The 542,197-nt window shown below is 38.5% G+C and overlaps 12 protein-coding genes across 16 annotated transcripts in view; 7 read left to right on the top strand and 5 right to left on the bottom strand.

Annotated features, from left to right (window-relative positions):
* The first annotated feature begins 596 nt into the window (after positions 1-596).
* Positions 597-3,780, top strand: pvalb8 (parvalbumin 8). Its single transcript, XM_051715162.1, has 5 exons — positions 597-851; positions 2,024-2,088; positions 2,369-2,501; positions 2,809-2,918; positions 3,565-3,780. Exons 2-5 carry the CDS (start codon positions 2,028-2,030, stop codon positions 3,588-3,590), a joined length of 330 nt encoding a protein of 109 aa, XP_051571122.1. The 5' UTR covers positions 597-851; positions 2,024-2,027; the 3' UTR covers positions 3,591-3,780.
* Positions 3,781-40,110: 36,330 nt separating this feature from the next.
* On the top strand, positions 40,111-47,628 carry aimp2 (aminoacyl tRNA synthetase complex interacting multifunctional protein 2). 3 transcript variants are annotated; one of them, XM_051715156.1, is made up of 4 exons: positions 40,111-40,254; positions 41,311-41,517; positions 43,550-43,784; positions 46,051-47,628. In XM_051715156.1, exons 1-4 carry the CDS (start codon positions 40,240-40,242, stop codon positions 46,437-46,439), a joined length of 846 nt encoding a protein of 281 aa, XP_051571116.1. In that variant the 5' UTR covers positions 40,111-40,239; the 3' UTR covers positions 46,440-47,628. The 3 variants fall into 3 exon arrangements, with proteins under 3 accessions (XP_051571116.1, XP_051571114.1, XP_051571115.1); XM_051715154.1 differs by having other exon boundaries at positions 40,113-40,362; XM_051715155.1 differs by lacking the exon at positions 40,111-40,254 and adding an exon at positions 40,669-40,813.
* An 8,445-nt stretch (positions 47,629-56,073) lies between these two features.
* On the top strand, positions 56,074-98,702 carry LOC127450792 (voltage-dependent calcium channel gamma-4 subunit-like). The gene is made up of 4 exons (XM_051715153.1): positions 56,074-56,499; positions 86,161-86,244; positions 86,336-86,476; positions 98,182-98,702. Exons 1-4 carry the CDS (start codon positions 56,277-56,279, stop codon positions 98,700-98,702), a joined length of 969 nt encoding a protein of 322 aa, XP_051571113.1. The 5' UTR covers positions 56,074-56,276.
* A 13,180-nt stretch (positions 98,703-111,882) lies between these two features.
* cacng1b (calcium channel, voltage-dependent, gamma subunit 1b) lies at positions 111,883-133,823 on the top strand. 2 transcript variants are annotated; one of them, XM_051715157.1, is made up of 4 exons: positions 111,883-112,286; positions 123,986-124,060; positions 125,870-126,007; positions 131,034-133,823. In XM_051715157.1, the coding sequence occupies exons 1-4, from the start codon at positions 112,046-112,048 to the stop codon at positions 131,264-131,266; spliced, it is 687 nt and encodes a 228-aa protein (XP_051571117.1). In that variant the 5' UTR covers positions 111,883-112,045; the 3' UTR covers positions 131,267-133,823. The 2 variants fall into 2 exon arrangements, with proteins under 2 accessions (XP_051571117.1, XP_051571118.1); XM_051715158.1 differs by lacking the exon at positions 123,986-124,060.
* A 3,410-nt stretch (positions 133,824-137,233) lies between these two features.
* Positions 137,234-225,881, bottom strand: LOC127450784 (probable helicase with zinc finger domain). 2 transcript variants are annotated; one of them, XM_051715131.1, is made up of 32 exons: positions 225,784-225,881; positions 214,569-214,775; positions 214,246-214,282; positions 213,825-213,949; positions 210,868-210,924; positions 210,597-210,645; positions 210,405-210,480; positions 209,741-209,939; positions 207,982-208,089; positions 207,360-207,660; positions 206,873-207,140; positions 204,172-204,511; positions 201,559-201,689; positions 200,501-200,680; positions 200,047-200,148; positions 199,020-199,198; positions 193,777-193,895; positions 186,938-187,083; positions 183,937-184,084; positions 182,535-182,718; positions 178,042-178,270; positions 165,155-165,359; positions 160,176-160,227; positions 153,353-153,531; positions 148,184-148,388; positions 147,381-147,463; positions 146,523-146,976; positions 145,075-145,309; positions 144,219-144,320; positions 139,639-140,143; positions 139,239-139,467; positions 137,234-138,158 (listed from the first exon to the last, which is right to left on the bottom strand). In XM_051715131.1, exons 2-32 carry the CDS (start codon positions 214,755-214,757, stop codon positions 137,803-137,805), a joined length of 5,772 nt encoding a protein of 1,923 aa, XP_051571091.1. In that variant the 5' UTR covers positions 214,758-214,775; positions 225,784-225,881; the 3' UTR covers positions 137,234-137,802. The 2 variants fall into 2 exon arrangements, with proteins under 2 accessions (XP_051571091.1, XP_051571092.1); XM_051715132.1 differs by lacking the exon at positions 144,219-144,320.
* A 1,350-nt stretch (positions 225,882-227,231) lies between these two features.
* Positions 227,232-388,290, top strand: pitpnc1a (phosphatidylinositol transfer protein cytoplasmic 1a). Its single transcript, XM_051714546.1, has 9 exons — positions 227,232-227,823; positions 320,825-320,973; positions 330,935-331,023; positions 331,727-331,734; positions 344,858-344,929; positions 363,351-363,446; positions 377,499-377,654; positions 378,038-378,101; positions 386,860-388,290. The coding sequence occupies exons 1-9, from the start codon at positions 227,776-227,778 to the stop codon at positions 387,171-387,173; spliced, it is 996 nt and encodes a 331-aa protein (XP_051570506.1). The 5' UTR covers positions 227,232-227,775; the 3' UTR covers positions 387,174-388,290.
* Positions 388,291-390,462: 2,172 nt separating this feature from the next.
* dxo (decapping exoribonuclease) lies at positions 390,463-406,023 on the top strand. The gene is made up of 6 exons (XM_051714444.1): positions 390,463-391,200; positions 397,357-397,583; positions 397,667-397,886; positions 401,240-401,375; positions 404,967-405,061; positions 405,214-406,023. Exons 1-6 carry the CDS (start codon positions 390,788-390,790, stop codon positions 405,341-405,343), a joined length of 1,221 nt encoding a protein of 406 aa, XP_051570404.1. The 5' UTR covers positions 390,463-390,787; the 3' UTR covers positions 405,344-406,023.
* Positions 406,024-406,340: 317 nt separating this feature from the next.
* Positions 406,341-422,662, bottom strand: LOC127450395 (peroxisomal membrane protein PMP34). Its single transcript, XM_051714482.1, has 9 exons — positions 422,424-422,662; positions 422,269-422,329; positions 418,145-418,211; positions 417,298-417,446; positions 417,079-417,195; positions 415,654-415,799; positions 415,157-415,252; positions 412,686-412,768; positions 406,341-408,401 (listed from the first exon to the last, which is right to left on the bottom strand). The coding sequence occupies exons 1-9, from the start codon at positions 422,478-422,480 to the stop codon at positions 408,254-408,256; spliced, it is 924 nt and encodes a 307-aa protein (XP_051570442.1). The 5' UTR covers positions 422,481-422,662; the 3' UTR covers positions 406,341-408,253.
* A 2,975-nt stretch (positions 422,663-425,637) lies between these two features.
* anks4b (ankyrin repeat and sterile alpha motif domain containing 4B) lies at positions 425,638-432,527 on the top strand. Its single transcript, XM_051714431.1, has 2 exons — positions 425,638-425,798; positions 430,522-432,527. Exons 1-2 carry the CDS (start codon positions 425,638-425,640, stop codon positions 431,633-431,635), a joined length of 1,275 nt encoding a protein of 424 aa, XP_051570391.1. The 3' UTR covers positions 431,636-432,527.
* A 13,769-nt stretch (positions 432,528-446,296) lies between these two features.
* On the bottom strand, positions 446,297-471,034 carry LOC127450361 (5-hydroxytryptamine receptor 3A-like). The gene is made up of 9 exons (XM_051714430.1): positions 470,950-471,034; positions 469,467-469,627; positions 469,330-469,374; positions 468,145-468,254; positions 455,514-455,686; positions 455,249-455,409; positions 454,594-454,804; positions 453,946-454,077; positions 446,297-447,063 (listed from the first exon to the last, which is right to left on the bottom strand). Exons 1-9 carry the CDS (start codon positions 470,987-470,989, stop codon positions 446,813-446,815), a joined length of 1,284 nt encoding a protein of 427 aa, XP_051570390.1. The 5' UTR covers positions 470,990-471,034; the 3' UTR covers positions 446,297-446,812.
* A 5,468-nt stretch (positions 471,035-476,502) lies between these two features.
* LOC127450386 (tRNA-splicing endonuclease subunit Sen54-like) lies at positions 476,503-506,661 on the bottom strand. Its single transcript, XM_051714474.1, has 11 exons — positions 506,584-506,661; positions 503,192-503,350; positions 502,574-502,637; positions 502,404-502,487; positions 498,826-498,924; positions 498,478-498,530; positions 498,265-498,366; positions 482,307-482,857; positions 481,152-481,212; positions 479,698-479,811; positions 476,503-476,886 (listed from the first exon to the last, which is right to left on the bottom strand). The coding sequence occupies exons 1-8, from the start codon at positions 506,646-506,648 to the stop codon at positions 482,386-482,388; spliced, it is 1,098 nt and encodes a 365-aa protein (XP_051570434.1). The 5' UTR covers positions 506,649-506,661; the 3' UTR covers positions 476,503-476,886; positions 479,698-479,811; positions 481,152-481,212; positions 482,307-482,385.
* Positions 506,662-537,834: 31,173 nt separating this feature from the next.
* foxj1a (forkhead box J1a) overlaps positions 537,835-542,197 on the bottom strand; it is a 4,681-nt gene continuing 318 nt past the window's right edge. Inside the window, exons 1-2 of the mRNA XM_051714395.1 lie at positions 541,946-542,197; positions 537,835-538,744 (exon numbers count right to left, since the gene is read on the bottom strand). The exon at positions 541,946-542,197 is cut by the window's right edge and continues 318 nt beyond it. Coding sequence (XP_051570355.1) covers positions 537,896-538,744; positions 541,946-542,197 — 1,101 coding nt within the window. The 3' untranslated portion in view covers positions 537,835-537,895. The remainder of the gene's footprint in view (positions 538,745-541,945) is intronic.

Below are 542,197 nucleotides of genomic sequence, written 5' to 3'. Positions count from 1 at the left end.
TTTTTATAAAAACAATAGAACAATAGTCTAAAATAGGTCCCCATTCAGCTCAGTAAACATGCTTATCATTAGCGCAGTATAAAAACAAAAGAAGTCTGGGAGAGAGTGTGCGTCCATAACTATACCTATGGATTAGTTTTGATTCTGGTGAGCAGTGGATTATGTGGGTCCCATCTGCTTATAGAGTGAAAAGAGAGACAATATGGAACAAATTACGTCATTGAAGACAAAAATCTAGGGCAGATTATGGGATTTTAAAAGTAATAGAAATCTGAAAAGCCATAAGTTGAAGTTAATGTGTGTGAAAGGGTGATTTTTAAACAAACAAAACGTGTTCACCTCCCAAAACTAATGCAAACTGTTTTAGTAATTATGTAATATTATAAGGAGGAATTTAGAATGACCTCATGTAAAGTAGTGTGGAAAGAGGGAGGGGTCGAGACAGACCGGCTAACCTGAAAGGAGGATTGCATGGGCATGAGAGAGGTGAATGAGTGTGAGGGTTTTTTGTGATGTGTGTATCATGATATCAGATGGGAGGGACATGACGAGAAGGTAGACATTTATTACTTAATTTGCCTTTTACAAGGGCGTTGCAGATGTCTGAGGGCTGGTCCTAAAGAATACACTCACACACACAAGTCAAACGGATATAAATAGTACAGGTTAATTAGTTAGGTAAGTAATTTGAGCCAGGGCCTGGCAGTTAGAATTTGATCCACAGACAGGTAACTCAAGAATTAGCCATTGTCACCGTGTTCAGACCGATATAAATCGCACCTGGACAGACACGCACTCACCACTCAGCCTTACTTCTTTTGACTCACCTGCTGGGAGAAAACTTCACTGAGGTATGAGCTGGCACTGTCTGACCGAATGCAATTTTATTAATCAATGAAATTTTGTTCAATCTTTTTTTGTGTGTTAGATGCCATATTGCAATATACCTATTCAGGGAATTGTATTAAAACTACATGTATGTGTAAGATTTTGAAATGAAAATTGCAGTAAAACGGCACACATTTTTAAAATGTAAATAACATTAAAATTAAATGTATGCAAAGAATGTAAAGAAACTGCATTGAAACTAAGTGCATGTGGAAGTTTTTTTTTTTTTTTTTGAAGAAATTTGCAATAAAACTTATTTTTTTAAATAATGAAAATTGCATTAAAAACACATGCAACTTTCATTTTTATAATGAAAATTCAGTTGAAACTGCATACACATGCAAATTTTTAATGAAAATTGTATTAAAACGGCAGACACGCGTAGGATTTTAAAATTGAAAATTGCATTTAAGTTGCATGCACACAAGTTTTAAAGGAAATTGAGTTGAAATTGCATGCACATGCAAGTTTTTAATGAAAATTGCATTCCAACTGCATGCATGTGTGAGATTTTGAAATGAAAACTGCTTTGAAACTGCATGCATGTGCATTTTAAAGATAGAAAATTGCAGTAACATTAAATGCATGTGTAATTTCTTAAAGAGATTTGCATTAATACTTTTTTATATGAAAACTGCATTAAAACCCATCCACATTAGCATTTTTTATCATGAAAATTGCATTAAAATGGCATGCATATGCAAGTTTTAAAGGAAAATTCCATAAAAATGCATGCACATGCAAATTACATGCAGACTTTGGTAGAGATACTGATATTTAAAAAGACAATATGATATGATACCTATATTTTACATGATGTAAATGCCGGCACCAATCATAAAAACTTTAGTTTCAGCTGTAGACTTACAGAAGTTCATCAGAGCATCCCTGCTGTACTTGTGATATTCTGTATATTCACCTGATGGGTAGATTTTTTGCATAGCAAGAAAAGATTATACCATAAGCCAGGGAAACCATTTGTGGCAGATTATTTTAATCTAGACTAGATTTATTTGAATCTAGCCAAGTTTGATTTGTGTATGCAAATGAATTGTGCGTCGGTGGCTTTGTCTGGAGAGATAATCCAGCTGCTTGTTAAAAAATGAGTTAGTTATTTAAAACTATTCTTTTTCAGGACCATGTCACTCTCATCTATCCTTTCCGCTGATGCCATCGACAGTGCGCTCAAGGACTGTCAAGGTAGTCTTCCTGTATCAGCTTGTTTGTACCTCATCAGCACATTAGCAACTCAATTTGTAAATGCATTATATTTTAATGGATGGCTAACTTTAAACATCAAAGAGAAGCTAAAGGGATGGTTATCCCAAAAATGAATATTCTGTTACCATTTACTCACCCTCATGTTGTTCCAAACCCGCATGCCTTTTTTTTCTTCTGTGGAACACTAAAGGAGACGTTTCAATTTGATTCCCACTGTTTACTCAATACAGAATATTCCACTGTCTTCTCACCCCAACAGCACCAGACTCCTTCAGTCCCAAGAAATTCTTCCAGCTGTGTGGTATGACAAAGAAAAGCCCTCAGGATGTAAAAAATATCTTTAACATCCTAGACAACGATGCCAGTGGATTCATTGAGGAGGACGAACTCAAGTAGGAACTTTTACAAGAATTTTCATGCATATTCAAACAACAAAGAATACTAGATATTTTCAAAACAGACAGCCTAACTTTTCTGATAATGCACAACAGGAAGTCTTAAAGAGATAGTTCACCCAAAAATGAAGATGATAGACAGAATGTTAGTCTCGAACTGAAAAAAGTAAATATATGTTAACCTAAAAATGTGCTACTAAAGTCTTTATCTGAATACATCTTGTCTCTGGGTACCAATATTTCCAGACAAGAGGATTATAACAAATACATTTTTAAAGCTGGCTTTCTGATTGGGTTGTTCCAGGTTTTTCTTGCAGCGGTTCTCACCTGGTGCTCGTGTACTGACTGATAAAGAGACGAAGGCTTTCCTGGCAGCAGCTGATGATGACAGTGATGGCAAGATTGGAGTAGATGGTAATTATGGTGATATTTCCACCATTCATAATTAACTCTAGGTAGAGTCTGCCTTTACATGTTTCGTGATTGTTTCCATGTCAATTGTGATTATGTTTCTCAAAAAACCTTTTGATCTAAAAAGCTGAATTGATTTTTGTAGACAAATGTGTGTGTATAAGCAAAAGAAAAGTCAAACTTTGAACTGGTGGTGGCTCTAGAGGGTTGGTCTGGGAGACTCCAAATTTGGTCCGAAGACTATGGTCACCCACCCCAATAAGTGTACCAAATTTCACAACTTTCCTCCAAACTGTTCTAGGGACTGCCATAGACTGATTAATAAGAAGAAGAATAAGAAAACTAACTGATACAGTAGAGGCTCTGCCCCTTCAGGGCATAGCCCCTCATAAAGAATGAGTAGATGTGTCCAAATTTTGGACTACTAGTGTAGCTGTCACCCCACATCTTTGCAAATTATATCAAAACCAAGCAAAGTGACATGGTAATGTACTCCCATTGCTACAGTTTGAATCATTTTAATCATCATATCTAGAAGTCAAATGCTATATGTTATTGTTTATCAATTTTAATGACGTTGAATTTTTTGTGCAGATTTGTGAATGAACTGCAGCCCACATTAATGTATTTGTTTTCTGATCTCTTGCAGAATTCCAGGCGATGGTTCTGTCCTGAATGATACGCCTTTCAGATCTCTCCCCTCTCTTGTCCTCGGATTTCATTTCAATTCAGCTGACTTACCACTTGATACACAGGTCATTTTCCTCTATGGGACCCCCTGGTCAATAGAGTCCACACACACTCACACACACACACACACACACACACACACACACACACACACACACACACACACACACACACACATAGCCTACACACTCCACAGTTTTTATTTGATTTTAGAATACACATGCAGAGGGATGAAATGGGATTGACCAAATGTAAAACTAACTGTTAATTATTGAAGTGAATAAATAAATGGCTCAAAATATTTCAAATGTTGTCTGTGGTATTTTTATTACTGTAACGAAACATGGAAGAGGTGAACAAAGGACCTGAAAATGGAATTTTGTGCAAAGACATAACACATGCAAATGAGACAATGAAGTTTAATTAAGTGTTTCAGAGAATACACAGATGAAGTCACTTTGGACAAATATTTCTGCTAAATGAATACTTACAAAAGTGTTCACATGAAATAAAATGTAAACCTGGCTCATTGTAGAACAAAACTCCTCAAACACAAAGAATCACTGATATCTTTGATGGCAAAACTAAAATATTGGCATATAATACAATATAAATAGGGAAGACCGAGGCTGGAACACCTTTGCCTTATTGTTTGGCATACTTTTGTCAGTTTCTGTAAAGGCACATAACTTAAAGTCTTAGCTACAAAAGAAAACTCTTGAAAATGATGCAGTTCATTAAACTTACCCTGCTATTGAGGCATATGTTTAATGACTGTATCTTTTTTCACTGGGCAATATGGGGTAAGAACCTGTCATTAAATACAGTATAGCTTACTATCTGGGGTAAGGACCTGTTAGAAGCTTTTCATCCAAACTCAAACAGTACAACAGTTATGATATACCAAAAAATAATGAAACATCAGAAATGTAAAAAATACAAACAAAATATTTTCAAACATGTTCTCACGTTTCAATTTCTTCTCAATACAATGGCAATGGCCTCACTTTAAATCAGTCTTCGCCCTTGTTATCCTGACTCGAGTGCCATTCCACAGTGTGCACCATAATTTGGAAAACAACTTTTGCTCAAATAAAAAAAAGCCTTAAAATGATAGTTCACCCAAAAATGAAAATTCTCTCATCATTTACTCACCCTCATGCCATCCCAGATGTGTATGACTTTCTTTCTTCTGCTGAACACAAGTTAAGATTTTTAGAAGAATTTCTCAGCTCTGTAGGTCCATACAAAGCAATTGAATGGGTGCCAAAATTTTAAGCTCCAAAATTCAAAAATAAAAGTACTCCAGATGACTCTGGTGGTTAAATCCATATCTTCTGAAGTGATATGATAGATGTGGGTGAGAAACAGATAAATATTTAAGTCCTTTTTCCTTCACTTTCACTTTCTCCATCCTCTGTTTTTGATAATTCACATTCTTCGTGCATATCACCCCCTACTGGGCAGGAAGGAGAATTTAAGACAACAAAAAAATTAAATATCGATCTGTTTCTCACCCACACCTATCATAATGTGTCTGAACACATGGATTTAACCACTGGAGTCTTATAGATTACTTTTATGCTTCCATTATGTGAATTTTGGAGCTTCAACATTTTGGCACCCATTCACTTGCATTGTATGGACCTACAGAGCTGAGAAATTCTTCTAATAATCTTCATTTGTGTTCTGCAGAAGAAAGTCATATACATCTGGGATGTCATGAGGGTGAGTAAATGATGAGAGAATTTTCATTTTTGGCTAAACTATTCCTTTAAAAAAGCACCCAAAAGCATCATAAAAGTAGTCCATGTGACTCATGTGTCATATTCCAAGTCTTCTGATAGCACAAGATTTTTTGAGAAACTGAAATTAAAAATCACTTTTCAGTAAAAAATATTGATGTCCATTGTCCATTCATGAGAGAAGCTCATTCAAAGTGGCTTGCGTGTTCATGTGATAACTTTTGCACAGTTTTAAGTGCTAAAATATGTATTTACATTTTTAGGCCAACTATTGCTTTAAAACACATATAACAACTTGCCCCAATAAAAATGTGAACACCTGACATTATTGAAAAATAATAACCTGAGAACACAGTTCAAGTGTTTTGTTAAAATCTACCTTGAATATATAGTTTTGCCTGAATGTATGCTAGTATGGTTTTACTGTGTTCACTTGTTTACCCAACAACTAAAGCATTATATTGGAGTTTTAGTTTGGAGTACAGAATTCACCAAAAAATATTATAATTTAAGACAGTTTTGTTAAGACGGTTATCTTACTGTATATTACATTATATAACATAATATTATAAATATATATTAAATAACTTATAGTTTGTCCATACTGGTCTATATACCATCACTGTTGGAGTAAAAATGAAAGTAGAATTTCGAGTAAATTGATATGCCCACAAAACAATCCCCACTATCAAAGCTTTGAACATTACATTGATAATTTAGGAGTTTACCTTGGCTAGTAAATATGGACAAACAATACTGAAAGAGTCTGAGCAATAATGAGCAAATGAAAATGTCTAAGCAAATATTATTATGAGAAATATGACCTCTGTCAATGATCTCACAGTTGGCATGCACATGTATGCCCTTGGTAGAAATCACACCAGTTTATACTTTACACACATTACATAAAATGTTTTCAGAGTTCCACTGGCCTTTTATGTTTGTTTATCCAATGCAGTAATCATAGACATTTACTTGTGACAACAATATATAGTTACAGTGCTACTGGTTAACACAGCACAACAAAATATTTATAAAAGCAACTGCATCTTAAAGATAGAGTCCAGATATGCATAGTGTGATAGGAATAAATTTGGGATGATGTGGCATGGTAGTTGAACTCCAAAACCAATAATCATAAGGATGCCATTTCCAGACGTATGAAGAGTGAGCCATGACCCATCACCATTGTGCCTTTGAGTAAGACACTTCAGGTTGCTCCAAGGAACTGACCTTGTATTACAGCAAGTGTCCTGTATGTTGCTATAAATCAAAGTGTCCACCGCATAACTAGTTACTATACTTACTGAACTGTTGGCTTCTAACCCATGTTTAGTTTGTTGTTAGGATCATACTTCCTGTTGCTATCAAAATGGTTACAGTCAGGACGTTGGTGGATATTTTTGGCAACACATATACTGTAATTCCACCCTTTGTATAATTGCATTTTCTACACAAATGCATGTTTTCCAAGTAGCCACCTCACTGTAGGATGTAATACCCAAGAATTACATAACAGGACCTAGAATTAGACAGGGCAAGTTGGGTATCAGACACCACACCCTAACATTAGTACATATCCAGTGTATGAGCATTCTGCTGTTTCAGATATCTGGGCTGAGGAAAATATTCAGTGCAAATTCAAATGTCAGAATCAGTACAGATGAGGGAACAAAATGTTGAAGAATTAACCATAGGCTTTTGATTGATCATGAGTTGCCTCTGCTATATGTAGCCAAGTGGAGAAATTGCATATAATTTAACTCATAAATTGGACGTGGCCCCTTTAAGTGTTTTGTGACACCCGCTGTGTTACACACATGTGTACTGGTTAGAAAGTGAGAGCATACCTTGTGCAAGAGAGCTCCCGGTTTTGTTCATTGGTTGATCATTTTTTGGGTAAATATAAAATATAAAGTTTATAAAAGTTTCACACAAAATGATGATAAATTGCATTAAATATGTGTTCAGAAGTGTTGTATGTTAAAACTGAGTGTTTGCTATGGAAAATGTTTGAAGAATGCATATGGATTGCATGTGTGGAGGTTGACCACGTTTGGTGCACACGTGCAAGAGCTGGGTATGTAAATTTAGAATTAATCATATATTATTGAATGATTTATAGCCCAGAGTGTATTCCAAATAAGTGTAATACGTGTTATGTGAAAACATGTGTAATGAGAATTTTATTGTTTTAAACTGCAATACATCACTTGTCTAATACATACTTAAAGCCTGATTAAAAATATGTTAAATGCTTTGAGTGATTTGGGCATGTGTTGAATGCATAGAATGCTGTGAATGATGTGAGCATGTACTGAGGTGATGTATGCTGAAGCATATGGGTGGGCTGATGCTTTGACTTCCGCATAGGATGCTCCGGTGCTTCCTTGCTCAAGCATCCTTGGTAAGCTTCCTCTGTCCTCTTGGTAAGCTTCCTCTGTCCTCACAGTGCATTTAGAGTATTAATATGTCTTTCATGATGGCGGACTTTGATCGGTTTCCGGGTCACAGTCTTAAGGACGGCAGAGTGAGAAAATGAGGAAGCACTATTTGAGAAATGAGAAGCACCCCTTGATACAAGTGACAGCATAAAATGTGAAAGCGTTCATGCATGCTAAAGCCCAAAATATACTTAAGTCAGACGCGACTGCTAGGCGTATGTGTTCAGCAGGATGCATGACACAAATTTTGTCATCAGCAGATTGCTTGAGCACTGAACGCTTGTGGCCCGATTTTTCTAAATCCGAATTTGGTTTTGACGCGAATGCTTAGCGAATGCTTTCTGTCGAACGCGTTTCCTTGCAATGTATACTCGATTTACTGTGCACGCATATCACAGGTGGTTGCCACATGTGTGCTACGATTGCTATAAAATACTGTTTTATTCTTAATTTCTCTTTAGGGGTTTAGACCCATAAAGATGTCTTTATATTCCTTCAGACTCAAGTTATACAAACACAAGTATCTTCTGACCTCCTCACACACACGTTTTTGACGCGCACATCCACTATTGTTGTTTCCAGCTTCATCTCCTGTTGTTTACTGGCAATTACATCTTCTTCTAGTGCTTCTTCGAAACAGCAAAAGCTCAGCTGTGAGTATTCCCACCTTGTGATGTAATCGCCGGTAAACAACAGGAGATGAAGTCTGAAAAAACAACAGTGAATGTGCATGTCAAGAGCACATGTGTGAGGAGGTCAGGAGATCCCTGCGTTTGTATAACTCGAGTCTGAATCAATATAAAGACATCTTTATAGGTATAAACTCCTGAAGAGAAATAGTTCAGTATCTCAAAGTAGTCATAATGTGTATGCGCCAACCACCTGTGTGTGCACAGCCAAATGAAGTATACTTTGAAAGGCTCTTGTTTGACTGAACGCAGACGCTATGTATTTGTGTCAAAATGTGACTATACTTTGGGCTTGGCACAGCTGGATGGAGCAGAATGTAGTGATCTCGAGAGGTTTTAAACAACTTTCAACTTGACACAGCGACCTAAAAAGGCTGTGTTTGAGACATGAAGCAACCAAAGTAAGACGCTCCAAAAACAGTTTTCATTATAATAAATAGATCAGAACACTGTAAAATGAGTTTCTTTACTGGCCAGAATCAACTTGTAATGAATAACCTTGAATGTCAGAATGGCTGTTGTGATGATATACTCTTTACCTGCTAACCAACTCATTACAATCCCTAATTAATTTGCAAAAAATGCAAAAGCCTTCACATTGTTGTAAATCAAAGTTATTTATACATACACTACATTGCAAAAAATATGTGCACACTCACTTTAAATTAACAGGTTTGACTATTTCAGCTACACCTATTACTAACAGATTCATAAAATCAATTGCAGTTACGCATCTCCTTAGACAAACATTTATAGTAGAATGGGGCATACCCTTTCTGTTTCAGCATGACAATGCCCGTATAAACAAAGCATGGTCTACAAAGAAATTGTTTATTGAGTCTATTGTGGAAAAACTCGACTAGCATGCACAAAGCCCAGATCTAAACCCCTTTGAACAACTTTGGAGTAAACTGGAACGCTGACTGTGCAGACTGATCTCACAGAAAAATCGGCAAACAGGAGGTTCAGTGTTTTGTGTGCTAAAATACTGTAGGTCTATGCTTTTTGAATTTCAAGATGAATTAAACATTTCAATGGATGTGAAAAACACAGTGCCTTTGATTTTTTGGAAACATTTGAGTAGTAATTACAATTATATAGTCCTAACCCAAAACCTAAACCTATAACAATACTGAGACCAAAACTGAGTTCTTTCACTATGTAAATGTTAACTGTGTAAATGTAGTATCTAGCCGGAGATCAAAAGGTTTTTGATATCAAAAGCGCAGCATTTTTGGCGGAAGAGGGTTCACCGCATGGTGGCACTTCTCTGGAATTTGGCACATTGTGTTGGAACTAACTGCAAAATTTGGAACTAACACATCGATTTCCTGTGTCCTGTTTCCTGTGCCCAACAGCAATGAATTACCTCACTGATGCTCTTTTGTCTGAATGGGAGCAAATCCTCACAGCCATGTTCCAAAATCTAGTGGAAATCCCACCCAGAAGAGTGAAAGCTGTTACTGCAGCAAAGGTACTGTAGGACCAACACACTATTAATGCTCATGGTTTTGAAATGCCAAGCCTTTATGGATGCAGGCCCAGCTGCACAGGGAGGCCTGGCCCACCCAAAGATGAGCTTGGCCCACCTTGAGAACTACACCCACAACCACCCCTTCCATGGTTCGGCCCACTTAAGCAGTCCTATGGTCCACCTTACGTCTTAGAGCTGGAGCCGGGCCTGTATGGATGTGGTGTTCAGTGTCATGTACAGTATTATGAAAGAAACCCACTATGACTCTGAACAGACACCAAACCATAAATTAGTGTCATAATGTAAGTCATTTGAATACTATAGATACATAGAAATATTGAAAATTACAGCGACAGTGAGCTGTGAATGGCTGTGTACAATGCAGCTGGGATATGTAGGGAAAGCCACTGGTATCACTAATCAAGGATCCAATAGATCCATGACTCATAAGGGGTCAGAAACAGTGACTTGTAAACAGGAAGGAAATCTGAGACATCAGATCCAAGCTGACTCTTTGGACAGTAGAGTGGGATCATATGACAAGGGCAGGCAAACAGGACAGCTAAGACAGTGCAATATTATTATTACTGTAGAGACAGTCTGCCTCGTATAACAATGGGACAATGATGGAGGACAGAGCAAAAAGAAGAAAAGCATTTTCTTAAAGTGCAAATTTTGCCAATAAACTCTTAACTTTAACATGTTCAACATGTCAACAAGCAAAAATACTTTTTCAAGTCTTGTTGTAAACAGTTTTGACATACACACATTAAGATTATCTGAGAGAGTATAACCTTTACAAAAAAGTACAGAGGCTGGTCCATGTTATTTACATGGTACTCCAAAGTAAAATGCTATTGTACTACTGTGGTACATGTCCAAGTAATTACAAGTAATTTACATGGTACAAGTAATTTCTGTACATAATTTCAAGTGTTATTGTTGAGCTAAATCTCACGCAACCCAAACTGTCTTTTGGGGCCCCTAGCACTCTTACCCAAACATTAATATAATATACGAAACACTTTTTGAGTCATATTCTTGTTTTTGTGTAACCTGCAACTTGCGATTTAGATATCTGTAATAAAGTGATAATTAATGACAGTGCTCAAGTTTTGTCATCATACCTTGCGATAATTATCCTAAGCAATGTACAGTACATTGTGGCATTAAATTAATCGGTCTGTGCTCACCAAAATACTAACCACTGCCCTCAGTGGCCATAGCTGGAAGTGCTGTTGACCAGTTTACAGGTGAATTTTCCACATGTCCAAAATGGCCAAAAGTGAGTTGTACTTTTAGTTGTAAATGATATACTGTACTACAGTCAACACAAATGTACTGTACATTTTATTAACCCTACAGGCAAACACAAACCCCAACCCTAAACCTAACCATCAGTGGAGTAAAAATATAAAATACTTATCACTCTCATCATTATTTATGTGAATGCTGTAACTTGGCTGGCAACAGGTAGACAAAGAGAGGATGATGATGAAGTGCGAAGAACCCAAGTGCATTTTATTTACATGATGAATATCCCAAACATGAATCCAAATGTGAGAACAAACATAAACAACTTGACTTAACTTGACTTAACATGGCTTGGCTTGGCTTGTCTTGGCATGGCTTGGCTTGGCTTGGCTATAAACTTGACATGGAACGCTGAACACCAACAATGATACATTCACAATACTTGACAATGGACAACTGCAAACATGAGGGCTAAATACTTGGACTTGGGAGAACACATGACAATGATAACCAATGAACACATAGAACTCTAAACAAGATAATGAGACTGCTAACAAGCTAAAGAAACAATGAACCAATGGGGACAAGACACAAGAACATGGGAAACACATGACAAGGTCACATGAAAATGAAACAGGAACAAACATAGCATGGAACTATTTTACCAAAATAAAAGACATGAACAAAAACACATAAAACCATGACAAACGCGATTACTTCCTGGTTTATATGAGACCAGAACCCATGTCTCGGAGACTGCTCCTGCAACACGCTGTTAGTAGAGCCACAGGAAAAGGGAAACAGTAGGGTTGTCAATCGATTACAAATTTTTATCAAATTAATTACATGATATGCTTATTAATTAATCAGATGAATCGCAATTAATCATATTGTGGTTGTGTCACATCATAAACAGCATTTTTAGGTCGCTGTGTCAAGTTAAACAGTTAAACAACTTTAAAAAAAAACACATCTCAAGATCCCTGTATTCAAAATTGCACTCTGTTCACTTAGTGATGTTTCGTTTATTTCTTCGAGTGATGACCACACATTATGACATATGGATGTTATGGAAACTCAGTTATTTTTAGGCTAGTATTGTTGTCCTATTTTGTATAGCTTGATAAAATGTCGTGCTCAGTACTTCACAGTATGATAGATACCTGTATGCTTTGTTGTCATTAGTGGGGAAAGACTTGATGCTTTAACAATCTTCAGAGCTTTAGTCTCTTAGTAGAATTTTAATAAAGGATAATTAAACTTGTTCTAGTCGAGAATTACTGCTTTGGGTTCAGTGCAATTACTTCAAAGACGGTCATTTGGCACCATCTGCAAACACATAGGTGTAACTTGAAGATATGGTCAGTGAATGAATCAATGAACGAATCTGAACAAATCTTTTTGGTGAATGGAATCAAAATAATCGAGTCACTGAAATGAATCAAAATCACCACCACTAGTGTGTCTCAAGCAAGCCTGAGTGTGGTTTATTGTCTGTACAGCAGTGCGTTGTCTATAGAGCTGGAGTTTCACTTACTGCCCCATGCTGTAAATTGGTGGTACCTCAAGCTTGAGTTGCTGCGGTGTTAGGAATATTCCTTATTACTGGGGGTCAATGATTAATTGCGCAATTTTTTTTTATAATTAATCACACTGAATTAACGCATTAAATATCCAGCTCTAGTAAACATGATTGCATAGATGCAAAAATGTCTGATGGGGAATGGTGCTTGTCAGTAATTCGACAGTATGGGTCTGATTTCAAGGTACAGGAACATTTGGAAGCAGCATGTAGATTTCCTGTGTGATTATGTTAATATATATATCAAATTTATAAATGTTTATAGATAAAATTTATAAATTAGTAAGCAAATGTATAAAAGTCCACAGCTAGCATCATTTTAAATAGCCTACACATGTAGCTTTTAACGTCTGTTCTACTGTAGCACAGTATAATAAATATTTAGTGACTGCACCTATGTCATTTCAGGTCAATGAGTCTATAATACACATTTAATGACAATCCCATGTAATTGACTTAAGCTTACTGTAAACAGTATCAAATTGATTTTATCAAAAGACACGGCCCGAGCACTTGACATCTCAGTCATGCATGGGGACATGAAGAAACCATGAGAAAGAGGTGAAATTGGATCCCCTGGATTTGTGTCGACATACCCTGGGTGGGATTATCCGTCACGGTAACCCTACCAGAGCTTCCAAGCAAGATTTGATGAATGTCTCTAATCAAGGTAGCAAAAGGATGATCTAAATAAGTAATGTCGGCCAAATTTCTTTTGTCCTGCCATGGCAATTAACTGGTCTGGTGGGGGCGGTGGCGCTTTTGATATGCCGTTGACACGCTCCGGGTCTAGCTTCTTGTGCCTGTTGTCTCTTTGCTGGTCAATAATTTATGCACCCCGCTTCATTGTCACCAAAAACTCATACCAAGAACGAAGTGTCAGGGTCGTCTTACTTATTAAAGGTCTCTGAATCTTTAATGGGCACCTCATCCTTCACGATAACACACCGTTACAGGCTAGTTCACAGCTCCAGGGTGTTTGTTTCGGGTAGATGGTGTATGAAGTATGACAAACAATAATTACCCATCCAGATAAAGGGGATTACCGGCTGCAGGGGGAGTTATTATTCACATCTGATTTAATTTGGGTTCACCTGACTCCTTTTACAAAGAATGAATGTCATAAAAGTTAAGTGTTGTGGAAGATAAAGGTTGGGTGAATTCTGCATGGCCGCGGCTCATGTATTATGCAGTGCGGGCCACTGTCCAGCGAGTCAGCTGCTACTGTTTAATCTCTGCGTAGGGTTACACACTGATACTTATACGTTATGAGAAATCTCAGCCAATTTTGAGAATGACATCAGCTCTGATAGAGTTCAAGGTTTTTGGCTTAATACTTCAATTATCTAATGACTTTAAAATAATACCTGCATGTTGCAGGGCTACAAAACATCAAATTACCTGAACATCAGATTCACTTGCCTCTATATATTAAACTAGGGCTAGGGCATTTTAAAATAAAAAATTAAATACACACTTCAGCTTTAAATCACTCATCAGGCTCTATGATTGCTTTTGTAGAGACAACTAAGTACAGTAAGCCATTCGTAGGTTATTCCCCATAAAAGTGTAAACAATGTGGCTCTGTTGTTCTTTCAAAGCAATGCTTTGTTTGTTTGAACATCCCAAGCAGCCCAACCCAGCAACATTGGCTCAGCCAATGGCACGGCATTTTTGCCGTTTTGTTTGGTAACAATAGTCCTGCAGAAATTATGCACGTCAGCTCTGCGTGTTAAAAAAAAAACAACAACAACAACAAAAAACAAACAAACATTCAAAGCATTCAAATTCCTTGCCCAGACAGTTCAGAAATGCCAAAATTGCAAAGTGAGCTCTTATTCTCATGATGTAATGGTTTTGTTAGTCTTTGTGCTTTTGAGGTCTTTTTCTGTTTTGAAGTCCTTAGTTCATGGTTCTGTTCGGAATAGATTGCTAACATATTACTCTTACTATTTCTATATTTCTTGAGTATGTATGGACAGTATGCACATTTTATCTATCATGGAATACCTAGATGACCTGCAATACTACATTTGCCAAAATGTCCAGTATATAAACCAGATCACTTCTTGGAATATACAGGTGCATCTCAATAAATTAGAATGTCGTGGAAAAGTTCATTTATTTCAGTAATTCAACTCAAATTGTGAAACTCGTGTATTAAATAAATTCAATGCACACAGACTGAAGTAGTTTAAGTCTCTGGTTCTTTTAATTGTGATGATTTTGGCTCACATTTAACAAAAACCCACCAATTCACTATCTCAAAAAATTAGAATACATCATAAGACCAATAAAAAAAACATTTTTAGTGAATTGTTGGCCTTCTGGAAAGTATGTTCATTTACTGTATATGTACTCAATACTTGGTAGGGGCTCCTTTTGCTTTAATTACTGCCTCAATTTGGCGTGGCATGGAGGTGATCAGTTTGTGGCACTGCTGAGGTGGTATGGAAGCCCAGGTTTCTTTGACAGTGGCCTTCAGCTCATCTGCATTTTTTGGTCTCTTGTTTCTCATTTTCCTCTTGACAATACCCCATAGATTCTCTATGGGGTTCAGGTCTGGTGAGTTTGCTGGCCAGTCAAGCACACCAACACCATGGTCATTTAACCAACTTTTGGTGCTTTTGGCAGTGTGGGCAGGTGCCAAATCCTGCTGGAAAATGAAATCAGCATCTTTAAAAAGCTGGTCAGCAGAAGGAAGCATGAAGTGCTCCAAACTTTCTTGGTAAATGGGTGCAGTGACTTTGGTTTTCAAAAAACACAATGGACCAACACCAGCAGATGACATTGCACCCCAAATCATCACAAACTGTGGAAACTTAACACTGGACTTCAAGCAACTTGGGCTATGAGCTTCTCCACCCTTCCTCCAGACTCTAGGACCTTGGTTTCCAAATGAAATACAAAACTTGCTCTCATCTGAAAAGAGGACTTTGGACCACTGGGCAACAGTCCAGTTCTTCTTCTCCTTAACCCAGGTAAGACGCCTCTGACGTTGTCTGTGGTTCAGGAGTGGCTTAACAAGAGGAATACGACAACTGTAGCCAAATTCCTTGACATGTCTGTGTCTTGATGCCTTGACCCCAGCCTCAGTCCATTCCTTGTGAAGTTCACCCAAATTCTTGAATCGATTTTGCTTGACAATCATAAGGCTGCGGTTCTCTCGGTTGGTTGTGCATCTTTTTCTTCCACACTTTTTCCTTCCACTCAACTTTCTGTTAACATGCTTGGATACAGCACTCTGTGAACAGCCAGCTTCTTTAGCAATGAATGTTTGTGGCTTACCCTCCTTGTGAAGGGTGTCAATGATTGTCTTCTGGACAACTGTCAGATCAGCAGTCTCCCCCATGATTGTGTAGCCTAGTGAACCAAACTGAGAGACCATTTTGAAGGCTCAGGAAACCTTTGCAGGTGTTTTGAGTTGATTAGCTGATTGGCATGTCACCATATTCTAATTTTTTGAGATAGTGAATTGGTGGGTTTTTGTTAAATGTGAGCCAAAATCATCACAATTAAAAGAACCAAAGACTTAAACTACTTCAGTCTGTGTGCACTGAATTTATTTAATACACGAGTTTCACAATTTGAGTTGAATTACTGAAATAAATGAACTTTTCCACGACATTCTAATTTATTGAGATGCACCTGTATATCCCACAATGCAATGAGCTCGACTTGACCTTTTATTCCTAGTTTGAAAAATGAACCAGAAGTAATTACAGCTGTGATTTTTAAAGGGGTAATGACATGCATTTATCTTTTTTATTTTAACTCATTATTTGATCTGACTGCCAAAAGTTAAGACATTTTTTAAGTAAAAAATGCAACATAACTGTTTTTATTTGGTTACTGGATTCCACTTACAATTCAACATGATGAGGTTGTCACAATGGTTTATGGTTGCATAAAGCCTGTACTATTTAAAAAAATAGGTAGTATAACCAGGGTTGGGAGTGTTACTTTTGAAATGTATTCCACTACAGATTACAGAATACATGCTGTAAAATGTCATTTGTAACGTATTCCGTTAGATTACTCAAGGTCAGTAACGTATTCTAAATACTTTGGATTACTTCTTCAGCACTAGATTTTTTCACTTGTTTTGACTATAAAAACTCACAGTAAAGTAAGACAAAATACATCATCAATTATCATCAAGAATATGATTTTTGCCCTAATATCAGAGGTCTTACTAGAAAAAAAGAAATTATGATCCAACATGAATTTTCTTGATAAAACAATATGATCATGCCTGGTAACGTGCATGTAAAATGGCTAGAAATAGCATTTTAGCTTAGTGTAAAGCTGACAATTTACACAAGGTTTATTTCTATTTCTTCTGCTCCAAACTTACTTCAAACTTACTTCTCTGTCTGCTCGTATGAATGTAACACATCATAAGAAAGTGTTTCACTGCTGTTCAAATGCACTTTGGATCGCATCATTTATATGGATAAATGTTTTCCAACTGAAAGGACTAAATATTAAATGAAACAAATGACAATAAAATGCAAAGTAATCTCTTCAGTAATCAAAATACTTTTTGAATGTAACTGTATTCTAATTACCAATGATTTAAATTGTAACTGTATTGGAATACAGTTACTTATATTTTGTATTTTAAATACGTAATCCCGTTACATGTATTCCATTACTCCCCAACCCTGAGTATAACAACATGATCACACTGGAAATCAGCATGCTGCTCCTGAATGTTCATATTCATTGAAATCGACCCCATTCTGTCAAATTACTGAAAAGCAGCATCTCCCATCAGATATTTTTGCAACATTTTAAACATGTAAATCTTTCCCTGTTGTGCTACTAATAGCGTGAACATAATCTGAGACACAGGTTGGTTTCTGGTCCAATGGAAACCAGGTAGTAATTGTGTTCACATAAACAATGGTGAGCGTGTTTTGGAGGTTGCATTTTCTCTCTAAAATTACATTTGTATTCCACTTAGGTGGAATTTAGGTTAGGTTTAGCGTTGAGGTTAGGGGAGTAGAGTAAATAAAAATCACATAATTTACAACTAAAAATAAAACTCTCTTTTGGTGCCACTCTGCGGACATTTCATTTGGAAACTGGAGCTCATACATGCCCATTAGTTCAACAACACTTCCAGCAATGGCCAGTGGGGGCAGTTCTTCAAATTTCGTGAAGTTCAGACCGATTTCAGCAGCAGAATTTTTGACGTTCTGTTGCCGAATTCACTGTGTGATCTAGCTGAGTATAAAGTGTATACTGTCCATTGTTCAGTATGCAGGAAGCTAGTTCATTCTGGACATAGCCAATGAGGCAAATTCACTAAACAGTTGCACCAATTTTGCGCACAATATTTCAGCTAAAAAACCTGCATCCTCACTAAACATCTAGCTTAACTTTATCCTAAATGTGCTGAAATAGCGCTACATTTTGAGTAATTAAATTAAGTCATTTTCATTCTTTTCAGAGCAAACACATTTTCTTTTTTATGTAAACTAGGCTTATTGTAGATTACGCTTCATTAAAATAAAAGCGCTATTTTCCTGGTTCAATTAACATTGTGTGAAAAGCAGGCAGTAAACATAATGTTTTTAAAAAGAGATGTTTGTGTACATTTTCTAGTGATCAAAGCAGCATAAATTCATCAAATTATATAACTGGCCATGTATCCAGAAGTGCAGTGCTGTCAAGCGCACGTCAAGTGTTGATTCAGGTGTCGGGATAACAGAGGTAATCTGCTGCTTTCTCAACAACCTGAAACTCAGAACCGACCTGCAAGATCAGGACTTGCACTATGCGAGTTGCATACAACACTACATTTTTGTCAGTTTTTGCAACCTTATCTAATTTGCATAATTCCTTTAGCAAATAGGGTGCTAATACAATGCATACAGCGAGTGCAATTAAACAATGTAATCAGTGGGCACAATTCATTCTTAGTGAATTTCCTTCCCTGTCTTTTACATTGATATGCTTTAAGTTTGCTTTTTCCTTTTTTTATTGTTTTCAGGGGTGTCTTGTTAATTAGTTTAATAAAACCCTTTGTCCTTGTGTAATTAAGTGCTCATGTTCGCCTTGTTCTTTATCTGGTCTATTGAGCAAGTATAGGCCTACTTCCTTTTGGGGAGTCACAACTGCTGACAGTTCCATTCATGTCCTTGACGTATTCAAATGTTTGGGAGCACATCATTTGACAAATAAAGATCATTCAAATGCTTGGGAAGGCTTCATTTGATTGTGTTTGGAGTTTACCATTAGTTCAACATGCTGCAACTTGAAGATTCTGTGTAAGCAAAGACACTGACAAGCCCTGAACACTTTGAGAGTATGCAGACTGGGTGCATCACTGCTGGTACAGAAACGGAAAATGATTTCCCTCTCTTTTACAACCTTTGAAAAACTTTTTGTAACCTGTAAAAAAGTGAAGCCTAAAATGTTACCTTAAAGTTAAGGTTCACCCAAAAATGAAAATTCTGTCATAATTTACTATCTGAAATGTCACTCCAAACCCGTATGACTTTCTTCTTACGGCAGAAAAGGTGAAATTTTAAAAGGTTGTCACAGAGTTTATTTGCCATAATGCAAGTGAATAGTAAAAACATTCTTTTCATTGCACACATAGTCATATCGCTTCAGAAGACAGGAGTCACTATTCATGATTATTATATGGCAAATAAATCCTGTGAACATTTTTTTTTAATTCACCTTTTGTGTTCCAGGAAACAAAGTCAGGTTTGAAGTGACATTAGGGTTAGTAAATTCATTTTCATTTTTGGGAGAACTATTCCTTTAATCCAACTTGATCTAACCCTTAAAGATGTAACCTTACTCATGTTGATCTAGTCAAATAATATTTTTGAATTGAATAATTCTAGTGGTCTATTCGAATACCATTTAACGCACAGGTATGTAACGGGTAGGGGATGGGCAAGGAGGAGGCAGCAGTTCCTCCGACTCCCGGCGGCCAGCAGCAACTCCTCCGTCCCCAGACAGACAGCGCGGCTGCACCCCTGGCGGACGGCAGCGACGAGGACTCTACAACAGCGCATCCCCCCTCCTTCCCAGGTTTCGGCATCAATGTAACAGGTAGGGGATGGGCAAGGAGGAGGCGGGAACCGGCTGAGCAGTCAACTAAACTTTTAATAACAAACTCAACTTAAAACAACATAAGACACACACACACAGCGGTTGCGTGGGTCTCTCTCTCTCTCGAACTGGCTTCTCCGGCTCCCCTTTATTTCACTGTCCTGCTGATCAATTGACTCAGCGCCGGCCGTGCACCCTCATGGCACGGTCACACCCTGCTCCTCGACACAACTAGTTCCAGTCAGTTTTATTCACAGTTCGATATTAATGTGCCTACTCTGCTTTCTTCCGTAATGAGACATTGCACGACTATTATGCCTCTGTTCAAACTACCTTTGGACATAAATATAATGTAGCAAGTCTGATGAGTCCCGGGGTTAGCCATCACATAACAAAACACAACATGTTCGACAAGCAATTCCATCTTTAAATCAACTGTGAAGAGCTACAGGAAAAAAACCCTGGAAGAGACACCAGTGTTCATCAGCCCTCTATTACTGAGTCCGACCTGGAGATGATTAGAAATGCACCTGCATTTTCACCTGAAACACTCGTAAGGCTTGTAAGGAAAGTGTGGTTTGGCATTCAGCTATGTTTTGCACGGAGGGGGAGAGGAGGAAACCAGGACCTATTAAAGGTGTCTTTGGAGGCAAGAAGATTTGAATTGTAATATGATAAACATCATCTAATATTGCTGTACTGCTCAACACTCATACACTAAAGGACGCTGCTCGCTCACTCATCACTGACTGAAGTGCTGAATGCAGACTGTTTTATAAAAAGTGGCCTTTTGCGGTTTAGTAATCACAACACGATTTCATTCAGTCAATCAGTCTCGCAGCCTTTATGGATGCCATACCAAATTCTCAGATGTCAAAGTGTGCAGGTTACAGAGAGTTTTGGATGGTTTTCCTCTCAACATGTAAGTGCCAATTTTACTACTGTCACATCCGCAGCACTGGTTTTTCCTCATTAATGTTAAAACGACATAGAATAGAAATGATATTACTCGTAAATTCTGTGGATATTAGTAAATCTGGATTGATTATTTAAATTCACAGAGTTTTTACAGAGTGTGTGGTCTCCAAAAACACCTAAAAAATCATTTAACGCACACTTAGCTGTGGATTATCCCTAACTTAATTTAGGTTTTCCCACATGAAGCATATTTTTTAATTTTACCTGACAAAGCATTTTGTACCTAATATTTTATTACAACCTGTTACTATTTTATTTCCTAATTCTTTATATAATTTATTTTTTTATTTAACATTTTGGTAACACTTTACATTAATGTTCCCTTTGTTAATGGTTTAATGACCAATTACTAGTTTATAAATGCATTATAAATCATTAATATACAGTTATAACAAAATGAATAAAACGCCAACTTTCGTGCAATACTTGCCAAATAGTGAGCCATTTTACCTCACATTTAATAAATGCTCACAAACACTCATTAAACACTAGTAACATGAAAATGCACCTGGACACATATGAAGTATTTATGAAGGAGCTGCCAACATTAGAAACCTGTGTACATAAAAGTTAATTATGATTTAATGGTCATCAGCCTTTTTATAAGATATATGCTGTAAATGAGCATGAAGACCTATAAAGTGTTTTTGCAGAAGACTTAAGACTAGGACTGGGTAAGTTGGGACAGCATTCAAAGTAGCACCATTTTTTGACATCAACGTGACAATAAATGTGACAACACGAGTCAAGACATAACAGTAATGAATATAAAAACAAAGCGGATTTTAGCAAAATTACACATTCCCTCCTTTTAATATCACTACAAAAGTCCTGCAAAGTTTCCTGCATTGTGACATAAATCATGAATTAGGGCATTTATGCTTTTGATTAATGTAAGTATGAATAAGTGCATTTATCACATGCAAGTTTAAATGCTTAATATTTTGCAAGTTTTGCATGAAAATCGCTAATTTTATTCATGTTGTTATTGCTGCATATAGATGATTTATAATGCATTTGGAAATGGCCTATAATTCATTAATGAACCCCTTTATGGGAACATTAATGTAAAGTGTTACTGAAATGTTTACTTTAAATGGGAGCTTGGAGAAAGATCTGGTGTTTGCAGTATTGTTGCACATTTGACAAATAAAACTTTGACTTTGGTGAAGAAACCATGACTAAAGAGGACATTCAGTACTGGTCAGTATTAAACAGCATGCCACATACTTGAACTTCAATATCAACCTGGAACATCTGATCAATCCGCGTTCCAGGAACTCAGTTTATCAAAGGTGCAGCGGAGTTCAGGCCCTGTCAAACCTCGACACAAAACAGACACAAAACCCCGAGATTCTCACAACCTCACTGAGCTCCATTTCCCACTCTGGCTTCTGCATGATGTTGGGTTTCAACCATGGCTCAATTTCAAAAGCGGCTCTCTGGCTGTGGCCACCAGATCTTTTCATTATCTAACAGGGTTCCGCACACTCGTCACATCTACCAAACAGTGAATTATTAAAGCGTAACAAGCTGTAGGGACACCAAACTCAATTGTGCGTTTTAATTAAATGTCTCTCTCTCGCTCTGTCTGTCTCTATCTGCTGACAGTGAGACAGACTGACTGTGCTGTTTGAAATGCTCCAGTGTTTCCCCTTGAACGGACAGGGAACACGGGAAATTGACTGTTTTTATTTGCTTAGACAACATGCTGTAGCTTCATTTTGTGATTTGCCTATTTAATTATTCAATTATTAGTGGTGTTTGCTAAGGCAAGCAGTATTGCTGTTCTAACTCATACAGGATTTTTTTCCAAGCAATCACCCTTTAGATTTTCGCCTGGTGGACGACAAAACGGGTGGAAAAAGCCCCTTAGACTTACATTGAAGGAGAGACCCGAACCATGTAGTGAACAGAATTGGGCTTGTAAGAAACAGTGTTGAGGAGTTTTTAAAGTCAACATGAACACACGGGAAGTCTGCATGTTGTTTCCGAGAGTTCAGGTGCTCTAGAATCGGCCACATTATACTGACTCATTCACAAGCACCATCTCCTATCACACATTTATGCAGCATCAGCAGCGTGCGAGACCCGGGTTCAGACCCCGCACTTAAATCAGGAGGTAATCACATTCGCATAATCAGTGACGAGCACGGTTCTGAGGTTGCATTTTCCCTATAACATTACATTTTTACTCCGCTGATGGTTAGGTTTAGGTTTGGGTTGAGGGGTTCAGTTAATAAAATATTCATTCCTCTTCACTGTATTATAGCCTGTACAGCTAAAAACAACTCGTTTCACAAATCGCTTAACTACATTTTTCAGTAGTGTGACAGTAGCTCATCTATTTTCACAATAATGTAGTTTTTCAAGTAACAAGCTACATTTTTCAATGAGTTTTTTTTTCAGACAGTTTTTATTAACGAACATGTTTAAAATAAATGATTCCCTTACATAGTGTTAGGAACTTTGATTCGTTTTAGAGAGTCGGTTCTTTCAGATGTGTAAATGAATGACTTCATGGATTCAGTTGAGCCCCACACAGCCATAAAGGGATAGTTCACCCAAAAAAGATTTTCTTTTATCATTCACTCACTCTCATGACATCCCAGATGTGTATGACTTTCTTTCTTCTGCTGAACACAAATTAAGATTTTTAGAGGAATCTTTCAGCTCTGTAGGTCCATACAATGCAAGTGAATGGTGACCAAATTTTTGTACCTCCTAAAAGCACATAAAGGCATCATAAAAGTAATCCACAAGACTCCAGTGGTTAAATCCATGTCTTCAGAAGTGATATGATAGTTGCGGGTGAGAAACAGATCACAATTTAAGCACTTTTTTTACCCTAAATCTCCACTTTCACTTTTACATCTGAAAGTGAAAGATAAAATGGAGATTTATAGTATAAAAGCACTTAAATATTGATCTGTTTCTCACCCACACCTATAATATCGTTTCAGAAGATATTGATTTAACCATTGGAGTCTTGTGGATTACTTTCATGATGCCTTTATGTGCTTTTTGGGGCTACAAAGTTCTGATCACCATTCACTTGCATTGTATGGACCTACAGAGCCAAAATCTTCTTATAAAAATCTTCATTAGTGTTCAGCAGAAGAAAGAAAGTCATACACATCTGGGATGGTATGAGGGTGAGTAAATGATGAGAGAATTTTCATTTTTGGGTGAATTATCCCTTTAAAGGGACTTTAAGTGAAATATTTATTGTATTGCTGCAGTTTTTCTTTATATTTTGATTCAGTTATATAATATAGGGCATTTTCTAGTTTTATTAGTGTATATTAATGATACATTTATGTTCAATTTCATGTTGTCACCATATTTGTTTAACTTTACTAAAATTAACCATGGTTTTATAATATTGTAGTTTCCATGACAGTAGTAACTATGTTTCTTCTTTAAGTTGGGGAGCTACAGGTTTAAAGTGTCTTTCCCAATGCTAGACAACCCTAACAAAGCCCTATAACCACCCAGATCGTCCTAGAAACTGCATATCAGCGTTCTGACAACCACTCAGAACACCTTGGGATCCGCATAGCAATGCCCTGGCAACCACACACAATACTCTGGGATCGTGGCAGTGAGTTTAGCACAAGGAAGCATCAGTCACATTTTCTTCAAGAAATGTAAACATCAGTTATTATTTGTGGTAAAGAAGCTGTATATGTATAAGGTTAGTATGTATAATGGTTAGATTGAGCTTAAACCTGCTTTAACTACTTAACTGTGTAAGTTTACTATGCCCTGACCCTTCTGAGGTTAACCTCAACAACTTCCAAACACATAAACACAATCCCTCATACACACACACACACACACACACACACACACACTGGGCAGATCACTGGGCTCAGCAGTAAATGAGCAAACGCAGGGCTTAGGTGGCAGGACAGATCACAGGTGTGCTGACAGAACACAGGCACTGTTCCGGAGCTGATGAACGCTGAACACACACACAGAGACAATACACTGCACACAAACATGCACACCAAGTTACGTGCTAAGACTTTGGGATCTGATCATACACATGAATGAACCCAGAAACACTCACGCAAACCAATGTGCTTATTATTGGTATGATCGTAAAATCCAAGCTGTGATCCCATCAAGTACACAATCTATTGTACTATGATGTTGTAGGGGGGTTTAAAATTACTTATTTTATTTATTAATTTTGCCAAAACAGCACCAAAACATTTATTTTTGGTGATTTTTGGAGCATCATTTCAACATTTTCTTTAGTAGCCTATATATATTGTTTAGCATTAATAAATGGACTAAAAACATAGTATCACCTTTTCACATTACACAGCACAAGATGAAGTTTATCAAAGTTACCTTTCTCAAAAGTCGGCTATGGCAGAATCATGGTACAGTGATGGTACAATATGGTAAAACCGTGGTATTTTTATTATATTCATGGTATTTATATGGAAGGCTACTCCCAAAGAACATTTCCAAAAAACATGGTATTGGTTTGGTTTTGGGACTTTTAAGTGCTTTCATGTAATGTAAGTGTTTTGATACACTTTTATTTAGAAAGTATCTTTACCTGCAGTAGACAGTCGTTCACAGACTGCACTCACACTCACACATGATCTTCATCACTGATAAACGATTGAATGCAGCTGCAGGTCATCGTCATCAGAACACACGGGGCACATTTATTTGACACAGACTGAACACATACTTATTGGCTCAGTAGATCGGTGCCCCTGAAGCGATGCCGCTTTAGGCGTTCACCTATGTTGCCTAATGGGTTGACCGGCCCTGTGCACCATGGCTGATGCGATATCCAGAGAGCAGGGTTGCCGATAGGCCATACAATGCCGATATATATCACACAATTTAATATAGAAAATGACAAACATAAAATTGCTAAAAAAATATCATAATAATAAACTCTTATTTAGCACTATATTTACAAAATTTCACAGAAAACTAAAAAATTATATTGTATTTTAAATGGTAGATAGCAGTTTCTTCTGATTTCTGTTTAGTCATCAAATTTTAGTAATTTATTTGCACATGAAGAAATTGTTAATATATTAGGAAGAAGGAAATAACAGTACACACAGTAGTCCAGCAAACATAGATGGCATGTCCACATTAGCAATCACATTTTCTCAGAAATACAGAATCAAACCAACTGTGCATACAGTGCATAGTGAATAAGACATTTATTAGAGCACACGTGAAGCGCTTTAACCTTTAAGTTGCACTCACGATTGTGTGGATCCAGCATGAGCAGCAGTCTCCTGACAGTTTAAATGGCCTGGATCGCCTGCTTGGATTGTCACAGAATGACCGTCATGATTTGAGAATCGGAGGAACTTTTTATCCTGATCCTGAAGTTTTGATTCTGGCTGATAGAATATGCACTGCAGAGGAAGATATTAGATGAGCCCTTGATGGGAAGAAAACGCTGGATTTTTGTGAGGTTCGTGAATTACACCTGTTTAAACAAGATATCTTCATATTTGCAGATGTCATATAATAGAAGTTTTATTGATATTTGCCTTTTATCATTAGAAATGTTACAGGGAACTGTTGAGGAGAGGCTGATAGAATACGTGCTTTAGATGTAAATAAATGAGTGCTCCACGGATGCTGGATCTGCTCAAGTTTTGTGAGGTTGGTTTATTACATCTGTTTAAACGAGATATCTTCATATTTGCAGATGTCATATAATAGAAGTTTTATTGATATTTGCCTTTTATTATTAGAAAAGTTACAGGGAACTGTTGAGGAGAGACTGTTAGAATATGTGCTTCAGAGGAAGATTTATGAGCGCTCCACAGGATGCTGATCTGCTCAAGTTTTGTGAGGTTGGTTTATTACATTGAGATATGCGCATATTTGCAGACGGTATATGATATTAGTTTTATTGATATTTGCCTTTTTATCATTAGACAAGACAGTTAAAATTCCAGGGAACTGTTAAGGAGAGAGAGGGAGAATGAAACAGGCAAGCACTTTAACATTATGAGCTCAAACGCTTAAACGTTTAAATGAGACTGTGTTGCACACCGGTCAATTATTGTCATAACACAATGGCACGTAACAACAAAACGAACCGTGACTGGTCGTTTACATGTCTCAGTCACTTAACATGCAAGCAGGGATTCTTGGCACTGTCAAACTGAGCTGTATTCTTTAGGAAAGAAATGAAAATAATTTTATTATTTTAGGAAAATAATTACATTAATAAACTGCATGAGAACTGGTCTAATCTCAAACCTCTACATACACAATTTAGAGTGAGAATTTGGGGTATTATTCAGTGATCTATTATCAAAAAAATGAAATCCATATGACTTCTCTGCATAGGATTTACTCATACAATCACACAAAAGTAGAACAGCATGGGACTGCACCAGGCAACCTATGAACAAAGAGCCTGCACTCCACTCCTCATCACTTCAGCCTTGAGAAGAGCAGAAGCAAAACTATCTTTTTCCAAATGAACCAGGTGAGCACCAAAATCACACAAGACATCTTTAGCAGTTTATAATAATTTTTTCAAACATTCATCGTTTGACAATGAAGATCTGCATGTAATTTTCAACAAGTAGCTTTGTAACTCTAAAGTTTACGTTCTCAAACAGATACTAGCATTAGTTAAAATGGCCATTCTGTTTAGTACTGAAGTAAGCAAGTTTTGAAGTACTAAGTAACCAAATTACCTTGTCTGTGAACAAATGTTGTTGTATTCACCGGTCGAACGCGCGCAAGTGAACGTGAGTTATACTGGCAGCTTTATTTGACCCGTCCGTCTAAAATAAAGTTATATTATGTACAAATAAAACATGTGTAAATGTTTTGCTCAGAATTTTATTCAATATGTATGCAAGTAACTTCTGTCTCTGTCCTGTCTGTATGATGCACAACCTTGGCTGATGAGAGTGTATTATCTCACTTGTAGCTTAAAAACCATGTTGATATAAAAACAAGACTGAAGTTGCATGAGATGAATTTATTTTTGTATTTTGTTCTTTAGGTCTGGACAGGCAAAGAACTGGAGAGTGTTCTTTCAGTCATTTGGACATCTGGTGAACATAATATTGAAGTTTTTGAATGGACTTTTTGGTAATTTACCTTTATGAGTAACATTTATGTGATATTTGAGTTGTCATTTTGTAATAAATGTTCTGTTTGCAAAAAGGCCTCTATTCTTTCATTTTTCTTTTTTTTTTAACTTGTAATAGATAGAAGTTGGTTACTCTGTAAGCTAAAACTGTGCTTACTGTGGTTAGTTGTACGGTATGGACACTGCAATTTAATATTAAAATAAATTTAACATAGTAACAATTACCATAATTACTTTTAATGTACAGCTAAAATACTGTATTTTAATGCACGTCATACAAATAACTACCGTAATTAATTTTACAGTACAGCGCCAGAGGTGGGTAGAGTAGCCCAAAACTGTACTCAAGTAAAAGTACAATTACTTTAAAAAAAAAATGACTCAAGTAGAAGTAAAAATACTAACATAAATAATGACTTGAGTAAGAGTAAGAAAGTATCCAATTAAAAGAGTACTCAAATAGTGATTAACTCATTACTTCACAAATGACATAATGGACATTAACTCCCCTATATTCCATTACATAATACACATTTCATATGTATTACAGAATTATTACTATTATTATTTTTATTATTATTATTCATGGAAATTCTGTCATCATTCACCATCATGTTGTTCCAAACCCATATGACTTTCTTTCTTTCATGCAACACAAAGTAGATATTAGACAGAATGTTTGCCTGAGTCACTATTTACTTTCAGTGAATTATTTTTTCTCCATATTTTGAAAGTGAATGGTGACCGAGGCTGTCAGTCCTTAAAATTTTGTCCAACATATTTTGTGTTCCACATAATGCAAAGCATCACACTGGTTTGGAACAACATGAGGGTAGGGAAATTATGACAGAATATCACTTTAAAGGGATAGTTCACCCAAAAATGAAAATTCTCTCATCATTTACTCACCCTCATGCCATCCCAGATGTGCATGACTTCCTTTCTTCTGCAGAACACAAATTAAGATTTTTAGAAGAATATTTTAGCTATGTTGGCCAAAATTTTTATGCTCCAAAAAGCACATAAAGGAAGCATAAAACTAATTCATAAGACTCCAGTGGTTAAATCCATGTCTTTAGAAGTGATATAATAGGTGTGGGTGAGAAACAGATCAATATTTGTCATTTTTTGCTAGACAGCAGGGGCGATATGCAGAGAAAGTGAATCACCAAAAACACAAGAAGAAGAATGTGAAGGTGATCTGTTTCTCTTTTTCTCATCCACACCTATCACATCGCTTCTGAAGATATTGATTTAACCAATGGAATTTTATAGATTACTTTTATGCTGATTTTGTTTAGCTTTAAATTGTTGCCACCCGTTCACTTGCATTGTATGGACCTACAGAGCTGAGAAATTCTGGGTGAACTATCCCTTTAAGGGCTCTTGTGAGATCTGGATGAATTTGTCAATAAGAAGAGAGGTTTGAAAACATTTCTAGTAATTATTACGGTGAAAACGCCCCACAGGGACATTATATATAATGCTGAAATATAAACCAAAGCAAGATCATGCTTTATTAATGCCTTCTTATGCTTTTTAATAGCTTTTAAAGTCCTGCACGGATTCTTATTTCAGTGTAGTTACAGTTTTCAGAGTCGAAAGAATTTAGATCATTAGTTCTGTACAGCAGTACCACCGCTCTCTAAATGCAGAGTACACAGCCTAGTGCGTAGGGCACCAACCCCCTTCGTGAAACACTCGCTGTGTCTGAAACCGCCCCCTATCCACTGTGCACTATTTCGAGTGTCTGCCATTTTGTAGGATGGTCTGAATTCTGAGTGAGCCACTCGTTCCCTACTTTTGTTAATTCATTATTACCCACGATGCACTCTAATTTCGAGTGTACATTTGATGTGCACTCATCGACAGTTAATTGCCCACAATCCACCACGGGTAAGACGTACGAGCTGGGAGTTTACTGCTTCCTCCACTCCTGCAATGTTTTCTTTCATGCTGAATGAATTAAATTACTTTTTGACAAATCATTACTTGATTAAAATAACATAATAATATATAGAGAGACAAAACATACAGATACATTTTAAAATATACTCTTTATTTGATCAAATGTGTTTACTCTTTATAATAACACACAGTATATATTAAAAATGACAAACAAAATGAAGATTTATTGTATTAATATATTATTTAATATGAATAACAAGTAAGGCCCAAACATTGCAAAAGTTCATATGTGATGTTTCTGCGAAAGCCCCAGAGAGCCGACGCTTTGTGTATACGTCAGCATCCAAATTCACTCACTCATTTCGTTCACTCACTGCTGAGATATAGAGCACTAACTGCCATTCACTATATAGGAAATAGTGAACGAGTGAACGATTTCGGACACGGCCACTCTCTTCACCATATGATCGCCTCGCGCCCGCACATCTCTCACGTGCGCACCCTGTGCACCTCGCTGTGCTTGCACAGAAATGCTGTCTGTTCGCGCTCCAGTTGTCAATCACGCAAACAGCAGAGCTATGTCAATTACACTTAACTTGGATGTTTACATGGAACAGGCTCAGGCGTGGCTGTGGCGTGGCATGGAGCAGGCTCAGGCGTGGCTGTGACATGGCATGGAGCAGGCTCAGGCGTGGCTGTGACGTGGCATGGAGCAGGCTCAGGCGTGGCTGTGACGCGGCATGGAGCAGGCTGAGGCGTGGCTGTGACGTGGCATGGAGCAGGCTCAGGCGTGGCTGTGACGTGGCATGGAGCAGGCTCAGGCGTGGCTGTGACGAGGCATGGAGCCGGCTCAGGTGTGGCTGTGACGTGGCATGGAGCAGGCTGAGGCGTTGCTGTGACGTGGCATGGAGCAGGCTGAGGCGTTGCTGTGACGTGGCATGGAGCAGGCTGAGGCGTTGCTGTGACGTGGCATGGAGCAGGCTGAGGCGTTGCTGTGACGTGGCATGGAGCAGGCTGAGGCGTTGCTGTGACGTGGCATGGAGCAGGCTGAAGATCTGGGGCAAAAGATGGCGCTAGCTCAGCGACCATGACGTGGAACTCTGGCTTGGCGGCCATGACGTGGAACTCTGGCTTGGCGGCCTTGACGTGGAATTCTGACTCGGCATCCGCCTCCCCCACAGTGAACGTAGGACCAGTGATCTGCAGGGCAAGGTCGATATATTGAGCGAGGCTGAGGGAACTGCGACCGCCAGGCATCGAAGTGGAGATTGGCTCACTCAATCCAAATCGGAAACAGTCCTTGAGAGCCACCTCATTAAAGTCCACCTGGCAGGCCAGAGCGCAAAAGTCCTCCACGTAATCCTCCAGGGGACGATTCCCCTGATGTAGGCGGAGGAGCTGGATTGCTGGGTTCATATTTTGGTCAGGTATTCTGTAACGAGTGGCTGGCGCTGGCAATGATGAAGATGATGACGTGAGAACCCAAGTGCAAATTTATTAATAAACATGATATCCAAAAAACCCTAATAACAAACATGAAACATAAACATGACTTGACTTAGAACTTGACTTGACATAAACATGGCTGGACATAAACTGACAACGTTACATTCACACACAATACCTGACAAACAACAATGGAAAACATGTGGGTTTAAATACTTTGACATGGGAGAACATAAACCAGTGAACAAACAGAACTCTAAACAACATAATCAAACAATGAACCAGTGAAAACAAGACACATGAACATGGAGGGAAAACAGTACATCACATGACCAGGAACACATGACATGAAACAGGAAACAAACTTTTCAAAATAAAGGACATGAAAAACACGAATCAACAAAATACACATAACACCTGTTATGTCATGAAACTGTGACCTTTAATTGAAGAAATACTATATGTTATTAAATGACATACACACTGGAGGTGATTTGAAGTGCATAACTTATTTTGTATTAATGTTTAGTAATGTTTTATTAATGTTTAACTTTATTTTGTGATGTTAATCATATGTGGTCAAGCATAACATTCTGTTGAAATCTGAAATTATATTGTTTTACAGGGTGGTGAGGATAGGGAATGCAAAAAGATGGTTTTCTAAACATTGTCCACTGTTTCTAATAATTAATGGAATGGTTAAGGAACCAGAATTATTAAGTAAAATCTAAATCAGAATGTACTCTAAATTTACTTTAATAAGTTAAGCATGTCTCTTTGCTGTCCAATGCTTTTGTAGAGTTATTTAACATTAGATTTATGATTAATAATGAGTGAATGTAAATCCATCAGAAATACAAGTTTAGCAAAACTCTTTAATTATGCTAACAGAACAACACCCCAAAGCTTTAACATATTTTTAATGCGACTTAAATAGGTTTTTTTTATTAGGCAACAGATCATTATCATTTATGCATTATCTTAATGAAAGTGCAATCAGATAACTTGCTTTAACATTAAAAGTTATTAAAAGTTTTTTTTTTTTTTTTTTTTTTTTTTTTTTTTTTTTTAAGAGAGATATGCTGTTTGAAAGCTGTGCTTTCCAGGCTTCCAACTTCCAGGTTTGTCCAACAAGCTGTTAGTGATGGCCTTTTTAAAGTTTTAAAACAAACAGCAGACAAGCAATCTGCAGCTTTATTGTTGAAATATACACTGTAAAAAATGTCTGTAATTTTTACGGTAAAAGACTGTAAAAATGCTACAGAAAAAAAAAAGTTAATTGATTAATGATTATTAACTGTAAAATATATAGTAACACATTTTTAAATATATTATAAGACAATACAGTCGTTTTTACAATAAAATGTTGTACAAATTAATTTTTTTAGATGTAAAAAGTATGATTTTCCTGTATAATTAATGGTAAAAATGTACATTGTTTAACAAGAGAGTACATGTACTTTTTACAGTAAATTATTGTTAAAATTACAGTAAAAACAAGAATCGGCCATTTTCACAATTCCCTGCATGATTTTCCTGCATGACTTTTTCCATATTTCATTATATTTTATGGGAATAGTTCTGTTTCTTCTTATTTTTAATATCAGTGATGTACATTGGAGTGTTCTGTGTTATATTTAATGTAGTTTAGTTAATGTTTATTGCATTATTTTAATTTCACATGTGTTACTCTGATGGTGTTTATTGTTTGTGTGAGTGACGCTGAGCACTGTCTCTACATGTTTATTGGTCATTGCTCCTGGAAGAGCCACTATTGGTGAACTTCATGTCATCATGTGTTCTTTTGTTATTACAACGGTGATTAACAATATATTATAAAGTGAAAAGCAGATTTTTACAGTTTCAGAAGGTTAATATCAAGTTTATGACTTTGTTTTCCTGTAAATTGAATATATATATATATATTTTTTTTTTTTTTTTTACAGTGCCAGCATGGTCATGTAAATTACAACAGGTTTAAACTGTCAAATTTACAGGTTGTTCTTTAAAGTTGTTTACATTTTTACTTTATTTTTTACATAATTATTCTGGCAACCACAGCTGCCAGTTTTTTTTTGTTGTTTTTTTTTGTTTTTTACAGCGTACATTTCACCAAATAAGCAATGTCATTTGATATTGCTCAGACTTGTAAAATCAAAGAAGCAGGTATTAAGTTAACTAATGTATTCCAAATGATGCAAAGACAGAAGCCAAATGTCCCAAATGATGTACTGTACACTATGCACTTACAATATACACTAGTGTTGGGTTCGAGTCCACCTTAGTCAAGTTTGAGTCAAGTCTAAGTCTTTAAACAATCGATTCTGAGTCGAGTCCGAGTCCAAAAGAGCAGGCCGAGTCTGAGTCTTGTCTGAATGAATCTGTTCATGAATCTGAATTCAAATTGTAACCATAAACTCAACACCTATATTTTAAACTTCACAACTAAGAAAAAACAATTGTCAATATAAATGTAACAAAAACACTTCTGTTGCCTTTCATATATATAATTTATGATTAGTAGTCTGCTGAACAGACTTCAAAATGGTTTCAGAATGAAAGCATATGCTTTAGGTGTTTGAAGACAAAACTGTCCTTCAACAATTCTTTTTGCGTTCTGTTGACATTTCAGTTATTTGTTGCTTTTTCTCCTCCACTCAAACATAGACTAAAGAAAGTGAAAGCTGCATTAGTCATTAAAACCAGAGTTATTATTGTTTTGAAATTTAATTTTGTTTTTATTTCTACTTCATTTTCAATTTGTTCTTTCAATTTAGCTTAGTTTTATTTAAAATTATCCCTATCTAAAGAAATAATATATACTGAGGTTCTTTTTTGTCTACGTTTCTCAAATCTGCCGACTGGTTTGGGAAAATAATGAGTCAACACAGTAGTAATTAGCACTCGCTGAGAAGTTACATCTCATGACTTGACTGCAAATGCTACATTCGAAAACACTGGAAAAGCCCACTGCTAATATTAGGGCCATTTAATACGGGCATGATTGTTAATTCGCGGAAAACATGGGGCAGTTCTATGCACTGCTTGTGCACCTAAAACCCTGATGCATCCATGTGTTATCATTTAAAAAAAAAATAAGAGGGATCATAAAAATGTATTTAGTACTACCTTGAAGCTATTTGACAACAGATACTCACATATATTCCACAAGACAAAAAGGTAACTGAATTTAAACAAATTATCCGGTTCAAAAGTTTACATTCCCTCGGTTCTAAAAGGATTAGTTCACCCAAAAATGAAAATTCAGGCGTTGTTTACTCACCCCTGTGTTGTTATAACTCCATTTGATTTTCTTTCTTTTTCTTAACAAAAAGGGAGAAACTGTGAAAAAAATCAAAACATAAATGTGCTCAGTGATGTCATACAATGGCAGTTTATGGTGACCACCTCATCAAGCTTCAAAAGAACACAAAAGTATAATTCAGAAGAAATAAATTATTGTATGCAACTCATGTCTTGTTCTGAAGGAATACGATAAGGTATGGTGAGAAACAAAAAGAAATCAAATGTATTATTAAGTGAAACTCTTCACTGACCGTTGATCTCCTGTGCACTTTCATGAGACAGAGGACAGACCGCATGAGAGCAAACCCTAATGTGGTGTGTTGCTTTCTCGATGGTTAATGACTGTTTGTGTAGTAATTGTTTATGAGTCCCTTCTTTGTCCTAATCAGTGAAGCTGCCCACTTTTCTTAAGAAAAATCCCCCAGCTACTGTACACTCTTTGGTTTCCTAGTATCTTCTGCACATTTTGGTTCTTCCCAACAGTGGCTAAATGAAATTCACCTTATTCAGCCGAATTCTTCCAAATTTTGTCATCTAACTTCCTTTATGTATTGAAGCTACTAAGAAGAGTCAATCAAAATGGATTATGTGTGGGAGCACAGAAAAGTATTTTTCATCAAGCGTTGATGGTGTGAGTCTACAGCACCCATTTACTACGTGAAAATGCTGATGAGGTGTTTTTTCTGTCACTCTAAATCAGGGCTAGTCAACTGGCGGCCCGCAGGCCAAATCTGGCCCGCCAATCATCTTTTTCTGGCCCTCCAACTAATTTTTTATCAAATTGCCTCGCAGGGGTCAATCACCAGCAACAGTAATATCAAAGGCAGTCCAGAGGGGTATTCAATAAACAGGCAAGAGATCGGGGCAGGTGGCAGACAATCACAGGTTAAATCTAGATAAACAAGGCAGAAATAGTAGGTAGGCAGGCAGGCAGGTAGGCAGGCAGGCAGGCAGGCAGGCAGGCAGGCAGGCAGGCAGGCAGCAACGGATCAAAAACAGGGTGAACAGTCCCGGATAATACACAGGAGACGCAACAAACTCAGAAAACACTCAGAAATGTCAGCCTGGGCAAAACAAGTCTTTGCAATGACAGCCAGTGAGAGTGAGACTTAAATAGCTGAGTAGATGAGGAACAGGTGAGCAGGTAATCAGTGCCAGGTACGGGGATTATGGGAAATGGAGTTCAGAGTGTAAAAGTCAATATTCAGGTGATGGAGCCCTCTGGTGGTGAGCGGGAGGAACAACAATGGCGGGATTCATGACAGCACCATTTAGGTGAGCATTCGAATGAAACTGTAAATACATTGTAAAACTCGAAAAACTACTCACTTCTAAATCTTTTGTAGTCATTTTTGTATTACTTTAGAATAAATACATGTTCATTTGGATTCATATGTTGTTTTTTTCTGACTTTATGTGAACGAAAAGACACATATTCACCCGTTTTCTCATAAGAAATAGTTACATTTCAAAATAGCTCTGTCCTGGTCACAAAAGCAAAGTATGTGGGGGATAACAGCCATTTTCTCTACTTTTGAGGCATAAGCAATTAGGAAATAACACTTACTACCCAGGAACAAAAAATTTAATAAAAAATGTTACACGATGTAATCTATTAATAATCTAAATCTGTAAAACTACTGTTTCACTTACTGTTGATGCGCCAAGCAGCCATTTTGGATTCTGAAGTCGGGATTGTTGCGGTTCCTCCGAGTTTCCAAGTCGGAACTCCGACTTGAGGGGGCGTTCCAGTTAAAAGTTCCTACTGGTAACTCGGAATTTCTGACTTCCGAGTACAAATGGAATGCAGCATTATTCATTCAAATGTATTTATATAAATTGCTTAGTTGTGCAGAGTGCAGTCAAATCTACAGAAGTAAAAAATGATCACCGCAGTTGTTACAGAAAAGTTGTCAGCAAATATGCACATCTCAGGAAACAAAAGATAAATCGATTATGAAAACTGAACGTTCAAAGATCATGCGCTGAAAATTTTGCTTTTATTCACTATTCTTGAAGTGTTGAATGGGCATGTCTCATCTGTGCAGGGTCTCGTCAAAAAAAGATAATGTGGAACTGAACCTGCAAATATCCGGATTATATTTGGTTCTATATACAGCTGCGAGTCAGACATCTCAATCATGAACAGCATCAACTCAAAGTTCTTCTTTTCCCTATAATTATCTGCAGGACTAATGTTCCCCTCAATGAATTGGATGATACTTTATAAATAGAAGAACATTTTAGCTTTTATTTTTTACTTCTTTGTTTTTTCAAAATGAAAGTTTAATTTAAATGTATTCTTAAGTAAACATGACATTTGCTTTCATGTGGGTTGATACTGTGAGAGGGCTTTAGCAGTTCCTCAGTTTTCATAAAAAGAAATGGCCCTAAAATGTTAAAATAATAATTATGTTTTGTTTGTTTATTTATTTATTTTATTTTTTTCAAAGTAAAGATGATCAAAAATTATTTGTTAGTTAAGAACCAGTTCTTATGAAGGACTTTATGGCCAGACCTTAAAACATGATAACTCAACACAGTATACCCTGTGACTAATTTACTATAAATAAATGCACAGTATTAAGGGTGTTTTTTTAAGTAACGTTACTTGTGATGAGAGTGCTAGCTAAGATGAATACAGAAAAAACTTTGGGCCCTGCCAAATTTTCTTCTGGATAATCTGTACCCCGTAAGAAAGTAGTTTGAGGAGCCCTGATCTAAATGTTAATTTTTTCAGACACCTGCGGAGGTAAATTGGACCTGGCAGATCACATTCGGACAGTGACACACTGCACATTTTCATGAAACAAGCGTTTCATTGTTATACATGTAATTCTGCTTAATTTTTAGGTTACAACTTGTTAATAATTTGTGTTAAAATGTATAGTTGAAATTTCCAACAGTGACTGCTCATATTATTACACATGCAAGTTCGACATTAAAGTAAATTACAGTTGTACTTTTTACAATTAATTTGTCACCCGACACTTTTTAGAGGCTTAAATGTGTATAAAATTGTTGTAAACGGAATATTAAATAAAACATACACTTTCACATGTGCGTGTTTGTGTGTGTATAGTTGCACCCCCCAGTGCCGGTCCTACCCCATTTGGTACCCTAGGCGAGACCCTCCAACGCTCACCTATGACACCTAATGGGTTGACCGGCACTGTAAATACACAATGTATATTAAAATGTTTTCAAACTCAAAATCCATCAGCAAGTTCATCTTCCACTGAACTTGCCCTTCAGGCATAGTTTATATCATGCTGCCCTCTTGTGGCCTGAGCACTGATGCATATGATAACAATTCAAGACATCCCGTTAAGCAAATGTTATGCACTAGTTTTGTCTGCCAGTAGCTAACGTGAAAAACATACTGTAAACATTTGAAATTACTCAGAAGCTTCCACCTTGCACTTTCAGATTTACTAACTAGTTGCAAGTAACCGTTCAAAGCCGCAAAGATCAAATCTTAGTGGTGGCTTTCGTGTTAGATTGCACTATATTTATTTATTTATCTATACAGACAGACAGACGGGTAGTTGGGTGGATGGATGGATGGACGGATGGACAGACTAACGGACAGACAGACAGACATACAGACGATAGATAGATCAGACTGACAGAGAGACAGATAGTTACTTAGATAGACAGACAGACACAGAGACAGACAGACGATAGATAGATAGATAGATAGATAGATAGATAGATAGACAGATTGAAAAGACAGGAAGATACATAGATGATAGATAGACAGACAGATAGTTTGTTAGATAGATAGACAGACAGACAGACAGACAGACAGACAGACAGACAGAGAGACAGATAGTTACTTAGATAGACAGACAGACAGACAGACAGATAGATAGACAGACAGCTAGACAGACAGACAGATAGATACATAGACAGACAGACAGACAGACAGACAGACGGACGACAGATAGATAGATAGACAGACAGACAGACAGACAGATAGATTGAAAAGACAGAAAGATAGATAGATGATAGATGGAGAGACAGACAGACAGATAGTTAGTTAGATAGATAGACAGACAGACAGACAATCAGACAATCATGAGGGTCCAAAGGGGTCATCTCTGTTTTTTTAAAATCTTTTTGTCACATGACAGCAGAATGGCAACTTGCATGTTACACCAACTGACGATGGCTGAGTTCAGAATTGACACATATGGCAGAAGTAGTAAGAGTAATAATGGTAATATGCCATTCGAAGTTGAAAAGTTGAAAACAAAGTAGAAAACATGTTCATCATTGTAGAGATGTATTCAAGTAATTGTTTTCTGAGAATTGCATGTTAATGTATTTTTTAAACACATTAGATCCAGGCAAAAAATAAATAAATAAATAAAAACAAACAAAAAAATAGAACGTCACGCTAACTACCCATGTTTAAATTAAATGCATAATATAATAATTATGTCTTTTTGTATTATATCATATTATATTATATTATACATAGAAACACATGAAATTGGCCATTTATATTTGTAAATCCTACAATTTTGTGTAAAAAGAGCAAATTATAATTAAAAATTAGAAATACAATTAAGGCAGTAGCTTGAGTACGCTTGAATAAGCTAGAGCAAAGCAAATGTAATTAAAAAAAATAATAATGTATTAATTTTATTTTATTAAAAATTGCTCATTTTAAATGTGCATTCAGTAATTTTTTCTCCATTAAAAAAGTTTTACTCCTAAAGAAATGAACTGTAATTTTGGAAGGTATAAAATTATGAGCACTCACATGAGATGAGGACTCTAGTCATATCAGTAACCTTATAAAAGCTGTTTTATTCTACATGGGGCAGGGGCGCCCTCATGGGGGCTGCCATTTTAGAATCACATGACCAGCTGAATACAACTCGCTTAATCTCAGTAACCGTATTGTTACTGGACACTTTCACTCTTGGATTAAATTAATCTTGGCTGATTGTGAATAGTGAATTTCTACAATGGCACCTGAAACTGAAAACTATTGATTTTGAATGATGATGCATCCACACCACTAGGTGTCAGTAGGTCACCAAGATGACAAAAACACAAAAGTTACTGAGTGCACCTTTCAATGTAACATTGTTATGCAATTAAAATGTGTACATTTTAAAAATAGGAAAAATATTTTTTGAAGTAGTACTATTAAGCATTTAATAAACGTAAAGAAAATGTAATAAAACATTGTAAATATTTGCTATTAACTGATGTTGGCCCAAAGCTCGGTAACAACACTAATTATGTTTAGAAGCCCCGAATCACGATTGGAGATGTTTAAACCAAAGCTAAACACCATTCTGTGAATACGAAACTTCCCCATTAATATTAACAATTGTAAATGATCAGATTTATCTTTATCTATCCCTCCATGGTCATTGAAATAAATCATTATTATGTCAATTCCACCAACTATAAAACAAGCACATGTGGGTCAGCGTCAAAATCTGACGTCACTGTGCGTGCTCACGTACGGAAATTACGTACGACGGCCTCTCTTCATCACTCAGCTCCTTTTAGCCGGCTGCTAGATGGACTGTCGAGAAATCGACAAACCCCGTCAACAACAAACATATCTCCGGATTCCGTGCTTTTAGTCATCATGCCCATGTACCAGGTAAAGCCCGTCAGTCCCGGTGACATAAAGATTGATTTGCCAACGTGCATGTACAAGTTACCGAATATCCACGCGCAGGGAATGAGCTGCAGCGAGCACGCGCTCCAGGTAATCACATTACTGATCCATTTATTCTCAAACAAATGCATTCAAACCCCACATATATTAACATTAAAACCAAGAGTGCGTAAGATACCCAAGCACACAAGCGGAACATAAGCGATGACAGCACTGCTTCAGTACCAGTGTGTCTGATGCAACAGTCAGTCAGTCAGTCAGACAGACAGACAGACAGACACACACACACAGGTCTGGCACGATTGACAGCTGCATATCTAAAAAACATGCTTTTGTGCTGTGGAATGAGAGGCTGGCCCTGGTGTTTTTGATTTCCTGGAACTAAACTTCCAGTTCTTCCACTGCAGTTTTTTATTTCAGAAAGCTGGTTGTTCTCAGAGAAGCAACACAATAGCTTCGGGTTTTTACAGAGAATTGGTAAAATCTTTTTTTGAACATCTTGAAGGGGATGGATCATACTCGGAAGGATGATGAAGACATGGTAAATTGAGCTGTCTAATAGCCTAATGTTGTTTTCATGCTTCCCACAGTCTTTGCAAACTTGGAAATATCAGGGAATCTTAAAACATTATTTTCCTGGCCTTGAAAAGTCATGCAAATTGACAGAATCTTAAAACATTATTTTCCTTGCCTTGAAAAGTCATGCAAATTGACAGAATCTTAAAACATTATTTTCCTTGCCTTGAAAAGTCATGCAAATTGACAGAATCTTAAAACATTATTTACCTGGCCTTGAAAAGTCATGCAAATTAACAGAATCTTAAAAGTCTTGGAAATTTCTATATTAAGTAGACATTTTCTAGTTATGCTCTACTCTCAAATGTATCATGCTAGATGTAGAATAAAACTTGACTGAATTGTGAGTGAATCATTAAGTCAATTGTATTTAACGAATCGGTCGAACTGGTTCACAGATTGGTCTGGGAGGGAAGCCATGCAGTCAGATATTAGCAATCTCATCTATTGTGTATCTTTCAGAATGGGGAAGTGGATCCGGCTATAAAAGCTCTGGAAGCTCGTCAGGACGAGATCTTGAAAAGACTGCATGAACTAAAGGCAACTGTTGATGGCATCTCAAAGACAGTGACCACTCCTGATGCAGACCTGGACGCCACAACACTCTCACATGGACCATCTGCATCTGTGTTTAAAGACACAGCAGATCTGGACTCCCTATTGGGCAAGGTGAGTCCTGATCATTACACGACCTGAAGGAAAATTCACCTAAAAATTTAAATTCTCTCACTAACCCTCATGCCAGCCCAGATGTGTATGACTTACTTTCTTCTGCTGAACACAGATGAAGATTTTTAGAAGAATATTTCAGCTCTTTAGGTCCATTTATGAAGTGGATGGTGACCAGAACTTTGAAGCTCCAAACAAATACATAAAGGCAGCATAAAAGTAATCCATACAACTCCAGTGGTTAAATTCCATGTCTTCAGAAGTGATATGATAGGTGTGGGTGAGAAACAGATCAATATTGAAGTCCTTTTTTACTCTAAATCTCCACTTTCACTTTTACATCTGAAAGTCACAAGTGATTCCTTTTTAGTTTCACTTTCACATCTGAAAGTTAAAGTGAGGATTTATGGTAAAAAAAGACTTAAATATCTGTTTCTCACCCACAACTATCATATCACTTCTGAAGACATGGATTAAACCACTGGAGTCTTATGGATTACTTTTATGCTGCCTTTATTTGATTTTTGGAGCCACAGAAGTCTGGTCACCATTCACTTGCATTGTATGGACCTACAGAGCTGAAATATTCTAATAAAGATCTTAATTTGTGTTCTGCTGAAGAAAGTCATACACATCTGGGATGACATGAGGGTGAGTAAATGATGAGAGAATTTCATTTTTGCGTGAACTGTTACTTTAAGTTATTAAAGAACACATTAGAAAAAATTCTATTCACAACAATTACTTGAATTAACCCCTCATCTATGATGAACATGTTTTCAAAGTTTCAAAGAGTTCAAAGTCATTTAGCTGTTTTATGGGGGTTAATGTACAAGTTTTTAAAATAAATATGAAACAATTCTGAAATTCTTGAAAAAAGAAATTTTGGCATTTAGTTTGAAATTAATATTTTATTATTTCTTAAAATACAGTGAGAATTCTTTTTTTATTATACATTCTGTTGTCATGTGACATAAATAGACATCTTTACATTCTTACTACATGTGTGAAAAAAATCTAATAAAAAAATTGTTCAGGTCAAATGGAGTAACCCTAAGAAAATGTATTGATGTGCGTGATTCAAAAATGGCATTAAATATATATATATATATATATATATATATATATATATATATATATATATATATATATATATATATTTTACATCTTGAGAAATATGTTAGAAAACTCTTTTGAAATTAAGTTGTGAATGTGTATTGATTCTATATGCAAAGTTTTTTAATACCTTTAACTTGATGGTTACACCACTAGACATTGTTTAATATTTAAGTCATTAAGTATGTTTTTAATTAATTTTTTTAAGTATGAAACCAACATGGGCACAATATTATATTTCTACGTTCTTTATACATATGTTTTAAACTAGATTTTTAAAAGATATCTTATTTTTATCATCTCGGACAAGCTTATTTGTCAACGGCTATACATCAGTGACGGCAAATGGCATTGGTTCCTGCGAGTCTCGTCACTGATCATCATTCATGTCAAACCTGGTGTGACCCCTCTTGAGGTGCTAAGTTTGAATGTGCACATGTAGAAATTATATTTGAAAGCTGCTGCGGGAGAGGGAAATTTTCAGCAAATAACTGCTTAAAGTGTTTAATTGACTTAAGACTACTTTTATGGTGCTTTTTGTCATTTTTGGAGTTTCACATCCCCAGTACCCATTCACTTTTACTAAATGGAAAAGAGCAGCTTGGACAGAAAAGCATCATACGTGTAAGGAAAAAAAGCTGTTTGGAATGACATGAAGGTGAATAAATGACAGAATTGTAATTTTTTGCTGAATTATTCCTTTAAAAGTTCTTCTTGAGTTGGTTAGTTGGTTTCCACCCTTTTCAAATCTCTTCCATTATTAACGACTAAAACAGTCTTATTGTGTGTATCCAGTTAATCAAGTTTGCAGTGTAATGAAGTAAACCAGCATTCTCTAAATGTTGTTTCTGTTTTAGCAGCCGCACTGTGCTCACTAATCAGTCTTGCTGAAATTTGTGTCTTGTTGTCCCTCCAGGACCTGGGTGCATTGAGGGACATTGTGGTAAACGCCAACCCCGCCAGTCCTCCTCTGTCTCTGCTGGTCCTTCATGGACTGCTGTGCCAGCGGTACAAGGTGCTGTCCACTGTACACATCCACTCCTCCTTGACCGCCGTACCCCCTCCGCTGCTGACCTGCCTGGGCCCGCGGCACATAGACAGCTACGCTCGCCATCGCTTCCAGCTCGGCTTCACCCTCATATGGAAAGATGGTGAGAAAGAGCATTAACACAAGAAAGCAAGCTGTTTATAATGCTGAGTTAATAATAAAGCATTAATAGTTAGGAGTCAGGACTGCAAAATAAATTGGCTCAGCAACTCTTAAAAAGGGAGGAGAAAACACTTCCCATACCTTTTGTTATTGGCCTCAAAGCATGCACGTCCAATCAAACTCTACTGTATTTTTATGCAAATTCATCTGTCACTTGATAGAAGCTAGCCAAATAAGACAGATGCCAACATGAAGAGTTTGTATGACAAGCCCTCATCCTTAAAACCATGAACAAACTATGAACATGAAAGACAATACAACCCAGACTACATTACATACACTTTACAGGTTTGGTATTGGGTTGGCCACTTAAAGGGATAGTTCACCCGAAACTGAAAATTCTCTCATCATTTACTCAACCTCATGCCATCCCAGATGTGTATGACTTTCTTTCTTCTGCAGAACACAAATTATAATTTTTAGAAGAATATTTCAGCTCTGTAGGTCCATACAATGAAAGGGATGTTGATCAGAACATTGAAGCTCCAAAAATCACATAAAGGCATCATAAAAGTAAAAAAGACTTCAGTGGTTTAATCCATGTCTTCTGAGGTAATATGATAGGTGTGGGTGAGGAACAGATCAATGTTTTCCTTTTTTACTATACCTTTATGCTGCTTTTGTAATTTTTGGAGCTTCAAATTTCTGGTCACCATTCTTTTGCATTGTATGGGCCTACAGAGCTGAGATTTGGTTCTTAAAATCTTAATTTGTGTTCAGCAGAAGAAAGAAAGTCATACACATCTGGGATGGCATGAGGGTGAGTAAATGATAAGAGAATTTTCATTTTGGGGTGAACTATTCCTTTAAAGCTGAAGTGTCTAGTTTCTGCACTACCGAACGGAATTGCAAAAATAAACGTTTGTTTTCAAACAGCTTTCTGGATACTCCCCTCTGTTGATGGAACAAACAGGTAGTCTCGCCCCCAACTCACGCCATTGGCTGAGTCAATGTTATCGTGTCAGTATGGATGGGTCCACTCATAACAAACAGAGGAATTTTCATAATGCCACTGAGGCACCGTGTTTACAAAATTAACCTATATATGGCTTACTTATTTTTGTCTCTGTATTAAGCTGGGATAGGAAAATGTATTTTTACACCGAAAAAGAGAAACCATTGCTGTCTTCATGAATTATATATGTTTAAAAACAAATAAATCAACATTCCAACCACAACCCATGGAGCTCTATAGTGCTCCTAGTGATGTAGTTCAGGGGTCCTACCATGGAAAACAAGTAAATATCAGGACATTTTTAAATTGTGTTTTCCAGTCCTAGAAAAGTCATGGAAATTCTATAGTGAATGTACATTTTTCTGGTTGGGCTCTGCTCTAAAATATCAGGTAGGTATTTCTCTTGTGTAGAGTTTATGGAAAGTAAATTGCTCCAAAGCCATAGTGATTTGTGAGTGATTCATTCTTTTGAGTCAGTTCTTATTAGATTTGGTCAAACTGGTTCACAAATCAGTCTGAGTGATTCATTAGCACAGGTCTTTTCATACTGGTGTACAGGGCCCACATACAAGTGTTTCAGAGAAAGAAAAAATAAAATTGACTGAATTATTAGTTTCATTCTTCTTTCTACACTCAAAAAAATAATTAGATTAAGATTTGTGCTTTTCAGTTTCATAACACAATTCCATCAAATTGAGTAATCTTTAACTAAATAAAAAATACATATTTTAAGTTTTAATTTAGTTTAAAATTACACAGTTTAATTTGATGGAATTTTATGAAATTGAAATGCACAAACTGGAAAGAATATGTAAATTCATGGGAAAATCATGGAACTTCATTGGTCAAAAGGGGTGGAAAAAAGATGCACTTTCAACTTATATTTTCTTTTGCCATTTGTACAGGCACAATATAAAAGCGAATTACTTAATTTTTCAAGCAACACCTTTATTAATAGTATAAAGCTTGCTTTATACATGAAAACATAAAGCTGCCTCGTGGTATTTCTATATATCAGAAAGGGGGTCCCTCGCGATGGGATTTAGCATCAACAAGTTTGAAAACCCCTGCATTAGCAAATCAGCCTGACTTAAATTTATATTTAAAAATCATTTAGTAAGCACTAGATTGAATACAAAGGTCATGGAAATTGATTAGTCAAAAAAATGTGAGAGCCCTGGAAGTCAGAGTAGCCACAGTTGTTTCTAGCTGAGCCAACATGTTAATCATTGTGCCATCTGTCTCCGTTCAGTGTCAAAACTGCAGATGAAGTTCAACACAGAGAAAATGTGTCCCATTGAGGGCGAGGCCAACATCGCTCGCTTCCTCTACCGTCTTTTGGCCGCTGAACCACAAGACCCCATCGCCGTCACTCAAATGGACTGCTGGATCGATACGGCAGTCTTCCAGCTGGCTGAGGGGGGCAATAAGGAGCGAGCAGCCGTGCTGAGGTCACTAAACGGGGCTCTGGGTCATTCGCCATGGCTTCTAGGTCAGGAGTTCTCACTTGCCGACATTGTGTGTGCCTGTTGCGTTCTGCGAGCCGGCCAGAGCACCTCTGCACCTGCCAACGTACAGCGCTGGCTCAAGTCCTGCCAGAACCTGGGCCATTTCGACTGCGTGTCTGCATTACTGCAGTGACCAGAGCTCTGAGATCAGTGCAGGTTGTGCTCCAGGAAGTCATGTCATGAAAAGGGTAGAACATTGTTGTGACATCACCATTGACCAAATGTAAACAGACACCTAGGATTCGATTCGGAAGGACAAAAACTGTTTCTTCCCAGAATCCTGTCTGTTCTAGGTGTTCCGGTTAGTACGATGATGTCATTTTGATGTTTTACAGGAATAGTTCACCCAAAAATGAAAAATCTGTCATAATTTGCTCCCCCTTATGTTGTTTCAAACAATCAGTGGAATCAAGCGAATACTTTTTGTGGTTGCTCTTTTCCATGTCATTACATTGAATGGGGACTGAAGCTTTCAGACTTTAAGAACGAAACAAAAGCATCATGATAGGGGTCCGTTCGACTTGTGTGCTATATTCAAAAGTTTTTGAAGCCATATGATAGCTTTGTGTGATGAATAGACCAAAATGTAAGTGCACTGAGTCACCGAGTTAAACTTGAGAACTGAAGCAGTCATTTTGAATCAGTTTTTTAAACTGAATCAATTGATTCAACTCAAAAGAACTATGAATCAGACAACGCAACTTCTCATGAACTCTCACGAAGGAGAGCTAGGAAGGATGTCAAGATTTTCAATGAATAAGGAGTTAAATCTCTGCACACTAAACTATTGTTTGGCTCCAGAAGACTTGGAACATAGCACGCTTATACAAACTACTTTTATGAGGCTTTTTCAAAATATTTGTAGCTTGAAAGCTTCAAAATAAAAACAGTCACCATTGAAACTACATGGAGATTACAATTCCTTTTGTGTTCCACGAAAAAAAGAAAACTCATATGGGTTTGGAACAACATGAGGGTGAGTAAGATTAAACAGGATTTTCATTTTTGGGTGTACTGTACCTTTAACTGGAGTCGATCTGAAACTGGTTCCAGTCCAGGGTCAAGCTGTAAACACTCAGAGAGATATGCATTTGGGATAAATTTTGAGGGTAATGATGATACTGTAAACGCAACTCCCTCCCGCCTTGTGCCTAATACAAAGTTATACTAGAAGATGTGTGTTGGGTTGCTATCACATTATTATATTGTTTGTTACATGAGGCGTTTGACATGTGAACCCAAGGACCTACTAGTATGTGAGGTGATACTTTGTAGTGTCATTTTCTTAAAACCTAATAAATGTTTTCACATCTGGTCAAACATTTACTGGCTGATAGTTTTTCATATACAGTTTGGCCGTAATCTGTGTCATATGTGTTGGTTTTCCATCAAAAATAATCTGAGAACTGTGTCTGAATGACTTTATTGCTGCAAAAACACGTTAAATAGAAGTTTTTCATGCAAGATGAGTAAATATACACAGACTGCTAGTTCATTGTGGCAGCTGTATCTAAGTTCAATTAGTTATTCGATTAATTGTGCAGCCCAACTGTCTGTATTAGATGAAGGGTTGCAAAATTATATTTTTAATTTTGCATACCAGTAATGGTATTCCTTTTTCAAAAAGGAAAATAAGCCAAACAGGCTGTAACTTGATTTATTAAGAACAGTAAATCCTCAAGTTATTCTGGTCTCTTGATATGGCCGAAGTCTCTTTCAATGCAAGTCTCTGGGATTTTTTTGCCCTTTTGTAAAAATGGGAAGCGCAAAAAGCCACATGATTTGGTAGAACACACAAGGCAGGATGGTTAGAGGTTTATTTAAATCTCTTGCCCTGCTGTAAAAAAATAAATACAAATAAAATCAGTTAAATTTACTAGTAAAATGCAGTGGCCATGTTTCAGGCCTTACGTGATGTAATTTGATGCTTATATATTTTACGGTTCACTACTGTTTATATCATTTATATATAAATATACTAACCTTCTGGAACAATAAATGTCTGCTTTTTACTTTCAAACATATTGTTAATCACCGTAGTAACTACAAAAGGCCACATAATGACGTAACACTCATCAAGAGAGGAGCAATAACCAATAAACATGTAGAAACACGTTTCTTAAAACACAACACTATCAGGGTAACACATGTGGCACTAAAATAATGCAATAAACATTAACTAAACAACACAGAAAACCCCATTGTACACAGCTAATATTAAAAATAAGAAATAAAACTAATCCCATAAAACATAATGAAATGTGATAGGTCACGGAGGGACATCTGGGAACGCCAGATTTAATTTTAACAATAGTTTACAGTAAAAAGTACATGCATTCTCTTGTTAAACAATATACGTTTTACAGATTATTACATGATAAAATCATACATTTTATATCTAAAAAAAACTAAAAATGCACCTAAAGAATTACAATATTTTATTGTAAAATTGTTAAATCTTTTTTACTGTATATGTTAAAGTAACTACCCGTTAAACTAATTCATGTTTTTTTTTTAATGTAGCATTTTTACATTCTATTACCATTAAAATTACCAACATTTCACTAGTCCCTATGAGCAATAATAAAGGATTATATTCCTGGTTCAATGCAAGTTAAGCTCAATCGACAGCATTTGTTGCATAATGTAGATTACCACAAAAATTTATTTAGACTCGACCGTCCTTTTCTTTAAAAAAATAAAAATAAATCTGTGTTACAGTGAGGCACTTACTATGGAAATTAATGGGGCCAATTTTTGGAGGGTTTAAAGGCAGAAATGTGTAGCTTATAATTTTATAAAAGCACTTACATTAATTCTTCTATTAAAACTCGTGTTATTTGAGCTGTAAAGTTGTTAAATTGTCATTTTTACAGTCCTTTTAGGATTTGTTGACATTACATCGGTATGGCAACAAAGTTGTAAAATTGGCAATACCTTTACACAGAAAAGGTTAGTAAGCAATTTTATCTCACTAAAATCATGTTATCACGCATATTGTCTTGTGGCTATACTTTTGAAATGGTGAGTATTTTAACATTTATGGATTGGTCCCCATTCACTTCCATTGTAAGTGCCCCACTGTAACCTCGATTTTATTTATTTTATTTTTTTATTTTTTATTTATTTTATTTTTTTAAAGAAAAGGAGGGACGGGGGGCCTGGGTAGCTCAGCGAGAATTGTCGCTGACTGCCACCACTGGAGTCGCGAGTTCGAATCCAGGGTGTGCTGAGTGACTCCAGCCAGGTCTCCTAAGCAACCAGATTCGCCCAGTTACTAGGGAGGGTAGTCACATGGGGTAACCACCTCTTGGTCGCTATAATGTGGTTTGCTCTTGGTGGGGCGCATAGTGAGTTGTGTGTGGATGCCGCGGAGAATAACGCGAAGCCTCCACACGCGCTATGTCTCCGCGGTAACGCGCTCAACAAGCCATGTGATAAGATGCGTGGATTGACAGTCACAGACGCGGAGGCAACTGAGATTCATCCTCCGCCACCACAAGGACTTCCAAATTGGGGAGAAAAAGGGGAGAAAAAAAAGGATAAGTTAAACAAGGCTTGTTTTGTGTTGTATATGTACTCCTACATATATTAACCTGTGGTGTAGATATTAGATGGTGGTTTTAATGAGAAAAATTTACTTCCCTAATCTAAAACTTTAATCCAAACCTAAGGATGGTATCGGGTATACTGATTATCAACTCAGATATTAAAGAGAAAATAACCCTACATACCTTGAGGGGGAATGAAGTAATGAAACAAACTGTGCATAAGAATATGATTTGAGTTTGAGTTGAATTATTACAAACACCCTTGAGCTCTTTGACAGCTGTGCCTATGACACTTAAGTTACAGAAAATCTTTTGTGGGATTCTCCTGTAGCCTAAAGTGAAACGTGATGTCTTGATTTCACCAACAGCCTTTTGCTCATCTGTGGCATTAATTCAGAAGTTTAAACCCTCCCGAGGATCATTCAGGTCAGACATTTCATTGGATTTGTGTACAGTTATTTGATGTCTCATGTCTTATAGACAATCTTATGGGAGTCCTTCACTGTTCCTCGGCTTCACAACTAACAACCGTAACTCCTGCTCAATAATCACAATAATTATTTTTAATGTGTTATATAATAATGTCAACACTTAATAACCAAGTGCCATTTATTTTTAAAACAATTATAGCACAAGCACACTTTTCTAGCAAAATATTTCATTAAAAAAAGGTTTTAGTGGTAAGTGGTAAATCAATTAATATTCTGTTCAAAATGATGACAAAAAGTATTTGGACACTTTCTGGTTGTCAAAGGTTTGTGGAACATGTCCATAAACTAAACCTACAACCACTACAAATGACTTTGAAACATGAAAAGCTTTAGTGTCATTTGCTTGGAAGTGGCACTTAAAGGGATAGTTCACCCAAAAATGAAAATGCTCTCATCATTTACTCACCCTCATGCCATCCCAGATGTGTATGACTTTCTTTCTTCTGCTGAACACAAATGAAGATTTTTAGAAGAATATTTCTGTTCTGTAGTTTCATTCAATGCAAGTGGATGGTGACCAGAACTTTGAAGCTCCAAAAAGCACATAAAGGCATCATAAAAGTAATCCACAAGACTCCAGTGGTTTAATCCATGTCTTCAGAAGCGATCCAATTGGTTTTGGATGAGAACAGACCAAAATATAACTCCTTTTCCTCTGTAAATCTTGACATCTGCAGTCTCCTTGGCGATCATGATTTCAAGCTTGATTACACTTCCTATACCGCCATCTTGCGCTCTGCGCATGTGTAAAGCACTAGGAAGTGAAATCAAGCTTGAAATCATGATGACCAAGGAGACTGCTGATGTCAAGATGTTTTTGAATTGTTAAGCTTGATCATACCCAGACTATAATACTTCAAAATATGAAAACAAATTATGATAGTTCCTACCTGTTTCTGCACCATGCTGTTGAAAAAAGCTGAATGATGTCACTTCTGGTTTATAATGTCTCATATTGGTGAAACCAACATTTTTATGGGCTGAAAGTGGTTGCTGTAATAGGGTTGAGTTCAGACTGAGGGACAAAACATGACAAAAAATCATGCAGTTTTTGGTAAAATATCTTTCTCAGCAAAGGAACACAAATAAATGTTTACATTAATTACAAAAATTATAGACTGTGCACATTTTTATTAATTTTCTTCTGTGTACAAATTCAGTGAAGTGCCTCAGGGACATGACAAACTGCTTGGTATAAAATAGAAAGAAGACATTCTTTCATGATAAAAATTGTTTTAATGAAATAATTCTTTTAATTCAAAAGTCTGGAGGACTGAAATATTACTTAATCCCAAGAATGTCCCAGTTTTAGTTTGTTTGTTTACAAAAATTACACAAATGTGTGATTTCCCTAACAGTGGTTCTGTATGTTGATGTCAAACATCTAGTTTCACAATTGTTCCTAATTTTCACAATTAGCTGAAAGACTATAAGCAGGTTCCATAGTGACATCTCCCCCCATGTTGTGTGACGGTACAGTCTTTTTTTTTTATGTATTTCATGTAAACCCAGTTTCTCTGTACTTGGGTCAAGAATAGACTGTGGAGGGCCAGGTAGCTGTGAATACATTCCTTCAATTTACTCTATATTGATGAAGGCCTTTGTTCATCTCTACTGGCCCAATCAGTGTGTCCGCAGGCAGCGCTCTCTGAGTGCTCCAGCATTATTCCAGCCACACATTCTCCATCGATCAGACACTTATCTGGTGGTCCCAGTGATTTTCTCACATACTCCACTTCCAGCACACTTATTAGACTATAAATATCAAAGATAAACTACAACCGTAACAGCAAACTTGTACCTTTGTGTCTTTATGATGATGTGTTCCCTGGATTTAATGGCTTCCCAGTTCAATAGTGCAATTTTTGTGTTCAATGTATTAAACTACAAACAGCTGGTTCCAGTCGTAATGTCTTGGTTTCCCAGGAGAGATTGATGAATCAATTTACTCTGAGGGCCCGGATGGACTAGATTGAAGGAGGAAAGATTTATGCTTCCCAATGAGGAACTGTTTGATTTGTTCTTCAAAGAGCTCAGAAGATGAACGCTGCTCAAATTATGGTGTTTATTGGTTTATAGGCTACCTCTGCTATTATGTCACTAACAGAAAAGTACCTAAAAGTGCCAGAATTTCCATTTTAAGAGAAACTAACCCATTAAGTGTGACTCAGGTTTCCATTTCTGGGACATGTACCATGGTAATAACATAGTTGGAAGTGCATTGGAGATGTAAATACTATGGTACATGAATATAGCAGGGTTTAATTCAATACTATGGTATGATTCAAATTACCATATAATATCATCAGTGTACCATTGTATCACCAAGGGGTGGTCAGAAGATAATATTAATATATGTAGAAAAATAGATGAGAGAAATGTATTTAGTGCACTATTTAAGTGCTAGTTTCTGTATAATGATGTGTAGACATTAGATCTAAGTATGTTAATGAATATACAGGGTATGCTTTCCATGAATAATAAATCTGAACCCATCAGCTGGATAAAAGCTTGTGGAAATTTAAGGGAGAATATATATGAACAATTTGTTTCAAGTGGTTGCTGAATGTCCTGTGGCTGTGCAATGTAATAAAATATCCCTTATTAGTATACAGCATGCACTTTCACTGTGCTTTCAAAATCTATGTAATATAATTATATATTTCTATCTGTCAGTGGTCTTTTAGAAGTGCATGGTACTCTGGATGGTGAAATTATTTATATGATAAAATCTCAGTTCAGCCAAACACCCTATATTTGGAAAGAATGGCCAATAATGTGTCTTGCCACATATTTGAGCAGTAGTTTACCACAAAAGTAGTGCTTGTTGTCTTGTTAAACATAATATAATTTTTCACCATTAACTATAAGGCAAATCATACTTTTTAGTTCTAAAAAGTTTTTTTTTTTTTTGCAGTATTTTACTGTAAAATTACATGTTGTCAAAAAGAATATTTAGAATTTTTTACTGTTTATGGTAACCCGTTAACCAAATGCCAAATATATATATATATATATATATATTATTATATATATATATATATATATATATATATATATATATATATATATATATATTTTTTTTTTTTTTTTACTGTAGCATTTTCACATTCTTTTTCAGTTAAATTTCCAAAAAGTTTTGCAGAGTACAGTATACAGTGGATATAAAAACTCTACACACCCCTGTTAAAACAGCAGGTTTTTGTGATATAAAAAATGAAACAAAGATAAATCATATCAGACTTTTTACACCTTTAATGTAAAAATTACAATGTATGCAGTGCCACTGAAAACCAAAGTGACACATTTCAGAGAAAATAAATAAAAATAAAAAACTTAGAATAACTTAACTGCATATGTGTGCACATCCTTTTATAATTAGGTATGTGGCTGTGTTCAGAATCAACCAGTCATCAAGCTAATGTGAAATAGTACACACCTGTCTTCACCTGAATTGACTCTGATTAACTCCAAATAAACCTCAGCTGTTCTTGTAGGATTTTTCTGAAATCTTCTGGGTTGCATGCTACTACAAGAGCCATGGGCCACAAAGAGCTTACAAAGCATTAATGGGATCTCATTGTTGAAAGGTATCGCTCAGGTGAGGGCTACAGTTTTTTTTTACAAGGCATTAGATATACCATGGACACAGTGAAGACAGTCATCAACAAGTGGAGAAAGTATGGCACAACAGTGACATTATCGAGAACAGGACGTCCCTCCAAAATTGATGAGAAGACAAAGAGAAAACTGGTCAGGGAGGCTGTCAAGAGGCCTACAGCAACATTAAAGGAGCTGCAGCTCTTTCTGGGAAGTACTGGTTGCTCCCTACATGTGACAACTATCTCCCATGTTCTTCATCTGTCTGGGCTATGGGGCAGGGTGGCAAGACCAAGTCTTTTCTGATGAAAAAAAAAACATCCAAGTCCGACAAAAACCTATATCCAGTCACCCAAAACCATGTGGAAAAATGTGTTATGGTCTGATGAGACCAATATTGAACCCAAAATTGTAAAAGGTATGTTTGGCGCAAAAACAACACAGCACATCAGCAAAAGAACACCATACCCACGGTGAAGCATGGTGGTGGCAGCATCATGCTTTGGGGCTGCTTTTCTTCAGCTGGAACTGCGGTTTAGTAAAGGTGGAGGAAATCATGAATAGCTCCAAGTACCAGTCAATTTTGGCACAGAACCTTCTGGTGTCTGCTAGAAAGCTGAAAATGAAGAGATCTTTCACCTTTCAGCATGACAATGATCCAAAACACACATCCAACTCAACAAAAGAATGGCTTCAGCAAAAAAAGATTAATATTTTGGAATGGCCCAGACAGAGCCCAGACCTGAATCCTATAGAAAATCTGTGGGGGGACCTGAGATACACAGGAGATGCCCTCGCAATTTGACAGATCTGGAATGTTTTTGCAAAGAAGAGTGGGAAAATATTTCCAAGTCAAGATGTGCCAAGATAATAGACTCTTATCCAAACAGATTGAGTCCTGTAATAAAAAGGGTGCTTCAACTAAGTATTAGTTCAGGGATGTGCACACTGATGCAGTTAGGTTATAAGTGTTTTTTAAATTTGTCACTTTGGTTTTCAGTGGCATTGCATAGGTTGTAATTTTTTACATTTAAAGGTGCAAAAAGTCTGATATGATTTATCTTTGTTTAATTTTTTACATCACAAAAACCTGCTGTTTTAGCAGGGGTGTGTAGACTTTTTATATCCACAGTATATACTTAAAATATTTGTAATATTTACATATTTTAATTTCATAACAAATTTTCATCAGATTGAATAGTTATCTTTATATGAAATGAATAAAAATTAAATATTTGTAATGTTATTAATATATATTTTTATTAATATACAGTATATACACTTATTTTTTGAGTTTTATATTATTTATATTATATTTTTATTTTTCATTAAAGAACTCAATTTGATGGAAATTTGATATGAAATTGAAATGTGCAAATCTTAAGAATAGGCGCATATATATATATTAGTATATACAGTGTTATATGTATATAATTTTATTCTATTTATTCTTTCATTTAATCTATTTCATCCATAATTTATCTATCATCTGTCTGTCTATCTATCTATCTATCATCTGTCTGTCTATCATCTGTCTATCTGTCTGTCTATCTGTCAGTCATCTGTCTGTCTATCTATCTATCTGTCTATCTGTCAGTCATCTGTCTGTCTATCTATCTATCTGTCTATCTGTCAGTCATCTCTCTGTCTATCTATAGAGTTGTATGGATTTTTCATTTTTTTTTTTACTATTGCTGATCAAGACTACTGTATATTTCTGCAAATCCGCTTATAGTCTTTGTAAGTTCAGCAGTATCTTGCATTGATTCAATTATTTCATTAAGCATAAATTATATAAACATTGGCTATTAATGCATTTCAAAAGTATCAAACCTCAGTTTTCTGCTTCGCAGTGCCTTTAGTCTGTTTTATGAGTTGTACTTTTCATGAATATATTTATTTTTTATTATTATTATTTATTTTATTTTTTTTATCTCAGATTTTTCATCACCATCATCTTCATCATCCAGAGAGCATCTCATTCTTAAGGTCATTTGTGTCTCTCATTGGTTCTTGTGACTGAAGGTGGGGTTTTAAGATCGCTTTTCCAAATCAAAGCTTTATGAGTTTGGAAAAGAGGGATTTGAAGTAGGCGATTCTCAAAACTCAAAATAACCCACAGAAAGCAGATGTGATGATGCGTGAACTCAGAGCGGCTCAGTATTTGAACAGCAGCAACATGTGGAGGAGAAGCGCTCAAGTTTCCTGACGCGCTCGCGACCAGATCGACAATCAGAACAAAGCGGCGCAAGTGGACGCCAAATCATGACGCTTGTCTGTGTTTGAACAATGTGTGGATTATTGTTGTTGTGACTAATATGAGTGGCCATGGCTTGGTGTGACCGTGGGATACAGGTGCTGCTGGCCACCGTCGGGGCTTTTGTGGCGTTTAGTTTGATGAGCATCGCGATCGGGACCGACTATTGGCTTTATTCTCGGGCTTATATCTGTAATGCCACCAACATCACCACGGACGAGACGCAGACGCAACCCAAGAAGGTCCACGGAGATCTCACGCACTCCGGGCTGTGGAGGATCTGCTGTATAGAAGGTAGGCAACCATATGTGTTCACATCTGTCTTTCTTAGAATTAAGTTAATTGTCTTCAGACAATGAAGGCTGGCTGTATTGTAAGGCTTTTGTTTCTTATCAGCATCCAAGTGAACTCAGAAATAGCAGATGATGCGCGAAAGATGTTGGAGTAGCGTGCGTAGTTCGTATTTAACGGTGTGATTGATTTAAATTTGTATGCAAAAGGGATTTAACGTATCTGGAAACACTCCAAAAAAAAAAAAAAAAAAACTTTTTCCTTCCCATCACAAATGAGATATCTATAATATCTCAACAGTTTCTCCTACAGAGCAAATGGAGACTTCTGCTTAAAGGTGCTGTAAACAATCGTTTTAATGAAATGACAAGCAGAAATATTACACTTGTTTCTGTGACAGCACTAGTATCTGTAAACTGAGGAAAAATGGAAGAACAAGAATTGGCCGCGGTCAGTTTGACGGTTGTCAATGCAAGTTGTGCTACTGTTGCTTTTAGAACTGTTAAAATCGCTTACAGCACCTTTAAATCTGCTTTTCCTCTGAGAACAAAAACACCAATAATCTCACATTAATCTCAAGTTTTTTGTTTTGTTTTTGTTTGTTTTTTTAAAAAAAGAGAGTTTAAAAAAAGAGATCTCAACAATGAGTTTATCTAATATCTCAGATTTGGCCAAGATTTCAATATAAGCTCACATTTCTAATCAAATTCTTCGAAGACCTATTCGATCCATATTCATTTCATAGCTATAAAATCTACCAATATGATCAGTAATTTTCTTAAATATGTCTATTTTTATGTCTCCCAAAGGAATTTTAAGAAAAACATCTGAGACTAAGTTGATTCTTAAATGAAACCTAAATCCATTAAAGGGACAGTACACCCAAAAATGAAAACATTTAGCCCATTTACTTGCACACCAATATGCTTATTACTCCCAAAAATCAGCTTATTTAAAAAATACTACAAAGCAAGAAATCTGCGTTTACATGAGATTTGAAATGATCGCATTATTCTCTGGTTTTGACGTCAACCCGTGAAGCGGCATGTGCACGACATTTGCATACATTTGATAAAGGCCAAAGTATACTTCGGTTATCCACGTTGGTGATCGCTTTGTGCACAGTATGCGTGGCACAAATTTCATCATCAGCACAGTCTGCTCACGGCCCAGATTTTCTCAACACTGTGTACATCGTCGGCGCTTGCACTTGCCGTTGATGCAGTGCGCATGCATTGTACGCGTTCGTATTCAATCGTGGTCAGAAGAGTATACTTTGAAAGGCAAGACGGTAAGAATGCTGGTAATGATGTTTGCATGCAACGCGTAATCGACAAAAAAAAATCTACCCGTGTTGACCGGTTTAATCTTATGTCGTTTATGACCTTACGATAAACTAGTCGTTTAATACGTTTACACGTTTTCGGTTTACATTTGAAGCATTTAACATGCATTTAAGTGCGCTCATGATCATATTCTCCCCCTCATTTTGTTCCGAACCGATATGATTTTCTTTCTTCAGTGAAACAGGCTGAATGTTTTCCTCATTCACTTTCATTGTATAAAAAAAAAAAAAAAAAAAAAAAAAGATGCAATGGAAGTGAATGGTGACTGAGGCTATTATTCTGCCTAACATATCCTTTTGTGTTCCACACCGGTTTGGAATGACAAGAGGGTGTGTAAATGATGGCAGAATTTTTATTTTGGGTGAGCTGTTCCTTTTATATAACTCGACATTCACTTGGAAAACACTGAAAATGCTTTCCATTTCTCTGACATAAACAAGTTTCTTGAATGGACAGAAAGGCGCAATCAGTCCAGAGGTTCCCTCATAAACCTCTTCATTCATTCATGTCTTTCTTGCATTTAATGCTGTTGCTTGGAAACAATATGTCTGAAATCGCTATGGTAACGTGGCTAATGTTTTAAAAATAGATGAATCTGTTGCTTCTTGCCATTGTCCATAGAAAAGAAAAAGGACAGACAGAGGAGAAAGAGACAGAAAGAGAGACATATGTTTTAATAACATATACAGTACCTGTGTATAAATTCAGCAAATTCCCTTAGCGTATGCAGTTTCGGCTTTGAGTGCTTTGGCACAGACAGTCAGAATGATGATTACATCATATTTGCGTACATAGGCTAAACAAGGACATCATAGGTGATGAATATTGGCAACTTACAACTTATCCTTTCTGAAAGTGTAATGATGGCATCTTCAGGCTTCAAATTAACAACAGATGTCTCCATATTGGTAAAGGAAAATCAACAGTTTGTCTTTCACAATCAAATAAATATTCGACACCGAATATTAATCGGTACCTACGTAGGATTTTGTCATTTTATAATGTTAAAAGATCTGATGACAGTGTATTCACCCAGAGAAAGAAGAAAGCAGCATCAGATGTATGTACAAAGAGGATAAATGAATGTGCAACAGAATCTGCACTTGTGCTGCTGATATTCAAAGCCAGAGAGCAGTGATCACAGTAGGCCATTTTTTTTATTAACATTGACCAGAAAAGAAAAAATGCATATGCCTTGCCAGTATAATAAAATTTCTGCTCGATTGCTTACTTTGAATACTTGTATTCTTCTGCGATCAAAATCTAATATATAAAATGTGTACATTTAAAAAAAGTATTTTTATATATGTAAATTATTGTATAAAATAATAATTAATTTTAAATATATATCATTTTATATAATTTATTAAAATATTAAAGTAAATATGAACATCTCATTAAAATATGTATATATATTCTCTGACCAAAATCTGATGTCTAAAATCAAATGTATAAGATACATTTAAGCAATATCACACTCGCAATCGTGCTATATGCTCCAACATAAGCACTGCTGTGATTGGCTGCAGGCACGAGGCCGCAGGCCAAGTGCCATAGGCAATCACAGCAGTGCTGATTTAGGGCCATATAGCATGATTGCGAGTGTGATATTGTTAATAAACAACAGTTCAATGAACAAATACATTTTAAACAATGAGGAAAAACTTAGTACAGTCACAAAAAATGCATTTGTGCATGGAACAACATTCTTACACGACGGAGCAGAATCTGCCGTTGCTGGTTTAAACCAAATTATTGTCCAAGCCTCTCAAAAACATCACTTTAGAACTAGTATCATGGCTTTGGCTGTTTCTAACAAGTTATTAGAGAAACGAGGATGTGTGTGTGTGTGTGTGTGTGTGTGTGTGAGAGAGAGTGAGTGAGAGAGTGAGCGATCACCTGTCTCTGCTGCCACTCCCAAGCAAAGATGCTTTAGTGTGTTAGTCAGCTTTCTGAAGATAATATCATTTTGGTGAAATTCATCCTATTTTCTCAGTGGAAAAATAGCCATCCAAGTGGGGGTGTTCCTCCCTATTTTGTGGTAGCCAGTGTTCAGGAGTCATTCACTATAGAAACCGCAGTCTCCTCCGCCATTTTAAACAGTATTTCTTCTCCAATGTGGAAACTCAGGTAAGAGGTAAGTGCCTTGAGTTTGTGAAATTAGTCTGTTGTGTCTCCCAGCTGTGATGAGCCTTAAAGCTAAAGATATTTCCCAGCTTTAGTAGTGTAGTAGTAATCCGAGAAATCATAGAGTGTCGATGAATGAAAATACTGACTGACTGGTGAAGCACGTCACCTCGGCTGACTCATTTACACACAAATGTTTTTTTGCTGCCACTGCTGGCTAAAATCTGCGATGTCACAAAAATAAATCTAAAGAGACACATCTAGTTTTTACACATCTGCACTGCTCTTACACTTTAGTTTAGAACGGCACGAACACGAGTAGAGTGATACAAATAGTGAAGCATCCGAGTGCTAATGTTCTGAGACATGAATACTCATTAAACGTCTCTTGTCCAATCAGATTCGAGGACTGGAACTAACTGTTATATAACTGGAACCAGATTGGACAAGAGACATTCAATGAGTACTGATTGGACAAGAGACAAGAGTGCACTTAGTCTAGGCTCAAGTGGGTTTGGTGAAATTGCATGTGCGAAGCGCTAATGGGATGCGTCCAGTGCAATTTAATTCTGAGGTTCTTCTCCGGATATTGCAGCGTCTGCATCCTATTATATTGTACATTCCCTGTCAAGCACCAGCGATAGAAACAAAGACAGCGCATTCATATGAAGTTATTAGAATAAATGGACTGTATGAAATTAATTAGAAGAATAGAAATATGGACTTATGTTCTTTTGTGCATTAACTGAATCCTTGTTAAATGTCTTGCATCCTTGAGTCCTTGTTTTGTTTTTTTGCACACACTTCACTTGTACCAGACAATTTTGCTTTAAAAATGTTATTCATTTATTTAAACATGAAAAACTTTAACCAATTTTTTTTATTATTCAAATTACATTGTAAACTATAATTAAAAAAATATTTAAAATAATGAAGTGTTAAAAATAATTGTATAACCATCTCCCCAATTACAAATAATTTACCCTCTCTAACTTCTTTCACTGGCCCATTTTGCAGTGACTTAAAAATCAATCTAAGACAATAGGTGGAAAAATACCAATACAAATTTAATCATAAATACAATTGTAAATATAAACACAACAGTAATAAGAATCGAAACATAAACCATGATCTCGAGTACATGGTTTTACAAAAATACTCTACAATAGTAGATTTTAACGGCTACAATAGTGAGTGGGTAGCATTGTCGCCTCACAGCAAGAAGGTCACAGGGTTCGAGTCCCGGCTCAACTTGGCCTTTCTGTGTGGAGTTTGCATGTTCTCCCTGTGTTCGTGTGGGTTTCTGGGTGTTCTGGTTTACCCCACAAGTCCAAAAACATGCAGTTTATGTTAATTGGAGACTCTAAATTGCCTGAGGGTGAGAGTGTGAATGTCTGTGTGTGTTGCCCTGGCCACCTGTCCAGGGTGTTACCCTGCCTTCAGCCTGAGACAGCTGGGATAGGTTCCAGGACAAGTGGCGATGGATGCACATGCCCTTTTTTTTACCACCTGCTGGTGGAATCTAAAAATTAAATGCAAATGCTCTTAGCTCTCACAAAAATTAGATAAGATGTTGCGCACAGAAATAGAGCCTAGATAGATAGATAGGTAGATAGATCCTTGAGCTTTACCTTGAGATTTGAACTATACAAACAAAATCTAATCCAAAAATAAGTAAATAATAAGTAAATAAGTAAAATATTCCTTGCCTTCAGCCCTGAGTAGTGAATGGATGTGGATCTATGCTTATCTCTTTGTTTGTAAGATTAGGGAGGATTGGAAAGGAAAAACTGTCACTTTGCCATTCTCAGTTTGCGCAACAGATCTGTAATTAAATGCAGCGGCTGAAAGGCCAGAGAGTCTCTAATTAGCCACCGGCTCTGACTTCCATCACTGATCCACACTGAATAACAGAGCCATAACGAGCATTGAGATCAAGCCAGGAGCACTCGCATCATTCTCTCCACTTTTCCTGCACTAACCTCTGTGGGATCAAATAAACCAGTAGTGTTTGCCAAGAGACATATGATGTAAACACAACACAGCTGTAAGCTGCTGCTTCAAAAGTAGCTTTTAAGTGCTGTTTCCCAAGGCAAGCATCACTATTGCCCAGAGTCTACATTTGTTCAAACCTTTAACTTTAAGTGAAGGCGGCTCGTGATACACATTAATTGAGTCACATCCACACATCAGAAGCTTGCTGAGCATATCAGTCTTTTGAGGAACAGCAATTAACAACAATAATAGGTGAAATATTGGAGAAGGTTTTCCAAACGACAACTAAAACTGCGTTCCAAACAGGATAAATCACTCTCCGAAGGGCACTTTGAAGGGAGAACAATCATGATAGTTATGCTGTAGGATCACTTCAAACAGAATTTCCAATAATAATGACTTAAAAATTGAGTTCTGAATGACCCTTATTTGTGAGCCCCACACCATTTAGCCCTCCAAAGCTCTCACCGTGGATGGTAAAGTCTTCGAAGGAAATAGTGCTCAGGGATGATCACTTCAGAATGGAACGCACCCTCAAATATGCAAATACTGTAGAATTTAGGTTTGTAGACATATGGATGGCAAAATCAGTGAGACACGTTGTACTTGTAACATGCAGTAGTATAGTAACAGGCTATATCTCTCTTTCAAAGCATGTCAAACTAGTGGTTCACAAAAATGAGGCAAACTGACAAAAACAGTTAATTTAAAAACTAAAAATAAAGTGTTTCAAGTAATAAAAGAGATACTAAGAATAAACAGATATGCAAGCAAGCCAAGTTAAAATCATTCATATTGTACACTACATTGCACTGTAGTCACATTTATTTAATATTTATTTATTATGCTGTCCAGGTGTTAATTTATTAATAATGTAGGATATCAGAGGCAGAATAATTGCTGGCAATATGACTTCAATCTAGAAACCCCAACCTTTTAATCCTGGAATTCCTCAATGTCATAAATTAAAAGAATCTGTTGACTAAGGCATCAAGAAACCTAGCTGATGCTCACATCTGGCCAATAAAACTAACTAAGAGACTTGTCCAGATTGCACATGACTTGAGAACTTCTCTGCAAAGAGGCCCTAAATGCAAAGGTTACGGGCAATAAAAGACAGAGAACACACTCCCTGGAATTCCTGAGAAAGACTCCGAACACACTCTGTTTTGTCCTCCGATACAAACCAATTTGCTACACTTAGACTCATCAGATCACGAGACATCATGATTATTATTATCCTGCAAACAGCAGCTAAAAAGGAATCCATGAACGCTGTACTTCGCTGAGTTAACCCTCTAAAATGTACAGAATGCAATTAAACCCACAATGTACACAATACCTAGCCTTGCTAGATAATTCTTAAAATGACTCTATGACCTGTGATCACTGTTATAACTGACAAATTATTAGAGCCTGATGTACCTTTTAAAATGTGTATTGATTTGTAATCACTTAAAACTTGCAAATCAATGATTATCATTTTTAATCTTGTATTATTCATCTTATTCTACTAAGAATGATATCTATTTAAGGCTTAACCTGATAGTATACCCTGACAATCAGGTTTCTCATAATGTGTAATGTTTTATCAATGTTGTAAAACCAATGAATTAACCAGTATGATTTGTAACCAGGGATTTTCATGTTTTGTTACTTACACATATAATAGTAATGAAAGTATGTCACATTTAGTATGTAAATGCTTTCTGGTTTACGTAGAGAATGTTGATGACAACGAATGTCATGTCTCTTGCACTGTTTTCAAGATATAAAAGTTCATGATTAAACATTCACTATTTTGAGCAGGAAGGATGTAAGGATTCTTCACACAAAGGATTGTAAATCAACTTTGAAAAGGACAGACCAGTTGACCATGTGACTCTGAAAAGTCACTTCTGAATGGCTCAAGACACCTTTGGGGTGCAGCCAATTTCAGTTCAAAAAGTTTCCTACCGAGGAGCATCTTCCTTCTGCTCTCCTCCTCTTCTGCTCTTAGAACTGCTCTTGGAACGGTCTCTTGCTCTTCAGCTCATCCTCCGTGCCATGTAGAGTCCAAGGAAAAACTCGGGACACAAAGTCCCGAGGAAGCCTCTCACTCTCTGCTCTACAGTTCACGCACCCAACGGGAGTCGTGAGTCTTCCTTGCAGAAGGCCTCGCTTCAAAGCCCACCTCATCATCCATCAAGACAACAAACTATCAGAAATCATAATAGAGTCCAAGACATCAACGAAACGAACTTCTTCAAACGCCAAAGAACTAAGCAACACAAGGAAATGCAACGCAAGGAAACACAACGCAAGGAAACGCAACGACACGCAAGCACATCTCCAGACTTTTGCTCAAAGTGCTGGTGTATTAGTTAAATACTTTGGTTAATCCGATTGCAAATCGAGTTGGACTCAAAAAAGGATAAATGGTTCTTAAGGCATTGTCAACAGACTCCATAAAGTTCATTTTCTCTGTATTGATCATTTATTTCACATTCTGTCATCACTCAACAACCTGTTTCATGTTTTATGTGTTAGATTGGTTTATGTTTAGAATAGCAATAAAGTTTGTCTGTATACAAAGATAATTTGACTGTGTTATATTATGATAAATAATCACATCCCTGTTTTTAAAAGATTTCACTTCAAAGCTATACCTAAAATATGTGTGATATTATTTTTAATAAGCCATGAGAATAATATGACTCCAATAAGTGAATTAATCATAATTCCCTTATTAAAGCTAATTCCTTACAATAGAAATTGTGAGCGGATACAACGAGACTTGTATTACGATTTTAATGGTGGAGAATTTTATTCAGACAAATAATCTAGTTATTTGTCATTTATCTAATTTATAATGGTTGTCGAACACGACTAATTCCATTTATAAATTTCCTCACATAATAATGTAGAATAAGAACAGTTTAATTCCTAGCTCACACATGCTAAATTTCCTTACATATAATGGTGGGGGTACGTGGGCATTTTAACCTATCCCGTGTACATTTATACTACCAAATGTCCTACAATAATATATGGAAATAATTCCACTTTTGTGTCAGAATGCCTTTTCTGACATAATTTGACTGTCCAATCAAACAATGAGTTAAGAAGAATATTGAAAGATTAAATATAAGGCTTGATATTACTTCTGATTAAGTCTGTCAACACATTAAAAATTGATATTGACCTCAGGTGATCATGGGATATGGTATTCCATGCAATGTGCGCTGGTTGTATTTTGAATATTTTGGCAAATGAAGCTACTGTAGTACATTATCATTCAAGTTTGGAATCACAATGAAATTTGTATGCTTTTGAAAGAAAATTATACTTTCCACCAAGAATGCTTTATGTTAAGACACAAAGATTTTTATAAAGACATTTATAATGTTACAAATGACTATTTCTGTTTATAAACATGCTTTATTCCTCAAACTTTGTTTATCCAAGAATCCTCCACTAGAAATGACTAGTATGGAGTTACGACTGCTGAAAATGGGGCCTTGCCATCTAAGACTGAAACGATTAGTCGACGTTATCGACAACATCGACAAAAAATTGCCGACAAAAATTTTCGTTGTCGAATAGTCGTTTGATGTTATTTAATGTAACATGAGATCAGATATGAAACTAATGATGGTGCTTGAGAGCAGCACTGCAGCTCACGCCTGACTGAGTAGAGGAAGAAGACACAGCTCACAGTCCAGATGCACTCTAAACTTTCCAAACAGCTTCAGGTGATGTAGATCGCAAAGTATGAGGGAATTATACTCAAATACCAAATAAGTAAATACAGAAGCACACTCGCTGTGGAATAAGTGGAGCCGGAGCTGACGCTAAGCATAAACAACACTTGCGTGTCGAGCGTCTTTAAAGGAAACACCCTGGAGTTACATCTTTAATGCAGTTATATTTAACGCATTATAGCTTTATTAAAGTTCAAATAATAAGGAAACTGGCATTTCTCTGTGCGGTCAGCGCCTCTTCTATGAGTTGCGCGAAGTGTCCCGATCTAAGTGGGAGAGATTGAAACTGCACCTGGCTGATGCGCACTCTGTTGCGGGGACCTCATCCATCGAGTGCGTGCCCTAAAGCAGCAAGATTATAACGCGATGGCAACTTATTGAATCATAATATATGTAACTGTGCATTTCTTATCATGAAGAAAATTGGCAAAATGCAGCTTTATTAATAAGAAAGAGTTTGTTTTTTTGAGAGTTAAAGATGGATTGAAGTGAATAGAAAGATGAGAGAGGGTAGTCTTCACACCATTATACACTGCAACAAAATTCATTTTTGATTTGTTTTTGTTTTGGCTTGTTTTCCAATATAAATATCTAAAACTCCTTTTAAAAAAAGATGCATTCACCTGAGAAGCAGCATATAAGATATTTAGACTTGCTTTTAGAGAATAGATCTTGAATAAAAGTAGATTTTGTCTTTACTGCACTGGCAGAAGTATAACCAAGTGAAAAAATACACTTATATACAAAATACACTTATATTTAAGATACATTCTCTTAAAGCACGTCTAAATATATGATATGTTGCTTCTCAAGTAAATGTATCTTGTTTTTTAGGATTTTAAATGGAAAACAAGACAAAAACACTTGATAACAATAGGATTTTTTGCAGTTAATTTATTTTACTGAATTAAACATAATGAAACGTTTATTTTTCCCTTTAATTCAGTGAATGTCATTTAGAGGTATTTTTAAAAGATGAATTTGTCCTCTTTATTGTTAGCAAGCATGTTTAATACAACCTTTTACACTACCGGTCAAAAGTTTTGAAACACTCATTCTTTATTATAATTTTTTTTTCTTCACATTTTAGAATAATAGTAAAGTCATCAAAACTATGGAATAACATAAATGGAACTATGGGAATTATGTTGTGACTAAACAAAATCCAAAATAAATCAAAACTGTGTTATATTTTAGCATCTTCAAAGTAGTCACCCTTTGCCTAGAATTTGCAGACATGTACTCTTGACATTTTCTCAACCAACTTCTTGAGGTATCACCCTGGGATGCTTTTTAAACAGTATTGAAGGAGTTCCCATCTATGTTGGGCACTTATTGGCTGCTTTTCTTTATTATTTGGTCCAAGTCATCCATTTCAAAACTTTTTTTAAATTTTTTTTATTACATTTAGTTTTATAATGAAATAAATTAATATGGTGGCACAATTATATTTTTGTCTACAAAACTAATTTCAAATATTTAAGCATACGCCTTCAGATCAAAAGATTTTTAAGATCATGAGAAACATTTCAGTCAAGTGTTTCAAAACTTTTGACTGGTAGTGTAAGTCGGGGCACAAGCTGAATAGTCGGTTTAGAGCTAATGATTAATCGTTGCAATAATCGCCCGAATAGTCGAATAATCGTTCTATAATCGTTAGATTAGTCAATTATCAAAATAATCGTTAGTTGCAGCCCTATTACCATCACAGGTTTTTGAATTTTTAAATAAATAAATTTGTTTTATTTAGATTACCATTATATTTCAAATTACTAATGTTTGTGGCAGTATTTTTACACAGTATGATGCATCCTTGGTGAACAGAAGCATCCATTTCTTTCAAAAACAAAAATGTTGTAGTGATTCCAGACTTTGGAATGGTAGTGTAGATCATCAAGGTACTCCGTGCATGCAGAAAATTCACATACTGTGCACAGTAGGCTATACATACTGCAAAACAACATATAGTTGTATGCCATTGCGAACAGTCCAAAAAAACTTATTACGAGGGATGCTAAAACATGCATTTTAAGGTCATGGGTGGTAGTTTTCCACAGTGATTGGAAACTAAAATTTTAGGCTATTTTTTTGCATCTTTTGGGTGGGTTTTAAGCAGACTTTGGGCTGGACCTGGCAACCCTGTCTAAAAATGATGTGCACACAAAATAAAAGACAGTTTAACCAGTGAAGCAGTCAGAACATTGTTGAAAATAGCCTTGTTGATCAGCGGGGTAAAAATCATAATACAAATAATAGTAATTGGCATACCTAGCCTAAAATAGTAATTTTCTAGGCGACTTACGCAGAGCATTCATTTTTGATGAGCAAAATGAACGTCAACATAGCCCGATGAGGGACTTGACTCACCAAAGGCGACTTTAAAAAGCCCGCTCGGTGGGAAAATAACTTGCAAGCATGCACAGATTTAAAGAAGACTCAAATGTAAAAACATCCATAGCGACTTGCAAGCCAACGTTTTGGAAATCCGCTTCCTGCACCACCACCAAAGTGATTTCCATTGCTCGTCTTGCAAGAGGAAATTTTTCTGTGCCTGCCGCGAGTGAGAGGGAAGAAACATGTGCAGCCTGATGTGAAATAAAACTTTATATACATCTGCTCCAGACAGTGTTGGGCAAGCTACTCAAAACATTTTGCTAGCCAAGTTAAAAGCTACACCTCAGAAAAAGTAGCAAGTTACACTGCAAAAGTATCTCGCTATATTTAAGCTACTTTATTATTATTTTTCAAAAAGATGCACAGAGCATACTGTCATAGACAAAGAATCTCATCACATGATGTTTATCTAAGCCATGGTACAGTGCAGTGCAATTAGGGTTGCCACCCGTCCCGTATTTAAAAATAAAATTATGCGTCCCGTATCGAATCTATATGGGACGCAATTTGTCCCGTATTGGGACAAATTCCCTGACCAAAAGCTGGTCAGATGGCGTCACGGTGAAATCTTTCCAGATCGCTAATTTAACATTGATATAAGTTGGATAATGTGCCTATGGTGGGTAACAATTTTTATTAATAAGGCATATTAACTCAACGCATTTATTGCTAAAACTGTGGAGGATGTGACTGGGGGCTGAAGGGTGTGGAAAGAACCTTAGGCACATAACATTTTTGGAGTTTGATGGTGGCTTTTAAAAGCCCTGGAACGAATTCCAGATATGAACTGTCAATCGACAGCGCCTGTATATCACCAACCCGTTTGACTGAGGCCAAAGCCAACAGCAGTACAGTCTTTAAAAAGAGCACACGTAACTCAACAGATTCCAATGGTTCGAACGGGGTGGTCGTGAGCGCCCTCATCACCAGATTTAAGTCCCATGTTGGAACTGTAGCAGGGCAAGGGGGTTCAAGCACCTCGCTCCCCTAAGGAACTTTATGATCAGATCATGCCTGCCTTTAGAGGAACCAGCCTCTGGGGCATGAAATGCCGATATGGTCGCTACATAGACCTTACGCGTTGAGCAATTCTGCTCATCCTCAGAACCGTCAGAGGATGAAGTTTCCATTCCCCTGCCATCAGTCCCTGGCATGACAGCATGTCTGCTCTGCGGTTCAGACAGCCCGGAACATATTTCGCTTGCAGGGAGAGGAGATGCCGCGCTCACCACACACATTGCGCCAGGCTCATCATTGTTAGCACTGACATATTGTCTGACCGAATCAGAACCTGATGATTCACTATGTCGGAATGGAAAAGCTTTCACAGCTAAGAAGACAGCTAGCATTTCCAAGCAGTTGATGTGCTACGCCTGTTTTGCTCCTGTCCAAGTGCCGAAAGCCGGGTGTCCATCGCACAGCGTGCCCCAACCCATGTTGGATGCATCCGTGATCACCGCTTTTCATCTGAAAACCTGACCCAGCATCACACCCTGCTGATAAAGGTCTGGAGCTGTCCATGGTGCTAGAGCAGCCAGGCAGCGGCGAGTCATGGTGATGCGCATGTGTCCCCAGCGTCAGGCGTGACTCAGTACATGGTGTTCGCTACATAGATCCTTTTACACAATCTTATCAATTCCCAATGGATAAAATGGCGTCCCGCTTCTTTTCTTTTTCATTTAAAGGTTTGCTCAGTATTATTTTTTTCCTCATTTAAAAAGTTTTACAAGTAATTTTGAAACATATGGATAAAATCATGACCATTCACATGAGATGAAGACTCTAGTCATATCAGTAATCTTATAAAAGCTGTTTTACAATGGGCAGGGGTGCCCTCATGGGGGCTGCCATTTTAGAGTCACATGACCAGCTGAATACTACTCGCTTAATATCAGTAACTGCCCTGTTATTGGACACTTTCATTCATGGATTAAATTAATCCGGGTTTACTGTGCATAGCGAATATCTACAATGGCATCTGAAACTGAAAACTACTGTGTTTGTGATGATGCAGCATCCAGGCCACTAGGTGTCACTGTAGGCCAATGTAAGCCACTTCGACATCAAAAAATTACTGTACCTTTAATGTCCTTTTCACATAGAAATATGTCACATTAAGAAAGTAATATGGGATGCTTATATGTTTGCATCTGTTGTCTATCACATTCAATTCAGCTTACATCCGAACCGAACATCATGAAAATACGGTTTCCAAATACCAGTATGTTGTCCAAAATTTAACCAGTTCTGACTAAGAACATAGAAGTTCAGGTAAAGAGCCACTCAGACTGTTTGGTTAATGGGTGCTGTTTATTGGCCCAGTAACTGAAGCAGACCCAGCCTCATAAAGACAAAATAAAGACCCTCTCTTGACTGACACGGAGACACATCAGAGAGTGAGAGCAAGAGAGAGAAAAACAAGTTGTTTTTAGCTGTAAATTATGTATCAAAGGTATTTACTTGGTACTTTAAGGCATTTAAAATATACCATGTTTTTACCATGGAATATCCTGAAAACCATAGTAGTACCATGGTACGTTTCCAAATAAATAAATAAAACCCAACCAAGTGCCATGGTACTTTTCTGCAAGTGTTTATAGGCTGAATATGTGGCATAATGTTTCAGTTGTAATCAGGTGCATTGTTTTTTATATATTGTTCTTTTTTTTTAAGAGTTTTATTTATTTTATACAATGAATAGACTACAAAACACATTCCCCACTTTTTCAAACCTATTCAATGCTAATTAATTTGCTCCTTTTATAACACCAGACCCAATTAATGGCATGCTTGGCCACACAAAAGCTGTGTCACATGGAATAGACTTGTAGAAAAAGGAGTAGAAAAGGAGTAGGAAAAAAGAGTTATTTACCTCAAGCACTGCATTGTGGGAAAAAGGAAATAACATCTGTCTTTGGAGGAAAAAAAAGGTAAGCATTACAATGTGTTTGAGTTACAATACTTTAAGTACTCAAAGCATGTGTGCAGGCCAGGACAATTTATAGCATATAAAAAATAAATAAAAAATACAAGAAAATGATGGCAGAGTTCACAGAGGTGAAACTTTATTATTATTCAGCATTAAATAAAAACTCATTAACATGTCAGTTAACCCACTTATCCTGCGTGGGTCACATCAGTATGTCTAAGACATCTTTGTGCCATGCCGTAAAACAGTGAGTTATGATGTGCTCAATAATACACATTTCAGGGGATTACAATTAAAATGTACTGCAGACATACAATGGCATGCAAAAGTTTGGGCACCCCTGGTCAAAATTTCTGTTACTGTGAACAGTTAAGTGAGTAGAAGATGAATTGATCTCCTAAAGGCATAAAGTTAGAGATGAAACCTTTTCAACATTTTAAGCAAGATTAGTGTATTATTTTTGTTTTGTACAATTTTAGAGTGAAAAAAGGAAAGAAGTACCATGCAAAAGTTTGGGCACCCCAAGAGATTTGAGCTCTCAGATAACTTTTACCAAGGTCTCAGACATTAATTAGCTTGTTAGGGCTATGGCTTGTTCACAATCATCATTTTGAAAGGCCAGGTGATGCAAATTTCAAAGCTTTATAAATACTCTCACTCCTCAAACCTTGTCCCAACAATCAGCAGCCATGGGCTCCTCTAAACAGCTGCCAAGCACTCTGAAAATTAAAATAATTGATGCCCACAAAGCAGGAGAAAGCTATAAGAAGATCGCAAAGTGTTTTCATGTAGACATTTCCTCAGTTTTTAATGTAATTAAAATGGCAGTTAACAGGAACAGTGGATGTCAAGTTGAGGTCTGGAAGACCAAGAAAACTTTCAGAGAGAACTCCTCGTAAGATTGCTAGAAAGGCAAATCAAAACCCCCATTTGACTGCAAAAGACCTTCAGGAAGATTTAGCAGACTCTGGAGTAGTGGTGCACTGTTCTACTGTGCAGCGACACCTGCACAAATATGACCTTCATGGAAGAGTCATGAGAAGAAAACCTTTCCTGCCTCCTCACCACAAAATTCAGCGTCAGAAGTTTGCAAATGAACATCTAAACAAGCCTGATGCATTTTGGAAACAAGTCCTGCAGACCGATGAAGTTAAAATATAACTTTTTGGTCGCAATGAGCAAGGGCTGGAAAAGGAAAAGGGTGCAGAATTTCATGAAAAGAACACCTCTCCAACTGTTAAGCACGGGGGTGGATCGATCATGCTTTGGGCTTGTGTTGCAGCCAGTGGCATGGGGAACATTTCATTGGTAGAGGGAAGAATGGATTCAATTAAATACCAGCAAATTCTGGAAGCAAACATCCCACCATTTGTAAAAAAGCTGAAGATGAAATGAGGATGGCTTCACACCTCAATGATCCTAAACACATCTCAAAATCCACAATGGACTACCTCAAGAGGTGCAAGCTGAAGGTTTTGCCATGGCCCTCACAGTCGCCCAACCTAAACATCATTGAAATCCTATGACTAGACCTCAAAAGAGCAGTGCATGCAAGATGGCACAAGGATCTTATAGAACTAGAAGACTTTTGCATGGAAGAATGGGCAAAAATCCCCAAAACAAGAACTGAAAGACTCTTAGTTGGCTACAGTAAGTGTTAGTAAGGGTTTACAAGCTGTGATACCCCCCCCCCAAAGCTCATCAGATAACTGCATTTTCACATATTTTGCTGGTGTAAAGTCCAAGAAAACCATATACTTTATGCAATTATAGCCCCCATTCAGTTTCATCGATTTGAAAAAAGATGTAGTGTAAGTGAAAAAGACTGAGGCTGTCACTGCCTAACATTCTGCATAGCATCTCCTTTTGTGTCCAAGGAAGAAAGTAGAAACATTTGAAAATAGATTTTTTTGTCTATTACCCCTTAAGAATAAGCAAGTAACCCCATCATGTGATATGTGAATGGTATAAATGAGTCAGTGCCCTTAGCGTAGGAGTTACATTAAAAATAATGTGTTTTGATTAGATGCCAAGGGGGCCAGCTTGTGGAAGTGATGACATCAAAGTAATCAGTGCTGCAAAGAAACAGATTTTTGCAGGACAGAACATAGCAGTTCCTTCAGAAAGGTGTGGGTAAATTTAAGTCAACAACTCGACAACAAAGTTTCACCAAAGAACCTTTATACTTTTGTCAAGACAAACAGGCACAATATATGGCAAGTCCTTGGCCTATGCAATAATGACAAAAAAGTCCAAGACAAACATCCCAACAGTGACAGCTCAGAATACAGCTCAGACGACATTCATTCACGAGTGTCAAGATCAGTCACAAATCAATGCTATGACATACAGTTTGAGATCAGTCTCTTTTATAAGAGATGGCTACAAATTTGGCCTGAGAAAGATGTTTACAGTGAAAAATCACTCAACACATATACACCATCAAAAGAGAATACACCATCTTGAAACGTGGAGCATGGATCTTGAATGAAGAGATATGGAAAAGCATCAAGTCCTCATGTACTCTAAGATTCAGGAAAGCAAATGTTTATCCAAATGTTGCATCTCACTATATAGATATAATTGGGCACTGCACTGAGTGTGATGCACAACTGTCTATAACAGTTGAGACTATGCCAGTGGCTGACAAACCAGTTGTGCTTAAGTGCATGTTCCAGAATGCTGATGACAGTCTCCACACTGGGAAAGCAAAGCGCAAGTTATCGACAGATCTGAGAACAGAAGTGTCTAAAGAACTCTGGGAGGGACGAAAACCAGCACATGCATGGCAAGCAGCAGAGGCTTGCAAACTGATGGATGTTGGTGACCCAGAGTCAAGCCACCTACCAAATCTGGCAACATTAAGAAAAGCCAAACAAGAGATGAGTGACAAAGAGCTTGGGACTGGGACACAATCATATCACTACATCTGCTCAAATACAGTGTAACCCCACAATGGAAGCATTCATGACATTGGCCATGATACGTTTTTTTGCCATTCCTGGACACCATCACCATATTCAAACATGAAAGCCTCCCTATCCGAATGGACCGCTTTGTCATTCATCACCTTGAATTCCTTGAGGGCAACATGAGGCTCTCCTCTGCACCAGTGAAGACAACAGAGCACACTGAGACAAAGAATCAAAAGACTAAAACAAACACTGACCATAGTGAGCAGGATCCAGACGTTACATCACAAATAGTGGAAGACGACCCTGTTGAAAACTGGAAAGGCCTCAGTGTTCTTCCCAAAAAGCAACTGTCCTATCTGACCCCTTGCACAGAGTGGCTGCATGCAGACACAAACCTGAAAATTAATCTCATTAAAAATGGCAGCTACCAGGCAAAAACACCTATTAGAGTTGACAAAATGCTCATAAGTGTCATTAATACCTGTGCTTTTGACTCATTTTGCCAGTGCCTTTGCTCTGCTTTCTGTGACAGTGGATTATTCTGCAGTAATTTCAAAAAGGAGCATCCAAAAAGGAATTGTTTGATTTGGTCAAGACCATTGTCACAAAAGGAGTCAGAAAAGAGGTGTATGCAAAGAGGGCAAAAATGCTGTTCGAAATGTTTCAATGTGTTCACTTAAAGTCAGGTGTGAGGCAGGTAGATGCAAATTGCAATGTTGTAAACCTAATATCATTGTAGGGCTTTACTGGTTGTTTAGATCAGTGTTACTATCAGAAATAATTAATAATTATTTCTGTAGTTATTAATCAATATTTAAATTAATTAATTGGATCTAACTCATTAAAACCTCATATGGGACTCCAGTAAATGTAGTGTGCTAAGTTTAGGAGCGGGTTTGGTTATTAGCAATAATTAATAATTATCAAAGATCATTATTAATTATTAAAATCAATAGAACATTGATGAGAATCAATGTTAGCTTTTTTTTAATCCTTTAAATCAACAGTTATCAAAGATAATCGTTAATTGTTAACGTCGATGAAACATTAATTAAAATTAACACTATCTTATTGATCATTCAAATTCAATCAAAGATAATTATCAATAATCAAAAATCAATAGAATATTAATAAGGATTAACATTGATGGGGCACCACCCTGAAATCAAGGATTAATAACCGAATATTAAAACAGTCTCAATATTAGATTGTTTTCTTAGGAAAATCGACATCCGAAGAATATCGATTTTCGGGAAAAAAAAACAATGAATGAAGGTTTGAATCCGAGCACTGACATCCCGTCAGCATGACACAGGCGTATGCAAAACAAACCAAAACACTTCTCTTTGTAATATAAACAAAGTTTATTTATGCAGTAATATCAATTAATAATTAATACAATGCAGTCAATAAACTTCTGACTTACAACTACAAACTAAACAGTGATATGATTAGATATGGAAATAAAAATAATCCTATAACACATAGGGTGTGTGTGTGTATCAGTGTGTGTGTGTGTGTCAGTGTGGTTAGTGAGAGAGAGAGAGAGAGAGAGAGAGAGAGATTATTAAGTGACAGCCCGAAAGCTGATTTTGCGATAGCTGGAGATAAAGCAGCTGTGTTCATCACTCAGAGACGCGGTTTTACGAGCAGGGCTCGTAAAAGTCCTGCGTTATTTGACTCTAATGGATGAACTCCGTTTCTGTTTCACCCGCGATGGCGAAAATGCACAACAATCCAATATGGTTGGATCACAATACAGCAAAACAAATTCGTGATAATTAATACCCTGAGTATTAATAATGAGCGGACATGGCGGTCCGTAAACTGTACAAGCAAAAACCTTGAAACACAAGAATAACACGCTATAATATTCTATCTCTGCCCAGACGTAACCTCTTACTTGAATCGTATGAGGACAGAGGTAGAATGTGTTTTCCTCCGTCCTTTAACTTTGACCCGGTTTCTTGAGGCTCGTGTGATGACGAGAGGTCGTTTCCTCGCGCTGTCGGCGGGCGGTACGGCTGTTGATTCTCAGAGGGCGGTACGGCTGTTGATTCTCGGCAGGCTGGCGGAGAACTCAGAAATGTCGACTTGATTGAAGATGGAAGAGAAATCTTTAATCTCTTCACTTCTGTAGGCCAACGGATGAAGATGCGAATTGCTCGGCGGTCTCCTTCGGATCCGTTAGAGTGTTCGGTTGAACACAGAGTAATCTCAACTCGTCTAGCGAGATGGAGATTGTATGGCCACAGTTTCAAGTCGGACATTACTTCCTTAAGCCACGAGGTTGCACCAGAGAGCAGCAAAAAGCTACGTCCGTGTTCGGTGAACAAAGTCGCTGGAAGCAACTCTGGAAGCATTTCAGAATTATTTGAAGTCCTGATGATGTCATGTTTGAGGGACGTTCTGTGGTGTGCCTCATCCAATAGGAGTTGAGAGCTCGATCCTTTAGAGGGCAAGGCTTCATGGATCTGTAGTCTGTTTTGGACTCCCTTTGTTTGATTTTGGCACGATTTTTATCAGTAAAATTAAGACTTAGAAGGTGGGGGCTTGAGTTATGTTTTTATGACTGTTAGGCCTGCCTTTGTCTTCTATCTGAACACATGAGGCCCAACAACATCAACAATGAAGGAAGTACCAAGTGCAACAATTTCGACTGAGTGCTCTTCTCCTTACTGCAGTCAACGTACAAGATCATAAAGGACAATCCCTCTCCTACCAGTCAATGTAGATATGCTACAAATTCAGGGAATGAAAAAACTCCAAAAAGCACTGGAAGATGGACTACACCTCAATAGGTCCAAGTGTCTGAAGCCACTGAAGTCACCTGAGGACTGCCCAGAAAGCTGGAAGATAATGGATGAGCCTCTGCAATGGCTCAGTCACTCACAGCTGCATCACTGGACAACTACTTTGCATTGAAATAAATGCTGATACAAACCATTCACTATCTGAAATCCCTGTGAACATGGATCTGGACAGTCATAGCTTCACTTTGTGAGGGGTTGTCGCATTCATTCCAGGACCTACATGGGCCTCTACATGGCTTACTGCAGGAGAACCTCTATTGGCTGGGAGAAATACGATGACCTGTGTGACTGCGTCACAACAGTCTCGGCAAAAAGAAGATGCAACCCCATGTCATATTGTTCACCAAGGATGACTAAAATGTTTTGTTAATGAATATCTTCTGCTGGCCTCTGCAAAAATGAGTAAAGTTAATAACAGAAATAGTCAACAAATTTTCTTTAGCAGTCAATTTCCATTATAACTCTACACCCGTTTAAACAGTTCCAATGTTTTTTTTTGTTTGTTTTTTTAAGAGAAATTCAGTGCTTTTTTATTGTTCTGTTATTTTGAACATAGATCTCTTTTTACACTTCTCTAACAGGAACAGTCAATAGAAAATGTTTTCCAGTTGATCCATGGTTCTTTGAAGGATACTTGTATTTGTTCTGTTATTTGTATATTTTCCATCTTTAAAAATAGATCTATTTTCCACTTGAAAGGATACACAACTTTGGAGTTGTCTGTTCTTTGTTTGATGTTTAAAGGGCAATGTACTGGGCTGCATTCTGCTTGATATCTTAATCTTCAATATTGTTCACATGTTGGAATATAAAGATACATAACCAGAGATTATTTAGCAGAGACAGGCCACTTCTATTAAAATGGATGGGAGAAATTGGAATGCTCAACCAAGCAGCTCAACAGCCCAAAAGTCAACGGATGTAGAAAGGAAGTCCCGCCTTACAGTTAAAAGAGCCAATTACCCCCTAGATACAGACATCACCCGTCAATCAATTCTAGAATGCGCATGTGCATTAGCTATAAAAACTGGGAAAGTTGTGTTTTTTTTAGGGTAATATGTAAAGAATCACAATTTATGATACCATTATTGTCATTTTATTGCTGATTTGAAATATATTGTTTGATAGTAATCTTGACCAACCATTTTTCAGATAATGGTTTGGAGCGATTTGGACTACATGGGGTGGAGAGTGACGTCACACAGTCAAAAAAAGAATGTTTAATATTTCAAACACCAAACCAGCACAAACGCTCGTTTTAATGGCACAAATCAGCACAAACGCAGCACAAACTAATGGGATAGTTTTGGAGATGATTTAATTATATGGGGTGCCAACTTCATGGAGGTCCATAGGCGGCACTAGGGCTGGGTTACCAAGGCTTAAGCCACAAATATTTTCCATAAAGCCGCAAATGTCATCTTGTAGTGATGTCAAAAGTAACAGTGCTATGGTATTGATACTAAAACATATTATATCTTTTATATTTTAACAATATAGTTTAATATTAAGTAATATACTCTATATAAATGACGTTAACCACCTACAGTGACGTTAACACCAAATACAGACACAATGCCGTAAACACATGCTGTCTTGCTGGTAGCTGCTTTCCAGCATTCATGCGTATATTAGTATATGTGTGCGTGCAAGAAAAGTGCTCACATCAGCGATTGTAGCTGTGTGTCTGGTCAACATTCCTGTCTTGGTGAGATATTGAAAACTGTGTTGAGTTTTTCCATTTAAATGCAGTATACCAAATATTTAGATATTTTATCCTAAAAACAAAGAGTAATATATACAGATGTGCTTGAGGAATTTGCTAACTTTAAGTTGCTAGCCTGGACATTTGGATTTCTTGCAAAACGTTACAATAAACCTCACAAACTTTGGCAATTCTAGCAACTATTTATGTACATATTTTAACCTTTTTACAGCCTACTATCTTACAAATTAACTTCCAAATTAAGCTCAATCGATAGCATTTGTGGCATATTGATTACCACAAAAAATAATTTTGACTCGTTCCTCCTTTTCTTTAAAAAAAAAAAAAAAGGTAAAAGTCTGTGAGGCACTTACAATGGAAGTGAATGGGACAAACCATAAATGTTAAAATACTCAAGATGTAATCAATATGTGTGATAAAATGATTTGTGTGATAAAATCATTTAATAACTTTTTCTGTGTAAAGTTATAGCCAATTTTAAACTTTTGTTGCCACGATGACATAATGTCAACAAACCCTTAAACCCTAAAATGACTGTAAAAATAATGATTTAAACAACTTTACTGCTCAAATAATGCATGAGTTTTGACGGAAGAATTCATGTAAGTGCTTTTAGAGAATTATTAGCTTCACATTTCTGCATTTAAACTCTCCAAAAATTGCCCCCATTTACTACCATTGCACATTAAGTGCCTTACTGTATTTTTCTTTTCTCGATTTTTATATATATAATAATTTTTTTTTTTAAAGAATATATTTATGGTCTTTAGGCTTTATTCAATAGGTAAGTGGAGGAGAGACAGGAAACGATAGGGGAGAAGAGTGGGGAACCGGACTCGGAAATTGAATCCGGGACACCTGCACACGTCATGAGCGCAGACCATCGGGCCATGGCTTCAACCAGTTTTTGCTTTTTTAAAGAAAAGGAGGGATGACTCAAAATTATTTTTTGTGGTAATCAACAATTAATGCCACAAATGCTGTCAATTGAGCTTAACTTGTATTGAACCTGGAATATTCCTTTAAAAACACCTGAGGAGTCAGTGACATAAAACATCAAACTATGTAAAGCCAAAAGGGACTAAACATTTTTAAAGTACATAGTGTTAAAAGCATGCAATTTCTGATTTTTGAGCATATCTGAAGCTGAGACAAATGTTCGTTGGACCTTTTTTTTAAATAATATTTAAAGATTTAGTATTATATAAATGACATCTCACAGATGTAACCTTTACACTTTTATATTTTTATATTTATAAGAATAAGATCCACCTATGATACCCTACCAAGCCCTGGGAATTTGTGTCTGTGGTATGGCAAAGAGGAGGGTTGCCCCCTTTGTGAGGCCCCAAGAGCAAACTTGCAGCACATATTGGTTGGGTGCAAGACTGCCCTGGCATAGAGTAAACAAAGGCAACCATTCTCCCCAGAGGCAGGGTGTTGAGTTTGTTAAAAAGGGAGGTGCTGCACAAGGCACAGCACGGAGGGAAGCCAGATCAATCTTGGCACCTGGAAGTGATTGGTCAATGATGGTCGACCTTGGCCAGCAGCTAAAATTTTAGACGAGTTTGCCATTACCTCCTTGAAGCCGGATGTAGTGTTGTGGTCGACTTCAGCTAGGACAATAATAATGATTGAGGTTACTGTTCCATGGGAAGAGGGTTTGGAAACTGAGGAATAGGGAACCTGGGTGATATGTGGTGAGGGCTTGTGCTGAGGTAGTATACCATACAGAACCGGTGGCACTGAGTTACCGAGAGATACGGTGCCAGTGCCAGTAGGGCACTGAGTATGCATCTCGGTGCCTGTTGGCCAATGGGCTGGTGCGTATGGTCATGTCAAAGTATTATGACATATAGAATCCTGGTTGCAAGTAATTTGTGAAGGAATGATGTCTGGATGGGAAGGTAAGGATGAGAGGCACTGGAGGGGATCTGGTGTCCAGCTGCGGGGCGTGGCAGGGAGACGTCCCTGACCGCTGCCCCACCACCAGGAGATGTTCCAGGATAAATGAGGCAAACCATTAAAGATAGGTGGCTCCTGGCTGATGACCCTGCAGCTGGGCTGAAGGCACTGGTGGAGGTGCGGCAGGCAATAATGCCCGGTAGTTTATTACAGCTACCTGTGCATCTGTTTAGTTTTTTTCTGGGAAACCAGTGACTACTGTGAATAGGGCAGTTGGATTCCGGGGAAGATTGGAGGATGGTCAGGAAAAACAGGCTGACAGCAGGAAAGTCTGCATAGGGGTGGGTAGGCTAATTACCTTACCCACAGATCCGTACACAGGGGACACCCTTACCAACAATAAGCACAATTAAAGAAAACAGCCCAGTGGTCCTCTGAGAGGTGGAATGGAAGATGGGTCAATTAGGACAGAATATGGACACGTATGACATAGATCCTGTTTTAGTTTCTGCCTGTAAGCGGGCAGAAGCAGAATGGAAGAGTGGTCCAATTTGCCAAATGGTGGGCGGGGGAGGGATTTGTAGCCATCCCGGAAGAGAGAGTAGCAATGGTCCAAAACCTGGTCCCCTTATGTGTTGAAACTGATGTGTTGGTAGTATTTCAGAGCTACTAACTTGAAGTTGGCTTTGTTAAAGTCCTCAGTCACAATGAACGCAGCCTCAGAGTGCACGGTTTCCTGCTCACTTATACTCCCATAGAGTTCCTTGAGTGCCTGGTCTGTGTCGGCTTGTGGCAGGATGTACACAGCTGTGATAATGACCACTGTGAATTCCCTTGGTAGCCAGAATGGTTGACACAGAAGCATGAGAAATTCCAGATCAGGAGAGCAGAAAGACTTGACAGAATGTACGTTCCTCTGATCACACCAGGATTTGTTGATCATAAAACATACACCACCACCTCTGCTTTTACCTGAGAGGTCTTTCGCTCTGTCCGCTCGGTGCATGGAGAACCTCACGGGTTCGATGTCTGAGTCTGGAATCTCCGCAGACATCCAAGTTTCTGTAAGGCAGATAATGCAGCAGTCCCTCGTCTCTCATTGGAAAGAGTTCCGCACTCTCAGCTCACAAAGCTTGTTGTCTAGAGACTGAACATTTGCCAGTAGAATGATGGGTAGCGGGGGTTGATTTGCGTGACGTCTTAGTCTGACGAGAACGCCAGCTCTCCTTCCCCTTTTCCAACTACGTTTCCTCAGCGGGCTGCCCAGACAAAGGGCTCCGCTGTTGTATTTGTAAATAGCAGGTTGGCATTGAGGTATTTAAAGTCCGGTTTTCGGTGTGCTATGCAGAACCAATGTTCAAAAGTGTTTGTCTATCGTAGACAATAAGGCAGACAACATCCAAGACAAAAAACATAAGAATTGAAGACAAAACGAACAAAAAACTACAATATTGGGTCGGAGCTCGCAACGCAGCAGCCATACTTGGTGCCATCTTTGGAGGATCTCTCAGGTAAGACAAGAAGGATACAGAGCCCGGTTGAGTGCCACAGCTCTACTGAATCCACTGTTGGAGGGGCACCAAGAAGACCAGTACCACCAGCAGGACAGGTCAAGCCTGCAAGGTGAGCCGCAAGAAGAGACATCCTTCAACCCACAGACAAGACAGGGAAGACATGACAATGAGAAGAAACCAGGGAGGAGTGGCCGAGATCTAATGATAAGGACGCACGGAGCAGACTAGATGAGGACCTGTGCTTCACCTTGGAGAATGCCCTTACTGGAAGGGTGGAGGCCAGCTTAAAATGTTTAGCAATACTATGTATGAAGAATGCATAGGAAGATTTGGTGAAACGGTAGTAATAAAGAGTGGTCCCATTGTAATGGATCGGAGAGAGAAGGAGATACTTCAGCTTGTGAAAGAGTGGAGGCAGCTTCGTAAGGCTTGGAGGAATGCAGAGGAGCAGGAGAATGAGGGCTTGAAGGTATTGTGGGATGGCATAACGGCTAGATTAGCGGTCTTGAGGAAGGCAGAGAGAATCCGACAGTGGAGAAGAAAGAAAGAGCATGAAAGGGCAAAATTCATCAAGGATCCATTTAACTTCACCAGAAACCTGCTGGAGGAAGAGTGGGAAGCTGGTGATGGCAAAAGAGGAACTAGAAGACCACTTGGAACAGCTGCTTGGTGAACCCTACAAAGACAACCCGCCTGGCTCCCCTGGATATGTCCCACGGCCAGTAGAGCCAGTAGTGGAATTGGACGTAGGTCCACCTAAGCTGTGTGAGGTGAGGCAGGTGGTAGAAAAAGCCTGGGCAACATCAGCCCCAGGCCCAAATGGGATACCATACAAGCTGTATAAACCCCATGGTTCTTAAAATGTTGTGGAGTCTGTTGAGGGTTGCCTGGAAGAAGTAGTGCACACCTGTGGATTGGCGAAGGGCAGTGGCCATCTTCATACCCAAAGAGCACGGATCCACCATCATTAGTCAGTTTAGGAGCATTGCTCTACTGAACATGGAGGGAAAGCTTTTCTTTTCAGTTGTAGCAAAGAGGATGTCTGACTACCTCCTGAAGAATGGATACATAGACACACTCTGCCAGAAGGCAAGCATACCAGGTTTTCCTGGGTGTGTGGAACACGCGTCAGTAATATGGTAGCAGATCCAGTCTACCAACAGAGATAAGAAAGACATCCAAGTAGTCTGGCTGGACTTTGCAAATGCCTGTGGATCAGTTCCACACCAGCTTGTTAACTATGCACTGGTGTTTTTACATGTACCAGAGTGCACTAGGAGCTTGGTAGACAGCTACTATGGGGACCTGAATATATGTCATGCAGCACAGGACTACACAACATGATGGCAGCAACTGGAAAAAGGACTAGCGATAGGATGTTCAATCTCTCCTATCCTTTTCACGGCTGTGTTCAAGATCATCTTAATTGGTGCAAGACAAATGGTCAGAGGAATCCGTGCACAATCTGGGGTATGATTGCCAGCTCTGCACAGTTATATGGATGATGTCACAAGCATCCTCCAGACTGCTGCATGTACAAACCAGCTCTTGAAAAGGCTGGAAGAGCTATTGGAATGGGCCAGAATGAAGATTAAGCCAACAAAATCACATAGCTTTTCTATTAGAAAGGGGGTGAGGGAAGAATCCCGGTTGTGACCGAGTAGCCTATTTGAAGTTTTGGGAGAGAATACACAGCAGATCTTTCAGACAATCACATGCCAGAGTTAGTCTGGAAGCAACAGAAAGAGGGTCTGGATAAGATAGACAGTTTTCATCTCCCAGGAAAATTTAAGGTTTGGTGTTACCAATTTACACTCTACCATCGCCTGATGCAGCCGCTAAAAATGTGTGAAATTTCTGCAGCTGCAGTGGCAAGGATGGACACCAAGGCCATCAATTATATTAGGATGTGGCTAGACCTGCCACGTTGTATCTCAGATGTATCATTGTTTGGAAGAAATGCTTTATAACTGCCTCTAAAATCATTCACTCTGGGCTAAACCAGGCTTGTTTTGGAGCTACGGGAATCAACAGACTAGGCAGTGAGGGCAGGGCAGGTCAAGTCCAAGTCTGAACAGAAAGAACTTGGAAGGCAAAGGAGGTCGTAAACCAGGCAGTTTCAAGACTGAAGCACCAAGAGATTGTTGGAAGAACACAGTCATAAAGAACAGGCCTTGGATGGGGGGTGGATCCCAAACTGTGGTCAGCAGCCTCTCGAAAACAGAGAAAAGCAGTGGTAGTTATGGAAGTAACTAGGATGGAAGAGGAAGGGTGGGAGGTCAGCCAGCAGCAGCAAGGGCGCTGGACCATATGAGAGGGAACATCTGATAGGGTGTTTGGATGGGCTGACCTGTGGAAGTACCCCAGGCCAGGCTAAGTTTTCTAATAAGATCCACCTACGATACCCTACCAAGCCCAGGGAATTTGTCTCTGTGATATGGAAAAGAGGAGAGTTGCCCCCTCTGTGAGGCCCCAAGAGCAAACTTGCAGCATATATTGGTTGGGTGCAAGACTGCCCTGGCACAAGGACGGTACAGGTGGCGGCATGATCAGGTCCTGCGGAAGCTGGCAGAGATCCTAGAGGTGCATAGAGTAAACAAAGGCAACCATGCTCCCCAGAGGCAGGGTTCTGAGTTTGTTAAAAAGGGAGGTGCCACACAAGGCACAGCACGGAGGGAAGCCAGATCAATCTTGGCACCTGGAAGTGATTGGTCAATGATGGTCGACCTTGGCCAGCAGCTAAAAGTTCAGACAGAGTTTGCCATTACCTCCTTGAGGCCAGATGTAGTGTTGTGGTCGACTTCGGCTAGGACAATAATAATGATTAAGGTTACTGATACATGGGAAGACAGTCTGGAAACTGAGAAATAGGGAACCTAGGTGATATGAACCCTGTTTGCAAGTAATTTGTGAAGGAATGATGTCTGGATGGGAAGGCAAAAATGAGAGGCGTTGGAGGGGATCCAGTGTTCAGCTGCGGGGGTGGCAGGGAGACGTCCCTGACCACTGCCCCACCACCAGGAGATGTTCTGGGATTAATGGGGCGAAACATTAATGATAGGTGGCTCCCGGCTGATGATCCCGCAGCTGGTTCGAAGGCACTGGTGGAGGTGCGTCAGGCAATAATTCCCGGCAGGTTATTACAGCTACCTGTGCATCTGTTTGTCATTAAAGTGTATTATATTTTGATATTTCATCAAAGGATGGCCCCATATGAATCCACAGAGGTCTGGGCTAAGCCCGAATGTTCATTGAACCTAGAACCATCCCTGTTCATGACAACTCTCGGAATAAATGTAAGGTGTTAAAATGGATATGACAAGTTGATAGGATTTGGTCTTGGCTGGCTAGATCTGCTTACGCTGCTGCTGCAGAGCAAGTACGACAAATTGCTACTGCTAGACATGTTGAGCATGTAAGACATGCTGCTGCATACATAAATTCCCCTTGAAGCAGATCTAAACTGGGTAGGAGGAGGGTTTCAGAGAGAAAACTCTTGTAGCGCGCTGCAGTGAAACTGGCTTGCCTGCAAACAACTGAGGCCATTTAATTTACATAGTATGCAATTTATTTGCTAAAAGATTACATACCAAGATACCTATCAGCTTGGGATATATAGTGTGCGCACTTGGCCTTATTGTGCACAATTGATCAGTGCATGTTATTACAAAGAACATTTTTCTTTTGTCTTTGTAATCTTTTATTAAACTTCTATGATAACTTATGCCACCTCTGAAATTATTTTTCTTTTCAACTGACGTAGTGATGCTATGGGTCAAAGGAATATTCTGGGTTCAAGTTAAACTCAATTGACAGCATTTATGGCATAATGTTGATTGTCCCTCTTTTTCTTTAAAACAAGCAAACATCTGTGTTACAGTAAGATAATTGCAATGGAAGTGAATGGGGCCAATCTACAAACATTAAAATACTCAAATGAGTGCTTTTATTAAATTATGATTTTCACATTTCTGCCTTTTAACCCTCCAAAAATTGGCCCCATTTACTTACACAGTGCCTCGATGTAACCTCGATTTATTTATTTATTTTTTTAAAGAAAAGTAGGGACAAGTCGAAATTATTTTTTGTTGTAATCAACATTATGCCACAAATGCTGTTGATTGAGCTTGTATTAAACCCAGAATAATCCTTTATTTTTGAATGGTTCTGTCTGTTTGCTGACCAGTATCCTCATTTTTTGCTTGATTCATCATGTCAACACTACTCTTAATCTTGACTGGTTTCATCATTTTGTAGGTCTCAACAAAGGAAGTTGTTACCGAATCAATCATTTCCCAGATGATAATGATTATGACACAGACAGCTCTGAGTATCTCTTACGTGAGTGACTTTCTCTTCAGTAATATAACAGTGTTACTGTCTATTTCTCAATGTTGAAACTGTTTGTGTGTGTATTTGTATATACATACAGGTATCGTACGTGCCTCCAGTGTATTTCCCATCCTCAGTACAATTCTGCTGTTGCTGGGGGGGCTGTGTGTGGGGGTGGGACGTATCTACGGCAAAAGGAACAACATATTACTCAGCGCAGGAATACTGTTTGTTGCAGCAGGTAAACATTGCTAACAAGCACACATGGCCTTTCAAGTTAATAAAACAGCATTAACAATGGTTGACATTAGCTTATAAAAATTGTTTACAGTTTATAATTGTAACAGCAAATATGAAATAGCAAAAGATTGCAATGCTGTGATAGTCTAACCTACAGCTGCTATTACTAGTATGGGTAACGTTTTTTTCTTGCGTCTTTATCAATGTCCTGGTTACTTGCGTAACCTCCGTTCCTTGATGGAGTGAACGAGATGTTGTGTCAATGTAGTGACACTAGGGGTCACTCTTGGGAGCCCTAGACATCCCTGGTCTTTGATAAAAGGCCAATGAAAATTGGCGAGTCGTATTTGCATACCACTCCCCCGGACATAGGGGTATAAAAGGAGCTGGTATGCAACCACTCATTCAGGTTTTGTGCTGAGGAGCCGAGACAAGGTCCCGGCCATTTCAGCAGGTAGTTCAGCGTTGTGGCAGGAGGAACACAATGTCTCGTTCCCTCCATCAGGGAACGGAGGTTACGCAAGTAACCAGGACGTTCCCTATCTGTCACTCACTCGACGTTGTGTCGATGTAGTGACACTAGGGGTCCCTATACAAAACGGCGCAACTGGCTGAACTGTGTTACGTGAACTGGCGGTGTGTGACGGGCAGACCACTGTGTGCCTCGTAGCCAGCGCACCAGGCCAACACGTAACCTCCCCCAACACTGTTATGAGTGTCAAACGACCCTTGGGGGACAAGTTGACTGCCCAAAAGATAGAGACAGGCTAGCCCAGTTGTGGCCTCTTATCCTCTTTTTTTTCCTCTCCCCAAAAAAAAGGAATTAACTGACTGGGGCCAACAGGTCTAGTCGGGGGGTTGTCACTCCCAAGGGGAAGACACCGCAGAGACCACACCCCGCCCGGGGGGGGTGGGGGGGGTATTTTGAGTGGAGATACATCACATGGTCTTGCCAAGCTTTGTCGGAAGTATGTTTTGTGGAGAAGTCCTATGGTAGGTCCTACCCTACGGGGGAGGAGTTTCTATGAGCATGGTGCCTGGGGCAGAGGGGCCTCTGCCCAAGGAAGACGCAGTTTACCAACAGGGAAACGAATTAGCGGAAGATATACTTTACATGGGGTTAGCTACGGGGAACCACCACATGCGGAGCACCTACCCCAGTACAGGGCTTAGTAGCACGTGTACTGAGCCGGCAGCGAGTTTCTCCACAAACTCGTCTGCCACAGGGCTCGGAGGAAATCATCCAGGGAACACAGTTTGTGAACACTACTGGGAGTCAACAGCGCACGTCTTCAGCTCAGGGGAGGTGAAAGGCGCTATGCACAAGTGATACACCCAGTCAGCTGTCCCGTACTTACCTACTTGTGTGTACCACTACACGGGACGAAACCAGTTCCACCCGGAGATTGTAGAACCTCGCAAAGGTTGCCCAGCCCACTGCTCTGCAAATGTCTGTTAGAGAGGTGCCACAGGTCAAGGCCCAGGAGGCCGCTACACCCCTGGTGGAATGGGCTCGTAGCCCTGCCGGGGGCGGCACGTCCTGGGTGTGATATGCTATTGTTATGGCGTCAATGAGCCAGTGGGCAATCCTCTGCTTGGAGACAGTGCTTCCTTTCCACTGTCCACCAAAGCAGACAAAGAGCTGATCAGAGACTCAAAAGCTCTGCGTGCGATACAAATAGATGCGTAAAGCGCGCACCGGACACAGCAACGTCAGGGCTGGGTCTGCCTCCTCCTGGGGCAGCGCTTGCAGATTCACCACTTGGTCCCTAAAAGGGGTCGTGGGAACCTTGGGCACATAGCCTGGTCGGGGTCTCAGGATCACGTGAGAGTAGCCCTGACCGAACTCCAGTCTCCATTCTCCCCTGAGGGTAACCTGCCGTGACAGCACGTCCGCTGCAGTGTTGAGGTCGCCCGGGATGTGAGTGGCTCGCAGTGACTTGAGGTACTGCTGACTCCAGAGGAGGAGACTCCATATACCCCAGGAGCCTCTGAAACAGTTTCAGTGGAACCGCTGTCTTCTGTCTGAACGCCTTCAAACAGGTCAGCACCGACTGTGTGTGATCGTTTGTGAGGTGCACCGACAACAAGACAGAATCCAACTCCAAGCTGAAAAAAGAGATGCTCTGAACCGGGAGGAGCTTTCTCTTTTCCCAGTTGACCCGAAGCCCTAGTCGGCTGAGGTGCGAGAGCACCAGGTCCCTGTATGCACACAACACATCCCGAGAGTGAGCTAGGATTAGCCAATCGTCGAGATAGTTGAGGAAGCGAATGCCCACTTCCCTTAGCGGGGCAAGGGCTGCCTCTGTGACCTTCGTGAAGATGCGAGGGGACAAGGACAGGCCGAAAGGGAGGACCTTGTACTGATACGCCCGACCCTCGTATACAAACCACAGGAAGGGTCTGTGTCGAGGTAGAATCGAGACGTGGAAGTACGCGTCCTTCAGGTCTACCGCCACGAACCAATCTTGATGCCAGACGCTCACTGGAATGCGTTTTTGCATCAGCATCTTGAACGGGAGTCTGGGTAAAGCCCGGTTCAGTACTCGCAGGTCTAAGATTGGCCACAACCCACCGCCTTTTTTCGGTACAATGAAGTAGGGGCTGTAAAACCCCTTCTTCATCTAGGCCAGAGGGACAGTCTCTATCGCATCCTTCCGTAGGAGGGTAGCGATCTCCGCACGCAAGGTAGCAGCATTCTCGCCCTTCACTGAGGTGAAGTGGATACCGCTGAACCTGGGCGGACGCCTAGCGAACTGAATCGCGAAGCCGAGTCGGACGGTCCAGATCAGCCATCGCGACGGATTGGAAAGCGCAAGCCACGCGTCCAAGTTCTGGGCGAGGGGGACCAAGGGGACAATCTCGTCGGACATACCGGCAGGTGGGGCCTCATGGCGGGGCGGAGCCTGAGGTGCCACGCCGTGTTGTGGCCATGCTGAGTTCAGGGACATCGAAGCACTTACCTGGCTCCTTGTGACCACCCCCAGTACAGCCTGGGACGGGGGAGGAAGAGGCCTATCCTCGTGACCCATGGAGACTGTCACATCAGGGTGGATTTGTGCCACAGCTAGGCGCGCAGGGGTGGGGAGACTGCTGCTGGAGTGACAAACCTGCCAAAATGGAATGGTGGATGGTGGTCGTGATGATGGCCGTGCACACCAGGTACGTGACCCAGGGAACAAGGAAACCGCTCTTTTGCTGAACTGTTGGGTACCACAGCCACTTGGGCATGCGACGAAATTAAATGAAAAGGCAACAAAAGATTCTCCTCCCGGCCCTCCACCGGGGGATGGAGTGGTCTGTTTACCAGCTCCAAAGCAGTGGGTTTCGTCATCCCTGGGGTGCTTCAAAGCCTTTCACAGGGTTCTTGGCAGCCGGCCGTGAGACGGGTGACATCTGCTTCCTGCGGCGGGCTCCACGCCGGGGCCGGGCCGAAGGGGCGGGCTGCGGCGGAGCCGGTACAGTCACCACATGGGGACGCCCTTGGCGACGAGCAGGTGGGGCGCGGGATCTTGAGCTGTGCCGGGGCAGGATGTGCTGGATAGCCTCTGTCTGCTGCTTCACCGTCGAGAACTTCTGGGCAAAGTCCTCGACGGTGTTGCCAAATAGGCCAACCTGGGAAATGGGGGCAGCAAGGAACCGTGCCTTGTCGGCCTCTCCCATCTCGACCAGGTTGAGCTAAAGGTGGCGCTCCTGGACCACCAAGGTGGACATCGCCCGCCTGAGAGACCATGCCGTGACCTTCGTCACCCGGAGAGTGAGGTTGGTCGCCGAGCGCAGCTCCTGAATCAATCCTGAGGCGGATCTACCCTCGTGCAGTTCCTTTAGTGCCTTGGCTTGGTGGACTTGCAGGAGAGCCATGGCATGCAGGGCGGAGGCGGCTTGTCCAGCGGGCTTTGGCCATCAGGGACGACGTAAACCTACAGGCCTTGGACAGGAGCTTTGGGCGCCCGCACCAGGTGGCAGCGCTCTGCGGGCATAGGTGCACCGCGAGCGCCTTATCCACCGGGGGAATTGCCAAATAGCCCCTGGTCACCCCACCATCGAGGGAAGTGAGGGCGAGGAACTGAAAGATCGGGACCGGGCAGTAAAAGGTGCCTCCCACGACCTTGTCAGCTCCTCGTGCACTTCCGGGAAGAAAGGAACTGGAGCGGGGCATGGCTGTGAGCGGCGCCGAGGGTCCAGGAACCAATCATTGAGCTGCGAGGGTTCAGGGGAGAGCGGAGTGTTCCACTCTAGCCCGACGCTCGCGGCTGCCCGGGAAAGCATGTCCGTCATTTCCACGTCAGCATGTGACTGGGCGACCGTACCCCAGTACGAAAGTAAGCCGCGACCGCAACGTTGCCATGGTCATGTTCTCGCAATGAGTACATGATCCATCCACGAACGCTGTCTCTGCGTGGGTCACGCCCAGATATGAAAGACAGTGATCGTGACCATCAGAAGTTGAGAGATAATGACCGCAACCAGGAATAACACACAAACGGAAAGGCATCTTTAAAAAGACGCGTCTTTAAAAAGACGTTCCTTGTGTGCCGTTCTTTTAGAGAAATATACTCTCTTATTTCTGCCGAAGCGCCCAGAGGCATTCTCTGCAGTGCACCAGTGCCGCTGAAATGCGCCGTCAGATCCAGCAGAGGTGAATGAACAGTAAAGTAAACGTCGACCGTTCGGCTCCGAAGAGAAAATCTGAATGAGTGGATGCATACCAGCTCCTTTTTGTGATTAACATTTTTATTAATTTTTCAAAACAAAGAAAAACAAAACATATATACAATGATTCAACATTAACTCCCACTACTTCCCCTCCCCAATCAAGAACCCCACCCAACCCCAAACAAACATCCCAGTGGTCTTACATAAGTACACACATATACAGAGAATAAAATAATAAATATATATATATATATATATATATATATATATATATATATATATATATATATATATATACACACATATACATATACATACACACATACATACATACGTACACATTTACATACACACACACACACACACACACACACACACACACACATATATATATATATATATATATATATATATATATACACACACACACACACACACACACATACATACATACACCAATAATAAACATACGACTCTAAACTATACCTCTCTCTCCACAGACCCACTGCGAGAGCCCCACAAAAACATCAAATATCTACCCCATTTCTCAATAAAAGAATCCCATATGTAATCCCTTATGTTTTTTAAAATCCTAGCCCATTCTCTCTCCTCCAATTCCAGGTTTAAATCTTTCTCCCATAATCTCTTGAGAGTGGTTGAGACTCCGTCCCCCAGACTCTGAATTAATAAGGAGTAATTCACTGATGCCTCATGGCCTTTTCCAAAAGCAGAAATCACCTCTCCTAGAGTATCTGCTGCTTTAGGGGGGGTGTATGCTATTCCCAAAAATAGTACAGAGCAAATGGCGTAACTGTAGATACCTAAAAAACTGAGATCTGGGGATTCCAAAATATTGAACCAGAGTTTCAAAGGATCTCATTACACCACTCTCGTAAAGATCACCGAGTGAATTAACCCCCCTCGCGATCCACTCTGACCAACAAAAAGGGGACTTATTAATGCATAGTTTGGGGTTTAGCCATAGGCTCGAGGCAACATTTAGATAAATATCTGAATTAAACACTCTGGACACTTTTGTCCATACTGAGTGCAAATGTGAAATAACGGGGTGTGATTTAACTTCTCTATTTAGTTTGATGGAAAGGCTTTGCAATGGCAAAATAGGGGCAAGAAGTTCTTGTTCAATGCAGAACCAGGGAGGGGCTCTTTCAGGTGGAAGTGACCAATGAGCCAAGTGTCTGAGACCGAATGCATAATAATAAAACAAAATCTTGGGTAGGCCTAGCCCGCCTTTGTCAATCAGCCTATGTAATTTATTGAAATGTAGTCTGGGGCGCTTACCACTCCAAATGAAAGACTTCCCTATGCTATCAAATTGCTTGAAATAAGAGAGGGGAACATCTACTGGGAGACACTGTAGCAAGTAGTTAAATTTTTGAATACAGTTCATTTTAATAACATTAACCTTCCCAATCATCGGTAAATGTAATGAAGCCCACCTGTCTACATTGCTCGAAAACCATTTTATTAAAGGGTCAAAATTAACTCTGGCTAAATTGGACAAATTTGTTGGGAATAAAATGCCCAAATACTTAATGCCCTGTTTGGGCCACTGGAAGGCGCCTGGCTGGAAGGCCGTTACTGGACAGTATGCTGTCAAAGCCAGAGCTTCATATTTAGACCAGTTGACATTGTATCCTGAGAATTTGGAAAAGGAATGAATAATTCTGTGGAGGCAAGGCATAGATTTAGTAGGGTCAGAGACGAATAATAAAATATCATCTGCATAAAGCAAAAGCTTATGTGCCACTCCTCCTGCTGTCACCCCTGGAAAATCATCCTCCTTTCTTATCGTGGCTGCTAATGGTTCCAGGGCAAGACAGAACAATAATGGGGAAAGAGGGCAACCCTGACGGGTGCCCTATCCAGAGTAAAATAATCTGAAATTAATCCATTTGTTTATACCGCTGCTACAGGGTGTCTATAAAGTAACTTGATCCAACCAATAAATGTACTCCCGAACCCATATATTTCCAAAATCTTAAAAAGATAATCCCATTCTACCATATCAAACGTCTTTTCGGCGTCAAGTGAGATGGCAGCGACCGGAGTCTGATCATTTGCCACTGACCACATGATATTGATGAAACACCTAATATTATCAGAAGAGCTACGACCCTGAATAACCCCCACCTGATCTATATGTATAAGAGATATCATAACTTTACTTAATCGAAATTTTAGCCAAAAGTTTTAAATCTAGCTGGATCAGGGAAATTGGACAGTAACTTTTACACTCGCTTGGATCTTTGTCCTTTTTAAGAATCAGACTGATCCGGGCTTGTGTCATGGTTGGCGGAAGCTTTCCATTCTTTAATGATTCAATATAAACTTCTAACAAAAGTGGAGCCAGTTCTGTAGCATAAGATCTAAAAAATTTAGCGGCAAAACAATCTGGCCCCGGAGCCTTGCCTGTAGGTAAGGACTTAATTACCTTGTCAAGTTCCTCCAGGTTTATCTCAGAATCAAGAGAGTTTTTTTGCTCATTCGTCAGTTTAGGGAGTTTTAATGGTTCCACAAAGTTTCTAATATCTTCATCAGTAGACGAAGACATGGAACTATAGAGATCAAGATAGAATTCTTTAAAGGCATTATTAATATCAATGGCTGAGTTAAATATTTCAACACCAGCAGATTACACTGAGGGAATGGTAGAAAAAGCTCTCTCTGCTTTATATATCTAGCCAAAAGCTTCCCTGCTTTGTCCCCTGACTCAAAGTATAACTGTCTTGCCCTGAACAACCAAAACTCCACTTTCCGCGACAAAATAGTATTATATCTGTATTTCAGTTGGGTCAATTCTCTGAGACCATCAGACGGCATTCGGCGCTTCAGCTCTGCCTCGGCACTTTTAAAATTCCCTTCCAACTCTATGAGTTCTTGTGCTTTGGATTTTTTGATGTATGAGGCATACTGTATGATCCGACCCCTAAGAACTGCCTTAAGTGCCTCCCAAGCCACGCCCACAGAGGATACTGAGGACCAGTTGGTCTCCATATAAACACTGATTTCAGTCTTTAACATTTGTTGGAAATCAGGATTTTTCAAAAGGGATACATTAAAGCGCCAACTATATGATTTCTTTTTCTCTGTATGTGGCAACATCTCTAAGTTCACCAGGGCATGATCTGAGACTAAGATATTTCCAATTGAGCAATCAACAACAGATGAAAAGAGGGACTTAGATATAAAAAAAAAAATCTATTCTAGAGTAAATCTTATGAACTGATGAAATAAATGTATAATACCTACCAGATGGGTTCAAAAGTCGCCAGATATCTACAAGACCAAGATTTTTACAGATCTTGTGAAGCTTCAGTGTTGCTCTAGGGGGTTTACACACTTTTGCTTCACTATGATCAAGGACTGAGTCCATCAAAAGATTAAAGTCTCCTCCCAATATTATGTCATGAGAGATGCCAGCAGATTGCAACATCCCATCAAGATCTATAAAAAAGCCCTGATCATCAATGTTAGGTGCGTAAATATTAGCCAAAATCAAACTTTGCCCCTGAATTTCTCCTAAAACAACAATGACTCTTCCTAATTTATCTTTAGTCTGTTTGAGACATTTGAATTGTAGATGTTTATCAATATAATAACTCCCCTGCTCTTACTTGAGCCAGCACTAAAGAAAGCATGTCCACCCCATATCTTACCAAATTTTTCAGCTTCCTGCGGGGAAAGATGTGTTTCTTGAAGAAACACTATATCATATTTCTTACGTTTAAGAAAAGAAATAACCTTCCTTCTTTTTATAGGGTGCCCCAACCCATTTACATTCCATGTGGAGAGAGAGAACTTATTCATATTAAAATTTGACATATTGATATAATAATAAAATAAAAAAAATGAGTGTGTCAAAAACAAGATTACACAGACCACATTCCCCATTAATGCAACAATCAAACCCCGAACTTCCCCCCGAACAAAACAAACAGAAAAAAGAAAAACGTGCGCATTAACCCCGCGCATGACAGCGGCAACCGGCATCAATCCCTTTAAACTCAAAGAGTCCATGTATGCATGCGAGAACTCCCGCGACAACTTTGCCAACGGATTATTCAAGTCCGGTACTTCTGTGCAAATTTTGTGAGGCAAAATTACATAACAGAAAATACTATGTAAAACAGACCCCAGCCAACAGGCAGAATAACAGAAAAAACATGTAGATTCATTCACAGAACTGTCTCGAAGGTGTTTTCCTCCACAAAATAAACTCCAGCTGATATAAAACCGTTCAGTTTCCTCGGACAGACAAACAATTGTTCAGTGTGCCGGCTGTTATGAGTGCAGCAGATGAGGTAATCATTCTACTAGGAGGCATAAGCACAAAGAACAAACAGATTTAACCACAACTGTCCCGAAGTAGTGTAATTCCACAAAACAAGCTCCAGCCGCTAGGCAGAGCCAGCACGAAAAACAAAACCGGCATCCTGGTTCCTCAGATGATCAAAAGCCAAACTAAAAAAAAAAAAAACAGCATAACTTACTCAGCCTGTCAACTTTATAAAAGACGTCCTTTATGTGAGCATGTAGATATTTTGCAGTCATCCAAAGTGTCCATTCTCGATCTGGCTGGGAACTTCAGTGTGAAAAATAAATCTTCCGTCAATGCAAAAGTTTCTTGGAGTCATGCCATAAAACAAACTCCAGCCACTAGGCGGAGCCAGCGCAAAAAGAAACAAAAATGGCACCCAGCTTCCTCAGATAATAGAGTCCCTGAACCACGAGTCAGTCCACTAATATAAGAAACATCAAATGGCTTACTCCAATGTATTTATAAATTGGACAAGTAAATACTTTGCGACCATTCTTCGTTTCTATTCTCAGTTTTGCTGGGAACATCAATGCAAAGGTGATCTTCTGTTGGTGTAAGAGTTTCTTACATTCCTTGAACCGATCGCGTTTCTCTCTCTTGTCGAATTCGCAAAGTCCGGGAACAAGAAAATATTATGGTTCTTCCAAGAAAGCTTCCCTTTACTCCTCGCCTGACGCAACACGAGATCTTTATCGGATGATTTCAGAAATTTGGCCAGAATGGATCGAGGCCTATCTCCCTCACCAGATCTTCGAGCCGGGACTCTGTGAGCTCGCTCGATTTCCAGCTTGTGGCCTGTTATGTCAGGCAGACTCGGGAGAAGCTTGTCCAGGAATTTCACCATATCTCTGCCCTCTTCATGCTCAGGAATTCCAACAATTCGTATGTCATTCCTTCGGCTCATATTTTCAAAATATTCCAGTTTTTCTGAAATTAATTCCAAATCTGTTTTGGACGCGGGCGGATTAGCAGATAATTCCCTTTCCGATGACTCAAGATAATCGATTAGTTTCTGTCACTCTTGTAAACAACTCAGAGAATTTTGTTTCAATCGCCGTAAACGATCGACGTATTACAGCGAGATTCTCCAAGTCAGCAAGAATCTTCGTCAACATCACCGACATGTTGGACAACTGACGCTGAATTTCATCTCCCGACGCGCCATCCAAATCGAGTCCCCGGCTCGCAGGGCCGCTAGAGGCCACAGCTTGAACACGTAAGTGTCTTTTAATGTCTCCAGAGTCTGAGGATTTTGACTTCTTTGCCATGTTTACCTCAAAGAGCAAGTATGTATCTGGGTGTATCAAATCTCATCGGATCACAACATGAAAATAATTAAAAACTAGCAGAGTTCGCAGAGCTCGTGTCTCACATGTCTGCCTCTCGCATGGCATCAAGTGAACCCCCATACCAGCTCCTTTTATACCCGTATGTCCAGGGGAGTGGTATGCAAATACCACTCGCCAATTTTCATTGGCCTTTTATCAAAGACCAGAGGTGTCTCGGGCTCCCAAGAGTGACCCCTAGTGTCACTACATCAACACAACGTCGGGTGAGTGAAAGATAGGGAACTGAAGTTAGTCGACTGTACTGAAAGTGCATTCCTGGTATAAACTTAGATTCTGTTCCAAATCCTAGCATGCATCCTAACTGAGATGGAATCTCATAAGTGACTGATTTGGAATTATCTACATAGGCAGCGACTCAACAGAAATAGCATCACACAAATAGCGCTCCTCACGTTAAGCACACAAGAGACTTTTGCAAGAGGCATTTGCACAACATGATCACATGGCAAGTTGACGTTACTACCAAGTTCAGTACGCTGACATCGACCCCTCTATTCAAATGTGTTTACATTTCCTCTGGTGCTCAGAGACAGGTTCTGGTTCCATGTGGAAAATAGGAAAGAATTCCTTTCACCAAAAAATGGTGAGCGCGATTCGGATGTTGCATTATCCCTTTAAAATTAAAATTTTACTCCACTGACAGTTAAGGTAGAATAAGCATAAGAAAACATAGCACACTTAATTTTAGGTAAAATATTTTAAAAAATATTTTAGTTTTAATAATTGATACTTTTCGGTATTAAATAAATTCTAAGTATATTCATAATCAACATTTCTCTTGCTTTGTGCACACAGTGTATACTCGGATTGCCTTTTCTGTGAAAAATAGCATTGGATATACTGTAACTGGCCATAGAACGGTTTCTTAGAAGACAGCATAATACTATCTACATTCTGGAAGTGCACCTATGTTGCCTAACTTGGTTTTGGAACAGAGAATATAATTCATTATAGTTTCAGCACCTGATATTGTTTAAAGCAGAGACTGAATAGACTGAACTGCTCATTAACAAAAACAGTAAAAGACTATGTACAATGTTTGTGTAAAACTTGTATAAAACTGGTCTGTTATTGTATCTCAATTCCAAATCAGTGTGGTATATCCACAATAATACACACCTCATATCTGTATGTTCTTAAATTTATGAAACCTACTTAGGCTTAGCCCGTGGTAATATTTTTTCTGTGCTGCTTAAACTTAATTTTATTAAACACCAAGATATTTTTTAGATTCAGAACTGTTTCCTAGGTTAACAGCAGGATGCTAGTCTGTGCTCATGTTACCATGCTTACCATAAACTAGCAAGGCATGCAGGCTGTTTCTCTTAAACTCTCTTGGCTCTGTTTTGTATCCTGCAGGTCTGAGCAACATCATCGGCATAATTGTCTACATCTCCAGCAATGCCGGTGACCCCAGCGACAAGCGAGACGAAGACAAGAAGAACCAGTATAACTACGGCTGGTCCTTCTATTTCGGAGCGCTTTCATTCATCGTGGCTGAGGCGGTAGCTGTTCTGGCCATCAGTATCTACATTGAGAAGAACAAAGAAGTACGCTTCAAAGCACGCCGTGAGTTCATCAAGTCTACCTCTTCATCTTCACCTTATTCCCACATGCCCAGTTTCCGTTACCGTCGACGGCACTCACGCTCCAGCTCTCGCTCCACAGAAGCATCCCGTGAGGCATCACCTGTGGGCATGAAGATAATGAGCTCAGTGCCTTTAGGAGAGATCAACATGTACACATTGACAAGAGACCCCCTCAAGTCAGGGACAGACAGCTCTTACAGCCCTGACCACAATTCTGGATTCCTCCAAGTGCACAACTGCTTTCCCAAAGACTTTAATGATAGTATCAACAGGAGGACAACACCTGTATGAGGATACAAAATGGAACAAAAGAAATAAAGATAAGGCCATATTTAATGGATAGCCAGTGGGGATCAGTTGCCTGTGGCAGATGCCAGTGGATGCGAAACTCATTGTTGAAGCCAGCTAACCAATGATGTTTCTCGTTGGTGAGGGAGAAGCACTGTGTTAAGAAGGATGGGATTTGGTCTCAAAATTCAACAACGATTATGAACGCTAATTTGTTTTGTTTTTTCTGTTGCTTCTCACAAATACATGGAAATTCTCTTAAAGACTCAACTCTAATTGAAGGGCAAGACAGTGAAGGGCTTAAAGTGTCAACCATTTAAAAAAAAAAAACAGCCAGTTCTTTTGCCGATAAATATCTTTTGTTGTTTGTTAGTACATTGCCATACTCTTAATGTATACCACTATGAAAATGACTCTCAGAACATGAGATGGTGCTAATTCAATGTGTGTTCTGTATAAACCAGAGTTGAATACTGAATGCTTTGCTTGTGTCAGATGTTTGTAACTACCATTGTCTAGTCCTATTCAGTGTGCCTATCAGCTTGGCAGTGTCAACTGCACAGACTTACTCTAGAGCAACTTTGAAACACAGTTCAATGATGTGCAAAACTGTATTCCTCTGTTTGTATTGTTGTAAAACTAGAAATATCAGTTGAATTGCAAAAGAATCATGGGTACATTTTAGATTAGGGGAAGTAAGACTATAAGTTGCTTATCAACACCCTGCTGAAAAGACCAGCTTAGGCCAGATTCATGCTATTGCTGGTTAGTGCGGGTTTGGTGCTGGTCTAGTTGGTGGGCCAGCATGGTCTTTCTGGAGAAGTAGTTGACCAAGTGATGCTGGTTAAAGTCATTATGTCATCGAGAAATCATTAAGCACTTTTCCACCATCTGGCCAAATGCTTCTCATTGCGGAACAATGTCGTTCCGTACCAATCCAGGATTTTTGGTACAGTTATGGTTTCTTTTTCCACTGCAGTACAACAAAATCAGGATTGGACTGACTGGGTAAGTGACCAATCATGAGTCGCTATGTCACTACAGGTATTTCATCACAATGGTTTTCTGTCTTGATAACTGTAAGCTAACCGTGTTAAGAAATCTGGGCCGGGAATGGTTTGTAACCAAACTGTAACAAACCATACTTAAGTGGAAATGCTACAGGAATCACTACTCACTGTGCTCAGAACCATTCAGCCTGATGGTGGAAAAGTGCTTTTTGCCTCTCATTTTTCCTTCCTTTATGTGACATATTTCCAAGTGAAACACTATTCTATGATTTTATCCATCTGGCAATTGATTGGATCATGAAGTGTCAATTCCATACCAGAATGGAACCAGACTTGAATCTGAGTTTGCAGTCAATTGTGGAGGACTACTCCCCTCCTGAAACACTGCCAATCCCCATTGGTTAAAACTTAAGTAGCCTTGGTGTCATCAGTCGAACATTAAAGTCATTGCAGAGGTGGAGTAAATTATTAAATTTTGATGAAAGGTTATGACGATAAACATTTTGCTTTGTAATAACATGTACTAGTGAATCGAACAAAATACGACCTTGTATTAAGAAAGTAAATAGGGTCAATTTCGATTTCATGTTAACTTAAAGCTATTTAGAAGCCTGTAACAGACACCAACACCAGCACAACTTGTTTAGGACCAGAGCCTAAAAGCAACATGATGGTCACCAACTAACAGTGGTCTTTTCAGCAGAGAAATATAGCAGTACTCCACAAGCCTCAAGTTTTTTTTTACATCACATTGAATTCTAACTGCCATTGATAGTCAGTCAACTGTCAGTAATTAACCAGACAGTGTTGTTGCTTTCTATCGTGAATCAGTCAAAGAGTAATGTTCCTAAGCCTTCTTCTCCACCGAGGGGTTTAACCTCTACTTAAATGCTTGGTATTTGCTTGAATGTGGGTCAAATGTAGCTACTCCTTCTCATGAATTTGAGTGAATGCTGTGGTGTGTCAGAATGGTGCACCATTGGGGATCTGGCATTGTGTGAGTCCACTGATAAAAGAAGGGCTGAGAAATGAAAGACAGTTTTTGAGCCTGTCAGCCCTGAGAAGCATTTCAGAAACTGCAGATAAATATCTAGGGCAGAGCAGTATGAAAGACATCATGGCCTATCCAGCCATTTAGAAGACAAAGTGTCTTAGCCTCACTAGAGCCTTATGCCTGGAATTCTCTTTAAGTTGGCAATACAACCTCACCTCTAATTTGTTACTGATTCTTTTGCTCTCCCATCCCATGTTCCCGTGACAGGTTATTTGGGAAGAGTCTATCCCTGTATTCTAATATGCGTAGTTCCTTACTATATAGTATGAAAATGCAGTATGTCAAATGAGTAGGATGTCCAAACCAGACTGATTGCACTGTGAATTCACTGACAGTAGGTCAAAAAAAATCTGCTGAGGATCTCTGTCTGTGCATACTGAAATTTGAACCACTACCCACAGCTGGAATTGTTGTTTTACATATGGGCACATGTGAGCTCCAGTTTCCGAGTGAAATGTCAACAGAGTAACAGCAAAAGCTGTTTATTTTATTTGTATTTTTTTGGTAAATTATGCAATACAGTCCACAGAAATGCATATTTTATTAATCCTACACCCTAACCCAAACTCCAACACTAAACCTAAACGTCAGATGAGTAAAAATTTCATTTATGAGTGAAAATGCAACCTCCGAATCGCGATCACCATTGTTTACGTGAATGCGATTACTTAGATGTTTCCAGAACTCGTGTTTCGGACATCATAGGAAAAGGCAAACACATTTGAATTGATGCAAAAATGTCTGATGTGGTATGGCACTTGTCAGTAATTTGGCAGATTCAGAAACATCTTATTACAAAAATAAAACTTCAGAGAACTGTGAGTTGGGTAGCTCTTTTCAAGAGTAAATGCAATATATATAAAATAAATTGTTCTTCCTGGTTAAACTGTACGTGTTTAACAAAACCAGAGTAAATAATTTTTGCATTTGTTGTTAGTACATCATACATTCAGGCCATAGGACAAAGCCCACAGTCCCATATCAAGTATGTCCAGGAATTTATCTATACTAATGCTACACACCTGCATACCTACAGAACGTATTATTTTAACGGCCAAAAAGTAAGTTCTTCATCAAATGCAGTAGATACTGTGAAAGTATGGGAATGCGGATGCAGCCTATCACTTTTCCAACTGCAATCCAAGAAGGCTCCATTATGTATGAGTGGTCAATGTTGCTGAAGGTGTTTCCTCACAAAAGGAGAGGTCGCAAATAGATGTATATATCTTGTAGGTGTTTGATTAAATTGAAGCATTTACAGCTACCTTTTCTTAGCTAAACCATTTTGACATGAGCTTTTGAGCCATGGCTGCTGGATGGTGTATGGTGGGTAGATGTAAATGTCTGCATGTTTTTCTCTAACCCATTGCTTTTAACAGTATTAGTAACAGGATGACTCCAATTCCTCACTGCCAAGCATCGTTCACTATAAATAACTGTAATGTTCTCTCTGTTCAAAGAAGGTGTTTTTCCCTTCCGGATTTCTTGATTTGCTAATGTTGTTCTCAGTATTTCTCTGTATCACTAACAATGTAACAATATTGCTGCTCACATAAAAAGTAATAATAATAAAGTAATTTGGGGTTTGGTGTGTCGCTCATACGTATGTGTTTTGTTTTGTAACTGTTGTGTTTTTACTTAACGTGCTGAAAAAAAAAAAAAACAGCTTAAACTAGCATAAGATGTTTGTTAGTCTTTGCTGGTTTAAAGGTGCAGTATGTAAGATTCAGAAACCCTTGTTATTAATGACACCTGTGGCTGTTAAGTGAACTGCAGCCAGCTACCTGTTGCTTGTGCTCGCGCTTGTGCACACACTCCATAGGGACGTGAGCATCGACCAATAATGTAATGTACAAAGAGACCGAAAGTGATCCACTGGCATCATGCTGACAGATGAGGTAGCATAATTAAAATTACACAGTTATGATTGTTTTACTACAAACTTTGAGACTGTATATTATATTTGACTCTCCAGTGCTGGAACAGGGCTAAAACAAAGTGTGGATATAGGTCTGACTATGTGAGACTGTAGTTTGAAGTAATCACTTTCTTTGCATGATACATTGACTGCATTTATACGATAGCCTATGTCGGCGTTAGCTAGCTAACCAGCTTTATCAATAGCTGTTAGCTTAATTTGGTGGATGATGACAGTAGCTGTTTATAAAATAGACTGTACATTATAAATATGTTGACACAATTCAGTATTGATGTGATTCCATCACAACTGTCATTTTGATATATCGATGTGCTATTGTTTTATAATAATAGATTGTATATATTTTCTGTATAACCAAGTTACGTTACACTAAAGAATGGGTCTTTTTGCATTATCTTGAACATTGTCTAGCATTCATTTCATGTGTTATTGTAGTTTACCTTGCTGAATAATTACAGATTAACATTGTTTATGACAGTTACTGTGCAGGCAAGATCAAGTTAGCTAAAATTACACAGATCAATACTTATGGCACTATATTTCACATGCTTTGCCGTTATGTAAGCTTACCTGTCCAATAAGAAGAACGGCAATTCAGGGTCAGTTTTGATCCCAAAACCGAACGAAGTTCCCTCCAGGAATCAAATGCCCTGCCGATGTTCACTCTAGTTTTCGCTTGACCACGATCATGTTCCCACTTAGCCAGACTAGATTCAGTAGATAAATGTTTTTTGGCTTACTCAGAGTTTGTGTAGGAGTCGTGTTGTGCTGGGAACCGGACGTTTGCTGGATTCCATCTCTAAGATAACGTTACCTAGTGTTGTAGACAGTTGTCGCTGTTGAATAGCGGGGGGGAAACACTGAGGCAAGGCTCTCGGGAAAATGCACATTTTCACGTGACGCACTATGCAAGACATGAGCAAACATTATATAAATAAAACATTTGAATGGGTGTGGATCTTTTTTATAATCTGAATCTGCCTTTGGTCTCAAATCACAACCATGTGGGAACATCTCTACACTCATATTTAAAGGAATAAATATGAAAATTTGCTGATTTTGAGTTTCTTTCTTCATCAAACAGAATTTAAGACTTTTAGGATTTCATTTCAGGCCTCCTCTTGTAAACAATGCAAGTAAATGTCCTCCATTTTTTGACGGTCCAAAATGCATATTTAGTGTGCATCAAAATAATCCACACGACTCCAGTCGACAAATAAAGTTCTTCTGAATGCAAACGATTGATTATTTTTAGAAACAAAACAATATTATATACTTTTTAAATACAAATGTTCGCTTCCGTACATCTCTGTAACGTGCGCTCATGAGAAGGATGACGTAAGCTCGTCGGTAAGGTCACACGTCACGTGGAGGAGTCAGGAAGCACATCATTGTTTACAAGAGGAGCGCTGTACAAAAGTTTCTTGATGCTTCAACCTTCAGAAACCCCAAAGAAAATACACGCCGGGAAAAATATGAACTTTTCATCGGTTGCTTATACATGATCATGAGCGATTGAAGCTCTGGCTTATCGCGCTGAACCTAGATATCAGTACACCCCTACATTCTCTCAAATATTGGAGGGTGTGCAGTGAACATTTTACCTCATCCCTCTCATGAGCACGCATCACAGAGATGTACGGAAGCGAACATTTGTAGATAAAAAGTATTGTTTTGTTTCTAAAAATAATCAATCGTTTGGGTTCAGAAGAACTTTATTTGTCGACTGGAGTCGTGTGGATTATTTTGATGCACACTAAATATGCATTTTGGACCGTCAAAAATGGAGGACATTCACTTGCATTGTTTACAAGAGGAGGCCTGAAATGAAATCCTAAAAGTCTTAAATTCTGTTTTGATGAAGAAAGAAACTCAGATACATCTTGGATGGCCTGAGGGTGAGTAAATTATCAGCATATTTTCATTTTTGGGTGAACTATTCCTTTAAGTTTGCCTATTTATGTAAAGGAAAATTATTCTTTTTCAACATGAAATCCTCATTCTCTAAAATACAGTAGTATGAACTTTAGCAAGCCTGTCTGTGACCTTGCCCATGACTTGCATCCTGTCTAATGGCCCTCATTAAAAGCCAGTTTACTCTGTATTAAGTCATTAGTCCACCTGAATGGCCTGGTCAGCTCCTTTCTGCCACATTACTGCCCATCCAGTGTGTGGCACAGATTTCAGCTGATGGGGAATGGTACAAACCGACTTGGTATGCAGCAGTTCTATTTTCAGTGACCTTTATGGAGATGGCCCTGCGGGCATGGGTAATCTAATTTAGCTTGAATAATATTGCCTGTCATTAGGAAATGCATACAGTCTATTCACCTCCTCCACAGGCTTTGCATATAATTTGAAACCAATCAGAATTGTCTTTCCAGTTGGACACTAACTCATTTAAAAGAATCAAATTATGAACCATTTATTTTGAATTCAAAGGAGGCAAATGAAACGCCGGAGACAAGATGAGATTGATTTTTGCATCATGCTCAGTGCACCTCAAGGCTTTGTTATTGTTGTTGTTTTTTACATTTTTGATGTTGAGTTTTAGAACAGATTTGTATTTTTGAAGCCAAAATTAGAATTAAACTTGAAGTGTCTTGGACTGAGCCAGGTTGTAAAAGAGTTAGAAGGTGCGTCGTGCCACTTATTGTACCACGAATTTGCCAATGACAAATATTTGTTTAATTTGTGGTGTGAAAGGGCCTATTCGTCTTGCTTTTTCAGGTCGCATTTGATGCATGAAAGAGCCTAACCACACACAAAGCAATTTAAAGTTTCTGTTGTAGACAGCAGCGACAAGCAACTAAAATGAGCAACAGTACATTTGATTGATTCTACTCCTATAGTGTCACACTGGGTAGCCCCGCCCATTGTGAATTCTCATTGGTACAAATCCCTACTCTTCAAAACTGTACATTAAACATGAAATACATACTGCTTGGCTGTAGTTCTGCTGCATCCACAGCAGTTTCACTTTTACTGTGGACAGACAAAGAGCTTGTTGCTGGAATCTAATTGCATCATGTTTGGTTAGAACACAGTTTTAGCTGAATTTATAAGACTAGCACTGTTTCCTGCAGTGTAGATGGTGTCAGACAAAGGTTAGGATGCTGCTGTGTTGATGTTGATTGTGACAGACTGGGTGAGATGTTTCTCATCTGGCAGTTAAGCTGTTGTTTGTAACCCACAAACATCAGTGTTTGTGTAATAAAACTGAACAATAGCTGACTGCTGATCCAGAATCAGGTTTGTATTGGTCTGAATTAAAAAGCTGAACTAAAAAAAAAAAAAAAAGGTGGATTTACCTTTATGTGCCGCTTCTTTTATTTAGGCGAATCAAGGTTGTGTTGTTAATTGTTCCAACAATAGCTAGTGTTAACAATATAATTTACAAAATTGTTTATTATACATTATTATTATTATTATTATTAAATATATTAATTACTCCTGATATCATTTTTTACTCCTAAACAAAGTCATCCCTTAAAGGTGATAAGAAAATATTTTTTGATATTACAATACTTTCTCCTACTCCAACTTAACGTGATAAGCAACTATAAATACCAAAACATTGTTCTGTCTTTTGAGCATTTCAACCAACCCAACATATGAACAATGGCTTAACCAATGCCATTAGTTTGGGGCAGGACTATCTGTTTGTACTATCAATGGAATATGGGCGAAGTGCTCTTTTTTATTTTTTAAACTGTTTGAAAACAATCATTATTTTTGCAATTCTGTTTTGTGCCACTGGTGGTGCAGAAATCACACACTAAGCCTTAAAAGGGATTATCACCCTCATTTCAAACAACTGTGTATGACTTTTATTCTTCTGCAGAACATATTTGAAGAAAAACTGAAAAATATCTCAGCTCAGCAGGTCTTTAAAATGCAAGTGGATGGTGATCCGACTTTTAAAGCTCCAAAAATTACAGACAGTCAGCATAAACATAATCCATATGACTCCAGCATTTTAAAAAAAAAATTCTCCCCAATTTGGAATGCCCAATTTCCAATGTGCTCTTAAGTCCTTGTGGTGGCGTAGTGGCTCGCCTCAATCTGGGTGGGGGAGGACAAATCTCAGTTGCCTCCGCATCTGAGACCGTCAATCCGCACATCTTATCACGTAGCTTGTGGTGCGCTTTACCGCGGAGATATAGCTCATGTGGAGTCTTCACGCTATTCTCCGCGGCATCCACGCACAACACACCATGTGCCCTACCGAGAGTAAGAACCACATTATAGCGATCATGAGGAGGTTACCCCATGTGACTCTACCCTCCCTGGCAACCGGCATCCTCAGCACACCCTGGATTTGAACTCACGACTCCAGGGGTGGTAGTCAGCGTCAATACTCGCTGAGCTACCCAGGCCCCCTAAAATAAATTAAAATTAAAATGATCTTCTAAAGCGATACGATCGCTTTTGGTGCGAAAAAAGATCAATATTTAAGTACTTTTTTAACTATAGATCATCGCTTCCGGTAAGATTCATGAGAGTTCTGAGTTCACACAGTCTCTCTTGAGACGTATTCATGTTGGCATGTTACAGATATAATCTCACGTTCTCCTCTCAGTTGAGATATCCAGGATAAGCACACAAATGCACCATTGTGAGTAAAGAAACAGATAAAAATACAGATCTAAATCAAAACCAACGAAGCTTCTGTACAACGTTCCTCCTCCTCAGTTGTAAACAACACTGCTCTCCCATGTGTGTAGCACGTGCGTCAGTTCTCGCGTGTCTCACGTGCCAATGCGATTACGCCCAGTGCATGATTTAGGCATGGGTGACATGGGCAGTTGCCCCCTGGTCAACAACTTTGGGGGCGTGTTGAAGCGGGTTTCGCCCAAGGCGCCATACAAGCTAGAACCGCTACTGATTACATCGCGTGCGCACATCGCTGACTAGAAGTGATGATTTAGAGTTTAAAAGTACTTAAATATTGATCTTTTTTCGCACCAAAAGTGATCATGTCACTTTAAAAAAAAAAGACATTAATTTAACCACTGGAGTCATATGGATGAAGTCTGTGCTGACTGTCTGTGATTTTTGGAGCTTCAAAGGTCTGATCGCCATCCACTTGCATTTTAAGGACCTGCTGAGCTGAAATATTTTTCTATTTTCTTCAAATGTGTTCAGCAGAAGAAAGAAAGTCATAAACACCTGGTATGAGTAAATGATGAGAGAATTTTCATTTTTGGGTGAACTATCCCTTTAAAAATCCCATGAAATCAAAATTAAAGTTTGGTTACTTTTAGCCCATCTATTAACAAAGCTCTCACAGTGGAGAGCAATTGTCTTCGAAGGGAATAGGGCAAGGGAATGATCACTTATGAATGGAACGTGGACGTTGGATGTGAGGAAAGTGGCTGAAGTTTATTCATATTTTTAATGCAGACGTTTTTTTGTAGGTTTCTTGGGAAGTTATTCTTTATGTTCAGTGTATTGTGATTAAAAACATTGATATATGTGATTTTTTTTATTTCCTTGTTCCTCATCCATCCTGCAAAATGGCTCCTGGCTCTTTAATTTCCAAATCCATCTAAAATAAAATATTATTTACAAATTTAACATACATGAAAAGATTGGTTTTAATTGTATTTGTTGCGAATGATACGATTCTATTTATAAGAGATCAGCATTGATATGGAGCTTTGGGTTATTTTGAGTTATCTTTGTTGTAAAATATCTCATTAAAATCAGAAAACAGCCATGCATTGGCTTTGCTGGCTCCCATGAATGCTTGGTTGTGACCTTCACATAAAAAAATAAAAATAACAATAAAGAGACCAAATTTCATCTCTCATGAGAACAATAATGCTGACTAAAAGCTGGGTTAAAAATAGTCGCCTCATTACATTAAACGCTCCCTGTTAAAGTAGTGCTTCACATTTATGAATTCCTGAAAGACTGAAGCGTGAGTGGTGTGTTTGGAACTGCAGTGGCGTGCAACCTCGGCCCAATCCCTGTCAAATCCTATCTACCTTACAGAGCCAAACAAAATAAATTCAAGTGAGCCCTCCACCTCAATGAATTTGTGCACCATTATTTACTCAACATACACATTAGTTTCAAGATGTAGTTCCTGAACAGTAATGTCTCACCTCAGGATAGCAGCTCTTTTTCAGTCATAGGCGCTCCATTTTTAGAGTGTGCCATCTTTTGACACGTGTTTTGTGTAAAAATGGAAGGCTGCAAAAGACTTGTCTCTAAAGAAAATGGGCCAGTGACCTGAAAAGTGGGCCACAGTGTTTTATAAAAAACCTCAGACTTAGATAGCTGGGATACGTTACATTTAACACATGAGGGTGATTCAAATGTGAGGGGCATTACGGCTATTTACATTCTCTCTACATCTACAGTGAGTGGCACAGAAAATGATTTAATGAATGAGCAGCTGTGTGAAGACACTACCAATCATGATGGGTAAACATTCTAGAAAGTTCAGCTACACTGATCCAAGTCTATGGGAAAAATATTTCACATCTAGCAAAACAACACTCGTAATATCATGTTTTTTGGGCATGTGCCATGTTCATTGGGTGGCTGAAAGTACCTTGGAGTACTATGTAATTACCATCAGTCATTCAGTATTATGGTCATATATCAAAATACCATAGTCAGGGACAAATACAAAACCGTTTAAAGGAATAGTTCACCCAAAAATGAAAATTTGCTGATAATTTACTCACCCTCCGGCCATCCAAGATCTTGAGTACATTCACTTGCATTGTTTAGAGGAGGAGGCCTGAAATGAAATCCTAAAAGTCTTAAATTCTGTTTTGATGAAGAAAGAAACTCAGATACATCTTGGATGGCCTGAGGGTGAGTAAATTATCAGCAAATTTTCATTTTTGGGTGAACTATTCCTTTAAGGAACGAAAACTAAAAAAAAGAGGGGAAAAAAATGATTTTATTATATTGTTGCTGGTGCCAGGCTTTACCAGTTGAGCTACAGGAGTATATAGGCTACTGTATACCATTCTTGTTATGATTTCAATGCTGATAATTCCCCCATTTGGGAAAAAATTTAATTTCACTTATTTTAGGTGAGGCAAGATGCTTATTTTGAGCTTGTTTCTCTCACGAGATCTGGCAACACTGCAACTATTATACCACCCACCCTTAAAACAGAGTACTGTCATTTTAAAAAGAACGTAATTAACTATTCTTTTATTCCGTTTTAACCTTTTACCGTTTGGAAAGGCAGTTGCAGAATGCTGGAACCGGAAGGGAAAAATACCTTTTCTGCTCAGATCGAACTGAAATGAAAAGCATTTCGTTTTTAGTCCCTGACCATGGTATTACTATCTGATACCATCAATGTACCACTGTACAACCACAGTAGTTTTTTGTCAGTGGCTTTATAGATGGTTACTTGTGTTCATCACTGAAATTCAATTTGGCTTTAGTTTAATTAATTGAATACAACAGAGAACATTTACATTAAAATGATAACAAAGAAACATCACCAATGTGGCCTCTAACCCTGAGAGAAAACATCTTTAAAATGTAATTTCAAACAACTGTGAAACATAAGCGGAGATATTTAAATTCCAGAAAAATACTTTACCTTATGCAAGATTAAATGAAACAGTAGTAAACTAGATGTTTACATTTTCTGAAGAAATGTGAATGGTCCCCACCACAATGCTAGGATGTTGTGGGAGGTCACCAGTGCACTGCTATGTGGTTGCTAAGGTGTTTTGTTTAGGTTTTAGTGCATTTCTCTGTGGGTATTCTGTGTGGTTGCTGGGGAATTGCTAGGTGGTTGTCGGTGTTTGCTTACTGGCCCAGGTCAAAAAAGTAACTATGATATTTAGGTACCTAGATATGGCTTGGGTCCCTCCTGGGATTTTTTTCACACCTGTTTTATCATCAGCCATGAAAAAACTCTGATCCCTTAGAATAGTAATAGCACACTTTTCCACAATCCACGTGATATGATGTATCATTCAAATCCGTAGCACAAATATCACAAGTTACACACCTAAGTTTAACAATGAGGGTTAGTTCAGGTTTGCTCAGATCCTTGACCCTAAGAATGAGCTTAGTAAAAGCAATAATGATGTTTGCCTAAGCAAACACCACTAAAAACTCTTCATGTATATGAAGATAACAGTAAGATTCAATTATAAAAAATTACTATAGGAGGTAACAAAGACAGATTGTAGTGTTAGTCTTTAACTGAAACTATTTATTTTGATCTCCAGGTGTAGCCCCTCTCACTCTGACAGGGGGAAAGTAGATCAACTACTAATAAAAGGATATTTCCCATGAGCCTCTTGGATGAAGCGAGCAACAGCAGAATGGGAAATAATTAAACTGCCTTGGAAAAGCAAGGCACAGGATAAATGAATACCTTAAGTCATCAAAATCAAATAATCTGAGATGAAAAAATATATTCAAGTCATGTCAAATGTATTATATGTCCAGAGTACTGATTTGTTCCTCTTATATTTTAAGACATTAGCCAACATCTACACAGACATGTGCCCTCTAGCTTGTCAAAATTGGTTAGAGTTAACCAATTTCTCTAACCCCTAACCCTAACCCTTAAATGATAGGTCCCACTTTATATTAGGTGTTTTTAACCTCTGTGTACTTATAGTTAGCATTTGATACAATGCACTTACTGTGAACATACATGTTGTTGCTCTCTACTTACATTCAGGGTGACTAGATAGTAACCCTTTTTCATGTGAAAAGGCTCTCAATATTCCCATTGGATTATTCATACACTGTTTATTTGGAGTCTCGCAAACAATCCTAAACCTAACCCTGACCCTTCCCCCTGACCCCAAATTTTACCCTACCCATAACGCTAAGCTTGGTAGAAGCAAATACAAATCTCAAAATAATTTAGCAAAAAACATTGATGAAACAAATACATTGTATTAAATTATTATTATTTTTTATGTTAGGACATTAGTAAAGACTCCTAATATAACATGGGACCAAATGATACTTTTCTATTTTTGTGCCACATATGGGAACCACAGGTTTTAGAATATTGGTTAATAAACTTTCTTAGCCCACATTATGAAGGTTGTAATTCTAAAGGCACATCCCACCACACTAAAAGAGTATTACAAGGAGGGAAAGAGAGAGAGAGAGAGAGTGAAAACTAGGGCACTATTATCTGGCCTCTTTTTCCAAGCAGAAGCAGTGGTTTATGGACAACGAGCTGGAGTGAGGGGATAGTGTGTTGTCGTGTGACTTTTACATTTTCCTTAGTATCTGAGAAGTAAACTAAACCAAACGTATATTCAAGGATTGTGACACTTTCAAACTACAGCACAAACTCCAATTGAACTTATCTTCAACTGCCACCATGTTGGAAGACAAGAAGACCAAGGTGAAGATCACCTTCCTGGTTATCCTGGTGGGCATCTCATCCATGTTGGCAGCAGTGGTGACGGACCACTGGGCAGTACTGAGTCCCAGAGTGGAGCGGCTCAACACCACCTGCGAAGCGGCCCATTTTGGACTCTGGAGGCTGTGTAAAAAGAGTATCTTCATTGTGGAGGAAGACCCTCATGGCAAAGGATGTGGTCCCATCAGCCTGCCAGGAGGTAAGGAAGTTGTTGTTCAAATTATTTTTCATAACGATCACTGGCACATCCAACCGTTCCATCTGATGTAGCCCAAAAGCATGGATCTGTCTTCCATTTGGAGTTGTTGGAAGAAAATCTAATTTACCTTAATTTTGTAAAGGGAAATTGGGGAGCAGAAGAAGTTAAGCTAACTCTCATACTCTTTCACGTGACTAAAGTGAACAGTTTTCTCCCTCATGGTATACAAAGGACAATTGTGCAGTTCATCCTTTAAAGATGAACCAACAATCTGGGTATGAATCTTTTCTCTGAATAGCTTCAAGAGTCTGTTTTAATCTAATTGCAGTGTGTGTCTTTGAATTGCTTAGTGAGCTCACTGACCAGGCAGCTTATGAATAGAATGGGCATTGATAGGTCGTTTATGAAGTCATTGGGTTGTGTAAGTCTGTAATAGATAAGGCAAGGTGATTTATGAGCAGAGCTTTGGTGATGAATTAATGAAAGGGAGATGAACTGTATCTACCTGTGGGAGACAGGAAATAACTCAACTGTTCCTGACGGTACTCTTGGGAGGGATAAGCCTCATTTCATTCCTGTACCCCAGCTCATGAGGTCAGATAGATTAAAGGAAGAAATGAGAACAAAACCTGAAGTAAATGCTATTCACATGCATGACAGTACAGACTGATGAAGAGTGCATGCATTCATTAACACAACATTGAACATCTGCCTTCATATCTACTGTTCCTAACAAATTTACCATCAACCGTGTTCTGGAGACAAACGTATGTCAACATTTAGGTCTTGTGAAAGACAGATTGTGGGGTACCCTACAAAAAAAACAAACAACAAAAAAACAGCTAAAACCAGCCCAAACTGGTTTGTTGGTCTAAGCTGAACTACCAGCCTGGTCAGGCTGTTCTGTTGGCTGGGTTTAGAGGGGCTTTTGGGCACTTTTCAGCTGGTCAGGTTGGGAGACCAGATAGTCCAACTGAAGACTAGCTTGGCCTGGCTAAGAGACTTACTGAAACCAGCTAAGACCATCTTAAAGCAGCTAAGACCAGAAAAACAGCTTGGACACAATGGGAGACCAGCTAGACCAGCTGAGGACCAGTTTTGCCAAGCTGGGAGACCATCTTAAACCAGCTAAGACCTCCAAATCAGCTTAGGGCTGGTTTAAGATGCTTTTTCCAAAGAGTGTATTCCAAGGGCCTTCAACAGGGGGTCCGCGACCCCCAGGGGATCCACAGTGATACTGCAAGGGGTCCGCAAATTATTGTTTTATCCACCATTGGCATTTGTAATAATCAATCACATCACTCACTCACACTAGAGTGACAGCGAAAGAGATGAGTATGAATTTTAGTCTATCCACATGTTGAAGTCCTTTGCAGCTGCATGCCAAATCTTAAAGTGTGACTAAACAGCACTAGTCAGTGGAAGTGCGCAGCCCAGACAAACCCTTCACACGACCACCGCTCATCACAAGCCGTTCAAAGCAGGACACACATCAGGTTCAGCAGCGCTGCAATGGAGGGTCACGTGATTAAACGCGTCTGCTTTGCATTGGTCGCACTATGCAGTTGAGCAGATGACAGTCTACAGTTTTTTTTATTATTAGTTGCTTTTTGCTTTCAGAACAATAGCGTAGGCTACTTGTCTGGTGTAAATAAATAGTTACCGCTGAGACTATCAAGCTGGCATACACGGTCCTTAACGTTCCACACACACAATATGGTGACTCTGAAATCAACATAATTTAAGTCATACATTAAGTCATTGTTTTCCTCATTACAAATGTTTTACTCAATGAAATGAACAGTAATTTTTTAATATATGTATTAATTGATCACTCACATGAGATGAAGACTCCATTTTAGTAACCTTATAAAAAAAAAATTATTTGGCATGGACAGGGTTTGTCTGTTTTTCTGTCTGTCTGTCTATCTGTCTTTTTATTTCTTTTTGGAGGAGGGTCGGCACAGGGATTAACAAGGAAAATTAAAAATGTCACTTCATGTCAAAAATCTTGCAGACCTGGGGGCCTGGGTAGCTCAGTGGTAAAATACGCTGGCTACCACCCCTGGAGTTTGCTAGCTCACTAGTTTAAATCCCAGGGCGTGCTGAGTGACTCCAGCCAGGTCTCCTAAGCAACCAAATTGGCCCGGTTGCTAGGGAGGGTAGAGTCACATGGGGTAAACTCCTCGTGGTCACTATAATGTGGGTCGTTCTCAGTGGGGCGCGTGGTGAGTTGAGCGTGGTTGCCATGGTGGATGGCGTGAAGCCTCCACACGCGCTATGTCTCCGTGGCAATGCGCTCAACAAGCCACGTGATAAGATGCGTGGGTTGATGGTCTCAGACACAGAGGCAACTGGGATTCGTCCTCCGCCACCCGGACTGTGGCGAATCACTACACGACCACGAGGACTTAAAAGCACATTGGGAATTGGGCATTCCAAATTGGGAGAAAATGAAAGAAAAAAAAAAGAAAAAAAAAATGTTGCAAACCAGTGCTGTCCCTGCTGAAACGACCAGCTAAAACCAGCCTAAGCTGGTCAGTTCGCTGGTTTCAGAGGGGGTTTGAACACTTTTTAGCTGGTCAGGCTGGGAGACCAGCTAGCCTCCCAGCTTGGCCAGGCTGACCAGCTAAGATCAGTATGACCAGCCTGACGAGCTAAGACCAGCCTGACCATCTAAAAAAAATGTCAAAACCCCTTTAAAACCAGCCTGACCAGCTAAAACCAGCCAACTAGCTTATGCTGGTTTTAGCTGGTCTTTTCAGCAGGGCAGCATTTAATGATTATTTCAATGGATTTGCAATGTAAACATCATGAAGTATGTACAGAAAATATTATGGTACTATACACCATACACGTTTTTATAGGCATAAAACGCAACAATTTTATACAATGTGTAATGGGGGTCCCAGCTCCGTCTCTCTACCCACAAAGGGGTCCTTGGCATGAAAATGGTTGAAGACCCCTGGTGTATACTGTAAATGAAATGACTCACGAAATTATCATAGTATTCGTGATGGATGGATGGACTGATGGAGAAGCAATTCAGAACAAGTGGGGTAAATAGGTATTTGGATCCAGGCTCTCACCTGTGTGATGCAGGGTGCTATAGGAGTAGTATTGTGCATCCACTGTTTTTCACATCTGAGTAAGTCAAATAGGAGTAATCACTTCCTGTCAGCCAACATGTGCTCCTATGAATAACCACGTTACATGGACTTAAGAAAACGGTTTATTCCAGGGTTTTTGCATAAAGCACCATTCTGAAACTTCATGTAAACAAGAATGCTGGTTTTCTTGTGCCACTTAAGGGATTAAGAGAAAGCATTTTAACACACCTAGGTTTCTCTCTGAGAACACGGCATAATGTGGTCATGTATACGCATAAGCAGCATTCTGATGGGTGTTTGAAGAGTGCATGTGTGTGGAACAGACTGGGATAACAAACGTCACAGGATAGAGCCCAACAGCAAGTTAATACAGTGGAAAGAATTAAACATTTCTGAGAGTACAGTGGGAAAATCACATACACTATATATGTAAACTATACCCATTTTTACATACGAATCTAAAATATTGACTGTCCCTCACATTTGCGCATGCGCTCGTACATTGAGGAAATCCCAGAGTTTTACATAAGAAAGAAACCCCACTATTGCATCGAAATTCCGTGAAGGTCGCAATATAAATTTAAGGAAACAAACACAACAACAACTCTGGAATATCTGGTAAGAAAGTGAAGCAACAGAGAATAAAATGGCAAAGTCTTCCACCAATCCCATGTTTGTTATTTACACAATCATCAAAATTACGCTGGTGTGAGAGAAGCTGCTTACTGACCGAGCCACATGTATTCAGGACTAAAGAGTATGCCGCTTATGCAGTGCATGTAATCTGGAACGCTGTTTTCTCGCAATGATCCACTTTCCCGCAATAAGCCTCTTTCTGGTGTCATGTAAATGTAGTCAGTGTCTGGGGAGGATCCAAGATTAAATTATAACTGTGGTTGTTGAATGAAGATGGAGCCTATAGGCCTACAGTTCCAAACAGTCTTTCCAATTGTTTTAAGACCTAATTATCCATATTATTTGATAATAACTAATTAACCATGACAGGGCACTCTGTCAAGTTATCCATTATGTTGTTCCAGCCACAGATGTTCATGGACTGTCTGATACATATAGCACATAAATTTGGCAAAGAGCTTTCTCAATGCAGCAAGCTCCAATGTGATTGGCTGTCTTTACGCAATTTATAAGAGTCTGAATTTTCTGGGAGGCTGCCCACAATCTGCCAGAAAATAGTTTTGTTTACAAGTTCCCAGGCTGCTTCTGAGAAAGAACTGGTAACTGAATTTGCCAAAATTTGTTAAGCTCATGGCACCACATTTTTGGAAGATATTTATCAGTTTAGTTTGAGAAATTGAGGCTCCACTTTTAACTTGTATTAAGACATTTTGAGTGATCGGACAAGTGAAAAAATTTTTAAATTTTGTTAATTGTACAGATTTTGTGGAGGGATTTTATGACTGCATGCATGCACTTTTTCACAATTTCATTCAGATAACAAATTCCGCTCATTACCGGCAAGGTTTAAATCTCTGACTGGTGAGTTGGCAGTTGTTCTATATTGATGCATTAGAATGTGTAAGGGTTTACACAACATACAGAATATATATGTTTTTGACCACCTCTTATTGTTGTTGAAGTGGACAAATCTCAAAACGATTTGGACCCAATTTACAAATTTCTTAGGGTCACCTCAAGGAATTGTAAAAATGGATCACCAACAATGAATCTTAATACCAAGTGTAAATGGGGCCTAAGTAGTACGTTAACAATATATCCTTGAGTACACCTTTGTGTTCCGCTTTGTTTTCATGGTTACATCTGATTTCAGATCTGTCCCTAAACATCCCGTTAAAAAAAATAAAAACCTGTGGTTGATCGCTTTATATGTTGATCCAAGTGGGTGATTCTTGAATGAACTGCAATGTGGACCAGACTTTATGCCGATAATCAAAAGTCTGCCCATGCGAGACTAACCATGATGTATATAGGACTTGCATTTATTCCCATATACAGTGCATCCGGAAAGTATTCACAGCGCTTCACTTTTTCCACATTTTGTTATGTTACAGCCTTATTCCAAAATGGATTAAATTCATTATTTTCCTCAAAATTCTACAAACAATACCCCATAATGACAATGTGAAAGAAGTTTGTTTGAAATCTTTGCAAATTTATTAAAAAAAAAATAAAAATAAAAAAAAAATAAAAAGGGGGAGGTGACCAAGGGGTTCTTGGTTACCTCCCTGACTAAGGCCCTTCTCCCCCGATCGCTCAGTTTGGCCAGGCAGCCAGCTCTAGGAAGAGTCCTGGTGGTTCCAAACTTCTTCCATTTACGGATGATGGAGACCATTGTGCTCATTGGGACCTTCAATGCTGCAGAAATCTTTCTGTACCCTTCCCCAGATCTGTGCCTCGATAAAATCCTGTCTCGGAGGTCTACAGACAATTCCTTGGACTTCATGGCTTGGTTTGTGCTCTGACATGCACTGTTAACTGTGGGACCTTATATAGACAGGTGTGTGCCTTTCCAAATCATGTCCAATCAACTGAATTTACCACAGGTGGACTCCAATCAAGTTGTAGAAACATCTCAAGGATGATCAGTGGAAACAGGATGCATCTGAGCTCAATTTTGAGTGTCATGGCAAAGGCTGTGAATACTTATGTACATGTGATTTTTTTTTTTTTCGTTTTTTATTTTTAATAAATTTGCAAAGATTTCAAACAAACTTCTTTCACGTTGTCATTATGGGGTATTGTTTGTAGAATTTTGAGGAAAATAATGAATTTAATCCATTTTGGAATAAGGCTGTAACATAACAAAATGTGGAAAAAGTGAAGCGCTGTGAATACTTTCCGGATGCACTGTAGATCTAAATTATAATTGCACAGTTGAAATCACTGCAAAATCAGTCAAAATGAAAGAAATCTGTGCTTCACCAACATTTCAAGTATGGCACTATACATCTCCACCACTGTTTAACAATGTGCAGCACAAATTTGTGTTTGCCCTAACCAAACCCTGAAGCATTTACTTTAGACTATTAGGAGATAAGCAGTTCAATCAGGTTGTGGATTGCAGTCTTGGCAGACACCTACTAATTCTCCTGCTGTCCCAATGGGAGAATTCATGTTGGAATGGTTCAGTTAACGTCAAACCCTGAAGCTCCACAGACACCTCACAGAGCACAACTGTTCAAAAGGATGGCCAAAGAGACCAGGTGTGGCCCCAGTGCACACTAGCCTAGCAGAGGAAACATCATAGCCTGGGGAGTGGCTAGATTTGGAAAGCCTCTTTAACTGCAGAGATGAAGCCATAAGCCATTGGTGCCCCCCTGCCCACCCTCCAAGACCTGTACATCTCCAGAGTAAGGAAATGTGCAGGTAGAATCACACTGGACTCCACAAACCCTGCCACCTCCCTCATTGAACTGTTGCCCGCTGGCCAGCACTACAGAGCACTCAGCACCAGGACAACCAGGCACAAGAACAGTTTTTACCCTCATGCCATTTACCACATGAACAATTAAACTGCCTTCAGGACTCCCATAGTGCAATAATGTAAATTCACTCAGATTTAATTCAATAACTGTATATACACCTACCTTGCACATATATTACCACTTACACATATACATATGCCATTCTGTTTTATACGTCCTATTTTTATTTTTTGTCTATTTATACTCTTACCTTGTTTTATATTCTGTCTCTCTGTAATGTTTTATGTGCACTTGCTTGTTTCTCCTATCACAAAAAGAAAAAAAAATTAATAATAATAATAATAATTTCTTGTGTACGTGAGCACACTTGGCAATTAAGCTCATACTGATTTTGATAAGCCAAAACATTAGCATTTAAGCAGTTGTATTCCTCCTTGCTCAGTGATTCTTGGCTTCACTCCCAGAATTGCTTCTCATAGGAGAGCCTATGAGTGTTGGCAAGACTCAAGTTCTTTAAGGGAATCTAGCGTCTGACACTCATTCAATCCTTAGGTCTGTTAAAGTGACTCTAAAGCATCTCAGTGGAGTTAATTGTGTTAAAATGATTTTATGGAACGATTGGCTTGGAACCACTTCAAAATGTAACCACTGAGTGATTCTGATACAGCATTGCAGCTGTTGAAGGAATAGTTCACAAATCTTCATATTGGGAAGGGGCATAATGTTCCCTCCTGCAATAGTGCTCAAATGTAATTCGTGCAAGCATATATTCAAACTTAGCCAGATTTAACATCAATGATACCAAACGCCAATGACACCAAGATGATCTCAAGAGTCTCGTTTCTGAACACGATGTGCCAAGTTTGAATGTGCAAAAGTGTGAATGATATATGAGAGCCATGTTAGAGCTTGAGATTTGAGCTTGGCAGTCCCTGGTCACTGTATGATTTCATTGTATCGAAAAGAGCTGCAAAACATCCCTTTTTTGTGTTACATGGAAGAAAGTATGTCAAATAGATTTGGAATCATATTAAGGTAAGTAAATAAATGAATTATAATTTTTGGGCACACTATTCCTTTAATACCCTTGTCTTGTAATGGCTTTATCTCAGTTTGGCAGCCAAACTTCTCCAGAGGCATGAAGGCCTTGGAGGAAGCCACCTTTAGCAGGTTAGCTGCTTTAAATATGTCCTCCTCTCACATTGACCCAGAATCTGACGGTCACTCTCTGTTTGTGGACATATAAAGGGGACACCTCTTTTTTCTTGAGCCACTGCTCTGCATTTCCCTGTGCAAAAACAACACAGTAGAGCTCGGAAACCTTGCACCAAAGGTGATTTGTTGGGCTCAATGCTCTGTTTGCATGGGCTGCAAGAGGGAGTTTTAATCAAGGAAAACAAAACAAAACAAAAAAAAACTAATATGACAGACACTGCAACCCAGCTATCGACTTCGGCCCTGAAATAAGTGATTCCATTAACAAATCTGCAAGGTCAATGATACACTCTAAATCACTATTTTTGGCACCTCATTTCGCATGGCGGTGCCGCTGAGCTGAAAGGGCTCACTATGTTCTTTTAGACCTTTAGATACAATCATGTTGAAAAACAGATCTGCCTACATGCAGAGCAAGGTGTACTGCACAGGTCTTGAATCCGATATATGCCAGGGGAAAAAAATGACAGATTTTTCAAGAGTGGCATTTTTTTCTGGGACTCATTCGTGATCGATCTGTACTTGAATGCCTCTGTCAGACGGATGGAGGCGGCTTACTACTGACAGGCCTACTTAAGTAAAGACAGGTAAGAGGATATGAAAAGACATCCAGTGGCCTGGAAAACACAGAGGCATGTCAATGAAATCTCCACACAGAAGCATCATGCCTATTTCTGTGGCAAGTGGATTTTGAATGCAACTTCCAAAAAATATATTTTCGATAATTCCTGTAAGTTGCATAATTATTTTTGATTAAAAAAACATTCTGAAACGCTGCAGCAATAATCATTCACATGTCTAAATTTAGTCTGTCCAATTTGAGTGACACCTTCCACAAATTATTTGTTGAAGACAGTATTTTGAGCTTCATCGACTCAGTATCTTGTAACTAGAAACTATTAATTTTTTTCTTGTGGAATACAAAAGTCCTAGAGTTCTTAGTGAAATGTCAAAGCTGCTCTTTTCTATACAATGAAAATGTAAGATGACGACTGGCTGCAATTTTAGTTGCAATTTTGCTTGGTTTAATGATAAACAAATTACATGACAAGACCAGATTTGAACCTGGGTCCCTTTACACATAAACAAAACCACTACCACTGGACTATCAACTCTCCATGTTTTTAAGGCAAACAATTTTTATAATCGACTGATCTTCAGGTATTTCTTTGTTTAATCAGTCATTTGGATGAAAAAGCAAATTTTATTTCCTTTATTTCATTAAAATATATTTATTACAAAAATATAAATAATTATATGCTATACATTATGTACAAACAAGGTTTATAGGTTACAATATAAATTGCATGTAGCTAAAAAAATCTCTTTGTCCTTAGTTCGTAAGTGGCAGGATAATTTATACCACTCAGTTATAAATGATAAAGAAAACAAAACCACAATCTGAAGGCCCCAGTACACTCACGGTGAAGTACTTCTTCATTCTTCGATCAGAGCCAAAAAAAAAAAGTTAAAAACAGCTGAGCAACACATACTTTTTGCTTCATACACTAATTCAGACACTGGCTACACTGCTGGGGGTGGCGTTTAGAGGAACATTTAAATATGAGGACGCTCAAGACTACATTTAAAACATCAACTAATATGACTTTAAAATGTGTTATCAATGACTTAATGCCTCATTCTTTCAGTAGAATTCACACAAGATCAGTAAAGGAAGCTGTATTAACTACTTGATGCTTATTTAAAGTAATATATACAGTATGCAGTAGATAATGTGTAATTTGTAATGTTTACCTTGTGCATTTGTGGTGCTAATGGCATGGCAGCTACTGCAAAGATGGCTGTATAAAAGAGTGTTTATGGGTAGAATACAGACAAAAGAATGATGATAGACATACCTTACTTTGGGAAGATGTTTGAATGGCTTTTGGCTGCAGACGGAACATGAGTGAATGGGCATTTAAGAGTATTTGAGTAGATTTGATTCCTTTTGGAGACTAATTAAACAAAAAAAATCACATGACATGTTCTTAGAAAATGTCTCTACGTGAACAACCGTACAAATGTGGATAAGTTTGCACCAGCTCTAGTAACTGCATGCTGTGTGTGTTTATGTTGACAAATCTTAACTGACTGAATGGGAATTAGCTCTCGGCCTCAAAGAAGGTGGAGCTCCAGGTCACACCTACTGATGACATGGACCAATGGCAGTAAGAAGGTGTTTAGCTGCCAGTAAGACATCTTCCTGAAATTTCGCCCTGGCGAGCTGTTACGAACCACCAAAACGAACTCCAAAACATTTTTTTTTTTGGCCAGATTTAGTTCTAAATGTCAACAAACCCGTTAGTTCTTCGATTTCCTAGGAAGTGTGCAGTGGCCTTAAGTGTTATCTGGTAAGAGATAGAATGTTGTAATGCCTTTATTAAAAAAATGTAAGAGACTCTGTACAGTCACTTCTTCTAAAATAATATTTTTGCATTCAATTATAGTTACATTTAAACCTAAATTTGACTGCCAAAACCAATGTTCATCAAATGGCACTGTTTGATCAAAATGATTGTGCTCCTTTTCTTTCTTGCTGATTGATAGAGATGCATGTGCGCTTAGTGAAGTTTAATGGAGAATCGCTTGTGGACAAACAGTTTTGCAAAATTGAAATATGTGGCTGATTTTGAATTCATAATATTTATATATCATAAAATATAGAAAATAACAGTAAAATGTAAGTTATGCTCTGGAGAGAAATAACTCTCAAGCACATCAAATGGCACAAAAACTCTGTCAACGCACATGTGTGGCAAACGACCCCGTCCTTCCTGCTCTTTTTCATAAAATGATCATGGAGATCACTGCCTGTCAAGGTGCATGACACCCCTGTCTCCACAACTCAACTGTCTATTGCCACAAAGGACATCAAATCACAATTAAATCAAGTCTCATGTTGGCGTTAGGGTATTGAAATGCTAACAAAGGGTTATTTTTGTCCAGAAAACTGACCACGACCCAATGCGTGTATTAGCCCACACATGGCACATCACATCACGACCAAAAGCTCTCCAAGGTCCATTGTGAGATGAACTCATCCAAAACAGCTTACTCTAACGGTCTGTTATGAATACTCAAATACAATCTAATCTGAGTAAATCATGATCTAATGCAGCACAGCGGCAATGCATCCCATCCCCTTGCCACTGTCTGTATGCCTTTACTAATAAAGCTAAGACCAGCCTGTTGCTAGGTAACCTATACATAGGTCTCCCCCCAACCCCCCATACCTGGTCCCGCATAAGAAATAGCTCCTGTGTTTCCTCTGTCTGATTCCAATCTCAGGTCTCTCTCTTGGCTCAAGGGACCAAGAGGTTGCTTTATAAATGTTATCTAAATTAGAGGTGCCTACTGTCTGAAATCTTTCGTAACTTGACTCTTCCAGTTGCAAGGCAGAGGTCTTAGATGGGACGTTGTGATCTTGTAGACCTATAACCCTGTTGAACACATGGGTGTGAAGCTCTTTCAGTTAACTACCCAAAAAGGGGTGAATGTTTGGGTTGTACTCAAGGTGTCAAAATTTGTCTGGTTAGCACGGGCCAGTTAGCCCCTGCTGGTAGATGACGTAATTACACATTTATGGTGGCAAAAAGTCAAGACTTTTTCATTTCTTGGGCTAATTTCTCTCTTTCTCCAAAAACTGCAAACATAAATATACAATGTGCATACATATATCCTGCTGAAATATCCAGCTTAAATCAGCCTTAGCTGGTTAGTTGGTCTGTTGGCTGGTTTTAGAGTGGTTTTGGCACTTTTCAGCTGGTCATGTTGAAAGACCAACTGTCTAGCTTAGCCAGGCTGGGAGACCAGCTTAAACCAGTTTACACACGAATGGTTGTCTTCAAGCTTCGGTCTCTGTGTAAATGTCAGGCGGCTCATTGGTAGTTCGGCTGCATCGTAATGACAGGCTAAGGCAGCACCTGCAAACCTCAGCTACAATCACTGTTTTCATCTCTTTTCGCAGTGAAGAACTGCTCCTACTTCAAACACTTCACATCAGGGGAGGAGGCCGAAGTTTTTGAAGTTAAGACTCAGAAAGGTATGGTTTTCACCCTTTGAAGTCAGGTGAAGATGGTGCAAAGGATTCCACTTTAGACCAGGCAGAGATGAGAGGAACTGGGTTGGAAAATCTGGTCTTAGATAAGCATAAAAGAGTAACATTTACCTGCATATGTTTGAGTGAAAAAAGGAAAACCTGAAAGTTTGCAAAATTCAAGCGATATACAGGGACCAGAATATCATAGAGACTTAGGCCAATAAACAACCACCTAAAAACCACCCAAACACCCTAGGACTGCATAGTAATGCACTATAAACCAATCAGAACACCATAGAAACCGCATAGCAATGCCCTCACAACACCATGGCATTGTGGCAAAAGTTTTGCATTTGCAATCACCACTCACATTGTCTTCAGTAATTTTAAAAAATCTAATTCGTTATTCATTCTTTAATATATGCTGTTTATGGTAGAACCTAATTTGTCTTATGGCTAGAGCCTGTAAAATGACCTCTTGGCTAGACGTAATGTCCACCAATCACAGGCAGTGCAATCTGGCAACCAACTGTGGCCATTGGCATTATGTTTTCTGCCTGCCTGAGTAGAGAGCATCTTGGCTATTTCATGCTTTAGCTCAGCCACAGAGTTAAAGAGAAAATAAAGGGTCATCTGATAAAATGCTGAATGAAGTGAGGTATGAAGCTGAGCACAAACACTTCATCGTCACACACTTCCCGCACCGCATCCTAAAATGTCAATAGTCATTCACACTATTGATCTGTCTGCATTAGTAATTAATGACACGTTAAATGCAACATAAGTCTGGAGGTCAGACTGATTAGCCAGATAATCGGAATTAGCAAAGTAGATGAAGTTATTCCCAAATAATTTTGTTTTCTTGTGAATACAAGGTGTCTACAGTGTATGATGAATGTGTGTTCTTATGTTGGAGAAACAGATTGATATAGATCACAAAGCATAACGTATAAAATCGTGAACACTAATAAAAGGTGCTAAAACCATCAAGTATCAATAATAGTTATCTTATATTGAAACTTCAATAAGCCAGTTTTTTAGTCGAGACAGTAGAGCACATTAGTGAGTGCTCTACTTTTTTCAGCAGCTTTGTTTCTGGAAGTATATTTCTCATTCATTTTATTCGTAAAAATTTGTAACACTATATTGAGTTTTTACAGTTACATATGACAATGAATACACAAATACAGCTGTAAAGTTCTCACTCTCCATAGGCATTTAAAAAAAAAAAAAAAAAAATCAATGAGTTCTAAGCTTCGAACCAAACCAACCAGCTTCAAGATAAATCAGAACATTAAAATCAAGAAAGTGCATGAAGAAAAGACAACTGTAGGCTACAAGACAATACCATATGTTGATATAAATTAATGTCTTTAAAATCTCATATGATGTATCAAATGTTACATCTGAATCAACAAATGGTAAATTTAAACGTTTATCTTTATCTTTTTAGTTAGCTTATGGTTAGCATGCTAATCAGTTAGCCTGCAAAGCTAGCATACCCAACAAATTCTTAGGTCATTTTAATATTTTAAATTATTAAAATAGCCAGACTATTAAATATACTACATAATTGGTATGAAAATAATGTATAAGTATGACTATGTGCAATCATGACATGCATTTTTGATCAGGCATTTCAAATAGTTATCACCTCGGGGTCCAGATGGATTTTGATATTGTCGGGGTATAAAGTATTTTGTATGACACCTGTATGCATAATTGAATAGGGCCTAAATGTTGAAATCCCATAAGACTGGAAGGACTGGTTTTACTTTGATCCAGACTCACTGTGTGTTTTTCCTCTGTCAGAATACAACATCTCAGCTGCTGCTATAGCCATCTTCAGCTTGGCCTTCATGACTCTGGGCAGCCTTTGCCTCCTGGGGGCTTTTGGGAAGGGCAGAGACTACCTACTGAGACCAGCTGGCATGTTCTTTGCTTTCGCAGGTAAGCACAATGTTAAAGGTGCACTCAGTAACTTTTTGCTCATGTCATCTTAGACTTACAATGACACCTATTGGTGTGGATGCATCATCATTCAAAATCAATAGTTTTCAGTTTCAGGTGCCATTGTAGAAATTCACTATTCACAATCAGCCATGATTAATTTAATCCAAGAGTGAAAGTGTCCAATAACAAGACGGTTACTGAGATTAAGCGAGTTGCATTCAGCTGGTCATGTGATTCTAAATTGGCAGCCCCCATGAGGGCGCCCCTGCCCCATGTAGTATAAAACAGCTTTTATAATGTTACTACTAGAGTCCTCATCTCATGTGAGTGCTCATGATTTTATACATGTTTCAAAATTACAGTTCATTTCTTTAGGAGTAAAACTTTTTAATGGGAAAAAATTAGAGTGCACCTTTAAAACAGACATTTAAAACTGAGTATTGCTTTAACTCAGTTGTTCTTAACTGGTAGGTTACATTTCAAAAGGAGTCCAAAATCAATGCTAAAAACAAATAATAAAAATAAAGGCGCTTACAATTTTTTATTGAATTAATTACATGATATGCCGATTAATTAATCAAATGAATCACAATTAATCACATATCTTAATATTTGCAGAGAAAGGCCCCCAAACAAATATATTTAAATGTTAGAGAGTCTCACTTTTGGGTGCGTTGCTTGACTCGCGTTATAAACAGAGTTTCAAGTTAAACATAGTTTGAAACTTAGAAAAACACTTCTCGAGACCCATGCATTCGGAGTTGCAATCCGCCCAGCTGTATTTGAACACAAGAATACATCTTTCCTCATAATGTGCTGTCTGCTGACAGCAAGTGTAATTTGTCACCTGTACAGCTGTGCACTGCCTATATGTACAGCTGGAGTTGCACTTACTGCCCCTTGCTTACTGGGACTCGCAAAAACATGAAGGTGGTACTTCAAGTTTCAATTACAGTAGAAATATTCCTTATTATGGTCTGGGGGCATGATAAATTCTTACTTTTTAAATATGAATGGCTCTGAATTAAAATTGATTTAAAAAAAAAAAAAAAAAAAAAAAAAAAAGCAATCAACCATATAATTCATTCATGATCAGGATGGCAAACTAAATAGGAATATCAACTTTAAAAGGGAAGAGACAGCCCTTACCATTTATTTTATTTGTCGGCATCCAATCACACTCTTCAATATTTATAAAAAATAATTTGCCACTTGGCAATATGGCTAATATACTAATACATTATTTGGCCCATTGTTTGTTCCATGTGTTGGTAAATCACACTTTTGCCATTGTTTTTGCAACTACATTGGGCCAAGGCAGTTTATGGTTATATTAATCAACTTTATATTGAATATAAGGACATTTTTGTTACTTATTTACAATCAGAAATGTTGGTGCTCTATGTCGCCACTTGATATCCAATGTAAAATGTTGGTAGTTTGGTCCTGAAGCAAAACCAATTGAGAACCACCTCTTAAATTAAAGTCACTAAAGAGACAACACAAACATGCTTGAATAGTTGTAATCCCTTTGCAAAAAAGCCATTTGGCATTACCATGTTACAGTGATGGAATCACATGGTAATTCCATGGTGTTTTGATAGACACTTGTCTTGAATACTTAACATATTTATGTTATTATTATTATTATTATTATTATTATTATTATGTTATTTACCTGGCATCCTCATTAGAGGTCTGCAACCCGAGCCCAGGCCCGACAGGACCTTTTTCTCAAGTTTTTAAAGTAGGACTTCGGGTTCGGGTTGGGTTCGAGCTTGTAATTAATGAAAAAATAAACAGGCCTACCGAACTTGTTTCGTGCATGCGCTCTTACTCACGCACGAGTTAGGGGCTGTTCACACCAAATGTGTTTTTACGTGCGTCTGTTCTGTTTCCCTATTTTTTTCCTATGTAAACACATGCTGGACGAATGTCTTTGACTGTTGCACTGTGTCTCGCTGTTTCTAAAGCATCTCGCGCAGCACCGGCATGGTTTAAACACCGTGTCAAATTAAAAATAACTTAATTTTCAAAAATGCATGTTGAGACACCTGCGCTCCGTTTCATTCTTTGTGTTGTGTATAGATTGTTTTTAGTGCAGATGTCACAAAGATTAAATGTTCTGAACAAGTTCAGGCTGCATAGAGGGGACTGTTGCATTGTTTCATATTATTCCAGACTGTTCTGCAGCAGGTGAAGTTTCAGCGCATAAACGGTAAGTTTTTCCATTCTGCTCGTGTACTAAGGGGCTGCCATGCCTTGTTAAAAAGGTATGTTTACGGTTTCAATACTGTTATGAATGTTGCCTATATGCTTACATAAAATACAGCATATTGCAAGAGTACTTTATAAAGGGGGTACAAGGGAAAAGAGGAGGCGAGAACCGGCTTGACAATATAAATAATAGTTTAATGATAAACTTAAACCAAAACACACAAACATAAACACATACACGGCAGTTGCCCGTAGTTCTATCTCTCTTCTGGCGGTGGCGTGGCTGTTTATATGCCGCTCTCTCCAAGCTCACTGGAATTAGAGACAGGTGTTAGACATAATTTAGCTCAGGTGTAAGCGCCCTTACCACTTTCTCTCTCTCTCGCTTGACCACGCCCCCGCTGCCACATACCCCCATCACCTGACTCGGGCCGGGGAGCCATCCGGCCTGTCTACCCCCCCCCCATTTCTGGAAAGGAAATCGGCGGCAGCCATCTGCGCCCCTGGAGTTTGGACCACCTTGAATTTAAAGGGCTGGAGAGCCAGATACCAAAGGGTGATATCCTTCATGCAGTGGAGCCATTGGAGTGGGGCATGGTCTGAGCAGAGGGTGAAGGCCCGCCCCAATAGGTAGTAGCGGAGGGTGAGGACCACCCACTTGATGGCCAGACACTCCTTCTCCACAGTGCTGTACTTGGTCTCCCTCAAGGAGAGCTTGCGGCTGATGTACAGCACCGGGCACTCCTCCCCCTCCACCACCTGCGAGAGTACGGCCCCCAGTCTTCTGTCTGAAGCGTCTGTCTGTAATAGGAAAGGGAGAGAGAAATTAGGTGCATGCAAAAGCGGCCCCCCGCAAAGTGCGGCTTTAATTTGCGTGAATGCCTGTTGGCACTGCTCCGTCCACTGGACCGGGTCTGGAGCCCCCTTTTTAGTGAGATCAGTCAGGGGCCTGGTGACGTCCGAATAATTAGGTACAAACCTCCTGTAATAGCCAGCCAGCCCCAGGAACTGTCTCACCCCCTTTTTGGTCTTGGGTCACGGGCAGGTCGCAATTGCCGCAGTCTTGTCAATTTGGGGACGCACCTGCCCATGACCCAAGTGGAACCCCAGATACTGTACCTCCACCCGCCCAATCGCGCACTTCTTGGGGTTTGCTGTGAGTCCTGCCCGCCGCTGCGATCTCAGGACCCCTCAGATGCTGCCAATCATTACTGTAAATGATAATATTGTAAAGTTTCGGCATTAGCTGAATGCGGTCTGAGGATTCGGCCCATGAGGCGCTGAAAAGTAGCTGGGGCTCCAAACAAACCAAACGGAAGTGGCACAAATTGGTGCAATCCAAACGGCGTGGAGAAGGCTGTTTTTTCACGGGAAATTGGTGTCAATGGGATCTGCCAATAACCCTTTGTCAAATCCAATGTCGAATAAAATCAAGCAGTACCTAACTGATCGAGCATCAAGTTTAGACACCGCGTTGACTTTTCTGTAATCCACACAGAACCGTACAAACCCGTTGCTCTTAGGCACCAGAACAATCGGGCTGGACCAATCGCTGTGGGATTCCTCTAGTACCCCCATATCAAGCATCGCATCCAATTCTTCCCTAACTATTTTCTTTTTGTGTTCGGGCAAGCAATAGGGACGGCTACGTACCACCACTCCCGGGTTTCGGCACCAGTGTAAAGGGGGTACAAGGGAAAAGAGGCGGCGAGAACCGGCTTGACAATATAAATAATAGTTTAATGATAAACTTAAACCAAAACACACAAACATAAACACATACATGGCAGTTGCCCATAGTTCTCTCTCTCTTCTGGCGGTGGCGTAGTTGTTTATATGTCGCTCTCCCCAAGCTCACTGGAATCAGAGACAGGTGTTAGACATAATTTAGCTCAGGTGTAAGCGCCCTTACCGCTTTCTCTCTCTCTGGATGGGCGCTTGGCCACACCCCCGCTGCCACATACTTGCTAGGAGAAGAAATTAGATAGTTAGCGATTTTGGGTTCGGGCTTATAATCCGACGGTATCGTTCAGACTGGGTAGGGTCTCGGGTACGGGTCGGGTTTCATTTTAAGGCCTGTGCAGACCTCTAATCCTCATGTACTTAAAAGTGTGTTGGGTAAGTTACTCAAAAAATTAATTCACTATAAAATACTAATTACTACTCTAAAATTGTAATCACATTACTTATTACTTTATCGTACAAGTAATCACATTACTAATTACTTTAATTTTAAGTTATAAAAAAAACACATTTAACAGAAATGTTTTTGTTTTTCTGCTTAACAAATTCAAATTTCATATTGTTATATTTCCTGCTTGTTCATTGTTGAACACCATTCATCTGTCACAGAAACACAAACAGACGTACATTCGAATTCATATTTGAAATTAATTATATAGTACATAAATAACATTATTTTAAAAATGTGCAAGCCAAGTAATGTACTTAAAAGAAATTACCTTAAATGAAAGTCAATAACTATAATCTGATTACAAGAATTTAAAATGTAATACATTACACTATTTTTTGACTAAAAAGATTATTAGATTAAAAAATAATTAGTTACAAAATTAGTTAATCAGATTACATCCAACACTGTTGTTAAATTTGTGTGTTGGCAGACTAACAGTCCACCAACTTGTCAAGTATCAAAATCTGCAGGGAAGTTCTGTTCATATTCAAGGACATACAGGTGGTGTAATTCAACACCCACCAATCAATAGTCTGGAAACTTCAGACACTCGCCACAGAACCACTATCCCTGCTCTCCGTTTAACCTCTGTGGCCTTCCTCTCCTTCACAGGTCTGTGTATCGTCATCTCTGTGGAGGTCATGAGGCAGTCGGTCAAACGCATGATTGACAGTGACGAGACCATATGGTTTGAGTACTACTACTCGTGGTCGTTCACTTGTGCCTGCGCGGCTTTCACCCTCCTCTTCCTCAGCGGTGTCAGCCTGTTCATCATCTCTATGCCACACATGCCGAGAAACCCCTGGGAGACCTGCATGGATGCTGAACCAGAGCCCATAGACTAGTATGGCGTTAACTGCAGAGCACAGCTCACCATACGACTGACCATGGATTCATGCTAGAAGTGTGAATGACAATGAGATGCAATGATGCATTGTATTGATAAGTGATAAAGATGCATTCATATTTTTAATTGAATTAACACAGACAGAAGTGACACCTTTAAGTTCTAAATATCTATATTAAGTTCAATATCTATAACATAAATTTTATAAGTTTTATGGTATTCAGTAATCTGAAAACATTTCTACAGTATGTGCATTCATGCTTATGAGCAATAGATGATGCTTAGAATGGAAATTTATAGACTTTGTAATGATATGCAAAATACATAATGCATTATTTCTGAAACAGTGCCACTAGAATGCAACAAATCAAAGTTTTTGATGAATTTTTGTTGTATGACAGCTTTCCAGTTTCAGCAAATACGGACTGCACTTTAGAAAGAGGTGAAACTATTAACATTATTAATACAGGTTTATACTTTTACAGCTCTCCAGGCTTTGCTATATAATTTTATGCATGTCACATGTCAAGTAAATGTGATCTGCCCCTGCGCTGTCAATCAAGCAAACCAACATACTCACTGAGCTACAGAATTATTGTGCTATTCATAGTGGCCCTCAAAATGTATTTGAACACTTAAGCCACATTCCACTGCATTAGATAAAAAAAAATAAAAAATAGTAATAAGTGGATTTATTTTAAAGATAGCACAAGCACACTATTCAAGCTCAATTTTTTTTTAGCTTGTTAGGTTTGAAATGATAAAACATATGTTAGTGGAACATGCCCATAATTAATGTGATGAACTACACCTGTGGTAACACCTGTGTGAACTTGAAGGGAACTGATTTAATATTTTCATAGAAAAAAAAAAAAAAAAAAAAAAAAAAGCCTTGCTGTCTCAGTTGGTTCTGTCAAGTCATTGCAACTTTTGGCTTGAGTGTTCAAAGTAAGTCTTTGTTAATCTCTGTACCTCAGTATTTTGATTGTAACTATACAATGAAGCAGCAGTGACAGTGAAGATTTTGTTACATATTATAAGTTTTGAACATAAGAGTTTTCATTTGGAATATAAGTGTTGCAAAGCAAGTTAAAAATATGAAAAATAAGAAGGTCATTAGGCAAAAATTTTAGGGCTCAAAATGTTGTTACAGTTCATGCTTAAATCGTGATGCATTTCATGTATAGGTGCAGGTGCTTTCGAATAAGAATATTATAGTGAATACACTGCAGTGTTAAAGCGGCACTAACATAATTCACTAACTATAAGTTAAGCCTCACATGGGCTAAAACACTTAATCTCCATTTATTAATAAAGCAATAGCATCTTCCCATCATTGAAAGTCAACATGTAATCAAATAGATCATAGATCAGCATTAGCGGCCTCATGCCTGCGGCCAAATCTCAGCCGTGCTGATATAGGGTAATACAGCACTCTTGCGATATTGCTTTATTATCCATCTCTACAGTTAAGTTTTTGCTGACATCACTAAGCCACCACTTGTCATACAGAGTCCACTTTCACCATCCAATCAAATATTGATAAAATCAAGTCCTGTTCTACATTTTGTTCTTGTTGAATATTGTATTTCAGTCAAAAATATGTCACATTATACAAGTAAAATGGGTTGCAAATGCTGTTTCTCGTTGACTTTAAGGGGTTTTCCTGTGACCAGTGGGCAAATAACAGAATCTTGTGTGAATTTTCTGAATAATTACTGCTGACAATGTATTTAAGTTTAAAGGTGCTATAAGTAATATTTTTTACTGTGCTAAATCATAAAATTACCTTAATATGTCATTAGAGAATTAGGAAACATGCTAAGTTGAAATACTAGCATAATAATGCTACAGCCAGTACATTCTACTTTTAAGTTTCCATTCCAGGCCAGAATTTCTGTTTGTGTTTTGGCCTGTGTGATCCCGCCCACTGCCCACTCACCAATAGTATTTCGACACCGCCGGGTTGCCAGATTTGAACAAGTTTGCAGGCAAACAACACTGCATGCTGCAGCCATGGAAGCCAACAAACAAACTGGATCAGAGATAACAGATTCCACCCAACCTAAAAGCCTCGCCATCCGTCTAAAAACCATCATGACTAGAGGTGTAGTAAAACAAGGATAAATATTGGAGATGCCTTTCGAAGATCATAAATCCTTTAAAACGGATGCTGAGTTGGCTAATTTGCGTGTCAACATTCTGGCAACCCGCATGAGCCTCGAGTCTGGGGCGGGGCAGACAACTCTCCAATATTTTGAATTTGGACTGCTGTACCCATTTCAAACGCTTGTTGTCAATCTTACATATAGCACCTTTAAAAAAGGCAGCTTGCATTGTTAATAACTTCATGAAAATTGTTCTCTTAAAGCAGTTTTCGGTTCACTAACCACCTCCTGATCATGAGAATATGTCTTATTGGTCTCATAAATTTAGAGAAGCGCTTTATTTATTTATTTTTTTGTATTTTGATAAGGAGAGTACAAAAAAAAAAAAAAAAAAGAAAAAGTGTGTTCAAAAGTTGTTCCCTAATAAAATCTCACCAAGTAGTTTGATTTCCATAGTACCATCTTAAAGGGTTTATATCTTCTGGAAACAGTAGGTTGACTTTTCTTTTGCTAAAATCGGTCTGTGCTGACCGAAATTCGAAACACTGCCTCCAGTGGGCAAAGCGGCAAGTGATGTTGGGCGTATGGGCATGTGTGAGCTCCATTTTCCAGGTGTATTGTCCAAAGAGGGGCACCAAAAGAGAGTTGTGAAGCGGTCTGTTTTCAGCTGCACAGGCTGTAATACAGTGAGGAAGAATGCATATTTTAGAAACTGCACCCAAACCTAACCATCACTTCAGTAAAAATGTTTGGGAGAAAAAAGCAACTTCCAAATCACACTAGTCACTGACTACAAGAATGCCATTACTTCCTGGTTTCAACGTGGGATCTGAACTTGGGTCTCCCACACTAATGACAATGTACTTCCAGTGGCGCCACACATAAATTAATATGAACCGATGCAAAAAAATCTGATAGGAGATGGTTAGCAGACTCCAAACAACTCCATTTTGGCCAAGGGTGTCACACATGCCAACTGTTTTGCTGAGATCTCGTTCTCTTCAGACGGAGGCATGACAAATTTGACTAAATAAAATAGTGGAGGGTTTACGAACATACCAACTCACTGCAACTCTCTCTCTGAATCCCGGTCACGTGGAGCTCGCCAAAATAACAACAGGAGTACCACGTGAGCATAAACAACTGTTTATGCCCGCACACACACAAAGAGTGAATCCACATTTTTGTCAAAAATTTGCTGACACCATCCTACCTTTGTCAGTTCTGCCGCAACCAAAAGAGAGAAGCGATCGTGAAGATCGACCTATATGACAAAACCGCCAAAATGTTATATTCACGTTTTGATGATGAATTACAGTGACGAGCTGACCTACATATTTCTTCTCTGTCCAGGTGGTCTCAGACTGATTGTTTTGGTGTGGATCCGTGTGCGATTGCCACATTCATATAAGCCAATACGAACCGAACCTAGGGAGAAAACACACCACGTTCAGAAACAAATTGTGAAAACACCCTTAGGATGTGATTCATGGAGCTTTACCTTGTGAAAAAGTCAATGATTGTGTATTTATCCCCTCCAGTCTTGCAGTAGAATGCAAAAGTCTGTATCAAAGTCTTTCTAGTATGCAGTGTTCAGTGAGTAAAATTACATTCAACAAAAACACTGTTGTGGCTCCGCTTTCTGATTTAATTTTCGATTGGGGAAAAAAAGGCAGGCAAAATGCTTGGTGACAGAATCACTTTGGATCAGCATTTGTGATGGTATACAGCTCAGTGTGATGAAAACATTCATATCAGCTTGACATCTTGTAATTTCTTCAGTAAAAGCAGCTCACTGGTCACTTGATGAGAACACAAGACCCCATTTCGTTGACAACGATTTTCTTGTATTTTTTCAGTTTTGAAGCCAAAAATTCAGTAGGGAGCCTCGACGGTCAAGTGATTAACGACCTCCCACTGGCAGATGCTAATGTGGGCTTTGTCTCCCTCTTCCTGACTGGTGATTGTGTAAATAACCTGAAAATCACTGAGAAAAATATAAAGAAATAAAAATCGACTAGTGTGGCACCGTCTTATGTCCGATCCTAGGGTACTGGAACTCTCCTGCCGACTTCCAGTGTCATGGATTCTCCCAGTCATTCGTGATTCCTGAATGAGAATTCTAAAAATAATCTCTAACCAATTAAATATGTTAGAGCACAGCATACCTATGAGAAAAAAAAAAAAAAAAATTATATATATATATATATATATATATATATATATATATATACACTATATTGCCAAAAGTATTCGCTCATCTGCCTTTAGACGCATATGAACTTAAGTGACATCCCATTCTTAATCCATAGGGTTTAATATGACGTCGGCCCACCCTTTGCAGCTATAACAGCTTCAACTCTTCTGGGAAGGCTTTCCACAAGGTTTAGGAGTGTGTTTATGGGAATTTTTGACCATTCTTCCAGAAGCGCATTTGTGAGGTCAGACACTGATGTTGGATGAGAAGGCCTGGCTCGCAGTCTTCGCTCTAATTCATTCCAAAGGTGCTCTGTCGGGTTGAGGTCAGGACTCTGTGCAGGCCAGTCAAGTTCTTCCACACCAAACTCGCTCATCCATGTCTTTATGGACCTTGCTTTGTGCACTGGTGCGCAGTCATGTTGGAACAGGAAGGGGCCATCCCCAAACTGTTCCCCCAAAGTTGGGAGCATGGAATTGTCCAAAATCTCTTGGTATGCTGAAGCATTCAGAGTTCCTTTCACTGGAACTAAGGGGCCAAGCCCAGCTCCTGAAAAACAACCCCACACCATAATCCCCCTCCACCAAACTTCACAGTTGGCACAATGCAGTCAGACAAGTACCGTTCTCCTGGCAACCGCCAAACCCAGACTCGTCCATCAGATTGCCAGATGGAGAAGCATGATTCGTCACTCCAGAGAACGCGTCTCCACTGCTCTAGAGTCCAGTGGCGGCGTGCTTTACATCACTGCATCCGACGCTTTGCATTGCACTTGGTGATGTATGGCTTGGATGCAGCTGCTCGGCCATGGAAACCCATTCCATGAAGCTCTCTATGCACTGTTCTTGAGCTAATCTGAAGGCCACATGAACTTTGGAGGTCTGTAGCGATTGACTCTGCAGAAAGTTGGCGACCTCTACGCACTATGCACCTCAGCATCCGCTGACCCCGCTCTGTCATTTTACGTGGCCTACCACTTCGTGGCTGAGTTGCTGTCATTCCCAATCGCTTCCACTTTGTTATAATACCACTGACAGTTGACTGTGGAATATTTAGTAGCGAGGAAATTTCACGACTGGACTTGTTGCACAGGTGGCATCCTATCACAGTACCACGCTGGAATTCACTGAGCTCCTGAGAGCGGCCCATTCTTTCACAAATGTTTGTAGAAGCAGTCTGCATGCCTAGGTGCTTCATTTTATACACCTGTGGCCATGGAAGTGATTGGAACACCTGAATTCAATTATTTGGATGGGTGAGCGAATACTTTTGGCAATATAGTGTATATATATATATATATATATACACACACACACACACACACACACACACACACTTTAAAATGGCCATACCATTTAAAAAAAAATAAAAATAAAAAATTAAATTGTTTTCATGACTTTTTCAAGCATAAAAATAGAAATTTGTAAATATTTCCAAGTCTTCCATGACCGTGGGAACCCATCCAAACTCGTTAAGAAATTAATTTTTTGGTCATTTGGCAGATTTTCAAAAGCCTATCTTTACATGCATTCCTAAACATAAGTCCATTTCATGCATAATCAATAAAAAACATTTCAGTTTTGAGAAACACTTCCTTATCCGTTAATATGAAGAGAATACAGTGTGAATGTTTTACAAGAATAAACACACAGACTCGTCATCTCCGGTATTCATTTATTCATATGTACAGATTTGAGAAAAGTTTGTCTACAGCTATACAACTTTTTATAATTTTTTTTTGTTTTGTTTTTTTATCAGAGTCGATTCACCACTCAGCTGCAAGCACAAGAAAACACCAATAATGATCAAAGAACTGAACATCATAAAAAATGCCAGCAGGGAAAAATCACTTCAAGTTTTACTTCTGGGAGCGGATGCAAAGAGAGCGGACAGAATTCCAGAAAGACCGGCAGCTGAGTGGTCAACCAATTCATGGTGTTTTTACAAATCTTTTTTTTTTTCAATAAATCTTTTTTTTTTTTACATTTTTCCCCCAAATGATTTGGTATTTCATGATATATATATGCTGATTCGGTTTGTAAAATCACAGATTTCAAACTGTAAAAGAACCAACTAGTACTAAAGCAAGTAAAAAATAATAAAACGCAAAACATCTAACTATTCCACAAAATCAAAAGACATTTTTATTGTTATTTTTTAGATTGTTATTCTATTTTTTTTTTCAATAGTTTTCTTTTTAACAGGTGTATATAGTTCATATATATTGACTTATTTAAAATACGTGTAATAGCCATTGCTACTGTTGGAACTGCCTATGCTAAGTTCTTGTAACAGGGAGATGGGGTCGCTGTTCTTCTTGGCCTGCTCAGGCACCGGCCGGGGCTTTGGAGGTGCTCGGAGGGCGCTGGCATAGGACATGGTCGGGGGCTTGGAGTTGCTGAGCCCCTGGGGGCCCACTGGGCTGGTGTTGCCACCTCCTCCTGGATCTGGCAGGGTTTGCTTGTGCGCCATGAGGGGTGGGAACTGTCCGTGGTGCTGGAGAGATGCAGCGCTAGCGGGGTGAGGCGACTGCTGAAGACACTCGGGCTTCACGTGTTCCTCTGCAGCACTCATCGCCTTTGAAACTGAGGAACAATTAGAACACATCAGTATTACTTTAACACTATAGCATCAAGTGTCATTTACATTAGTCATTATATATAAGGCCAAATGTAAAGAAGGTAATGGGATCACACACATATATAAAAATATATATAGTGTACATAGATTTTATAAAAAATTGTTTACACAAAAATGAAATTTACGTTTTCTTTTAATGTGTAGGAAGTTCTTTGATTTTATGCTGAAAAACCAATTCTGAAATGAGGAAATGCTACTTTAATAATAAATTCTAGGGATGCTTTGGAAATTAACTAGTCAGTGAGTTGTTTGACTAGTCCATTAGTCAGTCATAAAGAAAGCCCTGTATGTTTAGGCTGTTTAAGTGTAATGTCCACAAGATGTTCACATAGGATGTTTGTATTTGAAAAAACTCTCTCGCCAGCAGCCATATCACCCTGTCGCTCAAGACTGGTTGCCTACTGAAGCTAAGCAGGGCTGAGCCTGGTCAGTACCTGGATAGGAGACCTCCTGGGGAAACTAAGGTTGCTGATGGAAGAGGTATTCAGGGGGTGCTCACCCTGTGGACTGTGTAGGTCCTAATGCCCCTGTATAGTGATGGGGACACTATACTGTAAAAAGGCACCGTCCTTCAGATGAGACGTTAAACTGAGGTCCTGACTCTCTGTGGTCATTAAAAATCCCATGGACACTGGGGTTACACCCCTACTCTTTTTGAGAAGTGTCCTGGCCAAATTCCCCCAATTGGCCCTTATCAATCATGGCTTCCTAATAATCCCCAACCATTAATTGTCTCTATCACTCCACTCTCTCCTGTCCACCAATAGCTGGTGTGTGGTGAGCGTACTGGCACACTATGGCTGCCGTCGCATCATCCAGGTGGATACTGCACACTGGTGGTGGTTGAGGAGAGTCCCCTCTTCACTGTGTAAAGCGCTTTGAATGTGTAGTGTCAGAAAAGAGCTATATAAATGTAACGTTCGTTCATTCATTCATGTCTCTACATTCAACCCCTTGTTTATCAAGAAAGTAAATAGGGTCCATTTTGATTTCATTTTGACTTAAAAAAGGCCAGTGTAACGTACCTAAAACCTCTCTGTGAGGGACGAGGTGGCTCGCTCCGTTGCATGGAATGTTGTGGAGAGGAGTGGGGCCGGGTCCAGGACCGCTGCTGCCCAGCCATAAGTCTGCTGTGGGGTATCTGTATGAGGGTGTGGGGTGGTCCTGAGGGTCCAGGCTGTCCTGATGCGGCTGGGGGGAGCTGGAGGAGATTCTCCTCTGGTACAGGGGCCGCCCAGGGCCCCGTGGTTCATACTGAGAGAGTGGTCAGAGAGAGAAGGGAGGGAGAGTGAGGTAGAGGAGGGGGAAGAGGGAGAAACAAATGCGATCAAAAAGTGTGACTCTTTTTAATGTTTTTTGTCTATCTTTCAATCACTTGATGAATGATGAAACAAAAGCAGCCCAATCCGGGCCAGTTCTCCTCACCTCTTCTACAGTGTGCAGGGTGCTCTGTGGGGCCTGGAGCTGCTGTTTCTGCTGCAGCTGCGCGAGAGGGCCCTGCTCCTGCCTGTGTGCCATCGCCTGCAGACTGAAGGGCAAGCCGTGGCCTAGCACGTGGCTCTGTGGCAGGCTTGGGTGAGGCCAGTGGGCCTCCTGGAGGAGGTACTTCACTGGAAGAGGCCTGGCTGTGTGCTCAGGTGGCAGGGAGAACGAGGCCTGGTTGAAGGCCTGGTGCTGCTGGAAGGGTTGGCCGCCCATGGTCAGCTCGCGGCTGGTGTCGGGATAGGAGGTTGGAGCCGGGACTGGGAAGGCGCTGGGGCCAGAGGTGTGGTTGGAAGTGGTGGATGAGGAAGGTGACAACAGGTCTCCAGGACTTCGTGGCTGGACCTGACGGTACTGAAGGAGGCGAGATTGTGGAGGGGGCATTTCGGCTGGCTCCCGCTGCTCATACTGCTCTTGGGGGAGCATTTCACGCAACAGACCGGGATATCTGGAGAGAAGACAGAGAAGTGTGTAAGAAGTCAGTCAAGACTTTGGTCAGAATGAATTATTGCTTATTACTTACTGCATATTCAATATATACTACATTGTGTTCTAAGTTGTTGCTAGGGCATAGCTCGGTGCTTGCTAGGGTGTTCAGAGTGGTTGCAAATGTGTTGCTATGTGGTTGCTAGGGTGTTCTGTGTGTTTTTTAGCACGTAGCTATTCAGTTGCTGGGTGTTCTGGGTGGTAGCTATGGTTTTTCTTTGCAGTTGCTACAGTGTTCAGAGTATTTTTAGCATGTTGTTATGCAGTTGCAAAGGTGTTCTAGGTAGCTGCATAGTGTTTTTCCATGCGGTTGCTACTGTGTTCTAAATGGTTTTAAGGTTGTTGCTATGTGGTTGCTAGAATGTTCTATGGGGTCTTTAGCACATTGCTATGCAGTTGCTATGGTGTTCTACATGGTTGTTTGGTTTTTACTATGCAGTTGCTATGGTTTTTAAGGTGGTTGTTATGGTTTTGCTATGTAGTTGCTAAGGTGTTGTGAGGGTTTTGAGCTAAGTAGTTGCTAGGGTTTTCAGGGTGGTTGTTAGGGGTTGCTATGCAGTTGCTAGGGTGGCCTGAGTGTTTTTTTAGCACATTGCTATGCAATTGCTAGGGTGTTCTGGGTGGTTGCAAGGGTTTTTCTATGCTGTTGCTACAGTGTTCCCTACGGTTGCTAGGATGTTCTGGGTGTTTTTTTGTTTTTTTTTTGCATGTTTCTATGAGGTTCCTAGGGTGTTTTGGGTAGTTTTTAGTTTGTTGCGATGAGGATGCTTGGGTGTTAAGGGTGGTTGTTAGGGTTTTTCTGTGTGGTCACTAGGGTGTTTTGAGTGGTCTTTAGCACGTTGCTATGTGATTGCTAGGTTGTTCTGGGTGGTTAGAAGTTGCAATAAGGTTGATAGGGTGTTGCCAAGTAGTTGCTATGGTGTTCTGGTGTTTTTTCGTGCATTGTTATGCTGTTTTTTTTAGCACATTGCTATGCAGTTCCTAGGGTGTTCTTGGTGGTTGCAAGGGTTTTTAATTTCTGTTCCTTCAGTGTTTTAGTGCGATTCTCTGCGGTAGCTAGTATGTTGCTATCTAGTTCCTAGGGTGTTTTGGGTGGTTTTTAGTTTGCTGCAATGAGGATGTTTGGGTGCTTAGGGTCCTTATTAGGGTTTTGCAATTTGGTTGCTATGGAGTTCTGAGTGGTTTTAGGTCATTGCTATGCAGATGCTTAAGGTATTTTGAGGTTTTTTTTTTGGCACGTTGCAATGTTGCTATGAGGTTGCTAGGGTTTTGCTATGTAGTTGCTATGGTGTTGTTAATGGTTTGTAGTGCGTTGGCATGCGTTTGCTAAGCTATGGTATTCTGTTCCCTAGACATTGCTCAGGTCCAGGGACGTACAGAGGGGGGTGGCTACAGTGGCCCAAGCCACGTCCCTTTTCCCCTTTTGGGCTGAGGTGCCCCTAGTGTAAATTTATTTGCATATATTCATTTTGCAGATGCTTTTTTATCCCCAGCATCAAAGTGAATTATATACACTACCAGTCAAAAGTTTTGAAACACTTATTCTTTATTATACATATATATATTTTTTCACATTTTAGAATAATAGTAAAGTCATCAAAACTATGGAATAACATAAATGGAACTATGGGAATTATGTTGTGACTAAACAAAATCCAAAATAAATTAAAACTGTGTTATATTTTAGCATCTTCAAAGTAGTCACCCTTTGCCTAGAATTTGCAGACATGTAGTCTTGACATTTTCTCAACCAACTTCTTGAGGTATCACCCTGGGATGCTTTTTAAACAGTATTGAAGGAGTTCCCATCTATATTGGGCACTTAATGGCTGCTTTTCTTTATTATTTGGTCCAAGTTATCAATTTCAAAAACGTTTTGTTTTTAATAAAATGTTAGTTTTGTAATGAAATAAATTAATTAATATGGTGGCACAATTATATTTTTGTCTACAAAACTAATTTAAAACATTTAAGCATACACCTTCAGATCAAAAGATTTTTAAGATCATGAGAAACATTTCAGACAAGTGTTTCAAAACTTTTGACCGGTAGTGTATGATGAATAGTAGGCCTACAACACTGCGTGATCATTTTTTTTTTAATTATTGGTTTATGTAAACATGCTCTAAATGGCCGTCATCGGCTGTTGCATTGCATCTGTTTTGCAGGGCAGTGGATCAGGAGTGAAAGGGGGAGAGGGGTCCAATGCCTGACACTTGAGCAGGTCCAAATGTGTAAAAAATGCACATTAATTAGTACTGACATTGCTTGAGCAGGCCCAAATGCGTTAAAAATTTGCATTATTTCATAAGGTGAACGATCAGAACTTAAGTCTCTAAAAATTAATATGTATGCTGTCCAATTACTACAATTGCAGCACTGCTAAATCATACAAGTTATAATATAAATGATAAAGATTAAGTGAGCCTTTGAACTGTTGCTGAGCTGAATAAATCAAGCGAGCTGTCTGCTACAATTTACTGTACGTTAAAGTATATAAACATATATAAAATTAAATTTAGGGTGACCAGACATCCCGGTTTACCCGGGACAGCCCCGATTTTAAGAGGTGTGTCCTGGTGTCCCGACAATTCTCTAAAAATGTAATTATGTCCTGGTTTCAGCTGGTAAGGTCACTGATTTTTTATTCTTAAAATTTTGAATTTTAGGTTCCAATTTTGTGAATCTTGTGTGAAAATGTTTACTTGACAAGTCATTTCATAATTATACATGCAATATGACATAATATAGATAGAATACAGAAATACAAGAAAATTGTACATTTAAAAATCTAAAATGTGGTTAAATCAAGAAATGTTCACAAACTATATAGTTGTGTAGAATTTGCATACCCCTTTTGTTTTACAAGTTTTCACACCCCTTTCAGAATGTATAAGACATAAAAGATTATATATTTTATGTAGTACTGCCCTTCAAAAGCTATATTACACAAAATGTACTGTAATTTACACAAATCATCCTGTTCAAAAGTTTTCATCCCCTTGGTTCTTGTGTGGCCTTCTTGAGCAACAATAAATGAAGACATAGATCATAACAATTAAGTAACCATGAAATTTTACTGCATAATATTAAATAACGCCAGGTCCGCATATCCGGCATCACATTATGCTGTGCATATTCTATATGTTCAAATTACTGCACACTGTTTACAGTACCTCACCTTCACAAAAAAGATTGACAGAATGAAAAAGAGCAGAGGGAGGCTGCTAAAAGTATTGTTTCTTCGCAAAGCTGGATTCAAAGCACCAGAGAGCAAGCTGAATCATGATGAAAATGTATAGCAAAAGATCTTTCACACTTTCTCCAGTGAAGTCTTTTTTCCTCAAAATAAGATTTTATGAGAGGAAGAAATTTATAACTTTGTGTGTGAAAGTAAAGCATATTTTAATTAAAACTAATTAATCTTAGTATACAGAATAAAAAAATAATCACAGACATATACATTATTGTTATGAGTTATATACAGTTGAAGTCAGAAGTTTACATACACTTTGGATGAAGTCATTAAAACAAATTTTTTAACCAATCCACAGATTTCATATTAGCAAACTATAGTTTTGGCAAGTCATTTAGGACATCTACTTTGTGCATGACGCGAGTAATTTTTCCAACAATTGTTTACAGACAGATTTTTCACTTTTAATTGACTAAATCACAATTCCAGTGGGTCAGAAGTTTACATACATTAAGTTAACTGTGCCTTTAAGCAGCTTGGAAAATTCTAGAAAATGATGTCGAGCCTTTAGACAATTAGCTTCTGATAGGAGGTGTACTGAATTGGAGGTGTACCTGTGGATGTATTTTAAGGCCTACCTTCAAACTCAGTGCCTCTGCTTGAAATCATGGGAAAATCAAAATAAATCAGCGAAGACCTCAGAAGAAAAAAAAAAAAAAAAAGTGGACCTCCACAAGGTTCATCCTTAGGAGTAATTTCCAAATGCCTTAAGGTACCATGCTCATCTGTACAAACAATAGTATGCAAGTATAAACACCATGGGACCACACAACCATCATACCGCTCAGGAAGGAGATGCATTCTGTCTCCTAGAGATGAACGTAGTTTGGTGCGAAAAGTGCAAATCAATCCCAGAACAACAGCAAAGGACCTTGTGAAGATGCTGGAGGAAACAGGTAAACAAGTATCTATATCCACAGTAAAACGAGACCTATATTGACATAACCTGAAAGGCTGCTCAGCAAGGAAGAAGCCACTGCTCCAAAACCGCCACTAAGTCAGACTACAATTTGCAAGTGCACATGGGGACAAAGATCTTACTTTTTGGAGATATTTCCTCTGGTCTGATGAAACAAAAATTGAACTTTCTGGCCATAATGACCATTGTTATGTTTGGAGGAAAAAGGGTGAGGCTTGAAAGCCGAAGAACACCATCCCAACTGTGAAGCATTGGGGTGGCAGCATCATGTTGTGGGGGTGCTTTGCTGCAAGAGAGACTGGTGCACTTCACAAAATAGATGGCATCATGAGGAAGGAAAATTATGTGGATATATTGAAGCAACATCTCAAGACATCAGCCAGGAAGTTAAAGCTCGGTCGCAAATGGGACTTCCAAATGGACAAAAAAAAAAAAGCAGCATTGTTTGAGCCACTGCCCCTCAAAATGTCTGTGCATGGCCCCGCTCAGGTCCATATTTCATCAGTTTTTTTTAATACAGAAATTTAGCTTATTGTGCACAATACACTGTACAAACTGCACACTTGAAAAATAGTATGAATAGTATTTTTTATGCAATTCCAAACATACCCATTTTCTCCTTTTAAATTAAAGAAACATAATATAACATTAACACCATAAAACATTAGGCTTAAAATTTCATATAAAATAGGGGAGACAAGCAAGAGTGTCTTCTAACCTGGTCATGGCATGTCTCGGATCCTCCTCTGCTGCAGGACCCAGGCCCCAGGTGCCTCTGATGAGCTGCTGTGGGAACCGCAGACCCGGCTGACCGAGATGAGCCAGCTGCTGGGCCAGAGGGAAGGGGGGCACACTGGCCTGCAGGAAGGGGGCGTGTTCACCCCACTGGTCCACACGAGCATGCTGCTGCTGCTGAGGGCCCAGGGCATCCAGCCCAGAAGACCCCTGACCATCTGTGACAACACAACACAAAGACCATTGCCTTACTGGAAGAATACACAAAGTGTCTTCACCAAAACAGATCATGGGTACTTCAGTTCAAAAATGTTAGTGCAAGCCCGCACAATGCTATGGTGTTTTGAGTGGTAGAAAGTCTAATGCTAGGGTGTTGCTATGCAGTTTCTATGGTGTTCTAGGTGGTTGCTAGGACATTGCTATGCATTTGCAAGGGTGTCCTGGGTGGTTGGTAGGGCATTGCTATAAGGTTTGCTTGGGTGTTCTTGGTGGTTGCTACGTAATTGCTGTGTGGTTTCTACAGTGTTTTCTGTGTTTGCAAGGACGTTGTTTAGTGGTTGCTAATTCATTTCTATGTGGTTGCTAGGGTGTTCTGGGTGGTCACCAAGTTATTTCAATGTGGTTGCTAGGGTTTGCTAAGTAGTTGCTAGGGTGTTTCTATGTGGTTGCTAGGGAGTAATGGGTGGTGAAGTCAATGGAGCCCACTCCAAGTTTCTGATATTTTTGGTCCCTCCTTCAATGTAAGTCTATAGGATTTTTTTTCCACCCATTTAATTGTCAACCTGGTTAAAACTGTAAGTCTGATCGCTTAAAATTAATAGCACACATTTACTCAACAATTCACCATTTACCATAGCAAGCAACAATATATTTACTATAATCAATATGAAATTAGTTTTTTTTTTAGAGCGAATTATCATTGTATTCACTAAAGATACAGTACATTATACTTTTAATTGATCAAGAATACAAGAAAAGACAATTATAACGTTACATTTCTATTTCAATAAATGCTGTATTCTTCAAACTCCTAATTAATAAGTAATGATAATTCACAACATTGCTGATGTTTTTGGCAGTATTTTTGATCAATTTAATGCATCCTCGGTGAACAGAGGCATCAATTTCTTTAAAAAAAATAAACTTTTGAATGATGGTGTATATACAAAGATCATTGCACTAGAATATTTCAAAATTGGCAGATGCACTTTTTCGTCTTACAATCTATATGCATGTTCGTTGTGCTGAAAATTTTACTTGGTGTGAACAGGCTTTTACACTGTCAAATTCAAATCTCTGGTCACAATATTGTAGAAATTCCCAAGAAGCCTGGAACATGAACTAAAATTTACCGGCAACAAACTATACCGTGCCAGTTTACTTGGCAAAGGAAACACAGAATGCACCAGGGATAGACACACATGTACATACCCAAGGTATCTCCCAGCAAAGAGTCCAAACTCTCCTCTCCAAAGCTGTTGAGTCTCAGGGGCTGTTGGGGTGTCTGTGGGGGGATTCCTCTGACCACACCCTTAAGATCCTCAGTCACCCCTCCTGGAAATGCCCCAATTGAGCCATCACCCCCCTCCAGGACTGGAGACTGCAGCCCACGGTGGGCCAATAGAGGTCCACTGAGGAATGAAGGAGGGAAATGGGAGGGCTGGGGGTGAACTGGGGCCTGCATACGCAGAGGAGGTCGGGAGAGACCATACTGCTGTGGAAACTGGCTGTTAGCATGGTGAGGGGGGAAGCCGGGATGCGGGGGCCCCAGGTTGAAGTTGAGAGCCCTCTGGGCCTGTGAGTCCTTGAGTATGAGGCGGCTGGTGGGGAAGCCAAGGTTGGACTGGGGCTCAGGACTCTTACTCTGCGCCGACTCCGGGTCTCCCTACAGAGCAGAGAGAGTTTGATCATTACAGACACTATGATGCAGTATTTACTGTACCACTGAATCTTAATCGATTAATCTGTAATCTGCTTTTTCCACCAGTTTAGATAGCTGCATATCCAACATCAGTCAACCTCTACTTTCTTTCCTATTCTGGGTAGACAGAAAACAGCAGCAAAAACAGAATTGTGTGGGCAACACTGTTTGATAGTAATGGACAGTGTAAAGGACTGAGAGAACTGAAGTGTTTTGAACATGTAGGGGACATCTGAAGATGGATGACCGATGTTACAAGTGTTCTACAGATTTAGAGTGGATGCCTCCTCTGATTTATTCAACATTAAACTGAGCAGGACGTATGATAGATGTTTAGATTAACGAGGGAACGGGTGGATAGATGGTACCTGTTTCTCTTTCAGCTCAGGGGCTTTCCTCTCAGGTGTTAGCAGCCTGCAATGCTCTGCTTTTCCATTAATGTCGATTTTCCCTAAAGAATGACAGCAAATCAGCACACCAGAGTCCAAAAAGTAGAGCCAAAATAACAGCTATATATGAGAGACCAACCTTAAGAGCTCACAAAGTTGAAAGAATACTTTCAAACAAAATTTTAAAATGAACAAGGGAATGCAGAGGCCAATGCACCACTGTCAAACAAGCTTATGTAAAATGCATTACTTTAAAAGGAATATTCAGAGACAGTAATACATAACTAGAAGTTGTCCCTCCTCAAAAGGATGATTTAGACAACTTTATAGATCAAATAATTAACGTTTTACTGAATAATAAAGAAGTGCTGTAACATAAATACAAGCTATACATTTCTGCTTTTAAACCCTCCAGTACACTTGCCCCATAGACTTCCCTTGTAAGTGCATAACTAAACATGCAATATTTATTTGTTTTTCCAAACTGAATGAAAATTATGGTAATGCCATCGACAGCTTAAACAGTAATTATTCAATGTATGTAATCGAATCAAAAACAAAGTGGCCCACCAATTACCTCCAAATCCACTGAATTATGTTACATTTACATTGAATCACTTTCATCCAAAGAGACTTTGTAAATTCAAGGTATACATTTATCAGTTTGTGTGTTCCCTGGATTCAAACCCATGACTTTGGCGTTGCTAACTCCATGCTCTACCAGTTAAGAAACAGGAACTGCAATATTACTACAAAACACAATAGAGTAATGTGAGTTATACCATTGCCACTGGGCTCTTGTAGCAGCTCTTTGTCAGTGGGCTGCTGGTTCATGCCCAGAGGAGACGGGTGACTGAATCCATACAGCACAGGTGAAGTTCGATTTGTTGCTGGCCGCAGGTTCAGGTTATATGCGGCCATAGCAGCCTGATGACTCATAATGCGAGGATCCATGGCAAATCGACTCTGATAGCCGGCCCACGGCAACTGGTGAAAAGAAGGTGAGTGTCATACAAGGATGCATTGTGTTTAAGAAAATAAACTAAGAACTGTGTAAGAAATGCGTAGAACTGAGTAAAACTATTGATTTTCTGATTAATTGCAATCTTTTTTTGAACAATCAGATTTCAATCAGTTAAATCTTGTAATCGATGCTTTTTTCCAGTGGATAAGTGAAGATTTGCAAACCATTATATATGGCACACATCGCGATGTCTCCTTGCATCAAGTTTCTCTGAACTAGCATACATCAGAAATGGTTTTCCAAATCTTTTGAAAAAATGAACAATCGTGGGAGCAGCCATCAAACCAAAAGGCAGTGTATGTAATCGAAATATGCCTAAATAAAATTACTAATGATTCAGTTAATATCAGCATAGGAATCAATTCTGGAAATCAGTACTGATACTCAGCCCTAAACAGGATTGCTCATGTGGAGTATAGACTAAATTAGTAGAAATTTTTGTAGAAATGAATAGAAAATACGTGTAACCTCAAGGTCGATCGATATTGGATTTTGCCAATACCAATAACTAAAGTGTTGTGAGAAAGCCAATAACTTTTTAATCGGCAGATATCTGAATATCTTTCAAAGACTTGATGTCATGAAACTTCCTCATAAAATGATAATTATAAAAATATATCCACAAGCAACATTCATCGGGGTCCAAGCATGTATGGCCAGAACATGACCAAATGATTTGTGGGCACTGATGGATTAAGAAGAAACTGATTTTTTGGTATATGAAACAATTAAAAAGTACGTGTGAACATTTGGCATATGGCCATTCGCAGTGCAAGTTATTAGCTGCTGAAATTTGATTGGCTGCTGGCGACTATATTTGTTGATTTGTCAAATTGCTTTTGTAAGTATATGTTAACACATGGCAATGATGATGCATGCCAAATTTCAACATTTTCACTCAAACAGTTGCAGAGTTATAAGGAATTTTTAGTTGTAGCACCCCTATGGGCAAAATTGGACGAAACTTTGCATGTGTCCTCAAAATATTTTGGTATGAATGTATACCAAGTTTCATAAAGTTTGGACTTTGTTTTCAGAATATATAGGTCATTGAGTAAATTAGGGCCACGGCCAAAGAATTAATTCGCTTATATCTCTGAAACGATTTCACAAATCAAAAAAATTTATTTATTTATTTTATTTTTGTCAGGACGGTCCCTAGATGATAAATGCAAAATTTTGAGCAAATTGGACAAACGGCCTAGGAGGAGTTCGCAAAAATATGTTTTTCAAAAAGTTAAAAATGGCGGACAATTTTTAAGATGGAAATAAAATCGGAGATAAATGTTTTGTTCGTCTTGACTCAAGGAATCAGAGGGGATAAGAATTTTGATTGTAGCCCCTACGTCCATTGAGAAAATTAAAGCCATGGCCAAATAATTAATGAATATCTTAGAAACAATTTGACGAATCAAAAATCCGATTTTTTATTTTTTTTGTCAGGACAGTCCCTAGATCATACATGCAAAGTTTTTAGTAAATCGGACATACGGTCTAGGACTAGTTCGTAAAATTAGGTTTTACGAAAAATCGCAAATAGAGAAAAATTATTCTAGATGGAAATAAAATCTGAAATATATTCTAATGAATTTTAAACCAACTCATGTAAACACGAGGACTATTTCAACATCTGTTAAAATTGCCACACTTCCTGCTGCTAGTTGGTGGCGCTAATACTGTGACCCATAATAGCCGCATCAATGTGATCAGCCCCCATCAGCAAACATTCAGCTGAATTTTCAAAGGAAACTCGTCATAACCAGTAATGAGGGCAAAAGCTCAGAACTGGTTATGACTAGGGATGTGCAGAGATAGTCTACATTTATTATATGCCTCTATTTGAATACCAAAATCACTATTTGGTTATTCTGCACATGCAACTGAGATCTGCAACCTGGCCAAAGCCTGATGGGACCAATATAGGGGCTGTTTACACGTACTATTTAATTGTTTTTGTATGTAAACACACACTGGACAGATGTCCATTGTGTAGCATCTTGCTGTTTTTTTTTTTTAGCATCTAACATAGGATCACATTTTTTAGACATTGTGTCAAGTTAAAAGAACTTACATTTTCAAAAACGCAGTTCAAGACAGTATTCTGTTTCATTCGCTGTGCTGTGCCTAGCTTTTTTATCACAAGTGTCACAATTCAATGTTCTGAAGAAGTTGCAAAAAGGATTGTTACAAGAGGGCTTTATTGTTACTTTATTGCATTGTTCTTTTACATATTGAATACATCATACAAACATTCACAGTGTAGGTTGGAAAAAGTATGTGGACCCCTAGGCTAATGACGTCAACAAAATCTAATTAGAGTCAGGAGTTGGCAAACCAGGCATCCATGCTTTGCAAAAAAGAGATCTCAGAAGACCTATGATCAAGAATTGTTGCTTTGAATTCTGCAAGAGTGCCCAGGCTCTCACACAGCAGCAATGATTGCGTCTGCGTTTGAAGAGATGATTGAGAAGTGGAAAATCCCCAAAGAGAAGGTGCATGTAGTGCTACAAGACAATGAACGCAATATGACAAAAGCGACGGAGGAGTTTGGTGTTCCAAGTTTGCCATGCATGGCAAACACGCTGCAGTTGGCTGTGCATGGCTTTAGGAAGGAGAATGGTGGGACATTTCAGGCATTCGCAACTTGCATGCAGTCGCCTACAAGGGATACAGAAGGAGCTCGGCATGCCAATAAAACGACTTCAATAAGATGTCTTAACTAGGTGGGATTCGACCTAGTTACAACTTTCTGCATCTTTTTACGGCAAAACATTGGGGTACTCTTGAAAATATGATCACACTACTTGCCCCCTTTGAGCAGCTGACCAGAGAAATCAGTTCTGCAGCGGCCTCTGCAGCTAATGTGACTCCCGCTATTATGGCACTGACACGGTTGCTTGGCAAGACCAGTGACACAGAAAGAGGCGTGCAGCCAGCCAAAAGTACCCTACTGAAAGCAGTCAGTGACTGTTTCAATGGTGTGCAATGCGAACCACTTTATTTAGTTGCAACCATGCTCGATGCCCGATACAAAGACCGTTATTTTGACGAGGATAAGAAGAGGAATGCCCACGAGCTGTTGCTTACAGTCGTGGATGAAATGATGGGCAGTGATGATCAGCGAAGAGATGCCAGCACAAAGGATCCAGCAGAGAAGACAACCCGAACAGGATCACTGCTGGACATGTATGAAGAAATTTTAGAGGAGAAGGTCTTGTTGGAAGAGCAAATCAACACTGAAACCTTATCACAGGTAGGCCATGGTATAAGCCTTTAAAAATCATACTAAATCATCATTCGTTATTAGATGTTTCTGGCAATTAAAAAAAAAAAAGGGAGCCAGTTACTGAGCCGTCAATGCCTGAAGATTTTTTATATATTTTTTTTTTTTAGGTACATGCATACCTGGCTGAAGCCACAATTTCCCGGAAAGACAGTCTGTTAGAATACTGGAAATCCAACCAGGCCCGTTTCCCTGCTCTTGCTCGTGCAGCACGCAAATTCCTCAGTGCGACCAGCACAAGCCTTGACAGCGAATGCCTGTTTAACGCGGTCTCTCATGTGACGGACGAAAAAAGAAATCGCAGAGATGCTGATTTTTGTTCAGAAAAACCTACCACTGCTTAATAAGGAATAGGCTATAGTCAGTTTATTTTATTTATTTTTTTTTTTGCATCGTTCATTGGTTTCGTTTTTGCAGTTTAAAGTAGCCACGGTATGCTTCTATTTTTGAAGAATGTTTTTTTTTTTTTTTTAAATATTCTTAAATTAAAATTACAATGCTGCTAGTGACCCAGCTTTAAGCTGTGCAGCTTGGCCAAGTCAGCTCATTCATTGTTCAAGTTTTTCCAACCTCATTCATTGTTCTCTAAATAAAAGTTTTAGGTGAAGTCTAAATTAAGTTGCCTTTGGTTGGTGCTCTCAAGCACAACTTATTTTGTTATTTTGTGTTGTTTGAAAACATAACATAAAAAAAAATCTCATGTTTCACATCTTGCCCAAGTTTAAGCCATTTCCTTGTTTTAGTCAGTGATTGTGTGCATTTGTAAAGTAGCCTATAAATTATAGGTTGAATTGGGAGTTTTTTCTGTGTTCATCTGCAACAAGTAGGTTATTACAATAAGTAAATGGTTGATTCTGCTACAGGAGAGACTTGGTGTTCTTTCCAAAGAAAAAAAAAAGATGTGTACGATATCACAAAAATCTAATATCGTGCATCCCTAACTTAGATATCCATCTGTCCACTGATTGAAAAACTTTCTATAAATGGAGACGATTTAGTACTGTGGCTACTCTCCCTAGAAATGACTGTCCAGCCAAGATGACTCAAAGGGCACACCGCAGAATGCTCAATGAGGTAAAAAAAGAACACTAAAAATTTGAAGGAATCATTGGAACTGGTTAACATCCCAACAAAAACATTGCTGCAAATTTGAAGTTTGCCAAAGACCACCTAGACAGTCCACAACGCTACTGGGAAAATGTGTTGTGGACTGATGAAACTAAGGTTGAATTGTTTGGGAAGAACACGCAGCACAACATATGGCATAAAAAAGGTCCATACTTGTGACTTTGATGAAGATGAGATCACATTTTTGACCAATTAATGCAGAAAACCAGCCAATTCCAATGGGCTCACATACTTTGTCTTGCCACTGTAACTCCACACACATTTACAATACTAGCATCTGCTGCCTCACTTTGAAGTAAATGATTTTATCATTTGAAGATCTATGTTTTTTTATATTTAGGCTCATAGCTTACTGTACACTTTATTCCCTGTTATTTTGAGTAGCGTTTGATGCATATCCACTGCAATAAATGTTTTTTCCAGAGTCCCAACTCCTGACGAATAACTGAAAAAAGTTTGTGCACATCCCAAGTTATGACCCAAGTTGAGGAGTATGGAAGCTTGTCCAGAGCTTACCGGAAGAGGCACGGGCATGACCATATTGCCTCCATAGACAGCGGGCACATACAGGATGCTGGCTCCAGGGTCAATTCTCGGAACAGGGCTGGGGGATTTGCCAGAGGCTGGAGCTCCTGCTCCTGGTGGGGTGAAGGCCTGAATGGGGTTCCCCATCAACACTGAAGCACTGGGCTGAACTGTAGATGAAGACAAATGTGAGCTAAAACTATAGAAGATAAGAAGAATCAAAAAAGCATTCATCTAACAATTAAAAAAGGTCTAATGTTGGTAAGAACGAATTTTGCAAAAATAGAAAGCAAATGTTCACTTCAATTTTTGTGGTTATCGTTGATTTATGATTTCAGCACCAAATCAAAAAAAAAAAAAAAAAAAAAAAAAAAAAATTACTTGCCCATATCACATATGCCATGATAATTTAAAAGTTCTAGTTGAACTCCCTAGTCCCTTTCCAATCTGTTCCTTTTTGATTTTGTCAACTAGGGCTATGCTGATGCAATAATTTATCAATATATTGTGATTCCATTTCTTACAATGGTGAGAAAGTGTGTTAACTGCAAATTCCTGTGCCCACTTTTAGCCTAGACTGCTAGCAAATTAACTGAGCAAACGAAATTCAAATCATTCTTAGCCCTTGTTATCCTGACTCGAGTGCCATTCCTCAGTGTTCCCTAATTTGGAAAATAGCTTTTGCACCAAAAGAGCCTTAAACTATGTCTGAATTTGCATACTGTCAGATTATGGACTGCATTTGATGTACTTCGACCGTTAATAAAGTACATTCTTTAGGTATGCAGGTGGTCGTAGGATGTACTTCTTCTTCGGACATACACTATATGGCCAAAAGTTTGTGGACACCCCTTCTAATTAACGAATTTGGTTACTCCATTAAATCCAGTAAAGAAAAATCTTAATGTTTCTTTATGTAATGGCTTGGGCTTTGTGTGCTTCCAAATTTGTGGCAACTGTCTGGGGATAGCCCTTTTCTGTTCCAGCATGACAATGCCCCTGTGAACAAAGTGAGGTCCATAAAGAAATGGTTTACTGTGTCTGGCGTGGAAGAAATTGACTGGCCTGCACAAAGCCCAGACCTGAACCCCACTGATCACTTTTGGGGTGAACTGGAACAGCAACTGTAAATCAGGCCCCATCGACCAACATCAGTTCCTGACCTCACTGATAGCCTCGTGTCTGAATGAGAGCAAATCCCTGCAGCCATGTTACTACATACAGTATAGTGGAAAGCCTTCCCAAAAGAGTGGAAGCTTTTATTAGAGCAAAGGGGGAAACTGATGCCTAAGGTTTTGAAATCAAATGTTCATCAAGCACATATGGTGTACACAAACCTTTGGCCATATAGTGTAGTAGGTCATCCAGGCATTACTTGCCTACTGTTTTATACTAATTACTTAACATACTGCTTTTGACATACTATATAGTAGGGAAGTATACATATTCTGACATGGGGTTAGTCAACAAGGTACAGTTCTGTATTAAATGCTCTAGTGTGAAACTCTATGCTCTAACACACTAGAGCTGGCCGATTTTTTCGATTAATTCAAATTTACATTTGACACTATTTTTTATTTTATTTTTTAAATCGTGGAATCGAGGTTTTGCATAAACTATTAGTAGATGCTGTAGTTGGATACACTGTCAATTCACCAATGGCTGAATATAAAAGAGAAAAACAAATGTTCACAGCACTTGGCTTGATGCCGCCCTCAATCTGACAAGCTGAACATGTGTGGAAATATAGGTTAACAACACGGAGACTGATATTGTACGATTGTACAGTGTGATTGTAGGTAGACTTCATCCATCATGCATGTTTACACCGGCTTAATCAAACAATAACTGTTCTGTGTAAGTCATGAAGCACTATGCTACATTTTCTGAGATGTCAACAGAAATGTATGTGTTTATAATGAATTGTTAGAACATACGTGACGGTTATGGGCGCTTCATATCAAATCATTTAATGGATAGGCTATAAATGGGAGAATCATCCACATCTCCTTTTACCATGATGATTCAGATAGATCGCTAATTACTGCTTTGTTCTGTGGCGTGTTTCAAATGTACTGCATTTATAGCCAACATATAGGAAGCAAAGCGATAATTTTGACAAACAGCGATATTATTTAATTTTGCTGCTCTGCTCAGCGTGTACCGTTAGAGGGCGCCACGTGCTCACAGCACTGACTGACATCGTTATTTTAAACTGAGCATTTTGCTTCTTGCATTTTCAACTACACTGAAATTTTTCTGATATCTGGACCTGATATCTGCAGGTGTTTATGGTTATACATACAAACTGATTGATATACTAAAAATACTTTCTAGATAAACATGACTTTCTAGATATTGATTTCTAGACAACTTTCTAGATGGACTTGATTTAGATAAAAAATAATACCTAAATTGGCTTTGAGGTATTTTGAAGGTTTCTGATTTTATACTATTATTTCTGAAAATCAGTGCTATTTTAAATAAATTAGATTTTAATTTATTTTACTTTTACGCTGTTGACAATTTTCTGTGTGTTGCACTTTTTTGTTACACACCTTTGTTTTCTATAATGAAAAAAACTTAGATTTTTCTAACCAGGTAGCCTTGCCTTCTAATAAGGGACATGTTATTTGAATCATGTTGGAGTTACTTTTCTGAAAAAATACCTTTAAATGTAGGAAAATCGAATTGAAAATTGTAAATCGTCCTTACGTTTTAAATTTTTATATTTTTTGCCATATCGCCCAGCCCTATAACACACCCTAATCTGTACCAATTTTAGGGTCATCCCTGCTTTCAAGTGAGCATTTGTTTTAGAAGCCCAATTCCTTTCTTCCCCGAAAATGTCTTCATGATCGGCGATCAGAACAAACCACACACACACACACACACACACACACACACACACACACACACACACACACACACACACGGCACAAGCCATTTGGCCAGACACACACCACAATCCAAGGGAGTAATTCAGCAAGAACTGGCACTGCTGCCACAGTTTATCGGTGGGAGTGTTTTTTGATTAGCCGAGATGTGAGGCTGGAAGTAAGCTGGATGCACTTCACTGATCTTATCTCTATTGGACTCCTCTGCCCCTCTGTCTCTCTCATCGTCTTTCTGCCTGGACAAACACTCAAGCAGCGCTCTACAAACTAATGACCTCGATTCGTACTGACAGCAAAGTCAAATCACACCAATAACATTTAACTAACCGATCAGAGGTCAAAGGATGTGAAAATATCCACTTCATGAGCAGCTAATACAGTTGCTGACCTCTCGGTCACATTACTTACTATTAACATTGCTTAGTATGAATATGTTAAAAGGGTAAATTGATGTTGTTTTGATTGCCTCTAAGTAGCTACTGATGCACAGGTTCAACACTGTAGCAGTGTTTCATGGTATACTGGTGCCATAGTAGTTTAAGGTACCCAAGCCACAAAATAGTTGTCTGCCATGGTGTTTTTCAAATGCTAGTATCGTAAATAGAGTACTACTGTAACTACCGTTATATGCCAAAATCAGAGATAAATGAAATATAGATAATATATAAATTGCACATTATTGCAATAATGAAAGTGATTTTTTTATTTTTTATATATTGATATAAAATATCTTTCAAAATATATCAATATACTCTATATATATTATACAAATACTGTGTATATACTGTACACTCACCAGCCACTTTATTAGGTACACCTGTACATCTTATTCATGCGATTATCTAATCAGCCAATCGTGTGGCAGCATTATAATGTATAAATTCATGCAGATACAGGTCAGGAGCTTCAGTTAATGTTCACATCAACCATTAGAATGGGGGAAAAATTTTGATCTCAGTGATTTTGACTGTGGCATGATTGTTGGTGCCAGACGGGCTGGTGAGTATTTCTGTAACTGCTGATCTCCTGGGATTTTCACACACAACAGTCTCTAGAGTGTATAGAGAATGGTGTGAAAAATAAAAAACATCCAGTGAGTTGCAGTTCTGGGGGTGAAAATGGCTTTGTTAATGACAGAGGTCAGAGGAGAATGGCCAGACTGGTTCAAGCTGACAGGAAGTTGACAGTCACCCAAATAACCACACATAACAACAGCGCAATGCAGAAAAGCATTTCTGAACATACATCCCATCGAACATTCGAGCACATCGAGCAGAAGACCCCTCCATATACCACTACTGTCAACTTAGAACAGGAAACTGAGGCTGCAGTGGGTACAAGCTCACCAAATCTGGACAGTAGACGATTGAAAAAACATCACCTGGTCTGACAAATCTGGATTTCTGCTGAGGTACACAAATGGTGGGCCCACTGCAGCCTCCACTTTATGTTCTTGGCTGACAGAAGTGGAACCCGATGTGGTCTTCTGCTGTTGTAGCCCATCCGCCTCAAGGTTCGACATGTTGTGCATTCTGAGATGCAATTCTGCTCACTTCAATTGTACAGAGCGGTTATCGGAGTTATCGTAGACTTTCTGTCAGCTCGAACCAGTCTGGCCATTCGGTGTTGACCTCTCTCATCAACAAGGCATTTCCGTCCACAGAACTGCCTCTTTGTTATTCGCACCATTCTCTATATACTCTAGAGACTGTTGTGTGTGAAAATCCCAGGAGATCAGCAGTTACAGAAATACTCAAACCAGCCCGTCTGGCACCAACAATCATGCCACGGTCGAAATCACGGAGATCAAATTTTTTCCCCATTCTGATGGTTGATGTGAACATTAACTGAAGCTCCTGACCCATATCTGCATGATTGTATACATTAAACTGCTGCCACACGATTGGTTGATTAGATAATCACATGAATAAGTAGATGTACAGGTGTACCTAATAAAATGGCAGGTGAGTGTATATACTGTATATAATATACAATGATATTATTATAATTTAATTTACATTAAAATAAGAATATTATTTATTAATTTTGACATTAAATCCACTACATTTTATTCCTGCTATAGACCTTATTCAGATTAGAGCCATATTTAATTTTTGACATTAATGAAAACAAGTCTAAGGGATAGACTGACAGTCTCCTCAATGGGTTGTACTATTGTTTAAACTAGTGTTGCAGCAGCATGTCTGGTCTTTAATGAACCAAAGAGAGCACGTTACACCACTCCTTGTCTCTCTTCACTGGCTGCCGGTTGATGCATGTATCAAATTCAAGGCTCTGATGCTGTCATACAGAACAGTCACAGGGTCTGCTTCAGCATACCTAAAGTCATTTCTGCAGAGCTACGTTCCCAACAGAAGCCTGCGGTCGGCTAAGGAACGTCACCTTGTTGTACCAACACAAAGAGGCACCAAAACACTTTCCCGGACTTCCGGCTTCATCGTACCACTTTGGTTGAATGACCTTCCCAACTCTATCCATGAAGCTGACTCACTTTCTGTCTTCAAAAAACGGCTAAAAACACATCTTTTCAATGAGCACTTAACTAATCACTAAAAAAAAAAAAGTTGCACTTCAATCCATCTTGAATACTACTATTCTGATGCTAGTGAAACTTTGTAATATGGCACTTTTCGTACCACTGTCGCTTATAATGCATTCCTCTTTTGTTAGTTGCTTTGGATAAAAGCATCTGCCAAATGAATTGATGTAAATGTAGTGTTGAATGTTCAGCTGCCAAAAAAAAAAAAAACATCTTTCCAAACAATTTTTATTAGACAAAAAACTTGAGTTGTAAAAATTATATGCGATCTACACGGATCAGCCACAACATTAAAACCACCTGCCTAATATTGTGTAGGTCCCCATCGTGCCACCAAAACAGCACCAACCCGCATTTCAGAATAGCATTCTGAGATGATATTCTTCGCACCACAGTTGTACAGAGCAGTTATCTGAGTTACTGTAGACTTTGTCAGTTCAAACCAGTCTGGCCATTCTCTGTTGACCTCTCTCATCAACAAGACATTTCCATCCACAGAACTGCCACTCACTGGATGTTTTTTGTTTTAGGCACCATTCTGAGTAAAATCATCCATGTGATTATCTAATCAGCCAATCATGTGGCAGCAGTGCAGTGTTTAAAATCACGCAGATATGGGTCAGGAGCTTCAGTTAGTTCACATTCAAAAAAATCAAAAAGGGGAAAAATGTGATTTGAGTGATTTGGACTGTGGCATGATTGTTGGTGCCAGACAGGCTGGTTTGAGTATTTCTGTAACTGCTGATCTCCTGGGATTTTCACACACAACAGTCTCTAGAATTTACTCAGAATGATACCTAAAACAAAAAGCATCCAGTGAGCAGCAGTTCTGTGGATGGAAATGCCTTGTTGATGAGAGAGGTCAACAGAGAATGGCCAGACTGGTTCGAACTGACAAAGTCCACGGTAACTCAGATAACCGTTCTGTACAATTGTGGTGAGAATATCTCAGAATGCTATTCTGAGATGAGGGTTGGCGCGGTTTTGACGGCACGAGGGGGACCTACACAATATTAAGCAGGTGGTTGTGGCTCATTGGTGTATGAACTTAATCCAGCAGATGCCACTGAAGACACTATCACTCACAGCCTCATTTTCATTCCCGTCAAAATTTAAATACGCTGCTACTCTGAATAAGGTCTACAAAGAACAATGCATTCAAACAATATGGCATTATGGTACTTGAGCTGGTATTGTACCATAAGACATGAATACGATATAATTTTAACCCTACACTGTAGGACTTCAAAGCAACAAAACACATAATCAGAACACACTTGCCCAAATAAGAGCTGCCTGACAAATGTGTGAAGATGTTCAGGTCTTCAAAAACAAGAGGTCAAAGAGAGAGACTTACCGAAGCTTTCAGGAGGGAAGGGCTCTGTGTGATTGGCCAGCTGTCCTTTTGCCTGTGGAGAGGAGGAAGAGGAGGGTTGAGTGAATCAGAGCTGGAGGATGAAGCAGTTTGTGAAGGGGGAAGGGGTCTTGCAGTTTGCTAACTATAGCCACAGGGTTAAGACGCTTCTGTGCAGACTGTCACCCTGCACAAGAGCATTGCCGTGAGGCCGCACTGATTTGTCAAAACGGTTACTGCGCTTTACGTCTGCATGGTTGGGCAGATATAGTCTGAGATGCTCTTGATACTTGGGTCAGGGGGCGTTGGTTCCACGCTGGCGGAGCTTGAGTAAAATGAGGGCACGCTTGCATGGATAACTCCAAGGAAAACAAGAGTGCTAACTGGAAAGATAAGCTGTGTGTCAAATGGAACAAACTCTCGTTCTTTGTTTTTTTTTTTTTACCAAATTCCAGTCTTAAGGAAAACTGGATCTCTGCCCTGCTCATGTCAATCATGACATCTCCCACGGACAATAGCATTCTGCTCACCATGGACAGTGGCATTCTGAACAACCAGTAGAGATTCTGCTACACTGTTTATACCACAGTATATCTGAGGCACGAATACACCTGCACTTCCAGTGCAGACTGCTTTATTTTTAGAATGGGAGTGATATAGTTTTGACGCGTCCTGAACGTGGAAGTCTTCCATGATTAATAACGGAAGCTTGTTTTAATTTTCTCCATTTGTCTCCAATGTTTTCAGTCGCATCACTGTTTGTTTTCAGCGGATGATGTGATGTTTAGCGTATTAAACTAGTAAAATTTGCCAAATGAAAAAGCACACGGCTGCTCCATAGTGCCCGTACAGATTCACGATAACAGTCTTTTCACAGTGCTTCACATGTCAAAGTTTGAGGAGTGGGTAGATGAACATAGCTAACCTATGTTATGTCATTAACTACTTCGAGTTATGACAGCCAAAAATTGCACAAGCTGAGCCTGAACTAGTTTTTACCTCAACTAACAATTAAAATGGTTGTTCTCTTTCTGGAACGCTTGTATTGGTAGTTTTTCTCATTGCTTTGGACACCGGAACCAGAAAACAGTCGAGTGGCAATCAGAAAGAATCATCATGGCACTGCCCAGTGGTCAATCAGGAAAACTGGTGATATAAACAGTGTCACTGTAGGTTGTTTACAGATGCCGAGCAATGACGCAACTTGACACATTTATACAGAAATTCACTGGCTGTGCAGTCACAGGTGTGAGAATGTATCAACTTCCACAACATCTTTAATTGTGGCAAATACAGTCAGATTTTTTTACGCATTACTATTCTTTTGTTTTTTACTCAGGTGTTACAATGTGAAGCTATTTTTATCTGATGCCAGACTTAATTTATTTGTTTTGAAAAATCTTATGTAAATAAAATTACTGATTGTTAAATGTTAATATTAGTTATTATAAAGGAGGTACCTATGGTTTATAGTAAAAAAATATTTTTCTTTTTGAATTAATCGATAAAACAAGTTTTAACTTGAATCAACAAGCCTGAATGATTTAGTCGCACATGCAACAGATTGATAAATGCGCATCCTTACATGTTCAACATGCTTCTTAAAGAGCCCATATAATGCTCATTTACAGGTTTATAATTTTATTTTGGGGGTCTACTAGAATAGGTTTACATGCTTTAATGTTAAAAAAAAACAAACAATATTTTTGTCATATTGTACATTGCTGCAGCACCTCTTTTCACCCTGTCTGAAACGCTCTGTTGTAGCTCCTGTCTCTTTAAAGCGCCCCTCTCCGAAAAGCCCAGTCTGCTCTGATTGGTCAGCTGGCCCAATCTGTTGTGATTGGTCAACCGCTTGGAGCGTGTGTCGGAAATGTAACGTCCCTTACCATAACCGAGTTTCAGCTCCTGAGGCTTCCTGAGCAGCGAATTCCTAAGATGGGCATTATGCAATTGTGTTACATAGTGACAGCTAAGTCACGGAAGTAATGGGTGGACTGCAAATCAGGAGCTGTGTTTTCTGTAGGGGAGAGTAACTCCCTTTGGTGTGGACTTTGTGCTTTGTAACTTTGCAGACCTATTACACACTAAAGGAAATGTAAAATCCCACAAAGCATAACAGGGCCTCTTTAAAGTCTGAGAAACGACATAACAATAAGCCATTAGACGTGCAATGTGTGCCTTTACTGCTTAAATTATTACGTATAATAGCATGTGACATATTTAATGCCCATTATGAAAACAGCCGATTTAGAATTAACCAGTTACATCATTCAAAATAAATGCAAAGACAAAAATGTCTTTTTACAAACAGCCAGTAAGTGGTGCAATGGTAGCGAGACGGCGGTCGGTTTGCCTGTTAGGGTTGTCTTTTTCATTTAAGATAATTGTTAGGTCATATTTGGCCTCATTTCAGTCACAGCTTTTGCACTTCAAAAATTAAAAACAGACGTTTACAATCTGAGTTTGCGTGAATGCTCTGTGAAAAGTTCAAATCTACCAACAGCAGCTGCGGGGCAACTGGGTCTTATTAGAGCAGATGTAATCACAATGACAGTGATTGGTGAAATATCAAAAATTATGTCAAATCCTGAGTTTGTCCTGATCCACTGACCCTGATGGAACTAAAGAAGCCCAAATCTCCAATAATCTTATGGATAAGGGGTATTTCAATCCTTTCAGCGTTGTTTCGGGCAATTAAAAATTAATTTAAACAAAGCAGTTCTTTTCTGGAGTGCCAAAAGAACCTGGAAGTGCCAACGCCGAGCATTTCTTTGTAAACAGTACCTTCATCTATATATTGCTTTGCATCCATCAATTAAAAAGAGATAATAATCAAATAAGATGGAAGTACTTTTGATTTGTAAACTATTCAATTCACTGGATTATCGAAATAGGCAAAACTACATGGTTATTTATAATAAAAACATTTTTAGGTTGAACAACAAGCAAAAATAAATCTATTGTGATGAATACTGCTACAGTGATATAAAGATTTTGGTCATTCCACCATACCACTAGAGGCATTACTGTGCTATTTACAGATTCAATACCAAGTGAATGGCACAAGTGAGCGTAAAAGAGTAAATTCAGACACAGATGAAGAAGCTACAAACCAACAAATCTTAAATCCAATACAATTGATCAGACTGCTAAGAATGTCCAACAATCAGTTTTTAATCAGATTTCAAACCACGTTTGGATGTCTTTTGGATCGTGTTTGTAAAAAAAAAAAAGAAGTTCAAGTGTTTTTTTGTTGTTTTTTTTTTTCGCTGTTCAGACTACAAACGCCTAAACGTATTTGAGTCAGATACCTGAAAATCTGTGAAAAATGTGTTGCTTCACTAAACAAAGCCTTGGTGCCTGAACTGTAACTTGCTTTATCCAAGAAAACAATCATGCTTGTATTTTTATTTTTTTTTGTGCTGCCAACGACTTCCGAATCAAAAGTCCATTGATGAGGTCTGTTGGGAATTCGAGGCTTTTCAAAACAGATCAATGTGGTGTGAGTGCATGCAGAATGACACGCTGACAGCATCAACGGGCGATTCAGAGGCTCTGCTGGCTTGAGTCCTGGCAGCTCCAAGCACCGCTGCTCTGAGGTCAGCACATTTGTTCGCAAAATGGGCCCCGAGAACTGCCGGTTACGCATAATCACGCTTGTTATTTCAACAATTTTCATGATGAACGCCATTCGGTACAAAGCCTGTGAAATTACAGCACAAAAATGGGGAAACCCCTGTGAAGGGAGGGACTAAACCAATTACAGTGTCTGTAGTTATTGTACAATAGAGAGATGCCCAATAGCACAATAATTAAGAGAAAACTACAGTATTTGAGTTTTCCCCCCATGTCTGTTTGGCAAAGTTTTATTTTATGCAAATATGCAACCTCTTAATGGTTTCTTAAGGCTTCATTTTGCTATTTTTATTCACTGTGTCTTTCTTCTTGGAGATTTCAAATCTTCAAATCTAAAAAAAAAAAAAACAAAAAAAAAACCACTTAAGGTGCATAATGATATTTCTCCAATTACCACATTTCGTTATCAGATAACTGCTTTGCTTAGGAATTATGCTTTGAAAAGCTTACAAAAGAGCAACAAAAGTGGTTTTATTGTTCTAACAAAAAAATATTTCCATTGAACGTGGACTGGATCCATTGAACACGTGACAGCCCAAAATTTTGCATTACCTTTTTGAATTTATTTTGGTAGGCATTTCAGTTTTTCAACCATTTAGTTTTTCTTTCTCTTCTTTTTTTATTGATTTTGGGAAAATATGGCCAATACATGTTTTAAGTCCAGTAAACCAAACAGCCAATTCAACTTCTCTATAACTACAAAAAACATGTGAGCAAATGAAATGGAGGGGTTGAGAAAAAACAGATACAAACTTGATAAACAGCAAGAGGAGTCTCTCCTAACCCAACTATTCTGGCATGTTTAGCTTCTTGCCCTTCAGGGCTCATGACTGATTGGCATATTATTCGTCTGAGGGTGCGAGAGCTCGCTCGTGTTTAAACGGATGCTCTCTGCAGCTCGGAAAAGCAAAACCTTCTATTAATGTCAGCGGGAGAGCACGAGCATGACTCCACATTAGAGCATGTCATATCAAACCCTCTGCCGTGGACGCCACTGACTGTATCTGAGCAGATGCTTTGAGCGACTGTCATGGAGGCACGAGAGATGGACAGTGATAAAATTGGCCCATTTGAAATGCCAGGATATTTGTTTCCGCTAAAGGTGCCTTTAAAAGATCCACCGTGTAATATGGAAGAGGAACTCAATAAATTGGCAAAACCGTTACTGTTCCAAAACCCTGGTACATTTTTCTCACACTTACTGTAGGACAACTGAAGAATGAAAGAAACTAAAACTAAAAGTAAACTTAATTATACTAAAAGCAATGCGATTGCAGTCGTTTGTTACATGCAGCAACAGTATTTGCAATTGATCATAAACAGGATGAAAGAAAGACTCGCACCTTGGGAGAGGAGTGCGGGTGTTTGCCAAGCCCCTGCGGGTGCTGTGATCTCAGGGCCCGGGGAATGAACTCTGGGGCCAGTGGATTCAGCACATAGGTCTTCTTCAGCTCCAGGGCCTCCAGCTGGATCTTAATCTGCTCAAAGGTGATGCCGTGGAGGCTGTGGTTCTCATGACAGATGGAGATGAAGGTCTCCCAGAACTTTCTATAAAGGACCAGGTTGAGTCAGGACAATATAACATCACTTAACAGTGTTGATATCGGCTGCTTTATTACTCTACATAGTTTAAATATGTGCTACATATCCGGTTCATATCCATATTCAAAACAACAAAAGAAAAATTTAACCCAAGCAAGCAATTTGTCTGTGCACACTGAATGTGAAACTGCTGTGAGACGTGGCCCCATAATAGCCAATCGGAATGTATGTGCAGCAGAAATGGAAACAAAGTGATTGCCAGAATGACAAAACCAAATTTTTTACTGGTTATGACACTGTTTAAAGCCTTAGGCCACATCCACACTAATAAGTTTTTGTTTGGAAATGCATTAATTTTGCAAAGTTTATGGCTCTCATCCACAGTAAAATACCATTTTCCTCCACCAAAAATGTTTCAAAAACGTTCTCCATTACTTCATACTTTGGAAAATGATGACGTTAAGGAAATGAAAATTGAGTTTTCAAACGAAACATTAAGATAATTTTTTTTTGCTGCCTTAAGGCGTGGTCAAACATTCATTCCAATGGCGAAACTGTGACCGGAGAAGGTGTTGGCTGATGTTGAGTGCATGTGAAAAAAAACAGCCAAGCATTTTTTTATGCTGCACTTTATAGTCTGGGAGATTGCAGTTAACCCTCAGGGGTCGACGGATGCGCCGGCGCGTCCTGCTGGATTTTTTGCGCATAACAGCGGAAACAACTTAAAATACTCCGTCATTTTTGGGCACACAGATAAGTGTAAGACATCATTAGAAACTATAAAGGGTCTACTTTTATTTGTGTACACTCACAATATCAACAAAACCTTGTGCTTTTGTAAAATAAAGAAAATAAACAGGGTGCGCTTTCAGCCGTCTCTCTCTCCGCGAGCATCTTTCTGAAACACGTCACAAGAATGAAGTGAAACTCTGCAAATACTTATCAGACAAACATGAAACATATGTCTAAAGAAAGCTTAAAATGTCTACTTTTAAATAAAACAATTCAAATTTAAAACAAATATTCTCCTGCAATGTAATCTGAATGAAACAAAGCGATGTACAGTTTCTCCTGGCTCAGCTAATTATCACTAATGTGATCACACCCACCAGCAGAGCGCGCTATTCATACGGTAATGTGCTGAGGCAATCAATGCAAATATGCAAATGGTAAACGCCCCCACAACAATGCCTTAAAAAATATCAAGTTTCATCATCAGATTCATTCACTTTCCTGCGCATTTGGAAGATGGCACGCTACACAGGTGAGGAAGAGTTCACATTTTCCTCAGAAGAAGAGCGGGACTCCGACGATTAACGTTTGCATTTTGAAGAGCGTCTTGATCCAGCCGAGGATACAATTTCGGATGAGTAAGTCATTTAGTTTTACTTACATTAGTTGACATGCTATTTTATATAAACATGTACATATTTTACTTGCTGGACTATTTCCAGACTTGGCAACCAGTATTCAGAGTATTGCAATTTGAAATATGTCCTAATAGGCAAGTTTTAGTTACATTTAAATGTTGTTTCGGCTAAAGCAGGTATTTAAATTGTATGCTGTATGATATAAATATGATATGTCATATGATATAAAAATAATATGAATGTTTAGATTATATTTTAACTAGTGTTTATGCTGCCTCATTTTCATCAACGAAGCTTGTGCTTGCAAATATCTGTTCAGGTGTAAATATGTCAAATGTGCTGTAAATATGCCCATATTAGAAAATCAGCATATTAGAATGATTTCTGAAGGATCATGTGACACTGAAGATTGCAGTAATGATGCTGAAAATTCAGCTTTGATCACAGGAATAAATTGCATTTTACAATATAGTCAAATAGAAAAGTTATTTTAAATTGTAAAAATATTTCACAATATCACAGTTTTTGCTGTATTTTGGATCAAATAAATGCAGCCTTGGTGAGCAGAAGAGACTTCTTTTAAAAACATTAAAAAATCTTACTGATTTAAAACTTTTAAATGGTAGTGTAGGTCTAAAGTAAAGTCTTTATGTAAAGAAAATGTATAGTCAGACTACTTCTTTTAACTTGATTTTGTGAATAAGCTACAAACAATACATTCAATCATTAAGTCTCCTCACATTCATTCTCTCTCAGGCGAGGGGTCTTTGTCTCCTCAGGTGTGAATCACATCAATATTCATGATCATCCACGCCTCCTCGCATATGGACTTTCTAACACTAAAAGTGTCTTACAAAAGTTAAATGACTATATTGTTTTGTATGAATGAGTGATCAGGATGGTTTTCACATCATTTTGTAGCAAAAACTATAGACTACAAGATCCAGTTCTCAAAAATCTTGTGAATAAATGTAAAGTATGTGTTATATTGCCTTATTTCAGTGACTTACAATTTCTTTTTTCAAAAACCACGCATAAACGTTATTTTCTTAAAAATACAAACATGTACATACATGTTGTTCACATATTATTGTAGCCCAGTTTGTGCTGAATACAGTGTTATCAGACTTTAGCCATTAATATGTTTTTAAGCAACTGAAAAAAGCACAAATGTAAAGGCATGTCAAAACTTCTCCAGGGCCCAAAACACCCTCAGACCCCAGAGGGTTAAAACCAAACAACTTCCCATGGAACTTCTTCCAACTTCCCACCTGTCAAGGTTCATCCAAATGTGAACTCCACACGAAATCCACTAGGGGAAATTCTTTGCCACCTGAAATCCATTGCCGGAAATTCACAATCATGGAGATTCCCATCGAGATGACTGTATTTCACCCGCAGAATTTTACCGTGCAAAGGTATGTGTGATCGCGCCATTACAAGCGCTGGTATTTTCTTCTGGAAATGCAAATCTACACTGAAAAAAATTGTGTTGGATTTACTTAGTGTGATGCTAAAAAGCTACATATACATTTTAAATAATTCAACTTATGCTGATTTTATCTCAGCACATCAACAAATCCTTTGGCAGATGAGCACAAATGAATCATATCCTTCAGCTTTATGTACTTAAAAAGGTACGTCACAGAAATAAGATTTAACAACTAATAGCACGTTGTTTCTACTTAATTTATTGTCTCTAAAGAACATAATGACTAAGGTTAATCATTAAACTTGATTCCCCAAAGAAGTGCACTCCTATGTATATTCACATGCACAAGGAAAATCACATGGATTGAACAGGATCTAACTGAACACGGATCACCCTAGAGGAGACTTTACACCAAACAGCAATTTACAGGAAAACAACATCAATAATAAAAAACATCTAAGATATCTATGAATGATTAACAACTAATTAAATATATACATTCATTATGACAAAACAAACATGCTTAAATTACTCAAGTGCAAGGGCTTTTGGGTATTTTCAACAACCTCAGTTCTGTACTTGATTGTCTAAGTTAGTAGTACCTAAAATCTAAATTTTATGGGTTTTTAAGACAAATAAGTTCAAGGAGCTCACTTTAAAATTTATATTTTGTGTTGTACACATTAAACCAAATTAAGTAAAGCTAAAAATGTTATAAATAGGTACTGTACGTTTCAGAGTGGAAGTGATTTATTTTTATATGTTATGGTTGTGGAGCCAACAAATGTTTTGTTTTTTCTCAGTGTGGTTGCAACTGCTTCAGCCTGATTGTTAAACTGTAGACAAAAACATCAAAAGTGTTTGTTCCAGAATCACAAACAGCTCGCTGAAAAAAATAACCCCTTTCACATTATTCATGACTAATCACCAACACAATCGAAATCTAAATTAAGCCAATTTTGACCTCCCAAAATGCGGTCTAAAAACTAAACTACCAGGCCTGGGAGGAATACATTGAATCAGAAATGCTCTTCATAACCACAAAAACACTTTGTAACACCAACACACCCACTCAAAACTACATCTGATGTGCCCAATGGATGTCACTTGAGAATATGATTATGTGAAGTGAGCTTGAGAGCGAGACTGCAAGAGAGCAGATTCTGGATGATTTTTAATTGAAGCATTACGAAAGTGTAATAAATATACAAGCCGCAGATTTCCACCCAATCTGAGAGTCCCTAATGGAGAAAAACATTAATTATTAATCCAAGGCAGAAAACTGGAACCCTTGTAGAACAAAACGAGATGCTGGTCGTGTTCAGACTGAAGTGACTGACTCGGTCAAGAGTGAAAATAATAGACTTCGTGCATCTTCGCACATCAACTTGTTGAGTTACAAATGAGTCAAAATCACACAAGCAGAGTAACATGCGATTAAGAACCAAATCTGATCATGGGTGATGGGAAAAGCTTGCAGAAATATGCCCGAGACTCTCCCTAGCCATATTTCATATCACTCCAGCACGGGTGGGCAGCAACGTGACTCAAATGACATCAATCTTAGACCTCCACTGTGACTCAACGAAGGAGAAACTCGATGTGTCACCATGTAATTTAGCGGCTGATCTTCCCTGTCTCTGAAGACAGCACATCAGGAGTCTTAACACTTTAAGCTGTAAGAATTTGACCAGTTTTAGGTCGATAAGTGCTGATGATTACGCCAGAAGAGGGATTGCTTACGTCAGGGTGCAGACAATATATGCTTTTCAATGGCTGCTGCTGCTGCTGATGATGATGATATCTAGAGAGAGGGCAATTCTAGGATTGGCTAAAGTAATATCATGCCAATTTGACTCTATATTTTTCAAATGTGGATTCAAGACCTCAAATGTACTACTTTCTTTTGGTTACAAAATTCAACTCAAGTCTACAGAATGAAATTATGAGATGGAAATATCTAATTTAATTCTATTAATCAGTCCATTACCAGACGTTTTCAGACAGCGTTCAGGCCAAAGTTTATTTCGGTTGTACGTGTTGCTGATCGGAATGCGCGCAGTATATGTGACGCTAATTTATTCATCAGATCAGCCTGCGTGGACTGTCCATACGGCCCAGATTTTTTGGACACATGGACAGTCCTCATCTGTATGCATCGTCGGCGCATGCGCCTTTGGCTGTCTGTACTACAAGAGTAATACAAAGCAGTCGTAGTGCGCATGGGTTGAACGCGTTCGTATTCGCTCACGGTCAAAATAAATCACTTTTTTGTCGACAGACTGCCTTTTAAATGAACAATTAAGCATACAAATAGATAATAACTTTGCTACCACATTACAGAAGTGAGGAAACTTAGTACATTTACATGTGCAGTTATAATCGAGCTACAGTGGGTTTTTGCATAGTCGAGCTACAGTCTTTATATATCTGTAAACATGATACAATGCATAATTGAGTATTTGAATGAAGGATATCAGCTGAGGAAGTGCCAGTAATATACAATATGCATCAACTATGTCTTATGGAGCATGCACACAATGATGAGGCCAAATGTTGTCTGAAATACGTGTATACATGCTGGACAAAGCCTTTGGTGATTTTTAAAAATCGTACTGGTACGATTTCAGTCGGCAAAAGCGTTTACATGACTGTAACAAAGCTCGATGTCGGACAGATAAAGGAGGAAGTGGGAGCTGGCTTCCACGGTCCACGCGAGTCAGATTTTTAACGTTCAACAAACAGAAATCACTTTTCAGCTTACACACAACAAAGGATGGCTTTTCAGCATACACAAAACACTCAGCAGCCGACCCGACGGGGACGTTCGACCTCACCCTCGCCTCCACAATGACACTTTAAAAAGATGAATTACAGTTTTAGTCCAACTTAAAAACCAAACTTTTAAAAAGTGCATGTAAACGTCCTGGCTGCACCGTTTATTGTGAAAATCTACAGCAGATATTGCCTCATTCAACAGACGGAATATATTTCACCATCCCCGACGGGATATTTGTCTTTATCTGAGCAGGGCTGAACACGATCACATCTCACAATATCAAAAACAACAACGAAGGCAATACCAGCAACAGACAGATAGAGACACATCAACATGAGTTAGTGTTTGCAATAGACGTCAACTCTGCGAGCGATAGTTTCTGCTCCCCTCCCCCTCAGCTAGCAGAACTCATTTCAGATAAAGTGACGAGGTCTTGAGGAAGCGGAACTGATTGAACTAATCAGGAGCTTGATGAGCAGTTGACAAGTTGAAGTTACAGTGACAGACCGAATTACATGCAAAACAGCTTGTAGATAGCACATTTGTTATACAACAGCCACCTATAACGCAGCAAACAAAAGTATTTTTCTGTAAGAAGTGATGGGTGAGTGTCACAAAACCTGTCAAGAACATGCCTGGGTCAAATTTTAACCAACAATTATATATAAAGTATATATATATAAAAATAAAAACAGAAATATAAAGTTATATTTTGCTTACATTTTTTATTCTTAGGATCCTTAAAGTGATAGATCACCCAAAAATGAAAATTCTCTCATCATTTATTCACCCTCATGCTGTCCCAGATGTGTGTGACTTACTTTCTTTTGCAGAACACAAAATAAGATTTTTAGAAGAGTATTTCAGCTCTGTAGGTCCATACAATGCAAGTTAATGGTGACCAGAACTTTGAAGCTCCAAAAATCACATAAAGGCATCATAAAAGTAACCCATACGACTCCTGTGGTTAAATCCATGTCTTCAGAAGTGATATGATATGTGTGGATGAGAAACAGATCAATACTCAAGTCCTCTTTTGCTTGAAATTCTTTTTTCTGCCCAGTAGGGGGAGATATGGATCAAGAATGTGAATCACCAAAAACTCAAGAAGAAGAATGTGAAAGTGATCTGTTTCTCACCTGCACTTTTCATTTAGCATCCGAAGACATGCATTTAACCACTGGAGTCTTATGGATTACTTTTATGCTGATTTATGTGATTTTTTGAGCTTCAAAATTTTGGCACCCATTCACTTGCATTGTATGAACCTACAGAGCTGAAATATTCTACTAAAAATCTTCATTTGAGTTCAGCAGATGAATGCCATACAAATCTGGGATGGCATGAGGGTGAGTAAATGATGAGAATTTTCATTTTTGGGTCAACTATCCCTTTAATATTTTTTGCATCGTGACATTATCATTACCGTAAAGGCTTTATTACAGTAAATGAAAATCAGCATCGAAAATAATGTGAATTACAAAAATAAATAAATAACTCAAAAAGAAAACACTGAGGATAGGGCTGGGTATTAATACAGATTTCCCAATTCTTTTAGATTCTGATTCACAAGCTCTCGATTCGATTCAATATCGATTAATATGGGTTTATTTCAGTTATAATGTCCCTTTTGCTTACATATGAATTATATTAATTATACAGGGGACCTTTTCACTAGGTTCATTAAGAAAATATTAATTTTACTAATTATATTTTATTACTTTTTCATCATTTTGGTCACATTTTGGCTTTTTAAAAATGAACAAATAAATGTACTCAATCAATAAATATTATTTTCATACATTATTTTTGTAATATATTTATTATTAAACTGCATATTTACATTGATTAGTTGAACACGCACTAAAACTGGTACTGTCGCTAACAAAAACCAGCATTTCTGTAAACGGCGCCTTTAAACGAGCTCATATAAATGAGAGAGGACTGGAATGGCTTTACCTCATCTGTGTAATGCATGACTACAAGTAATTGTCTTTTTTTGTAGTTGTTTTGATCATCAACTGACTGTTAAGAACAGAAATGGTATTAAAAGAGACCATATTCAATGACAAATGAGTTGCGTGGATCTCGTCTTTGGACACACATTACACAGAACAACTTTTACTCTCAACACGCTGTGAAAGGATCTCGCTGCTGAACACTTCACGACTAAACTACACAATCACTGGTAAGTGAAACTTTAGTCATTTTGGTCGCACTGCGCGAAATTTTGTTGCAACTGCGAGTGATTTCCTCTCATTGTAGTAGTGGGTTGCGCATTGAGTAAAATATCGACCTTGGGATTTAAGAATCGATATCAAGATCGTTCAAACGAACATTGCGATGTTTAGATATTACTATATTAAAATTATGCAGTGTATAGATATTACAATCATTTTGAGTGGAAACATTATGATTCAATGAAACTACCAAAGCACTTTGACTGGTCGTCATGAGATGCATTATGACAATTAACATTGCTAATGTCTGTTAACACACTGCTTGACCATTCCTACAGCTCAAAGCAAGTGTCTTCAGCACACACACAGATTTAATTGCCATGCCCTTTGGCTTGACATTTCCTGTAGCTGGGCTCTACTTATTGGTTGATGTGAGTCTGTCTCCATAGCGACAGGGGATCTGCAGTTGGGGAGGATACAGCTGAAAGAGCAGAGGGCTGCTAGCCAAATGAGACACATCTCTGAGGGAGTGTCAACACAAACACACAAACAGCATGCCCAACCCTGCCTGACAGCAGTATATACTGTCATATTCTTGTCAAAGAACCAGCACAATAGTCAAAACACAAGAGGTAAAAGGTCACAAGTAAGGGCACAGGGGACTGTCACCCTCTTACTTGCTAGATATAGGTCACTGCTATTATAGCTTTAGTTAGTGTATCGTAGGTATTAGCGATAAGTACAAATATTGACTTTACTTACAATGTTCATTTGAGTGATCTAATATCGATTCTTAAAACTAGAGCCCGACCGATATGGGATTTTTGAGACCGATACTGATTATATAGTGGAAAAATTCACCAATTACTGATATGGTGGCCGATATAGATAATTTTTGAGCTGGAATGAAAACAGACATTTTCTATGTGGATTTTACACCGATATGACTATGCAAAGGTACTCAGAAGGCTGCTTTCTTAAAAAAATATTTTTATCAAATAATATTTGACATTATTATTATTATACATTGTCAACAAATTCTAGAAATGAACACTGAGAAAATAAAGAATAAATAAAAATACAATAAATAGTTAAATAAACATTAGTACTGTTAGTATAAGTCAATTGCTGACCACTTAAAGAATAAATAAAATAAAAATCAGTACTGTATGTTTAGTATGTCAATTGCTGACCATTTAAATAAAGAATAAATAAAAATAAAATAAATAGCTTAATTAACATCAGGGGCCGGTTGCACCAGCTATACGTACATTACAACTTAGCCTAGTTGTGGCGTAAAATGGGCACTAAGTCACAATTTATGCACTACTAAATATTTGACTGTTGCAGACTACGGCAGCCTCCGACCAGGAGTAACTGATGGAATAAAAAAGCAGACTCATTTAATGACATCAATGAGCTCATGTTTTGGTTGAGAGGCTTCAGTGCTTTTGACATATATGATGGTGTTGGCATTTACACTCCTTTACATTTACGAGAGAGAAAAACGTACTTAAGCGGCTCTTCAGCATGAAACCGATCTAACGGTGCCGTTTTTAGGATGTGTCAACCGGTGTCAAGCTTAAACACATTCAAAATATATATATAGGATATTAAAATGAATAAATGTTGTATTAGTATGCATCACCCCTCATTTATTTTAGATACAGTTCCTATATATTATTATTTACACAGGCAAATAAACTATTTATTAAATCTACTTTTATTACGTATCCTATTTTAATGTCTGGAAAACCAGACTTTTAAATATTACATTTTATAAATGCAATGACTGGAATTGTTCGGTTGAGGGGGGTAACAAACTGTGAATCCTGAACAAAACAGTTTGGTGAATACATGTTCACTCATTAGCTTCCACTCAGCTGACAAGCAATAAAAGTAGCTATGTGATTAGCTAGTTAGCTATAAGCTCGTTGTAACGGAGAGTAAAAGATGGACTTTATTTACTTTCCAGCATTGCGTCTCACCAACTAGGTAACAGCGAATCGTGAAATCAACACTCACCACACACAATTCACCACCGCACCGTTGTCTGCTGAGCTGCAAAAAGATGCTCTGATGTTTACCTTTCAATCTGCTACATTACTGACTGCACTGACAAACTATAGATGGCTAACAGCAAACAGACATGAGTGACATGGTTGACAGGGACAGGGTTAACGTTATATTAGTTATATAAAACGATCATTTTTTTTTATTAACTTTCCAGTATGTATTTCACAATCTAATTAGCAATTTAACGAGAAGAGATCTCCTCAAATCCGCACTGTTTAACTCCGCCCTGTATGCAGAGCCACCGTCAGTTCAGAGTCAGCTCTGTAAACAATGGAGTCGGAGTGCGCTCTGCTGGACAAACTACGCTATGACACCAATTCCAAAGCATTGTTTTCTGCATTATATGTTCTGAAAAAGGTTTTAATATCGGCGCATATCGGTAAAATATACGCCGATACCGATATATCGGTGAAAGGCTAATATCGGCAGATAATATCGGCCATAACTGAATACTAGCACACTGTTTACTGCACACTGTGTGCTGCCTAGTATTAAAAAAAAAAACAAATAGTATGTAAACAGTACGTAATATGTAACACTTTCAAACAGTAGTAAGCTGCATTATGGCACATTTTATTTTCAGCTTGTGGCGTCCAATTATCATCTCCACCCCAGTTATTTTGCATTTTTAATCAAAGTAATTCAATATAAAAATCAATCTGATTCAATAAAAAATTTAAATCGAAAGATTTTTTTCATAAAGTTTTTCCGCCTTATTTAGCAATGTAAATCTAGCAAACTATTTGTATGATGACATGTTTCTGCCTTAAAGAAATATTTGCTAGATTTACACATCTGAATAAGGCGGAAACATGTCATCATACAAAATGTCCGCTAGATTTACGCTGCTAAATAAGATGGAAATGCATCATTAAATAAAAAAGGTTCACTAGATTTACGCTGCTAAATATGGCGGAAACGTGTCATACAAACAAATTTGTTTGATTTATGCTGCTAAATAAACTGGCAAAGCGTCATCATATAAAAAAATTGCTAGATTTACACTGCTAAATGATACGGAAACATGCCATCATATAAAAAGTTTGTTCGATTTAGGCTGCTGAATATGATGACATGTTTCCGTATCATTTAGCAGCGTAAATCTAGCAAACTTTTTTACTTAATGATGATGCATTTCCATCTTATTTAGCACCGTAAATCTAGCTAACTTTTGACATGTTTGATGACAAGATGACATGTTTCCGCCTTATAAAAATATTTGCTAGATTTATGCATCTGAGTAAGGCGGAAAAGCGTCGTCATTAAAATATTTGCTAGATTTACGCATCTGAATAAGGCGGAAAAGCGTCGTCATTAAAATATTTGCTAGATTTATGCATCTGAATACGGCGGAAAAGCATTGTCATACTGAAATATTTGCTGGATTTATGCATCTGAATAAGGCGGAAAAGCGTCGTCATTAAAATATTTGCTAGATTTACGCATCTGAATAAGGCGGAAAAGCGTTGTCATTAAAATATTTGCTAGATTTATGCATCTGAATACGGCGGAAAAGCATTGTCATACTGAAATATTTGCTGGATTTATGCATCTGAATAAGGCGGAAAAGCGTCGTCATATTAAAATATTTGCTAGATTTATGCATCCAAGGCGGAAAAGCGTCATCATTAAAATATTTGCTAGATTTATGCATCCAAGGCAGAAAAGCGTCATCATTAAAATATTTGCTGGATTTATGCATCTGAATAAGGCAGAAAAGCGTCGTCATATTAAAATATTTGCTAGATTTATGCATCTGAATAAGGCGGAAAAGCGTCATCATATTAAAATATTTGCTAGATTTACGCATCCGAATACGTACGACGACATTTTGTTGTCTTATTCTGCAGCGTAAATCTGGCGAGCTTTTTTATATAATGATATGTTTCCACCTTATTTAGCACCGTAAATTTAGTAAACTTTTTTATATGATGATGCTTTTCCACCTGATTTAACCTGACAGTGTAAATCTAGCAAAAAGAAAAGTGCTTTCAATTTCTTAATTATTTAACATTATTCTTTTTGTTGTATTATGCTGACATTAATTGAGAAAAAAAAAAGGTCAGTACTGCTGTGATGGGGTTTCAAATACAGCTGCTGAGGGAGTAACAGTAAATTTAGCATCTTTCTCGGATTGCAGTAGACCATCTCTATTTTTTTCCTCTTTTGGAAACTCATGGAAATGTAAAAGAGGAACTTTTCTTTTGCTGTTGTAGGAGTATATGGGGTTGCCAAAATAATATTTTCCATGGTCTCCCATTCACCACTATAGAAGTTTACACTTCTATAGTTAACTTCTGCGTTCCAACCCCGGAAATATGAAAAGGGTCAATTCGCTATTTCTCTGACTCCACTGCATTACTATCACACACATACACACAACAAATAACTACTCACTGTAACTGTGATAGTACACAAATGCATTAACTTCACACTATCTGCCTAACATAACCCTAAAGAGAGGTGCCAAACGTTCTTATGGTGCTACTGTACATGCAGTGTGTGAAGCATCGATGTGTGAAGAGTGTGTTCAAAGCTAAACGCAAAGAAGTACATAATGGGAAGGCAGAAGACAGCTCTTGTTTTAGGGACTCGACTACACAGGTACTTCCCATTACCAGACCACTTTGAGCCACCATCTGCCCGACTTACACATCCAGACAAGCCTGTCCACAAACTAAACGCCAATTCACAACGAATTTTCAGCATGAAAGACATGCATGGTAAGTTTTTAAAAAGAAGAAATGTGTCTCTATGAACTCCTTCCCACCAAATCCGAAATATCATACACTGCTCAAACTCATTCATATCAATAATATAATGATAAAGTGGTTATACAGTGTGTAATTACCTGCAGCGTCCCACCGAGCAGAGAGCAATGGGGTCTCCCACCACAGCCACCAGTGACTGCGCTCGAGTGATGGCGGTGTTCAGCAGCTTGTAGTTGGACAGGAAACCGTAGTCCAGATCTTCAGTGGAGTCCTCCACCAGCTGCTCCTTTCTCTTGATGGCCGTCTGCTTGTGTTTGCAGGTGTGACGGGTGCGAACCGTACTCAAGAATAGCACCCGGAACTGTTTACCTACGGAACAGAAGAGATACATATCTCCTGACTTAACATGTTGCTGACAAAAAAAAAAACATTAAGGCCAACATGAAATTACATTCACAACCCATTTTACATGCGTAATGTTCCGTATTTCTAAATGAAACAGGATGTTCAATAAGAAAAAAAAAGTACCATCTAGTTACCACCAATATATCACCTATCGGCCAGTTTTTACATTAAATGTCATTAAACCAGGATAATTTCACATGAATGCTGCTTTTTCTCCATGTTTCGGCTATCAGATTTTTAAAGTAATAGTTTCTGTTTTTGGAGGATTTAAAGGCAGAAATGTGAAGCTTATAATTTTATAAAAGCACTTAAATTCTTCTGTTAAAACTTGTGGTTTATTTGAGCTGTAAATAGTTGTTTTTACAGTTGTTTTAGGTGTTTTTGGGTTTACGGCATTACATTGTAATAGCAATGAAGTTGTAAAATTGGCAATAAATTTACACAGAAAAGATAAGTATGTGATATCACATTAAAATCATGTTTACACGCATATTGTTTACATCTAGTGACTTTACTTTTGAAACAGTGAGTATTTTAACATTTACGGATTGGCCCCATTCACTTACATTGTAAGTGCCTCACTGTTACCCAGATTTGTGCTTTTTTTTTTTTTTTTTTTTTAAGAAAAGGAGGGACGAGTTGAAAATAATTTTTGTGGTAATCAATATGCCACAAATGCTGTTGATTGAGCTTATTGACGTGGAATATTCCTTTAAGTAATAAGTATCTATAGCCCCACAAACCTTTACCTTAATTTTAAGGTTGAATTTAAAAGTGACATCTGGAAAGCCATACGTAGCAGTTGAAGAGTAGAAATTAAAATTTTAGAGGTCTGCAACCGAACCACAGTCTTTAAAGTATAACTTCTTGTTCAGGTTCATAATTAATGGAGTTTTTTTTATTTTTTTAATTCCCTTTATTTGACTTCAACCTAAGTGTATGAAAACTTCTGACTTCAACTTGGTATGTTCATAGCATGGTATAATGTGCCGCTCATCATTGGGAAGTGGTTGCACATAATGTGAGGCTTGCAGCCAGGCGGACATAAATCTTACTTAAAATTAATCTCTGTGTTGAATGAGCACCTCAGTTAAAGGAATTTCTCCTTTCCTCAAAAAGTGATTTCAATGCAACCAGCTAAATCATCAATTATGCACAAACCAATCCGGCTTTTCAAATGAAAGCTGCAGGACACCAGCTCTTCTCCCAGACACCAAACACTCATATGGCAGGCTGAATTACTCTCTGATTCCCTTTTGAGATGACATATGATTGGCTTCCACTCTCCAAATCCATATTTCATAGCACTTTCCACAAACAGGGTTCAAATTGGTGTCCTATTACATTTTTTTAAACAATAAAAGCACAAATCACAAGTTCTTTGGTGTAAGAATGGTATGTCAGATAGATAATTATCATACATAAAATTAACATTGTATGAAATGTAGTTCGTTTTAAACACATGAAATATCTGTACACCCCCAACCCACTTCAGAGGTCTTGACTTTTTATAGTGTATCCAACAATTAATATCAGTGACATCATTTTGACATAATCTGTTAAATTGATTTTTAATTAATTGGAGAAAAAAATATATTTAATTATTACCTTATTGTAATTACTACCCATTTTTTGTGCAACTCTGTTACTGCATGATTTCCCTGCACCAAAAGTGGAATTTTCTTTTAAAATTGTGACACCGTAGAAGATTCATCATTTGGACCCTTTCAACAAAATGCCTGTGAAACAAGTGAATACAATTCCATTGTATACATTTTTACACAAATTGTAACGTTGCAGTCATCAGGCTCAACTATTCAACCCTGTATCCAAAGTTATTGTAGAAAAATGTATAATACAAATACAAATATTGTTCTTTAATTTATAAAAACATAAGTTTATCAATAAGTACAAACTAAATTATTTCCCCAAATGAACTAGCCCCCACTGAATGGAAAAATTAGGCTGTTATCTGTTAACTGTTTGGCGAAGTTGTTTACCTGTGATAATGCTTGGATATGTTTTCTGGTAGGGTTGTTGAAGCTTATATTGCTTGTCAAGCTTTTAGGAATAGAACAATACATAAATTGGCCAATATTCTGAATTTTTAAATTATTGGTCGATATATATACCCCTTTGGCCGATATTTTTCTTGAGGGCCCGAGAATTGTCTATTTGCATGTGAAGCAACTGACATGCAAACGACCAGTCACGGTTCGTTTTGTTATTTGGTGCAATTGTGCTACTACAATATTAGACCGGTGTGCAACACAGTGTCATTTAAATGGTCCACATATCAGAGCCTCGGCAGACGCATTTGAGCTCATAAAAATTTTAAAGTGCTCGCCTGTTACATTCTCCCTCTCTCTCTCTCCTCAACAGTTCCCTGTAACTTTTAACTGTCTTGTCTAATGATAAAAAGGCAAATATCAATAGAACTAATATTATCATATACCATCTGCAAATATGCAGTTTAAATTCTATATCTCATTTAAACAGATGTAATAAACCAACCTCACAAAACTTGAGCAGATCCAGCATCCAGTGGAGCACTAATTTATTTACCTCTAAGGCACATATTCTATCAGCCTCTCCTCAACAGTTCCCTGTAACTTTTCTAATAATAAAAGGCAAATATCAATAAAACTTGTTTTATATACCGTTTGCAAATATGCAGATACCTAGTTTAAACAGATGTAATTCACGAACCTCAAGGAAATCCAGCGCTTTCTTCCCGTTGAGCGCTTATCTAATATCTTTCGCTGAAGCATGTATTCTATCAGCCAGAATCAAAAACTTTAGGATCAGGATCAAAAGTTCCTCTGATTCACAAATCATGATGACAATCTAAGCAGGCAATCCAGGCCGTTTAAACTGTCATGAGATTGATGCTCACGCTGGGTCCGCAGAAGTGCGTGAGTGCAACTACAAGGCTGCGTCCAAAACCAGGAAAATGCTGCCTCCGGAGGATGTATACGGAGGTAGGATGAAAATAAGGTGCTTTTCAAACTGTTCGGAGATCACATAAGAGTTCCATTCATTCAAAACTGATGTCAGTTCAGCCATTAACTGATTAGGCAGCAAGGTAATAAGTCAGCTGCCTACGTTTTCGGATGCAGCCCAAAGTAAAAGCGCTTCACGTGTGCTATAAGTAAATGTCTTATTCACTATGCACTGTATGTACAATTGGTTTGATTCGATATTTTTTGGGGGGAGTAAATGCGATTGTTGCACATGGACATGCAATCCATGGTTGCTGGACTACTGTATGCACTGTTATTTCCTTCTTCCTAATATATTATATAATATAAACACAATATAATAATGGACAAATTACTAAAATTTGATGACTAAATAGAAATCTGAAGAAACTGCTAGCTACCATTTAAAATACAATATTATTTTGTAGTTTTGTGTGAAATTGAGTAAATATATTGCTAAATTCAACACTAAATATAGTGCTAAAAATAATTTTTTTTTAGCAATTTTAAGTTTGTTATTTACTATATTTAATTGTGTGATATATCGGCATTGTATCAGCCTATCGGCCACCCTGCTCTCTGGATATCGGCATCGGCCATTAAAAAAAACAATATTGGTTGACCACTACTTAAGTCATGAGATTCCTCTACAAAGATCAGTGCTGAAACACAACTCACATAAGTGTTCTTCCACAAATTGCTTGCAATTTTAAGTTTTAACCACAGATGTCGCTAGAGAGCACAAAGTTACGTAGTGCAGCTTTAATGTTATTTAAAAAAAATATAATTGTTCATTGTGAATTCATAATGCAATAACTAATGTAGGCACAAAAAAAGAAAAAAAAAAAAAAGTATTTGTAAATGTTGCAATTAACAAACCAAGATTAGTAAGTGCTGAAAAATTATTGTTCATTGCTAGTTTATGTTAGCTAATATTGTAAACTAACATACAGTATGTAACCTTGTTTTAAAGTGTCACCCAAATTACGGTTTTAAACACAAGTCCCAAATTTTGGTAAGAGTGTTGCAAAAATGGCAAAGCCAATAATAATAAAAAAAGAGACATAAAATAAGTACAAGCAACATTTTCTGTAGGTTAAGCACCTCCTTTCACAGACTCTTTTTTGAAAAAACAAAACAAAAACAAACTTTTCAAGCCCTACTTTGTAACCTTCTCGTGGAAAGTGCCTCGGTGTCACATTAAAACACAAAGTAAATGTGGTATGAAGTGAGTATCTTTGACTCACCCTGGACATTGAGCACTCTTTCCACACTGACTTCTGGCATTCTTTTTTTGCGGAGTTCGGCGCGGATTCGGAAGACCTGGTCAGCGTAGGGAGAGACCACACCGATGCTCCCCTCGTCCAGCTTCCCCCAGGCCACTGGCCATTTTTTCCTCATCTCCTCCACCCGCTCCACTATCTCAAACACCTGCACGGGCACAACACATCATTCAGACAACACTAGAATACATCTAATACTGAAAGAAAGACCTACAATGACTCAATCTGAAATTTGGCCTGTTCACACCATGTCCAAGTTGACTAAACACAAATTTCAAAATCATAAAAAACAATTTCTTCCCAAATTTACAAAGAGTCAGATGCATACGTGCAGTATGGCAAAAGCTTAAACTGTCTCAATACACCAGTTCCAATCTGATCTTGGAAAGATATTCAAAACTCTTGGAAGCATTTAGCACTTAGTATAAACTAAACTAGATATCCATGAGCAGAACTGTATAATCGGCTTTGTCTTCTATGTTATATCTGTGAAATAATCAATACTTCTGGATGGACAGTTGTTCTGATTATATACACATTTTCTACACAGCCAGTCACAAACTGTCACTAATGCGCCATTACAGTATGTGAATAGAGATTTTTCCCCCTGCTGATATTATTAACTATTTCTATAACTATTTCAGAATTTTCGGTTCCTAAACATCATGTAAAAACAAAATGAACAGTGGTTGGTCGCATTACATATCATTCAGAGTATGAGTGGACAATTTTTCATCCAGAACAAGTTGCAAAGTGGACCAGACTTAAAGAAACAGTTCACCTAAAAAGGAATATTTTTTGTATAATTTACTCACCCTCGCATTTTTCCAATCCAGTGTGACTTTTCTGATTTTGTGGAACACAAAAGCAGAAATTATAATGAATACTCTGGTCCTTCTTAAAAGCTTAAAAAAGCACCAAAAAGTGCCATAAAAGTAGTCCATGCAGCTTGTTTTAGCGCTAAACAATGCAAGTTCTCTCATGCACTCAAACGAAAAGATTTACACTGTCAAATCACTAAAATTTCATGTTTCTCACCAAAATCTACAGTATGCCTTCAAAAGACTTATGGAATATGATGGATAAGTTGCATGGACAACTTTTGAGATACTTTTGGGTGCTTTTTTAAGAATTACAGTGAGACACTTTCAACGGCCATTGTATTAAAAAGGCAGAGCAAGATTTATTACAATTTTGCCTTTAGTGTTCCTCAGAAATAAATCCATGGGTTTGGAATGACATGAGGGTGACTATTCCTTTAATGCCGATAGTCATAAATCTGGCTAGGCAAATCTACACACTAAAATGTAAGGAATCCCAACATAACAAATGTTCATGTTGTTGTCAATGGTTATGTTGGGGTTACCTCAGCGTTGTTGTAGTAAGCAGTGCTGTTCTTCTCCTGCACGTCCTCTCCTCGTGCGGTGAAGAAGGTGAGAGGGTAGAAGTCCTTATGGGGCGGCTGCTTCCCGCTGGCCATCAGTTTACCCTCATAGAAGAGCTCAGATGTGTAGCTGCAAAACACAGTTAGCACTCACTGCTTTAATAAGGGCATTCCGCAACCTCGTTGACATAGAAAACCTAACCGTAACTCAATATCAAAGGCAATCTAACCTAAAACGAATTCAAATCTGGTTTATCACATCTCATCTGGTTAGAACACTGTGCTAAGTTCTACTGACAGCATTTGAAGCATAATGTTGATTATAGAGTTCGATCGATAGTAGATTTAGCGGATACCAATAACTAAGGTGGTGGAAAAGGCCGATAACCGATTTATCGGAAATAGTTTTTAAAATTGATTTATAGAATGTTAAAACATTTTCTTAGTCTTTATTTCCTAAGATGGGCACAGACATATACTATGATGGCACAGACATAAAGACTAAGAGTCTAAAAGTACTAAAATCCCAGTTGCAGTTTAATGTGCAACCAAAATCCCAATACTAACCAGATGAAGTCAAAATTATTTTCTGTGGTAATTGACATGATGCCACAAATGCTGTCGAGCTTAACTCAAACAAACACTTCCTGCATCCATTTCACAGCATTCTACTTCGTTTGAATTGGATATTACTCAATCAAACTTTCCGCAGGACAGTATATGTAGATTTTATGCAAAATGATTCGATAAAACAGATGCTAATGTAAATTTTGCCGCTGAAGCCACTCGTATCCATTTTAATTAACATTTTGACACCAGAGCACTTCAATCAAGGACAGTTTAGCAATTTTTCTGACTTCTGAAGAGTTCAAAGCACTGGGAGGTATCGAGAAAGGAGGGGTGAGCTTAGAGAAAATGTCAGAATGCATCCCACTCAATTTACAAAGCCTCAGTGCTGGAGTAAAAACTGGACCTACAGCTTATACAGGTGTTTAATCTTTGTTCTGTTTTGTCAGCTCTTAATCCCAAAACACACAACTGGGAGTCCACAGAGGGAACAAATGTGTTACAGTTGCCATTGACAGTATTGAACGAGTGTGTGTGTGTGTGTGTGTGTGTGTCACTATTCTCTGTACAGTATGTGGTGCCTATTCTTTCTCTGTGAAAAATACAAACCAAAACCCCCCCTCATATTTAGTTAAACTTACACAAAATAACATGTATATTTGAACAAAAGTTTGGACACACTTGGGGAAATTTATGTTTCTTATGATCTTTGATCGTCCAACCTGTGCTGTAATGAATAATGCCTTAAATTATTGCTCAAAGTAATCGTATGGCTTCAGAAGACTTGGAATACAGTGCACGAGTCATATCGATTACTTCCGAGAGTTCGCCTTTTCCCGATCATACACAGGCAATTATTTTAATAAAAATTAATTAAAGATAATCATACAGTGTTTTTAAAATGAATGTGATATAACTGAAAGGGGATGTGCGTTTTCTTAAGTATACGTTCTGGAAAGCCCATCGGCTTTCTCCAACGACTCGAGCCATTGCCCTTGCTCACCTTCGTTGCATGCTTTCAGTTCGGGGCGTGGGTCAGGAGGACGGTTCTGTTAGCAGCATCATGTTTACCAGCTCCCATCCTGGACACGTGTCACTGTGCACGCTCAGGTAGGGCCGCACTCGACATTTCACAGCAACAGTGAACGAGCCACCATTAACTTCTGATATGCTTCGCATCCGTTTCTTATGCGTGGGATTCGCAGATCTAATAATATCACGTAAACTGCTCATACCGTCGTCCAATGACAGGCCGTCTTACATCCTCTTCGACTGGCACATGGGAGAGGAGGTGTGTCTTATAACTGAGTCGAAAGTTCATTGGTTTCTCCCACGAGTCAACAGTCCAATGGCATTTTTTTTTTTAAAGTCGATTCTCAATTGGAGAAAGAAAAGAAAAAAGCAAAAGGAAAAAGAAAAGCCATTGGCAAATGGATGAGGAAAAGCAATTGCCAAATACCTTTTAAAAATGCAATTTAAAAGGTGCTTTTAAAGCGCATTTAAAAGACTCATTAATGTACTCATTTATTGTTAAATATAATGACATTTTTAAACATGAATTAAATAAACATTTAAATGTGTCTTTATTTGTCCATTTATAAATTGACTTGTTTATTTAAGTTTATATTTTCAAAATAATAGATTGATCATTTATTCCTTCATTCTTTTTTAATTGGCACTCCTGGGCTTCAGCAGGTATTGATTGACAAATGGAAAAAGGAAAAGTCAAACAATAAAGAAAAGCAATTGGTATATGGACGAAGAAAAGCAACTGGCAAATGCTTTTTAAAAAGCAATTTAAAAGGTGCATTTAAAATTGACTTAATGTGCTGTTTTATTGCTAAATATAAGTACATTTTAAAACATTAATTAAATAAATATGTAAATGTGTCTATTTATTTGTCCATTTATAAATTGGTTTATTTATTCAAATTTTTATTTTCAAATTAATAGACTGATAATTTATTCCTTTATTCTTTTTTAAATAAACTTTTCCAATTTGTTTCTTTTGTGATCCACAGAACAAAGTAAGTCATACTGTTCTGGAGTGACACAATTTTTATTTTTGGATGAATCATCCCTTTAATTTCTAATGAAACATAAAACATTTTAAATATTGGTGTTACTTTCATCCTGTTACGCAACTTGCCACTATAGTTTGTGTCATACATGATATAATCAGAACGTCACAGTTTACAGTCAACCAATGGTGACAATAAACATCCTTCTCCTGACACAAATGTAAAAAATCAGATTCTTTTTGAGAAAAGGCACCACATACGAAGAACACAAGTAGAGAGAACAAGACAGGTTTTCATATGTGTAACTGCATCCGTGTTAGCACAGGCCTAATGTTGAGTGTGTTTGTATGCGTGTCTCTCCTCAGGAAGAGTGTGTGTAAAAAGTTCACACCTACTTGATGATCGCCTCATGTGAGCGGTAGTTTTCACACAGCAGGATCCTGCAGGGGTATTCAGATGGGTAATGCTCGTACAGACGGTCCAGCAGAGACACGTGCAGGTTCCTCTCTCGCGCAAACTCACTGTACACAAACGGACTCAGCTGCAGGAGACAGGAAACACGGCAGGGTTCGCATGCGTTAAATTAGCAGCAGTAAAGCAATTAAACAGACCATTCACTTTATAGCTGATGTGTGTTTTTTTTCGATGTTGAAATACTTAGCTTAAAATGCAAATGATATAGTCATGGAACTCGACATGCTGCAAGCTGATAGGTCCTTTGAAAATGTAATCTGTTAGCCAATCAACTTGTCTAACATTTAAATCGCAGGTAAGCCGGTTTCAGTGCAGTGCGCTACAGGTTCTCTCATTGAAACCCTCCTCCTCCCCAGCACCAAATGTCTAGATCTGCTTCAGGAAGATTGTATGCATGTTTAATTGTGCAGCAGCATAAGCAACATAAGCAGATCTAGTCCATCAAGACCAAACCTAGCAACTTGTCATATCCATTATAACACTTTGAATTTATTCTGAGAGGTGTCATGACTAAACTATAAGAAAGCTAACTGCAGGTTTGTTTCCCTGAAAAGTGTAACACTGTGGCGTTAACAAAATATTCCTCTGCTTGTTTGAACATCCTGTCCATTTCATCACACAAATGAGTACCTTACCAACAAACCTTAACACATTTAACACTACAGCCAAGGTTAAAATTTTTACACATAACACCAGAGAAAAGAAAATGCAGTCTGAAGTGACAAATTTACAGATAATCAGAACATAAAAAACAGAACATCAAAACTGAGATCAGCCAAGTCTGTGTATTTATCGGCTCTTACAAACAAGAACCATCACAATCCTAGAACACTTTTTAATACAATTAATGCTGTGTTAAATCCAGCTGTTTGCATTTATCCTACAGAGTCGATAGCTATGTGTGAATGTTTATGCCAGTTTTTTATCAATAAGGTAACCGAAATTAGGCAGAATATTCACCCTGTTGTTTATGATCCTGCTGTCCCGTCAAACTATACTGGTGTTTTTAGCCAGTGTACAACTATTTCTCTTTCTTTCTTGCATGATGTTGTAAACCAACTAAAGCCCACTGGTTCTTCCTTAGATGTTATTCCCCCGCGGTTACTTAAGTGTTTGATGTAGTTGGTCCTACTCTTTTAAATTTGATTCATAAGTGCCTTGAATCAGGAGATGTCCCTGACTATTTGAAGCATGCCTCGGTACAACCCAGACTTAAAAAGGCCTAATCTTGATTCCTCAGTTCTATAAAATTTTAGACCCATTTCTAACCTCTCTTTTTTATCTAAAAATACTGGAGATAGTAGTTCTCAACCAACTTCAGGGATTCTTGGTTGAAAACAAGATTCTTGATACGTTTCAATCGGGTTTTAGGAAATCTCATTCTACTGAGACAGCTCTCTTAAAAGTTTTAAATGATGTTTTATTAGCCACCAACTCCGGAGATTCTGTAGCGCTAGTACTTTTAGATCTGAGTGCTGCTTTTGACACGGTGGACCGCAATGTTCTTTTGTCTCGCCTAGAACAGGTTGTGGGCATAAGGGGTTCAGCCTTAATTTGGTTTCAATCATACCTTACAAACAGGAGTTTTTCAGTCAATATAGGCCAATTTCACTCTGATGCTGTTCCTTTGACTTGCGGTGTCCCCCAAGGTTCTATTCTAGCTCCCACACTGTTCTCTCTCTATATGCTGCCACTTGGTTCTATTTTTAAGTAATATGGTATATCTTACCACTGTTACGCAGATGACACACAAATTTATTTTCCTCTGAATCACAAGATCGGTTTAGACCCTGTGGTTGCTTGCCTTGTGGATGTTAAAGCATGGATGTCTTTACCTTTTTTTTTTTTTTTACAAGTCTAAAACAGAGATTGTTGTATTTACCCCTTCTGATGCCAAGAGTATAGCCAATTTAAATTTTGATGTCTTAACACCCTATGTTAAGCCATATGCGAAAAATCTGGGAGTACTTTTGGACAGTGCACTAAAACTGGATAAACAAGTTAATCAGGTTGTAAAACCTAGTTTTTATCAACTGCGAGCCTTGGCGAAAATGAAGTCTTTTCTCTCTTTTGAGAACTTTAAAAGGGTGATCCATGCTTTTATTTCCACTAGGCTTGATTACTGTAACTCTCTGTACCTGGGGATTAGCCATTCTTCTTTGGCTCGCCTTCAGATGGTTCAAAATGCGGCTGCTAGAGTTTTAACAGGGGCTGAAAGCGTGAGCATATTACCCCTATTCTACGGTCTTTACACTGGCTACCTGTTCGCTATAGAATTGATTTTATTGGTTCTTATTGGTTTTTAGGTCTCAAAACAGTTTAGCACCCTCATACCTCTCCGACCTGCTTATAGATTACCACCCAGTGAAAGCTCTTAGGTCTGTCGATCAAAGCCTTTTAGTTGTTCCAAAATCTAGGTTAAAGTCTAGGGGTGATCAGGCATTCGCCGTAGCCGCTCCCAAACTTTGGAACAGCCTACCAATTCAAATTAGAACTGCCCCCACACTACCCATTTTTAAATCTAAGATAAAAACATTTCTATTTGATCTGGCCTACAATTTGTGATGTGATGCTTTACTATATATACTCTGTTTTTGTGTCATGTGTGACTTTGTGCCTGTCTGATTGTATTTGTTGGTCATTTATGTTTTATTGTACAGCACATTGGTCAACGGTAGTTGTTTTTAATAGTGCTTTATAAATAATACATTGATTGATTGATTTGAAAACTGGGAACTAAGACTGTCAACATGTTGCATTACAAAAAGAAAGTCTTTCAGGTTTGGAACAAAATGACAGCGAGTAAATTATCTTATTTACACATTTCCTTTTTGGATGAACGATTACTGACCAAAATTGAGGATTTTCAAATACTGTATTTTAGAGGAATAATCATGGTTCAATACAAGTTAAGCTCAATCGACAGCATTTGTGGCAAATTATTGATTACTACAAAAGTTTATTTTGACTCGTTCCTCCTTTTCTTTAAAAAAAGCAAAAATCAAGGTTACAGTGAGGCACTTACAATGGAAGTGAATGGGGCCAATTTTTGAACGTTAAAATACTCATTGTTTCAAAAGTATAGACACAAGACAAACAATATGCATGTTAACATGATTTTAGTGAGATAAAATCACTTACTATCCTTTTCTGTGTAAAATTATAGCCAATTTTACAACCTCGTTACCATTACGATTTAATGTCAACAAACCCCGAAACCCTAAAACGACAGTAAACAATACAATTTAAACAACTTTAAGGCTCAAACAATACATGTGTTTTAACAGCAGTATTAATGCAAGTGCTTTTATAAATTATAAGCTTTACATTTCAGTGTTTAAACCCTCCAAAGATTGGCCCCCATTCACTTCCATTGTAAGTGCCTCACTGTAACCTTGATTTTTATTTTTTTAAAGAAAAGGAGGGACGAGTCGAAATACATTTTTGTCATAATTAACATAATGCCACAAATGCTGTCGATTGAGCTCAACTTGTATTGAACAAGGAATATTCTTTTAAGAGAATTTTGAGAAAATATGGTGCAAAATAAATGCTAATTCAATTTCAGCAATTTTGTTTCGGCCTTGAAAAACCCTTCAGAAAATTTACTCTGAACGAGTCAACTCTTAGGATAAAAAGTATCTAGTAATCCAGATCCAAAAGCTTAAATAAATTAAAAAAGACATTAGTCGTGTCCCAAATGACTATGCACTTACAAAATATACTATGCAATCAAGCAGTGTATTATATGAATATCTAAACAGTAGTATCGTCCCAAATGAAACACTTAAAGTTTGTTTTTTTACTACAAGGAAGCATTAGCTGTTTAACAGCTGATGGATGTGACGTTTCAAACACATGTGATGTGTTGCTGTTAGCTTTAGCACGTTAGCCAACCTCAGTTCAATACTTATATCTCAAACAATGTACATATTCACACTGCATGATTGTAAAACATTCAACTTATATTTGTAAGGTGCTATCTTCACTGAAGTTTCGCTAGTTGCTAAATTCTCTATTAATTGGAAATGTTTTATCAGACCAGCATTGCGGCCAGGTAACTCTGCACCTTCCGTTACATTCATCAAGCTGTGAGCGTTGAGCGCATGAAGTATCCAAAATTCCACACTCTGTTTTGACGGTTAAAGAAGTGAATCATCCAGGTACTCGTAGTACACTTCTTTTTGTAACCTTTTTTAAATGTTAACATACTACTCGCACTACTGACACTACAAAAATGATGTAGAATAGAGCAGAAGTGTGTTGTTTGAGACACCTATTTACTGTAACTGGTGTAAACCAGTGATTAAAAGCTTGGTCCTGATTATATTTACTTGATGGAAAGCTTTGAAATGAATTTTTTTGTGTACTACTTTTGGTCACAGGCAAATTTTGCAACTTCACAGAGTAAATCAACAACCGTGAACCTCTGATCTCAATCCTCATCTTTTATTTATAATTTATATAAACTTTCAGATTTGGTGTGCAAAATCCCTGATGCAATGCACCCAGTGAACACTAAACTTGTGCTACACCAAAAAAAAAAAAAAGTTTTTTAATTAATACATATAAGCTAGTTGAGAACAGGCTTTTGAAACATTTGATGGCAGGGAAAGTTTTGGAAAGTGATCCCATCATGGAGCTTTAATTTTTCTTTAGGAAAATTTCAAACAAACTTCTCTCTCAGCATGAATACATTAAAATAGCCCACAATAGAGATTGAAAGATGCAAGCTTTACTTTGAAGGAACGGTTAACTCAACTGAAATTTGAGAGAATAGTTTATGTTTGCGCACATTCAAACTTTGTGCTGCAAGGTGATTTATGCCAGGTTTGACGTCAATGACACCAAACGCCATTGGCTCCCATGTCTCGTATACAAACATGATGCACCAAGTTTGAATAAGTGGTAGTGTGAATACGATTTTAAAGTTTTGGTTATGATTTTCAGCAAAAGCTATCACATGACTTCAGAAATACTTTTTTATGGACTACTTTTATGGAGATTTAGTGAAAATCACCTGACATCTCATTTTGTGTTTCATGGACAAAAGAAGTCAGACATTTGGTTGAATAAATGACAGAATTCACATTTTTGGGTAAACTATCCCTTAAACTTTGTTGCATTTTTGGGCAGCCGCCTGCAATTTTTCACACACAAATTTAAACGCTCACCATTCACACACACTGTGGACTAAATGCAAAAAAATAAAATCACATTTTTTCAGTAACACCCCCAAAAGACTCATATTATTCATAATTAATATTGGATGGGTTTATAATCTTATGATAAACAAATTTTATTATTATTATTTTTCTTTTTTTGTTATTGTCCCAAATTTGTAAGCATGTAATTCTGGCTCTGTTTACTCTATCTCACTTTGAAAAGTCTTATTGTGTTGCACTAGATGGCAGCAAGTACTAAAAAAAATATTTTTTTCTCCATCACAATATTCAGATCTGAAATGTAGGTGGCGCTCTAAAGCATTTTAGCCCTCACAGATTTGCTCATCCATAGACATTCGATCTAATTTTCAGTTTATGAAAATCATTTCATTGAATATCTCGGCCTCTGAGTGGACTAGAAGCTCAATCATTTGAAAGCTGAGATCCTCATCTTTGCGACAGTGTGTAACATTTTATCATCAATAGTTGAAAACGTATTTTTATGATGATTTGTTTAGCAAGGTATTGTAAGAGGCGCACAGAAGACAGACCCGTTCTCAAATTACCTTCACACATTCAGCAAAAATAGTGACAATACACGCAAGAACAAATGTGCGCAATGTCTTCACCTCTGCCTTTTCTCCTGCCTTGTTTAAACTTTCAGCAGGCACCGCATCACGAACTGCACAAAGCATGTAGCAGTGTCAGCGGCACTTATGTAAACAAAGACGTCTCAAGCACGCCAGTTTCAAATGGGGGAAACGATGAATTAACACTAATATTTCGGTCAGTCCCTCACACAACACTATCAATACAGGCAAGATATGCACAGAAGTTTTTGTTGTTTCAAAGGGGGGCGTGACCAAATAAACTTGAGAACCACTGCCCTAACCCAAAAATTGTTAAAGCTGAAGTGTGTAACTATTTGGTGTTAAAATACTTTCTCTTATCCCAGCTAAAAACTGAAAATAAAGGAATTTTTATAGAGCCACAGAGACAGAGTTTAGAACGACCTGTTCATACCAACACAATAACATTGACTCAACCAATGGTGTGACCATTGTGACCAATGGGGCCACCAACTTGAGGGTGGGACTATCTTGTTTGTTCGATCAACAGCAGAAGGTGGTGTATTCAGAAAGCTGCTAGAAAGCAAATGTTTATTTTTGCAATTCCGTTCGGTGGCACAGAAATTACACACTTCAGCTTTAAATTATGTTATGAGACTCCCTTACATGAAAAATTACTTCTTGATTTTACCCATCAAAATTGGATTGGATTGGGAAAAGCGGGCTATGATTTGATTGGTTAATATAATTTTTCCGGCCCATGTGACAATGGCTGTCAGCAGAGAAGTAATTTCAGGAGTTGGAGTTATTATACATACTGTAAAAAACAAAATGCGCTCTGATGAATCATGCACAATAACACCAAGAACATGCATTAAGAAAATAAATACTGTAGGGTCAATTTTGATTTCATGGTGACTTTAAAACAGGAAGCCAAAGAATTATAGTAGTTAAAAAAATTGATCGAATAATGACTGACTGTTTCCCATGATGCTGTTCTCACTCATGACATCATCATTCAGGTACCTGCATGTGATCTCCTGCCAGGACGACGCGAGTGCCCTTAGTGGCCAACGCCAGAGGCATGATGGTCTCGCACTCCATGGCTTGAGCTGCCTCGTCCAACAGGATGTGTGTGAAGATCCCTTTACGAACACACACACACACAAATGAAATATTCATTACATGAAGCTTCACAGGATGAGCCATTAATAATAGATAACACTCAAATACACAAACATACACACAGCAACCATTAACACAAAAGTGTCTGCCATTAGGTCCCGTAGAGGAGCTTCTTAATCTGCACATGTAGATGTTAGCAGATGCAAGTCTGATCTGCAGGTGTGTGTGTGTGTGTGTGTGAATGACAGATAACTCACTGACATGTCAATAAACACAAAACATTAAGACACGCCTTCTAGCACACATGCGATTAGGGCTAATGTACTGAATGTTTTCAATGCTCAATATTATTTTTGGCGATATAAAATAATTGTGCAGCATTGTGACTATCACAAAGATTTTTATGTGCTTTTTATTTGGTCATTAAAGGGACAGTTCACGCAAAGATGAAAAATGTCTCATCATTTACTCACCCTCATGCCATCCCAGATGTGTATGACTTTCTTTCTTCTGCAGAACACAAATGAAGATTTTTAGGAAAATGTCTCAGCTCTGTAGGTCCATACAATGCAAGTGAATGGTGACCAGAACATTGAAGCTCCAAAAAGCACATAAAGGCAGCATAAAAGTAATCCATGAGACTCCAGTGGATAAAGCGATATGATAGTTGTGGGTGAGAAACACTTTTTTACTATAAATCTCCACTTTCCCTTACACATTCTTTTTTTGTTTTTGCCGATTCACATTCTTTATGCATATCGCCAGTTACTGGGCAGGGAGGAGAATTTATAGTAAAAAAGGAGATAAATACAGATCTGTTTCTCACCCACACCTATCATATCACTTCTGAAGGCATGGATTTAACCACGGAAGTTCTGGTAACTATTCACCTGCATTGTATGGACCTTCAGAGGTGAAATATTCTTCTAAAAATCTTTGTTTGCATTCAGCAGAAGTCAGTCAGTCATACACATCTGGGATATCATGAGGGTGAATAAATGAGAGAATTTTCATTTTTGGGTGAACTATCCCTTTAAGTTTCCTAAAAACTCTGTCACTGGACCAATTTTGCAAATATTTTCAAATGTTTATTAATGTATTTTAGAGTAAATATTGTGTAAAATAAGTGTTTGATGTTGTATAATATTGTGTACATATCATTTACTATAATTACAGTATATTATATTATATAAACATCAGCATTTAATTCACCATCAGCCACCATGTTCTTTAGATATTGTATTGGCAATAAAAAAAAAAAAAAACATTTCGTTCGACCATGATTAGCATGCATCTTCAACAAAAAAATCTTCATTGAAGTCTATGTGTGATATTTTACATGCTTTAAAATGTTTAGAAAATATATGAAGATAAATATTGCCATTTAATATGGTGTACGTCTAGTGCAGTAAACATGCCTTGATTGTTTCAACTAGTTTTTACTGTATTTTACTACTTGCATCAAACATTTTTAATCTAACTGGTATTAATGACTGTTCTGGTTGAAATTACCATTTCAGAGCACATACAACCACATCAAGATAAATATTGAGCATTGTCAAAGGCTGAAAAATTGAAATAATTGGTTTTATATCAGTCCCGCATGTGATCACACCAAACTTGTCCTCCCTTCTCCAAACACACAAACAAACATGACCTAAAGGAATATAAACACAAAAGGTTTTTGTCATGGGAGGGAATAAACTTCTGCCTCCCAAAGCCCCAAGACAAAAATCACTGTACTTTAAGAATGAGGGAGAAACAAATGAATAGAGACGGCAGCACTGGGTGTTAATGATGACGAGTGTGTTAGACAGGCGAATCGTGTCTCTTAGCAACAGATGATCCTGCACACAGACACACTGGATGAGGAAATTAGTCTCTCCTAATAAACTGCTGCAGATCGCTCTAGCAGGAGGAGTTTAATGCTGCCACTTCCAGCTGTGACGTGCTACTCTTATGTCTTTCTGTTTTAATAAGATGTGTGTAGTTATGAAAACCAGTTGCAAGTCTCTTCTTTAGCATGTTCTGTATTGAGACAAAACGATAATCGGTTTGACCTTTATATTTCAGGTCAAAGGAAAAAGGCTGCTCTGGAAAAAGATGGTGTGGTTGTTTCAAGGAGCACAATAAGACGATACTTGAACAAAAATGAGCTGCATGGTCGAGTTGCCAGAAAGAAGCCAATGCCACAAAAAAGCCCAGTTACAATATGCCGACAACACCTTGACACGCCTCACAGCTTCTGGCACACTGTCATTTGGAGTGACGAGACCAAAATAGAGGTTTATGGTCACAACCATAAGCGCTATGTTTGGAGAGGGGTCAACAAGTATTGTGCTCCTTGAAACAACCACACCATCTTTTTCCAGAGCAGTCTGTATTTCTCCTGAGGTTGCCTGTGGGTTTTTCTTTGTATCCCGAACAATTCTTTCTTGGTCTACCTGACCTTGGCTTGGTATCAAGAGATCCCTGAATTTTCCACTTCTTAAGTGATTGAACAGTACTGAGTTTCAAGGCTTTGGATATCTTTTTATACCCTTTTCCATCTTTATAAAGTTCCATTACCTTGTTATGCAGGTCTTTTGACAGTTCTTTTCTGCTCCCCATGGCTCAGTATCTAGCCTGTTCAGTGCATCCATGTGAGAGTTAACAAACTCATTGACTATTTATACACAGACACTAAAAAATTAAATTAATGTGGGAAATTAACCTTTAATTGCCATTTAAACCTGTGTGTGTCACCTTGTGTGTCTGTAACAAGGCCAAACATTCAAGGGTATGTAAACTTTTGATCAGGGCCATTTGGGTGATTTCTGTTATCATTATGATTTAAAAATGAGCCAAACAACTATGTGATGATAAATGGCTTCATATGATCACTACCCTTAAATAAAGGCATGATCAGTCATATTTTCAAAATCAATGCCAAAATTTCACAATTTCTGCCAGGTTATGCAAACTTTTGAGCACAACTGTATGTCTATATAGATATAGATTAAGACAGAGTAAGACTGCTATGATAGTAGGCTATTCTGAACTGAGCCAGACTGATTCAAGAATGAATTCAATTTGTGAACCAGTTTCAACAATTGAAAAAAACAAAAACAAAAAAAAACAAAACAAAACAAAAAAAACACACAGACATACATACATGTATGTATGTCTGTGTATATACTATATATATATATATATATATACACACACACACACATCTATTACACACACACACACACACACACAGTGGTGTGAAAAAGTGTTTGCCCCCTTCCTGATTTCTTATTTTTTTGCATGTTTGTCACACTTAAATGTTTCATATCATCAAACAAGTTTAAATATTAGTCAAAGATAACACAAGTAAACACAAAATGCAGTTTTTAAATGAAGGCTGTTATTATTAAGGGAAAACAAAATCCAAACCTACATGGCCGTGTGTGAAAAAGTGTTTGCCCCACCTGTTAAAACATAACTTAACTGTGGTTTATCACACCCGAGTTCAATTTCTCTAGCCACACCCAGGCCTGATTACTGCCACACCTGTTCTCAATCAAGAAATCACTTAAATAGGACCTGCCTGACAAAGTGAAGTAGACCAAAAGATCTTCAAAAGCTAGACATCATGCCGAGATCCAAAGAAATTCAGGAACAAATGAGAAATAAAGTAATTGAGATCTATCAGTCTGGAAAAGGTTATAAAGCTATTTCTAAAGCTTTGGGACTCCAGAGAACCACAGTGAGAGCCATTATCCACAAATGGCGAAAACATGGAACAGTGGTGAACCTTCCCAGGAGTGGCCGGCCGACCAAAATGACCCCAAGAGCGCAGCGACGACTCATCCAGGAAGTCACAAAAGACCCCACAACAACATCCAAAGAACTGCAGGCCTCACTTGCCTCAGTTAAGGTCAGTGTTCATGACTCCACCATAAGAAAGACTGGGCAAAAATGGCCTGCATGGCAGAGTTCCAAGACGAAAACCACTGCTGAGCAAAAAGAACATTAAGGCTCGTCTCATTCAATGACAGTGTTCAGCTTTTGCTGAAAATCATAACCAAAACTTTAAATGATCCCCAAGACTTTTGGGAAAATACTCTGTGGACTGACGAGACAAAAGTTGAACTTTTTGGAAGGTGTGTGTCCCATTATATCTGGCGTAAAAGTAACACCGCATTTCAGAAAAAGAACATCATACCAGCAGTAAAATATGGTGGTGGTAGTGTGATGGTCTGGGGCTGTTTTGCTGCTTCAGGACCTGGAAGACTTGCTGTGATAAATGGAACCATGAATTCTGCTGTCTACCAAAAAATCCTGAAGGAGAATGTCCGGCCATCTGTTCGTGACCTCAAGCTGAAGCGAACTTGGGTTCTGAAGCAGGACAATGATCCAAAACACACCAGCAACTCCACCTCTGAATGGCTGAAGGAAAACAAAATGAAGACTTTGGAGTGGCCTAGTCAAAATCCTGATCTGAATCCTATTGAGATGCTGTGGCATGACCTTAAAAAGGCAGTTCATGCTCGAAAACCCTCCAATGTGGCTGAATTACAACAATTCTGCCAAGATGAGTGGGCCAAAATTCCTCCACAGCGCTGTAAAAGACTCATTGCAAGTTATCGCAAACGCTTGATTGCAGTTGTTGCTGCTAAGGGTGGGCCAACCAGTTATTAGGTTTAGGGGGTAATCACTTTTTCACACAGGGCCATGTAGGTTTGGATTTTGTTTTCCCTTAATAATAACAACCTTCATTTAAAAACTGCATTTTGTGTTTACTTGTGTTATCTTTGACTAATATTTAAACTTGTTCGATGATCTGAAACATTTAAGTGTGACAAACATGTAAAAAAATAAGAAATCAAACACTTTTTCACACCACTGTGTATATATATGTGTGTGTGTGTGTGTGTGTGTGTGTGTGTGTATATTACACACACACACACACACACACACACACACATATATATATATATATATATAAAAAAATGCGCTCGTGCACACACACATATACACACACACACAATTTTTTTTTAATGACATTTCCTGGCATAAAAACTAAATATTTAAATTAAACAACAATAAAAAATAAAAAAAAATCGGTTAAGTGACAAATTATATTGTTTGACTTCATAGGATGTATTTGTGCTCACCTGGCTCCATGTCAAGCTGGCAGAGGTACTGGGACGTGCTGAGTGTGACTACAACCACACGGTGGCGCTCGACGTCCTGTCGTGTAGGCATCTGAAAGGTGAAGTAAGCTCCAGAGATCAGACAGTACTGCTGCACCACTGGATGCACCGTTTTCACCCAGCGCTTTCTGAAGTAAACCCTGAACGAACACACAAACATGTTACACACAACATGAAATAGCATTGACAACACATTTAACGTCCGTAATTGGACACATTTCCCAATGAAACAATATTGAGGGGAAAGTTTGTTTGTTTTTAACGCCATGCCATGGCGAAATCCAAGTTATTCAGTGGAAAGTAAAGAAGGGAAGGAGCTGACTTTAGTACTAAAATGCAGTACAAGACCACAAAAAAAAAGTGTTATTGCAGAGGTGGAGAAAGTTATTACATTGTGATAAAAGATTAGAATGAAAACCTTTTTTTTTTTCATTAAAATAATGTATACCAATGAATCATGCACAACCGGAAATGTAGATTTTTGAAGGCTAAAGTGTATGGGACAAGATGGATGAGACTTATGGGTGGTGTGCCAAAATAACCATGCAACTATGAGAACTACTGTGCATTTTAAAACAACCTTTTAAAATAATCCTTTCACAATGTCAAATGTTTCAAATCTTTCAAGCAAAAAACTGGGTAAAGATTGAGGTGTTTTTCTTTAGCCTTTTAAGACTGTCCAGAAACCGCTAGTTTACCTAAAAATGAAAACTTTTTTTTTTTTACTCAATCTCATGTTCGCAACCTGAAAGACTTACTATCTGCCTAACAATTCCTTTTGTTTTTCATGGATGAGTGTTAACCTCAGTCACCATTTACTTTCGTTGTATGGGATAAAAATGCAACAAAAGTGAATGGTGACTGAGGCTGTCAGTCCCTCACATTCTACTAAAAGTCTCCTTTGTGTTCCACAGAAACAACATCAGGGTGGGTAAATAATGACAGAAAATGTATTTTTGGCTGAACTGTACCCTTCAGTGTTTGTTACCTGAGAGGTCGTGCATGTGGATTGCCAGCCTCCACGTATGGATGAAGGTAATCTTTAATGTACAGATCTGCTGCACTGTTTGAATGGGTGCAAATCAGAACCCTGAAACAAACAGTAAATCAAAACAATCATCATCATCAATATTTTAGGTAGGGACAACAAAAAAAAGCTTTCTCTTCATCAATGTAACGTTGCATAAATCTGGATAAAAACTAATAAAATGTCTTAGAAAACTAAATTAAATTGTGTTTTAAATGACTTTTCTGAATGATTAAATGAATGTTCTGGGTTCAATACAATAAAAAATATTTAAGTTTTGTATCTTTATTTTTGTGAATTGTAACATTTATTATGTTGCAATGTCTTCCCTCATAGACTTCTGTTATAAGAGCATTACTGTAAATACTGCAATATGTCTCTGTTGTCCTGCATTGTGAAGTGTGTTTTTGCTCACCGTGTGTCAGGCTGTTTGAGGATGTGTTTGACTGCCTGGGCCAGTGTGAAGGTCTTGCCCGTGCCGTAGGGTCCTATGATGAGCACCGGAGGAAGGCTGATGGAGAGGGGGGTGGTGATGGCCAGAACAGCCTCCTTCTGCTTGGCATTCAGACGGGGATCCAGCTGCTCATCCCACTGCCTGTGGCACAGAGGAAGAACAACTTACAAACTACAAACACACAGCCATGCATTCCAAAACAGCTGTCACTTACAGTAACAGAGCCATCTGAGGATGTGAATGATCTTCACTGCTGCAGCAGTTCACTCTGTCATTTCACATTTTAGCTCAATGTAAGAGGGGTGATTCTTCAATTAAGATCACTTTTGCCTACATGTTTGAAGTTTCTTATATCAATATTCAAGTCACATGTCAATATTTTTGCTCTAAAGATTTGGTCGAGGCCTTGTTCAACATTCTAGTGGATCTAATGTGTGATGTAGATTTTTAATGTGTGCATGATGGTGAGGATGTGTGCTGGGAATTACGAGTATTGGTAATGACTAATGAAGGGAATGACTTTGTGGTAATAATGAGTGATGATAATGGCATGTGGTGGTAATGACGAGTGATGGTAATAACGAGTGATGACTTTTGATGGTAATGACATTTGATGGTAATGACGAGCGATGACTTTTGATTTCGTTGTTCAGCTTTATGAGAACAATATATGCACGAATTCTGATGACTGTAGGTGAAAATGGGGGTGCTATGGAGCCCCACTTACATGCCCATTTTCAAGTGGGCGCTACAGAGTCACCCCTGCAACTTTGCCCAGACCTAATGGCCGACGATTCTGATGTGTGTGCAAAATTTCAAGAGTTTCAACACATGTTCAGTACCCCAAAAGTACCGAAAACCTTGAAAAAAGAAATAATAATAATCCTTAGAAGAACAATAGGGTCTCCACCATTTCACTTTCAATGCTTGGGCCCTAATTAAATTCTCACAAATTGAACTTATAATTTAGGGAAAATAAATAGAGTCCCTCATTTAGGGTCTTGTGTGTGTGCTGGTACCTGTTGGGACTCCAGGGGATTGTGGGAGTGAGGCTGACATCTGGAAAAAGGATGCTATTATCTCTGATACGATCCAGAGCATAGTGCATCTCACACAGAGGAAGCCTGTTCAACTGAAACTGGAGCTCCACCTGCATCCAAACACACACACACACACACACACACACACACACACACTAAAGACTTAGTGTGACAGAGTAGACATAGTGTGTTTAAATAGCAGGAGTGTATTTACTTACCTGTTACACTCTTTTTCACCAATGCTTGCCACTTACTACAGTCAAAACTTCAAACTAATAATTTAATACACTTCACATGAAAAATAACATTGTCATCACTTACTTAAATCATTGCAAACCTGAATGACTTCCAAATCTATCATACAGTATGGCTTTAGGCAACTTTCACACAATTATAACAGAAGTTGTATGGACTACTTTTATGATACTTTATGGTGCTTTTTTGGTCATTTTTGGTCATTCCACAGTAAAAACCTAGTCATATTGGTTTCCAGTTTCCATTTTTGGGTGAACTATTCCCTTAGTAGTGAACAAGGGGACTTAAATTATGTTTTTGATTCCATATGCTGCTATGGGAACTTATCCATTATTCTTGTACCACACACGTGTTTAAAAACCCTTGTAATGTTGTGTGACAACATTACAATCATGTTAGGAAGCGTGTTAAATTATCGAAACCCTCAGCCCACACAGGGAATCCACAAGACTAAAGGATTCAAAACTATTTAGTGTTTCACAGAGTGTGTGTGTGTGAGACACTGGAGGGCACAATGATAAACAGGATCTGTTAGGCGGAGTAAAAGGGTAATTTAGGCCAAATCCTGCTTTTTGTAGGACAGCCTGCACAGTGACAGCGTCTCACCTATGACAAAGAAACCCTGGGGTTTCTGCTATTGCAATTCAATTTTACAATGGCAAATGGTGTACACTGCTTAATCCAATTCCCTTTCATATCTCTTTCACATCTCTCCATGACAAGATAACAGAGCCCTGTACACAATGGAAAACACCACATTGTTTAAATTAATGACATAAACCACCCAATGCTAATTATTCATTGGAACTAGTCAATGATTAGTTTTATAGTGTTAAATCTTATGGATCTGGAACAACTTTTGGGTGAACTTTGTTCTTCTGAGGACAACAAAAGGAGACATCAGAATGTTTGCTGCACTCTTACATTTAATGAATGCGGATGGTGACTGAGGCCATTGAGCTCCAAAAAGGAAAAAAAATGCAAGCATCAAAAAAATAGTCCATATGACTTGTACTTTATTCCAAGTCTTCTGAAGTCAAATGATAAATTTTGGTCTGTTTCTCATACAAAGCTAAGTAGATATTCACTAAAAATAATCTTCTACACTGAAGCTCTCAAATTTCATTTGCACTACTGCATTTTCAGACTAGCATGTCGAGTTCAGTAACAACACGAGAACCAATGGTGTTTCAAGTCAGTGATGTCAAATGTTGCGCAACATGTCTAGATGCGCCACATGTATATTTGACAAAACTTGACAACAGGGCTGCATCTAACGATTATTTTGATAATCGACTAATCTAACGATTATTAGAATGATTATTCAGGCGATTATTGCTACGATTAATCATTAGCTCTTAACCGACTATTCAGCTTGAACCTTGACTTAAAAGGTTGTAATAAATATGCTTACTAATAATAAAGAGGTCAAAATTATCTTTTAAAAAGACCTCTAAATGACATTTTTGAATTAAAGGAAAAAAAAAACTTTTTATTAAAAGGTGCAATATGTAACCATTTTCATGTAATATTCGCCTTTTTTTTGCCAATGTGTGAACGCTTGTAACGCAACTTCCCGGACTTCCTAGGTTGCCTATTAAAGCCTGTAGACTGATTTTCATTGAAGGGAGCAGGTCGCTTTTGCTGGGAAAATCCAAAGGATGTGACGTTTATGCGCGCTCCCCAGAGCCTTCTACTAAATCCCGTCTGGCTAAGCGGGAACATGATCATGGTCAAGCGAAAACTAGAGTGAACATCGGCAGGGCATTAAAATATTAATTAATAACTAAAGAAATAATTATAAATTATTTCTGATAGTAACACTGACCTAAACAACCAGTAAAGCCCTACATCTGTTTATACTAAAAGTTTAAGCAAATACGCTGGTTTCTTGATCGTAGTACAACATATGACATACAAAATATACAATAGAGCAACATAACAGTGCAACAGTAAACTGTCTGGTATAGTTCGGTAGTATGTACCTGTATGTGTGTATCAGTATGCTATGTTAGCTGATAAGTAGTTGTGTGCAATCATTAGAGCTTCATATCTCATCACATGTTACGTTAAATGAGATCAAACGACTGTTCCACAACGACAATTTTTGTCGACGTTGTCCATAATTTCAGCCTTACTTGACAACTGTTATAGTGCTTTTATGTCATTTCTGGAGCTCATTGGCCCCAGTCCCCATTGTGTAAAAAATACAACTTGGGCATTCAGCCATTTCATTGTGTATTCCACAGAAGAAAAAGTCATATGGGTTTGGAACTGCATTAGGGTGAGTGAATGATGACAAAAATTTTCCTTTTTTGGTTTAACTGATCCTTATACCTGTAGTTCCTGATCGGCCACCAGCCCTAGCTCCTCACAGCAGTCTTTACAGATCCGCAGGAAGATGTAGTCCTTGGTCTTTTCCTCTATAAGAGCCTCGTACACGCGCTCCTTAGCTCCGGCTGGCTGGTTCTGAACCATCCGCTCTTTAAAGAGAGGCAGCAGCAGAACAGAGTTGACCTTTGTCATGACCAGTCGGCCAGCCAGTGTGTCTTCTGACAGCGTCTCTGTCAGTTTGAAGCGTGCAAATAGCTGTCCGTTCTGAGCGTATTTGGCCCCACCAGAAATGCCAGTCAACATAAAGCTCGTCACCAGCTGCAGGTTCACCTTGATGTTGAATCTGGGAGGAAAAAAGATGAACAAGTGCGTTTATATTTGGGATTTCACATGTTGCTGAACTCCTTTCCAAAATGGCCAAAACACTTGACCAGAACCAGCGTACCATCTTCTAAATAATACTACAATTCTCTTTATATTCACTATACAGCACAACCTCTCATACCTTATTGACCCATTTATAACAAGCAGAGTGCTTTCTAAAGGTATTGCACTAAATTTTGTACTCTGTGATGCTAATTTTACTAATACATCAACAAAAATAACAATGACATAAAAATCCTGTTGTCTCAAAATATATAATACATACATACACACACAAATATATAAACTCAGCAAAGTGGGGGGGAGGGGGGGGGGGGGGGTCAAAATCAAAAGTAACAGTCAGTATCTGGTGTGGCCACCAGCTGCTTTAAGTACTGCAGTGCATCTCCTCCTCATGGACTGCACCAGATTTGCCAGTTCTTGCTGTGAGATGTTACCCCAATCTTCCACTTGCAAGTTCCTGGACATTTCTGGGGGGAATGACCCTAGCCCTCACCCTTTGATCAAACAGATCCCAGACGTGCTCAATGGGATTGAGATCTGGGCTCTTCGCTGGCCATGACAGAACACTGACATTCCTGTCTTGCAGGAAATCACGGACAAAACGAGCAGTATGGCTGGTGGCATTGTCATGCTGGAAGGTCATGTCAGGATGAGCCTGCAGGAAGGGTACCACATGAGGGAGGAGGATGCCTTCCCTGTAACACACAGCATTGAGATTGCCTGCAATGATAACAAGCTCAGTCCGATGATGCTGTGACACACCGCCCCAGACCATGGTGGACCTTCCACCTCCAAATCGATCCCACTCCAGAGTGCAGGCCTCAGTGTAACGCTCAATCCTTCGACGATAAACGCGAGTCCGACCATCAACCCTGGTGAGACAAAACCACGGCTAGTCAGTGAAGAGCACTTTTTGCCAGTCCTGTCTGGTCCAGCGAAGGTGGGATGGGCCCATAGGCGACGTTGTTGCCGGTGATGTCTGGTAAAGACCTGCCTTACAACAGGCCTACAAGCCCTCAGTCCAGCCCCTCTCAGCCTATTGAGGACAGTCTGAGCACTGATGGAGGGATTGTGCGTTCCTGGTGTAACTCGGGCAGTTGTTGTTGCCATCCTGTACCTGTCCCACAGGTGTGATATTCGGATGTACCAATCCTGTGCAGGTGTTGTTACATGTGGTCTGCCACTGCGAGGACGATCAGCTGTTCTTCCTGTATCCCTGTAGTGCTGTCTTAGGTGTCTCACAGTACCGACATTGCAATTTATTGACCTGGCCACATCTGCAGTCCTCATGCCTCAGTCAGTAGAAAGGTCTCTTTAGTGTCCTAAGGTTTTTATAACTGTGACCTTAATTGCCTACCATCTGAAAGCTGTTAGTGTCTTAAGAACCGTTCCACAGGTGCATGTTCATTAATTGTATATGGTTCATTGAACAAGCATGGAAAACATTGTTTAAACCCTTTACAATAAAGATCTGTAAAGTTAATTGGATTTTAATAAAATTATCTTTAAAAGTGTCCTGAAAAAGAGATGTTTCTTTTTTTGCTGAGTTTATATATATGCACATGCATACACACACACACACACACACACACACACACACACATTACATATATATGTACTGTATATATATATATATATATATATATATATATATATATATGTGTAAGTTTACATAAACATATATACATACAGGTATATTTTTAATTCTATCTTCAAACAGCAGCCACTTGCTTTTTCAAAGATCAACAATGACCTCTAGTGGTAAGGAATGGAACAGGAATTATTGTTAAAAATCATAAAAACGGATTTCAGAGCTCTGCTTTGTTGTTTGATGCTGGTAGCTTATTTTTATCCAAGTTTGCGGACCATGGTGTGTATATAGTGCAACAGCGCACCCAATCATTAAAAACCCTATGGAAAGAATGAATAGGATTTTTACTTCTGGAACCAGAATGTTGCACTGTATTTTTATTTTAAATACTTTTCTTGTGATAAATACACAGAGTTGACCCGGAATGACCCCAAACTATTCTGTTCATTGCTGTCTGCGCAACCTTTCACTGAGTCTGCTGAGCAATTACTTGAATTAACTACTACATTGTTGAATTCTGGTGTATTATTGTGGTATCATGGATCTCAGATTTATCTGCCCCTGAATGCCATATCAAAACAGGCTACAGGCTGTGTCCAGTTTGCTTTACGTGTTGTTCAGACAGTCTCTCCCTGTGTAAGTGTGCGGTTCTTGGCCAGATAAACTTACAAAGTATACCAGACTTTATGCTGAGTGTCAAAAAATTTGCTTTGTGAGACTACTTACTTGCTGACTTCTTTGTACTGAGCAATCTCCTCAATGTATAGCAGGTCATGCAATCGGGACAAGTAATTGTCTCTGGTGAGGGTTTTGTCCAGGACTGACTGTGTGAAGAGCTGGTCAGCAGAGAGAGGGATCTGATAACGGGTCAGTAGACTGCGTTCCAGCTCCATGTTCTCATTAGAGACAAACTCTACAATGGTTTTACAGGACGAGTCCCAGCGTTTCGCTGTCATCAAGAGCTGCTGCCGTGCCTGCATCAGATGCTCAAGATCTGTGGGATCATGGGTAATGCATAACGATTAAACACTGATCTCAAGTTTACGCTATTACAAACTGATACGTACGCAGTTAGGATCTCTTGGAATTCAATTTCACATCTAAATCAGAAACTTTCAAAGGAATAAGAACTCTCTGGACAAAGGACAAAAAAACTTTATAGGTGAACTATCCCTTTAACAAGTAAGCTTGAGGCATTTTCACACTGTCTAACCTTCAATAGAGGCAGCGTCCACCATCACTCGCTGCATGAGCACGGGCTCAGAGCCGAAATCAAAAACCACAGTCTGCCGAAATGTTCCGAAGATCTCTGTATTGAAGGAGATGACCACAGTGTAAACGCAGTGGTCCATGCCGTTCTGCACCAGACCGGCTCCGCTCCACTCCTGGCAGGCCCCTTCAGACACATCTTGAGGCACCTGGGTGGATGCATCTCCAGCCGAGACCGCCGTGATGGAGAAGTGTGGCCGATTGGCATCGTAAAGCAGAGCGATGCAGTGTAGCATGCGAACCGGCTGAATGCGACAAAACAAATTTGTGTTTTAACCATCTTGCCCAGAGTTGCTAATATATTTATACATTTTTTTAGGAATAATATGCATTGATGAATTGTTCACAGACAAGGAATAAGTATTACAAAAGTAAAACAAGAGTTCATTTTGATTGATGTAATCTTTTCTTACAAAAAAGTTAATCTATTATTACCTACCAAAACTAACAGTATCAGGTCTGAATGCTAATTCAAAGCCTTTTCCTCATGAAATAAGATCAGTTAAGCTAACAAATTACTTTCTATAATCTGTGGCTTTCAAAAGAGATTGCAAGGTTGTCCAAACCTTGCAGAAGAGCGTAAATGTCCAGGAGTGAGATGATTTCTTGGTGTTGACGGTAATTGAGAGATCTGAGCTGTGTTCCACAGTAACTCCATCCACACAGTCATTCATCTGCACGACACCACAAACCAGCAAAATCAATAAAAGAACAGGAACACCTGACAAATCTCACAGCTAACTGTTCCTGACTTTATAGACTATTCAGGGTGAGCCATCGCTTATTGTTTCAATAGAATTACACTCCATTATGTTGAGGTTTGACATTATTACTCAAAAGCATAGTTATAGGTAGGCCTGCGCAGAATGTTAAGAACAGCACCTAAAGCTCTGAGAATCTCATGCCAAGTGCTACAGAATTCCATGCGAAGCTCCACTGAATCCAGCAAAAAGCTCTCCAGAATTCCATGCAAAGCTCGGCAGAATCCCGCAGAAAGCTCTGCAGAATTCCACGCAAATTTCAACAGAAACCCAAGCAAAGCGCGGCAGCATTCCACGCAAAGCGCGGCAGCATTCCACGCAAAGCGCGGCAGAATTCCACGCAAAGCGCGGCAGAATTCCACGCAAAGCGCGGCAGAATCCTGCTGAAAGTCCAGCAGAATCCCACAGAATTTTCGGCAGAACTAAAACATCCATCATTCCAAAAATTCTACACATTCCCCACCCCTTGCGTCAACACTTATCAAATACTTCAGCTAATTTAATAATGCTTTCAGTTACCAATAATAATGTAGTTCTCTCAGTTCTATTTAATAATTTTTTTTCATGTTTAAAGTTGAAGTGAGTAATTTCTGCATCACAGATATCGCCAAACAGAAGTAAATAGATTTGTACATTCCCTGAAGAAAATCAGAGTGCTGGGTGCAAGGGTGTTACACAGGGTGCCAGGGCGTTGCTATGCGGTTGTTAAAGCCCAAAGTATACTTCGATTTTGACGCAAACGCTCAACGTCTGCGTACAGTCGGACGCGAACCAATCGAAGTATACTCCATTTGACTGTGCGCGCATACACAGGCGGTTGGCGCAAGCATGCTACGACTGTACGAGACATCAGACTTTTTCTCTTTAGGAGTTTAGACCCATAATTATGTCTTTATAGTCCTTCAGATTCAAGTTATACAAATGCTGGTATCTCCAGACCTCCTCACACATGTGCTCTTGACGTGCAAATCCACTGTTGACGTTTTTACCTTCATCTCCTGTTGTTTACCAGCGACTGCATCTTCTTCTAGTGCATTTTCGTGACTAATTAGTGCAAATAATTCCAGACGCATGCTCATTCTGCGTGTTCAAAAGATGCGGGGTTAGAAAAATCGGGCTGCAAGCATTCAAAGCTCGAGCACTTTGCTGATGACGAGAATTGCGTCACATGTCCTGTACAGGTTCGAGTGGATTTGAGCACTTTAGTTCCTTACTGGCCCATTGTTTGGACATACAGATAGTCCCATCCCAAACACATACCATTGGTTAAGGTTGGGCCACTCAAACAAACAGAACGGTGCTTTGAAAGGGCCACAGAGTCAGTACTTTTACTCTTCAGGACGTAAACCTACAAATTGCTTTTTCCTCTCTGCATATTGTGCATGAAAATTATTTCAACATCAAAACATTACACACTTCACCTTTAGCCTAAACGTATTTTGCAGATGTCAAACGTGCACACATTGAAGCCTTAGCTAGCTAGTGGGTGCGGCTTACTAAAGGACAACACACCCCAATCTAGTGAACTGTGGAAATAAGACAATATTTTTAGACATGACTGTACCACTCTCTCCGGCGTGAGCGAGTTGATCCATTTCTCAATGAGCACCTCCATGTAGTTCTCAGTGAAGTGTTTGCCCTCCTGCTGTTGTTTGAGGCGGATGAGTCGAGAGGCGTAGCGCTGCTGCCACTCCGTGAGCTCCTCCTGTGAGTGAGCCGATGTGCACTGAGCTCCATACCGACACAGACCCTGCTCCAAATACCTGACGAGACCAATCATTTTAACCCAAAATGAACTACACAAGGACAATGTGTTGCAACACTGCTCAAGAAAATCTAATAATCTAGATTATAAAAATAGAAATCTGATAACATTAACATTCAATTCTTCATAGATGCTGTCTTACTAAGGCTAATGTTTTGAGCGATCGCTGCAAAGGTACATAAGAAAGCTCGTCTCTTACAGCAGAATTTTCATTTGCGTTAACAACAGACAAAGATAAACAGACTGTCTGGACTGACTGAAGTTTAAAAGGTGAATGAAAAAAGATAAATAGGATAAATCCAGAATATTCTTTGGCAACAACGTTTAAGCATAAACTACTTCATACAAAACAACTTTAAGCTGCATCAAGAACATTAACTTGCCTACAAACACTAATGTATGAACAAATGTAACAAACGTTTGAGCAAATCTAGCTCAGAAAATGTTGACAGAACAGGTGTACCTTTTACACAATGTGTACTCCTCACTACTGGTGACCCCTCGAGGAGGAGGACGAAACAGCAAGCCCTCCTGCACATCTACACAAAAAGAAAGAGATATAATTTTAGAGGCAACACCCACACTCACAGAAGAGCTATGATTTCAAAGATGAAAATGGATCTTGGATGTATTGTTAAACTAAAGAGGAACTCACCCTCCTCGTTTTCTTCAGACATCTCTGACACCATTTTACTCCTTACAGCCTGCCATTGAAATGAACCTTGTAAAACACTATTTTATAAAATCCCTCTCAGTCATATACAGATATGTGGTTAGAGCTACTAGTTCTTGAATCTAGACAGTCATTTAAAGTCAAGGGTTACATCGCTCTCTTCACAGCAAAATGAAAGCATAAGTGACCCTGACTGTGCATAATGGCTTTAAAATGGAAATATAAGAAAACAACCAAAAGAACACATACTAACCTCTATTTCTGAGAGGAGTCTCTTCAGTCGTGTCATGTCTTTAGTCATGATACCATTCTAGGACAATCAAAAGGTTTTTGTCAAGTCACATAACTTCCAAGTACAGCAAAATTGTAGTGAAATGTTTAAAGTTTATAATGCAGTTGTGAAGTTTGCAGTGCAACTATTACGTTTAAAACCCAAGTGTGAAGTTTTCAGCGAACTATTAAGTTCACCATGCAACTGTGAACTCTGCAGAGTAATTGTGAAGCCTGCAATGCAATTCTAAAGTTTACACTGCAATTTTCAAGTGTGCAGCACTGTACAACTATAAAGTTTGCAATGCAGTTGTGACGTTTGCAGTGAACTAGGGCTGCACGATACTGAGGAAAAATGCGATATGCGATAAGTTGTTCAAAAATGTGATATGCGATATGATATTGCTATGATGACGTCATAGAAGCATGCAGAACCCCCACCGCCCAAATAAACAGAACTTTATTGTAATAAAAAAAAGGACCATCTATCCCAGAGATCACAAATATAGTTGTTTTGTTCCAAATTGCATATAGACTGTGTATAATAATATGCACAGCTTTACCATTAGCTAAGTAGCAGATATTAAAATAATTCTTCAATTATTTGTATTTTTTTCTGAGCATATGAATATAAAGCTAAATTCACCATATTATTTGATATCCTAAAAGTGTAGTAAAATATTGTATTTTTTATTAATTGTAATTTATGTCTAATTTATTTACTCTTTATTTTTACAATGTAATTCATGTTTGTATTAATTTCAAAATGAGCTCATTCAATGTGGGACTTTTATTTTGAAAAATTAGTTGACAACAGATGTCCAAAAGCGCTTGCCGTAGCCATTCGCTTTCTACTTTGGTTTTGCTTGTTGTCAGTCCGTGCTGAACTTCAGACTGTTCACGGGACAGTCCATTATTAGAAACCCACACAGATTCGCAGCAGTCAATAAACAAGCCAAATTTGACTTTAGAAACCGGCATCTGGCCTCATTATTATTTGCACACTTAACACAGATTTGAAGCACTGAACAGCACCAGCTACAGCAACATATCCACAAATGTGATATGCTCCATCATTTGAGTGAGAAGTAGATTTATGAGAAACACGATTTTAGTTTCAGCTTTCAATTTGTCACTTTTATCATGAAATTCAAACAATAAATGTATTATTCATGCTCTTTAATGCTGTGTGTGACCTATTGCAGTAGAAATTTAAACCGAGCAGGACAGAATGCCCTCGTTCTCCAATGTCGAGCACGAAAAAAAAAACACTGAATGAACAACTTACTGAAATAGTCTTCTCTCATGTAATCACCCAATCTGTTAATGTTGAAATGACAATGGAGAAAATGAATGTGGAAAATCTCAAGCCCTGAAGCACTCACGGGATCAGCGCATTTGCACACTGCACGCACACCCTGTCGCGTGCCCAGTCTATTCTCTGCTATCTGCATCGCGTTGAATGTTACTATATTAATATGATTCCATTATCGCAAGCCTTTGCGATATGCATATCGTGATATGTACATTTGCGACATTTCGATAAATTAGATATATCTTGCAGCCCTACAGTGAACTATAGTTTACTATGCAACTGTGAACTCTACAGTGCAATTGTGCATTTTGCATCATAACTATGTTAACAGCTCATTTGTTAACTCTGAAGTGCAATTCTGAAGTTTGCAATGTAATTGTGAAGTTTACAACACAATTCTAAAATTTGTAGTGCAATTGTAAAATCTTGTGTGCAACTATAAAGTTTACAACGTAACTGTACAATTTGCAGAACAACTAAAGTTTACAATACAATTGTGCAGCTGCGATAAAATTCTAAAATGTATAGTGCAATTGGGAAGTTTACATCAAAGTGTTTACCGCACAATTATAACGCACAACTATAACATTTGCAGCACAATTATGAACTCTGCAGTGCAACTGTGAAGTTTGCAGCACAGCTGTGAAATTCACAATGCAATTGTGCAGTTTGAAATTCAACTATAAAAGTTTACAAAGTAATTCTAAAGTTTACAGTGCAATTGTGAAGTTTACATCGCACAACTGTAAAGTTTGCAGAGCAATTATAAAGTTTACAAAGTAATTGTGAAATCTGCAGCACAACTAATGTTTCCAACACAATTGTGAAGTCTGAAACACAATTCTAAAGTTCACAGTGTAATTGTGAAGTTAGCAGTGCAACTAAAAAAAAAAAAAGTTTACAACGTAAATGTGAAGTCTGCAATGAAATTCTAAAATTTACAGCGCAACTGTAACGTTTGCAGAGCAATTATATAGTTTACAGTGCAATTGTGAAATCTGCAGCACAACTATAAAGTTTACAATGTAAAGGTAAAGTCTGCAATGGAATTCTAAAATGTACAGCAAAATTGTGAAGTTTGCAGCAAACATTGTGGTAAAATTTGTAGAGCAACCATAAATTTACAATTCAATTGTGAAGTTTAAAATTCAACTATAAAGTTTGCAACACATTTCTAAAGTTCTAAACACTTTCGTCAAGTTTGCGGCGCAACTGTCAGGTTTGCGGCGCAACTGTCAGGTTTGCGGCGTAATTGGAAATGTCCAAGTTCACAGCTCAACTGGAAGCTTTACATCGCAACTGAAACACTTACAGTGCTATTGTAAATTTAAAAGCACATTTGCCAAGTTTACAGTGCAACTAACATATACCACACAATTTTGAAATTCTAAGTTATAAGCACAATTGTAAACTCAACAGTGCAATTTTAAGTTTACAGCACAATTTCCATACATTTAAAATTAAAAACAAAAATCTAAGTTGCAAGACAGCAGATATAATAAAAAGTTTTTTTCATTTTTCAAATCATATTGAAACATGTTGACATCTTGAAATCATAACAATGAGTGCTCTGGATGCAATATGTCGAACTAAATAATTTGGAAAGGAAATCTGGGATGATTTACCAGTGGTTCTCCATAGAGTGCTTTAGAGAGAACACTGCACACTTCCTGTAAGCTCCCCTCCAGCAGCATACTCTGAAGCCCTGCCCTGAAACTGCCATCTCCCTTCCCCAGCTCCTCAGCAAACACTATAAGAGCAAACACACACAAACACAGTGATCAAACCAGCCCACACACACACACACACACACGAGACATTAGTCAAAATTTAGTCACACCGACAGGAAAAGTGTTCGCAAATGTGATTATTTAATCGAAGTCTGGAGCCCTAGAGACTTATTACTCCTCTGTGTCATGGTTATAGCCTCAAGAAGAGTTGACATGGAACTTGTAGCTTTTTAAAAAAAAAACAAACAAAAAAAAAAACACAATTTGTGCTTGATTTCTGGGGGCATGTAATCAATGTTTTTTTTCATCATCTTACTGTGCTTGCAGTCTTCATCAGCCTGATCGTAGTCCTTCTGTTGAACAAAATAAAGCGAAACCATACATTAATTTAAAGGACCTCCCTCCTAATTATACTACATGCTAGTCTATATGCTTGGGATTTGGTACCAAAACCAAAGAATTTCAAAATCACACAAATGTTGCATGTTACTTTTGCTTTAGGGTAATAAAAACCAAATCTAATAAATAAATGCCACACCCAGCACCCTAAAAACCTAAAAATAACACAAAAATAAAATCTTAAACTAAAAAACATAGCTGAATTTCTGAGACATAACATGCTGTTGACAATCGTCTCACCAGCTGGAGTCGTGCTGCTATGCGGTAAAGCAGGGCACGTTTGCGGAGGAGGGCCGTGCTGGGGGTGGGGGTCCGGGGCCCCATGGCCTGCAGGGCCTCTGTGCTGTGGGCCACTGCCGCCTCATACTCCTGCCTCACTAATGATCCGATGGCCTCGTCACATGACTTCCGTGGCCTCCTATCCTCCATGACTCTGGGACAGAGTTTCTGACAGAGGAAATATAGGAGGTTAAAGGCCCCATCATTGATCTGTATGCAGCTTTCATGGGGGTCTGGACATTTGTGCTTTATTTTTCAATACAGTGTCACCAAAATGTATTCGGACAATCAAATGGAGTTAAAAAAATAAAAAATAAATAAAAAAAATCAGTAACACTTTACTATAAGGTTCCATTTGTTAACATGAACTAACATTGAACAATACTTAGCACATATTAATCTTGGTTAACGTTAATTACAACATATACTAATAAAGTTTTAAAATCAAAAGATGTATGTGTTAACATTAGTTAATGCATCACAAACTAACAATGAACAATTGTATTTTATTAACTAACATTAAATAAGATTGATAAATGCTTTAAATATATATATATATATATATATATATATATATATATATATATATATATTATAAAAAAAAAAATTTTTTTTATTTTTCCCCTTTTTCACCCAATTTGGAATGCCCAATTCCCAATGCGCTTTTAAGTCCTCGTGGTCGCGTAGTGATTCGCCTCAATCTGGGTGGCGGAGGACAAATCCCAGTTGCCTCCGCTTCTGAGACCATCAACCCACACATCTTACCACGTGGCTTGTTGAGCGCGTTGCATCCGCGCTCAACTCACCACATGCCCCACCAACAACCAACCACATTATGGCGACCACGAGGAGGTTACCCCATGTGACTCTACCCTCCCTAGCAACCGGGCCAATTTGGTTGCTTAGGAGACCTGGCTGGAGTCACTCAGCACGCCCTGGGTTTCGAACTAGCGAACTCCAGGGGTGGTAGCCAGCATCTTTTACCACTGAGCTACCCAGGCCCCCCTAAAAATATATTGTTAATAGTTAGTTCATGATACTAGATGCTAACCAATGGAACTATTGTAAAGTAATGGTTGACCAATATTGGTTTTTTTATGGCCGATGCCGATATCCAGAGAGCAGGGTGGTCAATGGGCCGATACAATGCCGATATATCACACAATTTAATATAGTAAATAACAAACATAAAATTGCTAAATATATATAACTATTATTTAGCATTATATTTACTCAATTTCCCACAAAACTAAAAAATAATATTGTATTTTAAATGGTAAATAGAAGTTTCTTCAGATTTCTGTTTAGTCATCAAATTTTAGTAATTTATTTGCACATGAAGAAATTGTTAATATATCAGGAAGAAGGAAATAACAGTACACACAGTAGTCCAGCAACCATAGATGGCATGTCCACGTTAGCAATTGCATTTATTCCAAAAAAAAAAAAAAAAAAATATCGAATCAAACCAATTGTACATACAGTGCATAGTGAATAAGACATTTACTCAGAGCACACATGAAATGCTTTTACTTTGGGCTGCATCCAAAAACGTACGTAGCTGACTTGCTACCTAATCAGTTAATGGCTGAAATGCCATCTGTTTTGAATGAATCATGGATTTAACAAATAAAAAATATTTGACCTGCATAAAGTGAGGATTTTGTCCAATATATATTGATGAAATTATGTTTAATGATCCTAAATCAAATACAAATTAATTCACAAATTACACTGCCTTCATTTGAGATTTTTATTTTTTCTAATGTACAATCATTTATAGCTTTTTTCTCTGCGCATGAAAGCAGCAAGCGATGTCGGAAAATGTTTTCCCCAACCACTAATCTATAGTCATTTTTTTTTTACCTTTCACTTATTGTTAAGGTGTGGATTTGGCTTTGGGAAACTGACCAGCAGTTATGTGAACTTTATCCCAAAGCAGATATCGAAAGCAACAGGTGGTTGATTAAGTAAGATAAATCCACTATGAAATTCTATGCAAGAGCGGAAATATTTACTAATCAAATGCTGAATTGTACAATAGAGGCATGAAAGCAGAATGCTGCACCTGCAAATTAGGACACACTGATCTGCAAGATAATACATGTTTACTGGTTTTGATGCAGGGATTTTTTGTGTTCTCACCGGGATTCAAGGAAATCTGCTTTGCCAATATACAGTATTATTAAGCTTACATATTCAATTGAGGGTGCTCTAACGTTCGCAACCCTGCAGAACCAGGCCTGCATCTAGCTGGCAGCTGCACGGACATGATGGCGAAACAACAATATACCTTACTTATCTATTAATTTATTATTGAATAGTAGTTTAGCCTACTAGCTCACCTTTTGCTGCACTACCATATTTGCATAGCACATCCTTGTGCTCTCTGGCAATGTGACGCGAACGATTCCAAAAGGAATATTTGCTAATTCTCACGGTCTCTCCACAGTCCCTTTCGATTTTCTCATTCTTAACTTTGATTTATACTCTGCATTTATTTAGGCTATAAGGTTTGCAGATTCACTAAAACAACGTTTGAGCTCCATAACCTCAGGCCTATAGCTTATTTCGCAGATTCCCAAACCAGCATATCACAAAGTGCATTCTGGGTTGAGTGAGCGGCGCTAAGCGGCCTGAGAGAGAGTGGAATCTTTAAAAAGCCGCTCTCCACTCAGGTGGAGTTATCACCGCTCCACACAATGCTCTGCTCTCGCTGCGCTCACATGCTCTGATTGACACGGACTGACCATCATGATTTGTGAATAAAAGGAACTTTTGATCCTGATCCTTAAGTTTTTGATTCTGGCTGAAGGAATATACGCTTCAGAGGAAGATATTAGAGGAGTGCCCGATGGGAAGAAAACACTGGAATATCGTAAGGTTCGTGAATTACATCTGTTTAAAATATCTACATATTTGCAAACAGTATATAATAGAAGTTTTTTTTTATATTTGCATTTTACATTTTTTTATCCCCTTTTCTCCCAATTTGGAATGCCCAATTCCCACTACTTAGCAGGTCCTCATGGTGGCGTGGTTACTCAACTCAATCCGGGTGGTGGACAAGTCTCAGTTGCCTCTGCTTCCGAGACAGTCAATCCGCACATCTTATCACGTGGCATGACACCGCGGAGACTCACAGCATGGGAAGCTCATGCTACTCTCCGCGATCCACGCACAACTTACCACGTGCCCCATTGAGAGTGAGAACCCCTAATCGCGACCACGAGGAGGTTACCTCATGTGACTCTACCCTCCCTAGCAACCGGGCCAATTTGGTTGCTTAGGAGACCTGGCTAGAGTCACTCAGCACGCCCTGGATTCGATCTCGTGACTCCAGGGGTGGTAGTCAGCGTCAATACTCGCTGAGCTACCCAGGCCCCCCTAAATAGAGTATATTTGCCTTTTATTATTAGAAAAGTTACAGGGAACTGTTGAGGAGAGGCTGATAAAATATGTGCCTTAGAGGTAAATAAATTAGCGCTCCACTGGATGCTGGATCTGCTCAAGTTTTGTGAGGTTGTTTTATTACATCCGTTTAAACGAGATATGTGCATATTTACAGACGGTATATGATATTAGTTTTATTGATTTTTGCCTTTTTATCATTAGACAAGACAGTTAAAAGTTACATGGAACTCTTGAGGAGAGAGAGGGAGAATGAAACAGGCGAGCACGTTAACATTTTTATGAGCTCAAACGCATCTGTCTCTGATATGCGGACCGTTTAAATGAGACTGTATTGCACTATTGTATTATTTTAGTAACACGATGGCACGTAACTACAAAACGAACCATGACTGGTCGTTTATATGTCTCAGTCACTTCACATGCAAGCAGGCGATTCTTGGCGACCTCAAGAAACAAATCGGCCAAACGGGAAAATGTATCGGCCAATGCCGATAATTAGAAAAAGTCAGAATATCGGCCGATTTATCAGCCTCGTGATATATCGGTCGACCACTATTGTAAAGTGCTACCAAAAATTCTATAATTTCCTTACCTAGTCTTTTTAGAGTGCCAGAAATTGATTGGAATCAGAAATCCCTCTGAAATTGATTTTGAGAGGCATTTTTGCCATTATGGGTGTCTTTTTTTTTTACTGCTACTACTACAAACAAATATCTACATAAGCCTGGCAAAAAAATATTATAATATATATGAAATGTTATATAATAGATTTAAAGTAGAGGGATTTACTACAGGGGCATTTTCACGTTCATTCCACCTCATTTAAATTTTGGTCACTTTCTATTTCACTGCTACACCATTTGTCAGAAACCACATGGATACAGCCTCATAAAAACGATGCGTGGAAAACAGTGTCAGCATTCTGAGTGAGTAGGATTCGTACATTCATAGATCGGTCATCTTGTTCATGATCTGATGCATTGTAGAAGCAATAAAATTAATTCCTTGTCAAATTAGAATTATATCTTAGTTTTACCAGCAGTATAATCTGTAATCAAAATTTCCAAAGCTATCATGGCCAGATGTGCAATCCATCAATAACATAAAAGCGACAACAGTAGGAACGCCCACCAGCCACACAGATCACGCCCGGTAAACTGCGTTTCCTTTCAAAGTATACTCTTTTAAATGTGAGCGAATACAAATGCATTCAATGCATGCACACTACGACTGCTTTGTGATACTATTTAGTAGTCAATGACAGGCTGTCAAGAAAGTCAGCGCATACTGTACTAATGACGAAATTTGCGTTGCACATACTGTGCGAGTTCCAATCAGCAATGTGGACAACTGAAGTATCCTTTGGCCTTGACCTTGTAGGGAACTGAGTTTAGAAGATTTATGATTATTCTAAGCAGCAATAACTATAAAAACAAGACACATGCCAGCTCAACCCAAACTTAATCACACCTAAAGAAATGAATTGCTGTGCACATTTTCAAAAATACACATCTTTCCACACTGACACTGGTTGCGCTGGGTCTGTTTGAATGTGGAATAATTTTTCCTTTTCTATCATAATTAGGTCACAGCTGTAGCGTCCAGCTGGTTTAAGTTAGCGGAGGCTGCTGTGAACACTTTTTCCACTTTTTTTGGAGATGGAAAGAGAGCAAACACTCCAGAAATCGTATTCCAAGCAACTGTAACAAAATCCAACCTATTACATGCTTAACATCCAGGAACGGTGAAAACCAGCAATACAATTCAGCCAAAATCAAACTTTATATTACTTCATTACATTTACAAAATGTACCATGGTACTGCCATGGTATTTTGGACATGCTACCAAAGCAAAATCCTATGGTTTTGTGGAAGTGTACCCAGACAACGCAATATTTTCAGACATGTACTTTTGTATTCTACGAAGTACTTTTGAGCAGTGGTTCTCAACTGGTTTTGCTTCGTGACACAGATTTGACATTGGATATCAAGTGGCGACCCAACACCGTAAAAAATGTAACCTGGATTTAATGTAGCCATTGCTGCATTTCCTTTTATTTTCCATAGTTTTATTCTGGGTTTTCAAATAAAAGGGCATGTATCATGTGACATTTTTCTTGTTGATGTAGACAACAAAAGATACAGGAAGCCTTCTCTCCGCCCTTTTAAAAGTTGATGAGCCCATTTATTTATACAGTTGTGCTTAATTTTGCATACCCTGGTAGAAATTGTGAAATTTTGGCATTGATTTTGAAAATATGACTGATCATACAAAAAAAACCTGACTTTTATTTAAGGATAGTGATCATATGAAGCCATTTATTATCACATAGTTGTTTGGCTCCTTTTTAAATCATAATGATAACAGAAATCACCCAAATGAGCCTGATCAAAAGTTTACATACCCTTGAATGTTTGGCCTTGTTACAGACACACAAGGTGACACACACAGGTTTAAATGGCAATTAAAATTGAATTTACCACACCTGTGGCTTTTTAAATTGCAATTAGTGTCTGTGTATAAACAGTCAATGAGTTTGTTAGCTCTCACATGGATGCACGGAGCAGGCTAGATACTGAGCCATGGGGAGCAGAAAAGAACTGTCAAAAGACCTGTGTAACAAGGTAATGGAACTTTATAAAGATGGAAAAGGATATAAAAAGATATCCAAAGCCTTGAAAATGCCAGTCAGTACTGTTCAATCACTTATTAAGAAGTGGAAAATTCGGGAATCTCTTGATACCAAGCCAAGGTCAGGTAGACCAAGAAAGATTTCAGCCACAACTGCCAGAAGAATTGTTTGGGATACAAAGAAAAACCCAAAAGTAACCTCAGGAGAAATATAGGCTGCTCTGGAAAAAGATGGTGTGGTTGTTTCAAGGAGCACAATACGACGATACTTGAACAAAAATAAGCTGCATGGTCGAGTTGCCAGAAAGAAGCCTTTACTGCGCCAATGCCACAAAAAAGCCCGGTTACAATATGCCCGACAACAACTTGACACGCCTCACAGCTTCTGGCACACTGTCATTTGGAGTGACGAGACCAAAATAGAGCTTTATGTTCACATGTTTGGAGAGGGGTCAACAAGGCCTATAGTGAAAAGAACACCATCCCCACTGTGAAGCATGGTGGTGGCTCACTGATGTTTTGGAGGTGTGCGAGTTCTACAGGTAAGGGGAATCTTGTGAAAATTGATGGCAAGATGAATGCAGCATGTTATCAGAAAATACTGCCAGACAATTTGCATTCTTCTGCACGAAAGCTGTGCATGGGACGTTCTTGGACTTTCCAGCACGACAATGACCCTAAGCACAAGGCCAAGTCGTCCCTCCAGTGGTTACAGCAGAAAAAGGTGAAGGTTCTGGAGTGGCCATCACAGTCTCTTGACCTTAATATCATCGAGCCACTCTGGGTAGATCTCAAATGTGCGGTTCATGCAAGACGACCAAAGACTTTGCATGACCTGGAGGCATTCTGCCAAGACGAATGGGCAGCTATACCACCTGCAAGAATTTGGGGTCTCATAGACAACTATTACAAAAGACTGCACGTTGTCATTGATGCTAAAGGGGACAATACACAGTATTAAAAACTAAGGGTATGCAGACCTTTGGACAGGGGTCATTTCATTTTTTTCTTTGTTGCCATGTTTTGTTTTATGATTGTGCCATTCTGTTATAACCTACAGTTGAATATGAATCCCACAAGAAATAAAAGAAAAGTGTTTTGCCTGCTCACTCATGTTTTCTTTAAAAATGGTACATATATTACCAATTCTCCAAGGGTATGCAAACTTTTGAGCACAACTGTATAAGCCTATTATATTTATTAAGCGATCCAGTTTTATTTCCTAATATCAAACATCATTCAAACAGAACATATATTATACAGGAGGAAAACATTGTCCACAAGTCTTCCAGGTCTAATAATACTAATAATCAATTATGAATAAATTATTTATTATGAAAAAAGCAGTCTAAACAAATTAAGAAACTTTACCTTCAACTGCCATATTTGTAATCAAAATGAAGTCCAATAGATTCCACCTAATAGATTATTACCTTTTACATTTGTGAAAATACCACAGTTACGGTTCCTATTGTAAAATGGTGATTAATTTTAGTAATTTGAAAAAACTTTATTTTGGCATATACACAGTGTTGCTTTTCTCCTTGTCAGTGCGGTTTATAACGTCAAGATTGTCTAGCTGTTTCAGAGGTTTAATTTCCTCTACAGTGCTTTAAAGTAGAGAGTTCTCACAATAATTCAAATGGGTCGCATCAGTGTTGTGGTCTGCACTGCGATATCGAGGGAAGCCCAGTTAATGCGCATGCACTTTAGAGATCCAGTAGATTTAGCAGATCATTGTCGAGAGTAGCTTGGTGATGGCTCGTGCTGAAAAGCAGGCTTCAAATCACAACATGAAAATATTACATATTTAGCGTGCATATAGCACCAAACGTGAGACGAGTATCATTAAATTTGCCTCGGGCAAAGAGTACTATTTAAATACCATGATATGTGAATGTGGTAATCTTTCAGTACCAAATATCAAGGTACCATCTGATTACCATCCCTATGCATATGGTACACCCACATGAGTTTTGTGTGAGCATGATAACATTAACAACCATTAAACATTACAAAAAGCTTATATAATACTTGTAGTTCCTGCCACAATACCACAGTTACTACAGTTGTTTTTACAACTATTAAATAAATGAATACTAGGATTTAAAAAAAAAAAAAGCTTTCACATCCTGTCCTTTTGTAATCTGATTTCCTTTTTCTTTTCTTTCTTTTTTTTTTTATGACAGTGCTATAGCTAACCATAACCCTCATCCACTCCTGGGGTCATTTTTTACCCATTTTCATTTTGTTTCTTTACTCAAAAATGGTATCTTTTTTCTGAGTGGTTCCAGACTTGGTGAATTTTCCTTCACATGCTGTCTGAACACACAAAAAAATCTGGACTTGATTCAATAAGTTTAAGTGGTCGTTAAAAAAAACAAAACATTTGTAACACTTGTACTCTTCGGGTCAAAATTGACCCACAATAGCAAATGAACGGGAAGAATTTTTTAAAATGTATTTGTCAAATATAAATCAATAAATCAAACACAATGCAGAACACAACCACACATAAATGAAGGGGTGAGACTACAAATCATCCACATTGCAGAAAACATACGCGCGCACACACACACACAGGTTTATTTGACTATATTATTGATCTTTCATAGACTTCCATTGATTTCATATCAGGCTAATTATATTTTCCTATATACTATCCCTAAACCTAACTATTACACAAACATGTACATATCACTAGATTTGAAGATCAACATCATCTGACCCATTTGGGAGCCTTTTATGGGTTGTTGTTTTTTTTTTTTTTTTTTACTAATGAGGACATTTGGCCCTCATCAGTATAGACAAACCTGTCCACACATACAGTAACAAACATACCACACAGGTCGAATTCCGTGTATGGCCCCTGTGTGACAAAGTTTATGCTAGAAGTTTCATGTATGCATGGTCAGTTTTTCAGCATATTGGAGAATCATTGCAAAATATGACTCAACACAAGTGGTTTAAAAAAAATGCTACAATTTGACAAATAATTGTTTTTATAATGTCTAAAAAATATACCCAATGCACAACTTGTGATAATATATGGAAATTAAGTTTGTTACAACATTGGCTTTTAGAGATCAGCCAATGCATGGATCACTGGAGGCATAGCTGTCATTTCATGTAACTTATTTTTATACCAGCAGATGTCATCATGGACGCCTAATGCATGACATATTTTGATGTTGACACTTTTTTGATTTACTCAAATGAAGGTTTTTATTGAAGTGAAGATAACATAAAATGTGCTCATTTTATATGAAAATGAATGGTGTAATTTAGAGACAAATAAGGTCTAAATACAATAGCCGCCCCAAAAAACAAAATGCATAACTTGTTTTTTTTGTTTGTTTTTTTTTTTTACTTTATTGAAGTTTGTGTTATTACATTTATTTCATAAAAATAAATGAATTACTAGTTTATTGTTTTCGGGTCAAATTTGACCCGGAAAGCTTGAGTGAAATTCTTAAATGAAGAGTGCATAAGGGTTAATTAGGCAATGATTAAACAATACCGATTTTATATATAAAGGTAATAAAAAAAAAAGTCACAGAACAGCAGCTAATATTATAATCGGTATCAAAGCAACAGTTTTGGCAGGTAAAAAAATAGTATATTGAATGTACCGGCTTGATAAAATCACCTCAAAGCAAAATGTGCCTTAAAATCAAGATTTTCCCATAGGATGCCATTGTCTTCTAAAGACACAAAAAATTCCATAACATTGTTTTATAATCTGTGGCTTCCAAAACTGACGTTCAAGGAGGAAAAAAGAAATTACATCATCAATCCCTATGCTTGGTTCTCTGAGGGCTAACAGTTATTACTGTAGTAACGTGTAACCTTGTAACTATGGGATTTTAGCAGAAACTTTGGTGGTGAGACTTATTAAAGGATGAAACTTTGACTCAAATAAATTCATATTATTTTCATGAATTACTGATCTGTTAAACATTAGATGAGCGCTAACATGTTCGTTAACTTATTGTGCTAGCAAACCGATTGCATCATTGAAGTAGTAGTAGTCCTAAATAAAGCCTGTGTCAGCAAAATAAAATCAACACTGAAGAAAATATGAAGATATTTCTTCATACAAGTGGAACATATGACATTATTATTGATATTTTCGTACATTTAATTTCCATGAAATATATTACACACACAAACACCCCCCCGCCCAGTGTCTCTTTCCCCACAGACACACATCTGTTTGAGACTGACACATTTCACACCGTAACACACAGTCTTAAAGCAACGTCTAATTAACATCCAGCACACCAAACAAGGCAACAGAGCCTCAGTAAAATATATAAACAGCCTATATTTGGATTCCGGGTCAGTTAATAATAGATGTCCCGTCTGAGTACGAGTGTGTGGCCGTGTCTCAAACCCTAGTGAGCTGCCTTCCTAGACAGCACTAGGAGGCAAAGGCGCGTTCTGGACGTTCGATTCGAATGTTTATTTGAAATGTTCGATCAAAACGTGGACGTTCCAGACGCGCCTCCGATGCTGTCTAGGAAGACAGTTCAATTGGATTTTCCATTCAACCACTATGTCCATCCAAAAAAGAACAACAACTGCGTGTGTGCCGTCACATCAACACGTCTAATTATCAGCCAAAGAATCCACTGATACACGCTATACGATTACCGTTCAATCAATGCAGTTGATGATCATTAACTGATCACTGATAAACGAGAAGGACGAATTATAATATCTGCATCTGGACTGCGATGATCGCTGCTCTCATGGCCTTGAGTTCCAGCCGCACCCGGACACACATTTAAATTCTCCTGCAACATTTACACATGATCTGTACTGAACAACACACATTTACACCCGGTACCGATGCATCTATTCGTGTGTGAGGTGAATCACGCAGATGTGATGTAAATATCGCGGTTGTACGCGGACATCTTTAGCTGCTAGTGTGTGTAGCGTAGCTGCAATCGGGCCTTTGCATCTTCACATTAACCGTGCAAATAAGCGCAGCGATTATTCGCGTTCTGATGCGCATAATACATGAACTGACAGCCGTATCTTAACGGAGGGATCGAGACGAGAAAGAGGAGAAACGTGTGACAGACGCACGGAAAGAAAGTGTTAGAAGAAGTATGCACTTACCTAGCTGTACTTTCTACGCCATCTTGGATCCACTTGTCAGCCTGAAGCTGTGCATTATGGGACAAATATTTCTGCGCACTGCTTCCTGTCACACGCACACACACACCAGTACCGGAAACATACACTCACTGCACGAGTCTCATGTAGTACTGCACAAACTACAGGACAATATGTGCTCGAGACAGTTAATTTTATATAATTTATTATATTTCTGTAATAATAATAATAATAATAAAAATCATTCTGAAAATAAGTTGTTTTAAAATATATTTAAATATAAATAAATTTTATTTATATTTCATTAGTGTTACCTTATTAATGATGCTGCGAAACTCCAATTTTTCAGATACATTTTCCTTTTTATCAAGATATACTGTACATATAAAGTCATTTATTTATTCATTCATTCATTCACCCCCCAAAGATAAAATATTCCTTTTTACAATGACAGATAGACAGACAGACAGACAGGGACAGACAGACAAAGAGACAGAGATATAGACAGACAGAGACACGTATAGAAAGACAGACAGACAGAGAGACAAACAGATAGAGAGACAGACAGACAAAGAGACAGAGATACAGACAGAGAAAGTGACAGACAAACAGACATACAGAAAGACAGAGATGAACAGACAGAGACAGACAGACAGAGAGACAAAGACAGAGACAGTAAGACAGGGAGAAAGACAGACCCAGGATTGATAGACAGACAGACAGACAGATGGACAGACTCATTATGTAAATGTTTTATGTTCATTGTTGAATTTAATGTTATTTTAATCTGTGCACCTGTGTACACTGTTCTTTACTCTGCCGGTTAATACCGAAATGTTATTATATGCTTTCGTCAAATACATATGTATTTTAATAATTAGGCTAGAACAATTTAAGTATCTTTCATTTGCTTAAATTTTGATTGATTTATTTTAGCATGATGATGGCAAAACATGTGTGATGACAGAGACTCACATATTTGACAGCTGACACATATTCAGACCCCCACATTGCTAAGACTTTTTAAAGAGATAAAAATGCATATTTCAAAATATATTCAGATAATTAAACTGGAAACATTTGACACTATGTTTACAGTATGTGTACACTGTGTTGCAGAAAAAGGCTTTAGGCACAATACAATATGCATAATGATCACAAAAACACAATAATGTGACTTAAAGCTCTGCTTGGGTGTAAAAATTATTCAACTCTGTTTGGGAATTAAACTGTTTATGTTTCGTATACAACGACTTTTATTTTAACCTCAACTTACAATATACACTTTTCTTCCTGTTTTGTATTCACCTTTTCATTCTCAACTTCAAACAAACGAACAAAGACTTCTACGCGGGCCTGGCTTCATCGTTGCAGCTGGGTCTGTTACAGTCACCAGCGCCGCCCATCGGTTGACAGCGGTATTACACGATAGTGATGCGCTGCGCCACACCGCCACAGTGTGTCTTTCTCCTTTCAAACTTACCATCCCGCTGCGTCAATGCAGCGGAATAAATAACAGCTGGAAGATATCTCTGAACTCAATCGAGGAGGAAGAACAATACCACTGACTTAAGGTGCACACGGTGTTTATTTTGAGATTACAGCCAAATCATCTCCATACTATATATGCGGAGAGGAGCGGGACGGGACAGGTGCGCGGAGTGCAGGGGTTCATTATAAACCCAGATTCGATGTATTTCAAAGTTTAAACGATTCTAAACACTGGGGCGCTGCGATAATCGTCTCTCCAGCGTAAAACGCACGAGCATCAGTAGATTCCATGAGTGAATTGATCACATCACAGCCAGCGCGTCTTTCTGCAAGTGCTCACTTTTTAATACAACAAACAAAAGGACGCGAGTGTTTCTACAACAGTGCGCTGATCTTTTCCATCTTTCTCAGTGGTAACTCGTGATTGCATCCGTCTCTAATGGCTGAATTCATTTAGATGATCATTGGCGCTTCATCGAGTGTGGGAATCATCAAGAGAGGACAATGTTGATGAAGGAATACAGGATATGCATGCCACTCACTGTGGAAGAGGTAAGTTCATGTTTAGTAATTAATCGTGAATTGTTGAGATGTTGAAAAGATAATACAATGCATTAAATCAGAATATATATAATGAATAACTCTTGAAGATGCATGTCAGAATGGAATATTTACATCAATGGCTTTTGTTGCATTGAATTTGGCATTAAATTTTCATTTTGCTCTGGTTTACACATTTTTTTTGTCCTTTTTTTTTTTTTTTTTTTTCTCAATTTTCGTTTTTGTAACTTTTGCCATCTTTCCCAGAGATATAAACGATAGAAATCCATAGTAAAATCCGCTTGGTGGTGCTGTGGAACTGTTCCCATTCCCATCATTGCGTGGCAGGGGTTGGAGAAGTTCTTCATACTAATGGTGGTGGTGTATTTAATGGGGTTTGAAATTATTTTAAGCTACTTTTTAATTAAAAAAAGAGAGTGTTGATTAATTGATACATTTTTTTCAGTAATTAGATTTGTTATTTTTTTTAAAAGCACTCAAACACAAAAAGGACTTGAGCCAGCCCAATATAACTTATAATAAACAAGTGGAAATGTCTTTATTTAATGTATTCCATGGCTGTATCGCCGTATTGTTGTTTTTATTTATTTTTGCATTTTTTTTAAATATTGTTTTGTTAATACAGAAATAAACAAGTGAATAAAAAAGTACATAAAGTTACGATATAAAACAATACTAATAAATCGGAACATTTTAAATGATAAAAACAAGTACTCTTAAAAATATTTCAAGATTTACGCATTTAAATTTCATAACAAAATTACATCATTCCATCCAATAATATATATATATATATACACACACACCGATCAGCCACAACATTAAAACCACCTGCCTAATATTGTGTAGGTCCCTCTTGTGCTGCCAAAACAGATGATATTCTTCTCACCACAGTTGTAGAGAGTGGTTATCTGAGTTACCGTAGACTTTGTCAGTTCGAACCAGTCTGGCCATTCTCTGTTGACCTCTCTCATCAACAAGGCATTTCCATCCGCAGAACTGTCGCTCACTGGATGTTTTTTGTTTTTGGCACCATTCTGAGTAAATTCTAGAGACTGTTGTGCATGAAAATCCCAGGAGATCAGCAGTTACAGAAATACTCAAACCAGCCCATCTGGCACCAACAATCATGCCATGGTCCAAATCACTGAGATCACATTTTTCCCCCATTCTGATGGTTGATGTGAACATTAACTGAAGCTTCTGACCCGTATCTGCATGATCTTACAAAAAACAAAAAACTTAAACCAAAGACATTTCTAAATTCAAATTGCACTTAACACGAAACAAAAAAGCAATTTAAAAAAGAGGTCAAAAGGAAAAATCATATATAACCACCTTTCCATTTACCGCCAGGCAACTATCCATCTCTGACAACAAGCGGAAAATGACTAATACAAATTAAGATCTATAAACAATTATAAATGTAAACATAATAATTATAATGATTATAATAATCACTGAAATATAAATCGTGGTTCGAGGTGAACGTGTTTTTAGGGCTGAAACGATTAGTCGACGTTATCGACAACGTCGACAATAGCAAATTGTCGACAAAAATTGTCGTTGTGGAATAGTCGTTTGATCTCATTTAACTTAACATGAGATGAGATATGAAGCTCTAATGATTGCACACAAGAGCAGCACTGCAGCTCACGCCTGACTGAGTAGAGGAAGAAGACACAGCTCACAGTCCAGATGCACTCTAAACTTTCCAAACAGCTTCAGGTGATGTAGATCACAAAGTATGAGGGAATTATAATGCAAAAATACAAAATAAGTAAATACAGAAACACTCTCGTTGTGAAATACAGCAGAGCTGGAGCTGCCATTCCACTGAAGCAAAACTTGCATGTCAGAGCGTCTTTAAAGGAAACACCTCGCCGTTATATCTTTAATGCATCCTTCATTAAAGTTCAAATAATAAGGAAGCAGATCATGTAAATAACTACAAACTCAGAAACTCTCATTTCTCTGTGCGGTCAGTGCCTCTTCTTTGAGTTGCACGAATGTCCTGATTTAAGGGGGAGAGATTGAAACTGATCCCGGCTGATGCACACTATACACTGCAACAAAATACGTTTATGATTTGTTTTTGTTTTGGCTTGTTTTCCAATATAAATATCTAAAACTCCTTTAAAACAACGTACATTTACTTTAGCAGCTATACTGCAGAATAATCTATTTTTTATTTATTTATCTGAGAATGTTGAATATAATATTAAAAATACAAATATTTAAAATATCTAAAATTCAACAGAGAAGCAGCATATAAGATATTTAGACTTGCTTTTAGAGAATAGATCTTGAATCAAATCAAATCACTTTTATTGTCACTCAACAATATACACAAGTGCAATGGTGTGTGAAATTTTTGGGTGCAGTTCCGAGCAACATAGCAGTCGTGACAGTGATGAGACATATACCAATTTACAATAAACATCAGATTTTACACAACACAATTTACATATCTAATATACACATAAATACAACACAATATACAAGTAATAATATACAATGTACAGTTTACAGTTTACAATACACACAAAATATATAAGAATATTTTGTCTTCTTTGGACTTGAAGTATAACAAAGTGAAAATACAAAATACACTTATATTTAAGATACATTCTCTTAAAGCAAGTCTAAATATTTTATATGTTGCTTCTCAAGTAAATGTATCTTGTTTTATGGATTTGTAGACAATTTTAAATGGAAAACAAGACAAAAACACTTGATAACAATAGGATTTTTTGCAGTTAATTTCTTTACTGAATTAAACATTTAAAAAAAGTTTTTTTTTTCCCTTTAATTCAGTGAATGTCATTTAGAGATATTTTTAAAGGATGATTTTGTCTTCTTTATTATTAGTAAGCATGTTTAATACAACCTTTTAAGTCAGGGCACAAGCTGAATACTCGGTTAGGAGCTAATGATTAATCGTTGCAATAATCACCCAAATAGTCGAATAATCGTTCTAATAATCGTTAGATCAATCAATTATCAAAATAATCGTTAGTTGCAGCCCTAAGTGTTTTTTTTTTGTTTTGTTTTTTTGTTTTTTTTTGTATTATTTTATGATTTAATCACAGACGTATAGGCTATATATAAAATGACCCTGCAGAGTTGCGCTCACAATGAACTGCTCTGTGGAAATAAAGTGAACTGAACTCTGAGCACCTCCTGAACTGAGATGGTCTGAGGCCATTTGCAGCATTCTCATAGACGATACTGTTCTTGCAAATTTTTTCAGAAGACTGACACAAAGAAAGAGTGAGAACACTTTACATACGTGTGTTCCACGAGACTGCACACCTCCAAACAAACAGCCCATCAGACATGTGCATAGACGGCTTTTCTGTCATCTGTAGTTAAAAATATAAGTGTGTTTCTTCAAGCGCGTGTCTGACAGCATTTCTTGTGTCATTCCGAATCCGAGATGTCTTCCAGTTACCCACCATCAGTGTTGGGTAATGTTACTTTTATACATTTTTTTAAATGACTTGTTAGAATATTGTGTTACTCCTTAAAAAAGTAACTAAATTAATTAAAAAGTAACTTTTTATGGAAAGTAAAATGTTACGTTACTTGTGCGTTATTTTTGCATTAAATTTTTTCTCGCCGCAGCACACTCTTCTGCTATGCTATGCATTCAATACAAATACAAGAGATATGTAGAAATATTAGTTCATGCTAGCTACTGTACAACACTCTTGTCAAAAAACATACTAAACAAACAGATATTTAGAAAGTCTACAATCAGTAGATCTTCACATCATATTTATAATAAAGGCTCAATAACATGAATATGCGAGAGTTGCGTGGCGCCATGTGGGGTTCAGACGTGTGAATGGTGAGCTCTGCACACTTTGTTAGTTTTTAATTCTTTTTGTGCCTTAAACCAGTGAGATTCGATACACCCTACTACATAACAGTTCTATGAAGTCAACATGTCAAAGAATTCAAAATCCTCGGGCTCTGGAGATATTAAAAGACACTTACATTCTCAAGCTGATACCCCAGACAGGGCCGCAGATCAGGGACTCAGTTTGGATGGTGCGGCGGGAGAAATTCAACGTCAACTGTCCAGCATGTCGGTGATGCTGAGAAAGGTCATGGCGGACTTGGAGGATCTTGCGGTAATATGTCGATCGATCACTGCGATGGAGACGAAAATCTTTGAGTTGGTTACAAGAATCGAGGACATCGAAAAGCGGATCGATTATCTTGAGTCACCGGAGAGGGAGTTAGCTGCTAACACGCTAGCGACCAAAGTAGATTTGGAACGCGTTTGGGAAAAGATGGAATACCTTGAGAATCATAATCAGTGAAACAACATCCGAATTGTTGGAATTCCTGAGCATGATGAAGGCCGAGATATGGTAATATTCCTAGACAAGCTCTTCCCGAGTCTGCTTGACATAACAGGCCATAAGCTGGAAATCGAGAGAGCTCATAGAGTTCCGCAGAGGGAGACAGGCCCCGATCAATTCTGGCCAAATTTCTGAGATCATCCGATAAAGATCTCGTGTTACACGATGCGAGGAGTAAAGGAAGGCTTTCTTGGAAGAACCACAACATTTTCTTGTTCCCAGACTTTGCGAATTTGATGAGAGAAATGTGATCGATTCAAGGAATGCAAGAAACTCTTACATCAACGGAAGGTCGCTTTTGCACTGATGTTCCTGGCCAAATTGAGAATAGATACTAAGGATGGCCGCAAAATATTTACATGCCCACAGCAATGGACTGAGGAAGTCATGGTGTGTTTCTCACGTTGCCCCCAAGTGAGCTTGACTCACTGAACATTCACTTGACCATCCGAGGAAACCTGTTTTGATTCTTTTTGTGCTGGCTCCACCTATCGGCTGGAGTTTGTTTTAATAATAATATTAAAACATTATTTTCTATAGCGCCTTTAAAAGTTGCATCTCAAAGCGCTTTACAAGAGAAAAATAAAAATACACTGAAATACAAAAAAGAAAACATGCAATCAGAACAGTTTAAAAAGAATACAATAATAATCACAGAAAAGCAACCCTAAAAAAGTGAGTTTTGAGAGAAGATTTAAAAATACTAAAAGATTCAGCATGTCTAACCTCAGAGGGAAGAGAGTTCCACAGTTTTGCAGCAAAAGAAGAGAAGGCCCTGTCACCCATAGAACGTAGACGAGTAGGAGGAAAAGTAAAAAAAAAAAAAACAGATTTGGAGGAGCGGAGATCACGTATTGGAGTGTAGGGGGTTAAAAGTTCAGACAAGTATTGAGGGGCCAAACCATGCGAAGCCTTGTAAGCAAGCATGAGAATTTTAAAGTCTACACGAAACTTGACAGGGAGCCAGTGCAAGGACTCCTAGATAGGAGTGATGTGATCACTTGTCCTGGTCCTAGTCAAGATTCTAGCAGCAGAGTTTTGCACATACTGCAACTTATTTAAGGTGGATTTAGAGACCCCAACTAGTAAAGCATTGCAATAATCAATACGAGAAAATACAAAGGTATTGATCAGTTTTTCAGCCACTGAGAAAGAGAACATGGGGCGCAGTCTTGCAATGTTTCTGAGATGGAAGTATGATGTTTTAACAGTATTCTTGACATGAGGATCAAATGTTAAATTTGCATCGAATATCATCCCCAAATTTTTCAATTTTGTTTGAAACTCCAGAGCAGAGCCATCCATATTTAATATTAAAGAACCAGCTTTACGAAGCTGGTTGGGTGAACCAATGAGCATAACCTCAGTCTTGTCACTGTTGAGACAAAGAAAATTTAGAGACATCCATTTTTTTAAAATCTCAGTAATACTTTGTGCAAGGAAGGCGACAGACATGCAATCACCAGGTTTTGAATGGATGTAAATCTGGGTGTCATCTGCGTAAAAATGATAAATAAGAGATCTTAAGAGCTGACCAAGGGGGAACATGTAAATGCTAAAAAGGGGCCCAAAATTGATCCCTGAGGAACACCACATTTAACCAAACCAACTTTGGACCTACATCCACCCAAGGAAACAAACTGCAGACAATCTGAGAGATAAGACTTGAACCAGTTTAATGCAGTATCAGTAACACCAAAGACTGTCTCAAGATGAGTGAGTAAAAGAGAATGATCTACAGTGTCAAAAGCGGAGTACAGCCAGAGTCAGAAGCTATTAACAAGTAATTTCAGTGCTGTGGAGTTTGCGAAAGCCAGATTGAAGGGGCTCGAAAAGATTGTTTACAATGAGATGAGTGTATAATTGAGAAGCCACAATTCGTTCTAACATTTTTGCAAGGAAGGGAAGATTAGAAATGTGACAAGTTGTTAAGATTGTCCAAGTCCAAGTTAGTCTTTTTAGGTACAGGGGTTACAGCAGCAGTTTTAAATGCTGCTGGCACAACACCAGTGCACAGGGAGTCATTTATTATACTCGAGACAACAGGACACAAAGAGGCAAAACAGGATTTAAACAAACAAGTTGGAATAGGATCAACTATGGCAGTGGCAGCTTTCGTTTGTGATACCTCATTACCAAGATAAACCAGGTCAAGTGAGGAGAAATTTGAGAGAGAGGTGCCAGAGAAATAAGAAATACTAAGAAGAGAAGTAGATGAGACAGGAGTATTAAGAATGCATTTACGAGCATTGTCAATCTTGGTGCTGAAAAAATCAAGAAATCTATTACAAAGGTGAGTTGAAGCAGGCACAATAGAGGAACTATTACATTTGAGCAATTTGTTAATAGTATGAAACAGTTGTGTGGGATTTCTTTGATTATTGACAATAATCTGAGAAAAATAACGGGACCTGGCGGAAATAATTTCTGCATTATATTCATGCAAGTGGTCTTTCCAAGCCTGGTGATGTATGTTCAGGCCAGAGAGACGCCACCTTCGCTCCATTTTGTGACAAGCTGCCTTCATAGAGCGCAGCTCATCATTATACCAGGGAGCAGAACATACAAAGGAGACAGACTGTGATTTCATAGGAGCAAATGAGTCCAAGCCAGACAAGAGAACAGTATTTAACATAGAAATGTTGTCCTCCAGATGGAGAAAAACAACGTAAAGAAGAGTCAATAAAGTCAGTGAAATCAGAGAGATCAATGGATTTCCATTTGCGATAATTTACAGTGCGAGAAGAGGAAATGTTAGTGTGTGGGAGTTCCATATTAAAAAAGATAGCCAAATGGTCAGACAGCCCTAAATCAGAGGTGGAAAACTGAGACACAAACAATTCATGTGCAATCACAAGGTCTGATGTGTGAGCTTTATTATGTGTAGCACAGTCCACGAGCTGGTTCAAATCAAAGCACTCCAGTAAGGACAAAAATCCTTTGTCATTACAGAGTCTTTTATGTCAACATGGATGTTAAAGTCCCCCAGGATTAGAGTTCTATCAAACTTTAAGCACAACATAGACAGTAGATCTGCAAACTCTGATAAAAAAAAATCTACATTTGTCTTAGGAGGCCTGTAGACTGTAGCTGTGGCAGTAGTGAAGGGTGCAGGGACACTTAGAACGAGACATTCAAAAGAATTAAACTGGGGAATAGCCACAGGACTTATGTTATATTGTTGATTATGTAGCACAATGATACCCCCCCCACACCAGAGGGTCACGGGAGATCAAACAACCCGTAGCCTGTAGGAGTAAGTTCATTAAACAAAAGTCCATCAGACTGTTTGTGCCAAGTTTCAGTTAAGCACACAAGGTCAAGTTTTTCTTCTGTGATAATATCCAATAAAATTACAGCCTTGTTGTTCACAGAGCGTGCATTAAAAAGAATAAATTTCACCAGACGTGAGGGCACAGAGGATAACAGAGAAAACTCTGTGCGTTTAAGCACAGACAGGTTGTTAAAATCAACACCAGTGCACAGCAGTCTATGAGCTTTACGCTGAAATATAGGAACAAGGATGGCATCAGATGATGAGTGTGTAGAACTGCGCCTTGAAGGGCGATGTATATAGCGCTTAGGTCGCAGTATTCCAACATTTCAGCAAAGTTCATAGGAGTTATTCACCAAATAATAGTTCCTATTTAGGTTCAGCAATTTGCAAGCGGTGTACCAGTCTATTTTTTTCTCATGTGAAAATGTCAAATGTTAATATGAGTGGATTGTCTCTCTCCACGTGGAATGTGAATGGGTTGGGGCACCCCATAAAAAGAAGGAAGGTTATTTCTTTTCTTAAACGTAAGAAATATGATATAGTGTTTCTTCAAGAAACGCATCTTTCCCCGCAGGAAGCTGAAAAATTTGGGAAGATATGGGGTGGGCATGTTTTCTTTAGTGCTGGCTCAAGTAAGAGCAAGGGAGTCATTACACTGATAAGTAAACATCTACAATTCAAATGTTGCAAACAGATTAAAGATAAATTAGGAAGAGTCATTATAGTTTAAGCAGAAATTCAGGGACAAAGGTTGATTTTGGCTAATATTTACACAATGCTGATGATCAGGGCTTTTTTATAGATCTTGAAGGGATGTTGCAAGCCACTGGCACCCCTCATGATATAATATTGGTAGGAGACTTTAATCTATTGATGGACTCAGTCCTTGGTCATAGTGAAGCAAAAGTGTGTAAGTCCCCTAGAGCAAAAGTGACTCTTCACAGGATTTGTAAAAATCTTGGTCTTACAGCTATTTGGAGACTTTTGAACCCATATGGTAGGGACTATACATTTTTCATCAGTCCATAAGATTTATAGAATAGATTTTTTTTATTTTTATATCAGAGTCCGTCATTTCATCAGTTGTTGATTGTTCAATGGGAAACATCTTAGTCTCAGATCACACCCTGGTGAGTTTAGAGGTGTTGCCACATATGGAGAAAAATAAATCGTATAGTTGCCGTTTTAATGTATCCCTTTTGTAAAATCCTGATTTCCAACAAATGTTAAATGCTGAAATCATTGTTTATATGGAGACCAACTGGTCCTCAGTATCCTCTGTGGGCATGGCTTGGGAGGCACTTAAGGTGGTTCTTAGGGGTCGGGTAATACAGTATGCCTCATTCATTAAAAAATCCAAAGTACGAGAACTCGTGGAGTTGGAAGGGAATATTAAAAGTACCTTGCCGAATGTCGTCTGATGGCCTCAGAGAATTGACCCGATTGAAATACAGATACAATACTATTTTGTCACGGAAGGTGGAGTTTTGGTTATTCAGGGCAAGACAGTCATACTTTTGAGTTGGGGGACAAAGCAGGGAAGCTTTTGGTTAGATATATAAAGCAAAGAGTCTTTCTCTACCATTCCCTCAGTGAAATCTGCTGGTGGTGAATTTTTTTTAAATATATATTAATAATGCTTTTAAAGAATTCTATCTTGATCTCTATAGTTCCATGTCTTTGTCTACTGATGAAGATATTAGAAACTTTGTGGAACCATTAGAACTCCCTAAACTGTTGACTGAGCAAAACAAATTCTCTTGATTCTGAGATAACCTTGGAGGAGCTTGGCGAGGTAATTAAGGCCTTGCCTACAGGCAAGTCTCCGAGGCCAGATGGCTTTGCCACTGAGTTTTTAGATCTTATGCTACAGAACTGGCTCCACTTTTGTTAGAAGTTTATACGGAATCATTAAAGAATGGAAAGCTTCCTCCAACCATGACACAAGCCCGGACCAGTCTGATTCTTAAAAAGGACAAAGATCCAAGCGAGTGTAGGAGTTACCGTCCAATTTCCCTGATCCAGTTAGATGTAAAAATTTTGTCAAACATTTTGGCTAACCGATTAAGTTATGACATCTCTTATACATATAGATCAGGTGGGATTTATTTTGGGCCACAGCTCTTCTGATAACATTAGTGTTTCTTTAACGTTTCATCATTATTATGTGGTCAGTGGCAAATGATCAGAATCTGATCTCACTTGACGCCAAAAAGGCGTTTGATATGGTAGAATGGGATTATCTTTTTAAGATTTTGGAAATATACAGGTTCGGGAATACTTTTATTGGATTGATTAATTTACTTTATAGACACCTGGTAGCGGTGGTACAAACAAATGGATTAATTTCAGATTATTTTACTGGCAGCGTTGCCCTATTTTCCCATTATTGTTCTGTCTTGCCCTGGAACCATTAGCAGCCGCGTTATGAAGGGAAGATGATTTTCCAGGGGTGGTTATGGGAGGTATGGCGCATAAGCATTTGCTTTACGCAGATGATATTTTATTTTTTGTCTCCGACGGTGTCAGAGTGGACCGTGAGGGGGGTTACTACACTTGGTGACCTATATGAGAGTGGAGTGTTGAGATCTTTTGAGAATTTGGTTCAACATTTTGGGATTCCCAGATCTCAGTTCTGTAGGTATTTACAGCTGCGCCACCTGCTCTGTATTGTTTTTGGGAGTAGCACACACCCCCCTAAAGTGGCAGATACTCTGGGAGTGGTGATTACGGCTTTCGGACAAGGTCATGAGGCATCAGTGTATTACTCCCTGCTAATTCAGAGTCTGGGGGACAGAGCTTCAACTTCTCTCAAGAGATTATGAGAGAAAGATTTGAATTTGGTATTGGAGGAGGGAGTGTGAGCTAGGATTCTAAAAAATGTCAAGTCTGCATTTAGAGATGCAAGGGTGCGCCTTGTGCAATTCAAGATTTTACATAGATTCTATTGGACCCCCTCTAGATTGTATAGGCTTGGTCTTAAAGACACACCCACCTGCTGGCGATGCCAATCAGAAGTTGGAGACACAACCCATGCCTTTTTGGTGTTAAGAGCCAATAATTTTGGTTAAAGGTTCAGAGTTGCTTGTGTGACGTTTTGGGCACTCAGATTTTACTTTGCCCCAGACTTTGTATTTTGGGTGATGGGGCGGTCATAAATTTGGGGGATAAACATATAAAAAACTGGGTTATGACCAGTATCATGATTGGCAGACAAATTATTTTAAGGGGTTGGAAGTTGGACGGAGCGTCATAATTTCCGGAGTGGTGTGCGGAGTTGGGGAGGGTGGCAGCCTTCGAGGAGGTGGCAAATAGAAGGCTGGGGTTTGGGGACTTGTTTGTCAGGAAATGGGGTAACACTTGAACCTGCATCATATACTCCATGTCATCATGTGCTGTGCCCATCGACAATGCCAGAGTCAACTTAAGATGTTTTTCAAAAGTCAGGATAAATTTCAGTGGGGAATGTTAGTCTAACATGTTCAAGGAATAAGTCTAATGAATAAATGAATATTTTTCACTTAAGTCATCTCAGTGCACGCTTGTTTTGAGTTGATCCACAGTGCATACTGCAGACAGCCTACTTCAAACACGCATGTTGATACAACTTGAATGGAATCGTTTTTAATGCTACCAAAATGTCATAATAATGGTTTGTTTCATGAATCAAATTATAAAACATTTTATTATTATAAAACAAAAAAGTTTAATATTTTTGAAACTAAGAAATTTTCTCTGCGTACACAATTGTTGTAGAACTTTGTTCGGAGCCACTGATCCAGAGTCAGCTTTTCTCATCCCATTCTCCCAGTTACAGGGAGCTGTAACACGGAGCAGTTTGGCTGCATAAGTCAGTGAATTGAGCGAGTATTTCACTATGTGTATCATGTCAGAGCCAGAGGAAGACTAGTCTTATAATCCCTCTGCCTAAATGCGTTTACTGATTTTTAATGCAGCGTGTATTTACACATGAATCAACAGCGTTTCACTCAAACAAATGTTGAATGGTAAATGCTTTAACACATAGCAGTTCGGAAGCAAACTGATCCTAGAGAAGTAGTTACGGGCAGCTTTAAAACAAAGCAGTTTGGATGCACAAACCGTCAGTGATCATTCCACGTTGTATGTATCTGTATAATCATGCCGTGGCCATGGGAAGACTTCTACGGGCTTATGCCTGCGCTATATTATATCATGAAAATGTGTTTTTACACAATTTTAAATGCAGCCTACATGAATCAATCGCAAGAATCAAAGTATCACTTACCCGAATGTTACATTTTTGACAAAATGATGCCTTATGAGAACACATTTCTTAACTCTTGATGTGATTGTCATGACAGCGGCAAAGTGTATGAGAGCTCCAGTTCACAAAAAAATCCACTGCTGCAAATGATGACTACAACTGGATTTCACCGAAGCGTTCAGATTTACAATACTTTACCAGCAATATTTTGCCATTTTTAAAACATAATTCAAAAAAGCTAAGGGCTAAATGAAGACATGTTGTGCTCTGCCCATCGCTGATAAGCATGGCTCATCCTCTCTAGAACTACAATACCCATCATGCACACACATACTACAACTTCATTGTGCATCTCTGGGTAGGCAAGCCTCACACTCTCTAGAACTACAATACCCATCATGCACTACATCTCCTCCACAAAGTTTGCACACTTTTACTCCTGATTTATCACAATACGGGGAAAGGAGAGGTGTACAAAAGCAATGCTTATTTAAAAAAAAAACTGATAGTATGGTCTAAAATAAACAAAGATCGCGTTACTTTACTCGTTACTCCAAAAAGTAATCTGAGTTACTTTTAATGCATTATCCCCACTATGCACATTATATTCGCTACCTACAATTAAATGTCTTCTGTCAGTGCACGTACTTTGTTGCCTGTGTAGTTTGATACGTTGGTAAAGAACATCTGTCTTTCAGTGCATTATTTAGGTTCATTTCTCATTGGCAACCATTCTTTATTTAAGGCTATTCTATTCATTAGACTATTGTATTGATATTGGAAATTCCATTAATAATGTTTCCCCCTTTTTACCCAATATAAAATTTCACACCGGTGTTGTCCCTGGTACAGAGTAAAACCAGTAACACCGTACACCATGGCAACCATAGAGATAAGTGTGTTGACCATTATGTCTCTATTAAGGTAAAATATAAGCCGAAAACACTCAGTGCTTTTAATATATTTTTAACATTGGCAACTAATGTATATTTATATATTCCCTATATGGTAACAAATAACAAATGAACCAAAGGAACATTGCCATATTTAGACTTTTTTTGTCAATAAAATTGGATTTTAAATGAAAAAATAGCCTTTTAAATTTCCAAAATTAAAACCACATGTGAAGTAAATATGCAACATGATGAGGTCATGTGACAACAGTGTAGCATACTGTTGTTTGAAATGCATGTCATTGCATAATGCGTTCTGTTACACATACGCACGCACGCACACACATACACTCGCGTACACACACACACTCCCATACACACATACACACACACACACACACACACACACACACACACATGCGCGCATTCATATACATACATGCACGCACACGCACGCATACACACACATAAACACTCGTACACACACACACATGCACACACACACACACACACACGCATACACACACATTACAGTATTTACTGGACAGTCAGTAAGTAGTGAGGTAGTATACCATTCTGTGCCTCTAAGTGCATCTTTAAGTAAAACACCAAAGGGGCTGCTGTCTTCCTGTCATGTGGCTTTGTGCTTTTGTAGAGATCTATTCTCTGTTTAGGGAAGCTGCCTGTTAAAAGGGATTTATCATAACAATATATTTGGGAATGGAGAAGCACTTCACACGAAAGTTCACACAAAATTAAAATGCAAAATAAGTAATTAATTGATTTGCCCTCATGTCGTTCAAAGCCTGTATTGATTATTTTTCCATGGAACATTAAAGGAGAAATGTTCGAAGAAACCTTTACGATTCTTGCCATACAACATTTATAGTGACCAGAGGCATTCAAGCTCCAAGAAGGGCAAAGGAAAAAAAGTACACCTAAAAAGTACTATTAAAGTACTTTTTAATGCACCTTGTGCACTTTAATGCACATCGTGCACTATATTCCAAGTCTTCTGAAGTCATACGATAGCTTAATGTAAGGAATAAATGCAAGCGTCGGAAAAGGGAACAATTATCAATGAATAATGCCTTAAATTTTTGTTTGTTCTTCACACAATATGGCTTTAGAAGACTTGGAATATCATGCAGAAATCACATGGAATGTTTTAATGGTACTGGTTTTTTTGTGGTGTTTTTAATGTCCTTTTTTTGTGCTTAACTGCCAAGGTCACTTTGAATTGTCATCGTATGGCAAAAACTGCCTAGTGATTCCTCAGAAATGTTTACTTTTGTGTTCTACAAGAAAACAACAGCATACAGGTTTGGAACGATATGAAGGAGAGTAAATAATTGCAGATTTTAATTTTTGGGTGAACTATTCCTTTTGCATTCGTGCATGTGTTAATTTCGATGCACACTTCATTAGCATTAGGTAAACGGAAAGCTAAACCCAGAATGAGTGTGTCGTTCTGATTTTTAATGGACTCAGAGCCTCGTTTTCCTGACGGAGAGCTAAAAAATATAATTAACAATCACTTTATGGGTGATTGAATTACCTAGTAACAGCTGAGACTGTTAGTTAAAATCTATTTGTTCGGTTAAGGACTTGTGAGAGAATACTGTGCTGATAGCTCAAATGGCATGCTATTGTAGAGGTCTTTAAATGACTGTTATAATAACAACCTTGTGTAAATATGTGAATGCAATGAAGGACATATACCTGGCTCTTGGTAACAAGTGTGACTCTTGCTGTAGTTTTCTGCTGTGTAGCTCTGTAACCCTCTCCCTGTGCACGTAAAGTTCATGTACATTTATATACAAAAGGTTCTTGAATAGGGCTGAGTGATTAATCAATATAAAATCAAAATCGTGAGATGACTAAGTGCGATTATCAAACCGCAAAGGCTGTGATTTAATTCAATAAATAAATAGTGCAGGTTTGTGTTACAAATGTGATTAGAAATGGCAACGTTTATTATGCAGTTTCTTTATGTAGCCTTTAATAGGTTTCATTCAAGCTGTAAAACCACAAAAATACTTACTTGTAACTGAAAATACATTGTGTACACTATTTGAAAGATACATATACTATATCGTCCTGTGATGGCCTTTAATAATAGTTTAGGTTGAATCTAAAGCAAATGTGAGGAAATGAGATTATTAATATTATTGTTATTACAAAAAAAGATTTATATATCCATAATAATTTCTTATATTAATAATAACGTATTGGAACTTGGGTTCCAAAAAAATAATGATGAAAAGTGTGCTGAAACCCCATCACAAAGTGGACAAAAACAGGTACACAGTGAACAAATAGATTACAATGTGAAGATGATGTGAATCAGATTTTTTTTCTCTCTGTGTTTCACTGTATTTATTTATTTATTTAGGACTTCAGTGTGAACGCTTTCTTGAACCATATTTCTATTAACAGAAAATCATGGTTTGGTCAAAAGGAAACAGTAGTTTAGTTTATGTTTATAACCATATTGCAGTTCAAATCGCAATATGTTTCAAAATTATTGCAATTAGATTTCTTTGGGTTTTTTTTTGTCCTAACCATTCAGCCCTATTCTTGGTTAATAAAGAAATCTGAGTTCATCCTCCCCAAGCCTCTGGGCTTAACCCTGCAAAGCCTGACATGAAAGAATTGAAAATGAAAGGAACGGAAAATACTATTTATTTAGATTTTTTTTATTTTTTTTTTTACATTATACTGTTTTTAGTACCACCAGACAAACTATAAAAAGAAATCTTATATAAATAAAAATTGCTCTTTTAAAATTTTTTTTTTTTTTTTTGCATCATATTTGATACTTTGATACTTTGGGTTTTAAAGTTCATTATCCTCCTGAGCCCCACCAATTCATTTTTATATAGGAGATTTGTTATTTAAGTTTTTCTTAGCCCATACATGCTACAGTGGTAAATCTTGGGGTATTATCAGAGGATTACCTGGGCTTTTCAGAGATACCAAATGTTTGAGTGTTTGGCCATGACAACGTCCTCCCTTTGGTCTATAAATATGGATCGAATCGTATCGCAGCTCAGTTCAGCACATCAAATACAATATGAATAAAATATTCTTTTTTTTTAATAAACAATTTTATCATATGTGTTTTATGCACCATACACTATATTGATATTTAAAAAAGGGAAATTGTAAAACTTTTTTTCGCTGGGTCTCAGAAACTTATGGTAAGATGACATCATAGCTTATAATGCAAAATAATGAGATCTCTATAATGACAGAGCAGGCTGCATATATGAAAATACACAGAAATATTAGATCAAACTTTAAATATATCTTATAAAAAGTATAATGTCAGAATTTTCAAAGCTCTGTGAATTTTTATTTATTTATAGTGGGCATGAATGGAGTGTAATGGTAAATGAGAGATATGCCTCAAAAGCCTGTTGTATCATATTTGACAAATGGATTTCAACATGTTTTTTCAATACAATAATATACAAAATTTTAACCAAGCACAAGTTGCTTATATGCAGCAAATACTCATTTTAAAATATCATTAACAATATAATCATTACTGTTACTGTTGCTTATTAAAATTATTAAAATAATCTGTCATTATCCCAACATGAGTAATTTTTTGCGCAAGTCCGCCACCATTTTAAATGGATTGATATAAATTTTGAAACCACTTTTTTCACAGATAATCACTAGATAGTGCCATAAACGTGAAACTTGCATACCATACTTTTTTGCTTTTCAGCTTGAACAGAGATTGAGACAGGAGCCGTTAAACATTGTGTGTCATATTTGATACACACGTCATTATAGGGTTAATTAATTTGAGATATGTTTTGAAGGGATGCCTAAAACATTTGTGATGTAAGCAGATATAATATAGCTTTGGTGAAGTGATTTGAAATGTCTTGGTCCTATTTTACTCCAAAATCAAAAGAAACAAATAATACATTATATTTGCATAAAGAAAATAAAGCACTTTTTAGGGCCATTAAGATTTGATACATTGCAAAATTATTTTTAAATCAGCTATGCAAAACCCCAATTCTCATTACAGCAATATAAAAAATTATGATCATTAGAAAAATTTCTAATTGTAATTATTTTTTTACATTTAAGTATTTAAACATAATATTTATTGTAATAAAGTAAAAAATGGCTGTGCTATGGTAATGAGAATCAGACAAGTTGAAGTAATGAGACAACATGATCACACTGGAGGTCGGCATGTAGCTTCCGATACTTCCAGTTACCTAGGACTGGCCAAATTTTGCAGAGTCACTGACAAGCGGCATCTCTTTACACATTCTTGCATCGGCTCCTGTTTGTTTACCTTCGCTTGTGGCACAACTGGAAGCAATCCCGCGTTTAAACTAGGAAGTAATCGCGTTCACATTAGGTGTGTAACGATTCACTCGTTTTCTCAATGCGTCGAATACTTATCCTGCTGATCTATTTGCATCAGTCTTCAAATATGATTTTTTAATCAAGAATCGTTAGTGCTGGTCAATAATCTATTAAAAATGCAAAAATGTTATAAATCACCATTCAACAAAACAGTGTACATTATTTTAAAATAGTGTATATAGGCATAAATATTTAATTATTCACATGTGTGATTTAATGGAGACGTGCGGCGTCGTTCTATAGGTACCCTTATAGATCTCCCCTCACAGTAGTGTGCTGCACTCTTCTGTCAGCATTCACGGGATCACACCCACTCTCGGTACCATCCATAACTCATAGAATATTTTTCTGAGCAGCTTTTGAGCACCTCGGGTCTGATCTCCCCTCAGGATGGCCACTGACTATCACATGAGCAGTTATAAGCTCGCGCTCGTGTCTTGAGTGAAACGCGCTCAAAGCGCTGTACAGCTGCCAACTAAGTGGCTGCGAAAATGGAAAATGCTGCCTTAAGAAAAATGGAAAATGCTGCCTTCAGAGGCTGTATGCAGAGAAGGATGAAAATAAGGTGTTTTTTTGACTGTCCTGAGACCGTTTCCTTAAGAGTTCCATTAATTCAAAAACGCTGTTGGTTAAACCGTTAACTGGATAGGTAGCGAGTCAGCTGCCTACGTTTTTGGATGCAGCCAATTTCGCGTGGACACTACTGAAATAAAATGCTGTCATTGCAGTGAAGCATAGTGCTATTTAACTGGTATCATTGTTTAGTTAGGTACGTGCTATGCAGAAAACATTTAAGTCATCTAGTCGATATTGCTTTTCTCTTTTCTGTATTTGTATATAAGGCCTTGAGGAAACTGAATGTAGTCAGATGCTGATACTTTAATGCTGATATATTTGGATTGTTTTTAATGATTCAGGGTTCCCATGGTCATTGAAAACCTTGAAATAGCAGGGAATTTTAAAATTGTGTTTTCTAGGCCTGAAAAAAGTCATTTCTGCATTTTATTAATGCAAATTAATAAAATCTTTAAAAAAAATGTATGGAATTTGTATAGTGGGATATGGAATACTTTCGTAGTTATGCCTTGGCTCTAAAATATTTTATCGGCACATTGCACTCTGTTGTATTTCAAGAAGCCTGTATGTACATGTATTTAATGTGTTTTCATTCAAGCTGCTTTTGGTGCAAGTATTTTGTCTTTTTTTCTTGCTTAAGATACATTAGGGGGAGTATTTAAAGAACCCTATAAACGCATTTAAAAAAATACAGAATCAAATAAAATTTTATTCTGAATCATATCGAATTGAAAACCTTTGAATCGTGAATCGATTCACTTTCATCTCAGAGATTCACACCCCTAGTTCACATAAGTGATGAGTGTGATTCTGAGGTTGCAATTTTCCCTCTAGCTTTACATTTTTACTCCACTGGTGGTTAGGTTTAGGTTTGGGGGGTAGAGTTTGTAAAATATGCATTCTTCTTCACTGTATTACACCCTGCACAGTTGAAAACAACTCACTTCACAGCTCGCTTTTGGCGCCCCTCCGTGGACATTACACCTGGAAAATGGAGATCACATGTGCCCATATCCCCAACAACATTTACCTCTTTGGCCACTGGGGGCAGTGTTTCACATTCTGTAAGCACAGACCGATTTTAGCTATAGAAAAGTCTACCTACTTTTTCCAATTGGGGCAAAAATATTTCATAATGCAAAAAAAAAAAAAAAAAAAAAACTTAAATGTCCTTAAGATAATGAAGCCCAAATTGGACATATGGTAATTCTGGTGTTTAAGAGGGGAAATGCAAAAATGATTATTGATTTATTTGTGTATTTCCATTTTTAAACCTGAATTCAATTCAGGCAGTTGTCCTGCATGGATTGCATCAAATCGGTCATTGACAGGCATCAGATGGTTATTGGGAACTTTAAATAATGGAAATAATTTTTTAGGCGAAATACAAATCGACAAAAATAAGACAATTGTTGACATACTGGTAAAGTATAGAACTATAAAATAAATATGGAAAGCATAGCTCTTGATGAGAACTTTTGAGAATTTGATGAGAAACGTTTGAGTTCATAGAGACATCTCTGACTTTTGGCAGACTTGGTACCTTGCCAAGTCAGAGCACAGTTTGACATTGACATTGTTGAGGTTGTTGTTTTACCAATTAATCTGTGCTGATAATTGCTTTTTGCAACTATCGGTTATCAGCAAAAATCAACTGCAATAATTACCAATTTTTTTTATTTATTTTTTATTACTCTATGAAAATATAGGCCACAAAAAGCTTAATTTGATGCATTGTTTCATTTTTAGCATTGTAACAGAGCCAAGCCTCTGTCACCATCACTGTTTATGGACTAATTCACTTTATTAATGTGAAATGTTATAAACACTCATGACAATTGACAAGCGATCGTTGATGATCTACTATTGATGAATGAGGATCAACTGTTGTTTAATTACTGCTCATACTATTTAGGCCAAATGACAATATTTACTTTTAGTGATTATATTGTAATTCACTGTAAATTCATTAAATCCATTTTAAAAATATCGTCTGATTAATCGGTCATCAACCTTTTCCACTGCCTTATTGATCAATATCTGCAAAATCCACTACCAGTCCACTGCTATTGTTGATACCTCACCTGAATCTCTAGAGTAGACAAGTGAGGTTACTTGGGGTCTTTTTCTCTGAAGAAAAAACTAGAAACATGAAACTTGAGCAAAAGTCTCCATTTGTTCTCCAGTTAATCTCATTGCTGTCTAGTAGAAGCAATTGAGATATCAACGAGGTCTCATTTATGATTTGTCCTTCTTGTGGTATTAGTTGTTGCTCTTATACAGTATATTAAAAGTAAAAGGTAGACGTGTCTGCAAATGTTGTTTTACTCTCTTTTAAACTGTATCAACTGTTATACTTATGCTGTGAAATAAAAACAGCAACATCTGTATTATTTGAAAAATCGAATTATGACTAAATGCAGCTCAGAAGCTCATAAGTGAAAGGAAAACATTTTAATTAATTGGATATTGTCAGCTGAAACTCAAGGTCCTCATGATAATGGTTTGTCTTATTGAGACTATGAACATATAAATCTTAGTTTATGAAGAGCACACGGTGGCTTCAGGATTCACTTGACCTGAAAACAATGTTGTCAGTGTTTTTGTACATCATGTTCCTTGCTTGAGATTGAAAGCTTGTGCTCTTCTCAAGGCAAGCAGCATTAGTATGTGATTTACCCTGTTTTCCCTTGCAGTCAGTATGCAATTTTATTGTCCCACAATGTGAGTCTGATGTGGAAAAAGAGCCTGAGGGCACTTACACACTAGAAAAAGCTCTAAATTCATAAGATGTGTGGAAAGAGCCTTGTAATTTTTAAATTAAGCAGTATTATAGTGAATTCGGCAGCAGGTGCTTACTGAAATTCAAATCACTGCCCCCAGCGGTCGAAGCTAGAAGTGTTGTTGAACGTACGCACCAAAAATAAAATTACTAGTAAGATTTACTTAATTTTTATTTAGCAAGTACACAGTGTTTCTAAGTAAATCTTAATGGTATAAAATTACATAAAATCTTAACTTCATGACATATTGATTAAAGTGAAAAATTTTACTTGAACATTTTGGTAACTAGAGTAACTTTTACTTGCAAATATGATATACATGGTACTTAAAAGTATACCGATCAGCCACAACATACTTAAACCAGCCCATCTGGCACCAGCAATCATCCATGCGATTATCTAATCAGACAATCATGTGGCAGCAGTGCATAAAATCATGCAGATACAGGTCAGGAGCTTCAGTTAATGTTCACATCAACCATCAAAATTGGGATAAAATGTGATCTCAGTGATTTGGACTGTGGCATGATTGTTGGTGCCAGACGGGCTGGTTTGAGTATTTCTGTAACTGCTGATCTCCTGGGATTTTCACACACAACAGTCTCTAGAATTTACTCTAGAATGGTGAAAAAACAAAAAAACATCCAGTGAGCAGCAGTTCTGTGGATGGAAACGTCTTGTTGATGAGAGAGGTCAACAGAGAATGGCCAGACTAGTTCGAACTGACAGAGTCTATGGTAACTCAGATAACCGCTCTGTACAATTGTGGTGAGAAGAATATCATCTCAGAATGCTATTCTGAGATGCGGGTTGGCGCTGTTTTGGCAGCACGAGGGGAACCTGTACAATATTTGGCAGGTGGTTTTAATGTTGTGGCTGATTGATGTATATTGTTATAAATTATATTATTAGAACATATCACGTTTTGAACTTTCATCACAAACATGTTTATTCATGTACCACATGACACAGCTTTGCACAGGGAAGCTTAATGCAGTATGTAGTCTGTAAGGCAACATTACCTTGCATTACAGATGATAGCAGCAAGATATAGAGTTTGATATCTATAGCAAGATAGGCCAATATATTTTTTGATCACGAATGGCTAATTTTGAGTAGAAAATGAACTTCAGACTGCACAAAACAAGAAGTTACCAAACGTAGCAACAAAATGAACAACAAAAACAGTGTAGATCAACTTGCAAACAGAGAAAACATGCAAGCTTTTTAATTATTCAAGCCTAGTGCATGCTGGAAACACCAGCTTGGAAAGTTAAGTAAAATTTACATTTTATTTATCAGTGAAATTTACTTAAATTTGCAAATAAATATGACAAGGTTTTCTACTTTAGGGTGGATACATGATGACACATTGGAAAGATAATAAACAAACAAATAATATTAACTTATAAGCTAGAACATTAATTTTTACATGTTTGAAGGTAGAATTTACTTAATATTTTCAAGTTCATACTTGAACTTAGTTAATGTAGAAGGAACTTAATCTTTTTTTGCTATATTATATACATGCGTATATTATACACTATAACTGTCAGCGAAAATGCAACCTCTGAATAGCCATTGTCTATGTGAACACAATCACTTCCTGGTTCCCACAGAACCAGAACCTGTGTTTCTGAAGTTGCAAGAGTACTGTGCTATTAGTAGTGCTAGAGGGAAATGTGTTCATGCTGGAATTGATGCCAAAACGCCTTATGTGGGATGCCACTTGTCAGTAATTCAGCAGTATGGGGTTGATTTTGGGGTACATACACTTTTAAAAGCAACATGTCATTTTCCTGTGTGATCATGTTTGTCAGGATCCAGGAGGCAGCCCAGCAACATTGCTTCATTCCTTGAGGACACTTCTGGGATGTAGCCCACTTGTAGATCCGGGTTTGGCGAATGAGAGATGCGGCAGTGGATTGATTTCAGTGGTGAGGGGGCGAAGTAAATGCCAGCTGCATTATCACACACTGCCAGCAGTCCTTTTCTACACCATCCTCTTACTTTTGTGCGCTTCAGTTGTGCTCCTGGATGCGAGGCGTTGGTTGGAAAGCTAAAGCAATGATGAAAGGAGGAGGTGGGCGGTTCCCCTTTTCCCCAATTATCACCAAAGTATAAGATTGCTTATGCAACCATTTTAAAGAATTGTTCTTAGCTACCATAATTGGAGAAGACCAGCATGGCTGGTCAACAGTATATGCTTTGGATGCTGTTCCACTGCATGGGATGATTTTGATGCTGGTGTTCCCATTAAACCTCTTAACCTGCAAGAATTTCTTGGTCAGTCAGACACACCAGGAGGATTATGCTGGTTAACCAGCTATTCAACATTTACTGGAAATTCATGGTGAAAGATTTCACGCACACGTACACACATGCTGGTGTGATTAGCTTCCGAATTCCCTTCGTGTTTTCTTTCCACTAATAAAAGCTGATCCTCATCCATTGGTTTGCAGGACAACAAGAACTGAATACAAATAGAGTAGAATTAAAAAAGAATCAAAATATTACAAGATTTGCCTTATGTTGCTGAACGACCCGCCCCTCCCTCTCATCATCGTCACCCTGCCTCTGAGGGGCATCCTTCAGCCAGGCTCATGACAGGAGTGGGCAGAGGAGGCACATAATTAATAAGCCTCGTTTGGGCAACTGTTTGGAACGAGGCACATGGCCTCGTCACTGCTGCCAAATAAACGTAGAGCGTGCCTCTTCTCACGGAATCGGCTTCTATTCTCCGTGTGTGCACACTACCATCCTTGCATGCACAGGACCAGAGCGGGGAAGGTTCGGCCAAGTAAGATGCATTGCCAGACCCACTACTCGGACACTTAGATGTGTCGCCGGGGAGGACAGCACACGTTGCGGCCGACGGGCTGGAGGTCGGGCCACGTTCCCCTCTCACCTACCGTGGGCCTGGTAAGGCAGGCCGCCAAGGATGCCACCACCCCACACACCACGGACTTAGGAGGGGAGGGTGTGCGGCTGTCATACGCCGCTCAAACCTGGGCCATTCCTTGGACACTCCCCAGACCTTCACAGAGCATCGTTTCAATGCGGAGATGCCAGATTCCCCCTTTATTTTGGACACTTTCCCCCTTGGACACTATTTTCCCCATTTATGAACATTTTATGTTTATTATTGTTTTCCAAAAATGCCTCTCCGAGGCTTGACGCCACACACACTGTGTGTCTGTCTCTTGCTCACCCTGCCACACTTGTAATATAATATATCATTTTTAATCCAACACCTCGATGACACACATCCACAGCACAGCATTTGTTTTTATTATAAGCTTCACATTTCTGCCTTTAAATCCTCCAAAAATCGGCCCCATTTGCTTCCATTTTAAGTGCCTCACAGTAACCTCGATTATTGCATTTTTTAAATAAAAGGAGGGATGAGTCGAAATAAATATTTGTGGTAATCAACATTATGCCACAAAAGCTGTAGATTGAACTTAACTTGTACTGAACCTGTAATATTCCTTTGATTTACATGTAACTGAAACCCAGGGCCTGGTTACTTTTCACAATTCTTACCTCTATTTTTATTCTTGAGTTTTTATTCAAAATCAAGGAATGATTTTAAAAGTATGTTGCCTAATTATGGCCTTCCATCACTTTTCAATTGCTGACTTACATTTTATGCTGTTGTTCTAGACAGATACCTTTAACAAATACTTCAACAGATAGTCAAAGGGCAGTTCACCAAAAAAATTAAATTTCTGTCACCATTATTCACCCTGTATGAAGTCTGTATGAATTTCTCTCTTCCTTGGGATGCAAAAGGAGATTTCAGGCAGAATATTAGTCTCTGTCACCATTCACTGTCACTGCACTTTTTTCCATACAGTGAAAGTGACTGAAACTAACATTACCCCTAACATCATCTTTTGAGTTCCACGGAAGAAAGACCATCACACAGGTTTACAACAACATGAAGGCGAGTAAGTGATGACAGAATTTTCATTTTTGTGTGAACTATCCCTTTAAGAGTACAAGTCAGTTACTTAAAATTGCAGTTTAATGTTGACAAAATGCATTGAAAATGTTAAAAGGTAAGATACTGACAACCTGATCTCATGAAAAGTTGTACATAATTTATGAGTTGGCTATTTCGTATGGTCTCGCAAGATATTGTTCACATAAACTCGTACGAACATGCAAATTCCTGGATGTCTAATGCGGAAGTGTGCAGGTTTCGCGCATGAGGCGTTAAGGACATACTTATTAATATTATGCCCTTACCCAAACCCCTTATCAAAACTTAACAAATCAGTAGAGTGTGCAAACATGATAGGAAGCTGTTGTGTGTGACAGAAGCAAGTAATTGTCGCATATTAGATGGAAACGATGTCCAACGATGTCATTGGCTGTAGTGAAAGTCGTACGAATTCAAACGAGTGCAGTCGCACGTTATCATACGAATTAGCCAAATTTAGAAAAGTCGTACAAATCCTGACTATTTCGCCATGAGAGTGTGTTGGATCCTGAGAGAGAAACTTGCTTATATACTGTAGTATGTATATTAAATATAAATAATAATATATTTCCATATTATTAATATAATATTATTTATATTACAATATTATTATTGTTTATGTGGATTATTACTTGTTTATTAAAACTGACTGGTTCACATGGCAGAGAAAATACCTGTATATGTCAGATGGAGCTTTAGAGAGATGAGAGATGTAAGAGCTGTTTAAGCGTTTCTCTTCACCCTGCAGTTGAGTAGTTCTGGTAGCATTTTACACAAAGCATTTTTGCGATTTCTGACTTTATAAGTCATTATAAGGGAGCACCATGGTGTGAAAGGCAGCTAAACTAGATAGCTCCAACATTGCACGCTTACAACATTGACAGCTTTGTTGATTATAAATAGGAGCAATAGTTTTAGCACATCGTTAGCATACATAGATGCTGTATAACACCATTCGTATATCAAATGAACAGGTTTACAGATCTGTAACATCTTAAGTTCAGTAAATATGCGTTAACGTGCTGTGCGTACTCACACTAAACTCAACAAGCTGCTGAAAGCTGCATGAGAGAGAGAGTGACAGACGTAGGAGGGCTGATTTATTCTTGCAGATTCTGGAATTACAGTTTGATACAAAGACAAAATTATTTGTTTGATTTGTTCATCTGTAAGGATTGGTTTTCCAGTTCTCAGCTACATGTTAAAGTGAATAAAGGTGTGCGAGAATTCCCAGCATTATGAAACAATCAGCAATCCGCAATCCAGCACCAAATTTCAGGCCCTGCCGAAACCTAAAATATTCTTTAAACTGCCTAAATCAACTGGATTCAGTCAGAGTTACTGAATAGTTTGTGCGTTTTCTATACCTGTCACTGCATATGGAACTGGCATCAAACCTAACAGATGTCTTCTGAATAGTTATGGTCAATAGGATGGATGGTGGGTGAAAAGTTCACTCCATTATTTTGTTGCTGCATAAACACCTATATGGCAAAAGATCGCCTTGATAAACAGGCTTACAGAGCTGTTAATATGTACATTGCAATGAATGTGCACCCCTCATTTGCCACATATGATATTTGTAAGTCCTTTGAAATGTAAAAGCAGAGGCGATTCTAGGGACTGGGGACCCTAGGCAAAAAAAAAGTAAAGTGGGCCCTTCTGCAACCGTGGAATTTCAGCGCAAAAAACCTGTGTCTTATCCACAAACCACCCTTAATCTATTTTAGCAGGTGCAATCAGCACTGAAATTGTTCTGCGTCTTGAGGATTTAAATGAAGTCATTGCTATTGCTTTCCGCACTAACACGTCTCCTTTCTATGTAAATTAGACTTATTGTAGATTGCACTTCATTCACAAAAATTGTCTGTCAATTTAGACAGTGTTATTACCACCAAATGAAAGAAGGCAGTAAAATTAATTTTATTTAAAAGATATGGTTGTGAACATTTCCATCTTATCATATCAAATGATGGAGAAGAGTGTTATAACCTGGCATATATCCAGGGTTGTCAAGCGCACGTTCTGTATGTTTAAGAGATGATTTACAGGATGATGTACAGTCCCGGCAGGGTGGGTCAAATACAGTGGTCTGCGGCATCCTCCGCTATATAGCGCTCAGAATAGGCCCGAAAGACCAGATTTGTGTGTGCAAATTGTGTTCAGCATTGATTTTGTGGGTGAGTTTGTGCCACTGACCTGCATAATAGATTTTGTAAATCGGGTGTTAAAGAAGCGCAGAGAAAATAAATGCCGCTTTTACTGGGCACAATTCATTCTTAGTGAATCTGCCCCTGAATGACAATCCAATCTTTTCTAAAGAAATTTGAAGTAAACATAAGAATCCATAAAATTGTCTCCAAATGTACACGTATTTGGACTACACCTTCTAATGGACCTTATTTGCTAAAGCATCGCAATGACAAAAAGACGAGAGCTTGTGTGTCTTTATTACATGTTTATGCCTGAATCTCGTTTTGATTTTGCATGTCAGATGTGTATTCCTGATGTAAATTATGGAGTTACTCTCACTGTAACATTTCTATCAGTGGTGAAATATCAAAGCTTTCTAATGATGTAGCTATATTTTGTTGCAATTAAATACGAATTGTATGGAGAATAACATTCAGTGAATGTAAACAATACCCATCGTGACTCTCACGGCCGTTGGCAATCTTTTCGTGAGAAGGGATAATTCAGTAAATATTACAGATTCTGTTCCAGTCAGCACTGTCATGCCGCTTCTTCTCCTCCTCTTTTTTTTTCCCTCTTCTGACTCCCGGATTAGTACATTGGACATCCTCTTCATGATGCCTGCATCCCGCTCTTACTTGAATTCGATCATAGCTAAAGGGATGGGGGCCCCCTAGGGGGGTTTTCGAAAATGTCATTCTAGTCTACTAAGCATTGCCGGTCATTGGTTTCAAGTGTCGTTGCTGTGAACTACTGTAATGGGGGACCTGTGGGGTGCCCTTTCCCAGCTTGGGGCCCCAGGCAATTGCCTCCCTTGCCTGTCCCGTAGGCCCGCCTCTCTGAAAAAGCACACCTCTCCTCAACAAGCCACGTGATTTGATGTATCATTTATACCAGTAGCACAAACATGAATTTAAAGCAAAGAAATTTGTTCAAATCACTAACTCTAAGTTTGAGCAATAGTGATGCTTGACTTTTTTTCACAACAGTAATCTGTTGTCTTGCCAATTTATCCAATTTACGTATTTACACACACTGCTCCATCAGTCATAAAATCTCATATCCTGGTATCGACCGACTTTGGCTTCTTATCTTACATCATACAAACAAATCAATGGATGTGGTTTCTGAATAGCCCTGAATGCACTTTGTAGTAGAGCTCTGGTTGCAGATGAGACAACATAAAGCAGTGCTTTAGATCTATTCACTCACATGTATTTTAACATAGCACAAATTACACAGTTCAGCTTTAGATTAATTATACTATATTATCCGCAATAATGGACTGTTTAATTATGAAAGCATTTATGTGATAAGCTACAACAGGGTGATGTGATGGATGTTTTTGATCAGGCAAAAATAAACAGCTTTTTTTTAATAAACCCCTTGTGGTCTAAGAGGGAAAGGATTTTGCAGGTGGGGGGATTTGATTTTGCATGATATCGAATTTAAACCTGCATCTTAAGCAAAGCGTACGCTACACGACTTGCCGTCGGCGCTCTCACAGTCTTGCTTTTCATTATGCTGGTGCGCACAATACAGGACTGTAATGTATCAACCACACAACCACAAGCGAGACACATCACAGTTAAACCTGGTTGTTTCTTTTGACCACTTGTGTTCGGATTAAGTCTCTGATTTCATGAGGACATACATCAGTCATTACGTCTGTGTATTATAGAATAATAATAAAGCACAAAAAAATAATTTTAGTGCAGTACCTGTAACTGAGTTTCTAGTGTGCATGCTGCCCATATTTGTGTCCCTATTGTGCGTGTTCATGCATTCACTTTTTTACATTTTCAGATCATACTCTTATTTTCCTTTAAATCTGCATGTTACTGGCGAAAAACCGTCCGTTATAGCTGCTTTTAGTGTTGCCCTGTTTCAAACTGATCGCCCAAAATGCATCTTAAAATTCAGATAACAAAATGCATTCACAAACTCACGCAGTTTATTCTTGATAACATGTCAACAAACACGAAATAATGGCCCATTTTTGTGCTTAATGGCTTAATGGAGGCGAAGACTCAAATGAGTTTGAGCAGACGAAAGAACAGACTGGCTGGGCAGGAGGAACCGGACAGGACATCGACTGACCGACCGACTGAATGAATGACTGACTGGAACCAACCGACAGACACCTAGAGAGTGTGAGAGAGATTAAATAGGGAAGAGATTAAATAGGGAAGGAAATAAGGAGGGTAACAAGGGAAGGCAGGTAAACTAATAACAAGACAAACAAGGGCCGGGGTCTAGACGAGAGACAGAAGAGCCCATGGCAAACAAACCTGACAGAAGCCATGTGCTCACATCAAACACAGTGACAAGACAATAGAGCACAAGGCAAACGAAACCATCATTGACCATGTGCCCAAGCAAAACACAAAAGACATTGCAAAAGAGCCAAACCTAAAGACATGCACTCTCAAAGATGAGACAAGGAGCACGAGTATCTGCATCCTGACTCTGAAACAAAACCAAGGCCAAAGAGTCAGGATCCAGACTCCATGCTCCGAACATGAAAACACAGACCGGACAGAAGTTCCCACGGCAAGGAATAAAACACCAAAAACCTGTGCGCTCACACGAAAAACACAGAACATGTGTCAGGATCCTGTCACCACAATAAACATAACTGACAAGGTGACAGGACCCTGACAATTGGCACCATGTGCAAAGGGAAAAAAGAAGTAGGGAGATGTGGACGATTTATTTTATTTTCTAATTATTTTTGTCTCCTGTTACCCAATTCCATGCTTTCCTTTTTCAACAAACATGAAAGAATGGCTCGTGCCCATTTTTATGCATATTTGCGCTAATTTGTAAAGGAACAAAATAATAAAAACAGGTGAAAGTAATAAAGACAGCAGGTAGGGAGATGTGGATGATTTATTATTTTTTCTCTTCTGCTTCCTAATACCTTGCCCTTCTCTTGCGCTTTCTCTATATTATATTTTGGCTCATAACGGTCTCTCACTTGACGTCAAGATTTCAAAGGAGACGAGCTTGAGTTGTGTAGCGTCCAGTAGGCATTAGTGAGCGCAATGGCTCAATGTGTCGAGAGCACATGCGCCAACTACTGCACTACAGCTCTGACGCTTAACTTTTAACATTTCTGATACTTTTAACCTTAAACTACCTGGAGGGTTTGACCATCAGGCACTGCATCACCAAGATCATTTCTTGGATTTTTTTTTTCTTGTTTTTTTTTTTTGGCCGTCTTGAGCTTACAGTAAATTGAAGGTCAGCGAGGTAGACAGCTTCCTTTTGTTGATGTATTATGTAAGAGCTCCTGCGGAAGTTAATGTTGAGGTTGTTTGGAGGTTTAACACATCGTAGGAGGGCACATGGCTAATGGATCAGCTCCCAGTCCAGTGTTTTATGTTTGTTCCCATCCATCACCTTTTCTTGCCAACAGATTCTGTCAGCTGTGGTTGGCCAACTCCGGGTAGTGCGGCTCATTTCTCAGTGTCTCCCTGCGATAAGTATTTCACCTAAACCATGTTTAAGGTCTGCCCACTGGCACCCTGACAGGTAAATAAAGGTTGCAGATGAAAGTGGGGAACATTAGTGGAAGTGCAAAGGCAAATATAGCCCACCACACAGGGCATGACGGGATTGAGAGAGAGTGTCTGGATTAACTCTGATGATTGTACTTTAACATATTCCATACACTAAATAGACGCAACATTAGCTTTAGGTTTACATATAGAATTATTTTTTCTCATAGTCTATAATGTGGATTTTTTCCCCAATCTTTTGTAAATGACATGAACTCAAGTTTCACACCATGCACCAACAGCTTTACTCTGACCTTTGAAAGTGTGAACAAATGAAAAAAGTTTGAGAGATGTATCGTATCATCCTTGTCAAGAATGAGACATACACTGAAATTGTTTCATTTTAAGTGACACAGTACATAGACATAATTTGTGTTATATATGATTCATGGGTTATGTGTTTGGAAATAATTGGCTGTAATGGGAATTAAAATGTATAACACTAAAACAAACTGACCTAAATCTCACGGGGGGCTACTTTTCTCAATTCCTGTATATGTCAGATTGAACAAGGTCCATTTGAGGGGCAATATTTGCCTCCTGGAATTGATTGCCCAGGTCATTTTTTACCTTTCAAGGGCATTTTTTTTTCTAACCTTATAAAATAGGTATGTCATCATTTTATGTCAACTGCTTTAATTTAAACAATTCAATTTGAAAAATGGCATGTTTCAATAATTTCAAAATTGCATGATCTCTACATTGGATAATGTGCATTGTTACCCAGTTAGAACTTATTTTCACATTCACATATTTCCAAATATTTTGGCTATTAAATTAACAGCCTACAAAACTAATGCACTGACACGGAGGAGGAGATGGCTGTATTCCTCCAGATTTGGAATGAGGAGCTTTTATAAAAAAAAAAAAAAAAAAAAAAAAAGCTTTTATAAAAAGCTTCTGGAATTACAGTTTGATACAAAAACAATTTTATTGATTTAATTTGTTCATCTGTATGTATTGGTTAACTAATTCACAGCTGCACTGAAAAGTAAATAAAATTGTGCGGGAATTTTCCACATTATGAATGTGGAACTTGCGGGAAGGATTAAAATTGTGCGCAATACCGCGCCGAATTTCAGGCCCTGTTTATGTTGAATTTACAGAACTGGATGAAACAATAGCTCCCTAGCAAATTGTTGCGCTCCTTACTGTATACATAGACAGTAACCTTCTTAGGCAACATCCTCATTTAAATGGAACCTTTTAAGTGACTGATTTGGAACACTCCACATAAGCAGCAGCTCTGCACACCACACAAACAGTGCTACTCATGTGAAGCGAGACTCAACTAATAATTGATTTCAATACAGTTGGAGATTTTATGTTAGCATGTTGCTAAGCTAAATTTATTAAATTGAATAGGAGAAATTGGAACGCCCAATGTGGCAGATGTAGAAAAGGAAGTCCCACCTTACAGGTAAAAGAGCCAAGACATCACCTGTCATTTAACACAAGAATGCGCATGTGTATGAGTTTGACCAGCCTAAAAATGTGGTTTTAGCATGATCTGATCTAAAGAACAATTTATGATCATATTGTCAGATTTTACTGTTTAGTTTTAATACTTTTAAGCCGCTTGTATCCATAGAAAATAGCTCCCCTGAAGCATTCCCAAGATGGCTGCCTAGGACTTACTTGCTTTGAAAGGGACTTTGGTGATACTCTATTTCAGTAGAGTTTTGTGTTAGCATGTTGCTAAGCTAATAATGTGATATTCTAATTGCACTGAGCAAAAAAAGAGATCTGAATCCTTTAAAGTCCAGTTAAACAAAATTGCTAAGAAAACTGGCTTATTTTCTTCTGATGACTTCTACTGGAATTATCATGAATTTTGCTGCTACATTATCCAGTAGACTAGTTAACAATAAAGTTTTTCTTAATGGACCATACATTTATATTGAAATAATGTGTAGTTAGAGGTTTGTGTTTCTTTACATATTAGAGTACTCCCAATTAGTTCCACACAATAATGTAAAGATATTCTAAACTGATTATGCAAAAAAACAACACTGGTATCGGATCAGTAAAGGCCGATACTAAGATTTCAGATATTGGAATCGGATCGCAAGAGAAAAAGTTGTATCTGTGCATCCCTAATCAAAATATCATTCATTGATTGCAGTTGAAACTGTGCCAACTGCATGATAGAGACCCAGCATGTTCGTGAGTGAGAGTGAAACTGCGAGTTCAGTTTCAATCTCTCGCACTCAGAAAAGGTCTTTGACCACACTGAGAAACTCCCGTCTTGGAGTTTGTGCTTATTTAGATGACCAGCTTCTTCATTATATGAATGCACAAATAGATGGATAAAAAATATCAATACTGGGGCCTAAAGTATTGATACAACATTATGAGAAAAAGTGTCGTGATATATTGATAAATAATGTATCGGCATAGCCCTAGTGGCAACTGCATTCTAAGTGAACTCACTCCCTAAAAGTTGGGTGTACTCAAATTCAGCTTGTGACAACTGAGGCCACATCCATTTTCATTTGAGAACGTTTTCAGTTTCCAAACATTATCCTTTTCAAAAGTATGTAGTAATGGAGAGTGTTTTCAAAATGCTAGGTTTTTGTTGGAGGAAAACGGCATTCTAGTGTGAATGAGTGGCATAAACATAGGAAATCCAATGCTTTTTCAAATGAAAACGTATTAGTGTGGATGTGACCTGAATTTTCATTAAATCCATGTGGTAAATAGGGCTGGGCCAACACAATCATTTATCAATAATGTGATTTTGTTTTTATTATTTATTTATTATTTTTTACATGTGTAATGGTCCACAAAGAGCATGCAGTTTAAAAAGCTGTATCTTAAACAAATATAAACAAAGTATGGCACCTCTGTCAACGGCACTATACTAATTGCCAAATAATAATAGGTCTCCATTCGCTAACATTAGTTTGATCATTAGTTAGTTTGACATACTTAGTTTTTCCACATGCTGTTCTTTCTCCCCTACTGCTGAACATTCAGCCTTTCAAAGTATCCTCTTTTAAACACAAGCCTGCATTCAATGCAAGCGCACTATTGCAGCTTTGTGATAATCTTTGCGTTAAGAATGCTCAAATACGCATGTCAAGATAAACTAGGTTGTACACGAACAATCCGCGCATGCTGTGCTGATAACAAAATTGCCTTCCACATTTCTTGTTTACAGCTGCAAGATGCCAAAATGTTCATGGTTATCACTGCATCAACCATTGCAAGTTCAGCAGAACTCCAAACTTGTGACTTGTACCACTAACACTACACATTTTAATGTCTCCCATATTTGACATACTCAACTGAGATCATGGAGCACTCTACTAATTAGTTAATCAGTAGCATCAGGTGTGTTAGATAAAGGAGACATCCAAAACGTGCAGTGTTAGTGGTACTCCAGGAAAGGATTGAGAAACTGTGATTTAGGGGATACATTCCTATACATAGATATGGTTGTCTCTTCCAAAACTTTGCAGTGTCTATGTAGCCTTTTGTTTACTTGCATAACTGCTACTGGCTCTCAGAGGTGAAGAAACAGTTAACGGAAATATGGTTTGTTAGCTTATTGCAACACTGAAGACCCTCACAGAGCTCCTCTGGTCAGGTAGCCCTTTCAGCACAAGGTCAAGCAAGCCTTCATTATGGCTGTTTTGTCTACCAGATTGGGTAGTGCTTACCCGCAAACAAAAGCAACAGATGTCAGAGTAGGCGCGGTCATGACAACGGCATGCTGACGGCACCACCTGTGCAAGGTCTGTCTTCCAGGAGGCTGTGGGATTGTTGAGTCAGGCCTGAGGCATCAGTCCAAGTGCTCAGATGGGAAGCTTTGTAAAGTCACACCCCAAGCAAGACGCCAAGTGGAAACAGACGAGAGTTGTGTAAGCCAAGGTTCCACATAACTTTAATATCAGAGAGCTGATGTGTAAACCATCTTGACTTATGGAGACCAAAATGTGGCCAATGGTTCAGGAGATAGTAGCCTGATTTCTCCAAAATAAATAGTGACTCCGGGCTGTAAAGCTCCAAAAAGGACCAAAAAAAAACAAAAGGGTCAGCCCATCTCAAGTGGTCCAATAATTGTAATGTTGGTTGCTTGACCATTTTTAATTTTCTTAATTTTTTTTGAGTGATTACCTCTATGTGTTGGTATTGCAAAACCACCAGTTGTTTATTTATTTTTGTTTTACTTGGTTTAACCACGACAGCCATCTTTGTGTCATGGCATATGACACATATTGTGAGTAATGTGCATGCCTATTTTTATGCATGTAAGTTCACCCTTGAAAAAAATTCTAGCATTTCCAGTCTACTGACTATTAGAGAATATTTGATAGAAACACACTAGGGTTGCTCGGTATACCGGTACTTATGAAATATCGCGATACCAAAAAATGTAAAACTGTACAATATCATCTATTAAAGTGTGCTGCCTTTAGCAAAATGTAATGCAATGTGAGATTTTTGAAATGAAATCAGACATTTTTAAAATAATAATAAAAAAAGTCTCGATATGGCCAAGTGTGATCCTTAAACAGCAGAAGGATCTCATTTAATTAAATAATATAGTCACATTCGCTGCACGCTACAGAATGAACAAGAGGTGCCGCTCTGTTCTGTCATCTGCTTCACACACACAGGCACGCAGGCGCGCACACAAATGCAACACATACTATTACTGCTTGATTTTCATGTAGTGTGTTCAAAAGTATCCATCTGCAAAGCAGTGTGTTTTGTGTATAAATGGCTGTGAATTCTCAAATTACCTTTTTCTCCAGAGATTTCAGGTCTTTCAAAATAAGTCTCGCTGAAATGAGAGCTTTATTTAACTGGATGCGTGAAATTGAAGACATTACGACAGAAAAATATTACTACTGGGTAAAAGTGTAATATTCAAAGCAGTCGCAATAATACTCACAATAACATTAATATTAAATGGTTATATTATTAGTAATATTATCTGTAAGCAATATCACAAAAGCTGAATACCAGTACTTAATATCAGCATGCTGTGATTCAGCCATAGCAGCCTCAGGTAATCAGATTGTTTTCATTAATATTGTAAAGCTTTGTTGTGCATATTTCTTGTTTTTTACCAAAAATAATTATTTATAAATAATTATATTTTCATTTAATCAAAGCTGTACAGTATTATTTGATTAAACACAATTTGATCATAACATTTAATTAAAACATTTAACATGGAATCCAGAAAAAATAAAACAGAAAAGGCATAATTTTTATCTATAAGACTTTATGCAGTTCATTTTGTCAATGATTTCTGTGTAATTTCATAAAGAATCTGAGTTTTTTTTAGTTTTTTTATTTGTTGTTAGTATCGATATCGAGTTACCATGGCTGGTATTGTACTGATGCCAAAATGTTGGTGTTGGAGCAACCCAAAAACTGTTTTAGCATCTCATTCCAAAGGTTGCATACAGTTTTTGCAGGCCTCCTTGCTTGCACACGCTTTTTCAGTTCTGCCCACAAATTTTCTATCGGATTGAGGTCAGGGCTTTGTGATGGCCACTCCAATACCTTGACTTTGTTGTCCTTAAGCCATTTGACTGGCTGAGTCTTGAGATGTTGCTTCGATATATCCACATAATTTTCCTTCCTAATGATGCCATTTATTTTGTGAAGTGCACCAGTCCCTCCTGCAGCAAAGCACCCCCACAACATGTTGCTGCCACCCCCATGCTTCACGGTTGGGATGGTGTTCTTCGGCTTGCAAGCCTCACCCTTTTTCCTCCAAAAATAATGATGGTCATTATGGTCAAAGAGTTCAGTTTTTGTTTCATCAGACCAGAGGACATGTGCACTTGCAAACTGTAGTCTGGCTTTTTTATGGTGGTTTTGGAGAAGTGGCTTCTTCCATGCTGAGCAGTCTTTCAGGTTATGTCGATATAGGACTCGTTTTACTGTGGATATAGATACTTGTCTACCTGTTTCCTCCAGCATCTTCACAAGGTCCTTTGCTGTTGTTCTGGGATAGATTTGCACTTTTTACACTAAACAACTACGTTCATCTCTAGGAGACAGAATGCATCTCCTTCCTGAGCGGTATAATGGTTGCGTGGTCCCATGGTGTTTATACTTGCGTACTATTGTTTGTACAGATGAACGTGGTACCTTCAGGCATTTGGAAATTGCTCCCAAGGATGAACCAGACTTGTGGAGGTCTGCAGATTTTTTTCTGAGGTCTTGGCTGATTTCTTTTGATTTTCTCATAATGTCAAGCAAAGAGGCACTGAGTTTGAAGGTAGGTCTTAAAATACATCCACAGGTACACCTCCAATTCAGTACACCTCCTATCAGAGGCTTGACGTAATTTTCTGGAATTTTCCAAGCTGCTTAAAGGCACAGTTAACTTAGTGTATGTAAACTTCTGACCCACTGGAATTGTGATATAGTCAATTAAAAGTGAAACAGTCTGTCTTTAAACAGTTGTTGGAAAAATTACTCATGTCATGCACAAAGAAGATGTCCTAAATGACTTTCCAAAACTATAGTTTGCTAATATTTAATCTGTGGAGTAGTTAAAAAATGTATATGTACTGTGCTGGCAATCTGTTGATACTGAGGTGCACATATCAGATCAGAGCTGTTCTCAACACATCATCTGAATGGCAGTGTTGTGTACTCATGTGTGACTGGAGATAATTGATATTGATCCATCAGTTGTTCAAGGGCAGTAATGCTAATGACAGGCCACACATTGCAGACATGAGAACAATTGTCCCAGTCAGGGGTGAGTAGCCGCCCTGCCGCCCACAGATTGAGTTCCTTTTTTATTGGAGACCGTTAAAGGAATATTCCGTGTTCAATGCAAGTTAAGTTCAGTATACAGCATTTGTGACATAATGTTGATAACAACAATTTATTTTGACTCGTCCCTCCTTTTCTTTAAAAAAAAAAAAAAGAAAAAAGAAAAAAAAAAGGAAAAATCGAGCTTACAGTGAGGCACTTAGAATGGAAGTGAATGGGGCAAATTTTTGGAGGGTTTAAAGGCAGAAATATGAAGTTTATAATTTTATAAAAGCTCACATTAATTCTTCTGTTAAAACTCATGTATTATTTGAGCTGTAAAGTTGTTTAAATTGTAATTTTTACAGTCGTTTTAAGGTTTGTTGACATTACAACGTTATGGCAACAAAGTTGTAAAATTGGCTATAACTTTACACAGAAAAGGATAATAAGTGATTTTATCACACTAAAATCGCGTTAACACACATTGTTTGTCTTGTTGCTAAACTTTTGAAACAGTAGCCTAGTTTCCATCCACCAATGGCCTTTTATCGATATAAATGGTGTGCGTGATGACATCATGCCTAAAAAAACCACTTTGTCGCATAAGTTTTGGTTTATCGCAAAATAAATCTGCCCTTAAGCTGTTTCCATACAGAAATGTGTGTTTATCGCTAATTGTGTACCTTTCGCCTCCCAGATGTCCCTAATTTTTTTCCTCTGAAGTTTTGGTAAAATGGGGAAAGTATTGAGACAATTCATTGAAATTAACCAGCTTACTGTCATTTTAATTTCACAAATAAATACAATCAGAAGACGAGGAATTGCAATCAAAAGGGAGCAGTTGCCCTTCTGATAGGACTGTAATATTGGTCCTGATGTTGCCATCGGTTCTGACCCGAAAGCGAATCGTCATGGCCCTGTTCAAGCTGGAAACCTGCACCAAGTAGTGGGAGAAACTTTCGGTCTTAGTATAAGGAGCATCCATCGATATGTATCTGCTGTGTGCACAACTATTAAAGAAAAACTGATGCGGTGTAAGATCAGGGTTTACATATATGATACATTCCTGATATTCAGTAGGCTATTATGAACAATCATCTAATCTAAAGCATCTCCATCACAACTGCATTATGTCCCGCATATTTATCCAGCAACTTTTAACAACCAACTGAACTTGATTGTCATCTCAAATTAATTTTAGCGTCATAATGCAATTTACATTTTCTGGAGAAGCTCAGCAAATGCGATCTGAGGTAAAGAGGGTTAGATTTAAAATATTTAAACGTTTTAAGATGTTCAAAAGCTTGTTTTCTGAAAGTGAACTCGACACTGGACAAATAGTTAACTGATAGTTTTGAAAAAAGTGTAAAACATTCTGAGAATGTCATTCAGCCGTCTATTTTTGTCTACAAAACAGGGTAAGGCTAATTTAAGTTTTCTCCTGGTATTGTGTATTTATTTTTCATTTAAAACATCTTTGTGCACAGAAATGATATGTTTTTTGTATTGAGGGCTAATTCCATGACTGCGGTCTATTATTTTGAATGGTGTGTAAAAGCAACTTTAATAAATAAACGGATGTCTACTGCGATTAATCGCAAACAGTGGCCATTCATTTGTTCTCCATGCACTTGTCGATGTGCATGATACGAGATATTTGTATTTGCACTCCTGGAAGTGTCATGATTGCAGCATCGGATCTGTGCTATTCCGTTAAGATCAATCCATAATCAAGACAAAAACCATAATATTCTCGACAAAGTGTTTCCAAACCAGTTTTTTTCACTAGAGTTAAACGGATTCGACACTTGTGAAATTTTAGCGATAATTTGCATTTCCATCAGCTTTATTTTGATGTGCCTTGGATGGAAACCCATTCACATCTATTGTAAGTGCCTCACTGTCACCTCGACTTTTTTTTTTTTTTTTTTGTTTTTTTTTTAATAAAAGAAAATGATGGACAAATCAAAAATACATTTTTGTAGAAATCAATTTATGCCACAAATGCTGCTGATTGAGCTTAACTTGTATTGAACTATGAATATTTAAAAAAAACTGAATGTGGTCATAAAAACGCATTTGTGCATGGAACAACTTTCCTACGCGACGGATCAGAATCTGGTGTTGCTGGTTCAAACCAAATTATGTGTCCAAGCCTCCGTTAGTAATTAAAAAATGTAACTTTAGAGCTAGTATCACGGCTTGGGCTGTTTCTAACAAGTTATTGGCGAAACAAGAATGTGTGTGTGTGTGTGTGTGTGTGTGTGTGTGTGAGAGAGAAAGAGAGACATGGAGCATGTGCTATCACCTGTTGATGATGCTGTATTCTGTTAGTCAGCTTTCTGAAAATAATGTCATTTTGGTATGTCCTCTCCAATGTGGAAACTCCGGTACGAGGTAAGCACCTTGAGTTTGTGTAATTAATCAATCTGTGTCTCTTAGCTGTGATGAGCCGTAATGCTGTTGTTAGTTTAAAGCCGTTTAAAGCAATTTCCTAGCTTTTGTAGTGTTGTAGTAATACAAGCGATCAGTAGTGCTGTTGAATATAAACACTGAATGACGCTGACTCACTTCATTTCACCAACTGGCTCATATTACACACAAAAATTATCTTTTGCTGCCACCTGCTGGCTAAAATATGTAATGTCAAAACATTAAATGTAAAGAGACACATATAGCTCTAAACACATCTGCACTGCTCTTACAATTTAGTTTAGAAGAGCACGAACACAAGCGGAGTGATACACACAGTGAAGCATCCGAGTGCTGATGGTGTGAGACCATCAGTACTCATAGAACGTCTCTTGTCCAATCAGATTCGAGGACCCGAAATAACTGTTGTATATTGTAACATTAAATCATATGGTGAGACGTGCATGGCAAACCTTATGATAAATTAGCAATTCTCAGTTCAGTTCTCAGTTCATCTCTTATGTCAGAATGAGACAGATGCTATAAATATATCAGGCACAGAAAAAACAAGGAAATAATTTAGTCTTCCAAGGAGAGACGTCATTGATTTCTTTAGTCATTGAGTATATGTTCTGTCACACCATAAGATGGATTCAGAGCTTTGCCTAGAATAACAAATGGGTTAAAATACAAAACATTTAATTATCACAAACTTTCTAAATTGTTATGCTAAAATGTCCATGTTAAATGTTAATGTGAAATGTCAGCCACCCACTCAAGCTCAAGTATCCTGCCAAGCCATATCAATTATAGTTTTTTAACATTTTGTTAAAGACATACAATCACTGCCTACGTGTGGAAACTCAGATAATGAATTCAGCTCCCCTGAGGAAACAAATTATATCTGCTTTTCATGTGTAAAGTAGGAGTAAAGAGGATTTGTCTTGAGCTGAAACATTTTGTTTTCAAAGTAGATTTTTACATTTTCTGAAATGGAGAAAATGTGAGTTGTACTTGCTCCTTCATAACTCCGTAACACAAAGTTAAGTTGCTAGGGCGACGCTGTGTCTGATCAAACATCTGATCGCTTAGAAAGGTAATAGCACATCTCTCCAGAACCAGCCGCATGATTTCTTTCTTTCATTTAGATTTTGGGATAGAAATATGACACAGACGTGTTCTTGACAGGTTTTGTGAGATCCACTTATGCATCCAGTTTGCTTATGTCACCTGTAAATTAGAGCCCGACCGATATGGGATTTTTGAGAAGATACTGATTTTAGAGGGGGAGATTTCACCGATTTCCAATATAGTGGCTGATATAGATAATTTTTGAGCTGGAATGAAAACAGACCTTTGCTATGTGGATTGTGACATTATTATTATACATTGTCAACCAATTCTATAAATGAACACTGAGAAAATAAAGAATAAATAAAAATAAAATAAATAGCTAAATAAATATTAGTACTGTATGTTCAGTGTCAGTCAAATGCTGATCATCAAAATAAAGAATAAATAAAAATAAAATAAATAGCTAAATAAACATCAGTAGTACTGTTTAGTGTCAGTCAAATGCTGACCATTAAAATAAAGAATAAATAAAAATAAAATAAATAGCTAAATAAACAGCTAAATAAACATCAGTAGTACTGTTTATTATCAGTCAAATGCTGACTATTTTAATACCGCCAGTCAATTATTGGCAGGTTGTAAAACAAGAAGCATTTACACCTGCCGAGTCAAGAGAAAAACAGTGGCAGCGGTGTTACACCGTATTCTGCTGTACAAGTTCAGGAGAAACTTTCAATGGTGGAAAACCAGACTTTTAAATATTACATTTTATAAATGCAATGACTGGAATTGTTCGGTTGAAGGGGGTAACAAACTGTGAATCCTGAACAAAACAGTTTGGTGAATACATGTTCACTCATTAGCTTCCACTCACCTGACAATGTATGAAAGTAGGTACGTGATTAGCTTGTTAGCTATAAGCTCTTTGTCATAGAGAGTAAAAGATGTACGTTGTTTATTTTACTTTCCAGCATTGCATCTCACCAGCTAGGTAACAACGTGGCGTGAAATCAACGTTCAACAGACATAATCCACCACCGCGCCGTTGTCTGCTGAGCTGCAAAAAGATGCTCTGATGTTTATCTTTCAATCTGCTACATTATTTACTGCACTGACAAACATAGCTGTCTAACACAGCAAACAGATGTGATAAACATGAGTGACATGGTTGTCAGGGACAGGGTTAACATTATATTAGTTATATTGAAAAGGGAAAATGATGGGGTCATTAAGTTTCCAGTATGTATTTCACAAACTAGTTAGCAACTTACTGTGATGACACCGCTGAACTCCGCCCTGTCTGCAGAGCCACCATCGGTTCAGAGTCAGCTCTGTAAACAATGTAGACGGAGCGCACTCTGCTGGACAAACTACGCTATGACACCAATTCTAAAGCATTGTTTTCTGCATTATATGTTCTGAAAAAAGTTTTCATATCTGCGCATATTGGTAAACATATACGCCGATACCGATATATCTGTGAGGCTAATATTAGTCGGGCAGTACTGTAAATCTTATTACACCTTTTGCTAGTCAAGTAAAATTTTAATCAAAACGCATTTATACGTGCTCAGTAGGGATGTGCCCGAAACCGAATACCTTATTCAGAAAGTCACAGATAATGACTTCAAAACGAATAACGGATTCATCCAAATAATATAAAATATTTGTTTGACTGATTATCCAAGAGGCACAAGGATAAAGCGACATTTTAAATAAAAATTACAACAAATTTATGAATCTGTGCAGCCAATATTTCTACAATCTAAACCTTATGAAGGAAAATGCGCACGTTGTGATTTCAGATTGGATGGCCGCAGTCTCGAATCCGTTTGCGGTCTTTGTTAATTGTGCGCGTCTGAAGCTTTTCAAATGTAACAATAACTAAGATACGACATCATATACACTTTCCACTTCTTCAAATGTCTATGTTAATGTATCACACAATTCACATGTGATTCTCATGTATTTATTTATAGCCTAAACCTGAGGGTGATGTTAAATTCCTGACCTGAAAATATTTAACGTTGGAGCCCGTCTATCTGTCTTTTAAAGTTCACCACATTTATATTCACATCAGCGATTAAGGTTATTAACTGGTTAAGGCTTTTATTCCAAAAAAAAAAGTTATAATGCTCCATAAAGGTTTAAACGCTCCATAGAGTTTTCATCTATTAGGAATATTCCTCCTTATGAAAAATGAAGAAACTGAAACTGTGCTAAATTTGAGAATGTTGTGTTCTTGAACTCTGAAAAGGCGCTATATAAATGTAACATTTATTATTATTATTTTATTATTTTACTAAATAATTGTGTCCTATCATAAAAATTCCTGATAGACTTATGGGACTTTTACCTGTTTGTAGGCTATATTGATTTTATTTTCATTTATTTTAATGTTTGAATTTAATTTATTATTCACTGAAAAATGTGTGCTTGACATTTCACATTTTGCTTGACACCTCAATGTATAACAACAGAATAATGCTGTTATACACTGGCGGCCAAAAGTTTGGAATAATGTACAGATGATTTTGCTCTTATGGACCGAAATTGGTTCTATTATTTACCAAAGTGGCATTCAGCTGATCACAGTGTATAGTCAGGACATTAATAGCATGAAAAATTACTATTACAATTTGAAAAAAATGTTCAGAACTTCTTAAACTACTTCAAAGAGTTCTCATCAAAAAATCCTCCACGTGCAGCAATGACAGCTTTGCAGATCCTTGGCATTCTAGCTGTCAGTTTGTCCAGATACTCAGGTGACATTTCACCACACGCTTCCTGTAGCACTTGCCATAGATGTGGCTGTCTTGTCGGGCACTTCTCACACACCTTACAGTCTAGCTGATCCCACTAAAGCTCAATGGGGTTAAGATCCATAACACTCTTTTCCAATTATCTGTTGTCCAATGTCTCTGTTTCTTTGCCCACTCTAACCTTTTCTTTTTGTTTTTCTGTTTCAAAAGTGGCTTTTTCTTTGCAATTCTTCCCATAAGGCCTGCACCCCTGAGTCTTCTCTTTACTGTTGTACATGAAACTGGTGTTGAGCGGGTAGAATTCAATGAAGCTGTCAGCTGAGGACATGTGAGGTGTCTGTTTCTCAAACTAGAGACTCTGATGTACTTATCCTCTTGTTTAGTTGTACATCTGGCCTTCCACATCTCTTTCTGTCCTTGTTAGAGCCAGTTGTCCTTTGTCTTTGAAGACTGTACTGTACACCTTTGTGTGAAATCTTCAGTTTTTTGGCAATCTCAATCATTGTTTTGAGGAATGAAGGCTATACAATGATTGACTGATGAGTTCCTAGAGAAAGCTGTTTCTTTTTTGCCATTTTTGACCTAATATCGACCTGGAGACATGCCAGTCTATCGCAAACTGTGGCAACTCAAAAACAAACACAAAGACAATGTTAAACTTCATTTAATGAACCAAATAGCTTTCAACTGTGTTTGATATAATGGCAAGTGATTTTCTAGTACCAAATGATCAATTTAGCATGATTACTCAAGGATAAGGTGTTGGAGTGATGGCTGCTGGAAATGGGGTCTGTCTAGATTTGATCAAAAATGATTTTTTCAAATAGTGATGGTGCTGTTTTTTACATCAGTAATATCCTGACTATACTTTGTGATCAGTTGAACGCCACTTTAATGAATTAAAGTACCAATTTCCTTCCGAAACAGCAAAATCTGTACATTATTCTAAACTTTTGGCCACCAGTGTATATGCACAGACAAACGATAAGTTTGTAAGAAAAAAAAAGAAAAAGAAAAAAGAATAAAATATTTTTAAATAATAATTGTATAATATTATTATTATTATTAGGCTATTATTATGAAAAGGCATATACAAAGCATGTTTTATTAATAGAAACTATAAGAGTAATACTTAAAAATGGGCGTTTCATTTAGTTTTGACACACTTCAGGTTTAAGCCCCGCCCACACCCGGTTCTGTCCGAATACAGAGACAGATAATTTTGTCATATGAACAGATACAGATACTAATACAGATAACGGCTCCACTGCACGCCCATAGTGCTCAGTATACCAGTATTGCTAAAAATAGCAGCCTAATCATGAAAATTACGTGACTGTGGCAAAAATTTAGCAAAATGACATGACATGGTTTGTTGCACGTATCGCGGCGGTTTCGAGGTGAAATGTCCACTGTGTGGCACTAAAAAGTAGTTCAAAGTTTTGCTGAACAGATGAGGATTTTCAGGTTAATGCTCTATCGAGTTTTATATCAACACAACCTACTGCTCTACGTTATACCTAAACCTAACCGATAGTGTTAAGAAAAGCAAATGTCTGTGAGATGAAAAACACAGTTGCTGAAGCAACCACGTCACTCCATGACAATTTAATCTCACGTCAACTCACGTGCTTTTCAGGACTTGTACGCCGGTCCTTTGCATCAGGTGCAATGCATGCCTATTTGATCGCACATAAATGTAGTTGGTTATGTAATGCAAGTGTTAAAACTTATCGCCTTACAAGTCATGCGCTATAGTAAATATGTTTCGATGTCATAAGATAGCATTGTGTGAGGAACGTTTAACACTTAGCAGTAGCATCGGAATGTTTATAATATACAGTAACTTTAAGGCCTACTGAAGTGCAGACAGCAATGAATGCTCATATTATTACTTTGAAGTCCTTATGACGAGCCGATACATTTTCCATGCAGATATCATTCCAAATTAACAGAATAATTAGTTCTGTCCCTAGGTTCCCTGGGTTGATGGCTTAAGTTAGATCACTACAGTTAATAAGGTTAAAGCAGTTTTATGGTTCCTCTTAAATCAGTAATAGATTTGCTTCAGGAAGTTGTTTACCGATCAGTTTTAAAGGAAAGTTCTGGGACTAATGCAAGTTAAGCTTTTAACGGCATTTGATGTGCTATTGAAAAACACAGGAGATAATTTCAACTTGTCCTTCAGCTTGGAAAAACAAGTATAATTCACATTTACAGTAATGTACTTACAGTGGAAGTCTAGGGGGCAAGTCACTGTGTGAGGTAAAAATACCCAAGTATACTGTAAACACAAGACTTTAACACGAGACTAGGATGATTGAATCACTTATTAACATAACGTCTGTGCAAAGTTACATGCAAATTGTCCTGTCATGACCACGTAAAGCTGGTAAACACAGTAACGATACGCACAAGGATACTAGAAACAGACTATTTTCTGGGCGAAAAATCTGCTCACAGGAATTACGTCCTTAACACAACCAGAAGTTCATCCTCCTAGAAGAATAGTTACACCACTAAAAGGATGATTTGGGCAATTTACAGCTCAAATAAAACACATTTTTCAACAGAAGATTTAACATAAGTGCTTTAATATAAATATAAGCTTCACATTTCTGCTTTGAAACCTCTGGTACACTTCCCTAATAAGTTGACTTTACTCATTTGATTGAGGAAACTTATTCCCTCAATTGATTTGATTAGTGGCGCTTCCAAAACTTGTGTAATTAAGTTCACTTAACTTGTTCTTCATATAGAATTAATATAAATATTTAAGTTAAGGTAACTAGATGCAAGTAGACTTAACTCAGATTCACTATATACAGTGGTCTGAAAAAGTGTTTGCCCCCTTCCTGATTTCTTAATTTTTTGCATGTTTGTCACACTTAAATGTTTCAGATCATCAAACAAGTTTAAATATTAGTCAAAGATAACACAAGTAAACACAAAATGCAGTTTTTAAATGAAGGCTGTTATTATTAAGGGAAAACAAAATCCAAACCTACATGGCCCTGTGTGAAAAAGTGATTGCCCCACCTGTTAAAACATAACTTAACTGTGGTTTATCACACCTGAGTTCAATTTCTCTAGCCACACACAGGCCTGATTACTGCCACACCTGTTCTCAATCAAGAAATCACTTAAATAGGACCTGTCTGACAAAGTGAAGTAGACCAAAAGATCTTCAAAAGCTAGACATCATGCCGAGATCCAAAGAAATTCAGGAACAAATGAGAAAGAAAGTAATTGAGATCTATCAGTCTGGAAAAGGTTATAAAGCCATTTCTAAAGCTTTGGGACTCCAGAGAACCACAGTGAGAGCCATTATCCACAAATGGCGAAAACATGGAACAGTGGTGAACCTTCCCAGGAGTGGCCGGCCGACCAAAATTACCCCAAGAGCGCAGCGACGACTCATCCAAGAGGTCACAAAAGACCCCACAACAACATCCAAAGAACTGCAGGCCTCACTTGCCTCAGTTAAGGTCAGTGTTCATGACTCCACCATAAGAAAGAGACTGGGCAAAAATGACCTGCATGGCAGAGTTCCAAGACGAAAACCACTGCTGAGCAAAAAGAACATTAAGGCTCATCTCATTTTTGCCAGAAAACATCTTGATGATCCCCAAGACTTTTGGGAAAATACTCTGTGGACTGACGAGACAAAAGTTGAACTTTTTGGAAGGTGTGTGTCCCATTACATCTGGCGTAAAAGTAACACCGCATTTCAGAAAAAGAACATCATACCAACAGTAAAATATGGTGGTGGTAGTGTGATGGTCTGGGGCTGTTTTGCTGCTTCAGGACCTGGAAGACTTGCTGTGATAAATGGAACCATGAATTCTGCTGTCTACCAAAAAATCCTGAAGGAGAATGTCCGGCCATCTGTTCGTGACCTCAAGCTGAAGCGAACTTGGGTTCTGCAGCAGGACAATGATCCAAAACACACCAGCAACTCCACCTCTGAATGGCTGAAGAAAAACAAAATGAAGACTTTGGAGTGGCCTAGTCAAAGTCCTGACCTGAATCCTATTGAGATGATGTGGCATGACCTTAAAAAGGCAGTTCATGCTCGAATACCCTCCAGTGTGGCTGAATTACAACAATTCTGCAAAGATGAGTGGGCCAGAATTCCTCCACAGCGCTGTAAAAGACTCATTGCAAGTTATCGCAAACGCTTGATTGCAGTTGTTGCTGCTAAGGGTGGCCCAACCAGTTATTAGGTTTAGGGGGCAGTCACTTTTTCACACAGGGCCATGTAGGTTTGGATTTTGTTTTCCCTTAATAATAACAATCTTCATTTAAAAACTGCATTTTGTGTTTACTTGTATTATCTCTGACTAATATTTAAACTTGTTTGATGATCTGAAACATTTAAGTGTGACAAACATGCAAAAAAATAAGAAATCAGGAAGGGGGCAAACACTTTTTCACACCACTGTAAGTATTGATGCTCCTACTTGATATATTTTTTGTTTAAATGACTCAAATTTATACCACACAATTACACAACTCAAATAAAGAATATTTTAACATATTCTAGGTCAATCATTAAATACAATTAATTCTCCACTGAAATGCCAAAGACAGCATTAGGGTTTATGTTGTAGACTTTCATTAATGTACACATAATTGTTCCCAGATTTGGCATGAGATTAGATTAGCTAAAGTGACAGACAGACTTCTCCTTTCCACAGTGACTTGTCATTCTCGTTTGATTCCATTGCCGTTCACAGATCCTCACCTGTCTATGGTTTTTCCACACATAGTTTCCATTGTATCTCTATATTGAGCTGGAATGTATAGGAGCAGTTTGACATTCAGGGTGACCGTTAGAGGTACGGCGATCAGGTTCGCCTCTCACGGTCTGTTCTCGTAAGGAATCCAACAACACGTTGGAAATAAAAATGGAAATGCTACTGGTTATGGCAACCCAAAACTAATACTGTCACACTGGCTTCCTGACCCGGATGCCTATCAGCCTCAGTTTGCCGTTGCTAGGCTAATCTGCACCTCCATAGATCAGTTGAAACTAATCAGGGCTTGGAACAAAAATGCTACCAAAAATGAAAAAATGCCCCAGATATTTCAAATGTAAGGGGCAAAAGATGCCCCTGTGGTGAGCTCTTTTATCTATTGCCTAACGTTGTATTTACTGTATATATTTTTGACACAGCGTGTCACTTGTGGCCGGTGTAGACACAGAGTAACTGTAGATTGTTTATGGTTGTCAAGCAATGTCACAACTTTCCACTTGTGGGTTGAATTTCCAGTAAAATGAATCATATAACTGTAAGTATAACATTACACCGATCAGCCACAACATTAAAACCACCTGCCTAATATTGTGTAGGTCCCCCTCGTGCTGCCAAAACAGCACCAACACACATCTCAGAATAGCATTCTGAGATATTCTTCTCACTACAATTGTACAGAGCAGTTATCTGAGTTACCGTAGACTTTGTCAGTTCAAACCAGTCTGGCCATTCTCTGTTGACCTCTCTCATCAACAAGGCATTTCCATCCACAGAACTGTCGCTCACTGGGTGTTTTTTTTTTTTTTTTGTTTTTGGCACCATTCAGAGTAAATTCTGGAGACTGTTGTGAATGAAAATCCCAGGAGAGCAGCAGTTACAGAAATACACAAACCAGCCCGTCTGGCACCAACAATCATCTATGTGATTATCTAATCAGCCAATCCTGTGGCAGCAGTGCAGTGCATATAATCATGCAGATACGGGTCAGGAGCTTCAGTTAATGTTCACATCAACCATCAGAATGGGGAAAAATGTGATATCAGTGATTTGGATCGTGGCATGATTGTTGATGCCAGATGGGCTAGTTTGAGTATTTCTGTAACTGCTGATCTCCTGGGATTTTCATGCACAACAGTCTCTAGAATTTACTCAGAATGGTGCCAAAAACAGAATGCTATTCTGAGATGCGGGTTGGCGCTGTTTTGGCGGCACGAGGGGGACCTACACAATATTAGGCAGGTGGTTTTAATGTTGTGGCTGATCTGTGTATATAATTGATACAAAATTGCTAATACATGAAATAAGATGTTGGTCATCCCACACTGAAAGTTTGGGAAAGTTTACTCAATCAAGTGAGTAGAGTAATAGCATCTCTAAAACTTGTGTAATTAAGTTCACTTAACTTGATGTTCAAATAGAATTAACTTATCTGATTAAGTTAAGGTAACTAGATGCAAGTAGACTTAACTCAGATTTTCTATTTAAATATTGTTGTTTTGATTTAATTTTAGTTGAATTTATTCAGATCTAGATAATACAATAAAACTATAAAATAGAAAATTATTTGATTCTAGGCCAATCATTAAAGAAACTTATTTCTCCATTATTACTGTATATACTTCAGTTGCACGTGCACATGATGAACTGAAATAGTTAACAGGGTCCACCTTGACCAAAGGGGACACGGATCACCTTAATGGTGACATCACACGAAACAAGTGTTTGCAACAAAACAACATAAATAATACTACAAAAGAGTTAAAACATCTATGAATTCTTAATAACAACTATTTACATAAATGCGCTCTTATGCTTCTTTTGACCAAGGAAAAATTATTATATAATTAAAGTGCAAGGATTTCCCCATAGCCTCAATTTTGTACTCAATCCTTTGAGTTAACACTTAAGATTAAGTCTATAAATTTTTAAGATAAATAAGTTCAATAAACATATATATTTGAGTTCAAAACTTGATATTTCCAGTAATGACAACATTAATGGTTTACAGTGAACCCATCCCTAACTCAGTGAAATTATTTTGAAAACTATTGGCCAATTAAATGTAATAGTCTTTTTTTTTTAAAAAAAACCTTAGTTATTAGTTGTTGTTTTTTTTTAATTTAATTTAATTTATTTATTTTTAATTCTTATCTGTCAATTCCACTGAAGTAACGTGACATAAATGCCCTCATAAATGTAAAAAATCTGTAAAAAGTTGTGAAAAGTACATTTCTGACACTGGTTGACAGTGTTGTTCAGGATCAAAGCAGATACTATGATTTGTGTGTGTGAGCTCAGTGTGTGTTTGAGCTGTAATCTGTCCTAATGCAGCTCAGATCATTATAGCATTAGCTTTTCAACACTTCGCCACAACTCTTTCATCTTTCATCTGTCGCTTATCGTCACGCTTTGAGATTCTCTCCACTGCCCAGGTCAAGCTATTTTTACTCTATGGAGGGAACTGAACATGTTGCCTAAAAAAATCTTTTGCGTGAAAGATCGATATAAATAGCTGCTCCCTCAGGAATAAGCACAAACACAGAGCCTTAAAGAATTATTAAATTGAAGAGCATATAATAAAAAATAACATATTTTTCATGTTATTCATGAGTTTTTAAGCCTTAAAATATATCTCTATTTTATTATTTGATTTATATATTTGAAGTTAAAAATGTAAAATGACTTCTTAAGGTGTATGAAGCACACATGCACCTTAAAAAAGATGACAGTTTATATGACAATTAATCATGAAAGCCCTAAAAGAGACAATTTATCATCATTACCTTACAACATACAATTAATCGTCATAATCGCTATTATTTGTTTGAAAATTAAGCGTCAGCCAGATTTCATAATCTTGACAGCCCTAGATTAGACAATACAAAAAAGTGGCTTTAGAAGTCAATATATTGTTTGGTTTATTGAACATGAGCCTATCACTAGCCTACAATCCACAGATACTAACAACTTAGTTCGATCAATCCGAGGTAGACTGAAGAGATGTTCTCATAGGATGCTTTCTTGTGTTCCGTCTGTACACATACGTCAGACGGACGCTTTTGGTGTGTCTCACTGTGGTTGCATCGCGTTCCACTGGTTTTCAGCATCTCTAGCCATAACCGCTGCGTTTTTAGGACACTGTGTGAAGTTAAAGTTTAAAACTTTACAAAACACTTCTTGAACCATGCACTCTGCTCTGTCCATTAGTCTTTGAACAGCTGTCGGTTTGTTGTCTGCTCAGTTGCACATTGCCTGTGCAGCTGGAGTTGTGCTTACTGACCCCCTACTGAATGAGACTTGGAGGTTACACTTCAAGCTTGAATTGCTCCATTGGTAGGAAAAATCTTTATTATGTGGCATGATTATTTGTGTTAATTTCAAACAAGTTATTTAAAAAACAAAACGAAAATACAAATTATTCGCACTGAATTAAGATGTTAAATCGACAGCCTTAGTAAATACGGTCATCAATCTCAAACACTGACTGTGAACAAATCCTTTGCGGACTCTCTCTCTCTTTCTCTCTCTCTTGATCTGTTTTCTCTCTTTCATGATTTATTCAGAGTTATGAACCCCTGTAGAGTCTCGAGTGGCTGTCTCCCATCAGTGGAGAAGTGCACAGCCATATGGACTCCAAGAAGAAATGAAATGCGTGACTGTGGAATGATGTTGTGTGATAACTTTCCATTTGGCTTTATAAATCTGAAGGAAATGAGCAGAGGATGTGGATGTGATTGCGCCATTGAGCACTGAATGGAGCACTTTACGATGAGCTCACATTTCAGCTCGAGCCACCCATAAACACCTTTTATATAAACACAGTGACATTTTCCAGGAGGCACCAGTCTGTATTTAGTGCTGGCAGAACCCTCAGCTGTGGGTCGTCACTTTGATGGGGGCAAAGGGATAGATGCACTAACTCATTCAGTGGGGCATGTGTGCATGGAGGTTTGGAATGCATGACTGTAATTTGTAAGACTACCAGTTTAGATGATGTTTGAAGGGCCAGCTATCAGCTGTAGGGCTGGGGATCAAAGCCCTATGACGTTTCAGACGTCAAAACGAGAATAGTAAAATTCCTGCAAATCTCATCCCTAATTAGTTGGCCAGAGAAGTTTGAGCTATATATGTCGTATGTTGGAAGAAATTAAACATACATGCACTATACATTCAGCACACATTCTCTCATTCATTCTCTCCAGGGGTTTCTATCAAAGAGCTCTCATCCACCCACAGTGACCTTTTAGAATCACACGCTCTGATTTTTTGCTTTTTCTATCCATCCTCTCTTTCTCTCTCACCTTCTCACTCATCCATTTAATAAGCCATTTTTATCCTAATTAATCAATTTAGCCTCTGAAAGCATTTCTGTACCCTATACTGTAGTTAATGGACAGAATGCATCATAGATGGGTGCCAGATTTGTTTCACACATTTACCCCTCACGGCTTTAACATAAATGGAAAAAACTGAAACTAAACTAAAATACATTTTGAGTGCATAAATAAATGAAAATAAAATAAAATTACCACAAATTAGTTTTAGCTTTTGTTTTCACTATATATACTGTGTATGTATGTATATATATATATATATATATATATATATATATATATATATATATATATATATATATATATATATATATATATATATAATTAATTTTTTTATTTTTTTATTTTTTTTAAAAGACTGACCTTTATGACCTATTAAAGGGATAGTTCACACCAAAATTAAAATTCTCTCATTTACTCACCCTCATGATATTCTAGGTGTTTATGACTTTGTCTTCTGCAGAACACATTTGAAGAAAAATAGAAAAATATCTCAGCTCAGTAGGTCCTTAATGCACGTGGATGGTGATTCTACTTTTGAAGCTCCAAAAATCACAGACAGTCAGCATAAACGGCATCCATACGACTCCAGTGGTTAAATTAATGTCTTTCTAAAGTGACACGATCGCTTTTGTTGTGAAAAAAGATCAATATTTAAGTACTTCTTTCACTATAATCCATCGCCTCTGGTCAGCAGCCGTATGCGCATGTGACGTAATCGCATTGGCACATGAGACGCTAGAACTGACGCACGTGCTACACACATGGAAGAGCAGCGCTGTTCACAAGTGAGGAGGAAGAATGCTGTACAGATGCTATGGTCTATAGTTAAAGTACATAAATATTTATATTTTTTCACACTAAAAGTGATCGTGTTGCTTTAGAAGACATTAACCGCTGGAGTCATATTGATGACGTTTATGCTTACTGTCTGTTCTTTTTGGAGCTTTTAAGGTCAGATCACCATTCACTTGCATTTTAAGGACCTGCTGAGCTGAGATATTTTTCTTCAAATGCGTGGCTGTCGACGGGCCCGTCCTGTTCCCCGTGGCCGTTGACGGGCCCGTCCAGTCCCCTGTGACGATCCTGTCCAGTCACCAGCGGTCACCATCCAGTCTACCCAGCCTCCTGCGGCTGCCAAAGACCAGCTTGCTCTGTCCACTGTGGACTGCCAGGAGGCAGAGGAGCCCATTGCTCTTTCCACCCATGAGGAGGAGGAAGAGGAGAGGTGTTCCCGTATCAGGGTCTGTTGCCGGGAGGGGTCCGAGCCACTTCAGCTGCTGCCTAATCTGATCACTATCCGGCAGTCTGCCACGTCCAGTCTGACCCAGTCCAGCAGTCGCCAGTGTCCAGCCTGATCCCTGTCCAGTGGCCGCCCACATCCAGTCTGACCCCTGTCAAGCAGTCGACAACGTCCAGCCAGTCCAGCTCCCTGCGCCTGCCAACAAACAGCCTGCCCAGCCCTCTGGGGCCCTTGCCCAGTATGTCCAGCCCTCTGGGGCCCTTGCCCAGTATGTCCAGCCCTTCGGGGCCCTTGCCCAGTCTGTCCAGCCCTTCGGAGTCCCTGCCCGGTCTGACCTGTCCTGTACCGCCACTGACCTCACCCACTACCTAGTGGTCTCCGTTAGCTCCTCTGACCTCTGCCCAGAAGCCGCCACTGACTCACCCTGGTCTGTGTCTCCAGTCCCGCCCTAGTTTGTGTTTTTGTCTGTTATGTTTTGTTTTCTGTTTGATGTTCCTCTTTTTGGGATGCCAGGAGGGGGAGGGGAGGGGGGGAGGGTAGTGTCAGGATCCTGTCACTTTGTCAGTCATGTTTATAGTGGTGACGGGAACCAGACACTCATTTTCTGTGTTTGTGTTTTCATGTTCGGAGCGTGGTGTCTGGGTCCTGACTCAGCCTTGTTCGGTTTATGTTCTGGATCGGGATTCGGACACTCATGTTCCATGTCTCGTCTTTTGTGAGTGCATGGCTTCGGTTTCAGTCCTCTTGCCATGTGCTCTTCTGTCGGTCTTGTGTGATGTGTGAGTGAACATGGCTGTGTTTGGTTCCCCATCACCATGTGCGCTTGTGTCTGTTTTAGTCTCATGTGTTAGCACTTGGCTTTGTGTTTGTCTGCCATTGCCACTGACCCCGCCTCGTCGTTACCCTCATCACTCTCCCTCGTTTAGTCCTTGTTATGTTAATTGCCTTCACCCATTCCTTATGTGCCTTACCTGTATATATTGTACTCCCTTTCCTCTTGTGTTTGTCAGATCGTTTTGATCTCATTTTTTTAAGTCAGTGCTTTGTCAGCCTCCAGTCCAGTTTGTCATTTTGTCTTTCAGTTTAGAAGTTTTGTTATTGTTTTGCTTTTCAGTTTTCTCCCTTGTGAGAGTTTGTTTTTCCCTGTTTGTATTGTTTTATTTAATAAAATCTTTAATTTGACTGATTCCTGCAATTGGGTCCTTATTCCTGCTTACGCCCCTTGACATAATCATAGAATTAAAAACCATAGAATAAACAAAATTGGAAGGACAAATTGAAAATAAAATTGAAATGAAAGAAACATTAGTGGAGCTGAGAGACCCATGTACAGAACTCCCAATGAATCAAAATTTACTCTTGATTTAAAGCAAAAAAGTACATGAAAAAGTTAAGAAACTTGGTTATGCCATTCACAGTGCTTAACAGGAGTAGCCGCTTATGGTAGGTCTATGTTGAAAGTAGGGCTGCACAATTAATCAAAAAATAATCAAGATTACAATTGCCACAATTGACTAATTGTGAAAAGTGTCAAATACAGCATTCCATTCAGATCTACTCCTGTTGCGTCTAAGTTTTCTATTTACAATGTTTGTTTGTTTGTTTTTGTTTTTATTTGTCAGGACTTCGTAACCAATTAAAGACATGTCTGTTGTGTGCATTAATGCGAATCTGGGGTGTGTAAATTACTCTGTTTTCCTGTCAGTAATGACAACCACAGATGCTTTCTTTGTTTCACTTCTGGTCGCAGTGCCACACCAAAGTACAAAGCACTGTTTAATATTGAGTTGTTTTGGATTTGCTAGATTTTGCACCACTGTAAATTAAATTAATGAACACAATTACAGTATCAATGAAAGTAATTGGCAGTTAAAAGTTCTGGCATAATCGTACAGCCCTAGTTGAAAGGGCTGAAAGTTGAAAGAAATCGGTTTCTTGATGGAGAATATTAATGGGATTTTAATTTCCAGAACCCTACTGTTACGCTCAATTGGGAGGTTACATAAGGCAGGCTGCAGTTATGCTATCCTGTTGGAGTATTTTGAGGGCACTTCTTCATAGCTGGGGTTGTGTAATTCAGTGGAATGCAGTACATAAGGCGAACTCTACCCGCTCATATGCATGGCTCAGTTCACTGAGCTGTGTGATTGAATAAGGTTATGAAACGTGGAAAATGCTAGAGGATAATCCTTTCCTCAGAATACCTGCTTGGATGAATTTGGGCTAACAGGGAAATGAGGTTCAAATGTGAAGCTAAGCAAACCCTCTGGTGTTCCTGTGTTTAATTACATGTATCACAGCTCTTAAAATCATGAGAATTACTGTAGAATGTGCACATCACATTTTGTTTTCTCCATGAATAGTGCATGTGGCTGGTATTTTCTTGTTTTGTGCTAATGCAAATTTTGTAAGCAGTGTCCCTCTAAAAGGGTGTCCACACTGACACTCTTGTTTTCCTGTAAAAATACTGTACTTAGTAACATTTTACCATAAGGTTCTATATGTTAACATTACTTAATGCATTAGGTATAATTTATTAACATTAACCAAGGTTTATTAACCTATTAACCACTGACATTGAGTTTACAAGAAAATCCCAGCAATTTATTGTGCAACCAATATACCAATAATAACTAGGAAAAAAATGAAGATTTGGTGCATAACTCGGGATTTTTAACTATAAACAAGCCTGGAATACACTTACTTATTTTGAAATGGAGACTTGGCTCCGTTACAATTCTCTATATTTAAGAATTTACAAAATTCAGCTTTTTATAGCCTACATTCACTAGATTAAAACTATTGGCAACTATCAGCATAGGTTTTTGCCAATAACTGCTTCCTAAAAGCAACTATCTGCACCGATTAATCTGTAAAACCAATGTATCGGTTTACCTCTATAAAATACTGTTGTTCATTGTTTATTTATGCATTCTACACTGTACAATGTATACTACAATATACATTGCAATGTTAATGTACACTTTTAATGTAAAAAAAAATTAGTTTATGTAGACACTAATTAAGGTTAATAAATGCTGTATAATTAAGCTCATTGTTGGTTCATGTTAACTATCAAAATAACTGATGTTAATGAATACAACCTTGTTGTATTGTTAGCAAATGTTAGCAAATATCAAAACATCCTTAAAACAAGACAAATTTACACAAGTAAAATTGTGTAAGATAATAGGACTAGTTTTCAAAGAAACAGTCATACAGTCTTGACATTTAAAAAAATTCATCAAGCTTTTGAGGCTGCAATAAGTAATTTTTCATCTTTATGTTCAGATCATATTTTTGTAGCCCATATTTGTTGCCCTGAACCACCGTTACGAGTAGTATTGTCACGGTACAAACATTTCAGTAGTCGGTACCGATACCAGTGAAATTTCACTGTTCTCGATACCAATTTCGATACCACAGCAAAAATATGCTATTATGATAATGTGCTATTGAACACACCAGTTTAGTTATTTTTAATAATTTAATAATTATTTCAATAATTAGGGCCCAACCACTGAACGTGTGGAGGCCCTATCGTTCTTCTAAGGATTATTAGGGCCCAAGCACTGAAAATGCAGAGGCCCTATTTTTTTCTCCACAATTTGGCATGCCCAATTCCCACTACTTACTAGGTTCCCACTTATTCCTCATGGCACGATTACTCACCTCAATCCGGGTGGTGGAGGACAAGTCTCAGTTGCCTTCACTTCTGAGACAGTCAGTCCATGCATCTTATCACGTGACTCGCTGTGCATGACACAGCGGAGACTCACAGCATATGGAGGCTCATGCTTTTCTCCGCGATCCACGCACAACTTACCACGTGCCCCATTGAGAGCGAGAACCACTAATCGTGACCACGAGGAGGTTACCCCATATGACTTTACCCTCCCTAGCAACCGGGCCAATTTGTTTGCTTAGGGGAGACCTGGCTGGAGTCACTCAGCACACCCTGAATTCGAACTCGTGACTCCAGGGGTGGTAGGCAGTGTCAGTACTCGCTGAGCTACCCAGGCCCCCTTGCGTGATAACTCTTGAAATTTTGCACACACATCAGAATCGTCGGCCATTAGGGCTGGGCAAAGGTGCAGGGGGGGCTCTGTAGAGTCCCCATGAAAATTGGCATGTAAGGGGGTGCTCTGTACCACACCCATTTTCACCTACAGTCACCAAAATTGGAACATATATAGTTCTCATCAAGCCAAACAACTTTCATACTCTCAGTCATTAGCTCCACTCAACAGGAAGTCAGTTATTTTGGATTTTCTGAAAATCGCAGGTTGTGAACTTTTAAATACTCCTCCTAGGGGATTCATGTGACTGGCACCAAATTTGTGCAACATCATGCCAAGACATTGTAGGTGCTATGTACTTTAACTATAAATTGATTTTTTATATTTTGAATGGTGTCGCCATGGCGAAGCAATACATTTGTGGCAAAAAATTGGAAACAGGAAGTGAATTATATCTACTGTTTGCATTTGTGTGATTTTGATGAAAATTCAGCTGTATGTTTGGTAATAGAGGCTGATCACATTGATGCAGATATTATGGGTCACGGTCATAGTGCCACTAACTGGAAACAGGAAGTAAGGCACTTTTAGAAGACGTTGAAATAGCCCTCTTATGTTTACATGAATTGCTTCAAAATTCTTTAGAATAATGTCAAGACACTGCTGATGTAAATTTGTAAAGGAATATTTGATATCTTAAATACTGTTGCCATGGCAGTGCATTAATTGTTATTATTCCTTTCTTCCTTTATTTGGGTGTTTTTGAGGCACTTGGCATGCTTAAAATTGCATGAAATTTTACACACACATCAGAGTCGTCGACCATTAGGGCTGGGCAAAAGTTGAAGGGGCATGCGGGGGGGCTCTGTAGCACCCCCTTTAAAATGGGTGTGTAAGACGGCCTCTGCAGCACCCTAATTTTCAACTACAGTCACCAAAAATGGTACATATATAGTTCTCATCAAGCTGGACAACTTTCACAATTATAGTCATTAGGTCTGCCCAACAGGAAGTCAGCCGTTTTGGATTTTATTTATATTGTAGTCTTTGAACATTTAAATACTCCTCCTAGGTGATTCATGAGACTGTCAATCCAATTCAATCCAAACTGACCGACTTCCTGTTGGGCAGAGCTAATGATTGTTGTTTTGAAAGTTGTCTAGCTTGATGAGAACAATATATGTACTAAGTTTGGTGACTGTAGGTGAAACTGACCCTACCAGTTTAATCAAAATGTTGCGCTATAGAGCCCCCCTCCACACCCATGTGTTAACTTTTGCCCAGGCCTAATGGCCAACAACTCTGATGTGTGTTTCAAATTTCATGTTATTTTCAGCAATACAAGATACCGCTGATGTAAAATTGTGAAAGGATTCTTGATATCTTGAAAAGTGTTGTCATGGCGATGGATCAAATTCTATGATGTTGTAGTGTATTTGACAAATCAGCCATATGTTTAATAACACTTATGACATGAATGTGGCTATGGTGGATCACGGTCATAGGGCCTCCAGCTGGCAACAATATATGTTCAAGGGTATTCCAAAACTTGCCATAATTACACATTTATTTAATTTGCCACACACATCAAAGTTGTTAACCATTATGTCTGAGCAGAAGGTCAGACATGGTGTCTTTCTTGTTTACTCGACCAAATTAATGTGTCCATCATGCATTGTTTTTTGAAAGCCACTGGGTGGAAATAGACCCATGGTGCTTGGGCCCATCATTGCTCTTTGCAGCTATATTTATTATTATTTTCCAGAACTCCATGTTTAAAAGTTTAGTTTAATTTCATCATCAAAATTGTGTCTAATCAATTAATTCTTAAAACTTTTAACAAGTGAAAGAAGAACTTTTCAAAATGTCATTGCATTTGTTTTGTCAAACTTTTATTTAATAGCAGTCTTTTTGTGATATATTGCTTTATTATTATTATTATTAATATAGTGAATATTATGTTTTACTTTACAGTTGTAATATATTTCTGTCATCATTTCTTCAATTTCAGGCATCCAGCTTTTATTATGAATCGTGCTTTTATTATGATGTGTGCTTTTGCCGGAAGCTTCACTTTTCCAGATAAACAGTTCATGACATGGACCAGTGTGATCATTGAAGGTTTTTAAAGGGGTCATTTCATGAGGAATCAAATTTTCCTTGATCTTTTGAAATATGAGAGGTCGTTGTACTATAAAAACATACTGTAAGTTTCATAACTGAAAACTTCCTCCTCAATATAAAAAGAACATTTATTTAAACCAGGTTCTAGAAATGGCTTGCTTGGAATTTGTGGAACTTGTGACATCACTAGGATCAAATATAACTGTATAATGACTGCCTCCAGCAAGACATCAATGCCTATTTTTCATCACTGCATCCTTGGCCAATAAGAACAGTGAGCGTTTACATTGAAGTCTTAAAGGGCCAGATAGCTTTAAACCAAGCTTTAAGACATAGGGCCAGAGACAGGGTGGAAAAAGATCATATAATATAAAATTATGACTGTTACGGTGCAGAAAAAAAAAAAAAAACCTTTACTGACATTATAAGTGGACCTCAGGTAAGATAATAAAATGATTACAAAAAAAAAAAGATTATATCAGGACCCCTTTAAGTCACATCTGAAATCGGATCTATTTACACTGTCCTTTGAGTCTGACAAATGAAATGTTGGACACAGTTTTGAAGTGTTTGTATTTTAGACTACTGGTGTTTGTCTATGTGGTAATTTTGAAATGTTATGTTTAAAATGTTATTACTTTGAAGCACTTTGGTCAACTCTGTTGTTTTAAATGCTATATGAATAAAGTTTAGTTGAAATTAAAGCACAAATGCTTTGATTTAATTTTATAAATAAACAGATTACATGTAATATGCACTTTACAGTGGATTGGTGCTCTGCTCTGTCATCTGATACAACTTGAATGATTCTCAATATCTGTGGAGTGTGTTTGAGCAGTCAGATTTATACAGGACATAGCTCATCCACACTAAGATTGCAGCCTTCAGCGGTTTAATAAATCACACTAGGACATGTCACTTGGATTAATTGTCCATTTCAGTGTAAAAGGAGTAACAGAGCACATGTGCAAAATAAGCCTGTGAGCATTTTAAAGCTATTGTGTGTCAATCATACTGTGTGCTTGTATAGGATTGAGTCGGTGCTCAGTACTACCGGTGCTGCAGAAACACTGGTATCATTACATCTTTTTTATTTTAGTATCAACTTGGTACCGAAGTACCGGTATTTTTGACAACACTAGTTATGAGTTGTACCTATTGTTGTGGATGAATTAAGTTTTTAGTATTTTTTTATTATCCTGATCAAATTGCAAGGCACATTTGGTCATGTGATCTCAACATGGCCCCTCTCATGAAGGGGCGACCTGCTCCTCGTAAAATAAAATGGCTTTTTACAAAACGGATAGTTCTGACTCCGAAGTCCTGATTGGAAGAACCATGTTTGAAGATGTTTTAAAATGACTATAAATGCACATGTGTAACTGCACCTTCTATTTTAATGCGCCAAGTAGGAAGCAACATTTGGCAATTTGAGCAGTTATGCTAATTAAATAATATTAATAGTATATTCTCATCATCATTAATAATAAATGGAACTGTTTATTAAACATTGGTGTCTTTTATCATATTTCTGTTGCCGTCATGTGTTACAGTGAGTTTATCAGGGTTAAAGGGTTTTTGGCTTTGCTTCTTACCTAATACAGACAGATCATACTATAACCTCGTTCTGCTGCTGAAATCGGCCTGTTCTTCCTAAAATTTAAAGTTCTATTAAACAAATACTTGGTGCACCTTTAAGAGTTCATAATGCAAACAATCATGTTTGCATTCTCCTCTCAGGGATAACAGGTACTGGTGGCCTCATACAGTATGTACTTCTATTCTGGGATTACAGTTTTTTTTTCCCTCACTCTCAAGCTTATTAAAGGTGTGAGAGTGTAGGACCCTATTAAGTGCTGCTGACTGTGAGAGTCTAAAGGGAGCACTATGATGAACTTACACTTCCTGTCTGAGCTCATAGAGGATAGAAAACAATGGATCTCAGATGTGCACATATAAACTGTTTTATGCTGGCTTCAAATGTGGCTCTTCCAATATGAATTTAGAGTAGCAAATATCAATTTCATAATATTAGTTTTACTGTTTGTAATCTTTTTTTTTAATTTATTTATTTTTTTTTTATTTTTATTTTTTTTTATATAGTGTTACATAATGTGAAGCTATTTTTGCACTGATGCCAAACTCTTCATTTGTTATGAATAATCTTACCTTTTGGTTTGCATCCATTAAATTCCAAACAAAAAGAGAAAATAGTAAAAACTAAGTATTGAATTCACTGGATTATCCAAAAATAGGCACCACATGCTTCATAAATATTTTTTTTCTTTGAATTTCCAGCAAAAAATAAATATTAAGGGTTATCAAGATACCAATATCTCAGTAGTCTGTATATTATTATATTATATTATTATATTATCTGTATACCAGTAACATTTAATGATTTTCTATATAAATTTCTGACTCACGAACATGACAGCAAAACTTTGAGTGACTAAAATGACAGCAAAAATATGTAATATGCTATTCAACACACTGTTTATGTAAATAATACAATAAAACAGTTTCATGTTTCCTTCAAGTGTTTTCATATGTAAACATTCCTTAAAGTTTTTTTTTCAATGAACTTTCATCAGTTTGACTCAATCTTCCCATGTTCATATTACTCAAAAAATTTATGTAACCAAGTAAACCTAAATTAACTGAGTTGATTCGTATATAAAGAATGTCTTATCAGCTTTACTTTATCCATTTGTGTTGAGACGACATGAATATTTATTGATTGGTTTACTGAAACTGGGCAGAGGATTTCTAGTTCCCTGCAAGCTTTGTATGGGACTCAACAGGGAGAGTAAATGTTAAAACTACGTTTTATTTTTCATGCCTTTGTGCAAGATGTAAATGGGGGAAATTTGTAAGCGTTTAATGTTTTGTTATGGTGAGATTTTGAAGACTTTCTGTTATGTTGTAGTTTTGGGGGTTCCCATCATGGTGAAGAGTGGAGCTTGAGCCTACATTTTGAGTTTTCTACATATTGCTTTCCATTGAGCTATTGCTGCACTAACCATAGCATAGTGACCAAGTTGCACTCAGTAGTGCTTCCCACCAGCATGTGTTTAGCATACTAACATTTCCTGCCATAGCTAGTATGTCACTAAAAGAGTTTCATCTGAGTTATTTTGAGCTATTTTATGTTCAATTTTGTTGGGTTTACTGTACATGATTCAGTTAGGTTTTCTATATTTTAAGTATCTAAGATGAAATTACATGGTGATTTTAATTCAAGAAAACTCCATTAAAACATGTGGAACCACTGTCCAGGATTGATTCCAGTTCAGCCAAAGAGTACAGTTATAATAATATAGCACTAATCATAATAAACTAAGAACAGTAATAAAAAACTAAATTAAGAACATTGTTTTTTCTTTTGAATATTGTTGTTTGATTAATATTAACATAATAGACAGCCACGGGTTTTAATGAGTAAAACATACCTCCCTAACCTAAAACTTTAAATTAAACCTAACCGATAGTAAGGGTGGGTAAAAATATACATTTTCCGATGCATTGCGATTTTCATTTGAACAATCTCGATTGTTAACCCTCTACTACAATGAGAGAAAATCACTTGCATTTGCTTCCAAATTTCACAATATGTAACTAAAATGTATATACTTGGCAACTGGCAGGTAAATGGTCGGATTTCACTCACTAATGATTTTGTATAGTGGTGGAATATTCAGCAGCGAGATCCTTTCACTACATGTTGAGTGTAAAAGATGTTCGGCACAATTTGTGTCCAAAGACGAGATCCACGCAACCCATTTGTCATTGAATAATGTTTCTTTTAATACCCTTTCAGTTCTTTACAGTCAGTTTTTGATCAAAACCAACAAAAAATAAGAATTTAATTCTTATCATGAATAGCACATGAAGTAAAGCCATTCGAGTCCTCTCTAGTTAACATGCGCTCATTTACAGACGCTCTTTACAGAAATGCTGGTTTTCTTAAAGAGACAGTATCAGTTTTAGCACTTGTTCAACAAATCAATGTAAACACTTGTAAATAGTACAAATTATGCAATTAAACAATAAACATGAAACAAAAAATAATATAGATGCAATATAATATCATCTGTGAATGTGACCCAAATGATAAAATATAATTAGTTAAAATAATATTTTTGTAATGTACCTGGGAGCTGGAAGCTGGGAGAGTGTCTTTAATATGTAAGAAAGGGGATATTCTAACTGAAATATTCATAATACCCATATAAATTGATATTGAGAATCGAGAGCTTATAAATTGGAATCGAATCATGAAATCTGTATCAATACCCAGCTCTAACGATAGTGTCCAAAACCAGAATGAGAAATCAAAAGCCCATTTTCTGAAGTAACCTCGTCATTTCATTTAGCTTCTATGACATTTTCATCTCATGTGTCAGCTTGCGTACTTGACTGGTTTCGAACCGCTGACTTCCGAGTTCAAAGTCCAACACTCTATGAGGTGAGCTATTGCGGAAGCTAATCACATTGGAATATGTGTGTAAATGTAGGTGAGTCTGTAATACAAGCGTTAAAGTGTATCGTTTTTCAAATGATGCATTAGAGTAAAAGTGTTCTGATATCACAGCAGAGCATTGTGTGAGTAATAGTGCGAAAAAGAAATGTTTATAAAGCCATTATCCACCGTTATAGTCGTGATTTGCCTGAAAGTGAATAAAACGCACATTTGTTGTTGCGCCTCTAGTGTTCATTTCATCAGGAAACTGTGATGAAATGTAGAACGTGGCACATAAAAGTCAGTTTGCAAAAATGTAGTTATAATAACATTCATCCTATGAGACTAGGTTGTAAACATTGCACCCACGTAGAGCAAAGGAGTATGACAAAATTATGTCAGTGTAAGTGGTGTTTTCCACCGAGAGTGAAAGTCAATGAAATCGATCGGACATTTTAAAATAAATATGCTCCCTGCTGGGCGGTGGGTTGATACAAGTGTGCGGGCACACATGCTGTTTGCTGAGTTAATGGCTTCATTAAATTCTGTATGCAGGGCCACTGAGAGCAGAGGGCATCCCCCTCGATCTCTTAACCGCAATCAAAACATCAAAATGCATGTGAGCTGCAGCGTTGCTCCCTGCTTCTGTGAGGTTTACACTAATGGAAACAGAGAGAGAGAGTGATACAGATCACAGCAGAGCCTAAGATTCGGAACAAGTACATGAATGCAGATGCTTCTAGCTACACAAGCTCGATTTCATGCATTGTCGTGGTCTGAAATATATAAGATGCATTCTCTGCATTGCAGCAATGGGGAAATTGGTAAACTGTCGTCTTCTATGAGCAGTTTCTCTTTCAGGCCAAGTGCTGTCATGATGGAGCAACAGTTTGAGAAGAATCTAGCAAGTTAAAGTTAGTTAAACTGCATCAACGTGTTTATAGCTAGCTACCTGATTAATAACACTGCTGATTGGCACATATATTTGAAGGTGACTCTGTCGCCCACTTGACTACTGCGATTTGTTACTGCCACAGTAATGCAAGAACACATGTTAAGTACAGTATAGATGGGACTGCTCACTTGCATTGCACTGGCCATAAATCTCTGTTCACCAGGAGTACTTTTCTAGGGGTGGAGTTTGCTCCTTGTAAACAGTCCCTTTCTGGTAGACTTGTACGCATCATTTAAAAGTCACTGGGTTTACCAGTGTTACATGGTCATGACATTGAAGTTAAAAAGATTGGATATAACATTACCCTGACAACCTGAGCAAGTAATCCTATCACACTTGTCTCATGTTAACACATATAGGCCTAATGTTTAAAGGAATATTTCGGGTGCAAGTTATGTTCAGACATCAGTATTTGTAGCATAAAGTTAATTACTGCAGAAAATACTGTGTATGTGTGTGTGTATGTATGTGTATGTATATATATATATATATATATATATATATATATATATATATATATATATATATATATATATATATATATATATATTTTTTTAAATATTATTAAAAATATATTATAAAAATGTAATAAAATATAAAATATTATACAAATATATATTTTTAGTTTTTTAAAAGAAAAGCAAAAGTCACGGTCACAGTAAGGCACTTACAATGGAAGTGAATGGGGCCAGTCCATAAACGTTAAAATCAAAAGTTTCAAAAGTATAGCCACAAGATGTAAACTTTATTTTTGTTAACATGAGATAAGTGTTTTACAATCTCTGTTCTTCATTATTTTAGTGTAATAAAATTACAGGGTTTAAAGACGTTAGGTTGTCATAGCAACAAAGTTATAATATTGGATGTAGAATAGCAAGAGATGTCGTTTACGTCTTTCGGCAATACCTTTGAAACAGTGTGTAATTTAACAGTAGTTTATGGACTGGCCCCATTCACTTCCATTGTAAGTGCCTAGTATTACTGCCTTTTTTCTTTTCTTTTTTTTTTTGTGGAAATAATTTATAAACTTTATGCCACAAATGTTGTCAATTGAGCTTAACTTGTATTGAACCCAGAAATTTTCTTTAAATGTGGCTTAACTTTTGAAACAGTGTGTACTTTAATGTTTATGCATCTGACACATGGAGTATGTGTCTTTCTTTAGAGACTGCAACAAAGGTGTCTTATGTTCATTGTAAACTATTGTCTGCTTCCTGTGAATCTGCAATATACAACTCCTTGAGTACTTATATGCTGATTGAGTATTCATGAATACAGTTGAAGTCAGAAGTTTACATACACCTTAGCCAAATACATTTAAACTCAGTTTTTCACAATTCCTGACATTTAATCATAGAAAACATTTCCTATCTTAGGTCAGTTAGGATCACTACTTTATTTTAAGAATGTAAAATGTCAGAATAATAGTAGAGAGAATGATTTATTTCAGCTTTTATTTATTTCTTTCATCACATTCCCAGTGGGTCAGAAGTTTACATACACTTTGTTAGTATTTGGTAGCATTGCCTTTAATTTATTTAACTTGGGTCAAACATTTTGGGTAGCCTTCTACAAGCTTCTCACAATAAGTTGCTGGAATTTTGGCCCATTCCTCCAGACAGAACTGGTGTAACTGAGTCAGGTTTGTAGGCCTCCTTGCTCGCACACACTTTTTTTTCTATCAGATTGAGGTCAGGGCTTTGTGATGGCCACTCCAATACCTTGACTTTGTTGTCTTTAAGCCATTTTGGCACAACTTTGGAGGTATGCTTGGGGTCATTGTCCATTTGGAAGACCCATTTGCGACCGAGCTTTAACTTCCTGGCTGATGTCTTGAGATGTTGCTTCAATATATCCACATAAATTTCCTTCCTCATGATGCCATTTATTTTGTGAAGTGCACCAGTCCCTCCAGCAGCAAAACACCCCCACAGCATGATGATGCCATCCCATGCTTAACGGTTGGGATGATGTTCTCCGGCTTGCAAGCCTCACCCTTTTTCCTCCAAACATAACGCATTATGGCCAAAAAGTCATGCACAAAGTAGATGCCCTAAACGACTTGCCAAAACTATAGTGTGCTAATATGAAATATGTGGAGTGGTTAAAAAATGAGTTTTAATGACTTCAACCTAAGTGTATGTAAACTTCTGACTTCAACTGTATGTGTGCATTAAAGGAAGTCAAAGAAAGACTAGGACATTGGCTGTGGCATTTTCCTTTCCTCTTTCACTGTCACTCTCGCTGCCCCCCTCCCACCCAATATCACTGCGATAAGAGAGAATGAGAGTAAGTCTTTCTATTACACACACTGCAGACACCTGCAGCAATTCACCCGCACCCATAGTTCCCACACATCTATCGGCATGTGAACAGAAAGATAGATAATCAGAAAGCACAGTCATTACCTTTCCACCTGGACCAGCACTCAAAAAAAAAAAAAAGGATTTTTGCAGGTTGTTCAGTATACTTAATTTAAATGAACTGAAGCAACACAGTTCTAGAACATTTTGTCTAACTTGATTTCATTACGTTCTATACAGTTACATTTGTAAAACTGAAGTTTACTTAATCAATTTGAATTAGGACTACATGAATACTTTTTTATAGCATTGATGAAACTTGGCAGGGGATTTCCATTTCCCAGCATGAATTGTAGGGGACTGGATGGGGTGAACAAATGTTGAAACTAAGTGTTATTTTATGCATTTTCGAGTAAGATAAGAATAGGACGAGATTTGTTCATGTTTAATGTTGTGTTATATTGGCATTTAAAAGGATTGTTTGTTAGGATGGAGTTTTTGGAGTTATCATTGTGGTGAAGATTGGCGCTTGTTCTTAGGTTGAGGATGGACTCTCACTTTCAGTGAAGTTTGATTTGAGTGCTGCTTAGCTCTATAAGCAGTTGCTATCAAACTAAGAGTGCAACAGCTTCAATGTCGTTACACTTGCTCACCTGGCATATACTAATGGTTAATAAAATAATTTTAGTTGGACCAACTTAAGACAATTATTTAGAGCTTATCTAGTTGTTCTGACAAACTTTTTTTTTTTTTTGAGTGAGTTCGTGAGGAAGTGCTTATTTGTGTGATGAATTTCTGGTGGACTGATATCAGATTGCATTCTCGGAGAGGCAGGTGCGCACATTGGGCCTTATTTATGAAATGTGATTAGAACAAATTTGTGTGTAAATGCATTCCTACTTAAATTGTCCAAAGGAATTGGGACAATTTATGCATAAAGAATTTTACACACAAATGATTTACACACAAATTTGTTTGTCTTGTTTTTCATGAATAAGGCCCATTATATGTAAAAAATAAATTAAATAAAAAAAAAAAAGTACAAAAGTACACTTCACTGGACAGTTGAGCTATTTTAGCATAAGTATATTTCCAATGAACCAATGAAATTATTATATCAGAAGCTGTACACAAGTTCTCTCTATATTATATTTTAGAAAACAAGCGCTCACAAAGGAGGATGCTGCACACTGGGGTGGTTGAGGAGATTCCCCCTATACTATGTAAAGCGCTATATAAATGTAAGGAATTATTATTATTATTATTATTATTATTATTATTACTGCCCTCGGAAAGCAGGCAGTAAACAGAATTCTATTTTAAAGAAAAGTTTGTGCACATTTTTAGTGATCATGTCAGCAGGAATTCATCAAATAATGGAAAAACATCATAATTGTGCACAAATCCAGACAAGTGCACTTTCTGCCTTTTTAAAGAGCTGATTCAGGTGTCTGGATCACAGTAGTGAAGTGTTGCTGTACAGTCCCAGTTAAGTATGCTAGAACGTGTAGTTTGCTGCACCCTCGACACCTTAGCACTCAGAACCAGCCTGCAAGATGATGAATCGTGTCAGTTTCTAAAACAGCGCATACAGCATGTGCAGATAAACAATGCTATCAGCATCATATTCATGTTAAGTGAATTCCCCCTATGTCTTCTGCTGTATGTATATGGACCATCAGCATGTGTTCTCTTGGCTTGCATGATAAAGACACCTCGGCCTGTCTACATGGCCTCCAGTCAATGTGAGGCAGTTGCTATGTATGGTTGCCATGCAACAAGCTCTTGGTTGCGACATGTTTTCGAATATGCATGATTCTGGATACAGTCATCTTTAATATTAATCTTATTCAAAGTATGTGCCATACAAAGATTTCCAGACACCCTTTTTTCTCCCTGCTGGTTTTTATAAATAACACACAGACAAATATCCCAACTGCCTTGCAGTATTGTGTGATATCATACTTGTCTCTGTGACAACCCTTTGTAAACTGCAACAAAGAATCTGAAAGTGGGACACTATTGTTTTGCCAATGAGCCTTTTGGAACCTTCAAACCAAGTGTCTTGAAGATGATTTGCTTTGTCCTGTAGAAACACTGCGTATCTGTGGTACTTTGATCATGAAACACCATGAAATGACGTATGCGGTAAGCAAGCATGCTGTTACTTGTCATTGTGTTTCAATCACAGTTCCTCTACCTCCTTTTCTCAGCATGTATTCTTTCATTAACACTTTGCTTGCGTCATATTCACATGCAAACACTGTAATATGTCTCATGCTACACACACCCCCAGCCACACACACACTCAAGTTCTCCTCTGACACCTTATTGACCCGTGTTATATGCTGCATTAGTGCTGAGACTGCAGTATATCTGCCAGTGATGGATGAGGTGTAGATAACTGCAGCCGCTACGCACAAATGCTGCAGTCATTTACCCCACAGTCACTCTACTCTCACTTGGAAAAGGGCACCTTGCAGGGACCTCTTTGCTCTCAACTCGTCTCCTCCATGTAGGGTTCAGCTGGGATTTTGGAGGTGGGGGAACCCCAAAATCTGATGAGATATGACAATCAAACCCCCCAAATATTGTAATTCCCCAACAAACATACCAACCCATGTTAAAACTATGATAGTACTATATACAATCCCAATCTCCAAAAAGTTGGGACAGTATGGAAAATATTAATAAAAACAAAAAGGAGTGATTTGTAAATTCTGTTCACCCTGTGCTATATTAAAAGCACTACAACAACACATTATTTGATGTTTTACAATAGTTTTTTTTTTTTTTTTTTTTTAAATATACACTCATTTCAAATGATTGGATGATTGCAATGCGCTCCAAAAAAGTTGGGACAGTCGAGTGTTTACCACTGTGAAACGTCACCATTTCTTCTAATAACACTTATTAAGCATTTGGGCACTGAAGACCCAAGTTTGGTAAGTTTAGAAAGTGGAATTTCCCCCATTCATCCATTATGTAGGTCTTTAGCTGCACAATTGTACAGGGTCTTCGTTGCCATCTAATGCGCTTTATAATGCGCCACACATTCTCAATTGGAGATGGTTAGGACTGCAGGCAGGCCAATCTAGCACCCACACTCTCTGCTTACACAGCCATGCACTTGTAATCCGGGCAGTATGTGGTTTGAAGTTGTCCTGCTGGAAAATGCAGGGACGTCCCTGGAAAAAACACCGTCTGGATGCCAGTACATGTTATTCCAAAATTTTTACATATCTTTCTGCATCAATGGTACCCTCATTGATGTGAAAGTTACATCTCCTTGGGCACTGACACTCCTCTGCTCCATACAGACACTGGCTTTTTGAACCTGATGCTGTTAACAGATTGGACAGTCCTTTTCCTCTTTGGCCGGAAAAAACACGATGGCTGTTTTTGAAAAAAAAAAAAAAATTTATGACCACACAACATTATTCCACTGTTATACGTTGCATCTCAGATGAGACCAAGCCAAGACAATTCTGCGGTGCTTCTGGACAGTGTTGATGTATGGCTTCTGCTTTGCATAGTAAAGTCTTAACTTGCACCTGTGTATGCAGCATCGAATGGTTTACGAATGGTTGACAAAGGTTTACCGAAGTATTCCCAAGTCCTTGTCATGATATCCATTACAGACGCATGACGGTTTATAAGACATGAAATCTGAGGGATTGGAGTTCACGCGCTACCAGTAGACTGATTCTCAAAGAAATGACTCTATTGTGCCGGTTCTTTTGAATCTACAGCACGAGACATAACAAGTGGCAGTGTAATCTGATTCACAAACAAATGACTCTGAGTCGGCTCTTTTTAGTGAATCAAAAAGACTTACAGTATGAATCCTTTGGAGCTGACCGAATTAATTGACTCACTCCAAGTAAACCAAGAATTGCTTCTGTGTTGTGTGTACTTCAGGCTCATGAGAGATACTTACTGGTTGTTCATATGACAACATGTACTTTAAAATACACATTTAGTTTTGTTGTAATAAGTGAATAATCTGAAGAATTATTCTAAATGGACTATCTATCATGAAGCCTCCTCACGCGCTGTGTCTCCGTGGCAACGTGCTCAACAAGCCACGTGATAAGATGCGGAGGCAACTGGGATTCATCCTCCGCCACCTGGATTGAGGCGAATCACTACGCGACCACGAGGACTTTAAAAGTGCACTGGGAATTGGGCATTCCAAATTGGGTGAAAAAAAAAAAATGCAGTTCACTTTTAAACATGCATGCAGTATTGTTTATTTGTCTCATATGTCTGTAATATCCACTTGTAAAATGCAATAAAAAAAAAATAAAAAAAATGGCTGGTAAGAAATCTGACTTGCTGGTAAATCTTTTCATCTACCAGCCACCTTGGCTGGTGGGCTAAAGTAAATTTCGGATCCTGTGCTGATAACTATACAAAAAACAGCTTATTCCAAAACAGACAACATAAGAAACCCGAGTTTACTTGAGACAGATTATTTTCTGCTTATTAAATCAAATCAAATCACTTTTATTGTCACACAGCCATATACACAAGTGCAATGGTGTGTGAAATTCTTGGGTGCAGTTCAGATCAATATAGCATAGTCGTGACAGTGTTGAGACATATACCAATTTACAATAAACATCAAATTAACACAGCACAATTTAAAGTCTAATATACACATAATTACACACAACACACTATGAAAATAATAACATACACTGTACAGTATACAATACACACAATATAGATACACATTATTCAATAAAAATAAAAAAGTATATATATAGTAGTATATATAGAATGTACAGTAGGTTGTATTGTACTGTATTGACATTCAGGCTGTCGGTTGATAGTAAGTTGTTAAGAGAGAATATATATAATAATAATAATATAATGTATGACAGTCCGGTGTGAGATATAAGAGTAAGAGTAATAAAGTGCAGTGCTGATGTATTTTGATCGTGGGAGATCAAGAGTTCAAAAGTCTGATTGCTTAGGGGAAGAAGCTATCATGGAGTCGGCTGGTGTGGGTCCTGATGCTGCGATACCGTCTGCCTGATGGTAGCAGTGAGAACAGCCCATGGCTCGGGTGGCTGGAGTCTGTGATGATCCTCCGAGCTTTTTTCACACACCACCTGGTATATATTTCCTGGAGGGAGGGAAGCTCACCTCCGATGATGTGTCTGGCAGTTCGCACCACCCTTTGCAGTGCTTTGCAGTTGTGGGCTGTGCTATTGCCGTACCAGGCGGAGATGCAGCCAGTCAGGATGCTCTCTACAGTGCAGGTGTAGAACCGTGTGAGGATGTGGCGGTTCATTCCAAACTTCCTCAGCCGTCTCAGGAAGAAGAGGCGCCGATGAGCCTTCTTCACAATGACTTCAGTGTGGACGGACCATGTGAGTTCCTCAGTGATGTGGACACCCAGGAACTTGAAGCTGCTGACTCTCTCCACTGGTGCTCCATTGATGGTGATGGGACTGTGTTCTCTGTCTTTTCTTCTGAAGTCCACCAAGCTCCTTTGTCTTACTGACGTTGAGGGAGAGGTTGTGCTCCTAACACCAGTGTGTCAGAGTGTGCACCTCCTCTCTGTAGGCTGTTTCATCATTGTCAGTGATCAGACCTACCACCGTCGTGTCATCAGCAAACTTAATGATGGCATTGGAGCTATGTGTTGCCACACAGTCATGTGTGTACAGAGAATACAAGAGTGGGCTGAGAACACAGCCCTGTGGGGCTCCAGTGCTGAGGGTCAGTGATGAGGAGATGTTGCTGCCTATTCTAACCACCTGGCGTCTGCTTGACAGGAAGTCCAGGATCCAGCTGCACAGCGAGCTGTTTAAGCCCAGAGCCCGGAGTTTCTCATCTAGCTTGGAGGGCACTATGGTGTTGAATGCTGAGCTGCAGTCTACAAACAGCATTCTCACATAAGTGTTCTTTTTTTCCAGGTGGGAGAGAGCAGTGTGTAGTGTAGATGCAATGGCATCATCAGTGGAGCGGTTGTTGCGGTAAGCAAACTGCAATGGGTCAAGAGAGAGAGGCAGCACAGAGCAGATGTAATCTCTGATTAGTCTCTCAAAGCATTTGCTGATGATGGGGGTCAGAGCAACAGGACGCCAGACATTTAAGCAAGTTATTTTTGATTGCTTTGGTACACGCACAATGGTGGATGTTTTAAAGCATGTGAGGAGAGGGAAAGGTTGAAAATCTCTGTAAAAACACCAGCCAGTTGGTTCGCGCACGCTCTGTTGACGCGGCCCAGAAAGCCATCTGGGCCCGCGGCTTTGCGGATATTCACCCATCGGAAGGATCGGGTTACATTCGCTACAGAGACGGAGAGTGAACTAACCTCTGTAGCTTTGGCCGTGAGAGCTCTCTCGGCGAGGGTGGTGTTATTTTCCTCAAAACGAGCATAAAAAGTATTTAGCTCAACCGGGAGAGAGGCAGCAGTGTTCATGGCGGAGTTTTTATTTCCTTTAAAGTCCGTGATGATGTTAATTCCCTGCCACATGCTTCTAGAGTTGGTGGTGTTAAACTGTCCTTCAATCTTGTTCCTGTACTGGCGTTTTGCTGTTCTGATGTTTGCTGTTTTCGGAGGGCATAACTGGCTTGTTTATGCTCCTCCGCATTCCCGGAATTGAAAGCGGAGGTCCGCACATTAAGTGCCGCGCGAACATCGCTATTTAACCATGGCTTCTGGTTCGGGTAGATCCATATTGTTCTGGTCGGAACTATGTCCTCCACGCACTTTTTGATGAAACACATTACGCTATCAACATAAAGCTCGATGTCGTCATCAGAGGTGGACCGGAACATCTCCCAGTCCGTGTGATCAAAATAGTCTTGTAGCGTAGAGTCTGATTGGTCCGACCAGCTCTGGATTGTTCTGAGGATGGGTGCTTCCTGTTTCAGTTTCTGCTTGTAAGCGGGCAGAAGCAGAATGGAAGAGTGGTCTGATTTGCCAAATGGTGGGCGGGGGAGGGATTTGTAGCCATCCCAGAAGGGAGAGTAGCAATGGTTCAAAACCCGGTCCCTTCGTGTGTTGAAACTAATGTGCTGGTGGTATTTTGGTGTGACTGATTTTAAACTGGCTTTATTAAAGTCCCCTGTCACAATGAACGTGGCCTCAGGGTGCGCGGTTTCCTGCTCACTTATACTCCCATACAGTTCCTTGAGTGCCCGGTCTGTGTCGGCTTGTGGGGGGATGTACACAGCTGTGATAATGACCGCTGTGAATTCCCTCGGTAGCCAGAATGGTCGACACAGAAGCATGAGAAATTCAGGAGAGCAGAAAGACTTGATAGAATGTACGTTCCTCTGATCACACCAGGATTTGTTGATCATAAAACATACACCACCGCCAATGCTTTTACCTGAGAGGTCTTTCGCTCTGTCCGCTCGGTGCACGGAGATGTCCAAAAGTGTTTGTCTGTCGTAGACAATAAGGTAGACAACATCCAAGACAAAAAATATAAGAATTGTGAACAAAACAAACAAAACACTGCCAGGTTGTGTCGGAGCTCGCAACGCAGCAGCCATACTCGGCGCCATCTTGAGTCCAATCACAAAACTTAAACTGGTATGAGCACAACACTTGCGCACATTGGATAAGCCAGTAAGAACGCCCGTAAAGGTGATTACATGCAACGTGAAATTGGGCAAAAATCTACGCATGTCGGCCGGTTTTTGCTTAAACCACTTACTAATATTGGCATGATACATTTATCGTAAAGCCAGAGGAGGATGGGCTCCCCAAGCTGAATCTGGTTCCTCAAGTTTTTTTTCCCTCCACTTACTAATGTTTAACGTACTTTTTTTTTCTTTTCTTCTTGCCACCATCCCCTTTGGCTTGCTCAGTGGGGGTTTAAAGAAAATACGGCATGATTTTCTATAAAGCTGCTTTAAAACTACTGGATATGTATTGTGAAAAGTACGATGCAAATAAAAAATGGCTTAAATGTAGAAATTAAATTTTGTTGTTTAAGTTACTTTTTAATGGAACTCAACAATATGCAAATTTATTAACATGGCTCATGTAGAGTTTGGTTTCATGTTAATAACAAATGATGATGAACAAATGATATGTGAACCCCCCTCCCCTTTAAAAGTTGAGCATATTTTACCCTCTTAAATATGTAAGATTATATATTACATATTATTATTTGCATTTAGCATTGTTGTTTCCCTGCTGTCCGTGACCCTTTCAGAAAACACCTGCGACCCATTTTTGGGGTCCTGACCCAACAGTTTGAACGGTACTTTTTGAAGTGAATACACATGCTAAATGGAGATAGAATGTGTACAAAATCTGGACTGGAGCATACAGGAAATGGAATGGGTTGACAAACAAACTGCCAATTATTTATTCCTTTTCTAATCGAAGGTGCCGAATTGCCATTCTAGATCATTCCGGCCCAGTTTAACCCCTGCTTCCATCCCCCGCGTTCCTGTAACATCCCACGTTGTTCTCTTCCACCCTCTGACACTACAAGTTCTAATTCAGAATTGCGCTAACAACACATTTCTCACCCCAGGCTCACAGTAGCACTATCAGACACACACACACACACACACACACACACACACACACACATACAGGATGCTGTCTCATTAATACAGTCCCTGATGCTTCCTCTGTCAGACTCTGCCGGTGGGCTTGAATGTGATCTAATCAACACTTTGTAGGGCAGGGAATCCGAAATAATCACTGCTGTCTGATCATTTCTTTCTTTTTTTACTCAGAATGATTTAGACAAACAGCACTGTTTTAAGTGATTGTCAGTCCTTGATGCCATCTGCTTTTACACTCCACAGAGAAAATAATTATTTGTGAAAATTCTCAATGTAAATGTCAATATAAACTACAAATTGACCCCATTTTCTTTCTCAAATGAATAGTCCACATAAAGATTCTGTTATCATTTTCTCACCCTCATGTTGTTCCAAATGTTTTCCTAAGTGGAACACAAAAGGTGATTTTAATAATTTTTTTTTTTTTTTTTTTTTTTAAATCATGGTGCTCTTTTCCAAATAATAAAAGTGACAAAAAGGGGGAAAAAAGCACTATAAAAGTTGCTCATGTGACTATATTGTAATATGCACTATATTACAAACCTTCTGAAATCATAGTTCATTTAGATTCTAGCTGTCAGATCTCTACCACTTTGTTTGCTTTACTGAACAGACATCGGATCTAAAAATAGTTAAATATTTTATGGTGTACTACAAGGTTCAGTCCTAGGCCCTATGTTGTTTTCCTTGTACCCTTTAGGGGATATTATTAGGAAGCATGGTACCTAACCGATAGTGTCCAAAAACAAAATGAGAAATGTGAAGCACATTTTCTGAAGCAACCACATCATTTTGTGTCGCTTCTATGACACTCTTGTCTCATGTATCAGCTTGCGTACTTGACTGGTTTCCAACCAAAATCTTCTGAGTTCGAAGTCCAACACTTATGAGGTGAGCAACCGTGGAAGATAATCAGATTGGAATAAGTGTGTGAGTGTAGGTGAGTCTGTAAAACAAGCGTTAAAATAAAATTGTTTTTCAAATGATGCATTAGAGTAAAAGTGTTTTGATATTGTAACATTGAAGTGTGTAACAGTGTGAAAAATAAGTGTTTTTATAAAGTCATTATCCGCCGTTGTAGTCATGATTTGTGTGTAAGTGAATATAACGCACAGTTGTTGAAGCTCCTCTAGTATTCATTTCAACAGGAAACTGAGCAAAATGTAAAACGCGACACATAATAGTCACTTTGCAAAAATGTAGTTATAGTAACGTTCATTATATGAGACTAGGTTGGTAACATTTGGTCACGAGACAACATTTGCAATTAATGGTGTTGTTGCACCTTTTTTGTTGTCCATGGGCCTTATAGAAACTTTCAGAGCTTCAGCATAGGGGAAAATTATCAGTGAATAATAATTTTCAGCCTCTTCATCAAACAGGTTTGGAACAACATGAGGGTGAGTAAAAATAATTTTGATTTTTGTGTGAACCATTACTTTAATGCATGTTTCTGGTCTTATTTTTCCACTTCTGAAACGACTTTCATCTAGAGTGTGCGCTTTTGGTTCATGTTAATCAACAGCCAAACAGCTATTCAGGCCTTGTTTTAGGTTACTGTTGTTGGTAATGCAGCCTTACTGAAATTGTGCTAATAGTTAACTCAGAAAATTAATTCCGTTTAATGTTAATATAATGAAGTTTACACCAATAACTGCAAATAACGATATATTCGAAAAAGAAGTGTTACCATTGGGATACGTCAATATGTTCTCAAGGGTGAATTTGACCTTCAGCCTTAACGTTCCAGTCAAAATGTCCCCTCAAAAGTGGGTACCAGTTGTATTGTTTAAGTACAGGTAATGATTCAGTACCTTAGTATAACAAAGTACCATAATATTGCCATCTAATACCTTCACTGTAGCATAGTACCACCAGAGTAAAGAATAAACCTTGTTTTAGTATGCTCCTCGTGTGTGCAGCACGTACCTTGCATGGGTTGATAAGAGACTCTTTTGTTCTGTTTAAGCATTCTAGAAGAACGGTAGCTGTTAGATTAGACACCCTTCATCTGATGCAGCCTTTTTAGTACTGCTAAATCAACGGCTCAGATCTCTATGGGTAATTTAGTGTTCGGCATGGGTGAAAAATCAAAGTGTTCTCTCTCTTTTAAAAGGAAAGCGCAGTTATCACCCAGCAATGGCACCAGTAAACAGATAAAGTCTTTGTTCGATGTGCTCTAATGACAGAGCCTGGGTTTTTTGTGGAAAGGCTGTCATTTTAGATACATCATGATACATCATGATGGCGCCGCGGATGGCTGCCTTGGTGTGGAGCACTCCTATTGTTTTGTTGTTTTTGTTTGTTTGTCCTGTGTTTAGTAATCTTTTTCCAGTTAGTTTTACCAGAGACAAACTGCTGAACATTCGACAGCTTATACCAGACAGTCTTTTCCCAGTTTTTGAATATTCTGATGTTTTACTGGACATTTTAGCGCGGCTTTGTTGTTCAGGAGACGCAGGCGAGGAAGACGAGCCAGTGCGCTGGTCAAACTCCGTCGGCGGGGCTTTCGAACAACGCTGCCGAGCATTCATCTTGCGAATCTCCGCTCTCTTCCTAACAAAACGGACGAACTACATCTCCTCACCCGCACAAACAAGGACTTTTCAACCTCTGCTGCCTTGTGCTTCACAGAAACCTGGCTGAGTGAAGCCATTCCGGACAGCGCATTACATATGCCAGGCTTCCAGCTGTTTAGAGCGGATCGCATCGCCGAGTTAACGGGAAAAACAAGAGGCGTGGAACATAATTTTACATCAGTGAAAGTTGGTGTACAGATGTAACAATGTTAAAGAGGATGTGCTGTTCTAATTTGGAAGCGCTCTTTATTAACTGTAAGCCTTTCTACTTGCCGTGGGAGTTTTCCTCGTTTATTCTGGTGAGTGTGTAAATCGCACCAAACGCATGTTTGAACACAGCGCTGCAACAGCTGGCTGATCAAATCACAGACATGGAACAACAATACCCGGACTCAATTATTATTATTCTTGGGGATTTTAACAAAGCAAATCTCACACGTGAACTGCCCAAATACAAACAGCACATTACATGCCCCACCAGAGACAGGAACATACTGGATCATTGCTACACAACAATAAAGGATGCATATCGCTCTGTCCCTAGAGCAGCTTTGGGACTCTCTGATCACTGTCTGGTTCATCTTCTTCCAACCTACAGGCAGAAATTAAAATCAACCAAGCCAGTAGTAAGGACTGTAAAGAGATGGACCAACGAAGCAGAGCTGGAACTACAAGCCTGCTTCGATTGCATGGATTGGAGTGTTTTTGAGGCTGCAGCCACAGACCTGGACGAGCTCACAGATACTGTTACATCATATATCAGTTTCTGTGAGGATATGTGCATTCCTACTAGGACTTATTTAAAGTTCAACAATGACAAACCGTGGTTTACAGCAGAGCTCAGGCAGCTTCGTCAGGCCAAAGAGGATGCTTACAGGGGTGGGGATAAAGTCTTGTACATTCAGGCCAGGAACACACTGAATAAGGAAATCAGAGTGGCTAAAAGAATACTCAGAGACTCTGAGAAGCTGAAAAACAAGTTTTCAGCTAACGACCCTGCATCAGTGTGGAGTGGCATGAAACAACTCACAAATTACAGGACTCCTACCCCCAACCCTCTGGTGGACCAACAACTGGCTGATGACCTGAATGTGTTTTACTGCAGATTTGAAAAGCCCAATCTCACACCTCACACCCACTCTGACCTTCTTCACACAAACACCAACACCTGCAACCCCCCTCCTCCCCCCTCCTGCTACTCAACCTGCACTTAAGATCTGTGAAGATGATGTGAGCCGCGGCTTTCGGAAACAAAAGACAAGGAAAGCTTCAGGCCCAGATGGCGTCTCACCAGCGTGTCTTCGATCCTGTGCTAACCAGCTGGCCCCCATCTTCACACAGATCTTCAATAGATCACTGGAGCAGTGTAAAGTCCCATGCTGCTTCAAACGCTCAATCATTATTCCTGTCCCAAAGAAACCAAAAATCACAGAACTTAATGACTACAGACCTGTCACCCTGATGTCTGTGGTCATGAAATCATTTGAGAGACTGGTGTTGGCCCACATAAAGAACATCACTGGACCCTTTCTAGATCCCCTTCAATTTGCTTATCGAGCAAACAGGTCTGTGGATGATGCAGTCAACATGGGATTGCATCATATCCTGCAACATCTGGACAGACCAGGGACATATGCAAGGATCCTTTTTGTGGACTTCAGTTCAGCTTTCAACACCATCATCCCAGCTATACTTCAGAATAAATTACACCAACTCTCTGTTCCCATGTCTATCTGTCAGTGGATTACCAGCTTTCTGATGGACAGGCAGCAGCTTGTGAGACAGGGGAAACTCACTTCCAGCACCTGTACAATCAGCACTAGTGCCCCCCAAATATGTGTGCTCTCCCCTCTACTCTTCTCCCTCTACACCAATGACTGCATCACCAAGGACCCCTCTGTCAAGCTCCTGAAGTTTGCAGACAACACCACTGTCATCGGCCTCATCCGAGATGACAATGAGTCTGCATACAGAAGGGAGGTTGAACAGCTGGCTGTCTGGTGCAGTCAAAACAACCTTTATCTGAACACGCTCAAAACAGTGGAGATTGTGGAGAACACCCCAACACTGACCCCCCTCACCATTCTAAACAGCACTGTTTAGCTGTTTTTGTATTGTTGTACACTGGAAGCTCCTGTCACCAAGACAAATTCCTTGTATGTGTAAGCATACTTGGCAATAAAGCTGATTCTGAATTTCAACTGAATTAAAGCATATGATGGAGTCTTAAAGGAATAGTTTACCCATCTGCCAATGTTGAGCTAACAAGTAGTCCCGTCTCAAAACTCATGCCATCAGATGAGCCAGACATGTTAGGCTGCTCAAACAAAAGAAGATTTTTTTTTTTTTTAAGTGCCGCTTTTCAGCAAGTTAACCTGCGAATATAGTTGTCTCTGTACATTGAACAGGAATAAGAGAAAGGATTAACCGTAAATATTGAAACTGAGACTACATCGAAAATGTAACCTCTACTGTTCTTTTTGATAGATGCAAAAAAAAGTCAGCAAGATAGATCTGTTGCGAACAGACCAGTTGCCACTCTGTAAACAAATCTAGAACCCACTTTATATTAGGTGTCTTTAACTACTAGGTACTGTATTTAAGCATTTGCTACAATGCACTAATTATGTACATATGTGTTGTTGCATTGTACTTACATCTAACCCTAAGCAACCTAACCCTAAGTACCTGCTGTTTATTTACATCTGTAGTTACACTGTTAACCTTACATCTAAACCTAACCCTAACCTCTACCCCTAACCCTACTCCTAAACCTACCTGTTCCTCAGCCTCAGTAGCAGCAAATGTGAATCTTGTGAGAACAACTTGTAGTTACTGTACTGTGCAAAAGTCTTAGGCACATAAGATGTTTCACAAAAGCATTTGTCTTAAGATGGTTATTTATATCTTCAGCTTTAGTGTGTCAATAGGAAATGTTAGACTCCCAAACATTACTCCTGCAAATAGAAAAGATTAGAATAGAAGAACAGGGAGCCCTGCAACAGATGTCATGGCCCCCACAGAGTCCCCCACTGAACATCGTGTCATAAAGAGACAGAAGCAATTGAGACAGCCTAAATAGATAGAAGAACTGTGGTGAATTCTCCAAGAAGCTTGGAACATCCTATCTGCCAGAAACCAAGACAAACTGTGTCCAGGTGTATCTAGGAGAATTGGGGCTGTTTTAAAGGCAAAGGTGGTCACACCGAATATTGATTTAGATTTTTTATGTTTACTGCACTTTGTATGATGTTAACTGATTAATGAAAACTATTTATGTCATTATTTTTGATGACATCCTCACTATGCAACATTTTTCACAAGTGCCTAAAACTTTTGCACAGTACTGTACACAATAAATGTACTGTATTGTAGGTATTGTAATGTTAGTGCATAGTAGTTAAAGACACCTAATGTAAATTGGGACCCAAATCTTGTTGTTATGCCCAGCTGGATTGCATGAAGTTGTTCCTATCAAGTAGATAAGTTAATTTCCTGTTATCCACAAAATCCCTGATGCTTTCTAATTAGCAATGAATGGGCGAAACAGAACTGTGGCACATTGCTGCTCGGGTTTTAATGATATAGTGGCATCTGTGGAGTATTGTGTAGATAATGGCTGTACAGTCATTTGTTACCATTGCTCGCCCACTCTCTCAAAAGCCTGTTGCCCGAGATACAGTCTTTCACTTTATCTTCTCAAACTGTGTTTTCCTTGGCAATACTTCATCCAGGAGGGGTTTAAAGCATTGCTCAAGTGTTTTGTATTCAAGTGGCTCTCCATTTTGTGAGTGTTTACGGACTTCACTTCGAAATGTTTGGAATGACAACCAAAAGAGAGGTGAAAACTACAACCATTGTTATTCATTTAAAAGTTGAAAAACTTATCAGCTTAACCATTGGATCATGTTGTCAGAAGTTATTGCACACTTGTGTGTCTGTAGTGAGGCAGTTTAGACATAATGAGAGATTTCACTCTGCATCACAAAATGTTCCTCTTTTCTCTCTGTAACTACACCTCCTTTCTGGTTGCACCATTCACCATAGAGCACAGAGCTGTTTAAGGGGGTATATATTGTACACTTTGGTTGCAAAATTGCCAAAATAGTCATTGCTTAGATTAGGTCTGTAAGTATTTTCATCTTAGTACAATAATACAGATAATCACAATTAACTAATCGTGAAACGTGTCAATTATAGCATTTTATTTATGTCGACACCCATTGCGCAGAAATGTTCCATTTACAGTGTGTCTCTTGACAGTGGTTAAGCATTGTAACAAGTATGCAAAGTATGAGCAAAGTAAAGAATGCAAATGCCCCAGACAAAATAAATACCAGTACATTGCACATAATTCATGTGCGTTCTTGCGTTACTGTAACGGTAACAAACTTCAGTATTCAAGGGGGCGATAGTTACCTTCAGATTTCTGTGCCATTAAACTGCATGTTTTATTTTATTCAGGTAGTTAGCTATAAACATGTCGACAGCAGGATTCTCTTCAATATGCTGCTCCACCATGACTGTAATTGTCCTGAAAGAGAAAACTGACTGTAGAAGAAGACTGTTTACACTAATGGATCCCTTAGCATCCCTTGCAATAATCCTGAAAATGCATTGCGCTATGAATTGCAGTCTGACACATTTCTGAATGTAATGACACATCGAGTTCGCGTAGATTGAAGCGGTTGCGTTCACGTACTTGCATGCATGTTTCAAGCCTTGTAATTATACAAGTTGTTGTTGCTCTACTTTTAAAGCACTATGTAACTTTTGGCCCTCTAGTGGTTGAAGCATAAAACTGCAAGTTACATGCAGAGGAATATTTTGCGTTAGTTGTGAATCGGCAATGCTCTTCTGCGTGGTTGAATCTCATGTTTTGAGGGCTCAGAGATTTTAACCAGCAGAGCAGGAGTCACAAGTCGACATGCTATTTTCATGTTGACATTGTTATTCATTTAAACATTTATAACTGATAAAATACTTACTTTGATAAACATTACTCTTAATTATATTTTTATATGATTATTCAAGTGTTTTATCCATGACACAATACACATTAATGTTGGTATTGTACTACACATCAATACAAGAGGTGAAACTCGTGAAATGTCTGATATTAATTCAATTCAAGAAATGACATTTTTTATATTACAATCTACAGCCTCAGTGGACAATACAAGTGAACCGTAGTACTATAATAGTAGGTCTATGAAGTATAAAAATGCAAAACGAGGATTTTATAATGATGAAATATACTTTATTGAACATGAAAACAAAATCCAGAAATATGCAATATAACAATTACAATTAGGGATGCACTGATACCACTTTGTTTCTGCATTAATGCTATATATTTACTTATTAAATGCAGCCTTTTGCTATTTACAAAGCTATTGCATGTCTTCAGGTGGCTTTGAATAAAATGCACATGCCCTAAGGACTACTTTAATGATGCCTTTATGGTTCTTTTATGTCATTTTTGGACCTTGACAGTAACGAACATGATTAACACACAGTATACGATTTGGTTCAGGGTCGTCAAACTGATACCCAACCTGTCTAAAAATTTCAGTATTGAAGCAATACTGATCCAGGTAATACTGATCCATGATTACAATAATAAACATTTACATTTCTTTGGAAGTAAAGTTATGATGGAGAGATAGTTACATGCTAAACAAATTAATTTACATTACTGTGCCATGAAGTTGGTGTAAACAACTTGAGATGAGCATATATTTATGGGGAACTACCTTGTACCTATACTGGCCTTTTAGATTGTTTAAACAGGCTGTTAAAAGGAAAAAATGGGAAGTGTCCACACACTGATTTATTGCTCCAAAAATACTTAATTAGCCTACACTTGCTTGCAAAGTTTAAACCATTAGGTCTTCGTCAGAAAAAAAAAACACAAAAAAAAAACAATCCTGCTAAAAGGACAATGGAAAGTGGGAAAAAAAAAAATCTGTCTTCAGAAGTGATTCAGATGGTTTTGGGTGAGAACAGACCATAATGTAACTCATTTTTCACTTTAAATCTTGACAGCAGTCTCCTTGGCGATCATGATTTCACGCTCGATTACACTTGCTACAGCACCATCTAGTGCTCTGCACATACATCAAGCACTAGGAAGTGTAATCAAGCTTGAAATCATGATCGTGCCTAGAGATTGCAATGACAAGATGTACAGTGAAAAAAAAGAGTTATATTTTGGTTTGTTCTTGCCCAAAACTGATTGGATCGCTTCAGATAGACATTGATTAAACCACTGGAGTCGAATGCAGGGCTTGACAATAACACCCGCCAACCCGTCAAATGTGGGTAGAAATCGGCAGTGGCAGGTAACTCCGTCACCCTTACTAGTAACTTTGGCGGGTGGCCACAGCCGAAGCAAATTTAATTGTATTTATCTCGCTTTCAGCGCCTTATAAGCAGTAAATATGCTTTTCATATTGAATACGCGCATCTGTGCGGGCCACATGAAGCGTGTATTCGCACGAAAGGCCGCAACGCACATCAGCATGCTCCAGAGATAAGATCGCAAGAGCTCTGGGACAGCGCAGAGGGAAAGTAGCGCCATATGGAGTAAGTCAAACCTCTCAAACTGCTTGACAGCTATACATAGCACTGATCAGGTAGAGACAACAGTGTGCCATGCATCAACATCAATTACAAGTTTTTTAAAATACACCATAATCAGCCAAACTAAAAATTTTTTTACTGCAGTAACACTAACTGATAACTAGTATAGATGCATATGAAATCTATTAGGGCAAATCTTTAAGATTTCATTTTTATTATGAGTAATTATTCACACACCTTCATCTTGATCCAAATCCATTGTCTTACATTAATGGAAAAAGATTCCTGTATTTTTCCATTTTCAGAATCAGAATCAGCTTTATTGCCAAGTATGCTTACACATACATGGAATTTGTCTTGGTGACAGGAGCTTCCAGTGTACAACCATACAAAAACAATACAAAAACAGCAACAAGACATAGATAATAATAAAAAATACAACTAATTATACACATACGTACAAACACACACATACATACATACACACATACACATGGGTAGTGCAAATCTAATACAATCTGTTATCTGTTATGTACAGTGCAAATACAAATCTGTTATGTACAGTGCAAATTGTTTTTGTTTTTTTTCTTCAGAGGAATGAAATGGCAGAAGAGGTTGGATGTGTTGGATAAATATAAAAAAGACTAAACTGTGTATTGCACATAATTATTGCTCAATGGGGCAATTTAACTGTTCATGAGATGGATAGCCTGAGGGAAAAAACTGTTCCTGTCCCTGACAGTTCTGGTGCTCAGAGCTCTGAAGCGTCGGCCAGAAGGCAACAGTTCAAAAAGGTAGTGGGCAGGGTGAGTGGGGTCCAGAGTGAATTTACCAGCCTTTTTCCTCACTCTGGAAGTGTATAGTTCTTGAAGGGGGGGCAGGGGCATCCAATAATCCTCAGCAGTCCAAACTGTCCTTTGTAGTCTTCTGATGTCTGATTTCATTGCTGAACCAAACCAGACAGTTATTGGAGTGCAAAGGACAGTCTCAATGACTGCTGAGTAAAACTGTATCAGCAGCGCCTGTGGCAGGTTGAATTTCCTCAGCTGGCGAAGGAAGTACAACCTCTGCTGGGCCTTTTTCACAATGGAGTCAATGTGAGTCTCCCACTTCAGGTCCTGTGAGATGGTAGTGCCCAGGATCCTGAATGACTCCACTGCTGCCACAGTGCTTTTTAGAATGGTGAGGGGGGGGGGGGTCAGTGTTGGGGTGTTCTCCACAATCTCCACTGTTTTGAGCATGTTCAGATAAAGGTTGTTTTGACTGCACCAGACAGCCAGCTGTTCAACCTCCCTTCTGTATGCAGACTCATTGTCATCTCGGATTAGGCCGATGACAGTGGTGTCATCTGCAAACTTCAGGAGCTTGACAGAGGGGTCCTTGGTGATGCAGTCCTTTGGTGTAGAGGGAGAAGAGTAGTGAGGAGAGCACACATCCCTGGGGGGCACCAGTGCTGATTGTACAGGTGCTAGAAGTGAGTTTCCCCTGTCTCATAAGCTGCTGCCTGTCCATCAGAAAGCTGGTAATCCACTGACATAGGCGTGGAAACAGAGAGTTGGTGTAATTTAGTCCGGAGAATAGCTGGGATGATGGTGTTGAAAGCTGAACTGAAGTCTACAAAAGGATCCTTGCATATGTCCCTGGTCTGTCCAGATGTTGCAGGATATTTGCTCGATAAGCAAATTGAAGGGGATCTAGAAAGGGTCCAGTGATGTTCTTCAGCTGGGCCAACACCAGTCTTTCAAATGATTTCATGACCACAGACGTCAGGGCGACAGGTCTGTATTCATTAAGTCCTGTGATTTTTGGTTTCTTTGGGACAGGAATAATGATTGAGTGTTTGAAGCAGCATGCTCCAGTGATCTATTGAAGATCTGTGTGAAGATGGGGGCCAGCTGGTTAGCACAGGATCGAAGACACGCTGGTGAGACGCCATCTGGGCCTGAAGCTTTCCTTGTCTTTTGTTTCCAAAAGACGTGGCTCACACTATCTTCACAGATCTTAAGTGCAGGTTGAGTAGCAGGAGGGGGGAGAAGGGGGGTTGCAGGAGGTGTTGGTGTTTGTGTGAAGTGAAGGTCAGAGTGGGTGTGAGGTATGAGATTGGGCCTTTGAAATCTGCAGTAGAACACATTCAGGTCGTCAGCCAGTTGTTGGTTCCCTACAGGGTTGGGGGTAGGAGTCCTGTAATTTGTGTTGGGCCTCATGTATTCAGATAGAAGACAAAGGTAGGCCTAACAGTCATAAAAACATAACTCAAGCCCCCACCTTCCAAGTCGTAAATTTTTCTGATAAAAATCGCGCCAAAATCAAACAAAGGGAGTCCAAAACAGACTACAAATCCATGAAGCCTTGCTCACTGGAGGAGATTACTCTGTGTTCAACCAAACACTCTAACGGATCCGAAGGAGACTGCCGAGCAATTTGCATCTTCATCCGTTTGCCTACAGAAGTGAAGAGATTAAAGATTTCTCTTCCATCTTCAATCAAGTCGACATTTCTGAGTTCTCCGCCAGCCCGCTGAGAATCAACAGCCGTACCGCCCGCCGACAGAGCGAGGAAATGGCCTCCCGTCATCACACGAGCCTCAAGGAACCGGGTCAAAGTTAAAGGATGGAGGAAAACACATTCTACCTGTGTCCTCATGCGATTCAAGTAAGAGGTTACGTCTGGGCAGAGATAGAATATTATAGCGTGTTATTCTTGTGTTTCAAGGTTTTTGCTTGTACAGTTTACGGACCGCCATGTCCGCTCATTATTAATACTCAGGGTATTAATTATCACAAATTTGTTTTGCTGTATTGTGGTCCAACCAAATTGGATTGTGCAATTTCGCCATCGCGGGTGAAACAGAAACCGAGTTCATCCATTAAAGAGTCAAATAACACAGGACTTTTACGAGCCCCGCTCGTAAAACCGCGTCTCTGAGTGATGAACACAGCTGCTTTCTCTCCTGCTATCGCAAAATCAGCTTTCGGGCTGTCACTTAATCGTCTCATCTCTCTCTCTCTCTCTCTCTTACTAATCACACACACACACACACACACACACACACACACACACACACACACACTGTCACACACACACCTTATGTGTTATAGGATTATTTTATTTCCATATCTAATCATATCACTGTTTAGTTTGTAGTTGTAAGTCGGAAGTTTATTGACTGCATTGTATTAATTGATATTACTGCATAAATAAACTTTATTTATATTACAAAGAGAAGTGTTTTGGTTTGTTTTGCATACGCCTGTGTCATGCTGACGGGATGTCAGTGCTCGGATTCAAACCTTCATTCATTGTTTTTTTCCCGAAAATCGATATTCTTCGGATGTCGATTTTCCTAAGAAAACAATCTAACATTGAGACTGTTTTAATATTCGGTTATTAGTCCCTGATTTCAGGGTGGTGCCCCATCAATATGAATCCTTATTAATATTCTATTGATTTTTGATAATTGATAATTATCTTTGATGATTGTTGAATTTGAAGGATCAATAAGCTAGTGTTAATTTTATTTAATGTTTCATCGATGTTAACAATTAACGATTATCTTTGATCATTGTTGATTTAAAGGATTAAAAAAAGCTAACATTGATTCTCATCAATGTTCTATTGATTTTAATAATTAATACTTATCTTTGATAATTATTAATTATTGCTAATAACCAAACTTGCTCCTAAATGTAGCACACCACATTTACTGGAGTCCCATATGAGGTTTTAATGAGTTAGATCCAATTAATTAATTTAAATATTAATTAATTATTTCTGATAGTAACACTGATCTAAACAACCAGTAAAGCCCTACATTTGTGAGTTGTTTCATTTTATGGAAAAAGGTGCAATAAAAGTGAAAGGTGACTGAGTTTAATCTACCTAACATCTCCTTTTGTACTCCATGGAATTATTAAATGTGAAAGTTGTACTTAAATATTTCTAAACATGTTTAGCCTAACCACAGTAATGTGGAGCAATCCATGATCTGACCTGTGTTTATGGTCTTATTATTACAGTTGCCACAGAAAAATTATGGAAGAACAATGGTAAACTTTCACAAAGGCAAGTACTATTTAGAATGGTTAAAGGGGGTTAAAATCTGGATTTACTTGGACAAATGGGCAAATTATTGAGTTTTCTTCCTTCTAACTGGTCATGTTTGCCTTCATATATTCCAAGAGGAGACTCTAATCATTAGGCCTGTCCTGCTAAATTAATATAATTCTCCTTCAAATAAAATGTCCAAACAAATGTATGCAAATACAATCTCCAGTTACTTTTATCACTTTTTGTAGGTTGGAGGATTTTGGCAAGTGAAAATGCTGAGTGACTACTGACTTTGGAATACCACTAGCCACAGTGGCCGGTGAGCCAAAAAGTTAATGTCAAGCCCTGGTCGTATGGATTACTTTTATGCTGCCTTTATGTGATATTTGGACCTTCAGAGTTCTGGTCACCATTCACTTGCATTATATGGACCTACAGAGCTTGCCATTAAATAACTTAATTCCCATGAAACACATTCATTCTCAAGGTAACCAAGCTGTTCTCTGGGTAAAACGAGTCGCACTCAAAAAAACAAAACAAAAAAATGACTCAAGTTTGCTACTGAAAATGATTGAACAGTTGTCCAGGGAACTTGCAAGGCATCTTTTCAGTGGCTCGTCTCATTTATTTATATCTAATATGCTATTTCACTCTGTTCTCTTTTAATGCATCTCTCATGCAGTCTGTATCTTAAGTGTTTTTGCCTTTCAAAGGAATAGTCTTGTCTTTCCAAACCTGTATGACTTCCTATCTTCTCCGCAACAAAAAATGAGATGTTAAACAGAGTGTTAGGGACTGTCGGCTTCAGTTTCCTCCACTTTCATTACATCGATAAAAAAACAAAAAAACATCTTATTTTGTGTGCTGTAGATCCGGCTCATGAGAGCCATTCGTTTGGAAATCAGACTTCACTTGTCATGCTGTTTGATTAATACTGTAGCTTCAAAAGAACCAGCTCATGAGAGTCATTCGTTTGGAAATCGGACTACACTGGTTATGTTGTTTGATTAATACTGAAGATTTAAAAGAACCGGCACATACAGTAAGAGTCATTCATTCAGAAATCAGACTACACTAGATGTGCTGTTGATTAAAAAAGGACCGGTTCATTAGAGTCATTCATTCAGGAGTTAAACTACACTGGTCACACTGTTTGATTAAAAGTGTAGATTCAAATGAACCGACTCATAAGACTCATTCGTTCAGGAATCAGATTACACAGGACGTGCCTTATGTTTCATGCTATAGATTCAAAGAACCGAATAAGAAAGAATAAGAGTCTTTTTTTTTTCTTTTTTTTTTTTAGAAGTCAATCTTCACTGTTCACACTGTAAATTCAATAGGACCAGTTGATTAGAGTCATTCATTCAGGAGACGAAAAAAATTTGGCATGCTTACCATTTCATGCTGTTGATTCAAAAGAACCGGCTCATAAGAGTCATTCGTTCAGGAATCAGACTACACTGGATGTGCTGTATGTTTCGTGCTGTAGATTCAAAAGAAGCAGCTCTAAAGAGTCTTTTTTTCAGGAATCGGACTACACTGGATGTGCTGTATGTTTTGCACTGTAGATTCAAAAGAATCGTGTCATACAGTAAGAGTCATTCATTCAGTAATCAGACTACATTAGACCTGCTGTAGATTCAAAAGAAACGGCTCATAAGAGTCATTCATTTGGTAATCAGACTACACTGGATGCGCTGTGTGTTTCATGCTGTAGATTCAGTAGCAAGGCAGCACTATAGGAAACACTGTGAGTACTTTAGTGCAGTATCCCGTTCTCATCGGCGGAAAATTGCACGTTTGGGAACCATTAACTGTATATATTTTTAAAAGAGAAACATGCAAAGAACTCTCTTCTGTGTACCTGTCTCATTTATTTTTTTTAAAAAGGCCATTTTACTCCGAACTCTTTTAATGTGCCTCTCATGCAGTCTGTCCACACTCTCATGTCTCCCCATGTCTGTCCGTCACACATACAGTGAAAGTGGGATCGGTGAATTATTCAGCGCCACTTGAACTCCCCCTAGCCTAGCAGCTCTCGTTTGCTCGCTGTTTCTGCTGCTTTAATTGGCTTTCAGAGGATAACAATGAGGACAATATCTCATTAATCGAACAAAGCGCTGTGGTTTCATAAAAAGCTCAGATGAATGGAGGAGGTGAAAGTGAACATGACATGCTTCATGTTAGAGATATTGTTAAACATTATGATAGTTGTGTGAGTGCGTAGCACACAGTGGTCGTACTTGTGGTATGATTTAAGCATTTGAAGTGTATCTTTATGGCTGTTCGTGAAATGTGAGCCAACTACTTCTGAGATTAATGCAAAAGTTAAAGGTATAGTTTTATTTTTTTATGTTTAAACACTTTTTCTAATATCAGCTTAATGTGGATAGACTATGATATACTATGAATAAACTGTAAGTAAGCCATTCGTTGGTTGATTCCCATGAAATATGTAAAGATTGCGGCTCTGGTGTATTTTCAAACATTGCCCTGTTTGTTTGAGTATTTCTACCAGCCCGGCAAAGAGAAAGTCATTATCTGTCCATCTTGAAGGTTTTGAAATGAGAAATACATCACATCTTACCATTTGATATATAAATAAAACAGTATTATCTGCAGGATACTTGGCTTGTGTCACTGGCTTGATATGGATCTTTGCATTTCTCAAGTGTGGCAGTTGCTGGGTTTGAGACACAGAGTTGAACAGGAGCCTGGGGCCTGATCTGCTCACATAGATAAGCAGCAGGCAATTTCATGTCAAAGGGTTGATTTTTTTTTTTTTTGTTTTTTTAACTAACAGATCTCTACATTCTGTTTGCTATATGAAGGTCACATTAAAACTGACTTGGAAACTTTTTACCAGGCCATCTTCTTTTTTTATTTATTTTTATTTATATATATATATATTTTTTTTACTTTTCAAATGCCTTATGTATAATATTTTAGCCTTGTCCCAGACCCAGACTTTCAATATTAAAATATGATAATCCTTATAAAAATACAAATTATTACTTTAAAATTAGGATAAATAGGCAATTTCTCCAGAAATATAACCAATGTTTTTCCCCACTACCTTTGGCTAAAGTTGGCATATGTAAATTTTCAGGAGGTACACATCCCACTCGACTGCACATCTCAGCACAGAAATTGATTTTGTGAACTAGTGCAGCTAGAGTAATGTAACATTAACATGACAGTAATTTAAGCGCAACCTGACCACTCATAACTCCAAACTCCACAGAAACTTGAGTGCAGCATGTTATATGAGATGATAGAGCAGAGCACTAATCCACTGTGAAGCGCACAGCACATGTAGACTATATAGTTGTATAATTAAGTCACAGCAAATGCGCATTCATTATAACACCGGGCCATGTAGCAAACTGTTTATCCAGAGGTGTGAAGCTTCTGTCAAAAACACACATCAACATAAAATTTCACTTAAAAATAAAAGCACGATTCAAAATGAAAGCCAGAAGCCTGAACCTGAAAAAACTGTGACAGAAATATATTACAAATGTATAGTAAAATGTAATATTCACTGTAGTAGTAGATTGACCTCACAAACATTTGCTAATCCAGTGACTAGTTCTTCCTCAGAGATGTTCATTGTAGCAGCCTGGGAAGACTTGTAAACATAACTTTGTTTCTCTGCAGACTGTTAAAATCGTGCAACCTGACTCTCATTGTAAGTTTATAGACATTGTGTATGGCAGTTCTGACTGTGTTCTGGTCTGTGTCTCTAGTACAGGGTTGGTCAGCTCTATATGATCAGCAAGCACAGCCATGAGCAGAGCGAGAGAGGAGAGGGCGTGGAGGTGGTGCAGAATGAACCGTATGAAGACCCCACATACGGCACCGGCCAGTTCACAGAGAAACGCATTTATCTGAACAAGTGAGTAGCAGCTGTTATCTACTTAATCCAGCTCAAAGTGTCATTTAGTATGCTGATACTAGCCAATCAACACCTGCCTGTATATGACACATTGAAAGAATATCACTGATCTTTTCATGTCGCCGGGGCTTGAAAGTTTGGGGCTCCGCTGCTGGCCGCTAGCGATTTGAATTAATGTGTTCTACAGGTCTTTTTTACATAACAAACAACATTCAGCCAGCTAATAGGACTATAAATCATGACAAATCCCTTAAGGGTTTACACTCTTTACGTCTTGTTACTGGAAAAGTAATATTACTGCAGTATATTAAAAGCAGCTGAGTTTCTGTAAAAGCAGCTGAGTTTCTGTCTCACTGCTGAAAATTGTAGGTTAATTAGTGCCGTCGCTTATTTAGCGACTTTAGCGAGTTACTCCCCAACAGTGACCTTGATTCTCGGAAGTTACATAACAGTAAAGCAGTCTGATTGGAGCATTTTTGTGCTTGCAATTTCTGTGCAGTGTGCATCAGACAGTACAGTATATGCAGTCTGTTATGCTGTCATAACATTCAGAACTGAATTAAAGTCTATTTCTTTACTACTACCAGCTCTTAGGAGTAAATGACTCTCTGTCAGTGAAACACAGCTCATAACATACAAATCCACTTTAAGAAACCGTCAAAGCAAAGGGTTGTTTTCACAGAGCTACATGCTTGTACAATTCACACTTTCTTTATGACTCCATAGCATAACTGCTTTACTGAATGCATTGGGCAATCGTTCAATGCTTCTAAAGCAAGAATGACCTCTCTCTGACCTCAGACATCTCTGAGAACTGAGCCAATGCTGTTAGCTGCATTACACTGAAATACAATTAACTGCTGAAATTTTTGATGGTGTGCATTTATTTTTTTGACATTTGTGTATAAATGAGGTACATATAAACTCTAAAGAAAGGACCATATCCAAGTCATTGTATTCTGGTTTTAGGTTCTAAAGGTGTTGGATTTATATTCCAGTTGATGTCAACATGAAATTTAAATGTATTTTCTTAGCACTTTTTTCACATATCAATAGAGAACCCCACTCCATCAGTTCAGGTCAAATTTGACCCGAAACATCAAATGTTGCACCCCAATTAAAAAAAAAAAAAAAAAAGAAAGAAAGAAAGAAATGTAATAACACTGTCTTCACTAAAGTAAAGAAGACACTGAAGTTATGCATTTATTTTGGGATTTTATGGTATATTTGACCTTATTTACCTCTAAAATACTCAATTACTCCATTCATGTTCATATAAAATAAGCAAATTGTATGTTATCTTCACTTCAGTTAAAACAGTAAAGTGAAAGATCAACATATGTTATGCATTGGGGGTCTCTTGTGACATCTGCTGGAATATAAATAGCAATTGCATGAAATGACAAGTATAGCCAGTAGATGGCTTCAGTTCTCAATACATTAGCTGATCTCTATAAGCCAATGTTGGATGTATATTTACACATTGTAAACATAAATTATTTGTAAAATAATTTTTTTAACCATTTGTGTCAAAGGGTGAGAGTTTGCAATGATGCCACAATATGCTTATAGTCAAACCTTCCAACACCGTAAAATTTCACACTGTGGGGTCAGACCAAGACGTTGATCTGACCTCGAGGTGTGTGTGTGTGTGCGCTATGTTGAGGATGTGTTATAATCTCATCCCTTCATTTCTGTATGTGTTCTGCATTGTGGCTGATTGATTTTTATTTGACAAAATAAAATAATTTTTTTTTACAGTTATTGTCTTCAGCTATTAATTTATTTGTGTGGTCTGTAATGTTTGGTGTGTGTTCTGCATTGTAGATGTTTTATAGTCTCACCCCTTCATTTATGTGTATGTTCTGAATTTTGTTGCGTTATTGATGTTTATTTGACAAATATAACATTTCTCTGTGTTATAATCTCACACATTAATTTCTTATGACAGGTCAAATTTGGTCCAAACAGTACAAACAAGGGACTGTTTTATAAAACCACCTAGACTCATCAAATGTAGTCAGAATGTGTGTCTGTGTGTGTGTGTGTGTGTGTGTGTGTGTGTGTGTTCGTTCAGGAGAAATCATCAAGCCTTGTACAGCTCCGATTAAGGAAACAAAACAAAAAACAGTTATTGACCCGAACATTAATAAAGGGTTAAAGACACCATGAAATGGCTCTGCAGGCACAGTTTATTTCCTCTGTTGACATATTTCCTATTCCCTTTGACATATTTTTGCTTTGAGTGGGACATATCGAAGGGCTTTTACCTTTTTTGTATTTTTAAAAAAAATAGCTAATAGGTTTAAGTAACATCACAGCTGTGAACTATAATTTGCTATTAGCTGGTTGGTGGCCGGTGGTATTAAAGGAAGGGACATTCTCATTTCAGAGAACTTTTGAGTGGTCAATAGCTTAAATTAGCTCAAAGGTAACAGACATAGACTAACGACACAAAACTCCTCATCAGTGCACATTATGCCAAAGAAAAACATGTTTGTCTTCGTAGTGTATACTTAAAATGTAAGTCACATAGGTCACACAGTTTATTGGATAATGTTAACCAAATATCCAAACAGCCAACAGCTACCCTGAGGCCATCGTTTTAGCAAACTCGGATTCCGGCATGTCTATTTTTCACAATCTGATAAAGTCCCAATCTTTTTTTTTTTTCATTGATTATACTCAATAATTCCATTAGTTTCACGTGCAATTATGACACATTATGGACGTAAAATTAGTTGCAAGTGCCATTTAATGTTGTCTTTACTGTTAATGTCCCTTTTACTGTTTTTATCTTCGGTGTTTATAAGGGTTATTCTGTGTGTTGCTATTGAGCCTCAGTTGGGATCAAACCAGTCCACCAAAAATGTGCAGTTCACCCTCACTGAGAGACCAGTCTATTAGAGGCCAACAATTTAGCAAGGAGAAGTAACCACATGACTAGGAACCCAAACACTCAAAAATAGCCAGTAGACTTCACGGGGCACGGTCCCTCCCCCAGGACGCTTTCGCCATTCTGGACGCAGATACTAAATCAATTGGCTGAAGTTTGGTTAGGCACAGGTGTTTTTGGAGAAACAGTATATTTAGCTTGGACGTCACTACCCCCCAAGAGCAGTCTGATTAAATTGTTCCTTTAAGGGTCATGATTGACTTTGAGGTGGTCGTGACATCACTTCTTGCCAGTTCAAACAGTGCAAAAGTGTTTTTTTTAATACTATATATAGAGATAATGTACAATCACCCGGTCATATCGCAAAACAAAACCTATCAGGGTGATCAGGACCCTTGTGCAAAACAGAGGGCTCTTGTATCACCCTGAAGAAGTTTATTTTGAGACAGTATTACATTGCATCCGCTTTTTACACTTCTACTTACCAAATAAACAAATAGATCAACATGTAATGTTGATTGAACTGAAATTATTTTATTACGTGTGAGAAAAAGGAGATTGCCATGCGCTACTTTTCAAAGTGTAGGAAATCGGTTGCCTGAGGACAACATTCAGTAATACAAAAAATATTTGACCACAGAATTCTATGATTGACCAATCAGAATCACTGCCTGGTCTCGTGAAAATTTACGTGACTGTGGTGACATTTTTGCGAAATGATTTTGTGGTTCCTTTTACATACAGTGCCTTGCAAAAGTATTCAGACCCCTGACCAATTATCTCATATTACTGAAGTACAAATGGTGCAATGAAATGTGATTCTGTTTGATATTTTATTTTAAAACACTGGAACTCAAAATCAATTATTGTTAGGTGACATTGCTTTTATGTTGGGAAATATAAAAAAATAAAAAATATAAAAAACTGAAATATCTTGCTTGCATAAACATTCAACCCCTGTGCTGTGGAAGCTGCCAGGTTACACCGATGAAAGAAATTGCCCTAACGAGGACACAATTACTTTACCATTGGCATCCACCTGTGAATCATTAAAGTTGCAATCACATTTTCTGGATTAAAAGAAACCCATTGTTGATTGATCATTGGTCAGGCTGTGAATCTGAAGGAAAATGAAGACCAAAGAGCATTCCACAGAAGTTAGAGAGAAAGTAATAAAATGCATAGATTAGGGAAAGGGTACAAAATAATATCCATATGTTTGGATATCCCAGTGAGCACAGCTGGATTAATAATCAGAAAGTGGAAGCTGCACCACACCACCCAGGCACTGCCAAGAAAAGGCTGTCCCTCAAAACTCAGCATTCTAACAAAAAGGAGACTTGTGAGAGAAGCCACAGAGAGCCCAACAATCACTTTGAAGGAGCTACAGAGTTCAGTGGCTGGGAGTGGAGTAATGGTGCACCAGTCAACCATATCAAGAGCACTGCATAATGCTGGCCTGTATGGGAGGCTGGCAAGAAAGAAGCCGTTACTCAAAAAATACCATCTGAAAGCACATCTGGAGATTGCCAGAAAGCATGTGAGTGACCCAGCTGCGATGTGGACCAAGATAGAGCTTTTTGGCCAAAACTCAAAGGGCTATGTGTGACGCAAACCTAACACTTCCTATGCCTCAAGACGCACCATCCCTACAGTGAAGTATTGTGGTGGCAGCATTGTGGTGTGCTGTGGGGATGCTTCTCATCAGCAGGCACTGGGCATCTTGTTAGAATTGAAGGAAGAATGGATGGAGCAAAATATAGGGAAATACTGTCAGAGAACCTGCTTCAGTCCACTAAAAAATTGAAGCCTCTGAGGAAATTCACCTTTCAGCATGACAATGATCCCAAGCACAAGGCCATAGCAACATTGGAGTGGCTCAAGAACAAAAAGATAAATATCCATTACAGTGGCCCAGGCAAAGTCCTGATCTCAATCCTACTGAGAATCTGTGGCATTATTTGAAAATTGCAGTCCACAAGCATCACCCAACCAACCTGAACAACCTGGAGCAAATCTGCCGAGAAGAATGGGCCAAAATCACTTCGTCACTGTGTGCAAAGCTGGTACATATATACCCCAAAAGACTAAAAGCAATTATTGCAGCAAAAGGTGGCTCGACCAGATATTAATGTGTGGGGGTTGAATACTTATGCAAGCAAAATATTTCAGTTTTTTATTCTTCATAAAAATATTTCCCAACAAAAAAACAATGTCACCTTACAATAATTGATTTTGAGAGTCAGAATGAAATTTCAGTGTACCATTTGCAATTCGGTAATATGAGAGAATTGGACAGGGGTCTGAATACTTTTGCAAGGCATTGTATCTGGGCAGTTCCGAGGTGAAATGTCCACTGTGTGGCGCTAAAGGCGAGTTAAAGTTTCTCCCAAACAGATGAGGTTTTAAAGGTTGGTACTTTATCAAGTTTTAAATCAACAAAGCCTTCCTTCCTAACCTAAACCTAAATGATAGTGTCAGAAAAAGGAAATGTGAGATAAAAAATGTAATTGCTGAAGAAACCAAGTCACTTTGTGGTGCTTCTATGACACTTTCAGCTCGTGTGTCGATTCACATGCTCTTCAGGACTCGTGCCTCGGTCCTTTGCATCGCAAGTACAATGCTCTATCAGTTGAGCTACTGCTCAACTTCATCGTGTTTGAGTAAGCTTGTAAATGTAGTTGGTAATGTAATGCAAACTTAAAAATGTATTGCGTGAAAGATCATCCTTCATGTTGTGTGAATTCTACCCTGCTGAAAAGACCAGCATTGCTGGTCACCAGCTTATGTTGTGTTGTGGGTGCTGGACCCCAGCATGGGATGCTGGTGTGGTGGTGCCCCCACCAGGCTTTTAAACTAGCTTAACCAACTTCACCAGTTTGTGAAAAGCATGGCTCTGCTGGTGCACCAGCTAGACCAAACCAACCTAGACCAGCAGGGGAATTGTATGCTGGTTAAGCTGGTCTTTTTAACTGGGTAAACTATTATTTGGAGAGAAATAAACACTTAGAGGAGATAAAAGACATGAGGATGCAGAGGAAAAATAGGCAAACATGGACATTTTGAAATGGAGCGAGCACATAAGAATAAAAGAAGGGATGAACGGGGAGCACATGGGGGGTTGAGATGTGCGTGGGTCGGGGAGATGGCAGAGCACCGTCTTTTATAGCACATGCATAATGATAATTTGGACGTGGGAAGCTATACCTGTATTTTTGCTCACATGCCACCTGCCATTCCCTCTGTGTGTGTGTGCGCACCATGACGCTTACACAAGCTGAAGCCATTGTTCAGGAATTCACAGACACTGAAAACCATTCAAATGTAGAGCACTAACAAATCTTTTGATTGACAAACTGAAGTTCATGAGAAATATACAGTATATAGGTTTATCATTTTGAATATCCAGAAACCAAATGAGAAGTGATAAATGTATTATCAGTTTTAGTGCCTATGGAGTGGTTGTCGTGGAAGTCATTGGCTATTTAAAGAACAGCATTCAAACATGCTACTCTTACTATTTCTGGATGACCTATTACATTTGCCAAAATATGCAGTATAGACCATTTCAAACATGTAAACAATAACAATGAATTCTAATGCAAGTTTCCAGAAGCACTATCTGTATCATTAACGGATCCTTTAAATAGGGCTCTGAGTTAACATATTGTCCTCAAATAACATCAAATGTTGGTTTACCTGAAGTGACTTATCCAGATGTGTTGTTTATACTGAGCGTCTACACGAGAGAGGCGATGAAAATGTATTGTTGTTAAGATGCTAACAATTATTTCCTCAGTGGAGATCTCGGGAATGATCCTCCTGTTATAACAAAGTCTTTTTAGGCAAGTCAGGTCATTCGACAGACATCTTTGGAACGCTCTCGGGCAGCTAATTTCTAGTGCAGCTCTTATCTACTTGAATGGAAAAGACCAAAATGCACTTCAAAGACTTTATCATTCACTGTAAGAGCTTTGAAAGGCTAAAAGGTGTGGGGATCAAAAATAAGGGGTATTCGGAACTCACTTTTTAAGTCATTTTTATTGGAAATTCTGTTCGAAGCGATCTTACAACATGACTATCATGATTGTTCTCCTTTCAAAGTGCCCTTCAGAGGGTAATTTATCACATTTGGAATGCACAACGTGCAGGAAATGTTCAAGGAACAAAAAAACGTCACTTTCTTAAACCTTGTAATGGTCTATACAACCAAAGCTTGGACTTGACCTTACATTCCACTGACAAATGAACCGAAAGTAATTACAGCCATCTCTAGTTTAAGTAATTATTTGACAGGACCACAAAAAAATGATCAAAGTCATGTGGCACAAGCTGTTCTTTGAGCTTGTTATTTGTTAGCCAGTCGGCTCGCTCACGTGACATGTTAAGCCAATCGGCTCGCATGGTGTAAGCTGATTAGTCCTTTGAAACATAATAGCCTAAGAACTTGTGTCTGTCTCTGTTTAACATTTGAATTCCTTAGTTTTGCAGATATGCCGGTTTCACTGCAGCGTGCCGTTAAAGTTTTTCTCTGAAACCCTCCTCCACCCCAGTTTCGTTTGTCTAGATCTGCTACATGGGGGTTGTTTGTCATGTCTATTTGTGCATCAAAATGTCACAAATGCTTGATGTAGCATGTCTTGTGTGTGTCTAATTGTGCAGCAGCATGTCCACATGCTTAAGTATGTATGTGTATTTTGTAGCAGTAGGAAATCTCTGTACTTGCTCTGCAGTAGGAGCAAAACCAATATCCTTTCAATATGTCATACCCACATTAACATGCTAAATCTTTCGCAGAGTTGATATGACTGAACTTTAATTTTAATTTAAATGCAAAATAACCATTTTCAAAATGATAAAAATTGACATTTTTACAAAACACTTCGATCTTTCTGTATATATATATATATATATATATATATATATATATATATATATATATATATATATATATATTTAATAAGATGCCAAAAGAGCGCTTGACCACACCACGCATCTGGATATCCGCCAGGCTATAAAGCTCTTCTCCATCATTTGATCATTACCCACCGAGGCATGGATACTATAAGAACCCCTGAAGGTGTTCTGTGGTATCTGGCACCAAGATGTTAGCAGCAGATCCTTCAAGTCCTGTAAGTTGCGAGGTGGAGGCTGGAATTTTTGGTCCAGCACATCCCACAGAATCCACAGAATTCAATACCTTGAACTCTTCATCATGATCCTCAAACCATTCCTGAACAATGTGTGCAATGTGGCAGGGTGCATTATTCTGCTAATAGAGGCCACTGCCATCAGGGAATACTATTGCCATCAAGGGGTGTACCTGGTCTGCAACAGTGTTTAGGTAGGTGGCATGTGTCAAATTAATGTCAACATGAATGGCCAGACCCAGGGTTTCCCAACAGAACATTGCCCAGAGCATCACATTCTCTCCACCGGATTGTCATCTTCCCACAGTGCATCCTGGTGCCATCACTTCCCCAGGTAAACAGCGCACACGCACTCAGCCTTCCACGTGATGTAAACGAAAATGGGACTCATCGGACCAGGCAACCTTCTTCCACTGTTCCAAGGTACAGTTCTGACACTCGCTCGCCCATTGTAGGCACATTTGACGGTGGACAGGGGTCATCATGGGCACTCTGACTGGTCTGCGGCTACGCAGCCCCATACACCTCAGGGTGCGATGCACATTGTGTTGACACATTCCTCCAGTAACCATCACTAAAATTTTCTGTGACTTGTGCCACAGTAGACCTTCAGTCGGTTCGGACCAGACGGGATAACCTTCGTTGCCCTTGAGCATCGATGAGCCTTGGGCGCCAAACCCCCTGTCACCGGTTTGTGGTTTGTCCCTCCTCGGACCACTTTTGGTAGGTACTCGCCACTGCTGATTTCAGAGATGCTCTGATCCAGTTGTCTGGCCATAACAATTTGGCCCTTGCAGTAATGGATCCTGGCATAGGCGATATAGGCAGCTGCCTAGTGCGGCAACGCTCTCTGGGGTGGCACGACAGGGTACCTGCTCAGCTGTCCCCGCTCAGAGCTTACAAGATCGTGATGAGAGAAAGGTGCCTTGAATTGTGGTGGGGGTGGTTGGGGGGCTCCACGTCATATCTCACCTAGGGCACAAAGTTAGCCAGAACCGCCACTGGTCCCTTGTCAAAGTCACTCAGGTCTGTACTCCTGCCCATTTCTCCTGCATTCAACATGTTACCTATGACAGGATGACACTGACTTAAACTAGATTGCAGGCAGTTAGTGAATTAGGTTTTTGCGCTAAAATAGCATGCACAAAAGTGGTGCAACTTTTTTGTGAATTCACCCCTATTTTTTTATTATCATGAAAATATAAAATCAGTTAAGATCAAAGTCAGCCTTCATCTTGTATGTCCTCTTTCCATATTTCTTGTGACATGAATTCAACAGAGTTGCAAAGGATCTGCTCTGTTTTAATAGTTTTAATTGAAGGTAACTGCTTATTTTATGTAATTGTGCGTATTTTCTGTCAAGCAGTTGTAAAGATGATTTTTACATACTGTAATTTTCCTCATTTTAGTTAAGAACCAACCTGTTTTCTGATTTATACAATAGCTAGTTCCAGTCTTCTCATCCGAATGGACAGTTGGCATTCCAAGAGTGCTAATATTTAGTGCAGCAGCGCTGAAACTTTTCTCTGTGTGTTTGCAGCGTTCTAGATAGGATGTTAGTTTGCACATTGCTAAGTGACAAGGAACAGTTGAACATAAATGTTTCTTTCCGAGTTCTCCATTGGCTGATTTCATTCTTCTGAGCTTTACATTAACAGCTGATTGAAAGACATTTTTGCAGCTACTCTTAAAGAAATTGCATTTTGGCAGCAATTAAGGGACCCTGATCTCAGATCGGAGCAAAAGAGCATCTTCCTCCCCGAGCACTCATCAATGTTCCTCACTGCTGCTATTAGACTGTCATTACTACTGTTATTGCAGCTGGAGGGATGGGGCGTTTGGCAATCCCACAATGAGCTGGCACTTTCTTGTATGTTCTTGGTACTTATCCATCCTTTTTTTTTCCCTCTTTCAGCAAGCTGCCCAGCTGGGCTAGAGCTGTGGTGCCCAAAATCTTCTATGTTACAGAGAAAGCATGGAATTACTACCCCTACACCATCACTGGTAACTACAAATGCATGGATATACAGCACAGAAGCATTAGAAAAGCTGGCTTATATAACAATATCTTTGTGCCAGTATGTTTGTTTTCATTAGTCAATGACAAGAATCTGAGTGTTGAATGAGTGTCTGATTTACATAATATTCTGGAGTAATTTTCTAGACATTTTATGTTTGTGTGAACGATTCCTGTAAGAAAAGCAGACATATAAATATGCATTTTTAATAGAAACATTAATAATATGTCTGTTTCACTGCTAATTGTTAATTAGACCTAAATTTCAGTCTGGAGTAATTTTCTGAACTGCGAAATGTATGTGAGCTTTTTGAGATCTCTTTAAAGTCATTGTACAATAGGATTAGTTTTTGTACTTTCACAAAGTGTGCTGCTCTTACATATGTATAAGTAATGTTCATCAAGACAATGTAAATGTTCATTAGAAACAAGTGTTGTCTAAAAGATTAAAAACATGTTGATAGATAGATACATGTTAGACACACAGACCAATCAGAATACATGTGCATATTTTGGTCATGTGCATGGACACCCATATAAGGAAACCTCCATTATGCTGAAGAGCCGCAGTTCTTACTCTGATTAAATGTGTGATCGATCCAAGACTGACATGTTTATTGCCTAAACCATGACCTTTAACATAGTTTCTCTTTCTCTCTCTCTCTTTCTCACCCCAACCATGGCTCTCAGAGTATACAGTGAGTATCCCTTCCTATTTTTTGTGTGTGTGTTTTGAAAGTGAAAAAGGCTTGATCCAAAATGACAGACACAATGCAATAATGTAGCCCATGCTCTTGCTTACATAATGCCTTTGATGGGTAATTGAATGGCCTGTGTGTTGATTGTCATTAGAGCCGTAGCGGCCTGTTTAGTGCTGATAATGTTTGGCAGAACCCCTTCCATTGATTGCACTGATATACCAAAATGAGCTGTCTCTGTCATCAATTGAGTGATGCATGCTGGGTCATTACAGTGTGTGCTAGTGTGCATGAGTAACAATAAATGTGTGGATGATTCTAAGGTCTGAAACATATTTTAAGCAAGTGCACAAACACAGAAGCGAATGCTCGGCCAACACATCACAAATGAGCAGTCCCATTTATGCAAATGGAGGCTGTAGCGCCCATTCCAGCAATGCTGAGACGTATGCTAGACAGATGCTCCTCGTCTAAATGTATTTCATGCGCAGGTAATTTTTCTCATCTACCCGCAACAGGCAGGTGACCTGTAAGACGTCTCGGAGTAACACATGGCAAAAAATGCTGTTAGTCACAAAGACATGTGCTTGAAGAAACACACTTTATTATATTTTTAAGAACAGACAAAAGAAAAACCGTCAGTGTTCGTGTCTGATTCGCTGTTTGTTCAGAGGCGTACAGCACGTGCCTGTCATGTGGAACACCCACATGTCGGCATGCAGTACAAGCCTGTCTCGTTGAACAAGCTTCACTCTTTTTTTTTCCTCTGTTAATTCATCTGAAAACTGAAAAATGGGACAGTTGGAGACTGTGAATGTTTGGATTTGGGGAGGTGGTTAAATAAGATTGTTTGATCATTTCGTTATTTTATTGCTTTTTTTGTTGTTGAGTTTAAAGTGCTTGTATGTTTTCCATGTTTCAATAAATGAATTAAATTTTTAAAGCAAAATCTATAAAGCAAAAACAATTTCACCAACCCTCGGCAGGGGGGTTGAGGATGTAATCAGATATCGTGATGTTTTTTTACCACGATTAACGATAAAATACTTTTTACATATTGCCCAGCCCTAGTACATGCGTATTCAAACAATTTTAATAACGTAATTTGCATAAGATGATGCTTCATACAAACGTGCCCTCGCAGTGTGTGCGTGTATGCAGGAGAGAGAGATTTAGGATATTAATTGCTTTTAGATGGCTAGAACCCAGAAGTATGTTTTAAATATATAAAATATTTTATATATTAAATATTATATTAAATATTTTTGGGATAATTAACATTATTAAATGTTAATAATACATTTATGGATAGGACACTATTTTATATAGGCTACTGTATACTATACTTGCTATGATTGTTTATGCTGATAATTCCCCCACATGGGAAAAAACGCTTATATTTTAGATTATTTTGGGTGAGGCAAGTCCCTTATTTTGAGCTTGTTCTTCCAGATCAGATCACTTGTTTCTCCTGCGAGATCTGGTAACACTGTAACTGATATGTCACTCACCATCTAATAACTATGACTTTTTATCTCATAATTATGACTTAGTATCTCATATTTCTGACTTAGTATCTCATAATTCTTTATCTCATAATTCTGATTTAGTATCTCATATTTCTGACTTAGTATCTCATATTTCTGACTTAGTATCTCATAATTCTTTATCTCATAATTCTGATTTAGTATCTCATAATTCTGACTTAGTATCTCATCATTCTTTATCTCATAATTCTGATTTAGTATCTCATATTTCTGACTTTTTATCTCATATTTCTGACTTTTTATCTCATAATTCTGACTTTTTATCTCATATTTCTGACTTAGTATCTCATATTTCTGACTTAGTATCTCATAATTCTTTATCTCATATTTCTGATTTAGTAGTTTATAATTCTGATTTAGTATCTCATAATTCTGACTTAGTATCTCATAATTCTGACTTAGTATCTCATCATTCTTTATCTCATATTTCTGACTTAGTATCTCATATTTCTGACTTAGTATCTCATATTTCTGACTTAGTATCTCATAATTCTTTATCTCATAATTCTGATTTAGTATCTCATAATTCTGACTTAGTATCTCATCATTCTTTATCTCATAATTCTGATTTAGTATCTCATATTTCTGACTTTTTATCTCATATTTCTGACTTAGTATCTCATAATTCTGATGTTTTTCTCTAAAAACGATCTCATAGTTTTGACTTTGAATCTAATGATTTTTTAAATATTGTAATCATGTAATCAAATTATAATTATGACTTACAGTCTCCTAATATTGACTTTTTTATAATTAAAAAAAAAAATCTCATAATTTTGACTATCATAAATATGACTTCTAATAATTGAATCTAATATATTAATAAAAAAATGTAATCTAATAATTGATTTTATCTCGTAATTCTGACTATCTCATAATTCTGTTTTCTTCTCATAATTATGACTTAGTATCTCATAATTGTGATTTACTATCTCATAATTCTTTCTAATATTTCTGATTTAGTATTTTATAATTCTGATTTAGTATCTCATAATTCTGACTTAGTATCTCATAATTATAACTTAGTATCCCATAATTCTCAAAATTATGACAGAATCTTAAAATTCTAACTTGGTTTCTCATAATTCTGGCTTTTTATCTCATAATTATAACTTAGTATCCCATAATTCTGACTTAGTATCTCATAATTCTTTATCTCATAATTCTGACTTAGTATCTCATAATTCTTTATCTCATAATTCTGATTTAGTATCTCATATTTCTGACTTTTTATCTCATATTTCTGACTTAGTATCTCATAATTCTGACTTTTTATCTCATATTTCTGACTTAGTATCTCATATTTCTGACTTAGTATCTCATAATTCTGACTTAGTATCTCATAATTCTGATTTAGTATCTCATATTTCTGACTTTTTATCTCATATTTCTGACTTAGTATCTCATAATTCTGACTTAGTATCTCATAATTCTTTATCTCATAATTCTGATTTAGTATCTCATAATTCTGATTTAGTATCTCATAATTCTGACTTAGTATCTCATCATTCTTTATCTCATAATTCTGATTTAGTATCTCATATTTCTGACTTTTTATCTCATATTTCTGACTTAGTATCTCATAATTCTGACTTAGTATCTCATAATTCTTTATCTCATATTTCTGACTTAGTATCTCATATTTCTGACTTAGTATCTCATAATTCTTTATCTCATATTTCTGATTTAGTATTTTATAATTCTGATTTAGTATCTCATATTTCTGACTTAGTATATCATCATTCTGATTTAGTATCTCATAATTCTGACTTTTTATCTCATAATTCTGACTTAGTATCTCATAATGACTTATTTCAAAATTATGACAGTATCTCAAAATTTTAACTTGGTTTCTCATAATTCTGGCTTTTTATCTCATAATTATAACTTAGTATCTCATAATTCTGACTTAGTATCTCATAATTCTTTATCTCATAATTCTGATTTAGTATTTTATAATTCTGACTTTTTATCTCATAATTCTGACTTAGTATCTCATAATAATGACTTATTTCAAAATTATGACAGTATCTCAAAATTTTAACTTGGTTTCTCATAATTCTGGCTTTTTATCTCATAATTATAACTTAGTATCTCATAATTCTTTATCTCATAATTCTGATTTAGTATCTCATATTTCTGACTTTTTATCTCATATTTCTGACTTAGTATCTCATAATTCTGATTTAGTATCTCATATTTCTGACTTTTTATCTCATATTTCTGACTTAGTATCTCATAATTCTGATTTAGTATCTCATATTTCTGACTTAGTATCTCATAATTCTTTATCTCATAATTCTGATTTAGTATCTCATATTTCTGACTTAGTATCTCATATTTCTGACTTAGTATCTCATAATTCTTTATCTCATATTTCTGATTTAGTATTTTATAATTCTGATTTAGTATCTCATATTTCTGACTTAGTATATCATCATTCTGATTTAGTATCTCATAATTCTGACTTTTTATCTCATAATTCTGACTTAGTATCTCATAATGACTTATTTCAAAATTATGACAGTATCTCAAAATTTTAACTTGGTTTCTCATAATTCTGGCTTTTTATCTCATAATTATAACTTAGTATCTCATAATTCTTTATCTCATAATTCTGATTTAGTATTTTATAATTCTGACTTTTTATCTCATAATTCTTACTTTTTATCTCATAATTCTGACTTAGTATCTCATAATAATGACTTATTTCAAAATTATGACAATCTCAAAATTCTAACTTGGTTTCTCATAATTCTGGCTTTTTATCTCATAATTATAACTTAGTATCCCATAATTCTGACTTAGTATCTCATAATTCTTTATCTCATAATTCTGATTTAGTATCTCATAATTCTTTATCTCATAATTCTGATTTAGTATTTTATAATTCTGACTTAGTATCTCATATTTCTGACTTAGTATATCATCTTTCTGATTTTTTATCTCATATTTCTGACTTTTTATCTCATCATTCTGACTTTTTATCTCATCATTCTGACTTAGTATCTAATATTTCTGACTTAGTATATCATCATTCTGATTTAGTATCTCATAATTCTGACTTTTTATCTCATAATTCTGACTTAGTATCTCATAATAATGATTTATTTCAAAATTATGACAGTATCAAAGTTTTAACTTAGTTTCTCATAATTCTGGCTTTTTATCTCATAATTATAACTTAGTATCTCATAATTCTTTATCTCATAATTCTGATTTAGTATTTTATAATTCTGACTTAGTATCTCATATTTCTGACTTGATATCATAATTATGACTTATTTCAAAATTATGACAGTATCTTAAAATTCTAACTTGGTATCTCATAATTCTGACTTTTTATCATAATTATGACTTGTTAATTCAAAATTATGACTTAGTATCTCATAATTATGACTTTTTCAAAATTATGACTTTTTATGTCATAATGATGACTTTAATGGTTTATGATTTATGTCATAAATATGACTCTGAATCTATTAATTATGATTTTTTTCCTCATAATTATGACTTAATATCTCATAATCCTAACTTTCTATTTCAAAATTATGACTCAGTATCTCATAATTTTTGCTTAAGGCACTACTTTTTCCATGTGCCAGCTTCCATACATACTGTATATTTCAATCAGTAACGAAAAGTATCAAAATAGGTCAGTCTAATAAAAAATTTACTATTTTCACCCAATATCTGTATGTGGTATGTATTTTTATACGTATTAGAGTATTGTGTCATTAGCTTAGCAACATGCTTATGCCAAACTCTCTATTGAAAGCAGTTGTGAGTCAAATCTCCTGTGTGCTTCACTTGAGGAGCGCTATTTGTTTGGGGCGGGGTTGCTGCCGAGCATTAGAAATCAGTAACTTATGAGGTTCCGTTTCAGTTAGGATGCTGCCTGTGTAGGCAATAGACAGCAAGGCAATAAACTAGATTTCGGAACAGAGCTGCAGTCTCTGAGAACTAATTCCCAGTAACCACCAACCTTGTTTTATTGTATCCCAAAATGCACCATTCTTGTTTTTCCTCACTTTGCTGTAATATAGTTAGTGTATTGGAAAACCAGATAGACCAGGTGCCTTCTAGCTCCTTGGAGACCATATAAGGTTTCATGGAAAACTTTGTGCATATTCTAAGGGCAGCTGTACAGTTACAGTATCGCCTCAGGACTCGCCTAAGCCTTATGAATATATAGAAATAAAGGTACAACTTCAGTCACACAGGATGCAAATTGGGCTTTTCCTTCTAGAAATAAGGAATGCAAAAGCTACAGGCATCTGATGTGTGTATGCCATCCACAAAACCAGCCAGGTCCACAGCGTCAAAGTGACAGATTGGTTTAAATGGAGATGGGTAGCGGATTAAGGCTTAGTTTAAACTGGAGAAGTGAATCTTGGAGTGGGTCTACGTGCCGAGTGCCTGCCTAGAGATGAATGAGAGAGCTCTTCATCGGAATACCATTATCATAATCAACCATATGCCAGGAACAACAGGATACAAACAACTCAAATGAGACCAATGGAAAATGAGAAAAGCCCAAAGGATGTAACAGCAAGCACAAAATGAAAACGGCTTCATGTAAATGCGAGACAGTTACTTTTTCCACATTAGGCTGTGTTTTAGCAGTATCAAAATAAATACAGAAACTCATTAATTTAATGAGTGATTGAGTCAAAAATACATTCATGTTCTTTCTAAGAAAATAATAATTTATTTTGTCCACCTGCAAAAGAAATTGCAGTCAACATATCATAGTTAACATCTTTTCATTTGTCCAACTCTAATTTAATTCCCGAAAAGTAAAGGCCTGCAATATATTCCCTCAACGTTAATTTCATTTTACTGGGGTATCATCATAGTGCAGATATGATATAGACAAATATACTTTATATTCTCTAATTCATGATTATTGAAGTCTATGTGATGTTCTGAAATGTAGTGTGTGCTGAGGATATACTGTAGTAGACTGGAGTATAAGACGGCCTGAACTGATAATATAATGTAAATGCTGTTCCAGACAGTAGGCATCAAAGTTTTGCTGCCTTGTAAAAATACCCAGTTTTGGCTTTAAAACAGCATTAATCCTCTATGTACACACCAATATTGGAATTAATTTCAACAATCTCAGTGAAAAAAATGATTAGGAATGCTTAAGTGAAAATTAGTTCGAAAAGCAAGTCGCAAGAATGCTGCATTCGGTTTCATTCTGTTGTGCGCCACCTAGCTCTTAACGCAAGTATTGTGCCTGTGTGAACGCCCCTCAGTGGCATCTTTTGCCCGCTTCACGTGAGGTGATATTTGTGTGGCACGCGTGACTGACCGTTAACAGAGTTGCTGCAAATGCAAAGAGTTTCAAATCGATCACTTAGATTCTGTTTTGGTTACGATGTTACCATAAGTCACCTTTTCACTGCTTACGACAAATGACAGACGATAGACAGAAGGTTGTCCATTTTCAATGGAAAGTCAAACAGGAGCTGCGAGGAATCCCGACAATATGTAGATGCAGAATTTTTGGGGCCGATTTGAGCTCTGGATGCGTTGAGATATTTAAACTTGTGCGACTAGTCCGTATGCGACCGCCCAACCGGATATGATGTATTCCATTCAAAACTATGATCTTCTCTTCTTGTGTCATATTTTCTCCTCTCCTCTTCTTGTTGTCTCCTTGTCTTGTTTAATCTCTTTTCTCCTGTAATACTGTATCTTCTATTTTCATCTCATTCTCTTTATATCTTGTGTCATCCTCTTCATATCTTGTTTCTTCTAACCTCATCTTGACTCTTCCTTTTTTCTTGTTGTCTTGTCTTACCCCCTTGTCCTCATCTCTTTTCACATCTCATCATTTTTATTTATTTTTTTCTCTTTTTGTCATCTTGTCTCCACCTCTTCTCATCTTGTCTCCTCTCTTGGCTTGTCTTGTTTTATCTCTTCATTTTCTCATCTCTTCTCATCTTATTTCTTCTCATTATGTCTTGTCTAATCCTTTTCTCATCTCTTCTCACCTCATCATGACTCTTGTCTCTTCATTTTCTCCTTTTGTCTTGTCTTGCCCTCTTGTCCTCACATCTTTTCTCTTTTCATATTGTCTTATCTCATCTCTCTTTTTTTCATCTTGTCTCATCCTCTTTTTAATCTTGTCTCCTCTCTGCTCATCTTGTTTCATCTCTTCCTCTTCTTGTCTCTTCTTACCTCATTTCTTCTTGTTTCATCTCATTCTCATCTTGTCTTTCTCTTTTTGTCTTGTATTGGCCTATTCTGGTCACACCTCATCTTTGTGTTCTTTTCTCATATCATATCATCTTGTCTCTTTTCTTTTTCTTATGACATCTTGTCTCATCCTCTTCTCGGCTAGTCTTGTTTTATCGTTTCATCTTCTCATCTAATCTTGTGCTCCTCTTGTCTCATTTCTGCTCTTCTCTTTTTTCCCCTCTCTTCATGTCTCATCCTTGCCTCATTTCTTTTTTCTTCTTGTCATCTTCTCTCATCCTCTTTTTGTCTCATCTCTTCTTGACTTATTTCATTTCTTCTCTTCTTGTGTTGTCTTATAATTTATAATTAATTAATAATTGTATTTATTTATCACACATTATACATTATACAGTGAAATTATTTTTTTTCACATATCAGCCATGATACAGCGCACCTGGAGCAGATAGGGTCAAGGGCCTTGCTCAAGGGCCCAACAGTGGCATCTTGGCAGTGCTGGGGCTTGAACCCCCAACCTTCTGATCAGTAACCCAGAGCCTTAACCGCTGAGCCACCACTGCCCCCTTGTCTAATACTCTTCATCTTATCTCTTTTCGCCTCGTCTCTTCCTTTTCTCTTTGTCTTATCTTGCCCCTTATTGTCTCACCTCATCTTATCTAGTCATCATGTCTTCTCTTTGTCTTATCCTTGTCTCATCTCATCTTGTCTCTTGTTTTCTTCTTGTCATCTTGTCTCATCCTCTTCTCCTCTCATCTTGTTTCTTCTCACCTTGTCTTTTCCTTTTCTCTGTTTTTCTTGTCTTGCCCTTTTCTTGTCCACCTCATCTCATCTCTTCTGTTTCTCATACTCTTCACATCAGATCTCGTCCTCATTTCATCCTTTTGTCTCATCTCATCTTGTCAATTCAATTCAAAATGTCTTTATTGACATGACTGTGAATAATACACTATTGCCAAAGCAGAGGTTGTATGTAAAAAAAAAATTTAAAAAAATAAAACATTAATCAATAGTTTAATGAAAGTTAAACAACATAACATATGATAACATGCCTGAACAGCAGAAGATCACAGTGTTGACATAAATCTGAAGATCAATAACACGTCTACATACACATAGTATGTTCACACACATACATGTACTGAGGGTCACTGTGGTGAACAATTGGGTGACATACTGGGGTAATATACATAAAACATATTCACCCACTGTCTCTCAGGCTGTGACACGTTAAAATGTATCTTGCAGCCAGTACTGCTGTGTGTCGCTCTCCAAGTATTGTTTAGATTTTGTTCTTGTTCTGTCATGGTTGTAAAGTTGTTTATGCTGTTTATAAATGTATCCATATAAATGTCCCTTGTTTCTTTAAATTTTGGACAGTGAAGGAGAGTGCACCTCTGTCTCGACCTCACCTGTCGTACAGTGAGCACACACTCTTTCTTCTCTGGGTAACCATGTTTTTCTGTGTCTGCCTCTCTCGATGGCTAGACTGTGCTCACTGAGCCTGTACTTGCTCAGGATCTGTCTCTGCTTTGTATCTCTGACAGTCAGGAGATACTCTTCCAATTCATAGTTTGATTTTAGAGTCCAATAGAATTGTAATTTGCTTTGTGTTTTGGGTTCTTGATCCCAATGTTCCAGATAGGTGTTTTTAGATTGTTTGATGATCTGATTTATTCTGAAGTTTGGTTTTTCAAGGTTCATTTCTTGGGTTTGTAGCACTTTAAAATGTAGCGATTTTGTGGGACTTGATTTTAAATGCATCCAAAAATTTAGAGATCTTTTTTGTATGTTAATAATCAATGGGAATCATCCTAATTCTGCCCTACATGCATTATTGGGTTTTTCCTTTGTAATTTCAAAATTAATTTGCAGAATTCTGTGTGTAGGGCTTCTGTTGGATGTTTGTCCCATCTAGTGTAGTTCTGATCACTGAGTGGACCCCATACCTCACTTCCATACAGCGCAATGGGCTGTATAACACTATCAAAGATCTTACACCAGATTGGAATTGGTAATTCAGTATTCTAGAACGTTTTCTTTATAGCGTGTAGAGCTCTTCAAGCTTTATATAAGTGCATTCACTGCCTTACTGAAACTCCCTGATGCAGTGATAATCAGGCCAAGGTAAGTATACTGTATCATGTGCTCTAGGGCGGTGTTGCCTAGAGAGAACTGGTATCTGTGTTCCTGACATCTGGGCTTTTCTGAAAGACCATAATGTTTGTCTTTTTGAGGTTTACTCCCAGGGCCCAGTTCTGGCAGTAGTTCTCCAGCAAGTCCACCTGTGAGGTGGGTGACAGCAGCACCAGGTCATCTGCATAGAGCAAAAACTTCATGTCTTTGTCTTGCAGAGTGAGTCCAGGGGCTGTAGACTGTTCCAACTGCACCGCTAATTTATTAATGTAAATGTTGAACAGTGTTGGACTCAGACTACAGCCCTGCCGCACTCCTCTCTTCTGGGTGAAGGACTCTGTTTGATGTTGCCAATTCTTATTGCACATTTGTTGTCCGAATACATTAATTTTATGATGTCATAAACTTTACCCCCTACACCACTTTGTAACAATTTGTAATATAGTCCATCATGCCAAATAGAATCAAATGTTTGTTTGTTTTTTAAATCAACAATTCATGCAAATATTTTACTGTTTTTGGTCTGGTTTAAGTGTTTATTTATTAATTTTTTTTTGGATTTTCTCCCCTTTTTCTCCCAATTTGGCATGCCCAATTCCCAATGCGCTCTAAGTCCTCATGGTGGTGTAGTGACTCAATCTGGGTCAGCTGCCTCTGCGTCTGAGACCGTCAGTCTGCGCATCTTATCACGTGGCTCGTTGAGTGCGCTACCATGGAGACATATTGCGTGTGGAGGCCCACGCCATCCACCGCGGCATCTACACACAACTCACCACGTGCCCCACCGAGAGCAAACCACATTATAGCAAGGAGGTTACCCCATGTGACTCTACTCTCCCTAGCAACCGGGCCAATTTGTTTGTTTTGGAGATCAATCCCTGGGATTCGAACTCACGAACTCCAGGGGTGGTAGCCAGCATCTTTACCACGGAGCTACCCAGGCTCCTGATTTATGTGTTTGATTAGGGTGTGTAGGGTGTAAATGTGGTCTGTAGTTCTATGATTTGGAAGGAAGCCAATCTGACTCTTGCTCAGGACACTGTGTTTGTTAAGGAAGTTTAGAATTCTATTATTTAAAATACTACTAAACAACTTCCCCAGATTACTGCTAACACAAATGCCTCTGAAATTATTAGGGTCCGATTTGTCTCCACTCTTGTGAATTGGGGTAATTAGTCCTTGACTCCAGATGTCAGGGAAACAACCTGAACAAAGTACAAGGTTGAATAATTTGAGCACAGCGTCTGCAGCTCAGGAGTGCTGTGTTTCAGCATTTCACCTAGGATGTTGTCAGCGCCACAAGATTTTTTGTTTTTGAACCAATTTGTCATGTGTAACTGGAAAGTCAAATGGATTTTGATTATTTTTCATTGTATTTTCATATATTTGTAGTCTTTGTAGACCTGATTATAATTCTCATTTAGTTGTTTTGGTGGGATTTCTTTATATAAGTTTTCAAAATGTTTTTTTTTTTCCATATTTCTCCATTTTGGATTGGTACATTTTTTTTTTTTTTTTTGTGCTCAAGTTATTCCACAAATCCCAGAACTAATTTTGATTTATTGATTGTCCAATTTCGTGTAAGCTTTTGGTGAGATGGTGTTGCTTTTTTACTCTAATTGTTTGTTTGTTTGTATTGTTGTCATTTTGAACAGTAGTCAATTCTTATGTCTGTATTGTTTGGCTCGTTATGTTTCAGATTTGATCATTTTCAGAGTTGTTTTCTTAATGCTTTGCAGTCTGTGTCAATCCACTTTTCTGTTTTGGTTGGTTTTTTTTAGGATGTTTTTTATTTATTTATTTTTTTTTTGCCTTTTTCAACTCAGTTTTACAGGCTGCTTTTTGAAATATATAGTTTTAAAAACAAAATGTATGATTGTAGTAATTTGATTTTTCAGTTCTTCAGAATTGAGGGCCTGGATAAATGTATCCATGCTGTCTGGAGTCCATCTGTATCTCTACTGGACTTGGTACATTTTACTGCTCTCCAGTCTACCCTCTGATCCTGCTATTAAGTATGTACAGGCCTGAGGCTTGGCAGAGGTGCACTAATTCTGTACCATTTTTATTCACAATATGGTCAAGATTGTCCCGAGCTGGGAGATTTTTTTGTGAGGCTCTGGGGATTCTGGCCAAATACATGTTTGTTGCCCTTTTGGTCAGTATTAACAGGTTCAGTTCCAGTTCTTGCATTAAAGTCTCCACACAGCAGCATGTTTCCCTGGGCCTGGAAATGGCTAATCTCTGTCAACATCTTTGATATTTTTTTAAAAGTCTGGGTGTGTTTTAAAGCCAAATGTTGAAGAATGAAGACTCTGAATGTTCCAACAACTTATAAGTAATGAACGCATTGATATTATTAAAGATAAACCTATTTGGTGAGACAGAGAGAAAACATGTAAAATATATTGCACATGTAACACATGCATGGCAAACAATTTACATTAGTGAATTTTTTTCATTTTGCACTGTGTGTGTGTGTGAGAAGAGTGTTCTTATCTCTGTAATAGCTGGTTGCACATTGTTTGTAGCATCTCTTTAATGTGCCCCAGCTCACTGGTTGTCGTGAGTGTAGGTGTGGCAGGGGACCAGGCCACAGCTTCAGCATAGCTCTATGCTCTCTGCTGTGGGGGTCTCTCCTGGTTTGGGGCAGTTTTTTGTTCTCCTTTTCTTTTTGTCTTGTCATATTCTCTTCTCTCCTCTTCTGTCCTTCCCTCTCCCCCACTCCATTAAGAGCTTCCTCCAGTGTTATGTAATCAGGCTCTATTGATCTGCACAGTGATTGTCGGAGCAGTATTTATTTTAATAAGGCAGCAGTGTGTTGGGTCTCAGAGGGGCTACAGCCTCAGGACAAGTAGGGAGGAGAGAGCATGAGAACAGGGAGGCTGTAAATCCAGTGAGGCAGAAAAGAGAGCATTCCAGAGAGCACCAGGCCCATAAAACTCAATGATATTGAACTGCAGAGCCCTGCCCTGCACGCATACTGCAATGATGGCGCACCAGCCCTAGTGAGAGCATGCATGCAATGTATTCATGAATGGTGCTGCCCCTCTTGAATAGATGTCCCAATTTAGCTGCTGGACGTGTGACTTTTGAAAAATGATAGCATTTTAGTAGTAACTAAATTATTTCACTCCGTTCCACTCCACAGCCTGTGACGTTTGAAATCATATATGCAATCTATTTATATTTGCCATGTTAAACTTGTTTAATTCTTTCTTTTTTTTTTTTAGTGCTCTTTCCTGCCAAAGTTCTCCATCCATGTTGAGACAAAGTATGAAGACAACAAAGGCAGCAATGATAACGTAAGTAGATTTTATATGGTGTGAATACAATAATCTTTGTGAGTGTGTGTGATTTCATCTTTCCATGTCTTTTTTTACAAAGTGGTTTTTAGGTGACGCCATGCAAGATGCAGACGTGTGAGCAACGAGCTCTGCGCACTTTGCTAAATTTTTAATTATTTTCATGTTATAATCTGGTGAAATTTGATACACCCAGTTACACGTTTGCTCTTTGAGACAAAACATGGCAAAGAAGTCAAAATCCTCGGGCTCTGGAGACATTAAAAGACACTTACGTGTTCAGGATGAAAGCCCCGACAGGCCTACAGACTGGGGACTGGATTTGGATGGCATGGCGGGAGAGGTGATCCAGCGTCAGTTGTCCAACATGTCGGTGATGTTGACAAAGGTTCTTGCTGACTTGGAGGATCTCGCTGTAATATTCGATCGATTGTGGCAATGGAAATAAAATTATCTGAGTTAGTTACAAGAGTGACTGATGTTGAGAGAGGAATTGATTGTCTGGAGTCTTCGGAGAGGGAATTAACCGCTAATCCGCCCGCGACCAAAGTTGATTTGGAACATCTCCTTGAAAAGCTTGAAGATCTTGAGAATAGAAGCCGCAGGAGCATGAGGAGGGCAGAGATATGGTGAAATTCCTAGACGAGTTTTTCCCGAGTCTGCTCGACATAACAGGCCATAAACTGGAAATCGAGCAAGCTCACAGAGTCCCAGCTCACAGATTTGCTGATGGAGAAAGGCCCCGATCGATTCTGGCCAAATTTCTGAGATCAACCGATAAAGATCTTGTGTTGCGCCAGGTGAGGAGCAATGGGAAGCTTTCTTGGAAGAACCATAATATTTTCTTGTTCCCAGACTTTGTGAGTTCGACGAGAGAAACGCGATCGGTTAAAAGAATGTAAGAAACTCTTACATCAGCGAAAGATCACTTTTGCTCTGATGTTTCCGGCCAAACTGAGAATAGAAACGAAGGATGGTCGCAAAGTATTTACATGTCCCAATCAGGCAATGTCTTTTATAGAATCAATGGGTGAGTAAACCATTGGGTGTTTCTCATGTGAGTGGGTCAACTCGCTGTACTTACTCTGGCTTTTGAGGAAGCTGGGCATCATTTTGGTTTCTTTTTTCTTTTTGCATTGGCTCCGCCGAGCAGCTGGAGTTTGTTTTGTGAATAACATTTTTCCTTAAAGAAACTTTTGCATTGACGAAAGATTATTTTGCACTGAAGTTCCCGGCCAGTTTGAGAGTGGACACTAACGGATGACCACAAAATATCTACATGCTCACACAAAGGATAAAGTTGACGGATTGTGTAAGTCATGGTATATACTTTTATGCGGCCTCCGAGTGAATTGACTCGACCATCCAAGGAACCGGGATGCCGGTTTTGTTTCTTTTTGTATTGGTTCCGCCTAGCGGCTGGAGCTTGTTCTATTGAATAAAATTCCTTTGGAACAACTGTGGATTAATCTGTTCTTTCTTCGTGCTTATTCCTCCTGCTGGCTGGAGTTTGTTTTGTTGAGTATTTTTATGGGACATTGGAATGATTACGTCATCCGCTGAACTCATAACAGCTGGCTCACTGAACATTCGTTTGTCTGTCCGAGGAATCTGAACGGTTTTATATCAGCTGGAATTGGTTTTGTGGAAGATCACACCTTTGAGACAGTTCTGTGAATTAATCTACATGTTCTTTGTGTTCATTCTTCCTATTGGCTGGGGTTTATTTTACAAAGTATTTTCTGTTATGTAATTTTGCCCACAAATTTGTGAGGCAAAATTGAGCAATCTGATGGCAAAGTTGTCGTGGGGGCTCATGGGCGTTCATGGACCTTTTGAGTTTGGAGGGATTGTCGCCGGTTGGCGCTGTCGTGCGCGGGGTTAATGGGCATGTTTTTCTTTTTTCTGTTTGTTTTGTTCGGGGGGAAGTTCGGGGTTTGATTGTTTCACTAATGGGGAATGTGGTCTGTATAATTTTGTTTTTGACACACAGTTTATTTTTTCTACTATATCAAAATGTCAAATGTTAATATGAGTATACTATCTCTCTCCACATGGAATGTAAATGGGTTGGGGCACCCCATAAAAAGAAGGAAGGTTATTTCTTTTCTTAAACGTAACAAATATGATATAGTGTTTCTTCAAGAAACACATCTTTCCCTGCAGGAAGCTGAAAAATTTGGGAAGATATGGGGTGGACATGTTTTCTTTAGTGTTGGCTCAAGTAAGAGCAAGGGAGTCAATATATTGATTAATAAACATCTACAATTCAAATGTCTCAAACAGACTAAAGATAAATTAGGGAGAGTCATTATTGTTTTAGCTGAAATTCAGGGACAAAGGTTGATTCTGGCTAATATTTACACACCTAACACTGATGATCAGGGCTTTTTTATAGATCTTGAAGGGATGCTGCAAACCGCTGGCACCCCTCATGATATAATATTGGGAGGAGACTTTAATCTATTGATGTACTCAGTCCTTGATCATAGTGAAGCAAAAGTGTGTAAACTTCCTAGAGCAACATTGATGCTTCACAGGATGTGTAAGAATCTTGGTCTTACAGATATTTGGAGACTTTTGAACCCATCTGGTAGGGACTATACATTTTTTTCATCAGTCCATAAGATTTATTCTAGAATAGATTTTTTTATATATATCCAAATCCCTAATTTCATCTGTTGTTGATTGCTCAATTGGAAATATCTTAGTCTCAGATCATGCCCTGGTGAGTTTAGAGGTGTTGCCATATACAGAGAAAAAGAAATCATATAGTTGGCGCCTTAATGTGTCCCTTTTGCAAAATCCTGATTTCCAACAAATGTTAAAGACTGAAATCAATGTTTATATGGAGACCAACTGGTCCTCAGTATCCTCTGTGGGCATGGCTTGGGAGGCACTTAAGGTGGTTCTTAGGGGTCGGATCATACAGTATGCCTCATTCACCAAAAAATCCAAAGCACAAGAACTCGTGGAGTTGGAAGGAAATATTAAAAGTGCCGAGGCAGAGCTGAAGCGCCTTATGTCATCTGATGGCCTCAGAGAATTGACCCGATTGAAATATAGATATAATACTATTTTGTCACAGAAAGTGGAGTTTTGGTTATTCAGGGCAAGTCGGGGGACAAAAAAGGAAAACTTTTGGCTAGATATATAAAGCAGAGAGAGTCTTTTTCTACCATTTCCTCTGTGAAATCTGAAGGTGGTGAAATATTTACCTTGGCCATTGATATTAATAATGCTTTTAAAGAATTCTACTTTGATCTCTATAGTTCCACATCTTCGTCTACTGATGACGATATTAGGAACTTTGTGGAACCATTAGAACTCATTAAACTGACAACTGAGCAAATAAATTCTCTTGATTCTGAGATAACCTTGGAGGAGCTTGATGAGGTAATTAAGGCCTTGCCTACAGGCAAGGCTCCGGGGCCTGACAGCTATGCCGCTGAGTTTTTCTAATCTTATGCTACAGAACTGGCTCCGCTTTTGTTAGAAGTTTATACTGAATCATTAAAGAATGGAAAGCTTCCGCCAACCATGACACAAACCCGGATCAGTCTGATTCTTAAAAAGGACAAAGATCCAAGTGAGTGTAAAAGTTACCGCCCAATTTCCCTGATCCAGTTAGATGTAAAAAATATTGTCAAAAATTCTGGCTAATCGATTAAGTTATGACACCACTTATACATATAGATCAGGTGGGGTTTATTCAAGGCCATAGCTCTTCTGATAATATTAGGCGTCTCATCAATATCATGTGGTCAGTAGCGAATGATCAATCTCCGGTCGCTGCCATCTCACTTGACACCGAAAAGGTGTTTGATATGGTAGAATGGGATTATCTTTTTAAGATTTTGAAAATGTATGGGTTCGGGAGTACATTTATTGGTTGGATTAAGTTACTTTATAGACACCCTGTAGCAGCGGTACAAACAAACGGATTAATTTCAGATTATTTTACTCTGGATAGGGGCACCTGGCAGGGTTGCCCTCTTTCCCCATTATTGTTCTGTCTTGCCCTGGAACCATTAGCAGCCGCAATAAGACAGGAGGATGATTTTCCAAGGGGTGATTGCGGGAGGTGTGGCGCATAAGCTTCTGCTTTATGCAGATGATATTTTATTATTCGTCTCCAACCCTACTAGATCTATGCCTTGCCTCCACAGAATTATTAATTTATTTTCCAAGTTCTCAGGATACAAAGTCAATTGGTCTAAATCCAAAGCTTTGTCTTTGACAGCGTACTGTCCAGTAACGGCCTTCCAGCCGGGTGCCTTCCATGTGGCCCAAACAGGGAATTAAGTATTTGGGAATTTTATTCCCAGCAAATTTGTCTGATTTAGTCAGAGTTAATTTTGATCCCTTAATAAAAAGTTTTTCGAATGATGTGGACAGGTGGGCTTCATTAAATTTATCGATGATGGGGAAGGTTAATGTTATTCAAATGAATTGTATTCCAAAATTCAACTACCTGCTACAGTCTCTCCCTGTAGATGTCCCCCTCTCTTATTTCAAGCAATTTGATAATACAGCGAAGTCCTTCATTTGGAATGGTAAGCGTCCCAGGTTAAATTTCAATAAGTTGCATAGGCCGATTGACAAAGGTGGGTTAGGCCTACCCAAGATTGTGTTTTATTATTATGCATTCAGTCTTAGACATTTGGCTCATTGGTCGCTTCCACCTGAGAGAGCCCCTCCCTGGTTTTGTATTGAAAAGGAAGTTCTTGCCCCTATCTCGCCACTGCAAAGCCTTTCGATTAAACTAGCTGGTGAGGTTAAGTCGCACCCCGTTATTTTGCATTTGCACTCGATATGGACAAAAGTGTTGAGTGTTTAATTCTGATATTTATTTAAACGTAGTCTTGAGCATATGGCTGAACCCTAAACTATGTATTAATAAGTCCCCTTTCTATTGGTCAGATTGGATTGTAAGGGGGGTTAATACACTTGGTGACCTATATGAGAGTGGAGTATTGAGACCTTTTGAAAATTTGGTTCAACATTTTGGCATTCCCAGATCTCAATTTTATAAGTATTTACAGCTGCGCCACCTACTCTGCACTGTTTTTGAGAGTGGCACGCACCTCCCTAGTGTGGCAGATACTCTGGGAGTGGTGATTGCTGCTTTTGGGAAGGGTCATGAGGCATCAGCGTATTACTCCCTGCTAATTCATAGTCTGGGGGACGGAACTTTGAATTTTCTCAAAAAATGATGGGAGAAAGATCTAAACTTGACATTGGAGGAGGGGGTGTGGGCTAGGATCCTAACAAATGTCAAGTCTGCATCTAGAGATGCAAGGGTTCACCTTATGTAACTTAAGATTTTACATCGATTTTATTGGACCCCCTCCAGATTGTATAGGCTTGGTCTTAAAGACACACCCACCTGCTGGCGATCAGAGGTTGGAGACATAACTCGTCTTTTGGGGGTGTGTTGAGATACAGGAGTTCTGGTTGAAAGTTCAGAGTTTTATATGTGATGTTTTAGGCACTCTGCTTTCACTTTGCCCCCGACTCTTTATTTTGGGCAATGGGGTGGTCATCAACGATGAGAATCGGTACATAAAGAGTTGGGTCCTAACGAGCGTCATGATCGTCAGACAGGTTATTTTAAGAGGTTGGAGGTCGGTTGGAGCACCCTCATTTCATGAGTGGTGGTCGGAGATGGGGAGGGTGGCGGCCTTTGAGGAAGGGATGTCTAGAAGGCTGGGAAATCTGGGGTTATTTGATAGGAAATGGGGCAGATATTTGGCCTTTTTGTAAGGCTTTCGGGGAGGGGTAGTAGAGAGGGATCTCTAGTTTTTTGTGTGCAATTTGATTGTTTTTTTCAAATATGCTTTTTATTTATTTATTTATTTATTTATTGTGTGTGCATGTTTGTTTGTTTTTTTAATTTATTTATTTTGTTTTTATATTTATGACCACTGGGGTGAGTGTTTGTGTCGGGTGGGGGTTTTCGGGGGGAAAGGTTTAATTGTACATAATTTGATTCTGCATTTTCTGCGATGTTTAATTTGTTGAATGGAATCAATAAAAATAAAAAAATATATTAAAAAAAGTGGTTGGTAATGCAAGGTAAGTTTGTATGTTGAGCGTCCTGAGTAAAATACTTAGAAAACAGGCATATGTCTGCAAGGTTCTCAGGAATAATTTGTGTTTCCATTGGATGAAATGTTTTCTTATTACTTGGTAGAATATTAATTTTTTTATTTAGATGGTCAGTTCATTCTGGGTTTTCTTACTGACCTTTTTTGGAAGTTCTGACTTCCAACAGCATTGAAACTTTTAAGAATATGTGGAAGGAAGCTACTAGCCCAGAATCACTCATGATTTCAGATGGGGTTTGTCTTGGAGAAAGTTCAGGGTGAGTTTCACTGTTTAATAGAGCTGGCCTGCAGTCAGACTGAGATCTTAAATGCATCCAGATAGTTCCAGACAGATGTTACAGTCCGTCTGAGCCAGTGTTGTCTGTGCCTCCCTGAGCTTAAGAGTCTGCACACATGCTCACTTGCTTTAAAACAAAATTAAAATGTTTTTATTCCTTTGTTCTTGGCAACACTTATCATCTTCCCCAAATAAGAACATTATTTTGATAACTCGCTGGTAGTTTACTGTCTTCTGTGATCAGTTCGAGACATGGGGAGAGGGGGATGGTGTTCTTGAACTCTGTGATTAAAGTGTATTTTTGAACTACATTACAAGACAAAAGATTTTCAGATAAAGCAATATTATTTTAATAAACACACTTATGGGCCTGGGTAGCTCAGCCAGTAAAGACGCTGACTACCACGCCTGGAGTCGCAAGTTCGAATCCAGGGCGTGCTGAATCCAGTCAGGCTTCCTAAGCAACCAATTGGCCCAGCTGCTAGGGTGGGTAGAGTCACATGGGTTAACCGCCTCATGGTCGCCATAATGTGGTTCTCACTCTCGGTGGGGCACGTGGTGAGTTGTGCGTGGATGCCGCAGAGAATAGCGTGAAGCCTCCACATGCTAGGTCTCCGCAGTAACGTGCTCAACAAGCCACGTGATAAGATGCACGGATTGACGGTCTCAGACGCGGAGGCAGCTGAGATTTGTCTTCCGCCACCCAGATTGAGGCGAGTCGCTACGCCACCACAAGGACTTAGAGAGCGTTGGGAATTGGGAATTCCATATTGGAAGAAAAGAGGAGAAAAGAAAATAAAAAACCCACTTATGACAACCTGGTTAGATGCCATCACTCAGGGCCAAATGTATGCCCTACACAGTGTTCCGCTGTCATCGGACACAGGGAGGGAAGGAGGGATAGGGTGTGAGAGGGTGTGCGATAATCTGATGTGGGGCGAGCTGCGAGGCGATGTGTGTTCCATGACTGCTATTGGGTCCTTGAATAAAGCATAACGTGCAAGGAAGGGCAGCCAGTGGACTTTCTGGCACCCCCCCTAGTTAGTTGGTGCCCTACGCAGTCTGCATAATATGCGGATAGGGAGCAGCGGTACTACCCACACTTTTTTGCAGCTGTTGTTGATGGGAATGTTTTATTACTCATCTCCTGTTTGCCATGTGTAGTCAGTGCATGCTGTCCATGGTTCTGAAATCCAGACCAAGGTTGAATGAGCTCCCCTCCACAAAATAAATACAGCACCTTGTGAGATTGTCAGATTAATTATTTTATGTGACATTCTTATTGTGTTTGAGTGTTGTATACAACAGTGTACAACTGAAATATGCTGGGTACATAATTGTTCAAGTCATATTTTAACATTTTGTAGAGCTTCTGTGTACTGTATGTATTTGATAGCACTAACCTGGCAAACTTAAGCAGAGACATTATAAGGATGAGACGGGTCACTGGTATGTGATTGGGAGAAATCTTTTGATAGAGACATCGCCTGTCAGTTTGATGGAGAATGTACTTGTGCATTTGCTTGACCAGCCTGAAAGTTTTTTTTAGCACAATTTATGGTACCGTAATATTCAGTTTTTGTTGCTGATTTGAAATATGTTATTTAATCGTAATGTGGAGTAACAGTTTTGGAGATTTTGGTCTTTTCCCATTCAAGTAGAGAGGAGCTGTACTTGTATCAATAGAACATAGCTGCCCGGAGGCATTATGAACACGGCCGCCAAGTGACCTGATTGCATTAACCCTAAAATGCATAAGTGATCCCTTTACAATGCAAATGTGGTTAAAAAATGACATGGGTGAAAATTAGAAGCTTAGTCTTTATAAAACCATTTATATTTTCAAGGAAAATTATTTACAATGATAATTTTAATAGTAGTTTCCATTTTTATTGGGACAGATGTAATACAGCTAGTGTCTAGTGTCCAGTTCTTCAGAAGCATTCATTGTAGCAGGCTGGTTCCTTTTAAGCAATACTTTTTTCCAGGCAGACTGATAAAAACCTGTGCACCCTGACTACTGGAAATTGCATATAGCAGCCAGACAGTAAGTCTGGAACTGATCAGACACTCGGTTAAGAGCCGTGAGGCTTAGATGATGGAACAATGGACTACATATGTTTCAAAAGTCTGCAACCACTAGTAAAAAAATATATATATTTTGCATTTTACCAATTTACTGCCAAAGTTTTAATTACAATTTATATCAGCATAACAATTTGAGTGAAAATTTGAATTAAAAACATTTTCTTTGTTTGAAAAAATGCATGTCCCTTTAGATTAGTGTCTTTGCATGCTGTTATTAAAGCAAAAGGGGACATACAGACCTATTAGTCTAATTAATAATGATGTTAAAATATTAGGGAAATTACGAGCTAAGTGTAATGAAATCTACAGTATCTGCCCAATAATGTGTCAGTCAACAAAGCAGGCTTAATATTAGGCCACCAGTTGTCATTGCTTCGGCTTATGACAACATGCACTTGAGCTGGTATAGACTCCACAAGGTTGCATAAAACCTAATGATCATGTTATCCAGCATGATTTGAGAATATTACAAAAAGCATTTTGCATGCCTTAATGATAGCAATGATACAAAAATGTACCTTTTGTATAAAGTAGTTACCTTGGTCAATGTCACCAATTTGCTTATTTGTTAAGTGACCTGACCTCCAAATATTGCCAAATCTTACATATTTCTCACACATTTTACATTATAACATTATTTATTTATTTTTCAAAATCCAAAACGTGTAAGGATTGAATTAAAATGGTCTAGATTATTATTTTTAATTTCCAGATATTTAATGTCCTTCCAGACTTTTGGACCCCACTGTATGTGGGGGTTTTACTGTAGTGATTTTACTGTAGCTTATACTGTACCTCCATGTCGATTTGCTGCAGGTTGTTCAGATTAGTCAAATGAACACAGTTTTCAAATTATAATTTTTATTTGGATGGAGATCAGGGGCTGGAATCATGAAACATTCTTAAGAAAAAAGTTCAGAATGTTTTGTATTGGGGGGCCTGGGTAGCTCAGCAAGTAAAGATGCTGACTACCACCCCTGGAGTCGCGAGTTCGAATCCAGGGTGTGCTGAGTGACTCCAGTCAGACTTTCTAAGCAACCAATTGGCCCGGTTGCTAGGGTGGGTAGAGTCACGTTGGGTTAACCACCTCGTGGTCACTATAATGTGGTTCTCGCTCTCGGTGGGGCGAGTGGTGAGTTGTGCGTGGATGCCACGGAGAATAGCATGAAGCCTCCACATGTGCTACGTCTCCGTGGTAACGTGCTCAACAAGCCACGTGATAAGATGCACGGATTGACTGTCTCAGACGCAGAGGCAGGAATTGGGCATTCCAAATTGGTGATAAAAAAATTAAAAAATAAAATAATTGCTGAAAAGAAACTGTTAAAACATTCTTATTATTTTTTTTTTTATTAATTATCCTAATAATCTTAAGAAGATTTTCATAAATTCAACCCCAGGGCTTTGACTGGGTCGTTGTACTATATCCACTTTTGGTTCATGAGGCACTTCAATGTTAATTTGTCCTCCAATGTTGATATTATCACGCTGGAAATGTAACTGTCTCAAGAGTCAGTGTTTTATCTGACTGTGTTCTATATTGAAACAGGTTGTTCCGCTACATCTTGCAAAATTCGTCCAAGATGCCAAGTCCCTGATGATGAAAAGCGGCCTCAAACAATCATGTTATGGTGTTTTTTGAGGTGTCCTTTTCAAGTAATGGCATCTTTTGAGTCACCCTCCTGCGCAGCAGCCGCAGTGTTAAGCCCAAAGTTTACTTCGGTTTTGATGCAAACACAGCGTCTGTGTACAGTCGAACGCTAGACTTTCAACTGTACTTCTTTTGACTGTGTGGGCATATACAGGCGGTTGATGCATGCACAGTCTGACTGTTATGAGATACTGGACTATTTGTCTTAAAGAGTTTAGACCCATTAAGATGTCTTTATATTCCTTTTAGACTTACACAAATGCAGATATCTCCTGACTGTCCTATAAAAATTCCAACCGCATGCGCATTCAGAGTACACACGGTTAGAAATCGGGCCCCACTTGTTCTCTGCTGATGACGAGATTTGCGTCATGTGTCCTGTACACAGATGCATAGTGTTTGTATCTAACCGAAGTATACTTGGGCAAAACACAGAGCTCTTGATATGTTTGAGTGGGTCACTTTTACCATGTTTTCAGCTACTGTAGCTCTTTCAATGGCTCTCTGTGATACTTCTCTCACAAGTCTCAATGTTTCACAAGCACACCAAGTTCAAGGCAATATCTGGCTGGTTTAATATATTGGTCAATATCGATGTTTTGCAGCCGATACAGACTATTTTTATGTTTAAATGTCCACAAACCAATAAGCAGTACCAAGATTGAGTAATTGTGTTATTTATGCCTTTTTTCACAATGGTAGCTTATCATTAGACAAAACAATAAAAGCAAAAAAGCATTAGCCGCCCGGAGCATTAGCATTAGTATTCTCTGTAATAGCTGGAGAAGAGACAGCACTTTACTGTCATCTGGAGAGATGTTTGAATCATACATCTCTAGTCTTTTTGCACCTGCAAAACTCAAATCCTTGATCTGTATTCCGCCTCCTCATCTGTCAGATTGTTTCCCTGTTTCTATGTTTTTCCTACATTTGAGCAACAATGGCTTATTTGAAGTTTAAATGCTGAACTCCAGCATGCATTAGACCATGCAGTAGCAGGGGTGCTCTTTAAAATCCTGCTTATCTCCACCATTGGGCTGTAGAGTCTTCAGAGTTTGTTGTCATGTTTTGTTCTCGGCTTTGATAAACAAGTTTGTCCATGCTTTGTGCTCTGACTCCATGATGATTTTACTGTATGGCTACATGTAAGTCTGGCGCTTGTGTGAAATTGCTTATATATGATAATTCTACAGTATAAATATGAAGTTAATATTGAGGAATTTATGTTTTTGACACAATATGGCCAGTTATTTTGTCTATTTTTGCCCTGACTTGTCAGTCGTAGACACAAAGAACCAAAATGGCAGCAGCTTAAACATGTGAAGGTAGTTTACACATACAGTATTTCTCTTTGACATGTCATTTAATTATAGTCAGTGTTACCTGGTGTGCTTCCTTTGTTCTTAAACATTTAGCAAGAATATATAAAGGTGAATTTATGAATTCATGTAGTATATATTGTTGTCTTCAACAATAAAGCTGCACAAGGATCTGTCTTGGCGTTGTTAGCATTGCCATAGAAAGGGGTCCGAGGACATGAACAGCACATACAGTAGTTGCCATCTTGTAATTACAGTAATTATGACATGATATAAATGCAACATACATATCAGCACTCTTGTATGGAGGACCAAAGCTGCCTAAATAAATAAATACATTTTCAATAAATTAGTATTTATACTTTTATTTTATTTATGTATTATTGTTCATTTATTTATTTACATATTTAATTATTTCCATATTTATACATTTATTTCCACATTAATTTATTCCCACATTTATTCATTTATTTATACATTTAATTTCTAATTTATTTCCACATTTATTTATTTATTTATACATTATTTCCATATTTATTTATTCATACATTTATTTCCATATTTATTTGTTTGTGAATTTATTCATTTCCACATTTATTTATACATTTATTTCCTTTATTTGTACAATTATTTCCATTTTTATTTCCACATGCATTTATTTCCAAATGTATTTATTTATTTGTACATGTAATTTTACATTTCTACATTTATTTATACATTGTTTCTTTCCACATTTATTTATTTATATATTTATTTACTCATTTATACATTTGTTTATTTCCCTATTTGTTTATTTATACATTAATTTATTTTCATGTTTATTAATTTCTGCATTTATTTATTTCCACATTTATTTATGCATTTATTTATTTCTATATTTATTTATTTACTAATTTATTTCCAGATTTATTTATACATTTATTTATTTCCAGATTTATTTATACTTAAAAAATGTTCATGTTTATTAATTTCTGCATTTATTTTTACATTACCGGATAAACGGATCGATTATCTGGAGTTATCGGAGAGGGAATTTGCTGTTAATCTGCTAGCGACCAAAACAGATTTGGAACACATTTGGGAAAAGTTGGAAGACCTTGAGAATCGTAATTGGTGAAACAACGTCCAAATTGTTGGAATTCCTGAGCATGAGGAGGGCCGAGATATGGTAAAATTCCTAGATGAGCTCTTCCCGAGTCTGCTCGACATAACAGGCCATAATCTGAAAAGTGAGCGAGCTCACAGGATCCCGGTTCAGAGATCCGCTGAGGGAGACAGGCCCCAATCAATTCTGGCCAAATTTCTGAGATCATCCATTAAAGATCTCATTTTACATGAGGCAAGGAGTAAAGGAAGGCTTTCTTGGAAGAACCACGGCATTTTCTTTTTCCCAGACTTTGCGAATTCGACGAGAGAAACATGATCGATTCAAGGAATGCAAGAAACTCTTACATCAACGGAAGTTCGCTTTTTCACTGATGTTTCCGGACATACTGAGAATAGATACCAAGGATGGCCGTACAGTATTTACATGCCCACAGCAAGCATTGTCCTTCATAGAGACAATGGGATGAGGAAGTCATGGTGTGTTTCTCACGTTGCCCCCAGGTGAGCTTGACTCACTGGACATACACTTGACTGTCTGAGGAAGCTGGGAGCCTTTCTTGTTTCTTTTTGTGCTGATTCTGCCTAGCGGCTGGTGTTTTTGTGTAGTAACACTCCTTCAAGAAACTCTTGCAGCGACGGAGGATCGCTTTTGCACTGATGTTTCCGGCCAAATTGAGAGTAGATACTAAGGATGCCCGCAAAATATTTACATGCCCACAACAAGCGATGTCTTTCATAAAATCAATGGACTGAGGAAGTCATGGTGTGTTTCTCATGTTGCCCCCAAATGAGCTTGACTCACTGAAAATTCACTTGACCTTCTGAAGAAGCTGGGCGCCTTTCTTGTTTCTTTTTGTGCTGGTTGTTTTGCAGGACATTGGAAGGATTAGGTCATCTGCTGCACTCATGAACAGCCGGCTCACTAAACATTCGTTTGACTGTTTTTTGTGTGTGTGTGTGTGTGTGTGTGTGTGCTGGTTCCGCTAGTGGCTGGAGTTTGTTTTGTGGAGGAACACACCTTCGGGACAGTTTTGTGAATGAATCTTCATGTTCTTTGTGTTTATTCTGCCTATTGGCTGGAGTTTAGTTTATAGATTATTTTCTGTTATGTAATTATGTCTCACAGAATTTTTATAGAAACACCGGACTTGAGCATTCTGATGGAAAAGTTGTCGCGGGGGCTCTCGTAGGCGTACATGGACTGTTTGAGTTTAGAGGGATGGACGCCAGTTGGCGCGGGGTTAATGCCCACGTTTTTTTTTTTTTTTTTTTTTCTGCTTGTTTGGTTCAGGGGGAAGTTCGGGGCTTGATTGTTGCACCAATGTTGGAATGTGGTTTTTATAATTTTATTTTTGACACAATCTATTTTTTTCTCATATGTCAAAATGTCAGATGTTAATATGAGTGGATTATCTTTCTCCACACGGAATGTGAATGGGTTGGGGCACCCCATAAGAAGAAGGAGGGTTATTTCTTAAACGTAAGAAATATGATATTGTGTTTCTTCAAGAAACGCATCTGTCCCTGCAGGAAGCTGAAATATTTGGGAATATATGGGGTGGACGTGTTTTCTTTAGTGCTGGCTCAAGTAAGCAGGGTAGTCATTACATTGATAAGTAAACATCTACAATTCAAATGTCTCAAACAGATTAAAGATAAATTAGGAAGACTCATTATTGTTTTAGCAGAAATTCAGGGGCAAAGGTCGATTCTGGCTAATTTTAACGCACCTAACGCTGATGATCAGGGCTTTTTTATAGATCTTGAGGGGATGTTGCAAGCCGCTGGCACCCCTCATGATATAATATTGGGAGGAGACTTTAAATATTGGGAGGAGACTATTAATGGACTTAGTCATTGATCATAGTGAAGCAAAAGTGTGTAAGCCCCCTAGAGCAACATTGATACTTCACATGATGTGTAAAATCTTGGTCTTACAGATATTTGGAGACTTTTAAACCCATCTGGTAGGGACTATAAATTTTTTTCATTAGTCCATAAGATTTATTCTAGAATAGATTTTTTTTAATTTTATATCTAAGTCCCTCATTTCATCTGTTGTTGATTGGAAACATCTTAGTCTCAGATCATGCCATGGTGAGTTTAGAGGTGTTGCCACATACGGAGAAAAAAAAATCATATAGTTGGTGCTTTAATGTATCCCTTTTGCAAAATCCTGATTTCCAACAAATGTTAAAGGCTGAAATCAGTGTTTATATGGAGACCAACTGGTCCTCAGTATCCTCTGTGGGTGTGGCTTGGGAGGCACTTAAGGCAGTTCTTAGGGGTCGGATCATACAGTATGCCTCATTCATAAAAAATCCAAAGCACGAGAACTCACGGAGTTGGAAGGGAATATTAAAAGTGCCGAGGCAGAACTGAAGTGCCGAATGTCTTCTGATGGCTTCAGAGAACTGACTCGATTGAAATACAGATATAATACTATTTTGTCGTGGAAAGTGGAGTTTTGGCTATTCAGGGCAAGACAGTCATACTTTGAGTCAGGGGACAAAGCAGGGAAGCCTTTGGCTAGATACATAAAACAGAGAGTCTTCTTCTACCATTCCCTCAGTCAAATCTGCTGGTGGTGAAATATTTACCTCGGCCTTTGATGTTAATAATGCTTTTAAAGAATTCTATCTTGATCTCTATAGTTCCACATCTTCGTCTACTGATGAAGATATTAGAAACTTTGTGGAACCATTAGAACTCACTAAACTGACAACTGAGCAAATAAATTCTCTTGATTCTGAGATAACCTTGGAGGAGCTTGGTGAGGTAATTAAAGCCTTGCCTACAGGCAAGGCTCCAGGGCCAGATGGTTTTGCCGCTGAATTTTGTAGATCTTATACTACAGAACTGGCTCCACTTTTGTTAGAAGTTTATACGGAATCATTAAAGAATGGAAAACTTAATTCTTTGTATTCCAAAATTCAGCTACCTGCTACAGTCACTCCCTATAGATGTCCCCCTCTCTTATTTCAAGCAATTTGATAGCATAGCAAATCCTTCATTTGGAATGGGAAACATCCCAGATTACATTTTAATAAGCTGGATAGGCCGATTGATAAAGGTGGGCTTTTGTTTTATTATTATGTAGTTGGCTCATTGGTTGCTTCCACCTGAGAGAGCCCCTCCCTAGTTTTGTATTGAACAGGAATTTCTTGCCCCTATTTTGCCATTGCAAAGCCTTTCTATTAAACTAATCAGAGAAGTTAAGTTACACCCCGTTATCTCGCATTTGCACTCGGTATGGACAAAAGTGTCCGGAGTGTTTAATTCAGACATTTATTTAAATGTTGCCTTGAGCTTATGGCTGAACCCCAAATTATGTATTAATAAGTCCCCTTTCTGCTGGTCAGAGTGGATTGTGAGGGAGGTTACTACACTCGGTGACCTATATGAAACTGGAGTGTTGAGATCCTTTGAAAATCTGGTTCAACATTTTTGGATTCCCAGATCTCAGTTCTTTAGATATTAACAGCTGTGTCACCTGCTCGGTACTATATTTGGGAGTAGCATACACCCCTCTAAAATTGCAGATACTCTGGGAGTGGTGATTTTGGCTTACAGAATCAGTGTATTACTCCCTGCTAATTCAGAGTCTGGGGGATGGTGCTTCAACTTCTCTCAAGAGATTATGGTAGAAAGATTTAAATTTGGTATTGGAGGAGGGAGTGTGGGCTAGGATTCTAAAAACGTCAAGTCTGCATCTAGAGATGCAAGGGTGCGCCTTATGCAATTCAAGATTTTACATCAATTTTTTTTTTACCTCCTCTAGATTGTATAGGCTTAAAGACACACCCACCTGCTGGCGATGCCAATCAGAGGATGGAGACATAACCCATGTCTTTTTGGGGTGTGTTAAGATCCAGGAGTTTTGGTTGAAGGTTCAGAATCTTGTGTGTGATGTATTGGGCACTTGGCTTTCATTTTGCCCTAGACTCTGTATTTTGGGCGATGGGGCGGTCATCGACATTGAGAATAGACAAAAAAAGTTGACCTCTTTTAAGGGGTCGGAGGTCGGCTGGAGCGCCCTCATTTCATGAGTGGTGCTCAGAGATGGGGAGGGTGGCGGCCTTTGAAGAAGGGTCATTTAGAAGACTAGGAAAATTGAATTTATGGAGAAATGGAGCGGATACCTGACATTGCTGGACGTGTAATTATTATTATTTTTTTCATTTATTATTATTATTTTTTTTTAATCTTTTTATTTTTGTGTGTGTCTATAATCATGTGTATATACTCTTATGTGACCACAGGGAAGTTTGTTGGGGGTCAGGGCGGGGATTGGGAGGGGTGGTTGTGGGGTTTAAATGTGATTCCATATATATATATATATATATGTATATATATACACATATATATATATATATATATGTATATATATATATATATGTGTGTGTGTGTGTGTGTGTGTGTGTGTGTGTGTTTTGTTTTGCTCTTGTATATATGTTTTAATTACAAAAAAAAATAAAAAATATATATATATATATATATATATATATATATATATATATGTATTTCCGTATTCCATATAATATATGTATTATAAATATATGAGGCTTCCGCTAAGTGTGGAAATAAATACAGTATACAATTCATTTCTATGTACCCTTTTTTTTATTTTTATTTTTTTTTACATGTATTTATTTATTTATTTATATGGCACTTTGGTCCTCTATAGAACTGTTTTTATTTGTAAGAGCCAATAATAAGTCCTTTTCAGATATCACCTTTTGGTTTTCTCCTCATATCTCTTGATAATTACCTCCATACCTTTATTATTAAAAAAAAAAAAACAAGCTATTCTGATGTCAAGCCCTTTCATTCTCTCTCTCTCTTTTTTTTTTTTTTTTTTAACCATTTCAGCTGTATTCCTTTTTCTCAAAGCTAGCACACTCTGCTTTATGTCTGTATTTTAAAATAAAGAGTTTTTATACATTTCTCTCCATGTCATCTCAGCAGCTTAGTGTCAGTTGGACATGAGAAGAATTACAGTGTAATTCGCAAAAGCACACAGGTGTCAGACAACGGGAGACCTGCACTCTCACCTGAAAGCACCTGATCCTTTGATGCGGAGAGCTCTTTCACCAATTAAAGTCTTTGTTAGGCTGCAAACACTGATGCTCTCATGAGTGGCAGCTTATGCAATACTTGCACTGGCACTGACTCGCAAACAGAACTAGAGCTCCTTCCTGTGGATGGCTCAGAGGTTGCAGCTGTAGAAGTGTGTATGCTGAAGTTTGCCTTTAGATTCCTGGGTTTCTCATTACTGTCACCTACAACAGAAAGACTAAAAGGGATTATTCACCCACAATTGAAAATTCTGTCATCATTTACTCTAATCAAGCTCATTTTGTTTCAAACCTGTAGGACTTTATCTATTCCATGGAACACAAAAGAGATGCTAGGCAGTCACTACTCACTTTCAATTGATCTTTTTCTATACAAAGAAAGTGAATGGTGAATTATATTCCTTCAGAGGTCTTGAAATATGATGCACGAGTCGCATGGACTACTTTTATTTGCTTTTTAAGCTTTAAAGCAAGTCACTGTTAATTGTACTGAAATCGGCAAACAGAACATCTGTTAAAATATCTCCTTGTGTTCCGCAGCAAAAAGTAAGTTTGATTAAAGGATGACAGAATGTTAATTTGTGGCTAAACTATTCCTTTAAACATCAAATATTGTCTGATTGGTTGTGATTTAGTTGCACTGCACAGTATTGTCACTTTCAATGTGGACAAATTATTTTTCTCAGCAAACTTGCCATTTGCAATACCTGTGTGTACATGTGCAGTGCTTACCTTGAATGGTACTGCCATCTCTCACTCATGCTCTCTCTAACATTGTCTTTTTGTTTTAGATCTTTGATACAGAGCTCAGAGATGAAGAGACGGAGGTGTGCTTTATTGACATTGCCTACGATGAGATACCTGAGCGCTACTACAAGGAGGCTGAGGTAAGAGTGCAGTGAGCACCTAGAAAGATCATTAAAATATATTTCTTTGATAAACCACATGAATTTATAATTTATTATAAAATGTATAAATTATTCAAAAGCAAAACAAACTGTAAAAATTTGTCTCTACAGTACAAAACATGATCATATTCACCTCCATACTACATATTTACCACCAAATTTTCCTTATTGACCTCTGTGCTATTCATTTAAAGGGATAGTTCACCCAAAAATTAAAATTCTCTCATTTACTCACTCTCGTGTCATCCCAGAGGTGCGTGACTTTCTTTCTTCTGCTGAACACAAACAAAGATTTTTAAAAGAATATTTCAGCTCTGTTGATCCATATAAGTAAATGGTTCAATGCAAGTGAATGGTGACCAGAACTTTGAAGACCCAAAAGGCAGTGTAAAAGTAATCCACTCCAGTGGTTAAATCCATATCTTCAGAAGCGATATGATAGGTGTGGGTGAGAAAAAGATTAATATTCAAGTCATTTTTAAACTGTAAATGTACACTTTCACTTTTACTTCCACATTTTGGTGTGGAAGTGACTTTCACTTTCGCATTCAGCCACTTACTAGTTGGGGCTGGTCAAAGGTGGAGATTTATAGTATAAAAGGACTTAAATATTGATCTGTTTCTCACCCATATCTATCATATCACTTCAGAAGACATGGATTAAACCACTGGAGTCTTATGGATTACTTTTATGCTGTCAATACATGCTTTTTAGACCTTGTGAGTTCTGGTTACCATTCACTTGCATTGTATGGACCTACAGAGCTGAAATATTCTTCTAAAAATCTTCATTTGTGTTCTGCAGAAGAAAGCCGTACACATCAGTGATGGCATGAGGGTGAGTAAATGATGAGTGAACTGTCCCTTTAAGCTTTATGTTTATATATTTAGTGCTGATTGGATTTTCCTGGAAGGAACAGGGGTGTGCTTCTCCCAGGAAGTATAACAAGGGGAGTGTGTGTTATTTTTAAGCCAGTACTGAATTATTAAGGAGGCCCTGTTGAGCTCTCTACTGGAGACACACGAGACTCAGAATCCCTCTCCACTGTACTGCTGCAATAATTCACTTGTGATTCACTTTCACATACACACACACTCTCACTCCTCCAGCAGAGGTATGGATAGACAGATGAGAGGAGTGCAGTGTTATCTCTTTCTGGCAGCAGCCTGCTGCTATCTGAGGATCCGACCCAGCAGCGCTTCTGTTTGAGGAATAAAACAGTGTTGGTGGAATTAGATGTAGAAGGGATAAAACAGCTGTAGTTCTTTTACAGTGTTAAAACACTTTCTCCTGTCCTAGTTTAATGTGCAGATACAAGTACCATATATATACACCGATCAGCCACAACATTAAAACCACCTGCCTAATATTGTGTAGGTACCCCTCGTGCCACCAAAACAGCACCAACCCGCATCTCAGAATAGCATACTGAGATGATATTCTTCTCACCACAATTGTACAGAGCGGTTATCTGAGTTATCATAGACTCTGTCAGTTCAAACCAGTCTGGTCATTCTCTGTTGACCTCTCTCATCAACAAGGTGTTTCCATCCACAGAACTTCCGCTCACTGGATGTTTTTTGTTTTTGGCACCATTCTGAGTAAATTCTAGAAACTGTTGTGTGTGAAAATCTCAGGAGATCACCAGTTACAGAAATACTTAAACCAGCCCATCAGTAGTTTACAGTTCTGCATCTGGTGAAACGCTTTCATCTCCTTTTCTTTTATACTGTGCCACCTTTGTAGATTTGTATAATAACTTGTAGTGATTACTAATGTTTGGAATTGCACGACTGCTTGAACCTGCAGCAATGTTCTTTCACAATGCATGTGCTCTAAAAGCACTAATAACTGAAGCCCATGAGCCCCACGTGTGCACCGAACAGCGTGTCACTGGTTTATTATGAAACGCACACAGACTATGTTTATCTGTCTTTAATCGCAGCGTTTTGGAGTTTTAGAATCATATTTGACCAGAAATTTTGGTGTTATGTTGATTAATTATGCAGCCCTTAAATTTGCATAATGTATGAAACTTAATGGCCAAATAAAAAGCACATTGAAATCATTGTGATATTCACAATGTTGCTTAATTTTATATAGTCAGAAAAATAATTGCGATTATATTGTCAATATTCAATATATCGACCCAGCCCTAAATGGGGTACGTAAATCATGTGGTAATCTTCAAAGAGTGACTTGACATTCTGAGTGGTCAAGGGAAGTCGGCTGCTCCCGGATCCTCATGCCTGCCAAATGCACCTCTGTAGTTCCTCTATTCCATTTTCTGTTTGACAAACTTGACATGTCAATTTTTGGCTCGATCGATGGTGTGAGTTTGGGGTGGGACTACCTATTTGGCTGAACAGTGGATAGAACAATAGGGTTGGTGCCGCAGAAATGAAATGATTCACCTTCAACACTTCAAAAGTGAAAATACCAACGAGCATTTTTGCCAAAATGAACCAAGTTGTTTATAACACCAATTCTTTCAAATTGGTATATGTGGAATGGTGGAGGAGATTTCTTTGGTGACTCCTTTTGCCTGCATGAAATATGGCATTTTCTGAGTAATCATTTTAATAGCTCCCTCTAGCACTGTTTCACACCTACCTTTTACTTATTTGTGATCAACCTTTGACTTCTATAACAAATGTCAGGGCTTTAAAAGAACTATGAATAATGGTGTACTTGAGGGCTCTTATCCCACTCAAATACACCATTATTCACACTTCTTTTAGAACTCTGATATTGCCCTTAAAGGACACTACGGAAAGGGTATGTTATCCGTTGGGTCATTCCAAACAAAAGTGAGCAACTGAATCCCTTCATGAAAGCCCTTTCCAAAGTTGTTAGCGAAGTGTACAGATGATGGTGACTATAAAGATGTAATTTTGTCATTTATGCTAGGACAAGTGTTTTGAACTTGATTCTAAAAGGGATAGGGAGCCAGTGGACGGAGTGTAGCAGAGCTAGGGATGGGTCACAGTGATCGACTTGTCCAGATGTTCTCAACCAGGGTATATATTAAGATTAATATACTGTATACTTAAAGGTACTGTAAGTGATTTTTTTTAATGGAAAAGTATGCAAAAAAATGTCCTACTCCCTTAACCCTTGTTGTCTTATTTTGTGTTCCCTGTCAAAAATTACCGGCCTATTAAAAATGTATTATAAATCTGTAATTATGCTGATCTTTTTGTCAACTTGTTTTCTTTCAATTAGCTCAGGTTTTGTATTTCTCTTTGGAACTTACTGATTGTAGGCCTCCTAGATCTGAGCTTATGCACCTCATTTTTGAGTGAAGAAAAAGCATTATTTGTGGATAATTTTGGCAATATTAAATAAAATCTGAAAACATGCTGTACTATTTATCACACTAGTGTGCTTTAATGTTTAAACAGGAAGTTTGTTTTGAAAGATTTTTATTTTGTAAATAATTGTACAAAGTCACACTTTTGGTGTTCCCGGTCAAAAATGACCGGCTTATTAAAAAAAAAAAGATTAGCCGCTATCGGGCCAAATGAAGGCTTGTTAGAGCATGCTAGGGCCAGTTGCGTTCCCGCCCGTTGTAAAAAAAGGTGCCTCCGTTTGTTCCTGAGAAGCAGCAGATATCCTAACCCTGCCCCTGCTCTAATCCTAACCATATGGAGCCTGTGAGGCTGAGTAGTCTGCCAGGAACATGCATGGCACCTTTCACCCATCGCGTTGTGTTCCCACTGTCACTTCCAGGGCTTCATCGTGCTTTCTCTGGGCCAACAGCCAATGGTCTTTGGCCTGCCGATTACCCTTGGGCCAAACAAGGCCAACCGGAGATTGAGGCGGGTACAATGTCAAAGGAGTTTCGCCAAACTTGTCAGGATATGTATCCAGCGCACAACGGTACAGGTTCAGGAGAAGAAAAAAAATGCGGGCACAGTGCACATCCGTTAAAACGCACAATGGACAAAGTGGTGCCCAAAGAAATTACTTTCCATGGTTCTTTGAACTTTCATAGAAGGTGTGCTGGGACATCGTCCCGGTGTTAGTGGAGAGACTCTGGACATCATGGAAGTTACAGTCAGTGAGTTGTTATCACTAATTTATCTTGCTAGCTAGCTAATGTTTACATTCGATATAAACTTGATAACTAGATACCTCAGCTTGACCTCATCTTTTGCTTGTAAAATGGGTGAAGTGTGTGACGTTGGCACCAACTATTGGCCCCAGCTGGCCAGTTGATAGCCCTAGCTCGCACTGGCCCGACAGTGGAATAATGGCTATTGATCTGCTTCCTTGAGAGAGCATGAAAATTCCAAAACACATTGTCAAAATATTTTGTCTGAAAGGTGTGATGAAAGAAAGATTCTGATGGAGAGGGGTCACTATGGGGCAAAGAAAGTTCAGGTGCGTGTGTGTGTGTGGGCGGGTTTGGGTGGTTTACGTGGACAATTTTTTAGGTTACAAACTGGTAATTACAAGGGTATTATGCTATAAATGTGGTTTATGAGGATACTTCTAGTGTCCCCATAATTCAAATCACTTAAAAAACATACTAAACAATGTTTTTTTTTTTTTTTTTTTATGAAAATGCAGAAAGTTTTTTGTGAGGGTTAGGTTTAGGGGTAGGTGTAATATTGTCAATATTATCCACAAATAAATTAGGTGCATAATCTCATGTCAATGAGGCCTACAATCAGTAAGTTCCACAAAAAAAATATAAAACCTGTCCTAATTGAAAGGAAACAAGTTGACAAAAAGATCTAATCTAATATTTGGTAATAATATAGCATAATTAGAGATTTATAAGCAATTTTTTATAGGCCGGTCATTTTTGACTGGGAACACCACAAGTTTAACAAAGTCAAAAAAATTTTTTTAAAAACACATAAAAAAATAAAAATAAATAGCAATTTTTGGGGGGTACCCTTTGTGAACAAAGTCAATAAGTTTTAGTCCAATAGGATAACATTAACTAGCATTTTCAGGCAATAGAAAATCCTCTTCGGGTCAAAATGACCGGAAAACAAAATGAGGGTTAAAGATAAAATAAGTGTCCCGAGATATCTCACCGGTCTCTGTGACAGCTGTAGACTTTGTAAACGGCAAACAAAAATGTGTCCGAGCACCGCGGACATTGATGCTTTTCACCTGTCAATCATTTTGCTAGTTTTCATAGTGTTGTATTTGAAGCGATCACTGAGGCTATGATTCATAAAGTTGAAGGAGCTATTGTGCCACTGTTGAATTTGACAGCCACAGGATCAAACAATGCTCATCTTTTGGTCGGTTTTGGTCTCAAAATTATCTTTGGAGGGCAGGGTTTTGGAATGAGAGAACATGGCGAATTCAAAAGCTCAGTCACGTGAAAACTTCAGAACGCTAAAATCACTTACAGCACCTTTAATTAAAATACTAAAACAGCTAAAAATTAAAATGTATGCCTACAATTGACATCATATTTCTCAATCTGGTGAAAAGCCACCATTGAGCTCTCGCTTTCACAATATTTTTACTATAGTGTAGAGGTGTGCGTGGCCTTCGAAAATAGGGGGTCTTGGAGTCAAAAAGGCACTTTCAGGCTGACGTTTTTTGGCCGCTGTGTCAAATCATGTTTTTTGAACGCCCTGCTACAGGAGTTGTTTTTAAGTCGAAATGTCAAGTTAAAAGTATTCCAACTTTTAAAAACTGTTCTATTAGACTGGCAGCCAAAAGTTTGGAATAATGTACAGATTTTGCTGTTTCATAAGTAAATTGGTATTTTAATTCACCAAAGTGGCATTCAGCTGTTCACAAAGTATAGTCAGGACATTACTGATTTAAAAAACAGCACCATCACTATTTGAAAAAAGTCATTTTTGATCAAATCTAGAAAGGCCTCATTTCCAGCAGCCATCATTCCAACACCTTATCCTTGAGTAATCATGCTAAATTGATCATTTGGTACTAGAAAATCACTTGCCATTATATCAAACACTGCTGAAAGCTATTTGGTTCATTAAATGAAGCTTAACATTGTCTTTGTGTTTGTTTTTGAGTTGCCACAGTATGCAATAGACTGGCATGTCTTAAGGTTAATATTAGGTCAAAAATGGCAAAAAAGAAACAGCTTTCTCTAGAAACTTGTCAATCAATCATTGTTTTGAGGAATTTCAATGCTTGAAATTGCCAAAAAAACTGAAGATTTCATACAAAGGTGTACACTACAGTCTTCAAAGACAAAGGACAACTGGCTCTAACAAGGACAGAAAGAGATGTGGAAGGCCAGATGTACAACTAAACAAGAGGATAAGTACATCAGAGTCTCTAGTTTGAGAAATAGACGCCTCACATGTCCTCAGCTGACAGCTTCATTGAAGTCTACCCGCTCAACACTAGTTTCATGTACAACAGTAAAGAGAAGACTCGGGTGCAGGCCTTATAGGAAGATTTGCAAAGAAAAAGCCACTTTTGAAACAGAAAAACAAAAGGAAAAGGTTATAGTGGGCAAAGAAACACTTTGGACAACAGATAATTGGAAAAGAGTGTTATGGATCTTAACCACATTGAGCTTTTGTGGGATCAGTTAGACTGTAAGGTGCGTGAGAAGTGCCCGACAAGACAGCCAAATCTATGGCAAGTGCTACAGGAAGCGTGGGGTGAAATGTCACCTGAGTATCTGGACAAACTGACAGCTTGAATGCCAAGGATCTGCAAAGCTGTCATTGCTGCATGTGGAGGATTTTTTGATGAGAACTCTTTGAAGTAGTTTTAGAACAATTTTTTTAAAAATTGTAATAGTACATTTTGTAATTAATGTCCTGACTATACATTGTGATCAGTTGAATGCCACTTTGGTGAATAAAAGTACCAATTTCTATCCATAAGAGCAAAATCTGTACATTATTCCAAACATTTGGCTGCCAGTGTACATTCCATTGCACTCTGTCTAGCTATATTTGAATGCAAGAACACATCTTTCATAAAATACCCCTAAGAACTGTGTCCTATCAGAGTCAGGTAAATCCAAAACCAGCCTAATTATACAGGGCATCCTTAAGACCAATTAGTCCACTAGTCAGGCAACCTTCTAACTTGTGAATTTTGAAAATATGTCATTTTGCACTTCCCTTGCTGAGGTGTGACTTGGGAGTACTTGGTAAGGTTGAAAATCAGCCAGGCTGTAGCATTCTGGATGAGCTGCAGAGGTCTGAGTGCATACACCAGGAGGCTTGCCAGGATTGAGTTGAAGTTGTCAAGAAGAGAGCAGACTAGGGCCTGTACCAGAATCTGAGAAGCTTCTCTGGTAAGAAAAGGTCTGACTTACCAGATGTTTTGCAGGAGTAATCTGTGCATCTAGACTGTGGTTAGTATGCAGGGTGCAAATTACAGGTTGTTGTCCAGTGTGACACCAAGATTCTTGGCCTAATGTGCAGGTTGAGTTAGCTATTGAAAAGACAATGTCTTGGCAGGGGTGGTTCTTGGCCGGATGAATAGCAGCTCTGTTTTCAATACATTCAGATGGTGGCCGTTCATCCAGGCAGAGTTACTTGCCAGGCATGTGGTAATACAAGAGTGTGAAAACAGAAATAATTGAGTATCATCTGCATAGGAATGATGAGAGCGAGTTGACAACTATGCTAAGTGGTTTGATATAAAGGGAGAATAAAATAGGTCAGAGTACTGAACCCTGTGGGACACTAGTGGATAATTGGTGTGGAGAGTACTTACGCTCAAGCGTTCTGCCCTCCGGAGTGAATAGGCCATAGTAGTTTTCACTTTCGAAAGGGATTCTTTTTCTACCCTTTTTTCTTTTTTTTTTCTTTCTTTTTTTTGTATATAAAAGATGGAACAAGTCTTATGGATCACAGTTGGGAAATTCAGATGTTCAATCACCTAGATCTGGATGGCAGGTACAAACATCAAACAGTATCTGGGTAGAAATAAAAATATTAAATAATACATATTAAAATGTTATAATGAAAATATAACACACGTGTAAATGATACAGTTGACATCAGAAGTTTTCATACACTTAGGTTGAAGTCATTAAAACTCATTTTTAACCACTCCACAGATTTAATATTAGCAAACTATAGTTTTGGCAATCTTGGACATCTACTTTGTGCATGACACGAGTAATTTTTCCAAAAATTCTTTATAGGCAGATTGTATCACTTTTAGTTGACTATATCACAATTCTAGTGGGTCAGAAGTTTACATACACTAAGTTAACTGTGCCTTTAGGCAGCTTGGAATATTCCAGAAAATGATGTCAAGCCATTAGGCAATTAGCCAGTTAGCTTCTGATAGGAGGTGTACTGAATTGGAGGTGTACCTGTGGATATATTTTAAAGCCTACCTTCAAACTCAGTGCCTCTTTGCTTGACATCATAGGAAAATCAAAAGAAATCAGCCAAGACATCAGAAAAAAAATTGTGGACATCCACAAGTCTGGTTCATCCTTGGGAGCAATTTCCAAATGGCTGAAGGTATCACGTTCATCTGTACAAACAATAGTACCCACGTATAAACACCATGGGACCACGCAGCCATCATACTGCTCAGGAAGGAGATGTATTCTGTCTCCTAGTGATGAACGTAGTTTGGTGCGAAAAGTGCAAATCAATCCCAGAACAACAGCAAAGGACCTTGTGAAGATGCTGGAGGAAACAGGTAGACAAGTATCTATATCCACAGTAAAACGAGTCCTATATCAACATAACCTGAGGCTACTCAACAAGGAAGAAGCCACTGCTCCAAAACTGCCATAAAAAAGCCAGACTACTGTTTGCAAGTGCACATGGGGACAAAGTTCTTACTTTTTGGAGAAATGTCCTCTGGTCTAATGAAACAAAAAGTGAACTGTTTGGTCATAATGACCATCGTTATGTTTGGAGGAAAAAGGGTTAGGCTTGCAAGCCGAAGAACACCATCCCAACTGACTCACCAGGGCGTGATCTGAGACTAAAATGTTTCCAGTTGAGCAATGAAGAACAGATGAAATGAGGGACTTAGATATAAAAAAACTAAATCTATTCTAGAATAAATCTTATGGACTGATGGAAAAAAAACATGTATAGTCCCTGCCAGATGGGTTTAAATGTCTCCAAATATCTGTAAGACCAAGATTTTTACACATCCTGTGAAGCGTCAATGTTGCTCTAGGGGGCTTACACATATTTGCTCCACTATGATCAAGGACTGAGTCCATCAATAGATTAAAGTCTCCTCCCAATATTATATCATGAGTGGTGCCAGTGGCTTGCAACATCCCTTCAAGATTTATAAAAAAAGCCCTGATCATCAACGTTAGGTGCGTAAATATTAGCCAAAATCAACATTTGCCCCTGAATTTCTGCTAAAACTATAATGACTCTTCCTAATTTATCTTTAGTCTGTTTGAGACATTTGAATTGTAGATGTTTACTTATCAATGTAATGATTCCCCTGCTCTTACTTGAGCCAGCACTAAAGAAAACATGTCCACCCCATATCTTCCCAAATTTTTCAGCTTCCTACGGGGAAAGATGCATTTCTTGAAGAAACACTATATCATAATTCTTAGATTTAAGAAAAGAAATAACCTTCCTTCTTTTTATGGGGTGCCCCAACTCATTCACATTCCACATGGAGAGAGACAATCCACTCATATTAACTTTTGACATATAAGAAAAAATAGATTGTGTCAAAAATAAAATTATAAAGACCCCATTCCACATTGGTGCAACAATCAACCCCCAAACTTTCCCCAGAACAAAACATACAGAAAAATGAAAAATGTGCGCATTAACCCCGCGCATGACATCGCCAACCGGCGTCCATCTCTCTAAACTCAGACAGTCCCTGTATGCCTACAAGAGTCCCCGCGATAACTTTGCCATCGGATTGCTCAAGTCCGGTGTCTCTATACAAAAATTTGTAAAACAGAATTACACAACAGAAGATAATCTATAAAACAGACTCCAGCCAATAAGTGAAATAAACAGACACACACAAAAAAACATGTAGATTCATCCACTTAACTGTCTCGAAGGTGTGTTCCTCCACAAAACAAGCTCCAGCCCAAAGTCTGGGAACAAGAAAATGCTGTGGTTCTTCCAATAAAGCCTTTCTTTACTCCTCGCCTCACGTAACACAAGACCTTTATCGGATTATCTCAGAAATTTGGCCAGAATTGATCGGTGCCTGTCTCCCTCCATGGATCTGCAAGCCGGGACTCTGTGAGTTCACTCGATTTCCAGCTTATGGCCTGTCATGTCGAGCAGACTCGGGAAGAGCTCATCTAGGAATTTTATCATATCTTGGCCTTCCTCATACTCGGGAATTCCAACAATTCGGATGTTGTTTCGTTGATTACGATTCTCCAAATCCTCCAGTTTTTCCCAAATGCAATCCAAGTCTGTCTTGGTCGCTAGCGGATTAGCAGCTAATTCCTTCTCCAATGACTCCAGATAATCGATCTGTTTCTCGACGTCTGACAATCTTGAAACCAACTCAGAGAATTTAATCTACATGGAAGTAATCGATCAACGTATTACAGCAAGATCCTCCAAGTCTGCAACAACCTTCGTCAGCATTGCCGACACATTCATCAATTCATGCCGGATTTCTTGCAGTCCGAATTGAGTCCGGGGCTTTCAGCCTGTTGCTCAGGAGCTTCAGCTTGAGCACGTAAGTGTCTTTTAATATCTCCAGAGCCTGAGGATTTTGAATGTTTTGACATGTTGTCTTCCTAGAACAGTTAAGAATATGTGTGTATCGAATCTCACCGGTTTATGACACAAATAGTAATAAAATTAGCAAAGTGCGTAGAGCTCGTCGTTCACACGTCTGCTCCTCGCATGGCGTCACGTAACCTCCGTGTTTTACTGTAGATTTGAAAGGCCCAGTCTCACCCCACGCCCGCTCTGACATTCACTTCACACAAACATCAATACCTCCTGCAACCCACCTCCTCCCCCTCCTGCTTCTCAACCTGCACTTAAGATATGTGAAGGAGGTGTGCCATGTCTTCCAGAAACAAAAGACAACGAAAGCACAGGGCCCAGACGGTGTTTCACCCACTTGTCTAAAATCCTTTGCTAACCAGCTGGCCCCCATCTTCACACTAATCTTCAATAAATCACTGGAGCAGTGTGAAGTTCCATGCTGCTTCAAACACTCCATCATCATTCCTGTCCCAAAAAAAACCAAAATCACAGGACTTAATGACTACAGTCCCATCGCTCTGACGTCTGTGGTCATTAAATTATTTGAGAGACTGGTGTTGGCCCACCTGAAGGACATCACTGGACCCTTTCTAGATCCCTTTCAATTTGCTTATCGAGCAAACAGGTCTGTGGATGATGCAGTCAACATGGGATTGCATCATATCCTGCAACATCTGGACAGATCAGGGACATATGCAAGGACCCTTTTTGTGGACTTCAGTTCGGCTTTCAACACCATCATCCCAGCTATTCTCCGGACTAAATTACACAAACTCTCTGTTCCCACATCTATCTGTCAGTGGATCACGAGCTTTCTGACAGACAGGCAGCAGCTATTGAGATGGGAAATTCACTTCCAGCACATGTACAGTCAGCACAGGTGCCCCCAGGGATGTGTGCTCTCCCCACTACTCTTCTCTCTGTATACCAATGACTGTACTGCCAAGGACCACTCTGTCAATCTCCTGATGTTTGCAGACCACACTACTGTCATCGGCCTCATCCAAGATGATGATGATGAGTCTGTGTACAGAAGGGAGTTTGAACAACTGGCTCACTGGTGCAGTCAAAACAACCTGGAGCCGAACACACTCAAAACGGCGGAGATGATTGTGGACTTTAGGAGGAACACACCAACAATGACCCCGCTCACCATTCTAAACAGCACTGTGGCAGCAGTGGAGTCATTCAGATTCCTGGGTACTACCATCTCACAGGACCTGAAGTGGGAGACCCACATTGACTCCACTGTTTAAAAGGCCCAGCAGAGGTTGTATTTCCTTCACCAGCCGAGGAACTTCAACCTGCCACAGGCGCTGCTGATACAGTTCTACTCAGCAGTCACTAAGTCTGTCCTCTGCACTTCAGTAACTATCTGGTTTGGTGCAGCTCCGAAATCAGACATCAGAAGACTATAAAGGACGGTTCGGATTGCTGAGAGGATTATTGGTTTCTCCCTGCCCTCCCTTCAAGAACTATACACTTCCAGAGTGAGGAAAAGGGCTGGAAAACTCACTCTGGACCCCACTCACCCAGCCCACTTCCTTTTTGAACTGTTGCCTTCTGGACGGTGCTACAGAGCACTGAGAACCAGAACCGTCAGGCACAGGAACAGTTTTTTCCCTCAGGCTATCCAACTCATGAACAGTTAAAACTGTCCCATTGAGCAATAATTATGTACAATACACAGCTTAGTTTATTTATATTTATTCAAAATACCATAACTCTTCTGCCATACATTCCCTTGCATCTGTATATAACAGATTTGTATATTGTACATACACACACACACACACACATATATATATATATATATATATGTCTTATTGTGTATTTCTATATATACTTATATTTTCTATTCACTTTTTATTTTTATTAAATTTGTTTATTATTATCTCTGTCTTGTTGCTGTATTGTTTGTGCACTGGAAGCTTCTGTCACCAAGACAAATTCCTCGTATGTGTAAGCATACTTGGCAATAAAGTTAATTCTGATTCTGGACTGACCTAAGACAATGAATGTTTTCTTAGATTAAATGTCAGGAATTGTGAAAAACTGAGAGTTTAAATGTATTTGGCTAAGGTGTATGTAAACTTATGACTTCAACTGTATATACAACTGAAGATGCAGATATATTTGATCTGTTTAAAAATGATTACCTAAGGAGGAATGTCCTTACAGACGGAAGGGCCAAAGTCTTCTCTAATAGACTTGGGCTGCATTTCCCAAAAGCATTGTAAGCTTAATTTGATCGTAGAGACCATAGGCCCTGAACCAGAGGGTGAAATTCTATAAGATTTAAAGTTTAACCACCAACATAATGAGGCATCTGAGCACCAGAGTTATGGCCTGGCAGTTTAGCACATTTATTCTGACACACTGAGTACAAGCTCTGTTCCCGTTAGTTTAAGTCACCTCGCATCATTTCCCAATCCCATTGCCAACTTTTCTTTCTATGATCTCTATGGTCTTCTTTCTACTCTTCTGTGAATAAGTGGCAAGAAGGCCAAAATGAAGCGTCCTTGTAGAATGTATATGGGTTGACGACATAACGTGTCCATGGACTTTGTTTCATCAACATCAAGATTTTAGGTTAAAATGTATATGTGTACAAGGAAAACTGTGTATCTTGGGTCCTCTAATTAATTTTAAGTGATACACCATTTTTAAGGTCATTCTAAAGGTGCACTCAGTAATTTTTTCCTCATTAAAAAGTTTAACCACCCAAGCAATGATTAGTAATACTGAAACATATGTATCAAATCATGAGTGAGCACTCACATGAGATGAAGACTCCAGTGATATCAGTAACCATATAAAAGCTGTTTTACTCTACATGAAGAGGGTCCCCTCATGTTAGGATCACATGACCTGCCTAACACTACTCAGTTAATCTCAGGAATGGCCATATTAGTGGACACTTTCATTCATGGGTTAAATTAATTAATGCAGACTGTGAATAGGGAATTTCTACAATGGCATCAGTAAGTGAAGACTATTGTGGTTGAATGATGCTGCATCCATGCCCCTTGGTGTAAGTCCAAGACGATATACACTGTAGAAAAAATTACTGAGTGCACATTTAAATGGTACTGCAGTGTAACAAATGGATTTTTAAAAGTACAAATATTCCATGTAGTCTCACAATTAATCTGAGGTTATAAAGTTGCATATATTTAAAGAAGAATCAGAAAAATGCTGTTTAAAATAGTTTGATATGGACTATAGCATTTCACACTGCAGGACATGTCAACTTCCCAGAAGTATTTAATGTCAGCTGACCATATCCTATAATATGTATTTGCCATATTGGAACATATCTGTTTGTTGTTGTTTTTCTTTTTCTTTTTTTCACTTTAGGACCCAAGACTCTTTAAATCAGAGAAAACAGAACGAGGAATGCTGCAGGAGGGCTGGAGAGACAACCAGGACCCCATCATGTGCTCCTACAAGCTAGTAACAGTCAAGTTTGAGGTGTGGGGACTGCAGACTCGTGTGGAGCAGTTTGTGCACAAGGTCACTTTCACCCCTTCACTTCCATATCCTGGACAGCCCCCTAAATTCCCAACCTTGCAGTCATTCTGTCTATAGATAAATCTCTTTATTCATCTGTGCTTACCATGATTTTACCAAGTTGGACATGTTCCTGAAACAACACCCTTGTTGGTTTTGGAACAATGTTCTTTTCAATTATTCAGGGTTAGGCTTAGGTCTGTGGTTGGTGCTTTAAAAAATCCTTATCAATTTATCATTTGTCCCTTGAGTTAGGATTTTTGTTAGGGCTGGGGTTACGGATGGAGTTAGGAGTGTGTTTTTTGTTTCAGAACTAGCAAAACATCCAGAGAGCAAAGTCATGGTTACCATTCTGTACATCTGTACCTGTCTCTCTCGTTCTCTAGGTGGTGAGGGATGTGTTGTTGCTGGGTCACAGACAGGCCTTCGCTTGGGTTGATGAATGGATTGGTAGGTTTGACATTGACTAAGCAATCATGAATAAAATGTTCCCTTCAGATTGCAGTCTATTCATCTCTCAAGCTTTATAACTGTTTATTTTTTGTGTTAACTCCCAGAGTCATGATTAACAAACCTCACTGATGCCAGTGGATGATCCATAGCTTACGAAGTATTAGTCTTGCATGAGTCACTGAGAGAACAAACACACAAAGAAATTCAGGTCTTTAAAGATTCTAATCAGGTTCTCACTGAGGTCCTTGAACCGCCTGATAAGATGACTACTTTCTTGAACTCGAGATGGTTTCTTTTTTGTTTTGTTTCAAACTACGTTTAACTTGACTTAGCATCCTAAAAACACTGTTTATGATGCAACACAACCAAAGTGAGAGACACTAAATGCATCCCTCTGACTCATGTGTTGATAGACGCGTTCTTAAAAGCCCTCATAATAAGTTGACCTCGGACAGATTGATGAATTCAGTCACAAAATGGACTGCTGTGGACTGTAGTCCAATGATTGACTTATGTTCAATGATATGGAAATAAACAATATATTGCCTTCTAAAGCCAGTTTTTGTATTGTGAATGCTTTACTCGTTACTACACTAATGTAATGGTATTTAATTATCTGAATTATATATATATTTATATATATTTTATTTGAAATAAGTTGAAATCAGAAGTTTACTTACACTTAGGTTGAAGTCGTTAAAACAAGTTTTTTTTTAACCACTCCACCGATTTAATATTAGCAAACTATAGTTTTGGCAAGTCATTTAGGACATGTACTTTGTGCATGACACAAGTAATTTTTCCAACAATTGTTTACAGACAGATTTTTTCACTTTTGACTATATCACAATTCCAGTGGGTCAGAAGTTTACATACATTAAGTTAACTGTGCCTTTAAGCAGCTTGGAAAATTCCAGAAAATGATGTCAAGCCTTTAGACAGTTAGCTTCTGATAGGAGGTGTACTGAATTGGAGGTGTACCTGTGGATGTATTTCAAGGACTACCTTCAAACTCAGTGCCTTTTTGCTTGACATCATGGGAAAATAAAAAGAAATCAGCCAAGACCTCAGAAAAGAAATTGTGGACCTCCACAAGTCTGGTTCATCCTTGGGAGCAATTTCCAAAGGTACCACGTTCATCTGTACAAACAATAGTGTAGGTGCTACTGGTTGTTTAAATCAGTTTTACTATCAGAAATAATCAATAATTAATTGTTATTAATTATGGAACAATTAAATAATAATTAAATAATAATTAAATAGAATTTAACTCATTAAATTCTATTCTCGGGGCACCACTCTTTGAAAAGAGAAAAATGATAGCAAGTTACTGATTGAGTCTCACAAAACAAAATCTACCCTGTAAGTTGAGTATCTTAATTGTTAGTCAAAATAATCAAAAAGGGGAAAAATTAGTTAAATTATTGCTATACAAATCTAAAATAATCTAGTTACAGTTAGTTTCTAACACCAATAAAATAATAGTACTCTGAGGTAACTTGGGAGTTCTTCATGTGGCAGAGGTTGGCTTCAACACAATGTTCAAACAAAACAAACAGGAGTACTTATTATAATATAACAAGATTTATTATAATCAAGCAGTAGTGAACACAGGCAATACTATCCAAATATAATCCAAAAATAAATCAAGGAAATCCTAAACTAACAGTGGAGCTATATGCTAGAGTGTGTGTGTGTGTGTGTGTGTGTGTGTGTCCAGATGCGGTAACAAATGAATCAAAATGGAGGATCAGGTTCAAAATGGAGGGTTAGATCCAAAATGGAGCTGATAGCACGTGAGGGTGGAAATGAGCGGACACACAAAGGAACTGATGAAACAGGCGGGAGAATTTGGTTCACCAGCCTGAGTCGAACATAAACCGTGGCACCGCTCACTCAGTGAATATCAGTGAAAGAGAGAGAGAATGAGAGCGAGAGAGAGAGGAAAAGTGCATGCAGTTTAATTAAGGGTAACCGCTCGTAACAGCAGGACTGAATTACTAGTTCAGATCACTCAACAAAACAAACGTAACCCCAAAAGTGAACTAAATACAAATCTCCCAACTCGAAACAGCGAGCAGAGTTTAACATACAAATATACTCAAAACATCAGCATTTAGAATCAAAAATTAGATTTAGTTTCACAAGAAAAATCACAGTTTCTAAACTAAATCTGCCCAGATATCAAGCCTTACTTGGGAAATCCTGTGTAATTTCAGTAGGGTTGTCCATTGGAATTCCTGTTGCATTGAGCGGTCAGGAGAAACGGTCTGGATGGTCCCTTGTCTTACGCTCGTCAGCGAAAAAACACGTATCTGCTTTATTCTTCGGATCCAGCGGTGGAGAAGAATGCAGAAGGTATACAACATTGAAGGAAAAAGAGGGAGAAGGGAAACTGGTCGCCTTTCTGTTTTTCAAAATAAATTCACTGTTGCTTTACAGTGAAACTGAACCGGTTGTTAGAAGTATACTATAAGACTTGAACAAAGCTAAGTTAATCTTACTCTACCGTGGCCAAATGGTGAGGTTAGAAAAATGTGGTCTCTTTGTTCTCAGTCCAAAACGGAGGGAAAACTCCTTCAGTACGTACACAGTACAGATGTCCCTTAACAGCCAGGCAGAGCTTAGCACAGAGAGGCCGAACTACATCTGTCCGCTGGTTTTATTGACAAGTTGACGTCATCGGTCGTAGGCCGCTTTCGACCAGTGGCGTTTGAGACTGGGTCCATGGGCGGGACTTCGCATCCAGTTGTGAATTTGCGAAGGATCCTGGGAAACTGAGTTCAATGTCTCTCCTTTGATTATAGAACAAAGGGCCATGTGGTCTCTGCTGCCTTTTGAGTGGGCCAAGACCCTACAATAGTATGCAACCACGCAGCCATCATACCGCTCAGGAAGGAGACACATTCTGTCTCTTAGAGATTAATGTAGTTTAGTGCAAAAAGTGCAAATCAATCCGAGAACAACAGCAAAGGACCTTGTGAAGATGCTGGAGGAAACAGGTAGACAAGTATCTATATCCACAGTAAAAAACGAGTCCTATATCAACATAACCTGAAAGGCTGCTCAGCAAGGAAGTCCACCATAAAAAAGCCAAACTACAGTTTGCAAGTACACATGGGGACAAAGATCTTACTTTTAGGAGAAATGTCCTCTGGTCTGATGAAATAAAAATTGAACTGTTTGGCCATAATGACCATCATTATGTTTGGAGGAAAAAGGGTGAGGCTTGCAAGCCGAAGAACACCATCCCAACCGTGAAGCATGGGGGTGGCAGCATCATGTTGTGAGGGTGCTTTGCTGCAGGAGGGACTGGTACACTTCACAAAATAGATGGCATCATGAGGAAGGAAAATGATGTGGATATATTGAAGCAACACCCCCAAGCATACCTCCAAAGTTGTGGCAAAATGGCTTCAGGACAACAAAGTCAAGGTATTGGAATGGCCATCACAAAACCCTGACCTCAATCTGATAGACAATTTATACTTGTGTGAGAATGCTGTTTGTAGACTACAGCTCAGCATTCAACACCATAGTGCCCTCCAAGCTAGATGAGAAACTCCGGGCTCTAGGCTTAAACAGCTCGCTGTGCAGCTGGATCCTGGACTTCCTGTCAAGCAGACGCCAGATGGTTAGAATAGGCAGCAATATCTCCTCATCACTGACCCTCAACACTGTAGCCCCACAGGGTTGTGTTCTCAGCCCACTCCTGTATTCCCTGTACACAGATGACTGTGTGGCAACACATAGCTCCAATGCCATCATTAAGTTTGCTGATGACACGACGGTGGTAGGTCTGATCACTGACAATGATGAAACAGCCTACAGAGAGGAGGTGCACACTCTGACACACTGGTGTCAGGAGCACAACCTCTCCCTCAACGTCAGTAAGACAAAGGAGCTTGTGGTGGACTTCAGAAGAAAAGACAGAGAACACAGTCCCATCACCAGTGGAGAGAGTCAGCAGCTTCAAGTTCCTGGGTGTCCACATCTCTGAGGAACTCACATGGTCCATCCACACTGAAGTCGTTGTAAAGAAGGCTCATCAGCACCTCTTCTTCCTGAGACGGCTGAGGAAGTTTGGAATAAACTGCCACATCCTCACACGGTTCTACACCTGCACTGTAGAGAGCATCCTGACTGGCTGCATCTCCGCCTGGTACGGCAATAGCACAGCCCACAACCGCAAAGCACTGCAAAGGGTGGTGCGAACTGCCAGACACATCATCGGAGGTGAGCTTCCCTCCCTCCAGGAAATATATACCAGGTGGTGTGTGAAAAAAGCTCGGAGTATCATCAGAGACTCCAGCCACCCGAGCCATGGGCTGTTCTCACTGCTGCCATCAGGCAGACGGTATCGCAGCATCAGGACCCGCACCAGCCGACTCCATGATAGCTTCATCCCCCAAGCAATCAGACTTTTGAACTCTTGATCTCCCACGATCAAAATACATCAGCACTGCACTTTATTACTCTTACTCTTATATCTCACACCGGACTGTCATAAATTATATTATTATTATATTATATTCTCTCTTAACAACTTACTATCAACCGACAGCCTGAATGTCAATACAGTACAATACAAACTATTGTACATTCTAAATATACTACTATATATACTTTTTTAATTGAATAATGTGTATCTATATTTTGTGTATTGTATACTGTACAGTGCATGTTATTATTTGTATATTGTTGTGTGTAATTATGTGTATATTAGACTTTAAATTGTGTTGTGTTAATTTGATGTCATTGTAAATTGTTATATGTCTCATCACTGTCACGACTGCTATGTTGATCGGAACTGCACCCAAGAATTTCACACACCATTGCACTTGTGTATATGGCTGTGCGACAATAAAAGTGATTTGATTTTGATTTGAATTTGTGGGCAGGACTGAAAAAGCGTGTGCGAGATATGAGGCCTACAATCCTGACTCAGTTACTCCAGTTTTGTCTTTAGGAATGGGCCAAAATTCCAGCAACTTGTTGTGAGAAGCTTGTGGAAGGCTCCCCAAAATGTTTGACCCAAGTTAAACAATTTAAAGGCAATACTAACAAAGTGCATGTAAACTTCTGACCCATTGGGAATGTGATGAAAGAAATAAAAGCTGAAATAAATCATTCTCTCCACTATTATTCTGACATTTCACATTCTTAAAATAAAGTAGTGATCCTAACTGACCTAAGACAGGAAATGTTTTCTATGATTAAATGTCAGGAATTGTGAAAAACTGAGTTAAAATGTATTTGGCTAAGGTGTATGTAAACTTCTGACTTCAACTGTGTGTGTGTGTGTGTGTGTGTGTATATATACAGGTGCATCTCAATAAATTAGAATGTCGTGGAAAAGTTCATTTATTTCAGTAATTCAACTCAAATTGTGAAACTTATGTATTAAATAAATTCAGTGCACACAGACTGAAGTAGTTTAAGTCTTTGGTTCTTTTAATTGTGATGATTTTGGCTCACATTTAACAAAAACCCACCAATTCACTATCTCAAAAAATTAGAATACATCATAAGACCAATAAAAAAAAACATTTTTAGTGAATTGTTGGCCTTCTGGAAACTATATTCATTTACTGTATATGTACTCAATACTTGGTAGGGGCTCCTTTTGCTTTAATTACTGCCTCAATTCGGCGTGGCATGGAGGTGATCAGTTTGTGGCACTGCTGTGGTGGTATGGAAGCCCAGGTTTCTTTGACAGTGGCCTTCAGCTCATGACAATATAGATTCTCTATGGGGTTCAGGTCTGGTGAGTTTGCTGGCCAGTCAAGCACACCAACACCATGGTCATTTAACCAACTTTTGGTGCTTTTGGCAGTGTGGGCAGGTGCCAAATCCTGCTGGAAAATGAAATCAGCATCTTTAAAAAACTGGTCAGCAGAAGGAAGCATGAAGTGCTCCAAAATATCTTGGTAAACGGGTGCAGTGACTTTGGTTTTCAAAAAACACAATGGACCAACACCAGCAGATGACATTGCACCCCAAATCATCACAGACTGTGGAAACTTAACACTGGACTTCAAGCAACTTGGGATATGAGCTTCTCCACCCTTCCTCCAGACTCTAGGACCTTGGTTTCCAAATGAAATACAAAACTTGCTCTCATCTGAAAAGAGGACTTTGGACCACTGGGCAACAGTCCAGTTCTTCTTCTCCTTAGCCCAGGTAAGACGCCTCTGACGTTGTCTGTGGTTCAGGAGTGGCTTAACAAGAGGAATACGACAACTGTAGCCAAATTCCTTGACACGTCTGTGTGTGGTGGCTCTTGATGCCTTGACCCCAGCCTCAGTCCATTCCTTGTGAAGTTCACCCAAATTCTTGAGTCGATTTTGCTGGACAATCATAAGGCTGCGGTTCTCTCGGTTGGTTGTGCATCTTTTTCTTCCACACTTTTTCCTTCCACTCAACTTTCTGTTAACATGCTTGGATACAGCACTCTGTGAACAGCCAGCTTCTTTGGCAATGAATGTTTGTGGCTTACCCTCCTTGTGAAGGGTGTCAATGATTGTCTTCTGGACAACTGTCAGATCAGCAGTCTTCCCCATGATTGTGTAGCCTAGTGAACCAAACTGAGAGACCATTTTGAAGGCTCAGGAAACCTTTGCAGGTGTTTTGAGTTGATTAGCTGATTGGCATGTCAAAATATTCTAAATTTTTGAGATAGTGAATTGGTGGGTTTTTGTTAAATGTGAGCCAAAATCATCACAATTAAAAGAACCAAAGACTTAAACTACTTCAGTCTGTGTGCACTGAATTTATTTAATACACAAGTTTCACAATTTGAGTTGAATTACTGAAATAAATGAACTTTTCCACGACATTCTAATTTATTGAGATGCACCTGTATATATATATATATATATATATATATATATATATATATATATATATATATATATATATATATATACATACATACATACATACATCATACATACATACATACATCACACACACACACACACACACACACACACACTGATCAGCCACAACATTAAAACCACTGACAGGTGAAGTGAATAACATTTTATTATATCATTACAATGGCACCTGTCAAGGGGTGGGATATATTAGGTAGCAAGTGAACAGTCAGTTCTTGAATTTCATGTGTTGGAAGCATGAAAAATGGGCAAGCGTAAGGATCTGAGAGACTTTGACAAGGGCCAAATTGTGATGGCTAGATGACTGGGTCAGAGCATCTTCAAAGAGGCAGGTCTTGTGGGGTGTTCCCGGTATGCAGTGGTTAGTACCTACCAAAAGTAGTCCAAGGAAGGACAACCGGTGAACCGGCGACAGGGTCATGGGTGCCCATGTCTCACTGATGCGCGTGGGGAGTGAAGGCTAGCCCGTCTGGTCTGATCCCACAGAAGAGCTAATGTAGCACAAACTGCTGAAAAATTAAATGCTGGCCATGATAGAAAGATGTCATAACACACAGTATGGGGCTGTGTAGCCCATGCTGTCCCCTGTCCACTGCCAAAAGTGCCTACAATGGGCACATGAGCATCAGAACTGGACCATGGAGCAATGGAAGAAAGTGGCCTGGTCTGATGAATCCTGTTTTCTTTTAGATCATGTGGATGGCCGGGTGCATGTGCGTGGTTTACCTGGGGAAGAGATGGAAGCAGGATGCACTATAGGAAGAAGGCAGGCCGGCGGAGGCAGTGTGATGCTCTGGGCAATGCTCTGCTGAGAAACCTTGTGTCCTGGCATTCATGTGGATGTTACTTTGACGTACCACCTACCTAAAGATTGTTGCAGACCACGTACACCCCTTCATGGCAATAGTATTCCCTGATGTCAGTGGCCTCATTCAGCAGGATAATGCGCCCTGCCACACTGCAAAAATTGTTCAGAAATGGTTTGAGGAACATGACAAAGAGTGCAAGGTGTCAACTTGGCCTCCAATTTCCCCAGATCTCAATCCGATTGAGCATCTGTGGGATGTGCTGGACCAATAAGTCCGATCCATGGAGGCCTCACCTCACAACTTACATGACTTAAAGGATCTGCTGCTAACATCTTGGTGCCAGATACCACAGGACACCTTCAGAGGTCTTGTGGAGTCCATGCCTCGACAGGTCAGAGCTGTTTTGGCAGCACGAGGGGGACCTACACACACACTATATATATATATATATATATAATATTCTAATATTTAGAACTATTTAAAATTAATTATTTATAATTATTGAATTATTATATATTGATTTATTTTATTATAATTCCTTTCGCTGCAAAATATTGATGTATGAAGTTAACTGCAGTTAATTCAAATAATTAATTGTCATGTCATGTAATTAATTTAATTAAGATTTCAAATCGATTGACAGCCCTAAAATTTACTTTTATAAAGTGAACAGAAAACAAAGTTGTTTGTAGTGCTCTTTGGCAAACTTAAAAGTTTTGATGGTTATGTTAATAGTTTTTACAGGATTAGATTGAGAAATATGTCCAATCATTTGAGCAAAATGTATTCTATATATCAGTCAAAATTAATGATGTAATAATTTATTAGTTCATCTGTTGGGTGAATGTCTTGATTTTTTTATAAATTAATAAATTCTTCTTCCTGACATTCCAATTCACCTTCCTGTATGGTGTGGCCAATTCAATTTAAATGTCAACTCATGAATTGAAAGGGAGCCAGTTCTTCAGTTCTCATTAAAGCAAAGCATTTGTCTTAAATCTTCAGTTCTAAATTTGGCCCAACCCTGATAGAAATGTTCTCTTATAGACATGACGATGGAGGAGGTGAGAGAGTATGAACGAGCCACTCAGGAAGCCACCAATAAGAAGCTGGGAACCTTTCCCCCGGCTATTTCCATCAGAGAGACGCCCCTTTCAGCCAGCGCTCGCAGCGGCCCATCCAGCGCTCCCTCTACGCCCCTTTCCACAGACGCCCCAGACTTCCTCTCTGTGCCAAAGGACAGACCCCGGAAGAAGTCGGCGCCAGAGACCCTCACTCTACCTGACCCGGCACGAAGAGACTCTGCCTTCCGCTTTCCCAATCTCTTTTCCTGGGGTTCAAGCTCCCCACAGCCTGAGTAAACCACAGTGCTGAGTTTTTTTGAAAACACTCTCTTGTAATGTGTCTTTTAGACACAAGCTGTATTAATCTCTCCTTAAATATTGAGAGATACGTGCAGTGTCCAAAACACAAACACAGAGTGGCTTTTCAACCTGTGCAACCTCATGTTTCACACTGGGAGTTAATATACAATAGGCCAAAAAGTGCATTCTGACTTACACGAATATTACAGTCTACTGTTAATAATATCTCAGGAGTTGTCCTATTGATTAACAGTGCTGAAGCTGTTTTATTTTTCCTACTGCTGAGCCATTGATGCAAATGTTGAATATGGAGAAGGATTTTTGTAGCCACTGTTTTGTAGTGATGTGTTTATTGGTCAGTTCTGCTCAATATTTCGATATTTCAGTTGTGATATTATGTTAACGTTACTTTATCCTCAGGCTTCTGGATTTCTCATTTAGAAAATAATCTTGTGTTTGACATGTACTGTAAATATCTCATGATTTATAAAAATGGAGAGATCAATTTGATAGCAGCCATGCTCTTGTCTTGAACTTCAACCCTTCTCATTCCCATCCACTCTTTAATGGAAAACCAGGAGATACCAACTCTACTGACTCTTACTACTTTTGCTTAGTCTCTTTTTGGATATAAACTGGCACTCCTCTGTACGTAGTTTCATATTCAAAATATATTTGTTTGAGGAGCACGTGCAGTATAAGATTATTAATGAAGTATCCTGTTCTTTATATATGTTCATGGTTTGGTTTTATGTGATGCATTATTATCCTTGAATATAAATTAACTCCTCATTGAATGCTCGATAACTAGGTTGTTGTATAATCTGCAAGCTTTAAGGAATGTTTGCCGCTGCTGGCCGATGTATACTTTGTAAATTTAAATGCTCTTGTACTCTTGCTGGTTTATGTATATCTGTTCTTTTGAACTTCAACATTTTTTTCTAAAGGATTCAGATATGCACTTGCCAAATCTTGGGAAATCATGCTTTTGTTTTCAAATGCCATTGTGAAATTAAAGCATTTGCTATCTATTGGGATTCCTACTTCATTTAAACTCCACCAAACCTCATCATATGTCTGTGCTATTTATGTTAAAAACAACATATACTGGTTTTAAATGACATGTGGATAACAAAGCGAACACACTTACAGATGTATAGTCTTTGAACATCTGTGTGCTGAGTTTGAAGTTATATAACAAAGGGATGGATCATAGCAGCTCTCATATCTTCAATAATTCAGATGCAATAGCTCTTACCCTTATGACATCTAAAGGCTGTTTTGACTTTGAATGGCATGCATGGCCATGTGATGTTTTTTAACCGATCAAACTTGACTAATGCTGTTTATTTGCAATAAAGGGAAGTCTAATTTATATATAATTTAATAGTAATTGAGTTGGCATTTGATTTAATATCAACTTAAATGATGAGGCACTTTTGATATATTCATATCTAAAATTAATACTTTGAAAGACAGTGTCCAATTTTACTGTTGAAATAAATACTATTTTAACAGCTTGGTTAAGGGTCATTGTACAATGTGGTGGCACACATAAAACAGTTTTTTTTAAAAAACATTTTCAAAAAGGAAACTCATCAATTGTACAATAAACCAAGCATGCTAAATTAACTATTATATTTCAAGAATTAATTAAAAAAAATGAATATTTAGCTTTGACTTGAATGTCAGTGGTGTTACTCCTAACTAAATGTAATGGGAACCAGTGACACCACTGACCAATTTCATGGTTGTTTTTTTTTTTTTTTAAAGATAGAGGACGGTATCACAAAAACTAAAATGATACCATTAATCTTATCACTTAATTATCAATATTTTCCATACATATTTTAATCAATGATCTATCCTAAATGGTATAACAGGGGTATACCATTCACTGGTCCATTTTAAATGGCCCATCAAAAATGATCATAATTTTCATGAACTTTCACAAAAAAAAAAAAAAAAAAAAAAGAATATGATGATTCCCATGCGAGGGACCTCTTCCTAAAATACAAAGGTAACTATACACTGATCAGCCACAACACTAAATCCACTGACAGGTGAAGTGAATAACATTTATTATATCGTTACAATGGCACCTGTCAAGGGGTGGGATATATTAAGCAGCATGTGAACAGTCAGTTTGTGAATTTCATGTGATGGAAACAGAAAAAATGGGCATGCGTAAGGATCTGAGAGACTTTGACAAGGGCCAAATTGTGATGGCTAAACGACTGGGTCAGAGCATCTTCAAAACGGCAGGCCTTGTGGGGTGTTCCCAGTATGCAGTGATTAGTACCTACCAAAAGTAGTCCAAGGAAGGGCAACCGGTGAACCGGCGACAGGGTCATGGGCGCCCAAGGCTCATTGATGCGCGTGGGGAGTGAAGGCTAGCCCGTCTGGTCTGATCCCACAGAAGAGCTAATGTAGCACAAACTGCTGAAAAATTAAATGCTGGCCATGATAGAAAGATGTCATAACACACAGTATTGGGCTGTGTAGCCCATGCTGTCCCCTGTCCACTGCCAAAAGTGCCTACAATGGGCACATGAGCATCAGAACTGGACCATGGAGCAATGGAAGAAAGTGGCCTGGTCTGATGAATCACGTTTTCTTTTAGATCATGTGGACAGCCAGGTGCGTGTGTGTCATTTATCTGGGGAAGAGATGGCATTTATGTTGTGGCTAATCGGTGTATATTTTTATCTCTGAAAATCAATTGATACTGTATGATCATGTTTGACAAGTTAATTTAAAGAATTACGGTTTCTTATGTAATATATTTTTAAATATATTTTAATATAGGCCTACATTTGCTTTTAAGTTGCATATGTATCTCGATTATTTGTTAGTTGTATAAACCTTAATGAAAAAAAAATTATAGTGCTTTTCACAAAAAATATTGTCCCAAATCAACTATTCAGAGAATATTGAATAGTTTCAACCCCCAGTGAACAAGCTAAAGGTGACAGTGGTGCGAAACTATGGCTGTCAGTAGAATGCAGTAATAAGTTTCATAATTTAGTGACTAATCTCATAATTTCTGACAAGTCTTTAGAAATCTAAATGAAACCGTAATGTCAAAATGTTGAATTTTTAAACTATGGGGAAAAAAACGCATTTTGTAACACTTTTGGATAAAGCTTAGAATGGAATATAGCTCATCAACCCTTTCTATACTGATGTCATAAAGAGTGCAATGCGGAGTTAAGGACTTTTATTTTGATGTAAATAAAATACACTCGACTTTTATGCGAAGCGTATCGAGGGGCTTTTATTTTGAAATGTCGTTACAGTGGCTGACATGCATGGGCGCTAATATCTCTCTGAAAATTAATACGTTTAATTATGTATTATGTCCAGTCTAGTATTTTTCTTCATGATGGTCTTAAACGTAATAACACACGTTGCGTTTTTTTAATTTCTAGGGAAACACGCAAGTTAGCCAATGAGGGCAGGATGATATGTTGTTGCGCCAGAATCAGTTATTAGCAAATACACAGGCCTTATTCTGTTTGTATGACCTTAATTCATTCGTATAATAAGCATTTACCAGTACTGTGATCAGCAAGAGGGTTTAACGCTTCGTACACTCGCAGTAACACGCCATGGATCAACATGACCACAGAGACCAGCAGCAGGAGGAGTCCGTTTCTAAAAGATCCAGTGACTCCAGCAGCGATTATAACACTCAGAAACGACACAGAGCTTCTGGTGAGCAACACCAGACTCTGTCCACTCACAGACAGCGATATGAGAGGAACTTCCCCTTGTACAAGCAGCCTGTGGAGGTGGGCTTCTTCTCTCTGGACTCCAAGAGGAACTTCTTCAACGATCAGCGGCAGCTGAGATATTATGTTCAGCCTAAAAAAAGTCCGGAGTTCAATTTAAGGGATGGATACACCAACCGCTTCATTAAAAGGGACGACGGAGTGAAAGAGAAGCTTGATCATATACTGAAGTGGATCCTGGAAAACAGAGACCAGATCCAAATCAGAGACTCGCAATCATCGTCCAGCTGGTAAATAAACAGTTGTCCCAACTATGGTTTTAAAATAATATTACGAGGTAAGTACAAGTTAAGCTGCATTGTAAGTGCCTCACTGTAACCCAGATGTTTGTTTTGTTTTTTTAAGAAAAGGAGGAACGAGTCGAAATTTAGTTTTGTGGTTATCAACAATGTGCCACAAATGCTGTCGATTGAGCTTAACTTGTATTGAACCCAGAATACTACTGTAACCTTTCAACCCATGTGTAACTTCACCCTACTTTAATGCGAATGTGGGTCAAAAAAGACTTGGGTGAAATCTAGATGCTTATTCTTTGTTAAAAGTGCACACAGTAATTTTTTCTCCATTAAAAAAGTTTTACTCCTAAAGAAATGAACTGTACTTTTGAAAGGTATAAAATCATGAGCACTCACATGAGATGAGGACTCTAGTCATATCAGTAACCTTATAAAAGCTGCTTTATTCTACATGGGGCAGGGGCGCCCTCATGGGGGCTGCCATTTTGGAATCACATGACCAGCTGAATACAACTCTCTTAATCTCAGTAACCGTCTTGTTATTGGACACTTTCACTCTTGGATTAAATTAATCTTGGCTGATTGTGAATAGTGAATTTCTACAATGGCACCTGAAACTGAAAACTATTGATTTTGAATGATGATGCATCCACACCACTAGGTGTCACTATAAGTCTAAGATGACAAGAAGAAAAAGTTACTGAGTGCACCTTTAAACTTTTTTTCTTCATTAAATTAAACTCTGATGGTAATTTCACTAGTAATTACAATTTTAAAATAGTTTATATTTCTTGTATTCAATACAAAAGAGTTTAAGACACATTAAAAATGGAGTAGGTGTTTTGGGTGACAGTGAAAAAAAAGCCTGTAAAACAGAAATACAGACAATATCCACATTTGGTGGTATAATATGAAATGCCTCAACAACTCTACCCACATAAACACATAAATAAGTACAATGGGACTAGGATGAATTTATTTATTTTACTCAAATAAAAACGGTTATAAACTTGAAAAATGAATCTCATGTACTCAGTGTTGCCATCCATATGACACTATAATTCTTTTACTCTATGCACACAATTCTTGTTTGGAGTGAAAAAAGAGAAGTTGCAGGTTCATATACACTAAGAAGTGGTCCAGATGTTATAACCATTGTGCCCTTGCTGTGAACTAGTCATCTGACCTCAGGTTACTCCATGAGGACTGTCCCTGTAACAAGTGTAATGTCAAGTACTTTGGATTAAAGCATCAGCTGAATGACAAATTTCTGTACTTGCATACTACATATAAACGTGAACATAGTTTTTAGCATATATTTAAGGAAACTGAAAACAATCAATGTATTACAAAAATAATACCAGTGTTAAATGCACTGAATACCATAGGAAACACATATGGGTTAAATAGGACCCACATATGCATTATAGGGGTAGTGAAGCAAATTATCTTAAAAATAACAATTATTCAACTAAATGTAAAAAAAAATAAAAAATACGTCATTTCATTGAAGAATACCTAGAGTGGCAGATCAAAAGCCCACTTCATGAATATTTCGGGTTCAATACAAGTAAGATCAATCTACAGAATTTGTGGCAGAATTTTGATTACCACAATAATTAATTTTTTCTTTAAAAAAAAAGGAAATATCGAGTTTACAGTAAAGCACTTACAATGGTGAATGGGGCCAATTTTTGGAGGGTTTAAAGGCAGAAATTCTTTACATTAATTCTTCTAATAAAAAAACATGTATTATTTAAGCTGTAAAGTTATCTTAAATTGACATTTTTTCACAGTCATTTTAGAGTTTTAGGGTTTGTTGAAATGGCAACAAAATAGTAAAATATGCTATAACTTTACACAGAAAACGTTAGTAAGTGACTATCACACTAAAATCATGTTCACACATATTATGTCTTGTGGCTAAACTTTTGAAACAGACTTCAATCAAAGCTACTACAATATTACTGTAGTAAAACCATACTTCTCACCTAAAAACATGGTTATTTTAGTTATGGTTACTACAGTATTGCTATAGTAAAACCACAGTTTCCGCCAACAAAAAACATGATTATGTAGTTGGCCAAAAGATCATGGTTATTGATGAAAATTAACTAAGGTTTTAACACAGTAACCGTAGTTAACCTTGGTATTTGTAGTATAACCATAGTAACCACAATATTAACCCTGGTTACTTCAATATTACTAAATTTAAAACCATGTGGTTATGATATGACTATTACTGTAGTAAAACCATGGTAAATGAAATCAAAACCTCCATTGTTTCTGCAAAAAATAAAAAATAAAATAAAAATGTGGTTCCTATATTTATGGTTACAGCAATATTGCTATAGTAAAATCATGGTTAATTTCCCCCTCAAGTTCACACAGGTGTCCTAGCAGAGTAACCACAATAGTAGTTCAGCACATAAACTATGGACATGTGAAAGTAATGTTTGTCAACCAGAAACTGTCCATATACAGTATTTGTTTTTTCTATTTTTTGTTTAATTTATCTTTATTAATTCTATATGCATTACATCATTATAGTAATACAATACAATCCCTTCCCTTACCCATGCAGATACATTATACAGAGCAAACATAAAAAAACGAAGGGAACGGCTTATTAATAACTCAGATGCACAGGTAAATGTCTAAACCTGCTGGACATTACTGCCTGCCGCATCTCCACCAGTGCCTTCAGTTGTCCAGCTATGGGGTCATCAGCTGGGAGCCACCTATCACAGATGTTTCACCCTATTAATCCAAGAACATCTCCTGGTGGTGGGGCAGCGATCAGGGATGTCTCCCTGCCACCCCCCGCAGCTGGACACCGGATCCTCTTGATTGCCTCTCGTTCTTGCTCTCCCATCAAGACATTCCTCCTTTCCCGTCAAGACATACCTTACAACCAGGGTTCTATACACCCCTCCCCATGAGCAGACCTACCCTATATCCAAGGCCTCTTCAGGGAGAGGGATTGAGAGGGGGACCAAAACCAGGCCAAGCTAGGCTGTGGAGGGGTGGCTGATGCAGTCTCGCAGCTCGCCTCTCATGTCGCTCTCCTACTTAATCTGTTTGAGGATTGGTTTGAGGACAGGCACTGGACAGGTGGTAGGCTTGAGAGTTTGATAGCTTGTGTTTTTTTCTAACAGAGATAAGGACCGAGTGGGTCAGCAGAAATAGTTCCACCCCACCCTTTTTCTCTTCTACTTGCTACCTCACCACAAATAGCAATTGTTCCCTGTTCCTACTTTCTCACTTCTGCACATCCCACTTTTCATCCTTGTTAACCATAGCCAGAAGCTCCCTTTTTCTGCTTCCTCTTACATTTCCTTCAGAGACTTCTTCAACACTGATCCAAAGACACCAGTGTTTTTCAATAGGTGCTGCATTGATGTTCCAATAAACCCTCGACCTCCACAGGGTAAGTGGCATCCCTCCATCCATTTTACCTGCACTCGGCAGCCAGATCAGCATATTTCAGCTTCTTCCTCGCATAGGCTGCCTCCGGTCCCTCTTCCCATGGGACAGCATGTTCAATCATTTATGCCGACCATAACACATGTTCGCTTTCAAGGAGGTGATGGCAGTCTCAGAAGGAAATTTTAGCTGCTGGTCAAGGTTGACCATCATTGACCAATCAATTCCATGTGCCAGGATTGACCTTTCCTCCCTCCGTGCCGTGCTTTGTGCGGCACCTCCCTTTTTAACAAACTCAGTGTACTTTCTCTGAGGAGCATGATGGGCTTTGTTGGCCTTTATTCTACAAAGCTCAAGGATCTCTGCCAGTTTTTGCAGAACCTGATCATGCTGTCCCCTTTACCGTCCTTGTGCCAAGGCGGTCTTGCACCCACCCAACATGTGCTGCAGATTTGCTCTTGAGGCATCACAGAGGGGACAACTCTCCTCTTTACCATACCACAGAGACAAATTTCTAGGGCTTGGAAGTGTGTCATAGGTGGATCTTATTAGAAAAAGTAGCCTGGCCTGGGGTTTCTTCCACAGGTCGGCCCATCCTAAAACTCTATTAGATGCATCTTCCCATACTGTCCAGCGCCGTTGCTGCTACTGGCTGACTGCTCGAATCATATACCCTTCCTCTTCTATCTTAGTTACTTCTGTCATTACCATCGCTTTCTTCTGTTTTTTAGAGACTGCTGACCACAGTTTGGGAGCCATTCCCCATCCAAGGCCTGCTCTTCCTGATTGGGTTCTTCCAATGATCTCTTGTTGCTTCAGTCTTGACACTGCCCTGTTTACAACCTCCTCTGTCTTCCGGGAGCGGCCTGTTCGGACCTGGGCTTAAAAAGCCCTCATTGACTGGTCTGTTGATTCCCTTAGTTCTAAGAACAGTCTGGTCTTCTCCTGCTTGAAACCAAGGGTAATGGACTTTATTGGTAGTTGTAAGGCATTTCTTCCAAACAATGCTTCATCTGAAAGACAACGCGGCAAGCCCAGCCACTTCCTGATGTAACTGCTGGCCTTGGTGTCCATCCTTGCCACTGCCGCTGCAGTAACCTCACACATCTTTAGCGGCCATATAAGGCGACGATACAATGCAAATTGGTAACACCAGACTATGCAGACTATACGTGATCCCGTTCGGGCCCGGGGCTGAAGTTGCCCTGGCTTTTTCTACCACTAGCCTGATCTCACTCAGCTTGTGTGAAGCTACATCAAATCCCACTACTAGCTCCACTGGCTGAGGGACATATCCGGGTGAGCCTAGCTGGCTATCTTTATGGGGATCCCCTAGTTGTTCTTTCATGTGTTCTTCTAAATCTCGCTTCAGCATCACCAGCTTTCCACTCCTCTTCTCTTTTGAGAAGATTTCTGGCAAAATTATAAGGATCCTTGATGAATTTCATCTTCTCATGCTCCTTCCTCCTCCTCTGCTGTCGAATTCACTCTGCCCTCTTCAAAATCGACATACTAGCCCTTATGCATTCCCACAATACCTTCAAGCCCTCCTTCTCATGCTCATCTGCTCTTCTCCGTACCTTGCGAAGCTGCCTCCACTCTTTCACCAGCTGAAGTATTTCCTTTTCTCTCCTACTCGTCACCCTGGGACCACGCTTCCCCAAATCTACCTACACATTCTGCATAAACAATGTCACTAAACATATTAAGCTTGGCCTCCACCCTTCCGCTGAGTGCATTCTCCAAGGTGAAGCACAGGTCTTGTTCTAATCTGTTCCAGGCTTCGTTATCATTAGATCTTGGCCAACTAATTGGTTTCCTTCTCCCTGGTTCCTTTTCATTGTCTTGCTTTGCTCTTTTGTCTGTGGGTTAACAATTGTATCCTCTTGCTACTCACCTCGTGGGCATGACTTGTCCTGCTGGTGGTACTGGTCTTCTTGGTGACCCTCCACAACAGTGGATTCAGTAGCGCTGTGTTGCTCAACTGGGCTGGATGAATCCAGCCCCTTGTAAATCGTTACTCTCTTCCGCCCGCAGCTGCATTTCCTAAGGATCCTTTGCTCATTATCCATGGTCGTTCCAGTCGTGTCCGTAGAGTCCGTCCTAATTGGTCCATCTTCCATCCCACCTCTCGGAGGACAACCAGGCTGTTTTTTTGTATAGTGCTTGTAGTTAGTTAGAGTGTCCCCTGCACAAGGACCTGTGGGTAAGGTAACTAGCCTTCCCACCCCTGTGCAGACTTATAATAACAAAATACTTTACCAATAATTTCAAAGTGCACCCATTTTAAGGTTTACACACTTTACTGTACTTAAAATTGGATTTCATATTTTGTCAAATTTCTCTGGTTGGCTCTTTGCATTGTACATATTTTTTTTCTGGGTTGACTACATTAAATAGCTCATTCCACCATTGTGTTTATGGTCTCATTTTGAACAGTATATCTAGTGTTTTATCATATACATATACCTTAAGCTGCTTTTTGTCAAATATTTTTCTGGAAAAGTGTACTTTTGGATTTTGTATTTAAAATAAATCCCACTTTGAAATGTTGTTTTCTAATCCAATTGACATTCAGACATTTTTACATTTGAAGTGTCCAAATACTTTTTGGGGCCACTGTATTTTGGTTTGAAAATAGCAAGAAAAATCCCATTTTCCATGTGATCCCACTTTAATATACTGTATGTGCACAGCCATTGAACTACCCATGTGTGCTTGCAGTCCTTTAGGTGTAGACTTTGTGACATGGAGAGGACACTTAACCAAGGTGCTGACCACCCCATATGAGACTCAAGAGGGATGGATGCTGGCCGCATCCAGGTTTGGAGGCACCATCTACATCAGTGAGGTGGAGACAGAAGCCGCACGAGTGAACCGAGAAAACCGCTCAGAACGACATGAGGAGATGATGTACTGGGGTTACAAGTTTGAGCAGTACACATGTGCAGGTTTTGGACATTCTAGTGTTTTATACCATTATACTACTTGTGTGATAGTACACCTGATTGACCATTGACCATTTGGTTTTCAGATGATGTTGATGGCGCTCCAGACCCAGGGGGAGTCGTGAACACAAATGAGGCATTCTGTACGGTAGTTCAGACCCGTTTGGCCGATCACAAGCTGCTGTTCTCTGGGGAGGTGGACTGCCGCATCAAAGATTCTGACGCTCCTCCGGCTCCAGCTTGTTATGTAGAGCTCAAGACCTCTGCAGAGATCTGTACCCCGAAACAGCGCAGCAACTTCCACAGGTGTGACTTTAACCCCTTTTCCCCTCCTTAAACATGTTTTCAGGAAGCCACTGACTATAAACATCTTGATTTTTTAGTGTGTTTTGAGGTGAATTTTATGTGACTTCAGAAAACAGTGATCGTCTTTGGGAAAATCTTTTTTTTTAACCACATTTTTCTTAGAAGGGACAGTTGTGTGAATTTAGCAAACAGTGACATTCAGTATGCATTTTCTTCCTCTTCGTGCAAAGTAGGTACTGTTTCATTGCTGTAAACTAACGTTGCAATTCTGTTATGCTGGGTCTCTGAGGGTTAAATGCGATCAGTGTGATGTCAGACATCATTATCAACTTACACGTCATCATGTCTTTCCAAACTTGTACGACTTTCTTTCTACTATGAAACACAAAAGAAGATATATTGCAAAATGTCCAGAATTCTCTTTTCCATACAATGAAAACATATGGAGACTGGCACTGTCATGCTCAAAAATTGACCAAAAGTACAATTAAAGTACCATAAAAGTAGTCCAGGAGGAAGAGGAGGATGAAGAAGTCATCTTCAAGGGGGAGATCAAGGAAGCCATCGATGGCATGTGACTGGGCATAGCAGCCGGCTAGGACAAAATCACGCAGGAATTCATTAAACACGGAGAAACCGCTGCTGTCAAGTGGGTGTTAGACCTCTGCAGGCAAGCCTGGTGGACACAACGCATTCCAGACAACTGGGAGAAGAACATTATTGTGCCGATTCACAAGAAGGGAAGTACCCTGGACTGTTCTAATTACAGAGCCATCTGTCTCTCAAGCATTGTCGTGAAGACTACTCCAAATTGCTCGAGAAGAGACTGAGACGGGAGGTGGAGGAGAAACTGGAAGAGGAGCAGAGTGCTTTCAGACCCAGCAGACAGACACAGGACTACATCTTTGCTCTGCAAAACATAATCGACAAGAGACTCAGTCGAGGGAAGGACGTCTATGCTGCGTTCGTCGATCTGCAAGCCGCCTTCGATTCAGTGCAGAGGGAATAACTCTGGGCAGCGCTAGATGCCAAGGGAGTCTCACAGAGCCTGAAGCAATGCATCGGGAGTCTCTACGCATGAGTGAGAGGGGTAGTGAGGATAGCCGGCGGGTGTTCTCAAGAGTTTGGGGTGGGCAGAGGCATGAAGTAGGGGGACAGCTTGAGCCCACTTATCTTCACGGTCTTCATGAACCAGGTGATCAAACAATGCCGGCAGAGAACACGGAGACTGAAAGTTGGTAACTGGAGGATGAGACCGGTGTACCTGCAAACTCTGGTGTACGTGGACAACATTGTTCTAGTGGTGGAAAATTAAGAGGAGCTGCAGCAGGCCCTAGAAGAGTGAACACATGCATTCAAGGACCGCGGCATGACCATCAACGTGAAGAAGACAAAGGTGATGCAGTTCACTAAAGGAGAGCCAGCAGCCCTCAACATCATGTGGGAGAACAAACCAATCGAACAAGTCGACCAGTTCGAATAGCTTGGAACAATCTTCAAATTAGACGGCAAGTTGGACGCAGAGATCAACAACAGGATCTGCAAGGCCAGCCAGATCTACTACAGCATCAACAACACCATAGTAGGCAAATGAGAAATCAGCCAGATTACCAAGATGCATGTCTGAAAAACCGTCTACTTACCAACACTCATCTATGGAGTGGAAAGCTAGACCATGCATAAGAGGCTAGAGAACAAAGTCACAGCTGCCGAGATGAGATATCTTTGAAAAGTTGTGGGGAAGACCAGGAGAGACTGTGTCCACAACACAGCCATCAGGGAGAAGCTGAAGCAGGAGCCCATCAGCATCGTCATCGAGCAACAAAGACTGAGTTGGGTGGGACACATTGCCTGTATAACGGAGGACCGCAAGCCCAGGCAGATATGGCAAGCCAGACCGGAAGGCAAGTGGACACAGGGACGTCCCAGGATCGAGTGGGAGGAGTACATCGCTGGGGTCGCGAGGAGACAAGGGAAGACTCTCGGCGAGGTGTAGAGACTGGCCCAGGACAGAAGAGAGTTTGACTTCTGGCTCAATAAGCCCGATGCATAATGTCACATACAGGAAAAGCAAAAGATGAAGAAAAGTAGTCCAGTGCTGTATTCTTCTGAATCTTGTGCTCAATTCAAAACTATTGTACCAGATTTAAAGGCAAACGGCATTGGTTCCCGTGCCATGTGACAAGTTTAATTGTAGTGACCGCAAGCGAAATCTGAGAGCTACAGTGGGGGTAAAGCTTTTCAGAGAATAACTTAAATTTTCTATCATATGGCTTCAGAAGACTATAGCAGGCGATAGACTATGTTGGAATATAGTACTCAAATCATGTGGACTAGGTTTATGGTGCTTTTTTGTTCCCTTTTGGAGCACAACATCCCTCAACCCCATTCACTTTCATTATATAGAAAAGGCACTGTTATGCTAAACTTCTCCTTTTGTGTTCCACAGAAAAACAGTTGGGTGATTCTCACGAAACCTGTCAAGAAACTGCCCTGGTCCTATTTTACTCCAAAATCAAAAGAAACAAAAATAAATTTTATTTTGCATATAGAAAATGAAGCATATGTTTATGGCCATATTATTTAATTTGTGAAGTATTTATATCATAGTAGTGCTTCCTTGGTACTGCCTTTAAATAAAGAAAATATAAAAAAAGATAATTGTACAATGGGGGGTTTCCCCACTGTTATAGTGTACAGTGATAATTGGGATTAAATATGACCAGGACATTTTCTTGATGGGTTTCATGCAAATCACCAGTCATTTGCAGTCATTTTAATTTTTTGGTGAACTAGTGATTCGCCTCAGTCCGGGTGGAGGAGGATGAATCCCAGTTGCCTCCGCGTCCGAGATCGTCAACCTGCGCATCTTATCACATGGCTTGTTGAGCACGTTGTCACGGAGACATAGCGCATATGGAGACTTCACGCCATCCACCGCGGCAACCATGCTCAACTCACCATGCGCCCCACCAAAAACGAACCACATTATAGCAACCACGAGGAGGTTATCCCATGTGATTCTACCCTCCCTAGCAACCGGGCCAATTTGGTTGCTTAGGAGACTTGGCACACTCAGTCACTCAGCACACCCTGGGATTCAGACTAGTGAGCTAGCAAACTCCAGGGGTGGTAGCCAGCGTATTTTACCACTGAGCTACCCAGGCCCCCTGAAATATTGCTTTAATACTGAGGTCAAAGCCCACTTCTGGGTGCAGAAAGGATTTTTGCCACTGGCTGATGAATCAACAAATAGCACTGCACACATGTTTTTACACAAGTCTTATTTAGAGAATTTACTAAAAAACAGCAGCTTTTTGGGATTCTCCTTTCAAAACATGTTCCTCTTCTAGATACAAGCTGCTGAAATGGTGGGCACAGTCATTTCTTCCTGGGGTGCCGCAGATTGTCGCTGGGTTTCGAGACCATGATGGGATAGTGGTGTCTGTTGAGGCATTCCAAACCTCGAAAATATCACAACTGATCAAGGTATGTTATAAATGACCACAGCTTAAACATTCAGTTACAATCTAGTAATCTAAAATATTAATCTGAAAAATGAGCTCTGTTCTTCCTCAGTCACACCCTAACTTAAATGTAACCTCATTATTAGTCTTGGGGTACTTTTACACTTGGTTCGATTGATTGGTCCGAATCTGGGTTTGTTTCCTCCCCCTGTCCCCGTTGGTCTCTGTTCACATCATATTATTTGGGTTTGATTGCATCATCACAACGTGAGTACAAGCAGCAGCAGTTTACTACTTTAACTAGGTAACAACTCAAGAAGACGTCAAGTATTGACCAAACCTATACATGCACAGAAGGACACTTGCTTTTGTCTGCTGCGGATGCATTGAATGTGCAATGATGTGAAAAATGTGAGTTGTTCTTTGAAGGCGATTTATTTGGAATCAAGCAGGAATGAGAAATGCATTATACCATAATAACTGCGATAGGGAGCATGCAAAGGCACAAATTATACGCCATCAACAGCGGTTCACTTCTGCGGTTTAGTACAATTGCGTTCATATCAGCAATGAACCATACCAGAGTTCATTAGAACCGTACCCAGTACCAGCTTTTCAAGCAGACTCTGGTGCGGTTGGCTGGTGTGCACCTGAGTTCGGAAAACACTGTTCACATCGTCCAAACGATTTGAACTTTGCCGTCAAATGAACTCGGGTGCAGTGCTGAAAGCACCCTCAGCCTCAGATGGCACGCCCACAGATGGAGTTCATTTTCTGATGCATATTACACACAAAATTGGAAAACACTTGCTTCATCTAGTAAGCGATTTGCTGATTGGTTGCTTAGTCAAGACTTCAAATAGTAAAGCCACGCATGGTTTTTAATCAGTCCATCTGGAAACAAAGTTTTGTTTACAAGGTTGAAACAATGAGCGCTTTTAATGATGAAATTATCAATGGATTTGCCACAGTTTGCCAGGTTAGTGACGAGATCTTTTAAAGATATTCTGAGTTTTGTTTGGGGTAAGTACAGGGGATATCCACATGCAGAACTTTTTTATTTTATTCTCTGTACTGTACTTAAGCCACATCCACACTAAACCATTTTCATTTAACCCTTGTGCACTTATCAATAGAGAAACCTGTTTCCATCTGTTTGGGTCAAATGTGGAACCCCAATTGTTTTTTTAAGAAAGAAATAATGCTATCTTCACTGAAGTAAAAACATTTTATGTTATCTTCTCTTCAATAAAAACCATTTTAATAAATTGAAAGATTGTCAAAACATTAAAATATGGCGTGCATTGGGGGTTTCTGATGAAATCTAAAAATAACAATTGCATGAAATGACAAGTATAGCCAGTAGATGGCTTCAGTGCTCCATGTACTTGCTGATCTCTATAAGCCAATGTCATCATAAACTTAATTTCTAGACATTGTCACAAGTTATGCATTGGATGTATATTTAGACATTATATGTCAATTATTTGTAAAATTGTAGCATTTTTTTTAAACTGTTGAAGTGAGCTTTTGCAATGATGCCATGATATGCTTACAGTCAAACCTGACCATGGTGTTTAGTTCCCACACCGTAAACTTTCTCACAGTGAGGTCAGACCAAGACTTTGATCTGACCTTGAAGTGTGTGTGTTTGTGCATGTGTGTGTTCTGCATTGTGGCTGATAGATGTTTATTTGATAAAATAAAATAAAAATTGTTCTGTTATTGTCTTAATATTATTTAATCTTTTTTTTTTCTTCCATTTTGTCCTTTTATTATGGAGTATATCTGATTGATTAAGCTGCAATATGGCCAAGAACTTTTAGCCATTCAGTCAAAGGTCTGACTACGTGAGACTACCAAATAAGTGACTAATTTTTAACACTATTCATAGGAAGCAAGTCTGTTACCACAAGTAGTACTACTCTCTAGTGATAGGTACTTTCGAAACACTGCTTCATGAAGCTTTGAAACCTTTACAAATCATTTGTTTCTAACCAATGCTTCGGAGCACATATCAAACTGGCCAAGTCACGTGATTTCAGCAAATGATGCTTTTTTACGCCATGCTGTTTCGAAATGTTTTCATAGTTACACTAGGGGCGTTGTTCCTTCAGTGAAACACTGAATCTGTATTAAATGCAGGCTGTAACTGATAAAAAAAAAGTTGCTAATTTTAATTTCCCTGTTGTTTAAAATGTTGTTTATGAGAATGTAATTTGAGAGAGACATTGATATTTTGTGATATTTAAAGAGATTTATTTGTTTTAGAAAAAGTGAATCTGGAATTTCGACTATTGCACATAACACGCCTTCACTGTCTTTTCTTTTTTTATTTAGTACACCCAACTACTCAGTGGTAGAAATGCTGCATAGTCTAGTGGTTAATACACTCGCCAATTAACCTTAAAGGATGAAACATACTTCACGCAAGTACACAAACGCAGACGCGAGCACTTGGCCAAGCATGGCCAACGCGTGGTCCTGTTGTACATACATTACGTGCGCTCTTGCGTTGCTCTGGCGGTTACAAACCTCAGACCACAAGAGGGCAATAGATTTTTTAGGCTGAAACCAGGAAAATGCTGCCTTCGTAGACTGTATATGGAGGCAGGATGAAAATTAGGTGCTTTTCAAACTGTTCAGAGACCAGTTTCCTTAAGAGTTCCATTCATTCAAAACAGCTGTCAGTTAAGCCATTAACTAATTAGGCAGGAAGTCAGCTGCCTACGCTTTCGGATGTAGCCCGGATGTGGTAGATGAGTCGATAGTTGAGGAGTGGGGAAAACAAGTTCGTTTGAATGGACTGAGGATAAAAAGTCATACATATTTTTCAAAAAGATTAAACTCAAATTGCTGCCTGAGTCCACCATGACAGTTGTTGATTGAAAGAAGAAAATCTGCTCTAGCACCCCTTGTAGCAGCGCTGAGAATGCAGTGCATACTTGTGTTGTGTTATGAATTGAGCGCTGACACATTTCACAACGCAACAACGTGTGAAATCAAGCATGCGTAGCAAGGTGTGTCTGCGTTCGCGTACTTGCGTAGAGTGTGTTTGGGCCTTAAGCGCCAAGATATGTGAGTTCGAGTCCCCATGCTGACTTATTACCATAACGTTTCATTTTCAAATGTTTATTGCACGATTTGTCAAAACATAAATATTTGTAAAATTTGTTTGTTTATACAAAACAAAGTAAAAAACGTAATCATAAAGAGGCCAGCTAATATATGGAGGTCTACATATTCTCCAAATATTCAGATCTGTTTATTCCAGAATATTGTAGACAACAATGAAAAATATATTACAAATACAGGGCAGTAAATAATTTCCAATGCACTGTGGCATTGTAGCTGCTTTTGACTCGAGTCTTCTCATTGTATTTATAAGCCTCTGACCAGCAGATGTCCTCAGTGTGTGCTTCGAAACAATGAATAATTTTCTGAAGCAATTGGTTCAGTTGACTCGAAGTTTCAGAAAGCTTTGTTTCTGCCATCACTACTAGACGTGACTCAAAAACTGATTTCAGTAGATTTAGCGTTTATATGTTGCTAAGCTAACAATGCACTATTCTAATAACAATATAATATGTTTTCATTTCTCTTCATTCTCTAGAATGAGTATAACTGCTGGAAGCCAACAGTCTGCATGAATTTCTGCAATGATTTCTTGTCCTTCGTCAAATCAGTTGTCCAAGAAGATGACCCAAGGTAAGAGGTTTTCAAGTGACTTGAAAATGTCTTAAAGTGAAGTGATAGTTCACCCAGAAATGAAATGAATGTTGACTGAGGCTAACACTGTATCTAGCATCTCCTTTTGTGTTCCACATAAGAAAGTTCTGATGTAACATGGTGTTTTTCAGGTTGGTGTACCTGTTTAGATGGGATCCTCACAGAGATGTGACCTACACAGTCCACAGAGACTCTCAGTACACTTTCATACCAGAGTGGTATGTGCAGGACACGAGGAGTCACCACTCATCTCAACACTGACAAACTGAACTCAATTGGGCATACTGAATTTACACAGTTTTTTTATGCAAGGCATGATTGTAGAGGATTTTACAGAACTTGTTTTTTCTCTGGATGGTTTTACCTAATGGGGGGGGTTATATGTGTTTATTGAGATTTGCCATCAAAATGTCTGTCGAAATGTTCATTTTTGAAAGAATCATGAAATGTAGTTAGAAACAGTTATGTGAAGTCTAATACATGACTTAAGTGTCCTAGCTTCACACTCTCTTGGATAAAGATGCAGCTCTGTTATCATCGCAGAGCAAAGAAATGACTCCCAACAGGATTTCCTCCCAAACTACCTTTTATTATCTTTGCCCGGATGTTTGCAATTCAATTAACCATGGCAAAAGGTTCCACAAACTAAAGTACAAAATATATGCAAAAAAAAAAAAAAAATGAAGTGATGTACAAAGCCAAAGCTGCATTTGAATTATGTAAACCGTGTTAGTTTTTCTTATTCTGTATGGTCACAAACCACAGTTTCATTGCAACAGAGCAGGTAAGACTTCAGTAAGCTAGAGTGTTTCTCTCAGTAACAGCGAATTTAAGGCAAGGATGGTATAGAGGTAGACCGGTTTTTCCTATTAATCAGTGCCAATAGTTGCTTTGGAACTATCGGTTCTAGGCAAAAATCTATGTCGATAGTTGACAATAGTTTTTAAAAAAAATAATTTGTATTCCTCATCAATAAACCTCATCTGGTGCAATATATCTATAAAACTCTTTACCTGGTGATACATAGGCTATTAAAAGCTTAATTTGGTAAATACTTGCATGTAGATCACTGTGGCGGAGCCCAGTGTCTGTCGTTCCTCAATAATGGTCCCTGGTGTATTTTGGGCTTGTTTCTATTTAAAAGTCACGCATTATGCACCAAAACTTCTTTTCTGGTTATTGGGATTTTTTAGCCTCAATATTTGCACCCGTCATAGTAAGGAAATGCTAAGAAATGTTTGATAATTTTATAAATTGATTTTAACTATCGGTCGATTAATCGGTTGTCTGCCTTTTCCACCACATTAGTTATCGGTATCGGCAAACCCCCCTATCGGTAGACCTCTAGTATGGTACCAAGAAATGTACTTTGTTTTTAGTTGCGTCTATATATATTGAGCCCTGTGTTATTAAAATGCCTCTAATGTGTGCTGAATAAACATCTTTTCAGAGTGATGTAAACTTAATTCAACAAAGACACAATATATGCAAACTAATACAGTCAAATCAGTTTGTTCATTAATTGATATAGTGATTTGAATACTTTAGTACACTTAATATAATGGCATTCTCTGTATGTTACAACTTTAATAAACAGTCCCACATATAGTAGTCATCATAGCTATATTAAAAACTCTCACTGACAATCCTTTCAAAGATCAGAAAAGACTATTAATGTGATGGATTTGCTCCAATCGTGGTTCTGAAACTAGACACATGAACATACCTCCAGCCATAGTATTGACAATAATTAATAAATATATTTGATTCCCCAGATCAATCTTTAGTCTCACGTGACATAGCAGCACATCATACTCTTATCTATGATAAAGCTCCACTATTTATCCAAGGACGGTACAATTTGTGCCTAATTAATTAATGACCGCATGATCTAATCAGACCTTTGAACGTTCGATCTGATAAATCTTCCTGCTGTAGCACTTTAAAAAAACTTTCCAGTTTCACTCTGAAAATCAAACATTTGCCATTAAATTCAGAAAAGCAAGACCCCCATCATGATACACTACCTGGCCAAAAAACAAAGTCGCCGTTTGGATTTAAGGCAGTGTTATGATCTGGGGTTGCTTCAATTGGTCAGGTCTAGGCTCAGCAACGTTATGCAGAAATAAAATGAAGTCAGCTGAGTACCTGAATGACCAGGTTATCCCATCAATGGATTTTTTCTTCACTGATGGCACGGGCACATTCCAGGACGACAATGCCAAGATTCATCGGGCTCAAATTGTGAAAGAGTGGTTCAGGGAGCATCATTTTCACACATGAATTGGCCACCATAGAGTCCTGACCTTAACCCCATTGAAAGTCTTTGGTATGTGCTGAAGAAGACTTTACGGAGTGATTCGACTCTCCCGTCATCAATACAAGATCTCAGCCAAAAATGAATGCAACTCTGGGCGGAAATGTGACATTGCATAAGGTTTTCGAAACAATGCCACGCTTAATGTGCACCGTAATCAAAGCTAAAGGTGGTCCAACAAAATATTAGAGTATGCAACTTTTTTTTTGGCCAGGCAGTGTATGCTTGAGCTATATTAATATGTTGTTATAATTTAAGTCTTGCTGCTTTTATTAACACAGATTTTGCCTTTTGCTCTAAAAGGCCCTTTCAGATGCCACACATCAACTGCAGTGCCTTGATTTACCATGGACGTTTCGAAACACAGTAAATAAATCTGTGTACAAATCAAAACAACACTCATGATACGTGTATCTACCAGCATTGGGCAAGATACTTAAAAAGTAATCCATAACAAATTACTTCTCTAAAATTGTTTTCTATGCAAATTAATAAATTATCTGCAATGCTGTTCATGTGGAAGTCAAAGCGAGACTTTGAGATGTGAAAGGGACCAAGTTTTATATCTGCAAGCAAGATTCTCTGCAATCCAGAAAGAGGTTTATAAAGGAAATTTGAGTGTGTATGTACTTTTTTTTTTTTAAAGCAATTTGCCAAAACCCTTTCGATTTTAAGCAAAATTAAAATCACTAAACTGAACTATGTGACGGTGCAATTGAGACCATACCCAGATTATCCAGTGTTAGAGGAGCAATGAGTGATGGGATGCACTGAGCTCCTCCTCTTGAGAGGTAGTAATGAATTAGTCTTTCTCTTGTTAGTTCATATGGTTCAGTGGTGAAGGCTACAGTATCTCAGTGCTTGAGTTTCCTCTGAAGGCCCATCAGTTTGAATGTGGCTGCAGTTATCTTCTCATACACGACGAACATGAGCGCTGCTGTCAACACTGTCTGGAGCAGCTTTGCCTCTAGACCTTTATACAGGCCCAACAATCCATGTCTCCTATGACAGAGAGGAGGACAAAGGTTAGACTCCAGTTTATCAAAACAATTCACCATTGATTATTGATTGTGATTTTACATTAGAGTACAGTTGAGATTTCAGGACTATAGCGCACAAGCTGTATGGACTACTTCTGAAGCTTGAAAGGACAAGTGCAGCTTAAGCATTCTGCCTAACATCTCCTTTTGTGTTCCACAGAAGAAAAAAAGTCATAAAGCTTTGGAATTGGGGTGGGTAAAAATATTCAGATTTTCCGATGTAATGTTCATTTGAATGATCTCAATATCGATTCTTAAATCCCAAGATTGATCGTTTACTCTATATGCAACCCACTACTACAATGAGAGGAAATCGCTTGCATTTCCAACCAATTTAATGCTATGAAACTAAAAATGTACTGTATATATTTGGCAACTGGCTGGTAAATGTTCAGATTTCACTCACCAGTGATTTTGTATAGTGGTGAAGTTCAGTAGCGAGATCCTTTCACTACGTGTTGAGAGTAAAAGTTGTTCTGTATAATTTGTGTCCAAAGACGAGATCCACGTGACCCAATTGTCATTCAATAATGTCTTGTTTAATACAGTTTCTGTTCTTTACATTCAGTTGTTGATATAAAAAAAAAAGAAACATTTAATTCTAATCACGCATAGCATGGATGAGATAAAGCTGTTCAAGTCCTCTCTTGTTTATATGCACTCATTTACAGACGCTCTTTACAGAAATGCCAGTTTTCTAAAAGAGACAGTACCGGTTTTAGCTAAGGATGTGCGAGACTAGTTGACTAAACGGTTCTGATGCTGCTAGTCGACACTGGAATTACTAGTATATTATAATATTTTCCCCATTAAACTATTCAACATTTTTACACATTTACATTAAAAATATTACGTTTAAATATTCACCTCAGGCTGCACGTGCGTCTTCCCTCTCTCACTCGCGGCGCGTGCAGGAAAATGTCCTCTTGCTAGTCAAACAAACTCAGCAAAGTAGCTATAAAATCACTTCGGTGGTGGAGTGGGAAGCGAGTCGGATGTTTTTTTATTAAATCTGTGCATGCTTGTATATTAATTTTCTGCTTTGCAGGATATCCGCCTCAGGTGAGTCAAGTCCCGTCTTTCACCGGACCATGTCGACGTGTTCATTTTGCTCTTCAAAAAATGTATGCTTTTAAATAGCCTAGAAAATGACTGTTTTAGGTTAGGGATCTGCTGATTAGGGATGAAGAATGTCTTTCAGATGTTAGCAAAAGGAACATTATAACTTAGATATAGCCATGTGAATTGATATCGAATCGAAATCAGAACTGAACTACAAGTTTGTGAATCGGAATTGAATCAGGAAATCTATATCTATCAGGCATGTGTTCGGCTAAGCACAAATAAGCAGGAAAATGTAGCTGACTTCACGGGGGGGGGGTGTCAAATGTTGCATATGTTAACATTCACTAGGAACTAACACTGAAAAAATGTATTTTTACTAACCAACATTAACAAAGACTAATAAATGCTGTAAAAAAAATTATCGTTAATTGTTAGTGCACGATACCTAGTGTTAACAAATATAATAGTTGATCAGCACAAAACCACCCAAACCGAGCACAGAAGTTAGGAAACAGAAATCATCTGAGACGGAATTATTTTGACAGGCTTTGCGATTTGGATTGTAATATGATCAACATTGGATCATCTCATAATGATGCTGTCATCTCAGTGTTTTCCCGCACACAGCCGCTAGATGGCGCCATTAACTTGTGTAGTACTAACTAGAAGCAGTCAATGCAGGCTGTTTTTAATGCCGATATGGCATGCAAAGCTACATCATGATTTCTATCTTAATTAATTCCATTATGCTGCATTAACAGATATCATACCATTTTCTCAGGTCAACGTTTGCCGTTTTTAAAGAGTTTTGGATGGGTTTTCCTGTCAACATGCTTTCATGTACAGTTGAAGTCAGAACCTCACATACACCTCAGCCAAATACATTTAAACTAAATTTTCACAATTCCTGACATTTAATCGTAGAAAACATTCCCTGTCTTAGGTCAGTTAGGATCACTATTTTAAGAATGTGAAATGTCAGAGTAATAGTAGAGAGAATGATTTATTTCAGCTTTTATTTCTTTCATCACATTCCCAATGGGTCAGAAGTTTACATACACTTTGTTAGTATTTGGTAGCATTGCCTTTAAATTATTTAACTTGGGTCAAACGTTTTGGTTAGCCTTCCACAAGCATCTCACAATAAGTTTCTGGAATTTTGGCCCATTCCTCCAGACAGAACTGGTGTAACTGAGTCAGGTTTGTAGGCCTCCTTGCTCGCACACGCTTTTTCAGTTCTGCCCACAAATATTCTATCGGATTGAGGTCAGGGCTTTGTGATGACCACTCCAATACCTTGACTTTGTTGTCCTTAAGCCATTTTGCCACAACTTTGGAGGTATGCTTGGGGTCACTGTCCATTTGAGAGACCCATTTGCGACCGAGCATTAACTTCATGGCTGATGTCTTGAGATGTTGCTTCAATATATCCACATAATTTTCCTTCCTCATGATGCCATCTATTTTGTGACAGTGCACCAGTCCCTCCTGCAGCAAAGCACCCCCACAACATGATGCTGCCACCCCCATGCTTCACGGTTGGGATGGTGTTCTGCGACTCACCCTCACCCTTTTTCCTCCCAACATAACAATGCTCATTATGGCCAAACAGTTAAATGTTTGTTTCATCAGACCAGAGGATATTTCTCCAAAAAGTAAGATCTTTGTCCCCATGTGCACTTGCATGTGAACAGCCTTTCAAGGTATGTCAATATAGGACTTGTTTTTTACTGTGAATATAGATACTTGTCTACCTGTTTCCTCCAGCATCTTCACAAGGTCCTTTGCTGTTGTTCTGGGATTGATTTGCACTTTTTGCACCAAACTACGTTCATCTCCAGGAGACAGAATGAGTCTCCTTCCTGAGCGGTATGATGGCTGTGTGGTCACATGGTTTTTAACTTGCATACTATTGTTTGTACAGATGAACGTGGTATCATCAGGCATTTGGAAATTACTCCCAAGGATGAACCAGACTTGTGGAGGTCCACAATTTGTTTTCCTGAGGTCTTGGCTGATTTCTTTTGATTTTCCCATGATGTCAAGCAAAGAGTCACTGTGTATGAAGGTAGTCCTTAAAATACATCCACAGGTACACCTCCAATTCAGTACACCTCCTATCAGAAGCTAATTGTCTAAAGGCTTGACATAAGTTTCTGGAATTTTCCAAGCTGCTTAAAGGCACAGTTAACTTGGTGTATGTAAACTTCCGATCCACTGGAATTGTGATATAGTCAATTAAAAGTGAAACAATCTGTCTTTAAACAATTGTTGGAAAAGTTACTCATGCACAAAGTAGATGTCCTAAACGACTTGCCAAAACTATAGTTTGCTAATATTAAATCTGTGGAGTGGTTAAAAAATTAGTTTTACTGACTTCAACCTAAGTGTATGTAAACTTCTAACTTCAACTGTAAGTGCTGGTTTTTACAAATGGTCACAATGGTTTTTACACATTAATGTGAAAATGACAATGAATATTACGTGTTCTTATAAGTGCCGACCCCTCTTCATCTTGTGGCTAGTATTATTTCTGCATTGTGCATTTAAATTAACAGTCTTTACAGAGAGCAGTCTGCCAAAAGTCATGTCCATTTCGATTACATCCGTAACTCAAGTTCATTTCCTAAGAAAAACTAGTCTAAACTGAACATTTTCTAATGTCTGCACTGTATCAGCAGGGTTTTATGATTACACATACAAGCGGTCCGATATACTGGCAATGAGTTTTTAAGATGAATGTCACGATTTCACTGCAAATATCACGTCAGTAACGCAGTAATTGCAGCTTACCAATAGCTATTTTTAACCTGTCAGCAACTGTGACAACGATTCAAAGCCATTTTATATCTGATCATTTTATTTCTCTTGATGAATTAAAATAAACCTGTCTTACTTGTATGAAGTCCTGACGGCGAAAACCAGGAGCCTCCATCTCGCGCGTTCTCAACAAAGTGTGTGCGTGACACAGAAACAGCAGCGAAGTTTGAGTGAGTGAAGTTGTTGTTTTTTTCTTCATATTTACACAATTCACGTGGGTCACATTTTTAGGTTGGAAAAAATATGAAATTCCAGATTAATCCAGAAGAATCACATCCGTGATCTATACGCAGCCCTATTTTGAATCACACGAGGGTGTGTGTAAATGATGCTCAAATTTACATTTTTAAGAAGGACTTACTTGATTCGGTCCATTAGTAAATAAACCACATTCCTCAGGCTGCCCAGTAGACCTCCTTTACCATCTGATTTAAATTGCCCAAACTGAGGAGAAAGTAAGGGAAACAAGTTCATTAAAAAATTTTGAAAAGCTGATCTTTATAAAATGTTTAACAGCATCTGGGTCATGTTCTTCAAACATGGCTTACTTCTTTAGCTGGACATGTTTACAATCAGAATCAGAATGAGATTTATTGCCAAGTGTTCTCACATACACAAGGAATTGTTTTTGGTGATAGGAGAAACAATTGCACACAGAACATTACAGTGAGACACAGAATATAAAACAAGGTAAGAGTATAAATTGACATACAAATAATAGGACATATAACAGAATGGCGTATAGGGACAACTTGTCATAAAAACCGGAATACTGACTGGAACAGTTACCCTGCATGTGAGCAAGTTCGAGAAGTCAGATGTGTTATTTTGATAAAAGCTGAATAAATCTTGGTTTTAATCTTGGTGTTGGAGATGAGATGATCTCCTCTTCAACAATAAATTGTGGTGTTCTGCAAGGATCCCTGTTATGGCCAATTTTGTTTTCTTTATATATGTTACCACTTGGTTCAGTGGTTCTAAAATCCAACATAAATTTTAATTTCTATGCAGATGACCTACAGTTGCATTTGTTGCTGAATCCCAATGATCTGACTGATTTAAATGTTCTTCAAGCTTGTACAGCATATACAGTGCATCCGGAAAGTATTCACAGCGCTTCACTTTTTCCACATTTTGTTATGTTACAGCCTTATTCCAAAATGGATTAAATTCATTATTTTCCTCAAAATTCTACAAACAATACCCCATAATGACAATGTGAAAGAAGTTTGTTTGAAATCTTTGCAAATGTATTAAAAATATAAAAACGAAAAAAAAAAAATCACATGTACATAAGTATTCACAGCCTTTGCCATGACACTCAAAATTGAGCTCAGCTGCATCCTGTTTCGACTGATCATCCTTGAGATGTTTCTACAACTTGATTGGAGTCCACCTGTGGTAAATTCAGTTGATTGGACATGATTTGGAATGGCACACACTGTCTATATAAGGTCCCACAGTTAACAGTGCATGTTGGAGCACAAACCAAGCCATGACGTCCAAGGAATTGTCTGCAGACCTCCGAGACAGGATTGTATCGAGGCACAGATCTGTGGAAGGGTACAGAAAAATTTCTGCAGCATTGAAGGTCCCAATGAGCACAATGGCCTCCATCATCCGTAAATGGAAGAAGTTTGGAACCACCAGGACTCTTCCTAGAGCTGGCTGCCTGGCCAAACTGAGCGATCGGGGGAGAAGGGCCTTAGTCAGGGAGGTGACCAAGAACCCGATGGTCACTCTGGCGGAGCTCCAGCATTTCTCTGTGGAGAGAGGTGAACCTTCCAGAAGAACAACTATCTCTGCAGCACTCCACCAATCAGGCCTGTATGGTAGAGTGGCCAGACGGAAGCCACTCCTCAGTAAAAGGCACATGACAGCAAAGATTTCAAACAAACTTCTTTCACGTTGTCATTATGGAGTATTGTTTGTAGAATTTTGAGGAAAATAATGAATTTAATCCATTTTGGAATAAGGCTGCAACATAACAAAATGTGGAAAAAGTGAAGCGCTGTGAATACTTTCCAGATGCACTGTACTGTACTGTACTGTATACAAAACTGGACGGCATGTAATTTTCTGCAGTTTAATACTGATAAAACAGAGGTTGTTATAATTGGTCATGGTTTTAAAAAAATTCAAACTGAGTCAGCACTTAGTCAGGTGGTAACAAATATTCAGCAGGTGGTGAGAAATCTGGATGTCTATTTTGATACTAATTAAAATTTGAATACCATTTTAAGACCTTATGAAACAATTAGACCTCTTAGATCAGGGGTGTCAAACTCAGTTCCTGGAGGGCCGCAGCCCTGCAGAGTTTAGTTCCAGCCCTGCTCCAAAATGCCTCCTTGTAATCTTCAAGCACTCCTGAAGACCTTGATTAGCTGCTTCAGGTGTGTTAATTAGGGTTGGAGCTAAACTCTGCTGGACTGTGGCCCTCCAGGGGCACCCCAGTCTTAGATCTTCTTGTCATGAACTGTTGGCTATTCCAAGATCAGATATAAAACTAAAGGTGATAAGAGCGTTTGTAGTGAAGGCCCCACGATTATGCAACAGCCTGCCCTGGGAGATTAGATCTGCCGAATCTGTGTCTGTTTATAAGTCTCGTTTAAAAACTCATTTGTATAGACTTGCTTTTATTACTTTCTGAATTTTTGTTTTTACCTTGTTTTACTGAGTGTGTTTTGATTTTGTTTTGTGAAGCACTTTGTGATAAATTGCTAAAAGGTGCTATAAAAATAAAGTTATTATTATTATTATCCTGAAACTAATTATGGCTAGCAAGCCAGATTCGAAAAACAGGACGATGATATTTTTACGACATTTGTTTACCCTTAGAATGGCCTGAACTGTCTGCAGTGGATATGTTGCTGATGTCGCGATAGCTTTAGCAATGGCACCGATAAGAAAGATCTCAAGTGATGATATCTGTAAATACAAAAAGATGAAACAACTTCAGTTAATTTACAGAATGAGTATTTATGGGTGTTTCATCAACTTCAGCCAATTTCATGTTCCAATTTAATATTTGTATGAACATAATTATTACATTTTTTTTCAAATAATTACATTTTAATAAAATGCAATATAAAATTAACTTTTTTATCCAATTAATCAGTTAATCGAAGAAATAATCGAATATGAATTGATTATCTAAACAATAGTTAGTTGCAACCCTAGTAAAATGTTTTAACGAGACTTTACTTTCTAGAAGTCCACAGTGCTAAAAGTGTCTGAATTTGAATAAACACCCTTTTTAATCAAGATAAACTCTAAGTATAGAATACATATAATTTCACAAATTGATGGTGACAACTTTTCTCCCCCACCTTCCTGCCTCCACGTCCTGCTTTTCGTTTCATAGCCTCATAAAACATGAACTGCACTGCAGGATTAAACACCAGCACAAGAGATGGCAGCATCCCGTTCCACAGACTTCCCACTCCCTCATTGGCTATTATCTGGGAGAAGGCGTCTTTGATGAGAAAACAAGATTTAAAAGTTTCCGTTACATTAGTCACAATGCAGACCAATTTTTCTTTATGCATTATGTCATTATTAACGCTGCTTCTTTACATGCAACAGCTACCAAAATCTATAATCAGTGGTAATATCACAAAGCATGCATCTACTTAAAAGGAAATGGACCAATCAAGCTTGTTAATTGGAAAAAGACATAGTAAACATCATTTTGAAGTTTACACAAGGGATGGGCATGAGTACTCGAGTACTCGGATGTGGCAGCAATGATCGATCATGAAAACGATGATCGATGGTGATCACGCATGATGTGACTTTTCACTTAAATTGAAATTCAGTGACAATTACCTGACAACTAAACACAAACGTGTCAAAGAGGGAGCTTAATTTTTTAATTTTGAGATTGATTACTTTGTGGTTTTGAGGAGTACATTGATTGTCAGAGACGTCTCTTAGCAACCAAACTGATATACGATGCTGCAATGCTATCATTACGATAAACATACATTAACCGTGTTTTGAACACCTGTCTCTGCAAAACGTTTGCTAAACACGTTTTATTATCATTTAATGTAAGAACTTTGACTCTGACTGTAAACCTCCCTGCCCTGGGTGCCGACATGTTTGCGTGACGTAACACACCTGCATCTCGACGAAATGGGAGTTGAAGATTTCCGCACGAGTTTCCAAGTTAGAAGTCCGACATAGTGTCATTCCGTTTCATTTTCCCCAGTTAAAAGGTGGAAATTCTGACTCTCCGAATTGAATGGAACACTTCATGAATCATCACAGCAACAACAATATGGAGCATCAAGGCTTTCCCCACAGAAGCGAGACACACACACACACACACAGACGGTTCAAAGAGTCACTAAAAAAACTGGTACATGCTTATTAAGATTACTATGGTAACCTGAAAGAAAACAGACAGAGACGCGCATTGTGCACATTCTTTCATTGAGTTGGGCAGCGAATCTTCACATGACAAAATATGATGCATTATATTTTGATTATGCAATCAATTGTACATTTTGTAACAGATTATTTTATAACAGCCTATAATAATGAATAGACGATAAACTGGAACAACAAGATGCAATGCAGCAGTTTGTCAGACATGTTATTATATATACAGGTATGTACAATGTCATTGCCCCTCAAGTACTTGACGAGTACGAGTAATTAGTCCGAGTACTCGAGTAGACAAAGTGGCCAAAATGCCCATCCCTATTTTATACCTGAACAGATAAAAAAAATTTGTAAGGTGTTCTGACCAAATATGCCCTTATAATGGGTCTGATGGAGCTCCTCGTTCCTGAACTTTGCCCCTTGAAGCTTCAGCCGTGTGTTCACCACCCACATGGGGGTTGTCAGAAGCACGTTAACTGCTCCTTAATGAGATATAAACAACAGGGATTGGAAAACGGTTGACTTTACCTTCTTAATGATTCTGTATAATAACTGTTGGAGAGGGATTAGCACTATTTCAGTACCTGATATGAAGCCCATGAGCAAATCTGTGCCAGGTTTGGACTTGTCCGAGATCATCCCTCTCTTCAGTGTGTTGAACGTGTAGAAGTAGACAAAGTTAGAGCAGCACAGACTCGATATGACAGGAAACCAGCCACGATAGAGAGACAATCTGAAACACAAGGAAAGCAGATGAAATATAATCAGCCTGGCAGGTTTACAACTGGTTAGGGCTTCACAATTAATCAAGATTACAATTATAGCTGTCACAATTAAGTAATCGGGACAAGTGCCAATTACAGTAATCCATGTAGGTCTACTCCTGTTGCGTCCAAAATTTTCTATTTAATTGACTATTTCATGTGTGATTTTGCTGCGGTTGAGCATTGTCACCAATTACAGAAATGTGCGCTGCTCGCTTTCTGTGTAAAATTGATTCAAAATTGGAATAAGAGCTTTGTTTTTTATGCTTCCAAGAGGGCCAATGTGAAGTTGACCGATTAAGCAACAAGTCTTACACTGTATACTTATGTTGCAATCAGCAATAAAGTTATTCAGGAACACAGTTCTCAGCTTGTTGTGGATGTGTAGCTGATATAAAGTATATGACATGCAGTGGATCTACCCAAAATAAGTAATCATCAATTATGATTTTGATCATAATTGTGCAGCCCTACACCTTCTTTTGTGTTCCACTGAAAAAAGAAAGTTGTAAAGGTTTGGAATGACATAAGGGTTAGAAAATTAGGACATAATTTGAACTATGCTGTTAAAGCAGAAAATTATTCTGCTAGTAAACTTCATTGTCATTTCAGGGTTGTAAACTAACAAACAAATCGTTCTGTCCTGCACACTGGATCCAGTACTCACATGCCCTCCTCCTTTGCAATCTCAGCCAGAATGATGGGGGTGGACTTAGACTTCCTGCTTTCATCCACTGAAACAGATGGAGGTGAAAGCACAAATGACAAATGCATTGCTGACATGACACGTCAAACAGTGTCCTACATAGTGACACATCTAACTCTTTCATAAATATTATAAATTCAGTTCATGAACTCATATTTAAAGAGAGACAACAATTCTATACTGGGAAGACTGCATTATTTGAACGTCTCACAGGGCAGGAGAAATTCACTATTTAAGTGAACTGCAAAAAAAAAAAAAAACTACATTTATCACTAATGAATTCAAAACTTTCAGTTATATGCGATCTAGAGCTGAGCGTTACTAGAAATTTTCAGGCAATTTCCTGATACTTCCAGGTTTCCCATGAGCATGGGATAAGAGGGGTGTAAAGAGAGATCAAAAATGGCAATAGAGATGGTGCCCAGTTAAAGGACACAAAAATAAAGGTAGACATACAGTATATATGGGTTTAACTGATTAATCGGTGCCAACTGTTGCCTTTTGGAACTATCAGTTATCAGAAAAATCTACGGCAATAGTTTTTTTTTTTTTATTGCTAAGTGTTCCTCTGAGGCCATCGCTGGAGAAGTCCACAGTTAAAATGTTTTGTTTCTACATTATAACAGCGGTCTCTAGAGGTGAAATAAAAACAATCACTGACACCTCGTGGGGATTAACTATATCTAAATATTTCATCATTGACTATATTCATCCATATTTTTATCCTCACTTCAATACAGATTTTGTTATTTTTATTAGATAATCATATATTTTAAAAGAAAATAAATACTATATGGAAACATTCCCCTTCATGTTATGTGCTACATCGAGTCTCCAACTTCATATCTTGTGATTAATAATAAACCTTATTCCTCATTAAACCTCATCTGGTAAAATAAATGTATACAAAACTCTTCATCTGGTGAATATATAGGCTATTAAAAGCTTAATTTGGTTAATACCTAAAAATAGAGAATTGTAACGGGGCCAAGTCTCTGTCATTTCAAAATAAGAGTCCCCAGTGTGTTTTGGGCTTGTTTATCTGCCATTTCCACCACTTTAGTTATCGGTATTGACAAAATCCACTATCGGCCAATTAATCGGATATCTGCCATTTCAACCACCTTAGTTATCGGTATGGACGAAATCCACTATCGACCGATTAATCGGATATCTGTCATTTCAACCACCTTAGTTATCAATATGGACAAAATCCACTACCATCCGATTAATCGGTTATCTCTCATTTCAACCACCTTAATTATCGGTATGGACGAAAATCCACTATCGGCCAATTAATCGGATATCTGCCATTTCCACCACCTTAGATAACAGTATGGACAAAATCCACTATCGGCCAATTAATCGGATATCTGCCATTTCCACCACCTTAGTTATCGGTATGGACGAAATCCACTATCGACTGATTAATCGGATATCTGCCATTTCTACCACCTTAGTTATCGGTAAGGACGAAATCCACTATCGACCAATTAATCAGATATCTGCCATTTCCACCACCTTAGTTATCAATATGGACAAAATCCACTACCATCCGATTAATCGGTTATCTCTCATTTCAACCACCTTAATTATCGGTATGGACGAAAATCCACTATCGGCCAATTAATCGGATATCTGCCATTTCCACCACCTTAGTTAACAGTATGGACAAAATCCACTATCGGCCAATTAATCGGATATCTGCCATTTCCACCACCTTAGTTATCGGTATGGACGAAATCCACTATCGACTGATTAATCGGATATCTGCCATTTCTACCACCTTAGTTATCGGTATGGATGAAATCCACTATCGACCAATTAATCAGATATCTGCCATTTCCACCACCTTAGTTAACAGTATGGACAAAATCCACTATCGGCCAGTTAATCGGATATCTGCCATTTCCACCACCTTACTTAACAGTATGGACGAAATCCACTATCGACCGATTAATCGGATATCTGCCATTTCCACCACCTTAGATAACAGTATGAACAAAATCCACTATCGGCCAATTAATCGGATATCTGCCATTTCTACCACCTTAGTTATCGGTATGGACGAAATCCACTATCGACCGATTAATCGGATATCTTCCATTTCCACCACCTTAGTTATCGTTTCGGCAAAATCCACTATCAGTAGACCTCTAACTAATATATACTAGAGGTAGACCAATATATCCATTTTACTGGTTAATCTATGCCGATAGTTGCTTTTTGGAACTATTGGTTATTGGCAAAAATCTATGCCGATACTTTTTCATCATGTCTCCAACTGCATATCTTGTGATTAATAATAAACCTTATTCCTCATTAAACCTCATCTGGTGAAATACAGTATATAGGCTATAAAAACCTTAACTTTGTAAATGCTTTAATATAGAGCATAGTATTGGAGCCAAGTCTCCATTTCAAAATAAGAGCGTTTCGGGCTTGTTAATAGTTAAAAGTCCCTCATTGTGCACCAAATATATATTTTTTTCTTCTGGTTATTATTGGGATTTTGGTTGCACAATAAACTGGATCTGATTAATCGGTTATCTGCCTTTTCCACCACCTTAGTTATTGTATCTGCAAAATTCACTATTGGTCGACCTCTACCTAAAATATACTCTTTCCCTTACACATTCAAATTTGAATTTAACAAAGGTTCGATTCCATGCTATTTGTCAACAATCCATGTATAAAGGTTAAAAGTTGTAAAGTTGTTTTAAAGTTTAAAAGTTGGTTAAAAGATGTAAAGTCAAACAAAAATAGGGGAGAGGGGGGCTAGTTGTTACAAAGGCTATATCTCAGTAAAAATAAGATTTGTTTGTGTGTTTTCTCTAGCAGTGGTTTAGCATGTTGGTTTTAAACACCTAGTTCAAAACCCTCGTAAATGAAAATCATTTTTGTGAATTCTACCCTACAAAGTACATTTTCACTATCATTATATTTGGTTGTAGCCATTTGTGCGTGGTGAGTTGTGTATGGATGCTGTGAAGAATAGCTTGAAGCCTCCACATGTACTAGGTCTCCGCGGTAACGCGGTCAACAAGCCATGTGATAAGATGCGCAGATTGACTGTCTCAGACGCGGAGGCAACTGAGACAATCGCCGGATTGAGGCAAGTCACTATGCCACCATAAGGACCTAGAGCACATTGGGAATTGGGCATGCCAAATTGGGGAGAAAAAGAGAGAAAAAAAATAAAAATAAATCATTGACATAATCCCAAAGAAAATTCACCTGACCAACAGAGCGCAATAGTCTGGTTACGGAAGTAAAAATCTCATTCATTTTCTCCATAGACGAACTGATTTTTACAGATAACTTATAAACCTTTAAAGACAGCCCTACCATGAGCTCTGAGGTTGTTCATCGATGGTATATGCTTCTGTTGAAGGGGGGCTAGTTGTTACAAAGGCTATATCTCAGTAAAAATAAGATTTGTTTGTGTGTTTTCTCTAGCAGTGGTTTAGCATGTTGGTTTTAAACACCTAGTTCAAAACCCTCGTAAATGAAAATCATTTTTGTGAATTCTACCCTACAAAGTACATTTTCACTATCATTATATTTGGTTGTAGCCATTTGGTAAACAAGTGAACATAATCAAACCACACTAGCATACTTTCAGGAAAGGGTCAACTATATTATGAAAGCAGATTTTTATCAAAATGTTTAAATGTGTTTTTAGGACAAAGGTACTTTTCATAAAAGTCAGGTTGGGGAAAGTTGTCACAAAAAGGTCAACATGTATTCAGTGAACCTTTTCTTTTATCCTGGGCAATAACAGTTAAACTTTCAGACAAGATTTTAAGTTATGTGGTACTGCAGAAAGTGACTAAAAAAATAAACCTACCCAGAGAAATATACACTAGAGTAAAAAGTGTGACAATTAGCCCCGGTCTCTCCAATAATAATGGTGAAAATAAAAAGCCCATTCTAAAGACAAATGATAAATTAGTAAACTACAGACATTACATTCAATCTGTATCATATAACAATTTTCCACTGCAACACAAAGCAAACCCATGATCTTTAAGTATAAACTCACAGTCTTCTGCAGTGGCAGAATGATGAGGATAATAACTCACCCTGCAGTCTGATTCTGGCTGTGTCCAGAGGAAAAAACACTGTCATTGCTGTAACACTGCCCTGCAGGGCAATACAACATGCTTTAACAAACATTTCCAAGCATATCACATGAACGCACTTAAGTATGACAAGGATAAAATAAATGTTTGCTCACCATCGCTCCTGCCACAGCATGCACTAGTGTTTCATATGACAACAGACCGCCTGACATCTCTCATTTACTCTTTATTCTGTCTTAAAAACCTGATAACTGCGTACTACACAGTCCAGATCAGCCTGCCTACTTCAGTCACAACAAATACTACTTATTCCCAGACTTTATTCATAATCACTGTTATGTGTCGACCGCAGAATCACGATGAATTGCGAAACCACAACATCCGAATTGATGAAGTGCTGCTTCTTCGCGCTGAGTGATCCCTCTCGATCGCGCTGCCGTTTACCGCCCCTAGCTGTGGGAAGATGAACTGAACGTTGTTCATCGTCCAGGGACGTTTTTGTTTTATTAACCCTTGTGCGACATTTTCGTCTTTTTCATTTTTGTTTTTTCGATCATTTTGTCTGTGTTAATGCCAACAGCATAAATTTAGCCAAAAGTGTGTGTTTTGGTGGGAATTTTGATATTTCAACCTCAGTTCCATCATACATCTATAATACACTGTGTACACAAAATAGTTACACTCAGGACCTTCAGGACAAAAATGTCCCCATTGAAACCCATTAATACTACATATATATTTGATCCCAGTGCCATTAAAGTATAAAATCATGAATTCTGTGATATTACGCTTTCATTACGGAGCCCTGGCTTCAAAAATTAATGGCACCATTTTCTCATGTTTATCCTATGGAGCAAATACATACTTTTTCCCTATTTTCTGTTTGCTGTATTATAGAGCACTGCAGGCCAACTGAATAAATGATGCAGCTAAAATTGTGTGGCTGTGTTGGTATGGATGTCAGAGTGTGTTTCATATGTGTGTATTGAGAAAATGTGTGTGTGTGTGTGTGTGTGTGTGTGTGTGTGTGTGTGTGTGTGTGTGTGTGTGAAAAACAACAGTGGCATTATGTAAACAAACTGGCATTTAAAGGGTTAAAATCCTGAAAATGACTGAATATTTGGTAATTATAATCAGGACTGATGTTGGTTAAAAAAATCTAAGTCAGTGAAAGTGGAAAATAATATTAATATATAATATTTTTATGGCAGTTTTTTTACATGGACATTTTTGTCCTCTAAGATCCTGAATGTTTTTTTTTATTTTATTTTTTATTATTTTTTTATCTGACACTGCACAAAAAATAATAATGCATTAAAATCAATGTTGTTGCTAATCAGGGGCCTGGGTAGCTCAGCAAGTCAAGTTGCAAGTTCGAATCCAGGGTGTGCTGAGTGACTCCAGCCCGGTTTCCTAAGCAATCAAATTGGCCCAGTTGCTTGGGTGGGTAGAGTCATGTTGGGGTAACCTCCTCGTGGTCGCTGTAATGTGGTTCTCGCTCTCGGTGGGGTGCGTGGTGAGTTGTGCATGGATGCTGTGAAGAATAGCTTGAAGCCTCCACATGTACTAGGTCTCCGCGGTAACGCGGTCAACAAGCCATGTGATAAGATGCGCAGATTGACTGTCTCAGACGCGGAGGCAACTGAGACAATCACCGGATTGAGGCAAGTCACTATGCCACCATAAGGACCTAGAGCACATTGGGAATTGGGCATGCCAAATTGGGGAGAAAAAGAGAGAAAAAAAATAAAAATAAATCATTGACATAATCCCAAAGAAAATTCACCTGACCAACAGAGCGCAATAGTCTGGTTACGGAAGTAAAAATCTCATTCATTTTCTCCATAGACGAACTGATTTTTACAGATAACTTATAAACCTTTAAAGACAGCCCTACCATGAGCTCTGAGGTTGTTCATCGATGGTATATGCTTCTGTTGAAGCCATCAGTCCACATTATTTCAACTTCACTGTTTAAAAATCATGTTTAATAGCAGAAATCTTAGTGAACAACTACACTACCCATGATCCTCAAGAGAGATCCACCAACCAGAGAAATGTGGTAAAGAAAGCCCACCAAGCAAGCCCAGAACCGACTGCCCACTTCCATGACGCACTGTGAATGACGCAAACGAGTCAGTCTCCCTTCAGCCTCAAACTTCTTATATTTTCATATATATCTGAATATTGTGCAATAAACTTAAACCATATCATTCCTATACTTATAATCAACAACCTAAAATCAATATTTGTATATATTTCCATCGGTTTATATTCGATTTTGCCATTTACAATGCTTCATGGGATTGTAGTTCATTCCCTTATTAAAAACGATAAGTATATAGTCTTGTACTTTTGTCTGATTTTCAAATGCTTTGTGATACTGTGATTCAGCTTGGAGCTGGTTGGTTTGGTTCATGGCTAAAAAACTTTCAGAACCCAGGCACCTTGAAAGTGGGTGGATACTATTTAGACAAGCCCATTTTTTAGCTCTCCTTCATGTAAGCTGGACACTCGTAGAATTATCTATCATTTTGTGTATATTTTTTTTCACTACTAAAATCAGCATTAAGTTCAGCCTTAATTGCAGTTACGTTGATGTGGCCATTTTCATTGTATTTTAAAAACAACGGCAATGACAATTTATCAGAAAGTGTCCCACTTTACCTGTGTTCACCCTGCTTAATGAGAGATTAAGACAATAATATAATATAAATTGACAAATTTTGTTCAAATTGTAATGGAAAAATACCTTCTCTATGTGATATTGTTTACAGTGCCATAATACAGATCATAATTGAAATTGAAATTGATCAAGGGTAATTTGTAGGCTAATCAAACTTATTCAAAGAGAGCAATGCTTAACATTTTGATCAAGTTTATTACTGTAAATTATAAAGTAATCTAATTCCCCTTTTTATATCTTTACACTCTTTTTTTTTTTCGTAAAGCAGGCTAATGTGCTTCATGTTGTAACATTTAAATTAAATGGCTTTATTCGATTCAAAAATGTTATATAATCAGGCTAAATTTACTTCACAAATTAATTACACCAACTAATGTATTCTTTATAGGTTAGATCCAGTAGAAATAGATCCTTGAGGTGACAATTGCAGGTTACCACTTTTTTTAGTGTCACATTGAAAGAACACACTGTGTGCTTGTGCTAAACGTTCATTTACAACACACACTGGACTTTAGTTTATTACAGTGATAATGATGTCCTGTCTAGGCAGTGCTCACAGTTACTCCACCCTCAGCCACAGAGACAGAGAAATAGAGCGAGCTCTTCAAAAATGTTCCTGTGATGTTTCATATTAAATGTTTTACTTGTTCATTTAGCTCTACATAAAAAAGGTTATTACAACAATGTCAAGATATCACAAAGCAGCCATTGATGGCTATTTGGATCTTTTGAAAGAAGCCACAAGAAAAGATCTGAACACCCCGGACGAGGATGGCATGACACCCACACTCTGGGCGGCTTATCATGGACACATTGAGGCTCTTCAACTTATATGTAGCAGAGGGTGAGTTCAGTGAACCTATTTGCACTATACAAAACTTTCCATACTCATGATTTTAACCCACTTTATTTAATGGTCCTCGCAAGTATGACAAACTGTGTCAAAGATTAGTCAAAATCAAAACTAGATATGTGAAAAAGGACATACTGCTTGGTAAAATAAACATCTTTATTGAGGGTTAGAAAAACTTTCTTACTCATTAAGTTCCTTATTAAAGATTGCACTCTGTCTGGCAAAGCAAAAACGTAGAGTCACGGCAACACTGAGATGGAGAAAATGGCTTCAAAGTTTTTGGATTGTCCAGCTAAATGTGGATTACAAAATAGTTTCTCTCCATTTTCTCTGAATATGTGCTGAGTTGAGCCAAAGCTGTCTATGATTTCGGTCATCACTCAAAATGTATGTTTTTACAAAATGTGTAGTTACTGCGTTTTGCCTTTGCAGACCATAGATATCTTCATTGTTTAATCTAAACAACCATATGGCTATATGCCAGATGTAATTACATACCTTAATTAATCCATATGAAGTAGCAAACATTGCGTTAATTAGATTATGACACTAGGTTACTACACATATATTACACAACTGGTTTTCCGGTTCAAACTAGTTTTATGACCATTGGGTGGTTCCTTTAGATTTTTTTTGCTTGTGTGCTTTATGAGAAAGTCAATCATCGCTCTTGTGTTTACTACAGTAAATCATGTGAAAGTGTCCTTGCATGATGGTACAATTTAGAACTGACGTCATTATTAAACACTATTGAATGCATACAGTTCGGTAAAGAAGGACACCTTGTGATGCTACACATTTGTCATGGAGATGTCAGAACACATAGATTAGACAAAATGTTGCTTTAATTAGCCATTCTTTATATAGTCTTTATATTTACAGTATGCAATATACTGTAATATACTTCTGGGCCATAATTTTAACTGTTAGCAGAAAGGTTAGCACCACTCATGGAAACAATTTATAATCAGCTTCTAGTCTGTACCTTTCTTTTTTCTTGCATGATTTGCTCTGCACATTATTCTTGATTCCAGAACTGATTCCAAGTGTTTAATCAGGCAAATGAATTATGCAAATTTGGAACAATAAGCCTCTTCATACTTCCAGAGCTCATCCACGATTAGCTCGAGCTAGAGTTTATTTATTCTGTGTAGTATTGGGGCTGGTCTCACTCATGAACATGAATTGGGCTTTTCCACCTTGCATGTCACATCTATCCATGAACAGATGCTGCTCAGATAGATAAGCTCTTGTAGATACTGTATTCAGAGATTTTATGGGTATTCCAGTGGACTTTCATTTTACAGCAGGTTACAGATTAACTTTTGATGATGTTTATGGGCTACTAGTATAGCATCATATGAATTACGGAAAAATATGAGAATGGAATTTTAATTGCTGCAGAGACAAACAACTATAACCAAGGAGAAAAAGAGTTTGAAAAGTGAGTATTGAAACCCGCTTGGATTATTAAAAACACAATAAAGGTGTTATGATTATTTATGCCTTATTCCCTTGCCTTGAATTACAAACAATTGAGTTGATATTTTCTGAAGAAAATGTGAGTGGTGCTTGTCCATGCAAAACTTGCCACAATATTGCTTAAATGGTTGCCAGGGCATTGCTATGTGATTACCAAGGTGTTTTGAGTGGTATTTAGTGTGTTGCTATGCAGTTGCTAGGGTGGTATGGGTGTTACTTAATGGCCCGTCAAAAGAGCCCACCCTCAAGACTCAATGATATTCCAGACTGAACACACAGTGAATTCAGCAACAGTAGGTTAAAAGTTTTGCTGTTGAAATGCTTACAAAAATTCAAACCAAAGCTGGAAGTGTTGTTGACCAGTTTCCAGGTAAAATGTCCACAGGGTGGTGCCAAAAGTGAGTAGTATTTTTAGTTGTAAATGGTTTAATACAGTGAACAGAATTGTGTATTTTATGAACCCTACCCCTTAACCCATCTTGTTCTAAATTTTTTGAAATATGACAAAATAACATTTCACCTTTTTACTAAAAAAAAAAAAAAAAGAATAAAAAGAAAAAAGAAAAAGAAAGGTTTTAAAAGACTACATTTTCTTTCAACTTCATGTCACGAAAATTTTTAAAACTACAATTGAAAGAAACTGAAACTGAAAGAAAAAAGCTATGGTATGACTGAAAGAAAAGTTACACTCTTCACAAAAAAAAAAAAAAAAAAATGTATCTAAATAAATCTAAATTATGAACTTTTGTCAACAGGTCGTTCTGTTATTTTGTGAATACTTTCTGTTACATAAATACATACAAAAATGAATTATGCATGTATAATTTCAAAACATAAAAAAAAAAAAACAAACAAAAAAAAAAAAGAAATAATAAAAAGTAATACTGCTGCAGGAGCAACCCCTGGCCATGAACACGTTGCAAATTGCACACGTTGTCAGCCAAAGACTGTATTACACGAGACACAAATTTTTCTTCCTACAGGGGGCGCTTGGCCGCTCAGAAACCGAATCCTCCATTCATCCGCATTTAACTATTAGAACGTTTCTCATTGGAGACATTTTTACACTAGATAGTTATTTTTAATAAAAACTGATAATTGCTAGGACTTGTACTGTGAATGGAAATAAGCATCAGCAGTCTCTATAAAAGTATTTTTAAAATCATCATCCAGTCACATCAAACGACAGTGATTGACCCATCCTGGCCAGCACTGAAAAAAGTAACAAGTATCACATTACAGCGCCATCTATGCGCTGTTTCGGTAGCGGTCTGGGTCCGGACCCCTGGACAACAATTTACACCTGGTTAATGATACTGACAAATTTTAACAACCACTGAAATAAAAACTGACCTTTCTGCCATCATTTACTATCACCCTCATCTTTCAAAACCAGTAGGACTTTTTCATCCGTGAATCACAAGACTGAGGGATGAGAGGATCGTGTTTGTGGATTTCCAAGCACCAAAAGCACACATCAAAGCACCTTAACGTCATCCATAATACTCGTGCCTTAGATCTAAATTCTTCTGAAGCCATATGATAGTATTGTGAGAGGAACAGACCGAAATCTAAGTGTTAATTCTAAGTGTCCATTTGAAACTGGTGCGCAAGCGAGAACGGCTTGTTTACAGAAGCATTGTGAGCACATCTGAAATCAGGAGCGCTTTGGGCTGTCGAGAGCTATGCACACAGGACACGCTGTGGTGCCAGGCGAAAGTTTAAACAGGAAAAAAGGCAGGAAAAAAGGCAGAGGAAAATAAATTGCACACATTGTTTCTTGTGTTCATTGTCAATATTTTTGTTGAATGTGTGAAAGTGAATGAGATTTGAGGAAGGGCCAGTCTTCCCCTCCCCACACTTTGAGAACCACTGCCTTAACCCAAACAGCAAGCCTAAACCCAACTGTCTATGGATTAAAAAAGGTAACTTTACAACAAAAATTCAGTCTCAGTCTTTATGAGAATGTGATTACTTCCTGGTTTCCATGGGACAAGAACCCACATCTTGGAGAAAAAACTATTACTGATTTCCATGAAACCAGAACCCATGTCTCAGAGTTTCCTCACACGATGTACTATCAGAAGAGCAGAATGGGGGATGGCGCTTGTCAGTAATTGCAGAATGTGGTTAATTGGGTACATAAACATTCACAAGCAGCATGTCGATATCCCTTGTGATCATATTGAATATTCTGAACACTGTAAAAATTAAAAGATATATGAGGCACAATTTGGGATTCCTCAGCTGATACACTGGCAGAACCCCCTGAAGATCCTCCAGTCACCCTTTCAGTTCTCTGAAAAACGTACTCTTAGTTTCTGCAAGAACTAAAAAAAAAAAAACTCCAAGGACTGTTAACGGTTTCTTCAGTAATCCCATCATAAGAGAAAACTTTCGAGACACTTGACATTTATTTTGAATTTCTCTGAGGACATAAATAATGTTGATGTTGATGAATGTTTGTGAGAACAAAAATGAGCTAGTATGATTGTTTATGTGTGTTTGCACACATAGGAGACCAAACGATATGGCAGTGGATAGCTGTGTCTGTTGAATGAGAATGTGTGTGCATTTTATTTTATCACCGGTCTCCTCGTTGATGTTATTTTGTCATCATATGGTCTCTGTTTAAACACTATAAAAATATAATCTAAAGTAAAATTTGTTTAGTTGTCTGGAGGATCTCCAAAGAGTTTTGCTGCTGTGGCATGTGAAGAACCCCCAAAGGGGCCTCAGTTATCTTTCCATTTTTACAGTGTAGATTTGGCTTGAATGTGGATTTGTTTGCCCAATTTATTGTTTTCCAGGTGAAAATGGCAAGTCTGATTGCTTATAAAAGTTATAACACATCTCCTCAATAAGCTGCATGATTTAAGGTATAATTCATGTTCGTAGCAAAAATACGGTAAAAAATGTGCAGAAATTGTACCTTTAGGGGTACAACAGCTTGTCACCAGGGCAGTACCCACAAATGTACAACAATTTTACCTTCTTTACACCTTTATATACCAATATGTACCCTTTAAGAACAGATATGGTTCAAAGACATTTCGATTGACATGTAAAGGGTAACAAAAAAATCTGTAAAAAATCAGACTGTGAAGTTTAATACCCAGGGTTAGGGGTTTGTTTAAATCCCTCCCACTATGAGCAATTATATTACTTTGCTGTATTATATGTGTCAAGTAAGTGACTGTAAAGTGATTGTTCATTATTATCTGTTCTGTAGGGGGGATCCAAACAAAAGTGACATATGGGGGAACACGCCCTTACATCACGCCGCTGCAAATGGTCACATGCAGATCCTCAGCTTCCTAGTGAATTTTGGAGCTAACCTCTTCGCTCTGGACAATGATTTCCACACTCCTATGGATGTCGCTGCCTCTCGAGACCATATGAACTGCGTTCGCTTCCTAGACAGCAGCGCCTCCCAACAGACAAGCCAGAATGCAAAAAAGGTTGCACGTCTGAAAGAGCAGGCCACCAAAGATGCAGAACGTAGAGTCAAGCAGTGCGAACAGGTTAAGAAGAGGCATCAAAGTAGGATGGACAAGATGTACCGTGGTGGTTCTGTGTCGGAAGCCAGTCTAGCCTCATCCAGCATGGGCACCATAAACAGCGTGACCGGGGAACAATTCTCAAAACTCATTGCCGCAGACACCAATGGATCTATCAAGTCAACAATCAAGGGAACCTTCCAACGCAAGTTTGGAAAAAAGGACAAAGGGACAATGAGTAGACAGGGGGACAGCAATGTAATTTTTGTCAAACAAGACAGTGGCTCTCAAGGGAAGCCTGAGTTTGTTGACGTCTTCAATGAGCAGGATGAAAATGAGGAGGACGAAGATGGTGAGAGAGGTTTTGACAATGACGAAGAGGGAGCAAATCAGATGAAATCTATCTTTGAAAGGCCTGGTCTTGGTAAAATGGTGTTCCGCAAGAACTTCTCCATGGAGATGGGCATTGAACCAGAAGACCTTCCGAGTGGTGATACAGAAGACCTGGGGTTTCTCATTCGACAAGAGGTGTTTGAGACTGTGAACGTAGGATTGGAAGGTTTTGAGGAGGATTCAGAACTTCCTTGGAATGAACAGGAGATTGGTCTGGATGAGGAAGATGAGACATCACCCTTGGATTCATTCTTGGCATCCATCAGCCTGTTGGACTTTGCTCCTGTGTTCACTCGTGAGCAGCTGGATCTTGAAGCCCTGATGCTCTGTTCAGATGATGATCTCAAAAGCATCCGCATCCATCTGGGGCCACGCAAAAAGATTTTGGATGCTGCGGCTCGCAGGAAGGCTGTCCTGGAGCAGTCTGGTGTTATGAAGGATAGCTTCCTTTAAAAATAACATGAAGCATGTTTCTTGTTTCTCTCATAGCTCACTTTTTATGATTTGAGTGATAACAGTGCTTGCAATTCCTTTTCTTTAAAAGCATAATTCACCCAAAAATGAATATTCTGTCATCATTTACTCACCCTGTCATTCTAAACACTACATGACTTTCATTTTTCAGTGGAACACAAATAGAGATATTTAAATATATCCAAGCTGCTCTTTGTGATATTTTTTGATAATGCTTTTATACAACAGTTCAACCAACAAGTAAATAATATTGAATAACTTACGTTTCAGACAAACACTGGCCAGTTAGATAATGCATTTCCAATCTTTGTTTTTAAAAGAATCTTTTAAGGGAACAAACCATTCTCATTCACTTCCATTATTTCAGTCATGTTGTTTATTGAATCACTTAAGGACTCATTTACTTGCTCATAACATAAAAGAAGCTCATTTGTCGCCACCTACAGGTATAAAGACGTTATATACAGAAATGATCACTGGACAAATCAGTGAACAAAATCAAAATGAACAATGAATAAAAATCCTCACTACTATTTGGAAAGCCGCATACACACACACAAGCAGAGTGATACAAATAGTGAAGAATCCCAGTGTTTTTATATTGAATATCAGCACTCTTGGAATGCTCATTGGCCAATTAGATTCAAGGACTGGAACTAACTGTTGTATAAAATGCCAGGGGCTTGAAAAGGCTTTAAAAAAGACAAAAAAGCACCATAAAAGTTGTCCATATGACTTGTGCACTACAATCCAAGTCTTCTGAAGACATACCATAGCTTTTGTAAAGAGCATACCCAAAGGAAATTCATAGTTTATTAAAAAATATTGCTTGACAGCTGTGGACATAATTGTCATTTTTGTGTGAACTATCCCTTTAAGGCACATACACAGTTCAAGCTTTGTTTTGTAGATAATTTCAGTCTTACTGTAAGTGTATCTATTTTTGCTTTTCATAAACTGTATACTTCTTAAGAAATGTTAAGAATAAACACTGAAAATTTCCCTGACTTAGAATTAGAATTTAAAATCTAACCAACAAGCATGGCATTCATGTAATATTTACACAAATGATTGTGCTTGAGCTTTCTTATATTTATTTATATACCAAATTGCAATTGCTCTTTTTATTTTCATCTTTTTGACAGTCTATATTACATATTGCTATCAATGTCTCTCCCTTTCAACCTCTATCTATATTTGGGTTTACAACTCTTACATTCTTTTTCTACTTTGTAAGTAATAGTATTCTCTTTAGTTAAATACAAATGTAGTTTTACAAAATACACCAGTGAAAAGATAATATTCATGTACTCAGGAGCGGATTTAGGCATGGGCAGTTGCCCAGGGCGGCATCTTGTCAACAACTGCGGGGCGTTCTCATTTACAATATACAGTTGTGCTCAGAAGTTTGCATACCCTGGCAGAAATTGTGAAATTTTGGCATTGATTTTGAAAATATGACTGATGGAAAAAGACAGTGTGGTTGTTTCAAGGAGCACAATACGATGATACCTGAACAAAAATGAGCTGCATGGTCGAGTTGCCAGAAAGAAGCCAATGCCACAAAAAAGCCCGGTTACAATATGCACGACAACACCTTGACACGCCTCACAGCTTTTGGCACACTGTCATTTGGAGTGACGAGACCAAAATAGAGCTTTATGGTCACAACCATAAGCGCTATGATTGGTATTGTGCTCCTTGAAACAACCACACCGTCTTTTTCCAGAGCAGCCTGTATTTATCCTGAGGTTACCTGTGGGTTTTTCTTTGTATCCCGAACAATTCTTCTGGCAGTTGTGGCTGAAATCTTTCTTGGTCTACCTGACCTTGGCTTGGTATCAAGAGATCCCCGAATTTTCCACTTCTTAATAAGTGATTGAACAGTACTGACTGACATTTTCAAGGCTTTGGATATCTTTTTATATCCTTTTCCATCTTTATAAAGTTCCATTACCTTGTTACGCAGGTCTTTTGACAGTTCTTTTCTGCTCCCCATGGCTCAGTATCTAGCCTGCTCAGTGCATCCACGTGAGAACTAACAAACTCATTGACTATTTATACACAGACACTAATTGCAATTTAAAAAGCCACAGGTGTGGGAAATTAACCTTTAATTGCCATTTAAACCTGTGTGTGTCACCTTGTGTGTCTGTAACAAGACCAAACATTCAAGGGTATGTAAACTTTTGATCAGGGCCATTTGGGTGATTTTTGTTATCATTATGATTTAAAAAGGAGCCAAACAACTATGTGATGATAAATGGCTTCATATGATCACTATCCTTAAATAAAAGACAGGTTTTTTTTGCATGATCAGTCATATTTTCAAAATCAATGCCAAAATTTCACAATTTCTGCCAGGGTATGCAAACTGTTTGAGCACAACTCGATCAACTGTGGCTCGATCAGCCACAAGATTAAAACCACCTGCCTAATATTGTGTAGGTCCCCTCGTGCCACCAAAATAGCACCAACCCGCATCTCAGAATAGCATTCTGAGATTATATACTTCTTACCACAATTGTACAAAGCGGTTATCTGAGTTACTGTAGATTTTGCCATCTGGCACCAACAATCATGCCATGGTCCAAATCACTGAGATCACATTTTTTCCCCATTCTGATGGTTGATGTGAACATTAACTGACCCATATCTACATGATTTTATGCACTGCACTGCTGCCACATGATTGGCTGATTAGATAATCTCATGGATGATTGTTGGTGCTAGACGGGCTGGTTTGAGTATTTCTGTAACTGCTGATCTCCTGGGATTTTCACACACAACAGTCTCTAGAATTTACTCAGAATGATGCCAAAAACAAAAAACATCCAGTGAGCGACAGTTCTGTGGATGGAAATGTCTTGTTGATGAGAGAGGTCAACAGAGAATGGTCAGACTGATTTGAACTGACAAAGTCTACGGTAACTCAGATAACCTCTCTGTACAATTGTGGTAAGAAGAATATCATCTCGGAATGCAATTCTGAGATGCGGGTTGGCGCTGTGGACCTACACAATATTAGGCAGGTGATTTTAATGTTGTGGCTGATCGGTGTATATGACACTGGTTATTTAGAATTGTGTTTTTTGGCCTATAGATGAAATCACTTAATCAATCTGTCCATCTATTTATGACCCTCATGGAATGCACTATAGGACGATATGAATGGTTTGTTATTTAATGGAATTCCTGAACACATTCTATAATTAGGCAGTATATATTTATCAATGTATAGCCTACAGACAATTTTAAGAATGTAAACAAAATCAAAGGAATTAGAACGGTCCAAACGTATTTTCGGATCCTTTTAACCAAGTCTCTTTTTCAAGGAAAGTCAGTCCACCCAGTGGCTCATCTAACTCGCATCGAGATGCGAGTCCGGCGATGCATCTAATTCGCAGCGGACCCTCCCCATCATGAGGTCATGAAAACTGCATGCAGAATTATACATTATGCACAATAATTATTTAATTACAAAAATGCTGTTTAAAGTAATTTTTTAGATGGAGTAAAGTGTCACACCCAGAGGTGCCATGCCCTTTGAAACTGCATGTGCCCCCTCAGTGAAGTTTGAATGGATTATTTCCAAAAATGAATTTGTTCCTTCCATAATTACATGGAATATTAATTGCATGTAAGAAAAAAACAAAGAAGGTCTGTGGCAGAAATCTTGCCACAGATACAGGCTGTAGGATCTGACTAGCCAGGCAGAAGGAAATTAAAAAGAATTAAGACAGAATTACACCAAGATGGCCTATAATTCCCAGAAATTCCACTAAGCATTAAGAAGCTAGAAATTCGGACTGGCGCCAAGGAGTCTGAGCTGACCTGTATCTGGCCAATGTAACTATCACAAAACAAGGGAGGGTGTCCACAAAAACCCAGCCTTTACCCAAAACCGCCACAACTGGCAAGCACATTCCAGAGAAAGAACTGTGACCATATAAGCCTGGGGTTTCCCGAAATCAAAAGAAGCTCCTTTGTTCCGTTCATTCAGTCAGAACACATGGACACTTAAATTTATATACTGAATGACCATCATGTGACAGTCAGCCGTTATACCCATCACAAAACAAACTTTATTGGGTTTTTACAATGCATGTACATATATTATATTATAACACTATAAAAAGACTCCATTGTATAATCATTCTACACTTCACAACGCACATAACCTAATTTTAATATGCTAAGATGCATCACATGATGCCTAACTGTGGTTAGAATCATAGAATGCATTATTCTGACATTGTGCATTCATGATGCTCAATTATACAATGTATAATAAGGTATATTCAAATGTTAATGTGTAGTGAAGTAACCATAAAGAGAAAGTATGTCATGTTTCATAGTAAATGCTTTCCTGTTTATGTAGAGAATGTTGATGTTAACAGATGTCATGTCTCTTGCACCAATTTCATTATATAACAGTCAGAATAAAAGTATGTTCACTTTTGAGCGGGAAAATTGACAAACCTTAAGAACAAAGACTCATTAATCACTTTTTAAGCCTTGCTTCAAAGCCCCGCCTGATCATTACAGCACCAAACTATCCGGCATCCACATCCACGATCCAAAACATCGACAGAACAACCAGAACTTTCTACGGACCCAGCCAAAGAGCCAAATACCCAAAGCAATGCAAAGAAACGCAACGAAACGCAAGTACACCTCCAGACTTTTGCTAGAAAGTGCTGGTGTTTTATTTAAATACTTTGGGTAACCCGACTGCAAATCGAGGTATACTAAATTAAGTATTGAGGGTTCAGGGCATGATCTATAGACCTCATAAAGTTCAATTTTCTCTGTTACAGATCATTTACTTTCACCTTCTGTTACAGCTCACTCACCAACCTGTTTTATGTTTGTCTGTGTGTGTTAGTTTGTTGATTGTAGATTCGAAATAAAGTCTTGGTTGTATTCATAGAGGATTTGACTGTGGTATATTTTGATAAATAATCTTGTCAATTGATTCTTAAAGGTCTACGCTCCATGCTCAAACAATATTTCAACATATTTGTGATATTGTTTTCGATGGCCATGAAAATAGTATTATTCTAATACTATTTACTCTGTTCATGGTTTTTGGATGTCATGTTGATGTAAATAAACACTGCACTTGGGTTCTTCACATCATCATCATCGTCGTCTGCCTGCCTGACAGAATACCTGACCAACTATGAACCCAGCAGTTCGGCTCTTATGCCTACATCAGGGGAATCGTCCCCTGGAGGAATATGTAGAGAAATTCTGCGCTCTGGCCTGCAGGGTGGATTTTAATGAGCTGGTCTGCTCCATGATGCCTGGAGGCAAAATCCAATGGACTCTGGCTTGGTTCATGGACTATGCCCTGTTGCTGAGCGGTTCATCTTTCACTGTGGGAGTGGCTGATGAGGGACTCAGCACTCCCACAAAGGCTGCCACATTCCACAAGCCAGGGTTCCCCGTCATGTCCGCCGAGCCAGGGTTCCCCGTCATGTCCGCTGAGCCAGGGTCCCATGTCATGGCCGCCGAGCCAGGGTCCCACATCATGGTTGCAGAGCTTGCACCACCTTCTGCCCCGGATCCTGAGTCTACTCCATGCCATGTCACGCCTCGGCCTGCTCCATGCCATGTCACAGCCAAGCTTCAGTCTGCTCCATGCCATGTCTCAGCCAAGCCCCAGATTGCTCCATGCCATGTCACAAGCAAGCCTCCACTCCACGGTCCAAGCCAGCACTCATGCCTGCCATGGCCAAGTCAGTGATCCTGCCGTACCATGTTACCACATCATGTTGCCACGCTCCCCGCCCCCAGCTCCCTCACAGTGAACTTTGTGTTTATGTTTTGGGGCATCGGGAGCCGCCCCTAGTGGGGGGGTGGGGGGTATGTCATGTCTAGATGTGTTTTTGTTCATGTTTTGTGTTAATGTCTTATTCTGAAAGGTGTTTCCATGTCATGTTATTTCCTGTTTCCCTGTCAAGTCATGTGATCATCCTGTTTCCCTCCATGTTCATGTGTCTTGTTTTCATTGGTTTATTGTCTTGTTTACTCGTTATCAGTTCTAGTTTGTCATTGGTTTAAATTTATTAGTCTTGCTATCTTGTTTATAGTTCTGTCTGTTCATTGGTTGTCTTGTTACCCTTGTCCATGTATTTATACCCTCATGTTTGCCATTGTCCTTTGTCAGGTATTGTGTTTATGTTACGTTGTTTGGAAGTCATGTTATGTCAAGTCAAGTTTAGTTCATGATTATGTCTTCTGTTCATGGTTTCAGGATGTCACGTTGATGTAAATAAACACTGCACTTGGGTTCTTCACATCATCATCATCTGCCTGTCATTGCCAGCATTGTTACAGGCACTTACAATGGAAGTGAATCTGGGCAAATTTTTGAGGGTTTAAAGGCAGAAATCTGAAGCTTATTATATAAGTACTTACATTAATTCATCTTGTTAAAACTTGTGTATTATTTGAGCTGTGAAGTTGTTGGGTTTACAGTGTGACAATGTCATGGCAACAAACTTGTAAAATGGGATATAACTTTACACAGAAAAGGTTAGCAAGCGATTTTATTACACTAAAATCATGTTAGCACACATACATTAGGAGATATTACACACATAATTTTTTATTTTGTTTTTTAGAAGAGCAAATTTACACTTGAGCACAATACGAAGCAAAACAATGGAATGAGAAAGCCATAATGACGCACTAACATGCTTAACCAACAGTGCCATCTATTGTTAGAACAAAATATTAATGGTATCAGTGTATAACACATTACACCACATCCTCTTTATCACAATAAACAGTGCCCCTTGAAACAGATACTTTATAAATTAATAAAAAAAATTAGTAACCTAAAACAGGGTTCAAATGCCTCAAAAACAGAGATTTAGGGTCCGTTTACACGACAACGTTTTCAACTAAAAACGGAAAACGGAAAGCATTTTCGCTGTTCATTTACACGACAACAGCGTTTTGGGGCCTGAAAACGCAAACTTTTGAAAACGGGTTTCAAAGTGCAAGTTTGTGAAAACGATGACGTCATGCGCACACGTATTATGTGTTCAGTCTATAGGCATGTGCGCGAGTACTTCAAAACAACGCACAAGACATTCAAAATTACAATAACGGACTACAGGACTGTGTTTGTGCTGCTCAAGATTTTGAGTTTATTGACCATTCTCCAGCAAACTGTAGATTTACTGCATCACTACTATGAACAGTGATCGCCATCTTCATTGTTTGTATTCACCGCTCTGTGGAAGAATGCTTATGTGCGCAGGTGCGTAGTGTTTCTTTACAAATTGACATCGCCAGCTACTGGCCTGGCATGCATAATACAGTGATTTTAGTCGTTTTCGCGGATCTGTGTGAACGGGAATCATTTTGAAAACGCTGTCGTCTGTACGTGAAACTTTTCAAAAACACAAAGTACATCGTTGTTGTGTAAACGTCCCCTTAAAGTCTGTCCATAACAAACATTTTATGTAGGGTTGGAAGGTAGTTTATTGTAGGGTTGGAGATTACCAGCTCTTACCCTATCGCTGGAGCACAACCTCCGTTGGCCCATGCAGTAGTCCTGAAATCTCAAAGGAAATTGACCGCCCTACCAGTACTGATGTAGGTGTAGGTGGTACTAGCAGTAGGTACAGATGGAGCTGTTTCCCCTCTGAATCTCCTCTGGTTCAGTGGGTGCAATAACATCTGTGTTATATGTTTGTTGGATGTTTTCAGCAGGTGACATCTGTTACAAAGAAACAGTTGACCTGATAGTGTCTCAACTTTTTATAACCTCCGCTCACAACACTGTAACACAATGACACCTGGTTTCCATCCCTGTGCAGTTTCAGTATGTACTGTGCTGCATGCCTGTACTGTTGCTCTGGAAGTGCTCTTGCTTCTCTACATGTCTGTAAATGCAGCATGAGCACCTCTGGGTGTAGATGGTTGCAGGACCTGACAGGCTGCAGGTAAGGTACTCCTCAGAACTCTGACTGGCTGCAGCTAAGTTATTAAACTTCTCAGGACTCTGACTGGCTGCAGGTTATTAGTTAAATTAGTAACCTAAAACAGGGTTCAAATGCCTCAAAAACAGAGATTTAAAGTCTGTCCATAACAAACATTTGGTCCGTTCCAAGGCATCATACATGGTAAGGTACCCCTCAGGACTCTGCCCATCAGGATCTGGGCTGGTGAGTAATGTCATCCCTGTGATGGAAGTGCTCCTCATAGTGTAAAGGGCAAGATGTTGTTCTAGATGTTGATTGTAATGCATTTTTCAGGACATATTTGAGATTCTTCATGTTATTCTCAGCTAGCCTGTTTGACTGGAGGTAGCCTGGACTGGAGTGGTTTAATTTGATGCACTACTCTGCAGTAAACTGCCTCATTTCATGACTTGGGAACATGGTCACATACCAACTCCTTGGGTATGCCATTTTTGGAAAACACTGCTTACATCCTGTTAATGTAAGTAAAGCACTTTTCACTATCCACTCAACACCTTACATTTGTTCTGAATTTGTTCTGGCAATGGATTAATAGCGATGTTCGCGCGGCACTTAATGTGCAGACCTCCGCTTTCAATTCCGGGAACGCGGAGGAGCATAAACAAGCCAGTTATGCCCTCCGAATCAGAACAGCAAAACGCCAGTACAGGAACAAGATTGAAGGACAGTTTAACACCACCAACTCTAGAAGCATGTGGCAGGGAATTAACATCATCACGGACTTTAAAGGGAATAAAAACTCCGCCATGAACACCGCTGCCTCTCTCCAGGATGAGCTAAATACTTTTTATGCTCGTTTTGAGGGAAATAACACCACCCTCGTGGAGAGAGCTCTCGCGGCCAAAGCTACAGAGGTTAGTTCACTCTCCGTCTCTGTAGCGGATGTAACCCGATCCTTCTGACGGGTGAATATCCGCAAAGCCGCGGGCGCAGACGGCATTCCGGGCCGCGTCATCAGAGCGTGCGCGAACCAGCTGGCTGGTGTTTTTACAGACATTTTCAACCTTTCCCTCTCTTTGTCTGTAGTCCCCACATGCTTTAAAACGTCCACCATTGTGCCTGTTCCAAAGCAATCAAAAATAACTTGCTTAAATGACTGGCGTCCTGTTGCTCTGACCCCCATCATCAGCAAATGCTTTGAGAGACTAATCAGAGATTACATCTGCTCTGTGCTGCCTCTCTCTCTTGACCCATTGCAGTTTGCTTACCGCAACAACCGCTCCACTGATGATGCCATTGCATCTACAATACACACTGCTCTCTCCCACCTGGAAAAAAGAACACTTATGTGAGAATGCTGTTTGTAGACTACAGCTCAGCATTCAACACCATAGTGCCCTCCAAGCTAGATGAGAAACTCCGGGCTCTGGGCTTAAACAGCCCGCTGTGCAGCTGGATCCTGGACTTCCTGTCAAGCAGATGCCAGGTGGTTAGAATAGGCAGCAACATCTCCTCATCACTGACCCTCAACACTGGAGCCCCACAGGGCTGTGTTCTCAGCCCACTCCTGTATTCCCTGTACACACATGACTGTGTGGCAACACATAGCTCCAATGCCATCATTAAGTTTGCTGATGACACGACGGTGGTAGGTCTGATCACTGACAATGATGAAACAGCCTACAGAGAGGAGGTGCACACTCTGACACACTGGTGTCAGGAGCACAACCTCTCCCTCAACGTCAGTAAGACAAAGGAGCTTGTGGTGGACTTCAGAAGAAAAGACAGAGAACACAGTCCCATCACCATCAATGGAGCACTAGTGGAGAGAGTCAGCAGCTTCAAGTTCCTGGGTGTCCACATCTCTGAGGAACTCACATGGTCCATCCACACTGAAGTCGTTGTGAAGAAGGCTCATCAGCGCCTCTTCTTCCTGAGACGGCTGAGGAAGTTTGGAATGAACCGCCACATCCTCACACGGTTCTACACCTGCACTGTGGAGAGCATCATGACTGGCTGCATCTCCGCCTGGTACGGCAATAGCACCGCCCACAACCGCAAAGCGCTGCAAAGGGTGGTGCGAACTGCCAGACACATCATCGGAGGTGAGCTTCCCTCCCTCCAGGAAATATATACAAGGCGGTGTGTGAAAAAAGCTCGGAGGATCATCAGAGACTCCAGCCACCCGAGCCATGGGCTGTTCTCACTGCTACCATCAGGTAGGCGGTATCGCAGCATCAGGACCCACACCAGCCGTCTCCATGACAGATTCTTCCCCCAAGCAATCAGACTTTTGAACTCTTGATCTCCCACGATCAAAATACATCAGCACTGCACTTTATTACTCTTACTCTTACATCTCACACCGGACTGTCATAAATTATATTATTATTATATTATATTCTCTCTTAACAACTGACTATCAACTGACAGCCTGAATGTCAATACAGTACAATACTGTACATTCTACATATATATATACTTTTTTTTAATATATTTTTATTTTTTTATTTTTTATTTTTATTGAATAATGTGTATCTATATAGTGCGTATTGTATACTGTACAGTGTATGTTATTATTTGTATATTGTTGAGTGTAATTATGTGTATAACAGATGTTTAATTGTGCTGTGTTAATTTGATGTTATTGTAAATTGGTACTGTCTCATCACTGTCAAGACTGCTATGTTGATCGGAACTGCACCCAAGAATTGCACACACCATTGCACTTGTGTATATGGCTGTGTGACAATAAAGTGATTTGATTTGATTGATTTTGATTATGTGTATATTAGACTTTAAATTGTGTTGTGTTAATTTGATGTTATTGTAGATTGGTATATGTCTCATCACTGTCACGACTGCTATATTGATCAGAACTGCACCCAAGAATTTCACACACCATTGCACTTGTGTATATGGCTGTGTGACAATAAATGTGATTTAATTTGATTTGATTTGAATGAAAATAAACATACATAAAAAACCTACCTACTGCCTGCCTGCCCATCCACCTGCCTGCCTATCTATATTTTTGTAAATTAATTTGTGGAAACACAAAAACTAATCTTATTTTACCTGTTCAATGACTATAAAAAGGTTGAACATCAAATCCTGCATGCTTTGTGTCTTGTGTGGGACTTTGAAAACAGGTCACAGATGTTAAAGCTGTGGCATAGAGATTACTGCAGGTGCTTTGAGCTGTGACACTCATATAACTTTGCACAGACAAGACATTAAGTGATTTTATCACTCAAGTCTCATACACATAGTCTAGATTATTTAGATCTGGAACTCATCTCATGCAATACACAGGGAACCGGCTACATCAGTGCCGTAACATGTAGCATTCTCCCTCCACCTCCCCTGCACCTCATGTCTAGGTCTGCTTTATGGGGACTTTATCTTGATGTATGTACAATTGCAGCAATATATCTCTTCTGTCTCAGCAGCATCATGTTTCTGTGCCAACAGCAGCAGCATACTGACTCATGTGAAGCAGCAGTTACAGCATGTGTAAAGCAGATCTAGTCCACCAAGACCAGAGCTACTCCACTGTCATTACCATCAATAAAAATCGTTTATCTATTTCTGAGAGTCATCCTAAATGAAGTTGTATTTAATCTGTAACATTCCTTTATTATGGTATCGGCATTACAAAATTTGTAACATTTACAGAGCCAATTAAATACAGTTAGCATCTGACCAAGACAAATATAAATACAGTATACAGCAGTGATCACCAGTTAGCGGATTGGTTCCATCCGGACAGTGAGACATCATGACGTTGGGTGCCCCATCTCACGTTTCTGCTTATGATGAAAAACATTTCCATTATTTGATAATCTGCCCCTTTTTTACTTAACTATAGCAAACAGTATTTTTAACTGTACTATTTAGATGTACATTGTTTGTTTGTTTTTGGTAGATTCACATTTATATATATATATATATATATATATATATATATATATATATATATCAACTGATCACAAAGTATAGTCAGGATATTACTGATGTAAAAAAACAGCACTATCACTATTTGAAATCATTTTTGATCAAATCTAGACAGACCCCATTTCCAGCAGCCATCACTCCAACACCTTATCCTTGAGTAATTCATGCTAAATTGCTAATTTGGTATTAGAAAATCACTTGCCATTATATTAAACACAGTTGAAAGCTATTTGGTTCGTTAAATTAAGCTTAACATTATCTGTGTGTTTGTTTTTGAGTTGCCACAGTATTGCAATAGACTGGCATGTCTTAAGGTCAATATTAGGTCAAAAATTGCAAAAAAGAAACAGCTTTCTCTAGAAACTCATCAGTCAATCATTGTTTTGAGGGCCATACAATGCTTGAAGTTGCCAAAAAACTGAAGATTTCATACAAAGGTGTACACTACAGTCTTCAAACACAAAGGACAACTGGCTCTAACAAGGACAGAAAGAGATGTGGAAGGCCAGCTGTACAACTAAACAAGAGGATAAGTACATCAGAGTCTCTAGTTTGAGAAATAGACGCCTCACATGTCCTCAGCTGACAGCTTCATTGAATTCTACCCGCTCAACACCAGTTTCATGTACAACAGTAAAGAGAAAACTCAGGGGTGCAGGCCTTATGGGAAGAATTGCAAAGAAAAAGTCACTTTTGCAAACAAAAATAAAAGTTTAGAGTGGGCAAAGAGAAACAGACATTGGACAACAGATAATTGGAAAAGAGTGTTATGGATCTTAACCCCATTGAGCTTTTGTGGGATCAGCTAGACTGTAAGGAGCGTAAGAAGTGCCCAACAAGACAGCCACATCTATGGCAAGTACTACAGGAAGTGTGGGGTGAAATGTCACCTGAGTATCTGGACAAACTGACAGCTAGAATGCCAAGGATCTGCAAAGCTGTCATTGCTGCACGTGGAGGATTTTTTGATGAGAACTCTTTGAAGTAGTTCAAATTGTAATAGTCATTTTTCACGTTATTAATGTCCTGACTATACATTGTGATCAGTTGAATGCCACTTTGGTGAATAAAAGTACCAATTTCTTTCCATAAGAGCAAAATCTGTACATTATTCCAAACTTTTGTCTGCCAGTATATATATATATAAATGGTAGAAGATCCCCCATAGCCCACTTGTCAGGATCCTGTCACCTTGGTCAGTCATGTTTATTGGTTGGTGACGGGATACTGACATCCATGTTCCGTGTTCGTATCGGACACATGGCTCAGTGTTTATTTCCTGGCCATGTGCTCTGACTTCTGTCTAGTTCGGTCTCGATACACTCCGTACACTCTCCATGTATTGCCTTTGTGAGCGCAAGGCTTCAGATTCGGTTGATTTGCCATGCGCTCTTCTGTCAGTCTTTTGTGCTATGTTTTTTGTTTGAGCATATGGCTTATGATCATGATCATTCCCCATGTGCTCATCTGTCTTGTCTATTGTGTTTGGTGTGAGCATATGGCTTCTGTCAGGTTTGTTTGTCATGTGCTCTCCTGTCTCACGTCCTGGCCCCACCCCCATTGTTTCCTTTTTAGTTCATTTGCTTCACCTGCCTTTCCTCATTACCCTCTTCATTTCCTTCCCTATTTAATCTCCCTGTGTGCTCTGTCCTGTGCCAGTTAGTTGTTTTATGTTCATGTGGATGCTTTCCCTGTTCGGTCTGTCTGTCTGTATCCCCGCAGATCCCTTGAGATTCCCGTGTTGAGATCGGACCTCTAGGCTCCCTTCTCCTGCCCTGCCATGAGCTCCTGTCAGTCTGTGGAACTGTGTTTTTCCCCTACGGGGTGGTTTTTGTTGTGTTTTTTGTTTATTTTTTGAATTCCAATAAAAGCCCATCATTCATTCTTCGATTGAGTCCTCACCTCTTTAACCAATTCCGTGACACCTCTACTTTGGTTGTCTTTGGGCCCCCAGTGTCCTCATTCTTGCCCAGTTATTAAGAGACTTTTTTGAATGTTTATGATTTTATAAAAAATTTAAAAAAAATCTTATTATACAAAGTACTATTGCTGCCAACTTGGACATTTATAATAACTTTTCCAAAAATTGTGCATTTCTTACACATTGTCATTCGTCAGAATGGCTACGAAACAAGTTATTATTGCCTGGACCTTTGGTGGGATGGAAATGACGAGACCGGACCTCTTGGAACTTTAATTGAATACCCCTGGTATACAGGATAAATATGTTATGGTAAAGTAAACTAGCAATAAGCTAATTCCCAAAGAGCTCTGAGACTATTCAAACACCATCTTGTAATTATAGTCAATGACTTGCGGTCAGTAGTTGTATATTGTATTGATATTGTCGGCAAGAGTAGGAGCAGACTTTTGCCAGTTTGTTGAATAAAAGGAGACTGCAGTGAACACAAGCAATTCGTCGAAAGTGATGCCTGTTAAATCACAGAACCATTTTTGGCTTTTAGAGGTTTAGAAAGTTCATGTAGAGTGCTTTGAATATGAATTTGTAAAAATCATAAATTAGTTCAAAAAAAGTTCAGTTAATAAATTCAGTCACTTAACTTACTGCTCCACATTACTACATTTTTCACAGTATGTTTAAAATGTTAAATGTAGTGTTATGAATGGCTCAGATGATGTGGTAAATGCAGTGTTTATAACTGAACAAAAATAAAGGTGTTCACAAAACAAATAAAGCAATGCAGTGAATACAAACACTAAAGCAAACACCAGGGTTTTATACAAATGCAAATTACCCTCAGCAAGATACATGCAGAGTGCAAGGATAACAACATGAAACAGAACTAGAACAAAAATAAGAGACAAGAAAACAAAAATTCACTGGACAGATTTTATAAGAAAATCTAAAGAGGAAAACCTAATTGGACAATGTATATTCTATTATGGAGTATAATTTATTTGACATTTAAGCAATAAAGTATGAGAAGTCATGCGATATTGTGAATAGTTATGGCTGAAGCGAGCTGTTAGACATGATGGGGATGTGAACAGTTTTCACATCATCTTACACTATATCAGGCATTTTAGCATGGCTGGATAATATTGCTAATATTGACCAAATTGACAAAAAACGAAACTATCTGTTATATAATTCACAATATATTATTATAGTATAGAGTGTATTTTACATTTAATATTTATCGACTGTAATCATATTTTAGACTGTATGAGTATAATAATATTTATATTTTATAGTTTTATAGTGCTATCTCATGAATAAGGCTATACGAGGATTTCACTCTGGGAACCAGGCCTTGCAAAGCACTGTTATAAACACAACAACGGTGATTAAATAAAGAGAAAAGAAGGTAATGTCTATTATTCTTGCCACTCTGGTCCAGCTATGGGATGTCTTCTTGTCTTGGTTTTGATGAGTTGTAGCCTGAAACTCCATGAGGATCTGCTTGAGAATGATGAGGCTGCACGACTGCTCTTCATTCCTATCTGTAACTGATTCTGGAGTGCAATTTGTGCCCTTTACAACATCTGTGAGATGAAATATAAAGCCTGACATTAGATAATTCTATATTTTACTCTGGCCCACATAACTAGGGACCACGAGAGCCCCAGTATGGCTAAAAGGTGTAAAATTTGGCACAGTGATTGGGAAGTGTATGAACATTCCTGCTGCCAATTGTGGGGTCTCTCAAAACTTTCAATGCAACCAACAGTTCAAATGTTCAATTACATTTCTGCTTGTAACTTATAAACCACATATCCATATCCATATATATATATATATATACAATAATATGTAACATAAAATAATAATATTAAAAGCATTTTCTTCTGATTTTCCACTGATTTCAGATGCCATGTTCTATTAACCTGTGTTCTTGGATTAGAAATGTAAAGTTTTTGATAAAACATTATAAATATGAGACAGTGCTAGTATGTCTCAAAATTGCTTGATGTATAATATTCATGATATATATGATTTCTGAAGACTGCTTGCGTGTAACGCACAACTCAGTCTCATGACAAGTTGTAATAATAATAGATGGCGAAATCGTAAAACATTGTGTGAGTTTGCTCATATAAAAATGTACGACTTTTACTTCCATAGAAAAAAATTTTTATCGTGTTTTTTTTTTTTTTTTTTTAGTTTAACCCCTTACCAAACCTAAACATGATTTTAATAGGAAAATAACTGTGTACCATGGAAGAAAGAAAACATTGTGGTTTGGAATGAGATGATTATTAGACAATGTATGCATGCTGTTGCACAAATAGACATTATAAACAATCCCCATTTAGAAGATCTAGAAGTGGAGATGGGTTGGAGGAGACTTTCAGAGAAAAATCTCTCATAGCACACTGCAGTGAAACCAGCTTATCTGCTAAAATTAGGCATTTAAATGTTAGACAAAGAGAGAGACACAAGTTAATCGGCTACCCAATGACAAGTCAAAGGACCAATCAGCTTACACCATGTGAGCCGATTGGCTTAATATGTCACATGTGAGCAAACCAATTGGCTATAAGATTACAAGTCAAAGAAATTATGAGCTTGCCCCACATAGAGTTGCATGGCTGAACTTTGGTCATTTCAGTCATAACAACTCTCTGAAAGATTTAGCATGTTAATGTGGGTGTGACATATTGATAGGATATTGGTCTTGGCAGGCAAGACGTACTGCATCAAGCCTTTATGACATGCTGCTGCACAAATAGACATGACAAACAATCCCCCAACAAAGCAGGGAAGCTGCACAAAATGCAAAACACAAACACAAAACCCAACCCCCCAGCTAAGCAGATCTATCGGCAAGACTTATGTTCTGCTGCTGCTCCAAAGAGCCATGTGCTCCGAGTGTATGCTATCTAGTTGAGCTTTGGCCAATGGCCAAACAGCATAATGCATATGAACTAAATTTCTATGTGTGCCTGGCCTGTTTGGCTGAATGTCTAAAATACCCATAATGTGTAACTGGTCCAGCAAGCCCAGAGCTTGTTTCACTGGTGACTTAAATTAGCTGTGTGTGGATTCATTTAATAGAATGACCTAAAATAGCAATGTGTACCAGTGCCAGATTTGGCTAAGGTTTATCTTGTTAAATACGCACTTCTATGTGTCATGGCTAAAAGCAGACTGTAGTAAGACTGGTCAGTAGGGCAAGGAGGAAGTGAGGTTCAAGTAAGTTCAACTCTTTATTCACACACAATTATGACTCATAGGTAGCTTTCTTCAAACACACTAACGCGCCGCACTGCTGTGCATCACTCTCTCTCTCCCTGGGCTCTGGCGTGGGCTCCTCTTATCGCTCTTCCTGGACTACTGAGACAAGAAACAGCTATTAGACCTAATTGTCACCCAGGGATGAATCCTTATCACTTCCCCTCTCTCTGGACGGGCACTCAACCACGCCCTCGCCACACAGACCTTATTGTGCAAGCTGTCAGTAGAAAAGCCCAAGCAAACCAACTGAGCAAACAGCATTTTCAGACAAAAAACTCTTGCAGTGCAATGCAGTGAAACCGGCTTATCTTCTAAACTAAGCAATTTAAATGTTAGACAAAGAGAGAGACACAAGCTTATTGGCTATCTGTCATTTGCTTGCAAGTCATTGTCTTATAAGTCAAAGGACCAATCATTTTACACCATGCAAGCCGATTAGCATAGCATGTCACATGTGAGCAAGCTAGATGGTTAATAGATAAGTCAAAGAACCTATCAGCTTGCGCCACATAGAGTTGCATGGCTGAACTTTGGTCATTTGTTCACAGACATTTCCATTCTTAAAATACATTTTGGATAGGAAGCTAGCTAAAATTTGATGCATGTATCTATTTTAAATTCTGTTTGTTGATTGGTTGGCCTCTATGGGAATACAATTTTTACCTTTTCATACAAGCCAAATCGTACAATGTCTTACAATTTTGCCATCTCATACAAACTATTACAAATTGTCATGAGACTATGTTGGTAATGTATCAACCACTTTCCCAAAAAAGAAATGATACAATATGCACATTTACACATGGTGTATTTACAGTACATGAAACTTGCTTTGCATCATTACCATAATGTCCTGAGGGTACAGGAGTAAAGTAACAGCCATCTACAGGTCAAAAGGTCACAAAACATGCCCATAAACCATGCTTTGTCTCTCCATATATTCCTAGGGGCTTCCAGAATACTATGATTACAAGTTTTTCAAGATCCACCACATGCCTTGCAACAATATTTTCAGTGTTGGGTGTTATCTGATTAATTAGTTACTGTAATCTAATTACTCCCCCATACCTCCACCACCAAAGAAGTAGTGTAATGCATTGCATTTTAAATTCTAGTTATAAGATAACAGGCACTGATTTTCAGTTACATAAACACAGTGTGTGAATATTGCATGTGGCTTTCGCAAGACTTTAGATAACCTAGCGGTTGCCTTCTAGAGATGACCGTTTCACCACTGTTCAAACGCTCCTCAAAACGCATATTTCAAATGGGAAAAATGTTTTCCAAGTTAATAGACTAAATATTAAATGAAACAAATGAGAATAAAATACAAAGTAATCCATTCTGATTACCTGTTTAATTAACTGCATTCTATGTAATGATTTAAATTTAAATTGCAACTGTAGTGGAATACAGTTAAGCTTGTCTTATACTATGGAAGAAGTCAAACTTTTTTCTCCTGAACGAACTAAAGCACCCTAGGTGAACAAAGCCGGTGTTTATACTATGCAAGGCATCGTTTTAAAATTAGTTAGTTTAGGGTGTTGTCATGGTGTTTAACGTACTGTTCCAACCACAAGTAAAGCCAATAATGCAGGTTTTTCTCTCTGTGGACAGCCGCTTTTGCGCTGTGCCGCTTCTTTGTCGATTCCACTTTTAAAGAATCCAATCTCTCTTTACTCATTTGTCGTGAGTCTTTGTAGAGTCTGTGTTGCCAATCATGTAAAAAGTATACTTCTGCACAATCTCTGAGAGACCGGCTTCAAAGTTATCCATTTTAACGACAGTAACCTAGGTAACAACTCCTCAGCTGGTACGTGCGATTGTAAATAAAGTGTCACGTCCAAACCACTCCCACAAATAGTTTTAACCAATCATAAATGCTCTTCGACCAGCCGAGTTCTTCAAGGTCAAGAATTTCAGAGATGTGCGCGAACAGGAGAAATCTCACCAAATGAACATCTTGGCAGAACAAAAACATCACTGCACTTTGTCATCATTTGTAGGCGAAAGAAGAGAAGCTTGTTCACCCAGTAAGAATAAATTAGCCTTTAGGGTACAACGGGGCTAAAGGCACTCCTTAAGGAAATGTAGCTTTTTTTCTGGTCACAAAATTTATTAAGATCGAAAAAATGCATTTATTTGTATTGTAAACTGATGGAACAACATAATTTGTGTGAAAATAAATAATAACGGAAAGTGGGCCTGGGTAGCTCAGTGGTAAAAGACACTGCCTACCACCCCTGGAGTTTGCTAGTTCACTAGTTCGAATCCCAGGGCGTGCTGAGTGACTCCAGCCAGGTCTCCTAAGCAACCAAATTGGCCCGGTTGCTAGGGAGGGTAGAGTCACATGGGGTAACCTCCTCGTGGTCGCTATAATGTGGGTCGTTCTCAGTGGGGCGCGTGGTGAGTTGAGCGTGGTTGCCACGGTGGATGGCGTGAAGCCTCCACACGTGCTATGTCTCCGTGGCAACGCGCTCAACAAGCTACGTGATAATATGTGTGGGTTGGCGGTCTCAGACACGGAGGTAGCTGGGATTCGTCCTCCACCACCCGGATTGAGGCGAATCACTACGCGACCACGAGGACTTAAAAGCGCGTTGGGAATTGGGCATTCCAAATTGGGAGAAAAATAAAAATAATATATAATAACGGAAAGTGGTTTTGATTAAAATTCAGTTTTTATAAAAGGTGGTGAGGGAGCCTTTTACACCACACTTGGGGTAAAAGTTCCTTAGGGGGTTTAAAGTGATATCGTGTAGATGCAGGGACAATAGTTTTAGGGCACAATTTGTCAACTAATGCAAATAATTTTGAGACAGCAAGATGCTTTTTGAGTAACATATTAAGATAATACTTACTCAAAATTACCACTTCAGAAAAGGGTGCACCATTTTACTGTTAATTTCAAACACATTTGACATTTTATTACATCTCAAGTATTCTTTAAACAAATTAATCTTCATTATGATTAGATGAGTCAATTTTTCATAACAAATCTATTCGCCTCACTTTTAAAAAACAATGTGTTTAATAGGGGCCTTTAGCTCCTGCAACAGGGGGGCTTTTTACCCCAAATACTATCCTTTCACATATGGGACAGTTACTGAAATGTTTTTGATTTAATGACCTTAAAACTGAAAATGATAAATAAGTATTTTGTCTCAAAATAAATGTGATTATTACCAGGATATTCATTAGCTACATAAATTTGCAACATTTAAAAAAAAATAGATCAAATTGCCTCAGAATGAACCTTTAGACAATACACACAATGAACTCATGGATCAGGAAAATGTTGCAGTTCGTAGTGACAAACAGGTGTTTAGGACATTTCTGTGGTAGTTTTTGATGCTATTTAAATTTTGGGAGAAAATAAAATCAATGGAGCCTTTTACCCTGCAGAGCCTTTTGAACCGCGTTGTACCCTACTGATATTTTGTATTTTAAAAACGTAACGCTGTTACATGTATTCCGTTACTCCCCAATTCCACATGTGAAAATTCGTTGAGCTAAAAAAAGTGAAAAGTGTTTTAGAATGTAACTTAACTTTTTAGATGAAGTAATCAGTAAAGTAATCTGATTTCAACTTTATAAAAGTAATTTGTAATTTGTTGTGGATTACTTTTTTGATCAACTTACCCAACACTCAATCATTCATGAAACAGGAGCAGAATTCATTTTTGTATAAATCGTTCGTAAAGCTGGTCTGATGTAAATTTTTGGATTCATGAAAGTTTTCATATTTTCGGTACAAACAGAATGTACACCTGCTCCCGACCATGTGTAAATCGTGTGTAAGACATCCGAACGTGTTGTGCTCTTTCAGACAAACTGCCATGACTACATTTTGATAGAAGTAAAATTAAACAAGTAATGAAAAAATTAACTTATAATTAAATGAGTGAAATTAACCTTTAAAAAAAGAAAAGAAAAAAATGCTTTTATTTAGAAATGTTTCTTTGCTGCTTGCATTTATTTTTTCAAAGTATATTTTTTTCCCGAACTCTGCTTATCATTTTTCCAGCAGAAGATCTTGACATGTTGTGAAAGGTTCATGGAGAGGCACAGTTTGCGTTTGATTTTCTCAATAAATAAATAAATAAATAAATAATGCCCTCTAACATGACTGGTTGGACTATGTTTTATTTGAGCTTTATAATTTGGGTTTCATAATTTAGTATAGGCATGGGTAAATCACGTTCAGTTGATAACGTATGGTCAATGGTAATGCTGTTAAACCCATAAATGAACACATCGTGGGCAGGTGCGTACACAAAACAACGTGGGGACAAAAAAAGAAAAAGCCTGCACAATGCCATATAGCTTGCATATCTGTAATATCTTACAGTGTTTTGGTCAAAGACCTTCTTTAGACATTCTATCAGTTTCTTAAAATATGTTTCCTGTTGCAATGGAAGTATATCACTGTACATTCTTGGATTTACTCAAGAAGTTTCACCAATGCTGGCGATGCGCTCAACTGAACCAGAGAAAGTTAATGGTGGTGGACATCCAAACTGAACATGTTTTACACTAAAGCTTCATGTCAAACCATTTTTATTGACCTCTTGGACTGAAAAGAACCTCTGATAACAGCAAAAGCATGAAATGTGACTAAGTTCCTCTCTTATTTTTTAGAATAAACATGCAAGTGTTTACTAAATCACATCGTAAAATATTGAAGCACTCATTTAAAAAAGAAACTTTTATTACTTTTCGCATAGATGTTAAATGCTTCCTATTCTCCTGTACTAGCAAGTCTGAAGCCTTACCAATATGATGTTTTCATGGGCATGGATTATGATAATTGTGAATGAACATGCACACGCACTCTATTTTCGAACGTTTGAAATTCACAAACATACACGTTTTACTAACAAATCTGGGGAATACGAAGTGTTCGTGAATCCGGCAGAAAGTTTTCGGGAAGCTCCATTTTATGCGTAAATTACTCATTTTCATATATTTAGGACATTTTCATAAATGAGGCCTATTGTCTGTGTACTTGTCAAACATGATAAATAATGGTAAATCTAATCCGTCTTTGAACCAACCATCCTAAAATTGCCACGAGGTAATTTTCCCATTTTTCTGCAACTCTCCTTGGCAACACAAATGACGCAGATATTTTTAAACAAAAATACAATAAAATGCTCCTTGTAGTCAGATTCTGAGTAAATGCTTACCATTAACAGCAGCTGTGGTTTGCACTGGTGCAACTGATCTGGCCTCCTCTCCTTTAGACATCAGATAATTCACAAAGATGGTCTCCAGGATACTGATGCCAATGAGAGTGAAAATCACACTGCAGTAAGTCCCTGTGAAAACATCATGCTGTGTGACTACAGAAGTTTTCCTCGGCTACAAACACTGACTTTGTATTCCACTTTGTAAAAGTTTCTTTTACTAATGTTTATGGCAGTTTGACAAAGATGAGAAGAGAAAAGAGAGTGGATCTACTGTGGGTGGCAAGTTACAGTAATGAGTTTTGGTGCTGTGTATAAATCCATTATATTTACACTTATATTGACCTCGTTAAACTCGATAATTAAATGGTGCTGTGGTAAATACCCTCTATGGTGGTCCCCCAATGTCTAAGGTGCTCACGGCCCTGAAATCTGACTTTGCTGGCAAAAATGGCACCGCTTTCAGAGAACAACGGTACTGTAGTTCATCATTCCAAAACGTACAATTTACTTTTTTTTAAGAGTATTCTACGTTTCATGCATATTTCCTATGATGTATTATGAGCATGTCAGTTTTGAAGTTATTGAATAAGGATAGCTTTCTTAACAATGTAGACAACATGAGAAATGATTGTCTGTTGGACTCACCAATCAATGGGATATCTTTGGCAGTAGAGGGCAGCATGTCATTAAGAATCAGCAGCAACACAGAAATAGACAGGAGTAAAGTGACTTTAAAGCTTAGCTTCTCTCCTCCTCCTCCATCCATGAAAAAGGAGGCTACATCCAGCACAAGGAAGTAAAACACGGGTACTATAAAGTTGATGATGTACAGTAGAGGTCTCCTCTTCATTGTGATCTGCGAATAAGCACAGAAACTATCTGAACAATACAGCAATGAAAACAAATCACCTAATATGTTTGTAAGATACCTGTACATTTTCTGAATGCTTTATCAGAACACTATTTTTTCAGTCTATTAATAAATGGGTAGTTGACATCTAACCCTAGGTTATAATTTACATACACAGTGGAGTCCTCCTCCACCCAAAATAAACGAACCATCGCATTATGCTAAGATTAACCCCTAACTCCCTTAACCTAATCATAAAGTCTAACCCCTTACCCAAACCCTAAACTTGACTGGGCTTTATTGTTATGTTATTGTTTTATTTTATTTTTATTGTTTTTATGCTTTCTTTTCATAAATGTTTATGGAATTTATGGGAGCATTTTATGTATGAAAGGTGTTATACAAACAACATTATTATTATTACAGTATTATTATTATTAGTAGTAGTACCTTGTATGTCAGCTGATCCTGTGTAATCTGAATAGCAGATGTATTGGCTTTAGACATGTTTATACTGAGCAGCTCCCACTCTCCCTGAGTCTGAAAGGCCTTCTGTGAGTTGAGCGTCAAGAACGATGCATCAGAGTATGGGCTGATTTTAAGCTCCTCAACTGAGAGAAAATGTGAATATTATACTAACAGACATTAGAATGATGTTAATGTCAGTTCAGAAGGTGAACAATGTTCAGAAGGTTAGCATTCATGTACTCAATACCTGAATGCATTGCAGACTGAAGCGTTAAAGTGCAGCTTTGGATGTCGAAGGGAAACAGGTGCAAGTCCATCTTACAGGCAGTGGTCAGAGCTAACGTGTCAGATGTGACTACAAATCCTCGATTGTGCAACTGCACATATGGACCCTCCAGTGTTGCATACTCTGTCTCAATACTATATAGACAAGACATAATGTGAAGCAATAATGACCGGAGACAACATTACAATCAAAGCAATCCGTGCAGTCTGAAATTCAGCCATATTTTACAAAGTTTGTTTAAATGAGTCATGCATTTTTTCCCCATCATTTTTTCTCCTGAGGTCCACTTATAATGTTACATTTTTATTCTACTATAAAATGCCTCAGGTTTCTGATGTCAGAAAGATGAAGGAAGTTAAGAATGTATTGAGGCGAATTTATTTTACTTATTGTATTAAATTTATTTACTTATTGCAAGGGAATACAAACTATTGCGAAGGAACTCAAACAACTGCACGTCAGGGTTGTGCACCATTCAGAGTTGAATGCAGAATGCCAATTCAATTCCAATTCAATTCCTGAATTTGGATAGAATTTGAATTGAGGTTGCAAAAAGGAATCCTAAATTGCAATTCGAATGTGAATTTAAGGAAGTAGAAATAAAATGGAATGAAATTCAAAGAAATTCATTTAACTGTTTTTAGATTTAGTTTTTAAAAATACATTTGATTTTTCAGTATAACATGAAACATGCTATCATATTATCATATAATGATAACAAATGGGGTAATTCCTGAAACATTACACTATAAAAATGTTTTTATATCAAGTAAACAATAATAGGAACACATAGCAGGGAGTTGGATCAATGCATTTATTTGAGTTCAGATTGGTCAACAAAAACTTTTTATGTGGTTCAGTCACAATTTGTTGATTGTTACTCTTGTCATGTTTAACGTACCAGATGTCAAGTTCTGTGCATGCCATTTTATAATATGTTTTTTATTTCTCATAAGTGTTCATAAAGATTTGATATTATTGTTTTAAGACAGCAAGTACGTCACTTGCCATGAAATGCATGTTTATTGAAATTTACATTAGATGCACAGAATTTGGAGTTTTAAACCATGTAAATAAATGAAGCAATTTTCAAAGGACTAAGTTGACAGTGTTTAATAAATCTGCTTAAAGTTACTTAACTCAAATATGTATTTGTTAAATATATAAAATGAATATGTTATATGTACAGCTAATTTGTAAAAGTCATGGCAGGTTGACATTTTAAGTTCAGTTTAGTTAAAATCAATGCAAGTTCTACAAACAACACTTTTTACACTATAAATAATAAATATAATAAAGAAATAAAGTTTAAAATACCACCTATAGACATTTGTATTGCTTTTATTTCACTATATTTAATACATTTTCATTTTATGGACGGTGGTGGAAAAACACTTAATTTCCAGTTGTGCTAATTTGCGCAATATATTAAACAATTAATAGATTCATTGAATGTATTTTTATGAAGTTATCTGAAAACAATGTTAATGAATTTATTTTTTAGAGAGAAATTGCATGTCTATAAGTTAAAAAAAAAAAATAGGAAATAAATAGGCATACTTAGTCAAAAAGTATAATGTAATTATACACAAATCACAAAATATCATGAACTAATTAAATTGTGTAGTCTGACTGTGTTGAATTTCTTTGAATTGCAATTCAGTAAATTCCACTTCCTATCTTTCCAATTCCAATTCCAATTCAACTTCCTGTGGGGCGTGGCCAATTCAGTTCAAATTCCAACTCATGAATTGAAAGGGTGTTAATTCTGAAATTCTGAATTTTGCACAACCTTGTTGCACAAGTCAAAAACACAAATCTTATTGCGAGGGAATGCAAACTATTGCGGGGTAATGCAAAACTTATTGCAATGAATGCAAACTATTGCAAGGGAATGCAAAACATATTGGGAGGGAATGCAAAACTTATTGGGAGGGAATGAAAACTTATTGGGAGGGAATGAAAACTTATTGGGAGGTTATGCAAAACTTATTGTGAGGGAATGAAAACTTATTGCGAGGTAATGCAAACTATTGTGTGGGAATGCAAAACGTATTGCAAGGAATGCAAACTATTGCAAGGGAATGCAAAACGTATTGGGAGGGAATGCAAAACTTATTTCGGGGGAATGAAAACTTATTGTGAGGGAATGCAAAACTTATTGGGAGGGAATGCAAAACTTATTGCGAGGGAATGAAAACTTATTGCGAGGTAATGCAAACTATTGTGAGGGAATGCAAAACGTTTTGCAAGGAATGCAAACTATTGCAAGGGAATGCAAAACTTATTGCAACGAATGCAAACTATTGCAAGGGAATGCAAAACGTATTGGGAGGGAATGCAAAACTTATTGGGAGGGAATGCAAAACTTATTGTGAGGGAATGAAAACTTATTGCGAGGTAATGCAAACTATTGCAAGGGAATGCAAAACGTATTGCAAGGAATGCAAACTATTGCAAGGGAATGCAAAACGTATTGGGAGGGAATGCAAAACTTATTTCGGGGGAATGAAAACTTATTGTGAGGGAATGCAAAACTTATTGGGAGGGAATGCAAAACTTATTGCGAGGGAATGAAAACTTATTGTGAGGTAATGCAAACTATTGTGAGGGAATGCAAAACGTATTGCAAGGAATGCAAACTATTGCAAGGGAATGCAAAACTTATTGCAACGAATGCAAACTATTGCAAGGGAATGCAAAACGTATTGGGAGGGAATGCAAAACTTATTGGGAGGGAATGCAAAACTTATTGTGAGGGAATGAAAACTTATTGCGAGGTAATGCAAACTATTGTGTGGGAATGCAAACCGTATTGCAAGGAATGCAAACTATTGCAAGGGAATGCAAAACGTATTGGGAGGGAATGCAAAACTTATTTCGGGGGAATGAAAACTTATTGTGAGGGAATGCAAAACTTATTGGGAGGGAATGCAAAACTTATTGCGAGGGAATGAAAACTTATTGCGAGGTAATGCAAACTATTGTGAGGGAATGCAAAACGTATTGCAAGGAATGCAAACTATTGCAAAGGAATGCAAAACTTATTGCAAGGAATGCAAACTATTGCAAGGGAATGCAAAACGTATTGGGAGGGAATGTAAAACTTATTTCGAGGGAATGCAAAACTTATTGGGAGGGAATGCAAAACCTATTGCGAGGGAATGAAAACTTATTGCGAGGTAATGCAAACTATTGTGAGGGAACGCAAAACTTTGCGAGGTAATGCAAACTATTGCGGGGGAATGCAAAACTTATTGCAAGGGAATGCAAAACTAATTGCGAGGAACTGCAAACTATTGCGAGGGAATGCAAACTTATTGCGAGGGAATGCAAAACTTATTGCGAGGGAATGCAAACTATTGCAAAGGAATGCAAAACTTATTGTGAGGGAATGCAAACTTATTGTGAGGGAATGCAAACTATTGCAAGGGAATGCAAAACTTATTGCAAGGGAATGCAAACTTATTGCGAGGGAATGCAAACTATTGCAAGGGAATGCAAAACTTATTGTGAGGGAATGCAAACTATTGCAAGGGAATGCAAAACTAATTGCGAGGGAATGCAAACTTATTGCAAAGGAATGCAAAACTTATTGCAAGGGAATGCAAAACTTATTGCAAGGGAATGCAAAACTTCTTGCAAGGGAATGCAAACTTATTGCGAGGGAATGCAAAACTTATTACGAGGGAATGCAAACTATTGCAAGGGAATGTAAAACTTATTGCAAGGGAATGCAAACTATTGCAAGGGAATGTAAAACTTATTGCAAGGGAAATGCAAAACTTATTGCAAGGGAATGCAAAACTAATTGCGAGGAACTGCAAACTATTGCGAGGGAATACAAAACTTACTGCAGGGGAACGCAGACTATTGCTAGGGAATGTAAATTTGTTGCAAGGGAATGCAAAACTTATTGCGAGGGAATGCAAAACTTATTGCAAGGGAATGCAAACTATTGCAAGGGAATGCAATACTTATTGCGAGGGAATGCAAAACTTATTGCGAGGGAATGCAAAACTTATTGCAATGGAATGCCAACTATTGCAAGGGAATGCAAAACTTATTGCAAGGGAAATGCAAAACTTATTGCAAGGGAATGCAAAACTAATTGCGAGGAACTGCAAACTATTGCGAGGGAATACAAAACTTACTGCAGGGGAACGCAGACTATTGCTAGGGAATGTAAATTTGTTGCAAGGGAATGCAAAACTTATTGCGAGGGAATGCAAAACTTATTGCAAGGGAATGCAAACTATTGCAAGGGAATGCAATACTTATTGCGAGGGAATGCAAAACTTATTGCGAGGGAATGCAAAACTTATTGCAATGGAATGCCAACTATTGCAAGGGAATGCAAAACTTATTGTGAGGGAATGCAAACTTATTGTGAGGGAATGCAAACTATTGCAAAGGAATGCAAAACTTATTGTGAGGGAATGCAAACTTATTGTGAGGGAATGCAAACTATTGCAAGGGAATGCAAAACTTATTACAAGGAATGCAAACTTATTGCGAGGGAATGCAAACTATTGCAAGGGAATGCAAAACTTATTGTGAGGGAATGCAAACTATTGCAAGGGAATGCAAAACTAATTGCGAGGGAATGCAAACTTATTGCAAAGGAATGCAAAACTTATTGCAAGGGAATGCAAAACTTATTGCAAGGGAATGCAAACTTATTGCGAGGGAATGCAAAACTTATTGCGAGGGAATGCAAACTATTGCAAGGGAATGTAAAACTTATTGCAAGGGAATGCAAACTATTGCAAGGGAATGTAAAACTTATTGCAAGGGAATGCAAGCTATTGCAAGGGAATGTAAAACTTATTGCAAGGGAATGCAAACTATTGCAAGGGAATGTAAAACTTATTGCGAGGGAATGTAAAACTTATTGCAAGGGAATGCAAACTATTGCAAGGGAATGTAAAACTTATTGCGAGGGAATGCAAAACTTATTGCAAGGGAATGCAAACTATTGCTAGGGAATGCAAAACTTATTGTGAGGGAATGGAAAACGTATTACAAGGGAACGCAAACTATTGCAAGGGAATGCAAAACTTATTGCAAGGGAATGCAAACTTATTGCAAGGGAATGCAAAACTTATTGCGAGGGAATGCAAACTTATTGCAAGGGAATGCAAAACTTATTGCGAGGGAATGCAAACTTATTGCGAGGGAATGCAAAACTTATTACAAGGGAATGCAAAACTTATTGCGAGGGAATGCAAACTTATTGCAAGGGAATGCAAAACTTATTGCGAGGGAATGCAAACTATTGCAAGGGAATGTAAAACTTATTGCAAGGGAATGCAAACTATTGCAAGGGAATGCAAAACTTCTTGCAAGGGAATGCAAACTTATTGCGAGGGAATGCAAAACTTATTACGAGGGAATGCAAACTATTGCAAGGGAATGTAAAACTTATTGCAAGGGAATGCAAACTATTGCAAGGGAATGTAAAACTTATTGCAAGGGAAATGCAAAACTTATTGCAAGGGAATGCAAAACTAATTGCGAGGAACTGCAAACTATTGCGAGGGAATACAAAACTTACTGCAGGGGAACGCAGACTATTGCTAGGGAATGTAAATTTGTTGCAAGGGAATGCAAAACTTATTGCGAGGGAATGCAAAACTTATTGCAAGGGAATGCAAACTATTGCAAGGGAATGCAATACTTATTGCGAGGGAATGCAAAACTTATTGCGAGGGAATGCAAAACTTATTGCAATGGAATGCCAACTATTGCAAGGGAATGCAAAACTTATTGCAAGGAAAATGCAAAACTTATTGCAAGGGAATGCAAAACTAATTGCGAGGAACTGCAAACTATTGCGAGGGAATACAAAACTTACTGCAGGGGAACGCAGACTATTGCTAGGGAATGTAAATTTGTTGCAAGGGAATGCAAAACTTATTGCGAGGGAATGCAAAACTTATTGCAAGGGAATGCAAACTATTGCAAGGGAATGCAATACTTATTGCGAGGGAATGCAAAACTTATTGCGAGGGAATGCAAACTATTGCAAGGGAATGCAAAACTTATTGCAAGGGAATGCAAACTTATTGCGAGGGAATGCAAACTATTGCAAGGGAATGCAAAACTTATTGTGAGGGAATGCAAACTATTGCAAGGGAATGCAAAACTAATTGCGAGGGAATGCAAACTTATTGCAAAGGAATGCAAAACTTATTGCAAGGGAATGCAAAACTTATTGCAAGGGAATGCAAAACTTCTTGCAAGGGAATGCAAACTTATTGCGAGGGAATGCAAAACTTATTACGAGGGAATGCAAACTATTGCAAGGGAATGTAAAACTTATTGCAAGGGAATGCAAACTATTGCAAGGGAATGTAAAACTTATTGCAAGGGAAATGCAAAACTTATTGCAAGGGAATGCAAAACTAATTGCGTGGAACTGCAAACTATTGCGAGGGAATACAAAACTTACTGCAGGGGAACGCAGACTATTGCTAGGGAATGTAAATTTGTTGCAAGGGAATGCAAAACTTATTGCGAGGGAATGCAAAACTTATTGCAAGGGAATGCAAACTATTGCAAGGGAATGCAATACTTATTGCGAGGGAATGCAAAACTTATTGCGAGGGAATGCAAAACTTATTGCAATGGAATGCCAACTATTGCAAGGGAATGCAAAACTTATTGCAAGGGAAATGCAAAACTTATTGCAAGGGAATGCAAAACTAATTGCGAGGAACTGCAAACTATTGCGAGGGAATACAAAACTTACTGCAGGGGAACGCAGACTATTGCTAGGGAATGTAAATTTGTTGCAAGGGAATGCAAAACTTATTGCGAGGGAATGCAAAACTTATTGCAAGGGAATGCAAACTATTGCAAGGGAATGCAATACTTATTGCGAGGGAATGCAAAACTTATTGCGAGGGAATGCAAAACTTATTGCAATGGAATGCCAACTATTGCAAGGGAATGCAAAACTTATTGTGAGGGAATGCAAACTTATTGTGAGGGAATGCAAACTATTGCAAAGGAATGCAAAACTTATTGTGAGGGAATGCAAACTTATTGTGAGGGAATGCAAACTATTGCAAGGGAATGCAAAACTTATTACAAGGAATGCAAACTTATTGCGAGGGAATGCAAACTATTGCAAGGGAATGCAAAACTTATTGTGAGGGAATGCAAACTATTGCAAGGGAATGCAAAACTAATTGCGAGGGAATGCAAACTTATTGCAAAGGAATGCAAAACTTATTGCAAGGGAATGCAAAACTTATTGCAAGGGAATGCAAACTTATTGCGAGGGAATGCAAAACTTATTGCGAGGGAATGCAAACTATTGCAAGGGAATGTAAAACTTATTGCAAGGGAATGCAAACTATTGCAAGGGAATGTAAAACTTATTGCAAGGGAATGCAAGCTATTGCAAGGGAATGTAAAACTTATTGCAAGGGAATGCAAACTATTGCAAGGGAATGTAAAACTTATTGCGAGGGAATGTAAAACTTATTGCAAGGGAATGCAAACTATTGCAAGGGAATGTAAAACTTATTGCGAGGGAATGCAAAACTTATTGCAAGGGAATGCAAACTATTGCTAGGGAATGCAAAACTTATTGCGAGGGAATGGAAAACGTATTACAAGGGAACGCAAACTATTGCAAGGGAATGCAAAACTTATTGCAAGGGAATGCAAACTTATTGCGAGGGAATGCAAACTTATTGCAAGGGAATGCAAAACTTATTGCGAGGGAATGCAAACTTATTGCGAGGGAATGCAAAACTTATTACAAGGGAATGCAAAACTTATTGCAAGGGAATGCAAACTTATTGCAAGGGAATGCAAAACTTATTGTGAGGGAATGCAAACTATTGCAAGGGAATGTAAAACTTATTGCAAGGGAATGCAAACTATTGCAAGGGAATGCAAAACTTCTTGCAAGGGAATGCAAACTTATTGCGAGGGAATGCAAAACTTATTACGAGGGAATGCAAACTATTGCAAGGGAATGTAAAACTTATTGCAATGGAATGCAAACTATTGCAAGGGAATGTAAAACTTATTGCAAGGGAAATGCAAAACTTATTGCAAGGGAATGCAAAACTAATTGCGAGGAACTGCAAACTATTGCGAGGGAATACAAAACTTACTGCAGGGGAACGCAGACTATTGCTAGGGAATGTAAATTTGTTGCAAGGGAATGCAAAACTTATTGCGAGGGAATGCAAAACTTATTGCAAGGGAATGCAAACTATTGCAAGGGAATGCAATACTTATTGCGAGGGAATGCAAAACTTATTGCGAGGGAATGCAAAACTTATTGCAATGGAATGCCAACTATTGCAAGGGAATGCAAAACTTATTGCAAGGGAAATGCAAAACTTATTGCAAGGGAATGCAAAACTAATTGCGAGGAACTGCAAACTATTGCGAGGGAATACAAAACTTACTGCAGGGGAACGCAGACTATTGCTAGGGAATGTAAATTTGTTGCAAGGGAATGCAAAACTTATTGCGAGGGAATGCAAAACTTATTGCAAGGGAATGCAAACTATTGCAAGGGAATGCAATACTTATTGCGAGGGAATGCAAAACTTATTGCGAGGGAATGCAAAACTTATTGCAATGGAATGCCAACTATTGCAAGGGAATGCAAAACTTATTGTGAGGGAATGCAAACTTATTGTGAGGGAATGCAAACTATTGCAAAGGAATGCAAAACTTATTGTGAGGGAATGCAAACTTATTGTGAGGGAATGCAAACTATTGCAAGGGAATGCAAAACTTATTACAAGGAATGCAAACTTATTGCGAGGGAATGCAAACTATTGCAAGGGAATGCAAAACTTATTGTGAGGGAATGCAAACTATTGCAAGGGAATGCAAAACTAATTGCGAGGGAATGCAAACTTATTGCAAAGGAATGCAAAACTTATTGCAAGGGAATGCAAAACTTATTGCAAGGGAATGCAAACTTATTGCGAGGGAATGCAAAACTTATTGCGAGGGAATGCAAACTATTGCAAGGGAATGTAAAACTTATTGCAAGGGAATGCAAACTATTGCAAGGGAATGTAAAACTTATTGCAAGGGAATGCAAGCTATTGCAAGGGAATGTAAAACTTATTGCAAGGGAATGCAAACTATTGCAAGGGAATGTAAAACTTATTGCGAGGGAATGTAAAACTTATTGCAAGGGAATGCAAACTATTGCAAGGAAATGTAAAACTTATTGCGAGGGAATGCAAAACTTATTGCAAGGGAATGCAAACTATTGCTAGGGAATGCAAAACTTATTGCGAGGGAATGGAAAACGTATTACAAGGGAACGCAAACTATTGCAAGGGAATGCAAAACTTATTGCAAGGGAATGCAAACTTATTGCAAGGGAATGCAAAACTTATTGCCAGGGAATGCAAACTTATTGCAAGGGAATGCAAAACTTATTGCGAGGGAATGCAAACTTATTGCGAGGGAATGCAAAACTTATTACAAGGGAATGCAAAACTTATTGCAAGGGAATGCAAACTTATTGCAAGGGAATGCAAAACTTATTGCGAGGGAATGCAAACTATTGCAAGGGAATGTAAAACTTATTGCAAGGGAATGCAAACTATTGCAAGGGAATGCAAAACTTATTGCAAGGGAATGCAAGCTATTGCAAGGGAATGTAAAACTTATTGCAAGGGAATGCAAACTATTGCAAGGGAATGTAAAACTTATTGCGAGGGAATGTAAAACTTATTGCAAGGGAATGCAAACTATTGCAAGGGAATGTAAAATTTATTGCAAGGGAATGCAAGCTATTGCAAGGGAATGTAAAACTTATTGCAAGGGAATGCAAACTATTGCAAGGGAATGTAAAACTTATTGCGAGGGAATGTAAAACTTATTGCAAGGGAATGCAAACTATTGCAAGGGAATGTAAAACTTATTGCGAGGGAATGCAAAACTTATTGCAAGGGAATGCAAACTATTGCTAGGGAATGCAAAACTTATTGCGAGGGAATGGAAAACGTATTACAAGGGAACGCAAACTATTGCAAGGGAATGCAAAACTTATTGCAAGGGAATGCAAAACTTATTGCGAGGGAATGCAAACTTATTGCAAGGGAACGCAAAACTTATTGCGAGGGAATGCAAACTTATTGCGAGGGAATGCAAAACTTATTACAAGGGAATGCAAACTATTGCAAGGGAATGCAAACTATTGCAAGGGAATGTAAAACTTATTGCAAGGGAATGCAAACTATTGCAAGGGAATGTAAAACTTATTGCAAGGGAATGCAAGCTATTGCAAGGGAATGTAAAACTTATTGCAAGGGAATGCAAACTATTGCAAGGGAATGTAAAACTTATTGCGAGGGAATGTAAAACTTATTGCAAGGGAATGCAAACTATTGCAAGGGAATGTAAAACTTATTGCGAGGGAATGCAAAACTTATTGCAAGGGAATGCAAACTATTGCTAGGGAATGCAAAACTTATTGCGAGGGAATGGAAAACGTATTACAAGGGAACGCAAACTATTGCAAGGGAATGCAAAACTTATTGCAAGGGAATGCAAACTTATTGCAAGGGAATGCAAAACTTATTGCGAGGGAATGCAAACTTATTGCAAGGGAATGCAAAACTTATTGCGAGGGAATGCAAACTTATTGCGAGGGAATGCAAAACTTATTACAAGGGAATGCAAAACTTATTGCAAGGGAATGCAAACTTATTGCAAGGGAATGCAAAACTTATTGCGAGGGAATGCAAACTATTGCAAGGGAATGTAAAACTTATTGCAAGGGAATGCAAACTATTGCAAGGGAATGCAAAACTTATTGCAAGGGAATGCAAGCTATTGCAAGGGAATGTAAAACTTATTGCAAGGGAATGCAAACTATTGCAAGGGAATGTAAAACTTATTGCGAGGGAATGTAAAACTTATTGCAAGGGAATGCAAACTATTGCAAGGGAATGTAAAATTTATTGCAAGGGAATGCAAGCTATTGCAAGGGAATGTAAAACTTATTGCAAGGGAATGCAAACTATTGCAAGGGAATGTAAAACTTATTGCGAGGGAATGTAAAACTTATTGCAAGGGAATGCAAACTATTGCAAGGGAATGTAAAACTTATTGCGAGGGAATGCAAAACTTATTGCAAGGGAATGCAAACTATTGCTAGGGAATGCAAAACTTATTGCGAGGGAATGGAAAACGTATTACAAGGGAACGCAAACTATTGCAAGGGAATGCAAAACTTATTGCAAGGGAATGCAAAACTTATTGCGAGGGAATGCAAACTTATTGCAAGGGAACGCAAAACTTATTGCGAGGGAATGCAAACTTATTGCGAGGGAATGCAAAACTTATTACAAGGGAATGCAAACTATTGCAAGGGAATGCAAAACTTATTGCGAGGGAATGCAAACTTATTGCGAGGGAATGCAAACTTATTGCGAGGGAATGCAAAATGTATTGCGAGGGAATGCAAACTATTGCAAGGGAATGCAAAACTTATCGCGAGGGAATGCAAACTTATTGCAAGGGAATGCAAAACTTATTGCAAGGGAATGCAAACTATTGCTAGGGAATGTAAAACTTATTGCGAGGGAATGTAAAACTTATTGCGAGGGAATGTAAAACTTATTGCAAGGGAATGCAAACTATTGCTAGGGAATGTGAAACTTATTACAAGGGAATGCAAACTATTGCTAGGGAATGTAAAACTTATTGCGAGGGAATGTAAAATTTATTGCAAGGGAATGCAAACTATTGCTAGGGAATGTGAAACTTATTACAAGGGAATGCAAACTATTGCAAGTGAATGCAAAACTTATTGCAAGGGAATGCAAACTATTGCAAGGGAATGCAAAACTTACTGGGAGGGAATGTAAACTATTTTTGGGGAACGCAGAACTTATTGTGAAGGAAAACAAACATATTGCAAGGAATGCAAACTATTGCACGAGTCTAAAACACAAAACTTTTTGCGAGGGAATGCAAACTATTGCAAGGGAATGCAAAACTTATTGTGAAGGAAAACAAATATTGCACAAGTTGAAAACAAAAAATGTATTGCAAGGGAATGCAAACTATTGTGGGGGAATCCAAAACTTATTGTGAGGAAATGCAAACTATTGCGACAGAATGCAAAAATGATTGTGTGGGAATTCAAACTATTGCAAAGGAAAGCAAAACTTATTGAGAGGAAATGCAAACTATTGCAAGGGAAGGCAAACAACAGTATTGCGACGGAATGCAAACTATTGCAAAGGAACACAAATCTTATTGTGAGGGAATGCAAAATGAATTGCATGGGAATGAAAACTATTGCAAGGGAATGCAAAACTAATTGCAAGGAAATACATAACTTATTATGTGGAAACGCAAACTATTGCAAGGTAACGTTTAATGTATTTCATCCCCTGGCAGAGCTGCCGGTACACAAGAATAGCTGCCCCAACTGTGACATAATTTTACCCGCTCACTTTAAGCACTGAGTATACATTTTGATTTCTCATGATGTGACTATTAGAATATTACTACAAAAAGTTTTTAAGTATTTTATTATTATTATTATTTTATTTATTTTTTCAGACAGAATTTTTTTTCGGACCTTTCAATGATACCAATGTCCGGAGTCCAAATCATATCTTTTCGAATCGAACAGTAATAGATCCCACAAAAGTCTTCAGGGTCCCACAATGTGAACTCATTGATCCAACCCTGCAAAGTTTAAAGAGTCCACAGGTAAGTGCCACATGAAAAGACAGTATACAAATAATAATTGTATACTACAATACTGAATTAAGCTGAATTAAACAGTAATGCCCTACTTGCTTCACAGTACCCAATTGTGTAAGGTGTAGGGATGCTCATATTCGATTCTAACAAAATCAGAATATGAGAGCAGTGCAGAAACAGTGCTGAGTACATTACCTTAGAATTGCAATCCGATGCTGATTACAAATTACATAACTAAAATCTCTTGGATTATATTTTTTGGGTAATCTAATCTGATTATATATGGATTGATGCTTGGTTGATGCTTTGGCTTCTTTTGGAACTATTTTCGCAGGCAGAAAAGAAATGTAGGAACTAACTGTCTATTTTTTGTGTGGAAACGTAAGTTATTCAATATTATTTACATTGAAACAACTTTGGCTGACGTTATGTAAAGTTTAGGAACAAATGTTGTTAAGAAAATGTTAATGGAACATCCCAATGACATTATTAATATTCATTAAAAGTTCAGATGTTCTTAGTGCAACATTGTTCGTATGATTTCTTAAAAAAAAAAATTCTGAGAGTGAAAACTGATGAAGAAGTTGGAAAATTATGTTTTCAGGATATTTTTTACATTTTCATGAATGTTATGTTAACCTTTAAAAACGTTCTACTCGCATTTAGAAAACTGGAAATTTTTACATTCCCACAACCACAATGTAAAACCTGGAAAAAGTTTTAAGAATAACATTTGTTTGCTGGGCTGTGGAACAACATTCAGAACAACAACCTTTGCTTGTGTGATATTGCTTAAATATATCATAAAACATAGATATATGCATTATAGCATCATAACATTTAATTTAAATGAACATTTTCATATTATACAACATTTACTCATAGCACATAAATATTTCAAAATAGGACATACTGTATATACTTAACATTTATACCTGTTAATATCAGCCAACAGTACAGATGTTGGCCAATTCCAATCTCAAAGTGACAAATTCTGCAGCACTGCTGATCATGTATGAGATGGTTTTATGGAGTAAGAGGTTTTGAAAACACTTACGTGTACAATTGTGACCTGTGTTGAGAAGCTCTGCGCTTTTTCATTCTGTGGATAAAAAAAGAAGTGATGAGTGACATTACAACTGCTGACCTGAATGTGAGTGAATGGAGGTAAGTCATGCTGAGTTCATACAGTACCACTTCTGTGATGGATGTCACAAACAAATCCACAAAAACTTGGGTAGGGGTCCACCAGTTAATCACAGGCCGCAGGGACGTCATCTGTATGTCATCGTTGCCCAAGCCGAGATGTTCCACAAGACTTTTATAACTGCAGTTGCCAGCAGCAGACACCCAGCCTGCACATATAAGACTTCTTATTTCACAAATGTATTCATCATTCACAGTGAGCAATATTATTCTTTGGCTGAACTTAATTCAATTGTGGACAGTGATTTTACACATTGGAAATGGGTTTTCTTAACATAAAATTAACATGTAGGCTACTAAACTGAACTGAGTAAACACCAATAAAATTAGATTGTCAAAATAATTCAACTGAATCTCTTGAAGTTAAATACTAGCTAACAATAATGCATGTTAGATGTACATGTACCTTTATTTAATATACTGTATACATAATGTATAATGTTGGCAGGAAAAAGAGAAGACTGGTCACTGCGTTGTCATTTGTACAACATATAAAACAATTGAAATTTACATAGTCTCAAGCTAAGTACATGCTCTACTCTTCAAAATGGTAACCCTTAAAACTCCAATATAATAGAAACTACTCTAAATTCCAACATAACAGCACAGTAAACCCTAACAAGTCACCCCCTTTGTTCATAGTGCTCAAAGGCACATAAAATAATACTTAATTTCAACGTTTACTTTCACCATCTACTCCAGCATGCTGCGAACTTTGAATCCCCTGCCCAGTTTCAGCAACGACAAAAATTGTGTAGTCCCAACTCAAATAGATTAGGTAAACTTCTGTTTTACAAATTCAAATGGATTGAAATGCAATGAAATTATGTTTGAAAAATTGCATTTCAATGAAGAAAACAAATCTAATTTTGTGTATCAAATGATCATTTATGTCATAATTATGTTGTCCAGTGGGATCGTGTATAAATTAAACAGAACAATGAAAATTAAAGAGGCCCCAGAATTGACCCCTGTGGAACTCTTTACAATACATCATGTTTTCCCAATGTACAGTCACCTATCCAAACAACAAAATCCAGTACATTAAGCTGTACATTTATTTATTAATAATAAATAAATAAATCACAAGAGGCTGCACAGTTATTTTACCATGGGTAAGGGGTGTTCATCATATCGCTCTGGTTGCTTTTTTTTTTTAAATTTTTAATTATATTTATATTCTTTAAAATAAAAATATTCAAATAAACCTGAATTGCTCAATTTACAATTTTAAGATTATTTCTATTTCATTATATTATAGATGCTTACTTATAATTTCAGTTGATATCAGACATTTCTCCTTAAGAAAAAGTTTTTTACTCAATATAGGCCCAATTTACTCACTCACTCTTTGCTGAAGCAGAAACGTCCTGTAGTACTTTGAGTGTTTTAATCAGTTTCACGTGGTTTTAATTTTCTAAAATTATTTGTAAGCACAAAAACAGATGTTACAAGTGGAAAAGAGACTTACCAAATGAGGCTAAAGAAAACATCAGCCAGTGTAGATACATGACCAACAGTGAGAAACTCCCAAGTTTCAGTAAACATTTGCTGCAGGATTACGATTCACTCTTGAACAGATTACTGTCATTTGCTCATATTTATACACTGTGAGTGAAAACCATGCCCCACCTCCTCTTGTGCTCTTAGTTTTACAATATGAACAGCTGACATCATGCCTTTATGTCAAAAATGTAGAGGCAAAGTGCAAAAGAATGTCAATTTTTTTTTTTTAAAGTTTCTTCTTACTGCTTTGTGACTGTCATTGTAGATGATGTTTTATTTGTATAAATCAATGTGTTGTTTAGTTATTTATTTGGTTGCATTTAAAATCGCATGGGTTCCATATATTTACATATTTATGACTTTGAGAATCTTTTTAAAACTTTTAGAGACATCAAAAAATACACCTTTCTTCACTGATCTTTGACTAGAGATTTATTTCCAATAACATGATACCTTTAAGTCCCCTTATAGTTTATACTGTAAATATTTTAATAAACTGTAAATTTGTATCTGGCTGAAGAGAATTATACAATATACAGTATATATATATATATATATATATATATATATATATATACACACACACACACACACAGTATATTGTTTATTCCTTTATGAACAAAGCACATAGCATGCACAAACTGTGTTTCATCATAACCAATTAGACACCTGCCTAAACACTCAAAAGACAGTTCACGTTGTGGTTCCTTTAAAAGGAATCATTGTTAATCATTGTAAAGTGGTAGGTTTATTGACTCAGTATAGACTTCCAGAGGCATCAATGAAATATGGAGTCTGCTTATACAAAAATTAATGAGCCACAAATACAGTTATGGTGCGTGGCTACCATAATTCATACACCTGAGACTCACCTGTCCATGTAGCTAATATTTCAGGCTCATAGGAACAGACAACAAAAAGTTTGTCTGAACTAGTTTACTAAGGTGTTCCAAGGGGTTGCTAAGCGGGCAGGCCATTTTATTAAAGGAATATTCCAGGTTCAGTACAAGTAAAACTTAATCGACAGCATTTGTGGCATAATATTGATTACCAGAAAAAATAATTTTGACTTGTCAGTCCTTTTCTTTAAAAAGCAATAATCTGGGTTACAGGGAGACACTTACATGGAAGTGAATGGGGGCAAATCATAAACGTTTAAATACTCACTGTTTCAAAAGTATAGACACAAGACATAAACAATATGTGTGTTAATAAGAGTTTGATATTTAGTGATAAAATCGCTTACTACTCTTTTCTGTTTTAAGTAATATCCAATTTTACAACTTTATTGCCATGACGGCATAATACAGTGAACCCTTAAACAACCGGAAAAAAATGACAATTTAAACAGCTTTAAGTGCTTTTATAAAATTATAAGCTTCACATTTCTGTGTTTAAACCCTCCAAAAATTGGCCCCATTCACTTCCATTGCAAATGCTTCACTGTAAACTCGATTTTTGCTTTTCTTTTTTTTTTTTTTTTTTTAAAAGAAAAGGAGGGACAAGTCAAAATAATTTTTCGGGGCAATCAACATTATGTCACACATGCTTTTGATTTAGCTTAACTTGTATTGAACATGGAATATTTTAAAGGTTTTCTGAGTGATTGCTAGGCAATTGCTCGGTGACCGATAGATGGATGGACGGACTGACATACTGTACATATTCCCTATGCATGCTTTCACAGTCAGTTTATTGTGCCAGTGTGTATACATTTATGTGAGTATAAGGGTGACTCCTCTAGTTCCTGGTTGCTGTGACAAATAGCTTTTAATTACACTGACAGATTACTGTAATTTAATCACTTCATATATCACTGCTTACACAACTGATCTAAAAAACCAGACCTGGGGTATTAACTCAGTGTTGGTTTACGAAGGCATTTAAGCCCGCACAAAGACCAGGGATGCGGTGTGCAGTTTCATTGGTGGTTGTTGACCAGTTTACTAGATAGACCAGTTTATGCTATCATGATTTTTGAGTATTAGGCTAAATAATTTCCTAGCAACCACATAATGCCTTACAATGTATATTTGTAGCCTACATTTCTTTTTTATGGAATTTGAAATGTATATTATATTGGTTTATAAATCATAGATACATCATTACCAACGTCATGTCGGATTTACCATAATTACAAGATTACAACTTTTAAAAAGTAATTTAATTTAAGTTATAAACACAGAATTCTATGAAAGCTCCAAGAACCAATTTGGCACCGGGATCAACAGTTAAAGGTAATAGTGAACATATTTCTGTTTGATCTGTACTTTTATTATGTCAGATAAATGGAGTGCTTTCTTCATTCTTAAACATTTTGCAACAACACACAGAGGTGAATTAATGAAATAATGTTGTGATAAATATTATGTTATTAACAACAACAAAGCCGTTTTGGAGTTCTGAGTGTTGCCATAGAAATTAATAACTTCCAAGTTCCCAGGGCATGAACAGCTCTGAGTAGAATCTCTGAGTTGTCATCTCGTAATTACAGTTCCCTTTCAAGTTGGTCCCTTCGACATTGCGTCAATAGCTGACACTATGGGAAACTCCTCCCAGGAGTGGCGCTTAACCCTCCACCCCTGATGCTTATAAAACAGAACACATGGCCATTTAATAAGAATTTTTCTCTTCAGGGTCGCAGTAACATCTATCGTGTTCTGAACACACAAATCTTCACTTCACTTTGCTGAACTCATTGGTATTTCCCCCTGTGGGGAGGAAAACTGTACGAAAGTCTCTGACACTGAGCTGATACAGGTTCTCTTTCAGGCAGCTTGAGTGTCCCACTCTGAGTGAGCAAGAGTGTTTTTGGCTCGACAAACGGTTGTTACAGAGCCCTACTACTCCGGCTCTGAAGAAGGCCTGGAACACTGGCCATGTCCCTGCCAAATTTTCCTCGCTCTCCCCAACACCATTTGCTGGGATTGAGATGATGTTCACAACAATGTTACTGTTTGTGCTGTTGTTAACTCCTTGCCAAATGTTTGTCACATTCCAATAAACAGTTTAAAATAAACATAAGCACAGAAATGAGCTCATTTCAAGTTTCCAATACAATCTGTTGTCCTGCATGACTGCTCCCCGAAGATTGGTGGTGTTCAGACCCCACCTCTATATCCTTTCAGGCATCTCCAGTTTGGCACTGCGCACAGTTGAACGCGACTAATTGTTTCAGTTCACAAGGTGGCCGTCTCGCTTCAACAGCGTTCTTTCCTCCACTGTGACAGTGTGTGATGTACTGGTTTTATGCTCAGAGGTACGATGTCTCCTCGCCAAAGATGCGACAGAGGTAGTACCAGTGTCGATGCACAGAAATGCTTCTATAGATATTGTTTTTTGGTTGCCAAAAAGGACATGAAATGCTTGAACCGGACACTAGCGAAGTCTGCATTCAAGATGTTGTCTTAGGTCCGTTCCCTGGATTGGTTTGTGTCTATCGACCTGAAAGATGTGTACTTTCATGTGCAAATAGCCTCTCATCATAGGCCATTCTTGAGATTCGCTTTTGAGGAGACTGCATAGCAGTTTAAAGTCCCGCCCTTTGGAGCGTTTGGGCTCATAGTCAATTGGGCGAAGAGTGTGTTGATGCCAAGTTGGCAAGTTTCTTTCTTGGGAATGAAACTAGACTCGGTGACCATGTTGGCGCATCTGACCGACGAACACACTCAGTTTACTCTCAAATTCTTGACAAGCTTCAAGCCAGAGAGAGCCTTGTCACAGTAACAGTTTCAGTGGGCCCTGGGGTTCATGGGGCTTGTGTGTGTGAATCAACCTTGGTTCCCCCTTAAAGGAGGGAACGAGACGCACTACTGATATTTTACTGTTAAGTGACAGAGAGAAAATCGTTGAAAAATCCTGATGAAATGGTGCTGTGCTCCGGTTTATATGCTCGCGATGATGCACGCATTGGGGTGGAGCATCAAGCGCCATCTTCCAATAGATTGGCCTTTATCAGTGTAACTAGGGCACCGCCATTCTCAAACTTGAATGTGGACCTTTTCCGGTATAAGCCACCTACAGCCATTTCAAAAATACAAAAATAAAAATGTATACTGTTTATATTGCAGGCTGGCAATACATGTGATCATATTATTATCATGCATTGTTATTTTAGTAAACACATTAGTTTGGAGTGCATATAGTTTTGCAGTTTTTTTTTGCCATCGTTTTATCAAACGCTGTTGCACAGGCAGAATGAATGAGAGATCAGGCGCTGAAACACTCAACTCTGTCTGTAACAGCTACCACAAACTTTACACAACCAGGAGAGAGAAGAAAGCCACTGGGAAAATGCTGCTTTAACTTTTTTTGCACAAAAACTGCATCTTGGGAAAATAATAAATGCATCTTTAATACAATATCTTCAATAATATACGTCTCTTCAAAACAACACACAACAACAAGTGAATGATCTACTTTTTTACTATAAATGATGTTAGAAAATTATCCAACATTAGGATATTATGCTGTACATCCTGAGGTTGTGTGAGAGTTAATAAACCCAAACCATTTAATTCTGGTATTATTATCCTTCTAGTTATTTACATTGCGGTCAATGACAACAGAACTTTGTCATATTTGCCGGAAATGCAGCTGCTTGCTTGGTTTGCGTTTCAAAATAAGGTGGATAGGTCTTCAGGGATCGTTACTCCTGGGAGAAGTTTCCCATAGTGTCAGTCTCATTCCTTTCTTTCAAGAAACAAGGTTACAGTCGTGATCATAACGGGAACACAGCATTAGTTTATGTCTAGCATGTTAAATCTATTCTGACTTGGCAAAAACAAACACATTGTTTCTTTAGGTAAATTTATATACTGTGACTGGGGACATTTTAATTAAACTTTTATGTACGTCTGTTTCCGAATCAACTATCAAATCACATAAGATGTTATGCATTGGCAAGTTTGGAAAATAGGACATGGTAATAAAATTAAATGGCCAATAATTAAATCATGAAAATATAACAAATAAGCTAAATGTTTGAGTAATTACTTCACAAGTGTGCTCTTCATGATATTTAACAAAGTCATGTGTCTATTAAACTTCAAGTGGATAAAAAAAAAAAATAATTCTGGTGGGAATAAAAAAAAAAAAAAAAAAATAGGTACATTAGGACTACTTTTTTTTTTTTAATCATATCCATATTTATGTTTAAAGCAGATTTCTATTGCATCCACTTTATCAGCAACAATATGAAAATCAAAACTGTCGGTTACATCTCATCTCATTATCACATCTAGTAGATTGCTATAAGTGTTCATTACAATCAAATACCAAACTTCAACCATTCAAAACTACAGTATGGCAGACAGTACTTCCAATATGGAGTAAATATGTCCATAGAAACAAAACTCTTTCTTGGGAATGCCAAGATGCTCCATGACAGCTTATTTACTAATTTATCAAACCTGAAGAGACTGTATCTGTACACAGTCTGGTTTGACTGGATAAATCATGAACCCTGATGGCAAAATTAATCCTGACGTCCAAAATTAATTAGCTGATCAAATGAGGCTGAGATTATTTTGTTTATTTTTTTATGTCCAAACATTAGACATTGTTTGATGACATAAATGCCGGTGTTAATAGTATTGACATAACTTTAGCATGACAGATTATCATCACTCCTCTATTAAAATTAAATTAATACAGAGATGCACATTTATTTGATCAGATAAAGTTAATCTGAGGTATGGGGTGTATTCAGTCTCAAAAGCTGCATTCCAATTTTGATGTTTTGCAAATCATTCTTTAATACACATCAGTGGGCAGTCTGAATTCCTTGAAGCAGTAAAAGGAGATGTCTCCATGGTCTACCACAGCAAAAGTAACTGGGACATCTCCACTTTGGAAGGACAGCTGCTTCATGACATGCAGATCAGGCACAGGGCCATCAAAACTGTCAGAGGACAAAGACAGATATCAGAACTGCTGCGTCAAGATTAAGACCGATAAAACAGATATTTCCGACTCTAAATTCTGAATGGATGAGACTCATTTGAAGTCGCTGTTAAATGCAACAAATGGAAACCTGTGAACGCACATTTTATCAGTGCGCCATGTTGCTTTACGTAAACGCCCAACAGTTAGACTAATGAATTGCATAACTTGGTGGAAGAACTGTCACATTTTATTTAACAGTGTCTGTGATGTTTTACTGTGTACTTAAGTACTAAGTAATCTTAATAACTACATCCACATACCGTGTAACTGTTTTGTGCAGTTGCAGGTAAATACAGTGCATCCAGAAAGTATTCACAGTGCTTCACTTTTTCCACATTTTGTTATGTTACAGCCTTATTCCAAAATGGATTAAATTCATTATTCTCCTCAAAATTCTACAAACAATACCCCATAATGACAATGTGAAAGAAGTTTATTTGAAATCTTTGCAAATTTATTAAAAATAAAAAACGGAAAAAAAAAAATCACATGTACAGAAATATTCACAGCCTTTGCTCAATACTTTGTTGAAGCACCTTTGGCACCAATTACAGCCTCACATCCTATTTTTGGGCAGTTTCTCCCATTCTTCTTTGCAGGACCTCTCAAGCTCCATCAGGTTGGATGAGGAGCGTCGGTGCACAGCCATTTTCAGATCTCTCCAGAGATGTTCAATCGGGTTCAAGTCTGGGCTCTGGCTGGGCCACTCAAGGACATTCACAGAGTTGTCCCGTAGCCACTCCTTTGTTATCTTGGCTGTGTGCTTAGGGTCATTGTCCTGTTGGAAGATGAACCTTCGCCCCAGTCTGAGGTCCAGAGTGCTCTGGAGCAGGTTTTCATCAAGGATGTCTCTGTACATTGCTGCATTCATCTTTCCCCTCGATCCTGACTAATCTCCCAGTTCCTTCCGCTGAAAAACATCCCCACAGCATGATGCTGCCACCACCATGCTTCACTGTAGGGATGGTATTGGCCAGGTGATGAGCGGTGCCTGGTTTCCTCCAGACATGACACTTGTCATTCAGGTCAAAGAGTTCAATCTTTGTTTCTCATCGTCTGAGAATCCTCCAGGTGCCTTTTGGCAAACTCCAGGCGGGCTGTCATGTGCCTTTTACTGAGGAGTGGCTTCCGTCTGGCCACTCTACCATACAGGCCTGATTGGTGGAGTGCTGCAGAAATGGTTGTTCTTCTAGGAGGTTCTCCTCTCTCCACAGAGAAATGCTGGAGCTCTGTCAGAGTGACCATTGGGTTCTTGGTCACCTCCCTGACTAAGGCCCTTCTCCCCCGATCGCTCAGTTTGGCTGGGCGGCCAGCTCTAGGAAGAGTTCTGGTGGTTCCAAACTTCTTCCATTTACGGATGATGGAGGCCACTGTGCTCATTGGCACCTTCGATGCTGCAGAAATTTTTCTGTACCCTTCCCCAGATCTGTGCCTCGATACAATCCTGTCTCGGAGGTCTACAGACAATTCCTTGGACTTCATGGCTTGGTTTGTGCTCTGACATGCACTGTTAACTGTGGGACCTTATATAGACAGGTGTGTGCCTTTCCAAATCATGTCCAATCAACTGAATTTACCACAGGTGGACTCCAATCAAGTTGTAGAAACATCTCAAGGATGATCAGTGGAAACAGGATGCATCTGAGCTCAATTCTGAGTGTCATGGCAAAGGCTGTGAATACTTATGTACATGTGATTTTTTTTATTTTTTTTATTTTTAATAAATTTGCAAAGATTTCAAACAAACTTCTTTCACATTGTCATTATGGGGTATTGTTTGTAGAATTTTGAGGAAAATAATGAATTTAATCCATTTTGGAATAAGGCTGTAACATAACAAAATGTGGAAAAAGTGAAGCGCTGTGAATACTTTCCAGATGCACTGTACACTGTTATAGTTATTTCTAAAGTAATTAATTTTAGTAACATGTTATATGTGTAACAGACACTGTAAAATACATTTTTAACGATTATTACTATTTATAATATAACCATTTATTGAAAACAGTGTTATTACCGTCAACGAAAACTAAAAAAACTAAAAACTAAAAACTAATTGGGACAGCTAAAACTAAACTTAAATACATTTTCATGACTCCAAACCTAACTTAAATAAAAATTACCACATATTAATTGTTTTTTATATATACAACATATATATATATATATATATATATATATATATATATATATATATATATATATATATACATATATAAAAAAATTTAAAAAAGCTTTCATTTAAAATAAAAAGGCCACTAGACATCAATAACACTAGATGACCCTGAGATATGCAAAGATGTTAAACAGTTAACTTTGGCTGCCCTAAAATACTAAAACTAAATATTTTTAGTTTACATCTTGCCATTAGTTTATCAACACTGCGAGTTGTGACAATGCAATTTTACATCCCCTCCATTCAACAATTATTTAACTGGTCAGGCCTGTACATAAAATTAGTTGGTATTTTTAAAAGAGTAAGAAAATCACAGATGGGTAAAAACAAAAGTAAAAAATAGCATATTATTAAAAATGTATTCATTTTAATTAAAGACTGTATGCATATTTTATGTCATTGCCAATTTATGGGACAAAAAGCTGTTCACAACTTTTGAATGAGTCAAACCTTCAAGCCTCTGTATGACTAAGGCAGAATGACAAAAGGCTTGTTCTTCAGTTCAAGTGCAAACAATCATTGTGCATAATCATAATGCAAGTAATCAAACAAATCGGCTTTAATTTCAATGTATTGTGTCATTGTGTTTACCTGCAAACACACATGCGGGTGTAGGGCTTGCCAGGTTGGCTCTTTTTAAACTCTGCCACCGTGTCTGGTTTGTAAACATCAAAACTAATCTTCCTCTGGTGTGACGGGGTCATTCTGAGAAATCAGACACCAGAGATTAAGCTATTTATCCATCTAAAACCCTAATTTGACTGAAAATTTTGAAAGAAAGGTCAAGTTACTCTGACAGTATTTAATGGAATAGTTCAGCCAGAAATGAAAATTCTGTCATCATTTACTCACCCTCATGACATTAAACCCATATGACTTTTTCTTCTTCTGAACAGAAAAGCTGAATTTTGGTGACACCCTGGCTGCTCTTTTCCATACAATGAAAGTGAGTGTGCACAGTAAAATGACTAAAAAGTAGGCATGGGAATCGTATGGAATTTAAGATTCCTCTTAACGATTCTTTCAGTAACTTCAAGGAAGAATTATTTGGAAATAAGAAATGCATTTCTTTATTGCATTTACTGCCCTCAGTATCCTGTTGCAAAATTATGAGATCATTTCATATTTCTACAGAGCAGATATAGCAAATCAGAAATACATTTAATACAATTCTTGTAAAAGGCATGTTTTCATACTTTTTATAGGCATAAATACAATACAATAATTGATCCAAACTATATATTAAATCATTCTAAACAAACAAGAAATTAGATAACATATATTATGGATATCATTACACTGATTACAACAAAACTTGTGTATCTTTAACTGTACATTGTCATATGAACAACCAGTCAGTAACTGCACTGCTTGATTGAAGTCTCACAGGTCTGAAGTACAACATTAAATAAACACAGTAACAGTTCCAGAGACAGTTTAGACTGTTAAAATGCTGTACTTCAGGCTTGTGAGAATTCCACAGCTCTTATTTAATTCTGAGTTGGAAATAACTTGTGCATCAGTATAAGATTAATCTAGCAACCGCTCCGACTGATGTAAAAGTGCTTTTGATTCACTAAAAAGATTCATTCTGATTCATTCAGGAATCAGAAACACTGAAACGCACTGCTGGAAACACTGTCATAGTATTTTATTATAAAAACGCTTTCCAACCCTAATTAAAAGCGACTATATTCCAAGCGTTCTGAAGCCATGCATTAGATATGATACTTGCATGAGAAACAGACTGAAATGTAGGTAATTATTTACTGAAAATCTGCCCTTACCCCATAGCTCTAAAATTAAATATGGCACATTAATATGATGTCAGTGACACCAACAGTCATTTGTTCATCAATGTCTAAAGGCGTTAGGTTTTATTTGAGAGTAACTGAAAATTCAATTTGTGTTCCACAAAAGAAAGTCAGTCATATGAGTTTGGGATGACATGAGGGTGAGTAAATGAGGTCAGGAATTCTAGGAAAACTATTAACAAAATTCAGTTGATCACGGAGGAAAGGATAGTAAAGGCAGGCTATATAAACCTGGAAACACACTCAGGCCAGCTGGAAAACTTGATAATGTTGATCTGGTCCAGCAGTTCAACTGTACATAACAGGACAAAAATAGAAATGTCACATGTGAAGAAATTCATTCACTTTTTCAAAAGCAATACATGTATGCAAGTCCTTTAGAAAAATAAATATGTTAGATAAACAATTATAGATATAAACAAAATTAACACCATGAAAAGTAACTAGTTTTACTTATCAAATGTATCTACTGCCCCTTTAAAATGGTGATTTTGGTGAAATGGTCTCACTTCAGAGGCCTTGACCTTCTTGTCTGCATCCAAAATTTTTAAATTATACCACAGTGTGACAATATTGGAAACATTTTCTGCATTCTTATTAGTTCACTGTAGAAAAACTTCAAAAATAGGAATATTCAGTTGTGTCACATATTTTGTGCACAACCCTGTTAACTGTGTTATGTTATTTAATTACTTAATTTAATCACATATGGGATATGCATTAGTCAAAATACAAACCTTCATTAAAGAGGTCATGACATGAGGAATGAAATTTTCCTTGATCTTTTGACATATTAGAGGTCATTGTACTATAAAAACATACTGTAAATTTCAGAACTCAAAACTTCCTCCTCACTGGAAAAAGAGCATTTGTTGAAACCAAACTGCCGAAACTACTCGTTCTTTACTTCCTCCCCATTGTGATGTCACACTGTGGTAGACATTTGCATCTGACAGCCTCCTCAACAACACATCAATACGTACTTTACCTCAACACTTCTGTAGCCCCGCCCAGTAACGGTGAGCAGTGAGATAGCAAGAAGTGAGCATGTCAGTCAAGAACAGAGAGCCAATCAGAACAGTGGGTGTTTACTGTCAAGTCTTAAAGGAGAAGCAGCACTAAAACTGAGCAATTCTGAGGGTCAGAATGGGGGTGGAAAATGATCATGTTTTACAAATATATGACTGTTTATTGTGCAAAAGTCTTTACTAATATCATAAGTGAACCTCAAGGAACATATATAAAAAATAAATAATAATAAAAAAAAAAAAAAATAAATAAATAAATATATATATATATATATATATATATATATATATAAAGGCATGTCATGACCCCTTTAATAAGAGTATTATTTTGTTGACTGATGAAAGTGTGTATTCTTACAGTGAGAGTTGCATTGTCCAGGCTGATTTAGAGGAGTCACCTCCCTCTCCCATAGGTGGACGGGTCTCTCTCTCTGCCGCTAATTCCTCCTCTTCTCCAGCAGCTGAGAATACTCTGCCCAGTTCTGGCAGCGCTGCACCTCCCGGTCACTGTTAATATCCCTGTGGTATCGCTCCCTCTCCCTCTGTCGCTCTCTGTCCCGGCGTGACAGCCTCTCCTCCTTCATGTTGAGCCTCCTCAGCCACGAAGCCACATTACACTCGCCCACCTCAAGAGCTCCAGGCAGCAGGCTTGGGTCTGGAGATGCCAAGTGGCTCCTACTAGAGCCCAGGTCTGGGAAAGAGATGGAGCTGAAGTCCCAGCGATGAGCTGAGGTTTTGGCTTGAGCAGGTGGAGGCTGGATGTCCTCTTCCATCCACCTGGTCCTTTCAGATGTCTTGTCTAGAGCTGGAGCTGGATCTAACTCCACAGGCTCCTCCCGAGGCTGATCTGGAGTTGTCTGAGCAGCGACTTGCTCATTATTCTCCATTGATGACATACTACCTTTGTCACTGCAGCCACATTATGGTTAAGACAGAGATTATACAGAAAAATCAAGTTTACAAAAGATAGTTCAGTGAAAATAGGAAATTCTGTAATTATTTACTCACCCTTAAGTCATTGCAAATCCATGTGCTGTTTTCTTATTTTTCCATTAAACTAAGACTGGGTAAAAAAATATAGATTTTCCGATGCATCGTAATCTTCATTTAAATTATCTTGATTCTGATTCTTAAATCCCCAGATCAATCTTTTACTCGATGCGCAACCCTCTACAATGAGAGGAAATTACTCGCATTTGCAACCAAATTTCGTGCTATGTGACTAAAATGCCTGTGATGAGCCAATGGCAAGTAAATGTTCAGATTTCCCTCACCAGTGATTGTGTCGTATAGTGATGATATATTCAGCAGTGAGATCATTTCACTGTGTGTTGAGAGTAAAAATTGTTCTGTATAATTTGTGCTCCAAGATGAGCTCTACGCAACCCATTTGTCATTCAGTAATGTCTCGTTTAATACAGTTTCTGTTCTTTACATTCAGTTGTTGATCAAAAAAAAAAAGAATAAAGAAACATTTAATTCTAATCACGCATAGCGCAGATGAGATAAAGCCATTCGAGTCCCCTCTCGTCATTTACAGACGCTCTTTACAGAACTGCCGGATTTCTTAAAGAGACAGTACTGGTTTGTAGCATGTGTTTAACAAATAAATTTAACCCTTGTGTTGTGTTTGCTTTGTGCTAACACATTTTGTGTTCCCTGTCAAAAATGACTGGCCCAATAAGATTGTTTATAAATCTCTCATGTTGCATATAGAACAAGAAATTGCATTAGATCTTTTTTTAAAAAAAAAATTTAGTAATTATGACTAGTAATTAATATTTTTAAAAATGATATTTTTATTGATAGAAGGAATAAAATAAAATACTACTAATAATAATTACGTAATAAATTAATAACTAGGGATGCACCAAAAATTCAGCTGCCAAAATGTTTTTGCCAAAAATGCTATTTTCAGTTCCCTATCTGTCACTCACTCGACGTTGGTGTCGATATAGTGACACTAGGGGTCACTCTTGGGAGCCCGAGACACCTCTGGTCTTTGATAAAAGGCCAATGAAAATTGGCGAGTGGTATTTGCATGCCACACCCCTGAACATACGGGTATAAAAGGAGCTGGTATGCAACCACTCATTCAGATTTTCTCTTCGGAGCCGAATGGTCATGCTCGCTGAGCTGAATACTACTGTTCATTCACCTGCTGGATCTGACGGCGCATTTCAGCGGCTTCTCCCTCCTCTGCACTGGTGCACTGCAGAGAACGCCCCTGGGCGCTTCGGCAGAAAAACTAGAGAGTATATTTTCTGAAAGAGCATTTTTCCCCTCTAAAAGAGTATAAATTACTCTAAAAGAGCGCACACACGGAACGTCTTTTTAAAGACGCGTCTTTTTAAAGATGCTTTTCCGATTGTGTGTTATTCCTGGTTGTGCTCGTTACCTCTCGCCTTCTAATGGTCACAATCACTCTTTTGTGGTCTTTCATGTCTGGGCACTGCTCACGCGGAGACAGCGTTCGTGGATGGTCACATTCTCATTGCGAGAATATGTCCATGGCAACGTTGCGGTTGCGGCTCGCCTTCGTAAGAAAGCGAGCCACCCCAGAGGCTCCCGCCTCGGTCCTTTTACCCACGGGTTTGAGGCCAGCGCGGCTAGCACTGGGGGCGATTTGGGGACCCCAATGGGACCGCCTCCGCCGGGTATCCCCCCGCGGACCTCCCATTCCCCAGCACGCTCGTCTGCCCCGATCGGACTTCCGGGTGAGTCCGCCGGCTCATCTCACGGCGAGTTCGACCTCTTATTCGGAGCCCGCGAAAGTGATGAGCTCTCGAGCGCAGCATCAGAGAGCGGGCTCGTCCAGTCGGAAGCCTCAGCTGGGCTCCTCCCTTCGGGGTCGATCGCCCAGTCACAGGCTGATGCGGAGATGACAACATGCTTTCCCGGACAGCCGCGAGCATCGGTTAGAGTGGATTTCACCGCTCTTCCCTGAACCCTCGCGGCTCGGTGATTGGTTCCTGGGCTCGTGGCGCCGCTCAAAGCCACGCCCCGCCCCGTTCCTTTCTTCCCGGAAGTGCATGAGGTGCACCTATGCCCGCAGAGCGCCGCCACCTGGCGTGGGTGCCCAAAGCCCCCGTCCAAGGCCTGTAGGTTTACGTCGTCTCTGACGGTCAAAGCCTACGGTGCCGCTGGACAAGCAGCCTCCGCCCTGCACGCCATGGCTCTCCTGCAAGTCCGCCAAGGCACTAAAGGAACTGCATGAGGGTAGTTCCGCCCCAGGATTGATGCAGGAACTGCGCTCGGCGACCGACCTCGCTCTCTGAGCGACGGAGGTCACGGCGCGGTCTCTCAGGCGGACGATAGCCACACTAGTGGTCCAGGAGCGCCACCTTTGGCTCAACCTGGTCGAGATGGGTGAGGCCGACAGGACACGATTCCTTGCTGCCCCCATTTCCCAGGCGGGCCTATTCGGTGACACCGTCGAGGACTTTGCCCAGCAGTTCTCGATGGTAGAGCAGTAGATGGATGCTAGCCGGCTTATCCTGCCCCGGCGCGGCTCAAGATCCCGCACCCCATCTACTCATCGCCGAGGGTGTCCCCCTGTGGTGACTGCACCGGCTGCGCCGCAGCCCACCCCTTCGGCCTGGCCCCGGCGTGGAGCCCACCGCAGGAAGCAGACGCCACCCGTCTCGCGGCTGCCCAGAACCCATGAAAGGCTTCAAAGCGCCCTTGAGATGGGCGACCCAGGGACAACGAAACCCGCTGCTCTGGAGCTGGTAAGCAGATCTTCATCTTTTTGTTACCTTTTACATTTAATTGCGCTGCATGCCCAAGTGGCTGCAGTACTCAAGAGCTCAGCAAGAGTGGTTTCCTTGTTCCCTGGGTCACATATCCGGTGTGTACGGCTGGCATCACGACCACCGTCCACCACTCCATTTGGCAGGTTGGCGCTCCAGCGGCGGTCTCCCACCCTGAGCGCCCAGCTATGGCACAAATCCGCCCCCGATGTGACAGTCTCCACGGGTCACGAGGACAGGCCTCTTCCTCCCCCATCCCAGGCTGTTCCGGGAGTGGTCACGAGGAGCCAGGTAAGTGCTTCGATGTCCTCGGACTCAGCACGGCCACGATGTGGTGTGGCACCTCGAGCTCCGCCCCGCCGCGAGGCCCCACCTGCCGGTACATCCGATGACGTTGTCCCTTTGGTCCCCCTTGCGCGGAACTTGGACGCATGGCTTGCGATTTCCAGTCCGTCACGAGGGCTGGTCCAGACCGCCCGACTCGGCTGCGCGATTCACTTCGCCGGGCATCCGCCCAGGTCCAGCAGTGTCCACTTCACCTTGGTGAAAGACGGAAACGCTGCTACCTTGCGCGGAGATCGCTACCCTCCTACGGAAGGACGCGATAGAACCTGTCCCTCCAGCCGAGATGAAGGGGTTTTACAGCCCCTACTTCATTGTACTTCATTGTACCGAAAAAAAGGCGGTGGGTTGCGGCCAATCTTGGACCTGCGAGTACTGAACCGGGCTTTACACAGACTCCCGTTCAAGATGCTGATGCAAAGATGCATTCTAGCGAGCGTCCGGCATCAAGATTGGTTCACGGCGGTAGACCCGAAGGATGCGTACTTTCACGTCTCGATCCTTCCTCGACACAGACCCTTCCTGCGGTTCGCGTTCGAGGGTCAGGCGTATCAGTACAAAGTCCTCCCTTTCGGCCTGTCCTTGTCTCCTCGCGTCTTTACGAAGATCGCAGAGGCTGCCCTTGCCCCGTTAAGGGAGGTGGGCATTCGCATTCTCAACTATCTCGACGACTGGCTAACCTTAGCTCACTCTCGAGACGTGTTATGCGCACACAGGGACCTGGTGCTCTCACACCTCAGCTGACTAGGGCTTCGGGTCAGCTGGGAAAAGAGCAAGCTCCTCCCGGTTCAGAGCATCTCTTTTCTCGGTTTGAAGTTGGACTCGGTCTCCTTGACGGCGCACCTTACGAACAAGCGTGCCCAGTCGGTGCTTGCCTGTTTGAAGGCGTTCAAACAAAAAACAGCGGTTCCATTGAAACTTTTCAGAGGCTCCTGGGGCATATGGCATCCTCGGTGGTGGCCACCCCGCTCGGGTTGATGCATATGAGGCCGCTTCAGCACTGGCTCCAGACTCGAGTCCCGAGACGGGCATGGCGCCACGGGACACACCGCGTGGCCATTACGTCGGTCTGTCACCGTCTTTTCAGCCCTTGCACGACCTCTCGTTTCTACGAGCAGGTGTTCCCCTAGAACTGGTCTCCAGGCGCGTCGTGGTCACGACAGACGCCTCCAAAACGGGCTGGGGCGCTGTTGGCAATGGGCACGCAGCCACCGGCCTCTGGACGGGTCCGCGGCTGCGTTGGCACATCAACTGCCTCGAGTTACTGGCAATTCTGCCCTGTGGAGCACGTGCTAGTTCGGACAGAACAAGCACGTGCTAGTTCGGACAGACAGCACGGCAGCGGTAGCATATGTCAACCGCCAAGGCGGTCTGTGCTCCCGCTGTATGTCACAACTCGCCCGCCGTCTCCTCCAATGGAGTTAGCAGCACCAAGTCGCTGCAAGCCACTCACATCCCGGGCAACCTCAACACTTCGGCGGACTCGCCGTAACAACAGGTTACCTTCAAGGGAGTGTGGAGACTCCACCTTCAGATGGTCCAGCTGATTTGGAGTCGACTCGGTCAGGCACAGGTGCACCTGTTCGCCTCCCAAGAATCCTCCCACTGCCCGCTCTGGTACACCCTCACCGAGGCCTTCCTCGGCATAGATGCGCTGGCACACAGCTGGTCCCCTGGCATTCGCAAATATGCGTTTTCCCCCAGTGAGCCTGCTTGCACAGACCCTGTGCAAGGTCAGGAGGATGAGGAGAAGGTCGTCCTGGTAAGCACTCTACTGGCCCACCCAGACGTGGTGCTCGGACCTCACGCTCCTCGTGACAGCTCCCCCCGGGCAAATTCCCCTGAGGAAGGACCTCCTTTCTCAGGGAAGGGGCACCATCCGGCACCCGCGCCCAGACCTCTGGAATCTCCATGTCTGGCCCCTGGACGGGACGCGGAAGACCTAAGCTGTCTCCCACCTGCCATGGTAGACGCGTTCACTCAGGCTAGGGCTCCCCCTACGAGGCGCCTGTATGCCTTTTAAGTGGCGTCTGTTCGCTTAGTGGCGTTCTTCCCCTCGGGAAGACCCCCAGAGATGCGCAGTCAGATCAGTGCTTTCCTTCCTGCAAGAGAGGTTGGAAGGGAGGCTGTCCCCTTCCACCTTGAAGGTGTACGTTGCTGCCATAGCAGCACACCACGACGCAGTCGACGGTAAGTCCTTAGGGAAGCATGATCTGATCATCAGGTTCCTAAGAGGCGCCAGGAGGCTGAATCCCTCCAGGCCGTGCCTTGTTCCCTCATCGGACCTCTGTAGTTTTTCAGGGTCTACAGAGAGCCCCCTTTGAGCTTGCAGTCAGCCGAGTTTAAGGCACTCTCCTTGAAGACTGCCCTCCTGACTGCGTTCACTTCCATCAAGAGGGTAGGTGACCTGCAAGCATTCTCTGTCAGCGAAATGTGCCTGGAGTTCGGTCCGGGCTATTCTCACGTGAACCTGAGACCCCCGACCGGGCTATGTGCCCAAGGTTCCCACCACTCCTTTTAGGGACCAGGTGGTGAACCTGCAAGCGCTGCCCCAGGAGGAGGCAGACCCAGCCCTGTCGTTGCTGTGTCCGGTGCGCGCTTTACGTATCTATTTGGATTGCACGCAGAGCTTTAGAATCTCTGAGCAGCTCTTTGTCTGCTTTGGTGCACAGCGGAAAGGAAGTGCTGTCTCCAAGCAGAGGATCGCCCACTGGCTCATTGACGCCATAACTATGGCATATCTCGCCCAAAACATGCTGCCCCCGGTAGGGCTACGAGCCCATTCTACCCGTGGTGTAGCGGCTTCTTGGGCCCTGGCCAGAGGTGCCTCTCTAACAGACATTTGCAGAGCAGCGGGCTGGGCAACACCCAACACCTTTGCAAGGTTCTACAACCTCCGGGTGGAACCGGTTTTGTCCCAGGTAGTGGCATGCAACACAAGCGGATAAGCCCGGGATAGCCGGCCGGGTGTATCGCTTGCACATAGCGCCTTCCACCTCCTTTTGAGCTGAAGACGTGCGCTGTTAATTCCCAGTAGTGTTCACAAAAGTTGTTCCCTGGTTGACTTCCTCCGAGCCCTGTGGCAGTCGAGTTTTTGGAGAGACTCGCTGCCGGCCCAGTACACGCGCTAACTAAGAGTCCTGTTCTGGGGTAGGTGCTCCGCATGTGGCGGTTCCCTGTAAGACTAACCCCATGCGATCTATATTTTCTGCTATTTCGTTTCCCTGCTGGCAAACTGCGTCTTCCTTGGGCAGAGGCCCCTCTGCCCCAGTCTCCATGTTGTAGTAACTCCTCCCCCATTGGGCAGGATCTACCTTGAAGGCTCTCCACATGGTTGGAAAGACCATGTGATGTATTCTTCCACTTAAATATCCCCCCTCTCTTGGGGCGAGGTGTGGTCTCCGCGGTGTCCTCCCCTTGGGAGGGACACCCCCCGACTAGACCTGGCGGCCCAGTCGGATAATCCCCCTTCTTTTTTAGGGAGTGGAAAAAGAGAAGGGGAAAGAGGCCACGACTGGGTTAAGCCTGTCTCTATCTCTGGGTAGTCGACTTGTCCCCAAAAAGGGCCGTTCGACACTCATAACTGTGTTGGGGGAGGTTACGTGTTGACCTGGTGTGCTGGCTATGAGGCACACAGCAAGTCTGCCCACCACACACCGCCAGTTCACGTAACACAGTTCAGCCTTGTGGCGTTTTGTATAGGGACCCCTAGTGTCACTACATCGACACCAACGTCGAGTGAGTGACAGATAGGGAACGTCATGGTTACTGGTGTAACCTCCGTTCCCTGATGGAGGGAACGAGACGTTGGTCCCTCCTGCCACAACACTGAACTACCCGCTGAAATGGCCGGACCTTATATCGGCTCCTCATCGTAAAACCTGAATGAGTGGTTGCATACCAGCTCCTTTTATACCCGTATGTTCGGGGGAGTGGCATGCAAATACCACTCGCCAATTTTCATTGGCCTTTTATCAAAGACCAGAGGTGTCTCGGGCTCCCAAGAGTGACCCCTAGTGTCACTACATTGACACCAACGTCTCGTTCCCTCCATCAGGGAACGGAGGTTACACCAGTAACCATGACGTTTTCGGCCGAAAGATAAAAAAGTCAGAAATCTTGGCCGAAAATCTGAACCAAACTGTGACTTTAAAATCAAGTAACAGAGACACTGACATGAAGAAAATGCAGCGTTTTATGTTAATAGATGTAAACAGAAGCTTATGTTTAAGTATATATTGATGTTAACAAGATTGTGCTTATAACTGAGACACGCATATGTACAGTGTGTGTATGTGTGTGTGTGTCTGTCCACATGAACCAGAGTAACAGCACAAAAAAAAAAATAGATGGAGTTTATGGAAGCACACTGTGGATAAATTTAAAATGCCAATGCACAATCTCTTAGTATTTGCGTTACCTAGTTGCCTGCCTAAAGTCTACATTCCCAAAAGTAATGAAGCGATCGTTCTCTTGAATATCAGCGCATTAGTAAAAAGTGTTTTTACGTGCGTATACAGAGGCTGTGAGGCCGTTTAGCTTGAGCTACCATCTCATATTACAGTAAAATATCCCCAACTACCATTCAAGCTGAGCAGCACTGTGAATCAGCGGTGTCAAACACAAGTGCATCCGCCGCTCGCGGTCTCGCGAAAACGGGCAAATTTACGCTTTTCATCTGAAACTGGAACAGTGAGTGGCTGTGTCTCGTTTGGAAGGATGCGTCCTCCAGAGGTCGCATTTATCGGCCACATATGTCATCGAGGCTGTCTCGTTTCAGAAAAGCGAGTAGGACACTTCGAATGCGACATTCTTTCACGGGAATTCGGAGGATGCATGAGATGTATCCTTCGTGCGCACTCACAACCCACAATTCTTTGCTTCAACGGAAATGTCTAAAAAGATATTTGCCCGTAAATATGATGTTCAAACGCAAGGAATGTTAATTCCCAAGTTGAAGTACCTCAGTATATGGGTGCAGAGTATATAATATGTATAATTATATTAATATATAATTAAAATAAAATATTAGACTAAAAGTACACCTGTACAATCTATTTTAATTTCTCTTTACATCCTTATATCTCTCCTAAAATTTACCTCATATATTCCCTTCTAAAGGGACTTTGTTCCCTTCCCACTCTAAGTGCTCGCGCTTGTTAAAGAGTGGCATGCTGTCATAGCAACCATGTTACGTTCTGTTTCCGTTTGTCCTACGAAGGCCGTTTAACAAGGCTTGTTTAAAGGAGGACACTCGGTATACTGCAGCCTTCATAAGGACGCGTCCTACCTAACATGCAGCCTTCCAAATGAGACACAGCTACTGTCACAGATAAACTCAGTTTATTTTTCCCCACTCACAACAATATTGACAACATGGACGATGGGCAGATACAAGAAAAACTATTAGAATAGGGAGGTATGCTTTTGTCCTTTGTTATGTATTCATAAGTACTTTATTAGCATTTTGTTCGATAAATATTTGCTTATGTTAGGCAAAAGTCAGTTTACACACACACACACACACACACACACACACACACACACATATATATATATACAGTTGAAGTAAGAAGTTTACATACACCTTAGCCAAATAAATTTAAACTAAACTTTTCACAATTCCTGACATTTAATCGTAGAAAACATTCCCTGTCTTGGGTCAATTAGGATCACTACTTTATTTTAAGAATGTAAAATTTCAGAATAGTAGAGAGAATGATTTATTTCAGCTTTTATTTCTTTCATCACTTTCTCAGTGGGTCAGAAGTTTACATACACTTTGTTAGTATTTGGTAGCATTGCCTTTAAATTGTTTAACTTGGTAAAACATTTTGAGTAGCCTTCTACAAGCTTCTCACAATAAGTTGCTGGAATTTTGGCCCATTCCTCCAGACAGAACTGGAGTAACTGAGTCAGGTTTGTAGACCTCCTTGCACGCACACGCTTTTTCAGTTCTGCCCAAAAATTTTACATCAGATTGAGGTCAGGGCTTTGTGATGGCCACTCCAATACCTTGACTTTGTTGTCCTTTAGCCACTTTGCCACAACTTTGGAGGTATGTTTGGGGTCATTGTCCATTTGGAAGACCCATTTGCGACTCAGCTTTAACTTCCTGGCTGATGTCTTGAGATGTTGCTTCAATATATCCACATAATTTTCCTTCCTCATGATGCCATCTATTTTGTGAAGTGCACCAGTCCCTCCTGCAGTAAAGCACCCCCACAACATGATGCTGCCACCCCCATGCTTCTCGGCTGGGATGGTGGGTCACCCTCACCCTTTTTCCTCCCAACATAACAATGGTCATTATGGCCAAACAGTTACATTTTTGTTTCATTAGACCAGAGGACATTTCTCCAAAAAATCTTTGTCCCCATGTGCACCTGTAAACTGTAGCCTGGCTTTTTTATGGCAGTTTTGGAGCAGTAAATTCTTCCTTACTAAACAGCCTTTCAGGTTATGTCGATATAGGACTCGTTTTACTGTGGATGTAGATACTTGTTTACCTGTTTCCTCCAGCATCTTCACAAGGTCCTTTGCTGTTGTTCTGGGATTGATTTGCACTTTTCACACCAAACTATGTTCATCTCCAGGAGACAGAATGCGTCTCTTTCCTGAGCGGTATGAAGGCTGCGTGGTCCCATGGTGTTTATACTTGCATACTATTGTTTGTACCGATGAATGTGGTACCTTCAGGCATTTGTAAATTGCTCCCAAGGATGAACCAGACTTGTGGAGGTCCACAATTTGTTTTCCTGAGGTCTTGGCTGATTTCTTTAGATTTTCCCATGATGAGGGTGAGGGCAAAGAGGTGCTGAGTTTGAAGGTAGGCCTTAAAATACATCCACAGGTACACCTCCAATTCAGTACACCTCCTATCAGAAGCTAATTGGCTAATTGTCTAAAGGCTTGACATAACTTTCTGGAATTTTCCAAGCTGCTTAAAGGCACAGTTAACTTAGTGTATGTAAACTTCTGACCCACTGGAATTGTGATAGTCAATTAAAAGTGAAACAATCTGTCTGTAAACAATTGTTGGAAAAATTACTCATGTCATGCACAAAGTAGATGTCCTAAACGACTTGCCAAAACTATAGTTTGCTAATATTAAATCTGTAGATGAGATAGCCATGTGTTATATATTGTTGTAAAGGTCTCAATTAGTAGAATGCAATGAGCTAATTTGTTTCACTCAGAGGCCAAACTGCAGTGAGTATTAGTGTATGAAATTCCCACAGACACACAAATATAATAAACAGGAGTGTCTTTTTGTCACGTTTTTCCTTATTACTTCCTGAAACATACATATAATATAAACAATGACATATCGTAACTTACAGCAGACTATCCCGATGCAAACGAGCCCAAACACAACATAATATGCTAAGTAGATCTTGAAATATTCCTCAAAGAGTGTACATGGAAAGACAATACACAAAAGGGCGCTTAACACACTTTGTATGTGTATGTGCAAACACACATCCACATATGTGCTCATCTAAAGAATTGGGATGCTCCTGAACACTTAATACTTCTGTATTTTGTAGTCTAATCCATTCATTTCCAATGGCCGGGAACACAACAAGTGTAACAAAGTGAAATAAACCAATAATATGTAAAGAAAATGGTCCAATTTTTTTTGTGTTTTCAGATACCATATGTAAACAAAGTCAATGAATTTTATTCTAATTGGATTAAGTATAAAAAAATAAAAATAAAAATAAAATAAAAATAAGAAAAAAGTTGTACGGGTCAAAGTGACCGGAACACAATATAAGGGTTAAATATTTGTAAATAGTACAACTTATGCATGTAAACAATAAACATGTAACAAAAAATAGATGCAATATCCATATAATATTCACGGAATATATGGATAAGTTCATTTTTAAAAAGCTAAAAATGTAACCAAAATTATGAAAAACTAATACAAATATAATTAGTAAAATGTATATTTTTGTATTGTACCTAGTTAGAAGGTCCCCTGTATAATTAACAAAATTATCTGGGAGAGGATTTCTTTCAGATGTAAGCAAAGTGGACATTATAACTGAAACATACCCATATGAATCAATATCGAATTGAATCAAGAGTTTGTGAATCGGAATTGAGTCAGGAAATCTGTATCTATACCCATCCTTACATGAAACACAAAAGAAGTTCTTAAAGATCTTTACGCCTCGGTCACACTAGGCTTTGAGCATGCAAAATTATTTCAAACACCACAACGGGCAGGATATGACGTCACGCTCGAAGGCTTCTGGTTTTAATAATAAATAAATCACTATTAATAAACAATATTATATTCAAAATGTTAAAATGTTCTCACATTCCTGCAACAATAAAAACATTCAGCTTTGAAATATGTATTATTTGTAATGAACCAGTGTGTGACGTTTTGATCTTCTATTGCTCACGTGTCTTCTCGTCATACAAATTCTTATGTAAGAGTTCACCAAGCGAATGGCCGCTATTATCACATTCACGCCTTTACAATAGGTGGCGCTAATCAGCAAGCAATTTTACTCCTGTACGATAGGTGTCGTAAACACCTTTCAGCTGGTCTGACCTCTGCCCATCACGGATGAAAAGAAGAATGACAAATTTACAAACAAACGAGTTCTCTAGCAAGCAGATCCACAAGGTACAGCAGTGATGAAGAGATTGTTGTTGATTTTCTCAACGAGAAAGAAAACATTCAGACAATTTATTAACTATTTCCGTTCATCTGCTGGACAAGTTGACTGGCAGTATTATCAAGTAAACACAGGGGCGATTAGAAAGAATCGAGTAAAAAATAATATCAACAGTTAATACGTGTTATCATTTGGAACAATGCTGATTATATGCCACTGCCATGCATATATACTTTTTTATAAAAATGTCCTTACCTTACCCTGATTCACTACGGTAAGCCTACAAAAATGATTTGTATTTTGAGCTGTCGGGTCGGATTTGGCGCGAAATCGCAAGCTTATGTTATTCATCCTTACATCATTATATCAAGTCCATAAACGCAGTAAAGAAGTACCGGCTTTCATGTGTTTCGGCTGGGGAAACTACGCTGTTTAGTTCAGTCAGTCACGGTCACACAGTTCAGGACAGCATCACTGCAGTCTGGATGGATGTTTATCTGTTAACTGTTTTGCGAAACTGTTTATCTGCTATAATGCTTGAATATGTTTTCTGGTAGGGTTGTTAAAGCTTATATTGCTTGTCATGCTCGTATGAATCGAACAGTACTCGTGTGTTAACCAATCGCGATGTATATACATTGTCCAGTGAAGTTACTGTAACATGTTCCCACTAGAAGCCTGCGGTCAGCTAAGGAACGGCACCTTGTTGTACCAACACAAAGAGGCACCAAATCACTTTCCCGAACTTTCGGTTTCATCATACCACGTTGGTGGAATGACCTTCCCAACTCTATCCGTGAAGCTGACTCACTTTCTGTCTTCAAAAAACGGCTAAAAACACATCTTTTCCATGAGTACTTATCCAGTCACTAAAAAAAAAAAAAAATTCTTGTTGCACTTTAATCCATCTTGAATACTACTATTCTGATGCTACTGAAACTTTGTAATACGGCACTTTTCGTACCACTGTCTCCTTAAGGTGATTCACTTATAATGCATTCCTCTTTTGTAAGTTGCTTTGGATAAAAGAGTCTGCCAAATGAATAAATGTAAATGTAATATTCATGACTTCTGAATATTCTGTAGTTTCTAGGTTGCCTCAGTGTGTGCCGTTTTCTAATTTCTTTTACCCTATTCGCAGAAATGCACAAGCTATCACAAATTGTACTTTTATCAGATTGTCTGTTAACAAGTCTGTTAAAAAGCCACTATAGGCATAAGTTACTACAAGGTAGTTCCCAATGAAATGTATAATAATCCCAAGTTGTTTAAAATGTACCAATTTCATAGCACAGTACTGTACATACATTCATTTGTTTAGTGTGTAACCATCTATCTATTAAAACTTTAATGCTAAAGAAATTATAAATTAAACGTATTATTGTAATTTATTTATTGCATATTTCTGTATTTATTTTCATGGGGTTTTTTTCTCCCCCCTTTTCTCCCCAATTTGGAATGCCCAGTTCCCAATGCGCTCTAAGTCCTCATGGTGGCGTAGTGACTCGCCTCAATCCGGGTGGCGGAGGATGAATCTCAGTTGCCTCCACGTCTGAGACCGTAAATCCGCGCATCTTATCACGTGGCTTGTTGAGCGCGCTACCGCAGAGACATAGTGCGTGTGGAGGCCCACGCTATTCTCCGCGGCATCCACACACACCTCACCACGCGTCCCACTGAGAGCGAGAACCACATTATAGCGACCACGAGGAGGTTACCCCATGTGACTCTACTCTCCCTAGCAGCCAGGCCAATTTGGTCACTTAGGAGACCTGGCTGGAGTCACTCAGCACACCCTGGATTCGAACTCACAACTCCAGGGGTGGTGTCAATACTCGCTGAGCTACCCAGGCCCCTATTTTCATGTTTAATAAAGTATAATTCATCCTCATCATTATTAAATCCGTTTTTTGTTTTAATGTTTTTAGTTTAGTGTGTTATTGTGTGCAGTGCATAGACGTACTATTGTAGTATTACGGTTCACTTGCATAATCAACTGAGGCTGTACAATAAAATAATAAAGTCTTCCATTGAACTCGTATCAGCCATATCACGAGTTTTACCTCTTAAACTGAAAAGTGTAGTACAATACAAACATTAATAGTAGATAAAACATTTGAATATTCTTGTTAAAATTAAAATATCCTGTTCTGCTTTGAGTGTAGTGTCAGAAAAGCGCTTTAAGTGTAAAATTCATTAATTCACACAAAATATGTAAATACAAGTGTTGTTTATCTTTGACAAATCAAGTAATATTTCAGTTTTATATGTTTAATCGTATAGCATAATATCAACATGAAAATAGCATGTTATGACTCCGGCTCTGAATTTCTCCCAGTCATGATCACACACAGGTGATGTCCAGGTAAGCTCAAATCATGAGATTCATCCGCCAGAAGAGCAGAGCTGAAACACAACTCACGTAAAGTGTTCTCCTGCAAATTGCTTGCAATTTTTAAGTTTTAACCACAGATGTCGCTAGAGAGCACAAAGTTCCATAGTGGGGGGCCTGGGTAGCTCAGCGAGTATTGACACTGACTACCACCCCTGGAGTCGCAAGTTCGAATCCAGGGCGTGCTGAGTGACTCCAGCCAGGTCTCTTAAGCAACCAAATTGGCCCGGTTGCTAGGGAGGGTAACAGTCACATGGGGTTACCTCCTTGTGGTCACCATTAGTGGTTCTCGCTTTCAATGCGGTGTGTAGTAAGTTGTGCGTGGATCGTGGAGAGTAGCATGAGCCTCCACATGCAGAGTCTCCGCGGTGTCATGAACAGCGAGCCACGTGATAAGATAAGCGGATTGGCGGTCTCAGAAGCGGAGGCAACTGAGACTTGTCCTCCGCTACCCGGATTGAGGTGAGTAACCACACCACCACGAGAACCTACTAAGTAGTGGGAACTGGCCATTCCAAATTGGGTGAAAAGGGCAAGCCTCAATCCAGTTTTTCCGATGGAATATTTTTGTTCTCTCATTAGTAATTTTAGTTACTGTTAACTTTATTAACATATGCCTCGTGCTTATTTTTAAATAATTTATTATTAGGAAAGAGAGAAAATGAGCATTCAAGAAATTGTAACTCTCAAAGCTTTTTCATTTGAGTAGATTTTATTTATATAGCACATTTGGTTGTTTCATTTGAGCTTAAGCATGTCCATATCTATCAAAGTAGTGACTCGTGCTGCCTTTCAGATGGCAACGAAGCTATTAGGGGAAAAAGAAACGTAATTTTCAGTAGCTTTAAATCTTAGTGTAAAGTGACAAATCTAAATTTCAAATGCACCTTCGGTAAATGATCCTGCTGCCGACTCTGAAGTGACAGCCGTTGTCAATATAAACTGCAAATGTATTAAAAAGTGCAGTGCGTGGATTCTTTAAAATTTATCTTTTTGTGTTCCACAGAACAAAGAAAAATATGGGTTATGAACAACATGATAGCGAGTAAACAATGACAGAATTTTAAAACTAAACAGACACAGACAAGATTTATGTGACAGCAGTAACTGACTAAAGGAGTTATAATTAATTGAAAACTTGAGATTTAAAGTAAACATATGATGATAAAGACTATGAGTGCATGTGTGTACCTGGACACAGGACTCTGACTGCACTTCCTTTTCAGCTGCTGTCTGTGTTTGTCACATGACGCTGGCAGGCTCAGCAGTCTCTCATACCGGGATGGGACTGAACTGTGTGAAAGAGGATTTTTACTGGAAACTGAATGGAAACATAATCTCATAGAAAAGTTTGTAATCACGTTCTCAAACACAGATTATCGTAATAAGTACAGTGTTTTTTACCTGGGGTCAAATCTGCTCACAACATACCCAAGCCTTTTCAAATGTCCAAAAACCTACGTTGAGGAAGAAAAATTAACCTCACGAATGTTTAAAAGTGACCTCAGTAAGTTTTTATTTTTTTGGTTCTAGTGAAATTGGACAATGTTCAGTGTGGAGGCATAAAGTCAGGGCCGCATTAAGATACGTGCATCAATGCGGGCCTGCATGAAGTTTGTCTTCATCTCATGCGTACAAATCATTTTTAAACATGTTTGTAAGAAAGTGCTTTGTGTAAAATAATGACTGAGTGCACCTTTTAAGAAGTACTGTCTCATTCAGGTCACTGTTGAACAGATGCCTGAAACAAACCTGATACTGGTGAAGAGTGACAGAGTCACAAGAAAGAAAACGTTCATAGCCCTCCTGAATGGACAGTGGAAGATGCCGGTAAAACACCTGTACGTTGCCCTGTAACAACAAGAAAACATTGTAAAGATACAGAAGAGTGACAACATATTTGTACAGATGTCTCACAACACTTCATGTATGATTAAATAGGAATGCACCAAATTGGAAATTTTTGGCTGATACAAAACCAACTGTAGCAAAAAAAAAACAAAAACAAAAAAAAACAAAAGATTACAAACAGTTGATATTTACATCATGGCAAGCAGTGCTGTAGTTAAAAAATTTTAGTTTAGTTTTTATTCCTATTTATTTTCAATTTGTGCTTTCAATTTTGTTTAATTCTTGCTAATGTCAACTGCATTGCTATTCATTTTTTCATTTGGTAATTTCAGTATATTTAGATTTTTCTTTAGTATTTTAGGGCTACCAAAGTGAATGAGTTAGCTGATATGATTTAAATATGTGTAAAGTTGTTTAATTTCTCAGGGACATTTCGTTTTATTGTCATTTAATGCCACCTTCATGTTTAAAGGCGAGTAGTAAAGGTTTAAAATGTTATCATATACAGTATATCAAAAACTAAAAGTAAAATTAATTTGCATTAATTTTTATTTTAGTTTTGGAGTCATGAAATACATGAAAATCTGATCTTTTCTAATTATAATTAGGGCTGTTGACTTACATTTATTCAGTGCAATTAATTATATAAAAATAACAGGTAAAAAAAATAATCACGAAATTAATCATGACCCCGGACTGTAATATGGAATATTTCTACCATCAGAGCGACTCAAGTTTGAAGTACCACCTGTTTACAGCAGGGGGCAGTATGCAAAATTCCAGCTGTATAGGCAACGTGCAGCTTATACAGAGAACAAACCAAACGCTTGCTTGACACTTCGGACAGCACAAGGGGCACTTCTCATATCTGAAATTGTGTGTCCTCATTTCCTTTCCTTTCTTCCTTTCCTCGTTTTCTTGAAAGGAAGAAAGGACAGAAGGAAAGGAAAAAAGGACGGAGGAATCTAAGCAAGACGGACTTGTAAAATGAAATGTCCTGCTCACTCAAGCGTGACTTCAGATTGTGTTTTTGCACAGCTGCAGTATGTCTGCGTGCTTGCCGTTATTGAAACTTTATTTATTACAGTTTTTCTCGATTGATAAAAACACTATAACCAGGCTTTTTAACTAAAATTTCAAAACTGTAACGCCATTTATCAAAAAGCACACCCATTTCCCTAAGCTATAAACACTATTCCCCTGTTTTGACACATGAGTCAGAGTTGAACTGTCACTGCAAAACTCTACACACAAATCCTTTCATTTCTCATTGCCTACACCATGTGGTCATTTAGAAAGCACTAGCATTCAATATTGCTCACTCAAGTCAGCGCAGCTTGAGCTCAGTTAGCACAAAATGACCCAGATGGAAACACTAAGAGTCAAAATTGATCACACACCAATCAGAACCTTCAATAGATAGATAAAAGGGCCTGAGTCAGTTCATTCAGTTTTGGAACAATGGATCCAGAGAGACGTAAAGGAAGAGGTCGAGGACACCATAGAGGAGGAGGAGCAGTACGGAGTGGAGGAAGAGGAGGAGGACAAGGAGGACGATGACAAGAAAGAGGAAGGGGAAGGGGAAGGAGACAAGCAGTCTCGAATTAAATTCGTGCCACTCTAGTTGACTATGTCCTTGTCCATGGTATGACTATGAGGGAGCCAGCACAACCAGAGCAGCCTCGCTACGTTGTTGGTTGTGATAATGTCAGCTTCCATCGCGCTGCTCTGGTTCGCGACTGGTTTACCAATAACCTGAGGTTTTCCAACATCTTTCTGCCTGCATACTCTCCCTTTCTAAACCCGATAGAGGAGTTTTTTTCGGCATGATGGTTTAAAGTGTATGACCGAGAACCTCACATCCGTGTTCACCTTCTCCAGGCCATGGAAGAAGCCTGCCTAGACATTTCAGTTGATGCGTGCCAGGGGTGGATCAGGCATGCAAGAGGAGTTTACCCCCGCTGCCTGGCTAGGGCCAATATAGCCTGTGATGTTGACGAGATTCTCTGGCCTGTCCCAGACCAAAGACAGGATGCTGGGGCAGAATAATTATTATGTTGTTGTTTGGTGTATTGTACTGTACAAAATGTATACATTTGTTGTGTCTTTTGTTGTGTTCATCATGTGAAAAGGATTTTGAGGGGGAGAACCACAAGCAATATAACTTATTACCAGTTTTTATAGTATTGTTTTGAATTTATCTCACCAGTGTGTAAGACTATGTTGTAGTGTGTGTATTTTTGAGGGCTTGTGTGTCATATCTGAGGGCAAAGTTTGGTTTTTGGGTGAGAAGTTATGGATTTGTGTTTAGAGTTTCGAGAAAAGGAGGCATCATTTCAAGAAACGTGTTTAAGCAATCGAGAAAAACTATAATATATTCATAATAAATTCAAATAATTCATGATACACTGTTGAAGTATGTGACAATTATGGTTTATTTAAACTGCAAAGGTGAAACATTCATTAAAACTACTGTACCAGATGTGAAAAGGGAGGAAAATGTATGCATGTGTGAGATGCTTCGGCCAAAAAGTAAAGCGACCTCGGGAAGATTCCTCTGTCCTCAATCCTCGTGGTGCATTTAGAGAATGAATCCGTACTTCATAATGGCGGACGCTGATCGTTTTCCAGGTCATGGGCTCGAGGACGGAGGAGGATGCACAATTTAAGAAATGAGAAGCACCCAAGTGCATTCAAACACAGCTGGACGGAGCATAATTCCGAATGCAGGGATCTCGAGATGTAGCAAACTGCGTTTAACTAAAAATGCTGTGTTTATGATACGCCCCAACAAAAGTGAGACGCTCCAAAAGTGTTAGTCTGAGGCAGGTATACAGTGACGTGTCCTTAGAAAAGCCGTTATAACAAATATATCTCTGACTGATTGCCTAATTCAATTGCAAAATGGATTGCTGTGGACTGTACAATGATTGGCTTATTTTCAATAATATGGGAATAAACTATAAATTGCATTTTAAAGCCACTTTTTGTTTTGTCTTATCAACGCTTTACTCGTCTGCCACAATAATGTAACGCATTTTAATTATCTGAATTATTATGTTAATTAATATATATTATATTTATAATTAATTACTATTCAATCATTATATATTAAATTATTGTTATTTGTGGGCCTTTCCCAGTAAATATTTACATATGCAATTAATTCGATTAATTAATCAGCATATCATGTACTTAATTTGATTAAAAATTTTAATTGACTAATTATAATAGTTTTTATTTTACATTCATTTGAGTAGGAACTTCTTGATTATATTACGTGCAGTAATATATCAGCAAAGAAATGATTATAAACCTTATACAATGCAATAAGTAAATAAGTAATAATTACTTATTAGTATACCGTTGGTTTTTAATATTGGCCTAGTAAATAATAATAATAAATACATAAATTATGATAAATATTGGTGGCCGATACATCAGTGCATCTCGAATTAAGATTAAAAATACCCACTCACACATTCCATCAGGTAAAGAGCCTCTTCAGGATGCAGGCACTGTTTGCCTTTGTCTGAAAAACCCATCATCTGCCAAAACTTTCCCTGCAAAAACACATTAAACATGATCCTAAGAGGTGACTATTAACAAATGAGAGATTCATTAATTTGACGTTTGATGCTGAACTCACTGCTGGTGACTGCAATTCCACTAATCGCTCCTCAGGGATCCACAAAGCCTTCACTAGATTCCCTCTGTACAGACACATAAGAAGAGTAAAGAGCAACAAAACATTTATTTAGCTCCTCTTTAGCTTTACTGTGTGACCACTAGGGGTGGGCGGTATGACCAAAATCTTGTATCATGTTATGAGTAATTTGATATTACAGTTATTTTTGCTGGAAATTTAACAAAAGTGAATTAAATGCTTTAACAATTACAATTATTTTACTCAAAAACTCAAAACAGTAAACCTAATATTATAAAACAAGTTCTGACTCCAAATTCTGATTGAATGAGCCACATTCAAGGGCATACAACCATAAAAAAACTATGCTTCATGTTGCACCAAACAAATAATTTTGTCTTTTGTGGGTCACTTCCCGCTTTGTATTTTTGCATTACTCCATGTTTCTTCATTGCTCTCAGATGTAAATAACGTCCAGCCCATCCTGCCCACTGATAGCTGTGTAGATATATCTACCTCAGTGTACGCGGTATAGCACAATTTCTCCCGATAAACGTATGGTTACCGCTGTATACACTGTCATTCCTCCCAGCACTAGTGATTATTGTGATCATCACTCACAGTCTCTCGACTCGCTCCTCTGCCAGCAGTGTCCAGTGCTCATCCAGACTCTGCTGTAGTCGCGCTCTCTGCTGCTCTGATCCATTGGGAAGAAAGTCTTTCTGGCCCCTCAATGGGATCTTATGGCTTCGGGATCTCGCCTGGAACAGCTCTGATGGACTGCATGCAAAGCAATAACAGAGGGTTTTTTTTAATTATTATTTGTGACGAGGTGGAGGGCGTTGCTGGGCCGTGATGATGCATGCCTGGCGCTGAGTTGTCTAATCAGCTGGAGAGAGATAAGGAGGGGCCGGGATGCCAGTTCAAGAGAAAGAGACGCACGTGTTGTGTGTGTGCGTCTTTGTTTTGTTTGCTGCAAAGCACTTTTATGTTATGTTTGAGTTATGTTCTGTCAGTAAAGTTTACGTTGCTGTTCAGCCGGTTCCCGCCTCCTCCTCGCCCATGCTGTGAAACTCATTACATTGGTGCCGAAACCCGGGAGGGAGGAGGGATGCACTGTTGGAGAGCCCTCACCATTGTTGGAGGGTCGCAACGGTGAGGAGGTATGGTATGGTGGTACTGGAGCGGTTCGCCAGGAGACGGAGAAATCTCAGCCCCTGGCAGTGGCTCCTCTGCTCCAGGCGGCTGGCAGCGAGCTGGAGGGCTCTCCAACAGTGCATCCCTCCTCCATCCCGGGTTTGAAACCTAACCCTAACCCACCGCAACATAAACTTTGATGACAGAATATAACTCAAACATAACATAAAAGTGCTATGCAGCAAACAAAGACGCACACACACAACACGTGTGTCTCACTCTCAAACTGGCATCCCGGCCCCTCCTTATCTCTCTCCCACTGATTAGACAACGCAGCCCCAGGTGTGCATCATAACGGCCTGGCCACGCCCTCCTCCTTGTCACATTATTCTTCAAATATTAAACAAATTAAATCATTTATGGGTCAATGACGTGACACAAATTTTTATGTCCAGATCTATTAGATTATTTAAAAAATACATTAAAAATGCAATTTATGCAAAACAATTACTTGAAATACACTTGAATTGAACCTACTACGATGAACATTTTCAATTTCTGAGTTCGAAGTCATTTTGATGTTTATTTCTGAGGCTTAACCCTGTCTTAAGAAACTGCACCCTCCTTTTGTCCTTCGGGTCATTTTTGACCCGTATTGAAAACTATTAAAAATGCATAAATTCTTGATTATTGTACAACAGTGCAACACTAATGACCCCCTCCCCCTTAACAAAGTCTTTTTTATTGTGGTCCCAAAGTGTTTAATGAACGGGGAAAAATGATATATACTCAATATTAATTGAGTAACATAACTGTAAATAATTTTTAAAAAACCAAGGATGTTCCCTTTTTTTTTTTTTTTTAAATCTCTTTTGGCATTTTATAATATCTTAACTATATTACAAAAAATTCTGATTAATTCTGCTTGTATTAAATAAACAGTGTACATTTTAGAGATTTTAATATGCCTATTTCATAAATGAATCTCTACAAATGGGCCCACTTTGCACATCCATTGCAAAAAATCCATTCCTTCCCACTAATGTCAAATAATTTGTTGTAGTGTTACAGGGGTTTAGGAAGGTGCCGTAACAATTCTTTCTGCCATCTAATGTTTTCGGAGAAAATAACATCCAGTTTTACCATTGGGGGCCTTTTGCCCCATTGCACCCTATCATATAAAATAATGCAAGTAAACATATTTATTTACATATTACCTGTTCAAAACTGTTAAAAATACTCTATCTGTGTGTGTGTGTGGACATGTGCATGTGTGCACAAACCCTGTATGAGTATGCAATTTGTAGGAAAGATGCAGTACCCAAGACGGTAGGGAAGCGAGAGAACAGTACGGGGCTGGGGGCTAAATCTGAGAATATTTGAAATATTTTAGGTGAGATTTGATTCATAGCTGTACAACAAACTTTTTAATGCTGTAAAACATCCAGAAAGTCAGAATGTGAAGGGTCACAACTGGTTCTTCCCATATGGGTCAAAAGTGACCCGTTAAAGCAATGTTCCAGGTTCAATACAAGTTAAGCTCAATCAACAGCATTTGTGGCATAATGTTGATTTATACAAAAATGTATTTCGACTCGTCCCTCCTTTTCTTTAAAAAAAAAGCAAATATGGAGGTTACAGTGAGGCACTTACAATGGAAGTGAATGGGGGCCAATTTATGGAGGGTTTAAAGGCAGAAATGTGAAGCTTATAATTTTATAAAAGCACTTACATGAATTCTTCTGTAAAAAATCATGTATTATTTGAGCTGTAAAGTTGTTTAAATCGTCATTTTTACAGTCGTTTCGGGTTTGTTGACATTACATCGTCATGGTAATGAAGTTGTAAAATTAGATTTAACTTTACACACAAAGTGTTAGTAAGTGATTTTATCTCACTAAAATCATGTTCACATGCATACAGTTTATATCTTGTGTCTATACCTTTGAAACAGTGAATATTTTAACGTTTATGATTGGCCCCCATTCACTTCCATAGTAAGTGCCTCACTGTAATCCCGATTTTTTGCTTTTTTTTAAAGAAAAGGAGGAACAAGTCAAAATAAATTTTTGTGGTAATCAATATTATGCCACAAATGCTGTGGATTGAGCTCAACTTGTATTGAACCCGGAATATTCCTTTAATAATAAAAAAGTTGCGTTCTCAAGGGGCAATTTTACTTGATGGTTACAACACATGACATATTTAAAGTCAATAAAGCATTTTTTATTATTATTATTCTTTTTTATATATATATAGAAAATTCTATAAATGTTTCTCTAAACAATATTTGTGAAACCAATATGGACACAAAGATTACATTTCTGAGAACTTGTCATATTGTTATCAACGATCCACATACAACTGTTATCACCTGTGTAATAATATGAAAACTAACAAACTTCTTTGTTGTGAAATGTTTTGTGACGAGACTTGACGTTCATTTTAAGTGTGTCTTAAGAGTTAAAATACATCTTGGGGCCACTGTATATAGTAGTCTGTGTAACATATGAATATAATAGTTATTTACTAATATAATTACTTATATCATGATGACGGAGACATTACCCTACTGACAAACCTAACAAAACAAAAGATAAAGTGATTAAAAACCAGTACACTTAAACTTGTACTTGGTGAGTATTATGCTGTCGTTACGACAGATTATTTTTGTCATTAAAGGGAAAGTTTATAAGTTTAAAAGGGGGATATATATGACAGGAACAAGTTAGCAGGTTTACTGGCTAACCGCACGCGCAACATTTAGAGGCTTTTACAGGAATATTCTCGTGTTACTTGAGATTACAAACGAATCAATAAAATAACTAACTAAAACTATAATGACTGTGAAGCACAGGATGGGTAACGAGAGACACCTGAGCAGCTCGTCGTGGAGAATAACGCGTTTGTCAGCATCCGCAGACGTCTCGCTGTCTGCCATATTTGTCTGTGTAGTTTCATGGTCCTAATGCACAGCGGCTTTGTGTGCGGATGCGATTGTGTGACTGTACCAGTAGATGGTAGCATTGTACACAGTACGAGAGACAACAGCTGTGTCCCAAACAACGCACTATACACTATGCACTTTTAAAATACACTATGCACTCAGCCATGTAGTGTATGAATTTTCAGAGTGTAGTATCGTCCCAAATGGAACACTTAACGCGTTTTTTCTACACAGAAGCATTCGCCGTTTAACAGCTGACGGAAGTGACGTTTCAAGTGCACGTGATCTGTTGCCGCTAGCTTTAGCAGGTTAGCCAACATCACTTCAACCAAAATCTTTCTAGCTTCAACACTTGTATCTTAAACAATGTACATATTGACACAGCTTGGGGTGATGGTAAAGCATTCAACTCACATTTGTAAGGTGCTGTATCCACTGAAGTTTCACTAGCTGCTACATTCTCCATTATTTACAATAAGACCAGCATTGCTGCCGGTAACTCTGCACCTTCCGCTATGAATGCATGAAGTGTCCAACATTCCACACTCCGTTTTGATGGTTGAAAAAGTGCATCATCCGGATACTTTAAGTACACTTCTTTTTGCGGCATTTCAGTGTAAATGTACTACTCGCACTACTCACGCTACAAAATGGCGTCGAATAGTGCAGTAGTTTGCGGTTTGGGATGCACCAAATGGACTACTTGTACTGAGCCTCATGACATACTTCCGCTTCGAAATAGTTTCCCACAAGTTTCTGGTTCAATGTGTTTACATGCGCCGTAGTTGCCTAGTTCCTGAAACGCCACTTAAAATGAGTGTTCTAAAGTGGATTTTAAAGTACATATCTTTTCAGAGAAAGGAGAAGAAATATTCTGAACATCACCGTGTACAGCTTCTTAAAAAATAAAGTGGAAGTACAGTTTTCAGTGCTTTAATTCAGCCCGAACCGATCTGAGAAAGCAATGGCTGGTATATACTCCAATCCAAGCACATTTCACCATTTCTCCTCACATGGAGGTTTGTAGCAGACATTAAAACACAGATCAGCTCGAAACGCAAATGACAAAAGGTGGAGGGAGATAAAGGGTGTCGGCACCAGCGGCGCTCTTTGAATTGAACAACTACGTGCTTCAGTCACTGATATGTTCCATGTATGAGGGAGGAAAAAGACGCGATGAACGCGTGCATCACCCCGTTTTTATTAAATGTATGTTTTAATCTTAATTTTTGTGTCACTGTTTCACTGATAAGTACTGTATATCGATAAATGTTGAAATGCAAATGCACAAGTAAGAGCTGCTAAAGATAATGAGTTATAACTTTTGAAATAGATTAAATATACGTAGTGTGGTTAAATATATTTTATCGCAGTTATTTATTTATTTATTTAATTTGATAATACAACTGCTTCATTCTGTTCTGAGTGATTTTTAAAGCATGTTCAGAGTAAGATAACAGCTAATGTATTAATAAATAAATACATCTGGGATATTTATCCAATGAAAAGTAATTTGCAATCGTTGTATGGTGGAATTTATCATTAAATCTGAACCGGTATGAAATATCATCAATGAATGTAACACGTGTTAATGAGACGGCCAGACTGCTGCAGGTCATATATATTTGATTTATTATTCAGGAGCTGAGTTTAGCTACATTTGGAAAGGAAAAAATATATATATTTAGAGGCTAATTTCAGCAAATTATAAAACTGAGACTTCATGTTAGCGCCAAAAATATGATTTATTGATTTAATCAACTGACAGCCCTAAAAAAAGAAATAATCTGCCATCCCATGAATAAATCTCTGCATGTAGGCGAGCTGAACGCTGTAACCGGAAACACCTGAGCCGCACTACTTTGAACGTGGAAGCAGTTGTGCAAGTAGACCCACATGACCCAGAATTGACCTGTTTCAGTGACGTCACTTTTCAGCGAGAAAACAACGGCGGTCAATGGAAAAACATCTGAAAATCGAGATCAAGAAAAACATAAAAAATTGCTTCTGATCCATGCCAAGTCCCAGGAAAAGTTCATACAGGTCTGAAAACAGTACCAATGTTGCCAAATTGAACATTCGTGGATATTTGAAGATATTTTATCCACGATTCATCTCCGTACGCCGGTGAGTCTGCTGTGTGACCGGCGAGTACCCACACGCCCACCAGTACATCACCGTAAACATCTCTCATTCAGAAATAACAAATGTTTTTGTGTTGTTTTGTGGTCTGATTTAGAGGCCGTTTACACGACAATGTTTTCAACTAAAAACGTAAAACTTTTTATGCGTTTTCGCTGTTCATTTACACGACAATGGCGTTATGGGGCCTGAAAACACAAACTTTTGAAAATGGGTTTCAAAGTGCAAATTTTTTAAAACGATGCCATTATCGTCTCCATGTAAACATACAAAAACATGAATATGTGAAAACGATGACGTCATGCGCATGTGTATTATGTGTTCAGTCTGTAAGCATGCGTGCGAATACTTCAAAACTACAGTGGCGGACTACAGGACTGTGTTTGTGCTGCTCAAGATTTTGAGTTTATTGACGCTTCTCCAGCAAAGTAACTGTAGTAATAAAGCAACCTCATCGTCCATCCAGACAAAATTGCTCGATGCTTTCGCCATCTGCATTGTTTGTATTCACCGCTCTGTGGAAGAATGCTTATGTGCGCGGTGCGTAGTGTTTCTTTACAAAGTGACATCGCCAACTACTGGCCTGGCATGCATAATACAGCGTTTTTAGTCGTTTTCACGGATCCGTGTAAACGGGGATCGTTTTGACAACGTTGTCGTCTGTACGCGAAACTTTTCAAAAATGCAAAGGAAAAACTTTTCCATTTTTAGTACATCGTTGTCGTGTAAACGTACCCTAAGTCACAGTATTTTAAAACGTCTGTGATGATCCCATCTGTATAAATGTAGGAGCTACTTTTAACTCCTGGAGAAGGTTTTTGTCACATCTCACAGTGCAGCACAATGTATTTTGCTCATAAATTGAAAACCCCCAATATAAAAACCCGTTGAAAATTCCAGAGGGAATGGCGAATTAGCCAACCAGGTTCGCCAACAAATTGACTCTGTTGGGCAGTTCGTAATGGCATACCATGACAAAGTGCAACAGTCTAGTTCATTTTCTCCATAGGCGAATTAATTTTTATAGATAACATATAAACCTGTAAAGACAGACCTACCGTGAGCTCTGAAGTTGTTCAGTGCCCCTGTTGAAGCTATCAGTCCACGTCATTTCAATTTCATTGTTTAAAAATTGTGTTTAATAGTGAAAGTCTTGGTCTATGCTACCCATGATCTAACAGAGAAAGCTCCACCAATTATGAATCACGGCAAACAAAGCGCGCCAAACAAGAAGAAATAGTAAAAATAGTATGGTAGTATGCCATTCCGACCTCTGCCTTGCCCTACTGACTTACATTGTAAATGCATTACTGCACTCTGATTTTTGTTTGTTTTAATATTCTGAGGGACATAATTGGACATAATTGGTTATGTTCAGAATAGCACACTGCCATATTACTCTTGTTATTTCTGCAGTCGACAATATAGTAAGTATACTCTCCACTTTATGTACACTTCTTTACTTATGTAATACCCAGATGAGTCTGACCTAGTACATTTCACAGTAACATAACTGGATGCATAACCTAACATAACTGGACACCACCCCACTGAAAATAAATATGAAATGTGATGTGGTCATGTGATAATGTAGCTGACTACTTTTTCACATTTTTAAAAGAAATAGTGGGCAGTATGCACTGCTCTGTATTCAGTGAGTAGTAAGCTAGTTTTCCATTTCAAACATAACCACTTTCTAGGGTAATCGACTGCATGCCACAGATGAATCCTTCGTTCCAGACAATTCTGTATATCATTCCAAAATATATCAACTGTTTATCATTAATACAATAATTTTACATTTTTAAACATTATGCATGCTCTCAGTTGATGTGTCCACAAACCCACTTTAGGCCTCTTTGCGCCCTCTGTGTCATTTAATCACGTGATTTTTGGTCAGGTCTAATCATGTAGGCTATGTAAGAAACAGCTCTGCTGAGGTGTTATCAGGGGTATCAGATGAACGGTGTGGATGGTGATGTGAGTTTGGGCAGTATCACACATCCAGCTCTCTTTTGTTTGACCTGAATGGTCACAACGCTCAGCCACCTGACCCCAAACATGAGAAAGATATGTCTGATGAAGGAACCTCGCAAACCAAAACACTACCACTACAACCGTACTTCAGCTCCTCCCACAGCCCTGCTCACCTCTACCCCCTTCCTGAAACTCAACAATAAACCATGTTTCCAGTAAGCCAGATAGCTTCCCAAGTCCTGCCCATCACCATGGTAACAAACGCGTAAGCTGACAGTGGTGTCTCTTTTGGCCGAATGGGGCCACCCATGCAGAGAAATGTTTGGCACAGCATGACATGTTTTGCGTATACTCTGCAGACATGCATTACTTTACATGAGTTTATGCTGTGATTCATTCTTTTGAGATTCTTATTCAATGTCTGATGCATCAAATTCTGAATATATTTTGGGTAATAACTACTATGTACTACATTTTCATGTCTCATCAGATAGGGGACACCCGGGCTAGTTGTCACACTTTTTACTCTAGTGAATATATGTGAGGGTGTTTTTGAAATTCAATTTCTATATACGCACAAACCTAAAAGTCTCGATTACAAAAAAGCTGTAAAATGGAACCTGCCTGCTATAGGCTATTCAGCTACATTTTAAAAAGTAAAACAGTTCGAAGACTCAAAACAGTTCTTGAAAAAGCACAAATGTTATAGGAAACATACCAAAAATATCAAACCATTGTTTTGGCCACCAAATATTGTAATTAATAAATTGTATACAAAACATGACAACTTGTCTGACCTGACATTTACAAAAAAATATACTTGTCCCAAAAACATAGTCTGACCTTACGGTTAAAATCTACCTTCATAATATAGTTGACCCTTACCTGAATATACAGTACACTAGTGTGGTTTTATATTGCACTTTTATGCTGAAAAGATGTCATCCTCCAGGCAGTGGCATAATTTTTTGATAAGGAAAATAACAGCACAAACATCAGTATTAGCATATTAGCATATATAGCAAATATATCATGTATTCTGTGATGTTTTGTGTTATTTTTAATTTGTCTCACTCTATAACATTTCATCTTTATTTATACAACTGCAGAAATCCAACATTTCAAAAGATTTTTTAAAAATATCAATATCAACTTGACACTCTCAAGTAACCAACCCTTACAGAATTAGAGAGTTTGTGGCAAATTTGCCACTTATATTTTCACATGCACATCAGCTTTGTGGCAAATTGTCCATTGTTGCCAGAAGTTTGCTGCAGGATCACCACAACCGGTGAAGAGGTTAAAAAAAAAAGTGGCAAATTTGTGGTACGTTTGCGGCTAGTTTGCCAGAACTCTAGATTTTTGTAGGGGAATTCCCCACTTAGTTATGGCTAACTTTAGCCATTTTAGCATATTTCCATCCTATTACATTCCATCCTGTTAATTTTCTTGCAACTGTGCGAATAATCAAGTTATAGTTAGTAGAATTTAAGTGCCTGAGCTTGATCAGAGCATATTTATGAAAAACACTTTTATAAAAATTAAAACAAAATACCAAAGCAAGAATTTAAAAGGTACTGCATAGCACAAATAACCCTCATAATGGCGATGTGGCAGTATTCGTGAACTCCCAACATTTACAGCTGAATTGGCACTGAAAAGAGACTTGGATACTGAAAAGACACTTGGAATTCATAATGTTTATGAAATAGTTCACACCCTAAATGGGAGACAGATTTGTGGTCAGTTATGTCAAACAACCCCTAGCTTTGTGTGTAATTCTCCACGTCCCATTCAGGAGTGCTTAACTCCCGGGTCTTGGGAGGTGTGAAAGTCTTTCATAGTATGTGACTCCTTAATCTGCTGTTTAATGCACTGAACCAGGCCTTTGCTGTCTAAAATCAGCAAAACTGTGTTTTTTTGCTTTTGTGCCTGCCGTTGGCTTGCAAAACACAGTTCAGAGGACCACGGGGAAGTTCGGCAGATCGCCAGAGAGGTCATATTAAAAGGTCAAACTCATTATCAACTCTAGCCCTATTCAGACAGGACTAGTTTTCCCTGAGGTTAGCTAAATTTATGTTTCACAGAAGTTCTTTGTTATTTTAATCCCGTTCAAATTGAAGGTTGTGCTAGAAAAAAAGAGGAAATTACCTACTGTTTTACAGCTAACTACAGGGGATCTCTGAGAAATCTAATCCAGTCTGTGATTGTGGTATTATTTCTTTTTGTTTCGCCTCATAGCGTAACAACAGCCACATTTTCCGTTGCGTCATCTGGCGTGCCTTCATTATGGATTTAGACCTTTTTGCACCTTTTTGGCATCACCATTAAATGTAAAAAGAAAATTAAATCAAGGGGAATCTGATTAAAGATACTGTTCAGAACAGAGACAGTCGTAGCAGTGTCAGATATGATCCTCACTAGTGGTTGTCACTTTCAGATGCTACACAAAACGGCTCATATTTACATCATGGCTCGAGAATCTGTGCAGATTTGGCTTCCATGAAATTCCCCAGAAGTTTTTTCTGCATTGCTAATTAAAACCCTGACAGTAACACAAACATCAAGACTAATCCCATCCACATAGGTCATCTGTTGGAAATTTGCATCGAAAATCTTGAAAAGCAACTTTATAGGGCTTTTAGCCAATGAAGGATCTATGGTTTGACCAATCACATGGCGGTTTGAATAAAATAATGCTTGTGAATTTTACAATTGCTGCACCCTGGTACTTCAAAACCTTTAAAGGAGAAAGGAAATACAAAGGAAACTCCTCAATCCCAAAATCAAAGATTTCTCAAAGTGCAAACAGGTCTGTAGAGCAGAAGAAGCTGACACCATTAAAATGATTAGCAAACAAAGCCATGTTAAGCACAAACTATTTACCTTTATAGCGTCACATACACATTCAACAGTTTTGCTTCCTTCAGCACTAATCTGTTAACTCTGTTTACACTCTTACACTTTCATTGATACCAATTATGTCTTACATCAATGCAATAACACATGCAGCACATGTCCTTCCCTCCACCCCAACAGAAGTTTCCAGAGCCTCTGGTGTGCTACTGTATGCTAATAGAAAGTTTCAAGTCATTTCCGGCATAAATGTACAGCCTCTCGAGGCCAGCAAAATCAAGTATATGACTTAGTTTGTCAAGACAAACTTGAATGTCCTTTTGGCACAGCCTTGCCTGGAAACTGTTTAAAAGATAGTTTGAAAGTTAGAGGATTTGGTTTTGTTTGGTGAATGTAGCTTGAAAGCTCTATGCGGAGTCATAAAGCAATCAGGGATTTTGACAAACCCAAATTTGTACCATGTTGGCTTTGTTAAGCCAACATAATTATTGTTGCATTCAGTGTTCATGTACTTCGAATCCATTAAGATATGAACTGATAATTCTACATAACAAACACCAGTATCTAGAGGAAATTCACTGCCCACTCTCCTCCACAAGGTCAGAGTGTTCTACTGCTGGCACCCTGCGGGAGATTCCACAGTTCTAGAATGTTCTAGCTGATTCCCTGCATGGCTAATTTTGTTGTTATGTATGAGGTTTGTGTGTGTTGGTGGATGGGGGGTAGATTCTTCCTGCCTGCCAGTGTGTTCCGCTTTAAAGTCTTGGCTTGTTTGCATTCCTCTCAGTTAATAAGTGTTTGTCTGATCCCAGGGCATGGGCTAAAGATCACCCCACGCAAACACAGCGGTCCCTCCCACACCTTGCTGTAAAAGAGGGAGCAAAAGTGACGCTAAGCTAATGAGCGTCATACATTTTGTGAAGCTTCAGCTCATCCATTAACCACAATAATAACTGGGGGACCAGCACAAATCAGATCTACCACAGACCTCTGACCCGTCTGCATGCTAATGCACACATTGGCGGTTTAGTTAGCGCTTTATTGCACTGTTGACTTTTTAACATGGCTTCCAACACATAACTGTGTTGAAACCACCAGCATACTGTATGTTGTATCTTACTGTGTGCTGGTGTCCTCTGCAGTTTTAACTAGAATAACTACAAAAACCTTCATCAAACAGATCATGACTAACAGCACACCAGCATCAACCAGCCTGAGCTTCATTCCCCAAAAGTATTGCAAGCTTCAGTTGTTCATAGGGACAATTGGTGCCAATGGTTTCTACATTCTACTTAGGCTTACGATGCTTTTGGGAAACGCAGCCCTGGATGAGGCATGGAAATTCAAGCATCTCAGTATTCTGATTTCTCCAGATACCATTTTATTTCACATTACAATTTTAATTTTGTCAAATAATCAAGGAATAATTTCATGTTTAATGTTTCATGAACTATAAAGGCCCCTGCACCCCTCCTAAGAAATCGAAGAACAAATGGATGTGACGTCATTTAGAACAAAATCTGGCCATAAAGGTGTTTTTGAGTTGGTTTTGGTGGTTCGTAACAGCTCTCCAGTGCGAATTTTCAGGAAAACTTCTTACCAGCTGCTACACACCTTCTTACTGCCATTGGTCCACGTCATCGGTAGGTGTGACCTGGAGCTCCACCTACTTTGAGGGCCAACAACTAATTCCTGTTTAGTCAGTTAAGATCACTCAACCTAAACACACATGGCATGCAGAGTTATTAGAGCTGGTGCAAATTTACCTACATCTTTACAATCGTTCGCATAGAGACATTTTCCAAGAGTATGTCATGCGATTTTTTTATTTCATTAATCTACAAAAGTAATCAATTCTACTCAAATACTCTTAAGTGCCCATTTACTCATGTGCAATCTGCAGCGAAAGCCATTCACAGATGTGCCCAAAGATAAGCCTGTTATCATTCTTTTGTCTGTATTCTACCCATTCACACTCTTCTAAACACATATCTTCACAATAGCATTTGTGTCATAATAAATTACTATGTGTAACTGGCGCATATTATGGCCATTAGTACATAAGCATCATGAATGTACAAGGTAAACATTACAAATTACACATTTTCTACTGAATCTATATTATTTTAAATCATCGAGTAGTTAATACAACTATTTTTACTGATCTGTGTGAATTCTGTTTTACATGTTGTCTTGAGTGTCCTCATATTTATACAAGTTCTGAATTATCTTTTTTTTCTCAAGCCCCACAGTTTTTAGCCCTCAAAAGCTCTTACAGTGTAAAGGAAATAGGGCTAAAGGATGATTGCTTCTGAATGGAATGCACCCAGTGAGTGGCATCCAGCTATCATCTTGGAAATAAATATGGCTGTTTTGCTTTTTCTTTTTTTTTCTTTTTATAAAAATGTCTTAACATTTGGCAGTCCGATCAAGTAATGAGTCAAGAAAGTGTTGGTTAATTTTAGTTTGAGTTCATTCATCACACTGGAAATGTAAGGTCAAGTCATGCATATTCAATTGTGGGGCACAGTACTCCTCACAGTGGAACTACTATTTAATAATATTTAGGTTCCTATACAAAACAAAAACTGGCACTGGTCAAGCTTTCACTAAAGTATAATAGTGAGATATTGTTATATATCAACATATTTCTTGCTTGCAAAAAAGAAAGAAGAAAAAAAAAAACAATATATATATATTGCCGGAGGAAAACAGCTACATTTGAATTGTCATCTATGTAGAAACATGGTTTTTACCAGCAGATTGGTGGAATCATAGAATCTACTAGCAGGTGCCAACTACCAAAACTAACCACCCTGACCCCTTGGCTCAAACAAACACATTGCAATTCCTTTTCGTGCCAGTAGTGGCACAGAAGTTACACACTTCTCCTTTCAAAAACAGTATTGATGTTGATTAGAAAGGAAAAGACAGTGGGAAATTACTACACAAGTGTCTGTTTCACTTCACCCTCCATCTGTTCCCATTTAATGGGAGACGCTGCTACAAACGGTGTTTAGAGTTGCATTTGAGAAAACCCTGATCATGCTGATCTACAAGGGGTCCCACTTTGGATCCAGCATTGGGGCCTTTTATTAGGTTTTTGTCACCACAGCAGCTCACCTATTGAAGGCAGCGCCTAAGATATGTAAAGCAGCATCATTTTAAAGTCTTTTGGATAAAAAAAGAAAAGAGATGGCAAAGCCATGTGCAGGAAGCCAATGAGAAGTATGGGCAAGATAAATAAAAAAAATACATTGAAAACTGGAGTGGGGGTGAAAAGAGCTTACTATGCACTTGTTTGTTAAAAGTAGGCTTTTTTTCTTTTCATTGACTGTAGCCAAGTCCTGCAGTCGGCTTGGTGCGTCTCCCACCCAGCATTCAAAGGCAAGTCTGGACTTGCCAGTTCAAGGTCGAGCCATGTCCGCCAGCAACACACACGGCACACCGTCCTTCCCTGGCTACCGCGGGCCTTTGTTTATGTTTGTTTTTTTCCCCTCGCCGACTCATCACTGTAATTCTTCCTCCCTATTACACCCTTTAGGGATAGTCTTCAAGGCTCTCCTGAGACTAAGGTAAGATTATGTGTCAGGTGAGCTCAACTGTTCCGGCTGTTGTATGTGATAAGTGTGTTCAGTTTAGCAGCTACATTCTTTCAGCGTCTCCACAACAGTACCTTCATCCTCATCTATGTGATTGGATACCCTTGGCTCACCAAACCTGTACTTGTATGTGCCATTCACAAATCAGTTGCTATGAAGGGTTCATTTGTTAAAATATACCCTTGCTGACATGTAAAATATCCATCACGTCTACACATTGTTATTGTGGTGACACTGCTATGTAAGGTTAAGCTGTTATAATGCAAAATGAATGAGATGGAGGTCTTTTGAGGTCTTATGAAGAAACTGAAAGCAATGCTAGGCTCACAGGCCAGAAATGTTCTAAGAAAACAGTACCCTACAAGCTACTGCGACTTGTTTCACAAACATAATGTGGATACTCTATAATCCCTGTAATACGAATTCTGGAAGGTGCCCACTCCCTGTTGTCTAAAATAATAATAGGAATAGGCTAACAGCTAATGCTAACAGGCTAAGTTACGCCACCAAAATGAAAGAAAATGTTTTGCTGTGTAGCAAAAATGTAAATTCTCTCATTATCCACTTACCCTGATGCCATCCCAGATGTGTATGACTGTCTTTCATCAGCAGAACACAAAAAAAGATTTTTAGAAGAAGAAAGATCTCTGTCAGTTCCTTATAATGCAAGTAAATGGGTGCCAGCACTTTGACGGTCCAAAAGTCACATTTAGGCAGCATAAAAGTAATCCACATGACTCCAGTCAATCAATGAATGTCTTCTCAAGCGAATCGATAGGTTTATGTAAGAAACAAGTCGATAATTAAAACATTTTTAACTTTAAATCGGCGCTTCTGTCCAGGGATCTGATGCTGTTTGAAATGGCCGAATTATCGCGTGACGTTCATTCTTCTGTTGTAAATAAGCGCCGCTTCCGAATTCTCACATGAACTCGCTGACGTCACGCGACAGCAACATGATGCGTCAACTGCTGAGTCACATGGATTACTTTATTGCTGCCTAAATGTGACATTTGGACCATCAAATTGCTGGGACCTGTTTACTTGCATTATAAGGACCTGACAGTGCTCCATCTTCTTCTAAAAAATATGTGTTCTGCTGTAGAAAGACAGTCATACACATCTGGGAAGGCATCAGGTTAAGAGAATAATGAGAGAATTTTCATTTTTGGGTGAACTATTCCTTTAACAATTTAGTGTCGTATTTTCAGTCTAACACTGTACCGTAACCAGGAACGATGAAAACAATTTCCAGCTGCAATTTGTCTGTCCAAAAATATCCAGAAAATTCCATGTTTAATGTATAGCTACAGTATGTGGAGCAGGATTTTGAACCAGTAAGATTTCACTGTTCTCGAGGCACCTTTCTCCTGTTTAATGCAGTTTTCCCAAATTTTTAACAGAATCAAATGCAACTAACATAAAATAAATAACAAATGTGTTGTTTCTGTTGACTTTGACATACATGTCAGTTAGTCAAGACTCAGGGCACTGATATACTTCTAGCAAATTTGAAGAAAGAATGGGTGTGACATCATTTTGAAAAAAAATATATAAATAAAATCTGGCCAAAAATCAGCTGTTTTTCAGGTTGTTGCGGTGGTGCAAACTTTTAGGAAAACTTAGAACATTGTGTGACCCAGTGCTTCATCTACTTTGATGCCAACATTTTTATTCAGGTTACTTTCTTCACTCAGTCAAGATCAGTCAACGTGAACACACTGGAGTGCAGAACTGCTGAGCTGAACATACCAACATCTGTACGATAATTTGCATAGAGACATTTTCCAAGACCATATCATGTGATTTTTTTTTTTAAGATTAAGTCTACAGAAGTTTATAAAATACAATAAGAGATGGTAGCTGGTGCATATTATGACCTTGTATAGTGTGCTAGCACCATGAATGCAGAATGTAAACACAACAAATTACACATTATCTATTGCATACAGTGCATCCGGAAAGTATTCACAGCGCTTCACTTTTTCCACATTTTGTTATGTTACAGCCTTATTCCAAAATTGATTAAATTCATTATTTTCCTCAAAATTCTACAAAAAATACCCCATAGTGACAATGTGAAAGAAGTTTGTTTGAAATCTTTGCAAATTTATTAAAAATAAAAAACGAAAAATATCACATGTACATAAGTATTCACAGCCTTTGCCATGACACTCAAAATTGAGCTCAGATGCATCCTGTTTCCACTGATCATCCTTGAGATGTTTCTACAACTTGATTGGAGTCCACCTGTGGTAAATTCAGTTGACTGGACATGATTTGGAAAGTCACACACCTGTCTATATAAGGTCCCACAGTTAACAGTGCATGTCGGAGCACAAACCAAGCCATGAAGTCCAAGGAATTGTCTGTAGACCTCCGAGACAGGATTGTATCGAGGCACAGATCTGGGGAAGGGTACAGAAAAATTTCTGCAGCATCAAAGGTCCCAATGAGCACAGTGGTCTCCATCATCTGTAAATGGAAGAAGTTTGGAACCACCAGGACTCTTCCTAGAGCTGGCTGCCTGGCCAAACTGAGTGATCGGGGGAGAAGGGCCTTAGTCAGGGAGGTGACCAAGAACCCGATGGTCACTCTGACAGAGCTCCAGAATTTCTCTGTGGAGAGAGGAGAACCTTCCAGAAGAACAACCATCTCTGCAGCACTCCACCAATCAGGCCTGTATGGTAGAGTGGCCAGACGGAAGCCACTCCTCAGTAAAAGGCACATGACAGCCCGCCTGGAGTTTGCCAAAAGGCACCTGGAGGATTCTCAGACGATGAGAAACAAAGATTGAACTCTTTGACCTGAATGACAAGTGTCATGTCTGGAGGAAACCAGGCACCGCTCATCACCTGGCCAATACCATCCCTAGAGTGAAGCATGGTGGTGGCAGCATCATGCTGTGGGGATGTTCTTCAGTGGCAGGAACTGGGAGATTAGTCAGGATCGAGGGAAAGATGAATGCAGCAATGTACAGAGACATCCTTGATGAAAACCTGCTCCAGAGCGCTCTGGACCTCAGACTGGGGTGAGGGTTCATCTTCCAACAGGACAACGACCCTAAGCACACAGCCGAGATAACAAAGGAGTGGCTACGGGACAACTCTGTGAATGTCCTTGAGTGGCCCAGCCAGAGCCCAGACTTGAACCCGATTGAACATCTCTGGAGAGATCTGAAAATGGCTGTGCACCGATGCTCCCCATCCAACCTGATGGAGCTTGAGAGGTCCTGCAAAGAAGAATGGGAGAAACTGCCCAAAAATAGGTGTACCAAGCTTGTAGCATCATACTCAAAAAGACTTGAGGCTGTAATTGGTGCCAAAGGTGCTTCAACAAAGTACAACAAAGGCTGTGAATACTTATGTACACGTGATTTTTTTTTTCTTCGTTTTTTATTTTTTAATACATTTGCAAAAATTTCAAACAAACTTCTTTCACATTGTCATTATGGGGTATTGTTTGTAGAATTTTGAGGAAAATAATGAATTTAATCCATTTTGGAATAAGGCTGTAACATAACAAAATGTGGAAAAAGTGAAGCGCTGTGAATACTTTCCGGATGCACTGTACATATTAATTTAAATAATCATTGAGTGGTTAAAACAGCTTTTTACTGATATCACATAGACTCTTAATACTGTAGAATGAGGCATGTAGGAATAAGTCATTTTAATGTCACTGTAATGGGTTCAGGATAGGCAAGGAGGAGGCGGAACAAGCAGAACAGTCAACATAACTTTATAATAGAACATAACATAAAACACATAGACACGCACGCGTGCGCACGCACGCATACACACACAGCGGCCACATGTGTCTCTCTCAATATTATAACTTTGAACAAACATTTAGTAAAAACGAAAATGTAGCGTGTCTTAGTACATTCAGCTTAGCTGTTTGAATGTGATCCACAATGTCCAATTCACCTCGGTCTGTGGGCGACAGAAATTGAAAATTTAGGCCAGAAATACACATTGCGCAAGTATGTGAATGCAGATACAAGTGCTTTGTGAATGTTTTAGATGTTCTGCATATACTGTATAATGTGCTAGTCTTGGAGACGTGATGAAGTAAAGAACCCAAGTGCAATTTCTTGACAAAACAACATGCAAGTAGCAAAGGAACCACAAACCAAAACGTCAATCAAAAAGGACAAAACAAAACTAAACTTGACCATAACTATGAACAAAACTTTGAAAATAAGTAATGACCATGAAAAACATAGAAACCATGACATAAACAACAGTACAAACGAACAATAGACAACAAGAAACAAAGCAAACATGAGGGCAAACAAGATAACAAGACTAACCGACAAGAACCAACCACAAGACAAGACTAGGAAACACAAGAAAGTGAAACATGAAGCAAGACAAGACTAGAAACAAATCAACTTGAAAATAAAAGCCTTAGACAAAGTATACAAGACATGAATAACAACAAAACCCACATACTCGGACAGTATATGAGTATGCTTGTTTACTACCTCGACTGGTGCACATTTTTACTACCTCCCTAGGGTTGTCACTCGTCCCATAAATACGGAATCATCCCGTTTTTAAAGATGAAATGTCGCGTCCCATATCGAATCAATACGGGATTCGATTTGTCCTGTATTTTAAGCTGGTAAGATGGCGTCACGGCAAAATTGTTCAAGATCGTTAATGTAACCTTGATATTCGTTGTAAATGTTGCCTAATGCAGGCAAAGGACCATCTAAAAAGTCTACATATTGTGCTAAATCATCCTTATCGTTTCGTGGGTGTGATAAGGAACCGTCTGAAAAGTCCACACAAGCGACAACTGCCATCGCAACAAACTCCCCAAGGTATTCATGCTCAAACATTTACATAATGCCATATGTGAACTCATATTGCTTATTATTACCTTTTACTCAATTAAGTTAGTGTTTCATTCTGCGATCTTGCTTGTCATATAGCCTATGACTGAAAAATACTGATTACAGCTTGGATAAGTTTCCTTCTTTAAAGTTTTGCACCTAAAGCACCCAATACAGACACTAATGCAAGAGCATAGCAGCCACGGTGGACACGTCCCCCGGACTCTTTAAAAAGGTGATTTTTCTCCCACACACTTTTCCAAGCTAAACCCATATCGAGTCCAAATGGTGGATTTGTATACAGTTTTCTTTGCGTTTTGTTACTTTGGGGTGATTGAGCGACCATCCAGCCAATCACAGGTGAGTTTCATGAGCCGAAACAACCCTTACGTAATAGGCCAACAGACAGAGCGTCTAATCAATGCGGCTCCATTTCTACAAAGCTGCTTTCAACAATGCATATTTATCCATGTTTTTTATTGGCATTGATGTTGAACTAAATTATTAATCTAGAGATGAGAAACACACAAACGAGAGTTATTTATCAGCATATCATTCTTGATTGGCAGCATTACGTGAAATGCACTGTAGAAGAAAAAAAAAGGACAATCCTTTTAGCACACATTGTAAGTGGAGTTTATATCAGCGCATGAGTCTTCATTAAGTTATGCTTTTTACATTATGTTTGTAAGGTAATAGTTTGATTGGTTGTTTTTGCCAATTTAAGCAGATTACTAGATCTGTGTTCAATATGTAAAGCTATTTTTAATATCAGCTCCTGTTTTTTACCTCTATGTTGGTGTGAATTTGACACTGTAAGATGTAAGACAGATCTGCTGTGTTCGTAGAACACTTATGCATTTTACTGAGGTCAAAACTTTTTTATACATGAAAACGTACAAACGTTATTCAAACTCATTATAATTATTATAACACTTATTGTTGTCTTTTTTTGGGGGGGATATTCTCCCCTTTTCTCCCCAATTTGGTATGCCCAATTCCCAATGCATTCTAAGTCCTCGTGGCAGTGTAGTGACTCACCTCAATCCGGGTGGCGGAGGACGAATCTCAGTTGCCTCCGCGTCTGAGACCGCCAATCCGCGCATCTTATCGAGTGGCTTGTTGAGTGCATTACCGCAGAGACATAGTATGTGTTGAGGCTTAGATTTAGGCCCCATTACAGTACAGAGACTGCATTTATCAGTTACAAATAACTTGCTCTTATCATCTGATTGCAGCTGCATTTCTCTTCTAGTGCTTTTAGATCTTAGTGCTGCCTTCAACACCATAGATCACAACATTCTCTTGAATAGGCTAGAGAATTATGTTGGCATTTGTGGACTTGCATTAGCATGGTTCAGGTCCTATTTATCAGACCGCTACCATTTTGTCTGTGTAAATTGTCAAATCAAACAAAAGTTAAGTATGGAGTGCCACAGGGATCAGTTTTAGGGCCTCTGCTTTTCTCCTTATATATGCTTCCCCTAGGAGATATTATCAGGAATCGTGGAATAAGTTTCCACCATTATGCCAATGATACCCAACTTTATATTTCTTCTAAACCCGATAACATTTCACAATTCTCCAAATTAGCAGAGTGTATCAATGAAATCAAGATTGGATGTCCAGAAATTTTCTTCTACTCAATTCCGACAAAACAGAGGTACTAATTATTGGACCAAAAACCTCTAAAAATAAACCACAAAATATAATTTGACTCTTGATGGATGTACTGTTACTTCATCTTCTACAGTGAAGAACTTAGGTGTTATATTTGATACCAATCTGTACTTTGAAAATCAAATTTCCAATGTTTGTAAAACAGTTTTCTTCCAACTTAGAAATATTGCTAAGTTAAGACACATGCTCTCTGTTTCTAATGCCGAAATTAATTAATGCGTTCATGAACACAAGACTAGATTATTGTAATGCATTACTGGGAGGATGTCCACCAAGTTCAGTAAATAAACTTCAATTGGTTCAAAATGCAGCTGCCAGAGTGCTGCCTAGAACCAAGTAATATGATCATATTAGCCCAATTTTATCGTTGTTACATTGGCTACCAGTTAAATTTCGTATTACTTTTAAAATTCTGTTATATACATACAAACCTTTCAATGGTCTAGCTCCGCAGTACTTAAGTGACCTACTACCACATTATATTCCATCACATTCATTACGATCACAAAATGCTGGCCTGTTAATAGTTCCTAGAATATCAAAATCCACAAAAGGAGGTAGATCCTTTTCCTGTTTGGCTCCAAAACTATGGAATAGTCTCCCTAACACTCTTCGGGATGTAGACACACTCACTCAGTTTAAGTCTAGACTAAAGACTCATCTATTTAGCCAGGCATACACCTAATTTATCCATCAGGTACTTAGTTAGGTCTGCCGGAACCAGAAACATTTCTCATAATCTATAACTCTGCTATAAATTGAATGGCATCTACGCTAATATTATTCTATTTGTTTCCCTGTCTCAACCTCTGGAATCATATCACCTCGTGTCCAGGAGCTGAGTGAGGAGGGTACCACCGAGTTTGATGCACCTCCGGACCCGCTCCCTGGACCCCCGGCATGAGTTAGATGTGTCGCCGGGTGTGACAGCACACGTTGTTGCCAACGGGCCAGCCCTTGGAAAGAAAGAAGCTGCTGCCCCTTGTGTCCCGAAAGTAGGGGAGCACATGTAGCCACCGCAACCCACCCATGTCTTGGACCATCCTATGAACACTACCCCTGCTTACACATACCCCTTTCACTGCGAGGGCACCAGATCCCCCTTTATTTTGGACACTTTTTTCCCTTGGACACTTAATTCTTTTTGGAAATTTTCTGTGTATTATTTTCAATAAATGCCTCTCCGAGGCTTGACGCCGCACCCACTGTGTCTGTCTCTTGCTCACCCCTCCACAATTATTCATAATTTGTGTTAGTTACATCATTGAGTAAAAATTCCTACTTAATTCTCTAGAACTTCATTTACAAATATTTTTAATATAATAAAAAAATGCACATGCTTTTGACACAGCTTGTTCCAGATTGGCCAGACTCACAGATGACAACAGTGACGCGTGTTTCATTAGCTGAGTTCACAACTGCATACTACTTCTGCTATATCAGTCTATGACAGAAATAGTAAAAGTAGTATGGTAGTATGCCATTACCAAGGTGTTTATTCAGACACCTTCTGTTCCACTAAACTATCTTATAACATTCTTATGTTCTTATATTCTTATGGACATCATGTTTATATCATGTCATATCATGTTTAGCATTGAAATATTATGTTTATTCATAAAACATACAAAATTATTTAAAATACTGACTCTATTATTGGTATTACAAAAATTATAAAAAATTATTAAAAAACATGCAAAATTATTAAAAATACTGACTCTTTTATTAGTATTAAAATAATACTGGTTTTTAATTAATATTCTTCTTGTATACACAGCAGGTATCTGAATTCCACTTCATTTGCAATAAAGAAAACAAACATATGCAATGATTTGCCGTGACTGATGCAGGTTCAGCACACGATGGGAAGTACAAAATTTGTCTGGCTTGACGGCTCTTTTTTCAACTCGTCTTCCAACTGCAACCGGTAAATCTTGCAGATCGGTAAGGCAAGGGGCAGTTTAAGTCGAACACACCTTTTCACACATCTGCCCATAGTAAGGTATGCCTATCATAATTTTTTTGTTAGAATTCTACCCATTAATAGTCTTTTATACACCATATCTTCGCAGTAGTATCAGTATCATCATAAATTACAATAACAGAGTATAATAGGCGCATATTATGGCTGCATATATCATGTTAGTGCATTAGCTCCATAAATTCAGAATGTAAACAAATTACACATTTTCTACTGCACATACTTTATATTACTTTAAATCATCATCGAGTAGTTAAAACAGCTCTTTTACTGATCTCATGTGAATTCTACAGTTAGAATATGACATCAAGTCATTGACAACACATTTTAATTTCATATTAGTTGATGTCTCTGATTGAATGATGAAGAAGATCTTTGCTGTAAGTGTGTTGGGGCCTTAACTCGCTGTTAAAAATAGCCTGTTATTGGAACAGCTACACTTTTGTGAAATTAGACAAACTACTGTCATGCTTTTAATAAATGTAGTTAAGTTAGTAGCGTTGCTACTTTTAGTAATTTCTTCCCAACACTGGTGGCCCAATAGCTGAAAAAAGGACATTTTTAGCTGTATGACCAAGGAAAGTTTTGCTGGATAAACTTATTAAGCACTCTAATGGGCACACCATCATCCTTGCTGGTGACTGACTATGCTGGTCTTTTCACCAGGGTATTGTAATTTGAGAAAGGATATGATATCACATTAGGAAATCCTTCATTTTAATCATATCTCTACTCATTAGCAACCGGATAAATAGAATTCTAGAGATGATCCTATTGAAAAGACGTTGGAAGGAAATGGCTTTTCCAAGGAGGTCTTTTGCAGTCTCACCACCACCCCCGACACCTACAAAAGAGCATCACAGCCCTGTGTAATGAATAAGGGGCCTCCCACTGTTTCACTACATATTGTTTTCCCTTTGCTTGCTCACTGTGTGTATTGCTCCCTAAACTGGTGATGGATGTCAGATTACTCAGCCACTAGTGTCTCGCTAACAAAGAGCCACTCGCTCTGAGAACACACACACTAAACACACACCCAGCAACTATACCCCAACATGTCAAGGCCCACTGCGCTGCCTGACCTCCATGTCTGATATCAATGTTTATGTAATAATGCAGTCCTAAATTTCAAAGTTTAAATGCATTGATATGTGTTGAACAGCTACAATAACTACTGTATATTTTAGCCAACACTTAAAGGGTTAGTTCACCCAAAAATGAAAATTCTCTCATCAATTACTCACCCTCATGCCATCCCAGATGTGTATGACTTTCTTTCTTCTGCAGAACACAAATGAAGGTTTTTAGAAGAATATTTCAGCTCTGTAGGTCCATACAATGCAAGTGAATGGTGACCAGAACTCTGAAGGTCCTAATATCATATAAAGTCAGCATAAAAGTAATCCATACAACTCCAGTGGTTTAATCCTTGTCTTCTGAAGTGATCCAAATGGTTTTGGGTGAGAACAGACCAAAATATAACTCCTTTTTCAAAATAAATCTTGACACCATTCTTCTTGGTGATTGTGATTTCAAGCTCGATTATACTTTCTATACTGCCATCTAGCAGTATGGATAAAAGACAGAAAGCCGTTGCATGTGTGAATAGCAGATGTGGTACATTTACTGGAAAAGGTAATCCAGCAATTTTACTGCAATTTAATGGGTTTCATGTGTTCCATTCCTTAAAGAAATGTCATTACATTTTAATGTAAATTACTAAATAAATTCTGATGAAACGCATTTCACACTGTTTGTCCAGGTGAAACTGGATATTCAATGCGGGAAAAAATGCAGGGTGGGACTATTATCTGTCGGAATTGAATGGATCTTGAAAGTTACGGTTACATTCTAAAATGGAGCCATGGGGATGATGGGCTGGGCTTGAAAATGTAACAACTCTCCTAAACTGAGGTATCATTCATGTCCAATACAAACCAAAGTTATATACTTAAGGGCATATTCACTAAACATTTTCACCAATTTGCGCATAGTATTTCAACACAAAATCTTAGATCTTATTCACTAACCACCTGCAATCAAGTTTTAGCAGTCTTCAGTATTTAAATTATGTCATTGTCATTCCTTTCTGCAATCACATGTGTCCTTTCTATTTAAACTTGGCTCATTTTAGATTGCACTTCATTCATAAAACTCAGTGCTATTTGCACAATTACAGAGGAAAGCAGGCAGAAAACTGAATTTTATTTAAAAGGGGTTAGGGTTAGTGTTAATGATGTTTGTGTACATTTTCTATTGGTCATAACAGCAGCAATTCATCACAAAACTATAAAATTATGTAGAAAAGAATTCAGTAGTCTGGATCACAGTAGTGGAGTGATGATATACAGTCCCAGCAGAGTGTGCCATATAGTGGTGGTCTGCTGCATCCTCTGCTATATAGCAGAGCCGACCCATTAGTTTGGTTAATGTACTGTAAAACTGCATTCAACACAGATTTTGTAGGTGCGTTTGCAACGTTGCCTGATCTGCATAGTTCATTTAGTGATTCGGGCACTAAATCAGGGGGAAATCAGGGGCAAATAAACAGCACTTTTAATGGCCGCAATTCTTCTTTTAGTGAATTCCCTCTTTAGTGTTAAGGCTTACACCGAATTTCTTCTTCGTTCTTTGCGCAGAGTTAGACAGAAGTTTAAAACAGAGCAACGGTATACTGTTTGCAGCTAGGCATTTAGAGGAGCATTTAAATATGAGACGCACACTGTGACCTGGGGCCGGATTCACGAAAATCTTCTTAAAGGAATAGTTCACCCAAAAATGTAAATTCTCTCATTATTCTCTTACCCTGATGCCATCCCAGATGTGTATGGTTGTCTTTCTTCAGCAGAACACAAATGAAGATTTTTAGAAGAAGATAGATCTCTGTGATATTATGCAGGTAAACGTGTGCCAGCAATTTGACAGTCCAAAAGTCACATTTAGGCAGCATAAAAGTAATCCACTTGACTCCAGTCAATCAATGAATGTCTTCTCAAGCGAATCACTAATTAAAACATTTTTAATTTTAAATCGATATTTCAGTCCAGGGCTCTGATGCTGTTTGAAATGGCCGAATTATCGCCTGACATTCGTTCTTCTGTTGTCAATAAGCGCCATTTCCGAATACTCGCGTGAACTCATCGACGTGCTTACGTCATGTGACGGCTACGTGATGCGTCAACTGCTGGCAGGAAGCGCTTTTTAAAAATTAATAACGTTTTAATTATCGATTTGCTTCAGAAGACTTTGATGCTGCCTAAATGTGACTTTTGGACCGTCAAGGTGCTGGGACCCGTTTACTTGCATTATAAGGACCTGACAGAGATCCATCTTCTTAAAAATCTTCATTTGTGTTCTGCTGAAGAAAGACAGTCATACACAACTGGGATGGCATCAGGATAAGAGAATAGTGAGAGAATTTCCATTTTTGGGTGAACTATTCCTTTAAGAAACAAAATAAGAAATTTCTTGGGATAAATTCTAGAATTCTATTTTCCTAAATGCAATTCTTGTAAAATTCTTAAGAAGTTCTCAAATAGTTTTCTAAGAACGTCTTTATTTATTTTTCTTAAGAATAAGATGTCAGGCTTTGACATTGTCTGATTATACTAACCTTTTTCACGAGGTTGCCTTGTCTAATACAACAAGTTCAGTACCTCAACACTGGTTAATAGTAACGATAAATGTATCTATCTATTGAACTTTTTTTTTAAGTAGCAAGTTGGATGTATCTATGGACTATAAAGAGAGCACAGTATTGAACTGACTAGCATGATTGGTCACCGTATTAAGAATTAAGCTTCAAAACAATGTTTATTGTTTGAATTTCTTGACAACATTTATATGGTTTGATAACTGAAAATAAAAATAACATATGTGTAATTTGTCATGAGTACATTTTTGCATGAATGGCGCTAATGCTAACGCTAACGCTAACGCTAACATGCTATCATGGTTATATGGACCAGTCACCTTCTGTTAATTTTATGATGAATTTTGTGAAAAGAATCCACATAAGATCATGAAAAACTTTTTTTTAACTTAAGTTTTTCAAAAAATGACATCAATACCACTGCAAAGATGGGTGTAAAAGGGTGGTAACTGCTCTCCAGTATGTTCTGATCTCAACTGAGTGAAGAATTTAATAGGAAAAAGATGTTGGTGTAAAAGTAGGTGGAACACCGGGTCACACTGACCGATGAAGCGGACCAGTGGCAGTGAGGAGGTGTTTAACAGGCGCCACAAAGTTTTCCTGTAAGTATGTGCTGGTGAGCTGTTTTAGAACAATGCAACAAATTAAAAAACCTTCTTTTTGACTAGATGTTGTTTGAAATGACTTCACACACATTCTTTCTTCGATTTCGCTGGAAATACATTGATGCCTTCAGGGGTTCGTACAAATTCTGAACTCTAAATATGAAAAATAGTAATAATTGCCTTAACAAGCACTACTAATTGTGCTTCATGAGTGCCTTCCTCCATGTGGGTGTGCTTCCTGTCAAGAAGTCCAGTCTACACCAGCATGAATTTCCATGTTGTTCCAAGCATGTTTATTCTGGTTAGTGCAGGTCTTGCTGTTGGATCTACATAGTCATGCTGTTCACTAGCAAAATTTAGCTCTTTGAGGTGATGCTGCTTGACCAAGGATGCAGCATCCCATTCTAGAGTCCAGTGTCCAAAACACATTAGCAGGTATATTTGATGGTGATTAAGGGAACTACATTGCAATGCACTTGGATGTCTAATGATTTGGACAGGCAAGGGTTTATTTCCATTCAGATTGGTTCATTACAATGGTTTATGTCCATTGTCTCCTCCTAAAAAGTAGTATCTCAAATTCCATTTCAAATGAGAAATTTAAAGTATACGCAAACCCAATTATAACCCATTTTACTTCCAGAATGTGACATATTTCTGAGTAAAACAGGATATTCAACAAGAACAAATTTAGGCTGGGATTAATATCCATCAGATTCCAATGTGAAAAGTAGTTTCTGTAAAGGAAAGGTAATTTCAGAGGTGAAGCAAGTTAATATAAGATTACGAAAACAGACCATTTTTTTTCTATGAAATAACGTGCATCGATGAAGCCCACACAATAACACCTGGAACATGCATTAAGAAAGAAAATAAGGTAAATTTTGATTTCATGTTGACTTCATGTTAAGGCCTACTCCAGTACATAGTAAACCCCTGAGGAGAACAAAGTAACATGTTTCCCTTGTTGGGGTTATTAGGGGTTCACTTTAAAGCATTTTCACAAAGGCATACGGCATCACCTTAATAAATCTCAGTTCCTGCCAGACCCCCTCTCTCTGCGCCCTAATCAAACCTCCCCACCCCTGCCTGGAGAGACTGTTATGGACCCTTGCCCATTTTGCACTCAGCCCACATGACAATAGCACCAGTAGTTACCCAGGAGACTGGCCTTTCAGGGCCCATGTGATAAAAAAGATGTATTCCTGTCTCCTCTCTCCCTTTACGCTCCACCCCTGTCTCTATTCACGGGATCATGGGGATCGGGTAAGCACATGAGGGCTGTCTGAGACAGCAGTGGCTCTTGTGGTACACAGTAGCAGAATACCAATGGAGTTGTGCGGGAAACTGTGCAAATGCCATCCTGAAGGCACAGCTTGCCCAATGGCTGATATTCACAACAATATAGTAAGACCGCCCACCTCATCCCAGAGTCTGACGACTGACTTGGTCTGATTAATGGGCTTTTGTTACAGTAAAGGCCTGACCTCTCTGATATTCACTTTCTTTTTTGAGCACTGTCTTTAATTGTATCACACTTCCCCAATGTGACGTCAAACAGGGCAAAATTACGAATTTAAGGTTTGGCTCCATTTCAGTTCATGAGTTGGAAAATTTTAATTGAATTGGCCACATCCCACAGAATGTTGAATTGGAGCTTGAATTGAAATTACTGAAAAGGGAATAGATACATTCAATTAACTCAATTAATTAAACTGCAAACTATTAAGTTCAATATTGTCAGTACAAACCTAGGATGCGATCTTTAGGGTGGGCAACAGGTTGTCCTTGATCATGCTTCGACGTCGAGCCCAAAAGGGGTTGGGTGGTGCACAAGGGAAATCTAGGGGGGAAATTGCATTTTTTAATGTAATATGAGGTTTTTGAGATTTTGGTATTTCTTCATTCAAGTAGAGAGGAGCTGCACTGTCAAGACTGGAAATAGCCTTCCGAGAGCATTCCAGAGATGGACGACAATGGACTGACTTGCTAGAAAGACTTTAGTTAAGCTCAATCAACAGCATTTGTGGCAGATGTTGATGGTGGCTATACTTTTGAAACAGACATTATTTTAACGTTCCTGCATTGTAACCCAGATTGTTTTTGTTTTTGTTTTGTTTTTTTTAAAGAAAAGCAGGGATGAGTCAAAATTATTTTTTTTGTAGTAATCAACAGTATGCCAGAAAGGTTAATGATTGAGTTTAACTTGTATTGAACTCGCAAATATTCCTTTAAGCTTTAAGAGGGTGACCAGGGGTGCGTTATCCGGAAGAAATTTCTATGCATTTCTAACATTGATTAATACAATATATCAATGTTTCTGGAAGCACCCCACATGTTATGTGTTTGATAACATGTTTTTGGGTAATTCATACTGAAAAATGAAATGCAGGCTATTAATAAAAACGCCATTTTTTGAATTTGACTCATTTGAATGCATCCTTATTCTAGATCCTGTTTTCTATCTCAAGTAAAATTAAAGTTTAGGGACTGAATTGGAATTGAAAGCATTATTAGTTATATTCTGAATGATTCATGACCCTGACACCAAACAAGTCCCCAAAAAATGTTGCAGATGTGCTTTGGTTTTTGCTTACATTGGCTCTTGGTTAGGTATCCTTTTTACACTTTTAGTTTTGAACGTTGAACATTGTTGGAGTACAAAAAACAAACAAACAAAAAAAAGCATCAGGTTTAGCATTTCATCAGTGCGCTCTCCTTACCTGTAGCCATCAGCACGCCTGCAGGATAATACCTGTATCTGATTACAAGGCCTCTCATCTGACCACACCACCACATTATAATTACTAGTACACTCTACCTGGAAAGACAATTCCAGCATGGATTGGTTATTCCAGACCTCTTGTGAAAGGGTGATAACCTATAGGCTATTGGTTAGTTTATAATTATAATTAATTAATTAATTATAATTTACCTTATTTATCACACATTATACATTTGCACATATACAGTGAAATTCTTCTTTTTCACATGTCCCAGCTAGGCTGGGGTCAGAGTGCAGGGTCAGCCATGATACAGCACCCCTGGAGCAGATAGGATCAAGGGCCTTGCTCAAGGGCCCAACAGTGACATCTTGGCAGTGCTGGGGCTTGAACTCCCAACCTTCTGATCAGTAACCCAGCGCCTTAACCGCTGAGCCACCACTGCCCTCAGTATTAGTATATTAACACCCTTACCAATTTAAAGGATTATAATACTGTACACGTTAAGCTCTGTGGACAGCTTCTGTGATATGCTGGTGATTACAGCAGAAAACAATTTTGACTTGCACCTCAACAAAGCAATGTGTTGACAGTTACAGTATGCAATAAAAGTCCATGGGGCGAGAATTAAACCTACTGTTAACCCATAGTTTTCTGTTGTAAATGCATTTGTCGGTGCATTTTTTAAAAAACATTTTTACAACATTCGACCTACGATATTTGACATCTGACTCAAAACAAAGAGGTAGTGTTAAATGTGACCTTTTTAAATAAAAAATTCAAATAAAATTAAATGTTTTATGTGTAGTACATGTGACTGTTACAATTGAACAGGGTGAATCTAATGAAAACCTGTTCACATTTCACCCCAAAATTAAAAGAAACAAATATAGTATATATATATATATATATATATATATATATATATATATATATATATATATATATATATATTGAATAAAGAAAATTAAGCCTTTTTATAGACATTTTTTAATTATTGTTGGGTTTTTTTTTGCATTTTGATATTATTTTCATGACACTTAAACATGTTTAATTCTCATTATCATGATGCATGTGGACAGTTTACTTTTGTTTAGTTTTTTATTCCCATAATCCCAATAGTGATTCTCCTTGCTCTAATACATTAATTTGTAAATTAAAAAGAAATGATTTCCATTTTACAGTAAAAAAAAAAGAAAGAAAAAACTAATACAATAAGTTATTAAAGCATATTTAAATGCATTGCAACATATACTACTATTATGTATAAATATTTTTCATTTAAATAATATATCATTGGGTTTTTTTTTCACATTACAGTAGTGAGAAAGAGATGTTTTAGCATTACGGTAAAACATGCTTAAATGAGTATTCTGGTTCAGTACAAGTTGAGCTCAATCAACAGCATTTGTGGCACAATATCGATTACCACAAAAATGTATTTTGACTCATTCCTCCTTTTCTTTAAAAAAAGCAAAAATTGAGGTTACAGTGAGGCACTTACAATGGAAGTGAAAGGTGCCAATTTGTGAATGTTAAAATACTCACTGTTTTAAAAATATAGTCACAAGACATGAACTATATGTATGTAAACATGATTTTAGTACAATAAATCATTTACTAAACTTTTCTGTGTAAATTTCTATCCAATTTTACAACTTCATTACCATGACGATGTAATGTCAACAAACCCTAAAACCTTAAACTGACTGTAAAAATGATGATTTAAACAACTTTAGAGCTCAAATAATACATGAGTTTTAACAAAAGAATTAATGTAAGTGCTTTTATAAAATTATAAGCTTCACATTTCTGCCTTTAAACCCTCCATAAATTGGCCCCCATTCACTTCCATTGTAAGTGCCTCACTGTAACCTCAATTTTGCTTTTTTTAAAGAAAAGGAGGGACGAGTCGAAATAAATTTTTGTATAAATCAACATTATGCCACAAATGCTGTCGATTGAGCTTAACTTGTATTGAACACGGAATATTCCTTTAATTGTCATGAAAATAGCATGCAGTAGTCACAATGCAAAAGCAATTATTTTCTTCTTTCTTTCTTTTGAATTTAGAGTGAAATATGATCCAAAGATTGACAGGTTTCGTGAGATTCACCCCAATAAATAACCGGTAGACAATAAGACAACATGAAACAAAAACATTTTATGAGGTACAAACCGATTGTTTCACAGCCTCCCAATATGAATGCCGGGTCCTGTGGATCCATGTTAAAGCACAGTGATATATGAGGGCGTGGGACATCGTCCCCATCGGACCCCACATGGATGAAGCAAGGGCCGGACTGACTGGAACTCTGGGGGGTACGAGAATCTCACTGAGCACAGACAAAGCCTAAACACCCCCCACACACTGAGAGCAACACCCCCAAAATAAGACAAGCAGAGTGATGCTTGTGTAAATCACACACACAGTCTCACTCTATTTGATGTCCCTCCTACTGCATAATAAAAAGCAAGTGCACAAATGGAGTGGAATCAAGCATGTACAGAAAGAGAGAGGCTTCTTTTACAAGCCCTTTCACACAATATACATGGAGAAACACACACAACTTGTGATATTGTCTATTTTTGTATTTATTTACTTTTTTTTATTAAAACAAGTTATCAGGGGCAAAAAGAAAAAGTACATTATGACCATAATAAATGTGATTCGAAAGCGGGTGATGTTGTGGTATGCTGTCAATTTTTGAAATATGTGAAGAAAATGTATTTATAATTGTTTTATAATCATTGTAGGTTTATATGCATGCACTGTAAAAAACAAAAAACAAAAAAAATAGGAGTCCAAGTTAAATTTGTAAAACCTACAAAATATGACAGGAATTATAAAAATGTAATGGGTGACATATTTGGACAAAGTTTTGTTATTACAAAATCATTTGATTTACATAAATATAATTAGGTGCTTTACCTAATTTGGATCATTCTGAGTACATGGAAAACTCAACACAAATAGGCATAGGTAACACGAACTAGTACTTTTTTGCATGATAATGTTTATTTTTTGCCAAGTATTTCCCTTGGCACATTCAGCATGAAGGTTGGATATTATTAATGAAAAATGAAAATGGCATGAGGATTAAAAACATTTCTAAAAACTGGGGTCCATTCCAACTCAAGTCAAATTAATGGTTGTCTGGGTATTATTGCCTTTACATTTACTTTAAAAACATTTTGCCCCAAGTGATTTACTCATTAAATGTCCAATCTAAATTTACCTAGTAATAATAATCTAAATAACAAGATAAACCTAGTAATAATACCATGTATTTTACAACATTAGATGCCTTCAGAAAACAGACAAATTTTGGCACAAACACTTTTACCTCCCAAATAATTCAATGATATTCTGTTTAAATAATTACATTGGTTGGAACCCCTAAATCCCATTCAGTAGTTAAATGCAGTTTAATGCAGTTTCACTGTCAAAACCATTTCACTATATCAGCCATTCAATGCTAAATAAACAATTTATACTCTATAGAAATCTAAACAATTCATTTTCAACAACAAAAAAAATCTCTAAACGTCAAGTACATTTTAATTTGCAGTTATTCTTTTTTTCACAATTTCATTTGCACAATTGATTTTGTTCTGCTTGCAGAATTTGTTCAGATTTAAAAGCTGCTGTATGTACAAAACATTTAACTTTGTTCACAAGGTTTTGGAACCTCCACACTAATAAGTTTTTGTTTGAAAAATGCATTACTTTTGCCACGTTTACGCCTCTCATCCACACTAGAATGGCGTTTCCCTCAACTGAACCCGCTCTCCATTACTGTATACTTTGGAAAACAATGATGTAAGAAATCTGAAAACTGTGTTTTCAAATGAAAATGTATTAAGCCAAGTCCACACTAATACATTTTCGTAAGAAAACGCATTAATTTCGCTACATTTATATCTCTCATCCACACTACATCGCCGCTTCAGCAAAAATGGAGTGCTTCGAAAACACTCTCCATTACTGTATACTTTGAAAACCGATGACGTTAAAAAAACGTATTAGGCCACGTCCACACACGGTACATTTTAGTTTGAAAACACCTTATTTTGCTATGTTCACACCTCTCATCCACACTAGAATGCTGTTTTCCTCCAGCGAAAATGCTCTCCATAACCGCATACTTTGGAAAACGATGATGTTAGGAAACTGAAGATGGATTTTTCAAACAAAAACAGATTGGTGTGGACGTGGCCTTAGTTCTGTTCATTTCTTCAATGAAAACAAAAGAATCTCTTTCACGTACACCGATCAGCCACAACATTAAAATCCCCTCGCGCTGCCAAAACAGTGCAAAAAAATCCCAGAAGATCAGCAGTTAGAGAAATACTCAAACCAGCCCATCTGGCACCAACAATTATCCATGCGATTATCTAATCAGCCAATCATGTGGCAGCAGTGCAGTGCATAAAATCATTCAGAAATGGGTCAGGAACTTCAGTTAATATTCACATCAACTCACATGATTGTTGGTGCCAGATGGGCTGTTTTGAGTATTTCTGTAACTGCTGATCTCCTGGGATTTTCACACACAACAGTCTCTAGAATTTACTAGAATGGTGCCAAAAAACATCCAGTGAGCGGCAGTTCTGTGGACGGAAACGTCTTGTTGATGAGAGAGGTCAACAGAGAATGACCAGACTGGTTCAAACTGACAAAGTCTACAGTAACTCAGATAACCACTCTGTACAATTGTGGTGAGAAGAATATCATCTCAGAATGCTATTCTGAGATGTGGGTTAGCGCTGTTTTGGCGGCACAAGGGGGACCTTCACAATATTAGGCAGGTGGTTTTAATGATGTGGCTGATTGGTGTATATTCCATTATGTAAATTTGGATTGTAAATAACAACAAACTTGCTGTTTCAAGTCCAGTGCTGGTTTTAGAATCCGGTGTTTCATTATTTTAAGCAATCTCTGAGGATCTTGATTAGATTAGATTTAAGGTCAATGATGGTATAACTTGTCAAATGCAAAAAACATAATCATAAAAATTTGTATTAGAAATAGACACACCTTTAAAAATACATTTTCACAAGGGGTTCATGGAATCCAGTATGAAATCTTTGTGGGTAAACAGTCTTAACCCTCTTTGTTCTGGAACTTGTTTGGGTACAAAGGACTCAATGTAATTGAAGTGTCACTAATAACCTCCTCAAAGGAGAGACTCGATCTTACTGCTTATATCACCTCCAAGAGAGTCTCCTAGGTCAAACAGTTGATCAATGTTGACTGTCGAGCTACAAAGGAAGTCTGGACGGTTGCCTTCTTCTGCATCTGACCAGGAACTCTGTAGAAATGCTGTGGCCAGAAATGTTTCCTCATCAAAGTCTTCTTCGCTGCTCCTTTGTGTTTCCATTAACACATGGCTCTCAACTACACCACCAGGAGCTTCAAGAGGGCTGATATGGGTGCCCCTAACCATCAAGTCATCATCTTGTGGGATTGGGCTCAAAGGAACCCCTTCATTTAAGCTCAATTCTCCATTAAGGGCTGAGTCCAGCAGGGTGTCCCAGTCAAAGTTGCCCTTCAGAGAGCTTAAGTCTTCTTGCTCGTCCATGTCCAGCAATGGGGAGCTTGAACGTCGTGAAGCTTTGCTTCCACCAGTCCTGTAGGCGTAAGGCTGTTTCCTCTTGTTGCCCTTCCCTGAGACCCAACTACTAAGCATGGTGGCTTCAGCCAAACGAGGGTCCCAGTTCTGATCTGCTCTCGTGGCTTCCTCAAACTCTTTCAGGAGCTGATGGGACTCAGGACTCACACAAAGACTTCCACTCAATCCAGTGGTGGCCACAACTTGTCCTGTCTGGGAGTTCATCCGGACCCGGTTCTGCAGAACTGGGTTGATTTTCACAGGGGGCATTTGACGTTTCTTGTATGCACCACTGAGGAGACGTTCTGCGTATTGGGGGTCGATCTTCCAGAAGCCTCCCTTCCCTGGCTCATCCTTTTGTCTTGGGACTTTAATGAAGCATTTGTTCAATGACAGATTGTGGCGGATGGAATTCTGCAATGAAGAACGGTAGATGAATTAGTAAATTTGGCTGAATTTATAACGTGAGCCAGGTGTCAGCATAGTCACATGGGAACTTGATATGTTGCTACAAAATGTTCAAATATACTGGCATCGACCATATTCTGCCGAGTTACTGACAAGCACCATCCCCCATCAGACATTTTTGCAACAATATAAACACGTTTACCTGACACAAGCAGCTTTAGAGATGCTGGTCCCATTGAAACCAGGAATTAATCGCGTTAAACAACGGTGAGTGCGATTCGAAGGTTGCATTTCCCCTCTAAGATAACATTTTTACTCCACTGATAATTAGGTTTAGGGTTGGAGTTTGGATTAGAGCATATGGTTAATAGAATATACATTCCTACTGACTGTAGAACCTCATTTACAACTAAAAACACAACTCGCACCACTCTGTGGACATTTCACCCCAAAACTGGAGTTCACACATGCTCATAGGTTCAACCAGGGACTAAAAACGAAATGTTTTTTATTTCGGTTCATTTTGAGCTGAAACAGTCTTTTTTGTTCAGATTCTAGCATTCCACAGCCTCCTTTATAAATGGTAACCAGACTGAACGAAATTAAGGAACAGTTAATAACATTCTTTTTAAAATGACAGAACAGTGAAATACAGGTGATATACCAGCAGCAGGGTGTCCAGATCTCACAATAGAAACAAGGCACCTTTTTTGGAAAAACAAGCTCAAAATAAGCAACTTTCCTCAACCAAAATAAGCAAAAACAAGCGATTCAGTTCTTTCCCATGTGGGGGAATTTTCTGGGCAGTAATCATAACAAGCTTAGTACTGTATACAGTACCCTATAACTAATGTCAATAAATACATTTTTTATAATAAATATATCCCCAAAAATATTTTAAATATTTCAAATATTAATTTGGCCACCTAAACTCAATTAATAGCCTAAATCTCTCACATACACACACACACACTGCGTGGGCGGGTTCGGACTAAATGTCAGCTTTTGCGGGTCGAATTATTATTATTATTATTTATTTTAAAACTGCTTTTTAAACTAGTGGTGTCCTTCAGAATCAAAGTGCATGCTTATATTCTACTAAAAAGAGAGAAGCCTCATTTTTTCGGGCAACAGGAAGTACCAACAGAAAATGTACTGTGACAAACCTTTTGATCTTTGGTTTCATGTAAAAATTATAGGAACAAAATTAACCGGTTATTAACCAGTTACCAGCATTTAAAAATAATGTTTTCACTCCAGAACAATTGAAAAGGGTTTCGTTCCCATTTTCGGTTATGTTCTGCAAAAATTTCATTTGTTTCCAGTTTTCATTCCTTGAACTGTTTAAAGTCCCTGCTTTCAACACTTCCAGCTTCGTACACTGGGGGCAGTGGTTCGAATTTCAGTAAGCATATACTGATTTCAGCTGAAGAACTTTCAACCTGCTGTCACCAAATTAACAGTGCAAACAGCCTAGAAGTGTGTAATTTCTGCGCCACTAGCATCACCAAAATAAATTGGTTTCCCTGAACACTCCCCTCATGTGCCATTGGTCAGAGAACAGATTGTCTGGCCCCAAACTCATACCATTGGGTGATTCAATGATGCTGTGTTGGGCAGTTGGGCTGCCCAAGCAAACAGAGCCATGCTTCATAGCGCCACTTTTCAGGGAAATAAACGTACGAATGGCTTATTTATTGTTATCTCTTCATTCTTAACTTTGAGAGAGTATTTTAACTTCCAAAAAAATTACTAATTCCACCTTTAATTTTTGGTTCAATCTTTGGTCAAATTGTGTGTCTGGTTCAACAAATTTAGACTTGTGAAAGCACTTGGTTTTATTATGATACACTTTACTGAAGTACACATGTATAGAAGTCATACATTAAATACCCCATGTAATGGCTTGTTTGGCTCAGTTTTCTTTCCCGTCCTCAGTTTTCTTTAGCCTCAAAGCTAAGAGACATGGACTTAAAGCCACAAAAATCCTGATTTCATAGGTTCTTTAAAGAATCCACTGATCCTGCATCAATGTATTGGGCAGGTAGACCAACCACCATACCACAAGGTAATTTTGTTTAAATGAAGCACTGACCTCCTAACCTTGGTTAAACATTGTTTTGGTTAAAATAACTAAAAACTGAAGGAATGTCTATGTAGTCTTCAAAAAACTGAGCCCATGGCTGAGGGGTTCATTAATAATTTACCAACAAATATATATTTTTAGAAATCCCCCCGTTTTTTAAATTATCCAACGTATGAGCTCATTCTTCCTCCTATCCTCACTTTGGAAAGCAGTTAAAAATTATGAACAAGTTTTAAATGAAGCCAAAGGGGCTTGTTCAAATGTCAAATGTAACTTTGTCTTTGTGCTACAACTTAGCTCAGTGGTTAAATGGGTCTATACTTTTGCTGCTATTCTTGCATCTTGAGAACAATTAATTACCTATTCATTACAACTAAGCTGATAATGCTCTTCCTTTTTGTGGCAGTCATGCCAAAACTCTGAAAAATATCAAGTTCTTAAACAACAGCGTTCTGAGAGGTTTAAATTGGTCTCTCTCTCTAATCACAACCTACTTTTGCAGGTGCTAAAAAGGCTCTCTTTTTTTTGTCTCCCCAATTTGGAATGCCCAATTCCCAATGCGCTCTAAATCCTCATGGTGGCATAGTGACTCGCCTCAATCCGTGTGGCGGAGGACGAATTTCAGTTGCCTCCGCATCTGAGACTGTCAATCCACGCATCTTTTCACGTGGCTTGGTGAGCGCATTACTGTGGAGACGTAACATGTATGGAGGCCCACACTATTCTCCAAGGCATCCACGCACAACTCACCACGTGCCCCACCGATAGCGAGAACCACATTATAGCAACCACAAGGAGGTTACCCCATGTGACTTTACCCTCCCTAGCAACCGGGCCAATATGGTTGCTCAGGAGACCTGGCTGGAGTCACTCAGCACACTCTGGATTCGAACTCGCGACTCCAGGGGTGGTAGTCAGCGTCAATACTCGCTGAGCTACCCCGGCCCCCACTAAAAAGGCTCTCTTAAACAATATCAAAATAGCCCTCTTTTGCTCTTTGCAAAAAAAGCAAATGATGTGGATATCAGGGTAGGCCATCCAGGAGCTGCATTTAGTATGTAAGTGTGAATAAGTTCAAGGCATTTTATCCCTCTAAGCAATATTAGCCAATTGAATCTTACCTGCCAAGTGGGATCTGCATGGCGGAAGTAACAGAAGTTGTCTGTGATCCATTTGTAGATGCATGAGAGGGTGATTTTGGTTTTCTTACTGGCTTGCATGGCCATGCAGATGAGAGTTGCATATGAGTAAGGAGGCTTGAAATGAGGGTTGGTCTTATAATCGACTTCATCCGGACAGTGCCCGTGTGCAACCAAGCTGGGTAGAGCCGACAATGAAGGCACCCTGCAGAACGCCGCCGCCGTTGGTTTGCC

Source organism: Myxocyprinus asiaticus, chromosome 13 (assembly GCF_019703515.2).
Source record: "Myxocyprinus asiaticus isolate MX2 ecotype Aquarium Trade chromosome 13, UBuf_Myxa_2, whole genome shotgun sequence".
NCBI lineage: Eukaryota > Metazoa > Chordata > Actinopteri > Cypriniformes > Catostomidae > Myxocyprinus > Myxocyprinus asiaticus.
The sequence above is the reverse complement of the archived record's forward strand: the minus strand, read 5'-3'. Positions and strand labels throughout refer to the sequence as shown.

Bases quoted from the DNA above. Each gene is read 5' to 3' on its own strand.
- dxo (XM_051714444.1), top strand. From the start codon at position 390,788: ATGGATCAACATGACCACAGAGACCAGCAGCAGGAGGAGTCCGTTTCT. The intron at 397,887-401,239 runs GTGTGACTTTAA...TTCCTCTTCTAG, and splicing joins CAGCGCAGCAACTTCCACAG to ATACAAGCTGCTGAAATGGT. The intron at 401,376-404,966 runs GTATGTTATAAA...TTCATTCTCTAG, and splicing joins AAATATCACAACTGATCAAG to AATGAGTATAACTGCTGGAA.
- LOC127450395 (XM_051714482.1), bottom strand. From the start codon at position 422,480: ATGTCAGGCGGTCTGTTGTCATATGAAACACTAGTGCATGCTGTGGCA. The intron at 422,330-422,423 runs GTGAGCAAACAT...ATTGCCCTGCAG, and splicing joins ATGCTGTGGCAGGAGCGATG to GGCAGTGTTACAGCAATGAC. The intron at 417,196-417,297 runs GTACTGAAATAG...TATCTCATTAAG, and splicing joins GCTCATGGGCTTCATATCAG to GAGCAGTTAACGTGCTTCTG.
- LOC127450361 (XM_051714430.1), bottom strand. From the start codon at position 470,989: ATGTATCTACACTGGCTGATGTTTTCTTTAGCCTCATTTG. The intron at 455,687-468,144 runs GTCCGAAAAAAA...TTGTCTATATAG, and splicing joins GACATTGGTATCATTGAAAG to TATTGAGACAGAGTATGCAA. The intron at 454,078-454,593 runs GTGAGTCCAACA...ATGTTTTCACAG, and splicing joins CAAAGATATCCCATTGATTG to GGACTTACTGCAGTGTGATT.
- LOC127450784 (XM_051715131.1), bottom strand. From the start codon at position 214,757: ATGGAGGATAGGAGGCCACGGAAGTCATGTGACGAGGCCATCGGATCA. The intron at 209,940-210,404 runs GTACACCTGTTC...TGGTCTCGTCAG, and splicing joins GAGTACACATTGTGTAAAAG to GTATTTGGAGCAGGGTCTGT. The intron at 165,360-178,041 runs GTAATTACACAC...GGTCCTTTATAG, and splicing joins TGCTCGGTGGGACGCTGCAG to AAAGTTCTGGGAGACCTTCA.
- pitpnc1a (XM_051714546.1), top strand. From the start codon at position 227,776: ATGTTGATGAAGGAATACAGGATATGCATGCCACTCACTGTGGAAGAG. The intron at 320,974-330,934 runs GTGAGTAGCAGC...TCCCTCTTTCAG, and splicing joins AAACGCATTTATCTGAACAA to CAAGCTGCCCAGCTGGGCTA. The intron at 363,447-377,498 runs GTAAGAGTGCAG...TTTTCACTTTAG, and splicing joins GCTACTACAAGGAGGCTGAG to GACCCAAGACTCTTTAAATC.
- LOC127450792 (XM_051715153.1), top strand. From the start codon at position 56,277: ATGGCTTGGTGTGACCGTGGGATACAGGTGCTGCTGGCCACCGTCGGG. The intron at 86,245-86,335 runs GTGAGTGACTTT...ATATACATACAG, and splicing joins CAGCTCTGAGTATCTCTTAC to GTATCGTACGTGCCTCCAGT. The intron at 86,477-98,181 runs GTAAACATTGCT...TGTATCCTGCAG, and splicing joins AATACTGTTTGTTGCAGCAG to GTCTGAGCAACATCATCGGC.
- cacng1b (XM_051715157.1), top strand. From the start codon at position 112,046: ATGTTGGAAGACAAGAAGACCAAGGTGAAGATCACCTTCCTGGTTATC. The intron at 124,061-125,869 runs GTATGGTTTTCA...TTCCTCTGTCAG, and splicing joins TGAAGTTAAGACTCAGAAAG to AATACAACATCTCAGCTGCT. The intron at 126,008-131,033 runs GTAAGCACAATG...TCTCCTTCACAG, and splicing joins CATGTTCTTTGCTTTCGCAG to GTCTGTGTATCGTCATCTCT.
- LOC127450386 (XM_051714474.1), bottom strand. From the start codon at position 506,648: ATGGCAGACAGCGAGACGTCTGCGGATGCTGACAAACGCGTTATTCTC. The intron at 502,488-502,573 runs GTGAGTTCAGCA...GTGTTTTTGCAG, and splicing joins TGGAATTGCAGTCACCAGCA to GGAAAGTTTTGGCAGATGAT. The intron at 498,367-498,477 runs GTAAAAAACACT...TCTTTCACACAG, and splicing joins GTGAGCAGATTTGACCCCAG to TTCAGTCCCATCCCGGTATG.
- aimp2 (XM_051715154.1), top strand. From the start codon at position 40,240: ATGCCCATGTACCAGGTAAAGCCCGTCAGTCCCGGTGACATAAAGATT. The intron at 40,363-41,310 runs GTAATCACATTA...TGTATCTTTCAG, and splicing joins GCAGCGAGCACGCGCTCCAG to AATGGGGAAGTGGATCCGGC. The intron at 43,785-46,050 runs GTGAGAAAGAGC...GTCTCCGTTCAG, and splicing joins CACCCTCATATGGAAAGATG to TGTCAAAACTGCAGATGAAG.
- pvalb8 (XM_051715162.1), top strand. From the start codon at position 2,028: ATGTCACTCTCATCTATCCTTTCCGCTGATGCCATCGACAGTGCGCTC. The intron at 2,089-2,368 runs GTAGTCTTCCTG...TCACCCCAACAG, and splicing joins TGCGCTCAAGGACTGTCAAG to CACCAGACTCCTTCAGTCCC. The intron at 2,502-2,808 runs GTAGGAACTTTT...GGGTTGTTCCAG, and splicing joins ATTGAGGAGGACGAACTCAA to GTTTTTCTTGCAGCGGTTCT.
- anks4b (XM_051714431.1), top strand. From the start codon at position 425,638: ATGTCAAGATATCACAAAGCAGCCATTGATGGCTATTTGGATCTTTTG. The intron at 425,799-430,521 runs GTGAGTTCAGTG...TCTGTTCTGTAG, and splicing joins CAACTTATATGTAGCAGAGG to GGGGGATCCAAACAAAAGTG.